The 576,716-nt window shown below is 44.7% G+C and overlaps 2 protein-coding genes and 1 long non-coding RNA gene across 3 annotated transcripts; all 3 read right to left on the reverse strand.

Annotated features, from left to right (window-relative positions):
- Window positions 1-23,278: 23,278 nt before the first annotated feature.
- On the reverse strand, window positions 23,279-24,615 carry LOC146860911 (uncharacterized). The gene is made up of 3 exons (XR_014978891.1): window positions 24,555-24,615; window positions 23,982-24,051; window positions 23,279-23,891 (listed from the first exon to the last, which is right to left on the reverse strand). It is a non-coding gene; the product is annotated as an uncharacterized LOC146860911 (long non-coding RNA).
- Window positions 24,616-57,661: 33,046 nt separating this feature from the next.
- LOC146860912 (intestinal mucin-like protein) lies at window positions 57,662-147,491 on the reverse strand. The gene is made up of 12 exons (XM_085646180.1): window positions 147,483-147,491; window positions 146,114-146,288; window positions 137,227-137,258; window positions 132,608-132,782; window positions 129,220-129,324; window positions 125,657-125,697; window positions 114,221-114,349; window positions 101,479-101,577; window positions 97,271-97,399; window positions 80,608-80,653; window positions 71,888-72,002; window positions 57,662-57,827 (listed from the first exon to the last, which is right to left on the reverse strand). The coding sequence occupies exons 1-12, from the start codon at window positions 147,489-147,491 to the stop codon at window positions 57,662-57,664; spliced, it is 1,221 nt and encodes a 406-aa protein (XP_085502306.1).
- A 136-nt stretch (window positions 147,492-147,627) lies between these two features.
- LOC146860913 (mucin-5B-like) lies at window positions 147,628-454,806 on the reverse strand. The gene is made up of 20 exons (XM_085646181.1): window positions 454,674-454,806; window positions 454,426-454,590; window positions 444,388-444,482; window positions 414,386-414,512; window positions 394,658-394,913; window positions 394,056-394,105; window positions 380,088-380,188; window positions 370,190-370,341; window positions 318,891-319,029; window positions 318,675-318,776; window positions 316,836-317,012; window positions 244,257-244,496; window positions 228,540-228,696; window positions 221,172-221,303; window positions 217,743-217,887; window positions 210,912-210,955; window positions 208,369-208,557; window positions 172,876-173,634; window positions 155,200-155,414; window positions 147,628-147,678 (listed from the first exon to the last, which is right to left on the reverse strand). Exons 1-20 carry the CDS (start codon window positions 454,804-454,806, stop codon window positions 147,628-147,630), a joined length of 3,429 nt encoding a protein of 1,142 aa, XP_085502307.1.
- Between the last annotated feature and the right edge of the window lie 121,910 nt (window positions 454,807-576,716).

Here is a 576,716-nt window from a genome sequence, read left to right on the forward strand (position 1 = left end):
CCCAATAAATGCCCCTCCTTTGGGAAGTGTCCCTTTGTAGGAGACATGCAGCCAAGCAGTGAAGGCCAAGACATTCGTGGCCCTCAAAGCCATTGACTGTTATTGGACTGGCCATTGGCCTTTTTTGCAATACTGTTCCACATATTATTTGTTTTGCTGACTAAAGCATTTTCAATTTATTTTTTTGTATTTCTGTGTCCTCACAATGGATTTCTGGTTAACTGTTATTCATGTGTAATATGTGGTGTAGGTATACGATGTTGTAGATATGGTGTGGATGGCATGTTTTCCATGGGATACAAGTACTTGGTCAGATTGTATCCTAGATTATTATAGCTACTTTGGCTAGATGTCAATGTTTGGTTTTGTCCATGAGTATGACATGAAGTCACATTTGTGTTTTAGGAAAACACAGTTCCACATTGTTCATGCTTTCAGATGTCAACATTTGTGGTCACTTCACACACAGCATGCAAAATGTATTGTCATCATTACGGCATGTGGCCAAATCACTTGTAAGTGCTATGGATGTGACTGCAACCTGCCCCTGCCTGAAAGGACTTTGATAAATCCTATGTTACGCTCCCACAACTGAAGTCTAACATGCATGATGTAATTGTATATTTTTGGGCATTATTCAACAGGTGTGGGTGGAGATTTCTGAATGGTTGTGGTGAGGTATGCACAATCTTCAACTGAAAAGCGTTGGTCAGTGTAAGCTTGGATTTTATTGTTTCATACACACATCATTCATAGTTGAGCATATGATTTGTGTGTAGGTTGTCATTTGTGCATGACTGATAATGTAGTCTTCTTGAGCTATGCTTGATGCTGTTCCAGATCACACTGAGCAGAACTATGAGTGCTGTTCTGTCTACTGTATTGGCCTGTGCTACATGTGGTAAGCAGAGTGGACTGTGAGTTCACAGAAGTGTTGTGGGCCCGTCTGCTGTGCAGATGCTACAGGAGCCAGTGTCATACCCATCCCATGCTCTTAGTTGCCACACAGGTGAGGTGGTGTATTTAGGATGTGAGGCCTAGCTGCTGATGTGTTTAGCAATGTTCATGTTGCATATGCTAAGCTAGCATAAACGCTTTTCAATGCACTTTTTGTTTTTGTAGCGAAAATAAAGGGGATTTAGTTGGGGGTTCAGAGATGATAAGTGGTTGTTGTTTTAGTTGTTGTGATTTAGCCCATACATTAAATGTATTGTATTGTTTGTTCATGTAGTTCTTTCTGATTTACTTTCAGTACCCCTGACGAAGAACTTTAACAGTTCGAAATGCATTGGGTTGTTTTGACAATCCCGGCTTATTGGAATGTTGTAAGCATGTGTCTTTGTTTAAGCTTGTTTGGCAGCAAAAGACATTTGAAAATGCCAAAATAAAAATAAAACATTCTAAGTCATCATCACTGTCTCCGGAGTGATTACAATAAGGATGGATGAATCATTGATTAATGTTGTGCATTACTACAGATTACTCTGGACTTCTTGGCAAAAAGTGGTGAACTTGGTTTACTTCAAGAGGGGAGCATCCTCATTATAGCAGTGCAACAGCAGGAGGCGCAAAGGTCACCGTTTCTGGTGATATCTTTGATATGCTGTGAGGGACGTTCACAGTGCTGTGATGCACGCATGCATTTGGCAATTTAAGCATAAAATTCAATCAAAAGATGAGAAGGTGTGCACTCGCTATTTCACATTCACTTGAATTGGTGTGAATGACATTCTCAGAAGATGACCTAAGGCACATACAGATTGGATGTTGTGTGTAGCGCCCCCAGTCTACACATGGTGACTGTATCCTACATTGTTATTTGCCCATACATTTTTCTCATCCCTAATGGATTTTGTCTCCAAAAGATTCACTGACGACTGGGACACAATAACTTCTATGTTGTTTGAGGGGCAATCACTGAAATCATTACTGAGTGGCTGGGTCTGAGGACTTGTATGTTGTCTGGTCCAATTTCCTCAGGGCTTTGCTGTAGACAGAGGCATCCCTATGTCATCAATAGACTGTGGTACAGTTGCATGCCATGCTGACATATGCTCAAACACACCACAACAATCTGATTGAACAAGTGGGTTACTTTTACATTGCAACAGGACAAGCTGTGATGAACACAGGGTCGGATAAGTCAGGGTAACTTGTGTCCTGCCTCCTCTGTTGCTTAACAACAACCCAACAGATGCTGCTGATTATGGATCACCTTCCACAGATGCACAGTGAAGGAAGTGGTCATATTCAGGTCCCTCGGGTCACTGATGACCACCTCTCAGCCTTCCATACATAAAGAATAGTCATCAGTCAGAAGAGGATACCAACCAGTTACTGTTTATTTGATATACTCAGAGCGTAGCCGGGTCTGCCCAGTCGCTAGGAGTGCTGCAGAGGGACTGACATGTACAAGCATAAAGATACATTAAGTACATTTAGTAACTGGGCTAGAATACACCCAGAGTGGAACTTTCCAGGCAGGTGCTGAAAAGCAATGGAACACAAGAGAAAAACTATCTCAGTGCTCATATCTCATTCAAACTATCAAAGTCCAAGGTTACTCCAGTCAGCCCCATCACCAGACAAGTGGGAGAAGGCCTCTATCTAGTGAGAAAGGTGTGCGCTAATAAGAACAGCCTATTCATTGGTGAAGCAAAACGCACCCTTGGAGAAATGAAACTTAGCAGATGCCTTTTCTCAGAAATAGTTCAGGATTAGTTTCGATCCTGATTTAAAATGGCATCTGAATAGAAAATGGTACAGCAAATTCTAACTTACATAAAATAATGCACAAGCAGAAACATTTCTATTCTAACAACAGTTGTCAGGCAACCATCCATGAATCTTTCAGAGTGTAAAGTTGTGGCCTATATATTCACCTGTACTGTGAACCCATGGTAAACGAATCCTGATTCCTAACTGGATTGAATCTACCTGAACTTGATCGGGCCGCTTGCGCAGTGACCAACACCCCGTTGGCTGGTACAAGAGTACTGCCATGTTTACCACTCATGCATTGGACAGGCTCTCGCCTAGTCTCAATGATGCTTATGAGCTTGTACTTGAACACAGGTGGCTGCATCTGTTTTGAGTCACCTTGGGTGATTGGAGAGGCCCACAGTCAATGTGCCAATTTCGTCACTGTACATTGTTAAAACACGACAGTGCCCTGCTGGCTGGCCTGAGTGAACAGTGGTGGTTGAATGGCACCGGCCCACCAGGAGCGTGTCAACCTGGCCTGGAAAACCATAGTATGCCCCAAGATAGCCGTGTCCTTTATATATTTGAGTGGAGTGTGTGTGCTATATTACCTGTGTGCATGTTATTGAGTGTATGTAAAGGATTCTTCTGAGTCCTTCTCTGGATCTGTGTTGGGTTCTTCCCATGTTGCTATTTGTGATACATCCAACATCCCATTCTGGTGGTGTGTCCCTATTGTGATCTGTTCTGACACTAGTGTACTCATCATGGCACAGGATTGGGGACTGTGTGGTTGGTATGATGGGGGAGTGGAGGTCCATGTTGGACCACAGAAGTCAATTTGATGTTTGTAGACATGTCAACAATTTGTGCATCGGGTAAAGTGAGGTGTGAGATAGTAAAGCTCGGCCTAGGTTATCCATCTGATTGGGTGGATGTATTGTCCTGCTACTTGGTAGACCAGCCATTAATTTTGACTTGACTTTCCTGTGTAATTTATACATGTTGTATTTTCCTTGGCAGCTATCCAGAGTAAACAATGTACTTCTACTAGATTGTTTGGGAAATGGCAAGGTAACATGGATGAATGATGTCACTTTCTGCAATGTGACTTCCTATGACATGAGATGTAGTGGGCTTTGTATGCATTTTAAATCTTGGTATTTAGCCTGTGTAACAGATGTATGTAGGTGCGGGCATAGTGCCCGTGAATATGTCTCTGTGGACATATGTTTATGAGCACATTGGAGTTCTGTTGCCTTGCAAAGTTTTGTTGTGTGTTGTTGTGGATTCATGCATTCACTTTTTGATACATACATAAATGTGACTATGGGCATTCCTGTTCCAACGTGTGTTTCTCGCTGTATTTAGCGGTCTGACTGTACCTACCTAATGATTACATTCCCTCATTTAGCAGACACAACATGCCATGGAACAGGGATCAGACTGGGAACGTAATGATGCTGGGACACTCTGAAATTAATTGACACACATTCCGTGATCATCCCTTTCCTTGTAGCCTCTGAGCATTTCCCTGGCATGGGATGCTTCAAAACAACACACTGCTGCTGATCAAGGGGGTGTGGGGTAGGTTAGAATGGCCAAAAAAAACTTGCCTCCATGTGAGGCCCCTACATGCAACGCAACCTCCATGCTCCTGCCATGGCCTGTCAGTGTTGGGCGCATGGGGGAGATAACACTGCTTCTGTCAGGGCATGCGACGCAGGGCGCCAAGGTGAATATGTACCAAAGGCTGGCCCCCAGACTCAATTTACAGCACAGCTGTGGAACAGTCAAGTTACTTGAATCACATTGCAGTGGCCTGGTAGGGGCTGTGGAAGTAAGTCAGTCTCTTAGGGTGGTTTTCATTGGCCCCAAATAGACCAGCTCACAGGTGAACCTGGTGCACTGGCTCATCGAACAATGCCCGATTGCCCGCATTCCGAAACCAAGCCTATACTGAATACTTTCTGATAGAACTCAATGCCTGTAGGGCTCAATGTGCTTCAGCCCATCCATCATGTGTGTCAGCCCAGGCTAAGGCAGCTTCCCCTCACACACAGACAGTTCTTGAGCTGCTGTGGGTGGCTGGTGTGTCGTCTTCGCTCAGCAGCACCCAAGTATTTTATAGGATTTCCAAGGGACCATTTGGTAGCTGATGTGGCTCTGTTGGTTTTTCAACCTCCCCTAGAGCACATGCATCTCCACTCTGTCCATTCCTTATAGTTGACACTTACATTTGCTGCCACAGTGTGAGAATGAATTTACTGCCAAGTAACATTAAGCTTTGTTTTTTTGCTGTTTTGTACATCTTGAACTCCACACAAAGGTATTGAGGCACTTTGCATGAGCACCGGTTACATCATGAAGTACAAATTGCTGGGAGTATTATCCCCCCAACTCCCAAATTGGCTCAACAATGCTGGGGGTATTTGCCGACCAACCCCCAAATTGGCTCAACATTGCTGGAGGTATTTGCCATCCAACCCCCACATTTGCTCAACATTGCTGGGGGTATTTGCCCCCCAACCCTCACATTGGCTTAACATTGCTGGGGTATTTGCCTCCCAGCCCCCACATTAGCTCCACATTACTGGGGGTATTTGCCCCCCAACCATCAATTTGACAATACATTGCTAGGGGCATTTGCCCTCCAACCCCCAAATTTGCTAAAAATTGCTGGGGGTATTTGCCCCACAAACCCCAATTTGACACTACATTGCAGGGGGTATTTGCTCCCCCAAACCCCAATTTAACACTACATTGCTGGGGGCATTTGCCTCCAACCTCCAAATTCGCCCAACATAGCTAGGGGCATTTGCCCCCCAACCCCTAACTTGACACTACATTGCTGGGGGCATTTGGCCCCCAAACCCATTTCCAAAAACAACAGTTGATGGACAGAATGAAGAACAATGTCATACATTCACCCCAGGACAGAGATCTGGGCCAAAATCCATCTTTATGTGCTCACCATGCCGTTCCAGTTTGAACCCAGCCATATGCAAATCAGTCTTGACCCTGTGCCTCATGGGAACAGTTCAGCCCGAACTGCCAAGCCAGGTCCTCCCTGGACTGGAAACAAGCATCCGAGGACCGGTTTCGGGGTTTCGCCCTTCTTCAGCCAAGATAGCTTGATTCCAGTGGCATGGAGAGCACGGGACCCATGTCTGGGCATACCCTTCCCACTCGGGGTGACAAATGCAAAAACAACAGTTGATGGACAGAATGCAGAACAATGTCATACATTCACCCCAGTACAGAGATCTGGGCCTAAATCCATTGTTTTTTTGCTCACCATGCCGTTCCAGTTTGAACGCAGCCATATGCAAATCAGTCTTGACCCTGTGCCTCACGGGAACAGTCCAGCCTGAACTGTAAAGCCAGGTCCTCCCTGGACTGGAAACAAGCATCCTAGGACCGGTTTCGGGGTTTCACCCCTCTTCAGCCAAGATAGCTTGATTCCAGTGGCATGGAGAGCACAGGACCCACGTCTGGGCATACCCTTCCCACTTGGGGGGACAAATGCAAAAACAACAGTTGATGGACAGAATGCAGAACAATGTCATACATTCACCCCAGTACAGAGATCTGGGCCTAAATCCATTGTTTTTTTTGCTCACCATGCCGTTCCAGTTTGAACCCAGCCATATGCAAATCAGTCTTGACCCTGTGACTCATGGGAACAGTCCAGCCCGAATTGCCAAGCCAGGTCCTCCCTGGACAGGAAACAAGCATCCTAGGACTGGTTTCGGGGTTTCACCCCTCTTCAGCCAGGATAGCTTGATTCCAGTGGCATGGAGAGCAAGGGACCCACGCCTGGGCATACCCTTCCCATTCGGGGTGACAAATGCAAAAACAACAGTTGATGGACAGAATGCAGAAAAATGTCATACATTCACCCCGGTACAGAGATCTGGGCCTAAAGCCATCGTTTTTTTGCTCACCATGCCGTTCCAGTTTGAACCCAGCCATATGCAAATCAGTCTTGACCCTGTGCCTCATGGGAACAGTCCAGCCCGAACTGCCAAGACAGGTCCTCCCTCGACTGGAAACAAACATCTCTTGACTGGGGGTGAATATTTTGATTTGTTCTGCATTCCGTCCATCAATTGGGTGTCTTTTCCCAAACCCCATTTGGCTCAACATTGCCAGAGGTATTTTCCCCCAAACCCCACTACATTGGCTCAACATTGCTGGAGGTATTTGCACCCCAACCCCACCACATTGGCTCAACTTTTCTGGGAGTATTTGCCCCCAACCCCCACATTGGCTCAGCATTGCTGGGGGTATTTGCCCCATAACCCCCACATTGGCTCAACATTGCTGGGGGTATTTGCCCCCAAACCACAATTTGACACTACATTGCATGAAGTTTTTTTACCCCCTAACTTTAGATTTAGTTTCGCCCCTGCTTTCTCTTGTATTGTCTTTTGCGGGGTAGTTGCCTAATTGTGTAGGGGTAGGTGTCTAACTTACCGTCTGCAAAGACCGCTTTGTTTGGGGTTGTAGTATTCATCATAGATGTAGAGTAGAAGGATGACATGCACGATGGGATGCATACCTGCCCAGTCTCGGTCGTAGGAATCGTTTTGTGGCTTGATTCAGAGCTGAAATATCCCCTTCTGGCTGCTCTGACTTGTTGGTTGGGCCGACCGATTCGGCGCATAGGAAGTATGCATCGCACTTGGGCGGTCAGATTCGGACTCAGAAGTACCTCCGAACAACTCCATTCTGCATTTCTGGAGAAACTGAGTCGTTCGGTAAGTAATGGGCTTTGGGCATCGTAATGTGTCGTTTGGGAAAACCGGATCTCAGTACGAGTCGGTTGGAAAGTGTGACTTCGAAAGGCTCTAGGATGCCCTTTCGGACAACATCATAATCCGGCCCTTAGTTTTTTAAACTTGATGTGTATTCTGTGTTTTTAATTCCTTTGTGTCCACTCACCCTGAGCACCTTTCCCCTGGATAAAACGCCAGCTTTAACCCTGTTACAGCGGATTTGAGCGCTGTTACAGGGAAGGATTACACTGCCGCCTTCGCGGCTCGAATGCTGGGACACGCCCACCATTGAGGCCACGCCCACTCCCCTTAACCTCCTTTAAAACCGCTGATCTTTTAGCGCGCCAAAACACGTTACTGTTCGACTCCTGAGGCGGAAGCCGGGAGGAATTGCTGATATTTTTTTAAACTTGATGTGTATTCTGTGTTTTTAATTCCTTTGTGTCCACTTACCCTGAGCACCTTTCCCCTGGATAAAACGCCAGCTTTAACCCTGTTACAGCGGATTTGAGCGCTGTTACAGGGAAGGATTACACTGCCGCCTTCGCGGCTCGAACGCTGGTACACGCCCACCATTGAGGCCACGCCCACTCTCCTTAACCTCCTTTAAAACCGCTGATCTGTTAGCGAGCCAAAACACGTTACTGTTCGACTCCTGAGGTGGAAGCCGGGAGGAATTGCTGATATTTTTTTTAACTTGATGTGTATTCTGTGTTTTTAATTCCTTTGTGTCCACTTACCCTGAGCACCTTTCCCCTGGATAAAACGCCAGCTTTAACCCTGTTACAGCGGATTTGAGCGCTGTTACAGGGAAGGATTACACTGCCGCCTTCGCGGCTCGAACGCTGGGACACGCCCACCATTGAGGCCACGCCTAATCAATACCACCTACAAAATGTGCCTCTCACGTAAGCGCAGCGGGCACGCCGTCAGTGCGCCGAAGGCGCACCTAAGGCAAGCCCGTCTGCGCCCGTCCGCGATCATACGCGGTCCAGGGCCATACCCTATGCCCCTGGGGAGGACTCCATACGCTGGAGCAAGCAAGAACTACTTACCTTCCGCTGCAACGTTGCTGAGTCTTGTAAGCATAACTTGCAAGTGGAGGATAACACAGGCTGCGAATACTGTCACTTCTCCTATGATCCTGGTAGGAACATGGCCACTACGGACTACATCATGCATTGTGGACTGCTTAATGTACGTTCGCTACGGAAGCACAGGTTGGACTTACATGATCTACTCACTGAGAAACAGTGGGATCTTGTGTTTCTAACTGAGACATGGCTAGATGACGGATCTACACCTGACGCCCTGGAGGCGCTCCCAGAAGGATACACAATACATCGACTGGATAGACCCACAGGTAGAGGAGGGGGTATTGCAATTGTAGTCCAGGACAGTCTACGATGCCAACTAGACTATTCCCCTATCCTGGACAGCGAGGAAGGAAGTTTCACTATTAAAGTGAATAACGGCTGCACGCTGAAGGGCATGTTAATCTACAGACCCCCAGGCCCTATAGCCAGGTTTGAGGAGAGTCTGGTTGAGGGCATTATGGAGACTGCGTTATGTAAAGATAAATTTCTGGTGCTTGGAGATCTCAATTTACACCTTAACAACCCCTTAGACAATGTTAGCAAGAATTTTTGTCAGGCATTAGGAGCTCTCCAATTGAAACAAATTGTAAATGGTCCCACTCATCAGTTAGGACACTTGCTTGATCCTATATTTGTTAATTGGGGGGAAGTAGAAGCCATGACCCCTATCCCCATCCCCTGGTCGGATCATTATATAGTACCTTTCTCTATACGAATTCTTGGAGGAAGATTCCCGCAGCCAACGACACTGTATCACCTCAGGCGGAGATGGGCCACCTTCTCCCAGTCTAAATTCGGTGAGGCGTTGACCAAAGGGGGGAGCCCTGGGGGGAATGATGCAGACGCGGCCAACACTAATCTTTGTAAGCGCATCAATGAGGCGCTAGATTACATAGCTCCTCTCTCAAAAGCTAAATCAGGTGGCCGTGTTCAAAAAACTGCCCCATGGTTCAACGATGAACTACGAGTCATGAAAGCCGCACTGAAGAGAGTCGAAAGACAATGGCGCGGAGCTTTTTCCAAAGAAACTAGAGATGCCTACTTGATTGAGAGGCGACTTTACCATGGGCTAATTAGAAAGTCTAAAACAGTATACTACACGACTAAAATTAGCGAAGCCGGTAACTCGATGAAGGAGCTTTTTTCGCTCTATAAAACTCTCTTGAGTGGAAAACCAGCTATCGCCCCAGATGATTGCTCGCCTGAATCCTGCAATAAGATCGCAGATTTTTTTGCTGAAAAAATATCTAAAATGTATTCGGCATTTCCGATTCAACCCATTAAGGGGACAGAATTTGCGGAAAGTCCTAGGGAATGGGGGGATAGTCACAGACTGACCAACTTTGTCACCCCGCCTCCAGAAGATCTCTTAAAAATCTGCCGATCTGTGAAGTCGGGATCTCTGCGGGACCCTACTACACCAAAACGTCTAGCGGACAGGCTAGTGGTATTGGAACCCTACATTAGGCATCTATTAGACGTGTCCTTCAGCACCAAGACCGTGCCCAAAGACTGGAAAAAGGCGGTGGTTCTACCCCTTAGGAAGAAACCCAATATCAGTTTTGATAAACTAGAGAACCTCCGGCCAATTTCCCTCCTACCATACCTGGCCAAAGTGACCGAAGAAACGGTCAATCTGCAATTGATGGATTTCGTGGAAAAGGCTGCCTTATTACACGATACCCAATTTGGCTTCCGCCCCGTCATTCAACGGAATCCACGCTCCTGATGGCTGTGGAGACCCTACGCCAGGGGGTGAATGAGGGTCACACTATGGCCCTCATCCTATTGGATCTGAGTGCAGCATTCGACACTGTAGCTCATGCCACCTTGCTATAGTGTCTAAACAGTGGAGGAATATCTGGAGCTGCACTTCAATGGATCCAATCGTTCCTGACTGGGAGAAGCTTCCAGGTCCGCCAGGGTGACTACTACTCCAGCGACGGTGAGCAGTCTATATATCGACTTTTTAATATCGAGGGACATAAATATCGAGTCAAAAATATCGAATGTCCAAAATATCGAAATAGCTAATATCGATGTGAAAAATATCGTTTTTTTTTTTTTACTTATATGTCGATGTAAGTAATATCGTTCGTAATAATATCGACATGTGAAAATATCGTTATTGTGTAATATGAGAAATATTTATATTGTTTTAGGGGCGGGATGTTGGGTTATAGGGGATAAGGGTGGGGAGTGTTTTAAAAAAGTTAATTTATTTTTGTAATATATTGTAAAATTTAATTATTAAATTTAATTTAAAATGTGAAATGTATATTTAATTTTAGGAGCGGGATGTTGGTTTATAGGGGATAAGGGTGGGAAGTGTTTTAAATTTTTTTATATATTTGTAAATTTTTTAAAATAATTTTCTAGAAATTCTAAATTAAATTTAGAATTTTATAAAAAAAATTAGGAGCGGGATGTTGGTTTATAGGGGATAAGGGTGGGAAGTGTATTAAAAATGTTTATATATTGTTAGAATTTTTTTTAAATTTATTTAGAAATTGTAAATTTAATTTAGAATTTTAGCAATCATTTTAGGAGCGGGATGTTGGTTTATAGGGGATAAGGGTGGGAAGTGTTTTAAAAATGTTTATATATTATTTAATTAAAAAAAAAAAAAAAATTGAAATTGTAATTTAAAATTTGCATTTTAAATAAAATTTTAGGAGCGGGATGTTGGTTTATAGGGGATAAGGGTTGGAAGTTTTTTAAAAATTTGTATATATTATTTATTTAAAAAAAAAAAAAAAATTAGAAATTGTAAATTAAAATTTATTTGCATTTTAAATAAAATTTTAGGAGCGGGATGTTGGTTTTTAGGGGATAAGGGTGGGAAGTGTTTTAAAGATGTTTATATATTATTTAATTTTAAAATAAAAAAAAATTTAGAAATTGTAAATTAAAATTTGCATTTTAAATAAAATTTTAGGAGCGGGATGTTGGTTTATAGGGGATAAGGGTGGGAAGTTTATAAATATTTGTTAATTTTTTATTAAAAATATTTATAAATAGGAAATAAATTTTCGATTTTTACAAATATATTTCGGAGTGGGATGTTGGTTGATAGGGGATAAGGGTGGGAAGTGTTGTCAAAATGTTTATATATCTGTAAATTTTTTAACAAATTAATTTAGAAATTAATTTAGTTCAGTGTCCAGCACCTACCCTAATTTAATATAGGTTGGATTGAGAATAGTAAATTAATTAAGTTTAGTGTCCAGCACTTATCTTAATTAAATATAGAGTGGAGTGGGAATAGTAAATTAATTAAGTTCATTGTCCAGCACCTACTGTAATTTAATATAGTTTGGAGTGAGAATAGTAAATTAATTAAGTTCAGTGTCCAGCACTTATCTTAATTAAATATAGATTGGAGTGGGAATAGTAAATGAATTCAGTTCAGTGTCCAGCACATACTCTAATTAAATATAGGTTGGAGTGAGAATAGTAAATTAATTAAGTTCAGTGTCCAGCACTTATTTTAATTTAATATAGACTGGAGTGGGAATAGTAAATTAATTTAGTTCAGTGTCCAGCACCTACCCTAATTTAATATAGGTTGGAGTGAGAATAGTAAATTAATTAAGTTCAGTGTCCAGCACTTATCTTAATTAAATATAGAGTGGAGTGGGAATAGTAAATTAATTTAGTTCAGTGTCCAGCACCTACCCTAATTAAATATAGGTTGGAGTGAGAATAGTAAATTAATTAAGTTCAGTGTCCAGCACTTATTTAAATTTAATATAGACTGGAGTGGGAATAGTAAATTCATTTAGTTCAGTGTCCAGCACCTACCCTAATTTAATATAGGTTGGAGTGAGAATAGTAAATTAATTAAGTTTAGTGTCCAGCACTTATCTTAATTAAATATAGAGTGGAGTGGGAATAGTAAATTAATTAAGTTCATTGTCCAGCACCTACTGTAATTTAATATAGTTTGGAGTGAGAATAGTAAATTAATTAAGTTCAGTGTCCAGCACTTATCTTAATTAAATATAGATTGGAGTGGGAATAGTAAATGAATTCAGTTCAGTGTCCAGCACATACTCTAATTAAATATAGGTTGGAGTGAGAATAGTAAATTAATTAAGTTCAGTGTCCAGCACTTATTTTAATTTAATATAGACTGGAGTGGGAATAGTAAATTAATTTAGTTCAGTGTCCAGCACCTACCCTAATTAAATATAGGTTGGAGTGAGAATAGTAAATTAATTAAGTTCAGTATGTAGTGGGAGTAGTATGTTAATTAAGTTTGGTAAATAGCAAATATTAGAATTAATTATAGAGTTGAATAAGAATAGTTAAATTTATTGGATTTAATTGACAAAAAATCTGTAGATTTTAGTTTGGGTTGGATAAAACATAGAAGTTATATCAGAATGCAAATTCCAAATTATTTTTAAATTAAATAGTAGATAGGAAAATAATATTTATTTTATAGTTGTTGGAATGTATATTCATTCGAGAGAAAATTTTGTTTATTATTACGCATATTTTAATAATTACATCATTGCAATAAACATGTCTGATATATACCATACGAACTGTCTAAAGCTATCGACCTATTACCTAGATTGAACTCTGGGTCCTGCCGATTTCGTCATACTACCCCCCGTTTTGACGTGTAAATATTTCTTATTGTTGAAACTCGCCTTGAAAATCCCATGTTTGTGCGAAATGCATTGGCTGCGGATCTGGTCTCACTAAATCTTGGAATAAAGGAATTCAAGCAAATACTCAACTACTGTGTGGATTCGAAACACAAAAGTTTATTTTGACATTAATTTACATTTCTTCCAATATGTTGCCTCTCATACTTGTGGATAATTGTTGTCTTGGTGGTCATTTGAGAAGCTGACCATTTGAGGTGGGCAATATTATCGTTACTGATAAAGTGAAAAGTCCAGGCTGAGCATTCACCTAAAACCGTGCTGCTTTAATTTTCAAACTTCCTATGTTTGTTTGGTTCTTTTATTTTGTAACCGCTCGCTGTTGTTTTGGGTTATTTTGGTCGAATCCAGGTCGCGGTTCGGAGCTGTTTCGCGTTTGAGAAGGTAAGAGTTATTTGCTTTATTATTAAATAGTTTTAAGTGTTTTGTGGAAGTAGTTATGTTGTAATAAGTGTGTATTGATTGATGTTTTAGAAGTTAGGGTGTTAGTAATAGTTTGTATACGGTTTTATAATTAACGTTGTGTTCCGTGTTTGTGGCTTTGTTAGTGTTTTGGTATTTCGGTGTGTTAAAGTTTTATAGTGTTTGAATAACGTTTGTAGTGAGGTTTGTACGTGTGTTTTGTGTGTTTGTGGGTGGGTGGGAATGTTTGTTTCTGTTTTGTAGGTTTTACGGAGAAGATATTTTCGTCGGTTTCAAACACCTTATTTTTTTAAAGGAAGTGTGTATTAGTTGTGTTTACTAATGTTTATTTAACACTTCCTTTATTGTTCGGGTTTCCAGGAGCGGTTATTTACTTTTTTTATATTTTTCGGGATTTTTATGGTTAATGGATAGTCATTTTTTGGATAACTATGGATTTTGAACTCCCTGGATTTATTTGGAAGGAATGTTATTATCCCATTGGAGATACTACACAGGTAAGTTCATTTAAATATTTTTATTGTTGGTGGCGAAACCTTATATATTTAATATTGTTGTTGTGTACTTGGTTTGTTTAATTATGTTGTCTAAATATATGTCCATATAATTCATGTATATATTTTAGACCACATAATTAAATATGTGATATAATAAAGTGGATTATTTATGTTGTGATAGTTGTTTTAGTAGAATTGTGGGTTAATATTTAGAAAACGCTATTATATTTAAGTACTCAAGTCCTCTTGTGGATGGGTGTTGGACTTGGCCCTTCTGGCAGGTTCACCCCTGGACTTTTTGGCTTTTTATTGGTGACTGGGTATGGTGATTGTTTGGTCTCTGCGCACTTTCCCTGTGTCCCAGGGTAAAGTGCGTGCGTGCTCTGAGTGCATGTGGTGAGATAGGCCTGCCCTCCCATAGGAATGCATGGGGAATGTATGTGTCCCTAGTAGTTCCTGATGCGTGGGGTGTGCAGGCCCGAGTTTGGTATGTGCGGACTCGTGGGAGTGAATGCTGCGCGATGATGTGTGCGGCGTGCATGTACCTAGTGTGGAAGTGCCACTTCTAGAAGTGGGCACTTCTGTGTGCAGTGTGTCTGTCGCGTGATTGGCTGGTCGTGTCATGTGACGGGCTAGGGATTCCCCAGTGTCAGGATGAGTCACCCAGTGGTGAATGGGGAGATCAGCAGCTAGATGGGTGGGAGGAGTCCACCTGGGTCCTGAATAGGACAGGGTTTTCCAAACACAATGCTGGCCCCGCCCCCTGTGGTGCGACTGACGACCCTAGCCCTGCCAGTGAATAGAGTGAGGGGCTGAGCACATCAAGGGTGCTCCCCAACCAGCTGCGACTGGTTTTCCCCCTCACCCTGAACCCAGAACAAAGGGTTTGCCTGTATAAAAATGGGGCTGTGTCCCCACAGAAACTGTTCTCTGCCAGGATCTTACCTGAGGAGGGCTGCTGCTGCTGCTGGACCAGAGGACCGCCACTTGGACTACCTCCCTGCCTGGAGGCCCAGTGAGCTGGCTCTGGGCCTAGCCTTGCCCCCCACCCCTGCCCTGCTGCATGCAGGGAAGAACTTTGCTGGACTTTGTGGTGCTTTTCATCCTTTTCATTTGTGTCCCCAAAGCGCCTGGAAGCGCTTCTACTTGCCTCAGCGCTAGGAGCGCTTTATTTGGTGCCCCCAGCGCTTCTGGAGCGCTTTCACTGGCTTCATAGCGCGAGGAGCGCTTTATTCTTGAAAGCCGGTGCCCACCCGGCATTAACCCCGCGTTTTGCCGGCCCACGGGTGCCTACCCCGCTTTGTTGAAGGATACGTATCCCTGGCGGGTGCCCACCCCGCCAGGGACCTGGCCGCAGTCTGTTGCTGAATTCTCGGGTGCCCACCCCGTGTTTCCCACAGCCGCCGGGAACCCTGGGCCGCCGCGCTGCCCGCGGCAACCCGGAAGGGAATCCCGGCAGCCTTAGGAGGCGGGGCCTGACCCTGAAGACCAATCCAGGCGGGAGCCCACCCCGCGCTGGACGGCACCCGGAAAGAGCGAGAGAGCCCCGAGGAGCGGGAGCTTTCTGGCGCCGCCTCGCCCTGCGGAGGAAGAGTCCAGAGTGACGGGAGCTCCAGAGGCTCCCTACGCGAAGCACCGACGGTCCGAGGGAAGAACGGAGTCCCCCCTGCGAACGGCCCGGTGAGTAGGGGACGCTCTGAACGAACGGGGGGGGCACTTTGTTTAAAGAGCCCACGAGGTCGCTCCAGCGAAGGAGCAGTGTCTGTGTAGAGCGCGAGGTCGCTCCAACGTCGGGGGCATTTCTCTTCAGAGCCGTGAAGGCTCCAACGTCGGGGGCATTACTCTGCTCTTCCACGAGTCCCCCGTGGGGGACTCCAACAGACGGGGGCATTTCTCTTCAGAGCCGTGAAGGCTCCAACGTCGGGGGCATTTTGATAGAGTCTGTGAGACTCCAACAAGGGGCACATTGTTTCTTGAGCCTAGAAGGCTCCAAGGGGACATATTGGTTGCTCAGAGCGCCCCGAGCGCTCCAACGAAGGGGAGCATTATTATTTAGAGCCTGCGAGGCTCGAGGGGACATTTTGGGTGGACAGAGCCCAGAGAGGGCTCCAGAGGCACGCTGGTGCCGGAGTTTGTTCCACAGCTGCCCAGCACTTAGTGGGCAGCTGCCACGTTTAGGTTGTGGCCCTCTGAGTTTTGGACTGTGCCTCCTGCGCAGTCTGGCCCCTGACTTTGCTGAACATAGGGCGTCCTAGCCCCGACCAGGCCAGTTGGCCTAGGGACTGCCACAGGTAGTGGCTTATGTGAGTTCTTGCGCAATTGTGTTTCCCTGCACCTCTGAATGTGTTTTTGCGTCATGTGCTCTGCTTTACACCTCTGAATGTTATGCATCATGTGTTTATGTGCTTAGACCCCTACAGGTATTGTGATACTTAGGTGGTTGTTTTCTCCCTAGTACAGGTGGTGCTAGTGAGGTCCTGATTCCCTGCGCAATACTGTCCTAAGGTGGTTAGGGTTGCGTAGGTGGTACTTACCTGATACCAGTAGTGACTGGTTGTGTACTAGGTGTAATTTTGTGCAACAGTAGTTTTATTTCCTATGTTCCAAGTGCTATGTTCTAAGAGTGCTAATTCCGGACAGCGGTCCATGTGGCCCTGTCCCCTGTACATATAATCCCTTGTAAATTCTGCCCGTGCCTGTTGGCACATTGTAGAGTGTGTGTTTTTATCTAATGTGTTGTGTATAATACAAAGGCTATTTTTATAGAATACCTTGTGTGGAGTTTCCTTTGTGGTGGGCCTTGGGTGTTGTTGCTGGGTGCGCGCGCAAACGCTTTACACATCGCCTCAGGGATAAGCCTGTCTGCTCGTGCCAAGCTACCAAGGGGGTGAGCAGGGGTTATCTTTGGCGTGTAACTTCCTTGCCCTGACTAGAGTGGTGGTTTCTGCCTGGCTTTGGCGCAAGCCTCAGCCAACCAGAAATCCCATTTCTAACATTGGTGATCAGCGGTGGGATTTGGACTTGCGTTTGCGCTGTACCGCAGCGGCAACTGGCCGCACTACAAAACTCTGCATTTAGATAAATCACATGGTATAGGGATTATTGTTTTAAAGATTGTTTTTAATTGTCATTTCTTTGGAAATGTGTTTTTGTGCACTGTGAGTTAGGTGTCCCTAGCTCGGGAGGGTAGATCATCCCCCTTAGTGCATTGTGTTTTCTGGATTCACCAGAGGGTGGGATCCAGTGGTGGCAGCGTAATAGTGTCCTGTACATTTGTCCTCCGCCCTGCGCCCAGAGTTGGTACCTGTGTCACGTGGTGGTCAGGTTGAGGAATCAGGGGTGGTAGAAACTGCCTTACCAGTCCGAGGGGAGGGTTGTGTGTGTGGATGAATGGTGTGTGGCACTAGGCAAGTGAGTGTGAGTTCTCTGGGTTAGAGAGCTTGCTGAATCTTTTTGTGAATTGTGTGCTCCTGTGTGAAACTCAGACCCCTAGGTTCCCTGTATAATTGTTACCATAACGTCCGCCAGAATGGAGCCTGCTTGTGATCCCTATGAGCTAGCTTGGCGCCAGAGGCAGGAGTTAGAAAGGTACTGTACAGAGGAAGAGTCAGAAGAGGAGGTAGAGGATGACAATACCTGGACGCCAGTAGAGAGTGAGGACCCCATAGGTAGGGCGTCCCTTGCTGGGTCCAGCGTAGGAGGCAGCGCCTCATCCCTTTCCCTGTCCCCAGAGGAGTGGGAAGATAGGAGGAAAGAAAGGGAGCACCAGCTGGCGTTAGAGAAGCTCAGGTTAGAGCATGCTCAGGCTATGGCGCAGCTGGAGGCCAGGAAGCAACAGCGAGAGACTGAGTGGGTCTTGGCGCGGGAGAGGGTAGAGGAGGCTGAGAGGGCCTCCACCAGAGGCAAAGTAGCTCTGGAGGGTAGACTATCCCCTGCGCGCAGTTTTAATTTTCTGGGCTCCCCAGGGAGGGTTGAGTCCAGTGGTAGTAGCGATGTAGATTCCAGTGTAGGAAATCCCAATCCCAGTCCCCCCAGTCTGGTACCTGTTCCCCAGGAGGAGGAGTTAAGGTTGAAATTCAGGGGCAGTAGGAAACTGTCTCACCAGACTTGGGAGGAGTTTGTGGATGGATGTGAGGATGCAATGTTTGATTGGATTTCCACAGCAAGTGATTTTGACATACTGTGTAATCTGGTTCTCAAAGAACACCTGCTCAGTTGTTGTGTGCCAGGGTTGCGCCAACACCTGTTGGGGTGTGGATTGTCTGAGCCCCTTGAGCTTGCGGAAGAAGCAGAGCGCTGGGAAAGGGCTAGAGGTTCTCTAGAGTCATTAGGGAGTGACTCCAAAAGTAGTGGGTCAGGTATCTTCCAGCCCAGCGTGGTGGAAGAGGCTCAGTGTAGCCCAGCTAGGTCCCAGGATAGCGAGGAGGGTGTAGGGGCTCACTGCCTGGCTCAGTGGAGCAGGAGTGAGAGGGTGACCGAGGGTCCCCTAACGTACGAAACCCTGCCTCAGGACTTGGATGGTTCCATGAGGGAACACCAAGTTGGGGACCTAGGCTGTCCTGTTAGCCCATTTGAGGGAGATCTCCTGGTGAGTAGAGGACCTGGAGCACCTGTAACCAGGGCTCCTGTGGTTCTAGAGTCTGGCAGTACCGCTCCGGTAGGGAGGGTACAGGAGTCCAGTGTGAGGAGTGATTGGGGGATGAGTTTCCCAGTGGAAGAGCCTGTGGGTCAGGGACTACCCAGTTGGGCTAGGATCCCGTGTAGTGACCAGGGTGGCACCACTTCTGTTCTGGGGGATCTCCGCGCACTGTCAGGTGGACAGGGGACGGGAGATCAGCGCCAGACAGACAGTCGCTTGACGTATGTGTCCTTTGATAGCCTCAGGGGGATGGAGTGGAAATCCCCAGAAGTCCTGGAGTGCCAGGCAATTATTCCACCAAAGGTTCTAGGCCGGAGGTTGGGAGGCCAGGTTCAGGATCAGCCTGACCTGACGGGTGGGACGTCTGTAATCAGCGTCCCGACCAGTTCTTCTTCCAGAGGTACCGCCCCAGTTGGTAGGGAGCAGGGTTCTGGAAGGGGGTGCAGAGGGTGGGAGAGCCCACCTCTGCCCCCGGTACAACCTGAGGGGTTAAACCCTGGGTTGGGATGGCGTTCTAGGTGTACCCCTCGCCAGAGGAGGAGGAACCCTAGGAGAAGAGGTAGGGGGAGGAGAGCCTTCCCTGAGACTCCTGGTCCGCCTGAGGGTGTAGACCCTAGGCTGGAGAACCAGTGGCAGTCTAGTCCTGTCTTTCAGAGAGGAAGAGTGGAGAATGGCCGCTATGTGCCAGGGGTTACTACCCCCCACTCTATGGTTAGGCAAAGACCAGTGGCACCTGGGTGGCCTAGGGCCTGGTCTTGGCCGCGGACAGCTTGGGAGTACCAGTGGGGTAGCCCAGTTGGTCCAGACAGTGGTGTTAAAAAGAATTCCATGGGTTCACCGTGGCGTAGAACCGGAGGGTGTCCATGCAGTTGCGGGCCCGCGTCCGTGTTCTATCGCCCCAAGCAGGGAAGTCCATCACGGTGGTGATTGGTCTGCCCTGCGTTTTGGCTGGAAGGGGGTTGTGTTGGACTTGGCCCTTCTGGCAGGTTCACCCCTGGACTTTTTGGCTTTTTATTGGTGACTGGGTATGGTGATTGTTTGGTCTCTGCGCACTTTCCCTGTGTCCCAGGGTAAAGTGCGTGCGTGCTCTGAGTGCATGTGGTGAGATAGGCCTGCCCTCCCATAGGAATGCATGGGGAATGTATGTGTCCCTAGTAGTTCCTGATGCGTGGGGTGTGCAGGCCCGAGTTTGGTATGTGCGGACTCGTGGGAGTGAATGCTGCGCGATGATGTGTGCGGCGTGCATGTACCTAGTGTGGAAGTGCCACTTCTAGAAGTGGGCACTTCTGTGTGCAGTGTGTCTGTCGCGTGATTGGCTGGTCGTGTCATGTGACGGGCTAGGGATTCCCCAGTGTCAGGATGAGTCACCCAGTGGTGAATGGGGAGATCAGCAGCTAGATGGGTGGGAGGAGTCCACCTGGGTCCTGAATAGGACAGGGTTTTCCAAACACAATGCTGGCCCCGCCCCCTGTGGTGCGACTGACGACCCTAGCCCTGCCAGTGAATAGAGTGAGGGGCTGAGCACATCAAGGGTGCTCCCCAACCAGCTGCGACTGGTTTTCCCCCTCACCCTGAACCCAGAACAAAGGGTTTGCCTGTATAAAAATGGGGCTGTGTCCCCACAGAAACTGTTCTCTGCCAGGATCTTACCTGAGGGGGGCTGCTGCTGCTGCTGGACCAGAGGACCGCCACTTGGACTACCTCCCTGCCTGGAGGCCCAGTGAGCTGGCTCTGGGCCTAGCCTTGCCCCCCACCCCTGCCCTGCTGCATGCAGGGAAGAACTTTGCTGGACTTTGTGGTGCTTTTCATCCTTTTCATTTGTGTCCCCAAAGCGCCTGGAAGCGCTTCTACTTGCCTCAGCGCTAGGAGCGCTTTATTTGGTGCCCCCAGCGCTTCTGGAGCGCTTTCACTGGCTTCATAGCGCGAGGAGCGCTTTATTCTTGAAAGCCGGTGCCCACCCGGCATTAACCCCGCGTTTTGCCGGCCCACGGGTGCCTACCCCGCTTTGTTGAAGGATACGTATCCCTGGCGGGTGCCCACCCCGCCAGGGACCTGGCCGCAGTCTGTTGCTGAATTCTCGGGTGCCCACCCCGTGTTTCCCACAGCCGCCGGGAACCCTGGGCCGCCGCGCTGCCCGCGGCAACCCGGAAGGGAATCCCGGCAGCCTTAGGAGGCGGGGCCTGACCCTGAAGACCAATCCAGGCGGGAGCCCACCCCGCGCTGGACGGCACCCGGAAAGAGCGAGAGAGCCCCGAGGAGCGGGAGCTTTCTGGCGCCGCCTCGCCCTGCGGAGGAAGAGTCCAGAGTGACGGGAGCTCCAGAGGCTCCCTACGCGAAGCACCGACGGTCCGAGGGAAGAACGGAGTCCCCCCTGCGAACGGCCCGGTGAGTAGGGGACGCTCTGAACGAACGGGGGGGGGCACTTTGTTTAAAGAGCCCACGAGGTCGCTCCAGCGAAGGAGCAGTGTCTGTGTAGAGCGCGAGGTCGCTCCAACGTCGGGGGCATTTCTCTTCAGAGCCGTGAAGGCTCCAACGTCGGGGGCATTACTCTGCTCTTCCACGAGTCCCCCGTGGGGGACTCCAACAGACGGGGGCATTTCTCTTCAGAGCCGTGAAGGCTCCAACGTCGGGGGCATTTTGATAGAGTCTGTGAGACTCCAACAAGGGGCACATTGTTTCTTGAGCCTAGAAGGCTCCAAGGGGACATATTGGTTGCTCAGAGCGCCCCGAGCGCTCCAACGAAGGGGAGCATTATTATTTAGAGCCTGCGAGGCTCGAGGGGACATTTTGGGTGGACAGAGCCCAGAGAGGGCTCCAGAGGCACGCTGGTGCCGGAGTTTGTTCCACAGCTGCCCAGCACTTAGTGGGCAGCTGCCACGTTTAGGTTGTGGCCCTCTGAGTTTTGGACTGTGCCTCCTGCGCAGTCTGGCCCCTGACTTTGCTGAACATAGGGCGTCCTAGCCCCGACCAGGCCAGTTGGCCTAGGGACTGCCACAGGTAGTGGCTTATGTGAGTTCTTGCGCAATTGTGTTTCCCTGCACCTCTGAATGTGTTTTTGCGTCATGTGCTCTGCTTTACACCTCTGAATGTTATGCATCATGTGTTTATGTGCTTAGACCCCTACAGGTATTGTGATACTTAGGTGGTTGTTTTCTCCCTAGTACAGGTGGTGCTAGTGAGGTCCTGATTCCCTGCGCAATACTGTCCTAAGGTGGTTAGGGTTGCGTAGGTGGTACTTACCTGATACCAGTAGTGACTGGTTGTGTACTAGGTGTAATTTTGTGCAACAGTAGTTTTATTTCCTATGTTCCAAGTGCTATGTTCTAAGAGTGCTAATTCCGGACAGCGGTCCATGTGGCCCTGTCCCCTGTACATATAATCCCTTGTAAATTCTGCCCGTGCCTGTTGGCACATTGTAGAGTGTGTGTTTTTATCTAATGTGTTGTGTATAACACAAAGGCTATTTTTATAGAATACCTTGTGTGGAGTTTCCTTTGTGGTGGGCCTTGGGTGTTGTTGCTGGGTGCGCGCGCAAACGCTTTACACATCGCCTCAGGGATAAGCCTGTCTGCTCGTGCCAAGCTACCAAGGGGGTGAGCAGGGGTTATCTTTGGCGTGTAACTTCCTTGCCCTGACTAGAGTGGTGGTTTCTGCCTGGCTTTGGCGCAAGCCTCAGCCAACCAGAAATCCCATTTCTAACAATGGGTATAGCTGTACCTGTTGTTGTAGGTAATTATACATTTGAGTAGTTTGTCTAGACTGTTTTGGTTTTAATTGTAGGACAGATTGTTGCATTCTTAATTCTTGGAAACTTTGTTCCTTTTGTATGGCAATTAGTAGTTTTTGTAGTGTTGGAGTTGTTCTCCCAGTAGAAGTTAGGAATGCATTATGCCAGCCCTCGACGGCGTTGTTAGTTTTGGCTTGTTGGTTGAGTGTACTTACATATACATTCCACCAAGGTATTTGGAACTTGGGCTGACGTCTATGGCCTGATCTGTGCAGTCTCCCCACCCAGGTATCCTCAAAATAATCTAACAGGGGAGATAACTTTACTTCATTTTGTTTGTAGAATGGACTTTCTAATAAAAGATTGTAATGTTCTGCAACATCTGTGGTTGGTACATAAGCTAGGGCTGTTAGAAGTTTTATTTGATGTGCAAAACTTATGTTAGTGGCGTATTCTACACTTAGTGAAGATTTTTGTAAATGTCTCCATATACATTGGTTAAGATGGAAGTAACATCCTTGGATAGCTGTATGGGGGTACAGTTTTAGAATGGAATTTATCATGGCTTGCTCAAAGTCTATGATAATTGTTTGAGGGTAAAAATCATTAGATTCTTGTTTTACTTTTCCTAGCATTTCATTCTATGTTGTGTTTTGTTTGTTAGGTAATAGTGCATAAATTAAAGGTATGGAAGTGTTGTGATATTGACCGTGTATTGTGTAAAGCTGATAGAATGGTTTTGGGCATATTGTAAAGGTGCCATCCATCATCCATGTTTGGCATTGTTGCAGTTTAGTTATATTGTTTGCAGTAGCAAACATTATGATTCTTTTTTCTGGGCTTTTGTTATCAAAAAAAATAAAAGGTTCATTATTGTGGGTGATACTTAATTCTGGTGGAATGATGATCTCTTGAAAAGTTTTAGGGGATGGTATAGTTGTCGTGGTTGCTTTTTTGGTCCTAGCAATAGTTCTTTTTATAGAAGCAATTGATGGTAATTGGCCTCTTGCTTCTTTGGGCACTCTAGGTAATAGTTCTTTTAGGATTACACTTGTAGCAGTTTGTGAACCTGTGCTTAATTCTTTGATATTTTCAAGAGTTGATCTGACTTCTGTTTCAGAGAGATTGGGTGGATGGTTATGCTCTCTTGTATATAGTACAGTTGTTTCTCTTGTTGTTGCTCGGCCGTAGCATTTGTTAGAATAATATTTAGTACACTTCCAGTTCACTTTTCGGTCCGTCTGCTTTTCTTGGGTGTATGTGTAACCCATGTAACACAATAGGAATTTTCCTTTCTGCGAAGTTATAAATTGGGCTTCTTCTGTCATCGTGATGTGTTACAATTCTGGAAAAAATGTATATGAAAATATATGCTATAGTACTTTATATCTTTATATGAAATTAGCAAAAAAGCATTTTTTTTATATATACTTACCAAGTCTTTTTTGTTGTATTTGAATGAAGATGTTGTTTGTCGCAAAAATGTTGTTTAGTTGATTTAGTCTCTGAAAGTTAAAGAACATTTATTGTTGTGGTTGGTTTAGTTTTTTAAGTGGGGTGGTATTGCTGTTTGGTATAGACTATATTTTTCTTGAAGAAACTTATTTTATTGTTTTACAAATTAACAATTCAAAAAACATTCCCCCACCTTCATCTGTCCCGGAAGTACCACACATTTATCATCAAGACCAATTATTCAGGAGAATGAACAACCTTTCCACCCAGTTCTCTACCCCCCCCTCCCCCACCACATGTCAATGTACCCCCGTCTCCTACCCCTCTTACTATGTGCCCCTCCTGCCTAATAAATAAGATGCAGTAGCCTAACCTCTCACTAAGCAAACAGAGCCTACCCTCATGCCCAGTGGTATAGACTATAGGTGTTAATTTATACAGGTTTTTTACAATTTAAAAAAGAGAACATGGATTTGTTTAGGGGTTTAGGATGTTTTGGGGTTTGAGTAGGATTTAATTAATATTTTATAAAGTATTTTGATAGTATACTTACTTTTTAGTGAGTCTTTTCTGGCAATCTTCAATATTTTCTTTAGCTGTTTGGAGTAATATCTGTAGTGGAAACATAAAGAGATGGAATATATAAGTTAGTTATTTATTTGAGTAAAGATAAATTAGTGTTTTAGTTTAATTTGGCAGTTTAGTTAGAAAAGAATATTTACTTACGTTTTTAGAATAGTAATAGGATGTAGGTTTCTTCTGTTTAGTAGAGCTTCTTCTTCGTTCAATGCTTTGGTTTAAGGCACCGTGGAACACTTGTTTTAATTGGTTTATATAGTGGTTTCAAATTGTTTCTTGAATGTTATTGGTTGTTTTCTGTATGTGGCCTTTCTATTGGATGGTTTGAATTTTTTTTAGTTAATTGGTTTCCTTTTATGGAAAATGCTAAGTAAGAGTATATTTAGTTTTAAAGGAGGAGAGTTTTAAATTATTATATATAAAAAGATTGTTTATAATGTGTACTAATTTTATTTAAATGTGTTCGAAATGCCAATGTGATAATTATTTTAGTTTTTTTTTATTATGTTGTTAAATATAGAGATCGCTATAAATGTTATGTTTATGTTTAAGTAGAATCTCATTTGAAAATGTATGTTTTGGTAAAATATTGTCTTTATGTTGTTGAAAGTATTGGTTTTATTAGTATTAGAATTGTCGATATATTTAAAAAAACGATATTATTGATGTCTATATTTTGGTTATCGATATTTGTGACATGTGTCATATTTATTAACTTATGTCGATATTTAGTATTTCGATATTAATGTGTGCGATATTTGTGTGATCGATATAATTGTATTACGATATTGTAGTGTCGATATTAGTGTAGTTTTTTAAATAAGTATACAATGTCGATATTTTTGATGTCGATATATTTGTTGCGATATTTGTGTAGTTCGATAATGTGTCTGTCGATAATATGTCAGAGATCCTCCAGCGACATAGGATTGGGCCAGGGCGTTCCCCAGGGATCGTCCCTGAGTCCCACCCTTTTTAATCTTTATGTTTCCCCAGTGGCTCCGATTGCTATGGGCCATGGGCTGCAAATTGTGTCCTACGCAGACGACACGCAGCTGGTTATCTCCCTCTCACGTGCGCCCGGCCTTGCCATGGACAGTTTTAGGGCTTGCATGCAAGATCTTGCAACCTGGATGTCCACTAATTGCCTTAAATTAAATGGCAACAAGACCGAGGTGCTCATGGTGGGGAGGAGCCCATCTGTTTGGTCGTCGGCATGGTGGCCCCCATGCCTGGGTGAGGTCCCTACACCCCGTCAGGAAGTCAGAAACCTTGGGGTCTGGCTTGATGCCGACCTGTCTTTTGGACCCCAGATAGACCGGGTGGGGGGTGTCTGTTTTAGCGTTTTAAAAAGTCTACGGAAGGTCCTAGTTCTCCTTCCTACGTCCGCCCGTAGAACGCTGGTGCATGCCCTTGTCACATCGCGTCTAGATTACGGCAACCTACTATATTTGGGAGCAACCTGTAAGGCAATAAATCGCCTTCAGGTGTTACAGAATGCGGCAGCCAGCCTCATTTTAAAATTCCCCAAAAGATCGGCCTCCAAGGCGGCCCTTCAGACCCTCCATTGGCTGCCAGTAAGGAGCAGAGTTGAATTTAAAGCCCTCTGTACTTGTTATCGCATCCTCAATGGGAAGGCGCCTGCACCACTCCAGAACCTAGTCACCAGGCATGTACCATCACGCGCTTTGCGCTCCTCATGTGGAGGCCTATTAAAGGTCCCTAGGGTGAGAAGGGCCCGCATGGGAGGAAGATCCTTTCGCTATTTGGTGGCGAAGAGCTGGAATGCTCTTCCTCTTAACATTTGCATGGATCCATCTGAATCTAGTTTTCGGAAGAAACTCAAAACACATCTATTTTCTAGATATTCCGTGCCCTCTCCTCATTTCTGTCTCTGAGTCTTTCAGTTTCAGCTCCTGAGCGTAACCAAGCGCTTTACAAAATTCCCTTAATAATAATAATGCACTAAATCAAATGCGCTACTTTGGTCTACAAAACATTAAAGGATGTGTCCTCTTTTGCTATAGTATTTTTCTGCTAAGCGGATATAAGTAAACACATGGTTTCATTGTACCAACATCCATCCTGAAGCCATTTTGTGTGTCTGTAAGAATATGATTGTAGGACACCCATATATTCAACCTTTCCAGAAAGGCTCTACCCATTAGTTTAGTGGTAGAATCCAGTAGAGATATTGGTCGGTAACACCTGGGATCTCCTCTGTCCAGCTTTTTGAAAATTAGAACAATAATACTTATTGTCCACATGGGAGGAAAAAAAACGCTTACTGTAGCATTGCAGACTTGAGTCAGGATTGGGAACCATAAGATAACATATATCTTTAAAACATCGGGCATAGTGTATTTGCATTTGCAGATTTTCCTAGTGCAGAAGTTATCTCTTCAAAGCTTAAAGGTAACAATTGTATAGGCTCTATTGCAGCCGCGGTGCGTCCATTGGTGCGTAGGGGCGTAGCCCCACCAGCCCAGCCAGCCAGCACAATGATGAGCACAGAGCCACAGAATCAGACAAGTCAACTACTCAACTTAGTCCGAAAGACTCGAGAGTTCGCAAATCGCACGCTGCGCGCGCGCTCGCAGTCAGCATTGCAAGTCAAGCAGTCGGCATTATTATGCGTTCACCGCAGATTCAATCGCGGCGCTGAAGGGAGTGGGTGGGGCGGGGCTGAGTGACAGCAGAGAGGTAGCTGCTGCAATACTAGTGCGGGTAAGTGCGCATGCTCGATTTTGGGATATGACCATCCCGAACATGCGCACTACCCAAGTTATGATCGCATTGGCCAATAGATAGCCTCAAGCGAGTCAAGCCAGGAAAGCGAGTGGGGGGGGGAGTCGGAGCCGAGGGTTGCTTCATGCAGCAGCCCCCGGTCTCCTAATGGGCGAGCCGTCATCAGTGCTCTAACCAATCCAATCCTGGCGCTGCTAATGCAGCGTCTGGATTGGCAGAGACACCGCGCAGCCTGACACTGTGGGCAGGCATTTGCCGCATTGGGTGCCGCGCGTGGGTGGGGTGGCCCTGCCGATGTGCTGCACTGTGATTGGCCGGCATCATTCGTGATCGTGACGTGACTTCGCTTGTGCAGGCTCCGGCGTCACCGCGTCGTTACTCAGTGCCACGAGTCGACACGACTGTGACCACGACTCCGAGACCTCGTGCGGTGCAGCCACAGGCCTACTACTTAGTTTCACTTTCTGGCGATTGATTCGATGATTCGAAGTGTGAACTAACTTAAGTAAGTCTGCAGCAAAATTGTTGGAATAGAATAGTAATGGTTTTCGTTTGGGAGCACTGAGCTTGTTTTAAAATAAATCGACTTTGATATAAATAAATTAAGATGCGCACAGGGACGTTCATCGCGCACAAATCAAGAATATTGATTGCTATATGTTGAATGGCAACATTTTGTAAAATACGATTTATATGCTTTGTTTGCTGGAGTGTTGTTGAGCTCCGTTTCTCATGTGGGCGGCAGAGTTCTCTGGTTTCAGGCTCCAAGTATTCACAGGCTTACAATTCCTCTTTTTTGCAATTTGAAAAATGCCATTAGTAAGAGTTCCCATATATTAATGCTTTTTTGCTTAGAGACCAATGTGGGCTTATTTATTTTGTCAAAGACAAGTTAATGATGTTGCATGAAGCTCAGCCGGTTTCTCTTTTCCCTTTCACAGCCTCCGGCTCGGCCTGCTACAATGCTGCCGTCTGGGGAATTAATATCGAAAGGAAGAAACAAAATTGAATTTGAGTCGCTGTGTAAGATATGTCTGCACACTTTTAATTAACCGCTTGTGTCAGCATTTGAAAGACAGTGAGTGCAGTTTAAAGATCCCTCCATTTACTACATTGCCCTTGTAACACATTCTTATTGAGACGCTTACTTGTGTAAATTTCTCCACGTAGCTGAAGCGTCTGATTTACTTTACAAATCGCTACTCGCTAGCGTTGTGGTCCTGGTTGCAAGCGTCAAAGGTGACCGATTTTCTGTTGTATTTTATCTGCTCTCGCGTTTCTGTTTTGGCGCCTCTCTCTTTTCTTTGGGTTAATTCCCAGAAGCCCAAAGTAATCATTACTTCCCGAAGATTTGCCCTGGGGCATCCTAGCTATTGTAGTCCAGTGAGAATAGTCTGTACATGAAATTCACCTGGGCTGGGACGATGGGTCAGTGAATGGCCCCTCGGTTAGCCACAAATTCGGCTAAGTGAAGGCTGCAAGTGTCAATCGCAGCAAGGCGGGCTCAGCTTTACATGCTCCTGAGGTCGGTGAATTACAGTTCCTACCATAACAGTTACTCATTGGGTGGCACCTCAAACATAAACATTGGTTGTCTTTTCCGCCTCCGTGAGTATTATTTGTTCCACCAGTACTAACAGAGGCCTACCTTCCGGTTCCATGAAACTGGCAAATTAGGAAGTTTATTACCAGGTCTCTTCTTGGTAAGATTGGTGTATGATGAATGATGGTCTAGAAATCCGCGGCTGCGCATTTTTGATTAAAGTTTGTCTTTTCTCTTTTTTTAGTATGTGGGTGTGCTATATATAGCTCATGAAGAAATCTCGTCAGAGTTCCCACACCTGCCCACACTTTAGAAGATGCCCAAATCTCCCCAAGCCTTTTACTCACTCCCAGTTAGTGGAATACTATGAGTCTGCCAGCTCAGGAATGACTCACTTCTGCAAACTTCCACCAAACAAAATCCCCTCATCACACCGGGCAAATGATTCAGTATTAATATTAAATAATATACACATTTACATTTGACAAAAGAAAAATGGATAATTTAGCAAACGTCTGGGAGTACCTGCCACAGAACTCTGAATTATCACAGCAAAAATTGGAGCGTTATGTTTTTTCCCCACAGTCTTTGTTTCATTACCCTACTGTTTCAAAAATAAATTGTTATCTTTTCATTTTCAGCACCTGACAACCTGAAACATTACAGCATTTTGGGGCAATTTTCCAGCAAACAACAAGAGGACCCCAACCTCCTTTGCTGCTCTCTCACCCGACCCCGGCTACAACCCAGCAAACACCAGTGTTAAAGGTAAGGAAACTGATGCTATATATTTTTTTACATGGGAGTTAGGGGTATGTATGTGGTCACTCTCAAGGCCCTCAAGCAGTGTCTTTCAGTGCCTCCAGCAACCACTATGGCACAGAGAGGCAGGAGGCAGTACGGCTCTATTTTTAGCAGTCATTTGAGATGTATTAGGATAATGCACAAGATACATGTATAATGTATTTATACTGAATTTTGATATTATTGCACTGCACCTTATACGTTGTACTTTGATTATTGACAGGCTTCTTTAATATATATATATATATATTGGTAAGGCCAGCAACACACCATCATGAATACAGTACAAGAGCTTATTACAAAGTCATTCCAGTCACGGCCACTTGAACAAAAACTACAGATAAAACAATTAGGACCTCATCAGCCTGAAATAAACCTACAGCAAACTAAGCAGGACAGAGGAAAAATGTCAAAACGTACATTCTCAAATGCCTGGTACACAAAAGCTGATTGGCTTACAGGGTGCCCTATAAGAAATTCTCTGTTCTGCTTCCCCTGCTTGCTGTTTGGCGGTGACTTTTCTTGGACACGGCAAGGAATGGTCGACCTGAAGCACATCGCTGAAAAAATAAAGAAGCATGCGCTCACAAGAAATCATCTGGAAAACCTGACAAGACTGGGAATGTTGGGGGAAGACGCACCAATTGAGCAGCAGATAAATGATGCGTATCGCAAATCCATTCAAAAACACAATGAAGCTGTTGATAAGAACAGACAAAATCTATCCAAGATCATTGATTGCATTCGTTTCTGTGGTGCTTTCGAACTGGCATTGCGAGGCCATGACGAATCAGAAACTTCCTCAAAACCTGGGATCTTCCGAGGCCTAGTGGATTTAATGTCAACCATAGACCAGGATTTGGAAAGACATTTAGCACATGCTACAGTCTTTAAGGGCACCTCTAATACAATACAAAATGAACTCCTTGACTGTATGCTCGAAATTATAAGAAGCCATATTGTGCAAGAGTTGCGAAACACAGACTTTGTGGCTATTCAGGCTGATGACACCACTGATGTGTCCACTCAAACACAGTCCGTGCTAGTGTTTCGGTACCTTGACAGTGACAGAAACGTTGTGGAAAGATTTTATGGCTTCACGCATTTAAGTGACTCTAGTGCAGCAACAATCACTGAAGCAATACTGTGTCAACTGGACTTAATTTTCCCGGACCTGCCTCAAAAACAAAAACTTATCGCACAAAGCTATGATGGTGCTTACGTAATGAGTGGAAGCCTTAGTGGAGTACAAAAACGAATTCGAGATGTGTACCCTAATGCTCATTTTGTGCACTGTTACGCCCACCAACTCAATCTTATTATGCAACAGGCGGTATCAAAGATCGGAGAGACACGAGTTTTCTTTCAGGATATCGGAGGCATAGCAGCATTCTTCACACGTTCCCCCAAAAGAACAGAAGCCCTTCATGAGATTGTGGACAAAAGCGTACCAAGGGGATCCTCAACTCGTTGGAACTTTCACATTCGTACAGTCAACTTAATCTTTGAACAGAGGGAGGGCCTTGAGAAATGTTTTGTCGCCATAGCATCCAGAGCAGACTTTGATCACACAAGTCAGAGTGAAGCCCATGGCTTTATTAGAACACTACAAGACAAAGAGTTTCAGTTCTTACTGTTTTTATTTCATGACATAATGATTCCTGTTGATGTGTTATACGATCAGTTGCAAAGAAAAGACCTAGATACTGTCTCTGTGAAAGCCAATACATCTGCATTTGTACAACAGATTATGAAAGTGAGAGATGGGGTTGAAGATTTAGAGAGCAAACTGCCGGAGCATTCTATCTTTGCAAACCGCAGACAAAACATCACCTCTCTGGTTCGAATTGGAAAGGAGATATGTGACATTGTAATTGTGCAGGCAAAAGAACGTTTTTAATTCACAAAACATTTGGTGAGTGCGACTTTATTGCAAAGTAAAGAGTTTGCACAATATGATGAATCCTTCCCTGAGCGTGCTCTGAATCAGGCTGTGGAAGCATATCCTATGCTCAAAAAAGAGCAGCTGAGAACTGAGTTAACTGTACTCTACGGAATGCCTGTGTACCGGAAGGCCACAAGCGCCTTGACTATGCTGAGTTTAATTCATAAACTGCATATGGAAAACTCACTTACAGAGACAGTGACTTTACTAAAAATTGTGATTACGACTCCAATGACAACAGTAGAAGCTGAACGATGTTTTTCAGCCTTAAAGCGCATAAAGACATTCCTCAGGAACACCATGCTAGAGGAAAGACTAAATGCTTTGGCGATGCTATCTGTAGAGAGCAAGCTAGTCCAAAAGATACCGGACTTCAACATGAAAGTAATTGACAAGTTTGCTACACTGAAAGACAGACGTGCGGATTTCATTTACAAAAAGTGAATGCTGCTACTTGTTTGTTGAATACAAAAAATTCTGATTGAGGTAAGAAATGCATTGTTATCTCTGTTTTTAAAAGTTTTGTAGTGTTTGTTCTATTTGGAGACTACACAGATTTGCTCACCTTTGTTCACTGGCCGGACCTGTCTCCCGCAGGGTGAACGATTCGTTGCTTGTGTTGCCTATCAAACCTTTCCCCTTGGCAAATTGCGAAAACCTTTATACCATTTATATTTGGGGTACTTGCGTGGACCTATGTAAAGTGTGTGTACAAAGCTCAGCTCAACCAGAATCACGGTAACAGCGCATTGCGCTGCCTCTTTTATATTCAGTATATTGTAAGACTGTTTTTCTTCCCCCGCCTTTCCTTGTTTTGTTTCCCTGTTTTCCCCTTGCTTGCCATTCGTTACTCTAGAGTCTAATATTCAGTATGTTGTAAGACTGTTTTTCTTCCCCCGCCTTTCCTTGTTTTGTTTCCCTGTTTTCCCCTTGCGTGCCATTCGTTACTCTAGAGTCTAATAGAGTCGGAAGGCCGTAGGGGAAGACTGTGGACTTTTATTCAAGTTCCTGACGCTCCTGCGGAACGAGCCTGGCAACCATTACACTGCTGTGCAACTTTTTCTACTCTTAGAGCTGAGATTTCCATGAGTCTTATAGTCTGAATTCAGCACCTGAGCATAATAGGACAGAATGTATGAAGCTCTGTGGTAATACTGAATAAGCAGCTACCTATGTTATGCCATCTATTAATGTAATAACTGCACTTTCACAATTGCTTTATTAACCTTCCTGCTTTCTCAAATTTGCTTGAAAATGCACGAATTTTCTTCTTTTTTTTCAAAATTTTCTTGGAGGGGGGTAACGCCCCCAAACCCCCCTTTTGGGGTTCGTGCTCGCTCGCTACGCTCGCTACGCTCGCTCGCTACGGTGCTGTATGCTAATTCGTTTGCGCCCCACCACTTTACAATCTCACCCACCGCCCCTGCTCTATTGAATATACAACAGCAGGGGCCAGTTTTATAGCAAGACCATCCAGGTTAAGCATCCCTTCATAGTGTTTTAAACAGTTCTTCTATAATACAAGGACCTCAAAACTAGGAGCAGCGGAATCTTTCAAAAATGTCTGATTGATAATTTTCCAAAAGAGAATGTCATCATTAGTATCGGAGGCCTGTTCTTTTTTTATTTATTTTTATTAGCCATTAGTATGACAAAATTCAAGACTATAAAATACTGACAGAACAAGAAAAAAAAACATTCACACATGCGTGTAAAGTAATCACGTAGTCCTAATTTTGAAAAGAAAAAGAAAACTGATCAAGAAAATGTAGGAAGGAAACAAAGAAAGATAAAGGGGGTTGGGGAGAAAAAACTTCTAGAATGCATGGAGAAACATCAAGGTAGATAGGATACAATAACAATACAAAATTAGTCCCATTGAAGGCTAGACCAGATCCATCTGAATTTTAGCCAAGAGCAGGGACCTCTGGCCTTAGCTAGAGCTGATTCCGATGTATACACCTTTCTGAGTAGCGCCCAGACTTCATTAACATTTGGGCTTATAGGGGCATATCAGCAACAACCGGCGATAATTATCGCTAAGCGCACTTAGCGCTAGGATCATTTTCGCCGGCTAGCGTGGATTTTTATCGCTGAAATAGCGTGCTATTAGCAACGCTTATCTCAAAAGCGATAAAAATCCTCACGCTAACTGCCTAACGTGAGATTATCGCTGGAAACCCAGCGATAATCTCACGCGATGTGGCGTTAGCTTGATGATAGGGACTCACAAACTTAGCCATGATATCCACCTTCCATAGGATATCATGGCTAAGTCAGTCCTGAAGCAGGCGTAAGGAAAGTAGCGATAACAGGGGTTACCGCTACTTTTCTTGCCGCCATGCTTCATAGCGTGGGGCTTGATGATAGGAGAAATGTCGCTTAGCGACATTTCTCCCGTCATATCAGGTCAGGAACGCCCGCTTTGCATCTCATCAGAGATGCAAAGCTGGGCGTTTGGAATTCTTACGCTAACGCAAGTTTTCACGTGTTAGCGTGAGCTTGCTAATTAGGCGATAGAATTATCGCCGCTTTTCGGCCGAAACCGGCCGCAAAAGCGACGATAATTCTATCGCCTCGTCTTGCTGATATGCCCCATAGTATTTATCCAGGCTCAGGCAATACATAAACGGGCACTTGCAATATTAATAGTGACTAATGAGCTCTCGTGACTAACCACCTTGTGTTTAATCCCAATAAATATTTCCTTTTCGGTAGGCTGAAAGTCACAGCCGAGTGTAAGCATTGAAGAAACCTCGTTCCAAAATGGATTTAGCCTCGGGTAGTGTATGAACATGTGCCTTAAGTCTGCAGTGAAAAGCTGACATTTTGGGCAGTACGATTTGGCAAAGGCTTGGACTGTTGCCCACTTAGAGATAAGCCCCGGTGTGTTGTACAGCATGAAGATTGTCCGATGCTGCTGTAATTGTAGATTGTCAGATTCTACTATTTGGTCTAAAGTGCCTATTGCCTCCTGAATTTCCTCTGCTGTTATCTCAGTTTTCAGAAGCCGATTTAATTCAACAGATATCTGCAGGCTATTATCGCTAGCTACTGCGAGAAATTTCTGACAAGCTGTGCTAATAGTGCCTCTGCCGGAGTTTACATATATTCATGACAGTATTTCTGACAGGCATGGCATATCTGATAGCTTCTGTCTCCGTAAGAAATAGTCCCTTACTTGTAACTATTTAAAAAAGGAACTATGCGGGAGCCCAAACTCATCTTTTAGTGCGATGAAAGAGCAAAACTCCCAACCATCATACAGTTGTCCTAGTCTGTTCATGCCCTGACGCTGCCAAACTGTTCCAACATAATCCTGAAATATATCAGGAAGTATTGGACTACCCCATAGCACCGTGTACTGATGCGGCGGGGGCACAGAGTATTCTTTACAGATATCTTGCCAGATCCTGGTGATATCCTTGACTACCTTAAATCTGACCCGCTTGTAGTAATTAGGGTCCGACGTCTTATATAGTGTGAACCCATTGGACAGTCCTCAGGCTAACTGGTAGGCCAGTGAAGTTGGACCGGCTTCGAGCCTGTTAAGCAAGCTATAGATCCGTCCAATAAACGCAGCCCAGTAATAGAGCTTAAAATCTGGGAGCTTAAAGCCCCCCTGTTTATAAAATAATTTGATGACTCTAAGGGCTCTCCTAGCATGTCTATAACCCCAGATGAAGCTACCTATGGCACTGTACAGACAATTAAAGAAAGACCATGAGACCCGCAAGGGAACTGAGCGGCATAGATATAGGAAATTAGGCAGTAAATTCATTTTAATTATATTGCACCTAGTAGATATACTGAGGGGGCGCCGAAGCCAAGTAGGCAATTTAGCCTAGAATGTTTTAAGAAGTGGCTCATAATCCAATGTGCCAATATCCTTTACTTGGCTACTAAGACAAACACCTAAATATGTTGCCGTTTTTGTGGCCCTTAAGGATTTAGGCAGGGAATTGGGTTGGAAATTTAGGATTGTCTGGGTCATGGCTAGGTTTTGCTTGTAGTCTGATAAAGAGCTGACACGCTCAATCTCTCTTGTGATATAGCGACGACATGGTAAGCATAAAAAATGGCAATGTCATCTGCATACGCAGTAAGCTTAAATTCCATACCATTGAGACACACTGGAGGGGATCTCTGCGTTCTGCAGCAGGTGTCTTACAAAGGGCTGAATGTAAAGGGTAAATAGTAACGGAGAAAGCAGAAAGCCCTGTCGTGTGCCTCTTTGGACAGTGAAATATACTGATGACATGCCATTCGGCTTGACTCTTACTACTGGTTTTTTATAAAGCTCCTGTACTAAAGAGATAAACTGAGAACCAAGACCAAATGTTGACATGATAAACTGAAGTGCTTCCCAGGCTACTTGTAAAAAGTAGTCTCGTCATCTAGCATGATCATCCCCATGTGTTTGTTTGATTTGCCAGATACCTCTCTGGCTGCAATAGCTGTGCTGAATTGAGCTGCGGTGTCTCTGCCGGCGGCGAACCCATGCTGTTGATCAGAGACTAACTGATGGATATGGGGGGCCAGACGTGTAGCCAGGATTTTGGAGAAAAAAAATTGGCTTAGGAGTTAATCAGAGCTATTGGGCGATACAAGCCTCTGTTCTCAGTCGGTTTTCCCTTCTTGGGGATCACCACTATATTGGTCACACTTCAAGAAGCAGGAGCATCACCCCTGTTGGTAATGCCAGTGATTCATTCCTTGAAGATAGGTGCCCGAGTATCCCTAAAAGTTTAATAAAACTCAAGTGGGATAGAATCCTCGCCCACCGCCTTGCCAGAGGGCGGAGACTTGATTGCGTCCTCCACCTCGGATAGCTCTATATCTCTTTGCAAAAACACAGACTCAGCGATGTCTAGCCATGGCAGGTTGTTCTCTTGTAAGTATTCAAGGGGAGTATGGTTGTTGTGAGAGGCTGACTCACAATACAGTTTGCGGTAGAATAATAGTCTAAACTATTTGAATATAGCAGACCGCCTTCTTCTTTGAGACATTTGATACTAGATCTCGCCTTTCTATCAGAGATCTGAATAGCCAACAGCTGTCCGACCCTCTCCCCATATTCTTACTGCAGTGTTTTATACTTGTGGTAGCTAGCGGTAACCTTCTCTGTTAGCCTTCTGCTCAGCTTAGATCGCACTTCTAGGAGCTGCAGGATTATTGACTGTTCCCCTGGGTCCCTAGCTACAATCGCTCTTGCATGCTGCCATTCCAGATATAAGTAGTTTAGGCGATCCTGTTCCGCCTCTTGTATTGCCCACAGATTCTGAGCTCAAATAAATTGGAGGGTAACCCCCTGACAAGGGCTTTCATACACACGTTGTTTCTTAAATATTCCCCTAATACTACTTTGATATGCACCTGGAACTCTAGATTGTTAAGTAAATGTTGAGGAAATGAAAAGCCTGATAAGCCTCTCTGGCCCCCAACTGCTTCTGTAGTGTTAGCATCACTGAATTGTGGTCAGCTGTGATTTTAGGGCAGACCACTATACTCGCATTTTCCAGAAGTGATCTCTCAATGAAAATCGTATCAATGCATGAATATTGTTTGTGTGGGGACGTTGGAAACAGTGTCCTCCAGGAGTCGTGTAGCCGATGGATATGCATTAATTCAAACATAACTGTCCAGGCCCTAACCATTCGAGCCCTCTTTTTACTATTAGTGGTATCTCTTTTAATGTGCATAATGCAATTAAATCCCCCATAACTATCAAATCCCCTTCCCACCCTAGCAGTTCAGAACTTATATAATGAAAGATGCCTGGCCTATCAGATTTGGGGCTATACACGACACTGATTGTACTTTTATGCCCTAATATCGACAGGAGAGCTATCGGCCATATCCCTTTAGAATCAGGTAGTGTGCACAGGACGGTAGCTGTTAAGTGTCTAGATTTCAATATAGCAACACCCCGTAGGGAGGCGACCTGTGAGGTGCATGTTAAAACCTCGAAACCCAGTTGTTTCAACAGAGATCTATCCTTATAGGCTAAGTGAATCTAGGTTAAGCTAATATCTGTGGCCTAAATACCCAAAGTTCCTCACCGAGTAATCATCGCTTCCTAGCCTGGTGCAACCCTGCAACATTCCAACACATAAGTTTCAAATCAGACATTACATAAGCTCGATTCGTCAATCTCCCCACTAGTTTTATCCTGTTACCAATTTCGGTCTGTTTGTAAAATTTGAACTAATAAATGGCTACTTAACACCATCCCTACCCCACCAGTGCCCTCACCACCCCTTCATCAGGATGATGGCAAGCAGCTCTCCAGTGGCACCAATCCCCAACCTAACCCTGCAACACCCACCCCCCAGTGTCTACAGAAAGGAATCATTCCCTTCCCTGCTGTCGCTGACTAACAGCCTGGAGAAAGCAACCTCCCCAGCCCCCCGATGCCCAACCCCCCACCGTTCCCCCAAGCCCCTACCTACATATGGTAGAGTATATATCTGCCCCCCAAAAAAGAAAAGAGGTATGAAATTCTGGAAAGTTTCTAACCCCCTTGCGTGCTTGCCCCTTTCTTCTGTGCTCATGGAGTGGAGTCAGACTGCAATCTTAGAGGAGCTTGCTTAGCATTAGAGTCAGTATAAAAGAAATGCAAGTGCCCATCTTTGAGAACCTTGAGCCAGGCTGGCTCCAGCAGGAAAACTTGTGAGCAGACTGACTTTGAGGGATCCATTAAATGACGGAGCTTCCACCGCTTATCTATTGTAGACTTACAAAGATCCGACCTTACAAAATGGAGATTGTGTCGAATTTGACAGGCGTGGAAGGATGGGCTTTAATGTAGATTGCTTGTCGGAACTTGCTTAACAAGATTGGACGAGGATGGGATGACTTGGCTTGTTTCCCTTGTGGGATAAAGGAGGGTAGTCGATGTGCCCGCTGCACTTGAAAGTCCATGTCCTAATCATTAAGATCTGGAAATGCTTGCTAGATTAGACTGACTATGTACGCCCAGGAATCAGAGCCTTCCCTCCCTTCGGGTATGCCAAAGACCCTCAAGTTATATCAGCATTGTCGATTTTCAAGGTCCGCGACTTTTGCCTGTAAGAACACCATCTGAACCTCTTGAGTTTTGACAAATCTTGCAGTGGAGATGTTAGCTTCTTCGACTGATGCAACCCGCTTTTGCAAGTCCAGGACTTCAGAGGACAGGGAGGCCACTTCAGTTGTGACAACATCCGCCAATGCCTGTTTAATCTCCAGGCTATTGGCTTTGGCTTGGAGATAGTATTCTTGGGCCATGGCTCTTTGAGCAGGGAATGCCTTTAGGATCTTGGAAGAGAGGGCTCGTCGTTCTTGTCAGGTTGAAGTCATGGTAGGTAGCCCTTTTGTGAGGTCACGTTGCTCCGTTGGTGTTGGAGGTAGAGGTAAAGGGCGGGAGAAATCGAAGGCCCTGTCCAAAGTCCCCTCGGGACTATCCAATTTAGCCGGAGGGGAAGCAGCTGTATTAAATCAGGAATGAGGGATCTTTGCTCTGCCTCCCACCTCAGGCGCCGTAACATCTATATTTCTGGAGCTTAACAGTTGAGAGATGATAGCTTTGACCTCTCCTTTAAATGCCACCCTTTTGCGTAGGGGACTAGAGCCGGGTCCAACCTTTATGCCACTCAAAGCAGGCTCCTTGGGTTGCGCCCCCCCCCGAGGTATTAGAAGGGGGTTTTGTGCTTCCACGTCCTTCCCCTTCTTTAGCTCCTCTGGCACCTTTAGATTAATTACCCCTCAAAGATTTTCCCCCAACCTGGGTACTGTCCTTTGTAACATTAGGCTCTGGGACCTCCTCTAAGTCGGTCAATTCAGTGCACTGGACAAGAGGCTCCAATTGAACACATGCCCAAGTGTTTGGGGGGAGATCAGTAGGTTCCAGTGCCTCAGACCAAGGTTCATTTTTTCCTGGGCTCGTTAGGCTCTGAGACTCGGGATGAGTCATGGGGTCAGGTTGAAGATTAAAAACTGTAGTATCCTTTGTTGTTGCATCCAAGTTGCTTGTGTACAGTTGCAATAGTATGGATGGTGAAAGAGAGCCTGGGATAACAAATTCAAAGTTGACACAGGTTTTATCAGGCCCATTATGACCTACATCTTTTTCTGTGGTATTTGTATTTATGGGGGAGGGGCTGTTTCGCCTGCTTCCCCCATTACCCCCTACTCTTCAAGAGCTGAGGTTGTTCTTCAGCTTGCAGGATGAACCCGGGGCTATCCTTGATGCCCCAGCCCTCCTGCACCACTGTGATGGGAACGTCAGCCATCTCCCTGAAACCTGAGTTTTTTTCAGTGAATTACTGAGGTTTTTTAAATGCTAAATTCTAACTAAATTCTAACTATGCCTACATAGGTAGAACATGCACAGAAAGAGGAAGAAACCACAGAAAGACGCAAGAGAGGGGCAGAGAGAAGAAGAAAGGTGCAGAAAGAAGCAAGAAAAATGCAGAAAGAGGCAACAGAAGTCCCGAAAGAGGAGGAAAGGTAGAAAAAGAAGCAGGAGAAGTGCAGAGGTGCAGAAAGAGGCCTACTTCGACTGTACCTTACCACAGACTCATACATATTAGCCTAATCACTAATCCTTCTCCCAAGATCTCTTAAATCTCACTATTCTCAAGAAGGTTCACTATTTATTGACATCTCAGAATGTTAGGCCTACCAAATGTAAAACAGCAATCTAACCATATTACAGTTGTAAGTTTGACCAAGTTTTTGCAGGTATGCATGCGTGTGTGTCTGCTTTTACCTAGTGACATGTTACATACAAATACTTGAATACCTGTGTCTCAAACAGCATACTTTGTGTACGAAAACGTGTACGTATTTCTTTCTGCTCATAATACAGGACACATGGGTATTCAGTAGTATATTTGAGGGGCTCTATAATGCCTATATACATAAGGCATGTCTGCCTGTGTAACCGAATGACAGAGCAGAACATTTAACCACCTATAGGAGAAGCTACTTGCTTTTTAAGCTACCATCTTCAGATGCATATTACATGTGAGAATACATATACAAGTAGACATATACCTCAGTCACGAATGCAAGCAGACCTTTAAACTTGACAGCTTGCACTTCCCATTTGAGTACAGAAAGAGGCGAGAAAAGTAGGAGAAGTGCAAAAAAGCAAGAGAGGTGCAGAAAGAATAACAAATGTGCAGAAAGAGGTAAGAGAAGTGCAGAAAGAGGCAAGAGTGGTGCAGAAAGAGGCAAGAGAAGCACAGAAAGAAGCAAAAGAGATGCAGAAAGAGGCAAGAGAACTACAGAAATAGGTAAGAGAGGTGCAGAAAGAGGCAAGAGAGGTACAGGAAATGGAAAGAAGGATGCAGAAAGAGACAAGAGGGGTACAGAAAGAAGCAAGAAGGGTGCAGAAAGAAGCAACAGAAGTGCAGTAAGAAGCAACAAAGGTGCAGAAAGAGGCAAGAGCAGCGGAGAAAGAGACAAAGGAGATGCAGAAAGAGGGAAGAGGGGTGCAGTTTGAGTCAAGAGGGGTACAGAAAGAAGCAAGAGAAGTATAAAAAGAAGCAAGAGATGTTCAGAAAGAAACAACAGGTTGCAGAAAGAGGCTAGAGGGGTGCATAAAGAGGCAAGAGAAGTACAGACATAAGCAGCAGAGGTGCAGAAGGAGACAAGAGAACTGCAGAAAGAGGAAAGAAAGTTGCAGAAACAGGCAAAAGAGCTACAGAAAGAGGGAACAGGGGTGCTGTCAGAGGGACGAGAGGTGCAGAAAGAGGCAGGAGGGGTGCAGAAATCTGCAAGAGAGGTGAAATGAATTAAATGAAATGAAAGTAAATTTATAACGCGCAAAACTCAACCCAGTGGGCATCAAGGCGCCTATCATAATACAGTGAATCACAGTGCTGTGCTTAAGAGTAAGCTTTCCCAAAAAGCCAGGTCTTAAGAGCTTTCTTAAAGAGGGGCAAGGATGGTACAGAAAGAAGCAATAGCAGTGCAGAACGAACCAACAGAGGTGCAGAAAGAGGTAAGAGGGGTGCAGAAAGAAGCAAGAGAAGTGGAGAACGAAGCAGAAAAGGTGCAGAAGGAGGAAAGAGGGGTACAGAAAGAGACAAGAGAAGTGCAGAAAGAAGCAAGAGAGGTGCAGAAAAAAACAAGAGAAGTGCAGAAAGAACCAACGGAGGTGCAGAAAGAGGCAAGAGGGGTGCAGAAAGAGGCAAGAGAAATGAAAAAAGAAGCAACAGAGGTGCAGAAAGAAGAAAGAGAACTGCAGGAAGAGGCAAGAGAGTTGCAGAAAGGCAAAAGAGTTGCAGAAAGAGGGAAAAGAGGGGTGCAGAAAGAGAGAAAAGAGGTGCAGAGAGAAGGAAGAGGGGTCCAGAAAGGGTGCAGAAATTTGCAAGAGAGGTACAGAAAGAAGCAAGAGCAGTGCAGAAAGAACCAACAGAGGTACAGAAAGAGGCAAGTGGAGTACAGAGAGAGGTAAGAGAACTGCAGAAAGAGCCAAGAGATGTACAGAAAGAGGCAAGAGAGGTGCGCAAAGAGGCAAAAGAAGTGCAGGAAGAGGCAAGAGAGAAAGTGAAAGAGGCAAGAGAAGTACAGAAAGAAGAGAATGAAACAAGTGAGGTGCAGAAACAGGGAAAAGGGGTGCAGAAAGAGGCAAGAAGGATACAGTAAGAGGCAAGTGAAGTGCAGAAAGAGGCAAGTGAGGTGCAGAAAGAGGAAAGCAAACTGCATGCAAGAGGCAAGAGAGTTACGAAAACAGGCAAGAGAGGTGCTGAAAGAGGAAAGAGGTTTGCAGAAAGAGGCAAGAGGGGTGCAGAAAGAAGCAAGAGAGATGCAGAAAAATGCAAGAGAAGTGCAGAAGGAACCAACGGAGGTGCAGAAAGAGGCAAGTGGGTGCAGAAAAGGCAAAAGAAGTGCTATAATATTTTTGGAGTTCTGCATAATTACTTTAGAGATTGTCCTAAGTTAATCCGGTCTGCTTTGTGCCACAGCTACCAGGGTGGTTATGCTCATGTTAAATTCAAGACTTTTGTGATTCAACCGCAATGGATCGTGTCATTAGTCCTTGAAGTGGGTGTCCGCCCACTGCTAATAATAATCTGTTTACTGACAAAATATTTAAAGTACAAATATCGTTGGACAAAAATATCGTGTCAAAAATATGCAGCACAAAAATATAATTATCCTATACTTATAATGTAAATAACAAAAACATTGAAAAAATATTGTTATATAATAATATTGAAGACAAAAATAATGTTTTTTAATATGAACATAGATATAGTAACATATATTAACATTATATTATAAATTAAATATATTCAAATAATTCAAAACAATATATAAATGTTATACTTATTTAAATAAATGGATACGTATGTGTTTGTTTATTTGAACATATATAATTTGAAACTATTAAATTAATAAATATAATTTATATTACAATTTAAAAAAAATTGTAAAGTTAAATATATAACAAATGTACATATATATGTATATATGCATTCATACATATATATTGTAAAACTGTTACAAATAAAGTGGAAAAATTGTATATTCTAAAAAACATGCCAATTTATTTACACATAAAAAGAAACATTATAAAAATTGACATTTGCTAAAAATATATTACATATTACAAACATTAAAAAAATAAAAATAATATAATATTAAATACACAGAAACACCATAGTAATAGTATTTCAAACAAAATAGATAAAACTATAACATTTAAGGAATAATACATATAATATTCTCACTCCAATCTCTGCAACAGTCTGGAAAGTGTTGGACACAGGAGGGGTACAATATACTATTCCCACTCCAGTCTGTGCAACAGTAGGGAAAACATTTGACTCAAAAGGGGTGCAAATTACTATTCCTACTCTAGTCAATGGAACAATAGGGAAAGTTTGGGATTGCAAAGGGGTAACATTTACTATTCCTGCACCAGTCAGTGCAACGGTAGTGATAGCGTTGGACTAAGGAGAGATAACATTTACTATTCCCTCTCCAGTCTGTGCAATAGTAGGAAAAGTGTTGGATTGCGGAGGGGCAAAATTTACTATTCCCACTCCAGTCGGTGCAACAGTAGGGAAAACGTTGAACTCAGGAGAGAAAGTGTTGAGCTCAGAAAGGATAACATTTACTATTTCCACTCCAGTCTATGAAACAGTTGGGAAAGTGTTGTACTCAAGAGGGGTACAAATTAATATTCACACTCTGGTCACTGCAGCAGTAGGGAAAGTTTTGTATTGCGAAGGGGTAACATTTACAATTCCCGATCCAGTCAGCGCAACAGTAGGGAAAAGTGTTTGACTCATGAGGGGTGCAATTTACTATTCCCACTCCAGTCTGTACAACAGTAAGGAAAGGGTTGGCAGTGGGAGGGGTCAAATTTAATATTCCCACTCCAATCTGTGCAACAGATGGGAAAGCATTGAACTCAGGAGGGGTTACATTTACTATTACCACTCCAGTCTGTGCAACAGTGAGGAAAGTTTTGGATTGCGGAGGTGTAAAATGTACTATTCTAATTCCAGACGGTATTACAATAGGGAAAGCGTTGGACTCAGGAGGGGTAACATTTGCTATTCCCACTCCACTCTGTGCAACAGTAGGGAAAATGTTGGCTTATGAAGGAGTAACATTTACCATTCACACTCCAGGCTGTGTAACAATAGGGAAAGCGTTGGTTTGCAGTGGGGAAAAATGTACTATTCACACTCCATTCTGTACAACAGTAGGGAAAGAGTTGGACACAGGAGGGGTAAAATTTACTATTCCCACACCAGTCTGTGGAGCAGTAGAGAAAGCGTTGGATTGAGGAGGGGTAAAATGTACTGTTTCCACTTCAGTCTGTGCAACAGGAGAGAGAGAGTAGTTGACTTCAAACAAATAAAATATTTGAACAAAGACATTAAATAGGCACAAATATTAATATTTAAATATAAAGTACATATATAATTTTTGAACAAAAAAAAGTACAAATGTATTACAATATTTTATAATTATTTTACATTAGAAAAAATATAAATATAATTTAAAATGACACAATCACAACTATGTTATTCACAATTAAAAGCACAACAGAATTAACACATAATAAATAACAAATGTTTAAACAATAAATAACTATTTTTGCGTTTATTATTTAAATAACTTCTTAATCTATACCTCTGAAAAGTAAACAAGACACCTAAAATATAGCTATAACTTATGATAATTACAAATGCACCATATTTAATTCTCAATTAAATTATTAATAGTAATTAACTAATAATGAAATAATTATAATTAATTACTTTTCTACCCATTATCCTTAAAAAGCCAACAAGGCATATTAAAAAAAAAACTCAATTACATAATGCACATATTTAATGATCAATTAAACAATTAATAACAAAATTATTATAATCTAATAAATCTTAAACCCTACTAAAACCACAACCCACACCAAAATATTAATAAAAAATTGAGAGGCAGATGTACGATGGAAAATTGCATGCACAAACGGGTTTGTGCCTCGTTTGTGCATGCAAAAATCCTCTGGGGCATGTACTAAAACTATTTTGCGAGTTGCAAATAATTTACGACTCAGAAAATAATGTATTGCAACTTGCTATTTGCGTTCCCTTCCTAATAGTGACCTCACAAGTCATGTATGAATGTTTTGTGGTCGCAAAACACTCGCAATTTACCGCCCTCTTCAAGAGGGTGGTTATGCAATTGCAAAGGTAATGGGTCCCCTGGGGACCCCTTCCCCTTTGCAAAAGCAGGGGGAAATATATTTTAGTGGTCCTAGGGACGTTCAAAGGGTGGGGGGTAAAGGGTAAGAGGCCTCAGCCAACCTATGGCAATAGAGCTGATCTGGTGAGGTTTACTCGCTCATGACAATGGGAAACGCCTTCCCCATTAACGTTGAAGTACTTGTGGATGTACTGAAACGAGTAGAAGAAATCAATTATTCCCTGGAAACAATTCCAATTTATTTTGTCGTATTTTGTAGCAAAGTGAGAACATTTATAGCCAACACGTGTTTCGCCCCTTTGCATCGGCCATCTGGCCTGGGGCTTCCTCAGGGCTTTATAAATCGGTGGCTGGGTTAGGAATGACAATCTGTCCTTACCCAAAGAGCCGCTGTGTGGCAGAATTCTGGTCTGGCGAAAAACGGTTCAGGCGTCTGTTGCGGTCAGTCGGTTCTCGGTCCAGGGACCACTACCTGCCCTAAAAAAACTTAAACGGAAATGTTTCATTTTTTTTTCAAATGCAGCCGGTTTTCCTTTACTTTAAGGAAACGGGCTTCATTTAAAAAAAACTGTTTTATTTAAAAGCAGTTTCAGACACGGAGATCTGCTGAGCCCAGCCGGCCAGCATACCTGGGAGGCCCAGTCATTCTCGATAGGGTTGCAAATTGCGAGTGCCTCATGAATATTGATGAGGCATGCAATTTGCAACCCTATTGAGAATCGCAAACAGTGTCTCTGACATTTTTGTATATGCCATTTTGTGAGTTTTAAATTGTGACTCGCAATTGAGCGCAATTGGTGACTCGCAAAATAACATGGTCGTACATCTGACCCTAAGTTAATTGCACAAATCACATTTTTAAGTATCATCCCGGGGTTGGGCACTCTCAGGTGCCATGGCATGCGTGGTGGCATACTTGTCAATTTTTTATTGTTGTGCTGTGTACCCATGGAGCTACCCCATTTCTCTTTTGGGGATGGGCAAGTGGCATTCTCAACAGAAGTGTCAGGGCATTCCTTAGCTCATCCTCCTCCGTCATCTATCTAGGCACCCCTCCTGTGTAGGTACAGGAGCGTGGCTCAGTTACTGCCTCACAGTCCAACCAGAGCTCAAGTTCATGCCTTGGATCAGTAGTGCACTTCACACCCACTGAAGCATTGCCCCCACTTTAGACCAGCACACCGGGCCTTGAACACCACTGCGTTCTGCACTCGCTCCCCAGTCCCACACAGCCTCGTCAGGCTGCAGAGACAGGTGTTCCTCCACAGCCGGCGCAGATGTCCCAATGACTGCCCTCACTGTTTCACAGGCCTTCCAACGCAGCCTGCCTCAGCAGGTTGAGTCATGATTGCACTACCCAGCTCCGTCCAGTTCCAGGAGCTTCAAGCACCCAGTCACTCGGAGGCAATCACGCTCAGCATGCCTGCCATAGCCTTCCTTCAAAGTGACTGGGCCCAGCAGTGGAAGGTGAGCCGGTCCACAGAACCCGCACAGCTCAGGCCTACCCATCGGAAGTCACCACCTCCTTGGCATGTCCCGGGACCCAAGTGCGGTCTCATGAGGGCACAGGAATGCTGAGTTAGCTGTTAGAAGCAGAGTTGTAGCTGGCACAGCGTAACACACTCAGAGTGCTCCGCCATTGTTTGTGGCAGGCCGCTCGCCCTTCACTTAAAGTTTCTAGTTTATTATTGACTGCATTGAAGCAGAATCACACTCTCCGTCCCAACCGTTAACTGCAATGTTCATCAAACTAATTGAAGAGTAACTTTGATCACTGACCGTACAACTTGAGCTCTGGCTTTTCTCTTGAAGATTTATGTCACTTTCTTAGAGGTCATGGCTCCCAGTCTCCTACTCAAGTCTTAATCCCTCCTGTTTCATTTTCACACTACCTTGTCCTATTGTCAATCATCATGTTTAAATTCTGCTGGAGACTTTGGCTGTGTCTATAAACCGCTTGCTGCAATTAGACATATTTGTTAATCTTGATCCCCAGACCTAACTGAAACCTGACATAACACCTCAAGAAACACCATGGACCTTCAGTTTTTCCCTGATTGCTCCATTATTTGTGGAGCTCAATGAGGCAGGACTTGTCAATGAGTTGCAGTGATTCCCCAGAAATGTATCCACTGTGAACAGTTACCTATTGACACATACTCATCTACCTTATGTTTGCTTCTGGACATTAAATGCAATCTTCATTAGAATAAGCATTATGTACCACTCACATTTTGAGAATTCATCCTTTCTCGAGCAAAGCATGAGGCACCTTAGGAATAGCTAATGCTTTACAATTCTAAAGTTTTTCGAAATACTTTTAGCTCTAATGAGGCTCTGATCATGATATTGCTGTGGATCTGTCTACCTTCTGCTTATTAGCCAATAATCTGATTCCACAATACTGCCTAACTACCCACATTAAAGTTTCTACCAATGATTTAATGAACTCAAATTACATTTGCTCACTTCTGATAAAGATTGGTCGAAGCACTGTCTAATTAGTGCTCACACATAGCTAAATGTATGACAAACCTGAAAAGTGATCGATCAGATTTCCGAACACCAATAACATTGATGTTAAAACAATAGTATCACTGACTTAGAATGATCTTCAGCTTACCTCTCCTAAGCAAGATGCAAGTGCCTGCACTACTAAATATATAAATGCATGAGAGTCCTTGCCAGTTACCTCTATTATTAGTAAAAGAAAAAGACCCAAACCCTTAGCCAATTTGTTCTCTTGAGAAGGTTTTAATGAAAGAAGTTCTCTGATGGTGACGGGAAATAATTGAAGACAGCTTCCCTCTTTCTCCAATTTAAAGGGAAACTGTCTTCAAGAAATTGATGGTTGAAGGAGACTTTTTAAGAAATGCTTCAATAATGTAAAGGTAAAATTCATCAAATCTATTACTGACACTGCGAAGAACTGACCTAGACAACTGATCTGAGTCATACAAATATGTAAATCAAGGGCAGCATCAAAAAGCAATAGGTTTTGCAGTGGAATGCACACAGCAACACCATTGTGCAACCCTTTCACACAGATACTTGAGTGAAAGGGTAAGATATTTACAAAGCAGCGTTCAGCTACGCAAATTGGCTTAATGGCACTTTCTAAATATGGAGCAGGGATTGCTCCACCAGAGCGTCCTAAAAAGTGATGATTCGGTCGAACAATGTCCTTGTAAATATGCCCCCATCGTATTCCACCCTTTCTTTCATGTAAAAGAACCTGATACCAAAGGGAAATCACTCTTTGATGAGAAAGTTAAACTGATCAAACTTCCTAATTTTCTGAAAAATCTGAATGTCAGTCGTAAATGCAGAGCTAGTTGGGTGCCTTTTAGAAATTTCAAATGGTGATCTGCTGAAAAATAGTACAAGGATAAAATTTCACAATCCGATTATGGTCAATATCTCCAAAGATCTAACCTATTGTTTCTTACCTCATGGACTAATATAGCGAGGTCATCTCTTACACAAGGTATTTTTCTTGATTGCCTCAAAGTAGGATGTCTTGCCCCTTTTGGTCAAACCTTCTGGTGATGGTGAAGGCCTTGATAACTCCCAGCTTGTATTTGTATATCCATTTCTCCCAAAATGTCATTGAAAGTTTTCTAGGCTCACAATTTAAACTTTAAATCACTGACAGGTTTAACAATTTGTTACATCTATGTTGAGAGCAAATAATAAGCAGTATCAAGAGTCTGCCAAAGAAAAAGTCCTCCACGTTTTGCTTGGTTACCTGGATTGTTTTGACATCTCCCTGCTCATGTTAACTTGGCCATATACAATAGTCTTGGGATTGTAGAACTCTGTGGTGGGCGAAGGATGTTAAACTTGGATTTCAATGGTTGGAAATGAATGCCGATAAAACTAGAAATGGGTGTGGACAAACCTTATAAACTGCCCTGTTCAAAATGGGGGTCTCTCCCTAGAATGTTATCCAAGATTTCCAACCATGATGAAGTGCAGTCTTTTCCTTTGTCGTCATGTTTTCCCTGTGAGACATTTTCTATGAGGATTTCAAGGGAGGATTCGTGCCTTGCTAATAACTTCAGTACTAATCTTCATTACAAGGGTTTTTATCGTCCTATTTGGTACTCGCTTAATTAGACATTTGACACATTTTATGTATACTATTCAATGCAAGACTGTAATCGTGGCTACCGGTAAGAGTCTCCCTTTCTTTAGCCAATCAAGAAGTGGTCTCAACAAACCTCTAACTATCCTGTTCTTTACGTCATTCTATCCTTATTAGTTTACTTAAAGATCATATGGGCCTTAATGTTGTAGCTCCTAATAGCTTGACCTCTTATTTGAGTACACTGTTGCAAAAGAGCAAATTTGGCAAACTTCCTTTCTAGTCCAGATAACTGACTCTATTGAGTAATACATGTTTCTATTCTGACTCCAAACCTCATTAATATTTGCCCAGAACCTAACAGAGCCATCACCAACAGCTTAGGGATCTTATATCACCAATATGAAGGAGATATATCTTCATTTTTGTACATGCCAGAAGCTACAAGCCCACCTCTCTTTGTTTCCGGCAAATTGGGCTGATGCACATACATGCTCCTGCTGTAACTGGTGATTTTTCAATACAAAACTAGTGTTTACTGTGCATTTAAAACGTTAACCTCTTTAACTTTCTCTTGAAATATTTTGCTGAAGTTTCTTGTTTTAATTTAAGGGAGTTTTTGGAAAGAGTGGGCAACTTTGTTTTATTGGTGGCTTTTTGATGCTCTCTTACCCCTCGTTGTTTGCGAAGAGGTACACTCATTTTTGGCCCTTTTGATAGTCCACACAGTTAAGAGTGTTAGGCTCTAGTGGGCTGATACCTGTTAGAAATAAAAGCTCAATGCTCAAAAAAATAAGTCTGATTTAAGGACACTCCCCTACTGTTATTGGTGATTTTCATTAACAAAATTAGTGCTTACTGTGCATTCAAAACTTTTACCATTTCAACTTTGCTCTAAAATGTCTTGCCTAATCTGTTTGCTTTAAGCTTGAGGGGTTCTGGGAAGGAGGGGCAGTTTTGCTCTATTGACAGCTTTTTGATTCATTCTTACTTAACGTTATTTGCGGCAGAGTACACTCTTTTTTGGTCATTTTGGTTGGGTCACGCAGTTGAGAAGTGTTGCGCTCTCATGGGCTGGTGCATGCCTGAAAAAAAGAGCCCGGTGTTCTATTAAAATCTGGCTGATGAGTGAATGTGATGTTGGTGCCCCAAAGGCAAGCTCATCTGCACACATCTGCGCCTGCCAAAGGCCAGAAACTAAGGCTTTTCGAACAGCCAGATCTTTTATTATTCCACCTCCCTGTTGCTGACCTGCCCTATGGATCTCTGGGAGAAGCACTCCACATACAAGCATTGTGGTTTTAGAATCTGTACTCCATTAGGAATGGGTCTACAATGAAGGGAAACAGAATAATCATTTTTAACATGTTCAGTATTAATTGTCACTTGCTGGATGAAAGACAACTTCCTGAAGCTCAACACAGTCAAAACGGAAGTCCTGATCTTCGACAAACACACGGCCCTCTGGAACGACTCCAGGTGACCGTCGGAACTCGGACCCACACCCATGCCAAAACAGCACACCCGCAAACTTGGCATCATGCTTGACAGCAAACTCTCCATGAAACATCAGGTCAACGCCGTCTCCTCAGCCTGCTTCAACACACTTGGCATGCTCCTTAAAATTTTCAAGTAGCTCCCCACCAGGACTATAAAGACTGATACAGGCCCTCAGGACCAGCCGACTGGACTATGGCAATATACTCGAGGCAGGTACCACCACCTAACCCATGCAGAGACTCCCGACAAACCAGAATGCAGCCACCAAACTGGTCCTCAACCTGTCCAAGAGAACCCCAATCATCCAGCACCTAAAGGACCTCCACTGGGTACCGGTCCAGAAGCAATGCCATTTCAAGCTCCTGGCCCACCCTTTCCAAGCCCTCCACAACCAAGCAAGAACCCACCTACATGAACCACTGCCTGCATTTCCACTGACCCCCCAGGAACCTCCAATCTGCACACCTCACCCTCACACAGATCCCTCACATACGCCGCTGCCAAACCGGGGGCGTTTCTTCTCTCATCTTGCCGACAAAGCCTGGAACACTCTCCCCGTCGATTTCAGCTCCGCACCCCTACTTCAGGAAGGAGCTCAAGACCTGGCAGGCACCTGGATACACTCTCAGGTGACAAGTCATTCTCTAACAGTATGACCAGATTGATTGGTGGATTGCTTCACCATCATGCTGAAATTCTGGAATTTATTACCAATCACTCACCTGATGTGATGTTTCTCACTGAAACATGGCTGAATCAGTCCGCTCACGCAGGGGCAACGCTAGTTCTATCTTTTGGTTATACCATCAAAAGGAGTGACAGAATTACCAGCAGGGGGTGGGATTGCTATCATATATAAGGATCACTTTACCTGACAGCTATATCAATTTAATGTTCCAAAGTGCAAGAACATGCTGTTTCAGATTCAAATGATCAAGAATTGTATGTTTTCGGTCTTACTGGTCTATAGTTTCCCGAGCGCTGAAAAATATTTTTTCTGGCGGACTGAATCTCCTCATTAGTTCTGAAATTCGCCAATTTTAACATTATTGGTGATCTTAATCTGCACTTCGAGCAGGACAGATGATCCTTAATCACCTCACACCTCAATTATTGTAACATCTTGTATTTAAGTACCACCAGGAAGGTGAAAAGCAGATTGCAGATTGTATGTAATGCTGCAGTGAGATTATTATGTCACTTTCAAAATGCTCCTCATTGTCTCAGCTGCTTTACAATCCGCACTGGCATCCAGAACTGAAGTTCATATAGTTCAAAGCAAAGGATCATGAAGAAGCCGGGCGCACTGAGTTTCTTATGTGATGTTAGATTATTTGTAGAGAGCACAGCTGCCCCAACAAAGGGGCGTCCTGGCGCTGATAGCAGCTAAAGGAGAACCACTGAAAAAAAGCAAAAGAACCTACTGTGCAGGGAAGAGATGTGTCTTAATTGCCTTACGGAGTACCAAATAATTGGTCAAGCCGTGGATAGACAGTGGGAGAGAGTTCCAGAGTTTGGCTGCCAGTTTGCAGAAGGAGCGTCCACCAGCCCGTACTCTCCTTACCCTAGGGACCACCGCCAGAAGTTGACCCATGGAACGAAGTTAGCGGGAAGGCATGTAAGGTGAGAGCAGGGTGGCCAGAATGCCAGGTGAGGAAGAATTCAAGATTTTAAAAGCAATGCAGAGGGACTTAAACTCCACTTGTCTGGCCACCAGTAACCAATGTAGTCGGCGGATGGTACTAGAAGTGGAGCAAGTTCTCGGGAGGCCAAGGAGAGTTCTGGCCACCACATTCTGAACCCTTTGTAATCTCAAAGTCTCAGACTTATTGATCCCCAGATAGAGCAAGATGGCGAAATCCAATCTGGACAGAATGGCAGTCTGAATGATAACCTGTCGAGTGGACGGATCAAAGTAACCTAGCAATAGTTGGAGCCCCCGCAGAATGCCGAAGCAGGTCCCTGCCAATTTTTTGGTTTGGACCTGAAAGCTAAGGGCCGTGTCCACCCAGACACCCACATTTTTTACCACCTTTTTAGGGGTGGGAGCACAGCCCAAGGTCGTAGGCCACCAACACTCGCTCCGCAGCTCTACATCGCACCCAATCAGCAGTACTTTATCAACTGTCTTCTTTGCTTTAGCCCTGTAACCTGACCAGGGCATTAAAATATGCAAAACCAATTTGGTAGTGATACCTACCCTGCTTCAAATTTACCAAGAAGGGAGGATACACTTTTCGAACTATAGCTCTAGTATTATGGAATAATTTGCTCAAATAGCTATGGAAAAAATCTAATCATTTCTGTCCCAGGAAGAAGTTGAAGACTTGGTGGTTTGCAGCCTAAGTTTGGTCTTATTATGGAATGTCACAGTAGAAGCAGGTAGTGCTATGCAACCCTTGTGGGGGCAGCCATGCGTGGTACAAATTTGTTTAACATAAAATACACACAGTTTTATATCAAGATTTCTTCTCATTTTGTTCACATCTGGCACAAACCTTGCCAATTTTTCAAAGCTAGGAGGCGATTCATATCTTGGCAATATGTATACTTTGCGAAACAGTGACAGAATATAAATACCGCCAAGCTAAAAGACCACCAAGCAAATTTAAATGCGGGCAGACATTAGGTTTAATCATGGTGGTGACTGCTCCATCGCGACCTTGATTAAACCCCTCCAATGGCCATGTGGAGTAAGAGCTTGCAGAGGCAAACCTCTAATTCTGCCCTCTTACTTCAGAGTGGCAGAATTAGAGGTCAATTTTCATTGTCTGTCACTGCCAGGAAAGCTGCTCTTGCGGTAAGAGACTGTTAAAACTGCTAAATGGTCCCCTCGCCTTTTGAGAGGACTCCCATAGTACGGGGAGCATCTTTTTTATTTTCTAAAAGAAAATCCCATGTTGATGGAGCCCTGCAGCAAACTGTAAACAGCACCCCGTGATGGCAGTTCTTACCAATGATTTAGAAATGACTGCCAGCTTGACAGTCATTTCTCAATTTGGCGGATGGAGAAGTCTCAACCTGGCATACGTTAAGTCCTCCACCAGGCCAGTAAAGATGACTTTGTTCGCCAACTCTTAAATTGGGCAGTAAGTGAAAATCCATAATTTGAAACTCATCTTAATACCCGAGGTTCTCTTGAAGCTCATCTCTCTTGCTTTGTTGTCACACACCTGACTAGGCCTTGAAGAAAGAAGGAAGCATCCCCTTTGAAACATGAGTAAGCCACATCAAAGGCATTGACAGATTTCTACTACTGGAGAAACTAATGTGTATGTTGAAACAGTTTTCAAGTCCTGGGGTCCTAACTTGAACACCACAAGTGATAATGCGATTAGATTGATGAGGTTATGGATGAGGGATACATTTTATCAAAACATCTTTGCAAATGTGTTTTGAATTATCGATATTGCTGTGGCCTAATTTTAATTGATTCTCTTCTACAGATCTAATTCATGGTATCTTTATTAATTTTGCTACACAGCAGTAACATAATTGTTGGTTAGCTTTGATTGTGGTAGTTCTTCGCCATATTTAAAAATCTGTAAAAACTGGAAGAAAATAATTCACTTTTATAAGACTCTTCTTTATTATTGCCTGCCCTCTTCCTACCCTTATGTAGCTGGTGTGAAAAATCAAATCATTTACCCTGCTCTTTAATGTTATCTTGAGATGTCAATGAGAAGGGAGTGTATATTAATATTCAGAAAAATCGGGATTTATTAAAGATTTTGGTTTAGAGTAAAACATAGTAAATTTGGCTAATAAACAATTGACGTATGTACTTTTACAGTAAATCTATAGTATACGGTGCACTAGTGGCATGGAAAGCTACATTTTATCTGTGGACTACAACACTTGCGTTAGAGTGGCCAGAAAAACTTGGCTTCAGGCCTACCTGTGTAGCTTGTAAACCTGCAGGCGAACATCTCAAAATAATCCATTCTCACTGGAAAGAACCCTACTTCTAAATATTAAATGTCACCCCTTAGGTGGCCTTGTAGCCCACATGGTAGGGTGCCTAGTATTCAGAAAACTAGAATTATTAGGTCTGGGCAAAAGGGCAAACTGGGTGCCTGTACTATATTCAAACGGATGTTCTTTCAGCTCTTCACTTATCTCGTTCCAGGAACGTCCTTTCATGAAGAAGTCTACTAAAGGTTTTCAAAGTGATTGAAACATTGAATTCATAGGCATTTGTCAGTACCTCAAATACATTTTATGCTCATGAACAGTTTGATGAAATTATAGATCCATACTATTCTTAACATGTGCAGCCCTTGTCTTTACTGATTATGAGTGCTGTTCAATTTCCTTGTCATGCACATTCAGTACCACAAGAGCACTGTGCCTTCACAGTAGCATATATTTGGAGCAGTCAATGTTAGTGTCATGAGAGATGTCATTCATTAAACTAATTTTGTATTAAACCAAATTGTATCAAGGAGCAATCACTGCTCCGAGGTTTGGAGTCATTAATATGTTTACAAAATCTCGTATTATGACAGACAATGCTTAATTTCCTTTCTATTCCTTGACTTAGACAGAGTTCTTTCTTAACTCAGATTTTAACTTACACTCTCAAAGAAACCCAATTTTTTTTGCAATAACAGAATTTGTATAGCCTGGATCTTTATGCAGCCTTCGGAAACTAGTCAAAGATGCACCTTTTCAACTAAGACACCTGCTTCGTCTGCAGCCCACCTATTTTCTGCCTTTTTTTTTACTGTTACACGAACAGTTCTAGTGATCCATCTAGGTACAAGTTTGCCAAGACTTGCTTTCTTTAAATCTAGTGATATTGGTGATTTAGTTGAATATTCTGGTAAAGAAAAGTCCCTTCCTCCAGTGGAAATATGTTTGCTATTCTATACAAAAGTGGTGGTGATTCAGCCAGACGATTATCCACAGCACATAACCCTCCAAAAGAGAATGTCCCACGTCCTCCATACATCACAGGATATCTGCTGATGACTTCAAATATTTAAAGAGCGAATGATCAGGCACTGCTCATGGAATAAAATTGCAACTGAATCCTCGGCTAGTGATGCTGCACACAAGTTGGTGTTGGTTGTTTTTACTGAAGTATGTGCCTCTATTTTACGCTAACTGTTTCTAATGCACAGAGTATTTGTATGGTCTCCTCAATTTCTTGGCTCTGTCTATCGATCTATCTATCTATCTATCTATCTATCTATCTATCTATCTATCTATCTATCTATCTATCTATCTATCTATCTATCTATCTATCTATCTATCTATCTATCTATCTATCTATCTATCTATCTATCTATCTATCTATCTATCTATCTATCTATCTTTGTTCAAGTCTTCGCTTCATGAGTTCATCTAAGTGTCGCTGGTGTAGAAGCATCTACCATTTGCTTGGCCATAAATAATGTTGGCACTCCTTATGCTACCCCTGGCCGTGAGGGGTCATGAAACCAGAATGAGCAGAAAGTAAAGAGGGCTTTAAGGTTCGACTTTTGCCCTTGCCCTAACCTATTATCAAAAGGCTGATGAGGCGAAAGGAGGAACAAGCGGTTATTCTTCAGCTAGCATAAAGGTTGAGGGGGTATTGAGTTAAATCTGCTACTGAGTGATTAAAATAAATAGACGGCTATGCGTGGAAGTCACCACATGCAATGTATTTGTCTTACAATAATAAAATTATGAACTCACAGAGTAATTTGGCTCATGAAACTGACACTTAAAAGATGTCAATGTTTTATTCATCACAGATATTTTGACAAGCAGAATTAAAGACAAAAATGAAAAGCGCGCCCCTTCTAACTAACAGGTAAGAAACAGCACTAATTTAGAGACATGAGATAATTCTATATCTTTGAAAAGCAGTGCTAGTGTCATTTTCCCTTAAGAGTAATTTCAATAGGAGTATTCCCCGAGGGAGGAACTGCCACCGTCATGCCAGGTTTTCTCATCCTCTTTTCAGAAGGAATTTTGTGAGGCCTGTTAGGCAAAGGGAATAAGCACGTGAACATGCCAAGTATTAATGACCCCCCTCACAGGTGAATTAGCAGGTCCTGTTAAAATATTCATGTAGCACTGGTTCGGTGTATACAGCGGCAAAGAAACTGCACATTTCTATGTCTATTTTGATGGTACTATTAATCCACTTTTCACATTTAACATGGGCAATTACTGCCTAGTAACACATAAGAAAATGGGTGTTGGCTAATACCTGAGCTAGCACAATTAGTCTGCAAATTGTCATAACTAAAGGAGTACACTGATTGTTTGCATCCATTTCATCACTCTTGCACAGTTCTAAAGTTCCCCATAAATGGGGTTTGTCGATGACTAGGATTGAGATTACCTTCCAGAGTGTGAGGTTGTAGTTAACAGGAAAAATCTGTAATGTTTTTATACCAGGTTTGGCGTAATTCTAAGAAAATGCTTCCTGTTTGCGCATACAATCACAGCTCAGAAACACTATTTTAATACGACTAAATCGTGCCAAATAATTTTATTACTGGAAAATGCTCAAATCAGATATGATTTTCCGACCTCATTTGTTGATAAGCAGAGAACACTAAGGAGAAACAATTTTAATTTTAGAGAAGATTTTAATTAGGGCTGTTTATATTGTTGATAACATTCATTTTCAAAGCAGTTTTTGTATTTAGCATTCTGATCTGGTTTGCACATGCGACTTGCATTCTTGACAGAGTATGCTGCAGTGTCGTCTCTCTCTTCGTTTTCTGTTCTTAAGTCCCGTTAGATCACACACTCGGCAGTCACGCAGTCGCACTGAGCCACAGTAGTGACCCTGTAGTTGATGTATCTTCCGTCTCTACAAAGTAGTCTGACCTGCTTGCTGCTCATTTTCACCTCCTTGCAGCAGGAACATTTGCGTTCCAGTGTTTGTTTTGAAGGAACATACCTACAAAGAAACGTCAGAATGAGAATGGAAGGTTACTTAAAGACAAATTTCACAAATGATCACATTAATTATGTTGTCTTATGAAGAACAAATTTAGGTGAAGCAACATTTTGCACAACAAAATGATACCCATATTTTTTCATTTGTTTTCGAAGGACTTTAAATTAATTTTATTTTGCTAGAGAATAAAAAAGATGATGTTTATATATGTTGCATTTTAGGAGATGTGTTTTCATAGTGTTTTTTAAAAAGCGGTGGTCTTAAAGCTCCTACAGTAGCCATGGTCTCACATGAAGGGTTCTGGCTAAGGGAATGTTTTTACATTATGATACTCAGCTGCAAAATCCTAAAAATGGATTTTAGGTAGTCTTGGCCAGCCCAAATCTGCTCAAACTCGAATCAGACATTGTTTACCGTGATGTAAGGTTCCACAAACGAGGTGCCTGTCTTTGAGACTGCAGGCTTGGCATTCCACCTCAGATACAGTAGCTGATACAGTCGGTTGAAGCTGCCTCAGCACAGCACAAGTGAAACAACAGCAACAGAGGTTGGTTGGGGGTGCTGTCAGGGCTGATTTAGGGCCTGATTTATATGTTGATAAGGAGGGAACTCTGTCGCAATGTTCCCCCTCTGCCAACAATATGGTTTACTGAGCCGATTTATAGTCGGTGGGGACCATAGGTTTGACAACGGTGGAGACTACTCCATTTTCATCGTGGTGAAACCCCTCCGATGGCCTGAATGGAGTAAGGGCAGTCTGAAACTTGACTATATGTCAGCCAACCTCATCTAGATGGGCAGATTTACAGCCAATTTTCACTACCGGTCACTGCCAGGAAAAACCTAGCTGGGTGGGGGGTAGTGGAGTCCGACATACGACGGCAAAGGTGAACGCAAATAAATAAATATATATCTGCTGTCGTATGTTGGACTCCACTACACCGTCCCCGCCCGCCTCACCGCCTGACAGCGTTACCTCTGGAAGCCGCCACTGACAATAAGATGAAAAAAATAACGTTTATTTTCCTTTTATCATTTTGTGTCTTTTTGTCATTCTCCCAAAGAGTAAATTGGTATTAGCATTGTGGAATAACGACCCAGTATTTAATTTTTTTTTTAAATACAGTACTTACCTGCAGGGTGGATGGGTGCTTAAAATGAGGGCTTAGATTGTGGTGTTAAGAGAAAATTCTCTGATTTCTGGAGTAAGAACTAACTCTTGAGGAGAATCCTTCAGCTCAAATTTTCTCAGCATTGGATATTATGATGTAAGAAATTCCAGTGGTAGATTCCCACACAGAGTTAGCAGGTCCTCTACAAACCGGAAGGGTTTACCTTACTGAACAATTCTGAACCAGGGCCTTAGGCTGCGACTGGGGCTGCATCTGAGAGAGTGAGGATAACATATCCATTAAAACAGTACATTTTAACAGGACATGCACTGGGTTCCTCATCTCATTCACTTTCTCCTGCCTCTCTAAGGTCTCTACATACATGAACCATGCTTGAGAATGCATGTGGCTACATTTCCCTATCAGTGCTAATCTATGCAGATCTACGCTGACGGGGAACTCCAAGCCATGCTGACAGGCTCTTTCTTACAAAGTGGTGCCAGTTCTTTGTTCCAAAGAAGAGCAGATGTCCATAACTATATATGTGTATATATGTGAGAAACCGCCATTTTTGCATGCTCAGCCACCATTTTTTATTGACTAGTATTGCTGTTTTTTAAAAACTTTTGCACACTACAACACTATAGTCCTGGCCCCAGAATATGTGCTCTGACCCCCAAAACATAGTAAATTTGGCTAATAAACAATCAACGTATGTACTTTTACAGTAAATCTATAGTATACAGTACACTAGTGGCCTGGAAAGCTAAATGTTACCTGTGGACTACAACACCTATTGTATCATTCTTTAGAGTGGCCAAAAAAATGTGGCTTCAGGCCTACCTGTGTAGCTTGTAAACCTGCAGGCGAACATCTCAAAATAATCCATGCTCACTGGAAAGAACCCTACTTCTAAATATTAAATAAGTCACCCCTTAGTTGGCCTTATAGCCCACATGGTAGGGTGCCTAGTATTTAGAAGTGGTACATGCAAGAATATGATCCTGACATGTATATCCTGTGATTAGCCTCCAAAAGCTATTTTCCTTGCAGAGGCCTGTAGCTGTCCTATGAGAAATACTAAAGTGCTGAATACAATTATAAGTCTGCTAACTTTGGATCGGGAAAAAATACAGACGCAATAACACTACTATTTTTAACATTTCATAAAAGTCGAATTCATTGGGCAAATCAGATCTTTAGTAAATATTTAAGAGAGTTTACTTTTAAAAAGTTACACTTTGTCTGCCTGAGTCCCCATTAAGCTAATGATCACTAGCATGCAGGCAGATGGCCCTGACAGTGCTTCCCCATATGAGGTGTGAAAACCGCTCACAGAGTAAAAATATTGGCTCAGGCCTTTCCACAGGAAGACCTGGGTGAAAAAGAAGAGTTAGGGGAAGATGTTACGACAATTTTGCTCAATTAGCTCATTTCTGCCAACGCAATTAGTAAGATTGGAATTATGATCAGATTTTTACAGTCTTTAGAGACTATAATTGGGAGGGGCTATAAACTGCTGCATGCTGCCACTCCCTGATTCCGATCTAGTTTAGAAAGCCCTCTGGACAAATCGGATCCAGGGAGCTTTCCGGACAACTCACGCTCCGGGAGTCCGAGCGACTGATTCCAATGAGTCTGTATAGTGACGGACTCAGTCCGGTCGGACTCCCGTTGAACTCAATGGGAGCCTATGTACCTAAAGCATACAGAGACTCCAATTCCAAAAAGGGGTGGGTGAGGAAAAGCGTGCACCCTGTGGCGGGCGTCCCACGGTACCAGCCACATTGTGCATGCATGGAAAGGGGGGACAGATGGGTACCCACCTGCGACAGATTCGGAGGGCCCCGGGTGAGGGGGGCCTGCCACGGCCCCCCAAAGTCCGATTCCCACAGCTGTGTTGTCCCGGCAAAAAATGAGTCTGTACGGCTGTCAGAATTGGTCATCATACTCTCTCATTTGGAAGCTGCCCCATTGAGTTGCACGATTCGACTCTGAACGACTCGAACTGACTAAATCAGGTTCGGTCAGCGCAGACAGCTTCCTTGCATCGTACTTGGTCGTTTGGAACAGGGGACGATTCTGACTGCAACATACGCTCAGAATCGGATTTGCTGCTTCCGAATCCCGTTTGGAGCCCTTCCAAACGAGATAGTAATCGGGCCCTAAGTACATAGCCTTCAGTGGAACGGGCTCAGTTCTATTTTTCTTTCCGAATCTCCCACGGCATCAGACATTTTATTATGTGCCTCTGCATAGGAAATATCCCTTTAAACCGTATTTTGGCAAGGAGGAATACAAATTCTTAAATATCTTCCATTTGTAACCTCTGCCATGAAGAAGACCAAAATATATTCCACGTTTTACACTTACGTCCAGCACTGAAAAAGGCCAGAAGCAAATATTTACTTCCGGTAATAAAAAGATGCAAGCCGGGTTCACACCAGGATCTGATGGACTTGTTAAAAAATCCCCCAAATAAATTGATGTGTTTGAAAATGTACATGTTTTTTTAAATGAGTCTTACCTATTTTTTAATGGGCGAAATCTCACCATGATCCTATGAGTGAATGAGTGATAAGGGCTATCTTATGTATTAAGTTATTTATGTATGGTGATGTATGGTGGGTTTTACCTGGTTTATTATGTCGCTGATTTTAAACCTCAGGTGCATTCAAAAACAATTTGGAAAATAAACCTGAAACTTGAACCAGTTTTGTGTAACTGAGGACGAGGGGGATGCTCATATGCCTAGATACACCGTTGGCTGCTGTACAAGATCCCTTAAGGGACAGCAAGATTCTGTTATGTTGGAATTGCCTCAGAACAGCGCACTTTGGGGTAGTTTTCAGTAAGTCAAACATGATGTGCTGCAAAAATGGCAGCATTTGTCCTTGAAAATGTTTTCATCACTGGTTGAGAAGTGTTCAGCCTCACACCCACCAACTGGCTAGCGAATCCTACAAAAGTGGAAACTAATCCATCACTAAGAATACTCTCTGAATTTGCAGAAGAACAGAAGTGGGCTGGACCTGCTTTTTGAGAACTTTGTGGCGACCTAAAGGACTGAATTTTCTCAAACTAGTACCCAAGACTAAGACGTTGACTAAAGGGTCAACTGGCTGACGTCCTGTGTGGCTTTAGGGACACAACAAGCTACAATGGGTCTCATTCCGAAAGTGCACAGCTAACCAGTAGCAACTGGACTGGTCCCTGCTGGTGGTCTCTGCTGGAGTGAGTCCTGGCCCCTAAATACTGCTCTTGAAGTTGAGAGAAAAAAACGTTTTAAAAACAAATTTCGACTTGCAGACCATGTTAGAATTGCACTTTAGAATGCGGATTAAATCATGCAGAAACAAGTAGGGAAAATGTGCTGACTTTAAACGAGTAAAAAAATCATTTTAGAATGCATTTTAACAGTGAATAAAAGAATGTTTTTCAGTTAATAAAAAACATTCTTTAATTAAAGGTTATAATGTATTCTAAAAATGATTCTTTTACACGTTTAAAGTAAGCACATTTTCCATACTTGTTTCTGCAATGGTTTAAAAAAAAAATTTCTATCCGTGGGAGTCGCTGTATGATCCACAAAGAATTTTCAATGTAAGATCTTGAAAACCGAGGCTGATTGAAAGGGAGATGGGTGCTCACCCAACTGTTATTTTATTCCCAGATATTTGCTATCTGTGCAATCTATGGCCCAAACATTGACTATCCAGAGGTTTTGGATATGCTTTCCCTAGAGCTTTTAGACTGGGCAGGGGAACTGATTATTATGGGTGATTTTAACTGTGTGAAGGATTATAGTATTGATTCAACCAATCACAAAACTACCCATGTATGACTAGGACTAGGGCATCAATCAAAGAGCTGATTCGACTTCATAGGCTATCTGATGTATGGAGGATTCTGCACCCAGCTAATCCTCGATATACTTTGTATTCTTGTCCACATAGGCAGTATTCCAGGATTGATATGGTGCTCCCAGGAGGTCTTTATTAGTAAGTGCAGAAATAAACTAGGATTGTAACAGACCACAACCCACTTTTATTTCCATATTGTCTCACCAATACACAAGATACACAATCTAAGTTTTCATTTCCCCGCCATCTGTTGATTAACAATGACTATCTAACTTACAGTACAGTTTTATTATGTGAATTATTTGTCACAATATAGGAAAAGCAACATCCACTATCGTGTGGGATACCATAAAACCTTATATTCGAGGCACCCCACTACAGTTTATCATCAAACAAAATCAACCTGCTCTGTATGCTGCATGTCAACTGTGGCAAGAAACACTAAGGCTTAAAATATTTAATGCCCAAGCAATTGTTCAAGGAGGTACGGACGAATGGGCAATCTTTTCACAACTAATTAAAAAGCGGTCTGTGACAGGGCAGATATTAAAAGAGCAGATTGCAGCAAGGTATGTCAAAAATAAAGCACTACAATATGAATATGATGACAGGATCAAGAAAGTTATAGCTCATCAAATCCCAGATAGGCAGTCCAAATGTATGATACAATGCATTAAAGGTAGAGTTGGTAATCTTCAAGAACCCCGACTCCATCTCAGAGCGATTCTTCCTGTTTTATGACGATCTTTATTTCCAGGCTTATGTAGGCTGCCAGATGGAAACTGTGACATACATGCAGAAGTGTAGGCTGCCCCACCTAAATGCCAAGCAGGCAGGCGAGTTTGATGCCCAATTTTCTATAGATGAGGTGGAGGCGGCATGGCAGCTCTTCCTTCGGGCAAGGCGGCAGGGGCGGACTCTTTTCCTTTAGAGTTCTATAAATCTTTTAACGATATACTGTTTGGGGAATTCATAATGCTTGAGCAGCATATATATGATGGAGGGGAAATCCCTGACTCCTGGAAGATAACCAACATTATGACCTTCCTTAAGAAAGGTAAATCACCAGAGGACATGGGGTAATATTGACCTATTTCGCTGATTGCCTCAGATACTAAATGGTTTGCTAAGGTCTTAGCGATGAGACTTGCCTCTATTGTTCCGATGTTAGTCTCTAAGAAACAGCATGGGTTTGTGTCAGGAAGAGATAACAGAAATCACATAAATACAGCAGTCTCCAACATTCAATATTGCAGGTAAAACCAACACTAGGATTGGTATGCTCCTTTTAGATGCTGAGAAGGCTTTTGATCGCCTTGCTTGGGATTTATTTAGGCTACATTGACCGCCTTCAGGGCTGGGGATAAATTATAGATGTACTATATAAGAACCCGTGTGCTATGGGGAAACATTTTTGGAGGTACTCAAGTACACTGCAGATACATCTCAAAATCACTGCCTATGCAGATGACGTGGCCGTATATGAATCAGATCCGCTGTATGCCCTGGGACAGGTTGTCAAGGAGGCTGCTGAGTTTGGTAAGATTTCTGGGTATAAATGATAGATTTCTAAAATACAGGTTCTTATGAATTTTGAGCTAGATGCCCCAATGGCAGGGGTAGTTCTGACTACTATTTATCTCAGTGTTAAATTGTGCCCGGAAATCAATAAGTTGAACTACAAGGCTCTTCTGATGTCAGTCATCGCGAAATGAAGACATAGAACAAGTTTCCACTCGCGATAATTGGGTGATATAATATTGTCAAAATAAGTATCCTCCCGAAATTTCTTTATTTATTTCGGTCTATCCATTTACGAGTCCCAGACTCCTTTTTTAGATGATAATGATTGGCTTAGGGAGAGAGCCTGGCTGCCTGCTTCCTGTTCCTGTGGGAGGCAGGAAAACAGGAGCCAAGAATACGGGGGACCCGGCCTGCAAAAAGGTACGTTTATATATTTTTATTATTAAATTAAACCCTTCCCCACATGACCCCCCTTCCCGTGTTACCCCCCCAAACCTCCATGCCCACACCCGCGACCCACAACTGGGGTGTACTGTGGATGCTATCACTCTACGAAGCCTGGTTGCAATTGCCTTTGCCAGCACCTTAGCCTCCATATTCAATAGCCAGATTGGTCGATATGAGCTGCAACTGTCAGGGAGCTTGCCATTCTTAGGAATAATCACTATTGTGGCCAACCGTTGGACCTCAGGGAAGCAACCAACTGACCAGCAGCTAACTGACCTGGCCTCTTGAAACATGTTAAACAAATGTTGTGCCACGGTAGTAACCACTCCCTTGTATAGTTCAGCCGGTAGACCGTTAGGTCCTGGGGTTTTACCGGATTGTATATCTCAAATTGCACCTTCTATCTCCTCAGTTGTTAAATCCTGTTCCTGTTAATTTTGATCATCAATTGATAGCGTGGGTAGGCAGATGTCTCTAAGGAGCTCAGTGCAAGCAGTCCCTGTCCTAGCAGAGGTAGATGTATATAGCGATTCATAGTAGTCAGCAAATGCTGCTGAGGTCTTTATCCCAGTTCTATGTCCATTACTCTTTGGTGCACACATTTCCAAGAGCCAGTTCCTTTCCCTGTCCCTTTTTTCCAACCAATCAATCATTTTATTGGCCTTGTCACCTACATCATAAACTCGCCTCTGCAACACTCTTGCCTGTGTCAGGGCCTAATGCTTTGCTAGGTCCCTCATCTCTTTTTACTTAAGAGACATTTGATGGCTCAAGGACGGTTTACATAGTTTGCCACCCAGTGCCATTGCACCAGTTGAGAGATCTACTTTTCAAGGGCCCCGTATTTCAATCCCTCTTCCTTCCTATTCTTCCCCATTAAGGCCTGGTCATATCCCCTTATCATTGTCTTAAAAGCCTCCCACAGAATACATGCCAAGTCAACCGTCCCTATGTTATTCTGATAATACTGTTCCGTTCACTCTCGTACCTCATCTTTAGATTGTTTATCCTTAAAAGGCCAGGGGTCCAGTCTGGGTGGCAGCGTGGTGTCTCAAATGGGTCCCTGTAGCAGCACCTCCACAGGGGAATGATCGGAAATATCTTGCGCCTTATGGGCTGCATTGTGAAATAATCCTGCACTAGGAATGTGTGTCAGGATATGGTCGAGGAGGGATTAACTGCAGTGAACTGCACTGTTTCCTGTTCTGGGACCATGGTGGCATTCATATCCCCCCTCATCAGTAGGGTGCCAAAGACTAGCTCCAATAATAAAGCACTCAGTTCTGGTAGAGTGTCTGTGTGCAGTTTCGTTGGTATGTATACCAAGCATATATTAAGGATCTGGCCCTCCCATGTACCAGTAAATGCAATATTATTTACCTGATTGATTGTGCCAGGCTGTACCCAGAACAAAGGGAAGAGAAGATCTGACCAGTATCCCCAAAACCCTAGAGCCCGCCATAAATCCCTCATGTTCAAGACGTTTTTAACCATATCTGTCTAGGGCTTAATAATTAACTTTCAACTGTGTCTCCTGCAGTAGCACTATGTCTGGAGCATGTCTACGAAGATCCAGGAGAACCACAGTGCATTTAATCTTGTTACCTAGACCATTGACATTCCATGTCATGACTCTCAGGGTGTTTTCATCATGGGATCCACTGGGGTGTGGTCTATGTGGGGCATCTAATTCAGGTAGGTAGATCATGGTGTCTAATGTGGAAAGACCCCAACTGTACTATAAGTGGATAGAGGCCCCCCTCCCCCTACCTCCAGTGTCCTGCATAGCTATGACTGCTGAGCAAAAGAAGAAATTGTAGGAAATAACCAAACCAAAAGTGAAATGAAAACCCCGGTTGTGTGACTCCCCCTGCTCTGCTACCCTGGTCTGTGGGTTCAAAACCTCCCACCACCCCAACTTGCAGCGTGCCAGTCACCCCAGAAAAAATATTACCATCAATAGGGGGAGCCAGTGCCATCGAGCAGGCACAGCAATGGTTACTTACTCCTTATCTCCCCATTTTTACGGCTATCTCTGTTTCCCGCTCAATTCCATTGATGTTCTCAACTCAGCCGTCCCCCCTGCCTCCCTCTTTCGACATGCAGACCAGGTTTTAAAGGATACGTTCAAATGCCTCATGCAACAGTGGTATTTAAACATCTGCTCTGGATCATCCATAGTCTAAAGAGCAAAACAAATTTTGTAATACACAAGGAGATGATGGACGGAGCGCTGAAACTTTTCAGACACTCACCCCGTCACAGATCTCGGTTGAATCCATCATCATCTTAAGCTCACTTCGCCACCTCAGTTCAGACCCAGCTATATGCAAATCAGTCTTGACCCTGTGCCTCATGGGAACAGTCCAGCTCAAACCGCAAAGCCAGATCTTCCCTGGACTAGACATGCTCAGCCCCAGTCTTGGCACTGCATTCTGGTCCATTTTATTTGTCTGGATGGCCACCAGTCCTTTGGGGTTCATCACAGACTCCCACCGTGATGCATCCGTATGGTTATGTCACAGACAATAAAAGTGGCAAGCAAATTGTCCAGTCTTCTCATCCACCTGGGTGCACCCCCAGCCAGCACCAGCGGTGGCTAGAAGGACCCCCCCTCCCTTTTCAATCCACTCCAGCTCCAGATACCTCCATTAGTTATTGCCGGGTGCCACAGCAGTGTCAAAATGGTGTCCCCTGAGTCTTATTCACAGTTCATAACAGTGGGGAGGCTCCCAATTGCCAAAAAGAGTCACTATGGTTCCATTCCAAGGTGTGCAGTGTCACTGGCCCTCTCTCCTCAGATCCGACATTGTGTATTGCGCCACCTCACACTCAGCCTGAGCCCATCACGGGGGCAAGCCAGCAGGATCATATTTCCTGCTCACAGCTCTGGGCGTTACGCGGTCCCTGGAGAAGCACGTGCCCCCTCCCGACCTAGGCCCCTGTCTGCTGGGCCCTGAGCCTGTAGGTACTTTGCCTTGCCGGCCAATCAGGATCACCACTCGCTCAGTGCTATGGCACCCTGGCCCGCAGGACAGGCTCACCGCTCCACCCGGTTCACCATTCCTACCACAACAGGAGCACCTCCTTTACATATTTGTATTTGTATGTGATTTATAAAGCGCCAGATCACCCCGAAGGAGTATTTCCATTCTGCACAGAAGCTAAAGACAGGTCAGGTAGATCAGTAATAGAATAGCTCAGTCTTCAGAAGTTTCCTGACAGAAGAAGATTAGAGCATTTTACGCAATTCCACGGGCAGCAAGTTCCCGAATTTCGGAGCTAGGTAGGCAAAAGTTCTGCCTCCTGTTCGTAGTTTCCTATAACGAGGGACCGCATGCAGTTCTTTACCCTCTGATCGAAGCAGTCTGCTCGGGAGGTAAAACTTATGTTTTTCCACCAAGTAGCTCGGGCTCTCACCATAAAGAGCCTTATGAGCTAGGCAGCAAAGTCTAAACTTAATACATTGGCGAACAGGAAGCCAGTGAAGTTGCTTCAGCAGGGGCCCAGGCAGAGGTTCGAGGAGGCATCTTGAGAGCCAAACGTGCAGAAGCGTTCTGGACAATCTGCATTCTACTCAAGAGGGATTCATTGGCCAATACTAAAAGAGCGTTACAATTATCGAGCCGGCTAATGACTAGGGCTTGAATCAGAGTTGTGCAAACAGATAAGAGCAGCCACTGGAACACTACGCAGAAGACTAAGAGTGTGGTAGCAGGTCCCAGAAGTGGCTATGACTTGATCCCTCCTAGATAGAGAGTTGTCCAATCAAATCCCCAAGTTTTTAGCAATGGGGTTCGGGGCAGGGGCAGGGCCTAACGTAGCATGCCACTAATTTGGGGAGCAAGTCGTTTGAGCAGTGCCAAATAGCAAGATCTCAGGCTTTGGCAGCATTTGGCTGTAGGAAATTATCTGTCATCCAACCAGATGTAGCTAGTATGCCCTCAGCAAAACGTTGTTTAGATAAGTGTATGTCATTATCAAAAGATAGAAGTTGAGTTTCATCTGCATAGGAATAGGGAGTAAATCCACATTCTCTAATAATCCTGGCAAGGGGGGGCCACATACACATTGAACAGGGTGGGGCTAAGGCAAGAACCCTGGGGCACTCTCTTGGTGAGCTTCAAGGTCTGAGAGCGAAAGGGGTCAAGGTTGATCATTTGAGTGCGCTTATCCAGAAAGCATGCAAGCCACTTTAGAGCCTGTCCCTGCAAACCAATCTCTCTCAATTGGGGAATCAGCTTCTGATGAGAGACAGTATCAAAGGCTGCTGTCAAATCCAACAAAACCAGCAGCACTGCCTTGTTGTTTACCAATGCCAATTTGATGTGATCGTTAACACAGATGAGGGTGGATTCAGTAGAGTGGTTAGGCCTGCAGCCAGACTGGGAGGGATCGAGGATGCCTTGAGATTCCAGGTATCCCATCAGCTGTGTGTTTACGAATCCTTCCATCAGTTTGGTCATAAGCGGCAGAAGTGAAATTGGGCGATAGCCAGCACATCAGCGGGTACCTGTGCTTTTTTCCTGATTGTTAGCACTTGAGCTGCCTTCCATTCAAGTGGGAGTACCCCTTCACTCATAGAAGCATTTAGGATGTTGCAGATGGAGGGGGCAAGAAGAGGGGCAAGAGAGCAAACAGATAGGCTGGCATTATATCTAGAGGAGAACCAGATTTAGCTGTTTTTAATATGGCTTCGGCTTGTGGAATCTGCAGCACAGGAAAATGCTCAAGGCAGGCATCAGTCCTTCACAAGGTTCAGGGCAGCAGGTTAGAAGGGTCCAAGGAATTAGAATCATTAGGAAATTGATCGTAAATTAGATAGATTTTTTCCCCAAAATAATTAGCAATGTTATCGCAGAGCACCTGCGTCGGAGGAGTCTGCCGGGAGCAGGCAATAGGGTTAGTAAAAGTGTTAAGAACTTTGTAAAGTTCCTTGGTGGAATTGCCCGCCTGATTTAGACTTGAGATAACATGGGCTTTCCATGCCTTTTTATATTATTATGGTAACTTATGCTAGCCTCAAGGAGTGATGCACTGTCTCTCCAGCTGTCCTCACTAGTCGGACATCTCCAACTGCATCCCCATACTTTTCAGGCCCTCTCCGGGGTGTCTTTCTATGGGGCCACACACCTACTTCCAAGCTGCGGGCCTCGGCTCCTCCCCCAGCAGCTCTGGCACGACTCTGTCTCGCCTCTTCCAGGGGCTCCTCGCAGTCGTGTCTCTGTCGAAACACCAATTGGCCTGTAGGGAGGTAGAGCTTTGCTCTGCCTCCGCACTTGTCAGAGTCATCAGCCAGAAAGTTTGCTCGGCCTCACGGCAGTGCGTCACTGGCACCACGGCCCACTAGGCCCAAAGCCAGTCCGGCTTTGGGATGTCAGTCGGGCTTCCAGGCAGAAAGAGGGAAGGCATAAGGACAGCACAGTCTCATCCCGCCATCTCCCAGTTCAGCCAGTGTCTTGTGTTGCAGATCAATGTACTAATTTTAGGGGTTTTCTAAGAGTTTGGCTCGGAGCTCTGTTAGCTGGCGAACTGTCTCGGTCGGCGTCAAGCCACACCCCCTTGAGTGTTACTTTTAATAAGAAATGTACATGGACTCATCTGATTAATAACAGAAAACAAAACTTTGACCAATACACTGAAGCATATTTAAAATTTGCGAGGACGTTAGGTAACAAACCTCTGAACTCTGTGATTTATATATAAAATGCATGATGCCTTGTCCTGGCAACATTTGGAGTAAGGGTCTGGAACTATTCTAATGTGAACGCCCTTCAGGTGTCAGAAAACACATTTTTAAGAAGACTGTTGACTCTCTATAATAGTCTTCCTATATACCTTTGCCACGCAGAATTGGGTCTTGTCCCGTTAGTAGACTATTTCAAAGCAGCACCTTTATTGCTTTGGAGACCAATATGAGTTAGACAAGAAACCTTTTTCAATCAGGCGCTAATTAACGATTATAAGTTCTTAGACAAAGCGCAGAACCTTCCTTGGTTATCCTATATTAAGGAACAGATGGCCCTATTGAGGAGGGAAGACTGTTACTCCAATCCACTTTTAGTAGCGTCCATCCTAAAAAAGCAGCTCAAACATATTTTCCCAACAAAGGCTAGAGCATGAGTCCAAAAAGATGCACGCAATGGAATGTTTACCTCTTATTACCACCATTTCCATGCAATCACACCTGATGTCTCCCCTTTACAATTCACAAAGATTTTATCTGATCAGGTTTAGATTTAGTATAGCTCACTTATTGGTTTCTTATCCTAGTTCAGCATTTCACGATGCACACTTGGATCTTTGTCCCTGTGATTTAGTGTCAGCTCAGTCACTTTTACATCTTTTCTTCTTTTGTAAATTATACACTCTTCCTCAAAAACAGTTTTAGATTCCCTGAATATTAGAAGTTGTAGATCTGAGTTGAGTTATTTACAGTTTCTTTAGTCGAAATGTATTTGCCTGATGGTTTATACTTTTTTATCTACAGCCACCCATCTGAGGAAGATAGGGGGAAGTAAATAACTGCATGTGGTATTTCCTGGAGTTGGTGCTGTCTAATAGAGATAGGTTGCACTTTGCTTATTGGTGAAAGTCCACTTTTTGATTGTCTTTCTTTATCTGCACTAGGCACTTTTCTGTATTATTGTTCTTTTAGCCTGGAGATTTCTCGGGCATTGTTTTTCTCGATGTTGGTCTTAACAGTAATTGTACGTATCTTGTCCTTCCACAAAATTATGAATTTGGACTGTGAATATTTGTTGTAGGCCATGCTAAGCAAATCTTGAAACATGATAATCAACTATCCTGTTATTTTAATTTCCTATGTATTTTTATTGATTTTTAAATATACATATAGTATTGTATGCTTTTATGGTTATGCTATTTATTGTCTACCAAATAAAGATTATCTGAACTGAACTGAACAGCAGTGAAATTAAGTAAGAGTTACATAGGGGTAAATGGAATGTTCTTCAGAGTGACAAATCCATGGGCCTTTATGGAATGAGCCCAACAATTCCTGTGACAAATATTTTTCAAAAAATTAAAAGTGCGTTTAATCGAGTTCCCAAATCCCATCTTTGTCTGGCACCGTCGGCCTGCTGCCACTTACATTGAAGAACTCATGCATGTCCCTTCACAGTAGTCTAGCTCAACGGTGCTGGAGCAGGAGTTGTACGTGACCAGCACTGGCATTGTCCGCAGCGAGCACGGTTTAGTTACTTGAACTGAAAGAAAAAAACAGAAGGAAAGAAAGAGAAAGTCAGTGTAAGTCAATCACTGTGCTGAAAATGGGGCAGGCATCACAAGGGGAATCCCGAAGACATATTGAGCAGATTCTCTGCTTGTAGCACTGTGAGCTGCTGTGAGACGATCACATTCAAGGGTAAGATGTCTATGAAAACCATATGACGCTGCGTGGTGACATTCCCATGTAAAAAGGAACAGACTAGACTGCCTCACAGATAACAGTCAAATGCAAGCTCACAGTAGTGTGTCCACTGGTTATCGGAGCTCTATCATAAATAAGCACTATGCTGCAATTTGTATGTGTTATTTAGCTCTAGATCAGCTCACCATCTCTTGGAACCAGAATCATTGGGAGGTAATTCCAGTCTGTGATATCTGGCAGGGCCTAGGTTTTGTGACCATAAATAAAACAAGCATTTGCAATGCAATCAATCTCGCCTTTGGGACCTTATATGTATTTAGCTATGCAGCACATTAGGCCGGGTGCTGAAACATCTACTGTTCTTTAACATGGAGGCACCAAACTGAGTGACACGCCAGGTATGGGAACACATGGAGAGAAATTTTGCCTTTCATCTGGAAATGGTATAGTTCAAAGCTTTATTTTTAATTTAAAATCAGGGCCTTCGGTGGTCATATCGCTGAAAATACAAGATTTGAAAAAAACATTATTATCTATGGGTGCTCGTGGAAGACAATTTCTATGGACTGGAATCTAGAGAATGCGAAAGTGATTCTGGTATTGTACTGACCTCTGCTGGTCATTCTTTATCAAGAAAGTTAAATAGATACAGTTGCCAGAAAAATATAAAAAAGAAAGACCCTAAGTAGAAAGCAATTCTGGTACTGCCCTCTACTGGTCATTTTCTATCAAGACAGTTAAATAGAGGCAGTTGAACAAGCACAAAGCAATTCTGGTATTTTACTGACCTCTACTGGTACGTTTTCTATCAACCAATTACATGGGATTCCTAGGAGGGTAATGTAAAAATATCTTACTCCTTCATACGTAGTTCTTCTCATGAACTATCATTAAATCCCTGGTGCCATACAACTTAAACTTTACTAATTCCCAAACGGTGAAGGTAACCAACCATGTACAGAATCACTCAACCAATCTCCATAAGTGACTGTGGTGCAAAAAATATAAAATAAAAAATAAAGTGAAAAATGAGAAAGTATCTCACGTGCGCAACACCAAAGGAGCTGCTGGCAGGTTCTCACCAGTTTGCTATTGATTTTATCATCATCGATATCTTTCTCATAAAGGAAAATGTGTGTCCCATTTAGGAAAGTGTAAAAAGTGTAAAAAGATTTTTTGCAAACCCCAAAACCGAAAAGGAACAAAAAAAGACTTGTGAAGTCTTTAAATAAAATTAGATCTGGCTCACATATATAATTCCAATTTCTTTATTCCGTTGTGTGAGTCATCCCAAGGTTAAAAACACGTTCATGTCATGTAACCACATTCAGGAATGGCCAACATGTTTCATTGCCTTATCAAGTTTGCGGCGAATTCATCAGGGCATCAAGGGTCTGCGTTCACTTTCCCTGGACTTTGTCTTTTTTTGAAAAAGAGGGAGTGACTAATGAGAGCCACGGGCCCGCATACCAGCTTTCAATTAGTTCAAGGAATCAATGCTGGTTGCACTTCTTTTCCCACTGTAAGCACATCCGTTACTTACACCTAGGGTTAATTTTAATAAAATATTTGTAATGGAAATGACAACGATAAAATTAGTAGGACTGGAGTTGTGAATTTATAATATTTAAGGTAAAAACTAATGCCTAAATTATCAAAGCTCCGACCGGGGACATCTAGACACACGAGGCTAGGTCAAAGTAAAGAAATATGGCTGACCGCCCATGGAGTGCAAGTTGGATATATGAAGTGGATTGGGCCTAGCTGGCATTTACCTTTGGACTTAAAAGAAATTGCAGCAACAAGTGTCTGAGAAGGTAAAAGTTCAGTGTGGCAAAGCGGCAGGCAGTGCTGCTGGATGAACTTGTGGTGATGATTTCCACGGTCATACTTAGGGCCTGATTATGAATTTGGTGGTGCGGGAGTGGGTCTCCACACTCAAAAATTCATTGCCGGCTGGCCGCCAGATTACAAGTATTTTTGTTGTCTTGTGGACAGTCCTTTGGTATTCCATAGCAGTGCCTTTCAAAAACGCACTGCAATGGGAACATTAAAGGCCTTTCCTGTACGGCATGTCCATGTTGTGCAGAAATAGGGGGTATTTGATCATAGCGGGGGATTTTAATTTTTGTTTTGAACCCCTTGGTTTTGAGGATGGTAATCTAACTTCCGACGAGGACTCCCAATGGAAGATCCCCTCCTTAGATCTTAGACCAATTAAAAAATGGACTCAATCTGCTTTGCAGCTCAAGGGGATGTGTCTGGAGAAGGGAGTAAGGGCAGCAAATGGAAGGACCCAGTCAAATCGGATGGGTGCACATACTTATAACAACGGCGTAATATCAAGCAGGATAGATTACATCCTTGTTAGTGTCGATTTTTGGGTACACTTACATGATATGACGGTCGTCGAGCGGGCCGAAAGTGATCATGACCCACTAGTACTATCTTTATTGGTTTCAAGTTCAATAGTTAATTCTAATATGGTTGAGGCACACAACTTAGTGGAAGCCGCTGTCACAAATGATGAAAGAAGAGTTAGATGGGCCAGGCATATCGAAAGGGAGGGGGACCTAGAAGAGATGAAGTCTATGGTTGGCCATTCGGTTGCTATTCTTAATAGTTGTTACTCTCAGGAGGACATGAATTGTATTGCTCCGATCGTACATAGGGAGCTATTCACTAGTTTAAAACCATTCTTTATCAAACGCAACTTTGGGAAGAGTAGTCCAAGTGCCAAGTTGGCTACCTGGTATAATAAGCTTTGAAGAGAGTCATATCGGGAGCTAACAAAAGCTATTAGATCTAAAAATACGGGCAAGGTAAGATTGGCTAGGTCCAGGTATAAAGCAGTTTAAAAAGCAGCTAAGAAGGATTGGGACAACAAACGCTGGCTCGACCTACTAGATGCTAGTGACGAGAGAGACATGGTTAAATTTTGGTTAAGTGGGGCAGCAATGGGACACCACACATACCAGTGAACCATGTAGCGCCAGACTCGTGGGTTGAGATTTTTAAAAGCCCTATTTTCTATTGTAAACACTGTTGATACTCACCCACTACCAGGTTTTACGTCTAACACCTTACTGTTTGATAACCTTGAGGTTGAGAAGGTCCTCTCTCTGTTGCCTAAAGGGAGGGCTCCTGGTCCGGACTGTATACCGGCTGACTTGTTCCAGTACGACAAAGAGAATTGGGTCAAATACATCACATTTACAGCCAATGCCATAGCTAGTGGTGCACCTCTCCCCGATACCTGGTCCGGAGCCATTATATTACCAATATATAAAAAGCGTGATGTTTTCTTTATACAATCCCAATGGAAATACCCGTGTTTTGAAATCAGCAGAAATATAGGTCACAATGTACCAATAGTTAATTTCACCCTAATTAGGTTGCCAACGTCAGGTACGTATTTTCACTTTATCACGCTGTTAGCAATATCAATGCAGTTCCATCTCATAATTATGCCTTAAATGTCACTTATCTTGCACAGGGTCAAGTAATATCATTCATGCTGGACACAGCAAAAGAATGCACTATTTGGCCTGCCGTAGTGGCGTCACTAGGGTTGGTGTCACCCAGTGCGGTAACTCATGGTGTCACCCCCTCATGACTTACCCCATGATGGACCTCCTCCTAGTCCACCAGTGCCAAATAACGGGACCATACGTGGGCAGTGGGCTGATGAAAACAGCGGGTCCGGGAGCCACGCGCGTAACGTTTCGAATGTCGTCAACGTCCGGACGCCAACGTTGTATAGCTAATTGGACAATAATCTTGGCCGGCGGCCGGGTAACGGGTTCCTCCTGATTTATGTAGCAGAGGCTCAGCAGCGGCGTCACTAGGGTTGACGCAAAACAAAACTATAACACGTGTTTGTGTTTATACCGAACAGAACAGAGATATTTTTATAAATTTCTGTCGCTGGGCTGAAACAATGCATACGAATAATTTCGTAGAGTGACATAGAATCATAGACAGACAGTAATATTTTGTATTTTGGTGTCACGGTGTCACCCCATGTGATGGTGTCACCCGGTGCAGTCCGCACCCCACGCACACACCTAGTGATGCCACTGGCCTGCCGCAACTCGAAGATATCATGTGGCACTTTTTGTTGGTGTCAGTCAAATGGCTGTGCATCCCAAAATTAAATAATTTCTGACCTATTTCGACAAAATCCGTGTCTCCTTAGCTTTGAGTGCGAAGGTTCTGGCAGGAACAGATAAACATCACCAACACAATTCCACCCCCTCCTGTCGAACTCACAGGCGGGTGCCTCCGTCGCGTGAGGGTGGATTCATGTGAAAAATGCATCAAACAGCTACAAAAAGAAGCAGGGAGCAGTAACGGGGTGAAAAAAGTCCTTTTATTTCCAGCAAATGCGTTTCGGCGAACTGCCTTTTTAAAAAAAATATTTTATATGTATATAGGACCAAGGACACCACTCTGTGTCCGAAACGCGTCTGAGACAGCACCATATGAATTCACTGCGTTAAATAAATTCAGTCTGGCATCAGCTATATCGAGAGTCCGTGTTCCTGCTTTGTGCTCGATAGCACTTGGGAAACTTACCATGTGGATATATATATATCTATATATATATATCTATAAAGATAGATAGATAGATAGATAGATAGATAGATAGATAGATAGATAGATAGATAGATAGATAGATAGATAGATAGATAGATAGATAGATAGATAGATAGATAGATAGATAGATAGATAGATAGATAGATAGATAAATAGACATAGCTTACAAACACAATAAAAAGATGAAAATATTAAGGCAATATTGAGACAATTAATTACTTAATAAATAAAGTACACTCAAAATAAAATGTTAAAAATTAAAAAATCTCAAAAACATGTTTTCCAAAAATAACATTAAAATTAATTTTACGATAAAAACAAATAATGTTAAATATAAAAAATAAAACAATGAATGTTATAAACTCTAGTTAACCAACATTATTGAAATTATTGCAGTCTATGAATATTAAATATACTTTTTCCACTCTAACACAGCATAACATGTATAATTGTAAAGTGCACATTCCCGTGAGGGTATCTTGGTGCTGAATAACACATGTTTATTTTTGCTTAACTCAATGGCACTCATTTCATTGACTTCAGAAAGATGAAATTCTGAGTGGAACCACTGAAATTTGAACCTATGCCCATGAGATCAAACACATGTCCCTACCGTAGATGCATTGGTCCACGAAGCCACCAGACTATGCAACGGTAGGGAAAGTGTTGAACTTCGGAGGGGTAAAATTTACTCTTCCCACTCCAGTCTGCTCAACAGTAGGGAAAGCATTCGATTTCGGAGGAGGGAAATTTACTAATCCCATCCAAACAGCTCAACAGCAAATAAAATGTATGACTATGGAGGGGGTAAAAGTTACTATTACCGCTCCAGTTTGTGCAATAGTAGGGAAAGCACTGGATTTTGGAGGGATGAAATTTACTATTCCCAGTGCAGTCTGAACAACAGCATGAAAAGTGTTGGATTTCAGTTCAACAGAAGGGAATTGGATATGGGAGGGGTACAATTCACTATTCCCACTCCAGTCTGTGCAACAGTAGGTAAAGCAGTGTATTTGAGAGGGGTGAAATGTACTGTTCCTACTCCAGTCTGTGCAACAGTAGGTAAAGCAGTGTATTTGGGAGGGGTGAAATGTACTGTTCGGACTCCAGTCAGCACAACACTAGGGAAAGTGATGTACTTTGGTGGGGTAAAAAATACCAGTCCCACTCCAGGTTGTGCTACAGTAGGGAAAGTGCTGGACTTCGTAAGGGTAAATTTTACTATTGCGATTCCAATCTGCCTAACAGTAGGGAAAGTGTTTGATTTGGAAGGGGTAAAATTATTGCCATGAGTTTTTCCAAACTTTGCCACTCTTAGGAGTCACACATTACTGCAGACGGCAGCCATGCTCACTCATTAGTAAGCAACTGTTTGGAGTTGGAAATATTCCTGTCATTATTCACTTAAGTGAACTTAATTGTTAGTGTATGGTCATCTTTGATGGTTGGCGACTCCGATCCCTTGCTCTGAAGAGTGATGGTTGACTGCCTTGTCGTATTTGATTTTCGTGTTATCTTAGTCAGGGATCTTGCCTATAGCACATTGGGTTCAGGGTTCATTATTGTAATTCCCCATTTCAGAAATTGTATGTTGTTCTTCAATATTAATTCGCTTGTGTCAACACTTGTGGGAGCCACTTCAGTTGATTTATTGATTCTCCATGTTTTGGGGCTCTAAAAATGACTGAAATTATGTCTTTGTCAGAAAAGGTTGGAAAAGCCTTAAAAACTGTAATTATGTTTCCTCTATTTAGAGTATCTACACCCCTTCAAGATGGATATTCTGTGTGAAAAATTATTTTGCTGTTGCCATCATCTCCCAGTAAGAAGGGAGTTCTTATTGGTTTACAGGAGCAATTCCAGCCAGTGGAAATTCAACGCAGGAGAACTGTTTTCTATGGTTTTAGCAAGGAAAGCTAGTGTGGCGATATTATCCCAAAATGTGATAAAAGGTGGAGCTCTTCTTTATCACCTTGGTTGTTACATCCAGTTTGGCTCTTGAAAGCTTGGTTCAAAGTGTCAGTTACTATTGCTTCTACTTGCTTTCATTAATTTGGAGTTCGACTTGGCTGAGTAGTTAAGCAGGCATGCACCCTTATATATGAGTGTGGAGGAATGATGAGACCCATGTAGGCATAGTGAAGCTTGGATGCAAAAGACTTGGCATGGTGGAACAAAACTTGCTTGAGTGCCATGCTACATGAGGCATATAAGAATTGGCCCTTATAAATTATTAAAATGCCCTTAAAATTTGAATTACCACCAGTATGAAACCACTATTACTTTCTATTAGTGTATAAATAAATAAATTGACATCGTCTCATCGCCTTGAAATGCCTAGCATGTTTGTTCCATCTTCTAATAGTTTGAAATATTCTTAAAAAGCACTGGATTCTGTTTAACATTTAAGTCATAGAGTTGTCACATCCTCTATGATATCTAATTCCTCTGTGCTTTATAGATGAAAGGCTTGTTTGAGTTTGTGTGAGGTCCCAGCACAACGCAGTCGGGCCCTTAGAACCAAGTTGGTTTCTTGGAGGTGCATAAAGGAACTGGTCTCCCCCTCTCCTTGATACCTCAGCACCACCAATTCCCCCGAGGATACTGGCCACACTTGGAAGAAATCAGAAGTGACAGATTAAGGACTACACGGGAGGCGTCCAGAAGTTATGCTTTCACCTACCTATGTCCTCTGCTGAGTTGTGATGAGATGTTCAAGAGGTGGGTTGGACATTAGCAACCCACAGGTTTAAAGTCAGAGGTACAAGGTCTGTGGGTGCCAATTACTGATGAGCAGGAGGTGCGGATCACGTCAGGATGCTAAATGTCAGAGTGTACTTTAGTAGTGGGTTATCTGAGGACCAATGTCCTTGCACATGTTCCTACTCATTAAGACAGTAACCATACTAACAAATAATTTCGGACATAAGCATATATGAACACAGGAAGTAATAATTTCACACAGAAAAATTATGTTTGCTTCATGAGAAATGTGATGGATTACAACATTACAATAATATGTAGATAAAGTTCTTATGCCAGTATGGCAATAAATACAACTGTAATAATCACAGTAAAATGATATTCATCATCTCAAATCAATGAACTTTAATAATCTGCATAGTTTATAACAAGAATATTGACCGCCACAAAAGGGAGTATTCATGAGCTTTAGTGTACTATCAGCATCCACTAAACACTACAGCCTATACACTTTGCAGTTATAAGCCGCTTCTTCCACTTTCCTTATCTTCCTTTGTTTATACGCTTCCAATAATTCACTCTTTTATGTATATTCTATTGGGTTTCAAACATGACCTTATATCTCATTCTGAGGTGTGAGGATCACCAACATGTATCTAGGCTAAAATTTCAAATAACAATTATGGGTCCAAAATTAAAACAAGTGTCCCAAAATGTATCGTCTCTCACTGATTGTTCTAGCATTCATTTCCATTCTGTATTGATGTTTAGAGGTCAAACAGACAAAACTGTAATCCATAGAATTTGTCATGAGGTAGGTATAATTATTATGTGTGAAATTATTGTTCCCAATGTACACATATGCTTGTTAACATCAGAGTGTGCTAGTAAAAGGTTCATGGAAGGGCACATGTACACCAGCAATAGTCCATGCATTGGATCATGCTATTAATTTCTGGCATAATCACTATAAATTTAAATAAGATGTACAGGAAACAACAGAACTTAACTGAAGCTGATGTTTACAATAATAGCTGAGTAATGTTGAAAAAATGCATTAATCCCTGCTGCAGGAAAGATGCCACAATCATAGGATCATAAGAATTCCAACTACATCAATGTACATTTTCATGCGTTACCTTTACATGTCTGACAGCAGCCATCTGGTGCAATCTGTATACTACCCTGAAAGAATCAGAGAAAGTTCAGTATTATTTTTGGTGACAGATGTCATACTTGGATCTGCCAAGCATGGAATAACGCATACAAGAGCAGGCATCAAGGTAGTGAATTGTGAAAGGCAGTCAAATGAAGTTAATGTTGAATAAGAACAGAAATACAGAAAAGAAAATTAACAGAATGGGTCAACAAAAAATATGCAGGAGCGGCCCATGCAGATAAAGTGGTGGGCGGTAGGGACGGGTGGGGTGATTCGACAGATGACCACAGCAGAAAATTGAATAAATAATTAATTTTCCGTCATCATTGTCTGTCAAAATCCCCCCAACTAACCCCACTGTTCTTACCTGCGCGGGCAGCGGCTGAATATATGAAGATATTATTTAAACAAGGTTAAGGACATCATGCTTTAAAAGAGTCCATAACACAATAATGTAATTGATTTAAAAGTGATTTAAACTTGGCATTGAGCTAAAACTATGTCTTAATCCTAAAGTTATGATAAATGATCAAGATCTAAGATCAGTAGCCTCAAAACCATTAAACATAAAATAGTCCAGGAGGACTGGAGGGACGCCCTGGCGGGTCCTAGAGAAGCGGCTATAGCGATGCGCCTGCGCCTCATACAATTCAAATATCTGCATAGGGTTTACTTCACCCGGGCCAGACTGTTCCGAGCGGGTATGATTGCTGCTCCGGATTGCCTCAGATGTGGCCGGGAGGAAGGAACATTTCTCCATACTACTTGGCACTGCCCTGACTTAGACCGGTTCTAGAGGGGGGTAATTACCTGCCTGTCCGAAGTACTGGGGTGGGAAATCCCACGAACGCCACGAATTGCGCTGCTGCATGTCATGGAGGGCATTGGGGGTAACATATATAAGCGGCATCTACTGCAGCTTGGCCTTACACTAGCAAAGCGGGACATCGCTAGAGCATGGAAGGCACCTCAAACTCCATCGGTGACTGCATGGAAAAACGGCCTAGACTTCTGTATGGGTCTGGAACAGCCCATATTTGTGGCCCGGGGATGTCCACGCAAACACTATAAAATATGGAAAAGATGGGCGGATTACCGGGGGCTGTGGCTGGAGCAACCAGTGGAGGAAGAGGATCATTTATGGGGATAATTCTTGAGACCGGTTAGGTTGGGGTGGCGCCAGGCTGGGGGGAAAGACGGGGGGATCTTTCTTATTGGGATATGACTTGGCAGCAGGACATTATGGCTGTGGTGGGAATTATGTGGACATGGTGCGACACAGGGGAAAGTGTGGGGGGTGTTGGGGGGTTTGTTATCGTTCGGGATATAATTTTGTGGCATTTCTGGATGGCAGGCATACAAATAGATTGCTTTAGTGACATAATGCAATGTGATTTCATTGATGACCCTGATACACAGGGTGCTGTAATATATATGCAATCGACAAATAAAATATGTTTAAAAAAAAAACCCCAGAAAATAGTCCGTTAAATTGGAAGTCTGCCTGTACCTACCACTGAAATCGCCATTCCACACCGTTTGGGCAGGGTTATATGACGAACCACGCATGCCTTTATCACGCATGCCTTTGCAACATGGGCAATAGAACGTCCGCATCATTACCACACTTTCTTTAGCATACAAGTCATTGTCACAACTTGCCTTAGGGAAGTGCTGGACTTTGGAATGGTATAATTTACTATTCCAACTCCAGTGTGTGCAACAGTTGGGAAGGTGTTGGACTTAAAATACCAAAATATTCCAACAAAGTGTTCCCTCAAGCAAGTTGTTGTAATGACTTGTGTCCTAAAGGAATGCGTGGTAACAATGCACTCATAGAAGTGCCCACGTTGTAAAGGCACTGCGCGGTTGTAATTGTGTGGTAAAGGGTGTTTCCCTTTGTGCAGAAACCTACAGACAAAGGTCAACTGCCATATAATCACTACTAGCTCTCTCAGCTGTCTTTTTACAATGGGCTAACTGATTGTCATTGGTAGCTTACAAATTAAGCAATGTCATTAATGTGTTTGCCTTATTCCGAGCCAAACATGGACAATGTGTAGAAGCTCTGCTAACATCTTCCAGACATTGTCTGGGGCCACACACGGATCCACAGTATTCTGTAAATCACATCTTTGCTAGGTTGTCCTTCCTGAAAGGATTCTACTACAAAATCCCAAACTATTTGTTGCATGTACATCAAAATAAAATCAATTTGTGCCATAGCTAGTAGGGATTTGGAGGGCAGCCCACCACGGGGAGGTATGCCCCACGGGGTTTTTGCAAAATGGAGCTGTCCAGAGCCTGAGCTATATATGAGCTGTCATTTTAAGGTACAGTCCACAATTTTGTCTTGGTGGCACGGTGGCTGGTACCTGTGCAAGAGAGGATTTGTCGCATTTTGTCCAAGAGCTTTGTTTGAGGATTGGTTAGTTTACAGTGATCTTATTAGAAGGTATTCTTTACTTACTGCAATGGCACTACATGACATTCAAAAAGACAAGGTGGCCCAGGTGATGCGTCTATTGTCTGAGGCCAGGCACCTGGACTTGCAGATAGATGGGTACAACACCATGGTGGGAATCCCACCCCTAAAGCTGCCAGATGGGGTCGTGGCTACTGGGTTGGCAAGTGCATTGCTGCACCATCCCAGGCTTCAGGAGGAGAAAAGGTAAGTAAACAGGGCTGCTGCTGTACATGGGTAGCATCCTGACTAAGGAGGCCGAGCAAGGCTGATCAGGTGGTGTGCCGGGCATCTTGTGGAGATGGCCTTGTACAAGTAGCTAGACTGCTGGCCACAGGAATAGCATGCTGGGCGACTCGAGACCTCCTTGAGCTCCAGGGATGCTTTGCGGTTTTCAAATGTGGGCGGGCCACCGCAGACACATGTGCAGGGGTAGAGCGAGGCATGGAGAGGGAATGATTCTAGCTGGCTGTGCTTGCCAGAGGACTCAGCGATGGGGAGAGAGGAGGAGGAATTGGAGGAGAAGATTAGGGAACTATGAAGGAGCGCTGAGGCCAGTCAGGATCAGCTGCAGTTGGTTTTTATAGAGGTGTATGAGAAATGCTGTATGAGGCTGAAGCAGTTAAGCGGAGACCGGTTAAGGAGTTAGAACCAGCATAGGATAGAAATCTCAACAGAATTGATTGGGACAATAATACATGGTTCTACCAATCGCCTATTGCAGTCAGGGCAGCCTGCGGCAAGGAAGTTAAGGGGGGGCATTTGTGGGCTCCTTGGAATCTCAAGGGGAGGCCGCAGGGCCAGGTTTTCAGTTTATGGGCCGCCACTTCACTCTGTGGTAGCATCTTGACTGGAATGGAGTGAGGGGTAGGAGGAGGGTCAGGAAGAGGGTTTTCATGAGGCCTAGACTGGGGTGCGCAGCCAGTGATCTGGTGGTGAAGCCTCCGAGCAGGGTATATTGGGGGGATGTTAAAGTTGGGGCTTGGCAAGGGTCAGAGGTAGAAAGAGCAGCAGCAGGAGAGTCCAGGTTGCCTTCTAGGCTCAGAGGTCGGTAGTGTGAGTGTACGGTTGGGGAAGTTGGCAAGTGAGGGGTTTAAACATGGGGATTTTTAAACCAGTGCACTGGACCTTGTTTCTATGATCCAGGTCGGCACATTAGCTGCGGGGCAGGACTCTGGATAGCCTCGTGCGGCTCAATGGCCCTGAGGAGAAGAGTCAGTGTAGCTCTGTGTGGTAGGCTGGGATCCGTTGGTGGACGTCAAGATCATGGCAACAAGGTCTGGTGTGACCTTGGAGGTGCAACGGGCGGAAAGATTTGGAACATCCTCTGCCTGGATGGACTACGGGACTATGTGTCCTGTATCGCTGGGAAGGTGAGATGGGCAAGGTATTATGACCCCACCTGGTAGGTTAACATGTGAGCATATTTTGCACATGGATGAGCCCCTCCAGAAGAAGTTAGAGAGTGGTGCTCTTATTGAACTAGGGGCACATACTGAGCAGTTAATGCTTGATTATGAAGAGGAAAAATTGGAGGAATCTGAACTGAGGGATGATAATGAGGGTCAGGCAGAATTTCTCTATTGGTGCCAATTAGAAGCATTGGAGGGGGAGTGCCTATTTTTTTTTTTTTGGATCTATGTGCCCAACAGCACACTGGAGGATGGGTCAGTAGTACCTCTTTGCAACAGTGATGGCGAAGTGGCGGGTCCCCGAGTGGGCACTGACCTTGGCGCCGAGTAAGATACCGAAATATGAGCTGCACACATCTCGCATAGCATCTACAGGGGCAGAGGCTAAAGAGCTTAAAAAAATGGAAGGCCTGCTCAAGGATGGGGTTCATTGGGGTCGAGGCTTGGGAGCCTTAAGAAAGCGTTGAAGCCCGCTTAAAAATGATGTCCAATGGGGTCGAGGCTAGGGAACCTCAGGACAGAGGTAAGTCCCGCTTAAGGAAAGGTCTATCCATGCGGGACACTGGTATTGGCACAAAGGTGTGCACTGACAAAGCCATACTGAAGCAAGAGGATAGTAAACAGGAGGCCCAAGGGAATTGGAACATAGACCAGGCGAGTACATTGGGTAAGGTCATTGTCAGGGGGGTAGGTACAGAGTCTGGTGGGATCAATAAAGCAACACAAAAAGGGGCACAGATGTTAAGCTGGAGACCAAAGAGGTTTAGTTCAAGCCGTTGCCCTACACGGGTATGTCCAAGCTGCCGGGGGCACACCTCATGCAGTCCACTAAAAAGAGCATTTAGTATGGGAAGGACATTGAAATACTGAAACTTCTCCATAGGGAATTGAGGCCCAAGGGGGAGGGTGGGGGGGGGTTATACAGAGGAAGAATTAGAGTTGTCGAAATGCCCGAGGGTGCCAGCGACAATACAGAATTGGACTGCAGCATTTCTCATATATGGGAGTGTGTACTGTGAAAAGTACCTGGAGGAGTCAGTAGCACTCTTTAAGTACATAAATGCTATCAGGAAGGAATAGTTGAATTACGGAGACAAATGTTGGGCCCTGTATGATGAGGAATTCTGTGCTCGTATGGCAGTGGACCCGGATGTACAATTGAAGGAACTGTACACAGACTTACAGCAACACACCATGGGCCCGGCAAAACTATTTTTGGGGCTAGTGGTTTGCAGATCGTTTATAAGTCCTTTCAGGGTTGACCCAACCGGGGAGGGATGCGGGCGTTCAAGCCAAGGGCAGGGTAGCTAGTGTGAGGCCAGTTGGGATTATAATAAATTACTTTGTACAAGGAAAATGTGTATGTTTCAAAATGAGGGCTCGAAATGTGAGATAGGTACCCATTGGTCACCTGCTTTGGGGTGGGCGGGCTGGTTATACAAAAAGCTACGGTTAGCTGCAAGGGCCCCTGGGTGGACAACAGGGTGTCCCGTCAGGGCAGCAACATGGTCAGACCATGGGCTTCAGGTCAGGTAGGGGTGGACAGGGCTCTGGAGGGAAGGGCTTGTACGTGCATCAACTTGCACGAACTCGCAATGTGGCTCCCACACTATCACAGGACTGATAATGCTAGTTTACTGCTACAAGGCTTCACAGACAGTTTCAGAATTGGTTACAATGGTCTGAGGGTGTGCCACTGAGCAGCTAATTTGAACTTAGTGAGTGAACAGGCCCAAGTTGTAAGGCAGAAGCTAAGAAAGGAGATTCTGTTAGGTTTCACCTATGGAACACCTCATTGTGCCCCTCATCGGAGTGGTACCCAAAAAGGAACATGGGCACTTTAAGCTAATTCAAAACCTTTCATAGCCCAAAGAACAGTCAGTTAATGATTTTGTTTCTTCCAAAAGTGTTTCAGTGACATATTCATCTGTAGGCATTAGTGGAAAAGGTTTTGATGGGTAAGAGCGACATCAAGTCTACCTTCCAATTGTTTCCAGTACACCCTGACGACTTTCAACAACTGGGTATCCCATTCAATGGTCAATGGTACATGAATAAAATGCTTCCAATGGGTTTCTCCAATTCATATGCTTTATTTGAGTGCTTTAGCACATTTCTTCAGTGGCTATATATTTGGTACAGGGGGCATGACCATATGACACATTACTTGGATGATTTTTACTTTGTAGGTACTTCTGGTTCCAGAGACTGCCAGCGCTTGCTGGACAGCTTCCAGGAACTCACGGGTGACGTATGTGTTCCCTTGGCCCTAGAAAAGACAGTGGGATCCAGTACTGTCCTTTCTGGGTATTGAGATCGATCCAATGGCCATTGAGGCCCAGTTACCCGAGAAGAAAAAAATTACCATGCAGAACTTGCTGAACACAATGCTGCGAAAGCAAAAGGTGACATTAAAGTAGGTGCAGGTCTTGTTAGGCCATCTGAACTTCACATGCAGGGTAGTGAGAGCAGGGAGAACTTTCTGTAGACTAGGTTTATCTTTCTGGGGACTGCCCTTACCTAATCATCATGTATGGATTTCGGCAGGTGTTAAGGAGGATCTGCAGTCCTTCAATGAGATTCCACTAGCAGCTTTGACTGACATGGAATGGGATTCCCAAATATTTTCAGATGCAGCAGGAGGTTGCAGCTTTGACCTTTAATGGCAAGGTCATTGGTGCGTAGAAAATTGGCCTGATGCATGGAAAGAGGGTATGTGAAGTATTGCCTTCCTAGGATTTTCCTCCTTGCTTGTGGCTGTGGTGCTCTGGGGGAACAGCTGGCACAAAGAAGAGTTCTTTTCAGTGTCGACAACATGTAGGTTGTGCATGTAGTTAAGAGGCAGCGCACCAGGGAACGACAGTTGTGGCAGTTGCTGAGAGTTTTTGTATTGCACTGCTTGAGACTCAACATTAATTTCCAAAATGTTCCTAGTGTGAACAATGACATTGCTGACGCTTTGTCTCATTCAAAGTGGGAGATGTTCCATGGGATGGCCATGGAGGAGGTCTGAGTGAGGACACAAATGATGCAGGAGCTTTGATCCCTAGGAGAGAAAGGATGCTCTAATTTGGTAGCTGAATCTTGAGTTGTTTCCACAATGAGGGTATACTATCAGACTTGGTCTGAATTTTTAGGGGGGCCAAGAGGAGATCATGATAATGGGAGAGGGTAGAGAATGTAGTGTTAGTTGTACTCCCCTTCACTTAGAAAGGCGAGTCGATGGTAAATATTTCGGGCAAGCTGTCAGGTCTTGCATTTATGGGAAAGCTCTTATCGGGCTATGTCCCCTCAGCTGGCAAACCGGGGAAAAGGATTTTAGAGGGTTGTGTAAGGGAAGGCAGGTAAGGTGACCACATATGGAGGCCTCTGACCTTGGATATCATGAATAAGTACTAAGTCACTTTCCCAGAGATTGCTCGGATAATAATGGGGCAGTTTTAGATGGGCTGAAGTAAGAGTACAGGTTGCCAACTCTGTTTCTGTTTCAAGTTCTGTTACCAGAACCCAGGCAGCAGGGCGGAACATCTGGATTGTGTGCCACTTCTTTGTGAAGTTTGCAGTGCGCCACATGAGGGCCAACAGACTCGGGGTGAATCTGGGTTTTCACAAGGCTCTATATTCCAACACTTGAGTGGGAAAATAGGGAATGAGATGAATGGAGCTTCTTCCCTGTCTGAATATGCTTCTAGTGGGTTGGATACTTCTGCTTCATCGAGGAGAAAACCACCTGGTGGTTCAGAAAGGCTTGCCACTTATTACAGTCATGAAGGAGGTTCTGAGGGAGATCCATGGGTTATGGGCAGGCTGCCACTTTCCTTGAAAATAATTCATACCCAGGAAGGTTTAGCATGGAGCAGATAAACCTTCAGCCATAGATACGGCTCTGAGAAAATTTAATTAAGAGATGAATGCTTCTTGCAGGGACATCATATTGGTAGGGTGGTTCAATGAATCTCCGTTACGAGAATGTTGAATTTTTCAGACAGGATGTTGTCCATTTGTTTTGTATGGGAATTAAGTTATAGATGTATCCCTGTTGCAGATAAAGTTTGTTTTGGCAAAGGTACTGGGTATGTAGCAGTTGGGGATATTTCCCTTAGGACACATAGGGGGCTAGGGATGAGGGACGTACAGAAATAAGGGGGGGGGTCACCTTCCCCCTCTTGCCCCCCTTCCTTTTTTCTGGGTGCCGTTGGCTGAGAAGTTGGCATGATTTACAGAAGTTTATTCTTTTTATCAGCAGCAGTTCAGGCTGAAGGGAATGGGTAGTCAAGTTCACGCCTGGATGACCTAGGAAGTTCAAAAATAGGTAGGAGTTAAATGGGTTCACATGATAATGAAGGTACAAAAAGGGAATGGATTTTAGAGGTCCCAGATACATTTGACCAGCTTTGGTGCAAGTATTTTTATTGATGTTTTAGGTTGTTATGGGGGAGAATATTTTAGGGGTGGGGGTAGCTCATCATAGGTGATTCAATATGTTTCCTGAGGTTATAGTTTTGTAAGACAAAGGCCAAAGTTATTTTGTAATGCACACCTGTTTTAATAAAGCTGCCTTTTTCACAAAAAACCTAGTGTCAGAGGTCTATGTTGCTACCTACTTCCCCTAAAGCACTGAGCCTTTCTCACCATTTCAAGATTATTTCCAGGAAGGAAGCATTGTTTCCTTATAGAAGAAGCCAATATAACAGATATAGTGTTTCATCTTTGTTGAGAAGCTAGTACCAAGGAATTGGACCTGGACAGTGTAGTTTAGAAATCCAAAAGCTCAAACTGAAAGTCCTGTGTTTGATAGACCAAGGTTGCAATTTATCTTGGCTGATGCAAACAGTTTGGGTTGAAGTGTATGGATCAACAACAGATTATAAATAACACAGGAAAAAATTAACATTTATTGGAACAGTAAACACAACTCGAATGAGTATCAGCTAGACGGAATTGATGCTCAAGCAAAATTGCAGCCTTCGTCTGACCAGGGGAAGAAAGGACCACATGATGCATTAGTTTGATTAGAAAATGTATGGCCTTATATTTTTCAGAACCAGTTAGGCCACCCTTCGTTTCAGATATATTGAATACATTGTTTTTTTCACTGCTACAACTGTTGCCCCCTGACAACTAGAAGTAACAGTGACTAGTATACTGTGTCCGAACAGTAACCAATTGTGTTTTATAAGGCCATGCACCACTTTGGTAATATCTGCCAGATGATCTAAGACTCAACCCTTACGGAAATACTGAAACATGTATCTATTTAGAAAGTATCTTAATGTCTAACCCTGTTTCTTTTTCCCACCTATCCTTGCCTCCGCCAAGCTTACCCTTTTGCATCAATTGTTCTGTTTCATTTGAAGCACACTGCTGCCTCAAAGGCTAGGCCCCCTTATACAAATATGTTAAGTAAATGTAGGACTTTTAGTCTTTCAATCAGATTAGAATCTGGTTTGTGACATCCCGACTTTCAGAAACCACTGATCCACGGGCTGTTTCTCCATTAGGGCTCAGGGGCTGTGCCCCTCTGAAATTCCTACACATTTACATAAAAACATTAAATAGATCGATTTATTTAGAGATACTATTGTATCTCTAAATGAATCAATGTATTTAAGCCTGGGCTGTCTGGTTCAGGCCTGCTCCGCCTCACCCTGAAGCAAGAGACGAAAGCCAGGCATTAAATCAACTTTCTGAACTGTGATGCACAATGCAGTGCTTTCTGTTTTGAAGCCCTTCATTGCCATTGTGGTCCATGGTTGTATGCACTCTGTTGGCCAGTGACGCAATCAGCATCACAGTTTCGGGTGTCAGAGACTTCATCACTGTGTGAATTTGGACGTCTGTCATTCAAAGGCATAGATCCCACCCTTTGGTCATATGTGAGAGTGGATGCAAGTACGTCTGATCTGGTGCCTTGTTCTTAGTAATGGTAAGGGTTTGCATGCTAATGTTGTGTTGTGTATATTGTCCTGAGACCCCCATCATGCTAACCTCCTCCACTTTGACACCCCAGGCCTTCGCTGCAGATTGCTGGCTCCATTAGAAGTGGAGCTGCTGTATTTATTCCCCCGTAAAATGGATCCAAATAACAAGCAGGGTTCTTGTTCCCTTGCGAAGTTCATCCAAATATCCGAGTCAAGCAAGACGAGAAATATGTGCTTACAGTGCACAGTTCTCTGATGTATGACATTAAAACTGGCTGTGTCTTCATGCCTCTAAGTCAACACTGATGCGAAAAACATGGATTGACTTGCAAACAATGAATGTTAAAAAAGTTAAGGGAATGCATTTCAGCGATTTAGTTCCTCTATTCTTTCACATGCTTTACTTAATCTTGCCCCCCCTTAACAGTTAGCTATTCTATTATGTTGTTGTTTATTTGTATTTGTTTCTGTGCATACTTTGAGGCTTGAGCCATGCCAGGTGTTTATGAGGGGCTTTGATTAAGCGCTAAGTCTGAAGCCAAACAAAGTGCCTGTCAGTGGGTAGGCCTCTACAGAGCACACAGAACAATGTTTCTGTATTCCATTTGCAACTGAAATTCTATGGATATGTGTATGAAGGGGGTACACAGAAAGAGAAATTAAAGTGCTTAAAGTTAAGGGAGTGCAGTGTATGTTAGGGGGCAGTGATGCGAGGAAGTATATTCAGTGAAGAGTGAAAAGAGGATGCTGAAGAGGTAAGAGAGGTGGTTGAAGACGTGTAGATGGATAAGATATGCAGGGAAAAAGAGGATACATATCTAACATAAAGCACACGTACCTGGAGGCCAAAACTCCTTCCAAAGGCCACAATGCTATTTCATTCACAGGCACACAATTTCCGAATTGAAACATTTCTAATGTTAATTATTTATGACAAATCATTGTTATACCTCATTTGTCTAAAGCAGCTAACACCCTTTGACAAAGTCAACTATACTGACAGGCTTTATGTGTATGGCAGTTGTTGTGTCATTTATCTGGATACAATTACATCTCAGAGAGAAGCCAAAATACCAGTTGAACGAGTTACTTACCTTCGGTAACGATGTATCTGGTGGAGACATAGTCTAGCCGCAGATTCCTTAACTTAGAATATCCCCAGGCGTCAGACTGGATCCAGAAAATCTTCTGCAGCAGCACCTCTGCGCGCCGGGGGGGGCGGTGCCGTCCGGCTCCGCCCTGACGTCGTCCAAGAACATGATGTCAGCGGAGCCATTTATGCCCCTCCCGGCGCGCTGCTGTCAGTTTTCATCAGAGAAACTTTTCCGTGTCAGAACGCGGAGCCATCACCAAAAAACGGTGAGAATATGGGAACAGTGTTAAAAAATGATGAAAAAATAGCAAGAAATTCACAGGTGAGACAGAGCAGTGCTCTGAAAAGCCACCCCGCAAGAGCGAAGGCCAATCAATGTGAAAGGGAGGCAAGAATGTGGAAAAACAGCCTGGCAGAGGACAGAAAGTCCGCATCCAGAAAGTAAAACATTGAAAGAGAACAAGTCCGGAACACCAGATTAAGGAGAGGCCACCACAAGGCGTCACCAGAAAGAGACGTCGCATCCCCAATAAAGGACCCACAAATGTACAGAGCCAAGAGATCTGAAGTAAAAGACTGCAGGGATGGCAAAGACCACAAGGCAATGGAGAAGGGGAGAGCGGGATGGTGGGAAAAAGCATGAATAGATTTCACACCGTACAATCCAGGCCGGGGGCTGGAAAGAACACATTATCTGTCAACATACAGCCCAATCTTGAGAATGGGTGGAATGGAGCAGAGAAACAGAACGAAGCAATCTGTGTTGAGAATATCACTTTGCAAAAGGGCAAGCCACCCAAAGGAAGACGAGTATAGAAAGCCCCAACCTGAAAAGGTCCTCGCAGAACGGGGAGGACGTGTGGGCATTAAGGAATCTGCGGCTAGACTATGTCTCTACCAGATACATCGTTACCAAAGGTAAGTAACTCGTTCATCTGATAGAGACGTCTAGCTGTAGATTCCTTAACTTAGAATAGATATCAAAGCCGTACCCATGGAGGAGGCGGGTCTGCGACTGAACCCCACCAAGTTTCCGAGGGAACTCAGTCGTCCATAAGGCGACTTAAGAGCACCGTCAACCTTTGGAACGAACCACAATGAGGACAGTAATGATAGCGCAGTTAACCACCAGACCATGAAGCTCTTAAGAGAGCGGAAACAATGGGAGGTAAAGACACCAGAAGCCGGCAAGAACAGCATGAAAACCCCGTTGTGTATACCGGGTTGAGAGAAGGAAAGCACAGAGCCAGAATGCCCGTTGCAAAGTGAGAGTTCATAACTTCCGAAAAAGGAGATGAACCAACCCAGGGTATGAGGGATCCACAGCATCTGAGGTGGCGACAGAAAGCAAAAGCAATTACCGGTCGACCAAGCAGAACAGTGGAAAAAAGCAGTGTGGAACCTGCACTTGCAAAGGCACATGGGGCAGCAGTGACAAGAGGCTGACCCTTACCCAGCAAGTGTCAGCATGGAGAAGAAACCATATACTAGATATGCTGGAGTCAAAAGGAAGGTCATGACTTCACAAGAATTGGAGCTTAACCGAGGGTTTGAGAGATCCGTCGGATGCAGTGTGCCTACTGCAGCAAAGCCTCGAGAGAGTATGACAGAGACACCGCACACCGGTCCAATATGTACAACAGCAAAAAGGAGCCCTGTTGAAACCAGTACCAGCAAGACACAAGTGACAGCCGTGGCAGGATGCCAATCCACGGCCGGAAGGTGCCGGTAGTACGAAAGCACAAGACATGCCAGGACCTAGGCAGTCCGTCACAACATGTGAAAGTGCCGACGATAAGCAGTCGAGCGTCAGCAAACAAGAGCAAAGACCGGAAGGTACCTAAGCATACCGGAAGCTATCTAAGTATACTATGTGGATGCTGGAACCACACGAAGTAAGCAAGAGCCTCCTGTAGGGTAGTGTGAGCAGCTCAGAGGCGCACAACAGCAAGAAGGCAACGGCCCAAAAAGGGCACCAAGCAAGCTGGACACCACATAAGAGCTGGTGGTAGAAGCAGACCAGGCCAGGAACCCCAGATACGCATGAATGAAATAGCCTGCACGGTTCCTCCGGGTAAAAACACAGAGCAGATACCGAGCGGGAAAAAAAAAACGAAGAAAAAAGAAGCGTGACACAACAAGAGTCTAGGGTACGCTAAAATTACCCGCAGACATGTGAAAACTGGATAGGACAATATCCAGGGCAGTAAGCAACATATGCCCCTTGCCTGGGAGGAACAAAGGTCCCCTGCAAGGCAGAGCAGGAGAAAGAGCCAGGCACGACAGTGGAAAAAAGTGAGTATGAATGGAAAGGCCCCGGACCCCAAGGAGCGAGTATTCCAAGCAAAACACGCCCCTTTGAGAGTGCACAGTATGAACCCAAGCAAAAGCATCGAAACACTCGTATGGAAACAGCAGCGAATATGGACACTGCTGTAGGATAAGCGGCCAGAAAGAGGCCATGACCATGCATAGCAGAGAACATATGCTAATCCACTACCATGGAGGACAAACCGAGAAGAGGCTGTACGTCCAAGTTGCACCAATAAGAACAATATTAAGCAGGCCGCACTACGGCAAATAGGGTGTCATATGTGAAAGAACTGTGACAACAAGGTGTCTCACCAGGCGTGCAAGATAGACACCGCACGGCACAGAACATATGCCAGGTTCCAATGCACTACACACAGAACAACCCAAATGCGTAACAGAGCAAAGCTATCAAGGATCACTGTAGGAAGAGACAAGTGGCTCCCAGCAGGATGTCCGCTCGAAGACTCCATAGGAGCGTACCAAGGCAAAGGTAGAACCTAATGCCAGCAAATACCCCACATAGGGTAAGGCTAATCCCCAGGAGGGGCATCCGCTTAGGCTAAGCACACAGTCAGAGGACTGAAAAAAAAAAGAGAATCAGCCAAATGGCTGTACTGAACGAACATAGAGATGGCTAACCAGTCATGAACACTAACCAGTCACTATATCAACCTGTGCATTAAGATGTGCGCCGTAAAATAATGCAAAGAATATGGCACCAAGCATGGTGGCATAAAGCCACAGCGCGAGCAAGGATCTGTCCCATAGAGTCAGTTGCAATGAGTGAAGACCGAAGGAAGAATTGTGTCATGCTTCTGCCATGCAGCAGAAGACGAAGCAATTCTGTCCGTGGCCCTTCTGGAATAGAAGGGAAAAGGCGAGCAACTGAGTCCCAAAGAGCGGAGGATGCTTGCACAAACACACAGGCCGTATTTAAAGCCCAGACGCTTGCGCTGGCAGAGGCGAAAAGCCCGTGACCACAATCATCCAGCCACCTAGACTCCGTGGTGGGAGGTTACAATTGCAAAGACGGTGGAGACTGTAAATTAAAAGCCACCTGAACAACTAGGCCCTGAGCTGTTGGATGAAGAGATAGACAAAGAGGATCTCCCAGAGGAGGGTGGTGCCTACGAGCAATAGCCCGATCAACAGGGTCACCAGAAGAGGGTCTTGACCATGTCACGCAGAGAGTCCCCAAAGGGCAGCAAAGGTTCTTCTTCAACAGGCTCCAAATGGAACAGATCCTATAAAGGATCAGAAAGTAGAGGCACCACAGGAGGCTGAAAGCTGCGTCCAGCAGCCGCCTCTTGAGTAGCGCGCGCGAAGGCAGCACCAGAATCAGTCGCCATCTGTGTAGGTGACAACAAACCGTCAGTAGGAGACGGTTGAAGGCTACTCCTGCCACAAGACATGAGGAGTGGAGGAGCCAGAGACTGACCCAAAGGCCAGGCAACACAGGGAACTTGGAACCCTGGCTCCTTGATCTGGGGAGTCCAGGGAAGCATCAGGTTCCAAATGAGGAGGCGTAAATAGTAGAACCGGCATCGACGGATGCCGCGTTGGAGACCTATCGCCGCCCGAGGAGTTGGGGGGAGCAACCACCAAGGGAAGCGGAATCGACGCCGGTACCGTCGTCGATCGACGCCACATCGGAGTCGCTTGGATGTCGACGACCTCCACAGAGGACGCGTCCAGGACGCCGACCGACGTCGATCCCAGCGCAAGCTGCCTGGAGGAAGCACGAGGTGCCAGTGGCTGACATCGAGCCTGGTGTAGTACCCGGCGTCGACCCCGGCGTCGCCGGCTCCGCCTCCGAAATCGGCACAGGAAACCACACAGGGCTATGCGCTGACAGACGGGGAGGGTTGTGCCCTGGGTCCTGGCTCGGTGGTGTTGCGTCGGCTCCGGAATCGAAGTCGACGCACACAGCCGGTGCCAGGGAAACGTCCGCAGACGAGGACCCGGCATGAGTGCCTGCTACCACTGTGGGATCCAAAGGAGCACCAGGAAGAGGGGGCGACTCAAAACAAGCCTGTAGTGCCTTTGAATAAGCCTCCATTTGGGCACGCATTGCCCCAATACCCGGAAAGGGTGGATATGGAGGAGGAGGCTGCCGTGCTCCCTTACCCGGCACAGTGCAAGCGAAATGGGCGGCAGCGGGACGGACGTTGGAGGAAGATCTCCGTAAGCGACGCCTGTGCTTACTCTTACCTGTTGTCGCACGGCGATCGCTGGAGCGGCCTCGGGAATGAGCCCGATCTCGAGAAGAAGAGCAGCGACGGGAGGGAGCCGGACCGGACATCCGTGCGGCCAGCAATTTCATGCGACGCTCCCTCAAGGACTTCGGTTTCATCCTCTGACAGGCGTCACAGTCCTTGGAGTTGTGGTGCACGCCGAGGCACCACATACAGATGAGGTGCGGGTCAGTGCCAGACATCTGACGCGCACAGGCTTCACAATCCTTAAAGCCGGAAGGCATTGTAGACTGTTCCCACGACACCCAAGGGTGTCGAGAAGGCCCAAAAACCAGGCCAAGGAACTGCTGGTTTTCCTGGATCCGCGCTTGGATGTGGAAAAGAAGAAAACTGACGTCAGCGCGCCAGGAGGGGCATATATGGCTCCGCTGATGTCACGTTCGTGGACGACATCAGGGCAGAGCAGGACGGCCCAGCCTCCGTCGCACAGAGGTGCTGCTGTGAAAGATTTTCCAGATCCAGTCTGATGCCTAGGGATATTCTAAGTTAGGGAATCTGCGGCTAGACATCTCTATCAGATAAGTGGCACACTATGGGAATCACAGAAATGTATTTGACATGTTCCCTTATAGAGAGCCCCCACTTTTTTCATCCTACTTAAAGACCTGTCTGCACATATTTCTGTATGACTGGTTGTATCCAACAGCTGTGGGTGCTTCCCAAAATCTGGTTAGAGCATATTTTCCAAATATAATGCTGGATGAGGTGCAAGATACTGGGCAGGCATACGTTTGAAAGGGCTTAAGTTGTCATGCTGTACAATTTCCACATTATAGTAACTGTTGAACACATTAATGCAGGAAGATATGGGGCAGTTTTTAATGTGTTCAATATTTCAAGGCTATATGTTCCCACTGCTTTATAAGCCTTGCTTTATGACTACATTTGTTTGCTTTGAAATCAACCATTTGCTAATCTTTTTTTTATTTCTTTCTTGGGAGAGGGACTCACCCTGGACCCCAGGTTTTTCCAATGAATATGTTTACATCACTCGTATATAAAGGTCTTGCCCAATATTTATGCCTAACACTTTCAAATGTCACCAGCCACCACTGCACTCATCAACCTCCAATCTGTTAGAAACCATCCTATGAATATCTAGCCCTGAGGATTCTTCTGAGGAGAAACTTGTAGACAAATGATTCAACAACTTTTTAGTGACTGATCAAAGTGAAATACACTTACCGGCTCGCAGATTTCAGGCACAAAGGGAGAGCAAATTGTATTTTCTGTCCCCACTGTAAATGTTGTTCCAGTTTGCTCACATCTGTATGACGTGCAATTTGAATCAGGGTCCCTCCAAACTTCTCCAGGCTAAAATGAAAATACAGGAAAGGGTTTTTATACAATATAAAGCAATAATTTCTCATCCAATTATGCTCCCTCTTTGATACAAGATAATAAGATGATAAGGTAATTTTTTATCAGTGTTTTTTATACTCAGTTGATGCACTCCACTGGTACACTCTCGGTCCACTTGATGACCTACCATACTCCTCGGCCTTAGGACAAAGTCTTTGTGTTTGGCTAGCTCCTGGACAGGATACAAGTGGCACTGAAGCTAATCTGCCCAGAAAATAATCTGCAATTATATCTACAAGGTTAAGTAAGCACATTGCCACTCTGAGCACGGTGGTGTGACAGCTTTAGCAAAGCCTGAGTCTCCTCGTAGACTGGGGTTCAAGCATGTGATGTTTACAGTCTGTCCAGGATTGGATTGACAAGTTCAGTACATCTGAAAAGACGTATAGCTAATTTAGAGTCTGCCTGTCAGGTTTGCATCTGCCAGTAGGGGAAATTAACATGTTTGCCAAGGAGGCAGTGACAAGTCTGACAAATGTAGAGTGTTCTGCTAGGGTGGCAGAGATCCACCAAAGTTGCAGCTACTGCCATTGGAGGAACACTTTGAGGAGAAAGGCTCTCAAGGGAGTTTTACCTATGTCAGACAATATCCTTAGAATATCAGCTACCATATGTGAGAGCTAGGAATGTGCCTCCAAAGTGGAGATATGTTGTCAGAGCTCACTTTGCGTGTCTTCATAACTTGTTGGGGCACAAACATCAATCTTTGTAGGAAAGGCTGCCATTATTTGCATTGATGAGTCCCACAGCTTTAATTCCGGCAGACATGGTCACAGACCAGTCACTCTAGAGTGGGTGGCTGATCTTTCACCATGTGTAGCCAAACAGATTTTTAACCTTGGCAGAGACCAACGAGTTTCAACCAGTGGCATGTCTACCTTATGTGGTACACTGTTGAGGGAGCATATGACACTGAAGGGTTCAATGGGGAATCTAGCATTTTTGCAAGAATCTCATTTATTGATTCACTCACTCTCTATGAGGTCATCAACCTTTGTTTCTGAGGGCCTAAACATATTCCACATTTGTCCCTAAGGTACTGATTACGAGTGACCCAGAGTGGTACCCTTTGGGAATGGATAACACTACGGTGCATTCCAAGATGGACACTGTTCCTAAACCCCGAATTAGTGGGTGCAACTTTACCACACATTGTAAACCTTGACTGAGTTTGTGGCTACGATCTGCAGAGAGCAAGAACTTAGGGCAGGAGCATGGTCCAAACCTCTCCTATCCATGAGGGATGCTGTCCATGCTCACCCAGCATTCCTGGAGCCTCCGCTGACACTGTACCCATCAACAACCCTCTGTCCTCTGAAGAGTAGCAAGTATAGCTCTGGGTCTGTAGATAGTGCCCTGGTTTAAAAAGTAACCCATAGCTCCAACCCCACCCCACAGAGAAATTAGTAGAGGTCTAGTTAGAGGCTGAAAGAGCTCCACCTGCCACAAAACATGTAAGCGGAAGCAGACAATGCAACTCCTGTGTAGCTGCCAGTTTCCACCACAACCCTTATGCCTTTGGCCCGTCCGCCACCCAGAAGAGCAGCAAAAGTCCCAGGTCAGAGGACGAGACTCAGCGCACACAACAAAATCAGCCAGCACTACCCACACCCGTCTACCCACCCCACAGCTGCAAAAAATACAGTGTATTTCCATGCCAGAGGCAAGCACCTGCCAGCTACAAGCAGTAAGATACATCCTCTTGCTACCAAGAGCCTGTTCACAGACAACCTCTGACCCCAGCTCCATGCCCACAGCAGTGCAGGCCCAGGCCAAAGTCAGGGAGCCATAGCTGAGATTGCTCACATTTCACCCACATCAACACCACAGGGGGAGCAGAGATAACTGATCCCAGGTGCAGGTAGTGTCAGCTGTCACCTCACAACACCCTCTTCTCCCTATCACCTGACCCACACTAATCCACTAGCACATACCAGGTGAAAAATGGGAGCATAAAACCAGTTGAAATAGTGAAATGTTTGCAGTTTTTCATCCAGCAAAACTTAAAGCCCTATTCTGAGTTTGGTGGTCTGTGGTGGGGTTTGACCTCCATATTCAGACTGCCATTGGACCGCCACAACCACCAGGGATCCGTGACCCCTCAGCAGTGGCGCAGAAGGGTGGGGCAGCAATATGCTGGCTTTGAAGCTGCTGCACCGCCAAGCATATTGTGACTTTACAGACCGCCACCCTTTTATGAGCGGTGCGTCTGCCATTGTTAGAATAGAAATTGTTCACGCTTACGCAGGCTCCATGTAGGATATCATTCACTGCCCCATCTTCTATTTGGGTGCCATTTTTGGCTGTTTGAAACTGATCTAGTTTAATTATGAGAAATGCTCCTCTGAGTTTTGTTTCTTCACTTTGGTTTTGTTTCAGTAAGGAGCACACTGTTCATGTCAGCACATAGCTTTCTCACCAGATAGAGGCCCTCTCCCCCTTGTCTGGTGGTGGGCTCCAGATGGACTGACTTTTGACCATGATACGTTGTGTAAGATAGGAGCGCTGAACCGTTTTTTCTGTATTTCACTGTTTTACTGCACCTGCTTGGAAAATTCCACTGTGGGGGTGTTTTCACCCGGTTACGAAACGTACATAATGTATCTTTATGCTTGTCAATTTCAGTTCCCTCTGCAGCACTCCTAGCGACTTGGCAGATGGGGCTCCGCTCTGAGTGTATATGAATAAACAATTATTGGTTTGTATTCTCTACTGTCTGACCGACTCTTCATTTAGTACTGAAGGCTGAGAAGTTGTCAAGAGTGACCCGGTGGCCCTAAACGGGTTACTTCCTTCACCATGAAAAGTGTGGCGGTCAGTAAAGTGTAGTGCCCCCTGTGCCCCTGTGCATGGGGGTGCATGCAGGGGGGCACATGTTGTACCCCCCTGTATGCATTCACCCCAGTTCCTTGCTTTGGTGCTCCCTCTGGGCTGCAATTCAAAGGCTTACTTATGAGTCTTAGAACTGCTGCAGGACTGCCAAAGACCAGCCAACCAGACCATGAGGACCTCGACTTTGGCAGTGTGGGAGCGGGGCACTGGCATGGTGGTCCGCTCCCACACCACCAAAGTCGTAATCGGGCACTTAGTCTGCACAGTATTCCTGAAATGTAACCTGTTTAGCTCGGAATAGCACGGTGCAGCAGTAGAAATACTCTCGGGATGTGGTCTTTTTAGCACTGCTAATTTAGTTTCCCCTGCACAATACAGCTAGAAATCAGGACCTATGGAGGTTTCTTTAGTTGTGGTATGTACTCTCTCTGTTTTACATCAGGAAGGGTAGAGTAAAAAAAGATGGTGGGGCATATCAACAAGGGCTTAATCTCTGCTTTTTTTGGCTTTAAAAGCCAAAAAAGCAGAGATAAAACTAGCACCCTATCAACAACAGGGTGCTAACACGCAAATTTGCATGTTAGCACCCTTTTACTCTACGCTTCCCCTTGCATCTCTAATGAGATGCAAAGGGGGCGTTCCAGAGTAAAATAATAGGAGAAATGTCGCTAAGCGACATTTCTCCTATTATCAAGAATGTCGCTAACCCTGTTAGAGACAAAAAAAGCAGCGCTAACCGCGGTTAACGCTGATTTTTTACGTCTGCTAATTTTCAGACTTAGCCATGATATCCTATGGACGGAGGATATCATGGCTAAGTTTGTCTGTCCCTATCATCAAGGTAACGTGTGATCTCACGGTAGCCTGTTAGCGTGTAGATTTTTATCGCTATTGAGATAAGCGTTGCTAATAGCACGCTATCTCAGCGATAAAAATTCACGCTAGCCGGCGATAATTATCCTCACGCTAAGAGCGCTGAGCGATAATTATCGCCGGTTGTTGTTGATATGCCCCGGTGTGTTGCTGGGAAGTGCAGTCAGGCTGGAGACACAGGAATTTTGCACTGCAGCCTCTTGCATAGAAATCTTATTAGGTACTCAAAAGATACATCCTTAACCTCCACCATTCTATAAAGCCCTCACCCACCCCTGAAGAAACGCTCCACCAATACACGGGCCCCAAACTGAATGAAGAGATACCTGGTGAACCTCCTGAGTGCCATCCTCCTTCTCCACCACACAAGCCACCTGGACGCAGGAGCCGCAGCAGTCACCGTCCTTCTTGATCACTATGTAGCCCTGCAGGGGAGCAATTGGCACACATATAGTTACTGAGCCATCGCATTTTGTGAACAAGGTGTGAATGCACAAGGACGGGCATGAGAAATCTCCAGCATATGCAGGCGTCCCCTGGCTTTTTGCGGTTCTCTCCGCCCTATCACACTGCAGGCGAACAGTCTTCTAGATGATCAAGTGAGGCAACCTTCTGCAGGAACAGAAATCTCTTCCCCTTTTAAGCTCCAGGCCCAATGGATGGGGTCTGGACTGTATTGCATTCTCTTTTAACTCGCCAGCAGGCATTATTATTCCGTCTGTGCATTCTGAATACTTCCATTCATTCACACCATCAGCTTTGATTGAAAGAGTATACGCCACGGTAGACATTATCTTGTTAGAGCTCACCAAGCTTAAAAGCTGAAAAATAATCACATTCATCTATAACTTTGGACAAATAACAACTATTTAATGAATTGGGTAACATCAATTTACAAATGCTTTCAGGTGGGTGCAACACCTAATGGTTCGATAGCACAGGGATCAGCAATTGATTTTAGATATTTGACGCTGAAACGCACACACCTCACCCTGCCTTCCTCGATCTCTCACACATTCTGATTTATCGAATCCATCCGATGACACCAAACATCCGCAGTTTGATAGGGCGGAAGCAATGGAATGGCAATCATATACTAGGGTCACATGGTTAACATGTCCATTTTTCATTTACACAAAATGCACGTAGCCCTCTAGAAACCCTTTTCCTGATCCCATGTAGTGGAGCTGCTGATCGTATTCAAACAGTTAATGGAGCCACGATCTGCCTTCCTTCAGGTGAATGCATGCAGACATGGCTCTAGTCTCATTGCCTTCTGTGTTCAATGTTTGTGTCCCAGCCGTGCCCTCTGTTGTATTAAGTACCATCCCTCGGGCTGGTAGGTAAATGGCACAGTGATTAAAAGTAGCGCATATTTTGCCCTCCTGACACTGGGGCAGTTGAAAAGATGTTCCTGATGATATGATTTCTGCATGGAAGGGCAATAAAGAAGCACAGACAGATCTAGTAAGGATACATGGCTGAGTAACTCTTCCAAACCTTTCTAAAAGCTAGTTTTCTTACATGAGTGTAATCTAATTTAGCATTCTAGGAGTGATTGATTGATTGATTGATTGAATGCACCTGTCACCAAGGGGTCGTGAGTCATGCTGAGGCATAAAGAAGCGAGACCGTACCCAAAGTGCCTCTTGCCCGGGTGCATCACTATACCTGTCTCGGCACTAGCTGAGGTTTTTCATGGAGATCAGTGCTGACTTGTAAATCATTTTATCTTTCAGACAAATGTTGAACTTCTGACTTCCTGGGGTCTGTTGTCATTCATATCATTGTCTTGGCCTCATGCTCTGACCTGGTTGTCCTTAGCCTAATAGTGTCTTAAGTTCGTTCTGTTTTGTGTAGCTTGCAAGTCCTGTAGTTTATCAAATATATTTTAATCAAATGACTCAATCCATAGAAAAAATCTTCAGTATTATTGTAATAAAAACGATGTTAACAAATTAATTTGTAATTTACAAACCATAGCCATTACCAGCTTGTCAATAGTGGCTATTTCTTACTAAAATCTCAGAGTAACTCGTTCCTAACTAAAAATCTTTTATTTATTATGCCCCACATGTTACTGCCATACGCCTTCATAAACTGCATGGGAGCTTCCCACTTTTTTTTGCAATAGTTTGCGGTGACTTCGTTCTAAAAAGAAATCAATACACACAGCATTGTAGGTGTGTTTAAAAGCTAAGACAGGCGAAGACATGCGTGTTCCTCTTTTTCTTTAACTTATAAAAATGATAAAAAGTCATCCAGTTCATAGACTGTGCTCTGGAAAGAAAGTCGCGACTATTGGACGTGTCCTATACATTAATAATGCTGATCATATTTATAGTACACATCGCACACGGAATTCTCTCTTGGAGTACAGGTTCACGGAGTGTTTTAATGCTTGTTATTGGATTTTCCTCTACAGCATACAGAGAACACATCTAGTTAGTCACACCTGCTTATTTTGTCTAAGTGTCATAGGGTGCATTATAAAAGGGGTTGGTGCATGCTTTTTGTCCTAAAAATAATGGTGGTTAAAAAAAGGGCCCAGCCTCTGACACTAGAGTACTTCACGCATCCCTTAAGGCTTCATGGTTAAACACCACCTTTATTATTAAATCGAACCATTTCATTGATCATCACCAGGATCTCAGATTCTTTTTCTGATAATAAGGGAGTCCAATTCCATTACCGCCCACTACAGCCACGAGAATGGACGCAGTGAATTACCTGCAGCCCCTTAGCACCCAGATAACATGCAGGCACACCTGCCTGATGATCTCACATTCGAAGATCAATGTATAATTCCTCAGCTGTAAACTCGTAGCTTTATGATCTAGAAGAACTGTGTTGTTACCATGCTGGGAAACGGATCACCTGTAAATGATTTGCCCTCTGGTTTTGAAAACATACTTCAGGGAGCGCTGCAGAGTGAAACAAGAGCAGCCAAATCCCAATCGATCCATCCAGGCTCATAAGCATCAATTACGAATCTGCAAATGTGGATGCTTAATTCACAAATGAGAGCCGTGAGATCAGAGTGGAGATGGAATTAATGCCTGCTAGAAGACATGGAATGAGTAATGGGGCTGGCACTCAAACGCACACTCTTCCACCCACCCACTCGCAAAAGCCCACACATACTCACACCCATCCACATGCACATTCAGTGACAAGAACATACTCATGCACACACTCATTCACAGCAGGCAGTCGCAGATAGACACATATTCACACACATACACATGCAACAGCATTCAACAAACACGTACCAGGCCACAGTAGTTAATCAAAAAGGTGTAATTGGTTTCTGAAGTCTTAAGGGAAAGTAGGGACTGATGGAAGATCCTACCATCTCCTCTCATTGGCTGACATTGTCATCGGTTAGCTCTTCAATGAGTGAGTTGTGGTCCCCCACCCCTCTCTGTGACAAGGCGTAAACGCCCAGTTCTGATTCTAGCAGTGATGCTCCTCCTCATCGTGAGGGAGAGGACCTCACTGAGCATTGCTGGGCTGGTGAGGTCATGTGCTCAGGGATGTGAAATCTTTTGTCAGGAAAAGCATGGTTGAGGCTGTCCGGCGCCTATGCATTAGCACAGGCTAATTGCCTGGCTGCGTGAGCCCAACGTGGTGAGCGTCTGTACGCTCACACTCATCATGCTTTTAAAAAAGGGAGGGGGTGGAGCCCCAGAGCCCTGGAGCCCTTAATGACAGGGCGCCCCTGGCTGGTAGCAAACCTGCTAAAACTAAATGTACTTGATATCTGCTTGATACACCTTCAAGTATCCAGAATTAGTTTTGCTGAATTGTTATTTTTCAAACTCAAGCACATGTGCTTTCATTTCAAAGTGATAAAAATGAAAATGATACACATGCTTTTATTTAAATTATTAGAAATGCTTTTTTACCATATTACTTGAAAAGCCAAACGCCAACACGAGTTTCACCAAATGGCTCCTGCAGGGTAATTTTCTTAAAGTTGCGATGTCACATCAAAGTTATTTCTATTTTACCAGAATTATTATTGCTTGATTCCAATGTAAAAAAAATTGCCAATGGTATTGGCTAATAGGCTAAAATCAGTGACCCCTGTCCTCATTCACCACTCTCAGTTGGGTTTTGCCCTGGGTAGATTGTCAAGGAAACATCTTCAGATGTTCAGCCACACCCACTGCAGATCTTAAGTGACGTCATTGACAAATGGCCCTCTCATTAGATGCCAAGATGTCATTTGACATAGTTGAACAAGGGTACATGTTTAGGACATTGACCTAGGTGGGCTTGGGACAGACCCTCTCTACTAATAATCAATATAAATAACAGAACCAACGGCCTGTATAACACATTGATGTGGTGGGCTTCATCAGACCCTTCGTGCATACATAGAGGTACATGTCAAGTCTATCTCGACTCCCACCCACTCTCCTGTTTCTACTGGCAATGGTAATGCTGGCTGCTGCCATTTGCAAAATCAACACATTCTAGTATGTAAACTTAGGCCATGGAGATCAAAGCATTCTTGTACGCAGATGCTATTTTGTTAATGGTTGCAAAGCCTAGAGACTCCATAACCTCATTGAGCGATCTGGTAACAGAGTTCTCCTCTTTCTCAGACTGTAAGGGTAATGCCATAAAGTGTGAGTCTCTGGCCATAACTCGGCATGTAGCACACTATCCATACACGTGGGTAATAAAGAACTTAAAAGGTTGCAGAGCATTTTTAAATATGGGACTCTCAATTGTGGTGCAAGAAAATATGGCTCCTCTATCAGACCCCCCAGAATATGGTTGTTTTAGCGCCCATGTATGCATCCCTGCTGGGGCACTGCTGCCTCCTGGCCCCATGAGGCATTACACTTCTTCATCTGGCACCCTAGGGTGCAGGATGGTAGTTGGTGGAGGTGCACTGTCACGGCTAATGTAAGCACGCTAATTATTGCTATAGGCAGATAAGCGGCATGGGCATTGGTGTAAGACCTTTCAACATACAGCCCCCACATCAATGTGACTTACAAATGCTGTGTGTGCAGTCTATCCCCCAAATGTAAGTCTATTCCCACCACAAATCTTCTGTGAGCAACCCCCCTCCTCAGGCAGTGGAGTTACACACAACCAGAGAATCAGGATATGAGGGCTTCATTACTGTGCATGCACTTATTGTCATTAAATTTGAATTCAAAACTCTCAGAGTAAAAACTGCGCTGGATATTTTGCAGAGTTTACATATAGTTGATTTTCTAAAACTCCTATAAACCCTGTTCCCTTCCCCGAAAGTTTTTATTTTTGCGACTTTAATAAATGGAGCACTACGTGGTGCTGTGTGGTTGCCACATTAACAGGGCCGCTAGAGCCATAGCACACAGAGGCCCTCAAATGCTGGAGCTCACATTTCCGTGTTATATAATGACACACGCATTAACTTAACTGCAGCTACCCCAGCCCTTCACTGATAGAGTTTGGCAGGCCAAGTTATTAAAGGAAAAAACTTTTTACAGTTATTGTACACACACACAATAATTCATATCAGCTTCTCCAGTGTCCCATCTCTCACCCCAAACCTGTTGTATTGAGTTAAATGAAGTTATGTACAGTGTTCTCCTGGGACTATACCCCGAGTGCCACACCGCTCTTCTTTCCAAATGGCAACCCTCTGTCTCTCCACAGGTTACTGCGCCAGCCTCTTTCTGCACGTTCTCTGGAGATTGTTTTTCATTCTGTTTAACTCTCTGAGTGGAAAATAATTTTAATCGCACGGCTTCTCCCTCAACCCCCAACCCTCGACCCTTTCTTTCTATCACTGTTCCAAGCATGGATTGATACTTGACCAATAAGAGCATATGGCTGTGACGTGCTTTCATCTTTCCTTAGACTGTCCGGGTTTATTTTCGAGAGACTCCTCATGTTAAAAACACTGCTGCCACTCAGCTGCTTCGTGTTCTGTCTGCACTCGGGGTCCCTTGTTGGACACAGGTTTCTGCCGCGATATAGTATTTATGATGCCCTCCAAATGAACTCACTTGCCACCATTCAAAACAAGGATGTCATGACAAGATACTGGTGCTCTGGAAGGCCAGGGCGAGATGGTGGGGAGGGGGCAACAGTAATTGAAGACGAGATTGACGCCCAGAGCTAGGATTGCCACGGTTTGGATTATACAGAAAATCGCAACTAGTTGTGAAAAATAACATGTCAGTATGGGAACTGACTCGCTCCTGTACTGAGTTTCTATTTGAAATATCCAAGCAGATGTGCACAATAATTAGAGGTGAAAACACTACACCACCTGCCCTCCTGCATGGTAAGCTCACTATTTCCACCGGTGTGTGTGTGTATGGTGCGTGTGACATAGCGCAGCACTTGACCACTTCCTGCCGTCATCAGCGCTCCGTTCTATGGTGACAGTGATACATGGCAGTGACTAGGACCAAAGGGTCAGCAATGATCCTTCAGAACCTGCGGGCAGTCCGCACTGGGAGACTCCATTGGGAATGATGCTGACGTGCTCATTAAAACATGAGTAACTCCCTAGGACATGGCTTCTTCCGCTCCAGGCCCCTAGGATGACGCCCATGTCCGACCCCATGCAGCATCACCGGCTTTTCATTCTTGGGGTACCATCTCCCTCTCCTGACCCTAGCTCGTGCCAGCCTTCTGTGGAGGCTGTCTGGAGCTACCTAGGTGGTGGTTTCACCTTTTTATCTCCTCACCGAGGCAAACGAGGAGTAAGACAGTGTCAGTGGCGTAGCTAGAGCTTGTGGCGCCCGGGGCTATCCCTCAGATTGCCGCCCCCCCCCCCCGGGGGGGGGGGGGGAGGGCATGCACTTCAAAGAGGTCCAAGAGACACGTAGTATCGCCGCTAATAGTTACCTTGATCATGCAAGTTACATGCACATACATGACACGGTCCAAGGCTACACAGTTGAATACACCGGTGACTGGCAGTACAAAAGAGAACACACAGACTGCATGATCTATCTCGGGACTCAGAAAAACCGCATGTGACATCCATCAGAGAGCTGCGTGAACAATTACCTGGTAATCCCCTCAACACAATGCAAACATGCACATACATGACACTGTTCATGTAACCTTCATCTACAGCTGACATTAAATGACCATACATCATGGCCCCCCCCCATTAAAGCAGTGGGGAACCAAAACCAACTTAACAGTGTCGAAGCCTGTGATTATTTATCTTTCAAAAACAGCAAATTAATTATTCACAGGGAGTGACTCACTGTGTGCCCTTAAAACTAAACGCAGCACAAAGGGGTCAGTCAGCTCCACCTTGCCAACACAGACCGGATACAAAGCCCACTCTGGTGGCCCAAAGGCATCAACCAGGGGTCGCTCCCTGTCATTAATTCCAAGCAGCAGCAACCAACTCCCTGGGAATGAAAAGACATGTGCTCTTGGTACCCAAAACCAGCTTGTAATAGTGCATCTCTCCTTCACAGCAGCCTCAGCACACACATGGTGCAGAGCCTGCCTGGGGGCCCAAAGCTAAAATACAGGGAGGGGCGACACATTATGATCACAATCCTTAAACACAGTTGTGGGGGCCATGGGAACTTGTTCAACTCTATCCAAGACCCAGGACAAACTGTTCCTGCGCTGCGGCACTCCTTGAATATTCAGAAGAAACAAGAAAAATAGGACCAGTAAAACTCACTCTTTTCCAAATCTCTTTCTAAATATTATCACTTTCCATGTAATGTTCCTTTAATGGGAAGAGGAGGTTTCTGAGGTGGGAGTATCAGGCAAGTGATACTACTCAGGCTCCATCTGTTCGAGCCTTCATGGCGGATCCCTCTTCATTACTACCTCCACCTGACCCCAGACTCTGCTGCGCACTTCCTTACAGGCTCCCTCTGTGCGAGCCTTCTGGGAGAATCCCTCTTCATTACTACCTCCACCTGACCCCGGACTCTGCAGCGCACTCCCTTACAGGCTCCCTCTGTGTGAGCCTTCAGGCAGAAACCCTCTTCATTACTACCTCCACCTGACCCCAGACTCTGCTGCGCACTCCCTTACAGGCTCCCTCTGTTCGAGCCTTCATGGAGGATCCCTCTTCATTACTACCTCCACCTGACCCCAGACTCTGCAACGCGCTCCCTTACAGGCTCCCTCTGTGCGAGCCTTCAGGGAGAAGCCCTCTTCATTACTACCTCCACCTGACCCCAGACTCTGCAACGCACTCCCTTACAGGCTCCCTCTGTGCGAGCCTTCAGGGAGAATCCCTCTTCATTACTACCTCCACCTGACCCCGGACTCGGCAATGCTCTCCCTTACAGGCTTGATTATCCACTACTCCTCTCTCCAGTGCACCTTATCTCACAGCTGACCTTGGGCCCCAGCAACATATCAGGCACCATCGGGCTCCACTTTGCTTTTTCCCGGTAAAAACATTAGTAAAATCACCTTCAAACTTAAAACATTAAATATAGCAGTAAATATAATTAGCATGCACTTTAAAGTATGTTCCACAGTAGCCCTTATGACCCGACTGCTAATTAAATAAACAAAAACAGAAAGGCCATGACAGGGCCGGCTTTAGCGCTGATGCGAAAGTCTTTTTTGGCGCCAATCTAATAACCTCTTTCTCCGTAAATACCTTTACTACCACCTTCCAACAGTGCCCCTCATCCCTCCATGGCCCCCCTAGTGACCTCCTCCTCCTCAGATTCCCTCACTGCCTCACGCCACAAGTGACCCTCATCTCCCCATAGCCCCTCCCCCTCATGACCTCCTCCTTGGACTCCCTCACTGCCACCATCCACCAGTGCCCCTTATCTCTCTGTAGCCTCTCCCCCTCATGACCTCCTCCTCAGACTCCCTCACTACCACCCTCCACCAGTGCTCCTCATCTCACCCTAGCTCCCCCTCCACACCATGACCTCTTCCTCGGATTCCCTCACTGTCACCCAGGGCACAAGTCCTAAAAAAAGAAGTGGGGGGACGCTGACTTCACAACAGCAAGTGATGTCACGAAAGGTGGCTTGCACCATCAGACTCATTGCCTCCTCTCGCTCACCCCTTAGATGCCATTGCATCAGAGAAGCCAGCGCGTGAGCAGCGTTCTGAATGAGCTCCGATCTCACCCCAGAGAGGCCAAAGAGTAAATGTGTGGCTCCATTTGCTCCAGTAATCGAGCTCCCGTTAAAATAAGTGAGGGGACGCTGTCCACCCGCCTGGTACCCCGACTCGAGCCCTGCAGTCACCCTCCACCAGTGCCCCTCATCGCTCCGTAGCCCCTCTCTCATATGCATTTGTTGTACAGCGCTACTCATATCAGTGTAGTGTGTCAGCACTTTACACCACGAACACATTATACAGAGACAATGAATCATACAAGTGTGTAAATCAGTCTACAGGGAATGTCACATAAGCCAATGAGGATTACAAGGTGTAGGAATCACATGTCATCCATACTGGTGGGCAGTATATTTTCAGAGGGTTTGGTCTGGGGAAACAAAACCTTAGGATTTAAAAGAGTATTCCATGGGGGTCAGCTTTAGTGATAAAAACGTATCTCTGCCCAAACAAACATACTCATTTTAGCAACATTAGAATGATGAAAGACTGAGGAAGTTCTAACTATATCACAAAACAAAAAAACGATTCATGTTTGTCTGCAGCTCTTTGGTGACAGTTCATTGGTCACTTTCCTATGTTAGGATTGTAACTTCTGAACTGCAAGTAACAGGGGGATCTCTGTGACAAAGGCAGCAACCCACTGAGCTATCCACACAAAATACAGTTTAAAAACTACTAACAGACAAATTATTGCTCTCCAGCGGATCATTAATCACCAGCGTTATTGGGACATTTGTTATTGTCTTATTGTTGTTCTGCATCAGCCATGATAATGATAAAAACTGTTTAAATGAAGCGCACACGAAGTACGTGTCCTGCTGGGCCTGCGCATATTTTTAAAACAAAAATAGAGTCTCACACATTCTCTTACCTACTACTCCATTAGTCAAACTTTGTGTCACAGCCTGATGTGATAAGCAGCGGCGGGGGTCAGGAAAGGTGAATAGAAATAAACACACTTCTTTTCTCCTGGCTGCATATAAAACGAATTATCCACGTTGCCGCAGCAGACTGCCCCAGGCCACAATTTGGTCCTCACGAGAGTGTGCGTAGTGGTGAAGCGCGTGACGCATCACCGCCACGCTTTCATCGCGAGGGCAGGGCAAAATTGTAACCCAGGGCCGTCATTGGTAGCGCTGGCGCGCGCTCTCCAAGATTGACGGCCCTGGACTGGAGCAGGCTGGGATGATCAACGTCATGGTGCGGTGGCAATGATTGCAATGCAGCAGCAGGCGCTGACGCACTGACGCACTTAGCACTACAACCAGGTAGGTGAGGTGCGCAGTGCGCAGCTCGCTGCTTGCACAGTGCACTCTTTAAAACTGGGCCGCGTGCGCCGTTGCGGCGGACTTTATAATTTATTTATTGACACACTGACACACTGTGTCCCTAAATAAATTATAAAGGCCGCCGCAGCCGCAACGGGCCACCAGTGCCGAGCGGCCGCCCTAAATATAGTGCCGCCTGGGGCGGTCCGCCCCCACCGCCCCCCCCTAGCTACGCGCCTGGACAGTGTATTCCCAGTGCAGGTCTGGCAGTGCCCATCTACACCCCCTGATCAGGAGGGACAAACACTGAGCCTTGAACCATCCATCATCCCCAGAGTGAGCCAGGAAGCACCCCCTGTACCTGTGTGATGGGAGGTTCACCTGCATCCAATGCCCGCGCCATTTCAGACAACCTGTGGGTAAAATGCTTCAGAGAATAAAATGTCTTCCCTGTAACACAATAAATTAGCAGACTGTGCCTAAGGGTGATGAAGTCTCCAGACAGATGTGCCACAGGAGCACGCAGCCCTCCTCAGCCCTCGGGCAGATGAGACTGCAGCGCTGGATGGCATGCATCTTAGGTTATACAACGCTGAATAATGGTACATGTCACAGACATAGGGGGTCATTACAATGGCGGAAGGACTGCCACCGCCAGCCTTGCGGTGGCGTTCCTTCCGCCAGCAGACTGCGATTTTTCCCCGCCACATTACGATAGCAGGGAGATCCAGACTGCGACAGTGGCGGACCCATAGACCGTCCACCACGGAACCGACCCACAGGCAATCGTTCCGATTGCCTGGCAGAGCAATTTGCATCCATAAAATGGTGGCGGTGCCTAGCAGGCACCGTCCGCCAAATTAGGATGCTGTCTTCAGCCAGCCTTTCCGTGGTGGGTAAATCACCATAGAAAGGCTAGTGGAGATTGGCTTTGGGGACCCGTTGTGGGCCCCCCTTTTGTCTAGGGGTGGTGTTTGTGCACTGAGGTGGTACCCATGGTACCCCCCTACATTTCACTGCACCAAGTGGCAGGCAATGTGTGGTGCCTGCCACACAGTGCAGTGAAATGCACAACATGTTTTTTGAACATCGCGGCGGGTGCTGCAGCCAGCAGAACCCGCCGCAATGTTTAAAAGTGCAAAATGCGACCGCATAGCGGCGGTCGCATCCTAATTGGGTGTGCGGGACCACAGCATGTATTACGGATGGTCCCGGTCACCACCACAATGGCGGATGGACTCCAGTCCGTCCGCCATCGTAATCAGCCCCTTAGTGCTGCAAAAGGAAGCAGCTATTTTACAGCTGCACGGCAGCTTGTAGTGACGTGTGCAGCCAATAAGAAGCCATTGTTTTTTCCCTTTTTTCTGGGAGACCTTTTTTAGTGGCCAAAATATTAAATATTACAGCGATTGCTTTAGTCAGCCGATTTCGCAAATTTTTAGGGAATCGCAAAATCGCTAGATTCTGGGGTGTCTGTCTAATAGCGAAAACAATAGCTGGCTTTGCTAGGTAGAAATTATTGAGGCTTTATCTATGGAGAAGAGCACACCCTGTTAAAATGATAGTGGCATCAATTTCAACTATATCCTTGAGTCACTGGCTTGAAAGATCCACAGAAACCTGCTTCACGAGTTGACGGCCTTATAAAAGCTTATGTATGGGGTGATAATCAGTTGAGGCGCCACATGTCTTAAAGGTATGCAACAATGACTGTGGAAGGCTTAAGCCTGCTAGATAGGGGGTCCTACTAGGAGAGCTACCAGCATTCACAAATTGTGTATCTCTCCTACCTTTCGACGAGACCCTAGAATGGGTATCCAGCAACAGTGAACCTCCACATGTAGCAGACAACCCATTGTTTCATGCAGTGTTTCTACCTAGATTTCAGGACAACTATTCTTAAAACTCAATGCACTTTGGAACTTCGATGCTCATATTTAATGTAATTCTGATCGCATTGCGGGCCGTGCATTTTATTGGCAAGATTGGAATATTATCCTAGGTAATTTCCTACAAGATGGCCTTGTGAAATTCTTTCACTCCCTGAAACAAGAATTTAACTTAATGGATGCCCATGAAAAGCAGTATCTCCAGATTTTTCATTACTGAAGGAAGTGCCTACAACCTGGAGTGTCTGACTCACTACATTTTTCTAACCTTAAAATGTGGGGGTGTTCTTGTGGAGTGGCCCCATACCTTTGCAGGACACTTATTTGAGATTGTCATCCAAGACTGACAGTAGAGGGGCTGGAAATGTCATGATACACCACACTACAAACTGTTCTCTGAGGGAGACATGTATGAACTGCTGTACTGCATGACTGGGACATGGGAGAAGCTCGTCAAACTTTTGAGAGTGGTTCATTGCTGGCACTGGTCACCGCTGTGTTTTACAAATTAAGCAAGCACTGGCTGGACAAATTGACTTTAACAGTTGCTTAGAGTTCCACATTGTTACATGTTACATGTACTGATTCTGTTACAATGAGAGTTCCATTGTTGGATGCAACTGTGAGAGTTCCTATAGTATAAACACCCAATGAGACAGTGAGAGCACACCAGGGAGATTATTAATATACCTACATATGACAAATCAATATTGTTCTGGTTTTGAATATGCCTGAACACCAATGTTTCCTTAAACTACAGATGTTCTAATGAATGTTTATTTAAAGGCGCAGAAAACTGAATGCACAATACTTACCAGTTGACAGCCAGTGATGCATCTGATAGGCTGACACTTCACTATATTCAGTTGGGTGCTTGTGTCCTTCTCGTTGGTACAGTTACAGAGGTTACAAGAGCCACTGTCTGCAGGAACAGGAGCTAAGGGCTGCCAGGGGGAAATGAAAAACATGTTATCATCACAATTTAATGTTAATAGGCTGTAATATCCTGTATGTCTGCATTCCTTGTGTGGGTGAACTGATTTCTGGAGTGCTGAGAGTGAATTATGTAATAGAATGTTACCATGTGATATTGAGTGGAAGCTAGGAGATGGGGCAGTAGAAAGGATGATGGGAGCCTTGACAGCCTCTACCTGCAGTTGCTGCAACTCAAGGGCTTAACATGAAATTAAGAACAGACCTACAGGAGTCGCTCACTGTATGAAGACCCTGCCCTCTGACTTCAACATTTTAATGAGATGTTAAGGATCTGTGTGAACATGCAGCAAGACTCTGATGACAGGATTCATTTATGCCAGTGGTGGAGGTATCATGAGACGGCAAATGGCTCTGCAACCATGGAGGACTAGCTTGGGTTTGACCACCCTCAAAACCACCGACAAGTGGCGTTAGCTAAAGCTGCTGGGTAGAGGAGCTTAGTGAGGATGGGCAATATCTGGCACGGGCACGGAGCCAGCTAGGTTGAGTTATAAACTTAGGTGATGTTTCCCTATGAATTGTAATAAGCTTGAGGATGATGTTATGCAGACAGTGTAATAAGGACATTGCTGTGGAGATGGTGTTGTGGAGACAGTGCTGTGGAGAAAGTGGGGAGATGCAAGAAATCTCCTTTACAGTCAGCAATACTCTGAAATGTTCCATCGCGCTTCAGGCAGCAACACATTTAGTGGTGAAGGTGACATAAGGAGCAGTGTTAGTGAATGTGCAGTATGATTTCTAAATAATGTTGACTGAGCTACAGGCTACTCCATGCCTTTTAAGGTTCCTGTGTGTAGTTTGCATACTTTATGTCTCCCAGCAACAAGACTCAAGCCGTTAACGGGGTTCCAGCTTGCTTTATGGTAGAGGCATTGGACTATGGTCTTGTGACAATCAGCAGCAGCATGTTTTGGATATGGGGAAGACTGTACCCTTATGCTAAAGATAGGAGTATAGTACACTTGTGTGTGAGTTGGTGCAAACTGGGGTCAGAGCAGTACCCTGTCGCTAGAGACTGTAGGGAATGCGAAACTGGGGAAGAGTAGTACCTTGTCATGTGAGAATTCAGAGGGGAATCCCTGTAATGTCCCAAAGTGGGAAAGGGTATAACCGTGTTGTGAGATGATGCTGCAATGCACAAGAAGAGACATACAATGTTATAAAATGTTGCAAGGTGAAATAGCCCTTAAAGTGAAAATGTGGGGGAAATGTAGTGTCCCTTGGCCTTGTGGGTGACAGCCAGAAGATTTGTCTTTCTGTACATTGTTATGTTTGAATGGTAGTGTTTAATGTAGCTCTTGTGTATTGTAGGTGAGTATGCCTTTGCCAGCTAATGTCGTCTGGTTTTAATGGTTGGTTTGTCAGATTGCTCTAGTGTTTGATTGTTATGTTGTGTCAACAAATTTTCAATGTGGATCTACTGCGGCTGTCATTGTGTTCAGAAGATGCCCCGACCTTTTATTGTGCAGTTTACAGAGGGAACGGCACTGGATTCAGATTAAGTGCTTCCTCAGCCTTGCTCTTGGTCATGTTGGTGTGATGAGGTAATGTAACTAGGTGTTAGGCGTGTTTTAGTTCTGAGATGCACATTTGTGAGTAGATGTTTGGTGGAATGAATTATCCTTCTGGTATTGTGTATGTTGTATGCAAGAGATGGAGAAAGTGTGGGAGTTTGTTCACATGTGTAGTATACTAGTATGATGTGTAAGTCTGGGGGCATTGTGTGTGAGTATAGTTGCGATGATAAGGTTAGTGTTTGCGTCTGGTTAAGGGAGTTTTGAGAAAAAGTGATGTATGGTTCAACTTTCTGTTTTGTTTTTTTAACAACAGATTTTATTGAATTTTCAGTGTACCAGATGGGCAGAACCCAACAAGAGAAATACAAAGGAATAGCGTCAAATGATATCTCTGGATACATTACACAAAACCCCAATAGCATGCCGAACATCAGACCAAGAAAACATGAACCTCCCCGAAGCGCACCATACATACTCAGGAAACATTACAAGTAGATGCCAAGAATTTCCCCACCACTTTTCATTAACACTATACACTAAACAGTTAGGTTGTTTACCATTAATTGTTCAATGAGATCACAAGCGCCAGACTGCGACATTTGGAGCAATTTGATACCTCTATAGGTGACCCACCGGGACCAGATCTTTCTGTGCTTCCGTTGACATTCCCTTGCCTGAAACACTACAAACTCTGCAGACATTCACCTGTCTAGTGCCTTTTTCCACATGGTGACACTGGGTGGGGACGAGTCTTTCCAATGTTGTGCTATGTCACACTTGACTAAAGTGAGGCCCAAGAATAGTAGAAGTCTCCTGTAGCGATTCCCCCCAATGTCCTCTGTGCTGTGTAAAAGCGCCAGTCTGGGATCCAACGGGATATCCCATGCCAGGACATGACTCAGGCAGGACACCACACCAGACCAGAACAACTGAATCACCATGCAACCCCACACCGTGTGTAAAAATGATCCATCGTCCGCGTGGCAGTAGAAACACATCGGAGATGGGATTACACCCATTTTCCAGAGCCTATGGCGAGTGTAATGAAACCTATGGAGGTATTTGAACTGGATTAATCGGTATGTGGTAGACAAGGCTGCATATCGAGGACTGGTAAAAGCTTCAGCCCAATCATTGTTTGTAAGAGCAGGCAAGTCGGCGGCCCACGCCTTCCCGGGTTTTGTGCATAGTGGTCTTGGTATGCGTGATAAGTGTCTGGTAGATTTGCCGGATTTTGTGAGCCCCAATATCCCCCATCAGTAAGCGACCCTCCAGTGGATCGAACTCAGGTAAAGCCTCCAGCTGCCGGATCAGGGGGGTCAGGGCATGGCAGAGCTGCAAATAGCGGTGGAACTGTGACTTGTGGAGATCAAAATCCGACTGCAGCCTCTGAAACGATTTAAGAGTGGTGCCCTGCATAATATCGCCAAGCGTGGAAATACTAATAAGGTCCCAAACTGCGGAAGCCCACGTGTGTCAAAAGTGGCCATAAGTGGGAACCCTGCCAGAGGGATGTGGCACCCGTCAGCCTGCCCCATCAACCCATGGATTGAACCACCCACCGCCATGTCTGGATGACTATTTGACAAGCTGGACGGAGCGCATCTAGTGATGCACTGCTATATAAAAGATGAAGCACAGGGGTGCCCGCCATGGCGATCTGCTCCACGGCATAGGCCGGATCCGTCTGGGATCCATACCAACATTCATTAATCACCAAAAACTGTGAGGCGAAGTAGTACGCCCGAACGTCGGTGGCAGCAATACCCCCACAGTACATGGATTGCGTACACGTTGAAAGCGCCACACGAATCGTGCCCCCCTGCCAGAGGAAACTATTCAAAAGTGCATTGAGCTGGTTAAACCATGACAGGGGGATAGGGTGAGGATAATTCTAGACCTATAGAGTAAACGCGGCAGGGACACCATTTTAAATTTTGCAGACCTACCGTACAATAACAGGGGTAGTTGGGACCAAATCGTCTTCTCGTTGCGGACGGCCGGGAGTAGAGGAGCGTTATTGTGAGTCCAGGCAATGGTGGGACACCGAGGTACTTAAAGCCCGTTTCTGCGATGATCAACTCTGAAGCACAGGCCAGGCTCCTTGGATTCCCATGAATAGGGAAAAGTGTAGACATGGACGGGTTGGCAAAAAGAACAGAAGTTTTGCCAAAGATGCGGAGGATTTGAAGGACACAGGGCCCCAAGGACTACACGTCTGACACAAAGAACAGAGTGTCATCCGCATACAGCGCAATTCTATTGGAGTGCTCCTGTGACCAGTCCAGTCCTCTGATTAGGGGGTCTTGGTGTACCCACGCTGCCAGGGGCTCTATCACCCCGGTCGAAAAGGAGCGGGGACAGGGGGCATCCTTGACGCGTACCCCTGCGGATGGGGAAGGGGGCAGAGCAACAACCGGCCACATGCACCGGGGCTGTAAGATCCATGTACAGCAGCTTCACATATGCTATAAACAGTGGGCCCAAGTTGACGGCTTCAAGAAGCTTAAAAAGATAGGTCCATCTCAACGAGTCGAACGCTTTGTCAATATCAGCCAGTAAAATCGCCGCCGGGTGACCAAGCCTGGAGCCTCCCGCATTGGCATTTTGGGCTCGCCTAATATTATGCCTAGTGGATCGCTGTGGCATAAAACCTGCCTGGTCCGGGTGGACAAGGTCTTGAATACAGGTGCGAAGGCGGTCAGCCAGAACCTTACCCAGAAGCTTAGGTTCGAAATTCAACAGTGAAGTGGGGCGATAGGAGCCTGGACGAAACTTGTGACTGAGCATTCATGACTATCTGCCCTGCGTGTATAAATGTTGTCTGATGTCATTGGGAGTGTGCAAATTCATGGGATTAATGTACAACAATGTGGCAAGTCACAACCTAGCTATTGCCTCATTTATTTGTTGACACATGGTGTGGGGGCCTCATTGCTTAAACAATTGAAAGGTTAATGTGACTGCAATTTGTGTCTGCATGGATATTGGAGAGTTTAACAGGTCATTGCTGAGTGAATATGTAAACTAAACATGCTGGAGAATGAGCGATTGTCCCTCTACTTTAAATGGAAGAAAATGTATTTTCTTTGTTTTCTTGTTTGTAAGAAAGAGAGGTGGCTCCAAACTCTACCATGAAGATCTTGTCCTCTGACTTGAACTTAAGTCTGATGGGTTCATAAAAGTGACAAAATGAATTAGATATAGGAGATGGAGAAAGGCCTATAGAAGTTAAGTTTAGTTAGGATGAAATAGTAAAACTCAAAGCAACATTTTGACACCTTAGATCAACATGTAGACAATAAGTGACATATTAACAAAATTATGTGCATACAGATACTGTTAGAAATGGGGGTGTCTGGTTGGCAGAGGTAGGTACCTTTTGTCCAAATTTGGACCCTTGCTTCTAGTCAATGTAAGGGAGGAGACACTTCTACCCCCTTCTCACCCCCTTGGTATCTTGGCACTAGCAAACAGGCTTATCTCAGAGGCAGTGTGTAAAGCATTTGTGAACACATACAGTAATACAGGGAGAGCACTACAAATGGACACCACGCCAGTTTAGAAACATAGATAATCTTTATCTAAACCAAAGCAAGACCAAACAACAAAAATCTACAATACAGTAATACAAATTGACTATCAGATGGTAGAAATAATTCAGTTCAAAGCAAATTGCAGATGCATCACTTTTCACACAAAATACCTTGAATACGTGACACAAAAAATCAAAACAGGCCGCATGGAAGGGGATGAGTTGGTTCCTTACACTCAGGGAAGGTGATGCGTCGGTTCCTTGCTTTTGAGGAGCTGATGCGTCAGTTCCTTGCTGCTGCGCAGGGGAGGTAATACATTGGTTCCTTATCGGAAAGGAGGTGATGCATGGATTTCTTACTGCATGGAGATGTAATGCATTGGTTTCTTACTGCGTCCCCCAACGATGCGACAAACTTGGCACCTCGAGGCGATGCAACGATCCAGAACAATGCGTGGATTCTTGCAGCTGCACAGCAGGCCTTGCATTAAACTCGGTGCGATGATCTCAGACTTCGGAGATCAGTGCACTCGATGGGGCGTGCAGTGATTTCTCAAGTCGCGGCAGGCGCTGCGATGATTTCTTCGGCAATGCGTCAGAAATAGGTGTAGACGCATCTCGCTTCTTCGAAGTTGCATTACTTTTACAGCTCCCAGCAGAAAACAGTCTCTAGAGGTTCAAAACAGCAGGCACCTCTTTGCAGGTCAGAACTCCCAGCAAGGAAGTTCAGGGGAGCTGGTAGATAAGTCTTTGTGTCCCTGAGACTTCAGAACAGGAGGCAAGCTCAGTTTCAAGCCATTGGAGATCTTCTTTTAAGCAGGGGACACAGCAAACAGTCCTTTTTGTCCTTTCCTTGGCAGTAAGTAGCCACTGCAGGCCAACCACAGACATCAGAGAGCACAGGGGCAGTATTCCTCCTCAGCTTCTCTGGCTCTTCTCCTTGGCAAAGGTTCCTCTTGATTCCCAAAAATGATCTAGAGTTCTGGGCCCCAATATTTGTACTACAAAATCCTTTGTTCTCTGGTGGTAGAGAAGCCTTGTTCTTGGTCACAACTGGCGCTGTCCTCTTTGGTGCAGCTTCCTGGCAGGAGGTGGAGACAGCATTGTCCTAGGCTGACAAGGTCCAATTCAAGTGAAAGTAAATCTCCTTCCTCTACTCAAAATGCAACCCAGGTCTATTCAGCCTTGCCCTGACTCATGAGGCTCTCTGGAGCCGCTTCCCCTCCCCAGCCCCTGTCATCCAAAAGCCAGACATGCAATACACAAACCTAACAGAGGCACACTGGATGGCTAAGCAAGAAAATACCTACTAAGTTGTATTTTCAAACCCAGAATGTAAAATCACCCTCACTAAAAAATGTATTTTAACATTCTTAATTCAGGCATACTAAACTTTATTTTTTTTACCTTGTTCCCAGGGCTAGTTATGTTTATAAGATATAAGCAAACTCCCCATTACGTCCTATGGAAACAGGTAGCCTTGCAATAGTGAAAAACGAAATTGGCAGTAAATCAATATCAGGACATGCCACACACACCACAGGGGTACCATGGGCCTACCTTAGGGGTGACTGCCATGTAAGAAAAGGGAAGGTTATGGCCGGGCAAGGGGGTGCACTTGCCAAGTTGACATGGCAGTACCAGACAGCACACAAGCTCTGAAGTGGCAGGCCTGAGTTACATTTACCGGCTGCTTAGGTTAGTGGCACAACCAGTGCTGCAAGCCAACTAGCAGCATTTGATTTACAGGCCCTGGGCACACACAGTTCCCTGTACTAGGGATTGACTAGTAAATCAAATCAGCCAATCATGGAAACACCAATCCATAATGACAATTTACAAAGGGAACATAGGCACTTTAGCATTGATCAGCAGTGTTAAAGTGCCCAGAGTCATAAAACCAACAAAAACAGGTCGGAAACAAGAGGCCGAAAAACAAAAAGTCTGGGGACAAACCCACTGAAAAAGCCAGGTCTAACAGATACCCTTGATGCACATTTTCAAGGGGCCAACTGCAGTGTTAGCCAGCTTTGAACAACTGATGCCCTAATGAATATACAGTTGTCAGACTTTCGGCTTGCATAGGTCCTTTTCTGCTTGCCTTTGCTGATGACAGCAGGGTCTAGTTCTTGCAGTGTTGAGGCTAAAATTGTGAAGACATGGCATAAAGGACCTATTTTTATGATTTTGAATTTACATGCATTCTTTAGTGTTATGATTGAAACTTTGGAAGTGGTAAAACTGAATGTGAAAGTGCACTGCTCACAGTCATCATGAGAAAAGAAAGGTATGTCGTTGCATGCTTAACTGATTATATTGACTTTTTGGATCCTCGATCTGAAAGAAGTGAAATGCAGATGTGGATTTGTGCAATTGTTGTGCATTCATTCGTAATAGAAAAATGCACCCATTGTGCAAACTATTCCCACAATGATCTCCATTGTGCTAATAAAATTGTCAGGTTTTAAATAAAATCAACTTTTTGGTCTATCTTTAGTTTTACACAAATAATGAGGATTTATGGAGGCATTTTGCAAGTCCTATTTGCTCAGCTGGGTTTGAGTGTAAATATCATTTGAGAATATGTTTAGTTGAATTACAGTTTAGATATATGAAGCTGGATTACACAGACATCGAGTCATCATATGTAAGGGTCTGTAAATTTGTAATTTCTTCCACATCTATATTTTTTTCTACAGATGGAACATGTCATGTGAAGCTGTTCCTTTCTACACAAGACCTGTAAAAATAGGTATGGAAGGTGCATGATACCACACTTTCTGCACAGTTTGGAAGAGTACACTTGTGTGGTATGGGTACTGATAATGTTTGTGAGTATCCACAAAGGTATAACTTTATTGATGTTTCCCTTATTTGGTTTGTTTTAATCTTCTGAAAATGCTGATGCAGCCCTGAGAGCTCCCAGGTATTTTAATCACCAACGTATCAACTGTATCACCAACGAATATGGAAAAATCTGCCAATGCAACAGGATTACCGCATGTGCAATAATCGTTACTGGTTTTGTGAATAAATTGTTATTATTGCAAAATGTACAATTTTATTTACAAATATAAAATAATTTTGAATCAAATACTTAATGTCTAGGCATTAAAAAATGTGTAAACGTAAATGGTCCACTTCAATTTTTTCTTGTAAGGAACAAATGTCATGTTTTACTTTTTCTACATTCATTTTCAAGGTACTTTTAAAACATATTTTAAAAAGTTATTGAAACTGGGTTGATCCTAATTGACTTGGGTTGAAGTTGCTTCAATATGAAAATGAAAAAAACTGAATCATCTCCACAAAATACTGTACTAGAATTGATTGACCAATTTTCAACACCATATTACTTCCTGAAAGATGTAGGTTAAACTGAAAAGGGACGGCTATTCATCACTAAAACCTTTAGTACAAGCCAGTGTATAACATGTTCCCGCCTTTTCCATGTCTTAGTGCAGAAAAAACCTATTCAGTTTTAAAGGCATTTGTCGACAATTATTTGATCTAGTTTTACCAATATTAGGTTGCTGCTCATAATATGAAATGCCTGTGAGATATATAGCTCCGTTTTTATTTGTGACATGTAAATCAATTGCCTTGTCGAGTAGCTAACAGTACCTAAGGTAGTCATCTTGTTGTAAAATCTGCCTGGATAATCGGAAAAGTCAGCATGCATTCCTCAATCAAAGTTCCAAGATGCCTTTAAATCCATTTTGCATGGATTTTTCTCATGGTGTGCAAGGCTCCACTTAAAATCAGTTTTGGAAATTGAGACTATTTCATAGTTCATAATTGAGAGACCCTGGCTTTTAAAATGGCAAATTAACTAATGGTAGATAACTAACTAATGTTTGTGACCTACTTTTGGATTTCGTTTGATGACACTTAATGGCCACACTTCAGCCGGCTCCCACTAACACCTTTTAGAAGACTACTAGGTCACCCTCCTCAGATCTCTTTTAATGTATGTTAGCCAGTTGCACATATGAATATAGATCTAAATCCAAGTGTACCTTAGTGAATCTGCTCCCTTGAACCAACATGAATACCTCAAATTGATAGAACGCTTTCAGCACTCTATTTTGTATGGGTGCACTATACTCATGGTTGATACACACCTCCACATATTACTATTTCTTGCAGTGTTTTATGATCATTAACATGTATCCAGTAGATTCATTCAATAATCTTTGTTGTGAAATGTTATATTATAATTATGTATGTATCGTCATGCCTGCATATACCGAGAGCAGGACAATCTTATAACCACATAATGTAATGGTGTCTAATTTAAGTTGCCCGAGTTTCTAGGCCTAAAACTGTAATTGTGTTTGTACCTCCTTGGCTTCTCGAGAAATAAAGAATTAAATGCCGGTTGTTCTCAAGAAATAGCAGTGTTCTCATCCTACTGCAGGTATCGGAATGTTAACTCGTTCTTTTCAGATTGGAAAAGACACAAGGAATGCTTTGAAGACAGTTGGAAGCGAGAAGGGAGGATATCTCACGTGTCTGGCTGGTCTGGGAACCAAGGTCGACTTGGTGAACAAAGAACATTAATTAACAGAGCATGGACCTCCCCACATAGAAAAAGTCTCAATGGAAATGTTACCAGGATTAATTAGAAAATCGAATTATATATTGTATGATGCACAGGGACAGAGACCCCAGACTTCTGCTAGCTTTCGGAGGAGAACTAGCTCCTAGCCTTAAGCACTTTAACCCATTTGACGTGAGTACTTCTCAGGAAGTCAACACGTGCTGACACCTTTGGGAATAGATGGAAGGGTTTTGGGTAGCATCTCATTTTAGTATAGTGTAGGGACAGATTTGCTTTATTTCTAATGAAAAGAGATTTAGACTCTGCTTCCATCCTGAGTTGTATTTTGATCCTTGAAATTAGAATTGTATTCTTGTTATGCTGAATTACTTATATTCGTAGAATCAGCTCTGTATTGATTTTTCTATATCTATATATGCTAATTTTGCGATGTGTATACCTCCTATTAATCTCGGCCTTATAATAAATTGACAAACCCAAAGTCGGAGTCTGTGGTACTTTCAGGTATGATATTGACAAGTGTTTCTTCCCCTCCACCTCTTTTAGTAGGTAAATAGAAGATCCTTGGCGCTAAATGTTAGGAGAAATATAGGGGTGTAATTTAGCATAATCAAAATCAAAATTCCCCCACCTCAAATCAGAATTCACACACATGAAATAAGAATTCACAAACAGCTCTAATCATCATACAAACACCTTAAAAGACAATTCACATGCTTCACTCGAGTATTCACACATGCCTTAAATCATCATGCACAAAGACAAACAAAAATTCCTCCAGGTCAATTCACCATGCGATCAACATGAATCAGCATTCGGATAAGCCAAATCGAAATACACTCTCTGAATGCATAAAAATAAAGTCAAGGAACACCATTCTCAAACTTAAAATGGTCAATTCATCCATGTGGCTCAACCTAACATGAATAAACCTTACAACAGGACTTGTGCTCATTAATGTCAGCCTTTGCTCCACCTGACTAAGCTTTTATATACATTTACATGCCTCAAATAAGTGTTCTCTCACCACAGACCAGAACCTTATGACACATCAGGTTCTTCACATCACAAATCAGTATTTGCACTTCTCAAATCAACATTATGCAACAGTGTTTGGCATCACACCACAAAGCAACATCAGCCACGTCGAAATAGTATTCAAACGACTCAACTCAACATAAAAAGATGGTCACTAAGAATTAAGCGTTCAAACACTAGAAATATACCTTTCACAACTTTATTTATCATCAGTAGCTCCAAGTCAACAGCTCAAGCGGCAAATCAGCATTCCACCAACCAAAACACCATTTAAACACAAATACTTTAAATCAACAGCACACATCAATATTTAAACATTTTAATGCTCCATTTTTAAGAGCACCTACTTCAACTCATTCGATTCAGGGCAACATACCGGAAATCACTGGCGTAGTGCCCCCAAAAGGTTAATCTTTATTGTCGCCCTTTCACAGTGTTCCATATGTTGCAAACTCAGAAACCACCACTGGACCACTGCAAATGAGATTCCAGCTTTATCACTCTGTCCCTGATCTGCCTATTAGTGTCTAAGGTTAACAATAATTGTACATTATTTCCAGCAGCATTGAATACAGTGAAAATGTGAAGTGAAGTTTCTTACCGGGTACTCAAGCCCATTCACAACGCAGACGTTCTTCGGCACTGTTGGGGTGAGAAAGCAGATCAGTCTGTATACCGCTGTAAAACTAGGTGAAACACAGCACATGCCACAGACTTAAGCATTTTTGTTTGGCCTCTCTTAGGGGCATATTATCAAGACAAGTGATAAAATTATCGCCGCTTTAGCAGCAGAAAACTGCAGCTAAAACGGCCATAATGGGCTTGATAATATGCTCTAAGGAATTCCAATTGAAGCCCATGTTAGATGTCCTTTTAATCGCCTGTCTTGAGAATATGCCCCTTAATTCTCGTTTCTCTCCAAATGTCGTTTCAACTGGTCATCTCATGTTTGAACCCTTTTTGTGGTAAGCCTCCAAATGCCTAAATACTTCCGAAAATATGGAGATAGTTCAGCACCGAGTCAAGTTTGTTTACAATCACTGGGCAAGAGAGGACTCGTCTTACAGAAATCATGTAAATATAATGGTGGCTTATCTGTAGAACTTCCAAAGGCACTGAGCTGGGAGAAACCAAGGGCAGATTTACAAGCCCCTTGCGGGTCCTTGCGCCGCCATTGAGTCACTTTTTTGACGCAACAGCAGCACAAACAATGTGGCCAATTTACAACGTGACGCATCTAGGGAGATGCGTCACGTTGTAGAGCACTGCGTAACATTATACCTTCACCAGTTATAATGAATGCAGGGTGGACGTTCCCACGCAAAAAGCCATGTCGAACTGATGCAATTTACAACATTCCACTGCGTCACTCTACGCCTTCACTGCATCAAAATCCCTACGCCTGCTCAGACCAGGCATAAGGAATGACGCAGGGCTTTGTGTATGGGACTCACCTATCTGTTGTGGCACATTGCTGGAGTTGCGTCACTTTCATGAGCAACTCTAGCAATGCGTCACTTTTGTGCCAATAGATGCGTCAGTATGTCTGACGCATCTGTTAATCCTTGCACCATGGAGCACTGTAATGTAGCTACAGCGCATCCATGGTGACACAAGGACATTTGGCACTGGTGCAAGGAAACTGATGCATCTATGCAGATGCGTCAGTTCCTTGTAAATCTGCCCCCAAGTTTCTCCATTTTCCCTAAAAGCAGTTTCATCCCTATTAAAATGTAATTTTCTCGAGAGGCACTGCAAGAAAAATAAGTTCTATATACATTAATACTGACAGAAAAAGAGGCAGTATAAAACACTATACCTGCCTTTAAAAATAAAATGTCATTAATAACATTAACGTTAACTGTTGCAAGATGTGTGTTGCAGGGGAACCTCACTCTGGCTTGCCCCTATGCATTGAGGGGATTATTTACAAGCCCCTTACGCCACCTTCAGGTCACGTCACTTTTCCCATGTTAAAAATTATGCAAAAGTGGAGCAAGGGGCTTGTAAATCTGCCCCTGAGAGTCTATTCCAAGATGCACAGTTGATAGATCTTCAACTTTTGCTTGACTTAGTTCCACAGCCTTATCAGTACCATGTCATTAGTACAGACTAGTAAGATCATCGCATTCCTCACGGTCTGGGTTCCTCTTTTATTTTGGCGTGGCCTCAACGACTGTGGAATGGGCAGTATGGTAGAAAGGGAGTCATGAAGTCTAGTACATCCACGCCACGCAGGAGGCCACACTACTGCAACTTGTGAGTCATCGCACCAACAACTGATGCCAGTGAAAGTTAGCTGAACATAAACATTGGGGCTTATTTACAAGCCCTTTGCACCGCTGGTATGCCACTTTTTATATTCGAAATAGTGGCGCACTTGTCTGAGCTTCCTTTGCATATCAGTGTCACAATTGATTCAAAATAGGAATCCATGGCCTTGCCATGGACTGGTTAGCCTCTTTTTTGAAAGACAGATCCTTCAAAGTGATAGAAGGGGACTGTTTTTCAGATAGCCTCCCAATTACATGTGGTTTCCCACAGGGATCTTCCCTTAGTCCCACTCTATTTATTCCCTTAGTCCCACCTAGACATTTATTTACGACAGCTGGCTAATATAGCACAGGACGACATACAGCTGATAGTCTCCCTAACAGATAAAGCAAACCAGCAGCTGAGTCACTGTCTAGAGAGAGTGGTAAATTGGATGGCTAATAGCCATCTGAAGTTAAATGATGAAAAAACAGAGATTATGTCACTAGGAAAACCTACTTTCCAGGCACCCCTGACACAGTGGCCCCATTGCATGGGAAATCCACCTATCCCCAAACCCGTTATAAAAAATGTGGGGGTTTGGATGGAGAACTCACTCACGATGGATTGCCAATCCAGGAAATTGTCAGGAATATGTTTTTCTCTACTTACAGTATTAAGGAAGATTATTGAGGTGATCCCGGAACATCTGAAAGAAACGGTCATCCAGTCTTTTATAATCTCGCGCTTGGATTACGGCAACTCACTTTACGTGGGCGCGCCTAAATATGTGACGAAGAGACTCCAGATAGTACAAAATGCGGCAGCAAGACTCCTTCTAGAAATTCCCAAACGCACTTCTATTAAAGAAGCACTGAAAGAGCTACACTGGCTCCGTGTTGAGACAAGAATAAGTTTAAGTCCCTTTGCCTGGCATATAGGGCCGTTAACAAAGGCCCAATAAAACTTAGACAATTGATGTCCAGGCATATCTCGACCACTTATCTAAGATCATCCCAGCAACAGCTTCTTAGGACATCTAGAGCCAAAAGAGCTAGGTGGAGGGGCTGATCATTTGCCCATGTGGTAACAAAGATGTGGAATTCCCTCCCATATAAAATAAGAATTCTACCCAATAAAACCGTTTTCAGGAAACATCTCAAAACTCTGCTGTTTCCCCTGTAGACGCCATATGGATAGAGCTTTGTAAACAGTACTCTTTAGCGCTGGGAAGCCTTTGGGCAACCATGCGCTTTACAAATTCCTTAACATAGCATACAAATTCCTTAACTTAACATAACATAACAAAATAGCATACAGATGTAGGATTTGTTATTCTGTATTATATCAATATATATATATACTTTTGAGTAGCTCAATATTAGCTCTTGCAATCAGGTCTGAAACTTACACAAGCTCAAGAGATCCAGTTCACTGAAACCCGATTTCATGTGGTGAAACAATGCTGCCACCCCGCAAAAAGGGCTTTGTTATCACATACGGAGACAGAATACTGAAAGTATATGATTTGTGTTTTACATGTTAGAATCTGGTAGCTTGTTTTGATTTAGTCTTAGTTCATTCCATTAGCTACTTTATGTGAGCAATTTTACTCTTTCTCCAATTCATTGTGCCCCACTTGTTCCTTTCTCCAGTCTCAGTCTCAACAGTGACTTGGCTTAGCTTAGCTCAAAACAACTCACCTCATTGCAACCTGCCCCTCACCATACTGCAAACACGAGCCACATTCCCCAGTCCTTGCTAGATATACTGGAACCCTACAGCTTTTGGCGAACCTCCCTGCATTGTATCCATCAAAAAGGGATGAGTTTTAAGACTTCTGGAAGATGTAAAAAAAATACCCCCAAAAATGTAGAAGTATAGTATAAAATGTTGACATTAACAACATACCACATCTGTAGGAGGCACAGCAGTCTCCTTCTTTAAAGGTCGCAGTGAACTGGAAACCAGGGCCACAGTTATTCAGTGGGCGGCGACAGCGGTTCGGGTTACATTCTGCACAACAGGTATGTAAATTATAATGGGTTACCAGAGAACATTAGCTAGACCTCCATCTCAGTATAAATCATATTTGAACATAAACACTTTGAAGAGACAATTAATTACAGTTGTTGCATTGCCTTTTTCTGTTCTAATACATTCTCTCTTTTTCTAATGTAACTTAGCAATGGTTGGCATTCTCTCTAAAGAAGCCTATGCAGTATAAGCATTTTAATATAAAATGATCTATTGTATAAGAACCCTCACTTAGGGAAAATTCCTACTTAACTACTAAGACCATCTGTGATATTTACCAAATTCCACGAGTCCTCACCCTCCACCAAATACACTCATCGCCATTGGTCAGTGAAACAGTTGCCTATGCGGCCTTGCAATAATGTTTTTTAAATGAGTATACAGCTCGAAATATAGGCTTGTAAAGAGCAGGGCTCTATTAAGTGAAGTATTTGACCTCCTACTCTTGTGCGGGACCTAGGAGTTTTTAATCAGTAAATTACTGGTGGACACATAATTATACCACACAAGAGATTGGTCACTTACAACATCAGTCAAAACAACTTGAAAGGGGTTTTGTGCTGAAGGCACGGTTCCACCTAACAGAGTCCAAATCAACACACCCCTCGAATACTACGATTTCTCCATGAGTGCGAGATGTCCAGCTACCTTGGGAACGCTCTTATTGTGGACTCCTACATCAAGAAAGGTTATTACCTGTTTGGTTAGCACATTGCTAATTAGCACTTTGTTCTTTTGCTGTTGAGAATTGTAATGTTGGAAGAACTGAAGACAGCAACAATAGTGCATTTATTGCAAGACCACCCAGAAAAGAATAGATTAAACTAAAAAAAAAGCATATTTGATACTGACAACAGCAGATAAGATGTTGTCAAGAGGATCAGTAATGTCATGGCTAATGGGTGATAGGAATTTCTGATTTGCAAACCACTAAAGATGCCTCCAGCACAGTGGGTTGAGCCTTCGTAAGAGGGGGTACTTGAACGGTGTGACCTTTCCTCCCTGCATGCCCACTGTGGTTTGTGAGCTCCTTTACAGGGTGATCCCATAGGTGTTAAAACCTGCATATATCTGTTGATGTGCTTGGACATTTGAGGTTTGTGTACAATAAGGAACCTTTTCTTTTCAAAAGTAAAAGCACTAAATGGACAGAGATCTTCCAGGTGTTGTTTGCTGCTTTGCTGAATTCTGAGTCTGTAGCCCATACCACGTCATCTGAGTAGCATAGAATGCTCTGCCTCACTAATCTGAGATTCATCAGTTTCAAAATGTGCATATTTCTGAGATTGGGGGTCCACAGGACCACCAGGAGACCAAAGGTAAAAAAGATCTCAGTTGTTGCAATCGGACGTTAGTAGCCACTGACTATCCTGAGACCCTCCAATTTTTACATTACGTCATGGTTGTTCAGAAAAACATTTGCATGACTACCACTTACATCACCGCCCTTCCAGCAGTTCTCATTGATAACAGCGCTTCAAGCGCTTTGAGACCCTGGCAAACTTCTACAGGTAACCCACAGAAGACAATGCGTTTAAACATGCAGCCTTGGGTCCCACTGTCTGAAACCTGTTTCGTGCATACTTGCAGTTTATATTTTAGTCATGATAGTCGCTCTTTATATTGCCGAGTGGCTGTCCTAGCACTGCTGGTAGAAGGGGAAGAACAGACAGCCAGAGAGAGAGAAAACTACAGCAGCCGAGGCCAAGCAGAACTTAAAGGCAGAGCCAGTTCCATGACAGGAGGACATAGGGAACCTCTTTGGAGACCACCAGCAGGGGGTGCCAGAATCCTAACAGAACCATCGAATATAGCAGCCAGTCACTGCATGGCATAGCACAAATCCCTCACCAGCACCGCATAAGTTACAACAAACTTTGAAGCTCTCTTCAGGGACTATGCAACGGGCGACGGTTTACTATGGCACTCAGTGATCTACACCAGACCCTAAGGAAGGGTGGACTTATTCACAATATGTTGTCATTTTAACATACATTAATACTATATGGGGAAATATTTTACCTTATTAAATCAGTTTAATTCTTTATTATACCGAAATGCAACTAAAGGTGATCAGTTTACTTTTGCAAAGTATACGCCACTGTGCAGCACCACGTGTGCCCATTTTTAGTAACATTTTAACAGATTGACCTAGGAACAAATAGTTGATTGAATTCTACAAAACATTTAGCAGATGGTAGAATTTGCGACACATGTTAAATCCATAATTTGTGTTCAATGCAGGGTCTGCGGAAACATATAAATCCAGTCCCTCTGCCTGTAACTTCTTTATAAACCAGACACACAATAAGGATATACAATTCAGCAAATTGATTTGATAATATTAAATTGTTTGTACTTAGTGTCCATGGATTAAAGCTGTGTAGTTTTTTTCTTTTAATCTTGAATTACATGGGAAGACCAATGTGGCTCTAAAGATTTTCAATCTGTTTTTCTCACGCATTAAATAGGAACGCTCTTTCCACACCACAATTCTACTCCTTTGATTCATTGCATATGTAAAAGCCCAGTTTAGAGGAAACTTGTGGCATGAATTCTTGCTCTGTACCCTCACCTCATCCTTCTCTTTCAGAAGTCAGTGTCATCTTCAGAATTTTTAAGGACCCGGAAAAGAGGTTTTCAGCACTAATTTCTGGGGACCGCCACTGATTTTTCCTCACCAGACATTGATTGAGATTAAATGAGGGAAAAATACACAAACGGCAAACAAGAAGGAAGAGAAAGATGCAAAAAACGTCACAAACGGAGAAAGCAAGAGTGAGGTAAAGGAGTGGGCAGTGTCTGGTAGTTGATTAACAAGTCTTAGATGGACTCAAGCCTAAACAGCCGTAGTATTCGGTGTTTCAACATTTAATAAGTTGGGCGGTGGGCTGCTGAGCAGTGGCCTGGGCACCAAGACTTATTCTTTCACAAATCAGGCACTGCCCCCTGTTCAAAACAACTTTAAGCTTTATTACACATTTTCTACTAATTCAAGCTCACATGAGGCCAAACAACACCCATTTATGCTTCACATAAAAATAGCTAGAATATGCCTTGTCTGTGCTCCCAGACGTAGAATGATACTGCTCAGAGAGAGAAAGAGTGAGAGGAAGAGGTAGGCAGAGAAAGGGAGAGTGGTTGAGCTGAAGGGCTAGAGAGACATGAGATAGAAAGACCACTTCGCCTTGAAGGTGGCCCCTGAACATTGACCCCTTTGTCCATTCCTTGAATTGTCTCTGAGAAGTCTACAGATACTCACGGCATTGTTGGGTGGGGCAACAGGTGTTGTTCGGGGCTGGAACCACGATACGCTCAAATCCTTCTTTGTCGCAAGCTGCTACTGTGGGGGTGTCACAGACTACAGGGGTGCACTGCACCGTGAAGGTTTTGGAACATGAACACTCATTGCAACCACTTTGCCAGGTTTCTCCACTCTGCAAGAGGAAAGAATATAATCATTGATGAGCCAGGCTATCAGTGCTGCACCAACTACTAGCGAAGGGAGAGGAGATGGCAGTAGATATGAAGCTTTCAAACTACCCAAGAGACAGGCACCCCGCACAGGGAGTATGTTTTCTTTATTTGTTACTGTAGTAGATCCTCTCCATTCAGCTTTTTCCCTGCTTCGATTCAAGAAATCCACCCACTGTAGTGTGCACATGTCTCAACATGGCGCGAGCATGGCAGCTGCAAAGAGAGAGCTGTCTCGGCTTTAGGGGCCACTATCTGAGGCACATCCTTGCGTGGTGTGGCAGGAAGGTATGGGTGCTGCCCCTTGTTTCTGGTTTTTTGGTTGTTGGTGCCATGTTTACCACCCAGAGTGAAGAAAGAGCCTCCTTCAGTCATCCAGTTTATGGAAAAATATACCCACAATTGAAACATCATCTCTTAAGATTGATGAATGCTACTGGGCCTCCTCTGGCTGACAGGGTCGTGTCTCGTGGTGATGAAGAGTGATGAAGTGGCTATCGTCCTTCTCACAGGGGAAAACTGCAGGACTACAAACCAGGGCCAGACTGGGGAACCAAAAGCAGCGCCTGGGGTAATTGCTCTTTCCTCTCCTTGCTCTCCATCAACATCCACACATTCTCTCTCTCTTTCCTGTTTCTTCTCCCTATCTGATTGATTTCCCGGTACCCATCACTCTCACTGTCTCTCTTAATCTCTGTTGGAGCCTCCCCATGCCTGCTGCATTCACCCTCGGGGAGTTGGAGAATGTGACAGACACCAGCAGCGGCCCTGGGCTTTCAAAACTGGCCACCAGCCCACCGGAAAAATGCTGTATGGGATGAAAGGCCAGTCTGGCCCTGCCAAGAATCTCCTGGCATCCAGTATCTCCGAAGCGTCGGGTCTTGCTGGTAGAGCCGCCGCACTGCTCAACTTTCAAATTTGATAATTTAGTGACCTCTCTGGCAGAGAGAGTACTCTGCAATCCGAAGTCTCACTGCAGTGTTGGCCATTGTAGTGAGTGCTCTGGCATGATGTTGTAATGCGGGCTCCTTTTTAATTGCACACCATGAAAATTGATATTGTGCCATATTCTAGTTCAAGCTGAGCCTACGTCTTGTACACAGTAATTGATACCACTAGCCTCTCCTCTCTGTAGCACAGTCAGCGCTGAGGGCTTCAGGATTGTGGGTGATGACATGCCTTAGTGGGTGAATGTTCATGGACAGTGCAGGAGGAATTAAAACTGCTGTTCAGGATTCCACTTATCATTTGTATCTAGACAGCCCATTTTACAAGCACCAATTTCACAAAAGAGCTGTATGTGTAGAGAGCCTTTAGAAGCATTACTACTAACTCTATTAACTTTGTATACTTAGTCCCTCAAAACTCCTGCTTTAATAAACACGGTATGTTTTATTCATGGGACATTCTCTCCACCAAGAAGAAACATGTGATTAAGTGAAGTTTCTCCAACTTGCTGGGGATGTGTCTCTGAAAGTGGTACAGCGAATGGCATGCTTGAAAAAGATGCTGATTCAGCCTTCTCGCTTGTGCTGTCTGTCCTGCCTGGTGATACTGTAGCCAGGAGGAATGGCTGTAGCAATGTCAGAGGCCAATATTGGGTGCAGCCAGGTCTCCATTAGGACTAGTAGGTCCAGAATGTGGTCCAGCAGCAGGCCCCATATTTCCGTGGTGTGCTTGGTGAGTTAGTGTTTGACATGCATGCATGAGAGTGTGGAGTGTTGATTGAAATTGGTTGGTTTGGTGAGTGTGGGTATAAGAGTGCAGAATGTTGCCCTCTGTCAGAGCAAACCGCTCTGAACGTGGGAATGGGTCTCTTCAACAGCAGTTGTGAGCCGTGAGCGTGGGAGAGTTCATGAGAACTTGAATGAGGAGCATATGTTGTGTGGTGCTGCACAGAAACAGTACACTGAGTGGCTGCTGGGAATGAGAGCACAAAGCGTCAAAGCAGTGTGGTTGTTAGTGGGGGTGGACCACCGTTCCTGCAGCTGGGCACAGATGGTCGCAGACAGGCTTTCCTTTGGCGGGCCCATGGCTGCTTTTATGTAGGTCGTGGGTGTAGGTGCACAGGGGGCAGTGAGCAGGTCCGGGAGGGGCACAGGAGGCAAGACATGGGAGAGTAGAAGATTGTGACACAGGTAAGTAGCGTAAGGGGAAGCCACAGGAGTAAAGGGCAAGAAATAGCCAATGGGGGTAGGCAAAGAAGGAGCAACAAGAGAAACAAGTGACAAAAGGGAATACGTCAGAAAAAAAGTAAAGAGGCAAAAAGTAAAGAAATCAGAGAAGTGAAAAAGTGGTAAGAAGAGTAGCCACTGGAATTGAGCAGAGTGGCATACATACATCCAAAATTGAGGGAGCGTGGGAAATGTGCAAGAGAGTAAAAGAGAGAATGCAGTAAAGACAAGCAGAGAAGCAGAAGCTCAAAAAGTCAGTAACAACAGTGGCAAAAGGCAACATAAAATGGTGGTGAGAAGAGATTAAACAGTAGCACAGTGGCAAAAGATGTTTAAAACAACATTGGTAAAGGAAAAAACAAACCTTAAGAGGGAGAGAGAGATAAAGAGAGAGAGAGAGGGCTGGAAGGAAAATGGCAGGCAGGAAACAGGAAAGCGTGGGAACAGGTAAAGAGCATGCAAGAAAGCAGGAAAAGGCAAAGATGGAGAGAGTGTAAAGAAGGAGCAACAAGAGTAAATTGTGGTGAAAGGAGAGAAATCCGAAAAAGCCGAAAAGGCAAAAAGTAAAAAAAATTGTAGAGGATCAAAAGTTCTAAGGCAAGAAGCAAGCAGAAAAGAGCCACGTGTCATAGAGAAAGCAAAGCTCAGCAAGAGTGTGGGAGTTGAGTGAGACAGCAACATAGAGAATCCAGTGGATATGAGCAAAAGTAGAACATAAGAAGCAGAGGAAGAAACAAGTCAGAAATAATATTGGCAAAAAGCAAAATAAATAGGGGGTGAGCAGATTTTGAACAGTAAAGCAGCGTCAAAAACTAATTCGAAATAGCAGTGGCAAAGGGAAAGCACACCTTAAATGAGGGAGAGAAAGATATCAAAAGAGACAGATAGACCAGAAGGAGTGATTCAAGTACACACTGGAGCGGGATCTGAAAGGGCCTTTTCTGGATGCGTGTTCAGGCGCAAATAAGTCCTGGGGTGCTAGGAAAAACGTGCTTAGGGGCTGGTCTGTACTACAGCCGCCATTGAGTAAATCTGAGGAGGGGTGAGGAGCACAGCTGGAGGTGTCAGGGATGGGAGGGATGCAGTAGGTGGGATGCAGAAGAGCACAGCAACAGGTGTGTGTGGCTAGGCCACTAGAGAAAAGGTTGGGAAAAAGTCGGGGTGAGTAAAAAAGAAGCAACAAGAGACACAAGTGGCAAAGGGAGAAGCATCAGAAAAGGAAGCACTGGAGTGGATTCTGAAAGAGCCTTGCCTGAACGAAGGTCCAGGCACAGGTAAGTCCTATTGGGGGCTAGGAAGAGCCTTCTTGTTGAGCATTAGGGTCGAAGCAAAGGAGACCCAAGCTATAATCACCCTATAGAAGTTTAAGAACTAATTGCAGTGCTTAATATGAGCTGGTTTCAGGTGCTCGATACCGCCACTTAATTGTCCACACCGGCGCTTGTGACAGTCTGCCACAAGGTGGCGCTGTCGGCAAATTTAGGGCTGACCACAACAACAGTGAATTATTAATTTAATATACATTAAAAATGACTATGACCTGCCTCCAAAACAATGCTTATAGATTTGAAGGCTTGTAATAGTCCAAGCTGTTATACTTGTAAGAGTGGGATGGTTAGTAGTTGGGTTGTTACTATTATTGGCAGCATGGCAGTGGCAATGTGTGGTGCAAGCTGTATTGGCCTCCTGACAAGAGCCCTGGCACTTATTCTTTTACAAATGAAGCAACTGGAAACCACAGTCCAAGGAGATACCAATGCTGAAATTCCACCCCCCAGTGTCTAGCACACATTTTACATTCTACAACATGGATGCTGCATCTTACCATCAGCACAGTCTATTTGAAAGTACACTATATATATGTATATATATATATATATATATATATATATATATATATATATATATATATATATGTATATATATATATATATATATATATATATATATATATATATACATATATATATATATATATACACACACACACACACACACACACACACACGTATGCATGTATGTATATATATATACACATATATATATATATACACACATGTATGAACGTATGTATGTATATATATATATATATATATATATATATAAATATATATATATATCTGATGTGTAATGTTTATAAATACAATAATACCCTACTGTGCATAGGTTCATCTCTCCATATTTAAATGATCTGAAATTACATTTGTTGTTGTATTCTTCTTCAGTTACTCACCTGTTTGGGCTGTCCATCAGGTCCTGTGCAGTCTGAAAAGAGAGAACGTGTGCTTACTATTGCTTGGAGGAGTAAGGAAGGTCAGGCAAAGTGCGATAACATACTAGGTTAAGAAAGCATCAGTCAGCTGCACTAAATATGAAAAACAACTAAAACAACTCGGAAAGGTTTGCCGTACACTTTCCTCTAATAGTTCACGGCAAAGAAGGTAAGAGAAAAGGGACCAAGCGGTAGGGGGTTTAATAAGTTAACTGAGCATATGCTATTACAGGGTGATTCTTATTCTACATGAAACTACACTGATAACTGAATTGCTTCATGCACATAGATATGGAAAGAAATGCTCACCATTGAGACTTCTCCAGTGGTAAATACTGACAAATTGTTAAAGTAATTCAACCTCTCTAGTTTCCTCTCTTTGGATGTTTGTCTCTGTGTTCAACTGAGCTGACAGGGCAAGTTACAGAGAGTGCAGGATGGTCTGTCTCAATAGCCCACACCACAGCTACGATATGTCTGAAATATCATCAGAAAAAAATGATAGTTTCTAACATATGACTCATTCTGTGAAGAAAATCTCATGGTAAAGAATCACTTCCGCCCGTTCACAATTCTGGAGATATTGAGCCTGATGTACAAAGCTTTTTTCACAATTTGCGACTAGTATTTTTGCAACCAGTGAAACATTTTGCAAACAGACCTGTATAGTTTTAGGTCGGTTCGCAAAATACTGAATCGCAGTGGGTCACAATCTGACCTAACTCATGAGTAATAATAAGGCAGGGCACAAATTGCAACCATCTATGATTTACAGGCATCACAGGGATGGTGGCCTGCTGGGATTAGGAGACCACCATGTCTATGGTATCTTTTAAATAAAATAATAATTGTTTTAAAAAATGCTACCCAATTTCCTAAAAGGAATACTAGGCAGTGGTCCATTGGACAACTGTCTACTCCTAAAAATGTTTTTGTGAACATTCACAAAGGGGAATGTTATGTTTTGAGACTGGATTTCAGTTGCAAAATGTAGGAAGCTGGCTCTCTATAAAGTGTAACAAACTACAAAACTACACTGTGCAGAGAGTACAGTGGGACCCCATTTGGCAAGAGTAGATGATACTAACACTCTATTTGTGATAGTGTGGGCGGTCAGTTAGGCTTATCAGAGGGTAGTGCTAAGCATTTATTGTACTCACAGTGGCAATAAATGAGACACACTCAAGAATAAATCTGAGACAAATTTTCAGAACTTTGTTTAAAGGCAAGTACTTTTTAAGAAATTAATTTTTACTGTTCGGTAAACAAATCACAAGTTGTGTGCCATTAGGCTCAATAGAAGTCTATGGGGAGAATAGCAAAAATCAATATACAATCGTACAGTCATTTTTCAGGAGCATGCTGGATTCAGCCGGGAGGAGGGTGCTGAGGTTGTTGGTAGCAGGTGCACTACAGAGAAGGGGGCCACCTTAAAACAGGCTGCACAAGGGGATTTACAGGTAAGTCTGGGCAACCCTAAATGAGGGATTAGCTTGCACGGCCACAAAAGAATAGCTCGTTTGGTGGTTCCCAGACCGGGCGGGCTCAGTGGAGAGCAGATAGGACAGCTGGGCTCACCGCGTCAAGATGTCCCTTGCGGTCAGGAGCTGGCAAGCTGCAGGGATGATTCCAGGACAGCTGGGCCACTCACAGAGTAGGTCTCAGGAGACTTGACACCCCTCAACGGGTGTCTACTTTATTGGCAGATGGAGTCCGAATTGGACTCTTCAACTCAGTTTCGGTTGCAGCTGGTCCGGTACCTTGAATATGTTACAGCATGTCTCCAGAAGGTCTTGCTGTCTTCTCACTTGGTGGGGGAATAGATCTGGCCCTCTGGAGTTGGTGTACCTCTTCTTGCTTGGTTGCTGCATCGGAGTAGCAGGAGAGCAGCAAGTCGATAAACTTTACTCTGCAGGTACTGTGCCTGCAGCTGCAGGGAAGTAGCTCATCTACTCCAAGGGAGTTCTTCGACAATTTGTTGGAGAAATGGAGATGTTCTGGGGTTCTTGAGACATCACAGCAGCAGGACAAGACAGCACACCATGATGATCTAGTCCTTCTGGCAGCAGACAGGGTTTCATGCCAAATTTCAGCAGCAGGGCCTCTGTTCTCAGATCAGCAGCTCCTCTTTGTCCATTTTCTTTTTAGGTCCATAGAATCTAAAGTTCAGGGCCCAGGGGTGCCACCTAAATACTACATTTAGCAGCATTGGTGGGGGGGACAGGTAGTAGCCAAAGGGCTAACTACCTTTAGGGTGACTACACACTCTATGTGCCACTTCCTTTGGAGAGTGGGCACAACCCGACCCTAACAGATTAATTACTTCCATCCCAAGATGGAGGAATTGGAAAAGTGCGGTCCTCATAGCCTGCCCCACCTTAGGAGTGGTGCTGGCTGAATGTGGGCACACATGTCAACTTTCACTAACAACCCAGGCACTGAAGATGCCTGGGTTGTGTTTCAAAGGTGGCATCCCCTTTGAAGCTTCCCGCCTCAGAATGTCATTCCTGTCTGGAGGAGGTGTGGAACGCCCCCGCCCAGAGCATGCATTGTTCCTGGCCTCTGAGAGCGAAGACTCTCACCTCAGGAGGTCAGAAACATGTTTGGTGGTGGCAGGCTGGTTAAAACTACTCAACAACCACAGACGTTTGTGGTAGGTTTTCAGGGTACCCTCTAAAGTGTTTCCTTTGTGCATTTATTAATAAATCCAACACTCGCACTGGTGAGGATTTATTAGGACAAGAGGTTTACATCTTTGAGTACAGAGAAGACATCTTGGTGCTTGAGAACTCGTAATGATGAGCGTCCAGTCCATGTACTTTCTATGGCTTCACTGTGCACTTAAAATATCCAAGAATAGTATTAGAAATTGCAGGGTCATATCTGCTCATGCTGAAATGTCCACACATGGTATAGAGTGCACTCTGTCTTGGAGCTCTACGGCCTGCAATAGGGGTGACTTATCTATACCTCTTGCAATGTCTGTGGGCATGGCATCCCCCAGAAACAAGATGGCGACCGTCCGCCGCCGGAGCCTGCTCCCAAACGGCGGAGCCCGCGACTGATCGCAAGGCTCCTGCAGCACAGCCTACGGGACGGAGGACTCACATTTGAAGAGCGGTGAGGCAGCGGACCTACTGTGGCAACCTGCGGAGCATGCCGTAATATCCACGGGTATGCGCAGGACCGGACCTGGGACTGCCCCCTCCTCCCACCAACGCGACGTTGATGCCGTCAGGAACCCGGACCCGCACTGGCCAAAGGTGCAGCAGTGAGGAGCGACCCGCCACCTCCCACCTGAGGTCAGTGGGCGAGGGGCGCTCATACTACGGCCTCAACCTGAATCTCAGTAACACTAGTCCTTTGGGGATGCCTGGTTCTAAAATGGCACCCGTCGGACTAAGCGGCTGACTCTGGGAGAGTGGAGTGTTGCGGCCCAACACCGGAGCATTCTGTACACTATGAAGAGGTAGGCTGCCGCGCCCCAAGACGTCTGCTGTCCCGTGGGGGGGGGGGGGGGCATCGCACCCCTACATGCACCAAGTTGCTGCATTAACTCCCCCTCCCAGAAGCAATTGGCGCGTATATTATCTAAAACAGCAGGGATCGGAGGGGGGAAAGCATCAGCCGCTCCCTTGTTCACCTTTGCCTACTTGATGCGGCTCAGCACAACCTGTATCCAGCATGCTGCTTACCTCACCACCATCTGGCCTTCCACCCCTATGGTCATCTCCAACTCGGTGGATCCCTCCAGACCCAAGACCACTACCCTTGAATGGAACACCACCTGAACACCTGGCTGAAGGATGGCAAGAATTTCCTGCTCTGTAATTATGTAATATATAATTGTCCTAGCTAAATCACTGTTAAAATGTAATCCTGAGTGAATTTGCAATTTGTATATATTTTATATCTCTAACCACTAGTATATGTAGTAGACTTACAACCATTCCTATGTGATTTTAGAGTTTATCTGTTTGTATCTCTTCCTTGAGTGAATTTACAACTTGTACATTTCCAATATTTTCCCTTCTTTCACTCCACTTATATATATAACTGTAACCACCAGCATATGTAGTAGACCTTTGTACCTACTACCATTCCTTTGGGATTTTAGAGTTTATCTGTTTGTATCTCTTTCTTGAGTGACTTTACAACTTGTACATTTGCAATTTTTCCCTCCTTTCGCTCCACTTGTATATTTGCAATTTTGTTTTCTTCCTGTTTATATCACTTATGTAACTCATGTAATTCAGAGTCCTTATGTAACGCAATAGGTTCTTTTGTAAAGTGCTCTGACACCTTCGGGTAATGTTTGCGCTATATAAAATCGCATTAAATAAAAAAATATATATGTGGGCGATGTCGAATGTTCAGTTTTCTCTGAACCAAATAACACAGCCAGCAATGGCTGTTGCATTATCTTGATGAGGGGCCCCTAGGGTAGCACAATTTGTGCTACAGCCCTAGTGGACCTCTTTGGTCTCAATGCCCTTAATACAAGTGGTACTATTTACTAAGTACTTACATGGAAAATGAAGTTGTGCCAAGAGTGGTACAGTTTTAGGGAAAGAACATTGATACTGGGAACCCGGTTAGAAGGGACCCAGTACTCTTCAGTCAAAGTTGCATCTAGAACTAGGCAAAACGTGGGGTTGTTGTGTGGGGGGGGGGGTACCGCAGCAAGAACCCAGTTTCCCACACAAAACACTAATATATCCCATTTGAATCAGTATTTGGAAGGAATGCCCTCACCAAGCTACTTCCAAATGTAATAGTATTCAGTATTTAATCACAAACCAAATTGTGATTCGGTAATTGGGTTTGTATCATACCAAAAAGCCTTTATGGGGTCACAAACAGAGCAATTTTGCAAACGAGAGCTTTTGCGAACACAAAATGCCTTCATGCTTCTGGTTCTATTCTTCTGTGTCAATAGAGCAAATAATGCCTTAGTTTATGATGGCATTAATGTGTATTTCTAGAGTGCTACCGCCCTCTTGTGGGCAATTATTTAATCTATTTTGATCGTGGATGCTAGAAGGTTCTTGTCTCTTCACTCATGGGCTCAGCTCAGCAAAAGCCTCATGATGAAGGAGGGGCTTCAATTTTTTGTTATAGTAACTGGGCATAGGATTTCCGATTACCTCCTCCATTTAAAGTTTTGTTGAGAATTTGGTGGTTTGGTCTTTCTTTATGTCTCTTTAATATTGTTATATATACCAGATGTATAGCAGAAGAACAGCAATTATTAGTTTGGGGGCCAATTCACAAAGGCATTTAGGAGAACTGGATGCAACACTACTGGAGTACCCTTTTGTGTGCTCATGTATTCCTTTGTGAATTGGCCCCAAAACGTCCAATTCACTATTAGTAAAAGTGGAAGATGGGCACACATTTTTCATTATGTACTAATTGTATATGAATATTCCCAAATATTCACATTTATTCCCATTTTAGCAGCTTTGTGGCAAATTTGTGAAAGAGTGCTGCAGGAGTACTAGATTACACTTTCCAAAAGCCCTTGGGGCCTCATTGACAGGCCAATTGCGCTCCAGTGCATCACTTTTTTTGACGCACCAGCAGCGCAGTAAAAAGTCACCCTGCGTGACTTTTCATGGCCTTGTAAATATGGACCGCTTCCACGCAATACTCTGCAGGAAAAGGGCGTTTTATGGGCATTGTTTTGAGTGTTCCCAAGCAATATCCATGGAACCTGACACATTCCCAGATTTACAAAGTGTTGTAAACCTGGAAATGATTCAGAATCCTACACCTCCCGAGGGAAGGCACTGGAGTGGTGCAACGAGGAGAAATCCTTTTATTTCTCCATTTTTTTTCTTTTTTCTAGGAGTGCTGCATCCTGCAGCATGCATAGAAAGAGGAAAATTGCATCAATTATTGTTTTTGTGCAGGCTGGTGTTTCTTCCTGCACAAAAACAATTATCTTCACAAAGCAGTGATGCTTACAACGTGATGCAAGGGTGGCAACGCTGGTGCACCCAATACCATTTCCTGCTTGTTAAGGAAGTGACTAAATATTAGTCCCAGGTTTTTTCTTTTCTAAAGCTTGCGCTTGTCACATAATATTTGCTTGTGAGAGACTGGTTAAAGCAGAAAAACGCTTGTGGAAATTTAAACTGGATGCGTACCTCGCCCCTAAGCTCAGCGTTAGCAACATACATCACAAAACTTTGGAAACTGCATGGAAAATAGATTGAGCAGGGCACTTGTTCGACTTTTGTAACAGAGGACATTCTTTTCACATAGTCGACCACCAAAGCATAATTCATGTAGTGCAAGTCATATTTGCCAAATTATTAAATATAAACAAATGCTTGTTTTCCCACCTCTATACATTGGCTTAGAATGTTGACTAAATCCCGGCCCAACTAAAGTGTGATATTCTTCAGAAACCTCTGGAATTCATCCACAAAGTTTTTTTTAAAAGCTCAAGTTCACAACTGTCAAAAACAGTGTACTCTTGTGATTTGTGTGCTCGCTGTGCCACTGGATTCAAGCTAGCCTGGCTGATGAGGGGTAATACCCTGAAACCGGTCCCAAGATGCTTGTTTCTGGGTCAGGGAGGACCTGCCTTGGCAGTTCGGTCTTGACTGTTCCCAAGAGGAACAGGGACAATGCTGCTTGCATGTGGATGGGTCCATACTGGGGTGGCATAGCAAGCAAAAGAACAATGGATTAAACACAGATCTGTGACTGGGGGTGAGTGGTTGAAAATTTGCAGCACTCCGTCCATCATCTTGTTATGTTTTCTTTGTGGAGATGAGAGAGGCTATTTTACGATTCTGAGTATTTAAAAAAAATAAAAAATTGAATCAAACAGTGTGTACAACATAGCTATTTAAATCAATGTTTTGTGGTAAATACGAATTACTTCGATAATCTCTATTCCGAGGGCTTCTCCCCTTTTGCTTCCGATCCTCCTTACCTTGAAATGGATATTTTTTTAAATAAACAGCTCACAGGAACACAACATGCCAGAACGTAGCATATTCATCATTACTACACATATGTTTAATTATTGCCTTTGCTGTCCACCTCTGAAACCTGTATCTGTACTGCACTGTTGAATTGAAAAATGTGATGTTTTAAAAATGTCAAAAATTTGGGAGATCATGAAGAAGGGCAATCCATATTTGTTTGCCTAGCACTGTAATCCCCCATCCCTCAAAGTAACCCGCTGAAATCTAAGGATTGCCAGCAAGTATCTTTCACTAGTTTGTAAGCTTCTCCGGGGAATACACTGCTGCAGTAAGCTACGCATGTCACCTATGTTAGAGTGGACCCTCTCGTCACCTTCACCCACAGTCTGGCATTTGCTCTCAAACTCCTCAACCTTTCAAAGGCCTTTCACACCATTGACCAAGACGTGGTCCTCAACTTCTTGATCATTCACGTATAGTAAGCACAGTTACCCTAACCTTGCCTATTCTTTATGAGTGATTAAACCAAGCCATTCAAGCTAGTTGCCAGCTTTTCAGAAACCATTGCCATTGAAATGCTGTACAATATGTATATTTTTCAATATCAACTCTACCCTGCTAACCTGCTTACTTTGTGTACGTCTTCACCACCACATGCATACAGGTGACTGACGTATCTACTTCACATTAGAAGTACAGAGTGACATACTTAAAGACTCCTAATGCTGGATAATGCTTAATAGACGGCGGTACAATAGTCCCAAAATGAAATCCTACTCCCTGCCCTAGTGGATCCTTCACCTTTAACTTTAATTTGCTCTGATGTTATTGGCCTACCACCAAGTGAGAAAAAAAACAAGTGGCTTATTTACAAACCCATTGCGTTGCCAGTGCATCACATTTTTTGACACACCGGTGACGCAGTGTGTCTCCACATATTTACAAGTCCAAGTAAAGCCACCCTGCGTGGCTTTTCATGGCCTTGTAAACATGGTCCTCTTTCACGCATTACTCGGCATGAAAGGGGCGTTCCATGGGTGTTGCTGTGGGTGTTCCCACACAACCTCCAAGGAATCTGTTGCATTCCCAGATTTACAAACCTGGGAATGCATTAGATTCCTACGCCTCCCCAGGGGAGGCGTAAGGGAGGCCCTTTTTTCTTTTTTTTTATGTGGGCTGCACTCTGCAGCATATGCAGAAAGAGGAATAAACCTCTTGTGATTGTTTTTTTGCAGGAAGGGACACCTACAATGCAGACACCCTTGTACCATGAGGAAAGGGTGTCTGCGTTGGCACATTGCAGTCCATTGTGTACCAGTGCAGGGAAAAAGGACAGGAATGTGCTGTATTGCAAAGATACGGCTCATTCCTGCGCTTTTCTTTTGACGCACACAGCACTGCAAGATTCCTTGCTGTGCTGCCCTTTGCCAAATCTCTCAAATGAGGCCTAAAACTCAGAGCATTCTTTGATAGTGACCTGTCTTTGACAACTTTGTGAAATTTCTTCCAATCTCTCCTTGCAAAAGAAGCATGGTTCTTCCAGTGATCACCACTCATCTCACTTTAAAGCCATCCATATATGGATACTCTAAAACATCTTGCTAAACCACAAAGCCCCCAAAACCTTGGCATCAAGCCCATGCCTTGCCCAGCATGTTGCGAACACTTTGAGTCTTAAAACACCGGCCTAGCTTTAAAGAAAGATCATAGTTCAAATCATCCTGCTTGTTACCATAAGGCATGGCATAGCTGCAAACCAAGATATTACTCTATGGGATTTTACAGCTTATTGTATGGTGCCCAGATTTCAGGTAGCATTAACAGTTCTGTCCCCTTGTCAGAAAAACTAGAAAAACGTTAGCGCCAGAACAAACTTAAGCCAAAGTAAATTGCCTGCCACTTACATCGGCACTCATAACTGAAGCAGCACATGTCTTCGTCATAGACTTTTGCCGGTGGGTTTCCATCTATGCAAACTGGAACGAGCACGGGCGGGCAGAAGACGGTCATAATGCTTCTGTCGTCCATCATCTCACAGACTGAGTTGGAACAATTGATGACGTTAATGATGGGGGGAATCTAAAATAAGAAAGTGAACATTGCATTTACACGCACACTCACAGACACAAAGAAGCATAATATGGGTTCAAAATGATCGTCCATGTTAGGTGATAAGTGGCCATTGTAGAGACAAATGAAACTGTGCAACAGAGTGACTTCACCACTGTGCAGATGTCAGTAATGGAACGCTCATGGAAGAAGAAATGGCCATTGCTCCTCCAGGTCAAACTCAAAATGAAGAGTCTTCAAACCTCTATTTTATAAATCATTTACAGGCCAACTTAATCGTACATTAGCATAAATTAAAAGTCATATATAAGGTTTAAAGTATATTTTATTTTTTCACATAATATATTAAACATTGCATTCCACCTTTCTTCCCTCCTCTAGATTGGGGACAGACATCTGGGGGCAGATATACAAGAAAGTGGCTCAGTGCATGCCCCAAGCCATTTGGCTGCGCCACACTGAGTCACTTTCAAAGCACAGGCATGCGACATATTTACAACAATATGTCGCATCTCTATGCTTCCCCCTGCGCAGGTACATAAACTGCTGCCATGCACCGGCGTAGGTATCCTTGCACCATGGTGCAAGGATCGTGGGCAGATTATTTTTGTTCAGGAAAGGTTCCCTTCCTGCACAAAAACAATCTGAAATGCCGTTATTCAACTTCTGTGTGTGCTGCATTAGCACACATAGAAGTTGAAAAACGTCATTGTTTCAATGATTGTTTATGTGGAGGAAGGGAACCCTTCCTGTACATAAACAATCATTAGAGGTGATTTCCTCTTTCTATGTGTGCTGCAGAATGCAGCAAGCATCGAAAGAGGAAAAGAAAACGAAGATAAATTAATAAATTTCGCCTCGTTGCGCCTCCCTACGCCTCCCCTGGGGAGGCGTAGCATTCACAAGCATTTCCAGATTTACGATTCCTCGTAAATCTGGAAATGTGCCTGGTTCCATGGGTGTTGCGTGGGACCACCCACAGCAACACCCCTTTCACACAAAGGCGCCATATTTACAAGGACAGGAAAAGTCACACAGGGTGGCTTTTCCTGTCCTTGTAAATAAGGGGCAGAAAAATGCACTGCCAGTGCGTCACATAAAGTGACGCACTGGCAGCACAAGGGGCTTGTAAATCTGCCCCACGGTTTCGCAATTGACAAGTATTCAAGTCTGATTGCTTTTCCACACCATACATGCACATACCCTCAACATGATAACTATTAGATTGCCAAATTGCTATATTTTCTAATGAACGTCAGCTCCATCACTTGGGTAGAATTGTAGAGGCTCTCACAAAATGTTTTATTTCATGTTAACAAATGCATTCACAGTTGCATGATGCTGGAAGCTATTTTGAAGAAATGGCTGGTGGAGACAGAGGGATAAGAGATAGAAAGAACTACAAAAGAGGAAGAATGTTAGAGAATAAAGAAAGCTCAAGCAGTTACGGTACCCAGAAGCTCTACAGTAATTGCCTTTAAAAGATGTATAAACTGAGCAATCTGCAAAGGTCAGTGTTTAAATGGAAGTATTTCACTATCAGCAGTAATCGGTTTAAAACTTAATTTGAATCAAGTTAGTTTGAGTTTACCAGACAGACCGTCTGGTTGCAAAATACATATTTTGGGCTTAGCAAGAACATACAGGAGCTTGTAGCCCACCCTTTGATTACCATTGGTTGACTTTTCTGTCATTTTCATTTGGCTGCTTTTTATTTGTCACCTGGGTTGTCAATCTTTCGCTTGTCCCTGCCATAAAGCATGGTTCCTGTACCATCTTTATTTATTGGGTGGGTTTTGTGCTTTCACTTCTTGCTTTAAGTATTTTTTTTTCTTTTTGGTTAAACACTGAACAAAACAGCAGGTGTTTTCCAGCATTCTCCCTTGTGTACCTGTCTCCCCCAGCACTCTGCTGCTATCTGTTACACTTGTTCTTCTCTCTGCCCCTCCTTTCTCCACTTACTCTCAAGCTCTCGCCCATTGCTTCATACTGGTGTGGATCACCTCACTCCCTCGGCGTTGTTTCTCTTCTCATCACTTCTCTTCACCATCCACACTCTGTGTTACTTCCATTCTACTGCTCTCCATGTAACCTCCCTCACCTGTGCCCTCCTTCTTTGTCACCTGTTGTTTCTTGTCCATGCTCCTGCCCTCCTTGTTTCTTCCCCTCAGCCACACCCACCTTCTCTGTCACCCACTTCTTCTCCTCCCCACTTGCCAAACCAACTTGAATCCCAACAAGTGATGGATGGAATGCTTGAATTAATCTCAGCCACAGATAATTACTTGTGGCGGCATCCCCATTGATTGTTATTTTACACACACACACTGAAGAATAGAAAAGAAGTTATGAATGGAATGCTTAAATTAATCTCAGCCGCTGGAAACTACTTGGGGCTGCATTCCAATCCATTGTTATTTTCCACACCCTGTCACCTCAGTTTGGGTTCAGCTATGAACAAATTAGTTAGGACCTTGCCCAATCAGAACAGTTCAGCCCGAACTGCCAAGCCACGTCCTAGCTGAACCAGAACACAAGCAACTCACAACTGTTTTTTCCCTATTTATGGGCTCATCAGTCAGGTACAGCTTGGTATCAGTGACACAGAATGCGCGGTACCCAAATCTGGGCATACCCATCCCACTTAGGGCAACACTAAAGTATACAAAAACATGATGGATGGAATGCTTTAATTAATCTCAACCACTGGTCATTACTCTGCGTCCTATCCATCGTTATTTTGCACACTTTGTCACCTCAGTTTAGACCAGCTATATGCAAATCATTTTTGACCTTGCTCCTCATGGGAGCAGCTTAGCCTGAACTGCCAGGGTTTCAATGGTACTAAAGTGATAGCCAGTGTTTAGACAAATTGCAAGCATTCTTCCCATGACCTGTTGTGTGTTTCATGTACCGCTCTAAGTGGCATAGGTATGCCCAGACTTGTGTCCCATGCTCACCAAGAAGTACCTCGCTTATGAGCCAATAACTAGGCCAAAATCGTTCCTGGGTGGCTTGTCTACAAGTTCAGGGAGGACCTGACTTGGCATTTTGGGCTGGACTGTTTCCAGAGCTGTGTCAAGACTGATTCACATATGGTTGGGTCCAAACTGAGGTGATCTTGTGAGCAAAACAATGGGCTGGAGTGCTACCCCGAGCAATTGCCAGTGGTCAGAGAAATTGCATGCATTTTTCCCATCACCTTTTGTGTGTTTCATATACAGCCCTGCGTGGCATGGGTATGTACAGACGTGCTTCCCATGCTCACTGTGTCACTGCAACCAACCTGTACCTGGCTGATGAGCCTATAACTAGGATGAATCCAGTCCCGGGTTGCCTGTTTTCTGGATCAGGGAGGAGCTGGCCTGGCAGTACGGACTTAGCTGTTCTCATGAGGAGCATGGTCAAGACTGATTTGCATATGGCTGGATCCAAACTGAGGTGGCATGGTGAGCAAACGAATGTGGTTCGGAATACTACCATGAGTGAATGCCAGTCGTTAGACAAACTGCAAGCATTCCTTCAATCACCTCTTGTATGTTTCATGAACCAACGTGGATCAGCAAATGAAAAGGGAAAAAAGCAGCTTAGACGTTTTGTAGGCCCACGCATGAGTGGTACATGCGCCTACAAACTGATGCAGCTGCCTGCATTATATGCTTTTTGTTTTTTTATTTAGCCATGCTGCACAGCATCGGGGATTACTGCATGGCTAAAATCATTTGACAATGTCAATAGGTCCCAAAGGCAAGACCTATTGGCTACGTCATTGCTTGTTTATAAAGGGGCTAATCCATAGCAGGTCTGTTTGTCCCTTTGTCAAAAACCCAAGTACAATATATGCTCAATCAAAATGCCATAATCCACTGTATCAAGTGCAGCAGAAACATCCAAAAGGATAAATGTGGCAGTGTCACCATGATCAACTTTATGTTGCCAACTCCCTGGGTGTTCATTTTGCATCCACACAATTAGCATCACAGAACAGGCTGTACAAACGGTTAGGATCCCTTTGACAAGCTCAAAATGCCAAGGGAGTGCAAAAGCTGGCACAAATGAATAATGAGGAGAAAGAAATATATTTCTCTGTGTTGCACCTCCCCTGGGATGGAGTAGCATTTTGGCGCATTCCCAGGTCTACCAGTAATGGTAAACCTAGGAATATGTCAAAATCCATGGAAGTTGCATGTGAACACCCACACAATGCCCATGGAATCTCTCCCTGGGACAGAGTAATGTAATGCAGGGATTTGAGCTGTGTTGTGTTACTCCTGATTTGTCAAGTCAGTCAGGGCCACGCAGGTAGCCTTGCATGGCTTGCTAAATCACTTTTTAGGGTTTGCGTTTCATATGCACCAGGTTGTGTGTTTCAAACGTGATGCAAACCCTTGATAAATATGCCACAGAGAAACATACACTCACACTGGCACCCATCATGCTTGGAGAGCTGGCACAAACATCTGACTGCAAAAGCACTTTCTGCTAAGAACTATTGTGAGGGAGCTATGGTGAGAATGCACAATCACTATAGCAGTCTCTTGAGACTGTATCTGTGGCAGATCTCATTATGATGGGAGCATATGCTCTCTTGTGAGACTGCTGATAAATGAGATGTTGCGAGACTGCTGATGCCCCTGCTTTCTGAGAATGCTGCTCCATGAGCTCTTCTGAGGCCGTTGATATACAAATATTTGTGAAACTGTTGGTGCACAAAGTATCTTGAGACTAGTGCCGTATAAACTGTCATAATAATTACACATGTAATCTCTTGTAACACTGTTCTTACATAATTTCTTTTTCACTATTGCTACATAATCACTGGTAAGTTTGATGACACACATACCTTTGGAAATGGCAAATGCATGTTTCTGCTGTTGCCCAGGGCTAAGTGACATATTCAGTAGTAAAATAGATGTATAAAATATTCAAATGGACCAATCTGTGTTGTTGAGGGAGCGAAAGTGCCAGGCACTAAACATCTTTTCCACGACCCCCAGTGTCCCTGATTGTAATATACTGATAAGTAGTACCGCTAAGTAGGGACAGACTCATATATTGAAAGTGATGGATATTTTTGTGCTCACAAAATACATGTCTTCACCCTGCGCTCATAAAGGCATAGGTCACTATATCCGCATGTAGACTCCTCTACCCTTACACACACATTCATACTGTTAAATCAAGTACTAACACAAACACATTGTTAACCTTATGCTCACACAGGCACACAGCTCAACCTGCATTTACATACACATCACTCACAGGCACACCATTTGCTTATGCAGGCATACTACTTACCCCACATTTGTACAGACACACCAGCCACCCTGCACTCATACAGGAAAAATAACTCTATATTCATACAGAAATGTCTCCCTTGCACAAACACAGTGATCTTCCACACCCTGAACAGGAAGTCTACTCATCCTGTCCTCATGCAAGTACAACACTGGCCATGCACTCATAGAATCACTAATCATCTTGCACTCACAAAGACTCAGTAGTGGCCTTCACACATTCAGTGACACCTTTCACCCTGTACTCACACAGACAAATCGCTTACCTGGCACTCACACAGACATGCCACTCACCATGCATACCTCTCCACCCGCAAGTATGCAGCTCCAGCACTCACCTACACACAACTTACCCTGCCCTCACATAGCACCTACCCTCATCCTACACTCATACAGGCATAACTAAAGCTACAGTCATACACCTCAATCCTTGCATTCACACATACATATCACTTCATCCTAGTTTCACACAGGTACACTGCTCACCCTGGAATTGCGTAGACACAGCATTCTCCCACACTCTTACATATACACACTTCTCAAACTGCACACTGAGATTAATCACTCACCCTACACACAGACACACCACTCAGAGGCATGTTGTGAGTTCACAGAGGCCTAACACTCACCATTCACTCACATACGCATTCACTAGGCATATGCACCCATGCAGGCACACCACTCACCCGGGACTCACACAGACATTGCTCACCCTGGACTCACTGTTCACAGCTCACCCTCAGACACCTCTCACCCTACACTCATACTGACAATCTCTCACCCTGCAATTACAGACCCTCTGGTCTGCGAGTCCAGCCCTTCTCTCAGGCACATATCTCTCCTACAATCACAAATATACTCCTCACCTTGCATTCACAGACAGACCTCTATCACACAAGCCCACACCTTCCAACCAATGGCACGGTGCCAACCTTCACACTGCATCTTCTGCTTGGGATCGCCCGCTTGCAAGGATGCTGGCCAAAGGGCTGTTCCTATGTGGGGGCCTGGATGGTGGCAAGCAGCTTGGGGCATGGGGTACTCATGCTGAATTTCACTTACAAAAATAGTTACGAGGCAGTGGTCCATTTTCTGCACAGCACACCCTTGGTGCCATGATTGCCACACAGCAAGTCAGCGCATAATCAGCAGATGATCTTTGGATAGGTGTGAGTGATGGTTCATATGGTCTCACTGACCCCCATTTAAAATCCATTTGTATGGTAGATTACAAGGTTACATTGGATTTAGTGCTTAACCGCTGTTGATCAGGCACTATTTATGCTCATCTTGCCAAGTCACACAGGATTCCTGCAACACCGCTGCACTTGAAACCCAGACACAAAAATTAACTTTGCTTTAAAATCTCTAGAAAACTAAGATACCTTCCCATGTTTTCTTTAAAATTACAATCAAACTTTACACCAAGCTTTATGGGTGTGGGGTGACTACTGTGGCATTGAGAATAAATATATCAATACTTTGTAGTGGATTTGTGATAAAACATTGACTAAATCCTGTTTATGTAAGTGGATTACTCAGCAAAGGTTTCAGAAACAAAAGGCTGACCTTGCCATTTTTAACTGTTTCTACTGGCCTGCTTAATCTATAGTATAAATGTTCTAATGGGTAATATACAAATGTGCTCTTATGTCCTCCTCAGCTGGTGCTGTTTGGCCTTTTAGTCTACACTGGTGATGCTGAAATCCATAACTCCTGGAGAGTCGTCTCCAGAGAGGTCTGGTGCCCTGCTAATGACCTGTTACCATTGAATTCTGTTGGGATATATTATACTGTGGAGACTGGAAAAAGTAGCATCAATGAAGCATCGATTTGGACTAATGGGTATGTATTGCACCATAATCTCTTATTTATATATTTGTTTCCCTATTGAACACGGGTACACTTCTAGGAAGCATGGAGCAAGGATATTTCAATTGACCATCGGAACAATCTGAGCGAAAGGTAAGAGGGGCTAGAACATATTGTGAGTTTTTGGGTTCTATATAACCTCAAATGGTCATCAACAAATCAGCCTCAGTGCTAGTTGTAGTTTTTCCACATTTTGTGGCCTAAGCCCCCTAAAGACCCTCCAACCACAACAGTCTCATGTGAACCAATGGATCTTGGTTCCTGAACTCAATGGCCTATGAGCACATGCCAATGTAAATGACATGTTGCAAAGTAAACTAATGCTGAGACTGCCATCCCTTAGGAATGCAGACACATTTGTAGAATTTACAGAACAATCCCACAGAATTTGAGTCTGCTGCATTTTAAATATTGTAAATTCTGCAAGCCTTAAATAAAGAGCACTCAGACATTTTCAAGACTTGACAGGACACAAGTTCCAATGGCCATGGCATGAGACTTGAGGTAGGATGAAACGAAGAATTATGCAAGGCAAGGAAGAGGACAGCACTCTCTGTGTCTGACAAATCTTTGTTGATTGCAAAGGCCAGGTTCTTAACTTTCTGGAAGGTAGTAGGAATTGATCTGAGCACTGTTGACCAAAATGTAGTTGGACAACAGGCAGATTTCTTCCCTGTGACCAGGACCTCCATTTTGTCCGCATTTATCTCAGGAAAACTGGATGCTATCCATTTTTGAATATCTGCATGCAAAAGATGGAATTTATGGAATAAATAGTCAAATACAAGGAGTTACGTGCCTTCAGCACAGGAAATTATTAACTCTCCAAGTGATAGATGTATGTATGTTGAAAGAAACAGGGGACTAGGTGGATTCCTCAAGGACACCACACAAAATACTGAGCTACTGAAGAATGGAAATGGGGGTAGCTACCACCTGATGCTTTGTAGCCAAGATGGTCCTAATTCACTTGTCAAAAAGGCCTGAACATCCCACCAGAACAAGACATAAGACCAAATTAAAATAGTTTATCATGTCAAACGTGGAGGGATGTCACCCAAATGAAGCCCATTTCCCCTCATCCTTAGTCATACAGAGATCATCAAGGACACTATATATTACAGTTTCAGGTCAATGCTTGCATATAAACCTTCCAGTGACTAAACAAAAGCTCCTTTGAACAGTTATGAAGCATAATTGTTTGTATATTACTATTGGCAGATAGATTGAAGGGGTGAAGGGCAGCATGCTGCTTCCAAAAATCACTATTTGTAGGGCAAGAGGAAAGAAAGACAGGTAGAGGGAAAGGGCTGGAAGATGAGTTCACAGTATGAGCCACTGGTGGAAGCAAGCAAAGATTCATGTTAGGGTAATCCAGTTCGGAATTTACTACTAGGCAAGCTGTCACCATCTGGTATGGAATTAAATATAAGTCCTACCCCAGGAAAATGAAAATGAATCCTGATTATGAGGCTTTCTGGTTGCTATTTGCCATTGGTCTCTGTGTTCAAGAAACCAAGGCCAGTTTTGCCAACTCCATTTTTTAATACTGCCATTTCTGAAATTTCGTGTGACAGCATTAAGGTGACTTCTAAAGATTTTTTCTTTTTTATAGCATCTCCTCTTTTCTCTCAGAAGTGAAAATGTTGAATTGCTTTCCTATGGCCTATTACTCACTTCACCCTTCTGTAACATACTCATCATTTGACAAGGTCTGTTGCACTAATCCAAAAAACTTAAGATCAACTTACCTCTGTGACATCACGCTGCCTTATTGTGCTACGAGTGGTTGTTGAGGATGATGTTGTGAATGTTCTGGTGCTAGTTGCTTTAGTTGTTGTAGTTGTTGTCCTCCGAGTGGTGGTTGTAAAACACTCTCCCTGGTAGGTATTGATTGTGCACACACTGCTGCAAATTGCATAAAGAACACAGCCGTCCCTTCCCACTGCACGGGAAACTACATCCCCTAAAATGCATTTAAACAAAAAGTGCATAAATCAAGAGCTTAACATGGCTGAAAACTTGAAAGGGCACTTTCCAATAATGAAATTCTAAATGCCCCTTTATTTATGTTGCACTACATAACAACATTTTCCCATTTTTAAGTCTGCGTTTTAGTCAGGTGAGTGAACAATGAAGAAAGGTAAACTGGACTGGCCAGAAACACAACATTATTAAGTATGCAACTTGAGTGATACATACTAAACGGATTTTGTGTTTTCACCATGCATTTGCAGCCGTTTAGAAGATATTGCAAAATAAATCTCTGCTCAAGAATATTAATAAGCAGGAGTACTGTGAATCACTTTTGTGAAGCTCATTTATGTCCAAGCAGATAAGCAAAGCAACAGCAGCATGAAGACCTGTCACAATCATAGACTGGCACTTGATTTCAGAATATCTTTCTTCTGATTTGCAAACAAATCTTAAGGCCTCATTTATGAGGGTCTTTGCGCCACTGGAGCATCACTTTTGGCCCATATTTACAAAGGCCTTGTGAATATGGTACTCTTTCACCAGTACTCTGCATGAAAGGGGTGCTCCATGGGTAATGCTGTGTGTGTTCCCACGCAATACTCATGGAACCTGATGAATTTCCAGACTTACAAGGTTTTGTAAAGCTGGGAATGCTTCAGATTCCTACCCCTCCCCATAGGAGGCATAAGGGAGGCACAACAAAGAGGAATACCTTTATTTTTCCTCAATTTTTCTGTTTCTATGTGTGCTGCATTTTGCAGCACACATAAAAAGAGGAAAACGCATTTTGTGACTGTTCTTGTGCAGGAAGGTCACCCCAACAATGCAGACACTCTTGTACCATTGAGCTAGGGTGCCTGAGTTGGTGCATGGCAGCCCATTATGCGCCAGGAAAAAGGATAGGAATGTGCCGAATCTTGTAGACACAGCACATTCCAGCCCTTTTCTTTTGCTGCTTGGCAGAACAGCAGGAAAGCTTGCTCAGCTACTGTGTGTCAAAAAATGTTAGATGAGGCCCTTAGAGTCTTTATACACGCCCAATGCTGTGGTCCTGTGCTAGACTAGAGTTTGTTGTTCAAGTCTGCTAAGTATCCAGAATAAATATATTACACCTCATCTATAACACATTCTGTGTGTGGTCAGTTTTACAGGTAAACAGCAGGTGCAACAGAAGTTGGTGGGCAGTGTGTTGAGTGCATGCCTGGGATAGGAGTAACACTGCTATCAGTGACAGGGTTCCTTACAGAAAGACTGCCTTATTTTGTTATTAGCTAAGGGGCTGCTTTTGGAATGTGAATGCAACAGGCAGCCTAGCAGTAGCCCCAGGACCCTAGTGTTTACAGACAATAGCATTATTAAATTATAGGAACAAGGACATTTTGAGACTTTTTTATGGCAATTTGATGCCCTCACCATAGAGCAGCTACCTAGAGTGTCCTGCACTGCCATGTATGTAGACAGGAGTGGAATCTGCTGGCAGTCACAGTGGTACACACCTTGGTGGCAGAGAAAGATATATACCTCTTTTCAATGCCACAGACCTCCCTGTGGAGCTTCTGTCTATGGTATTTTGAACAGAAGCGGCCCCACATCCTAAACATGAATTGTGAGGGGTTGAGCAGGCAGATATTAACAGCCAGTTTCGTAGATATTATCAAGAGCTACACAGCTCCAAAATCACACCAAGTGATGCTGATATATTGCAGTATCTTGAGTATATTGAGGTCCCCTGGCTGCAAAACTGGCTTCGTGAACTCTTACTGCGCCCTATTGAAGTTGCGGAGATACGTCTAGCCTTAAATTCAATGCGGGAGGGAAGCGCGATAAGGACCCCCATAAATGTTCCTTTTATCGCCCACTCTCCTTACTTAATGTGGACACAAAAATATTCGCTAAAATTCTGGATAATCGTCTGTCTCCGTTGCTGCCCCAACTGGTTGGCCCTGAGCAGGCCGGATTTATTCCAGGACGAACTCTATCATACAGTCTTCGGACACTGTTTGGCACTGTTAAGTTAAGGCGGCGGCGGTCTTCTTAGATGCAGAAAAGGCCTTCGATTCAATTGAATGGTCGTTTATGCTTGCAGTACTGTGCCGTATGGGGTTCGGCGAAGTCTTCTTACAATTGGTATCGGTGCTGTATTATTTGCCCATGGCCCGGGTGCGCACTGAAGACACGGTTTCCTCCCCATTTCAAATATCACGGGGCACTCGCCAGGGGTGTCCCCTATCTCCACTATTATATGCAGTGGCTGCTGAGCCCCTGCTGAGGGCGCTGCATGAATATCATGGTCACAGGGGACTTCACTTCCCCAAATACAATTTAATTATCTCAGCCTATGCTGATGACATGCTCTTGTATATCTCAGTGACCCAGAGGTCCTTCTTGCCCCTGTGATTTGTGAAGTGTTGTGCTTTGGTGGTCTTTCGGGACTAAAGATTAACTGGGACAAGTCCATCATTTTTCCGTTAACTCCAGCCACAGTGTTACCCCTCTTGACTTCCTGCTCCAATGGACGTCTGACCCGGTTCATTACCTGAGTATCCAAGTTCATTCCGATGCAGATCAAGTAATTAAGTCAAACTATGGCAGGGCTACTGACAAGCTGGGCAACGATATAGACAGATGGATACGACTCCCGCTTTCACTGGCAGGGAGGGTTTCTTTAATGAAAATGGTGGCACTCCCTCGCTTTCTCTTTCTCTTTGTCAATATTCCCATAGTGGTGCCCCAGCATCTGTTTTGAGAGCTGCGCACTCTAATGAACAAGCTGGCGTAGGCGGGCAGACTCCGCGGATTGCCTTGGATACTCTCATGTTGCCATATACTGCGGGGGGCCTGGACATGCCAGATTTGGAGCATTATTACAGGATAGCGCAGGCCTCGCATGCCCATAGCTGGGTTTAAGGCCCACATGACTTACCTCACCTCTAGATTGAAAAAGTAGCAGCTGCCCCGGACCCCTTACCACGTTTCTTGACTAAAGCACCATTAAGACGATGTGGGATACTAGACCCGGTTAACTCCACAGTCCATGCTTGGCATGTGCTCCTTAAGATGTATGCTGGCGCTCAATTGTATTCGCCCTGTCTGCAGGTGGAGTGGTGTCAGTGGTTCGCTCTTAGCTCTAAGAGAGGGACTCTTTGCTCGTTAAACAGTTTCCACATACACGAGATGGGCGATCTATTTAAAAACTGCCGGGTGGGAACCTGGGAGGAGGTGGCCGCTGGCATAGCGGTGCCCTCTGCGCTAACGCAATTCCATTTCCTTAGGACTTGCCATGAAATGCGCGTTATACTGGGAGATGAGCTCTTAGAGCCACTGGAGGTCTCTCCCCTGTCCATACTATTGCGCTCACAATCACCTGTTAAGCTAGTTTCACGCCTTTATGCCTCGGCAATATTTACTAAGACGACTCCTTTCATGAAGGCGCGGCTGGCTTGGCAGGTGGACATTGGGGTTCCACTCACGGACGATATCAGGTATTACTGCTGTGAATTTACACGTAAGGTCTCCCTTAATGGCCGCCACAGGTTAGCCCATTTTAAGTTCTTAAACAGGGTTCATTATACTCCACTGCACCTGCACAGGTATGGATTGCGTGACACTGATAGCTGTGAAAGGTGTGACATGCCAGGCGCGATTTTTTTCCGCATAGCTTGGCAATGCCCCCATGTGGAGGATTTCTGGACAAATATTTTTAAGATATTAAACGATCTTGTGGGTCTCTCGCTTACTCCGGACTCTCTATTGGCGCTGTTAGGTTATACAAAGCCCCTCTGGAAGAATGTTCGCAAGCTGATTGCTATAGGTCTTCTCCTAGCAAAGCGCAGACTTGCAATAAGATGGATGTGGGGTCCTGTACCTACTATTGCAGAATGGGAAAAAGATATGGTATATTGTAATATTCAATCAAATGTTTATAACAAATTGCTTCCACCTTGCAGCCGCCCGAAAGGTTTCTGGGGTCTATTTACACAATACCAATCGTCATTACAATATACCAATGTGGAACAGGGCTGAGGCTGTTTGTGCTGCTACTGTAGATTACTGAGAATACCTCCTTGGAACACTGCAGATATGCTGATAGTATCTCTCGTTGGTGAGGATTTGCCTTTCTGTATATTTCTTTGCAATTGCCTGCAATAGGTCGCTACATATTTGGTCAATTCTATGTGTCTCTTTTTTAAGCCAATGTACCCTTATATGTATTTTCCCAATGGTGATCCTTGAATATGTGATCTGTTTCCTTTATGTTGCTATGTTTTTTTTTTACTCAAAAATCAATACAAATATATATTTTTTTAATTGTGGGGGGTTTGCAAATGCAAGCTTTATTATTATTCAAAAAGCAAATCATAAAAGCATATGGGGCAAATTTTCATCATAAGAACATACTTAAAAACATTTAATAATTGAAAAGCAAAATAAATCACTGTGGAAACGTAAGAAAAAGTGGCAACCAATACGACAGTTCAAACCGTCAGCTGGCGCCCTTGACTTCTTCATTTGTGGTCCTTTGATTTGAACAAATGGTAGGGGAGCCTCAGCATAAACTTAATTAAATTGGAGGCAGGAGGTCCATGAACTGACGATAGACCAAGTGGATACAAATTGTGATGTTAATGTTTAAAGCCATGTTCTCTGGATTCAAGGCAGCTATGACGCCCTGCCTGCAGGTCTAGACTCCCAATTTGTTCCACTCTGGCCTCAACTTTGTTCTGCTCAGGCACAGCAATGCTCGCCAGATACAAACAACATGCTGCAGGGATTTATTAGATTTGACACAGCCTCTGCACGCATGGGCGTCGGAGAGGCGCAGCCATAATGGTAGGTGTTTCAAGAAAAGCCACTCGCCCATCCTAAGGGTGAAAATCCTTGTTTTAGATGTAAAGAATAAGAGCAGGCCAAGTGTGGCAGAGGAGGGGCAAGCTGATACGAATTGATTACTGTCCAGGCATGCTTCCTTTTAGCTAGAATCTCCCTGTCCAAAGGTCTGGAGCATAGTTGGATGAGCTTTTTGATGCTTAATTTGAAAGCTGTCTTCCTAGGATTGATAGTCCAGAGATCATCTGCAGATATTTGTGACCTGCATTCATTGGGGTACTGACTATGTGGACCACCACCATTATTAATGCTGATGTCCAACCATGGCAGAGACTCGAGGGTGCTGGCTTTGGCCTGTATCACCTTGTGCGAAAGATTAAGAAAGGACCCAATGCTTTGCAAGGCATAGTTTGGGAGACCTAGCTCCAGTAATATCTGAGCGGCGGGCAAGCTTTTTGGTAGCCGAACCACCCTTTTGTAAATATTTGTTGTACGTTGATTAAGTATGGTGCTAAACTTGCCAAGGGAGATCTCAAAGCCATACGACAGGGTGGGGCCTATCTTGGCTTGAATTATTTTTAGCATTGCAGTTAGGTTGGGGCCGGTCAGGTTTTTGAAAGCTTAGAGAGGCTAACTCAGAGGGCCATAGCTTTCAAGGCGATTTTGTGGCAATGTTTTGTTAGTGCTTGAATCGATATAGAATCCAAGATACCTGTAAGTTTTGCCAAATTGAATTTGAACGTCATCGTATGACCAGCCACCCCCTCTACTGCTTTATGCCAAGTATACCCACTTGTTTTTTCTTGAGTTTCACTGCCAATTTGTTGTTGGTGGAATAAGTGTGTAGAGTGTTTAACAGCTGTTGCAGTTTGAGTTTTGTGCGACTAAAATGAGTGAGGTGATCAGCATATAAGAGATTACAGATCTGTTCACCGCTTATCCTGGGGGCAGGGGGTGATTATTTCTTGTGTTCAGGTCTGCTGACAGATCCGCCAATGAAGAGATTAGAAAGCAGCGGGGCTAGCACACATCCCTGTTTCACTCCCCTTGTAATCGGAATTTGTCTAGATAGGTGCGATCCAGTCCCAATCTTAACTTGAATCCAGATGTTGGTATGAAGCTGGATGATTGATTTCAATAGGCTGGACGGTATTCACCAGTTGGAGAGCTTGGCCCAAATAGACTCCCTGGGTACATGGTCAAAAGTGGCTTTAAAGTCCGCAAAGCAACAAAAGAGTGCCATGGCAGATGCAATTGCTTTATCAATAAGAATGGATAGAGATAGGTGGTTGGCAGTGGGCCCGGTTTGATTCTTAGGTAACAGTCTTTTTGATTTGGCCCAACTCATCAGGTCTTCCAGCAGCAGGCTAGCGAAGAGCTTTGCCTCATTATCCAGAAGTGCTATCAGCCAATAGTTACTTGGGGCTGATTTGGAGCCGGATTTGTGGATGGGCTGAATGATTGCACCTCGCCAGGAGTCTGGTATAATTGAACTTTGTAATGAGTATTCGGACAGGCTGGCTAGCTGCTTGGACCAGAAGGGTATGTTCTTTTTAAACAAGGCCTGTGGCATGCCATTGGGGACCAAAGTTTCATCCAATCGGGCTTTAGATAGAGTTTTGGCCAGTTTTAGAGAAGAGAAGGAGACTTCTTCTTTTGTGATTTCCTGTACGCCTTGCAGGATGTCCTGCAGTTCCATGGAGGGCATTGTCGCTGGTAAGGTCTTTCACCTGGAAGTGACAGGTAAGGAAAGTTACCCAGTTGTTCTCAGCGATATTTGCACTTCCCAGACTGCGGTGTCCGTTACATTGGTTGTTTACTAATGCCCAGAATTTTCTGAGATTCTGACTCTTGCTTGCGTGAAGAAGGGAGCACCAGAGTTGTTGGAGGTGTTGTTATTTTTCGATTCAACACACCCTTCTGTAATTATTTTGAGCAGATATGTAGCTCTTCAATAAGATAGTCCAATTCTGGATGTCTCCTGGCTACCCTAAGGGAGGCGGTTCTGATGTTCTTTAGTGCTCTTGTCTGAGGGGAGAGAGGAGCCTGCTTGTGGATAGATCCGACTAAATGTTGTGGTGGCCGGTTGAATTGCTTTAAAAGGTGATCGCAGAATATTGCCCAGTCATTTACTAGGGAGACGACTGCTGGTTAAGCTGTGTTATTAATTGCTCACATTCTCCCATAATCTTTGTACTGATGGCATACAAAAATTGTAGACGTTTTAAGTTCTCTGAGTATATATTTTGTAACTCATCAATGGTATTGTTTGATCCTGTTAAAACAGGTGTAACTGGTGGGGGTGTCATCATGATATCACAGGGACAGCCCCAACACGTTCTTATAAAGGAGCCCGAATAGTAAACCCTTTAGTGGTAGAGGAACCTTAACCTAACACAATTGTCTTGTCTGGCTGGTAGTTGAAAGAGCACAAATAGGCAGAGAAATATGGAGGTGTGAGTAGCAATTTTAGGTATAGGATATATGTCTGTGTGAAACTGAGAGTGAGACGTAATAAGGAAATGTTAGGTTTTCTGAAACCAAACATATTGTTAAAGTGTAGAACAATACAGTTATGTTAGTTGGAGGAGGAACCTGGAATGTGAGGATTGCACTTTGTGACAGGAAGGCGTGTGTGTAATGGAGAGATATTGAACTAAAGAGCGAAGGGGGAAACAGAAAGAAAAGAATTGGAAGATCAGGAAGACTACTGAAGAAGTTTTAAGATTTTGTGCTAAGTAAATTATAATTATATGTTTATCATAGTGTTTATGGTCTATCCTTGTGTACAGTACCTTGTTTTTGGGTGATGAAAAAAACACCATCCTTCTTTTTTTGCTCTTTATATACATAACTTTTGACGTCTTTTATTTTTCTAATTTTCAATTCAGAGAATAGACAATGTTGTATCGTTGTTAATAATATATAGTTGCTAGCCTTCCTTTTAAACAAAAGGTTGATGTCACAGCTTAGATTATATATCTCTCAGAATGTTATTTTAGAGGAGCTTGTAAGACACTGGAGGAATATTTCTACCATGGCTGTTCTAGTTGCAAGTTTTGTTCATACCAATCATAACAGAACCTCTTGAAATCTGAGAGGCATCTTATGCCCATTCCCCAGACATCAGCCCTTGCTTTCCTCTTCATAGCTGACATACTCCTGTGCCCCTCATGAAAGAACTCCATCATTCTTTCCGTCTGTGTTCCAGAAACACTGCATTAAATCCGATTATCAGCAGATGATTAAGAATGCACCAGGCAACTACTTCTCTCCACTTGCTTAGCCAATGATTTGCAATCACTACGCCTGTCAGTCGCACACATTGGCAAGCTGCTCTCATTCACAATTTATCAGCCTTTGCTACTGTCCAATCTTCTTCATCCTCTTCCCCATTGTTTTCTACTGGTAATCCTGACAGTCAGCCCTCACAACACCTACTCCATCAACATACATAATGTCAAATGTGCACTCAAGCAGCCTGTATATCCACTTGGCAACACAGGATGTTGCCCTACTCGTCATCCAGAGGTTTATGATCTTTACAGCATTAACATGCAGCTCTAAAATGTAGAACTCCCCACAATCAATCCAGTGCCTCTTTTTCAGGTCATCTCCCCTGTGAACTCTTAAGTGTCATAAAAACTTATGTAATATCTATTTTAGTCCCATCTTTTTCCTACATCATGACTGCTTCTGGTCATATGCACAGTTATGATCTCAAGATCAAATGGCTTAAGTTCCATAGCATTAGCTATGCACAAGTTAACACAGTAAAATTTGGCTGAAAAATGCAATCGAAAAATGTAAGACGCCAGTTAGGCCCCTATTTCCATTTCGATTCCGGAACAGCAACAATCCAAAGTTTATTTTAAAGATCGTTCGTATTTATTCAAATCATAGTATATAGGACAGAAATGTAATATGGCAGTCAGTATTAAATCTGCCATTCTTGTACATATTTTTAACTTGTTTCATTTACTTCCACTTTTACAAAGATACAATTGCTGTAAAATTTTAGATTTAGACAATACTGGAAAATATTATTTTTGTTTATTTTGAAGAAACACCCTCTCCCCAGCTCCCCTCTCTCCCGAGTAGGAATGAACTTACCAGCTAGAGAATTTAGCAGGATCAAATTCATGCTTATCGGTCTGATAACACACCTTTTCACAGATTGTCTGTTACTCTTATACACCACCCACAATGATGAAATGTCTTAGGGGCATATTCTCAAAGAGCTATCGCTGAGCTAACAGCACTTAATTGCAGCCAAAGTCGCGATAAATTTATCACCCCATTCACAAGCTGGTGCTAACAGCCCATAGCACCAGTTTACCTGCGATAGCAGCCGCAAAAACATCGCCACAGATGACCCCCGCAACTATTGCTAATGAGATGCAGAGTAGGCATTCCCGTGCAAAAAGCCTTGACAACACCACTCGGCAACATTCTCAACGACCAGCCAGATCGGTGATACAAACTCAAAACAGGCGATAAGGCGCGTTAACAGCAGGAAATTAACAGCTGCTCTGACCTGGTGTAAAGTCGGACGGCAGCCGGCACCAGAAAAGGGAGCACAGCCCACAGCCACACCTGAAGAACAAGAGATGCCATTGAGCTACTGATCATGCAGCTCGGAGCCCCAACAGGCCCACAACACCCACCGCCACCACCCGCAGGCCACCACCCTCCCCTGGACCCCCCGACTCCATCCCCCGGACCACCACAGAAGCAGCGCAGCCACAGACCGCGTTCCTTCAGAAAATGCACCAGCCTCACAGACATGACACAAGAGTATGTAATTGCCCACTACAGGTTCAAAAGGACAGCCATCCTCTGCATCCTGAACATCATAGCCCACAGGCTGACGGTACCAACACAACCAACCAACCAACATCCCTCCGCAGAAAAAGCTGCTGGCTGTACTGCATCTGTTGGCATCTGGTACCTTCCAACCAACAACTTCCAGAGTCGCAGGAGTCTCACAGCCAGCCCTATCAAAGTTCCTCAAACCTGTCCTGGATGCCATCATCAGCTTGGTACCCCAGTACCTATACTTCCTCCACACTGCGCAGGAACAGCTGGAGACCAAGCAAGGCTTCCACGCCATCGCTGCATTCCCGCACGTGTTGGGGGCAATTGACTGCAAACATGTAATACTTGTGCCCCCTGCCGACACTGCACACAATTACTGCAACAGAAAGCACACGCAATCCATCAATGTGCAGGCAATAGTGGACCACCGGGGACTCTTCACCAACATCGCTGCCAACTACGCAGGCAGTGTGCATGATTCATACATCTTCCGACAGTCCATCAGCAACCAGCGGGTCCAGGATGGCACCTACGAAAATGCACTGCTCGTTGGGAAGTACCAAATGCACACATCACACACCTCAACTCCACAAACATGCAACTGACAACACTGGAAATGCACACGTCACAAGCTCACATACAACATGCACACCCACCAGACACAACAGCACAACTCACTGTGGGAACCAGGCCTAGCCTTGTACATGAGCCATCAACGGCATGGCCCCTGAGCTACACAATAGCAGAATGTGGGAAGAGGAGGGGACCAGGCATGTGCGAAGGAGGCAATTTGACCGATGAATGAGACTGCACACGCCAAGTGTGGCGTGGTTGTGCTGGACAGACTGCAGTATGCAGACAACACACATATCCATGTCGACACACACCACTGGTGTTTGGAGTGTAGTGAGCAGTGGACGCAACCATGTCACTCCAGCCAGTGGGGGAGATCAAGGAAATCTAGCTTGTTACGTCCCCCCCTGTAAGCATGTGCGGAGTGGACTGGCCCGACGTACACCTGGTCAGTGTAGGGGTGTGAGTAAAAAGCATGTAGCCCTGGGCATGGTCCTGTTACGGAATGCCGAACCACGGCAGCGCCTCTCACCCCGCCACAAGGCCGACGCCGTCACCGTAAGTGGGGTTGCCTGCGAGTATGTGCGCCTGTTGCACCCAGGGACGCTGGTCACTGAAGCTGTCATGGCCTCCCCTGCACAGCCAGGCATCACCACCCACCTGCCGACACCGGCATGTGTCAAAGAGGGCCCACCACGTGCTGCTGCACTCTCCAAGCCCGAGGGACCCGTCCTTGGCAGCTTCCTCAGACCATCACGGCCTCCGCGACACAGGCCCGTGGAACACCTTTCTCCTTGACGTACTCCACTGGCATGCACAGCGGAGAAATAGGTCACACATTTGGAGTCTTGATATCTTCATGGCAGTGTTCATGTCATATCTTCATGGCAGTGTTCATGTCACAGTACGCAAGATGAGGAGAAAGAGGAAGACGCGCTTCAGTCCAGAGGAGACAAGGCTCACCTTTACGGAGGTGATGGGACACTACCGACAACTGCACTGGTGCCACTGACTCTGTGCAGCGCATGCCTACCACACGTGGCTGTGGGTCCCTGCTGACACTGCCTCCGGCACACACTGCGGTGGAGTATGTCATACAATATGAACTGAGTCTTGCTCTCTACATGGCAGAGTCCATGTCATTGTACAGGCCTCATCGCAGACTGCATTCCCTTCCAGCTCTGGTGCCACTGAGTGTGTGCCCTAAAAATCATGGGCCATCTCTGTTTGAACGTCAGTGGCACCTGAGCCCATGGGCTGGAGGTTGTCCTCATCTACATGTAGCTGATACTGACAAGGTGGAAAAGTGGAGTCTGTAGCATTCAGCTCCGCCATTAGCCTGGTTCTGCGTGCTTCTGCCCTCTGCATAATGCCCTGGAAGGACACCGTCCACTGTCCCCTGCAACCCTTCGCAACATTCCCCTTGGACATCGATGAGTACACGCTCAGCTCACGTGGCCCTACCTCAGTGCACCGCAAGTCACCACCCCATGGCGGTGTGCCTGTGCCGGCCGCTGTGCATCCGGGGCCACGAACACTGTGCTGTTCAAGTCAGGGACCCATGATGTTCGTACATTGTACTGCTGATTGTCTGCTCACTGGTGTGCTTTTTGACAGCATCCAACCAACCCCTGAGTGGTGGCTTACACAACCCGACACCCATCCTGCACAGGCGTCACTGGAGATGTGACCCTGGCAATGGAAGGGGCCGGGCACACGTGCCTGTCGCCAGTCCCACAAACTCAATCAGTGTGTCCGTGTGGTTATTATGTATGCATGAGGGACCGGGGTCATTCCACATAATATTGTGCTTTGTACAGTGTGCGCATCCATGTCGCCGCAGGCAGTGGTGTAGACCTGGGACATGAAACCGTGTCGTACCTCCCTGTGAGCGTAAGTGGGGTGGACAGGCGTACGACAATACTGTGTAGGGGTGTGGCTACTCCACACGTGAATCTGGGTGTGGTGCAGTGTAGGCCTTGCCAAGGATGTGGCTGATGCGTGTGTCTCTGTTGTAGTGTCTGCGCCACCTGTCCCGCAATCGACAATGTTGCTCTGTGGCACGCCCCAAGTGTGCGTACTCGGCCGAAGGGGTACATGGGGGAGGGCATGCCCGTTTAGGGTCAGGGTTCACACTTGCCAACTGTTGTGTGTGTTGCTATTGGCGCAGCATGAGCCAAAGATGTACCCTGTACTGCATGTCGAGTTCAACCAGGCCGGTGCTCTACATCTGTGTCAGCCCTGTACTTGCAATGGGCCTACACACATGTGGCCGGCCACATTCTGCGCAGCATCATCACTGTGTCATAGTCAGGCTTGAGGACATGCGCAGACAGGCATGACAATGGTGTGCCGCAGGGGTGCATGTGATGCTATTTCGCTGCGCTAACAGGTGAATGTGCTTGGGGGACGTGCAGCAGTGAGGCTACGTAATACATAGTTATGCCGCCCATTTTCAACACGCACCACATGTCATACATGAATCTCAGATTCACACATGTCACACACCAAGGAACCAGTGAGACTTACAACACATCATGCAGTACGTTTTCTTGACTCATGTCTCTCTGCACTGTCACAGGTGACCAAGGATATGCACTCTGCGCTTGGATGATGACACCCCTCCGAGCCCTGAACACACAAGCCCAGAGGCAGTACAATTTGGCCCACAAATGCACCAGGGGCATCGTGGAGCACACATTTGGCCTGTTGAAGTCACGTTTCAGTTGCCTGGACGTCACAGGTGGAAGGCTCCTGTACAGCCCAGACCTTGTGTGTAAAGATGATCATTGTATGTTGTGTGTTGCACAACATATGTGTACGCAGAAAAGCCCCATGGATAGGAGTGCCAGATGCACAGGAAGATGATGATGAAGATGAGGCAGGTAACCCACACCCCACTGAAGCCACAGCAGGAATAGCCCGTAGGGACCACATCATTGATAATTTCTTCTCTGGTTGACGTCACATTGTGATGGTCCTTAGCAGTATTGGGACAGTGCGTTGACTGACCACAGGCACAGCATGAGCTAATAAATGCATTCCAATACACATTCCCTGTGTGCATGTCACTCATCTGTACAGACACTTCACTCAGACAAGTGTGGGTGAGACATGTTGTGCTGACAATTTTGGAATTTGTTGATGGATAGTGGGTGTGTCACCTCTGTGCAGTGAGGCTGTTTGGGGTGTCACGTATTCGAACTGCCAGTTCCGTGTGTCACAGTTATTACGGTGTCCCACTCTTCGGCATTTCACATGTGTCCCAATTCATTCCATTTTGGCTATCATTTGTGGCCTACAGGGATTCTTTTGGGCTCTGATATGTGCCGCCATGATGCAGGGATGCACCCTGTGACTCAAGTCCCATGACATGGGCGACATGTACGTAGGGGGAATCACTGCCCCTACATTGGTCCATACTTTCATTATTGTTTGTTCATGGACATGGCACGTCGGTGTGCAGGGGTGTTGTTCGTCCCTCTGCAATGTCATCGATATATTACCACGTACACTGTCTGATCATGCCCCATTTAATCTTGTTCCCACCCTCCCCTATGGTGGAGGCTGGGAGCGACGTTGGTCATTCCCTACTACTGTAATGTTGGTATGGGGGTTTTCATATGGAACTTCATAACTCCATCCTTGATTATTTCAAGATCAACTTGGGCTCTGTTAGAAGTTATGCCATCCTATGAGATGCCTTTAAGGCATATATATGTGGGATTTGCATTTCAAAACACGCAGCAGACATGCTATGGGACATCTGCAATAGTCTGGCTCTGATAGAGGCCTAACTTGTTGAAATAATCAAGGATAACTCTTCCCGTTTTAATTTATCTTCCCTACACAAACGGTCAGTTCTCCTTGCAGACTTCCAGGACCTTGCTGTTAGGGAGATTGTTTATCTTGTTAAATACTCCGCGGCTCATGAATATGGTGAGGGCAAACACCCTTGTCACACTCAAGCTCACCTCCTACACCCCAGTTAGGGTCCTGAGGACATTACTGAACTCCATCTGGATGATAGCACACAGGCTACTGCCAATGAAGACATCATATGAGAATTAGTGTCATATTATAATACTTTCACACTTCATGCTTGGACCCTGTTAAACCATCACATATGGCCTACTTAGAGGAAATAGCTATGGTCTGGCTCACTATGAAGCACTCCCTATTTCTGACTAAATACTTCTCTGCTGAAGAAGTTGCTCAGGCGATCCACTGCCTTGATGGTGCCAATTACTAACAGGTAACTGTGCCTACACCGGATTTGTTTCAGTGCACTTAGTTCAACAATTGATACATACAGCAGTGCTTGTAAGTTCCAACCGGTAACCTACAGTCAATCAATAATTAAATTAGCTAATGTTTATCACAATAAATCTGCCAAGGCCCCTGGCTTTGATTGACTCACCAGTCCCATTAATAGGGCTTACAAGGGTATTGTTGTCACTCACTTACTGGATGTGTATGCCAAACCAGTAGACAATTAGATCCTCTTTCCTGCTTAAACCTGGCAAAGACCCTACATTTTGCACCTGGTATAGGCCACTTTTCCTTACCTTTGACAATACGATCCTAGCCAAAGCAGTGGTCAGCAGATTATCATTGTTGTTTGAACTGATTATCTTTCTCATCAGAACCCAATTTGTTCAATAGGTCTACCTCACTCAACATGTCCACTATATTCTCCATTCTGAATAGGGTTCTCCCTAGAAATATCCTATGTGGTCATCTTTCTCGACAAAGAGAAGGCTTTTAATTCTATAGAGTGGTCTTTCCTCCATGCCAGGTTGTGGAGACTTGGGATTCCTGCGGTGTTCATTGGCCTTGTATCTCTCCTGTATTCTGACCCCATAGCCCCACACGGGTAAATGGCATTCTTTTTTAGCCCTTTGCTATATCCAAAGGTACAAGGCAGAGTGTAATCTTTCGCCCCAGCTGTTCACTTTTGCATTGACCCTCTGGTCCGCCACCTCCAAGAACACTACATGCACCATGACCTTCACTTTAACCCTTTTTGTATTTCTTTTTTTAAATATACCCATTCCATTTTCTAACTCCTTCTTTGACACCTTTTGTAGTCTCCTTCTCAAACTGATCTGTGCAGGTTGTAGGCCCTGGATCACCTGGAATACTCTTATCCTGTCATATGACCAAGGTGAGTTTGCATTCCCACATTTTTAAACATACTTCCTTGTGGCCCAGGCCCAGTTTCCATGCCTTTGGTATCATTCAGATATCCATTTACCTTCTACAAAACCCAAACAAGACCTGGCAGACCCAATGCCCCTGGCAGCTCTGTAACCTCAGTGTCTCAAGCTAGACGCTTTGGATATCCATACCTTGTCTACAACATGTTGGGTCTGGCTAAAAATTAGTAAGGTCCTGGGCTGTGATTTTTAATATTATCTTAAACTTCTTATCTCAAAAACATATGGCTGGCTTTGACACTCGAAACATTTGTCTAACACACCCTGACAAGACACGAATTCCACACAATGGGTGTCTTCATTCTGGACAGCCATGTACTGTCCCATTTGGTGGACACTAGATTTGCCGATGCCAGATATATAGATAAGTTTGTATTTAAGTTTGTATTTTGCTGGCTACATGGAACACTAGGCTCCCACATCCCATCTTATCCTCTTGTTCCAGATGACTTCCCTCCCCTTTTGTTATTATTAATGGACTCTGAGGGAACTTATATGATTCAGCAATGTCAGACAGCAGTGGCAAAAAGATCTAGGCCACCCTATCTCTGACAAGGACTGGTCTCATTGTTCAGCATACCTAAACTGATCTCCCCCAACCACCACCGTATGCTACTTCACTTTCCGTTTTTGCACACATCCACTATTACCACTGCTGGTCTAGTTAATCTTGACCCCTCATGGTCTTCCCTGTATCCGAAATGCAGATTTCCAGAGCCAGACTTCCCAAACTTGACTTTGAACTGTCCACCTATTGCTGCAATTTGGATTGACATATTTAGTATCCTTTCACACATGGTTTTGATTACTTTTGAACCCTCTCCCCTGATGGTGCTCCTTGGTAATGTAGCGACCATCCCAAGGAGCATCCTCAGATTCACAGTAATTGCTCTGCTACTAGCAAAGAGAGAGATTGCACTTTATTGGAGCAGTGGAATATGTCCTACTTTTAAGGCGTGGCTATTGAGTGTGACTCATTGTGACCTGACATGTGAAGTTTATGCCACGTTACAACCTCCCACAGCCTGACCCAAAGATATTTGTCAACCCTGCCATACTTATTTGCTCTCTCTGGAGCCAGACCCCCAGAGCTCGACACTTCCTTCTTCCTCTGCTACGTCATCCTTATATTCCATCAGTTAAGACACCATCACATAGGGCCTCTCACACTCTCTGTCACTACCTTTATTATTGATAGAAGTCTCTGAGTCTTGCTATTTTTGATAATATACTGCATGTGTGAAATTGACATTTAAATGTTCTGCTATTGGATATATTACTCTATGTCTCATGATGTCTGCACTCTGGTTGTGGAAAATTATAAATACATTTTTTTTTTCAAAAAGAGGCAATGCTAGGATCTTAGGGGTAGTAGTCAAAGACACGTTTAGTTTCATCCTTTCTAGCAGTCTGGCTATATTTCAAGTATCTTCATGCCATATGGGTCCACCTGCTGCTGCTACCTGCGATGGTACCCTACCTGCTTTCCAGTCGGATGCTGCCCTGACAGCCCCCAGAATAGGGTTTGTTTATTCCTTGAATGGTGCCTTGATAGCAATGAATTATAACCAGTTCATTTTCAATGTTTTCACACATTATTCTTAATATCGCAGCCAGGTTGAGTCATCCAGGATTTGTGAGATGGATTGAATGCAACCTCTGGTTATGTCTTTTTTTGTTGATACAATGCAATAGTTTTAAGCTATCCATAATGTCTCATCTACTTTACACTCTGTGTGTCGGTCAGCTTTAGACATTGGTGCACATAACCCACAACTACAAATGTGATACTTGCTTGGTAAGCATTTTTCTTACGCAGCCAGACCAGAGAAACGCCAAACAAATATCAAATGACTTAGACTGTACCACCCTGTGTCTCCTCCATGCTCACATGCTTTCAAGAAAAAGCCTGAGAGTTGTAAGTTTGAATAAAATCATCCTACACACAGCTAATCTTAAGGATAAGAAAGCATAAACAAATCAACATAACCCCAACTACTGCTGTGCACTTACCAGGAGAGAAGTTTCTGCCACTGACAGAACACATACAAGTCGTTGTTCTTGGCATCTCTGTAGAACTAGGTACAGCTGTGCAGGGCACAAACTGACAGCACAGGACTTGGATTTGATAATTGAAGCACCATGGTACAAAGGACTGTTGATTGTTGTAGCAAGTCAATCCGAATAATCTGTTGCACTGCACAATTTGGTTGAGCTGGTTTATGGGAGTGAATGGAAAGCGTTCTGCTCTGCATTTAATGTCCTGTGGAGCACGACAAATAGTATAACCTTGTCTTCTAATGTTGTCAAATGTTTCAAAGTCTCCACTTACTGCATCTTGTTGAGGTTTAGAAATGTCATACCAGGGAGACCACTTGCAGACTTCCCGGACACATTTGGTGGTTGAAGGCAATGTCTTTGGCTTGACAGTTGGTTTTGAGGTCGATGGAATAGTGGGTCTGCTTGTACATCCATATACCTTTTTACAGCATAAAATGCTAATTTCATAATTGTAACATAATCCTGATGTTTGATCCTTGTTGTAGCACATAAGACCTAATGTTTCACTGCACACCAGCGATTGACCAAGATTACTTATTGGTACTGTGGGGAAGCTTTTAGCTCTACACCTAACTTTTTTGGGAGCATTACAAACAGCATATCCTTTAGCTTTTAAATTTGCAAATGATTCAAAGTCTCCACTTTTAGGACCTAGTTGAGGGTAGCTGGAATCATACCAGGAAGACCACTCGCAGACTTCAGAGACACAGTCTGTAGGTGATAAAAGAAGAAATTATTAGTTACAAAACAATGTGTCTTTGAGAGCTGTAATTCTTTTGCAATAAAGGAGATAAACATGACATCAGAAAACTGAAATATGCATTAATATGTACAAGGTACAGTAGCAGCCATCAGCATTTTATAACTAAGGTCCTCATTACGATGATAGTCGGAAAGGCTCCAAACGGTATTCGCATTTTCTGACCCATGTCGGAACCCATGCTTCCGACCAACTCGGTAACATTTCCAACCGACCGATGGAAAGGTAACCACTCCGTCTTTCCGACTTGGTACCCACCAGCATTCGGAGACTCCGAGCCGAATCGTACAAGTCTATGGACCGTGTTTCTGACGTATTTACGATGTCAGATTCTGACAGCCTTTCCGAATTGGTCTGTCCGACACAAAAAGGCTGCTGGAAACTGACTTTTGGGGGCCCGTAGCAGGCTCCCCTTCATGCGGAGGCCTCAGGTTGGGGCCAGTGGGGGTACCCATGGGACCCCTCTTCATAGCCATTGGGGACCTGTCACAGGGTGCAAGGTTTTCGGCAGTCACCCCATTTTTCAATGGGAGCCTGTGTTGTGTGTCGGAACACAGGCTCCCATTGAAGTCAATGGGAGACTTTCCGAACGGTGTTCGGAAACATAATTGGTTGGTCAGACTCTCCGAACCCGAGTCGGTCGGAACCAATTCCAAGAAGGAGTTGGTAGGAATGCTTTCTGACTGACATCGTAATGAGGCCCTAAGTGTTCAATAGGCAAAGTTTTGTCCTTCTTTTCAACATTTACTTGAGCATTGCCAACTCTCATAATTAGTTTGTGTGTAATATTGTTTATTTACCCGTTATGTAAAGATACTAGAATTTTAAAGCAAATCATGTGACAGGGTTGCATAATGGATACGTTCAGAGTCAGTATAATTTCACAGTTTTGAATTTGAATACATCGGGATACTGTCGGGGCAGTGACTGAACAGCATTAGACCTAAATGGCATATTTACAATAAACTGGCAGAGCACTGTGTTGCTCCAAAATTGATAGCGCTGTTATCAATTTTGATAGTTTGATAGTTCCTAGGAATCCCCCAGGAGCAGTGTGTTTTGGATGAGTTAAACTGAGGGCTTGTTGTCCCGACCGCTTCAGGACACCCCCACAGGATATGTCAGTCATTAGACCAGCTAGCCCTACAGTGCCACTACCACCACCACCACCAGTACAGTGTGTTTCGCTCAGACACTCTCAGAAAACATACAGGATGGCCATTTAGGACGTTTCAATAAGAATTAGTTGTCCAACTACAGCTTTGTGTAAAACATCTGTGCTGTGACAATCAGGAGATAGAAGCACACAAAGGAGATTGCTTGTACCAATATAGTAAATTGTAGATACATTTCTACCATAGTGCTAATAAGATGAACAGAAACAGTCCAGATAAAAACAGTAGCACTTGCTTATTCCGAAAATGCATGCCTTAAGCAATTTGCCTAAATGTATCTAGCCTAGCCTAGATGTGTAGGTGCAACCTGTATTTGTGTATGTAGCCAAGAAATCCCTAGGGATGAATCAGCCCCATCACCTGATGGTTTAGAATGAAGGACACCGTCTCTGTGTAGAGGATGACAGCCCACAAGGGATGTCAGACCACTGCTTGTCGAAGATTCAGCATACAGGTCCCTGGAAGCTTGGAAGGAATTCTCCTCTAATTTGTAGAGGGGAGTGAGGGTCTTTTATACTAAAGTGGTCACTTCAGGGTTTTGTCTAGAATCGATATGTTTTTAAATCAATCATGGATGTTTTGAAAACAATCATAAATGTTTTTAAAGCAATCACCAATGCTTTTCTAAACAAATGCGATCATGCACTGCTGGCTGTTGGCCAAGGATGAAAAAAGTGGTGACCCTTATACAGATTCATTCTGCCGTGCCCGGGGGCATGTTTATGTATGACATGTACAGGGAATATGATAGAAGGCTAAGAGCCTGGCGTCGAAGAGACAGGAGGAGGCTACTAGGTAAAAGGTCACCTGTTTCGAATCATTATTGTAGTGTGGATGGGACAATGTATGTAAAAATAGGGTATACATGACAGGACTATCCTAAAAGACATGACAGCTCTAACAGCTTTAAAATACAGGGATGCACTTTACAAAAATACAGTGCACCCCTGCCTTTTCCCTAGTGCTGGTGCAACAAAAGCTGCCTAGCTCCAGTGCAGGCACCCTAGCACCATTTTGCTAGGATGCCTGTGGTGCAGGGGTAATAGTTTATGTGCAGGAAGGGCGAGGGTTATATATTTCCTACCTTGATCTCTTTTTTAAAGGGTCATAGTGCAGATTTTCAGTAACTTGCTATGTCATTACCTTGTTGAAATAGGAGAGGTCTGCTCTCACTTCCTGAGACAATTCTTCTAGTTTGGAGGTGACCCGCAAAATCTCCAAGGTTATTGTCAATGTACCCTGAGCTTATGAAAGTGCAGCCAAAACCCACTAACAAGGTGAGTGGAAAACATAAGAAAATCTTATCTAATAGAAGGAGGGAATCACACTTCCTGTGAATAATCCAAGTTAAAATCTATGGAGTTTAGTAGCAATACCAAACTTTATTTAAACTGCTTTACCTGTTTATGCAATATGTTTTTAAAAATGCTGGTCGTATTTAAAAAATATATAAATAGCATTTTTTGTAGAAAGCTCTTGCAACAGTGAATCATACCATTCATTGAACATACAAGTCATCTGTAATTCCAAAAACTCCATCACGGACATAGTGGCTAGTTACCCTGGCAGTACACATGACTCCTACATCTTTAGACACAGTAGCATACACAGACGTCTCCTTGCAGGTGAATTTGGCAAAGGATACCTGCTTGGTAAACAGATGTAATGCTGTCTTGCAGAGTCTTCGGTCATGGTGACACATAGCAGTGAGTAATTTTTTTGTTTTACACCCTGTAGGTGATAGCACATACGGTGTGCCCTCCTTTACACTGACGCCATACCTAAATCTAAGTACCCCAAGTGAGCAGAGATATAATGAGGTGCATATTTCCACACGCAACGTCATTGAGAGAACATTTGGTTTACTAAAATCTATGTTCCGCTGCCTCCACAAAACTGGTGGTGCATTGCAGTACAGGCCAGATGCCTGCTGCAAAATAGTTGCCACTTGTGCCATGTTGCACAACATTGCTACTACTAGAGGCATACCCCTGGAACTCTCTGACAAGGAACCTGAGAAAGACAATAAGCCAAGATGACCACTACAAGCATCATGCGTTCCGAGCGCAGCAGAGGGGAGACAGAGACGTGCAGAAAGGACTCAGCATTTTGTTTTAGGTGGGTAATGATGAGACAACACACAACGTGCTTAACTGTTTAATGAAACTAAATGTAGTAGTGTTAATGCACACATACCAGGTGCAAACAGGCATTGTGTCATACCAAATAAGACAACATAGCATTGCAATGGTACTTAAATGGCAGTCCAGACAATGTTCATACTACTGGTTACCTCACCACATTTCAGTGTCACAAAATTCACTTCTTGCGGCCACACACTGCCGGGGACCTTTCAGTAGACTCTGCCACATCCCTTGTGGAGCCTTCGGAGCCAGTGGTGTTCCGAGTACTGCGCTTCCTGGTTGTTGTTATTGGTGCCAGGAGACTACTGAGGCTGCAGGCCTCCTCACTCTCCCCCTCCCAGAACCCTGGCCACATCCCCACAGCAATGGGTCATCTTAACTTGCATCCCCACAGCACGACAGGACAGCTGAGCTGTGGTTGTTCTCAGCCGATTGGTGGCCCTGGTGTACCAATTTATGCGTACCATCAAATTATGATGCCTCTTGCGTTGAGATGCATGGTCATCCCGCATCACCCTGCTCAAGTCATGCATTGCTTTGGTTACATTTGCAACATTTTCATTTGTGGCTCTCTGACCTTCCACAACAGCAGTGGTGAGCTCCTTCATGCAGTTACTAATTCCACCAATGTTTTTTGCCAATGTTCCAAGTTGGGCATGCATTAACCGCATGTTTTTGCATTATAGATGCTCGACCTTGAGCATCTGTTCCTCCAGGCCTCCACAGACAGCAGACTCATCGTCTCCTGCAGCTGCCATGAGTGCCCTTTTTTATTTTTGCCCTTTGCCTATGAAAGTGGACTGTTCAGTGCCGCATTTGTACATCTGGTCTTGTTGTGGGTGTATGGCCAGCCTGTGATGTTGGAGTGTCAGGTTGGTTCCCCTCCTCACTTTCTAAATCTGGCAGTGGTGGCACTTCGGTCCTGCGTCTAGTGGCTGCAGGTATCGGGATGCTGGTGTTACCTCTATATACTCTTCTGACTGTGCCTCATAATCCTGTGTGTCATGGACATCACCAACATCAGTCTCCTACGCAGCTGCATCTGCGATGTTAAACATCACTTGCTTGTTGTGCTCTGATGCACTAATTCTGTATTGTTCCCTCTTTTGCTGTATGCTGATACCATAATGCATTTGGGTGTGGCAAGTAAAATGTGGACTGGAGTCACATTAGCTTCACTAAGCATGATCTGCATTGAGGGGGAATTTTTAAGATTTAACAATGAATGATCATTTGCATTGATCTTACCTTGTGAGGTACCGGCCTATTCAGAGGTGTCAATCTGTGCAACACCAACATCTGCTTCCAGCTGCAGTGTTGACTCCACCATGTCCTCCAGGGGTGTGTTGGCACGTTCCGTTGATGGTCCACCTCCAGTTTTTTTGGCATCTGCAAGCCTTGCAGCCACCCTCTCCTTGGCACAGCTACGCAGGTCATACAAGCGCTTGCGCAGGTCAGATATGGTGCACTGTGTGTCCCCCCACGGCATTTATCTTGGATTGGATCCCAAGCCATGTCTTTCTTTTCACTGCTTCTGGGACCTGCAGTGACAGCATTCCAAACAGTTTGTCGTGGCTCTGGACAACTTCCTCAATGAGGACTTCAAGTTCTTTATTGCTGATTTTCAGCTTCCACTTGCTCTATTTTGCTTTCTTGTCCCCTGTTCCAGAAGCCATGCTTTTATTTTTGCACAAATTCTGCTTTCTACAAAGCTTACTTCCACTCAGCTCCAACAGTCTGCCTCCTCCTCTGCTTCTCTCAGTGAACAGGTGTGAGCAATCCCGGTATCACTTCCTGGTAGTGATGTCATCAAGATGCATCGTTATGAAGTAATTGCTATTTGCGAATCTGTATTTGCGGATTCACTTTTTGCGATTCAGTAATTCGTAGTCGCTATTAGCGATTGCGATTTTTACCTAACAGCAAAAATTAGCGATTTTCTTTTAATGCATAGACTTTTGCGATGGCAAAATAGTGATTTCTTAAAAATTGCCATTTAGAAATCTCAATTGAGTTGCTTGATGCATGTGGCCCATAATGAGTAGGTTTCCTCCGGATGAGTTTTGTGGATGGAGTTGGGGACAAGTTCAGAGTAGGAAGGATTGGATTGGGACTAATATGTTTATGTCCTTGTATTATAGTTATCTTTAATGAAAGGAAACAATTCACTGTATTCATGCCTTCATTCTAAGCCATATGTAATTTGTCTCTGTGTAAATTTCAAACTGGAAATCCTTAATAATTGTTGCATTTATGTTCCTAAAAACAATTTAATGTGGGTGTGGTCATTTTTCTGAATAAGAGTGGTGGAGTAGTCTATTATCAAAATTAGACAGTTGTCAATAGGGCTGTGTATCAGATGTGTACAGTGCTAATGCATGGCATGCCATGCTATTTTATAATTCTGTAAGCATTTTGAAGAGACAGCACCCCATTAAAATTAAAGAATAGTGTACATGTGATGCAGGCCTCACAGTTTTTAAAACTTAAATCAAGTCAGCAAAAGGACTATTTATAATTGCATTTTTTTGTATTATAATTTGATTTTTTATATTTGTATAATTATATTTTTTAGGAGTGGGTGTTGAGTTTTTAGGGAAAAGGGTGGGAAGTATGTTAAGAATAATGTATTAGTGTACATATTTTAAAGTTTATTTAAAACATTTTAAAACAAAAAAACATTAGGAGCGGGATGTTGGGTTTATAGGGGGATAAGAGCGGGATGCATTTTATAAAATGAAGTAGTATTGCGTAATTCTTTTTATATTAATTTAAAAAAATAGCAAAAATGACAATACAAATTCAAGTAGTGGGATGTTGGGTTTATAGGGGATAAGAGTGGGGAGTATTTTAGAAAGTCATGTATTAGTGTTGATTGTTGGACGGTAATTTATTTAATTTAATTAAGTGTAGACATTTGTTATGAATTAGATGATGGATTACTATTGAGTAAGGGTGTGATGTTTATAAAAAATTAAAGTAATTTAAATATGTTATCTTGTAATTTAAGTTTTTTTAACAATTTTATATTGAAACAATTTAAAACTTAAAAAAATCAAACTATTGAGATATTATTGTTAATTATGCAAAAATGTAAATACAATGATGACAAATTATTCATATTAATTTATAAAGAAAATGCGTTTATTATCAAAAAAATGTTTTTAAATTCTGTAAAAATGTAAATAGAATTGTTTTTGAATGTTGTAAAAATGGAAAGAATATTGTAAATGTTTATTTGATAGTAAACTTAAAAAAACAAATTAGGTAGACAAGACCAATATGAGCTATTTTGATAAATTATTCTATAAATAGAAAACTTATTAAAAACAAATGTAGGATGCTGCTATGTTTTTTTACATATGTATTAATTACAAAAAGTGTATGTTATATATTTTCAAAATGTTTTAAAAATATATACAATTATGAATATTAGTTTATCTAAATTTGTGTTTTTTCAAATATTGTACTGTGTTAAACATGTTCTTATATAAATATTTTCTACAATTTTGTGGGAAAAATATGGAGAATAAATATTAAAAATTATGAGGTTTAATTTAATTTGGAATAAATTTGTTTTTTATTACATGTTTACATAGATGTTTGTTCACATATTTGATATTGTGGTGGTAATAGTAATAATATTAACTTTATAGTGTGCTATATTTTGGGTGCCTTCGTTTGTAGTATTGAGTGTATTGTATTTTCCTCCATTTAGTATCCAACACCTTCATTGTTATAAAAAAAAAATATATATATATATATATATATATATATATATATATATATATATATATATATATATATATATATATATATATATATATATATATATATATATATATATATATATATATATATATGGAAGCATGTGGTGTCCTGGGTTGAGGAACGGCGCTCTTCGGTCTGGGGGGTGCGTGAAACAGCCGGTAGGACAGCCGGTGTACATAAGAAGCAGGAGACCTCTGAGCCCAGAGGTCAGGAGTACACGCACATATATATATAAAGTCTCGGGAGGATTCGTCAAGCGGGGGCTGAGATAAAGGGGGGTCCCAAAACGCGTTTTTCCCATGCATTTTTCCATAGGACCTTTAGACAGGGCTACTGCCCGAACGGCTGAACAGAATTACTTGAAATTTGGCAGAGAGGTAGTCCTCAGGTCAAGGAAGTGCCTTTTGTAGGTTTGGTGTAAATCTGTTCAGTAGATTCTGAGAAAATAGCCTTTAAATCAATATATATATCTGAGCCAGCTTACGGTACGCTTACCGTAAGCTTACCGTACGCGTACGGTGGCGTGCGCGAGCGCGATTCTGATTGGCTCTTAGATCTTAGTAAACATTCGAATCGGCTGAAACCAGGAAGCAGCGGCCGCCATTTTCTCTCTCGCACTGAGAGTTAGGTTGTTAAATAAAACCAATACACATGTAAAGGAGCTGTTTTGACAGCTCACACACACATAGCCATGTTGAGGGAGTCCCCCAAGATCCCCCAAGGCCAAAAATGCCATTTTTATTTTTTCGGTAATTTCGCCGATTACGCTTACCGTACGCGTACGGTAAAAAATGTTAAAAAAAAAACACTATCCACACTCTCCCCACCCCCTGTGCTTTTGGTGGCCGCCGGCCAACAACTGTGCAGGGCTTATCAGTGGTGTGAAAAACCACAATATTTTTAACAAAAATAATAAAAGAAAAAATTATCCACACTCTCTCCACCCCGTGTGCAAATGGTGCCCGAAGGGCACCATTTGTGCATGGCTTATAAGCACCGTAAGCACAGTAAGCACCGCGTGCTTACTGTGCGCGCACGGAACGAACTGCGTTAAGTGGGCGCGCACGCCACGAATGGCGTAAAGTAACTTAGCATTTGAAAAACCGTACAAATTCACTGAAAAAACCATAGGTTTCACACACGTTATAGTTAGGAATTAGCATTTAAAAAACCTTGCAAATTCACTGAAAAAACCATAGGTTTCACACATGTTATAGTTAGCGGAAATTTTACTGATAAAAAACCAGTGAAATTCCCCCGTTATAGTTAGTGCAGGCAACTATAACTCACGCGACCGCAATCTTCTGCTGATGACATATGTGTCTTTATGAAAAAAAAATATTTGTAATATATGTATAGCTAAAAATGTATGGAAGAAGACATGGGCAAATAAGTGTCTAAATACAGTATTAGCATCAGCAGAGGATTGCGGTCGCGTGAGTTATAGTTGCCTGCACTAACTATAACGGGGGAATTTCACTGGTTTTTTATCAGTAAAATTTCCGCTAACTATAACATGTGTGAAACCTATGGTTTTTTCAGTGAATATATATACATATATATATAATTCAGTGAAAAAACCATAGGTTTCACACATGTTATAGTTAGCTGGACATTTTACTGATAAAAAACCAATGAAATTCCCCCGTTATAGTTAGTGCAGGCAACTATAACTCACGCGACCGCAATCCTCTGCTGATGCTAATACTGTATTTAGACAATTATTTGCCCATGTCTTCTTCCATTAAATTTTAGCTCTACATATATTACAAATATTTTTTTTTCATAAAGACACATATGTCATCAGCAGAGGATTGCGGTCGCGTGAGTTATAGTTGCCTGCACTAACTATAACGGGGGAATTTCATTGGTTTTTTATCAGTAAAATGTCCAGCTAACTATAACATGTGTGAAACCTATGGTTTTTTCACTGAATTTGCAAGGTTTTTTAAATGCTAATTCCTAACTATAACGTGTGTGAAACCTATGGTTTTTTCAGTGAATTTGTACGTTTTTTTAAATGCTAAGTTACTTTACGCCATTCGTGGCGTGCGCGCCCACTTAACGCAGTTCGTTCCGTGCGCGCACGGTGCGCTTCGCGCACCGCGCGCCCACTTTACGCAGTTAGTGCCGTGGATGGGCCATGTACGCACGATGCGCTTCACGCACCGTGCGCACATGGAGGACATATTATGCGCTTCGTTGGGAAAGGTAAAGTTTTAAATTTTCTACTTAATTATTGACCATAGACAAATGGTGCACTGCAGGCACCATTTGCACACGGGGTGGGGAGAGTGTGGATAATTTTTTTTTTTTTTTTTTTTTTTTACCGTACGCGTACGGTAAGCGTAATCGGCGATTTTTCGTAAAAAAATAAAAATGAATTTTTGCCCTTGGGGGTTCTTTGGGGACACATTCATCAAGGCTAGGTGATTAGGAGCTGTCTAAACAGTCCCTTTACATGTTTTTTGCCTTTGGTTTTCCTCCACCCCTCAGAGTGCGAGAGAGAAATTGGCGGCCGCCGCTTCCTGGTTTCGAACGATTCGAATGTTTACTAAGATCTAACAGCCAATCAGAATCGCGCTCGCGCACGGCACCGTACGCGTACGGTAAGCTTACCGTAAGCGCACGGTAAGCGCACCGTAAGCTGGCTCAGATATATATATTGATTTAAATGCTATTTTCTCAGGAACTACTGAACAGATTTACACCAGACCTACAAAAGGCACTTCCTTGACCTGAGGACTACCTCTCTGCCAAATTTCAAGTAACTCTGTTCAGCCGTTCGGGCTGTAGCTGTGTCTAAAGGTCCTATGGAAAAATGCATGGGAAAAACGCGTTTTGGGACCCCCCTTTTATCTCAGCCCCCGCTGGACGAATCCCCCCGAGACTTTCAGGGTAGGAGCGGAGCGTAGCGCCCCACCTATTTTGAAAATTTCGCGAGGATTCGTCGACCGGCGCCAAAGTTATTCCAAATAGAATGTTGCGGATTTCCTATGGAAACAGGGTCCTAACTATAACTATCTACTGGCGACCGCCAGTAGATAATATATATATATACATATATATATATATATATATATATATATATATTGCAGTAAGAATGGATTAAGTTGCTTCGTTAGTGTCCATTACCCTCCCTGATTTAAGTTACATTGGAGTGGGAATAGTAAATGTTGCCCTTTTAGTGTCCTACATCTTCCCTGACTTATTTTATCTTGGCATGGGAATAATATACTTAACCCTTTTGTGTCCAAAACCTTCCCTCGGAGGAGTTGTATTTCAGTGGGATTGGTAAATATTGATGTTTTAGTGTTCAGCACCTTCCCTGAATAAAGCTACATTGGAGTGGGAATGGTAAATGAAGCCTCTTTAGTGTCCAACACCTTCCCTGACTTAATGTATCTTGGAGTGGGACTAATATGTTAAACCATTTTAGTGTCCAAAACCTTCCCTCTGGTAAGTTTTATTACAGTGAGAATGAACAATGTTGCCTCTTAGCCCTCCTGGAAGTAATTTAGATTGGAGTGAGAATAGTAAATGTTGCACCTTTAGTGGCCAATACCTTCCCTGACTTAATTTATCTTATGGTGGGAATAGTATATTTAACCCTTTTAGTGTCCAAAACCTTTACCTAGGTAAGTTTTATTGTAGTGGAAAAGATTATTATTGCAGTTTTTGTGTCCAGCACCTTTCCTGTGTTAAGTTAAATTGGAAGGGGAGTAGTAAATGTAGCCCCTTTAGTGTCCAATACCTTCCCTGAGTACAAAACCTGCAGGCTTTAGTAGACGGAGGAGGGACTCTAGTCTTCACAACTCCTTTTGCTTCTAATGAATTAGGTGTCAATGAAGGTGAATATTTACTAGCATAGCTTGAAGAGATTACTAGAGACAAAAAGGCAGAGGTCACGGAGCACAAAGAGAATCAGAGACAAGGAAAGATAGATCATTGGATATTCCAATATTGAAGAGAGGAGCTAATCAAGGGTTATTTTGAATTTGCTCATCTGGATCAGCACCCGAGAACTGAGTTAATCTCTCTGTGCAAGGAGATTACTAAAAGGGCTGCTATAGTACACGAAAAAGGGGCAGGGATAGCAAAGTAGTATGATGTGGATCTTGCTAACAACGTGAAATCTGCATCGTAGCTATAGGTTTGAGTTGGATGATCAGACAATAGAAAACATGAGGATTACAGGAATGTGTTTGCACCCTATTGAATTGACTAAATGTATCCGCAGATAGAAATATGTGGAGAAGTTGGAACTTAGATGGGCAAAGTAACATGAAAAGAAAAAGAGGCAAGCAGAGGGAAACAGAATGAAAGGAATACGGATAAGGCAGCAGCATATTTATTGAGGAAAATTGCTGGGGGAACTTATGTACATGTGACATGAAAATAGAGGTGATTTGTAAGCATTTACAAACAATTTTCCAAAATTGAGAGACAAGCCGGTGCTGTGGTATGCACAAGTGGAAAGGTTTATCAAAGGTGCAGTGGAGATATATGGATATGTTGACACTGTGGTACCAGCTAACTTATGGGCATAATTTAAGTTAGCAGTACAGTGGTTGAAAGGAGAACCACCTAGAGAAAACAAGATCGGTGCTCCATTGGTGATGGAAGAATATGAAGCAGTCATTACCTTTTTGAAGGGGAAAATACCTCCACAGGATACTGATTGGTTAAAGAATAAAAGGATACTGTTTGGTTAAAGATTAAAAGAATCACAAAAGAGCTGAAGGAGACTATTCATTAGTACTATGAGAGGTTACTGCAGGTATTTAAACAGCATAGTGAATGTGAGTATCCTGAAAAAAAGGATATGGGAATTTTTGTGTCTTACTCCAAAGTAGGATTGAAGCCTGAAATCAGTGCCCACATTAGTGCTGGCAGACCAAGTCGTTAGGTGAAATCCTGCATTATGTAAAATACTGTAGTGATGTATTGGACTTGAAGCAGAGGAAAATAATGGAGGAAATCAGGGAATTAAGCACGTATTTTCAGGAAATAAATGTGGATCAAATATATCCCACAGCAGAGGTAGAGGTGTTCCCATAGGTATGGGATCCAGAATGGACATTGTCACCATGAAAAGGGTTACAGCTTGCCAAGTCTGTCATAGGGTGGGGAATTGGAAACAAGAATGTTAATGTAATCCCATAAATACTGGAGAATGAATGCAGAATTTACAAGGAACTCCAGTTCTAAGAAGGCCTATGCAACAAATGCCAGAAGCAGGCCCAAATGACACCCCCTGCTATTTCACAATTAGTGAGTCCTAGGTTAAACTTAAACCAAATACCAAGGCTTAACGCACCTCAGTTCCGGAACGCTATGCCACAGTTCCAAAATCCGAACCAGAATGGCCCAGGGTGATTTCCTTTATTTGAAACTGACAAATTTACATCTGATAACTCTCAATGATGGTGTCTGAGAGAGGAAGAAAATTGTGTAGTTGGCCCAGTGTTAGAGGTAGACCAGAGTGGCCCATAAGTAGATGCAAATGTTTATGGTCAAAAAGTGTTGTTTCTGATCGCCACATGAGCTACACGTTCCACTGTGGAACTACAAGACTTGCCTCTTTCGGACAAAACAATCCAAGTAGTTGGGGTTACAAATAAAAATCCAATTTCAGAAGAAGTCACAGTGAGAATTTGAAACTTTAAAGAAAAACATCAGTTTGTGGTTTGTGATACAAGCCCAGTAAATCTGTTGAGAAGAGACCTGCTGTGCAAGTTAAATTGCACAATATACTGCACACCGGATGGTGTAGTCTTCCAGACACATGATGAGGATGTGGACTTTAAAATGATTAGACAAAATGCCAAAACAGGGATGTTTCCTTATTGACCATTTCTGAGTTACCACAGGTTCTAAGAGACAGCGTAAATGCAGAAGTTTTGGGAATTCACAGGGAAAGACACTGGACTTCGAAAAGGAGTAGATCCAGTCCAAATCACATTAAAGCCAAATGCCATTTACCCCAGAACACCACCACATCATTTGTCTCCAGAGACTTTTCTAGGAATAAAACCATTGATTGAAGACATGTTTCAGTAAGGCATACTGTAAGAATGTATTGGAAGCCCATGTAATTCGACTATTATGGGTTTGCAGGAGCCTAACAGCTGTCATAGGATTGTTAATGATTTGTGACGGATTAATAAATAAATGCTGCCTTGTGGTACAGAATCCTTCCAAATTCTCTGTACAGCAAAATAGTTCACTGTAATTGATTTATGTCAGGCTTTCTTTTCAGTGCCCTTGCACGGATATAGCCAATATCTATTTACACCCACTTTTAAGCAAAAGACAATCATGTGGTGCCATGCCCCTCAAGAGTATACAGAGAGTCAATCAATTTTTAAGCAGACTCTAAAAAGAAATCTTGAGTCATTACACATGCCCTATGAGTCTTCCCCTGACCTACTGTAGCAACAGACACACAAGACGCTTGTAAGTATGACACCATTGCACTTTTGACTCACCTGCCAGAGAACAAACACATAGGGACTCATTAATGTGTTTTTGTCGTGGAGCAGTGCAGCAGGGCTTCCTGCTGCGCGACCCTACAGCAAAAGAAAAGGGAAGGATTGCGCCGTATCTACAAGATACGGTGCATTAAGGTCCTTTTCCCCTGCGCCGGCGCACGATGGGCTGCCGTGCGCTAATGCGGGTACCTTTGCACTACTGTGCAAGGGTGGCTGCGTTGAGGAGTTGATTGTTTTTCTGCAGGAAGGGAAACCTTCCTGCACAAAACCTATCACAAGAGACTTTTTCCTTTTACTATGTGTGCTGCAAAATGCAGCACACATAGGAAAAGGAAAAACACAGAGAAATAAAGATATTTGGCGCTGCCTCACATTTATAATGTCTTGAAAATCTTGGGCAGTGTCAAAAAGCCATGGATTTTGCAGGGAATCCCCCCAGCAACACCTCCCCTTTAACGCAACTGCTTTATAGGGAACCATATTTATTCGGCAGTATCAAGCTAAAAAAATGGGCTTAGTGCTGCCTCGTAAATATGGAGCAGGCTCCTGTGCCACAGAACATCACAAAAAGTGACATTCGGGAGGTGCAAGGGCCTCATAAATAAGGCCCAAAATGTCTCCAGGTGCACTGCAGTACCAAGTGTACAACTCCACTTAATCTAGACTGGTTAGCAATTGCCTTGCATGGTAGTTCCTCTCAATGACAAACAAAAGTACAGGATAAATAGCAAAAAGAAGTAAAGCATCTAAGGGAAACCATAAAAATATGCTCATGGATCATTAACGGGATGAAAAATAAAAAAAATGATATAAAACTGAATATATTATTCAGAAATGTTCGTATCATATTATTACAAGAAACTTGGGAAACTGAGCCATTTCTAATGGAAGGTTTTACTGGCTATTTTAACCCAGCCACCAGAGTAAGGAGATACAGTAGACCAATAGGGGGTGTGGCGATATTACTATCTATTGGCTCAAAGATTAAAAGTGAGCAGGTGGTAATAGACGATAACAATATCGAAATAGTAAAATTAAGGAATTGGAATTTATACACCAAGAGCATGCTTGTAGTGATTAATATCTATATACACCCAGAAACAAAGGCACGGAAATTGATGCCCCATAAATTAATATGAATACTGTCAGAACTAATAAAGGATGAATTGGTATGGGAAATAATGATATCAGGGGATTTTAAAATTAGTCTGTTGTGCCCTTTTGTCCGAGAAGAAGGCATATTACAACAGGACTATAGATAGTCTGTTCCGAATCAATATTACACCCTGGATGGAAATGGAGCAGGAGGTTTGAAAGTAGTAAAAGATCTTGAATCCCTGTGCTTAAGGGTGCAGAACGGGTAATATTCAACATAAAACCTAAAGCGACATCTCAGGCAGCAGGCTCACAATCAAGAATAGATTTTACATTAGTAACTCTATCCTTACTACAATTAATAACTTCATTTCAGATCCGGACGACAATAGCCAGCAAATAATTGAGATAGAAGTCCAACCAAATTATTATGAAAAAGTGTGATCACTGCCAGGCAAGGAAGAAACAACTAACTATAGGAGATGGTACTGGTAGGAAGGATCTCCAGGGCGGTGAGCCAGAAGGACTCAATTTTGGTCAAAAACTGCTTCATTGTTAAGACAGGATCTGAGGTGGACCAATGGTCGGAATTTACAGAAACATTAGGGGGCCGATTCCGATCCGGGTCAGAAGGGCACCGAAAGCGATCCGGCCAGAAAATCTACGAGCCGTAGCGTGTTTTCCGCCCGACTCGTACAGCTATACGAGCGAGCCAGTACGATGCGAGCTACATGACATTCACCGACCGAGTCGTTTCCGGGTCAGAACCGCTCCGTACGTCTCAGTCGGAAGCTAACCGTGGCGTGCAGTGGATGAGCCAGTACGATGCACGCGTCGGACAGCCTGTGCCTGCCGGAGTGTCTGGCTCGCAAAAGCTCCCGGAGTCGGACTTCGGGGGTCCACGTCGGACCCCCCGACACCCGCAGCCGTATGACTCTCACACAGGGGGAGACACATGGGTCTACCCCACACAGGCATGTACGGCGCGGATGGCACCGATGCATACCCACTGTAGGGGGCGCACTTGTTTGAGACGTACCCATTCAGTCAATGGGAGCGCATGTACGCGTCGTGCAACTGGCTCCCATTGACTTCTATGGAAGTCCGACCGAACCAAGTCCGACAGCATACCTGCGCATCGTACTCGCTCGGTCGGACTGTAGGGGTCCGGCTCGGTCTGAAAACACTCCGGATCCGACTTGGTCGGAGTGCTTTATGACCCAAATCGGAATCAGCACCTAAGTGTTCCTTTTTGGGAGACAAACATCAAAATATTCAGTGACGTAATGTCCAGATAAATGATGTAAACAAAGTAAAAGCATTTGAACCATGTCGCATCTGGAAGAAAAATCACCACAGAATTATGCGTCAATTAAAAAAGCATCCCTGGAATCGGGAACTTCAGATTAAAGCAAAGAAAATTAGTAAAGATTATCGGAGGAAAATTTGGGAAGAGAAGCTAAAAATAAACCAAACACTTTGGGCTAAGGCTCTATTTCTGAGCACAGAAAAAAATTCAAGGGCATTTTGGAGAATGGTTAATAATTTGAACCAGGTACCAGTGAATATTACAACTTCAACACTAACAGAATTGGCATGGGTAGAGTTCCTAACAAAGTATTTCAATTATTCAAGTGAAACAAAAATAAACTCTAACTGACGAAAATAGGAACATTTTATTGGTACAAAAAGTTCCAGAGGAATTTGCAATTGATATTTCAGAATGGCAAATTCGTAATTTCATTAAGAGTAGCAGGTGAGATGGGGCACCAGGCCCAAACGGAATCCGACAAGTTTTGTATAAAACCGATGTACCTTTCTGGGTGGGGTACCTATTAAAAGTGTTTACTATCGCTCTGCAATCAAAAATAATTCCGGAATCTTGGAAAGGCTCTTTAATAGTACAGATACATAAAGGAGGGTAGTGGTGAAAATCAGAAAACTACCTTTTTATCACGCTCCAGGGTACTGAAGCTAAGCTCTACGCTGGGATACTCTTGAAAGAACTTTCACATTGGCCAGAAGAAAAGCGATGTATCCCCCCTAATCAAACTGGGTTTGTTCAAGGTCTAGGTACATCATCTAATATTCTAGCACTCTCAATAATGATAGATAAGTAGAAAGCAAGGAATCAGCCAATCTACTTCTGCTTTGTGGATTTTAAATCTGCATTTGATTGTGTTCAATGTGGCCTACTGTGGCAAAAGCTGGTTAAATTGCATATACCACCTTGCCTATTAAAAGCGATCCAAATGTTATATTCAGATACATAGATAAGAGTGAAAATGGGTTAGAACTTTTCAGGGTTTGAAACAAAGCTGCATACTTGCACCATACTTACTTAATTTGCTTTTGGCTGATTTAACTCAAGATCTATATGAAGTTAATGCACAGCCCCTAAGGTTAGGAGAGAAATATATATCAAATCTCTTATATGCTGATGATGTGATTCTGGTGAGCCACACAAAAGTTGGACTGCAGAGACTGATAAATAAAATATCAAACTATTTGTTACTTAATGAAATAGTAATACATGAAAAGAAAACAAAAGTGATGGAAGTAAGTAATAAGATTCATAAAACATATAAGTGGTTTCTGCAAGCTCGGCAACTAGAACAACTTAAAACATACAAGTATCTTGGTGTAATATTTGATGAAAAGAGCTCTTTCAAGCAGCATAAAATGGAGTTAAAAAGGAAGGGAAATTCCTTACTCTCGGCCTTTCGTTCCCTATAGAGATCATTAGGATGTTTCAGCCACCAACCACTACTAAAGATAATATCAGCAAAACTTTTACCAACTATCTCGTATGGGAGCGAGGCAATGCAGGGTAAAGATGCAGAAATACTAAATAAAATTGTTGTCAAAATATTCAGATCCCTGTTTTATCTACCATGCAATGCAAAGCTAGCACATATACGATTAGAGTTTGGTCTGTTAAACCAAATCATTGCACAAAAGGGATCGTATGTCAAAACCTGGAAAAGAATAAAAGCAAATATATCAAACCAGTTAGATCAAGCCCTTTGGCATGAAGTTCAAACAAATCCTAATTTACCAACATGGAAGTGTTTAACTGAGGCAATAGAAGATTTTTCCTTTGTCTCACTATGGGCAAATTCTTTAACTCCAGCAACTTGAAAGAAAAACATCAACAGCTTAATGAAAAAAAAACCATCAATGGTAATGGACAAAGAATTATCTGTATCTAGGTCACATGCCTGGATGATCATAAATGAATATAAATGCCTTAAACCACAGTCTTATTTCGAGTATGGGTGGTCCCCGAGTCAAAAAAGAAGGTTCATAAGAGCACGATTTGGAATTCTCCCAGACCTTATGCATGCAATGTCGTGGCTGAGACAAACAACATCAACTGCCTGTAGATTGTGCAAACATGGCGAAGAGAACATCAACCATTTAATTTGTATATGCCTGGCTCTATTAGACCTAAGACGCAGACTGCTACGGATACCATTTAACCAGCGGGACATTCGCTAATGCAGACAAGCGGTGATAACATGTCTTAAACCATCTGATATGGAATTGAATTTATATTTGTAAAATTTATGAGAGCAGTGGAAACGATAATGGCATATATTATGTGATCATACTTTTAAGCCTTAAGTAATTAAAGCTTTCTTATCTATTATATGAGGAAGTTGTTCATTGTCAGTTCCCTATAAATGTAAATATGTAAAAACTATTTTAACAATATTAGTGATTTTAAAAATAATGGTAAAATTGATTTCTTTCATGATATTTGTATTCTTCCTAACATTGTAAGATTTTAATTAATCAACAATAAAATAACTAACACTGCAGTACTTTCAAAAAGATGTATAATAGCAGTGACATATTATCATGAAGGGAGTCAGAAAGCTGCCACCAGAGAGAGTGGAAGCTATCTGACAGATAAATCCACCAAGAGCACAAAAAGAAATAAGAATGTTTTTAGGAATGGTTGGCTACTGTAAACAGTTGATGCCAAACTAATCCTTGATGGCAAAGCCTCTACTGAGGCTCACACAACAAGATGTGTCTGATCAGATTCCTTAGGACAATGAATGAAAAAAAGTGCTCCTAGGGCCTGATTCACAGAACTAACTTAAGACAAAATCCTAAACTTACTACCATTTTGGTATTCACAGAAGGCACTTACTCATTTCGGTATTCACAGAAGTTAGGACTCCTAACTTTAGGACTCCTAAACTGAGATAAATCCTAACTTTAAGACTTTCGGTATTCACAGAAGGCATTTAGGAGTCCTAAAGTTAGGAGTCCTAACTTTACTACTCTTAAACTGAGAAAAATCCTAACTTTAAGACTTTCGGTATTCACAGAGGCATTTAGGAGTCCTAAAGTTAGGAGTCCTAACTTTACTACTCCTAAACTGAGAAAAATCCTAACTTTAAGATTTTCGGTATTCACAGAAGGCATCTAGGAGTCCTAAAGTTAGGACTCCTGATTTCTGTCAATACCGAAATGAGGAAGTGCCTTCTGTGAATACCAAAATGTGTAAGTGCCTTCTGTGAATTCCAAAATGGTAGCAAGTTTAGGATTTTGTCTTAAGTTAATTCTGTGAATCGGGCCCCGCGATCTGAAAGAGAAATTGTGTCATGCACCAGCCCTAGGAATGCCTGATTTTACAAAAGAGTTTACTCTGTTTTGCAATGAGAGAGATGGGTGCGCTCTCTCAGTTTTGACACAAACATATGGAGGAACCCGAAGACCTGTGTCTTATTTTTCTACCAAACTTGATCCAGTAGTGGCAGATCTTCCTGACTTCTTATACATGGTTTCCGTGGTGAGTGCTGGTCTGGAAAAGTGCAAGAACATAGGGATGGGACACCCTTTGCCTGTCATGGTCCCACACTCAGTGTAGCTATTGTTGACTAAAATAAAAAAAATGCAGTACCTCACACACAATAGGTTGACTAGAAATTAGCATAATCTGTTAAATTCTGAAAATGTTGTGGTAAAACATTGCAATGTACTCAATGTAACAACTTTATTGCCTGTAATTTAGCAAAGTGAACATTGTGAAGAGTTCAATCATGATTTCCTAAATGTCACTGAACTATGCACAAAACCTAGAACCGATATCAAGGATGAACCACTGAATGAGCCTGACCATGTCCTATTTGTAGATGTTTCATGCCTGAAGGGAAATGAAGGCAATCTAAGAGCAGCGTATGAGGTGCACCATACATTTCTAGCTTCAGTCTGTTATCTTCACACAAGTTGCATTGTTATTTGCCCTCACCAGTTGAAATGCTCAAATGAGAGTCACAATTTTACTGACAGTCAGCATGAATTCGGTGCAATGCATGATTTTGGGCAATTATGGTCTCGAAGTGGTTTCCGTGATTCCACAGGTACCCCTATTCAGAATGGGTAGCATCTTAAAAGTTGCTTGACACACTCCAAATACCTGATAAAATTGCTGTTATAAAATGTCTAACGAACTTAATTCTGGTGATTGGGTCATGATCAAGAAGCACGTTCGGAAGACTTGTCTTCAGGCCAGATGGAACGGCCCTTTCCAAGTCATACTTACCACAAACTCTGCTGTTAAATGTGGTAGAATTTTGAACTGAAGACATTCTTCACACACCAAGAAAGTGAGCAATAAAGAAAAAATTCATTTGGTCTTTGATTCAGAGAAAAGAGCATTAGTAGTTGCACCACCAGTCGAGGGACCACCAATACCTGCAGCACCATTACCGGTTGAAGTCCAGATACAAGCACAAGGAGAAGTAAAGGTTAAAGATCAGCAAGCTAAAAGACAAGTACAAGTGTCTGGGATGGCATTGAAGTCTCAGTCAAAGATAAAATGGAGACTGAACTACATGCTGAAAGCATGTATGAAACAGAACAAAGAAACTAACAAGGTCTCAGTGCAGGAACGAGCTCCGGGATAGAAAGAGTTTGCCGCCAAGCAAAGTAGCCCAGGAGTTTCTGTAAAGAGAGACTAAGGAGATGGTCACCAATAGCATGGATTCCAGAAACAGTGAATGAGGAGAGTAAAACAGAAGGTGAAGGTGATTTTGATCCAAATCATCAAGTCATAAGAAGATCTATGAACACTCGAATAACTTGGAGAACATATTCAGCACCTGAATGGTCCTACTACGTAAATATAGCACTGAATGTTACTTTGGAAGATCTGTGTAGTGTGAGCCCTGAACTGCTAGAACACCTTTGAACTGCAGAGACATTTCACTTCGGAAAACTTAATTTGGAAGAAAAAGAAATAAACTTAATGCAAATAGAAGAAAGACTGTGAACTGTGCCTTTTAGATACTTTTGTTTGAGTTATTCCGTTTTACAGAAGACATACCTAGGTCTGAGAAGAAAGTTATTGAATAATAGCGATAACAATTGTTAGACCTGGCACCATTGGCGTGGGTCTCCCTTCCATTTGTTTTGCTGTTGCCTCCTGTGTTTCTGCTATATGTTTTGCTGGTCTAGATGCTTTGGGCACTGTGCCACTGCTATTCAGTGCCACAGTGAAAGTGCTCCCTATTGTAAATTGTTGAAATGGATTAGTGACTCCATGATTGGCTTATTTGGTTTACTTGTCAGACCCAAGGGCAGAGTGTATTGTATGTAGGATGTAGGACATGCCCTGATGTGTGTTGCATGTCCTGATAGTTAATTCCAGCTATTTTTGTTTTTCAATATTGCACGGCTACCTGTTCCCATAGGCCAGAATGGGCAGTTTGATTATAACATCTTATAATCCTAACTGACTCAGGGAACTAGGTAGAAATTCGAGTTTAGTATCCCTTAACTCAGAATGATAAAATACATCTGTTATTGCAGTTGGTTTTAACATTCTGTGTTTAAAAATACCACTTTTAGAAAGTAGGTATTTTCTTGCCTAACCATCCGAGCCTGCCTCTGCTAGGTTGTGTATTCCATGTCTCGTTTGTGAGTAGCAGGGGCTGAGGTGGCTCCAGGTGACAGGGTGAGTCAGCACAAGGTTCAATAGACCTATCTGCATGATGAGTGGTGGGAGGAGTAGCACCTGGGCCTGAATAGGGCTGTGCCTGCCTTCCACAATGCTGGATCCACCTCCTGTGGTGCGTCTGATGGCCCTGGCCCACACTGACAAAGGAAGAAGTTGTCTACTGGCAGAATGCACCCAGAACTGGTTTTGGACTAGGTACAGACACTCTCTGCCTTCAGAGACAAAGTATTTGCTGGTATAAATATTGGGGCCCAGACCGCAGAACTTTAGATCACTTCTGGGAATCAAGACAAACCTTTGCGGAGGAGAAGAACCAGAAAGCTGAAGGAGGAGACTACCCCTGTGCTGTGTGTTTGGGGGTTGGCCTGCTGCGGTTGCTTCATTGCCAAAGAAAGGAGAAGAGGACTGAGTGTGATTTCATCATCTTGAAGAAGAATCTCCAAGGGCTTGAACTTTGAGCTTGCCTCCTACCTGAAGTCTCAGGGATACAAGACTTCACCACCAGCTCCCCTCTGAATTCCCTTGCTGTGAATTGAATTCCCTGCTGTTGTGCGGGGCCTTCTGTGAGACTGCGTATTGCTGGAAGCACGACTCAATGACGAGAAGCGTATTGCCGCCGCAGTAGTTGCCGTCGCATCACCGAGTAAGCGTGCTGCCGCTGTGACCATCGCATTGCCGAAGTGCATCACATCACTGGAGATGCGTGCCGCCACTACAGAGGTCGCCGTCGCATCACCGGAGAGGCATGTCGCAGGGCCTGTTGTGGCTCAGAAGATCACCGAGTTGCCGCACGGCCGTCGGGCTTGCAAGCATCGCATCTACGTTGTTGCATCATAACCAAGACGCCATTTTGTCGCATCATCACAACGGAACGCAGTAAGAAACCGATGCATCACCTCCCCACACAGTAAGGAGTGTAAGGAACCAACGCATCACCTTCCCTGCGACCCTTTTGTTTGTTCTGCGTTACGCATCCAAGGTACTTTGTGAGTAAAGTGTCGTATTTACAATCTAAAGTGAACTGAGCTGTATCCTACCTTTTTTAAGTCTATTATTGATTAAAGTATTGTGGATTTTTTGTCATTTGGTCTTGTGTTAAGTCTAGTAAAGAATACTTATTTTTTTTAAACCTGTGTGGTGTCCATCTGTAGTGTTTTCACTGTATTACTGTATGTGTTCACAAATGCTTTAGACACTGCCTCTGAGATAAGCCTGCCTGCTCGCACCAAGCTACCAAGGGGGTGAGCAGGGGCTATCTTAGGAGTGTAGCCCCTTACCCTGATTAGACGCAAGGGTCACTATTTGGACAAAGGTGCAAAGCATTGCCAACTACAGACCCCCAAATCTAACAACAAGCTATGAGAACAAGGAGTAGGGTTAAGGACTGTCTACTAGGGAATTGCAATACTAAGAAGAAAGCTTTGAGAAGACTATTTGCTAATTATCTATAGCAAGCTATTCATCTTCTGATTCAGAACAATGTGTTGCACCAGCAATATGAGTAAATATATCATAGATGTGGTTTCTTAATAACAGTTATAATGATTACAATAGTACTAGTAGGGTTTTAATTACCATCTGATTTAGAGTAAAAAAACACAAATGTTAATAGTGCACACAATATTAGGGCTAGTGCGGCAGATTTACAAGAAAGTTACTTATCTGTAGGAATGTGTCACTTTCCCTGCACCACCCTGAGAATCCCTTGTGCCACCATGGATGCGCCATTTTTACAATGCGGCGCACCATGACGCAAGGATTGACAGATGCGTCACAAATTCTGGCGTATCTGTTGGGGTAAAGGTCACGCATTGCTGGAGTCATGTCGCAAGCATGACGCAACTCCAGCAATGCATTTTGAGGCCTGTTCCCACAACACTGCGTCACTCCTTACGCCTACTTCAAGCAGGCTTAAGGTTTTGACGCAGTGGCATCCTACAAGTGCTAATATATATTCTAGATTAGTACAAGAATAAACTAACGCCTGTATGGTAAAGATTGCTATGTCTGTGCACACTTACCGACTTCTATTTCTGAAGAGTTCACATATTATCACATACCTTTGGCTTATGTGGTTTCTTGAAGCATTTTGCTTTCACTAGGTTATAGGCAAGGACATTTGAAATACTTCTATTAAAATTATGATGTAATATTCTCTAGAGTGCCTTAAATAGAAAGCATGAATTTACACCCGCAAGCATAAATTCTGGACACTGCTTGTATTATTTTCTCTCACACATGCCTATAGATAGCGTGTAGGCTTAAAACCTGTAGAGAAAGCTTACATTATGGCTTTAGAGGAAAGATACATGGACATGATTAACGCTACAGACAGGAAGGGAGATTTAGAGAATGTAGAGAAGAAGGAAGAAAATGAATTTAGAAAGAAAATGGTTTACCCTAAATTCAGACAAGACAGGCAACATCAGGGAAAAATAAGCTTTTGCAAAAGAACTAGAGCAGTTGTGGACACACTTTTGAATTGACAGGAGGAGCATGGCAAATATGACAGGGAGATGAAAATGCACTTCCAGGGGGTTACTATATTTGTGGACAAAATGGTTATTTATTTTTGCCTGCCGATTGGAAGGGTACTTTCTATTTGGGCATACTATTCCGAAAATGTACCATGTTACAAGCTTAGATGCATTGACATTAACACCAGCACAATGCAGCACAAACAAAGGAGCCGTCTCAGTAGATGTATTTGGAGCAGTGACACCACCTGCAGGAGAAATCCCAAATGATAAGAAGATCAGGAATTGGCAACCAGCACCACTGGAGCTTTACTTTTAAATAACACTGAATTAATTACTATAAGGTCTATGGTTTTACAGCACCACTTTGCTTTAGAAATATTATTCCATGAAAAGAGAGGAGTCTGCCACATGCTGAAATTAACTCATTGCTAAAGCTACATATCAGATGAGAGGAAGGAGATAGAAAGATACGCAAATAATATTTCAGGTTTAGAACCCGAATTACTTGAATTGGAAACACCAAGTTTGTATGAAAATTTGGTGAATGGATTGAGCATTATTGGGAATTGGTTCTCGATAGCTGGGAAGGGTATCCTCAGAGCAATTCTTTTTTAATTTCAAATATTTTTTATTGAAGAACCAAAAACAATACAATAACTCTTCCGTGCACCAAGATCAGTACAGTCATGTCATATGTACAAATACAAAAAATGAAAATGAATGACAAAACGATAAATAAAGAATAAACCCCAATCCAGCTCGCATCATCAAATACCAATACAGTCTATTACATTGCTTCATGTGTGGCGCGCAGCGCCCCGGGACTCGTTGGATCAAACACGCTGCACCCAACCACAACCCCACTCCGAGGAAACAAGCAAAATATACCTCTCAGGGTGGGTCATAATGAAAGGAGGATGCATCCAATGCCCTCCAGAGCTTTTTGTTTGAGGGGCTCCAGGTAGAAGCTTGAAGCGCCGGATTACTTGACCCCCTCAGGAAAGACAACCACTCCTGCCAGATTTTAAAGCTCACTTCAGACGCATTTTTCCATTTGCAAAGAATCACTTTACATGCCATTGTTAACATTAAGTCCATCAATTGGCGATCTTGGTCAGTTGTTATTTGTGGGTCCAGTGCCCCCAGAATGACGTAAATAAATTCCTGTACAGGTTTTATCTTAAAGACATGGGAAATGCAATCAAATACTCTCCCCCAATAATCCTTTAATGAAGAACAGGAGAAAAGCATATGCGCAAGATCCCCGGTGCCTAGCTGACAGTTCCAGCACACAGGCGAATCTCTTAATTTACATCTGAACAGCCTGTCGGGAGTCCAATAGGCCCTGTTGAGAAGCATATACTTCGTCTGAAATAGAATGGGTGAGACTTTATGTGTAAGGGCTAACTTATGAATCACCTCCCAGTCAAAGGATATGCCCGATAGATTTGGCTCCGCTTCCCATACGCTTTCCACTCTTTTGTGTTTTTTCATGGGTAGGGGCAACAACAATTTATATACTTTCGATACAAAGTGACCCTCGTGTATTAGTCGTGGGATCTGCTGTATAAGCCAAGGGACATACGGAGAGAAGCTGTTTGCTGTCAGAATCGATTTAAGTTTAAGAAAATCATAAAAATCCATCGGACTAAGATCATGCCTGCTCTGTAAGGTCGAGAATGGCAGAGGAGCCCCATCCTCATACAAGTCCTTCACTAAGTTAATGCCCTTCTTGGACCATGACTCCCAAAATATAGTCCTACCCTTAATCTTAAGATGTGCATTCCTCCACAAGGACATATATGAGGACCTGGCGACTGTCAGGTTTGTTTTATGTGTTTGATCGAATCTAAGTAAGGCCCTTCTAGTAATAAGCATGATGTACTTGGAGTGAGGAAGGTGTGACAGGTTCATCGTAAGGAGGGCCTCCAAAGGCGCGTGATCTACCAAAGCCTCCTCTATATTTATCCATAATGGTGTGTAAGTAGGGGATTTCAACAGCCACTGTGCGCCCTGTTTGCACAGAAACGCCGTCTGATAGCTCCTGAAGGAGGGGAGACCGAGTCCGCCTTTATCCTTTGCTAATTGTAACTTCTTCAGAGAGACTCTGGCCTTCTTACCCTGCCACAGAAAATTCCCAAACACCTGATCTACCTTAGTAAGAAAAGCATTAGAGAACGTCATAGGGAGCATGCTTGCCAAATAATTGACCAACGGAGTCGACATCATTTTAAGCGTCTCTGCTCTACCCCACCAAGAGAGAAACTTTGGTGACCAACCATCAAGCAGTGTAGAAATCTTTTTCAAGGTCAAGTCTTCATTTACTTTCAGCGTGGAAATCAGGTCCTTGTCAAAATCCAGCCCAAGATACTTAAAGCACCGAGGTTGCCACGTAAGCCCGGAATCTCCAATAATCCCCTTATCCCCAACACTGTTCAAAAGTTTGACCTCCGTTTTATCTTTGTTAAGTTTGTATCCAGATACTCTGGAAAAATCTTCAATGTCAGCCATGAGAGCCGGAATTGCTTCGTCCGCTCTTTCGGACATTATCAGAACATCATCCGCATAGGCCGTTAGTTTTATAGTGCAATCACCAAATGGTATACCGGCTATATTCGGATCATGCCGTATATGGTATAAGAACGGTTCAATCGCCAACAGAAAGAGTGAAGGAGACAGGGGGCAACCCTGTCTCGTACCTTGTTTTAAGTGGAAGGGAGAGGAAAAGGATCCACCAGCCCTAACACGTGCAGTCGGGCAACAGTAGAGGGACATTACCAGTTTAGTGAATGACTCTCCTAGATTGAACTTACAGAGAACAGCTCGCAGAAAGGACCAATCCACCTTATCGAACGCTTTTTCAGCATCCAGTGTTATCGCTGCAGTCGGCGTGTCTAAGAGTTTCGCCTTTTCTAATACATGCGCCAGAATTCTTGTGTTGTCACTGGACAAACGGTTCTTAAGGAATCCGGCTTGAGATGGGTGGATCAGCTTCGGAAGAACCCCCTGCAGGCGAGCAGAAAGTATCATGGCCAGGAGTTTGCAATCAATATTAATCAGTGAGATCGGTCTATAATTTTTCGGTAGCGAGGGGTCTTTCCCATCTTTAGGAAGTACCGCTATTATGGCCTCAGCCAAAGTACCTCTCACTTCACCAGAGTCATTAATACCTTTGAATAGTTGGAGGAGGGGGCCAACCAAAAGGGAGGGGAAAGTTTTATAAAATTTTGCCGTAAATCCGTCAGGGCCAGGGGCTTTCCCAACCTTTAAACGTTTAATCGCAGCCACTATTTCTACAGAGCTGATTGGACCATTCAGATTGATCCGATCTTCCTCCGAAAGCTGTGGGAGATCACACGCATCTAAGTATTCCTTAATTTTAGGTTCCTCTACCGCCTCATTTTTGGCGTAGAGGTCCTCATAAAAAACTCTAAACACCTCCGTTATTTTATCAGGATCCGAGTACGAGTGCCCAGAAGCATCCTTAATGACACTAATCGAGTTCTTCTGGACCTTGAACTTCAAGTATGAGGCGAGGGACTTACCCGCCTTATTAGACTCACAAAGCTTAAATCTCCTGCCCTTGTCGAGCCAGACTCCCGCCCTCTCACTAACTATTTTATTATACTCATATTTTTTATTCGCCAATGCAGCAAGAGACATCTCATCCCTATCTTTTAAATGTTTGATCTCTAAGTTCCTAATGTCCATCTCCAAAGCTTCCAACTTCTCATTGTAAGATTTATTCATTTCTGACCTAAGTTTGATACACACTCCCCTTATAGTACTTTTTAGAGCCTCCCACCTAATGAGATCGGACGTGTCCCCTTGCTTGTTAATCTGAAGATATGATGTTATAGCCTCCTGTACTGTGGCCCGGTGTTTGTCACTAGCTAGGATTTCATCATTCAGCCTCCAAGCTGTCTGACGAGAGGATGGTTTAACATTAGTGAGTGTTAAGGAAATGCATGAATGATCCGATAAAACCCTGGGCTCAATGGTTGTGGAATCCAATCTAGGGACGCCATTTTGTGTGATAAAGAGGAAGTCAATCCGTGAGTATGAGTCGTGTGGTGGAGAATAGAAAGTATAATCTCTCTCCGTGGGGTTCTGGAGTCTCCATGTGTCTATCAAGTGGAAACGCTTACACATACTAAGAAAAGCTTTATGGGCTTTCGTAGATTTAAAGACACAGCGTGAATCCCTATCCAAAATTGCATCTATAGGGAGATTGAAATCCCCAGCTACTATGTGCAACGCAGTATCCGGAATAGTTTCAAGGTGTTTATTTAGTTTGTCCCAAAAGACCAGATCGCTAGTGTTGGGTGCGTACACGCTGGTGACATAGAACTCTGTATTATCCTTACTCATCTTGGCCGTGACCCATCTACCATCTGCACTAACTTCGGACGATAAAACCTCCACCTTCGATTTCTTTGCAACAAGTATCAGGACACCATTCTTTTTATTTACAGCCTCTGCACCCACCACCTCATTATAGAATTTATTTCTCATGTGGTAAAACTGCTTTGCCTCAAGCTTCGTCTCCTGGAGCAAGACGATATCACCCTTCAGTCTTTTAACATAATCTAATATCTTCTGTCTCTTCACAGGCTGGTTCAGGCCCTTAACGTTAAGCGACAGTACCTTTAGTCTGTCTAAATTACATGCTCCCACCGGCGAGCCAAATGAGCTATTTATCATCAGGAGGTTGCAACAACATCACAACAAACACATATTTCACGGTGAAATCGTATTTAAATCCGCAGTAAAGCCCAGTACCCCTCACACCCACAAGAAGCAAAAAGATGAGGACCATGCAAGCCGGAGTAAACAACAATAAAAGTAAAAAACAAAGAACACATACCCCTACCCAACAAACCCCCTGCCCCCCACCCTTCCCACCCCAACTGAACAAGATAGACATGGTGACTGGAAGGAGAATGCGTCGGAACTCCCCCGTGCATACCTGTAAACTGAGAGAAAGCACCATGGACTTGAGGAACTATCCCTCTTAGATTAAGGCCTGATACAACCCATTAGGCAACAACACCCCCCCACCAGCATAACCCACTTGTACCTCATCAATCAATCCGGACCAGTAATTTAAAGTCCCCAACAATCCCTACCAACCCCCGTAATAAACCTGTAAAACACTACGCATGACCGTTAACTATGTTGGCCCAGTAAACTGAAACTCCTCTATACAGAAGGTTATAACTCTAAGACATCACACATGGCTAGATACCCCGTGCATCAACCACTGCGTACTGCCAAAAACACTGTTTTGGAGAAAGCCCGGAAACAGAAAATATGCCCTAGGCAGCCTAGCCCCCAGACAGCATTAGAACGTACAAAGCTATGTTCACCCATAACCTGAGGCTGAGGCCTGTGCCGCCGTCCCCAATGAGGCACTTGTGTCCATGTCCTGATCATCCGGGCCCTCCAGCATGCGTTTCAGTTTCAAAGGATCAGAGAAGAAATGAGGGGACCCTTGGATCAAAACACGGTACTTTGCAGGGCCAGCGAACCCATATTGAAAGCCCCTTTTCTTTAGCATTGGTCGCAGCGCCAAGAACGCCTTCCTAAGCTCCACCGTCTCTTTACTGTAGTCCTGGGAAATGTACACCTTGGCTGATTTCCATAAGATATGATTGTTTTTCCTCATGAAACCAAGAATCTGTTCCACGTGTTGATAACGTAATGGCTTGCACACAATTGCTCTGGGCCCTTTCTGGTTTTTATTTATCTGGCCTGGTACTCTATGAGCCCTATCGAACTCCAGTGGATGGTGGAAGGACAGATTAGTAGCCTGGGAGAACCAAGACTCCAGGAAAGCTCCGCAACTAGCATGCTGATCCTCCGACCCCTCCGGAAGGCCAAAAATGCGTAGGTTCCCCCGTCTGTTCCTGTCCTCCAACTCCGCCAGTTTCCGCATAGTGAGATCCGATGAAATGCACAAGCGGGTGATGGCTGCACACGACTTTACTTCGAGATCCTCAAGCCTGCTGATCCTCGACTCTGCCTCCACCAATTTTGCATTGGTTTCACGATTATCCTGCCTGATAGCCGCCACCTCATCTTTAGTAGCCTTAGCCAGTTCCCTAACTTCCTCCAGCTTATTGAGAATCAGATCCGTCGAATCGGGATTACCTTTCGCCCCTTTGCTGGGTGAACTAGGATTTGATTGGTCAGATTTGAGCCTCTTCGTGCTCTTCATCGATTCTTTGCTATCCGCCATGGTAGACCACCGAAAAGACACCTCTGCCAGATAGAAAGATTCAAATTACATCAACCTGCTCCAGTGGAGTGACTCTTGATAGGCGTTCACTCTGCCGTCCGAAATGGCGTCTTCCCGTCTTCTAGCAATGTGATTGGAGGAACTCAGAACATGGCGCTGATCACGACATGGAGACCAGTGTAGATGGACAGGAAATGGCCGCACCACCACGTATCGAAACCATGGTGCCAGGCAAAAGATCGCAGGCGAGATCACCCAGTGGCCAGGAAGTCATGCAGGCTCAGAGCAACCCAGTCGCGGACAAGAAGTAGAGCTCCGGATTCACCCAGTAGGCCTAGCTCCACCCTGGAGGGAGCCGTTTATTCCATGCGCTCCGCCACAATGACATACACGCCGTAATCATTTGTACACAGGCCGTACTGAAGGTAGTAGAATCGGTCTCACAACTCCACAGCCCACATCTTCAGGGTAGGCACACATCCCTCGCAGAACGCAGATAACTCAAAATACTCAAGCGCCCCATAGACTCTAAGAAGCACGAGGGTTCTCCTTTCATGTCGCGGTATCCGCCATTTTGTCAATGCGACATACATCAACGACTGTTTATCGCGCTGCGCAGCTCCTCCATATCACCATAAGTGCGCTCCAGCACCTACAACGGCTGAGATCCGATAGCCTTCACACTTGATCTCGCTCCACTTCGGCGACCGCCCAGCCGCCGACACCTCTCCGGTCACGCGGTCCCGTAGTCTGCCGAAGTCCTCACAGGCATCGATCGGATCGCTTAAGGTCGTGGCCGGGCCGCTTCCCAGCAGCAAAACGGCTCCAAATTTCTCCTCTCAGGTCTCCTCACCTTCCGCTCACATCTTCCGCCCTCCGTTGCTGGAGAAGAGCGGTGAGGCCCGTTCCTCTGCCCTCATTCGTGTATCGCACGGGCAGAGAGAATCACCGAGCCGCCATCTCCTTCGGCGTCCAAACCACGCCCCTCCTCAGAGCAATTCTAATGCCAATAGCGATAATAGGACCTTGCCTAATACTTCGTTATGTCCTATTTCTGAGCTGTAAATACTTTATGTGCAAAAAACATGAACACTTTGAAAGAAAAATGTACGAAAAGGAAATTGGGTGAGACAGCATTATGAATGATGACTACATTAAATCAATAAGACTTATTAGGGTGATCAAAAGAAAGAGAAGAGACACATCTTAAGACAAAAGTGCTTTGTAGACTTGAATTTGCATGTGAACTAGGATTATGTGATGATTTAAAACTCATCAAGAGGGAGGGATTTGTGAGGAATACATTTTAAAAGCTAATTTGCAGACCATATTAGAATTGCATTTTAAACCAGTGGCATAACGAAACTTGAGGGGACCCCCCTGCAAGTAATCTGGAGGGGCCCCATTAAACTTTAAAACCGTTGCAGAATATTTTCACTTAGAAAATAACACGTAGGGAAAATGTGCTTACTTTAAATGTAAAAAAGAATCCCTTTTTAGAACGCATTTCACACTTGATAAAACAATGTTTTCACATAGAAAATAACAGGTAGTGAAAATATGGTTACTTAAATATATATACAAATAGCGTGAAGACTTTTTTTTTGTACTTAAGTGTGCCCTTTTAATTAGACCCAACTCTTTTCTCTAAACTCTTCCTTATAGCTAGGAAGATGTTTGTTTAAGAAATTTTGCTTAGCACTAGCATTCTGCTAAAGAATGTGCTGCCTTCAAGATTCAGTTTCCTTAGCTTCATTGTACCACATTAGATCATCCACATTAACAATAAAACTTGCTGTGAATTCATAATGAATAGACTGTATGCTTAACTTGAACATCATTGATAGATTTGTTTACATGCATCTGACTATCCTATTGTATTCAAAGTAGAACACTGAACACAGCTTTAGCTTAGGTAAGAATTTTTTCCCTGAGAACTTTGCTCCATGTTTCCAATATATTGCAACAGTGCTTTACTGTATACCGGCATAAAGGTTTACATTGGGAATTGGGACCAGAAGCAATGGAAGTTGACAACACCATCAGATGAGCAAAAATACGCAAACAAAATACTGCCCAAAGGCAATGGATTATTCCATTAAACATTAAAATGCAATGCTAATAAAAAACCTTCTAGTATAGAACCCATATTCATTGAGAGTGGAGCAAAGCTCTTGTGCTTGTGCAATTTCATAAGATAATTCATTTAAGCATACATACAATGCTAATGAAATACAAGCAACCTTTACTACCCTCACTGAACAGATACAAAGCAAAAACAATTAAACTGTTAAACAAAAGTTACAATGGGTAAAGAAAAGTTACAAAGGGTTAGCAAATGTAAAAAATATTTGAAAAGCTTTGAAAAACAGTTGAAACTTTTTTTGCAGTCTGTTTTCGTTACAGGTCAAAAAAACATTGACAAGCTTCCACTGCCCAGATTATACCATAATTCATAAAGTGTTGTCTTAACAATTGGCCACACAGCAAATGTAAAAAGGGACATACAAATATTACATGAATTAGATCCTGGACATAGTTAAAACAGAGATCATAAAACCTTTCAATCCTTTGTAAACATTCCCAGAATCCAGTAACAACTCGTAGTTGAAGCAAATTTAGCCTTAATAATAAAATTGTTCTATGCACCCCATTGGGTCAGTTCCATGTGACAAATGTCACCACCTTCCATTTCTGTGTGATCAATCGTTTAGCCAGGACGAGGGCCAGGTCAGCGAATTGCATTACCTACCTGTGCTTTTTGATGCATTTACTACAATGGAAATCGCTCATCCGATGGTGTTGTCAAAACATTGGTATTGCGACCCCCATGGTGGCGGTTGCATCCCATTGCCTCTGGCGGGACCGCTGACAGCCTGTCAAGTGGTCCCATTTGTTAAAGGGTGGTGGTCGGACGAAAGTCAGACCGCCATTCTAATCAGCCCCAAAGATGTTAACCAAATTTATTTAGCAAACATGTCACCCCTTTGGACATCTCTTCAACCTTGAAGTATTCCAAGATACTCACTAGGCAGATATGATCCATAAATATGTCTGGCGATGTTCAGCCAAGGGGGACGAGGAACTGGCCTCTGGTGATCTACCAGTATTGTAGGCCACATTACAGGGTCCTAATGACCCTTTTAGTTTTCACACCTGTCTGAATATGAACGTTTCAGAGAAAAGTGAGACATTTTATTGTGCCTTGCCAGAGAAGGAATATATCTTTCAAAGATAAATATTTAGTTAAACGTTTGTTTGTTTTGTTATGTATCAGTCACTTCATTCCAAATAAGGAGCATATTATCAAGAAACTGCGTTAAAATTATCGCCGCTTTAGCGGCAAAAAACTGCCGCTAAAGCGGCGATAATGGGCTTGATAAATGATAATATGCCCTTGAGAATTCCTATAGAAGCCCAAGTTCTGATGTCAACATGGGCTCTATGGGAATTCTCCAGGGCATATTATCAAGCCCATTATCACAGCTTTAGCGGCAGTTTTCTGCCGCTAAAGCAGCGATAATGTTAACGCCGTGCTTGATAATATGCCCCTAAGTTTTAAGTCATCCACTGAGACCAAAGTCTAAAGGTTTGTTGCTGGTCTTCACTTTCTACAAACAGAATTATATGGAAATTCAACGAAGTAGAAAGATGTAGCAAAGGACAGTCTCAATCTTGGTTTTAAATGTGGATGAGGAGAGAAGAATGGGTATGAAAAAGTCCACAAAAATGTTGGGTGCTCAGGTAATGTCCCAACCATTAAGGGAAGATGTTATATATCTATCGCAAGCACATGCACTTTGCCAATGGAAGACTATGGAAGCAATACACAGAAATGTATTCCTCACACTCTCATCCCTTCATAATGCATAATGACTCCTCCTCAATATAGTAGAGATATGCATGAAAATCACTGGTCATTGCTTGTGCACCACCTTTCAACCACTACAATATCTCCGATATAGCCACTGTACACTGCTTGCTGATGCTGTGCATTACACAAGTTAGTTGCCCATCACAAATCATATATAGATATTACCATTTGTACCTCTGTTTTCCAGATGTCATGGTGCATTTCATGAACTAGTGCAATACCCTGTATGTAAACCATACTAGAATGTAAAGAATGTTGATGCAGTTCCTAGAAGTTTACATTTTCATTCCAGACCAAAGAGACCCTTCTAAAGTCATTTGCCCCAGTTTTGGTCAACTCATTATTTTATGATCCAGCAGAAGACCTACAGAAATGTCCAAAAGTTCTCACTTTGATGTATGAATAACTGGGGTGCACTTTTAATGATTACTGTACCTGAACTTTTTGTCGCAGTGGTAGACTTGAAAGGGGTTGTATATGCTGTTTTAGGACATGTATAGTAGGTTTTATCCAGGGTGCCGTTCAACCCACAGGTGACATTGATGCAGCTACCAATGCGACTCTTCTGCTGGTAGATGAGCTCCTTGTACAGGTAGATCGTTCCTTCATAGTCACAGAAGCAGGCTGAAAATAATGTCCAGGAACATAAATCAATCAGTCATATTACTCACTGTAAACAAATGCCAGTAAACACCTCAGTAGTTTTGCTATAATCTTAACGTAGCTGTTGCATAACATGTTGGCTTTTAAGCACTCACTTTTGCCTTGTAGTTTCAATTATTTATGCTACACCAAACTCTCCCACTTAAATGGATCTTATGGTGAATTAGTGCAGATCCTGGGGCCGAATCATCAACAGCTGATGAACCAAGATCAAATGTGTATTTGTTAGCAGTGCTTAACCCCTTCCCCGCTCATGACGGAACCGTTCCGTCATGAGCCACGGTTGGCGTGTGCTCATGACGGAACGGTTCCGTCATGACAATCCTGTTGGCGGCCGCTCCGCCTGCGCGGCGCTGTTTCCCCGCCTGTGCGGGGCGACAACGCAAATGGGCGGAGTCATGACGGAACCGTTCCGTCATGAGCACAGCTCAACTGTGGCTCATGACGGAGCGGCTCCGTCATGAGCACAGGCCCACCGCGCTGCCCCCCTGCCCCCCCCAGCGCTGCAGCGGAATGTCCGCAGCAGCGAAGGGGTTAAAGGGCATACATTTGTTTTGGAATTTCTTCAAGTTAATACATGAACTGCAGAAAGCACCAGTGGCGTAGCGTGGGGTGCAAAGGGATGGTTGCCTCAGGCACAACATTCTTAGGGGTGCAAAATTGTATTGGGGCACAAAATTTCAAAACAAATTGGAAGGATACTTGTCTTGCCCCAGGCGCTGGCAACCAATGCTATGCCACTGGAAAGCACACATCAAGCTCATCGTTTCCAATGAGTTAACTCTGAGAAATCCAAAGGTAAAACAATGCACCTTAGAAACCGCAAACGTACAAAAATAGTTAACCGACTCTACGGTGAGCTAGCACACCTCTTCATGATACCGACCCTGATGTTGTACACCCAAGAATTCAACATGATATCTCTACATGGAACGCTAGCATTTTTTTTATTGTTGAACCCTTGCTTCTCCCATTGCAGGCAATTACAAGCATCTTCGTTCATCCAGCAGTGCTGCCTTAAATGCATCAGTCTCAAGAAGATCAGCACAGAGGTGTTGGTCTTTTGGGGGAAACAGGCAGCACTACATGAACTGTGAAAAATATGAGTGGCAGGGGATCCGTGTGAGGGCGCAAAATTACAAATTAAAGAATGTGAATGTGCTCCTAGGTGGCTTTTGGGGAGGTGGTGCAGGTCATCCCAACTGTTAAAAATATATATAATTCCTTCTAAATAAAAGTTTCAGTCACTTTGAAATGTCCCTGAGAATTTCGGAGCTCATCAACTATGTTTATTTATTTTGATTTTGAAAGTTTCTAGAGCATGAACATGACACTTGCAGGTATCAGAGAGCTTTACAAACTTACAGAGAGCAGAGCAAAAACAACAAATAAAAAAAAAGGCAGAGTACAATTTATAATGTGCAGAGAATAGCAGAGATAAATCAATAGACAAGCAAAAATATCATAGTCAAGAAAACTGCTTGATCAGGCGATGTCAAGAATAGGGAGGGTAATGTCAGGACTGATAAGTAAAAAACACTAAAGTAGTCAGTGAGAACTAGTCATCAGTGTGATTGAAGAATCAGGATGAGTGTCCTAATGATCTAGGGAAGACATTTTTTCATAATGAGTACTTTGACTTTTCTCTTGAAGGATACCTTTGAAGGTCTTATTCTGACTTCAGGGGGCAAGGAGTTCCAAATTCTCGGGGCAATCCTACAGAAAGATTGTTTGCAAGTTTTCATCTAATGGAACCTCTGTGGTTTCAGAAGTAAGGTGTTGGTGCTTCTGGATGATCTAGAGCCACCAGAAAGTTCAAGCTTCTGAGTGAGATACCTAGAGGATTTGAAGTAGAGGGCTTTATATGACATGCAGGAAATTTTTAGCTGGATTTTATGTTCGTAGGGGAGCCGGTTGGGGGATTTCACAGCAGGGGTGATGTGTTTTTTTCTTTTTGAGCCAGTTATGAGCCTTGCAGCAGAGTTGAGTGAGGCCCTTAGAGAAGCCAGTTTGGATCTGGGCAATCCACAGAGGGTTGCATTCCGTAGTCCAACCTGGGAATCATTAGGGCTTGCAGTTGTTGGGGAGGAGGAAGGGTTTCAATTTTCTTGGAATGTTCATTTGGTGATTCGCTCCTTTGGTGGGGGCACTGATGTGCTCCTGCATGTTGAGGTTCTAGTCAAGAGTTCAATATTTGTGATTTATATAGAGTAGCATTAATTAAAGCAACTGATACATAATCCAAAAAAGCAAATTAGGTGTTCAGAGGACTGAACAGCAGATACATGTTTATAAACAGTAATCTCAGTACCTACCTTCAGGATCATAGTTGCATTTAGTGCCTTTCACTGTACATGTACTGTAAGAAAAAACAATGCGGTGTGTAAAGTGTGTCAATTGATAAGAGGCAAGCAAGTGGCAGGCTATGTTTTATGCATAACTTATGACATTTTTATGTTATTATTGGAGCCACAGAAGCAAGATACTGGAGTCCTGGGACAGTATTACAGGAGTGCCCTGGGGCGCAATGGGTGATTGTGTCCACTTACGGAAGGGGCCACAGATGCTTGTGCATCCTTTTCTGTAATACCAGTGGTGCTGGCGCACATAAAGTACCAGCGCTATCATCAGATGGTGTTCCCTCATTTGCATGGGGGCATGGCCCCATGCAAATGAGGGAATCCCTTTGCCTCTGAACACACATTGTATTACACATGTGGGTGAAGAAGCAAAGAAGCTGACAGGGGGAGCACTGCCAGTGTGTCCCCTGATAGCAGCCCACTGGAGGGGTTTGAGAGGGTCCCATGGACCACCCAGACATCCCCTTGCAGGAGTGTGCATTCACCCACTGCACCTGCCTGAAAGGGGATCTCTACTCTCCCTTCAAAGTGCTGGTGGGTTGCCGTCTGCACTGTGAAACACAAAGGAGCTTCAAAGCAGCCACTTTATTTTCCATCAGAATACGCGGCCCTGCAGGCAGGGCGAGTTCCCAGCTGCCCTGTGGGCAGAGCCTTCACTATAATGCACAGCAAAAAGAGTTGTCCTAGCCGTCATATTCAAATGCAGTTAAAACAATTTGACAGACTTAAGACCATAAATTAAATTAATATGGACTTCAAGCATTTATTTGCTACTTCATTCTTTTAACCTTTAGACACATTTTTTCATGGGTCAGGTAAGTACGGATACATTTCAATTAGTACAGATTATGCATGTTAAAGAAAAAAATATGACAAAAACATAAGAGCTTTGTGAGAAGGTAATGTGACAAAACAAACAATACATGAAGAATTATACACAAAAACAATTATATGTACAATATAACACCAGTCTTAATTCACAAAAGTAGCAGCTACGAGGACATCCTTTAATATCCAAATTGCACATTTTGAGTGCTGCTACCTGGGGGGAAAAAGCCATTGGGCCCAGTAGTAGGATAATTCAAATAACATTTCTACTAGGGGGAACTTAATTAGATGCAAGAATCCCCGCATTCTGTAATGCCGAGGCGTTTTGATTCCCAGGGTGGTTTGTGGGATTCCCTTCAGGGCGTGGACTAGTTTATCTGAGGAAAGAGGGGGAATGATTATGAATCTGGGCCCCGGAGTGTGGGAATACTGGTGAAAAAGATGCTAGCATTTCAAACACACACTACCCAGGTGGATAAGAAGGGCCACTACATGGCAGTCTCGGGTGGATGGGAAGGGGCACCCATTAACCTTATCAGTATGTACTACCCACCAAAACTCCATGAAGCCACTCTAACGGAATTAAACGAGGTGCTTCTCACCCTCCCTGACAGTGGGCTATGCATGGGGGAGACTTAAATCTCACTCTTGATGACCCTATGGACCGTTGGCCTCCTCAACAGACACCGGGGGTGATCCCTGCTGGGGAAAGACTTCCTAAACACAATGGGCTTAATGGACGTATGGAGATCCCACTATCCAGATGGGCGGCAATTTACATTCTACTCCGGAGCGCACCGCTTCCGCTCCAGAATAGACTACTACTTGATGCTGACCAATGACTTACCAAGATTCTGGGCAATCCGACACTTGCCAAGAGGTATCTCGGACCAAACGCCCATATGAGTTACATATGGGGGAACAGAATCGAGACATCACCAACACATGAAGCTACATCCTTGGTACTTCAAGGACCCCACCATTAGAAAGGAACGTGCAGTAACTACTGAGCAGTACTTCACCAAGAATGAGGCCTCATGGACTTTGCCACGCTGCTATGGGAGGCAAACAAAACAGTTATTAGAGGACAGGGTGTCTCCCTGGTAGTGGGCCATAAAAGGGACAAGATGGCACAAATGGAAGCCATAGAAAGAGATATAGCTCAGCTTGAGGCACAGCTCACAAGCACAGACAATACCGATTGGCACTTAAACAGCAGGAGTATCGTGGACTCACGATGGAAGAAGCCAGGGAGAAACACAGGGTGACTCTTCACCGTGTCTATGAGGTTGGGGATAAGGCTACTAAACTTCTGGCCTGGTTGGATAAAAAAGGAAAAGCCAAAACTTGGGTACATGGGATACACTCAACGAGGGTAAGTACTTAATATATAGATCAAAATAGCAGACACGTTCGCAACATACTATGAGCAACTCTACTCTCCCTCCAGACGAGTGACCTAGGAAGACTGTCATGAGTTTCGGAGAGACATCCCACTCCCAGTACTCACTACTGATGATAAGGCCCTCCTCAAAGGAGAATTAACCCACAAGGAAATAATACAGGCCATCTGAGACTTGAAGATGGGCAAAGCATTAGGACCACACGGCATGCCTGTAGAACTCTACAAATTAAACGCCACAAAACTGGTCCCATTCCTCTTGAGGATGTTAGAGGAAAGCAGGGAGTGAGAAAACCTTCAAAGGGACCAGTGAATAGGCACAATTATCACAATACATAAAGCCGGAAAACCCCAGGAGACTGTGCCTCCTATAGGTCCATATCACTCCTCAATGTTGAAACCAAGATATTGGGCAAACTATTGGGCCTCCCAGGTCATACTGGATTTATGCCGGGAAGAAGAACAGCGCTTAATCTCAGGAGACTCCATGGGGTACTAAGTAGAGCACAATATATACAGGAAGATGCTGTCATCATGTCCTTGGATGCCTGTATGGTGTTCGACACCATTGAATGGCCATACTTATTAGAAGTATTAGTGAAATTAGGGTTTGGGCAGCAGTTCATCGGTTGGATTTAGCTTCTCTATGCTGAGACTCTTTCCCAAGTCGTGGTCAATAGAGAAACTTCCAGAACCTTTCCTTGATGACGTGGCACATGTGAGGGTTTCCCGCTCTCCCCCTCCTGTTTGCTATAGTACTGGAATCCCTTGCCACATGGATCTGTGTGGAACCCCTGTTGAGGGGCCTCAGTGGGTCACCCCAATGGGAGGACAGAATATCGCTCTACGCAGATGATGTTCACCTATATCTGGCACATCCCAGATGCTCCCTAGACAGATTCATTAATGCAATAGAGAATTTTGAACGAGTATCCTGATACAGGATCAACTGGACGAAATCGCTAATATACATATTAAAAGGCAATCTTCCTGAGATACCCAAAGACTATGACATCCGAGTAACCACAGAGGGATTCACATATTTGGGAATATTTGCCACCACAGATCCCACCCTCTTCTATAATAAAAATCTTCTTCTGCCTCTAGAGGCTGAGGACAGATGTCCAACAATGGCAGTCGCTTTCGCCAACACTCCTTGAGAGGGCAGCCCTTATTAAAATGATGGCACAACCCCTCTCACTTCCTATATGCCCTACACAACACACCCTACCCCATCCCTGTGAAATTATTTAAAACAATAAACTTCATACTATTAACACTCCTGTGGGATGGAGGATCGGCGCAGATCGTGCTAAAAAAACTAACACAAGGATGAAATGATGGTGAAATTGCTCAACCTGATATGCAGCAGTCCTACTGGACTGCACAACCAACCACTATCATCCAATGGGTTTATCCACTAGAAGGTGGACCATCGATCCGGATGGATTGACTGGTGTTGCGCCCTGGCGGGCACCTACAGGCCCTATAGACAACACCTCAAAAATCACAACCACAGAACCCAACAACTATGATAATCATGCTCTGGCATATATCCCACAAAGCACTAGGATGGGAAAACAAACTAACGCAATCTACTTCTCTGTGGGATGTGGTGGCCCTAGGGACTCAGGGAAGGCACCAAGGATTTGATAAACGGGATCTGATCACAGGGGTCAGGGGAAAGACCACTGCCTCCAACTCCAAGGCTCAATGAGACTGTTGAGGCAGTGGTCAGACTGTGATCCCTACAGTGGAGGCAGTGCCTGCGCAGGTACCGCCGTAAGATTACGATGTCCCTTTCCCTCAGCCTTTACATGGGGTGACACCTCCATGCAAAAGCAGATGGAAAGGGACTTTGGGGCCCCAAGCAGGCCCCCGTGAGTCACAGCTCAGTGGGCACGGAGGCACACGTGGTGCCCCCCCAACATCCTGGCACTTGGTACATGGATGTTTGAAAACATGCCTTTCTTTACTGCAGCTTATGCTGAAACCCTTTTCTGGGCCGCATCACAAGCCACAGTAGAAGAAGGCAGTTTCCGACCCCCTATACAGCAGTCTTATCGAAATATGGTGGCTGGCACGGCCAACTACTTGTCAGGCAGTCTCAATCATGCGATGATGCTCATCTGACCGCCATTGTATTGAGGTCTTTAGTAAATTTGCAATGACTTTCAACATCTAACAACAAAGGGAAACACATTTTGCCCCTTTACAGTCATAAAGCAAGACTAAATTGTTGGGATTAATTTAAACTTCGAAAATCCTGCCAATTAAATGTAAGATGAAATACAGAGGTGTCCCAAATGATCTGAACCAAATGATATGTGCAGAAGCTCACGAAGTGGGTGGAGAATATCGTCCAGTGTGACTTAGTAATAAAGCAGCTGCATTCAAGTAGTAGAAAGAGAACATTTAACCAATGTTACCAAAGGCTCTTTGATACAGTAATGCCCCAGGACTATTATTCACAGCACTGTCATAGGTAGCTGAAGGGACATCTCAAATCCATTGATACTCCCAATGATGTCGCAAAGTTAGCCCATTTCTCCACCCCACTGGCTGTTAACAGTTTCCTAGGTGCCATTATGGCCTGGTGTAAACCAAGGAGTTAAAACTAGGGAAAGTGAACATGGCCACTGCCTAATTTCAATTTCTGATGCTGTGTTCATTACCACTTTAACCAGAGATAGTAAAAGGCAAGCCAGAGTTAGCAGTTATTACTTCTGGGTATCCCAAAGTGGCATCCAAGGCCACATCACATATTTTTAAAATAATTCTGAAATGTATTTGCTGTAGGTTGCTGAAAACATAACTCTGCTGTTGATACAATGTTAAACAATGAAGAGAAGAGTTTGACCAAACACCATGCTGCACACATGACCAGATTCGCCATTCAAAAAAGTGTTTTCCCTTGCAATACTGTAATTGCAAAACAGACTTACTCCGCATCTCATCCAAAGAGATTAATCAACAATCAAGTCACTGCTTCATGAATAGCCAAAACCCTTCCAAGAGCACTATAAGCAATACAAAACTGACAGAAACATTTTAACATAGTTGGCTCACCCAGAAACAACAACCAAACTGAGATATATTAATGTGGCAGAGTTAAGTTCAAACATTCCACCCATCACTTTTTTGTCTCACACAGTGTAACGCATAAAAGCAAGGCGTATGCCTAAAAATGGGTTCCATTCTCACTGTCCTGTAGAACTCAGGATGAATCTTGCTGACAGGGCAACTATTTGAGACAAACCAAGACCGATCTGCATATAGGTATTTCTGTCTGAAGTGGCATGGTATGCAAAAGAACAATGGACTGGAATGCCGTCTTGAGTATTTGTCAGTGGCTGAGATTAACTCAAGAACTCCACTTTTTGTCTTCCTCATATTAACTAAAGCATTGCAAAGCATAAAATAACATCGACAAGCAACGCAAACACTAGTGGTAAATAAATTGTCACGTGTAAGCGCTTCTTTGGAATGAAAATGGATAATTATGTCCCTGTTAATGTATGAAAAGAGGGTCGACCAAGGTGAGCCAGGGCAAAAACCTTGTGTTTTGAAACAAAGCCAAATTTGTTAAGTAGCGTGAACTGCCTTCTCCCTGAATTCTAATGCTAGGTAAAAGCAGGCACGAGGAACTTGTCAGGCACTACATTATATGATATACCTCCTTATAATGTTCACTTTATTCTAAAGCAAACATTACATGTCTGACTTCTCTGCTGCTATCTACAGCTAGGAAAGTGTAGAGGAGAGTGTACCTTCAGTAGAAATTGCAGGGTAGGCACACATGGATCACCTTTGCAAAACATGTATTTCCTGCACGTCAGTGCAATGCAGCATTACAATTTTTGTGCAATGCTCTGTTGTGTAATCGACAGTATATCATGGCCTCAGACTCCTCCACCAAGCTGTAAATACTTAGGGGCTGATTATGACTTTGGTGTGTCGGTAGCAGGGAGGCACACAACCTCCCTGCTGTCGCACCCCCAAAGTTTAGTCCACACCGTGAAAGAAAAGGGGTGTGTTGGAGAAACTCCTAATATGCTTGGTAATACTGCAGCGGCACTGCCAAGCATATTGCTGCCCCGGATTGCTGTGCTACAGCCTGGGTACACTGTTACCTGGCGGTTGTGTCAGTTGCTTGTACTATGGCATTCAGACCACTTGTGTGGTGGTCTCCGACCACCACTGCACCTCCACCGCGGGTTCATCGGTGCAATTGGCCACCAAACTCATAATCAGGCCCTTAGGTTAGATAAATGTTGTATTATTTCATACAACAGTAAAGAAGCTAGTAATTGTTTATTTCCTGATTGTTTTTCAGTGATCATTACACATTTTATAAACTTTGGGGTTTATTGTTCGGTGAAATCCGGAGATCTGCTAGAAATAGGTCCCATCTGGCCTATTTAGAAGGTATACATGGCAAATCACTCTCAATAGGACAGACAGGAATATTAACCTTTTTGGTGGAGACACACATCTGGTAAAATATAAATAACCACCATGTGTCAGTCAACTGGAAGAGTCTCTTAAAATCTTACCAGTTAAGGCAGCTCTTACATATATCCATCTGCTCTCCGATATTGTAATAGCTTCCATCGATATCATAGCAACCACACTGTGATACACACTTCATGCTGTTCTCTTCAAGGTAAGGTCTGTCTGTGGGACAGTTAGGATAGCAGCCTAGAGGAACAGAGGAAAAAAAACAATTAGAGAAGGGCATGAGAAGAAAAAGAACCTGGAAAACTGGATCCAAGTGGCTACTTTCATGGCAGGGCAAAGAGAACTGGAGATTAATTCGTAGGATGATCCACACTGGAAACAATTTCTTTATTACTAAGATATCTCTATGAGGGATACCTCAGTGGGATCTGAGTCCTGGCTCAGAGGTTTGCATTATCAAGTATAATATGTGAATGTAAAACAATGAGTAATAGTATGATGGGCAGTTTGTTTCCTATAAATTCGCATGAATAAGTAAATTGTAATAATTTGAAAATGTTCTCAAAAATATTCCTACATCACTTTAGCACGGTATTTATGTAAAATATTTTATTTTCTGTTGCATTAAATATTGCTTTCTGTTTTACAGATCATAATATTAATATCCTCATGAACTTTGGGTTATTTGGTATCAACCCATCAATACCCTAAGATTTCTCCTAATGAACGTCATGATGGTGAGTAAACATTCAATATTGTACATTACAGAAGAAAAAAAACAAAGGCTATCTTCTCCAACTTTATGTACATAGCTAAATTAAATCTCCAGGAAGCCCAAGTAATTCATTCAGGAAACAAGGACATGATAATGAAGTTTGCACCTCATCTGTTTCCTTGGTAAAATATCTCATCCTAAATGTGACTACACCGTCCATATTCAGCAGCATCTGACTGACACTAGAAGGCATTGTAGGCAAAGATTGTGCTGAAGAAATACATTCAACATAAATATTCTTTACAGGTCCAGTTATTTATCTGTTTGCACAGTTTGTGAATTCTTTGATCCCAGTGTACATCTAATATATGTGTTTGTCTCAGAAACATTTATGTATAGAAAAAAGTATATGAACAGATCTTCGGGTTTTCAAAGTGAGAAAGTACACTTTTTTGATCATTTGCCTACTAACAACTGACAAAAGGGAGCTTGGGTAGATTCTGATGGGTTCGATGGAGTCATCTTGGTCGTGCCACCACATTGGGTTTCCATTATTGGCAGTAGAAGTGTTGGATGGCAAAAAGATTATGCCAAACTAGCAGGCATCAGTGACTCAGAGGAAATACAGGATCCAAAGCAAATCTGTTCTTTAAGAACTACCTTACTACTTAATGTCAAACCTGCCTTATTTTTATCAAAATGAGCATGGGTTTATAAAGTTTCCTTCCACTGACAAACTGTCCCTTGGCACTAATTCAGATGAAGAGCAAGCCACTTGTAGGAGGGTGCAGGCACAAGGTTCTAGCATATATATATATATATATATATATGCCCTGTGGAGACAGTGAATTTGATAACTTTGGATGACCATGAATAAACGTAATTAGACCTAGGTGTAGGTCTTCTGATTTTTTATTTCTTGTGCAGCACTCATACACTGATCCAGAAAGATACTTAAGGGACTGATTACAAGACTTGCAGTCGCACAAGAGTGGCGGTCCACTGTTTTTCCGATTACAACTTTGTAAGTTGTATCGGCAGTGGACCTCCGGCTGCACGAGGGAACAGTTTTTCCCTGGCAGTGATACAGGTGTGCCACAATTTATTATGCTGAGCAGGGATAGGCGCAGTCCCGCTCATATATTTTAGAGTTTCTGCAGTGCCAGCCTTTTCATGACAGAGCCCCCCCCCCCCATGAAAAAGCTGGCGATGTAGAAACAAAGGGGGCCCTACAGGGCCCACATGTGCCCCTCGCCATGGAGATATATTCAGTGGGGCACAACAAGTGCCCCCCTTTTTGTATCCAAACAAAGTTCCAGCACAGTATGGATGTCACTGTCCATGACGTGCTGGAACTTTTTTGCAGTTCTCATTGCAGTGACTGTTTTCCAGGCACTGTCATTGGAATGGGCAAAGGACTGGCAACCATATTACGAGCTGAACTCATGTAACACAAGTTCACCTCATAATATGGCTGACGATCCATGCATGGGTTTGGTGCAGTGGAGGAGGCGGTGCCCCACTGTGCCAAACTCGCAATCAGGCCCTGAGCACTCATTACGATTTGCCCACTTTTTTAGATAGGCCGGGACCCATCAGAATTATGAGTTTAGCAGGAAACCGCTGCTCAATGGTATTTAGTCCAGAGATTTCACCTGCAGCAGGCAAGTTAAGTCTTCTGGTAGAATACCGGGAAAAACATGCATATTCCACATTTTTTCCTGCAAAACTCAGACCCCCTCCACAATTTTCTCCCATGCGTAATTACTTGGACCCATGATATGCATAAATATGGAGGAGGAAAATAATGGGGACTTTTACAGGCCACTTGTAATGAGGGCTTAAGCACCATAGACTGAAAAGTCAGAGCATTTGCCCACAGTCTGGTTCCTCAATATAGGCATTACATCCCCCGTGTAATAGTGACATCATAACATTTAAGAAAACAACCTCTTCTACTAAAAGATAAATGGTTTGCTTTCATTGCTCTGTCATGATGTTGCTCAGAATTGAGTTAGTCACAAAGTAGATGTGGTAATTAACTAAATACAGTGGGGCTTATTTACAATTTCATTTTAAAATTTGCACTACCAGAGTTATAGCAAAGTACAAGTGAGGGTTTATGACCTTCTGAAATTCATAAAAAATCCCAGAGACATGCATCCAAAGTGGTGCTTGGCCCAGACCTCCATGCTAAACCTCCTGGGCAGAATGCTTCGTAGCAAAGAACTCCACTCTCAGATGAGAACAGGATCCCTGTGCTAACACACATGTGGTTAATCGTTTATTCTCCATGGCTCCTTCTATATAAACATTTTGGTTGGGGATCTTCTGTGTCGTGGTTGAGATAGATGAGCAGACCTAGATCGAAATGTTGTCATGCTTAAGTTACAGCTGTCTGGGTGACACTTGGAAACAGGGTATAGTTGTTGGTTGTTAGCAGATCCTTAATCCCTGTTTCAATCTTGATCCTGTAGTCTTTTGCTCATGTGGTGTATTTGCTTATTGTAAACCTGATTTAACGACAAAAGTGGATATGCTTCCCTCTTTACAATAGAGGTTCTGAAAGTGCCTTCAGCCTCAGTGGTCTTATCACAAACTCATCAGACCTCTGTGTAGTTGCTAGCTGTTCAAAAATAAGTCTTGTTTGGAGTCTTTAGAACATTGGATTTGTCAGCTAAAATATCTGTGCAGTGCCTGCCGGTTTAAAAAATATTTTAAACTGTTCTTCTCCAAATAGTTGCAAAGAGATGTCAAAGCCCCAACATGCATGCAAACTGAAAGAGCTCCACAAAGGCACCTTACATACCTTCCAATCCTGGTATATTGTGCAGGCACTTTCCACTAGGGTTGCGACATGTCTTCGTGCAGGGGGCTCCACAGGGCTTGTACTTCCACTCACACCCTTCATATTTTTTGTTGTAGTAATCACAAAACAGAGCTGTCATAAGGAGAAACAGGAACACATAAACATTAGTTAGATTAGGAGTGTCCATATTCTCAAAGCTGTTTTCCTTCAACTAATGGAAATGCCATTTATTGTGCAATTTCCATGTAATTTATTACCGCTGACATATTCAGCCGCATGTAGTTTTGAGGTGAGTCTGTGGGCATTACTGTCAAGTGCTGCCCTTCATTTGATATGTGCATTGTTTGATTCTATGATCATGTTCAAGGGAGGAAAGGTTATTGATTACCAAAGGTCTCAGGGTAATGCTGTGAGTAATATGGGATGAGACAGAGAGGCCAGATAGCTGGCCTAGTCTAGAATAATGAATTGGACAACAGTGTGGCCTAGCCTAGAATGCTAATTTAGACATTAGTGTGGCCAAAGGACATGTGGATGCTCAGTTGCATCATGCTTTGCTATCTATAGAAATGCATTTCTACGGCCAGAGGTGGTAAAGCCTTGATGTGGTCATCATTTTGATGGTCCCCAGTACTTAGTGTGTTTTAGCAGGATCCCTGGAGTCTGGTGTGTGAATAAATAGGCGGTCTCTTGGAAGTAGATGTACCTGGCATGACCATACCACTTAAAACTTGATCATCCAAAGCATCCAAAACATCCAACTAAAATGGAATGTTAGCGAACATCAAAGCAATTTCCCTGCTCTCCTTACTTCTGACCTAGTTCGCTGGTGGCTCACAATTTGGCCTGATCACATACTGTAATGGAGATAGGCAGCTTTTAGCAAAGCCATGCCACGCTGGACAAAATATTTTAGGGCCACTTGGCCTGATGGATCATAAGTGACTCACGTTTGCAAGGGCAAGTGACTGGACCTGTAAACCTAAATCTTTCTAGCAGAAAGTAGATGGAAAATGTAGACGACATTACAGGGTAGACAGTTCAATAAAAGAAATAGAACAAGCAACCAGTTAGTGAGATCCAAATAATGAAAAATATTTATGATGACTTTCCTAGTTTGATTTTGTGGTCCTAGAAGGCATCACATGTTGGGTGAGAAAAACCATTTGGATGGACAATTGTGTTTTATGAGCAATCATTAGTACTTCCTATTTTTGGAATATCTTATACAAATGAGTGCAGAGTCTGAGCAAAAATATGAATTCTAAGTGCTAAATGTGAATGCTAAGCTACTGTTAAATTAACCCGTATATCAGAGCTCATCATTCGAAGGTTATTAGCAATCCCACCAATCCTCTCAGAAATCTCAGATTAATGAATGTCTCTAAAGCACTGACACTGAAGTTCATACATGTGTACTTGATTAGTTATTAGTTCTGAAACTGCTAAACACACACACACACACACACACACACACACACACATCACTTTGCTTCCAGGAAATTTATTCTGAAATGTTTACATGTTTTACAGGTTTTTTCACTACTGTTTATTTAGCGGGATTTTAGTTAGTGGGGTCGGGGTGTTCCGTCTGCCATCTTGGGTGGGTGCTGACGCTGGGCCACTTGTAAGCGCCATCTTGGTAGGGGATAGAGGCTCTAGCAGCCGGAAGTCCATGCGGCGTTATACCTTAAATAGGGATGGGTGAACAGGCGCGCAGCGGATGCGCGCAGTGGTCGCGCCGTAGACGCGCCGGAGGTGCGCCAGAGGTAAGCCCGTTTGCGCCCGTTCGCGTCCCGGGCGCTCCCGGCGCGCACGCCGCCACTCACTTGGTAGATAATTACGAGGACTGTAATAAGGTATCGTATTGTATGGGGGACGTAGCTCAACATCGGCTACGGTTATCATCTCGCAGGAGTCTGTCCTGTGGTTTACTAAATGTTCGTTCCCTCGTTAAGCACCATGCTGAGATAGCACTCTTAATAGAATCCCTACATTTGGATATATTATTTGTTACTGAAACATGGACTACGGTGGACTGTGGCTTGGAACTCGGTTGGGCTTGCCCACCAGGCTATCTTATAAGACACACTCCTCGAGCCTCCGGCAGGGGGGGTGGAATAGGCTTTATTTTTAAAGAATCTATCTCCCTTGTGGAATTGGCAGTAAAAGAAGTGCCAGTGTTTGAGCTCATGGGCTTTTCTATCATGATCCAGGGCGGCACTCTGTTTGCAGGGTTGCTATGCTACAGGCCCCCCTCCTCGACCATATCCTCCCTTCAGTCATTGGTTGATCTGATTTACGATCTTTCAAACTCCCATGCTAAATTTTTAGTATTGGGAGATTTCAACCTCTGGCCTTCTGGCCCTCAAGATCTGGCATATAGAGAACTTTGTCAAGCGTGTAGTAACATTCAACTTATACAGCTGGTTTCATTACCCACTCATGTTAAGGGGCACACGCTAGACCTGGTCTTCGCCGAGAGGGAATTGGTCGTAGTGAGGGAGGTCCTGGAGCAGTGTTGGACCGATCATTCATTGATTATTATGTCCATTGTTCTGCCTGCCCCGTTAAAACCAAACAATCCAAGTGTCCTCAAATTTAATCGTCAATGGGCTCGCCTTTTAAGGGAGCCGGTTCGTCCCATTCTTCTGCCTAAGGGCTTTTTGGTGGAGGATAGTGTGGATAAGAGCTACTCTGCCCTCTGTCAGCAGATTTTGACATCTCTTGACGAGCTGGCCCCTTTACGGAGGGTGAGGGATAGACCTAGAGGTGCTAATGCCTGGTATAATGATGATTTGAGACAGCATAAGATCCGCTGTAAACAGGCTGAGCGTACTTGGAGGAGGGGATATAAGGAATTGGATAGGGTAGCATATAAAGGAGCCTTGCAGGTATATAAGACCCAGCTAAGAAGTGCAAAAGCAAAGTTCTTAGAAGATACTTTGGGGAAGGCCACTAATAAATCACAGACCCTATTCAAACTGGTTAACACCTTATCCAATCCATCCTGTACAGTTCCTACCATCCCGGCTTCTCAGGATCTGTGTGATTCTCTGGCTCTTGCATTTGAGGAGAAAATTAGAAACATTTTGAAAGGACTTTCAGTGCCTGGACAGTTGGCATTGTCGCTACCTTTCTCCTTGGAATCCTCTGGATCCTCGGCGTCGGTATGGGATAATAACAAGGTAGATTCTCCTTGCATGCCTTGTTTCCCTATTTTTTCGCTAGAGGAATTTGGCGTTCTGGCCAATGGAGTATCCTCAGGGTCACCTCTTGACCCAATGCCTCATAAGATCTGGAAGGCATTTCAAGACGAGCTGTTTCCTCCACTCTATTCTATCTGCTGTCAGTCATTGATGACAGCGACAGTCCCAGATAGTTGGAAGTTGGCAATAGTTACTCCATTACTAAAAAAGGCCTCTTTAGATCCCTCATGCTCAGCCAACTATAGACCCATCTCGCTTTTACCATTCGCGATAAAAATCCTTGAGAGATGGGTCACGAGAGCCTTGTCCAACTTCCTGGAAACGAACTCCTGTCTGGATGTAGCCCAATTTGGCTTTAGACCGGCCCACGGTACTGAAACTGCATTGGTTACAGTATTAGACGATCTGCGAACGCGTGTCGACAGGGGAAGTCAGCTTTTCTGGTGTTGCTCGACATGGCGGCCGCGTTCGACACTGTTGACCATGAGGTTCTCTTGAATTGTCTCCAAAACGTGGGAGTGACCGATCTGGCTTTAAAATGGCTAATGTCCTATCTCAGTAACAGACAGCAAGCAGTGGCGTTACCTCCATTTCGCTCAGCTACGCGACAGGTAAACCAGGGTGTCCCTCAAGGGTCGGCGGTTAGTCCGATCTTGTTTAATCTATATCTCCGACCCCTGATAAAATGAATCAAGTCATTCGGCATATCAGTCATCAATTATGCCGATGACACTTAGTTGATTTTCTCATTTGAGGGTAGTGAGACTGTCTCGAAGGACACTTTCCATCGTTGTATGTCGGCCACTGCAGAGTGGTTGCGAGCTAATACACTTCAATTTAATGGGTCAAAAACGGAAGTTCTTTATTGCTCCTCTGATCGCTCTCCTCGCGTATTACCGGATGATTTTTGGCCAAATTCTATCCCGGGTTCTGTGGAAGCCGCTAAATCGGCTCGCAACCTGGGAGTGTTGTTCGAACCTGGCCTACAGCTGGATGCTTCAGTAAATAAGACCGCAGCGACTTTTATGTGTCTGCTTCGTGCTTTGCGCAAAATTTTGCTATTGCTTCCTCAAGGTGCGAGAGCAGAGGTAGTGCGTAGTACCATCCTCAGTAGGTTAGACTACTGCAACGCACTACTTCTAAGAGCTCCTAAAATTCTGATCCTTAAACTGCAGAGGATTCAGAACATGGCTGCGAAACTGGCCTTGTCGCGACCACGCTCTGCTTCCTCTTCAGCGGCTTTAGCGGATCTACATTGGCTGCCGGTGCAGCAGAGGATTGCTTTCAAGGCACTATGCCTTGTATTTAGAGCGCTGCATGGATTGGGGCCAATCCCTCTTCAGCATCTCTTCTCATGGTATCAAACTGCCCGACCTTTGAGATCGTCATCGGCGTTTCTGGTGAGGGTTCCTAGGATCACTAGAGTAAGGATGGGTGGCCGTGCTTTTAGCTATACGGCCGCCACATTGTGGAATTCTCTACCTCTGATACTGAGGAGTAGCCAACATCTGCTGTCCTTTAAAAAGGATCTTAAGACCTTCCTGTTTCCAAGCGCAAGGTAAACATCTCTGATGGTTTGATAGGATCTCAGCGCCAGGATACCCTTTGGGTGACAGCTGCGCTTAACAAGAAATAAATACATACATACATACATTATGTTGAAGAGATTTTAAAGTACAGCTTATGGTAGTAGTGTGATATTTGACCTGCGAATGAGCGGATAACGGTGTGAAAAATATGAAGAGCCATGGATGTGGAGTCAGTCTGATCTTCACAGTCCTCCTGCATCACAAATTGCTTGCTATAGATATTTTGAAGAAGATTTTCAGAAGGTTTGCAATAACAAAGAAAAGGATAAATCTCCTGTGGAGAGGCATGATAAGTCAGCAAAAAGGGAAGCATTTTCATTTGACCATGTGTTATTTAGGGAAAGAATTTGTTTCTGATCAAATGTTGTAGCTAACTGATATGTTTACAAACCAAAAGAACTATTAATCTGAACAATGACATTACCGGCCATCAACATAAAAGAGCCAAAGCAGTGGAAATTTACTTGTGTCTCTTATGTTCCTAAATCAGTTGGACAGCTAAGTTTGTATGTGCTGCATTTTCCACAATGTGAAGTTGGAATTACCAAGGTAAAGAACATTTACATACTTCCATCTAGAAAAGATCCAAGAGGAGACAACATGGCCCTCACTTTGCATAGCTCAATTGTAGACGGCATCTATATTTATAATCCAAAGAGCCTGTACACACAACGTTGTTGCTGTATTAACCTGTATTGTCAGGGAAAGTTTTAATGAGACTGCCAAGAATTATTAATATGAACACTAAGCTGGCATTTTTCAAACGTTTTTGTTTTGGTTATATTTAGGTACAACAAACCAAAGCCTGGGGGTGTGTGATAGCATAGCACTTTATGGACAGTTTACAACTTCCAGGTTGTCGGCGTATGGCCAGATATGTTCCAAAGCAGAAAAAAAGCAGCTCACATCTGAGTTGCATTTCATTTGCAATTATATGGGCATGAGTTAAGTAAATTAAATTGGGACACATTGGTGGCTTTAAATTTTGAGTTATGAGGGATGGGGGACTTTAACTGAGGTAAGTCACCAGTGCTTCGGTGATATTAGCTACATGTTTTATTCTGCTCACTATTAAAAATGTACCCAATCCAGACACTTACTAACTTAAATAGCTGGTAAGAGACAATATATGATATTTTAGACTTGATGAAAACTTTCACACCCTGGATGATGGAAACGTCCTGCTCCAGGGCCTCCTAGACTCTAAACATTCGCCTCAGAGGGGCATCCCTCATGCTGCTGCCCATATCTTCCATGGCCTAAAGGAATATCATTGCATCACCACAATCTCATGGTACTCCCCTGACTCTCCTTGCCATCCTGCACTACCTTCAAGACCAGCTGCATCATTTACAAAGCAAACACACACAACCTGTACCCATACAGCTCTAGCTGACAATTTCACCAGGTTTGGTGGCTCTCGGAACACCCACAGAAAGGACACCATCAGTCTGGAGACAAAGATGTGTAAATAATGAAAAAACACAACAACAGACCTTTTCATCTATGCATCCAGGATCTGGAACTACATCCCTGTATTCATCAGGACCTCCCCAACCCTGCTCCAAATCAGAAAAGAGTTGAAGGAGCACCTCTTTAAAGAACACTACATGACGCTGCAGTATTGCGAATAGAAGTAATGCGGAAATACTATCACCTGATATTTTGAAAGCAGATGAACTGTGTACGGGAGTAACAGGCTGCAAACTCGGAATAGCATGTGGTCTATGGTATTCCCATTTCTAATGGACTGTCTTTAAATGACCCTGTATTCTGACATCCCAGAAGTTCACATAATCAGTGTCTTGGTGCATATAGGTATAACGCAATGGGCCCGATTCACAGATGTAATGCGAGGCGAAAGTCTAACTTTACCACTTTCGGTATTCACAAAAGGCATTTACGAGTAGTAAAGTTAGACTTTTGGTCTAAGTTTAGACCAAAAGTCTAATTTAGATCCAAAGTCTAACTTTACTACTACAAAAGTTAGACTTTTGGTCCAAGTTTAGACCAAAAGTCTAATTTAGACCAAAAGTCTAACTTTAGTAGTAGTAAAGTTAGACTTTAGGTCTAAATTAGACTTTTGGTCTAAACTTAGACCAAAAGTCTAATTTTAGTTGTAGTAAAGTTAGACTTTTGGTCTAAGCTAGACTTTTGGTCGAAACTCAGACCAAAAGTCTAACTTTACTACTCGTAAATGCACTTTATAAATACCGAAAGTCGTAAAGTTAGACTTTCGTCTCAGATTACTTCTGTGAATCGGGTCCTACCAATTTAAGATTACTGCATCAGTCATAACTAGGGCCTCAGTGGAAAAATAATATTACTACTCATAATGCTAGCAAAAGTGCTGCCACTACTACTAATTGCCACTGAGCAATTGTACTGCTCTATTATGCTCTTTCTCTCCCTCTTTAGTCTCCCTATCCTTTCCTCTCTTTCTTTCCCCTATTTTAGTATCACTGTCCTTATCTTTCCCTACAGCAACTGACTTCATAGTCTCCTTCTTTCAAGGTTTACCGCTCCCCGTCTCGATTTTTGTTTCACTTGGTGCATTGATTGATACTCACGGCAAAGTTCAGGTGTTCTCCATTGAATACAAATACAGGCCTTATTGCATGCCTCAGCATAAGCAGCAATCGCAGTGCAGAAGCAGTCACAGTCTACACCAGTGTTGCAGGCACATGTGTCACTTACACAGGCATCATAATAGGGATTTGCATCCACCTGATGGGAAAAGGTGAGAGGTAATTTTAGAATTTTAGAATTCTTGAGTGATCTATCTAGGGTGCGATGTATCCATTTTATTTGAGTGCTCCCTCATATTTGCTCTTGGGGAACTCTCCGTTTTATTGTGCTTGGGATTCTGGTAACACAACAGTACATGCTGACAGAGGTGGCTTGTGGTAAGCAGAAGTAGTGGGGAAAACAAATCAGTCATATTGACCCACTGACGGGCACTGAGGCATTGTGAATGCCTTTAGGGTCAACACCAAAGCTCTCAATCATGGCTCTTTATAAACACTGTATATAATGAACCCAGAACCCACCCAGTAAGGATGAACTTAAAAAGGTATATTGGGCTTGGGTGGATACACAGCAACTCAGTAACCCTAGTGCAGGTAGGATGGCAGATGATTTTTACCAGTTCAAACAGCACATATTTTTAGAGCCATATTTAGATCTTATTCAGATCCCAAGAGACACTCTATATACAGTTTAGGGTTGGCTCCCTCCTAGTTCGCGAGCTAACTGCAAAATGGAGTCCACCTCGCCAGACAATCGCGGATTGTCTGGGCTGCGAAGCACCAATAGAGAGCGTGGCCCACCTCATTTTTCGCATGCCCAGCATACTCCAGGGCCAGATCAAGATGGCTAAAATCAATCTGCAGACAACTGTGCATCTTGGATCATAGTGTTGCCTTGCGGATCTTGAAATCAGACCCAAGAGCTCTTTTTGTCTGTGGTGTGGCAAAGTATCTCGGCTGTATTTGGCTTGTCAGGTCCAAATTCTTGCGCAGGGAGGTATGAATTTACAATGCAAATATATCTTTATATATTTTTTAAATGCCATCAGATAGCTTTAAAAGATGTATGTTCTTATTTTTTGTTTAACTAATCTAATTTACTAAATCGTATTTTAAAACTTATCAAATGTACAAATGAACTCCCCATCTTGGCCCAGGGATTACTTTGTTGCTGCTAATATTTATTAACAAAATGATCAATCTTTTGTATATTGTCCCTGGATGAAATGTATATATCTACCTTTTTTATTGTTTTTATGATAACTCGTATCTTTTATTCTTGGCTTGTATGAATGAGGTTGCTTTTATGATACTTGTTATCGAAATAAAGCTATTTGACTGACTGACTGTGTGTGTATTTCAATTAGAAGGAGGACTTCAATGGCAACCATAAGATTGTACATGGACTAGCAGCATGAACAGCACACTACTAGGCTCTATAATTTTCCTAAAGGTCGACTTCTGCATTGCTGCCTTCCCCTGACTATTAGCTTTGCTTGTTAATATGAGCACGGTTAGTGGTCTTGGCCTAATTTCTTTTTTAGTGGGATATTGTTGGTCCTTGCTGTGTTAGTGCAGTGTAGGTGGCGGTGAGTCTATCTTCTTCCGACAAGTGAGTGGTATAAATTTGGTGTATGTAGGTCTTTGTGATAAAGCCAAATTTTGTTTATTACTTATTCTACAAAGTGTTTGTTGTTGTTGACTTGTTTGACAAGTTACCCTTGTTAGTAAGGATTATGGCTAGCCACAGAATTACTGCTCAGCAGGTGGTTGGTATGCTTTTTGAAACTTCCTCTGACCATGATTATGAGATTGACAGTGCGTCTGAGGGAGAAGAGAAAGTGCAAGATTCTTGCAATAAGTTTTCTGTCCACAAGGAATCATCTGATGATGAAGCTAGTCTCAGTGCAGAGGGAGTAACTCTCAGTGTGGATGAAGTGCCTGTTTTCGAGGAGGGCACTAAATTGTGAAAAGTTTTTGCCTATGCAGTTTTTTCAGTTGTTTATGGATGATGCATTTTTGGCTGAGATTTTTGAGCAGACTAATTTGTATGCTAAACAGCATTTCAGGGACAGTGGTGGTAGACTTAGGCCGCACTCTAGAGCTACCCGGTGGACTCCCATGAATCTGGATGAAGAAGTTTTTTGATGTTACTTTTTTGATGGACCTGATAAGGAAGCCGTCCATGGCTTCACATTGGTCTACCAGTCCATTGATGGCAACGGCCATATTTCCTGCAATGTGGAGTCGTGATCTGTATTTACTGGTGCTTCAGATGCTGCATTTTGTTGATAATGCTTTGGCGTTGCCACAAGATCACCCTGCTGTGACCGTCTTTTTAAGATTTGGCCTGTTCTTGATCACTTTATAGATCGATTTTCGGAGATCTATACTGCAGGGAAAGAAATAGCTATTGATAAGTCTTTAGTCCTGTTCAGGTGTCATTTGGTTTTTAGACAGAACATTCCTAGCAAGAGGGCACGTTATGGAATTAAGATGTATATGTTGTCTGAGAGTAGGACAGGATGGGTCTATAACTTACGGGTGTACACTGGTAGGGATTCCGCTATTGTCCTCCCTGGTTGTCTGTCCACTTGAGGAATTTCAGAGAACATTGTGTGGGAACTTGCTAGAGTACTTTTTAAACAAAGGTTACCATTTGTACTTCTACACTGCTGGACACTCTTGCTTGTGGCACAATCAGACCTAATCATAAAGGTTACCGAAAAGAGCTTGTTTGCAAAAAGTTTCTGAGGGGACAGTGCAGTGCCTTGTGTAGTGATGAACTGCCAGCTGTGAAATTTGTGGATGGGAGGGATGTGGACATGCTGACTATCATCCGTTATAAAAGTACTTCACCTGTGGCTGTTTGTGGTCAGGTTGCTGAAGTGCACAAACCTGTGTGCATTGTAGACTGTATTTCCCCTGAATTGTATTACTCTGTTTTACCGCAAAGTTTTTAAAAATGCTTGCACTGTCACTGTGCTGCTGGATATCTCATACTGTAAAGTGAATCTTGAAAGTTCCAATTATAGCATTAGATTGTAATCTTCGTAAAAGCCCTTTAAGTATTCAATGATGGTAATCTGATTTGTTATGGATCAATCTACTTGGCACTTGAAAGGTTCCTTGAATGGTTTCTGTGTATATGCATTTTCTCTGTTTTTATAAGATATAATGAATTTAGTACAGTACAAATTTAGAATATTACTCTTTTGATATGTTGATTTCTGAATATATCTTTTCATTTTATGTGGAACTCTTCACAGTCCCAAATCATAATAAATAAACTTGTAAACTTGAAAACTTGGGTGGTGTTGACACCAGAGGTTGGAAACTTACACTGCTATTTGTAAGGCTTACATTTGACATAAGAAGTTGGCCATCCATCTTTTCAGTTTAACAACTTTTAATGCTTTTGTTGTGTTTAAGGTGTGTTCTCCAGCATCAAAGAAGACTTTTGTTCAGTTTCAGGAGTCAGTGATAGGCAGCCTTGTTGTAGTGGAACAGGTAAGTGTTCCTAGAGTTGGAGGATGTGGCTAGATTGAAAGATTGTCACTTTCCTGCTTTAATTCCTCCCACGCCCCAAAAAACAATCCCTGTACGAGATGTAGAGTCTGTTTGCGAAGAGGTATGCGGAAGGAGAGCCATATGCATTGTGCTGATTGACCATCTAATCCTGGGCTGTGTGTGCCTACATGTTTCAGATTGTATCACACTCAAAAGAGATTTTGGAAGCAACACTGAGTCTAATAGTGTACTGCCTGGTCGGTATGTTTTTTTATTTGTTGTTCAGTTTCACGTTTGGCATTTGAATGATATTCTTTAGTTACCACTGTTGTGTTTGTAGTTATAGTTTTGTATCTAGTTCCGATTGGTTTGCATTTTCTTTCTTGTTAAAAAAACATTTGACAGTATGTGTGGACTAGTGCTTGGCAGGTGGTGTGCATGGACTGGCGCTTGGCTGGCGGTCTGCGTAGACTGGTGCTTGGCTGGCAGTGTGCGTGGACTGGCGCTTGGCTGATGGTGTGCGTGGGCTGGTGGCTTGGCTGGTGGTGTGTGAATTGTGACTTGCTGCTGGTCATTACACACTCTGCTAGCCAAATGCCACTGCACCCACTATGTCAACCACCAGCTGGTGTGATTGCTGTGTTAGTCATGTGGGCATATAAAAGTAATGGGCCCTTGAATGGTGCTGTCTGTTGATGTGAATGTTGTAATGTGCTGGGCCCGTGGCTGGCAGTGTGAATGGTATTGTGTTTCACGTATGAAAGGTGTGTGAATGGCCTGTAAAGAGGTTGGTGCCTTGCTATAGCTTTACAGCTCACGAGCTATGTGTCATTGGTCCAGGGTTTTAACCTTTTAATTATTAACAGTGCATTCCCTTTTTATTAAATATCTTGTTAATAGAATCTTACAATCTGAACCTTCACTCACCCTTGTGCCAAATTCAACCAGTATGTGTGTGTACTTCAGGAATTGTTTGTTTTAAAGTAATATTTCTCTTTTCTGTCTCTCTCTGCCAGGGTGTACATTGTCTCCACATTGTCTGTTGATGTGAGTGTTGTAATGTGCTGGGGCTGCACCTGGGGGTGTGAAAGTGTGTGTCAAGTATGAAAGGTGTGTGAATGGCCTGTAAAGAAATTGGTGCCTTGTTGTGGCTTTACAGCTCACAAGCTGTGAGTCATGGGTTCAGGTTTTTAACCTTTTAATTATTAAAAGTGAATTTCCTTCTTGTGAAATCTCTTGTTAGTAAAATATACATTTTGAACCTTTCACTCGCCCTCGTGCCAAATCCAACCAGTATGTGTGTGTTCTTGAAGAACCAAAAACATAATTGGCTAACAATGTATTTTTTCTTTTAAAATGTTGCACTTAGAATTTGCTATGCTATACCCTTAATCCCTATGTTTTTGGCTCTTCCAAGTCACAGGCCCTTGCCCCACCCACAAAAATGAGGTAAAATGTTACTCGAGAGATTGAGGGGGACGATATGGGGTAGGACATTTTAGCCGGCACGAGGATCCCAGCCAACAATATATGGAAAATGTGTTTTTTCAGCTACATTTGAGGTTTGCAGGGGATTCTGGGTAAGAAAATGTTGGTGGGCTCACAGAAGACATACCTCGCTGAACTCTCCCGGGTGTATAGTTTTCAGAAATGTGTGGGTTTGGTAGTGTCCCAAGATGGCTGCTGAAAATGGGGCCAAAAACCCGGATGACCCCCTTGCAAAACCAGGTTGTTTTGTGATAAGTAATTTTGATGTCTCCACAATACATTTTGGATCCTTGCCTGTAGCGGGTACTTTGGCCACCCACACAAGTGAGGTACCATTTTTATCACGAGACCTACGGGAACGCTGGGTGGTAGGATATTTGTGTCAGCCCGGTGATCCCACAACTTTCCCACACAGAAATTTGAGAAAAAAGTGATTTTTTTCAGCTATATTTGAGGTTTGCAGGGGGTTCTCGGTAGTAAAACGTTGGGAGGTCCATGCAAGTCATACCTTGCTGGACTCCCCCAGGTGTCTAGTTTTCATAAATGTGTGGGTTTGGTAGGTTCCCAAGAGGTCTGCCGAGCGCGGGGTCATAAACCCACATGACCCCCCCTTGCAAAACCAGGTTGTTTTGTGATAGGTCATTTTGAAGTCTCCTCAGTACGTTTTGAGCCCTTGCCTGTAGCGGATACTTGGGCTACCCACACTAGGGAGGTACCATTTTTATTGGGAGACCTAGGGGAATGCTGCGTCAGCCCGTTGATCCCACAACTTCGCCACACAGAAATTTGAGAAAAAAGTGATTTTTTTCTGCGAAATTTGAGGTTTACAGTGTAGGGTAGGAAAATGTTGGGGGGGTCCATGCAAGGCCTACCTCAGTGGACTCCCCTGGGTGTCTAGTTTTCAGAAATGTGTGGGTTTCGTAGTTTCCCAAGAGGACCGCCAAGCCCCGGCCAAAAACCCAGGTGACCCACCCTTGCAAGACCAGGTTGTTTTGTGATAGGTCATTTTGATGTCACTTCAATAAGTTTTGGGCCCTTGCCTGTCACAGGTACTTGGGCCACACACATGAGTGAAGTACCATTTCTATAGGGAGACCTAGGGGAATTCTGGGTGGCAGGAAATTTGTGTCAGCCCAGTGATTCCACAACTTTCCCACACAGAAATTTGAGAAAAAGTGATTTGTTTCAGCTAAATTGTAAGTTTTCAAGGAATTCTAGGTAACAGAACCTTGTGAAAGCCCATCCTGGATTTCTCTGGGTGTCTAGAATTAAAAAATGTATAGGTTTGCTAGGTTTCCCTAGGTGCCCGCAGAGCTAGGGTTAAAAATCTACAGCCAGGCACTTTGCAAAAAAAGGGTCAGTTTTCACTGTAAAAATGTGCTTTGTCCACGTGGCGTTTTGGGATGTTTCCTGTTGCGAACACTTGGCCTACCCACACAAGTGAGGTAACATTTTTCTCAGAAGACTTTCCTGTCATGGCCACTAGGCCTACCCACACAATTGAGATGCCGTTTTTCTCAGAAGACGTTGGGAAATGTGGGGTGTGCGGAATTTGGTGGATCCACGCAGATTCCAGATCTTTCCATCACAGAAATGTGAGGAAAATGTTTTTTTTTTATAAAGTTTGAGGTTTGCAAGCGATTCTGGGTAACAGAACCTGGTGAGAGACAGACAAGTCATCCAATCCTGGAATTTCACTGGGTGTCTAGGTTTAAAAAATGTATAGGTTTGCTAGGTTTCCCTAAGTGCCTGCAGAGCTAGGGTTCACAATCTACAGATAGGCACTTTAAAAAAAAGGGACAGTTTTCACTGTAAAAATGTGGTGTGTCCACTTTGCGTTTTAGGGCATTTCCTGCTACGGACACTAAGCCTACCCACACAAGTGAGGTACCATTTTCTCATAAGACGTTGGGGAATGAGGGGTGGGTGGAATTTTGTGGATCCACGCAATTCCAGAACATTCCAACACTGAAATATGAGGAATATGTGTCTTTTTGACAATGTTTGAGGTTTGCCAGGCTTTCTGGGTAACAGAACCTAGTGGGAGCCAGCCAAGTCACCCCATTCTAGATTCCCATGGGTATCTAAATTTCACAAATGTATAGTTTTGATAGGTTTCCCTAAGTGCCGGCAGAGCTAGGGTTAAAAATCGACAGCTAGGCACTTTGCAAAAAAAGAGACCGTTTTCACTGTCAAAATGTGGTTTGTCCACGTTGCGTTTTGTGCCATTTCCTGTCACTGCCACTAGACCTACTCACACAAGTGAGGTACCATATTTCTCATAAGACTTTGGGAAATGCATGGTGGGATTTTGTGGATCCAGGCAGATTCCAGGACTTTCCATCACAGAAATATGAGGAAAATCATTTTTTTTTTACAAAGTTTGAGGTATGCAAGGCATTCTGTGTAACGGAACTTGATGAGACAAGACAAGTTGCCCCATCCTGGATCCTTCTGGGTGTCAAAATTAAAAAAATGTATAGGTTTGATAGGTTTCCCTAGGTGCCGGCAGAGCTAGGGTTCAGAACCTACAGCTAGGCACTTTGCAAAAAAAGGGTCAGTTTTCACTGCAAAAATGTGGTGTGTCCACGTTGCTTTTTGGGCCGTTTCCTGTCACGGCCACTAGGCCTACCCACACATTTGAGATGCTGTTTTTCTCAGAAGATGTTGGGAAATGTGGGGTGTGTGTAATTTGGTGGATCCACGCAGACTCCAGATCTTTCCATCACAGAATTGTGAGGAAAATGTTTGTTTTTTTGCAAAGTTTGAGGTTTGCAAGCGATTCTGGGTAACAGAACCTGGTGAGAGCCAGACAAGTCATCCAATCCTGGAATTTCACTGGGTGTCTGGGTTTCAAAAATGTATAGGTTTGCTAGGTTTCCCTAGGTGCCGGCAGTGCTAGGGTTCAAAATCTACGGCTAGGCACTTTGCAAACAGAAAATCAATTTTCACTGTATAAATGTGGTTTGTCCACATTGCGTTTTTGGCCGTTTCCTGTCGCTACCATTAGGCCTACCCACACAAGTGAGGTACCATTTTTCTCATAAGACTTTGGGAAATGCAGGGTGGGATTTTGTGGATCCATGCAGATTCCAGAACTTTCCATCACAGAAATGTGAGGAAAATGTGTGTTTTTTTTAACGAAGTTTGAGGTTTGCAAGGGATTCTGGGTAACAGAACCTAGTGAGAGCCAGAGAAGTCAACCCATCCTGGATTTGCCTGGGTGTCTAGATTTAAAAAATGTACAGGTTTTCCAGGTTTCCCTAGGTGCCGGCAGAACTAGGGTTCAAAGTCTACAGCCAGGCCCTTTCCAAAAAAAGGGTCAGTTTTCACTGTAAAAATGTGCTTTGTCCACGTGGCGTTTTGGGCCATTTCCTGTTGCGAGAACTCGGCCTACCCACACAAGTGAGATAACATTTTTCTCAGAAGACTTTGGGGAATGTGGAGTGGGTGGAATTTTGTGGATCCACGCAGATTCCAGAAGTTTCCATCATAAGAAATGTGAAGAAAATGTGTTTTCTTTTTACAAAGTTTGAGGTTTGCAAGAGATTCTGGGTAACAGACCTGGGTGAGAGCCAGAAAGGTCACCCCATCCTAGATTACCCTGGGTGTCCAGTTAAAAAAAATGTATAGGTTTGCTAGGTTTCCTGAGGTCCTGGCAGAGCTAGGGTTCAAAATCCACTGCTAGGCACCTTGCAAAAAAGGGTCTGTTTTCACTGTAAAAATGTGGAGTGTCCACGTTGTGTTTTTGGCTGTTTCCTGTCGCGGGCACTAGGCCTACCCACACAAGAGAAGTACCATCTGTGTAATTTTTAGCCATTAATATAGCAGACGTCAAAAATATGTTTGGATTACTTTAACGAAAGGGTGGGCAATGGGCTATACTTGCTAAAATGCTTGATTGCTCTTCTCAGAGTTTCAGAAGAAATGCTGTGAAACGGCTTCCCGGCACAGCTTCTTAGCTCTTTGACACAAATCAAAAAATATTCATAAAAACAGACGATAAAATAAGTGGATAGCATTTGGTGGATGACAATATCACTAATTCCTTGTTCACATACACTAGTGAAATTACTTCATATTTGGGGAGAAAAAAAGTATATATATTTAAATGTGGTTCTAAAAGAGAGGGGCGCAATCATTATTACTAACAGTAATGCAATATTTTAAAATTGTCATTGCCTGATGTAGGTGTCAGTTTTCACCCACACAAGTAGTAGTGCCAATAGGAAGTAGCACATACACTTTGCAGAGTAGGAAGGTCACTGTCAACAGTCAAAAGCCACGTCTCAAAAACACTTCAGTTTCCTTCAGGATAACTGAATAGGCTAGGAATAATTGCCCTCAAGTGGAAATTCATACTTAGGAGGGGTATCTTTTGGGCCTTGTAGAAAGCAAGATTGGCTGAAATGACTCTAACATGAGCTTTCAAAGTTGCTTTTACTGGGCAAAGATCCAAAATGTGTCTCTTTAAAAATGCAGACGTTGATGAAATACAAAGGAATGAAATTGCTGTTTTTCTGAAGAGGAACATTTCCCACATAGTCACTTTGGTACCTGACCTTGGACAGGTGGCAGAGTTTGCCCAAGGCCAAAATACCTCAAGAAAACGTTAGCCTGATTTTGTAAATGATTGTTTATGGCTTATAATTTTATTCAAATCAATAAAGATGGGCCTGACTTGCAAAGAGATTGTCCTTGCTTTAGGAAGTACTAATGTATCTGATTCACAAACATTTCCTCTGTCTTAAGATAGCACCAACGCAGTTTTTTTGCATGGGTTTAGTTTGACAGTATCTTCAGCCAGGGGAAAACCTTAGGAAATAGGCCCATATTTCCTGGCTTGAGTAAGTCTCAAGACTTAAGCCAGGAACATTCATTGGTCAATAAGGCAATATGAGCTTACAAAGCTAATTAAAGGTAGGTGGAGTACATTGTCTGTTTTAAGAGTACCTTTGCCTTCAAACATTTAGACACATAGGGAAATGATCATTATACAGCCACTGACGGCTGGAAAGCAAAGGGAAAGATGATCTCCACAGCGAGGCCCGTACATTTACAGGGTATGAAAAAAGAGAGAATGCATTGGAAAGAAAAGGATAATTTCTTTCATTGTCATGAAAATTACCACGTGTGAGAACCCTACCCCCTTTTGAATATAGTCTTTTAGCCTGCTGCCGAGGACTTTACCGGTTCTTAAAGGTTATAGGCCGAGCCACAGGCAGGGGTAAAAAAGGCCTTTCACAACTGGTATAGGAAGGCTATTAGATCATTCCAACAACTGAGGGTAGAATGCTCTAAATTAAAAAGGGAGCAACAGAGAGACAGACATTAGAATGTATACCAGGCATTATAATCCACAAAGCACGGCACTGTCTTCAATGGAGCTCCAAACAAGCACATTTTCTAATATAGTTTTATAGCCTGCCGTAGCAGTCTATGCCGGCCATTAAAGGCCCACTCCAGAATTAAAGCCCCAGGCAAAGGTGGGATATAAGGCTATTAGAACATTATGCCATTGGAGGGCGTGAGCCACAGGTGATTTAACCCCCTCGGGCTCTATGAGGCCTTTGTTCACAGCAATAGCTGTGAACCACAAACATTGGCATGTCGGAGCTCTGGGGTTTTACCAGCCGTTAGAAGCCTGTAGAAGTCCATTGTCTTCAATGGTGCTCCCACCATTTCAATGTTCTAATATTGCGTGTGAGAAATCATGATCTGCTTGCACTTTTTGCCCCCATTTTGAATACTAGGTGCTGGTTTTTTGGCTGTGCCCTGGCCTCTGTAATCAGACCCAGGACCTGTGCCCTGAATAAAAGTGCATAGTGATTAGTAATATGTATAATTGGCACTGACAGACCCCTGTAAGTCCCTAGTATATGATAAGACAAGGAGGATTTAAACTACCTATATGTCCTAGTATATAATAGGGCAAGGAGGTTTAGAGGCCCAGTGATTCTCCTGCACTCGACTGTGTACTTGCTGTGTTGCCTGCTGTCATTTTAAAGGCTGCCCTGCAGACTGCATTTAAAATTAAATAATATGCAAATTCAATGTTGGAATCAAATGTACTTCCAAAGTAGTGATCTACCTCATTTGTATATATGTCACCCCTAAAGTCTCACCTAGGTACACCAAGGGTAGAGCGCTATGCAACTATAAGCTGGGACATCATAAAAGATGTTTTATATTCCCGGGTGAGGGAAAAGCTGCCAGATTCATTTTTCACCATTGTAGATAACTTGCTGCATAGGCTAACATTGGAATGTTTTATTTAAGTACAAATATTGAAAGGAATTGGCTAAAAATATCAATCAAGGTATAAGATGTTAGTTACGATAAATCCAATGACTTGTTAATTTATGATAACTGTTGGACTTGGCCCTTCTGGCAGGTTCACCCCTTAACTTTTTGCCTTAAGCTCTGACATATTGGTAGTGATTTTTGGTCTCTGCGCACTTTAGCACTGTGGCCCAGTGCAAAGTGCGTGCGCTCTCTGAGTGCATGTGGTGAGATAGGCCTGCCCTCCCATAGGAATGCATGGGGGATATGTGTGTCCATGGTAGTTCCTGATGTGAGGGGAGTGCAGGGTCAAGTTTAGTATGTGCGAACTCGTAAGAATAAATGCTGCGCAATGATCTGCAGTTTGAGTGACAGGGCTGGGGAATTCCAGGAGCCAGGGTGAGTCAGCCCAGTGGTGAATATCGAGATCAGCAGCTAGATGGGAGGGAGGAATTGCACCTGGGACCTGAATAGGGCTGGGCCTTCCCTCCACAATGCTGTCTCCACCCCCTGGGGTGCATCTGATGTCCCTGGCCTGTCCGATGAATAGGAAGAGGGGCTGAGCAAAACAAAGTGCTCCAGAATCAGTTGTAACTGGTTCTCCCCTTGCCCTACAGTTTGTGACAAAGAAAATGTTGTATAAATATAGGGGCTGTGACCCCATGAAAATGTTCTTGTTCTGGACTTGAATCTACCAGGGGCGTGCTGCTGCTGGGGCTCAGGGGAAGGTTTGCCTCCCTGGGCCCTGCCCTGCCCCTGGATGCCTGGAGGACTTCTTTTTGGGGACCCTTCTGCCGTGTATTGCCCTCTTCATCTGTGAGTGCGTTGCTGTATTCTTAAGAGCACCTGGCTCTTTCTGCGCACTGGGAGCGCTCTACATGGATTCCCCTGGGGCGCTGAAGCTTCGCTGCCCCGGGGCCGCACATCGCTGCTGGGGGGAATCCCCAGCGTAGGGATTCCCCCATTGTGCCTTTAATAGTGGGTGCCCACCCCACATGGCCGCCTATATTTATATTTTAATAGCAGGAGCCCACCCTGCTTTTATATCGTAATTTGGAGGGCGCCTACCCCTCATTGCCGCATTTTTGATTTTATAATTGAAGCGGGAGCCCACCCCGCGTTTCACCGCCATGGCCCGATTGCCGGGAGGAAGTCAGGCAACGTGGTGCCTGATGGCGGGCGGGACTTCCGGCACACACCCACGCAGCAGGAGGAAGCAGCAGGAGCAGGCAGCGCCTGTACCCTTTTTCCCTACGGGGCTCCCGTGATGAAGAGGGAGCCCCGCGTACCACCACAGGATGCCATATTCCCGGCGGGGCTCTCCTTAATGGAGTGAGAGCCCAGCATGTGCGGCCTTGGTGAAGTCCCGGTCCCAGAAGAGGGACCGGGTGAAAAGGAGACCGAGCCCCCCCCCCCTCCTGACGAAGAGAGGAGCAGCCAGAGAAGCCAGGAATCCCCGAGGCAGCCGGTGAGTGGGGCTGAGGAGGGTCTTCTTCGTGTGCACCCAAAGCACCTGGGCAGTCCTGCATGCTGGGCAGCCCCGCAAGAGAGAGCGGGCCGCCCCACAATCGAGGTACGGTCTTGGTGCCCCCCCCCTTTCTGAGCGGCCCGCCTGGTAGAGGGTCGCTCCAACGTGGCCCCATTTGTTGTCAGAGTCCCGGTGAGCAGCCATTCCATGGCACGGAGAGTGCCAGTGCTCACCCCTCTTTGGGGGCAGTTGTTGTGAAGAGCCCCAGAGTCTTAGGGGCATAATGAAGCGCATTGTCGGCGCCTGAGCAGCCCCGTCTGGCAGCGGGCCGCTCCAACGAAGGGACAAGTTTATTGAAAGAGGGTCCAGAGGGCCCCGTGATTTCCCTGTGTTGGCCATCATCCTTTACAGTTGCCCCGCTTGACAGAGTGTAACTGCAACGAGGGGCATGGTTGTTTCCAGAGCCCCAGTGAAGCCCAGAGGGCACAGTTGTGTCAGGGCCTATTTTTCTATTCCCAGCTGCCCAGCAAGTAGTGGGCAGCTGCAACGTTCAGGTCATTGGTTTCTTTGGGGGACATGGATTGTAAGCTAGGAGTGAGACGCACTCCCTCACCCTCATCCCTCCACAGCTGTGCAGCACTTAGTGCCAGCTGCACTGTTTAGGTTTGCGCAGTGGCACAATTGGGTTCCGCTGCTAGGCAGCAACCCTGACATTCTGGACACAGGGCGTTTGAGTCCCCCTTTGGGATGGCCAGTTGGCCAGGGGGATTGTTAGGTTTATAGGGCGCCAGGCCCTACTGTGATTCTTGGGTGCTAGGAAATGTAATGTATGTAGAATGACTTACGCACCTGTGTTATGCCTCTAAATGTGTTCTATGATTATGAGGTTGGTTCGCATATGATGGTTTATGCTAGTGAGAATTAATCCCTAAGGTAGTTATGCTTAGGAGGTTAGGGTCTAATGTGTTTAGACTTGTGAGAGAAGGGTATAATGTGTTTATGCTGATGAGGTTGGCGTACAATTCGTTTGGCGCCTAATGTGATACTGTGGATAATGTGGTTTATGTTACAGGCTGATGCTAAGTGCAGTGATTACCAGTAGTACTGGTTGTGTTCTATGTTGATGCTAAATTCTACATTTACTAAGTTCACTTTGTGATGGTACTGACAGTGGTCCAGTGGGCCCTGTCAGGTGTAAATAATACCTTGTAAATATTGCCCAGTGCCATGTGGCACAGTGTATAATATGTGCGTACTATTCTAAGGTGTTATGATATTACAAAGGCTATTTTTAATATATAACCTTGTGTGGAGTTTCTTTTATGGTGGGCTTAGGATGTTGTTGCTGGCTGCGTGCGCAAATGCTTTACACATTGCCTCCGGGATAAGCCTGACTGCTCGTGCCAAGCTACCAAGGGGGTGAGCATGATTGGCTAACCTCAATTAGGCTGAGCCAAGCTGTTTAATGAGGTGAAGTAGCCTGCTAGAGAGACAATGGATTCCCTGTGGGTGGGGAACTGCAGCTGCAGAAGCTACAGGCAGGAAGGGGGTGAAGTGGCTAAACCGGCCTTCGAAAGGAGAGTGTCACTTTAGGCTGGCACAGGCTCACCCCCACATCCTGCAACCCCTTCCACACAGGAGCCCCTGTAATTAGATTAGAGAGAAGGCTGGAAGATGAGTGTTAGGTAATCCTAGCAACACCAGTCGATTGGCTTAGCTGATCTAACCTCCTAGGAGAGACTTTCTCTATCTTGGGAGAATAGTGCTTTCAGGGGCAAGAATATGTCACACTTTGGAGAAAGTGGTCATACACCTGGGTGGCACCCTGCTTCACATTAGTCAGGAATGCCCCCTGTCTGAAGCTCAGAAACACTGCATAAATATGGAAGAGTTGCCAAGCAACTCAGATCTGCTGCCTGCAGCCGCAAGGAGAAGAAGGACTACACTACTGGAAACCTTATCTGCACCCCAAAGGTCTGCATGCTAAAGGACTGCACCTGCTGCACATTATGGGTCTACAGCCCTAAGGAATTTGCCTTGCTTCAAGCAGGATTAATGAGGAGACTTCCTGGAAGCTACAGGTAGCAGCGCCCACCTGCATCTTCTCCATCCTCAAGTGCGTCTAGTGGACTTTTAAGGAATTTGTTCAGGTGCATAGTGGGAGTTTGTAGTCTCAATATCCCAAGGACCATCTTAGAGATTCTAGACCCCTGGATTGGTGTTGTTGACACTTTGAAACCACAAGAGCATTTTCAAGAAGAAGTTCCAGAAACTTGGAGAAGTTTAGAGAAACGTTTGTAAAAAGCTCATTAAGTTGACTAGGTGCTCTGTGGGAGTTGTGGTCCCAGACCCCAAGAGGCAAACCAAAGCATCTGAAAACGTGACTGTTGCTGTGGACCACTTTCCTGCATCAATAAATACTTTTGGAAGTAAGTGTAAAAGTGTTACATCATGGGTGTCCTGACTGCCGAACTTTTTCCTGGTCCAGCACAACCTATTTTGTTTACCCCTTGGAGCTTTGTTTGCTTTTAGGTGCTAATTTGCTTTTAGTCTTTAACAATTCATATCCCAGGTTCCCTACAATTAATGTTTGTTGTTTTGGTGTCTATTTGTTCATAACAATAGAATCTATTTTTTATGAATTGGTGTTGGATTCTTATTGGGTGTTGTATCTTACTTATTTAATGTATTGATGTTTTAAATGCTTTACACACCTGTCTCCCAAGTTAAGCTTGCCTGCTCGTTGCCAGCTACCAAGGGTTGAGCAAGGGAGTAATTGAGAGGCCTTGACTGGACCTTTTATTTGGACTGAGGCCTTATTACTAGTGGTAGGTCCCTACTTATCACTACTAATAATCCACTTTCCCACACTGCATAACAAATTAGCTATTTGTATTTGAATGGATTGAGTAAAATGATACTAATGCAACTTGACAAAGTGCTTCTTAATGTCTGCTGCCTGACTTGTACCGTGTTAATAGCTACATCCACATCTTCTATATGAGATATACCTGAGAGTGACAGGCAGCAAACACATCACTGATAATGATTCGGCAGCCCTTCCGGGCTTCAGCCTTCCGCTTAGGGTTGATAATGCATGCATCTGGGGTAATGTTTGCATTTGGGCACTTAGGTGAACTCTTCCAGCTGTTTCCGAATACCAGTGCAGTTCCCACAGTGACTTGGCTCCTGGTGCTGAAGTCATTGTTTCTGTTATCATCGTAGTTTCCGCAGAGACCACAAACTTTGCCCTGGAAGGGTAAGGAGACAAGAAATCATTCCAAAGAATTTTAATACATTAGCTTCCACAACTGGGTTTCAATCATTTAAAATCAGTATAAAATTGCATTTCAAATCCCTACTTACCTCTACATTGCTTTTCATAATGTACATTGTGAGGGAATTTCTCTTTATTTACACATATAACTGCAAGGATCATTTCGTTTGTGTGGTTATTCGCTTTTTTGCAGCATGTAGCACACTTAAAAAGAAGAACAATTGAGGGGAAATAAAGACAATTCTCCTTGAAGCACCTCTACTGGGAAGCCTGGGCTCTTTCAAGAATTCCCAGGTTTATCAATATTAGTAAATCTACGAATGCGCCAAAATCCATGGTTGGATGAGTGGTAATACCTGTGCTCCACCCATGAAACACCTTCCCAGGGCAGAATAACAAAAGGCAGTGCCTTGCGCTACTTTGCCTTATTCCAGATCTACCACACAAAGCATGGTTATTCCAGGAGGCCTTGCATTGCTTGGTACATCAAACTTAACGATTGTGTTGTCTTTTTGATACTATGCATGATACAAAGCCAACGCGATTCAATGATAAATCTAGCCCTCAGTGTCAGGTCAGACAACATTATTCTTCAGGGTGCTACTTGGTGAACGAGTTACTTACCTTTGGTAACAATGTAATTGGTAGAGACACTTCTAGCCGCAGGTTCCTTAACTTAGAATATCCCCAGGCATCAGACTGGATCCAGAAAAAGTTTCCCTAGCAGTACCTCTGCATGGTGGGCAGCGTCGCCCGGCTCCATCCTGATGTCGTCCACGGAAGTGACGTCAATGGATCCATATAAGTTCCCTGCCTGGTGTGCTGATGTCAGTTTTCTACTGTGAAACTTTTCCGCGCCACAACGCGGAGACACTATAAAAACTGTGAGAGTATAGGAACAGTGTGCCAAAAACAGAGCAAAACCTTTGAAACAACAATGATAAGAAATCATAGAATGATGAGAAACAACACCTTGTTGAAAGAGTACTCAACACTTGAAGGGAGCGAATAGAGCACATGCCCCAGAAAAAGTCTCACCAAAGCGAAGAGTCACATGCCCCTCTAAGAGGCAACAGCAGTGGAATGAATGGCATGACAAACGAAAGGCAGTTTGCAACTACAGGATGGAACTGTATGAAAGACAGTCTGTAACCACAGGATGTAACTGTAAAGGACAACAAGACTGGAACAACATGACTCATGGCAAGTGCCTAGAAGTGAGCAACAACATAGAATGTTCACCACACCCCCCACAATGACCTATGGACTGTAGCATAGTCAAATAGAATCTCAACCCAATCAACAGCAGCAGAGACAAGGAGACCCCAAAGTAATGGGGAGAAACAGACGAGGGCGGAGGGAGGGTAAAAGAACTTGAGAATCTCCACTCTGGAAGAACCCGGGTAGAGGAGCATTGAGAGGCACATAACCCAGCCACCCAAGAACGAGAATGGGTGGAGAGACAGTGTGCCAAAACAGAATGACACACTCTTCCCCGGAGGTTTGTAAACTAGAGCACCCCTCAGGAAGACCAAGACCACCTGTAAGGAGGCAAGTGAGTAGTACCCCACCTGGAAAGGTCCTCCTAGAATGGGGAGGCTGGGCGGGCGTTAAGGAATCTGCGGCTAGACTGTGTCTCTACCAGAATTATCATTACCAAAGGTAAGTAACTCGTTCATCTGATAGAGACATCTAGCCACAGATTCCTTAACTTAGAATAGATACCAAAGCTATACCCGATTGAGGAGGGTCTGCTACTGAAACCCACCAAGTTCCCAATGCAAGTAGTCGGTCAAGAACATTACTGAAACAAGGTGGGGGCAGCCATGCCAGCCTGGCTGACACCAGACCGACACCAGAACCATAAAGCTCAAGAATATCAGCGTAGCTGACACCAGACCATGAAGTCAAGGGCGGAGCATGAGCAAGGGACTCAATGTACCACAATCCATCAGAGGACTGTACGAGTCCACGGTCGGTCAGACAGTGACGGAACCAAAGCACAGAACCAGAAGGTCAGTGCACAATGGCAGAATGCCATAAACTTCTACAAAAAGAAGGAAACTGAGTATAGGATCCCAGGACCCGTAAGAGTCCCAGCGAAGGGACTTAAACAGTATGACAGATTCGGAACACACAATTTGAGCAGCACAACATCTGGTGCCAACAAATGAAATGTCAGGGGCAGAAGGCATCATGCCGAGACATACAATCTTCGACCACCAGGAGATACATAGATGTGAATTACAAGAAAACACAGACCAGACATTGTGTACCGTGAGCACCAAACCACACAATGCATAGCCCAATTAAGAGTAACTGCAACAGCAGGTGCGAGTCCGACAGAGAAGACGGGCGCAGTACTAGGTAGCCAACCAGTCAACCGTACCCACAGGTGCAATGACCAAGGGCCACTGGCAAGCCAACACACCCAAAGCTATTTCCCATGAGGGAGAGAGAGAGAGAGAGAGAGAGAGAAAAACAGAGAGGAACTCTAGGACAAACCCCAGAAACCACTGCAGGGAAACCCCGCATGTTTGCCTTGTGTGCATACACAGCACATAGAAATATATAAAAAGTCAAGAAAGTGACAACCAAGGGGAAACTGAAGTTTCTCCTAAAGAATAGAAAGTCGCCCAGGAGGTACTTACGGCACCGATGTGAAATATAGCAGGACATACAAGTCCATCCTCAAAAGAGGGCGACCCCAACTTCCCGATCGGGAAGGAAAGAACGAAACACGCGACACATGCAGGAATACGGACTACCACATTAACAAAGAAGAAGGAGTCAGTAACACTCAGAGATAGAATGTCTGAAAGAGTATACATATAGACAGGATGATGCCAGAGATCATCCGGAGACAGAATACGTCTGTTGAAAATCGCAGAAGAGGACAGGAGGAGAAACACCTGAGCTGTGTGCGGCAACAAACAGAAAAACCTGAGCCCAGGCCGGGGACCAGCAGAAGGAAACAAGCGGCGCAAGGTAAAACGCAACAGAGTCCCGCCCGGGCGAAAACTCCCTGCCAATAGGCAAACCCCAGACAGGGTATGCCCAAGCCTTTCCCAACACCAGGGTAGAAGACAACACCACAGACGGTGGCTCAAGGAACACTACGTGTCCCCCGTGATAGCACACACACCCAGTGTGGACCCACATGTGATGCCCGCTCGGAACACAGAAAGACCCGATCTGGAGCGGAACGAAACAAAGTGCCCACAGGGACGTGTACCCACACCCAAGATGGCCAACAGTGCTAGGGGCGGAACAAAGACGGAAAGATGAGCCAAATGCAAGGCAGGAGGACGTAAAACCCCCTGAGGTGAGCTGGATATGGCAGAACAACAAAAATACACCAGAGCAGACTACATCCACAGACGCATGAGAGTGCAACGGAACAACCGTAGGCAGTAATACAGAAGCTCCAGGAGGGGGCCAGTCCAGTCCATGGGTCTCAACAGAGGAGGCGTTCTACCCCAGCAGGAAGTATGGAACAAAGGGAGATGCCCACAGCATAAGTGGACGCAAAGACATTGTGGCCACACGCTTCCAATCGCCTTGACGCCCGAGTGGGAGGAAGCAATGGAGGAAGAGAGGAAGGGTGCGCTGCCTGGACTACAAGTCCTTGAGCCCTAGGATGGAGGGACAAACAGGCAGGGACATTTGGAGCCTGGCGATGGCTATGTGCAATAGCACGACCCACGGGGTACCCCGATGAGGGCCTGACCAAAGTCCCCAGAAGGACATCATACAATGACCCGCCAAAAGGCAACAAGGGCTCCACATCCACCGTGCCCTGGTGGAGAAGATCCAACAAGGGATCCAAAGGCAGGGAGACAGAGGGCGGCTGCATCTCCAAAATATCCACCGCCCTGCGAATCCCCCTCACAAATTCTGTGCTAGCCTCCATGGCCATTCGATGTGGAGACAGCAAGTCATCCGTTGGGGATGGCTGCAGGCTAATCTGTCCACCCAATGACAGAGGCCCTGCAGAATGATGAGCCTGCCAGTGCCCCATGGGCCCCTGCTCTGTGGAGAATTGAAAAAACCCTGGGGGAGGAGAACCCACTGGGGTCACGTCCTCCACCAGCAGAGTAACAGATGGGTATTGAACCGACACTGAGACAGCGACGTCGACGACCCCTGAAGAGGACTCGTCCGCCCGGCGTCGGATCGGCGTCGACTCGACCCCCACCAAGGCTTGAGCCTGCGGGAAGGAACGAAGTCGAATCGGAGTCGAGCTCTGCGCTGCAGCCGCATCCAGCGATGATGCAGGGAGCCCGGCAGGGCTGTGCGAAGACACATCAAGAAGGCTAGACTTCATAGTGGGATGCCCCTCTGGGCCGTGTCCCGACGTCGCAGCGAGCCCGGAACTGGAGTCAAGGGAAAGAGTCAGCGCTGAGGGCGAACCCGCTGGCGAACCCCTGCCCTACCCCCACTGTGAGGCCTGAAGGCAAGCCTGGGGAGGTGATCCAAAGCTGGCCTGCAGAGCCCTAGAATAGTCCTCCCTCTGGGTCTGAGTCGCCCCAGCACCAGGAAACGCTAGGTAGGTAGGGGCCGACTCCTGAAGGCCCATGTCAGGTGAAGTCCAGGAGCAGCAAGCCCCGACGTCACGCTTGTGCGAGGTCGGCCACCTCTGTGACTTCTTCTGGTGTTTACCTGAGGCAGGCAAACAATGTCCACGGGAACGACCCCGGGACCTGTCCTGAACAGGAACCTCAGAGTGGGAGTAAGAACTGCGCCGTTTGGATCCTTCCACTGGAGGCGGAGGCCGGCACCGTGAGGATTCTGACCAGGACAACCAGGAGCACATCAATTTCATCCGTAGTTCCCACAGGGACTTTGGCTTCAGCTTCCGGCAGGTGTCCCACTCGGCAGTGTCATGGTGCTTGCCCAAGCACCACATACAGATCATGTGTGGATCCGTCCCTGACATCTGACTCGAACAGGACGCACATGACTTGAAGCCGGCAAGCATTGGCACACTGTTGCAGACGCGAAAAGGTGTTGTGAAAGCCTGAAAACAAAACAGGCCAGAGGAACCGCTTCTCCCAGATCCGTGTCGGGACGCGGAAAAGAAGAAAAGTGACTTCAGCACGCCAGGGGGGACTTATATGGCTCCATTGACGTCACTTCCATAGATGCCGTCCGGATGGAGCCGGGCGATGCCGCCTATCGGTGTGCAGAGGTACTACTGGGGAAAAAGGTTTTCCGGATCCAGTCTGACGCCTAGGGATATTCTAAGTTAAGGAATCTGCGGCTAGCTGTCTCTATCAAATACACTAACATGAAGGTCAGTATCCGTTCAAGAATTATCATCCCATGATTCATGGATTCACATGCCCTTTACTAGGCACCAAAAGCGAGAACACTGTCAGTGTTAAGCTGAAAAGAACAGTTTTCATGTTGAATTCAAACAGTGGCTCAGTTCCACTTTTAGGGACCTCGGAAAATGTATTTCTGTTTATTCAGTGCCAATGGATTCAAAAGCACATATATTGCCACCATCAGGTCACTTGCATCAGAGGTTCCTCTATCATCACTCTCAAACACTTACACCTCTCCCACTCACTCACATTGTCATCCTCTACACCTCATACCTAATTACAAATCACTCAATCACTCTTAACTAACCCTCAGATAATGCTCTGAACCCCACATTGACTCCACTTCCATGTATCCCACTGCAATTCACAGTGATCGTATTTCACCCCATAACTCAAATGTCCTCCAAGATTCTCACAGCTTTTACCCCATTGACTGTATATGGGTATCGCTATCTATAAGATCGTAAAGACTAGGATGTATTCCCGCCTTCATCAATGAAAGAAAAAGTATTTGGCTACTGAAAATATCAAGCACCCTGATAATCACACCAGCTATTAGTGGGGCTTTGTACATGCCTTAACCCTCCTCCCCAAGAGTTTGTACCAAATCTCTCGGCAAGTACTCCCTCGCACTACATATACATAACACTCAAATCAATTGTCCAATAACTTCCAGCGTCTGTTACTCATCTTTTAAGTTCACAGCTGTACTAATGCTTGTGAAAAAACAGCCAACCCCTCTTTCATTATAACAACTAAGTACTCACCAAACTGCCTTTCTTCTCGAAAATACTGATTCCATGTTTTTTATTCTACAGATACTGATCCTACCTATGTCTTACTTACAACTTAGAAAACCACAGCTGAATTTCTGCCATATTGATCTACCTTGATCGATTGGCTTGGCTGACTTTGAGAGTATTAACAATGCTGTCCTGCCAAGATCCTAAACTCTCTCAGCATTGCTGACTTAACCCTTGAGTGCAAAGCCACATCCTCACCTTCTCCACTTACAGAGGAATAAACTGTATGTTGTCCACTGGTTTTCTTGGCTGTTCATACTTCCACTGTGCTGATGATTTAATTTAATCGCCTCCTTATGAGCTTCATAAAGTATGCCTTCTATCTCGTACACAAGGTTATTAATTTTGCAACCAACATACATGTGTCCCCGATGTTTGCAAACAGTCAACCTCCTACTGCAGGCTACACACTTGTTAACTGACCCTGAGCTGGCACTAGAGCACAGTGCAATTTCTTTAGCTTAGCTATGAAGGTGATTCAAGGATTTTTACCCATGTAACCCATCTACCTGAACCATTATCTCAACTAATCCTGGGCGTAGTTCACCTAGTAGCGCTACGCGTAGATACGCGAAGTGCACTTCGCACGATACACGTAGTGCAAAGCGAACTGCGTAGTGCGCTGTTCGCGATGGTTGCACAGTGCCGGATGCTAGTCCGCACTGTGCAATCATTGAAAACGGCATCTTGCTGTCGTTTTCTGCCGCTCGAGTAGATTTTTACTCGAGCGGCAGCTTTCTCAACGCGGACGGGTAGTTACTCATCGCGAGCAGTCGCGAGCATTCGCGACCACTCGCAATGAGAAACCTGACCTACCCGCGTTGAGAATCTCGCCGGGAGGTGCTTTTTACATGCTCGCGATCGGCAACTTGATGTTGTTGGTCGCGAACGAGGAAAAAGTCTCGCCGGGATGTCATTTTGCTCGCTCGCCGTCACCAACTTGACGCATCCACAGTGATGTTTCCATCATGACAACTTTAACTAAGTTATGTGATAGTAAAATTGGATTTCCACATTGTCCCTCTTCCCCATCAGAGCTCTTACTTTTTAAGGATGACATATACACTGAGAACTTCTTTCATCTGTTTCCGAGTGGTTCTGTTTGTTCCCTTTCTTTTAAATTATGATAACATACAGGTATTTCTTGTGAATGTGTTAAGATGTCACAATCGTTCAGGATTTTGTTCCAATGAATGTTAATAAGTCAGGCTAGCGGCATTTATGCCATAAAATAATATAAAGTAAATTAGGTCTGTATTTGGATCTGGAGTTTTCTTAGGGCAACTGTATTTAACACTAAAACCACTGAATAATCAGTCTGTTTTTTCATTAAAAAAAAAGAAACAAGAAGGGTGAGTTGGTAGAGGCTTTGTTAAGATGTGCAGATATCATACAATTACACATATACACTTATAGCAAAAAAGTGTCGTTGTACATGGTCTGGTTCTCTTCCACTTCCAATCTGTCCAGTTTTCCTTCCATAGTGTATTATCTAGCTCTGATATGTAGGATTAATTGAAAAGCTGAAGTCAAGTGAGAGAGTATCAGTAAGATAGTGGTAAAGCTGGGAAAGAGGAGGAGTACAAATAGATTACATTTATGAAGAGACATAGATTAGATAGAAGGAATTCAAGCAGTGAGAGGGAGAAAGAGAGAGAGAGGTAATATAATGTTTATGACAGCGAAGTGAGATAGAGTGAGAGAGAAAAAAGTGTGAATTGACAAAGGAAGCAAAAAAGAGGTGAGTCGGTGAGAGGAGTGAAAAGTATCACTTTGAACAAGCTTTCTGTAGAGTGCACACTGTTCATATTAGATACTTTTTAATACTCTGTGGTGTATTTCTCATGAGAGTTGCACAGTCTGCAAACTGTGTGGTACAGAGTAAACTCTCTGCATAGAGTAAACACGATGTACCGTGCCCACTTTTCTACTTAAATCAAAGTTTTTTCCTAATGTAGAATTGGTGTCTGTGAGGGCTTTAATACAATTAAAGGCTGTCCGTAGAAGGGCATTAACTTTTAGCTTTGGAGCCGACACTGGAAATCTTGAAGAACTTGGCTTTTTCCTAAGCAGTTGTATACAGATCAAACACCATGTGCTGGAAAGGTTTCTCAGATATCTCTGGTCGATTGTTAATGTGAACTAGGCTAGGAGTTCCTCAACATTCAGACATTGAACTGGTGTGTTGGGTGTATGATTAGAAGCTGGAGGACATGAGAAGCATAGCGTCATGAGGTGGAGAGGCGGGGCTAACTGCTAAAGACTGCCAACCATGGCTGCTGACCATGGACCGTTGGTTCATCGCTGGATTGCCACACTGATAGGAAATCCTTTGCTCCTGCGCCCTGCCCTACCAAATCTTGCTGTCCACCCAACCTTCACCAGTTTTTCCTCATGGGTGAGGGCTGTTCTTCATGCAGGGTATGAAGGTTCCCTGGAGGCCCTCTTGCCACCCCTCCACTGTGGTTACCCACAGCGAAGGAGCATATGCAAGGAGAGAAAGGATGGCACAGGGGAGACCTGAGGTCTCCAGGAGAGGTCAGTGGCAGAGACAATGTGGTGAGTCATCGGAGCAGCAGCAGGGAGCTTAAAAGGTTGCAGAAGCTCGAGTACGGTGAAGCTGTGAATGGCATAAAGCAGTAGGTTGTGGACCAAGCGCTGCACAGACGAGGCTAGCATTAGGCTATTGCAGCTTGTGCGCGTCTTAGGTGCCCTCTCTGCTTTTTTCCTTTTCCTCCTCCACACCTCTACAAGGAGTATACTGCTTTCAGCATCCTGAATCTTGAAACCAAAACTTTTTAAATGAACTCTGAATAATTAACCCCTGGAACACATTAGCACATATTGGGGGCATTGGTGTGAACAATTGTAAAAGATCAGCACAGGAGAACCTTCTCCCCTAAGAGAGTGCAGCCGGCTGCACACCGCTAATCACGCATCATTCTAACCCAGTGGTCACTATATAATCTTTAGACCCCAAACACTGCCCCAACCATCAACGATCCCAAACATCTTACTGCAGTAAGTGTAGGCTGAGATTGTATTCCATTAAAAAGGGGACTGGCACCTCTCCAACATGACTATTAACAAGTTAAGAAATCGTACTGTACTCATGAAGAGACTGGGTACAGCTCAATCAACGAGGAGAAGTAAACAGAAATCAGTGCACATTAGGGCTTTTCCAGGGCTCCGAGCGACCCTTGAATTTTTCCCCACAGCCTCCACTGCATTAAATGGCAAGGGGGAATGATAATGAATATGCTACTTACCAGTATGCATCTGTTCTTGGCATGTAGGGCTGCTGACATTCATATCTGTGCATAGATCGCCGCCTAGTGTTGGGTCCGGATGTTTGCACGTTGTTGTCCTGGAAGAGTCTTCGAAGTATCCTGAGATAGGTGACTCCTCCCCTGGACTACAGTGCGCATGGGCATCCTCTCCATCCTCAGATTGTTTCTCGCCATTGTGGCAGTGATGGAGTAGATACAGAAAGTGATGACCATGCTATACAGTAATTCTGAGAGCTGCAGCTGCCACAGGCGCCGGGGAGGAGGGTGGGCGATATGAATGTCAGCAGCCCTACATGCCAAGAACAGATGCATACTGGTAAGTAGCATATTCAGTTCGAGGCATGTGGGCTGCTGAATTCATATCTGTGCATAGAATACATAGCAGTACCTCCTATTAGCGGCGGCTACCAGTGCCAGCTGCAGCGGTCTGAAAAAGAGTTTTGAGAACAGCCTGTCCTACAGCTGCCTGCTGTTTTGAGTATACATCTACACAGTAGTGTTTGGTAAATGTATGTATAGTGGACCATGTGGCTGCTCTACATATATCCTGTAAAGGAATGTTTCCCAGGAAAGCCATGGACGCCCCTAACTTACGTGTTGAGTGGGCTCGTGGGGGAATCGTTAATGTGCGTTTAGCCTTTTGATAGCAAATTTGAATACATTTAACGATCCATCTGGCTATACCTGCTTTGGAAATGGCGTTGCCCTTGTGCTGTGGAGAAAAGGCAACGAAAAGTTGTTTTGTCTTCCTGAAGACCTTAGTTCTGTCTATATAGTACATGAGGGCTCTCTTTACATCTAGTGTATGGAGCATTCTCTCTGCTACATTCTGTGGATTTTGAAAGAAGACAGGCAGTTCAATAGTTTGATTCATGTGGAACTGCGATATTACTTTAGGCATGAATTTGGGGTTGGTACGTAGTACGACCCTGTTTGCGTGAACCTGTATGAATGGCTCTTGAATGGTTAGTGCCTGGAGTTCACTAACTCTTCTTAACGAAGTGATTGCCACTAGGAAAGCTACTTTCCAGGTGAGGAATTGAATCTCACATGAGTGGAGAGGTTGGAAGGGTGGACCCATCAGTCGGGTTAGGACCAAGTTGAGGTTCCACACTGGTGCTGGTGGGTGTCTTGGGGGAATTACTCGTTTAAGTCCCTCCCAGAAAGCTTTGATGGCAGGCACTCTGAATAAAGAGAGGTGCTGCCTGTTCTGGAGATAGGCTGCTATTGCGGTCAAATGGATACGTATTGAGGTGTATGCCAGATTGCATCGGTATAGGTGTAAGAGGTAACAGATTATATTTTGAATGGATGCGTCTAGCGGGTTAATGTCATTGTTGTTGCAATAAATGACAAACCTCTTCCATTTAGCTGCATAGCAAGCTCTGGTAGTGGGTCTCCTGGCCTCCTTAATGATCTCCATACAGTCAGGTGGCAGGTTTAGGTAGCCAAACTCTAGGACTTCAGGAGCCAGATTGCCAGGTTCAGCTGTTGCGGATCTGGGTGCTGAATTTCTCCATGGTTCTGCGTCAAAAGCGCGGGTTTGATCCGCAGCCTTTGATGCGGCACCACGGAAAGTTCCAGAAAGGTTGTGTACCATGGCTGGCGTGCCCATGTTGGAGCAACCAGGATGAGTGTCATTGAGTGCTGTCGCAGTTTGCGTGCCACCAGCGGTATCAATGGCGCCGGGGGAAAAGCGTACGCAAATCTGCCGGACCAGTTCATCCATATCGCATTGCTCTGCGACTGTGGATGTGGGAACCTGGCAGCAAAGCTTTGGCATTTTGCGTTTTCGCTTGTCGCGAATAGGTCTATCTCTGGATGACCCCACTGCTGGAAGTACGGTTGGAGTACTGATGGGTGTAACTCCCACTCGTGCATCTGGTGGCTGTGTCTGCTGAGCAGATCCGCCATCTGGTTGTCCTTGCCTGGGAGGTGTTCCGCCATGAGGAATATGTTCCTCTGAATGGCCCACTTCCACATGCTCTGAGCCAGATGAGACAACTGTGGAGAGTGTGTTCCTCCCTGTTTCTGTATGTAGTACATGGCAGTCATGTTGTCCGTCCGGATCAATACGACCTTGTTGCACAGATGTACTTTGAATGCCTTCATGGCTAGGAAGATTGCCAACAGTTCCAGAAGGTTGATGTGCATCTTCTTTTGTTGTGTTGTCCATAGTCCCTGCACTGTGTAATTGAGTACATGAGCTCCCCATCCCTGGAGAGACGCGTCCGCTGTCAGTATTATTTGTGGAACAGGCTCTTGGAACGGTCGGCCCTTGCAAAGGTTTTGTGGATTCCACCAATGCAGAGAGTTGTATGCCCGACCGCTCACCAACACTAGGTCTTTTAATTGCCCGTGAGCCTGATTCCATTGATGTGGTAAGCACTCCTGAAGCGGGCGCATATGTAGTCTCGCGTGTGGGACTATGAAAATGCAGGAGGCCATTATGCCTATCAACTGCATGAACACTCGCGCAGGAAGGGAGTGTTGGGGTTTGAACTTGGAAAGCAGCATTTGCATGCTGTTGATCCTCACTAAATTTGGCTGAGCTGTGGCTGCCAGAGTGTCTATGGTCGCACCTAGGTACTGTTGTACGTGTGCGGGTTGGAGATTTGATTTTGGGTAATTTAGTGAGAATCCCAGACTGTGAAGAAGCTGAATGGTGCGGGACATGTGGCTGGCACATTGCTGGGCTGACTTTGCCTGAACAAGCCAGTCGTCCAGGTAAGGGTAGACGTGAACGTGTTGCCTCCGCAGATGTGCAGCCACGGTAGCTAGGCACTTCGTGAAAACTCTGGGTGCTGTTGTCACTCCGAAGGGGAGGACTTTGAATTGATAGTGCTGACCCTGAATGGTGAACCGGAGATATTTTCTGTGTGATGGGTGTATGGGTATGTGGAAATACGCATCTTTGAGGTCTAGCGTGGCTAGGAAATCTCCCTGTCTGAGGAGCGGGAGAACCTGCTGCAGGGTGAGCATGTGAAAATGCTCTGAGAGAATGTATTGGTTGAGGGGTCTCAGGTCTAGGATAGGTCTGAGTGACCCGTCCTTTTTTGGTATTAAGAAGTACAGAGAGTACACCCCTGTTCCCTGCTGGTGTACGGGGACGACCTCTATTGCGCCTTTTTGCAGCATACTTAGCGCTTCCTGCTGTAATAACGCTAAGTGCTCTGAGGACATAGGACGGTGCTTTGGCGGTATGGTGGGTGGAGTGGAGGTTAATTCGAGACAGTAACCGTGTTGGATAACATCTTTGACCCACCTGTCTGTGGTGATGGAATTCCACGTGGACAGGAACCGCTGGAGTCTCCCCCCGACAGGTGTTATGTGGTCGGGGGGAAGGGAGAGGGCGTCACTGTTTGTTCTTAGGGGAGGACCTGGTATTGCCGTAACCGCGTCCTCTGCCCTTGGTGCTGGAGCCACGATATCCACCTCGGGTGTTTTTATCGTAGGAACTCTGTGTGCCCCCTTTATTGTAGGTTTGCTGTGCCCCCTGTCCTCTACCTGCACCTCTATTTCCGGGGCGACGAAAGGAGCCACTACGAAATGTCTGCGTTTGCAGAGCCCCCATTGACTTCGCAGTGTCCGTGTCTTTTTTTATCTTTTCTAAGGTGGCGTCAACCTCCGGTCCAAATAAGTAGTCGGGGTTGACCGGTTGATTGAGAATGTTATTTTGGACCTCAGGTTTGAATCCGGAGATTCGTAACCAGGCGTGTCGTCGTAGCATGACGCTGGTGTTTATTGCCCTTGCAGCAGTGTCTGCAGCATCTAGCGCACACTTGATGGATGCGTTTGTGAGCAGTTGTCCCTCCCTGATGAGGAGCTCCGCTGCCTCTTTGTACTCGTCTGGCAGGTGTTGGAGTAGGGACTCTAGCGTGTCATAGTGTGAGCGGTCGTAGCGAGCTAGGAGGGCCTGTGTATTGGCGATGCGCCATATGTTTGCTGCCTGGGCTGCAATCCGTTTGCCGGAGGTCTCTAGAACCTTGGACTCTTTGTCCGGGGGAGGAGCATCACCAGTTGTCTGCGAGTGTGCCCGTTTGCAAGCATTGGCAACCACAATGGAGTCCAGAGGCAATTGGCTCCTAATGTACGTGGGGTCCCCAGGTGCGGGTTTGTATTTTTTCTCGATCCTGGGGTTTATTACCCGTGCCCTGGTGGTCTCTTTGAAAATGTCCTTTGCTGGCTTGAGGACACCCTTTAACATGGGCAGAGTTTTTACAGTCCTCTCGGAGGATGCGAAAGTGTCCACCAAGAAATCATCCTCGATAGTGTCTGAGTGGAGTTGCACTCCATGATTGGCTGCGGCCCGTTCAATGAGGGCGTTGAATGCAGCAGTGTCCTCTGTGGGGGACGTTTTTGCGCCATAAAGTTGTGTGTCCTGTGTATCCAGAGCGGCACCTGGCTCTACGGGGTCATCCCAGACCTGATCAGGGTCTTGCTGGCCCTCAGGGTCCATGTCTTCGGGGTATGTGGCGTCGTCACCCATGTAGTCCTCGTCGGAGTGCGTTGGAGAGAATGATGGATCTGTGTAAGAGGTGTGGATGCGTTCATAAAGAACTGGTTCCGATTCCGCCGGCATTTTTTGTTTTAGCGGGATCCTATAAGAGTCCAAAGCGTGCCCTGAAGTGATCTTCCGCTTTCGGAGTATAAGCCTGCCGGTGTCGGCGTCGATGAAGTGGGACGGCGATGTCCCAGTAGTAGAGTGTTCGGTAGATGGGGACCTTGTCTGGGTAACGCGGGTTCTGATTTCGAACATCTTCGGCGCCGTGGATGGCGGCAAACCAAAGGTGATGTTGGCCGGTGCTGAAGGTGCCTTCTGTGCCCGTTTCGGTTCGGAGCCCGACGAGGTCTGGAGGGCTGCCTTTTCCCTGATGCGTTGCAAGGACGCTGCCACTTGTTGCACCTGGAACGCCGACGGTTCTTTGGCGCCGAGAGGTTCCGTCGAGGCAGGTGTGGACTTCTTCGAAGTCACCGGGTCATCGAGCCGAGGAGGGGTAGTAGCCGTCGATGGCGTTGATGAATGTACCTTAGTAGGTGCCTTCGAGGTGGATAGCGATGCAGTGGCCATTTTCACCTTGATGGCTGGTGCCGATTGCTTCGGTGCCGGGGGCCTTGGCGCTTTGACGGTACCGATGGATTTTCTTTTTGGGTCGGCGCCAACATCGGCTGCAGCGAGTTCGGCACCGAAGTCCCTTTTGGTGCGGTCGGAGCCGACGGGTTTGGCTGGCGTCGAAGGTGTGGTGGTCCTCGAGCCGACCAGTGTCAGTTTCACTTTCGGTTTCTGTTGAACCGGTGCGATGATTGGTTTCGGTTTCGTGGTAGGGAAACCAGTCTTTTTAGGTAACAATGGCTCTCGCTGAACGTCCGTGGCCGGGCCAGAGGGCGGGGCCGAGGATTGGTCTTGGGTAAGGCCCGAAGGCGATCCCTCGACCGGAGCCATCGACTGACTCACTGGGATATCCTCTATTTGGACAGGTAGGCCTTGCTCCTCACCGGAGCTACCTTCTTCGGCCCCTAAGGCCTCGTCGTAGTCTCCTACCTCATCGTCGGCTTCTTCCCTGTGAAAAAGCTCTTCATCGACATCTTCTGATCGGGAACCGTGTTCGGAAGCGGGGCTGGAGGGTGTATTTTCCACGCTTTCGACATCTTCGTCCTCGGTGCTGAAGATGTTGGTCGGGGGCGGTGCCGCTTGCTGCGCTTCCAGTCGCGCGGCTCGTCGATTCCGTAGAGTCTTCTTGGATCGGAATCGGGCACAGGCCATGCATTTCGATTCGTCATGATCCGGTGAGAGGCATTTGTTACACACCGGGTGGACGTCGATATGGGGGTATTTGGCGTGGCAAACAGGACACCGCTTGAATGGGGTCCTCGATTCCATCGTCGAAGTTCGGTCGATGGTCGGATTTAATGGATCCGAAAAGTTGTTAAAGTCGCTAAACTAGCCTGTAAACTGTCGATACCGATCGGGAACAGTACCGTCGAAAACTAAAGGCCTTTTGGCCTGAAACTAGATTTTCCTAACTTGAGTCAAGATAAGCACATCCGAACCCAATGGCGGAAAAAAACAATCTGAGGATGGAGAGGATGCCCATGCGCACTGTAGTCCAGGGGAGGAGTCACCTATCTCAGGATACTTCGAAGACTCTTCCAGGACAACAACGTGCAAACATCCGGACCCAACACTAGGCGGCGATCTATGCACAGATATGAATTCAGCAGCCCACATGCCTCGAACACAGAAGTATTGTGGCAAATTGCGCAGAACCAAGCTACATTGCAACACCCTGTGCTGCGGGACAAGAGCCATATGTCGAAGCAATTGCAGAAAGTAATCGGACAGATCTCCCCACTGAATCGGATAAACTGCTGACTTGTTCTCCTGCTGCTATGGTCCACTCTCCTACCATGGATTTCACACTACCTAACATGGATCTGAGTCTGCTTCCATACTCAGTTGTGAACAAACCATTGAAAGAGACCCTTGAACTTTTCAACAGCACTGCGAGCAATGTATCAGGTCTTGAAGTTAACTTATGTCATTCTCTGCATGTTCCTTTATTCTCATCTTTTCATCCAGCAAATTAACAAGCAAGCATTTCTAAATCCTTATACTCTCTGCAGAGGGTACTCAAATATATTCTCGCACTGTTAGAGAAAACAACTGCCAATTCCGATCACGTATTGGAAATTCAGACCACAGCATTAAAGTTTCTAGTGAATCAAAACAACTTGCCAACTTCTGTAAGGGTTAACCTAAGATGGTGAGAACAAACAAGTGAGGTCACAGATGGCCAAAAAACACAACCCACTCAGAAAATTCAAGCACAACTCAAACAAGTAACAGACTAACAAAAGGGAAAAAAGAGAAAAGGGATACGGAAGGATCAGTGGATTTGCTTCGTAGGTTGTTTTCAGAACTTCAAACGGTTGTTCCTCCCCATCATCCATGTTATCCGATATTCAATCGCACCAATGGTCCAGAGTCTATTAAAAAACTCACATCAGCCCCTTCAGCTCCACAAGAAACTACATCAAAGATAGCCAATAGTATTAAAGAAAAAACAAAGATGCCTTTGTGTAAAATGAGTAGAATCAAATGCAGAATTAAAAAGTGAAAGTTTCACACAAATAAAATCCCCACAGACGGATGCCCTCACAAATGATGCAGTAAAAGGAGTAAGAGGGCCTGCAAATAAAAACACACCAATTCCAGAGGCCACCTAAGAGTCGTGCATGTCTCCACTCCTGCACAGAAAGGAAGCACCAATGTAATTAAATCCTCCGGCCTCCAACTTTGAATGCTTAAAGACCCTCCACGATATTCATTCTTTCGCACAAGGAACATTGGTAACCAACTCCATCGAAGAGCCGTCAGTGATAAACTCAATACAAAACATGTTCTGCATCGTAGAGATATCGGAACTTTTCAGGACTGGGTATGACCCATTCAATCAACAAAGAATCTTGAAGCTTTTGCACATCCTCCCTCAACTCCAGTCTCTCACTTCTTCTGAAATAAAACTGGTATGATTTCCTAACATCCAAGATGCAACTACAGTCCAAGTAGAATTTTGATCCAGCATGATTCTATCGATTGTGCTTCTGAAAAGCAAGAGACTACACAAAAATGGTTTTAACGTAGTAGGTATTCACCATAAATCCCTAGTAGCCCCTTCTCCCCTGTATAGGTATAACAGAGAAGCAAAGTGCCTTCTTCCTCTGTCCAGTCAAAACAATGATGAGAACAAAAATGACACTAACAATCCTCACCGAAGATGGAGGTAGGCAGATATGGAATCACAGTCTACCCAAAGCAGACAAAATAATTATGCATAATTCTTGGCCCTGGCTTTCAAGAAGCTTAAACGAAAACAGGCAAAGAAGAGGATCCAAACTCCCTTTTTAGCAATATCTCAATCATCTCCGGGAAATTCACCAGACTGGAATCATCTAAGTTATTTAGTCTGTTAGGATTGTCTCCTGCAATCATCTGCTTTTAAGAAACCTGGTGCACAGCTAAATTTGATTGAAACAATTTATTCATCTTTGATATCCCCAGCATGAGGGTCAAGCGAGGTCATGCCAAGGGCAGTCTTTCCATCCTACTAACTGTAGAGATACAGTGGAATTTTTTAAAATAATCCATCTCCCATGTAACTACATACAATGCATCAAGATAAATCTCCCTAAAGTCAGTTCCTTCTCAGTAGAGTCTCTATTTTTATTCAACATTTATGCTCCACCACCGGGTCCGAATTTAACCCATTGCTGGCTGAAATGTTTGATCTCATAGAATCCATCCTTGAGTAAAGCGGAAACTTGCAAATTATATCAATGGGTTACTTCAACAGGACAATCTCTAATCGCTGGTAAAAGGCATATAGGAATAAAGATCTCAAAGAAACCTGGTCTATACTTACTCCTGTCTTTTTACAGATCCCATAAAAGCCGACAAACGCAGAACAATGCTACTGGAGTCGCTAAATGAAATTAACGGAGAGATCCTGAATGGAAAAACAGAAGGTGATGTTACGGCAGCCTATCCTAAAAAGGGGTTCTCTGGTTTTCTATATTGGAGTGTGTCTTCAGTAGCCAAGATCCATTTCAGAAAGTCCTGCTTCTTAAACGCAAATTTGTACAAGGTAGTGACCAAGCAAGATTGTTATCAGAACTGGTGGTAAATGTACATGAAACAATGCAGTGGTCTCTTACAGAAGCAAGGGAGAGGCCCTAATAGCCCCACAACAGGTTCAAATCATATGGAATTCTACTGACATAACCAAAATGAACACCACAACAATTAGAAAAGGAGTGTCCACTATATTGTTTTACTTCCGGTCCAAAATCAGGCAATCCTATATTAACAAATATAACAATAATGAAGAAGAAGAGAGATTCAATTGCCAGGAGTATCGAGAATGTATCCAGTATCCAACTTTTATTGATTTATCAATACATTAAATTTTCCAGGCATCCCAGCCAATGCGTTTCATCCTCTATGGACTTCATCAGGGTTGTGCTTTTCAAACTTGTGTGACTTTTAAGTAGCAAGAAGTATTGCCTCCTGTTTCAGTGTCTTCATGGGTAATAAATCCCTTTTCGGGTGGTGTAGTAACCCCTAAATCATCTTCCTCTTTTGTGCGCCAGGCCTCGAGTGTCACGGAAAAATGCCTACTGAGGTAATTATCTCACAACTATTGTGTCAAGCATATGAAATAGGTAATCCAATTTTAATCTTTGAAGAAACGCTTGCTGCATTAGTCTGCACTTTTTAGAGGCGGTCTGTTATCAATTCATTGCCTACTCAGTCTATAAGGGCAAAGAAATTCTAGCTCTACCAAAGAGAATCCGCAGGTCAAACAGTAGAGCTACCATGGACAAGAGCAGGGTGGAACTGTAACAGGCTGCCCTTCAAAAAACAGCAAAACCATTGGGCATCTCATCTCCATATTCAATAGTAGCAAGAAATCACTATCTGCAATACCAATCCCACAGAAGGAGTGGATAAAGTGATTTTCCGAACTGTACAGCATTATACCTCTTCACTGAACCCAATTATATCTAAAATGAGCTGGACCGGATGCACAGAAAGGGCACCATATTGGAGGATACTGTTTGGTCCTGAGACTTCCCAGAGAAGAGATTCTTGGAGGTAGCGAAATCTCGAACTCAATGCACAAGCACGTGCACATTGCATCTGTCAGTGGACCGAGGGTTGCCCTTAGTGCATCTGGGGTGGTCTTCTTTAAACACAAGTGGTCCTTTAGCATGAAGTTCCTGTGCAGGGCAGTCCAGTTTGGGTATAAAAAGGGGCAGAAGTTAAACCCCTAATTGTATGGAAACTTACCCTGTATTCCTTATGTTACAGAGGTCAAGGAACACTTCCAATGGGCACGAATACCAACTGCAGCTTGATATTGCACATTCCAGATGTACAAAAGGGCACCTCCTTGCTTATGGATTTCTACTGGCAGTGCAAGGAGCATACATTCACCCAACTGGTTTCCAGTATGAGGTTGAATGGGACTATGCTCCGTGGTGACTGGTCAAACCCTAAACCTGGTCATTCCTGGAGAAGAACTGTTGGACTTGGCCCTTTGTGGCTAAAGTTCCTTAAACTTTTTGCCTTTATTCTAGACCTTTTTCTGACATTATGTTGCCGACTTAGATGCTTTGGGCACTTTGCCACTGCTGATCAGTGTCAATGTGCATGTGCTCCCTGTATAATGTGTTATGGTAATTGGTTGTCCATAATTGGTATGTTTGCCTTCCTTGTAAAGTGCACTACGTGTGCCAGGGCTGGTAATGCAAATGCTACTAGTGGGCCTGCAGCACTAATTGTGCCACCCACACAAGTAGCCCTAAAGAGAGAACTCAGGCCTGCCACTGCAGTGCCTGTGTGCAGTTTACTAACTACCATGTTGTCCTGACAAATGCACCCACTTGCCAGGCCTTACCCTTCCCTTTCCCTGCACATCAGACACCCCTATGGTAACCCCAAGGTACCCCCCTCGGCAGGGTGCAGTGTCTGTGAAAGGTAGGACATGCACTGAGGTGTGTACCATGTCCTAACAGTGAAATATTCTCCATTTCGTTTTTCACTGTTGCAAGGCCATCTTGCCCATAGGACAGAATGGGGAAGGCTGTGTAATATGTTTCCAGCCTATCCTCCCATAGGCTCAAGATGGAGAGGTGAAGTTTAGTGTGCCTGAAATCACAATTTAATAACACATCTTTTTGTAAAGGTGGTCTTTGCATTGTGTGTTTAGAAACCATGCTTTTAGAAGTGGCTGTTTTTTTTGTTCTAACAATTCTGTGTGTCTCTGCCTGGTTGTGGATTGACTGGATTTGAAAGTGATAGGATCTGGGAAATGTCTTGACCCAGGGGAGGAGTAGGTGAGACCGAAACAGGCTGACCTGCATTTGGAGTGTAGGGGGGGAGGAGAAGCCCCCTGGATGTGAAGAGGCCTGGGCTGCTGCCATAAAAGAATGGCTCCACCTCCTGCTGAGTGATTGAGGAATCAGACACCCACTATCAAAGGACGAAGGTGTCACTGGCAGGGAGACACCCAGAATTGGTTTTGACAGGGGTCAGTGCCCCCTGAACACAAAGACTTCAAAGACATTTAGGGGTATAACTATGGGAGCTGAAACCCATGAACATTGGACTGATCAAGATTGAAAAGGATTGAATCTACTTTGTGGTCAAGAGGAACCTCTGCCAAGGAAGAACAGCTGAAGAGACAGAAGAGAAGGACTGACCCTTGCTGTGTGTTCTGGGGCTGGCCTGCAGTTTGCTGATTTATCTAAGGAGAGGCTAAGGGACTTTGCTGTGTGCTGCGTCCCCCTGCTTGAAAGGACTTTGCTGTGTGCTGTATCCCGAAGTAACTTGTCCCCAAGGGCCCGAGGAGAGCTTGCTCCTTGTTGTGGAAACTCAGGAACATCAAAGTTTCCAAGTGTATCTCAGCGGCGCTGTGTGCGTGTGCTTTTTGCAGCCTGAGACCTTTTAAGCATTTCCCCAGGACTGTGTGGCCCGAAATTCAAGTGAGTCTCAGTGACACTTTGTGCGTGTGCAGCCTGAGACTGTCGTGGGGTCCTTGGTGCTGGTTGGAAAGTGCCCCTTAACTGCAGTGCCCCCGCAGCGTGAATCATCGTTCACGCTGCTGTGTAGCTGTTGTGGCCCAAGCTGTCATCGTAACGGAGGCTGCGGATCAAAATCGCGGCCACCGGCCCGAGCTGCAACGTGCTGAAGGATTTCGTAAAGCTAAGGAAGTCGTGAGGTGATCGTGTTAGTTGTTCGCAAGAGGAATCTGCCCAAGATCGTCAGCAACGGAGAAGGCAGTGCCGTAAAATGTCCGGCTACAGCGTTGCATTACATCAGAGCTGCGTCATCATCGGACGCGCCCAGCAGAACGTCTGATGAGCGGGGTGAGAGAGAGAGAGAGCGAGGCAGCGCATCCCCCAGGTAAGGCTTGCAGTCTAGTCGGGAGCCGCAAGCGAGTGTGGCCTGGGGAGGTGCAGGAGGAGTACCGTAGTGCTCACGTCTCTCTCCCGCTGCATCGCGTTAGACGCGCTGAGTCCTCGAGCGGCCGGACCTGCCCGGCTGTACCGGGGCCGCCCTCAGAAGTTCAGGACTGTTATCTGTGGTTGGAGCCTAGTGGTGCCTGCGCTAATCGCATCGATTGGCCTGGTATTATTTCCGCATTACGAACTGCCTTATTACTTGCATTAAGGAGTGTATTATTCCTGCATTACGAACTGCCTGATTAGGTGCATTGAGGATTGAATTATTCTTGCGTTACAAACTGCCTTATTATGTGCATTAAGGAGTGCGTTATACTTGCATTACGAACTGCCTGATGACGTGCATTAAGGATTGCATTATTTGTGCATTACGAACTGCCTGATTACGTGCATTGAGGATTGCATTATTCTTGCATTACGAACTGCCTGATTACTTGCATTGAGGATTGCATTATTCTTGCATTACGAACTGCATTAGTTTGACAATACCAACTGCATTACGAACTGCATAGCATTGCATTAGGACTGCATTTGAACATCGTGAACTGCTCATTAATACGGCAAGAACCTACAAGTGTTTGTTGGCCTAATAACCAGCAAAGTGAAATATTACGAATACGCCTACATTGGATTATTATCGTGTGCTCTTACCGTATTTATCTTCTGGATAAAGATACCGCTATTTTCATTCATCAGTGTGGTGTCTCTTTGTGCTGTTATCACTGTGTCACTGGGAGTGTGGTTGCAAATACTTTACACATTGCCTTGAAGATAAGCCTGGCTGCTCGTGCCAAGCTACCAGGGGGTGAGTGGGGGTTATCAAAGAGGGTGTCCCTCCTTTCCCTGACTAGAAGCAAGGGTCCCTATCTGGACTAAGGTAACTGCCTCAGCCAACTAGAGACCCCCAGTTCTAACAAGAACTAACAGAGTTTTACCAGTACCTGTAAAGAAAAACACCACCTTGTTGCACCAAGTTTGCGAAAAGGGAGCAGTGGACTATTTTGGCTGGGTTCAGTTCAAGGACATCCCAGAAGAGTTTAGACTGTGTACAGAGGCATAGCTGGGGGCAGGGGGGTTTATGCCCTTCTTCACCCTTCAGACAAAAGCTAATGCTAGCTGGTTGCAGATAACCAAGTTGGAAATAATCTAGATGATGAACAGCACTGAGCTCGGCCTCAATTAGATGAAGAAAGAAATACGAGCATCTGCCGCACGATAATGCAACATTAGTATGTATTGGACTTAATGACCGCACTGGAAGAGGGATCTGTGCCAAGATTGGCATTGCCTGTTGCACGTTCGTGCCAGGTAAAGACATGGAAAATAGAACTTTGACACTTGCCGCCCAACCACTAAATAATTTACAGCAAATTATGCATGAAGATGGGGGTGCCCCTGAGCAGGAGTGGTTTTTTAATTGGTTCTGTTGGCTCCCACAATAGATCTCCAATTTGTGCAAATCGCCGTTGCTTGTTATTATTGTGTTCCTGTTTGTTTGCAGGGGTATACAATTGGGGTTCACCTGCTGTAAAAGCACTGCCCTCAAATTAGGTAGAATGCAAATAACTAAAAAGGTTTTCGTAGTCAAATGTGAGCAAAGGGATCAGCAGGAACCTAATAAAGTAATGGTACAAATGCATGCGTTAGATAGTGCAGTTGAAGAATCAACTAGAGGGGGGAATGTTTATATGGATATTGATGTGTTTGTCAACAAAAATGAGGTATCATCCGTATAATAGAATTCCCCATGCCGAACTACCTCAGCACGCAATTATGTAGTCAGCTAGACCCTCCAACCGAGGCCTGGGATCACTGATTAATGGGTCACAGGTGGAAGGGTGCATAGCTGACAGGCAAACACACGGGCAGGAAACTCTTGATCAATCCCACAGATAGGGGCAGTGACATCACAATGGTCAGGGGCGATTTCCCCCAATTTAGCACACATGTCTGAGGGGATATGACCACTTCAGAAAACACCATAAAGTCAGAAGCCAAATAAGTTAGGAACACATAGCCAAAAAGGACCTAGTGCATGTAGTGATCACACGCTCCGCACACTAGATATCTGGACACATTCTCCACTGGCCACACTGTGTCCACGCAAGGTCGAGACCCACCTGTAGTAAAGTTTGACCATTAATGTATGACTCTAAGGCAGCAACAAACATTCCTCACCAAATATGGGATTTTTGATGTGTTTATGGCTTGATGTAATAAATATATAAAAGACTAACATGAACCCCATGTAAATTTAGACAGTCCTCAGACCTTGTGCCTGTAACTGTTCTCTTGGACGAACTACTTAAATAAATAAAACTGTTCCTGTTTTGCCAAACACCTCTTGTCTTTTTATTAATGAATTTGAACACATTGAGCTACAATAGGACAGCCAGGCCTGCCTCAATGAATATAGCTTTTGGGACCTTGTCACTATCGGGACATGGTGGTGTCAATTTTCTATATGTACCACTTTTAAACCTCATGCATCCTACCTTGTGAGCTGCTGGCCTACATAGAAGTGACAATATGTGACTTTAAAACGGTGGTCTTTGCCATTCAAAAAAGGTTATTTGGCCAGGCCTCACGGCGGGTGTACAATGCAGCAGTCAGGCCTACAATGATAGGCATAAAGCTGTGTTATGTATACCTACTTTGTGAAAGGCACAATAGGTGCTGCAGTTCACAGGTGACCTTTAACTGCATCAGGAAAAAGGGACCTTTAGGCACGGTACAGTTCATCAACTTTACTACTGTTCAGCAGGAGTAACAGGGCACATCCAACAAAATAGATTCCAGAAAAATCTTGCATGACCAAAGAGAAAAGGAAGTTTTCCTACACCAATAAATAACTGGGACAGAATAAAAAGTAATAAGCAGCAAGTTAGGGAAAACAAAATGGATACATTGTATATTAGAGGAAATGAATATCCATTATGAACAATTAACACAAGTCTTCGAGCCACCCTCTAATCTAGCTGAAAGATGGAATATGAAACTGGAAAAAAACACAAAATCTGGATGCAGACATAAATTGCCATGAGTTCTGCTTCTAAAAGGGCTGGAGACCAATACATGGCAATGCAGAGTTTCACCCCACAGCAGATCATGAGAGCAAACAACGGAAACACAAGAAACCACCTGCAAAGCAGATGGTTAATCCAAAATCATCTCTGATGAATAACTACAGTTACCTATGCCGTGTATGGAAGCTTGAACTGCAAGGGCAGACAGACACTGCCACCCAACCACACCACTATTAAAACGTCTAGTTAGCAAAATGCATTAAAAGTCTTGAGAGACACTAGTGGGTCCAGTCCACCATGTAAGAATCGCACACAATGTGTCCGGACTCATTACACCCAAGAGGAACATATAAAAGAGGGTTGATACCTTTTTTGCCTTCTCCAACTTCCACTGTATGTCTAGAAAGTGCCAAACAGATCTTTCTTTCCCAGAGGAAGTGATAATCAAGAAAGAGGCCGCCACTATGGTTCTGACAAAAGACAACCTCTTGAACAGCCTCCAAATCTACAAGGCTAAACTTCGAGAAACTTTTACGTCAAAATTATCAAAAGAGTATTTGAGCATGGACCTGGCACATGGCACAGCTTAATAGAGGACTTTATGTGGATTCAGTAGGGAGCTGAGTACTTGATAGTAAAACCAAGACTGAAAAATCGTAAAAGAAAGAAATTCTTAAACTCTAAACTGGCCACTTTATGTACCCGAGCAGAGGTATTCGATGCTCAGATGTAAAGACCCATAGAACAGGTCTATACATTACAGCATCTGTGTCAGAAATCTGGAGGAGAGGGCAGAGGGAACAGACTTTGAAGGCTTTCTTGCTGGCTGCTTTGCTTTCACACTAGGGACGCTCATTCTTAGGTCTGTCTAGAAGCAGCCTACCATTTACGACGTAGGCTGACTGGCAACCCGAGGCACTCCAGAGTCATTTCTGCCAAATTCCAAAGTTTCAAAGAAAAAGAGAAGATTGTTCTCAAAGTATGGATCAAAGAATATTAATATGAAGGAACAAATGATTCAGTTTCTTAGAGCTTGTTCGGTCCTTTATTATGCACGATCTTCCAATCCCTTACGCCAACGTGTTTCGTTGTCTTTGGGCATGAACCCTACGACTTTCTCAGGGCTTATATAGTATTCCAAAATCGTCTCTGTCTAAATTATCTTGATTCTCAGTAAAGGTAATCTTTATGAAATGACGTGCAGTCTTCAGTAAACTATTAAAACAAAACCCAAACTCGACCCAGAAGGTACCACGGAGTATCGCAAAATTAAGCCAGCAATATTCGCTCTCTCTGAATTCAGTTACCAACATCGAAGAAGTAGTCTCAAAATCTGCAAATGATCCCACTCATTTAATACAAGCAAATCCAAGTTAAAGTTTCTTTGGCTGAGAGCAGGAACGGAGATTATATGTCCATTAATTACGACAGGTCCCTGTAGTACGGGGCATCCTGTAACATTGTATCCTCGTGCCACACCACGATAAGCTGCCTCACGGACATATAATCTCCGTTCCTGCACCAACAGAATCATCCCTGTCCTGTAACCTGGGAGTGACAAAACAAGGTAGATGGATTTTTTACTCAACTCTACTGAGAGAACTAGGTTTAAGATCCGAATTGAAATCACATATCCTAGAATATTTTTAACATAATAAACCTGTATAACCACTCTACACCTGTACATGGGATACTTATAAATTGGTCCTCAGAGACACACCTATAGGGATTATGGATAATCTGAGGAGGCATAGATGAAAAGAGCAGAGTATGGCAGAGGAGGAACTCACACAAGCTAAGAAGATGCATAAAGAAATTACCACTAGACTTTTGCAGCACAAGATAAGGTCACTGAGAGGCAAATTAAATGCTACCGCACCAATAAAACAGAACCCGTTCTATTTAAACTTAAAACAAACTACATATGACCAAGGCAGAAGTTAGAGAGTAAATACATTTGAGACATTCAACATCCCTCAAAGCAGTAGGCATCGGCTGATGATGATAAAACAAAGGCATTCTGAGATTATTTTATAGGTCTCTTGAACCCCTTCCAGAAAAAGACTGATTTGAGTACTTAACATCTGTTAACGTCCCATAACTCTCAAATAAGCATCCTGAAAACATAGATTCACCTTTGTTGGTATTGACAATCTTTTGTGTGGTATTTCCCCCCATTTTTGCCTTCACTCTTCTACTGCACTGTATAATTGTATACACTTTATTGGCAATTTTAATTTACTGATAAGTCCATAGTAAATAATACTACATGTACCCAGGGCCTGAAAACTAAATGCTACCAGTGGGCTGCATCGCTCATTGTGCTACCCGCTAAAGAAGCATTGCAAAATATGTCTCAAGCCTGCCACCGCAGCTATAATACAGTTTTAACCTGCCATTTGACCTACCAAAAAACATTTTACCAGACCCAAACCTTCCTTTTTAATACTTATACGCCACCCCATTATGGTGGGCCCTAAAGGCTCAGAGGGCAGGGTGCATGGTATTTTATGTATGCTTAAGCTTTATATACCCTGGCGTAAAGAACTTCCAAAGCCTTTTTTCACTTCAGCAAGACTACCTCTCCCATAGACTAACTCTGGGTTACCTTATTAAATTAATAATTGATAATTTCAGTTTGGAGGCAGATAGAGGTCTAATCTGCCCACTCCTCATTTGGACTGTAATTTCAAATTGTCTTTAAAAGTAAAGTTGGATTTTAAACTGTTCTGAAAGTACCACTTTTTAGAAAGTTAATCAAGAAACAGGGCAACCCAATAGTCCCTTCCGAGCATGGGTATCAACTATGAGAGAGGGTAAGTGACTAGCAAGGGAATTATTTTGTGAAAAACTTATAAAGTATTATACCTGATTTATCTGTCCCAGACAAAACAATTAAATATCAAGAAAAAGGCAAACACAAATTTAGAATTAATCTTTATATTAAGTCCACATGATTGGGCTGTACAAATGAAGAAATTCCATGAGAACATTAACCTGATCAAGTCAGTTACAAGGTCAAGATGAAAAAAACAGCAATTAATGTCTATAAAGTCCACTGAAATCCAAATTCTATATCTTTCTACCATTCAGATCAAGCATAATGGTGAAGATCCAGAAAGTTCATATTAGAAGAGATGGACCTGTCATTGATGTTTTGGTCGCTGATGTCACTAGTCCATGAGATCATACTCAGGACCACCATAGACAATTGGAATTAAATAGATGATCCCCTATACATTTTGGAAAATACTTAAGACTAGCCATCAAATTTAAATGAATTGATAGAATCTGTCTGCATGCAAGACTGGTTTAAACTTCAGTTTATGAGGCAGATAGAGAACTAATCCTTCCACTAATTTAAATTGCAATGTAAAATGGTCCTTAAATGTAAAGTTGGATTTTAAATTATTGTTCTGAAGATGGTACTTTTTTAAATTTGCCATATTTTTGACTAGACCAAATAGGCCTTTCTGATAGTGTCCAGGATTGCATGACTATTAATGACATGTGACATAAGGACAATGGGCATGAGATGTGAGCAGGTTGGCCTGGGAATTATACTCAGCCATTCCTGAACTTCAAAGGGTAGTCTGAGGGCTGGCACACCCCTTCCTGACATCTTAAGCTACCTGCCCAGTCACTAGCAGATATAGCTCACACTAGATTCTGCCTACCCTTTGTCTCCTAGACAGATTGGAGCCAAACCCAAGAAAATGGGAAGGTTAGATCAAGGAGGCACCCCCCCACAAACATATCCAGGAGAAGTACTGTCCAGTTGTGTAAAGAAGGAATACGGGAACTGCTTCCCTTGAACCCAGGATCCGTGAAGTGAATCCAAGAATCAGTTGGCTGACCTTGAGATTGAGCTACAGGGGCACAACAAGCTTCAGAGGCGTCCCCTGCAACTGTGCATCTGACCAGAACCAGCAGGACCTGCCTGGCCCCTTCTGCTAGCCTCTGCTGGAGTAAATTCTGACCCTCAAGAGGTGCCATACCCAAGTCCTGGACATTTGGCTGGTGTCGGAGCATATGCTTCCAACCTGCAAACTGCAAAAACTGGATTCCAGGTGAAAATGCAGAGGTTTTGGGCTCTTCATATAAAAAAAGAAATATGCATAGTCTCCTCATGAGCAGACTCTTAGCATCAGCAATGAGTGCCTGCATCCCCTGCCAACGTGAAGCTACAACAGCGCCCTGCTCTTTGCAACACCAATGACTACCCATGTCTTCTGCCAACACGAAACTCCGGGATTGACTTGCTCTTTGTCCCAACAACAATCTTGTTCAATGAATGAATGAATCAATCAATCAATCAATCAATCAATCAATCAGGGGTTTATGTAGCACGGCTGCTCATCCGTGAGAGTCTCAAGACCACCGCCAATGTGAGGCTACAGTTGGGGCTATTCACATGGAACTTGATTGAGGGAGAAGATAACATTTCCACTGGGCTGAACCTCATTCCTGTATCTGACCCATGCTCCAGCGCAGGGGGACTGAACGTTTGACATTCACCCAGCCCAGCACAACCTGATAAATGTAATTGGTGCATTATGGTTTTTGGTACTATTTTTATCTAAAACAAATCACTCTGGTGCTGCTTATGGATTTTTGTCATTTTGGCATCCTTGTATTTATTAAAATATATTGTATTGTTCTCCATTAGTTTGTGATTTTTCTTGCTTTGTATTTTTTATTACTGTTTAGGTGGTTCAAAGAGTTCTTGGAAAACCCGACTCAGAATATCTCCCTAGAATCCTCTAAGTTGCGTACCACGCTTGTCAATAAGTGTGTTCCTGAGAGTTCTTCCATGAGTCTCATATCATTTAACATCTATGTGGCCTCTTTGCTCAGATTTTCAAATTGTGTAGCTTTGAAATCTTATAGTACGCAGCTGACAACAAATTAGTCATGTTGTTTGGGCATGATCTTGATGGGGTCAAACTAAGATTCACTGACTGCATGAGGAAAATAGCTACCTGGATGATGAGCAATTGCCTGCAACTGAATTGTGAGAAAACCAAGATATTGCTGTTCTGGAAGGCACAGCTGTTACTGTACTTACGTTGGTAGCCATCCGAACTACGCCCTACACTTAATCCTAGGAAGACAGTAAAATATCGTGACATCAGGCTCGATGATACCCTATCCATTAAAGATCATGTATCTTCTGTCTGTGGCACCTGTTTTGCCACTATGCACTTGCTTAAGAAAATGTTCCTGTGGCTTCATTTTCCAGGAAAACCCTAGTACTAACTCTAATGATGAGTCGCCTAGACTATGGCAATGCCCTGCTAGGAGCAGCGAACAAATCACTGCTGTCTAAGTTGCAGGTGGTGCAGAACACTGCATGCATCAACTGTGTAATCTTCCTTTGGGCAATTCCTCTACCCCATTTTAAGAGCCTTTCCCTGACTGTTGGTCAGAAAATGGTCCATTTTCAACCTATGCTGTCTCATGCATAAGTCACAGGCGGTAAAGGCCCAATGTAGCTTAGTTACTAGTGTTCCATTAGACATTTCAGATCCAAGGACAAGGCCTTGCTCAACATTTCCCGCATCTGCACTTCAAGATTCGGTATCAGGTCTTTTTCGTACTTTGCCTCTTTCCATTGGAACAAACTCCCTCTTCAAGTTCGCTCATACACAGATTTTGTTAGATTTAAAAAGCTACTGAAGACTTGGCTGTTCTAGCTAATCCATTGGTCCTGTGTTAGTGAAGCTCTGAGATACACCTCCAGTTCTGAGCGATGCGCCATAGCAAGCTCCATTAACAGAACATTTAGGTGCAGCATAAATACTTTACACATTGCCTCTTAGTTAAGTCTGACTGCTTTTCTGCCAGCTACCGGAAAGTAAATCACAGATTTATTAGGGACTTTGTGGTTCACCCTGACATTGATTATTTTTATCACATGAGTGGAGTTCCCACCCCCCTCCCCCCCCCAACTAACAACCCAACTTCTTACAACCTGGCACTAAAGATGAGGTGCTGACGGCTAGTAAAGCCATAAAAACAAATGAAGCTACAATCCTAGATGTATAAAGAGGTAATTTTTATAAAGCTTTACAACAACCTTAACACCCTACTTCACAGATCACTTTAATATGAAGGTAATTAAAAGGAAATTGACAACTACAAAGAGTGAAGGCCATATCACCCAAATAAGAAAACCCAGAAAAATTATAACATCATGTGTTACCTACAAACTCATAGTGCTACTCAACCTAAATAGTGACCTATGCACTGGGATACTTGCTACAGTGTTGGATACTTTAATCCTTCATTTAATCCATTTTAATCAATCCGTTTTTATTAGGGGTAAACAAACCCATGACAACATACACAGAATAACTCACCTCATCTAAAAAGCTAAAAAAAAAGCAATCACATTAATATTAACGTCATGAGATACAGAAAAAGCCTTTGACTAGGTGTATTGGTATTTGTTCACGAAGAAAATGCACAGGTTTGGGTTTGTTCCAGCCTTCACTAAGATGGTGATGGTCTACAATCAAATTCAAACCTCAGGTTCTTAGTAAGTTGGAGTGTCTCCCATCTCTTAGTCCTTGGTAGTGGCGCAAAGGAGCTCACTCTCCCTATTAGTTGTTGCATGTCTGGAATACAGTTACAAAATCAACTTAAAGAATGTTAAGTCGTGGAAGGCTTCACAAATAATTTAGTAAAGTCAGACATTTAAAGCTGACTCTACCCCAAACAGAGCGAAGGGCCTTAGAATCACATACATCCATTAGATGGATAAACCAATTAAATAATTAGGGATCCATATAACCCTATTCCCACAGACATCTACGAGACAACTACCAATTAATACTGACATCCAGCAGTTTTTGTAGATCGTCCCCTTTGTCTCAATCTTATCTGGACAGGATCAGAATCATCAAGGTGAATGTATTACAAAAGATCCTATATATTGATGTTTTACGGACATTGCCCTGAAAGGGTTATTTAGTGTACTCAAATAAATGAGCCTGCAAACTTTTTTACAAGTTAAGAGAGCCAGGTTAGCATGGGAATATGTCTGCTTGCCTAAATTATCAGGGGTCATTGCTCTCTCTCTATTCCTGATATACTAAGAGGCTTGTCAACTACACATTTTTCCAGATTAGATAAAGATAACACTGAACACATACAGGCTGTACCAAGACAGGCAAGTATGTGGGACTTTGGGTCTTATTTTAAAGTTTGATGGACAGGATTCACTACCACTATGCGGCTGATTACGCTGTCCACCTAACTGATGGTCCACCCACTCAATTTAGAGTCTGGAGTGCTGTCATATTTCCAACAGCGGCGTCCCAACAGGCTTCACCAGTAGAAATCGTACACTAATGGCATGATGGGCTTAGGGCAGTTGGTGTTAGTACATCAGACCTTCCTCCATATTTAGAGCAGATGATTTAATATCCTTTTTTTGGTTCTGGAACACCAAGGAAAGCCAGGCAGTCCTGGACTTAAAACAATAGATGAGCTTTGGCAAAGCCAACAGGTCTGGCACTGGCCATAAAACTTTTTGCAGTTCTTATTGTGTTTTGCCATTGATTTTGCAAACATTTTTTGTTCTAGAAGCAACTGGACACTCACTAATCTGAAACAAAGCACGAGGTCTCATAAGCACTGATTGCCATAGAACTCTCCCGCACTAAAGGGAATTCATTTGTATGTGGATGTGCTCTTTGTGACTTGGCAACAAGGTGTAACTGATAGTGAAGTCAGGCAATTGCCGAATGGACTGCCACTTTTTCCCTTGATTAAATACTTGGAGTCGGTGGAAGAACAACGTGAATGGCACAACCACAATGTAAGACCTGTCAGCCTTTGAGTGGTCTCCCCTCAACATTTTTGCCTGCTTGCTCCAATTTCGCTGGATTTTTGCTTTTGTTGGCCTTAGGACTCTGTGGACTTTACCACTGATAATCAGTGCTAAAGTGTTAGTACTAACTCCCCTAAACATGGTTTGATTGACATATACCTAATTACCAAATTTAATTTATGTGTAAGTCCCTTGTAGAGTGGTATACCATATAGCTGGGACCTGCAAATTAACTGCTGCCAGTATGCCTCAGCACTTATTGTGCCTCTAGTAGCACTCTAAAACGTATCCCAGGCCAGATTTTGTAGCCTGAATGCAGTGTCCCACAGCTATTTCAACTTAGCATTTAAAACCCCACGCCAAGCCTTAAAACTCCCCTTTAATTACATAAAAAACACCCATAGGGTAGCCCTACATAGCCCATGGGGCAGGGTGCTGTGGAAATAAAAGGTAGGACATCTGCTTTTAAGTTTTGCATGTCCTTGTAGTGAAAAACTCCCAAATTCTTTTTTAACTGCTGTGAGGCCTAACCCTCCCATATGGTAGCTTTGGGGATTCCTTATTGAATGCACTGTAATTCCAAATGAAAGGAGGTAGACATGCCATGTTTGGTGCCTGTGGAATTGTAATGATAAACCCCCTTTAGTGGAATAGTCAGATTTTTCATTACAATTTTGAAAATGGCACTTTTAGAAACTTTGAATTTTGCTGCCCTTTTTGCCGGCGGTGTGTCCTGGGTCACATGACTAGGTGTTTATGACAGTTAGCCTTTGTGAATTCCTCACTGACAGTTGCACAATAGTGGGATTAGCTGTGCCGCAATGGGCCATCACTGACAGGATGGGGGAGGAGTGTGGGGTAATAGGTTGTTTCCTGTCTTGTCACAATAGGCTTAATGACTCTCTATTGTTACTGCAGCCAGCTTGGAGCCTTGGCAGGGGTGGTAGGAAATTCCATGCACATCAAAGAACCTTTCCAGAAACCTTTCCCATCTTCTAGAAGCAGTGCACCAGAGTTTAAACATAATGCATTCAGGCCCACTTTTCAGTTCACTAACGGACCTGCTTAAGGACTCTCACAGGACTGCCTGTTGCTATGACCTTCTGTGCACTCTGCCAGACTGATGCTATACCTGAAAGGACTGCTTTGCTGCCTGGAGCCTGCCTTGAACTCACAGAGGCCAGCGCTAAAATTTCATGGGTACCCAAAAGTGACTCAAAGGGCTAGTTTTCAGGCCACCTGTTCATAGCCACAGGGACATAACAGGCTACCACTACCTTGAACTCCCACCTGTACCCAGACTCAGTGAGTTCTGAACCCCATAGAGGTCTCCATCCACTCCTGAATCCTTGGTTGTGGTGTTAAAGGTCCCTAGATGGCCAGATGGCCATTTTCCAAAACTGACTCAGGCAAAATGTGCCCAAAAAGTGCTCTGAGAACCAGGAGGAGACTAGGAAGAACCTACATGCCGATCCGCCCAAGGTGCTTCGCCAGTCAGATTTACTCTGTGGCTTCTCCTGCTACATTCTTTTCTGCAGCAGCAAATCTGTTTCAGCAGTTCTTCGCCAAATGTTATCTGACCTTGTGGAACTGTTTTCGGCTATAGCCTTCTGCTGGGGATTCGCAACTTCCATCTCAGTGGCAAAATCTGAAGCTAAAAATCGACGCTATGACTTTGCTCCACAGCCATTCGACAATCACGCACCAGTACCCCTTCCCATTAGTGAATGTTTGCCACCACCCTTTTGGACTTGGTAAAAAATTAATGTTTTGCGACTGTTATTTGGCACCACTGCGATTCGGTATTAGGAATGGATGCCCCTTCCAAATGCTGAATCACTAAACACAAATTGCGATTTGGTAACATGTTGCCGAATCGCAATTTGTGTTCTGTACATATGGAAAAGCCTGTTTGTGGTTGGTAATGACCCAATTCTGCACATCTGGCTTTTTCAGACTTCAATTAATTTTTTTAGCACATACGCCCCTTTATGACTCGCACTTTCTGATATGTTTCTCTATCTCTTACTCTTCATCTCTCTTGCATTCACTTTTTTCATGTTTGCTTTGCCATCCTTCTTTTTTCGGAGCCTCTTTTGATAGCAAAGCAAGATTTAGGATAAATCTTTTTCCTCCTTCACTTTCTGTCCTCAATGTGCTTCATGCTTAAGCACGCTACTCTAACTCACAAGAGTCGCTGTTTTATGATTAAAGTAACTTTAATATAAATCGATGAAACATTGTGGATACCTTTACTAAATTATCTTCATAACGTGGAACATTTTTTGAACCTCTGGAAGACCAAGATGAGGTGCCACGTCTCCCAAAAAACACAGAACATTGGGTGCCTCATATTTCCAGTTTGTCCTGCTTGGTGATTTTTCACATGTAGTTCACTAGTACAGCAGGACCACTGACAAGAAATATATGATTATCAGGTGGAACCTTCGTCTGCTAGTGCATCCTTCCTTGCTCTGCTGGCGGAATGTAAATGTTTGAATTCATACTCGGACTATAAAGTAGCTTCTATATCCCTATTTGTTCATATATTACAATATGAAATCGAACATTGACTGGAAAGTGATCATCTCCCGCAGGCTGTTGCTTTAGCCATCACAATATCTGAACCCCAGATTTTCAAAGCTTTGCGCAAGCACACCCAACAAACTCAAAAAGGCTTCAGTGGAATGAAGCAAGTATACCAGACATTCACAAACAGAGTGCAGAAATCCTTGCATGGAATTTAAAACATGGGGACAAGATTGGCAACTGGAAATGTCTGTGGAACATATCATTTCCAAATTTCCATGGAAGGGTTGAGCTGCTGGCTATCACTGGATGGAAATCATAACAAGTGATTCCCGCACGAATCATATGTACTAAACATCAGTTAAACAGGCTCCTTAAAAGAGACTTGACTACATTTGAGGGCCAACGCTTAAAATGACTGGCCCACATTACTGTATACTAGCAAGTCCAATAACTCTGCAAAGTTTGGGCAGATGGTGAACCAAAAAGTGCGAGAACTACACATAGCAAATAATGTGAATATTACTGAGAAAGACTGTGTAAGGTACTTAACCCATCATCTGAAAGTGTGGGATATACCCCACAAACATATAGTGGGCAAAAGCAGCTTGAGGAAGGGGAGCTAAACTTGGATACACCTGAAGTCAGTTTACTTGCAATGCCTGAAGAAATTTGTTGACAACTGCAGAAACTCATAGAGCACTTATCAGTAGACTGTGCTCTGGGACCAAACTGGATCCCACAAGCAGACTTCAAAAAATGTCCCCAGTTCTGGGCAGAAAAATTGGCCCCTGTCTTCGTCAAAGTGCTCCAGAAGAAAAAGATCCCTGATTCTTGGAGGGGTTCAATTATACACCCCACCTTCAAGGAAGGGAAGATGAACTTGTCATCTATTACCATCTGACCTCTCTTTTAGATGTGGAAGCAAAGTATTTTGTGGGCTTGCTGTTGAAAGATCTGAAATCCTGGTCAAAAGAGTTATTCCCCTGAACCAGGCTACATGTCAACAAAAACTATGGGTCATATTAACAACGGCCAGCGATAATTATTGCTGGCCGTGCTTAGCGATAATTATATTATCGCAGGCTATCTCTGGTATTTATCGCCATGGTAGCGCGTTATTAACAACGCGTTACTCCAGGGGGATACAAATTCCAGAGATAGCGAGGTTATCGCCCTTTTGCTGGGAACATTGCTGGTTTTCCAGCGATATTACCTGCAAAAGGGCGATAATTTTGCTGATACGACCCACAGGGTCGTAACAGCATAATCCACCCCCTATGTTAGGGATGGCTAAGTCAGGATTTTAGCAGACGTTAGGTTTTGGTGAAAACGGCCGATTTCGCCAAAATCTAATGTGTGCTAAAATCATGGGGGCTGCCTTGTAAATATCGCGATGTAAACATCAGCGATATTTGCAAGGTAGTCCATCTTGGATACGCCCAGTAATGCCCACTTTGCATCTCATTGGAGATGCAACGTGAGGCATTGGGAAAAAGGGTGCTAACATGTGATTATGCATGTTAGCACCATCTTGTAAATAGGGCGCTGGTTTTATCTCCGCTTTTTTGGCTTTGTAAGCCAAAAAAGCGGAGCTAAAGCACTTGTAAATATGCCCGAAGGTTGTGTTTCTAACCTGCTGGCTCTTTCTATGCTTCTGGCCCAAGCTCACATTTGCTCAGACACAACTTTATATCTGCCTATTTTAGGGCAGCCTTTGACTGGGTTTCCAGTATTCCAGAGAATTTGCTAAGGGCAATTCAACTCTCATACTCCAATACCTGGCTAAGGATACAACCTGGTGATCAACTATGTACCCAGGAAGTTCCTAACAACAACCACGCTCATGCAAAGTTGTATTTTGGCCCCACTGCTAATCAAACTTACATATCATACCTTACGTATGCAGAAAACCTCGTAATGCTAAGTAAAACAAATGTGTACCTCCAGTGGCTAATAAATAAGTTTGAGGAATACATGATGTCAAACGGTTTGGATGAGAACTTGACAAAAAGCAAAGTAGTCATCTATGTTAAGAGGTTTAAATAAAAAGGGGGCCTGGCACTGGAGAAATGAGCGACTTGAAAAAGTACTGGAATGTAAATATTTAGGAGTGTGGGTTGATGCAAGGGGAATTCTAATACAGCAAAAAGCGTCACTAAGAAGCATAGCACAGGAGCTACAATGTACTTTTACAACTGGTTCTAAATACCTATGGGGCTCCGTCAAATTCTTCAGGTAGTAAGGGCAAAGTCACTGCCTAAAATAACATATGGTAGAGAAAATCTGTTGGCAAAGTATGCTGGCCTCTTGAATGGTTTAGTGACCAAAATATACAAATCTGTTTTCCATATTTTCAGGATGCCCAGCACAAATACGCCTGGAGTTTGTCTTGCCAAACCAAGGGGCATATTATCAAGACAGGCGATAAAATTATCGCCGCTTTAGCGGCAGAAAACTGCTGCTAAAACGGCGATAATGGGCTTGATAATATGCTCTATGGAATTCCAATTGAAGCTCAGGTTAGATGTCCTTCACATCTAACATGGGCTTCAATTGAAATTCCATAGAACATATTATCAAACCCATTATCGCCGTTTTAGCGGCAGTTTTCTGCTGCTAAAGCGGCGATCATTTTATCGCCTGTCTTGATAATATGCCCCTAAGTAATAGCCAGACAACAGGCATTTCTCACTCTGTTTCAAAAACTAAGGGGCATATTATCAAGAAATGGCATTAAAATTATCGCCGCTTTAGCGGCAGAAAACTGCCGCTAAAGCGGCGATAATGGGCTTGCTAATATGCCGCAGAGAATTCCTATAGAAACCCATGTTCTGGTGTCAACATGGGCTTCTATTGGAAATCTCTGCGGCATATTATCAAGCCCATTATCGCCGCTTTAGCGGCAGTTTTATGCTGCTAAAACAGCGATAATTTTAACGCCGTGCTTGATAATATGCCCCCAAGAGCCTCTACATTAGACGCCCTGGATAATCTCATCTTGCCCGAGCAACTCACCGCACCGTTGGTTCCTGGAAACATCCTTAGACACTTTCCAGGCAAGGGATTATGGAGCCAGGAGGTGTCGCATGTAGTGTTTAAAAAAATGTGTCTCCATCAGTGCTCACAATGTCTGCAATTTATGGGATAAGAACGTGTTAGCACAGCGTAGGCACGTCTGGATGGCACTAAGCACATACAATGCAAAAGGCCACCAGGCATTTTTAAACACAAACTTCGCAAAGTACATTAAACTAACGTTTATCCACTATCGATTGTTCGGCTTTTCCAACACTGGACTTCTTACCCAAGTGGCTTACAGACTCCACCTCCGCACTCTACAAGACTGGAATAGAACCCCTCATGCATGTTGGTTGTTTGTGCCCTGCCCTCTTCCGAGAGCACAGAGATATCTTGCACAGAGCTTTTAATACTTTTAAGATGAGGACTAGCTGGTAGGCTGTTATGGTGGCGCTGAACCCTACTAACACCCAATTGAACACTAGGCTGGTAAAGTAGTTAACTAAGTTTAATGAATCTGGTTAAACTTCACTTTCAACATGAACTTTGTCACACTGTGAATTTATATTTTTGCTTGAAATCTGGTCCTGTAAACATTTCGCACTGTATTAGTTTTAACAGTATCTAGTGACAGAGCGCTTTATAACATGTTCCTTACAGTGATCTCATAATTTTCGTAAGATAACAGTCATGCAATATGTGCAGAACTGTGATTGTAAGCCTTTAGTAGTCCTTGAGAATTTATGTATTGCGCTTAGCAAAGATTTTGATCAATCATGAAATAAAGATTCATTCATTCAATTTGAAAGTGCTTATTGGTAGCGTTAGTTTGTTAAATTCCCTGGATTACCTCAATGTTATAAGGAGTGAGGGCAAGAAAGTGTTAATAGCAGTTGTAAGAAAATGTTTGTATTGTATTGAATTGTAATTGCATTTATTTAGCGCTTACAACCCCTGACGAGGTGTCAAAGCGCTTTTTCGGCGAGTAGCACGCTACTCCGGAACCCAAGAAGGATTAGTGTTGAATTAGTATAGTGAAATATGAAAGTAATTTAAGTGGTGTATATTAGTCAGTTTTTGGGATTGAGAAGGATAGCGGAGGGATAGAAGAGGGAAAAAGGGTTGCATTTATATAGTGCTTGCTACCCCTAATGAAGTTGCATGCTAATCGGAACCCATAAAGGATTAGTGGTCAATTAGTATAGTGAAATATGAAATTTGATAAGGAGGGATAGAAGAGTGAAGGATGTAGAGATTCTTTTTATTTGTTTTGGACGTCATAGCAGTAGTGGGAGGCTTGGGATGAGTGAAAACGGATGTGAAGGGGAAGAGTCAGAGGGAAGAGTTCAGAAAGGCTTGCTTTGGAGGATCAACATAGTAAAAAAAGGTGTCAGATGGTATAAGGAGTGGTAGAGTAGGGGAGAGTCTAGAAAGGGCTATTTTGTGGGTCATAGTAGTGGTATGGGGTTTCAGATGAATGAGAGAGTGGATGTAGAGCATATATTGATAGAGGTATAGGGTGAGAAATAGGGTAGTGCATTGAAAAGAGTAGTAGAAAGAGGTTTGAGAAGAGTCAGAGTTGAGGTAGAAGGTATATTGAAAGAGATACAAGGTGAGAAATAGGGTAGTGCATTGGATATGCTGAATTAGAAGAAAGTAGAAAATATATAGATCCATAAGTACATGGAAAGTTTATAGATACATAAAGTAAGTAAGTATATGTAGATTAAAGATATTGATAGAGGTACAGGGTGAGAAATAGGGTAGTGCATTTTTTTCCTGTTTTTACGCAAGTAATAAATACATAGATCCAAGTGCATGGAAGGTATATAGATGCATAAAGGAAGTCAGTATAAGTAGATTAAAGATGCATTCGATAAACTCTGGTTTAAATTGTTGTACTTAAAAATGTATTTATACTTTTTTTTTAAAACAATTATTCAACATGATTGTATGATTCAGAGAGTCAGCAGACTTGAATGTCTAGTAGGTCTGCCTTGTGCTTCAACCTATTAGTAGACTCAGATAGGACAGACTGAGCTGAGAAGGTAGTGCAAGCTGATGAGATAGTGTATTGGAATTTCCAAACATGGCGCCCGATGTACCAAGAATGGAGTCTGCAAAAGAGGTTTTAATTGTGCACTGACTTTTACTACATCCATTTTGTTTTTGCAAACTGACCTATGTAATAATAGGTTGGTTCTCAAAAGCTTGATTCTTTGTGGTTCACAATTCAACCTACCTCATGAATGTTAATGCTAAGTCACAAATTGCAACACACCATGAATCACTGCCATCACAGTAATGGTGGCCTGCTAGGGTCAGTAGACCACAATGTCCGTGGTTGCTTTTAAAGAAAGTAATCAGTTTTTACACAGAGCCTAGGCAGAGCGCATGCTTTGTCTGTAATCAGTATACGGGGTGAAATCCCACCTGCTGCTGGCCATTGGTTCACTACTGTGTTGCTCTTCCTTCCTGGATTCCTAATGGTTGGTGCTCTGGATACATCACTTCCATTTTCTGTCAAGGAGCACCTGCCAACTACAGTTTAACTACGCTGTAGGCCTTTATGTGTTTGGTTTAGGGACTATTTCTTTAATTTCGTGCTTTCGAGTTTTTTAAAATAATTTTTTGTAGACAGGCTTTGTTTGAGCAGGGTGCCCCCTTTCATGTTTTTTGTATTTAAAACACTTTTATGTGGACGGGCGTTGAACGTTGCGCACAGCGCCCCCTGTCATATTTTTTGTTGTCTCTTTTATGTGGATGGGCGCCAAGCTTTGAGAACAGTGCCTGCTTTCCTTTTAGGTCTCGCCTGACCCAGCGCATACGCTGGTCTGGCGAGACTTATTGAGAGGGCTCCAAAAAGTGCTACCAGGCCAACCTAGAGTTACAGTGCATGTGCGTGGGCGCGCGCGCCGCGCTTTACCGCGATTACTTTCACTTTCTGCGCCGCACGGCCGCTTTGATGTTTGATCGTGATCTCGATCACTTTCACTTTTACGGCCGCTTTACATAGCCAATAGGTCTCGCTTTTGGGACCTTATAAGTATTTAGTTATGCAACTGTTGCATGGCTAAACACTTATAAGGTCCCAAAAGCGAGACCTATTGGCTATGCCAATGCTTGTTTTGTATTGCCATGGTGGGTACTTCATGGGCTGCCATGCGCATAACTAAAAGATCCTAAGAAGAAACCTTTGTGCTGATGACATCGGTTTATATGGTCGGCCTATCCAATCCTGGTTTTTTCTCTCCTGCATATGTGACTTTCGTTGCTCCGCAACAGGGATCTTTCAGTGGAGACAGGCGCTGGTGTGATTATATTCATACATTTCATTTAACTCCTGCTGGGACTCCAGAGGGCCACCAAGCTTCCCTGCTCTCACTAGGAGGTTCTCTCGAAGACGTCTTTACACGTTGACCTTCCGCAGGAAACCCAGAAAGCATCATGAAATTCCTTCACCAGTAGGGCATATGCCCCTCGCACCTTTTTTTTCACAGCTTTTTATTTAGCTTTTTAATAACTCATTGCCCGTAGAAGGTTATCAACTTGACAGACGGCTGGCACATGGAGCACACCCTAGTTGGGGTATTTGACGTCATTCGAGTGCACATATGAACTTAGTGTTCACCACCTCTGTGACCCTCTGTCACCACACTCACAGGTGAGGTAAATTAAAAAAAAGGCTACAATCACCTTGCTGTGCCACGGATATCCTGCACTCTTACAGAGCGGAAACAGATTGACGTGAGCTCGCATGGGACACCGGCCGGCTCTGTGGCGAAGGCCAAAAACACAAGCCACGTTCTTCAGCGAGGCATGTCGAGGAGGACCCTGCCCGGTGATCCAATGGATCGAATGCAGTGGACTGCAGAGGGGCGAGCTTCATATCTCCTGCGTTCAGCGGGTCGGTCTGGTGCTTGCAGCAAGTACGGTTAATGTGTGTGCTGCTGAAACCCCCCAGCAGTGCAGCCAGCCGACGATCTTGTGCTTGGAGCACATTCAGTGCATGCAGGGGCGTGGGGCCCCTGCGCTCCAGGGCCCCTGCGCTCCAGGGCCCCTGCGCTCCAGGGCCCCTGCGCTCCAGGGCCCCCCTCACTTACTTCACCATGAATTGAATGGTGGTGCACGGTGCGCAGTGCCTTTAATAAATGAAATGGTAAGCAAGTGCGGCCTGCACACAATTAAATAAGAAAAGCGCTGCTGTGCATCCATTAGTTTGATTTAGCAGCCTCGGAGATCACAGGTGAAGGTGACGGCCTCAGGAGATTTGAACTGTGTCTTTGACACATTGGGGCAGATTTATGACGACTGGCGCATCCCTGCATATCAGCAGGGATGCGCCAGTTATTATGCGCCACAGCTGCGCCACCATGGATGCGCCGCATTTATAATGCGGCGCACCATGGGGCAAAAACGGCACAGATGCGTGACGCATCTGTGCCGAAAAGTGGCGCATTGCTGGAGTTGCGTCGCAAGCGCGACGCAGCTCCAGCAATGATCTGGGGGGCCCTATCTCTACAATGCTGCGTCAATCCTTACGCCTGCTTCAAGCAGGGGCAGGGTTTTGACGCAGCATGGGCCTAAAAGTGACTGAGTGAAATCTTGTAGATTTCACTCAGCCACTTTTAGGAGGCGTATCTGCGCCGGAACGCCCCCACCTGCCCTGGAACGCCTACATGTGGCGCAGAGCTTTACAACGTGACGCATCTGGGAGATGCGTCACGTTTGTAAATACCCCGCACCATGGCGCAGGATTTGCGCTGCTGCTGCGTCACAAAAGTGACGCAACGGCGGCGTAAATGAGGCGCAAGTAAAACATAAATCTGCCCCCTTGTTTTCGAAATGGCAACCAGATATAAAAGACCAAACTGCCTTGTTGAGGACCGACCTCAGCCTCTAGGACTAGTGGATCTGGTGCATTCTCACCTGGAGGCGGACACAGAAGCTGCTCTGCGCAGGCCGGGCCCAGCTCACGTGGATTTCGCGCTACTTTCTGTTTTCCTACACCGGGCGCCAACTCCTGTTGATTGAAGCAGGATGATTTCACTACAGATTCCTAGCGCAGTCAGCCTGAGCCACAAGGAATTGCTACTGCCACCGGAGTAATTAAAGTAGGGAACATCCGTGACCTTCTTGATGGGCTGCCCTCTCCTGCTCTTGAAGGGTTGCTGGGGGCTATGCCAGTCACGGTCAGTGACTCCACAGACTACAGCTACATCGACCATCCCGAGGCAGCAGGAATTATTTACCCACGGCTGTCAGTGACTCCTTGGCAAGTCAAAGATAACGTGGTGATTAATGTTCCTGCTGCAGAGGGATCAGAGTTTTGTTTAGTGCAAGTTTTAACTCCCCAGTAGCGCAGGGGGTTAACATGTATGCTGCAAAGAATGTGTATTTTTTTATATGATAAAACTGTATTTTATGTGAATAGTTCAGTGGGTTAGTGCTTTTGACACCGATACCCTTTGGTAACTTGCAATTCATAATTACAATCGTAATCCACACAGTGGTCTTATAACAATTAGTTTGGGTAGAAGTGCATTCTTATTAGCAAAGACAACCCAAATTACTGTGGCAGATTTTAAATCCTGAGTGCTTTTCCAGACCCCTTTTACAATATAAGGCCTACCAGTATGAATGACGTGATCTACACCTTGTAATCTTTATTGTTTATTTGACATTTTCTAGGGTGATTCATGGTCTCTGTTCAATGTGTCTGTGGTATAAAGTGCTCTGATATCCTGCACTGGTATGAGCAGCTCTCTAAAAACAAGAGAAATGTTTGTATGAGAGGAACTATGGAGAGATAAGGGGCACAGTTGGAGAGTGGTAGTAAGGGAATCCCTGAGAAGGAGATTATTGGAGTGTTGGGGGGGGCACCAAAAAGTTGTTTGCATTGGGCATCACATGTACTAATACCGGCTCTGAAAGAGTCTGTGATGTCTGTCACTGTGTTGTTCAACACAGTTACTTTTGTCTAATTTGGAAAGTGTTGTACTTTGTCAGTCAGTGGAGAAAGTAGGTAGAGCCGGGGGAAGTGGGTGTGTCCTCCTAAAAATATTTTTGGGCTCATGCACTTAATATTTTACAATTTAAGCACTGGCGCAAGGCATGCATTGCTGGGCCCCCGCTGGGAGGTGGGCCTCAGAAGCTTATCTCTAATTAAATGGTGAGTGCGCAGAGGCTTTCCCCGGTCTGCATGAATTAAATGGTGTGCAACAACAAGTGCTTCACACGTGCGGGCCCCGGCCAGGGCCTCTGAGGCTCTTAATAAATGGTGACTGGCCCCGGCCGAGGCCCCTGAGGTTCTTAATGAATGGTGCCGGGCCCCGGCCGGGGCCTCTGAGGCTCTTTATATTAAATGGTTATGGTGGGTCAGGGAGGGTGCACCTGGCACGCCATGCGCAGTTGCTTCTGGGACACATATGTGCGTTCTTCGGGGTGGGGCAGGGCTGGTGACCAATGCCCCGATTTGAATTTGTCCTGACATGCGCATTGAGCGCGCGCAATTAAAAGTGCGCGTGGGACTGAGGTGTGGCATCCATTCTCAAGACGACCCAGCCACCCTCCTACGCAGGACTCACTGTCCGAAGTCCATCACCAGGCCATAATTTAAATTAATGTATTACTAGCCCCCCCGGCCCCTGCCTGGCTAGCCTTGCCCTGCCTGCCCCTGCCTTCTGCTGCCTGCCTGTCCTGCTCGCGCCTAACTCTGAATCTGCAGGGCAGGCCCAGCCCTCAGGTCAGGTGAGTCTGCGTCTGAGGCTGAGCCTAGTAGCAGCAGGGGAGTGTCCGTGGGTGGTGGCGAGGACCGTCAGAGTCTCAGTGGGTGGCGGGGTGGTAATCAGAATTATGAGATAATTTGGATTGGAATCGGGGAGGGCATCATGGTGGGACCCGGCCGGCAATAAAAGTGAAACAAACATACTGCGTCTTATGCTGCTCAGCCTCACCTCCCGGTCTGTTCTTTGGCTTCTTAGCCTCCCTCGATCACCTCATCATTCGACTGCTACCAGAAGGCTCCAGTCTTTGTAGCTATTCGTCTCCGTGTGGGAGAGTGCAGTGTGTGCTGCTGTGCCTGTGACACGCGCACAGTCGAGAAAGGTTCTCAGAAAAGAACCACTTCGCTATGGTAACTTTCAAAACTGAAATATTGCAGGGCAGTACATCCTGTCCATGGGTTCCACGTCAAAAGTAAACTAATTTGGGCCTTTAGTATATTTCACACATTTAATAAGTGAAAGGAGGAGTACTTTTGACAACGACTTCGCCGATGCAGCCAGCGCAACGGGGTACGCGCAACATTTATTCAAAGACTAAAGAAAGACCACTTAGGGTAGAGGGGCACAATGTTTAAACTGGCGGGTCCGTCACAGTTAATGATGCTTCTCAAGAGCAGGGTGTACCATGGGCTCGGCCAGGGTGTGGGGTGAAAGGGCAGACCCTGAATCTGCCCCTTATGGACAGGTAGCATGGATGCCGTGGGGGGTCAGTGGTGTTGGCGAAGCTCTTTGCTTCAGAACCGAGGGCCCTTTCACACAGCAGTATGTGGGGATCTGGCCCTGTCTGCGCTGGCTGCAGAGCCAAGGAGAGGTGGGCAGACTCTGGGTGGGCTCCATTGCAGCAGGGAAGGTGGGCAGTGTCTGTGCTGGGTGCAGAGCCCCAGGGGAGGTGGGCAGTGTCTGCGCTGGGTGCAGAGCCCCAGGGGAGGTGGGCAGTGTCTGTGCTGGGTGCAGTGTTCCAGGGGAGGTGGGCAGTGTCTGTGTTGCCTGCGGAGCCCCAGAGGAGGTGGGCAGTGTCTGTGCTGGGTGCAGAGCCCCAGGGGAGGTGGGCAGTGTCTGTGTTACCTGCAGAGCCCCAGGGGAGGTGGGAAGTGTCTGTGTTGCCTGTATATCCCCAGGGGAGGTGGGCAGTGTCTGTGTTGGGTGCAGAGCCCCAGGGGAGGTGGGCAGTGTCTGTGCTGGGTGCAGAGCCCCAGGGGAGGTGGGCAGTGTCTGTGCTGGGTACAGAGCCCCAGGGAAGGTGGGCGGTACACTATACTAAGCACAGATATTTAGGTTGGGTGTTTTTAGCCACGTCTGAAATTACATCGAACACACACTTTGGAAAGACCACCCCATTTTTTTCATCTCACTTAAAGCCCCAGAAACAACACCATGTCACTGTCACCTCATGGCCTGGCACTGTGCATCATGCATGACTCATGAAAAGTTTCCAGATTGCCTATGTGGAGAGGCATAGTGCACCCTCCCCCACTGAACCCCGCCCCTTGCTTTAGGAACTACGGCGAAGTCCTTGATGGGCCTCTTCTGTCTGCAACTCTGCAGACAAAGGCTCAGCTCATAATTAATATGAGAAGGTGGGCAAGTGAGTAGGTGAAGGGATGGCTGGATGGATTAGTGAAAGGGTGAATGGATGAATGAAAGGTTGAATAGATGGAAAATGAGAGAGGATGGATGGATGAGTTAGTGGAAGGATGGATGAGAGAAAAGGTAAATAGATGGATGTATGGGTGGAAGGGTAGATGGATGGGTAAAAGGGTGGATGGATGAGGGAAAGGATGGATGGATGAGTGAAAGGATGGATTGATGAGTGAAAGGATGGATGGATGAGTGAAAGGGTGGATGATGAGCGAGTGAGTGGGTGGATGGATGAGTGAAATGATGGATTGATGAATTGATAAATGAAAGGTTGAATGGATGGATGGATGAGTGAAAGGGTTGATGTAAGGATGATGAGTGAGTGAAAGGGAGGGTAGATGGACAAAAGAATGGATAGGTGAGTGAAGGAGTGAAAGGATAGATGGATGAGAGAAAGGTTGGATGAGTGAAAGGTTCAATGGATGGATTCATGAGTGGATGAGTAGATGGATGGGTAGGTGCATGGGTGGAAGGAAGGATGGCTAAGTGAAAGGGTCAATGGATGGATGACTGAAAGGGTGAATGGGTGGAAGGATGAGGGACTGGGTGGATGGATGGATGGATGGATGGATGGATAATGGATGGATGAGTGAAAGGGTGGTTGGAGAGATGGATGAGTGAAATGATAGATGGAAGGATACATGATGGATAGGTTTGCAAGTGGTTGAATATGTTTGGATATGGATGTGCTTACTTATACACTATTGAACAACCTCCTCTGATGTGTCTGTAAAACTTACCTTTTGTCCCAAAGTTATGTCCGGAATTTTGACCTCCTGCCCTGAATTTTGATCCGTGGTAGGGCAAAGTGGTAGGTGGTGGCCTGGGCTGCCGGAGGAGGGGGCCTCCATGTGCTTTGCAGGGGGGGGGGGGCTCACGTTTCGTTACGTCACTGAGTGCATGCTAGTGAAACTGACCCCCTACCCCAGCACTATTGTGTGCTTGGAGCACTCTAAGTCTAAGGAAGTGAAGCTGGATTTCCTCAGTGCAGCCAGCAGGCAATCTCATGCTTAGAGCACACGGGAGCTTAGCAAGTGCTATATAAATGCAATTACAATAATTGGGAGATGGCCTTGCTAAAGGGGGAGCGGAGAGCTAAAATAAACACTATAAAACGCTATGATAAACGCCAGCAGCAGTCAGCCCATGTAAAACCAGACACTACTAAAATTATAGCTGGCCCTTTAAATTCTGCAGTATCTAACTCACATCATGACTGGATTGTAAAAGAGATGGAAGATACCAAAGCAACAGGAATAGGGGGTTATGCTGGCCAATAAACAATATCAAGATTCTCTTCTCTGTGTCAGTATTCGTGTAATCTTCTGCGCTGTCCTCTAAAGCCCTCGCCCTGTGCTTGTGGTAGCTGGCCAATCTATTTTTTTCCCACACCATCAACTATAAGCCAGTTCTCTCCGGACTCAAAGCACCCCATTTAGCAAACTTGTATTTATATTCTGCGTAAGGCTATTAAGCACATTTTTAAACCTGCTGGTGAGTGTTTTTGGGAACTACATAAACCCACATCTGGATAAAGTAAGAGCGCAATGGTGATAAAAAGGCACCCCTTCAGCTTAAACTACGAAAGTTAATTCAATCAATCATTCACTCGCTAATACCTTTCTCGGCAAGGAAAGGCCAAATGTTCAAAGGTTTCATAATAACAGTCTCTAAATTTCCCTGAATTTGATGAGGTTTATAAATATTACAAGAAGAGATGAAACAGGGTCCACTTTCTGCAAATTTAACGACTGTTGCCCACATCGCAGATCAAGTAGGGACATGGGGAGCCTCAGGCTGACAACATTAGAATAAGGGAAACCAAGCTCAAAAGCTGGCATCAGCTCAACACAGTGTGGTTCTGGACAAATCACTCAATCTCCCTGTGATTGATAAAAGGAGTACCAGTCTTGCTCTGTAAAGCGCCTTAATATCTCTTTGTAACAGGTTTGCGCACTGAAAAAACTGCATAAAAGAATACAGATCTCATACATCGCCAAGTTCGAAGGTCAGACACTCCCTTGAATCACATTGACATGAGTGTGGTGCCTCCAGCTTTTTCCGACAACAGCCCCCAATCTTACAGAAAGACACAACGATATATTAGTTCTCCCCCAAATTAATGTTTGAGAAGTCATGAAATTTCACAACAGTGTCCTTAAATATTGTAAAAACATGTAATTGTGTCTCTAAACTACCTGAAATATATGGTCTTGAATAACCCCACATCTCCCTCAAATGTATAGACACCCGGCAGGCGAACTTATCCCTATGAGGAGTTTCAGTATACATTATGCAAAGGCGTTTATTTGCCAATTTCCTTCCCTTCCCAGATCAGCTGCAGAAGGTGGAGCTCTGCCAGATCCAAGGTTGCAGGCGTGCAGGAAAGCAACTATCACGTTCCCTTGTCGAAGACGACAGGTGCAGGGGCTGCTGCAGTGCCCATCACTTCTGGCGTTAAGAGACACACTTCAGTTTCACTAGTAAAATGTCTTCTGATTGGCTAAGTTCACAAGAAGACATCCATCTACTCACCCTCCCACATATTTCGCTCATTCTGAAACTTACTCATGTTTACCTTTCTTTGTGACCATCCATTTACTCATGTACCCCTCTACCCGCTCTTCTGTACACACATCTATAGACTCATTTGTCCATGCAGCCATAAACTTACTCCATCTACTAACCCATCTAAACTCCACTAATTCCACTAACTTACCTATTTATTAAGCATCCACCCACCAATCGATTTGTTCAACCACTGGTAAACTCACCTACTTTTAAGCTATACATCTAACGGCCAAATGCTAACAACTCTCGAAGGAAATACCTTTTTATCCAGAAGGCCAACTTTCTATTAGTTGAATATATGATGTGGTATTGTTCACCCCGTTACTTTAGGATTACACACAATGACTTTTCGAGATCCTTCTAAGATCAAATAAGCCATTTGACTATATGAGTAAGAATTATTTCAAAGCAATAGATACTTCAACTGTGAAACCTGTTCAATATTGTGGTCTCTAAAATGCTGGTACTGCCCCCATGCACCTCCTTCCCCTGGGCTTTCACTTGCCATCTCTGACACTAACAGGGTTCCCTTTACTTTTTCAGGATTTTATGCCGCAGCCCCTTAGTATGGAAAGGAAGGCACTCACCGGAGGCAAGAGCGGCGAACTCAGGTGAGTGTTGCCTAGCATAGGGATGGGGAAAAGGGGCTCTGTCAATTCAATCCACATGCCAGGTGATGCAGGACATAATTGGGGGCTTCTAGCTCTGCAGTCTCCAGCTCCAGCTGCTGGCTTGCAAATCGTGTCTGAACATGGTGTTGTATCCTACAAGGGTATACTAAATGTCCATCTATCTACAACCAGATTTTGAAAAAGAATCTCAAGTCCTTAGTCTTACCTCGGAACTCAGTTCCTGTTCAGTACATTGGCGATCTTTTGGTCACATGAAATATGAGGGAAGCCTGCAGAAATTATACAAATGCGCTGTTACATCATCTGGCTGAAAAGGGACATAAAGTGTCACTTAGGAAGCTCCAATATTGCCTGCATGAAGTACAGTATTTGGGACATTGGATTGAAAAATACCTCTGACCTCCTGGTCAGGGAAACTGCTCTCTCCTCGCGAAGCTCCGTCATGCCTCCCTGCCACTAGCGACTTCTGGTCTCCAGGTAAGGTGTTTGAGGTCCTCCACCACGCCCTGTGCAGTAACCAGAGCAAGATCACTGAAGAGCACCACAACTCCGCCCTCAGCTGCATTCCTCCACCCACCACGGCTGACCCCCAACTCTGCTGCCAATAAACTCCACAGATGGATCACCAACTGCACAAACACACTCGCCCCCTCAAGAACTCCAATAGACAATGCACCACGAAAGCCACCAGGTTCACCATGGACCTTCGAGAATCCAAGAGCACATGCCGACGACTCAAGAAAGCATGGAGCAACTGCAAAACCTTGGAAGCATGCACTGCCTACAAGACCCCCATTACAGAACACCACCAACTCATCAGGTCCACGAAGAGGAACTTCATCCAGGACAGAATCCTCTCAAACTCCCGCAGCTCTAAGGAGCTCTTCAGCATCATGCAAGAATTCACCAAACACCCAGCGAAACCTCTGACGTTCCTCCCGCTCACGACCTCTACAACAAACTCGGCTCCTTTTTCCATCACAAGATCAGGTCTCTCAACGACAACTTCAACGAACAGAACAAAGGCACCGAAACAAAACCAGCCATCAGCAATACCACCCAGCCGACCATGACCACTTGGACCCCTGCCACCACAGAAGACACAGCATAGACCATGAGGAGCATACACTCAGGAGCTCCCACCGACCCTTGCATGCCGCACATCTTCCACAGAGTCGCCTCCGCCATCGCACCTGAACTACAACGTACAATCAACTGCACCCTTGAAACAGGCACATTCCCCGATGACTGGAAATGCGCAGAAGTAAAACCCCTCATCAAGATGCCCTCCGTACACCCAATAAGCCTCAAGAACCCATCTCTCTCCTCCCCTTCGCTGCCAAAGTCACTGAGAAGATCGTCATCAATCAGCTCACAAGCTTCATAGATTCCAGTTTGATCCTCAACACTTCTCAATCCAGATCCTGCAGCAACCACAGCACTGAGACCATCCTCCTAGCCTCCACGGATGACATCTGCACTCTTCTCGACCAAGGCCACATGGCAGATCTCATTTTACTAGGCCACTTAGCAGCCTTCAACACCATTTCCTACCGCACATTGGCCGCCAGACTCCATGGCGCCGGCATACAGAGAACAGCCCTAGACTGGATCCACACCTTCCTCGCCGACCGAACTCAAAGAATCAGACTTCCTCCCTTCGTCTCCAAACCCACAGAGATCAGTTGCGGAGTACCCCAAAGATTCTCACTCAGCCCCATGCTCTTCAACATCTACATGGCCCATCTCGCAACCATCATCAGAAAACACGGACTCAGCATAGTATCCTACACTGACAACACCCAGCTCATCCTCTCCCTCACCAAGGAACCCAACATCACCAGACACAGTTTCCAAGTTAGAATGAAGGATGTCACATCCTGGATGAGCAGCAACTGCCTGGAGCTCAACTCGGAGAAGTCCTCGTCTTTGGATCCACCCCCTCCATGGGGGACGGCAATTGGTGGCCCCCTGCCCTCAAAAAACCTCCCACACCCACGCACCACGCCCACAACCTCAACATCATACTCGACTCCTCCCTCACCATGAGCCAACAGATCAAGACTATATCTTCCACGTGCCTCAACACCCTCCGGATACTCCGCAAGACCTTCAAATTGATCCTCCCGAATCCAGAAAGATTGTCACCCAAGCACTCATAACCAGCAGGCTGGACTACAGGAACACCATTAATGTCAGAATCAACAAATCTCTACTCCACAAACTTGAGACCTTCCAGAATGCCACAGCCAGACTCGTCCTCAGAATCCCATGACAAGACCACCTCACCCAGCACCTACGAGACTTCCATTGGCTCTCGGTCGAAAAGAGAGTGACATGCAAGCTGCTCACACACTCCTACAAATCCCTTCACAACACCGGACCCCAATACCTCAATGAAAGAATCTCCGTCTATGCTCCCAAGAGAAATCCCCACTCCGCCTACCTTGCACTGGCCTGGAACCTTTGCCTACATATAGAGCCAGAACGGGAGGAAGAGCCTTCTCCTACATCGTGGCCAAGACCTGGAACAAACTCCCCCTCAGCATCAGACAAATCCCCACACTGCAATTATTTAGGAAGAGCCTCAAGACCTGGCTCTTCAGAGGAGTTGGAGCTGCTCGAATCCCCCCAGCACCTTAAGACCCTAACGGGTGAGTAGTGCACTTTACAAATCCCCAATTGATTGATTGATTGAGAAAGGCAAGAGAAAGTGTCATCGTAAAGAATATTGGCGATTATGCAAATTAATCCGCCACAGATTCAAAAAGAGGTCAGGCTGTTTTTGGGAATGATGGGATACTGTCGGCAGTCATGCAAAGCGTCTCCTAGAATAGGGGACGTCCCCCTGAGCACAGCGTTGAACCCGTGAGGGGTCGATATTTGGAGATCAGTACACTATGGTTTAATATAAAGTGATGGATAGTCGGGGACTATATGTTGATTGTTAATACACTGATATTTATTATTCATATCATAGAGAATTATTCCATGAGTATCCAAAACATAGATCCATGATTAAGGTGAACCTTGCCTAATGCATTTCGGTCCATTACAGACCTTCATCAGGGGAAATATATCTATAAAAAGATTTAAAGCAAAGAATCAGGAGGAAACCAAAGAAAACACGACGTGTATAGATGGTTACATTAAAGTGGAATCAATGAGAGAACCAACATGTAATGTGGAACATGAACTAGGCATTAAGACTACAAATCCATATCGAGAGCGCGTAAAGAATGGTGTAATGTTAAAACAAACAAAGTTAAACATCATAGGAGAGCTGTACAGTTAGATTAAAACGAAGTGATATTCCATCGTGTGTGTGAATATCCAAGATAAATAGTGTGCCGTGACAAAATGAACCCAGTCTTAATGAAATAAGTGAACGGGAAAATTAAGATCCCATAAATCAAAAATGCGCATAGAAACCTGACCAAGTGAGAGCTGGTTCTAAAGTAAACCGGGTGCCATTAATACAATGTGAGGTGAAAAGCGGTCCCTCAAAACGAGATGCGCATAAAAAGCTGACCGAGCGAAAGTCAAAAATGAGGCGTGTGCAATTAGTAACACGAGGTGAAAAGCAAAAGAAATAAAGTGTTTTTGCGAAGTACTCACGATTAGCGGCATGCGATAAGTGTTCTCCCAAGTTCACCGTGTTGTACAACAGAGACGAGAAGCGCCTCCGTTTTATTGACAAAACGTGACATGAAAAGTGAAAACGGTGGGAGCCATATTGAATAGGGTCGAAAAAATTCATACTGATTTGAAGACAGATGAGGAACATAGATAAAGTGAATAAAGTGGATGAAATAAATGGGTACGGGTGCAAGTAAAAATAAAAAAGACACAACAAAATTCGACAGAAAAAATAGAGTGTCAAAAGTTAAAGAACATTGAAAGAGGATAGGAATGTAGTCAGAGAACGTGTAGTATAGAAAAAATACAAAGTAGAAGGTGCGTGAAAGAGGATTGAGCTAACGTGAGGGGACGTGTAGTGTGGAAAAAATGCGCAATGGAGGGTGCGTGAAAAACATTCAAAGAGTGAACTCAAAACTGGGAATTGGATGAAAAGAAGAATGAGATAGAACAAGAAGCTCTCAAAACATAGTGCAAGAGAGAAATGAGAGATTTGGGATAGAACAAGAAACACTCAAAACATGGTGTGTAAAGAAATGTCAGTTAGAGGTAACAAAGAAATTCCATTCAATCGTTCAGTCCATGAGGCTTCATGGAGTTCAGGAACTTAATCCAATGATTTTCTGTCTGCAGTGTCATGAGATAACGATTGTTTGCTTGCCTTCCTGGAGTTGAGAGAGAGTCTGTGTCATGCTCCAGCCTTAGGAATGTCTGATTACAACAAAGTGTTTTTGCTATAGTGTCATAAATGAGAACGTTGTATGATCTCCGTACTCACACGGTTACATGGAAGTGGCTGTAAAACAGTGGCCTATTTCGCTGCTACATGAGATCCTGTAGCATCAGCATTGCCTGGATGTCTCAAATCCGTTGCTGCATTTGGTGTCAGTATTGAATGATGTGAGAGCATCATGCTGAGTCACTCACTGACAGTGTATATTCCACGCTCTGTGGATGTTCTGTTGACAAGAACAAAAACACAGCACTTGACCAACAACCTATTGACAAGGTATGAGCAGGTGATTCTGGATGCTGATGATGCAACCCTGAAGCACTGTTCTGCGTTAAACCCTGCTACCTTGTTACCTGTTCCAATTTCTGAAAGGGAGGAAAGTGAAGACCATGACTGTCTTGATGTCACTAAGCTGTGCACCAAACCACGTCCTGACATTGTCGATGAGCCACTGTCTGACCCTGATCATGTATGGTTTGTTCATGGCTCATGTTTAAGAGACAATAAGTGGAAATCTGAGAGAAGCTTTTGCTGTCTCTACTATTTATGGAGTGGTGGAAGTCGCTTGGTTGCAAGTAGTATACTCCGCGTACATGGGTGAACTCGTTGCCTTGATTCGTGCATGCTGTGTTTCTGAAAAACTTAGAATGAACATCTATACCGACAAACACTACCTATACAGAACCATGTGGTCATGTATATTTGAAGGGTCAAGAGGTATAAGGAAAAGTAAACCCTCCTGATTACAAATCAAATACAATTTACAGTACTTCACTATTTTTTTTATCATGACGCTAGAGACAATTGTTGGAAGATTTCAATGTGAAGCTCTCATTGATGGAAATAAAGTAGGAAAACTCTTTGTTTTTATTTATTTTCCCTCACACACCCTAATGGTGTCATGCTTCATCATCGGGACACCGCGACCCCTACAAGTCGTGGTGGGCTCAACCAATGTTCCAGGGAGCCCTTAGGTCATATCATAGGCCAGGGGATAAAGATTAAAAATTCACTGTTGGACCCCAGTTTCCCTTTATTCTTGGGTTCAACAGGAATATTAAAAATAAAGACAGTAGGGTCGTATGGAGTGTTATGGTCCTAAGACCCTAGGGCCAACATGTTTCAGTCCTCGTGTGCCCACTATTGTAGTGCTTGGACTTTCTTCAGGGCTATGTCGTTCCCTGGTGTATCTAGGAAATGGGAATTACCCTATTCTAATTATAAAAAACCTAATTGGCGTGGAGTCCATCGGCTTGGGCGCGCCCAAGCCGATGGACTCCACGCCAATTAGGTTTTTCTGAGGGGTGAGACAGGTAAAAACCGGATACGCCCGTTTAGGTGGAAGTCCACACGGACGATCACCATGTCTAGCGTGGGATGGAATAACGTCATTTAAAATATAAATGTTAAAAAGGAGCAGCTACCTGCCCTTTATTATAATTAGGATAGGGTAATTCCCATTTCCTAGATACACCAGGGGACGACATAGCCCTGAAGAAAGTCCAAGCACTACAATAGTGGGCACACGAGGACTGAAACATGTTGGCCCTAGGGTCTTAGGACCATAACACTTCATACGACCCTACTGTCTTTATTTTTAATATTCCTGTTGAACCCAAGAATAAAGGGAAACTGGGGTCCAACAGTGATTTTTTAATCTTTATCCCCTGGCCTATGATATGACCTAAGAGCTCCCTGGAACATTGGTTGAGCCCACCGCGACTTGTAGGGGCCGCGGTGTCCCGATGATGAAGCATGACACCATTAGGGTGTGTGAGGGAATAGAAATAAAAACAAAGAGTTTTCCTACTTTATTTCCATCAATGAGAGCTTCACATTGAAATCTTCCAACAATTGTCTCTAGCGTCATGATAAAAACAAATAGTGAAGTACTGTAAATTGTATTTCATCTATACCGACAGCCAGTATGAGTTCGCTGTAGTTCATGACTGTGGACAGCTATGGTCTCAATGGGCATTCATGACTGCATCAGGGTCTCTGATTAGAAATGGAGAGATTATGAGACAATTGTTGGGGACATTACAGCTGCCGAAAGAAATTTCACAAAATGTTTTGCCCACTGTAAGGGAACAGATTATGTCACTATAGGATATCGATATGCAAATGAAGTTGCACGTCATTGTGCTTTGAATGCATGTACTTTCAATGGAGAATACAGAAATGAGGACACCGAGATGACTGAATTCAATATGTTGGCTGCTGCCGATACACTGGTTGAAGTAAGGCATCCACAGGAGGAGGTTTCTGAAGAGGAATTTTCAAGCTGGATCAGAGCAGGTTGTTAGAAGAGAGGTGATGATATCTGGGTGTCGACAGGCGAGAGAGCATTTTTGCCCAACTGCTTACTGTAACCTATGGCAAGGCAGATTCATGATTTGGCACATGTAGGAAGAGATGCAATGGTGAGGTAGTCAGACCTGGTTTAATCCAAAGTTTCAAGTGGGTGCAGAAGCATTGTGCCGCCAATGTGTAATGTGTCAGCAAATGAATTCAAGGAAAAGGACTGTTGTTACACTAAGTCACATAAGGAAGTCAGGAGGACCTTTCAATAGAATGCAATTGGATTTTTTGAGATGCCCATGTGCAATAGATTGAGGTACATTCTGGTTGTGGTGTGTATATTCTCCCACTGGATTAAAGCCTATACAACTAGGATGTGTGAAGGTCTCACAGTAACTAAGCTGTTGTTGAGGGAGCTCATTCCGAGGTTCGGATTTCCAACTACATTGTAGTCAGACCGAGAAACTCATTTAATAATGAGGTCCTGAAATTGCTGTGTGAATCTTTGCGAATGGAACAGAGACTACATTACAGTTACAGGCTGGAAGCCACAGGAATTGTCACTGGCAGTCTGAAGTCGAGATTAGCAAAGGTGTGTGCTTCAATGTCTCTAAAATGGCATGATGCATTGCCTCTTGTGCTAATGAACCTATGCAGTGCTCCTGATAAAAGAACTGGTTTGTCGCCTCATGAGGTTCTTATGGCGTGAGTGAGGAGATTGGCTGCTGTGCCTGCAAACATGCTTGTGAATATCTCAGATGATTTGATTTTTGAGTACTGTAAAGGATTGGCTGATGTGGCTCTTTCAGTGTCTCATCAGGTTGAAACAGTGAAGCGCCAATGTTGCAAGATCTCTGCCACAACCTAAATCCTGGAGATTGGCTGCTAATCAAAAGGCATGTGAGAAACAATTGCTTTGAGCTCCGTTGGCATGGACCACACCAAATGATACTGGTGACTGTGACTGCTGTGAAATATGGCAGAGTACAGAACTGGTTCCATGCCTCTCATAGGGTTCTTCTGAGCCTCTCTGAAGAAACAGATCCTCTCCCAGAATCATTGACAGAAGTGACCCAAGGGTCACAGGAGAGGACAAGCTGTAGAGAGACCGTTAGAAGCTGAATACGCCCTAGAGCAATCCAAATTGGGTCCAGTACAACAGGCCACTGACATTGACAATGAGAGAACAGTGGCATATGAACAAGAGTCCGAACCTGATGAAAGACCTAGAGAAGTAAGAAGACAAGTGCAGTTGAGGTTGAGAGGAAACCTGAATGAAACTTGGCCACAAAAAGGACAGAGAAGAAACCTAAAAATCTCATCTGAAAGAGAGCTCGCACTGATAAGTGAAATGTCTGAATTTGAGCAGAGTGAGACTGAAGGTGAACGGTTCCAAAAGGATTAGGGTGCCTTGTGGGAGGTACTCGTCTCCTGAGTAGACTTATTTAGCTGCCAACGAGGGTGAGCTCTGGGACACCGGTGCTGATAATCGACGTTCTGCTAAAGATTCCGGGGGCTGAGTTGCAAGCTCTTCTTTCATTAGCTGTTCCTACCGCCAAGATTGAGTGACCTGTGAACCTTGGTATTGAATGTTGCCGTCTTTCCTATGTAGGTGTAGAACCATCACCGGGAGAAGTTGCGGAATTGAGAGCTGATCAAACACAAATGATAGTAGATGAACTTGGTGTTGAACTTATTAGGGATGTTAAATGAAATTTTATGAATATCGTTGAAAGTGTTTGAAGAAGATTACCTAGGCCCAATTGGATGAAGAATTATTTTAGGGGTTATAGTTAGAAGAAGATGAAGTAGGGCTAAAAGTCTTATAGACTTGTGTAAATAACTGCAAAGAAATAAAAGAAACAAAAGAAAAAGAGAATAAATAGCTGGAAGCCCTACTAAAGAGACTTTGGGGCTTTCCTGCTTTGTATGAGCGGAGCCTAACGGAGAAGAGAGACTCTGTGGCTGCTGTTTTCTCTACTAAAAATTTGGTATGAATCTAATTTAGAATGGAGTCCGGAAATCCAAACTGTTGACGCAAATGTATTATAGGTACACCTATAACCATTGTAGTGTTAGTGATAGTAGTACTAATTGTAGAATCAGTTTTGAGAACCTCGGAGAATATACGTAAAGTATCTACACCTACATCAGTGGTTTCAATGAAGGGTATTCTAGGATCAGAGAGAGGTTTAGCTGGTCAAGGAGTACAGCATCTCCATGTAGATTTTTCCAAGGGGGGTTTTACATTAAATGCTTATGCTGGCTTTTATATGAGTATGTAGACACTACGGAAGCCGAAGAATATTACGTTTGCATGCAATTACCCTAATCAGTGGAGGAATGTATCACATATCATCACATACCTGTGACATATGGGCCTGTGACATATGGCATTAGTTGTAGTTTGCTTCTTAGTATGTTTTGTAAGAAGGATCATTATGAGTATTTTTTTTAACAATGATGTAGTATTTTCTGAAGTACCAGCATACAAACACAAGAATACATTTGACACAAATAGGGCAGTTGAAATGATAGAGAATAATGTTGTACCCACTGCTACGCTAGACGCTGCCTACACTGATAGGCACAATATAACTAATACATTAACAAACAATGAGAAAAAATGTATAGATTAGGTAGAAGATAGATTTAAAGCTAAAGCTAGTGAGGGAAATAAACTGTACAAATCTCCACACTGGTAAAGGAATAATTAGGTCATAGTGCTATAGAGACTTCTGAAGCACTTGCATTGGATTGGCAACACCAAGGGAGACTCTGTATTCATCAAGCTGAGAGTGGATATAGCTCTGTGTTTATGGGAAAGAGTGAGTGTGATCATACAGTTCTGGTTCAAGGTGCTTGGAAGAGGTTTTTAGACTACACTGCACATATTATACCAGGAGTCTACTTTGTGTGTGAAAAGAAGGCAAACTTCAGATAGCCTGGGAAATCATATAGTACATTTTACTTAGTGGAGGTGTTTCCCAAAATATATCACATGGAGGATTGGAGGACTTTGGAGAAGAAGCAACAGTCAGACAGAAATGTGGATTGAGTGCTACAGAAGTTGTGGGGGATATTTTTGGAGCACTGATACTGAGCTTAGGGTAGTGTTGAAAGACATTAAGATTTGAAGATTGTCTACCATAGTTGGTAAGCTATCTACCAATGCTGCTAGATATTTGTTGCCTATAGATGGTGAAAAGGTTTCGATCAGGAATATGGTGATACAGAATGGACCTGATGTTTGCTTGTAAAAGAAGGTGGAGTTTGAAGCTCCAACAGAGTTGTACCTACATTCCTGACACGAGTAAAAATCTACAGAAGTATATAAGCAACATTACTGTGTTACATCAGGAATTGAAAGATTTAGCTACTGAAGGTGTTTGGGATGAAATTAGATACGGATCTGGTGCAATTTGAAGATGGTTTGTAAGCTTAGGAAGTGGGTTATTTGGTTATATTGTGTGAACAATATTGATTGTTGTAATCTTAATCAGTGTTTTCATTGGAATGGTGAGAGGTTGCAACAGAGTTGTACCTACATTCCTGACACGAGTAAAAATCTACAGAAGTATATAAGCAACATTACTGTGTTACATCAGGAATTGAAAGATTTAGCTACTGAAGGTGTTTGGGATGAAATTAGATACGGATCTGGTGCAATTTGAAGATGGTTTGTAAGCTTAGGAAGTGGGTTATTTGGTTATATTGTGTGAACAATATTGATTGTTGTAATCTTAATCAGTGTTTTCATTGGAATGGTGAGAGGTTGCAACAGGGTCAGCTTATCCAAAAGAGCGGCTATTTGGGTATACTCCTACTAGATCACTGCGCTCATCTGCAGCTAAGCAGATCTATGTGCCTTTCGTATAAAAGGCCTCCTGGGGTGGAAGAAGCTTTGTAGTGAAGGCAGCCACAGCCTGGAATAATTTCCATTACACCTCAGAGGGTTGACCAGCCTGTTGGCTTTTCGCAAAGCTTTAAAAACCTGGTTGTTTACAGAATAATTTTTACTTCAGCGTTGAGCCTTGGGTCGATTTCACACAGCGCTAGGACACCCTCGGGTAACAGTAGCGCTTAATAAATGTTATAAATAAATAAATAAATAGTCAAAAGCAAGGCAAAGGGAAGGAGTTCAGAGGGAAAAATACAAGAAGAGAAGCTGCAAGATAATTATTACAATTATCTGAAACATATAGAGGAGTTTAGACAAAGAGGAATGGCGACAACTTCTCACTAGATCGGTCCGTATGATTGAGATTACCTTAATGATCATCTGATAGGCTTATCTTATGAGATAGGATACATATTGTAATGATTTAACATCATCAGAGAGGGGAGCGGAAATTCATATCCTACGTGGAGTACCTGTTAGGAGTGCAATGTAACCTCTTGGAGTATGCACTCACATATTATTCAGTGTTATTGGTGAAATTAGTTGTTAGAGCAAATGTGAACCAATTAACATGTTTTTGTGAAATTAACACGATTCAATGTGAAACTCAACAAATGATTCATAGAATTGTACTGAATGTGTAGAAACTATGTAATTAGAGATGTGACACATTGACAAGTTAAATGTATTTTGAATGTATACTAGGTCAATTATGTGGTTGAAATAGAGGTACTCAAATAGTTTAGTGAATGTTTCTATAGAACAGGTTAATGATATTATGGAAAAATGAAATGCAAATTAATGGTGCATGTTAGACCTGTCAGCCCTAGGGCGGTCTTCCCCTACATTTTTTTTGCCCTCTTTGCCTCCTACTGGACTAATATTTTTGTTGGACATTAGGACTCTGGGCCCCTTACCACTGCTAAACAGAGCTTTGGTGCAGGTGCTCTCTTTTAAAATCATGATGACCCTAGAGTATCAGCTACAGGCCCTGCTACTGCAGCGAGTGCTACCCTTCATTTACATACTGGTAGCCTGCATGTTCTGGGACTTTTTGTAACTGTAGCCATTTGCCCCTGGTTGACTTCCAGTGTTTTCTAACCCCTAGATTCTTCCAGAAGGTGACGCCCCCTCCCGGTCACCTGACTTTAGGGCAGGGGTCTTCAAACTGTGGGGCGCGACCCCCAGGGGGGCCGTGGAGTGATGCAAAGGGGGTCGCGCCTTCCCAGTCACACTTCTGCCCAGGCCCAAGGGCTTCAGCCCCCCCCCCCTTCCCCCGTCCTGTGTCTCAGCCCGGGCTGCTGCAGTGAAACTTGAGCTGCTGGGGGCTCAGCTGGGCAGTGTCTGGATTCCTATCTCTGGCACCCCCGTGTTTTTTCACAGGTCTTTAAAGACCATTTAACATGCCTTTGTAAACTGGTTACAGAGGCTTAGGTTTTTTTGCTGGTTCCAGTACCCCCTGGGTCCCCACTGTGCCTATTCCTTACATTTGGATTTTACATTCACTGCCGTAGTGTGAGAATGCATTTCATGGAAAGGAATACAAAGTTGGCTTCCTGGGGGCGCCGTGAGTGAAAGTTTATTGTGCTTTTGAAGCACCTGCTGCAGCGTTTCTTTTCCCGGAAATGACCAGGCCTCACATAAATGTCAAGATAACTCCTGTGATTAATTATCTTCCTGGAGAGAGATCAGAATGTTGTATAGTTGAGGTTTTGACTTGGGTGATGTTAGTGCAGAGGGTTAGTTTGCCTGCTGCAGTGTACCAAGTAGATTACAGAGTGCGTATGATGTGAAGAGATCAGCAGGTTACTGCTTTCAAAAGAGACATCCTTTTGTTACTTGCAATTTATAACTTAAAGTCCTAATAGAGAATAGTGAGCTATTAACTTTCATCCTAGAACAGCATGCACACTCAAAGAATACATTATTAGACCATTGATTAATGTTGCAAAAAGGGTTAATTTGGCTAGAAATCAATTCTTATTATTAAAGGAAACTCCCAACTATGCTGTTTCTTTTTCGACTCTGAGTTTGTGCTTCTCCACACCAAGCACTCTTGAACTATACTGCCTACCAGTATGGATGACATGTGACTCCTATACTTTTAGTCCTTTGGCTTATGTAACATTTCCTATACACTGATTTACACACTTATGATTGATTGTCTCTGTGTAATGTGTGTGTGATGCAAAGTGCTCGGACACCCTACACTGGTATGAGTGGCACTATATAACTAATTCAATGCATCTGAGAGTGTGGGGTTATGGAGACTTGGTCACTGTTAAAGGGTGCTAGTGAGAGAATCCGTGGTGGGGGTGGTCATTGTGGGGGGCACCAACAAACATGGTCACACAGGGCACCATCAGCACTAAAGCCGGCCCTGGGAAGTATGCACAGATAAGCGCTGAAAATACCGCTTTAGGTGACTGTTTTTTTTTGTACCGACTGGGCCACCAAAATAATCTGCTGGCAACCCTAACCATAGGACTGGAAGTTTGTTGCAGGATCAGCACATTATTTATTTCCTTCACCCTCGATCCACGATTAATGCCGCAATAGTTTAACTTAGATCTTAAAGTCTACGCCCCGTCAATAACATGCTGAGTTACTTCATGGGTCTGGGAATGCACCCTGCATTCAGACAACTCATTCCTCATTTTCGCCCTTCATTGTCACGCTCACCCTGCACTCACAGTGATCACAATGCACTCACACTGATCACCATGCACTTGCACCATTCACCCGCTCACCTTGCACTCACAGCGATCACAATGCACTCACACTGATCACCATGCACTTGCACCATTCACCCGCTCACCCTGCACTCACAGTGATTACTCTGCTCTCAAAATGCACTTGTCCTGCTCACACTATACCTCAACCTGCAGTCACACGAGTACACTACTCATCCTGCACTCATGTGACACTTCACTCACCTGTCCCCCTCACTACTCAATATGCAACTCACTCAAACAAGCCCATCAGTAATCATACATTCATTCATCCCATTCTGAACTTGCATCCGCACCCAAAATGAGAGAGGACAGCAAGGGAGTGAGAGAATTTGATTGAAGAGGTCAGGGATGAGGAGAAATGTGAATTGCCGAAGAGAAGTGTGGACACGCAAGAAGTGAGTGTGATCCAAAGGTGAGGGCTTCTGTTAGAACAAAGGGGAGATGTGAAAGAGGAATGGGGGGACTGGAGAGGTGTAAGATACAAATAGACAAAAATTTGAATGAAGAGACGAGCTGAATGAGAAGTGCTGAGGGGCACGGGAGGTGACAGGGCCAGAGAGGCCATGAGATAAATGTGAGAGACTGTTAGAGATGAGGGCAGTGAAAGGACAGAATGGCAAGAGGTGATTAAAGGTGAAGTGAGAGGTTGAATGGGGAAAGTTCAGAAGTTGTAAAAAGGGGTGAAAGAAAATGACCTGCAAAGTGAGAGAGGGATCCGGGGTTAGGAGAGGAGAGAGGGATGGAAGGGAGGGGGTGAGAGGAAAGCTGCATGGGTAAAAGGCTTAACTCTACACAAAACCGCCAGGGTTTTAAGGGACCCCTGCTTCTTCCGGTCAGGGCCAGGTGAGCTTCTAATGTGGCAGCACGTATTGCTGCAGAGTGGGAGGCCCTTCACAAAGGTTGACTTGAAATCTTTCTGATGATAATTGCTGTATTTTGGTTATAAATGGGTACTGATTGGGTGAAATCTTTCCTCAGCGTTACTGTGTGTAAAAAATATCAAAATAATAAAGCAATGCTATCCCAAAATACGCGGCATCACATAACCTTATTTACATTTTCATCCCACGCAATTTAGTCAACAGGTTTAGACATTTTTGTCAAGAGGGGGTCCTTACGCCTCAAAATGTTGACAGGGGGGTCTCGGCATCCAAAAGTTTGAAGACCTCTGCTTTAGGGTATATTAGGGAGGGTTCTGGCCACACATCCCTGTTACACTACTGGACCTGGACCACTCTCGGCTGGCGTGAAGACTGCTGAACTAGGAGGATTGCTACACTGCTGCGGCTGACTGCTCCTAGGGACTGCTGCCCCAAGTTAGCTGAGCTGCCCAGCCTGCCTGCCGATCTTGCCCTGCCAGAGGGGATCCAGGAATACCATCCACAACTGGATGCTGACTGTCCCCCTGGTTGGTGGAAAATTTATAAGGACTACTACATTTTAACCCAGTTATCAGACTGCCTCTGCAGGCCTGGGCATGCCAAACTGTTTTCTTCAGCACCCCTGAATTACCGCTGCCATCCAGGACCTGACTGGTCTGTATAGCGCTGTTCACCTGAGGCTCATCGCCTCTAGCAGGGCACCTGGACACTCTGTGCACCTGCCGAGAGTGCTGTGGGGGAGAGCACTGCCTGCACGAACTTCACTGCTGGCCCGGGACCTGAAATCAACTGTAAGGATGTGTCTGTGTAGCGCTGTGATAGGAAGCGCTGTGAAGGAAAAGCACTGTTTTATTGAAATCACCGCTGGCGGCCCGGGCACCCGACTGCACTGCGTCCCTCGCATGCATTGTGTTGGGCAGGAGCGCTGCAGTGGGACACGTCGTGAGCCCTTCATCGCCGCCGCCTGGGACCTAGCTGCTCCGTGAAGCGTTGGGGCAGTGTCGGTTCTAACAGTGCATTTATTATTTTAGCCTAAGTTGTAAGGCTGAATCCACAGCACATTTAGAAAATTCTCATATCTGAAATTAATGTTTAGATTCACATGCGAGTCTGGTAGAATGGTATTTGTTGCCATGCTTTGCATTGCAGGTGGAAATACTCTCTGTTAGCGAAGAGTAAGGTTATTGTTCCCATTAGATAGTTTGGGAATTAAGGAGTTACAGTTAGCTTGGGCTGGCGAAGATAAGGTGAAGGGAGGTGCATTACCATGGGAGAAGGGGAAGAGACCAAGGACGGACAGTTGCAGAGGGACGTACATGGAGAAGGCCGTGGAAGATATCGACGTCATGGAAAATGTCATGACTTAGACTACGGTAGAGTAAGTATGAATAAAGCATTTTGGGACAACTTTGAATATATTATGCGCTGAAGGGAGGGACAGATGCCCAATTCCACCTTCTTTTCCAACAGAAAGCACATGAGTGGTAGCTGCCTTCTTTCCTGCTTATGGCATTAAGCTGCTTGACCCATCTCATGGTGGAGTGACTTTTGAGGAAGTCTTACCGCTGACACCTTTGCTCTTGCAAACCTTTTGCTTAACTGCTAAATTAGGGATGTCACTCGTAGAGTTACAGTAGGGATCGATAGAATTAAATGCTTTTCTCCAACGAAGTGCCGATGCAGGTGAACCTTGATTTTTGCTTCTGTTTACATACATATAAGTCATAGAAATTGTTGTTCTTTTCTTGTGGCAACGAGTAAATATCTTCAGGAGATTTAGATTTCTTCTGTCTCTGTTGTATTTTTATACTCTTATACTGGGATTTATATAAGTCGAACTATTTTTGAATTTGTGACAAAACTTGACTAACCTTTATTTGGTTGTTGACCTGAGTTGTTGTGTAGCCATTATTTAGTTACTCTGTACATTAACCTGATTTATAAAATCTTACACCCCTTTACACTTTTGTGCTGCTAAAAAGAACCATCAAAGGATTGACACTGGAGTACTGAACAAATGGGTCCCGGCCATTTCAAGTGTTTTATGCAACTTTTAACAAGAGGTAGCCCATAGATGTATCTTTAATTGGACAGGTGTTCATGGTCTGCATTGGGTTTCTTCAGGACAGTTGTAAAAATGTATGATGTCAGTGCCGAGAAATGTGTTAATTAGACTTGTGATAGAAAGTATACGTTTTGAGGGGTTTCGAAGGAGCCCAGTGAAATGATAGTCGAGATCCGCTTTTAAGTTGATATGAAGGTTTAATCAGTGAAACAGCAGGATCTATAAGACAGCACCAACCGCCTCTATCTTTCCTTTCCACCATGGAATGAGTGGTGCATCATACCATGCATCACACCATTCCATGACACAGGAAAGGTTCTACATTCCATCACCAGCTCCCATAGAGCTAATCATAACACATCCCCTTCCCACCCAAATGAAAGAATAAAATATAACTAAAACAAAATCCAAAAACGAAAATGCAATATAAAACATATTCAAACAAAGCAACATTAGTACAGTACATGGTCCATCATCTAAACATACATTAAGAGAAGACTCAACCAAGTTGACATTAGTACAGTACATAATCTTTCATCCTAACAGGTACCCTCCTAGACCTGAATGGATGCCGTTCGGATTCCCCTCCAACCTCCTCACCTCCTGAATGATTTTCACCCATTTCTGAAAAATCAGAACACTCTGCACTCTGGGAAACACCAGTGTGCAAATCAGAACACTCCGCACTCTGGGAAACACCAGTGTGCCTGACCAACCTAGACATACTCCACCAGTAACCCGTGTCAACCTTTACCACATTTTTCTTGGTGGCTACAATGATAAAGGGACCCAAATAACGTGTTTTACCTTTGAGAGTATGCCTGGGATTCTTCACCAAGACCTGGTCTCCCACACACCATTTCTTATACTTAACATTCATCCTGGAATCATAATTAGCCTTGTATTTGCTTTGATATTCAGAAATCCTAGCTTTCCTAGTCTCAACAGACAACTCTTCTCCCAAACTAGAAGGTAACCAACTGGGATTTAATTTGGAAGAAGCTTTCCTCCCCCTCAAAACCTCAAAAGGAGACTTTAAAGTAACAGCATTAGGCGTAGTACGGTGAGCCCACCAAGTATCCCTCAAAACAGTACTAAAAGGCAGCTTAAATTCAAGAGCCCGTTGAGCACATCCTTTGATCACTCTATTCATTCTCTCAGCCAACCCATTAGCTTGAGGTGAATATAAAGCTGTCTTTTGATGGACAATGTCAAAGTCTTTAAGGAAGTTGTGCATTTCATGGGAAACAAACTGCACCCCATTGTCAGTAATTAAGAACCTAGGAACCCCCTCAGACACAAAGACATCTTTCAGGAAATCTATCACCGTTTTAGTATTAGCCACCGACACACACTTGGTAACCACCCATTTAGATGTATAGTCCACAAGAACCAAAACAAATCTCTCAAAAGAAGGTAAGAGCTCAAATGGCCCCACAATGTCCAGACCCAGCTTTGACCATGCCTTTTCAGGAACCACCACAGGAGACAGAGGAACATTGCTGGGAATATGAGACTTGTCATTAGAGGCACAGGACACACAATCTTTAACCACTAGTTCAATCATCCGATCCATGCCAGGCCACCAGTATTTTTCTCTCACACGGGCTTTCGTCAGACTCCTGCCCAAATGTCCCTCATGGGCAAGATTAATTATTTTGTCCCTGAACACACAAGGAGGAATCACCCTTCCACCTCTCATGAGATTATCACAACAAAACGACAACTCTTCCCTCACAGTCCAGTAAGGTCTCATTTCCTGATCCAGGATTTTATAATCAGGCCATCCATGACTCACCCATCTCTTCAGGCAAGCAAATTCTTTGTCACTATTAACTCCCTCCGCCCACTCCTCAGTTGAGAACGCAGGCTCAGCAACCCATGACACACATTCCACTTCACTGCAATCCATGGACTCCCCAACAGGTAAACGAGAGAGACAATCCGCAGATTTGTTACTCATACCAGGTATATACCGAACAACAAAATTGAACTCCTGTAGACCTTCACTCCAACGTTTAAGCCTGGGTGTGATGTTCTCATTATGCCTGCATGAGAAAACTTGTACCAGAGGACGATGATCTGTTCGAACCACAAAAGGAATTCCCCAAAGGTAAAACCTGAAGTGCTGTACCGCCCAAAACACACTCAAAGCTTCCCTCTCAATACATGAGTAATTAACTTCAGCATCCTTAAGGGCTCTAGAGGCGAAAGCAATTGCCCTATCCTCCCCATCCACAACCTGAGACAACACAGCCCCCAACCCCTTAAGACTGGCATCAGTTGTAAGCAAGGTCTTCCGATTAACATCAAAATGACCTAGGGTAGGCATTTTTCCTATCCCCATCTTTATACAATCAAAAGCTTTCTGACAATCGTCAGACCAAGCAAATTGTGTCCCCTTCTTAAGCAAGACCCTGATCGGCTCAGCAACACTAGCAAACCCATGTATAAACTTGGAATAAAACTCAGCGAGTCCCAAAAACGACCTCACTTGGTCCTTATCTTGAGGAATAGGTGCTTTCACCACACTTTCAGCCAATTCCAACTTTGGTTGTATCCCCTTCCCAGAGATTACATGACCCAAGTAAGTTACTGAACTCACACCTATCTTACACTTCTGTTTTTTAACCGTGAGTCCAGCATCCCTCAGCTTCTCCAATACCGTGTAAAGGGTTGTACAATGCTCCCTCTCATCTTTCCCATATACCAAAATATCATCTTGAAAGAACATCACATTAATAACTTCCCCCAAAACCATCTTCATAACCCTCTGGAAGCATGCCGCTGCTGATGCCAACCCAAAGGGCATACGCAAAAACCGGTACGCCCCCATGGGTGTTACAAAGGATGTGAGATGTCTTGAGTCCTCGTGCAGTACGACCTGATGGTAGGCCGAGGATAAATCCAACACACTAAATACTTTGGCCTCAGAAAGAACACTTAGGGACTCAGCAATATTTGGCAAAGGTTGCCGATCCACCCAAATCCATTCGTTCAGTCCTCTCAAGTCCACACACATGCGGACACTTGCTCCACCATCCTTAGGGGCAAGAACAATGGGAGCAAGCCACTCTGAGGCTTCAATTTCCTCAATTACTCCTAATTTGAGTAATCTCTGTAACTCAGCCTTCAGTGGTTCGATCATCATGTTTGGCACCCTCCTCACCTTGTGCACACAAGGAATAGCTTTCTCCTTGAGGACAATGCGATGCTCAAACCCCTTCAGACAGCCTAAGCTATCTGAAAATACTTCAGGAAATTTCTCAAAACAATCAGAACTTGAGTCCCAAGAATCTACCAGCATCACCTGATTATTAGGATCCTTAGCACAAGGGTTAAGCATGATACCAAGATCACGCTGATGCCTCCACCCAAGCAAATTGTCACCCCTTTCAGCTACATAAACTTTCCCCATAGTACACCTATCTTTAAATTGAATAGATGCTTGAACATAACCTAAGACATTGATCTTGGATCCCCCATAGCTGACAGGATTGATATCTGGCCTCAACAATGCTACATTGTCCAGACCTACACACTCATCCCACTGTTTGTTACCAATCATGGTAAAAGGCGATCCCGAGTCAGCCAACACAGAAAAGTCAAACCCATCAACCATAATTTTACACTCTGGCATGGTTATACTATCTGCATCTATTTTTCCATCGTCAGCCCTAACACTCAACAGAATGGTACGCACAATCTCCACATTCTTCTGAGGGTTGCGAGCTCTGTCAGAAGCTTTGCAGACTCTCGCATAATGCCCCTTGACACCACATTTGTTACACATTGCCTCCCTCGCATAACAATGCGGATAATTAGAGAAATGTGAGAAGCTTCCACATCTCATACATTTAGGTTTAGAGACTGAAGAAGAGGGCTTATCAGAAGAAGAACCACTATGATTGTCACGTTCCACTTTACTTTGAGTGCTCTTCAAGGGAACGCGCACGCGTACATCCTTCTCAGCAGTCTTCCCACCAGAAGACGCAGAAATCTTCGCTAAACTGTTGCAAGACTCCAAATTGTCTTCTTCTTCTTCCTCTATGGCATGTACCTCATTAGGTTTCTGACTTTTCTCTTCCTTGTTTTTCCTAATTTCCTTAACCCATTTTGAAGTGTTCTCCATACCCTCAACAATGGCTACAGCTTCAGTCAAAGAGGGATTTTTAGATAAGAGCTTTTCCTGAACTCGAACACTGTTAGTGCATCTTACCAACTGATCTCTTACTAGCGAATCCGCAAGATCACCAAACTCACACGTTCGTGCAAGAGTTTTTAGAGCTGCCACATAGCTGCCCACACGTTCAACTGGACCCTGGATCCTAGTAAAAAATTTGTGTCTCTCCAGAACCACGTTGATACGTGGACCAAAATACTTTTCCAACATAACTAGGGACATCTCAAACACATCGCTAGGAGCAGCATCACCTTCGCCCACTGGAATGAGATCCATGCTGTCATAAGTGTTTCTTCCTTCTACACCCAAGTTATGAAGTAGTATAGCCTGTTTCCTGACAGCTGAAAACTTCTCCCCACCAATGGCTACAATGTAGGAGTCAAAAAGGTTTTTCCACCTTTTCCAGGGCAAAATGGGATCACCCTCTTCGGACAAAAAGGGAGGTGGTTGTGACATACTAGAGGATGAGGCTAATGCCATTTTTATTAAAAAAAAAATAGAACTAGTAAAACTAGTAAAGGATTTTAAATCCCCCAATCCTCTATAAAATTTCACCAAAACTCCACCAAAACTCCACCAAAACCCTTGTTCAAATGTCAACTCTATGTAAAAATATACCAGAATACATCGGTATTGTTTCCAAGCAAAGCGTGTGCTCACGCTTAAAGTTTTGTTGACAAAAACGCTTCGTTCGTGACTCTGTTTATCGGGTTGTTGCCGGGTAACAGAATGGGCCAATCAGGAGCGTTGAGGCGTTGCTAGGTGACGAGCGTCTTGAACGTGCCGAGACGTGCGTTGCGTTCCAGCCGACAGAACCAGCACGCGAAGACCAGCGCGAAGACCAGCGCGTGGAGTTAACGGTACTTTTTCCTTTTTTTAAAAAATATACTTGATATAGTTCAAAATTGTCCAAAAATAGCAACGAACTCACGGAGGAACCTTCTTCCTGTTGGTTACTTCTTCGACAGGAGCGTTACTTCTTCGTGTCGATCACGAGTCTCTGCCGATCACTCGGGCCGCAAGAGAACTCGAAGAGACGTTAAATCCAGTCAGGGGAATTGGTGCTTCGCCGTGCTGCCTGTCCCCAATCAGGCATAGTCTTCTCGTCGCCAGTGAAATGATAGTCGAGATCCGCTTTTAAGTTGATATGAAGGTTTAATCAGTGAAACAGCAGGATCTATAAGACAGCACCAACCGCCTCTATCTTTCCTTTCCACCATGGAATGAGTGGTGCATCATACCATGCATCACACCATTCCATGACACAGGAAAGGTTCTACATTCCATCACCAGCTCCCATAGAGCTAATCATAACACCCAGCATGGAGTTTAAATCTATTTAGAGACTGGCGACAGCTTCAACAGAAGAAACATATCTTTCACAATCATTAATAATGTTTTGTCATGGCAACCATATTTAAGGTGAGAGTGGGAGAAGGCAACTGCCACACAAATTTACATTAAATATCTCCAGCACCTACAATGCAATTGGGTAGCGTAGCTGGCTTTTCTGGTCTTACTGAGGGCTCAGTATTATTATTTGTGCAGTGCTACATTACCTGATTTAGAAATCCATCACCAAAGTTTAGAGGTGGGCACACTCTGCTAGATTAATCACTGTATATTGTATGTCAAAAGATTCTATGCACATTTGGGGCCTCATTACGTTGTCTGTCAGAAAGGAATCCCGACCGACTCGGCGTGTCCGACTGACCGATTACGATGTTTCTGAACATCGTTCGGTTGGACACCCATTGAGCCTTTGTTCCGTCCAACAACACAGGCTCCCATTGAAAAAAGGGGTGGTTATAGAAAACCTTGCACCCATTGGCGGGCACCCCATAGGGGCCTGCTAAGGGCCCCCAAATTCAGGATCTGATAGCCATTCCGTGTCGGACAGACCAATTCGGAAAGGCTGTCCAAATCTGACATGATAATACGTCGGTCAGAAATGCAGTCCATAGAGCTGTATGATGCTGCTCCGACCAACTCAGAGTTTCTGAATGTCAGCCAGAACCAAGTCGGAAAGATCCTATGGTTACCTTCTATCGTAATCGGTCGGTCGGAAATGTTTCCGAATCGGTTGGAATATGAGTTCTGACACAAGTTAGGAAAATTCGAATGCTGTTCGGAGCCTTTCAGGCCAACATCATAATGAGGCCCTAAATGTAAGAAAAGGGTGACTCTTTCTAATTGTTTGTTATGGATGAAAAGTTATTCATAGTTTACTGTGAGAATACCACTGTAGCTTTATTTCTTTTGGATGGCCATTGCTGCTTTACTGGCTGTCTTTCTGAAACCAGCTGTCTTTCTGAAACCAATGAAGTTTGAAGCAACATAATAGGTTTCGATAATTTGAGCATATAATATGGCTCAAATAACTCACCTTGTAATTACTGGTCAGCTTGATGGTAATTCTGGTTTTCTTGTCCCAAATTAGAATCAATCCAGTGCCAACGTCAATCACCAGAAAGATGCCATGCTCTCGCACCTTGTATGGCACCTCCTCAATTTTACACACAGTTTCTTTGTAGTGGTTTCCACTTAAAATCAGGAGGCAGCTCTGACAAAGGAACAACAGGCAAATCAACAGGCTGACTTGTTACACGTATAGAGCAACAGCATTGATATTCAGCTATTCTGCTGCTCTTGCAAAACGATGGGGTGTTACTTTATAATAATAACAACAACAACAACAATAATAATAATCTTTCTTTTGAGAGACCAAGAATTAAGTCTGTGCCACTTGTCAAGGTGAATATGGCTTTTATTAGTTATGTATTATACAAATGTGGCAAAACAATGTAGCCCCTTTGAGCAGGTGCAATAGTTCAAATATATGCTAATTAAAGTAATGTGAATTCTTACAAACGACCCAAGAATGGTGGACTACTCTGCCGAAGTCTCTTCAAAGAACATTCGTTTTTATGAACATACCTTAAGGGGGAAAGTAAATCCTTCTCACCCTTTCCACTGATGTTGTAAGCATGGCTATAATTATGCAAAAGTGTATTTAGTAACCTTACAATATAACAATACAATAGAACAATAAAAGGTACAATAATTTAAGATATTTTAGTTTCTAAAACTATTCATTTGGTGAATATAAATACTTATACTTCGAAAACATTGTTTGAAGTGATCTACTACATTCAATTAAAATTATGCTCTCTTTGGATAACATCCTCCCCTGTTCTTTTTCCGAAATGTCAGTGAAATATGTTTTTTTGTGATTACATATTTATTCCATGTGTCCGTTTAAAAGTCACATATATTTTACTAGACATTTTAGAGCAGAATCAGTAAACCCATTTTTACAAACGTTTCACTAAAACTTAAAATAATCAGTGTTTAGTAATTTACTCAAGAGGTCCTATTTAAAGAAACACATATTTGCAGATGTAATATGCTTGTCTGATGTCAATCATTAGAACAGAAATCTTAATTTTTGCCAAAAACAATGTATATTTATTAGGAAAACTTGGGGGCATATTGTCAAGGACGGCGTTAAACATTATCGCTGGTTTAGCGGCAGAAAACTGCCGCTAAAGCGGCGATAATGGGCTTGATAATATGCCCTTGAGAATTCCAATAAAAGTCTATGTTCTGGTGTGAACATGGGCTTCTATTGGAATTCTCCAGGGCATATTATCAAGCCCATTACCGCTGCTTTAGCGGCAGTTTTCAGCCGCTAAACCGGCGATAATTTTAATGCCGTTCTTGATAATATGCCCCTTGGAGATTCTGACATCTTGTGAAGTAGTTCACAAATGCTTAAGCCGTTTAATATATTCTGTATTGATAGGGCTTGCACATTTGGGAACGCTTCTCTCAAAACAAAAATATATCTACCATATAAAACCAGAAATGTATATTGGTGCACGCCACTACACTGCTATCATCATTCTGTTAATCTGAATAGGAACCTGGGCTCTCGAATATACAAAATATTTTACTATAGTCCCTAATGTAAGGATATATTATCCCTAGGTTTTCCCAGACTCGGGTTTACCATGGATTTAGGCATTCTGTGAGTTTGCATGATCTGTCCTATGTAATATGTCAACATGGATCCCAGAATTATAGAAAGACATCTATTAGTACCACCATCACTAGCCTTTCGTGGTAAACAATAAAAAGTACTGTCCTAGAAAAATGTTTTGTGTCCTTATTGGAACTTCACTTCAGCACACACTTTATTTAAACACATAGCAAAGATACTCACCCCCACATATACTTTAATAGATTTAGAGCAGGTGGTGCCAAGAGTGCTACAGGGAACGTTTTCAGTAATCACTCGAAAGGTACCAATGGAGTCACAAAAGTCCTGTCAAAATCAATGACATTGCATGTTACTGGACAAGCACTCAGCACTGGCTGTTCTGTATACTGATAGGTGCACCCATTCAAATAACAAAAATATAACTAAAATTCTGGTTACCTGAGCCAATATGTATTCACAGTTACCATTAAAAACATAGCGTCGGTTGTCAAAAGTGATGTAGTGCCCTTCTCCGTACGTGACACATGTTCCTACTACATCTTTTTGTGTGCAGCTCCACTTTCCTCTGTTGCATGTGCTGTGTGTGGAGAGCATAATTTTTTCAAAGGTTAGTACATCATGCATCTGTTTGTTTAAAAGCATTTAAAAATAGTTTTTACTATCTTAAAGATCTAATTTTGCTATGCTAGAAAAATCACAAACATGAGATGGAAATGACAAGATAGTTGTGTTTTTTTTAATGATGCTTCAGCACATGTCTTAGGCCCAGATTGTCATAGCTGTTACTGAATACATCTCATCAGCCAAAAAGGTTGTGCCGCACCGCGTGACAGTGAGAGAGCAGGAAGAGCTATATTCACAAGGATATGGCTCTCTCTCCCTCTCTCCCTAGCCCTGGTGCTGATTACAGCTGCAGAGAGCCACACACACACCTTAGCGCCATGCCGATAGGCTGTGTGCATGAGCCTCGCTTAGGTTTTGACCAGGAAGGGTATCCTTTCTGTACAAAATACTATGTTTGGACAAGTAAAAAAGCTTTTCTGACTTTGTATGTGTGCGGGACACTTCAGCACACATGCAAAGTCGCAAAGGAACAGAGAAATGAAAAATGTCTCTGTCTAACGCCTGCTTTTCAGCTGTATTAAGTTTTGTTTCTAAACCCTTTCTAATGATGTTTGAGACTCGGGTTTAGCATCAAAAAGCATGGGTGGTAGCACAGGTATGCTCATGTTACACCCCCTTGATGCAAAGAAATGCAATGCAGCGTTTCACGCCGCTTTGTGTTGCTTTTCAATACAAACCAATGCAAATACCAATTAGGATTGGTTTGTGAATCCCAAAAAAGGTTCAGCAGTACAAAAATAACACTAACCCGACGCTAAACCTCTGAGAATCTGGACCCAAATCTGTAATATAAACATATTAGCATATTACAATGTGCATTTGTAGAGAATTCTATGTTTGCATTTGCTGGATTCCTTAAATAAACAATGTTCTTTCCGAATGAATTGTTCTGAGTTGCTTTTACTAAAAAAAAATCATTTATCAAGAATTGATTGTCTTGATTATTGCAGTTAAAATATATTTGATTTAAAGAGTGGCTGCTCAAATCCCTGGAGAAGAGATGACACCGAATAATAAGAACTAGCAGACAGACTTTATGATTCTGGTAACACAGTAGAACTGGCAGTTCCGCCCTAGTAGTCCCTGTTTACTAAGGTAAATATAAGGGAGGAAATTACGACATTTGTCAAACTGTGTCTTATGTAGGTGTCAGGTTAAATGCAATTCACCAGCATCAGCATGAAATGTGTGCCTGGTAGTGTCTGTGAGAAAGTGGATTATAGTTGAAGTAGACTGAAGTCCACCACAATTAATAAAGTAACCAGCTTGTTCGGCTCAGACACAGGTTTCAATGAGTCAGGCTTGTGCTCAACCCTGATAGCTATGACACAGAGCAGACATGCTTAGTTTAAAGAAAATGTGCAATGCATTTAGAAGAACAAAAACAGGATATAAAGTCAAAAACACAACACAATATACATCGCACTCCAATTTATAAACATCGAGACAAAATGACAGCAAAGGAATAAAACTCCAATATGGAGACATGGAAATACAATATTTTAAAGAATTAAATGAATATAACATTAAAAAGTGCAAAGCACTAATAAAAGTGAATGGTCAATGTAGTTCAGGACCTCATTTGAGGATGACAATGAGGGAGCACAAACAGGATACAGCAAGTTGATTGTCCCTGCTGCGGCCTGCAAGTAGGGAAGCTCAAAAAGGTTTCTAAGGACTTAGTCATTTAGCTGCAGAAAAACCCTTGTCTGCATTGGACAAACCTGAAATTCAATTTGAAGCCATGGAACTGCTGGTCGAATATGTTTCAGCTCTAGAGCAAAAGTTTGTAAAAAGGCCCCAAATTTTTTTTGTTGCCTAAACAGCCACTGGACTTCACTTCCAAGCCCCCGAGGACACCAAGAGGAGCACTTAGAGTCTCTTGGTGTGTGAAGCAGAGGGCAACAAAAAGAACAATCCAGGTCCAGATACCATTGGTCAGCTGTGATTCTTCACAATATTGTCTTCAGCTTTGCTATTTTCCTACAGCAAACCAGGGAATAAGCCTTCTGATCCTCAAATACCTTTATGTTTCTAGATTTCAAGTAAAAGAGGACCCTACCTCCTCATATCCTTCTCACAGGTCACTGCATCACACTGTTATACAGAAGCATGATGCATCATGTCAGGCAAACAACGGCAAAACAACAGTGAGGAATGATAAAGCTGCACAAACGCATTTATCAATGCAGACAATTAGTCCAGTGACTAATAATTCAATAATAGAAAAATTCCCACCGGATGGGAGGAATTTCTGTTCTGCACAAAAAATAAATCATGAGGTCCTTCCTGAACTAGAGCAGTGTAGGGACTTGCAGGAGGTGTAAGGGGAGGTCATTCCTGGCCTTCGCTTTGAGGTAGGAGAAGGACTTTCCTCTGTTCTGGTCTTGTAGATGCATGAGATGGTGGCCAGAGTGAAGTCAGCTGATTGGAGGTGTCTCTTGGGTGTGTGGAAGTAGAGGCGGTTGTTCAGGTGTGCTGGTCCGATGTTGTGGCAGGCCTTGTATGCATGAGTGAGGAGCTTGAAGGTTATTCGTCTTTTGATGGGGAGCCAGTAGAGATCGCAGAGGTGTTGGGTTATATAGTTGTGAAGGGGATTGTCTAGGATAATTTTGGCTCTGGCATTCTTGACAGTCTGGAGATTGCAAAGTAGTTACTTGTTGATTCCACATAGAGAGCATTGCCATATTCCAGTCTGCTACTGATGAAGGCGTGCATGACCATTTTTCTGGTTTCAATTGGTATACATCTGAATGTTTTTCGGAGTATGTGAGGGTGTTGAAGCAGGACTAGTTCATCTTGAGCGATGAGTCAAGTATGATGCCAAGGTTTCGTTGTCCGTCGGGGTGGGATTTTTTCCAAGGGCAGGGGGCCACCAGGTGTCATCACACATGGAGTGGGTGGAGACAAGGATGAGGACTTCTGTTTTCTCTGAGTTGAGATTCAGGCAGCTCTTCTTCATCCAGGTGACAATGGCTTTCATCCCTTCTTGGAAGTTGTGCTTGGTGATGTTGGGTTCTTTGGTGAGGGAGAGGAGGAGCTGGGTATTGTCAGTGCAGGAGGCGATGTTAAAGAGAGTAGGGCTGAGCGAGGATCTCTGGAGCATCCCACATCTGGTCTCTGTTGGTTCCGAGAGTTAGGGCGGGAGTCTGACTCGCTAAGTTCTGCCTGCAGAATTCACACAATATGCCTACCTTTAGGAATGGTTCCTCCCGCAGACGATTGTGCCACTGGAGGCACAGTGTTTGCTGAGATGTATACAACAACACATTGAACTCCATTGATTGCTCTTTTGACTGATGTGCTAAAACAGATTCAAAATGAATACACCAATAAGGTTCTCTGTTCAGAGTACCAGACATTTGGCTGTGACATTCTCTTGGCTGAAAAAGATTTCTGAAACTTTGTTTCAGAATCAGGAAAAATATGTATGCCAAGAAGCTCCAAATTATATCACAATCATGTTGGCTGGGATAAGGATTTGTCTTAGTATACAATGTCCATAAGGTCTGGGTTCCAAGTGCAAACTCAGTATCCCTTTAAGAAAAATTACAAAGCAGTTAAAGAAATAAAAAGAAATATGAACACAACTTGGATTTCAAGGTATCTATGACCATTGTAACTCTTCAAGGAATAATCCTTTGTTTCCAGTAGCAAAACCAGATCACTCATACAGATTAGTCTTTCAGTACAAACTGCACATATCGTGGCACTAATGAATAACATAGTGAGCAAAAAATATTAAACCACATTAGACATATCAAATGGCTTTTTCGGCCAAAACCTAGCACCTGAAAGCATGTGTTTGACAGCATTTACCTCCCTAGGGTCCCTAAAACAATAATGTTATTTGGCCCAAAGGTACAAGAACAGCCCAGGTTTGTTCTCAGCCTGTGTAAAAGAGCTGTTACGAAGATTGGACAATGAAGCATTGTCGTATGCTACTGAATATTCCTTAGACGCCCACCTGGTCAGAGTAGATTGCACAGTCCTATGACTTCCTATGGTTTGATACAAATTACATTTTAAAAAGTCAAACATTGCCTATCTCATTGTCCTATTCTAGGCGTACAAGTTGCAGAATGAAAGCAAATGCTTAGTGCTGCCTTTTTATAGAAGTGTGTGCTTTTACAACCACCAACCTCAATAAAAAGGCTACAATCATTTTTTGGTTTTATTAATTTTGGTTGAACATGCATACCAGATTATGCACAATCGGTAAAAACATTTTATGAGCTGATCCGTCACACCTATACTCCAATGCAGAAATGTGTTTGACATCTACAGAAAACATTCTGACGGAAGTTCAGACTGCTGTGGTTGAAGAAAGATTGTTGGCTCAGGGAAAACGCATAATTGTTGTGAGTCTGTCACAAAGGCTAGTGTTCCTAATGTGAAAGTCTGACATCCAAATTGGATACAGTGGGCCAATTCCCTAACAGAAACAGATGTAGATTACAGATTTGACTCTACACTACAAACACAAGCTTACCTACAAGATAAACATGAATACCCTCTGCCCAGTGAAATAATGCCTCTAGATCAATTCGACTTTATATTTTAGACTTGATGGTTCTGTCCAACCAGCTGTGGGTACAAAACATCAATACTCCGCTGCTTGCACAACGGTGAAGGGTAAAATGGTGGACAGAGAATTTCAACCTCTAAAAACATATACACAATCATTAGATGATTGCACTGCACAGCTGACTGAACTGAAAGCTCTAATTCTGGCACTAACAAATATGGATCCAGAGTTCCCAACACTCAATTTGTGTGATTCATATTACTGTATCCAGACTGAGCCACCAACTTGTTGGATTCAATGTTGCAGGGAATTCAATGGCTGATAAAGCTGCAAAGGCAGTAGTGCAAACTGCTGTCATCACTGCAGTGACTAGTTCCAGTACGAGAATAGATTGAGGCATAATGGTAGCTGTCACAACTTCACACAATGGCGCTCCACTATCCAAGTCATATTCAGCAAAATACTCTAACCTAATGAGTGAGCAGAATATTTCATTTGCTCCTCTTCCAGGAGTGGGAGATAGAGTAATACCAAATTTGGACCGCAGGCCAGAAGTGATTTTAGCGGCACATGAGGGGTTGGCTTCTGCCCATACATGGGTTGGGGCTACAGTTTCACTGCTAGAGCAACAATACTGGTGGCCAAGTCTATATGAACAAACTAAAGACTACGTCCTTAAATGTGAAATTTGGCAGCAAATGAAAGTCTCCACCATAGCACGTCTACCATATACACCTTTCTTAATTTCCAACAAGCCTCTTGCCGGTATTTATTTGGACCACTGCAGCCACTATCCTGTTTTTATATACATACTGCTAGCAGTGGATTCCTGACCTTGATTCCTGTGGGTATGGCTACAGCGATCTGCTGACACTCGAACTGTTCTAAAAGAGTTGCAAGTCTTCATCTGGACATATGCAGTAGTTGCATTCCGTTCAGACTTAGATCCCACGTTTACCGATAAGGCTTACAGGGATACTATAGAAACAGTGGATGTAAATGTGCAGTATTCCTCCTCCTTTTATACAGTGGGAAATTCCATTGTGGAGAGGAAGAATCGTGACTTAAAGCAGTCTTTAACGGCCAGAGTATTGGATTCAAGTTATAGTTGGGTGCATCATCTATATGAGGTTCAGAGAGCTTTAAATAATCAGCCTAGAAGATCCTTGGGTGGTCGTACTCCCCATAAAGTCCTATTTGGGATCCTGATATGTGTACATGGCCTAGACAATCCTGCCCCAGTGGTGGTAGAAAGACTTTGTGATACTAGTGAACATTTGGCTGGCTTACAGGAACTGAATGACTTCTGAGAGTACAACAGAAATGAATTGAACAACCTTTGAGCCACTGGGGAAGTGGGGCTGCAACCAGCAATTCCTGGTTGGATAACAAAGATCGGGTCATAGTCTAGGAAAAGACTGCAGACAAAATAGAATTTGGCTCATCATTCAGAGCACCTTTGTCTGTAGTGGCGGTTGGTGGTACCAAAACTGTGCTTTTGCCACCTCTTGGTGGTTGTAAAAACAATCTGATGAAACCATGCCATGTGCTCAGTACGACATAGCAGACCCGGGATCCGGAGTGGTTGCCCACCTCCTCTCACAACCATGCAGGAAATCTGTTACAACTTTAACATCTGATACTGAAGTTAACAACTTTCAAGCTTCCCACGCAACTCCACAAAATTTATCGACAAATGTCAGCAACAAAGTTTTTTACTATGCTCCTCTATTGGACTGCACGTTAAATAACTCTGCGTGCTGTCCCTGTTTTTACACAAACTGCCACCGGCTACTTTGTCAACATTGATGACTGTAATTCATCAGAACCACTACTCCATGGAACATATGTGTAGTAATCAATCCAAGAAGGGTTGTATATAAAAAGATGAGATTTATTTAAGAGAGCACAGTACAAGCAACAGCTCTGGTAGAAATCCTCATAACTTCTGTTGTATGGAACATCATGAACCATAGCAACAGATTACAGAATGGCTTTCAAGCATAAACAGGTATGAAAACTAAGCATTAAAGAAACATGCAGAAACATAAAGAATATAACACATCTCACCCCTGTAAAATAAACAAGGCAAGAATAAAAAGAACAACAACAAAGAAATAAGTTACACATAATCCCTAAATCTAACAGGGGAGTTGATGACTCTCCTGCTAGTCTTAATTCTAGATGCTACAGTGTTGTTATCTGTAGAATTGTGAGAAAAAGAAGAACTTTCCAAAACAGGTTGAGCATTGGCGTTGTTATCAGAGTGACCAGAGAAATTGGTTCTTAAAGAGTACATCTCCCTTCCATAAGAAGGTGGAACACAACTTGAACCATTTTGACATTTTACCACATGTCTGACATTCCACACTTTTCCATTGTTAGTCACAATACTATTCAGATTGACCTTGACTACTTTGCGAGCTGGACCGTATTTGCAAGAACCTTTAGCAACATATCCAGGCTTAAGTATCCTTACCCCAGATCATTTGTAAAGTGCACTACTTACCCGTGAGGGTTTCAAGGCGCTGAGGGGGGAGTCAGAGGGGGGGGGGGGGTGCTGCTGCTAGTGGTCGAAGAGCCAGGTCTTGAGTCGTCTCCTGAAGGTCAGCAGGTCTTCGGTTTGTCGTAGGTTAAGGGGGAGGGTGTTCCAGGTCTTGGCGGCGTGGTGGGAGAAGGACTTGCCTCCGGATGTGGTTCTACAGATGCGCGGGACCGTGGCCAGGGTGTGGTCAGCGGAGCAGAGTTTCCTGTTGGGTACGTAGAAGGAGAGTTGACTGTTGAGATAGGCTGGGCCGGTTTTGTGGAGTGCCTTGTGTGCTTGGACCAGGAGCTTGAAGGAGATTCTTCTGTCGACGGGGAGCCAGTGCAGGTTCCTCAGGTGGGGGGTGATGTGGTCGCGGCGCGGGACGTCGAGGATTAGGCGTCCAGAGGCGTTCTGGATTCTTTGCAGTCTGTTGATGAGCTTGGACGAGGCTCCGGCGTAGAGGGCATTTCCGTAGTCGAGTCTGCTGCTGACTAGGGCCTGGGTGACTGTTTTCCTCGTGTTTGTCGGGATCCATCTGTAGATCTTGCGGAGCATGCGGAGGGTGTTAAAGCAGGTGGAGGAGACTGCGTTGACTTGTTTGGTCATGGTGAGTTTTGAGTCGAAGATGACTCCCAGGTTGCGTGCGTGGTTGGTAGGGGCCGGGGGTGTCCCCAGTGATGCGGGCCACCAGGAGTCATCCCATGCTGAGGGGTTGCGCCCGAGGATGAGGATCTCCATCTTGTCTGAGTTCAGCTTAAGCCGGCTTTCCTTCATCCAGTCGGCGACTAGATCACCTATAACAAAAGTAGGCACTTCGGGCCCGATTCACAGAATTAACTTAAGACAAAATCCTAAACTTACTACTTTGGGTATTCACAGAAGTTAGGATTTTGTCTTAAGTTTGTTTTAAGACAGACTTAAGACAGACTTAAGACAAACTTAAGACAAACTTAAGACAAATTTAAGACAAAATCCTAACTTAAGTCTGTCTTAAGTCTGTCTTAAGTCTGTCTTAAGTTTGTCTTAAGTCTGTCTTAAGTTTGTCTTAAGTCTGTCTTAAGTCTGTCTTAAGTCTGTCTTAAGTCTGTCTTAAGTTTGTCTTAAGACAAACTTAAGACAAAATCCTAACTTCTGTGAATACCAAAAGTAGTAAGTTTAGGATTTTGTCTTAAGTTAGTTCTGGGAATCGGGCCCAATACCTCTCCATTTGGAATCATAATACGACTTCATTCTATCTTGATGTTGTTTGACTCTCAAGGAAGTGCTGTGACGTTCAGCAGAAACAGAACCACTCAATTTCTTCTTAATCCAGCAAGGACACAACGTAGATGATGGTTCTCTAACTCTCAAAAGACGGAACGGGTTAAGCTCAGTAACAGAATGAGGAGTGATCCTATACATCCACAGTCTTTCCCGTAAAGCCTCCTTCCACTCACTGCCAGACTTTCTAGCCCACTCTATACACTCCTTAAGTACACAATTAAATCTTTCTACTTGACCATTACCTTGTGGTTCATACAGGGGAGTGGTAATGTGTTTAACACCACACAAACGAAGAAAATCCTCTATTTCATGGGACTTCAACTGTACCATATTATCTGTGATAAGGACCTCAGGACTCCCCTCACGTGCAAACACTTCCCTAAGGAACTCTATAATAATCTGAGATGTAGCATGTGAGACAAACCTAACCTCAGGCCATCTTGAATGATAATCAATTAACACCAAGGCGAAATGGGCATCTTGTGGCAAACAGTAAAATGGACCATAAATGTCAAAGGCCAATTTCTGCCATCTTGTTCATGCTGGGCCTCCAGAAACTGGATCTAACTAATCTTTTCATAGATGACATCCCAAGATGACTCTCATGGGCAAGTTTAAGAATTTCTTCTTGCATAGACTCAGGAGGAACACATTTACCACCTTTAAAGATGAGATCACTTTCAATCTCTAATTCATTGGACACCTGCTGATATGATCTCATCTCAGAAGGGACAATACTGACTCTAGGCCAACCCTCTAATATGCACTGGTTCAACAGATTCCAGTTATTATCTCCTACAGTACTCCTCTTCCAGGCGTCCTCAGTTATAGCAGAAAATTCCTTGGCCACAAAATCTCCTAAAGATGCAACAACTTCAACTTCATCACTCACAAAGGCTTTTTCTTCAGAAGGACAAGGCAACTGGGACAGACAGTCAGCAGTAACATTACTTCTACCTGGAACATACTCTACAGAGAAGTTATACTCTTGTAGCTTCGACATGAGCCTGCCAATGAGTGCAGTGGCATTACGACCTCCACAAGGTGATAATATCGATACCAAAGGTTTGTGGTCCGTTCTCAGCAGGAATCGGTTTCCCCACAGAAAGTTTTGAAAATGATCAATTCCCCACACACACCCCAAAAGTTCCTTCTCAATGACGGAGTACTTTTTTACGTTTCATTAAGGGTGCGGGAGACAGGAGAAGGCAAGATGGTGTCCGAGAGCTCGGACGTGTGAGCTGACCACTCCTGGGCTAACCCGTCTCAACACAGAATGGAGTGCTGAATCTAATGGCTATCATTATTCTGGTACTCGGCATGGCGTTTATCTTTTTCTTTTCTTGAAAGAGCGAAGGACCTGTGCATAGACATCTTGGACAGAAATACAGCTGAATGCGGTTTGTGCACGGATGCACACTGGTTCCTCTGGGTATGCGGGACTAAACGAAGGTGTTTTTTCTGCCCATAGCTTATCATCCGTAGAAGTGAGTGGGGAGAAACAGAGTACCTGCTGAATCCGCGGGAGATCTAACTGGGCTGTACTGGTGAGCACCTCCCTTGGAATGCTGAACTTCGCCGTGGCTGGGGCTCAGCGGGGGCTGCGATGACTGCAGAGAGTCTGCTGGAGTGCTCGGCAGGGCTTCTTCGTGGCGGAAGCATTCTACGGAGGCCGATTAGGATTGCAGTGTGTTGGTCCAGAAATGCCGCCGAAGGCTGCGAAAGGGAGTGCTCGCCCCCTGGCTGACTCCAATGGCAGTGGAGTAGGGGTTGGAGGCGTCCTCCCCAGGATTCCTAAGCAGGCAAGTCAAGGGTGCAAAAGTAGCAACGGGGATAGCGTTCAGGAAAAAACTGGCATAGATAAACATAAGGATGCCAGTGGTAGACGTACTATTCCCCAGCTTTTTACTGGTGCCAAAGAAAAGGGGGGAAAAAACTACTGACTCTCTCACTCTGCAAAATACGGGTGACATGGACACAAACCCACTAATATTTACAGGTGGGAGTGTCTATGATGGCGTGGCAAAATTGTCAAAAACTAGTACTATTTCTGTAATACCCTTACATACTGAGTCAGAGGTAGACTCTCAGGGTACAGACCCACTTGTGAAGGATAACTTTTTCTCACTCTCAGGACATTCCAATTCCAGTGAGGATATTGAGCTGGGCTCTAAGATTTGCGATGAACCGCAAGGAGTAGGTGGCAGCGATTTTAGTAGAACTCATCCAGAAGATATCGAGTGGGACATATCGGATGATAGCCCTGGCACAGTGCGAAAAAATTATGAGAGCAAACAGGGCTCTGCATTAGTGGATAGTACTAATATTGACGACGCATCTCACTGGGATAATTATTTTATGAATAAAACAGGCTCTTGTCCAACTACAGAAGTAGGTAAAGGTAAACTCATAGATTCTTCAGAAGAGATTTAGCTCACCCTGATTTATAATACTATGATGGCACATAGGGAAGAAACGAGGGTAGAAAGTCAGAAGGTACAGACCTCTTGCCGTAAATTACAGAATACAGGACGGCGGATAGCAAAGACTTGTACGGAATTTACAACGAGGCTTAATGAATCTGAGGCTAGGATTTCCACCCTAGAGGACGAACTGGCTGTGCAGAAGACTTTAACAGAGACCTTGCGTTCTACGAAAGAAGACATTCAATGGAAATTTGTTGATTTACAGAACCGCGCTCGTCGCAGTAATCTTAGAATTTTGCAGATTCCAGAGGGGATGGAGGGTCAAGATCCTCGCAAGTTTGTTTCTGAGTTATTTTCTGAGGCTTTTCCGGAACTAAAACATTGGGATTGGCAGAAGGAGGTGCAAAGGGCGCACCGATTTCCATTCTCTATCCGTTCTAATCAATCTACAAAACCTCGTGCGATTCTAATCTCTCTCAATAATTTTCTTGCTCATGAGGCTTTGTATGAGCTTGTCCGCCCCGATAGAAAGAGAATGGGAAAGGCTGTGGAATTCTTTGTTCGACCTGACTACTGTCATTATACAGTTGAGAAACGTTGGCAGCTTTGCCAACTCATTTCATTATTTCACGCCAAGGGGGCACAAGCCTTTTTGCTTAACCCCACGAAGTTAAAGGTGCTGTTTAAGGATCACGTTAAATTCTTTACCTCAGAAGTTCAAGCTAAGGAATATCTGCATACAATCTAAAATAGAACAACCTATGTACAATGATGTATAATGATTTGCTTGCTAATATTGAGGGGTGGCTAGAATGATGATTATAATGCATTTGGTTTATCAGCAAAGCATGTGTAGATAAGGAATTGAGGCTTAGTTGTCCTTTTTCTTGACTTGCCGAGCTGTTGATAAAAGGTTGGATTTACTTGTTTTTTGGGTGTTTTCTGAGTGTGGGACGGGGGGCCCCGGGTAGGGGGAGCTTGTCATTACTGGGACTACGAGTCCCTTTGCCTTTTTGTTGGAATGGGGGTGGGGAGGGGGAAGACAGGGTGGGGGAGTGGGTTTAGGGTGGAGGGGTGTAAGGGGGGGGAATCAATCCACAGTATCTATGATTTGGTGAAAATGATAAATACTAAAATTTTGGTCACAGAATTAACTAAGGGATGGCATCCATACCATTCATATAGCTAAAGTAGGGCTTTGAATGTGCTTGTTTAATGTTTGTGGACTTAATAACTTTAATAAACGGCAAAGAGTTGCTGCTGAACTTAGGGTGATACAACCAGATCTTATATGTATTCAGGAGTCACACATACCGTGGGGGGACCGCAAAGTATTATTAGATTTGGGGTATTCACTCTTGCCACATCACAACAGACAACTACGAACCGGGGGTGGCTGTTTTCGCCAAAACTGGTATACAAGTCTCAGGGTGTGGAGAGGTAGATAGTTATGGGAGGTGGGCAATTGTTGAATGTGCAACGGGGGGTTTAAATTTACGGTCTGTATAATATATGGGTCTAATCTGGATGAATCCTCATTCTTGAACACCTAAATGTTGAACTTGCATCATGGCCCACTCCTCTTGTGCTATGTGGGGACTTTAATATTAATTTAGCGCCCAGTGAGTTATTAGCAGGCACTCAACAGTATAAAGGTCGGAAGCCTAAGGTGTTTAATGCTCTGTCTCATTTCGGAACATGGGTTAGTGGATGCATGGGGTGCACTTAACATATATGATCCTGGCTATACCTTTTATTCTTACCCACATGATAAATTAGTGCGGCTTGACTACTTTTTCATATCCCCGTTACTATTAACTAAAGCTCAAATCCAAGTCTTTCCCCGAATTACTTCAGATCATTCTCCAGTTGTTTTGGATATTCCAGCATTGGGGGATAACGTGACACCGAGGGTATTTACGCTTGACAGAGCACTCCTCTTGGATAACGGTTTTATTGAATATATGAATACATGGATCAGAGACTTCTTTATGGTAAACTGTTATTCTACAAACTGTGGGAATGTTTGGGATACTTTTAAAGCCTGTTTTAGAGGGGAAGTGTTGAGCTTTGGACTTCACAAACAGAAACAAGCCAAACGTAGGATTCTGAAGCTATATGACAGATTGAAACTAGCAGAGGGAAAATTGGCACATGGGATCCAGTTCGGAACTAATCTTACTGAGGTGCAAATGGAAGTGGCCAGATGTAAGGCCAATATTAATCTGATATGGTGTAAGGAGATTGCTATAAAATATCAGCTTTTTAAGAAAGAGCGCTATGAATTTGGGGAGGCCTCAGGGCGCTGTTTAGCTCAAAGGCTACGTACCAAAGAGGCATCACAAAGAGTAGATGGTATGAAGGATCTGTCGGGTAGATTGACACACGACCCCCATGAGATCCTAGAGATATTTCATAGCTTTTATCATAAACTTTATACTGAACAGGATGGAGAAATTGACGATGCGGGTTTTGGAACTTTAGACGTTCAATATCATCACTTAGGGCAGGAGGAGGCTGGAGCACTAGATAGTCCTATTACAATGGACGAATTAGAACAAGCTATTAATTCTATGACTCGAGGCAAAGCGGCAGGGCCAGATAAGCTTCCATTAGAATTATATCGGATTTTTTTTCAAGACCTTAACATTTATTTTTGGGCAGTATGTCAAGCCGCCCAAACTGGTATGACACCTAAATCATGGAGTGAAGCTACCATTATTGTCTTTAAAAAGAAGGATAAGCCTTCGGATATCGCAGGGACATATCGCCCAATCTCATTGACAAATTGGGCAGTGGGGCAGGCGGGGTAGGAGCAGGGTGAGGGGTAGTAAACTACAGAATACGGCCGAATGGAGGTAAGTAAACAAATAAATAAATAAAACAAATGTCATTACGCGTGCTGCATCGCATTTGGCAATGCAGCACGCGCAATGAGATTTGTTTTATTTATTTATTTGTTTACTTACCTCCGTTCGGCCTACTACCCACCACCCTGCTCCTCCCCCGCCCCGCCCCGCCCCCCAGCAATTCCTCCACGGGCCGCTACTGCAAACAAAGATGCTTAATAGATTACATATTTCTCCAACGTAGGTACGTTCTGATAGTTGAAATTTTTCAAATTATGAATACAAGAGACCATTCTCCAATAAGAGCTACCTTAAGCCAATAAGTGTTTTATAGAGAAACAATTTTGCCTGTAGATCTTTCATTTCCCAAACACCCAACACACGTATAACTGATGATCATTGAATTGTATTAGCCCAAATACAAAAAAAGTGGATTTAATTTGCTTGCGCAACAATGAATTTGTGGTGATTGAAGGCAATGAGAGTCTAATAAATGGTGTGGCTCAGTGTTAGAAAATGAACTCGCAATAAAAGTAACTTTACAGAGTAGCAGGATTCATCACCAGACCATAAAAGGGTGAAGTGCTTCAACTTACATTGTCTACACTTGAAAAAGCGGTAGAGAAGGATGTAAAATTTAGAATGCATACATAGTGATGGAAGTCCATTTCAAGAACTAACGTTAGAATCAAGAAGAATAAAGCCCAACATTACAAGACTAAGTGAGTGAAAATAACATCATCAATTACATCAAATAATATTCCTAAATTAGGGAATCTAGTTTTTTCAGGATCAATTGGGAGACCATGCATGTCGAAATGTATGCTAACAGAAGAATGTTGGGTGGAGTATTTTAAAAAATGCATTTCAATAACAGCATGATTTCTCTGAAGAGGTATATAAGTCTTGTTAGACCTGGCATCATTGGCATGAGTCTCTCCTCCATTTTTTTCTGTTTGCCTCCTCTGTTTACGATGTTTTTGCTGGATTATTACTTTGGGCACTGTGCCACTGCTGATCAGTGCCACAGTGCAAGTGATCCCTATGTTAAATTGTTACATTGATTGGTGTTACCATGATTGGCTTGGTTGACTTACTGTTCAGACCCTAGTCTAGTGCACTGCGTGTGCCAAGGGCGTGTAAGTTAACTGCTGCTGGTGGGCTTGCAGCACTGGTTGTGCCACCCACGGAAGCAGCGTGTAAAATGTGTCTCAGGCCTGCCACCGCAGCGCCTGCGTGCAGTCCCTGACTGCCATGTCGACTTGGTAAGGAAACCTACTTGCCAGTCTCTAAACCTTCACTTTGCCACATTTCAGACACCTCTATGGTAGGCCCTAGGGCTGGTTGCATTGTTGGTAAAAGGTAGGTCATGCCCTGATGTGTGTGGCATGACCTAATAGTGAATTACAGCCATTTTCGTTTTTCACTATTGAAGGGCTACCTGCCTCCAATAGGCCAGACTGGGCAGACTGATTATTAACTCCATTATAATCTATCTGACTCAGGGAGCATGGTAGCAAGTCGAGTTTAGTATCCCTGAACTCAGAATTTAATAACACACCCTTTAGGATGGATGGTTTTTAAATTCTATGTTTGAAAATAGCACTTTTAGAAAGTGGCTATTTTCTTGTCCAACTATCTACCGGTCTCTGCTGGTTTGGTGTGTGTGTCAGGGGCTGGGTGGCTCCAGAGGTCTGAATGAGTCAGTACGGGGTGAATGGGGCGTTTACACATAGAGTGAGGGAAGAGTAGCCTGCCCTGCCTGACACAATACTGGCCCCACCTCCTGCTGGGCGACTGATAGCCCTGCTCCTGCCAGTGACAATACTGGCTCCGCCTCCTGCTGGGCGGCTGAGGACTCTGCCCTGCTCAGTGAATAGGCCAGGTGCCTCTGCCTGGCAACACCCACAACAAACCTGAGATGGTGGGAATTTCCCTGTTTGGACAAAGGGAACAAAGGAGAAATGGGGTATAAGAGAAGGACCCCTGAACCAAGAACTCAGATCACTTCTGACAAGGAAACCTGTACCAAGGACAAGAAGCCTGCTGATCTAAGGACTTGCCTCCCCTTTCTGCCAGAGTGCTGTTTTGCTGTGGAGGAACCTGAAAGCTGCTTCTTTATTTTTGCCAAGGAACAAGGAGAGAGGAACTTGGTGTGTACTCTCTGAACACTTGCTAGGAAATCTCCAAGGACTGGAAGAGTGCCAGTCTCCTGTTGAAGTCACAGGGCCAAAGGACTTCACCATCTACTGAATTGCTGAATTGCTGGAAAGTGTTGTTTCCAGTACACAAGGGAAAATCTGCAGTCTCGACGCCGCCGACGCCGCCGAATCCAGCTCGACATCGTGAGTAACGGCTCCAGTGTCCCGAGCCTTCGACGCCGGCCGCCGGGCCCGATCGACGCCAGCAGCAACGCCAGTGAGCAGTGGGTATCGGCGCCGGCTCCAAGTGACCCCGTCTCGACGCCGGTATCAACGCCAGTGAGGAGTGAGTATCGGCTCCACCTCCAAGCGACCCCGTCCCGACGCCGCTGCTGATCGCATCGACTCGACACCCTTCTCGACGCCGTGAGCCCTGCTCCGGCCCGACATCCCTCGACGCCGCTGCGGATTGACCCGATTCCGAGGCACGATTGACGCCGACCTCGACGCCGACATCTCGACGCCGTGGATCATCGTTTTCTTCGTTTCTCAAGGTACTGTACTTGTGGGGTCTGTTGCAACTCCAGGCTCGACATAGCGCTCCTCGCGGTCGACGCCGAACCTTGGGAATCTTGTAGACTCGACGTCGTGTGACTCCTGTGGGGGTTACATTGTTGCCAAAGAACTGTGCTCAGAAGAATACTTTGCTAAAGAACTATTTGCCAAGAAGAAACCTTACTTGAACTATTATTTTTCCTTCCAAAGAGTATTTATTAAGACTGTGGTATATTTTTGTCGTTATCTGGTCTTGTGCTAAGCCTTATATAAAAATACTATTTTTATAATAACTTCTGTGTCGTGTCCATCTGTAGTGTATTCACTTTATTACTGTATGTGGTCATAAATGCTTAATGTAGGAGAGTAGGGTCTGCAATCCTATGATCACCCAGATTTTTTGCTTTTGCTTCATTGGTTTACGACTTTCTCCGGCTGTGGGCCTGCCAATCAGACCCACAGCCTAGCTGTTCTCTCTCGAAATTAACACACATGTACGTTAGGTGCATCCACTAATTGGAACTGGGCCGCCTTGTCAGTCCCTGTCTCAGCATACCACAGGTATCCAGGGCACCGGTGTACCCAGGGCCTACCAGGGGCTGAAGCATGTATTATGCCACCCCTGGAATGGCCGCCCAAATCTGACACAACTGGCTGCACGACAGCTGGGGCCACGTGGTGTAATCACCCGTTGCTGTAGGTGTAGTATTCCTACACCTAACCCCTAAAGTGGACACATGGATTCCTATCAGTCACTCCTATAGCAGGCCTTATCAATCCTGAAGGCAGAGTGCAGGGGATCCTGTGGGACGGTGCTCTGGCGCGAGCTGAGCCCGTCGACGGCTTGCGGAACCAAGTCCTAATAGCCGTGCCATGGTGACGCGGGCCAACTACTTTTAATGCCTTATAATCCTTGCGGTTATCTGCTAACTTTGGCCTCGCATCACCTACACATGTCGAGTAAGGTGTCATACGAATGGGAATACGAACCCCTCGCCAGTCCTGGTGACGGGGTTGGCATTCCCCCCTTTTAGAGGGACACGACATGGAAGTAGCCTTGAACCCCGGTTAAAGTTGACTCAAGCCTCAGCATCACAAAATGGATGCTGCCACCAGACACAAGTCTGACCTCCCGCTGCTGGGGGACCTTCCAGCGAGGGGAGCTTGGACAAAGGGTTTCCTGTCGAGGGCGGTGTCAGCACCGTCCCAGACAGGGTTTGTGTATCCCAGGTAGGCAGGGCTGAAAGGAAGGTGATTGCAAGTGGCACCCCGGTGCTCACTGTGCATAGCCCGGCTCTAGCCAGTTTCGGGGGCACACCAGCCCCTGAGCTGGCGCGAAGCAGGACAAAGGATAGGGGTGTAACCACCCCCCTCCTGGCTCCACCCATAGGTAGAACCTAGTCACGGGCCAGCCCCTTTTTCTTAGAATAAAGGTAGGAGCGAGTCCCCTTCCCAAATTGGATAATCAGATAATCGGATACCTCCGAATCACGAACCACTTTCCACGAAAGGAACTCTTGACTATTTCTGAAGACTCTCCCTTGTGGCTAAGGAGTAGCCACCCTGCACCAGCAGGCACCACCTAAGCGCTTGCGGTTTGCTGTAAGTCTCTCCTACGGATCAAGACTGCCCAGCTCGACGAGACCCGAGTTCCCTGCCATCTCTGACCTTTTACCTCCCTCATCAGCTCAGCTGAGAGTCGTAGGTGTGACGAGACCTGCGGGACCGGCTATCTTCAGAACCTGCACGACGCTTATCTAGCACGCCCACCGAGGGACCCTCGAGTGAGTGCACCTAGGGTTTGAGAAGCCCTAAACCCTGAGCAGCTCCAGCATCGAAGTCTGTCTCCCCAGCATCCACGAGATCTGCGTGGGGGCCCTTCTGCTCCTTGCTGTTCACCGCGTTGTCCGACCACTTGCCGACCGGCTTGTGGCCCTCTTCACGGCGCACCACGGTTTGGTTTCATCACTAGTCTGGTTGCTCCAGACTGGCTCTTGCCCCCTTCAACAGAGGAGTACCCCGGACCCTCCTGGTCCCCTCCCGACGCCATCTTGACTCCCCCGCTTGGGTTGCCACTGCCAAGATCCGCTGCCCCTTCCTGGGCCCAGCATCATCGACAGCAGACGCCTTCGTGGGACAGCTCGCCCTCCATCCTGGTCGCCGCCGCGCCTCCTGGTCCGAGGAACAGCCGAGTCCGACGTCACCCACCCACCTGGTCGAGGTGACTTCAGCCGGTACCCTCCTGGTACCCACACGATCGCTGGCTAGCGGTTGAGAACTGAGTCCCCTCTGCTTTCAGGTTTTCCTTCATCACCGATCCAGGCTTGGATCGCTCTGAACATCGTCACTGGTCGCCTGCCAGCAACTTCTTCTTTCAGGCTCCTGAGACTACACGAGGACTCCCGACATCTTGACGAACTTCACGCAGCCGCAGCCTCCGGGCTAGGTAACTCGAGCATCTCGGTGCTCCATCGCAGGTTCGCTCTACAAGTGTCCAGTTCCTTTTTCGTTTAGTCCCACTGATCGGATCACTCCGGAATCAGTACCTCCAGACTCTAACCATTCGCATTTCACTGTTAGTGTAGGTGGTTTCTCGTGCCCTCGGGCATTTGTGTAAATTGTGCAACTGAAGTATTTTCCTAAGAGTTTTGTAGTGTGCTTAGCTCCCTGACTCATAAAGAGCCAGGGTAGTCTTGTTATAAATAAATATCCTTTTATTTTCATAACAACTTGTGTGGTGTCCTTTCACTTGGTGTTCAAGGGGTATATGTGATGGTAAACAGCTGGCTTAACACGCCCTCTAGAGTTTAGCCTAAGACTGCTCGTATCCACGCTACTAGGATAGCTGGTCTAAAAGGTTGACTTACAACCAATCATCAATAAGGGTCGTTTGGAATGATACACAGTGATCACTAGAATAGTGAGCACTACATATCAGGCCAACTTCTCACACTTAACACACTGCCTCTGAGATAAGCCTGTCTGCTCTGCCAAGCTACCAAGGGGGTAGCAGGGGTTATCTGAGTGTGTAATCCCCTTGCCCTGACTAGAGTTGGTAGGCCCCTATTTGTCAGAAGTGTATACCTCTGCCAACTAGAGACCGCCGGTTCTAACATTGGTGGTCAGCGGTGAGGATTGAACTTTGCATTAATGACTCATGTGCAGTGATTAGTGTACGCTACATAGTGAAAGCAGACCATAACGCAGCCACAATCTGTTTTTGGTAGGATATCCTATTGTTGTTCTCCGCTTTCCTGGAACTTATTTTTTTAAACACTGCCAGTTTTGACCATGGAGAATGCCGGAGCTGCTACACCTGTGGAGAATGTTGTGGGGGAATTTGATAAGGAGAAGATAGATTCCTACACGCTAAAAGATCTAAAAGGATTTTGCAAGCAGTTTAAAGTTCCTACCACAGGTGTCTCAAAGAAAGAGGGCTTCCTCAAAGCGCTGAAGGCCTGGTTAGAGGCCAGAAATCCCTCTGATCCGGTGGTGGTACCGGAAGCGGAAGAAGAAGAGGAAGAGGAAGAGCCCACAGGTGGGCCAGTGTCATCTCCAGGCAGTAGTGCGTCCTCTAGGAGCCTTTCCCCCGAAGAATTAGAAGACAGGGAGAAGGAGAGGGGGTACAAGTTAGAAATGGCAAAACTTACATTAGGAGGGCAGTTGGAATTAGAAAAAGCAAAGAGCCTGAGAGAAGCTGAGATGGAGAGCAAAAGATTAGATTTTGAGAGAGAGAAGTTAGCATTTGAACGTGAGAAGATGTTGAGGGAGATGGAACTTAAAGAAAAGAGTTTAGAGTTGAATCCCTCTGGTGGCAGCGCTCCATCCGTGCCTGCAGAAAGTAGGTTTTATTTTCCTAAAGATGTGATCAAGGATTACAGTAAGAATGAAGATATTAGCCAATGGTTTAAAGCGTATGAGTTAGCATTGTTGGCCCACCAGGTCCCTGAGAAAGATTGGGGAAAGGGGTTGTGGAGCCGCTTTACAAATGAAGGGAGAGATACCTTGTTGAGCCTTCCTGCTGAGGATAGGATGTCTTATACTCATATGAAAGATGCTTTAATGCTGAGATATGGCTTAACTCCAGAAAAGTACAGACAAACCTTTAGAGAATGTAAGAAGTTGCCTGGTACTACGTGGGTTGAATATGTGTCTTTTTTTTGCAGAGCCATGGATGGTTGGATAAAGGGTAGCAAGGTTGATAGTTATGATGCTCTTTATGATTTGTTTGCTTGGGAGCACTTGTCTAATAACTGTTTTCCAGAGCTACGCCAGCACCTTGTTGATAGCAAGATATCTAACCCTAGAAAACTTGCTGAGGAGGCGGACCGCTGGGTCAGTACCAGGGTCCACAAGGGTCCAGTGGGAGACTCAGCCAAAGGTGGGCAGGGTCCCCAGCAGAAGAGTGGGGGGGACAAGGGTAACCAGAGGGAGTTCCAGAAAGGGCCCCAAAGTAATCCCCAAGGGAACCAAGGGAAGGGTTCCCAGCCTCCCCCTGTAAAGAAGCCAGAGGCCCCGACAGGTAAACCTGTTCACAGGGGCCCCATGACCTGCTATGCCTGTAAGCAGGTGGGACACCGTTATTATGATCCTCAGTGTCCCATGAAGGATTCGAATGCACCGCCGCGTGCACCCCCTCGTCAGGTAGCGAGTGTAGCCCTGGGAGGGAATGAGATGGGTGCCCCCGGTGGGTGGGGTCCCGCAGAAATGTCCCTGGTCTCTTTAGGAGACGTAGAAATGGTCCCTCCAACCCCTCTGCCTAGTAACACTAAGAAATATAGGCAGTGGGTGACCATTAATGGCCATAGGGTGGAAGCTCTCAGAGACATCGGAGCGAGTGTGACAGCTGTCAAGTGTCACTTGGTGTCCAGAGAGCAGGTGGTCCCTCATGCATTCTACCCCGTTGTAGCTGCTGACAACTCCCAGAGTCAGTGTGAGGTAGCTCAAGTTCCCTTTGAGTGGGGGGGGTCTCAGGTACTCTTCAGGTTGCTGTGAGGCCCGCCATGCCTGTTGATTGTCTCCTGGGCAATGATTTGGAAGACTCCCCTTGGGCTAAGGTGGAGAGAAATGCGCATCTGGAAATGTTGGGTCTGCCTGAGTGGGTGTGTGCGACCACCCGGTCCATGTCAGTTAGTAAGGGTGTTGATGGGGGCCCGGAGCCTGAAAGTATGGCCCAGGTCCCAACCGTGAAGAGAAGAGGCAGGGGACGCGGGAAACCGTCCCCCATCGTTCCCGCGGTCCAGGAGGGAGCAGACCCTGAGGGGGATGCCCTGGAACCGACAGGAGAACAAGTGGCCGAACTGGGAGACCTGCCCGAGCTGACCCATTGGCAGCAGGATGGTGGTCCCTCCAGGGAGGAATTTTGTGCTGAGCAGAAAGTGTGCCCTTCTCTTGTGGGTATGAGGCAGCAGGCCTCAGCCCAAACGACAGGTGATCAGTCAGGATCACATTGGATCTACTGGGAGAACGACCTCCTGTATAGCGAGCCTAAGGCTGCTGAGCCTGGGTCAGCCCGTGTGCTGGTGGTACCCCAGCGCTTCAGAGCATTCCTACTGGGGTTGGCTCATGACGTTCCGTTAGCTGGACATCTGGGGCAGGACAAGACCTATGACAGGCTTGTCACCCATTTTTATTGGCCCCAGATGAGAAGGGATTCAGATATCCATTGTAGGACCTGTCAAACTTGCCAGGCAAGTGGGAAAAGTGGGCGGAAGCAGAAGGCTCCCCTCCAACCTTTTCCCGTCGTCAGTACCCCCTTTGAGCGAGTGGGAATTGACATTGTGGGGCCACTGGACCCCAAGACAGCCATGGGCAACAGGTTTATCCTGGTCTTGGTGGACCATGCCACCCGGTACCCGGAAGCCATCCCTCTCCGCACAGTGACGGCCCCCGTGGTGGGACGGGCACTGATGGGTGTTTTCTCCCGCATGGGGTTCCCCAGAGAGGTGGTGTCAGACCGGGGCACCAACTTCATTTCGAATTATATGAAGTCTCTGTGGAAGGAGTGTGGGGTAACCTACAAGTTTACCACTCTTTACCACCCTCAAGGTAATGGGCTGGTTGAGAGATTCAACCGGACCCTAAAAGGCATGATCATGGGTCTTGAAGAACCAATGAGGCGTAAATGGGACGTCCTCTTGCCATGCCTGCTGTTTGCTTACCGTGAGGTGCCACAGAAGTCTCTAGGGTTCAGCCCCTTTGAGCTTTTGTATGGTCACCCGGTAAGAGGACCTTTGAGTCTGGTCAAAGAAGGCTGGGAGCAATCTCCCAGGAAACCTCCCCAGGATGTATATAGTTACATGCTGGCCTTTAGGAACCAGACTCGGCGCTTCAGAGATCTTGCTCAGGCAAATCTGGAGGCCAGCCAGGAAGAGATGAAGCGGTGGTACGATCAGAATGCCACTCTGGTTGAGCTTCAACCTGGTCAGAAAGTTTGGGTCATGGCCCCTGTGGAACCTTGTGCGCTCAAGGACAGGTGGACTGGACCATTTGAGGTTGTGGAGAAAAAGAGCGATGTCACCTACTTGGTGGACTTGAAGTCTCCCAGGAACCCCTTAAGGGTCCTGCATGTCAACCGGTTAAAGCCCCACTTAGAAAGGTCCGAAGTGGGCATGCTCCTTGCCACAGATGCTGGGATGGAGGAGGAGAGTGAGCCTCTTCCTGACCTCCTGTGTGCAAAAGAAAAAGATGGGTCAGTGGATGGTGTTGTCCTCTCTGACACACTGACCCCTGAGCAGCAGCAAGATTGTCGCCATCTGTTGGTACAATTCCCTGATCTGTTCTCCTTAATCCCTGGTGTCACTCAGTGGTGTGTCCATGATGTGGACACTGGGGACAGCACTCCTGTGAGGCACAAGGCCTACAGGGTGACTGAAAAGGTCAGAGCATATATCAAGGAGGAGGTCTCCAAGATGTTTGCCTTAGGGGTGGTTGAGTCCTCTAGCAGTCCTTGGGCCAGCCCAGTGGTCTTGGTCCCAAAGGCTGCAGCGCCTGGTGCTTCACCAGAACTTCGGTTCTGTGTGGATTACCGAGGACTCAATTCGGTCACCAAGACTGACGCGCACCCCATCCCCAGAGCTGATGAGCTCATCGATCGGTTGGGGGCTGCCCGGTACCTTAGTATGTTTGATCTAACGTCTGGGTACTGGCAGATCGCCTTGACTGATGGGGCAAAAGAGAGGTCTGCATTCTCCACACCAGATGGGCACTACCAGTTCCGTGTGATGCCCTTTGGGATGAAGAATGCCCCTGCCACATTCCAGAGGTTGGTTAACCAGGTATTGGCCGGGCTGGAAGATTTCAGCGCCGCCTACCTGGACGATATAGCAGTGTTCAGCGCCAGCTGGGAGGAACACTTGCGCCACCTCCAGGAAGTGTTGTTGGCCCTGCGCAGAGCAGGCCTCACAATCAAGGCTAGTAAGTGCCAGATTGGGCAGGGTTCAGTGGTGTACTTGGGGCACCAAGTAGGGAGTGGCAAGGTGGCCCCCCTGCAACCCAAGATAGATACCATCCTGGCTTGGGAACCGCCCAAAACCCAGACTCAGGTGAGAGCCTTCTTGGGTCTCACGGGTTACTACAGGAGGTTTGTCAAGGGGTATGGCAACATTGTGCACCCCTTGACCTCGCTGACTTCCAGGAAGCAGCCGAGACTTGTGATCTGGACTGACGCCTGTCAGAACGCCTTTGACACCCTGAAAACTGCAATGTGTACAGCACCGGTCCTCCAGGCACCCGACTTTTCAAAAGAATTCATTGTCCAGACAGACGCTTCAGAGCATGGTGTGGGGGCTGTTCTAGCACAGATGAATGAGGAGGGCCGAGACTTACCTGTAGCCTTCATCAGCCGGAGGTTACTTCCCAGGGAACAAAGGTGGAGTGCGATAGAGCGTGAGGCATTTGCTGTGGTCTGGGCGCTGAAGAAGCTAAGACCCTACCTGTTTGGGACTCACTTCCGGGTTCAGACAGACCACAGGCCCCTCAGATGGTTAATGCAGATGAGGGGTGAGAACCCAAAGCTGTTGAGGTGGTCCATTTCCCTACAGGGGATGGACTTTACGGTGGAACACCGCCCTGGTACAGATCACGCCAATGCTGATGGTCTGTCCAGATTTTTCCGCCTTAGTGATGAGGACTCCCTGGGTGAAGGGTAGTTCTCCCCACATTTCAGCTGGAGGGGACACGTGTTAGACCTGGCATCATTGGCATGAGTCTCTCCTCCATTTTTTTCTGTTTGCCTCCTCTGTTTACGATGTTTTTGCTGGATTATTGCTTTGGGCACTGTGCCACTGCTGATCAGTGCCACAGTGCAAGTGCTCCCTATGTTAAATTGTTACATTGATTGGTGTTACCATGATTGGCTTGGTTGACTTACTGTTCAGACCCTAGTCTAGTGCACTGCATGTGTCAAGGGCGTGTAAGTTAACTGCTGCTGGTGGGCTTGCAGCACTGGTTGTGCCACCCACGGAAGCAGCGTGTAAAATGTGTCTCAGGCCTGCCACCGCAGCGCCTGCATGCAGTCCCTGACTGCCATGTCGACTTGGTAAGGAAACCTACTTGCCAGTCTCTAAACCTTCACTTAGCCACATTTCAGACACCTCTATGGTAGGCCCTACCATAGAGGTGCATTGTTGGTAAAAGGTAGGTCATGCCCTGATGTGTGTGGCATGACCTAATAGTGAATTACAGCCATTTTCGTTTTTCACTATTGAAGGGCTACCTGCCTCCAATAGGCCAGACTGGGCAGACTGATTATTAACTCCATTATAATCTATCTGACTCAGGGAGCATGGTAGCAAGTCAAGTTTAGTATCCCTGAACTCAGAATTTAATAACACACCCTTTAGGATGGATGGTTTTTAAATTCTATGTTTGAAAATAGCACTTTTAGAAAGTGGCAATTTTCTTGTCCAACTATCTACCGGTCTCTGCTGGTTTGGTGTGTGTGTCAGGGGCTGGGTGGCTCCAGAGGTCTGAATGAGTCAGTACGGGGTGAATGGGGCGTTTACACATAGAGTGGGGGAAGAGTAGCCTGCCCTGCCTGACACAATACTGGCCCCACCTCCTGCTGGGCGACTGATAGCCCTGCTCCTGCCAGTGACAATACTGGCTCCGCCTCCTGCTGGGCGGCTGAGGACTCTGCCCTGCTCAGTGAATAGGCCAGGTGCCTCTGCCTGGCAACACCCACAACAAACCTAAGATGGTGGGAATTTCCCTGTTTGGACAAAGGGAACAAAGGAGAAATGGGGTATAAGAGAAGGACCCCTGAACCAAGAACTCAGATCACTTCTGACAAGGAAACCTGTACCAAGGACAAGAAGCCTGCTGATTTAAGGACTTGCCTCCCCTTTCTGCCAGAGTGCTGTTTTGCTGTGGAGGAACCTGAAAGCTGCTTCTTTATTTTTGCCAAGGAACAAGGAGAGAGGAACTTGGTGTGTACTCTCTGAACACTTGCTAGGAAATCTCCAAGGACTGGAAGAGTGCCAGTCTCCTGTTGAAGTCACAGGGCCAAAGGACTTCACCATCTACTGAATTGCTGAATTGCTGGAAAGTGTTGTTTCCAGTACACAAGGGAAAATCTGCAGTCTCGACGCCGCCGACGCCGCCGAATCCAGCTCGACATCGTGAGTAACGGCTCCAGTGTCCCGAGCCTTCGACGCCGGCCGCCGGGCCCGATCGACGCCAGCAGCAACGCCAGTGAGCAGTGGGTATCGGCCCCGGCTCCAAGTGACCCCGTCTCGACGCCGGTATCAACGCCAGTGAGGAGTGAGTATCGGCTCCACCTCCAAGCGACCCCGTCCCGACGCCGCTGCTGATCGCATCGACTCGACGCCCTTCTCGACGCCGTGAGCGCTGCTCCGGCCCGACATCCCTCGACGCCGCTGCGGATTGACCCGATTCCGAGGCACGATCGACGCCGACCTCGACGCCGACATCTCGACGCCGTGGATCATCGTTTTCTTCGTTTCTCAAGGTACTGTACTTGTGGGGTCTGTTGCAACTCCAGGCTCGACGTAGCGCTCCTCGCGGTCGACGCCGAACCTTGGGAATCTTGTAGACTCGACGTCGTGTGACTCCTGTGGGGGTTACATTGTTGCCAAAGAACTGTGCTCAGAAGAATACTTTGCTAAAGAACTATTTGCCAAGAAGAAACCTTACTTGAACTATTATTTTTCCTTCCAAAGAGTATTTATTAAGACTGTGGTATATTTTTGTCGTTATCTGGTCTTGTGCTAAGCCTTATATAAAAATACTATTTTTATAATAACTTCTGTGTCGTGTCCATCTGTAGTGTATTCACTTTATTACTGTATGTGGTCATAAATGCTTAACACACTGCCTCTGAGATAAGCCTGTCTGCTCTGCCAAGCTACCAAGGGGGTAGCAGGGGTTATCTGAGTGTGTAATCCCCTTGCCCTGACTAGAGTTGGTAGGCCCCTATTTGTCAGAAGTGTATACCTCTGCCAACTAGAGACCGCCGGTTCTAACAAGTCTGATGGCGACATCCTCTCCCTGTTTATAGTAAATAATATAAAAATGCTATTTCTTCACTGAAACTTACAAGAGCTACATGACTGGATGACCTTCCTGGAACTGAAATGAAATCAAATATTAAATGGTGGGCTAGATTTTTCCATTGGGCATCTTATACGCTTACCTTAACAGGAGGTTATCCTTACTATATGCAGATGACCTAGTACTACTGAATAGAACACCATTTGGATTAGAGATGAAATTAGTGGATTTTAACCATTACTGCCAAATAAACACATCAATGATTAATTTGGATAAAACCAAAATTGTAGCATTCAGTAGAAACCAGCATGATATGTCTGGTCTATTGGACAAACAAGATTTATCAAACTACACGTCTATGGGTATGATGTTTAGTAAGATGATAATGTGGACATTTAAAAGCAAAGTCAAGCTTATCAATAGGAAGGTAAAAGAAGTTTAAAAGAAATTATGGAGCACAAACGCTTCTCAGTATCTACATGAGGCTGAGATGCTGGGCACGAGTGGACAACAAGACTGGGAAAAAAGTAGAAGGACAATGTTTGAAAAATGTGTTATTGCTCCTAAAGTGTTCTAGGATACAAGCAGTCTGAGTGGAAACAAACATATAGTCATGGTCTTTAGTAACCTATTTCCAAGCCTTGTGATTTTGGAATTAATTGCTAAACTCTGATCAGTCTAAAGTGGCTTGCGTTTGTAAAATTTCATAATGTCTAGTGAATTAGGTTTGGCTAGGATATAAGATAAGTTTAATTTAGTTAACCATTCCAAGATTATGAGATTCAAATATATTAAAAAAGAACAATTGATGACGGAATGTTGAACATTGTCAAACAGCCACCCCCAGTATAGAGATCTGGGCCCAAATCCTTAATTTTTTGCACACCAAGCTATCTGCAAATCAGTCTTGACTCTAGTCCCCATGGGAAACAGTCCAGCCTGAACTGCCCGGCCAGGTCCTCCTTTGACTGGAAACAAGCATCCAGGAACCATTTGACTGGGGGTGAGTGGTTGAAAAGTTTCAGCACGCCATCTATCATCTTGTTGTGTTTGCTTCAAATATATTCTCCAATAGAATTAATTAAGTGAATGGACGCAGTTAGGGGTGCATGATTCATGGGAAAGAGATTTAAGGTATCTGGCATCAAAGATCTTAACCACATACTTAAGAAAGTCTTGGTAGAAGTATATAAAGATTCCATATTTAAATGTTCTACCAAATCAGTATGCACATGGTATTATACTAACATTCAGAACAGGGCTGCATGCTCTATATACCCAACTTCTGGGTATATCAAGAGAACTGCAGTTGTGGTTTGGGGGAGCTGATGCATAAATATTCAGACAGTCTACTTTTTCAATTCAAGACATTTGTTTTTAAAGTCAATCTTTTCAAAATATAACATAAGCTCAAAGATGTTGCCAATTAAAGTTTTGTACTTATACTTAATGGAATGTTTAAATGTAACCTACCCATTAACAATATTTTATTGGCTTTCAATGTATTATGCTGAAATGCTAGGAATTGCTGTTTGGTCTGGTAAAGACACTGTGTAAATCTATCGTCTTTTCAGTAGATCCTATTTTCTTTACTGCAATCAGGCCCAAAATGCCATATGCCTGGGCATTTTCAAAATGGTGAGTGTCTTCGACCACACTAAATTAGGGCTCTGAGGGCTGGGTGTGTGAGAGTGTCATAGATAAATCATCAGTGTCCTCACACATCTAACACTAAACTCAGTTTGATGTTGACACTACACCTGCAACAAACCAAGAGACAGAAGTAGAGTTCTACAGCATCCCGATAGAGGAACATTGGAATTGTCTCGGCATCCTGCTCTTTCATGTTTGAGTGTTTCATGTGGCTCAATGAATAAGTTAAGCAGGATTTGACAGTTTGGGGTCAACAGGATATCCCTAGCACCCACTCTGAATATCCTGTCAAGTTTAGAGTCGGCATCTCTACCTATTCAAATGAGCCTTTTGTTTGATCCTGGGAGGTATGTCATAACTATTCCCAGGCTTGAGCACAGGCTGGGAGTTGGCATATGCTTATGCTAATCAGCCTTTTGACAGTTAAGGCACTTAAAAGGTAACTTTCTAAAAGTTACTTTTCCTTAATATCTATTCAAATGTCATCTTCACCATTGAATTGCATTTAGATAACCATTAAAACTATTAGTTAATTATTGTTTAGCTTGTATCATTTCCTGATATAGCAGTATTAGCATTTTAATCTGTACCCTGGTTTTTGACATAGGACAGCTTGGTCTACCACAGTGAAAATGCTTTGAGGAACTTAGACATGGTATCATTAGTTTTCTTTATGTTCTACTTTTAAATACCATGCACCCCACCTTGTGGGCAACAAGGCTTACATATTAGTAACTTACTAATATGTAAAATGAAGGTTTTTTAACAGGTTGCGCTGGAGGTATTATACTGCAGCAGTTAGGCTAAAATGGTGGGCCTGAAGCCTTAATTTCCTTTGTCATACTAGTGGACGGCACAATAAGTGCTACAGTCCACAAGTGATGTTAAACCTTTCATTCTAGTTGTGCATTTCCACACCACATGCTATTACCTTATAGAAACATTAAAGAAGCCAATCAGGGATTAACCAAAGTTTAGCTGCTTTAGAGATAAGGCACATACACTGGACTCTGAATGACAGTGTACCAGTGTACAAAGTCCAAAAAATAGCAATATAATTCAGCACAAACTTGGGGGATGACCAGGCACAAATGGACATTTTCTCACACAGACATTCCACACCTAAAAAGGCAAGGAGCAACAGCCATTCCCTTGGCAGTTCCCAATATTTTCATTGGAAAGGATGTGAGAGAGCCCCCTGCATTGGCAGGATCATATCTAATCTCACATCTTACTGCCACTTCTACCCCTGTTGGCGGTTTCAACACCTCGCTGGTTTTTGGCATACCCTCAAGTTCTGCCTTCAACTGTACTGCTATTCTGCCAAGCTTAGCCCCAGCCACTAACTTGGTGTATGTCACGCGGTACCCTTCTCATCTGCAAACCCCTCCTGGGATAGAGTTAGCCTTAGCCTACCCACAGATGCCTTCCAGCAGTTGGAACAGGATCATCATGGCCAACAAGGTAATGTCGGTCATCCTGCCTCCCATATCAGCTTCTGTATCCAGCTTAGGACCAGCTCTGCCAAAAATGGAAGCAAATAGCAGAGCCTACTGACAACATTCATTGTCAGGAATAAGGTTATTAGTCATCTACTGGCAAGTGGATGTTCCACTCTGGTGGTCGGAATAGGCTTAATTTTCTGCTCTTTGCAGCAAGGAGTCGTCCACTTGATCCGGATATCCCTTTGGACTCTTAGGCTTTTCAGAGTATGGAGCTTCAACTTCAGCTTTCAAACACCTTCCTTCCACTCTCACTTTTTCTATCTCGCTTTCTGTAACCAAAGAGTGACTGTTTGCCTGACAGTCTAGGACTTTTAGGGTGGACACACAGTCCTTCATAATGGTGAAACATTCTATCTCCTTCTTTTAAAAGTCTGTCTGGCTCAGGGTCACTGTCTCCTTTCACTGTGACAGTACAGGCACACCTCCATGCCTGTCGTGGCCTCATCAGTGCCAGTGTTGGGGTCTTCTCTTGTCAGAGCAGGGACCCTCAGGCCTTCCCATTTCAAATGGAATCAACCTCACATCCTTACTCTTCTCCAGAGCCTCTGTAGCTTAAGCTTTGGGAGTTCCATTCCAGAAGTATGTGTTTTTGGGGCACCCTGGGCGATCAACCCCCTGGACTCTTTTTTGTTTTTGCCTGTGGGAGCTCATTGCCAAGGATGTAATGTATGGGCACCTGGGCACTGTCAATTACCCTCCTCTAGGCAAGTAGACCCTCCCATTCCAAAAGGTTTCATGGTCATAGAGTTAACAGATTCCTTCCCATGGGCTGCCAGTATCCTAGAGACCTGTATTGGCAGGTATCAAACTTTTAAGTAAGTAGACAAAAGCAAGTTATACGAATTTCACATACCATTACTTTGTCGGTGCTTCCATCTTGGGGCCTTGTTCTAACTGAACTCTTTCACTGACTTTCAGTTCCTTCAGAGTGAGACAAAACATTGATTTAGTGGTGTAGGATGATTTATGAGAGGCCTCGGAACTCCTGGATTCTTCAGGGATCACTGAGAGCATACTAAGCATTTTATTGTGAGTAACCTGCCTTTCGGATGCTCCTGATTTAGGTATCATCAAAGTTTGCTCAGTTTGTGTATGAGGATTATATTAGACACCAAGTCAAGTGGGTTATATCTATTCAAGCATATCACGTGTATGCCTAGAGCATACCTTTATTCTGCATCCCTAAGTGTATATTGAACATATTGAAGTTGGCCTGTAAATTTAACCTGTATCAGTGGCGTAGCTAGGGGGGGGCGGTGGGGGCGGTCCGCCCCAGGCGGCACTATTTTGTGGGCGGCGGCCAGTTTTGGCTATTTCCTTAAAAAAAAAATTGTACTTTTGCACGAGTTCCGAAATCTGCTCATGTGGCAGAGATTTATAGAGACGAGGCTGCGGTAAACCCATTTCTCACCTAACGGTGCATGACAAATTGCGTCGTTCCCTCCCTCCGCTCTACGTCTGCCTGGAGAAGCGTGCGTGTTTGACGCTGCGCAGCGGGGCTGCGTCGCCCTGTGGAGGAAAGGATGATATTCAGTCGAAGAAATACTGCCCTCAGCATGCCGGGTGGCGATGTAAATCCGTTCTGCTATTCATCGCATGTAATCATGCATTTGTTCTGGGAATGAGACCTTACACCCGCTATCACCTGCTCTAACAGTACGTTAATGTGAGAGACTCACTTTGTTTTCTTCTAACGCTGGTTCCCGCCATAGCGCCATTTGCCTCTCAGCTTTAATTTTTTTCCCCCGCATATTTATATAGCGTGAACTCGACTCAAAGGTATTGGAGCGCTTTACATAGCACCCTATTTACATTACACATTCAGGCACGCACGGGGAGATTAAGTGATTTGCCGAGAATCACAGGATGTGGACGCGACCTCGAGGCTTGAACCCTGGATCCTGCATCAGAGGCGGCAGCGCAGCCCACGGACAGTGCAGGTGTTTAATCGAGCACTGCATGTCGCGCTGTACACCATGCATCATCGCAGAGGATGTGTGATGGGGAAAGAAGCAAGGTAAACTCGTGAACAGGATTTCTACCTAATCACTAAATTGACAAGAGTACTTGGCCAAATAATGAAACGTAGACAACATTGAGAGAGGTAGAATCAATGCATTATTTAACTCGTTTTTGTTGATTTGGTAGAATATAATTAATTCATTTATGCATACGTTTTGTAAAGTGCAGATGCACCCACAACATGCTTCAAAGTGCTCGTCGAGACTGCGGAGTTAAAATAGGAGAAACATTAGAAAGAGAACTTTGGCTAATTGAAGTGTCAGGGTTTTTTGGAATAGGTGGGTTGTCCGATGTTTGCACAATATCCCGAAGCTAACCCCACACGTAAGAGCTTGGACAATAGGTTCTCAAGGTGGTTATACAAAATGGGGGACTTTCTAACAGCTGTTTGCATCAGTGACAAAGGTCGTTGGCAAGACAATGTTAGGCCTCTGGTTGGATTGTATGGGAGGCATAGTGTAGAAAGGTTGTCAGGCTAATTCTTATGTTATTTCCTATGAACCAGACAGAGAGTTTTTAATCCAGTCCTTCATTCGATTGGCAACCAGTGAAGTGGTATCAATGCAGGCAACACTTTGATCCTACAAGCGAGACATGCTTTCAAAAGCAGCCAGACAGCAAAGTTTTCAGGTCTTTGAGATTTTCTCGCCGTATGTCAAGACAGACCGCCAAATGGTGCAGAGCTCCAGGACACTCATGAAGTAACAGTGCGCTTTACAAATGCCCGTTCATTCATAAATCATTAATTTAATGAATGCTTTAAAAGGCCATCATGAGGACAATACTGATGACTAAACAGTTTCCATGCAGGCAAGAGAGGTGAAAGAACCCACTCTAGGTCATATTGTTGACCTGTGTGGTGAAGGAGAAATCTGTCACACATGACTCCACGATTTCAGACCAAACTTGTAGAAATTAGCAGAACACCAAAAGCGGGGTATACGTTGCTTATCCTGTTCCAGTGGCGTAGCTAGGGGGGGCAGTGGGGGCAGTCCGTCCCTGTCGGCTCTATTTTGGGGGCGGCAGCCAGTGTTCCCAGTTTGGGCTATTTCCTGCACAAATGGGTGACATTTTTCCCATTTGTGCGGGAAAAACCCATACTTGGCGGGTGGCTTTATTTTGGGCAGATATTTGTCCCATTGTGTGCAAATTTAAGGTTGGGCCGGCGCAGACAATCATTACTAAGTGGCACACTGGCAGCGGGGATTGGCTGGCTGAATGAGGTGAAAGCACGCTGCATAGCTTATGCAGTAAGTTTGACAGGGCCGTCAATCATTGGTAGTGTGACGGCCCTGCTTCATCCTGCTGTCCCGCCCCCGGAGTGACTACTGGTCCAATGTGGTCACAAGGGGCAGGCTCGGTAGTACATTTTTGCTTTTTTGATTAGCCCGGCTGTGGTCTGGGCAGGGCCTCGAGGGACTTTCACTTCTTGCCACGCGCGGGAGGATCGATTCAACTGTGCAAGACTGGAAGTGGAAATTAAGCGAATGCTATAGTGGATATGGGGGCCCCCTGGAATTGCTGCCGCCCACCGTAGTTTGGCTGTTCTCCGTGACCTCAACATACATGCTGCTTCCTGCTGCCCTAACGTTTGAATGGAGGTGTCTGGTGATGCTGAGAGCAGAGCTGCTGAGTGTCTTTAAAAAGTGCATACACTGCAGATCTCTAAAATTAAGACAGTGGTGCCACCACTCAGAGCATCTCGCCATAGACTTAATCGTGATGTCCAGGACCACAGCAACTGTCTGTAGTCAGTGTGGCTCATGGGCACTTAAGGCAGCAGGCTGCTGCAGCACAGAGTTGTAAGATTCTGAGGTGCGCAGGTAAGCCAAATAACTTGCTGCTATTGATGCTCCTGCTGACAGGGCCAAGTTTTATCTACTGGCAGTTTTGTTTCACCAGCCACACTGAAGTTAAGTTTCCTTGTGTGTCCAGATGTTTTCAGGAAATGGTAAAAATGTCATAACACAAGTAAAAATTGTTCCTGCTGAAGGAAGATCAGCATATTGTCTACTTGCAGATATCACTGTTCATGAATCTCACTGATCATGAAGTAGCGCATAGGGTTAATGTGCCTGCTGCAAAGAACGTGTACCATGCAGTTCACTAAACTGCATTTTATGTGTCTATCTGAGTGAGTTCCTGCATTTAGTCACAGAGCTCCTTGGGTTACTTGCAGTTCATAAGTTACAATCCTAATAGCACAATTACATATGAACTCCCATCAAGGAGCTGCATTCAAACTGCATAGTATGTTAAAACGTTATTTTTACCTCCAGTCTTTAATTATCCTAATGTTGTTAAAGGTTTTTTTTGGTGTGGAAATACATTCTTTTTATAGTACAGCCAACCACTAAGGTATTTTTTAAATCCTGAGCCTGTACTTCCCCGGATCAAACACTTTAAAAATATACTGCCTACTTGTATGGATGGCATGAGATTCCTACAACTTGTAATCCTCACTGTCATATGGATCATTTTCCGTAGACTGATTTACACACATACAATTCGTTGTCTCTGCATAATGTATGTATGATGTAAAGTGCTCTGACACCCTACACTGGTATGAGGAGCTCATTAAAAACAATGGAACACATGAAAGAGAGAGGTTAGTACCCTTCTATTTCAGACGCTTTGCAGTAGTTTCAAGACCTTAGTTTCTCGTTGCTCATATGGGTGTAACTTCTGATATTTATCTTTCTCTGTGGACTGCATTACTTTATTTTACTCGCAAGACAGTTCCACTCCTAAGTGTCACACATTTGGCCATTGAATGTCACTCATAGTCACACTGAAACTATGAAAACGCCACACATAAGCAATCTCAAACCTTGGCAGCTATCCCCTATATAATATGTATTACTGAACTTCAAGGCCAAGAAACATTTGAGAGGATTGTACCTCCTGCTAAAGACCTTTCAGAAACAACCCTATGTCACAGCTGCATAATAGCCCATGCTTCACAACAGTTCCATGATGTACATGTTTGGATTTGTGTGACTGGGTGAATTGGAGCCAGTGGATGGATGTGGCTGCCACGCAGTGGCACAATTGCTGGGCTAGGGGAGCAGTTGAGACTCGGACCGATGTGTGGGAAGGGGACACATTGCATTGGGTGTGTTGAATGCTGTGGTGAGCAGGATTTGAGGGTGGCTGCGCCGACCTGTGGAATTGTTCTGTGCTGGTGGTGGAGTGGGACACAGGCCGTTCGGCACATGGGTCGGGCGGTGAGAGATGGGCCCAGACTGTGGCGGGGTGTGGGAGTCCCTGGCACGGATCTCGATTGACTTGGGCCTATAACGTGGATTCATTGGAGTGAGCTGACTGGCGGACTCCGGCTGCCGCGGTGAGCATGTGGGTGATGGCATGGTGGATGGGCGGACCTTGGGAGAGCCAGTGGGATGCTCGTGCAGATCACAGTCAGGCAGACAGACGGATATGGTTGGAGGTATTTGGAAGAATCACACCGGTATGGTTGGGCGAGTGGCCCCGGGGTGCTGCGCGTGGCCCTCTGCGGCTGCGAGTTTAGATGGTTGGCATTTGCTTGCACTGGTTGGTGGACCGGTGTGGAGCTGGCATTCCGGTGATACATGTGAGAAATATTTGTGCCCGAGGTTTGACAGTGGGGTGAGATTCGAAATTAGAGTCGAGATTTGGCCTCGCACGATCACGGGGCTGCGGATGCCATGGGCGGCAGTCTGTGGGATGGCCCCGGGCGCCACGGACTCTAGCTACGCCCCTGACCTGTATGGCCTACAATCAAAATGATGTGGTTCATAAGATGAGGATTTTAAGGTCTTTACCTGTTGAGGTGGCCTGAGGGGATGGCCACCTTAGATGACAAAATTGTGATGAAGGATCTAAAGTCATTCTTACTTGCATGCACCTGTAGTTATTAGGTATGTTGATTTATGCCCAGCTTTTTGTTTGTTTTGCCAGAAATTTCTAAGGTCCCCAAACTGAGTTGTGCTAATAAAAACTTGTTATAATGAGACTTTGAGAGCTCTTTGCTAAGTGTCAGCAAATTATTGGCTTCTACTATCTCCAGGAGATTCTGGCAGTTGTTCCTTCACTCTCTGTTTTCTCTTGACTGGCCAGCTGCTGAAAGTTAAGCTAAGCCTCCATAACATTACTTAGACTTTGGGTGAGTGCTGGATATTTCATTAATTTATGTATTTGTTGACATGAATCCAAACTGTCCAGGCAAGCTACTAAAGTGCTTCTAACCAGTTCTCCTCATGGAATACTGGTAAATTATGTTTGGCTTCTGCCTCTTGCTTCTACCACCCCATCTCCATCTGAGGCTAAATTTAGCCTGTTAATCTCATTAGCCAACCTTTTACCTGCCATATTTTCCTAATATTTAGCTAGTATTCAATTTGAATCAGTGGTTGCAGGTGGGACTGTCCGGCACTCATTTTTGAGGACCAGCACTTATTTTTCTTCAGCTGATTTTGATCTAGAGAAAGAGAGGGAAAAACATAAACGGGAAGAAAAATATGGACAAGCGTAAATAGCAGGGATGAATACAAACCTGTAAAAGCAAGAAATATGTGCAGGGAGTGATTGCTGGACAATTAAAGAAGCAGGAGTTGGAATCAAGACCAGGACGCCTTCGTAGTCAATATTTGATAGCACTGAGCAAAAATATGGACCCTGGCATTTATTCTTTTACAAATTAAGCACTGTATGTAGCCACTATATTTTAGGACTTAAGAAGCAATAGATGTAGCATATTATAGAGGGCTATGCACACACTTCAGCATATCTACTAGCTGTATGCTTCCATTTACCAAGGTCCCTTCAGAGAAATCTTGATCAGACCGGTGCTTCCAACTATATATGTTTGTAATATCCTACCTCAGTATTACCGGGCACATCAAAGAGCTTGACTCCCTTTCTATTGTGAAGCTGTTAACCCCATATGTTTTCCTAATATGTGTTATCTCTGTGCCTTCAGTCCACAGTCCATTGGAGGCTGGCATGGATCGGGGTGGTGGAGTGAGGAGCCGGGTGGCATTAAAAAAAAAAATGTAACTTACTCCTCGCCACATATTCCTCGCTGGGTTCTCCTCGTTGTGTCGGCCGGAACATCAGGGAGCCCCCCAACTAAGGCTTCCATGAGCCAATCAAAAAGCTGAATTAAAGCGTTGTGATTGGTGAGCGCCCAGTCTCCCCTGACCAATCTCATCACTGCAATTCAAGAGGGCCGGCCAAACATTCATGCACACTTAGAAAGTGAATACCACTCCTCCCCTCTGTATGCTCTGTCAGCAGAGCAGTCTCGCCCATCACTGCCTGGCAAAGCTACCGCGTCCACAAACAGAAAAAATAAAATGATAATAACTTTTGGTTATTATCATTTTATTTTTCCTTACACTGCAGAAAAGAAGTGGAGCAACGCTCCTCCTCTTTAGCGGAGGAGCCGCCACTGCTTCAGTCAATGGGCAGAGTAAAAGCAAAGTCAGTTTGGGGATTTGCTATTTGCATCAATTTGGTTTTCTGAGCCAAAGCTGTGTGTTGATGGAAAGTAGCAAGCCTCTACTCCTTCACAGCGCTGGCAGAGGAATCTTGCTGAAAGAATGTATCTGAGTGCAAGAGATGAAGAAAAAAAATAGAAGAGGGACAAGTAACAGACTCACAGCAATCTGGTCCAATCTGGTCCACTTGTCCCCTGCTGCCGTATAGAGTGGGCTTGAACAAGTCCTGCTGTCGTCAGAATTACATTCAGATTTTGGTGAGAGAAGAGGGAGTTTCACTGTTATTTCTATACTTGTTCTCTGCATTGCCCTTCACTCAGGCATCTTATACCCCTTCGTCTGCAGTTCTCACAGACTCCCATTTTCTGTGGCCTGCTTGTTCCTCTATTTGCAGGGAGAAAGGGAGATGGACCCGAGCTCCTCTGGACGGTCCCCAACTCTCACTGCAGTATCCTGCAGTTCTGGTTTGCTGGCCATGAACATAACTGATGCCTAGAGCACCCCATCACCCCAGGACGGGTTCTAAGTATTACAAGCCTCTCCTCTAAATTGTTATTCACTCTGGAGTATGACTCCCAAGGTCCGCACGACATTCTAAATGGAGGGACTATCCTCAAATTGTGTAAATTCATTCCAGAATTGTGCAACCTGGAGTCCAACTTCTATTGAATTTCTAACCAGAAAAGGCGATCAATTAACCGAAACCACACTAATCACATTCGTATCAGAGGAAATAAAGAAGCAGGTATTATCAAAGGCCAATCAATTTGACTGCTGGGGTATTAAAATATCCCGCTCAATTGGAGCACAGTACCCGTCGGTACTCATAAAATCCCTGGCTCCCAGCGGAAACCTGGGTAACCCACCATTCTCAATACTAAAATTGGCCCAAAGTCGAGTCCACAAAGGAAATGATCAACCAGAAACAGTGAATTTAGCCACGTTGATGGCCAACTGGGCCTGTCTGTCAGCTGCACTGTCCTGGGGTACCCACGATTAAAATAGCATCCATCTTGGCCTCACAGTATGTTCTTGGAACATCAACGGCTTAACTGCAAAATCTCAATCTCCTGATATGATAAAGTTTTTTTTTAAACTATGAGATTATATTCCTCCAAGATACATGGTGGGAGGCAAGCATCCCAATAGAAGGTTCTTTGAAATTACAGTCCCTTGCCTTAAGACTGCATAAACATGGCCTTTCAATATACATCGCCGGCAAGCTAAACACAAACATCAACCAGCACGAATATGAAGAGGACCTGATCACTGGTATCAGGATCAGGAGCTTCAATTCCATCAAATATATGCTCCTGATTAATGTATATATCTCAGCGAATGCCAGGGAGAAAAGGGATAAATTGGAACACCTGATCTGGATTATGCGCAACCTAATAAGTGAACACGAAAGCACACCTTGTCTAATTTCAGGTGACTTTAACACAAATCTTTTTCAAGACGCCCCAGAAGAGCTGGACAATATACATTTCGGGGTTAAGCAACATATCATAGACAAAATAAGGCCTCCAGGCAATAGATACAGTAAGTCAGGAGAATACATAGCCCTACAATTTAGCAGCTTGGGATATAAAACATTGAACGGTCATTTTTCTTTGGATATACCTTCAAACTGGACAAGAACAAATGGAAATATTCAAACATTCTTAGAGTACACTTTATGTAACAGTGAAATTTTTCTTTGATAGAAAAAAACACTGTTGTGTCACGAGGAGAGAGCGACCATCGCCCTCAAGCAATTATTCTGTCTTTCAGTTTTTCCCGGCATTCGACAACAAGTTTTACAACAAGCGGAATCTATACAGAGAACCTCAAAAGGTTAAAATGGTCAGACTCTTCCATACCAAGTATAATGAGACAGTGCAGAGGCATGCTAGGTGCAAGGCACTTCGTCTATATTGTGCCCACTGTAGTATGGGAGTCATTATCAAATCAATTACTCAACAAATTCCTGTCTACCTCATGAAAAATCCCAACTGGGAACCTATTATTTACTTCTGCAGAGACCAAAAAACAAAAACTCAGCTATACGACTTGCCCGGAAGTGCCCAGGAGATGCACAGTTACTCACTAACTATAGACAAGCACAAAAAGCATTCAGGCAAGCAGTAACCCACAATAAACAAAAAAGCTCTGAACAGTTTTGGTTAAAATGAATCCACGCAAGCAAAAACCTTAACCCAAAGGTATTTTGGTCTCTTGTGAATAGAAGGACAGAGGGCAAGGCAGTGCCAATATATGCGAAAACGGGTATCATTTTTAACTGATCATTTTAAAGTGACCAAAAATGAGGGTTGATCTGCTGGACTTACATCATCTGCCTTCTCGACCATCCCTAACTATCTGCAGTTCCCCTTGGGCACAACACGTCTTGGAACGCCAAAACAACTAACAGACAAGGCCGCCAAGATACAAGTTGCAAACATCACCGAAACCCCGTACCAGCAAGCTGAGCTCCTGACTCAGGCATTAAAGACACCCGAAGCACTGGTAATTCGAATGGCTCGAATTATAAGCAATGGCCGGTTGGACAGGGCCACTGGGCCAAACAGCCTACCACAGACCCTATACAAGGTGGACATCGAGTTGTGGTCTAGACATTTGGCACCCCTGTTTACCTATTGTTGGTCCAGTCCTGGCATGTAGCCATCGTCCATCCAATCTTTGAAGGGGGCAGGAGAGCTGACCCTAACAACTACAAAATGATAGCTCTTTTGGACTTCGAATCCAAATACTATGCTAGTCTGTTGCTCAAAGAGCTGTCGTCCTGGTCCACCGGCAATCCCTTCTTACCCTTTAACCAGACTGGCTTAGTGGCAAAATCAGGAACCACAACAAACCTGCTAGCACTATCAGTACTGACGGAGAAAGCGGTGGCCTCAAGAATACCACTCCATCGCTGTTTTTTCGATTTCAAGGTGGCATTCAACCCTGTGCCCAGGGGTCTTTTATGGCTTAAACTACAACAATGGGGGATCCCCTCTGCCCTCCCAAAGGCCATAATCCAGTTTCACTCTAACACCTGGATCCTCCAAAATGTGGTGGTACCCGCATAATCAACCTGCTATATGCAGACGATTTCATCCTGCTCAGCCATATAAGGGGCGGCCTGCAGAGCCTTCTTGACCAGCTGCTCCCCCATATAATCTGCCATGAGCTGTAATTAAACCTATCAAAGACAAAGACAATAAACTTCGGGAAAGGAAGCCGCTAAGTTGAGGGTGGCTTTTTAACAACAAAAGCATTGAAAGTACCGCTGCTTAAAATATCTGTGTATCTATATGGATTCAAGGGGCGCCTTCTCCAAACAGAAGGAAGCTGTAGGGGCAAAGGCTCTGTCAATCGAAGTAGCACTTACGAAGCTTGCAAGGCACTTATCAGGCCCAAGTCTGTCCCCATTTTAACTGTCATGAAACCTCAAACTTCCAAATATTTATCTTACGGACAGGAGATAATGCTGGGGAAAGACTCCTGTCTGGTGAACAAGATAGCAATCAGAATATTTAGGCGAGCATGGAGTCTACTGAAATCTTCATCCCCAGCTCAGATAAGACTTGAGCCCGGTCTTCTCGACCGTCGAGAGGTTGGGGCCGGTGCTTTTATCAAGCTGTGCAAAAACTGCGCACTTCATGTGGAGGAAGCCTGAAGGCCATACAGTGGCAAGAAATATCAACCAGTCAAGAGAGTCAAAAACACCGCTGCTATTTAGAACACTCATTGCAAATGCTGGACACGATTGAAATTTGGTGAAGTAACCCATCTTAGCAGGCCCTCAAAACGCACATTAAGAAAAGAGTCCAGCTCTGGTCCTTTCACTCTGACAGGGCACAACTGACAAAAGGCAAACACACCTGGACAGTTTTATCGGGGTTTAAGTCAGGGACCGTGCTGCCACATCTATCGTGCACCTATGGAGTAGCATGTAAAAAAAGATTCCTGGCCCTCAGGATAGGTGAATGGCCTTTTTAACAACATCTACCAGATTGGCGCCACTCGAACGACAATACAACGTGCAGGGGGTTTGGTGCACTACGGAGTCAATTGAGCATGTGGTGTATGTTTGCCCCGCCCTACTCAATGACTGAAGTATGCTGCTATGGGGCGAATGGAATAAACGTGGTGTTTGCTCCTGCTGCAAGCCATCTTAGCAGCCATGAACCCAGTAAAACTGATGCTCAATATCCTGTTCGCCAAGCTCACTACAAGAGCGGTAAAAAGGTTAATGCAGTGGGAGTCCCAGTAACCAAGTCCCCACCTTATTGCACCGGGTCTCCTCCCACTTACTAATGCAGTCAGATGCCACCTCTGGATCAACATAGCTGCCCACTTCACTTCATGGCCTGAATTTTTTAGCCGAGACACCAGAGTCTCTTCCCTTCTCCATGCAGGGACCATCCTCCTTTTTAGATAGAGCCCTAAAGTGAGTGGATCAGACAGTTGGACTTTTCTTGACATGTGACTGGCCCGTTTCTAGCAATGAAGTCATTTTGCCCCTCATGACACATCCTCTTTTACTGAATTCCCATGTCATCAGGAAAATTATGAAAAATTAAATCCAGTACCCTCTTGGCTCTATATAATTATGCTCCGTCAAACATTTTAACTTTTGCATTACCCAATCTCTTTTTTATAACGTTTTATTATCAGAGTGTTTTCTTATTGTAAAGATTTTATTTAATCGAACAATACATTTTCTTATACTCTGACAATTTGTAAACATTTAGATCGCAGCCATATCTCTGTCCGTACAATCGAGCATCCTCCATATACAACGGTTCAGCCACTGCCACTTAAAACTCCTCCCACACCACAAAGACATGTGCCGACATTCTGTTCCTCTATCAGTCAACAAGAAACAAGTTGGGCGCAAGCTTGTATCAGACTTCATTGTCCAGCAGTCTCCTCCCCTAGCATCAACACAGGACGGCAGCTGGCATGCAGCCGACTGCAAGGCTTCAGTGGACCATGTTTTAGACCGCTCTCCGTAACCCTTAAGTCAATCCTGTGTCCCACTCCCCAGTAAATCGAATACATAAATACAGTAGCAGGACCTCAGGGTTGGTATTCATCCGATTTGGCTTGTATTGCTAGCAGTAAAGTAAGCTATTCAGTGGTAGTGTTTCCCTGCCTAGCTATTCTATATGTGCACATCAAGACAGTAATTTTGGCTGTACTACATTTAATCAAGTACTGGAGCCAGTGCGACACAGTAGGGGGAGTTTGTGCCTTTCTAAGCAAGCCTATAGCTGCTTTCCAATGAGCAAAGCCAGATCTATGAACCTTGAGGTGTGCTTGGCCTTCAGGACACAGGAAGCGTCTCAGCAGCCTCACCGCCATGTTGAAGCAAAGCAACCTTCCCATAAAATCTGTTAGCACACTAGCATAGTCAACCAGTATGCACAGATGTGTGGGCAGTCCCAAACCATATGAAGGAAATCAGCCAGGGCAGTTCGGCATCTACAAACACTGCAGAAAGCCCAGGGTACACTCTAGCCAATCTCACCGGTGACATATAGGTGAAACAGAGATAGTTTAATTGAGTGTATTTGAAGCAGAGGTTCTGACTCACAGCTTTTGTATATTCCAGCATGTGTCCACAGTGTTTATTTGGAAGATCCATGCCTAGCCTGCCTAGTTTCCACTTGGCTCGCAGAGCATACATGTCCCCATAGTATGCCAGTGCCAATGCCCGGTGTACACATGTTACCGCTCTGTGTTGCACCCCATGTGTCAGTAAAGTGGCTAGGACATCTGATCTGATCACCTCCTCAGAGCCCTTAACCCAAGTATCACTGTACCTTTAGTGCCTGGTATGTCAAAAACTGGCCCTTGTGCAGACCACAACCATCCTCAAGCTCCTCAAATGTGAAAAGCTGACCATTTATGTTAAGATCACCCTTTGTGGTCACCCAAGCCTGGTTCCATGCCTGAGAGACATGGCATACCACAACATCCACTTGTGCAGGTGTCATCCACAGTAGGAGTTTCGAGGACTAAAGTGTCCCCGATCTCCTTGTGTACTTGTCCCAGCAGGATTTTATGACCCACAATGTTCGTTGATAAGGTCCTTGGTTCTTACCTCTGGAGAACAGCACCTATCCCACCAATATATGACTGATGTCTTTCCTCTCAGGATCCATCTCTACTGTAAGTGATCTGGCCAATAACCCTAGTTGGGCAGCCACATAGTATACTTCTAGGTTAAGGATCCCCCTGCCTGCAGAGGATGCATTGCCCTGTTGATAGCTATGCGCAGATGCTGAGTTCCCCAGATCAGTTTGGACAAGACCAAACACAAGTTCTGAAAAAGGAGCCCAGCAGCTGTAGGGGTAGGCCCAGAAAGAAATACAGGAGGGGAGGGAAAATTACCATTTTGATAATGGGCATTAGCTCTAGAGTCCAAAGCGGGAGACGGTGCTAGAATGGGAAAGGGCGCCTTATTCTGGCTACACCTTTATCTAAGTAATACGGGTGAAGGTCAAAGTCCAAATGGTATACCTGGACCCCAAGATACCCAAACGTGGAGGGCTCCCACCACATGGAATCTCTGAGGTATGACAGGCAAGCTGAGGAGTGTCAGGTCGTGGGAATAAGCAGGATTTCTCCCAGTTCGATCTTAAGCCTGGGCAGTTCCCTGAACTCAGACAGCAGCCGCTCCAACAGGGGGAGTGGCCATTCAGGGTATCTAAGAAGGAGCATTGCATCATCTGCATGCCATTCTACTGAGTGATACATGTCTTCTATTGGTATTCTAGCATGCATCAACACGGCAGAGGTTCCAATGCTGAAACAAAGTTTTGGGGATAGTAAGCCTTCAAAACTTTCCTCAAAGCTCTCCTCCTTCAAAGACACTTCCAAATTTAATTCACGCCTTCTACTTTCTGAAGGAAGTCCTTCCATTATAGGAAATTATTTTCTCCATGCCTATAGAAGTGCCTTCCCAGTGTGTTCTTATGTTTTGAGTGTCTGCCATTTAGTGCAGTATTATACCTTCGACTTGTACTTTGTACTCTTTTGTAACATGCACACGTCACCTTTCCTTTTGTAACGTATCATTTGCTACCTCTTGTATTTTGTTTGCTTTTGATACATGCACAATTGTCACCATTGCCTCATGTAACGCAACGTTGGTTTTAGTGTTTTGAGTGTCTGCCATTTATTGCAGTTTTTTACCTCTACGTGTACTTTGTATGCTTTTGTAACCTGCACACATGTCACTTTTTTTTTCCTTTTGTAACATATCGTTCGCTACCTCCTGTATTCTGTTTGCTCTTGATACTCGAACAATTGTCACTATTGCCTCATGTAAAGTAACGTTTGCTTTTGTAACATGCTCACTTATAATTTTTCTCCTCATGTATCATCACTGTTCCTATTGTGAAGCGCTCTGACACCTTCGGGTAAAGTCCACGCTATATAAAAAGGTATTAAATAAAATAAAATAAATAAATAAATCCATGTATGTCTTCCCTTTAGGAGCCTGGGCAAGGGGTTCTGTATATATTATATGGATCCACTTTAGGAGATTATCTCCGATTCCCCCGGCATCGAGCACTTTGAACACGTATGGCCAGAATAGAGTATTAAAGGCCTTTTCAATATCAAGTGCCAGCACGGACAGGGATCCAGAGTAGCCCTCATGTAGAGCACTTTTCAGGCCTTGATTCATCACCAGCTCAGCCCAGAGAACCAGGGCATTCAGGCGTTTGTCCAAATACAGGCCCTGGGTCAAAGGATAGCACAGGATTCTTATGGTGGAGCAGGAGTGCAGCTTTCACTGGTCCACCATCTTGAGCAGTTGGGCCACACCCCCCAAGACAGGACTGTATTAACCCCTTTGGTGCTCATGATGGAATGGTTCCGTCATGAGCACCAGTGCTCCTGTGCTCATGACAGAACCATTCCGTCAAGAGGACAGGGGCACGAAATCCCTCTGCTGCAAACAGCAGAGGATTTGTTTTTACAAAGTTTGAGGTTTGCAAGGGACTCTGGGTAACAAAACTGGGTGAGAGCCAGACAAGTCACCCCATCCTGGATTCCCCTGTGTGTCTACATTTCAAAAATGTATAGGTTTGCTAGGTTTCCCTATGTGCGACCAGAACTAGGGTTCAAAATCTACAGCTAGGCACTTTGCAAAAAAGGGTCAGTTTTCACTGTGAAAATGTGGTGTGTCCATGTTGCATTTTGGGCCGTTTCCTGTCGCGGCCACTAGGCCTACCCACACAAGTGGGGTATAATTTTTCTTTGAAGACTTTGGTAAATGCGAGGTGAGTGGAATTCTGTGGACCCACGCAGATTCCAGAACTTTCCACCACAGAAATCTGAGGAAAATGTGTTTTCTTCTACAAAGTTTGAGGTTAGCAAGGGATTCTGGGTAACAGAACCTGGTGAGAGCCAGTCAAGTCACCCCATACTGGATTTCTCTGGGTGTCTAGTTTTCAAAAATGTATAGGTTTGCTAGGTGCCGGCAGAGCTAGGGTTTCAAATCTACAGCTAGGCACTTTGATAAAAAAGGGTCAGTTTTCACTGTAAAAATAAAGTGTGTACACATTGCGTTTTGAGCTGTTTCCTGTCGCGGGTACTTGGCCTACCCACACAAGTGAGGTACCATTTTTCTCGGACGACTTTGGGGAATGCGGGGTGGGTGGAATTGTGTGGATCCGCGCAGATTTCAGAACTTTCCACCACAGAAATCTGAGGAAAATGTGTTTTTTTCTACAAAGTTAAAGGTTTGCAAGGGCTTCTGGGTAACAGAACCTGGTGAGAGCCAGTCAAGTCACCCCATACCGGATTTCCCTTGGTTGTCTAGTTTAAAAAAATGTATAGGTTTGCTAGGGTTTCCTAGGTGCCGGCAGAGCTAGGGTTCCAAATCTACAGCTAGGCACTTTACAAAAAAAGGGTCAGTTTTCACTGTAAAAATGTGGTGTGTCCCCGTTGCTTTTTGGGCCATTTCATATCACAGCCACTAGGCCTACCCACACAAGTGAGATGCCGTTTTTTAGGTCTCGCTAGAACCAGCGCATGCGCTGGTCTAGCGAGACATTTAGTAAGCGGGTTTTTCAAGTGCTACCAAAGGCCTCGCTCCGCCTCTTGAAGCGATCACTTTCACTTTCGGCCAATGCTTGTTTGCTTTCACTTTCGCGCCGCGTGGCCGTGTCACTTTCACGGCCGCGTCAATTTCACGGCCGCGTGGGTCCATTGCTTGTTTTAATTATTATTAAAATCTGCTCCCGCCACCTGCTTAAAAGCATTGGCCCTGCGGTCCGTTTATATTTAATGTGGCCTCGCGGCTCTTCATTCTGCCGCGGATCGCTCCCTTCTTTTGTTTCCCAGGACCTTGCTTGTTACTCTCCTCCTGCAGCTAATACTTATCCGGTTTCATTCCCTTCCTTCATATATCGCTATATGTAAATATATATCTGTCTAACCCGATTGTTTCAGTGCAGTCGCTGGACTGGTTTCCAAGGCTGCCCCCATTTCTGGGACGATCTGCTGCGTGCCAGCGTGCCCCACAGAAGAGATCTCCAATTAAATGCCTTTACCAGTGACATAAGAGTGCCACACCAATCAGATCCACCGATCAGCATCTAGGCAAGAATGACTGCGGCAAGCCAGAGTCATTCCAGAACATGCACAGCTACCGTGCAGAATTCATTTTAGCCTCCGTTCTTCGTTCATATGTAAATATGCACAGAATAAATATGCACAGAATGCCGAGGCGGATAATAACGGAATGCTTATCGAACAGTGGGACGAAAGGCAAAAACCCTGCAATTGCAGGGAAGTCTTGGACTTCGATCACTGGTTTTATAGCACTCTTCTCTCACATTTTTCAAACGGTGCCACAAACAGACCCCGCCCAATAACGAAGATATGCGTGTATTTTTGGGATGTGTAACTGATACCTGTCTGCCAAAGTATGTTTTTAGAAAGAAGCTAAACAAGAATTGAAAGAAAAAATACATCAAAAAAGTAAACAACTTTTGACAAAGTAAATAGGTCTAGACTGGGCAATTCCGTGGTATTCTTTAATTGTTTTGCAATATACGCAATAGGCATTAAATGAATGAAAATACCGCAGACTAACACAGGCTATCTGTATTCAGATGCTGATTAAGCTGTCGTGTAATATCTGAAAAAACTCCAGGTGAAAATGGCGAACACTGCACAGAGATGGTACCGTGACCACCGAAGCGCACACGGTATTGGACAGGCACACAATTCATGTACATGCGAGGTAATTGGCCACAGTGGGTAACAACGAAAGGAATTGGAGCGATTGACACCCTGAAAACAGGCAACATATGCAGGGAACAAGCCCCTAGGCATCCTATGTGATAATGTGACCCAAGAACACCACCCAGCATGGATGCAACGATAAAAGAGTATGCATGCAAAATGAATACCATATGAAGGGAACAGTGCCTGAATAAACAAAAAACAGTAATAAACACATTCATGAACTAAATAAATGAATTTACCAACCAGGAAAGAAACACTAAAATACTCATTTATGAGACTCCATGCCATTTGAGCTCCTCGCAGAACATTTCACTACAAGTGACATGACACAGCCAGGTCCTTACCAAGGCTGCACATCCCACCCCTTAAAATACAATAATCTGCCAACACCAGAATCATTGAGGGAAAACAAACCGTGTGACAACACCATGTTAATTTTTTAAATAATTGTCTGTGTGGTACTTTAGATCAAGTCCTTGCGTGCACTGGTCTGTGTAACTGTGCAGTGCTGTTTACATTCCACTCTCCCAAGAAACTGAACTAATAAGCTCTCTGATTTGTACACTTCACTTCCTCACACCCGTGGCATCCATACCGTTCAGACAGCGGCCGCCATTAGCAGATGTCCACTTCTCTATTCCTAATCCCAGCAGAACCACTGTTGTTTCCGCGGTCTGCCGGTTACCTTTAACCAATTTTCCTCATGTCTAGTAACCTCTGAAAAGGTCAAATTTTGAGACTCGCTTGTAATTAGAGTCACATAACTTGAAGCAACAAATATCCGCATATTAACTTGTGCGTGCCCAGACACAATCTATGTATGGGCCAGGAAAGCACCCATTGTGTACATCCATTATGCGGCAGTGAAGGATGGGCGTTATTATGAACGTTTGAGGTGCTTTCTGCAGAGATCAATGTTTGTGTGCATTTAGTAGGTGCGTGCTTACAGTAAACACAGTCATTGTGCCGCACCCCCCACAGTCTCCCGAGCCTCTTTTGTCCTGTAGTGTAAGGAGATCCTATTGAAATGCGGGTAATACGACTGTCTCTTTTCGAATTAATATGCAATGGGGCTCTGTTTTACGTATTCAGAATGGGGAGGGGGTGGTGTGTTCATCCTGCACTGCGCAAGCTAGTAGCACGGCTTACCTAAGACGAACTGGAAGATAAGGGATTTGCCCAGGATCGCAGCATTTGGCCATGTAGTGAAGACACGTTTAGAACTCGACTGTATGGCCATTTGCTGCCTGAACAATCTAGTATCTGGGCCTGCAGCTGCACATTCACATTTATATAACGTTTTATATAGCAGTTCTTGCCGTTTACTTTCTAATCATTGTGAATAGCTAGCCCTGCTTTTATCAGTGGCGGCCCTTGAAAAACAAGGCAAGGCGCACATGTACTCACCGGTTTTAACTTGGTCAGGGACACGGTGTTTCTCCCAGAGGTGTCTCAGGGGCCCAGATGCAGCTCGTTGAAGGAAGGAGGGAAATAGGAACCCAGCATAGACCGAAGGAAGCAGTGTTGGAAATCCTGCCTCCTATTCTCATAGGCTGACAGCAACAAGGGTCAGCCAGTCACAGGAGGAAGCGGGATCCTCGAAGGATGTTATGAGTTACGTCACAGATCCGGTCGAGCCGCGTATTCGACCAAAGTACTGGCAAAACTGCTGCACTAAGTAGCGCCTGCTTGTCCTCACCACTGCCTCACAGACACACACTGCACATGCGGGATTTGGGCGGTATTGAAGTCGTCCACCTCGCATGCGCAGCGTGTGTATGTACAGGGCTGTGCTGCACTGCCACCAGAATGGACAATGTGAGTGCCGCAGCCTCAGACCTGTCAATCTCCTTCTCCGTCCTCTGGAGACTGGTGTGGCTCCGCCCCCTACGCCCTCATGCAGGAACCGCCGCTGAACGCCAATAGCTTAAACTTGCGTACATGCGAGACATGTTGCATCCCAAATGCTTGTCTCAGAAGACGTTTGGAAATGTGGGGTGTGTGGAGCTGTATCCTGTCGCGGGCACTTGGCCTACCCACACAAGTGAGGTACCATTTTTATCGGGAGACTTACGGTAATACAGAATTGTAGAGCAACTGTTTCCAAATGAAAGGCAATGTGTAAAAAAGAAGTCAATTTGAAAAATTTCCTATAATTATCATGCTAGTATGGGTACTCACAATTTCGGAAATGTGCAAATAGCTACTGTTTCTAAGCTCTATATTTTGTTCCAATTTCAGAAATACATAGGTGTCTTTCATCCCGATTTTTCACTGTATATATTTTCCCAAATGAATTGCTATATACCCGGTACATAATAAAAAACTATTGCAAGATGCTGCTCAATTATTGGCTCTGGGTTTGTCGGGTTCTTGGTGAACCGACAAGTCCTATATATCCTCACAACCAGAAGGTCCAGCGGATGTAACGGTCGATTGATTTCAAACATCTGTCATAATTAGAAGAAGTTACAGGTGAAAACGTTGGCACAAATGGCTGTTTTTCAACTCATTTTCAATGTTTCCTATATTCAACTGTTAGTTTCTATAAAAAAAACCTTGAAGGATCTACACAAAGTACCCCTTTCTGAATTCAGAATTTGGTCTACTTTTCTACAGTGTATAGATTTCCAGGGTCCATTATTGTTTTCATACCCATTTCTACCATCAACTGGAAGAAGGTTGAAAGCACGAAAAATAGAAAAATAGGCTATGTCCCGGTAAAATGCCAAAACTGTGTAAAAAATGTTGGTTGTCTGACAAAAGTCCTTCAGTCCCTGAAAGCTGGGAAAATGATAATTTCAGCTCCACAAACCCTTTGTTGATACCATTTGAAGGGAAAAAAACAGACACTTTCATTTGCAGCACTTTATTCCCATTTTCCCCCCCAAAAAACAAAATTTAGCTGTATTTTGGCTAATTTCTGCTTCCCGGGGAATCTACAAACCCTGGGTACCTTTAGAATCCCCATGATATTGGAAGAAAAGGAAGCAAATTTGGTGTGGATACCTTATGTAATCAAAAAGGTACATGGGCCTAAGCGCAAACTACCCTAAATAGCCTAAAAAAGACTTAGCACAAGGGGGGAAAGGCCTATCAGCGAAGGGGTTAAATGTAGGGGGTTTGTTGATTTTCTCCCTCTGTCCTTCTTGTGTAGCTGAGTGGCAGATGTATAGGTTGTTCACCACTGACTTCTGAAGATTGGGTACTTCATACATACAGCTATTAGCAGTAGTTCAGCCACAAACATGCACTATAATGAGGGAAGGGGGACATTTTCAACAATTACATAAAGAAATGCAGGAAGAGCATCAGATATGATGTAACATAAGCAGGTGAACGCTGTGAGATTTGTGGTTGATTGTTATTCAAAAGTAGAGACAAAGACATACCAAGTGTTGCAGCCTACAATGATGCTTTTCCCTCTTTTGTAAGAAATTCCATTTCTAGTACATGTACACTCATCTTCCTTTATGCAATCCCCATCGACATTCATCACCAGATCTGCAGGGCACATGCACCCAGAGATGCACTGCACGCTGTCCTGTAAATGGAAAACATATTGTCAAGAAATCACATAAGAACATAAGATAGGTCTTTATTTCCTACAAAAAAAGGAGTATGTTGTGGAAATCAGAGAGAAGTACAGAGAATTAAAGAGTAGAACTCTATGTTAGGGAAAACCTGGGTAAAGTTTGAGGTCATGCGTAGCTTCATGTGTTAGATTACTAAAGCATTGCCGAATCCCTATACCATGGAAACACAGGGATCCCAGGGAAGATTAAAGGTGTATGTTTCTCGCTTCTCTCCCTTTTCACAGTATCAGTTATTTATTTTTGATTACATGTTTATTTCAGAACAGTTAGGTTGAAAATGTGCAGCTAACAATGGACACTGATTGGAATTAGGATGTTTACCATTCTTTACTAAATTTTCAATAAAACAATAGACAATAGTGAGGTACAATGGATTAAGACTATTCTGTAGCTGCAGAATTAACCGCATAATTATAGATTTGCTGCATTTGTCACATAATTATCAGATTTCACCAAAAATGTTGTTTCTGTTTCAAATGCGTACATATAACACAGACAGAGAATGTGCTGCATAACCAACATTTTCGTTGCATAATTTAGATGACCTTCTGCTTATTCTTGCCAGATAGCCCTAGTAGCCCTGACAACGTTCCACAGAGTGGTTTGAGGCCTAAGTGAACTTTATTTTAGATAATTAAAACAATTTCGTGAGTTACATTCAATAAATATAAAACACAACACATGTAAGAAATAATTTGCAAACAGAGTAATGTATAAAGTGACTTGTCAACCACAAGAGCCAAGAAACAAAAATGTATGAGAGCAAGTATGTACTTTAGAATTGTTAATAATATAAAATCCATATGTAAATTAAAAAGAAACCTGAAAATGTAGTGCCTTAACCAAAGAGACAAGGAAATGTTTTGCCAGTACTTGTGCCAGAAGTTTAAGTTGCCTCAATAACAGACAGACTCCTAAACTTTACTTAAAATAAGAGGCCTCTCCTTATAGGTAAGTCAATAGACTCGAATATCTTCTTATTCCGTAGAAACATCTTAACGAACAGAAAAGTGCCAATGTAGACAGGATAGCGTTGTGTGGTGGCTTCTAGTTTTTGCTTGGTTTTAGTACAATTATGGACAAATAAATCAGTTATTGTGCTGCCTCCCTAGAAGCCGGCCTACCTTGCTCATATTTTTGATATAACTGGTTACGACATGGGGGTGTTCCCCTTAGATGCACATTAGCGTGGTCTGTCGACATGAACAAATGCCATACTGATTAAAGGAGTTTTGTAGCCAAAGTCTACGCTCGTTCAGTGCAAATCAGGAAGTCAGCCTTTCCATATGTTGTGTGCAGAGATGGCAATTTTGTGTAGCTCGACGTTCTCACCACTTCGAGAGAATGTCTTAGTAGGAAACACCCTAAATCACAATCAGATCCGCCTGAATTTGTAGGACATTTTTTAAGGTTTCTGCTAGCCATCCTTGGGAGTGAAGATTTTTTACGATGTTATTGTTAGCTATGCATAGCTGATTGTGCTAATTTATTTTGCCTCTGGTAAAGGAGCTGCTTTTAATTAGCTTATTCAGCAATATTTTGAAGCGGTCATAGGGGAGCTGATCCCACAGTGCCTCTGCTCCAATAGAGGATAGAGCTGCAATGAGAATTACTTGGTGAAGAATTCTTGGTGAGCAGACCGGCTTGTATTTCCTCTCAGATGTAGTTTATCAAGGTTGCACCCTGTGCATATCTTAATATTTTAGAGGGGGTTGTTTTTTGCATCACGTGCTGCTTTGTTAGGCCAAACTCCACTCTGTCTGTGCTTGTGAGGCGCTTTGAGGGGGTCTAATTAGAATAAGGTATTCTTTGCATTGATTAGTGTTAATGAATGTCCCAAAAATGTTTCTGTTCCTTAAGTTATACCATTGTGGGGATACGTTTTGCTTTGTTAACTTTTAATACCGGGGTTCAAGATGTGTTGCTTGATTTGTGTTGCTTGAAAAAAAGGTATAGGGAGGAGATCTTTGGTTTTATTGAGTTGACATGTTGCGAATGACCTCCTCAATCATCTATTAAAGCTCCCAGATAGGTAGATTTATTGTTTTTTATCAGGTGCTCGTCTCCCAGTTACCAAGCCTTCTTTTCTGGCCAAAAACCCATATATTCTTTCTCCTAAGTTTACAGATATTTGGTATTCCTTACTGTGGATGTTCAAGCCAAATATTAGTTTTGGGAGAACAACTCCAGTTAGATTTAAAAGGACCACCTCTTTGGCATACTGTAACGATGTAATGCGTTGAGAGCCGGTGCCTGGCGGGTGTGAATCACCAGCATCCAATGATGCGCTCAGATCGGAGACGCTTAGGTTAAAAAGCATTAGAGCAGATACACAGCCTTGTTTTAGCCCTTTCTGAGTTTGAGCCTTGGCCAAGAATTACTTATTTGTGCCAAGCATAACTTGAGCCCTAGAGTCAGTCAACAACATCTGTATGGCTTGTAATAAAAAGTATAGCATTTGTGCCATTTCACTCGTTTTATTTTCAGAGTACATTTTTGTTCACTTGGTCATATGCTTTGGTAAAATTGATTAAACAGAAGTTAAAAAGTTATTTTTTAGCCTTTTCTATTATCATTCATAAACCTACCAGATTAACTGTGGTGCTGACCACTGCTTTGAATCCTGTTTGAATGAAGGAAATTTGATTTTCTTTTCAGGCCTTAGAATCTGGTTCAACAACTAACAAGCAAGCAAAGTATTTGGACTCGACATCCAGCAATGCTATTAGCCTGTAGCTGTTAGTCGCAATGGAGATATATTTTGTGTGTTTAGACTTGAATAAGTTGTAGAAGAGTTCTGTACAATGCGCATGGTCCAATTTAAATATTGAGTTTGGCAGTCTGTTTGGACCAAGGGCTTCATTGCCACTGCCTTCCAGATGCAATCCTTTATCCATTTTAAAAGGTATTCTAAGGGCAGAGATGGGGCATCTTCTTTTCTTGGGCTTTTAGTTTGTTCAACTGCATGTTCCTCATATAATGTCCTTAAGTCATATATCCCTGCATCTTGAGGTACATTGTTGCCAAACCTTTTTTGATTTTTACTGGTACAAGCAATGAAGAGGTCTGCCCATCCCTGATCTTCTTGTGATCTTTTACTGCAGAGCTGATTGTTCTAGACCGTCTGGATAGCACAATCTTCAAAAACATTGCATTTCCTATTTCTCTGTCTAAGACCCACCTCTGTGTCCATAAATATTTTGTCTACCATCTGTTTTGAAATTAAAATTTGCAATGAGCGGAGTGAAAAGCCTGGGCCAGTGAAGGTGATTGTTAACTGGGCTTGAAGTTGTGTCCAGGTGGAAAATTAGTTTTTTTTACTGCCATATTGTATTATTTTTAGTAGTTTTCCAATGATTATAATGTATTATGTCTCCCTTTAATGTTCAAGGGATATCTCTGTATCTACATCTACCCCAAGAGGGTATGTTCCATTTTGCTGATAATTTCTTTCTTCTTACTGTACTGTATATATCTATTATAATATTGGGGCCGGTCTTTTTGTCCAAAGTCCCAGTTTTCTACCTTTATTGCCAACTTATTAGAAATATTCATGTTTACGTTTAGTGTATTAAAGGCCTTCATAGTTATGAGGTACATGCAAAATCTACCCGTAAAGTGTCCTTTTTTCTTGTTTTTTTTAAGCGGTGAAATATTTGATGTAGGCCTCTATTGGAAATTCAATCCCATTCTACGTTTATTGAATGCATAGAAACTCATTTGTGTTCAAGTAACGGTCTATTGGTGGGACAAGTGCAATTTCTTCATTCAAGCTGCATTCCATAAAAGAATGGATGTAGTTGTGTTAGTGCGAGCTGGAGCAATTATTTCTGAGCCATTAGCCGGGCATTTTCTCATTGTGGAGAGCATCTGGACTCCAGCCCCCATCTTCTATTTCCAATTGATCATCATTTCCCATTTCACAATGTTGACCTTGCGATTTGTTCCATATTATGAAGCTTGGAAAAAGGTTAATTTTTTTAGGTCTTGGCTAGACAGCACAAGTGCTGTCTCTTCAAGACATGCTGTTTACACACTGTGAGCTACCAGCTCGCCCACAGGATTTCATTGATTTACTGCAGTTTTGATCTCATTTCCTTCATCATATCCTATTCTTGTGCTTGTCCTGTCCTGGAGCAGGGACCAAGTACTTGTGTCCATCCATTGGTCCTTTTTTTAGAGTTACTTTTCTTTTTGTGTTCCAGCACTCCACTTGAGTGTATTTGTTTTCCCCTCTGCCCCAGTCTGTTTCCTTTGTGTTTTCAGCATTCCACATGAGTGCTTAAGTTTTCGTTGTTGCTGCAGTCTGTTTCTTCTCCACCCCCACCCTCCCACTCTCTGTTTCATAAACTCCCCAACCCACTCCCTCTCAATACCCAGCCCCCAGCCCCTACCACCCTCATTCATGTTGAGCCTGTGAAACTAGAAGTAGCTTCTAGTAGAAGAGCAGTGTGTTTGTTCCTGCAACCCTCTTGCCATCGAGCTTTATTATTTTTGTTTTTATTTCTTTTACTTGAGGCACCTTTGGTGTGTTTTGCAAGCATTCCCTCCCAGAGAGGGAGAGGAGTGGGGGAAGTACTGGTAGTAGGGTGGGTACAGCAGCAGCTACCGAACTGCTTTCAAGTGTGTGTGCTTATTTGCTCTGTTATTGCTGGGTTTCCACCCCGAAGCTGGCCTCTTCTTTCGCTGTGAATGAAAACAAATGGTCCCGAGGGCACTTAAAATGTATTGGTCACTTCTTGGAATGTCTTCTTTTGCAAATATATGATCTGCTGTCTGCCCATGTGTACCAACTCCCCAACCAACCTCTCAGCGTTAGATCAAAATCCTGTGATTCTGGGCACATCACTTAATCTCCCTATGACTGTAAACAATGCTTTGGAGCTTGTATAATGTAACTAGTGCTAATGTACAGCACTTGTCCTTCAGTCGAGTTTGCTCTATTTACAAACAACCTAAAATGAACTAACAGGTAAGCCTTAACATAAGTAAAGACAAATAGATACCTATTTCCTGGCGGAGTTTTACAAAATGAAACCAGAAAATCTGGAAAAATCGCAGCTTCCACAATTAAAATGTGAACCAAATACTTTCCTTTCCAGAACTTTTTTTTCTTTATTATGGCGCCTTCAAGTGTTTTAAAATACGTGAGCTACATGCAGGTTACAACACAAGCGCTGTGGAAGGAGGGAAACTCTAAGGCTGGCTAAGGCTTGCTTTAACTAAGGATTGGGCTGGTGGCTGAAAACAGCAGGCAGGGAGGCTTACAAAAGAAAATCTTTTTTATTCCCTATAAACCTCAATGGCTTCTTGAAACAGTAGTATTAATGTGCACAGCATTTTAACTTCCTGCAACCCTATTTTATCAGAGTATCTAAATTGTCACTGCATTGTCATGTCTGCTACATTTTTACTTCCTGTAAGTGCTGCACATATCTAAGCATGAAAATCATACGTTCCATATGGTAAACAAAGACACTTTTTTGAATTTTGAAGAAACTTTTGATATTTTACGTGATCTGTGTTGTATGATTTACATGGTAAATATTTTCAGGGCATGACCTGTGCACATTTCCTAAGATAACAACTGCTCTCCACCACCTCCTGTGTTGTGTTGCTTGATTTCCCCCCCCCCACCCCCCAAGTGTTTGGATGGTAGTTCTTACCATTGTGCGAATTTGTGAATTAAAAACTTCCTGGTGATAGGTCTTTGTCTAGGTCGGGGCGGATGAGTTACTGTGATTTGAGCGCTGCTTTTTGGCCACTCTGGAATTTTAAGTTTTGTTCTAGATAGGTATGAGTTATTTGTTCCTATATATAGGTCACAATTCCTACTCTGTTTTCCTTGTTGCCTTGCCCCCTTGTCCGGGGAGGCCAATGCAGCCAGAGTGGCTCTTTTCTATGCTTCCTGACGCAAGCTGCATCGAGGTTGTCAGCTGACTAGTTCCTAAAGGGCACCCTCCCCTGGCGCCCAAGCTCAGCCTGCCACTTCCCCAACCATGTGGGGCTTCCTCCCATTGGAACACCAGTAACTTTCACCACTGGTCGGACATCAGGCGGGGTTATCTGGGATTCTGAACCAGCTGTCAAGGGCCACGGACACACATGCACTGTACAAGACAGCTTCCATGGCGTCACAGCGCTCCGGCACTGTTGGTCTGGCTGCTGCTTCAGAAGATGGAGCATGAGCCTGCTTGCAGCGGCGCTGCCTGCTCGATCTTCTTCAGTTCTCCTTTGGCAGGGCCGGACTGGCCGTGGCGGGCACCGGGCGTTTCCCCGGTGGGCCACCAGGTTGGGGACTGGTTTTTGGCCCCTGGGGAGCCGTTTTTGTTATCGGGGGTCAGCAATATCTGCACCCTGTAACAAAATCGGCCGAAACCGGCCCTAGAAAAATGCTTGGCCGCACCCCCCCTGCCCCCAGGGGGGCCGGCCGAGCAGTTTGCCTGGGCCGGCTTTGGTTCCCAGCCCAGCCCTGTCCTTTGGCTATCTTTTGGCAACTCAGGCACGTCCAGCAGAAGTGGCTGCTGTTTCTTATTGTTCATTGCGTCATACGTCTGCATGTCTCAAGCCCCACTAATAACGATGTAAGAAAGTGTTTTCGCTGTTTGTGTAAACATACCCAAACCATGGCCACGAAACTCCGCCTTTGAGCGGTTGTGGTTGCCCAGTCCCTCATGTCCAGATCATGTATAGTGCGAGTTGTGTTTTGGGAGTACTCTTTCCAGCTCAACCAGCTTGCTGTCTCTGCTGCATGTCCAGTGACACTAATGCAGGTGCATGTGCATGAGCAAGGGATACACTGGCGCATAGTGGTATCTTTGATGCAGAGCAGTTTATAGGCTGTTAAATATGGGGTTTATAGTACTGCATATATGTATATATTATATGATTTTTAAATCATGAAACATAATGAAATTTTTAGTAATAGCTACAACCACTAGAATGATGCGTCAGGGAACACCAAATTATGTCTCAGGGTTGACTAAATTGTGCACAGGAAAAGGCAAATTATGCAGCGTAATGCGGCACATTCTATAATTCTAATACTTCGTTATATTGCCATATTTTCTCTTGTTACCTCTGCCTGGTCATTGGTTGCACCTCTATAAAATAAATTTAGCAATAAGCAACATAAAGGTGGTCAGTAAAGCTTTGCATGGAGCCTTCCACTTCATGGCAACACATGTTGCTGCACGTTTAGTAACTTTTGAACCCTTTGCGCTAGAAACAGCGTTTTTTCTTCTTAAAATCTGCAGATTATGCAGCAGATGATAGATTTTGGACAAATGCAGCAAATCTATAACTATGCAAAAAAGGCAGTGGCCACATACCGAATAATTCCAGTGGGCCTGGTATAGCTGCTACTGAGCTGCAATTAATTAAATACCATCAGCTGGTTATGGCAGTTTAAAGAGGCGACACTTCTGTTGTTAACACAGCTTTAACTTCAAATATCTTGATGTGATTATGATTAATCATAGAAAAAGTGCATTTAATTCACGCCACATTATGTTATTTGATTTATTGGAGCTGCACGTCATGATAGTGGAGTCTCCTTGCTTCATCCCATATCAGCTGCACACCACCAGGTAAATCTAATCAAACAGTAAAAGTAATGAAGTTCAAATGACTTTATGTATTCATGTATTTATTTCATATTTATATAGGTAGAATTTAGAGATGTCATGCAAGGAATAGTAAAGTCATAAGTTTTGTTTTCCTCATTCCATTTAATGTAAGTGAATTTCATTTGATTGTTTTTTATTGATATGAAGTGTTTATCACCCGTTATCATGACCAGATCCCTAGAGACATGCAAACAACTGATGGTTATTAGGGTATGGCTGGTATCTCACACTTATGCTTAATAAGTTGCAGCATTAAGTATATCTTACAATGCAAAAGTGATAGCGGTAAAATCAGTCTCAGCCGCCAAAATCAAATCAACTTGATTCTTTTGATTTTATTCTGTATTGGCGATCACCTGAATTTTATGTTTGGCACCCATGATGTTCCTAAGACGATGTATCACGGCTGTAATAGCCATTTCTCTAAAACACCAGGGTGAGCATCGCTCCAAGTGACATTTCTCTATTATCAGCGTCTCTCAGTAGTTGCTATTTGATGTGCTGCAAAGACGTATTTCTTGCATTCAATGTAAAATGCCAATTTCCTAGGATGACAGTTTGCTCCAGTTGTTTAGTTAACCCCTTGCCTGCTCATGACGGAACCACTCCGTCATAAGCCACGGGCGCCGTGTGCTCATGACGGAGTGGTTCCGTCATGCTGCGGCCGTTGGCAGCCGCTCCGCCCGCATGGCACTGATTCCCCGCCTGTGCGGGCGAACAATGCAAGTGGGCGGAGTCGTGACGGAACCACTCTGTCATGAGCACAGCTCGCCCGTGACTCATGACGGCGTGGTTCCGTCACGAGCATGGTGGCGCCGCGCTGACCCCGAACCCCCCCAGCGCCGCGGCGGAATTCGTGCCGCGGCGAAGGGGTTAATGCTGTTGCACATCACCGTCTGTTTTTTTATCATACAGACACAGTGGCGGCTGCTCCAGTTGTGGGGTAGTGGGCAACATGAGTGCAGAGGGACGGGAGAGGGGGATGAGGAGTGAATCATTTTTAAAAAAAATTACCAGCTCCTGCAGTGGCCGCTTCAGGGCTCCTCTTCCGACGCAGGTCACGCTGAACAGGCTCCCAGGGGCCACCACAATCCTGCTTTCATGCTGGTAATACCAGCATGAGAGCAGCCCTGTGATTGGCCTGAGCGGACTGACTTGACGCTCACTCTGGCTCAGGGACCCCAGGGCTTTTCCACAACCGGGCTGTACAACACAGCTAGGTTGGAGAAACAAACAGACATGAACACAAGTGCCCAGCACTCCTCCCTGCTCGGTAGGATGGTTCCGCCCTAACCTCGGGTGGGAGTAATGAGGAAAAATCATAAGAAAGAGGTTTTATTATCATTTGATTTTTCAGTACGGCAACACTCCTCCGCCATAACAGAGGAGCCATCCCTGCACAAACCAGTGCATTGGCTTTCAAGGTGTTTCTACAAGATATTTTTGGCGGATGTGAGTAAAATGCAAGCACACATCCATAGTGCATGCTGATGTTTTTCACTAAAACAAGAGTTCGTTCATTTTCCAACACGTTTGTGAGCTTGTTCTATGTTCTTGAATTGAAACTGCTCTGCAAGCATTTGCCATTGATGTACACACTTAATGTATAGATTGGCAGCGGGAGATCAGCTGTGGTGTCTTTTTTTCCTGTAGAGACGGCAACTGTTTTGTTCTTTTAAAAAATAGGGCGTGTACATTTGACAAAAAATAGCATTTCATATAGGTTCTCGTTAATTGTCTAATTTTACGGTTTTTGCAGCTCTGTTTGATAGCTGCTCATGAATCCTTTCAATACCGAAATATGGAGCAAGCAGAGGATGAAAAGGTAAAGACTTTACAAGCTATCAAAATCCTATTCCTATTACTTTGCTTTGATAATCAGACTATGGAGCTTGTAATTGATTCAGAAATCATATTTCCCAAATTTCTGCTCCTAAAATTGATATGGTATTATTCTTGCTTGGATTACTCTGAGCCTGCTTTGTCTCTTTTGTAGAAGGGCAGAAGTACGTACCCCAAACCACTAAAATGTCTGCTTCTGACATAAACATGGAAGCTGTACTCACACAAACCACATCCAAGTTCTGGCATCTTTTCTGACATTCGAATCCTGGTTCGCCCTCAGGAGCACTGGTGCAGTTGAAGTAGAATTTAGGATCTTTGCAATCTAGGAAAAAATATACGTTGCACATGAATTAATTCAATTATGTAATGGCTCAAAGTGTAGAAATTACCTTCATGTACTGTTATTGGACTTGGCTCTCTTTGCAGTGTCAACCCTAAACCTTTTGCCTTCTGTCTCCAGTGTTCGTACTCCATGTTTGCTCCCGTTTAGGACTCTGTGCGCTTTACCACAGCTAATCAGTGCTAAGGTGATTGTGCTGTCTCCCTTAAATATGGTAAAATTGACTTATACTATATTGGAACATTAATTTACTTGTAAACCCCTAGTAAGGTGTATTAGATGTACTCTGGGCCTGTAATTCAAATGCTTCAAGTGGGCCTGCAGCACATAATGTGCAACCCACTTAAGAAGTTCTTTTAAAAATGTCTCAGGACTGCCATTGCAGGCTTTATGTGCAGTTTTGAATTGCCATTTTGACCTGGCAAAATAAACCTTCAGTGGTGGCTGCCACCAAGTATTGCAGGTGCGAGGGGGGATGGGATAGGAAAATAAATTCAAAGCTTGACTTACCTTGCTCCTGGACCGTGGCCTAGTCTCACGTCGTCCTCTTCCGTTCCTGCTTGAAGCAGGAAGCACAAACAGGCTCCCCCAGCCAATCACAATGCTGCAATTCAGCCTTGTGATTGGTCCGAGCGCTGTAGTTCGGCGCTCAGACAAGCAGTGGGAGCCTGTGCATGTTCCTCACCAGGCTGTGCATTACAGCGTGGTGGGGACCATGCAAAGTGAGCAGGACTGTTTGGCCGGGCCAAGACGAACGGCCAAGCAGTCATGCCCACTTAAGTGCCCATCACTCCTCCTGTTGCTGGTTGTGACACAGCCAAGCTCCACCACTCAAACCGCAAAAATAAAATGATAATTATCTAGTGTTATCATTTTATTTTTATTTTATCCAAAGCCTCACCAAACAGCTTCATCAGAACAAGCACTGGACGAGGCGAAGCCTTGCAAAGCATCACAGTGCAGACTGCACACCAAGCGCATTAGGTGATATGTTCAGCGGGCTTAACTTTGTCCCTATATCCGGCCCATGTTCTAGCACAGTCAGCGTGTACTTTTGACTTTGTCCTGGTCTGGTGTGGTCAGATAACCACAGTTGGAGCGTTGTACTTCTTAGCACTATTTTTTACCAAGGTCTTTAAAATTGTATATCTCTGGTTCTACTAATTAGATTTTTTTCATTTTGGTCTCAAACAATTCTTTTAGTTTTTGAATTAGCCTGGTATTTTCTTGTTTTGTGTTTTCCCCTACCTGAATTGGCCTGGTCTGCCAAGGACAATGCTGTCTTCACCTCCTGCCAGGAAGCTGCACCAGAGAGGGCGGAATTGATTTTGGCTGGGCAAAGAGCATCTCTGCCACTGAGAACAAAGGATTTTGTATTATAAAAAGAGTGGCCCAGACCCCAGGCTTTAAGATCATTTCTGGAATTCAAGAGGGACCTTTACCAAGGGGAAGAGCTGGAGAAACTGAGGAGAAGTACTGTCCTTTTTCAGTGTGCTGTCTGGGGTTGGCCTGCAGTGGCTGTTTCTGCCAAGGAAAGGACAAGGACGTTGCTGTGTGCAGCGTCCCCTGCTTGACGAAGATATCCAAGGGCTTGAATTAGAGCCTGCCTCCTGTTTATGAAGTCTCAGGGATACAAAGACTTAACCCTCAGCTCCTCTGAACTCCCTTGCTGAGAGTTCTGACCTCCCAAGAGCTGCCTGCTGCTGTTCTGGGCCTCTGGAGGTTGTAACTGCTGTTGGGAGCTGGAAACGTAACGCAACGAGGAGAAGCATGACACATCTGTTCCTGTTTCCTACGCATTGCCGAAGAAACCAACATAGGGCGTGCCCGCGGCTCGAAAAATCGCCATGCGCCGCATTAAGTGCACTGATCTACGAAGGCCGAGAGCACCGCACCGATTCGAACATAGGCCCTGCTGTGCGGCTGCAAAAACCAAAACATCGTGGGACCGCGGATGAAGAAATCAGCACAAGTGCTGCTGCCGCCGCATCAAGAACAGATACATTTCTAATCCTCATGCATCGCACCGGGGAGCCAAGCACACAAGGATGCTGGGGCCACAGTAAGAAACTAACACATCATCTCCCCTTCAGTAATAAACCGACGCATCATCGCCCCTTCAGTAAGGAACTGATGCATCACCTCCCCTGTGTGGCAGTAAGGATCTGACGCATCACCTCCCCTGGAGTAAGGATCCAACGCATCACCTTCCCTGCACGTAAGGAACCTACGCATCACCTTCCCTGCAGCTGTTCTTGCTTTTGACGCATCCAAGTTTCTTTGTGTTGAAAGTGCTGCATCTGCAATGTGTTTTAAACAGAACTGTTTCTACCTTTTGAAAGCCTTATTTTTAATACTGTATTGTGGATTTTTGTCGTTTGGTCTTGTTTTGATTTAGATGAAGATTACTTATTTTTTCTAAACTGGTGTGGTGTCCATTTGTAGTGTTTTCACTGTGTTACTGTATGTGTTCACAAATGCTTTACACACTACCTCTGAGGTAAGCCTGTTTGCTCGTGCCAAGCTACCAAGGGGGTGAGCGGGGGTTATTTTAGGAGTGTATCCCCCTTACCCTGACTAGAAGCAAGGGTCCCTATTTGGACAAAGGTACCTACTTCTGCCAAATAGAGACCCCCATTTCTAACACAGAGGTACAGAGAAGTAGAGATCGGGAGACAAGTTAACAAAGAGCTTTAAGGGAGAAGAGGTGAAGTAAATTAATGAGAAAATACCTGCTGATAGCACAAGGTTTAAGTATAGACACGCCAGGCTAACACACCGAGGGGCAGATGCATTATGTTTAGCTTCAATCAGCTCAGCAATTTACTGCACAAGTAGGAGTAAGCAGTATAAACCCATAAACATACAAAAAATACTTGTTGCTGTTCACTGAACTTATGCTGGTGCTCAAACAGACTGGCTACCACCATGCACAACCATACCACCATGTTTCAGAGGTATGTATGTATTGTCTTGCATGGGATTTTTACTGAAATCATACATTTCCAGTACAACTAGACACATTTTGAAACATTCTACTCATTGTATATGTGCAGCAGAGTCCAGCACACATGTAACATGTGGAACATTTGGAGAAATTAAAACATTTTTCCATGTTAGCGCCTGCTTAAAAAAGGCATTACTTTTTTGATGCACAGTCCTGTAAGTGTATTTTAGGAGATCAGTCTTTGTGTCAAAAACCTTTGTTGCTTGCTCAAATCCAACCCAAAATAAACCCAAGTAATGCCCCCTTGACGTAAAGTAGGTCAAAGGGCTTATTGTGATGAGGATACAGCATCTCTCAAGAGTGACATATCTTTTGAACTGGCAAGTAAATGCCCTTGGAAGATTTTGCGCTGCTTTGCATCACTTTGCATGACTTTACCCCAGAGAAACCCTTCTACGTTTGGCCCTATTGCCTTAAAGCATACTCAGCTGTTAAATTGCAAACAAAGCTATTGTTTATTTGCAAGCATTGTTATAATACCAGGAAGTTTGTCTCACTCACTTTAGCATGGAGTCCCATGGCAGGTGGGGGCCCATGGCAATTGCCCACTTTGCCCATGATTTAAACTTTTGCTGTGGGTAAAGACAATATGTCTGGCTCAAAACTGGAAACGGGTCGGTTTTATGAATGTATGTATGCTTGCTTTAATGATCAGATGTGCCATTGCTGCATGTGCTTTAATATGCATATTTTAATGGGTGCTTTTTACCTGTTACGAGGGTGTCTCTGAGGGGAAGTGGAAGGCCCCTGCTGCTGGTCGCTTCTCGCCATCGTTCCTTGCTACCTGCTGCCGTGAGGTGAACGGCCTTTTACGAACTACACTTCCCAGCACCACCCTGACATCGGCACTTGCGGCGACGTCACCAGGCCGTGCCGGAACACTACTTAGGCCACCTGGTGACACCGCAGCGCGGGACGCTTTGCTGCTTACTAGCTTTTGGTGCTTTTTACCTGTTACGAGGGTGTCTCTGAGGGGAAGTGGAAGGCCCCTGCTGCTGGTCGCTTCTCGCCATCGTTCCTTGCTACCTGCTGCCGTGAGGTGAACGGCCTTTTACGAACTACACTTCCCAGCACCACACTGACATCGGCACTTGCGGCGACGTCACCAGGCCGTGCCGGAACACTACTTAGGCCGCCTGGTGACACCGCAGCGCGGGACGCTTTGCTGCTTACTAGCTTTTGGTGCTTTTTACCTGTTACGAGGGTGTCTCTGAGGGGAAGTGGAAGGCCCCTGCTGCTGGTCGCTTCTCGCCATCGTTCCTTGCTACCTGCTGCCGTGAGGTGAACGGCCTTTTACGAACTACACTTCCCAGCACCACCCTGACATCGGCACTTGCGGCGACGTCACCAGGCCGTGCCGGAACACTACTTAGGCCGCCTGGTGACACCGCAGCGCGGGACGCGCGCGGGCAGCGCCCGGGCGAAGCCCGGGCCAAGAGCGGGCCCGTCCTTGCCCGTCAGTGGCCGTGAGAGGCCGGGCAGGGCCTACCCTTTTGGTTTCGATTTGTTCGTGCAGGGGTCCACTACAGCATCTGGACGCTTAAGTGTAATACTTGTTGGAGATAACTTCATTTTTATTGGGCTGTTGCTGTGCTGCCTCGTCCCCATCATGAGCAAAAGGAAGGCTGAAGGTAGGCTAGCTGGCACTCTTGACGATTACTTAACAAGGGTCGAACTTGAAATCTCTGATAAGATCCTAGCTGTAGAACGTAGGCTCTCACTGGATCCTATTATCTCCCTGTCAGGTGCCCCACCCACAGCCGCCAATGTCACCTCGGCAAGTGTACCCTTTTGTCCCGGTGCTGACTCTCCCTGCACTTCTAGCCCCCCTCCCTCTCGGCAATGGTTTCTACACGAGCAAACAAAAGAGTAGTAGCCCTTAAACTTAGCGAACCCCCATGTAAAAAAAGGAAAGGCAGGATCCAAAATAAACCCCCTAATCCCCGAGTTGCCGCGGATCTGCTAAGTACACACTCTTCTGTTCCTCTATCCGCCCCTACAGGCACCATCAACAAGCAACCCATTGATTACCAGAGCATCGACATCTTAAGTTCTGCACTTAAAGACCAAATAGTTACACTAATACAACCAGTCTTGGAAAAGTTAGAAATTGTGTTGACTAGGCTCAGCCATATTGAAACTACCTTGTCTAATGGTCCGCCGCTTGTGCCAACAATCACTGTTACAAATATTGAGGATGAGGTCCGTAGACCTAGTGTTAGGACTATTACTGGTCAACCTGTCTTGGGAACTAACATTAACATTCTTCCAACTCCCCCTGCAACAGGGGTACAACTTTCTAGGCCTATTGCTGCCCCCATAGCCGCCAGAAGATCGCTGATAGATCAGCAGCCCTCAGTGAACCAATTAAGGCCCATGCCTTCTAATGCAGTAGATCCCGAAGTTTTCAGAAGCTTACATCTCCCCTCTGAGGCCACCCCTTATACAGTCATTTTAGCCAATGTTCCCCAACTACCGGAAGGGTCTAGTGAGCACTGGTCCAACTTAAAAAACAAAGCGCTGCACTTCCTCAGTAGGAAATGTGGGGTACCCCATTCCTTATTTGAAGAATTTAAAATGGTCAGGCGGGTGCCCTGGGTTGGTCACACTCAAAAGTCTTTGACAGGTGATTGTGTGGTGCTAAGTTTTGGGTCCCGCTATTTGGTCGAACGTATCTTGGAGACGGCCTCATATCATGTACCCTTGTTAGATGAGATACAGATCTTACCCCTGGGCTACTTCTATAGACCGGTTAGGCCGGTGGCTCATATGCAACCACGTGCCCCCCATCGTAATTTCCATCTTGGTTCTCACCCAGTTGGGTTAAGTAACCGGTTCGCTGTTCTCTCCTCCTTGGAGGACAACGATTGACATGGGGATAGTTCTGCACAGCCCTGGAAATTCCAGTCTAGGAGCCCATTGTTTGTTAGTAGGGAGCCACAAGCTCTAATACAGCCCATTGTACCTGTTGTGGATTCCATCCCACGTACCACTCTTGATCATCTAAGCCCCTCTAGTGGTAGTCCTACAACTAACCCTAATATGGAGATTTGAACGTTAAAACCGCCAGACACCAACTGCCATCTATCACTCTCCTCCTGGAATATAGCTGGCCTCCAATCTAAAGTAATTTCTCCTGACTGGGTGGCCTTTATCGACCAGGTGGATATTTGGTGTTTCCAGGAGTCGTGGGCGGCTGACCCTATTTTTCGAGTAGGGTATATGAATTACTTTAAACCAGCCACCAGGGGCTCCAGAGGGAGACCAACGGGTGGTCTGACAACCTGGGTTCGCCAATGCGAAGGCATAGTTGCTGTGGAAGTGCCGATAGATAGCCCTGGCATATTGGCCACTCGTATTACCTCTTCAAAGGGTCTAAATATTCTCGTTATTAATATTTACTCTAGGGGAATTCCCGGTGGTAAATGCTCCCCTACAGTTCTTGTATTAGAACAGTTTCTTTGTAATTTTACAAGAGACGGTCATTGGGTTGTGGCAGGTGACTTCAACACCTGTTTTGAACCACTGGGGTTAGACGATGGAAAACTATCTGAAGCGGAGGACTCCGTGTGGGGTATACCGCAATTAGGTCTACCACCTATTAGTAAATGGACCCAAGCAGCCCTCTTTCTGAAGGGGATCTGCCTGGAGATGGGGTTGAGGGCCGTTAATGGCAGAACAACATCTGACAGGCAGGGGAAGATAACTTTTAATAATGGTAGATGCGGGAGCAGAATTGATTATATTCTAGTGCATTGTGAGATGTGGGTCGACGTAGTCGATATGGTTGTGTCTGATAGATTAGAAAGTGACCATAACCCCCTGATGTTGACCTTATCGGACAGTAGCTTTGCCAAGCCATATAGTGATGTTGGAAGTGTCCCGCATGTGCAAGCTACTCTGTCTTTGGACATGAGAAGGGTTCGCTGGCCTAAAATTGCTTCGGACCCCTCTACCCGGGTCGCTATCAGGAATTTGATTACTGCAGCAACGCTTAAGTTATCTAACTGTGAATCAAGGGAGGGGATCATAAACTCCATGTCGGACATTCATAGTGAACTGTTTACAGGGCTTAAAACATTTTTTATTAAAACTGTCCCTGCCACAACTAAACTGGTTCCCAAGCCAGAAAACTCTTGGTTTGATAGTGGTTGCAGAGCCTCACGCAAAGCACTGATCTCAGCAATTAAATCTAGACCCCCGCAAACGATCAGGAGCTGTAGAGCTGCTTATAAACTTGCCCAAAGCCTGGCTAAATCTAAATGGGACGAATCACGCTGGCAAGAGCTACTCGAGGCCTGCGAGGGCAGAAACATGACCCACTTTTGGCACCTTTTAAAATGGGGTAGGAACCCACATGCTATGATACCGGCTAACCATGTAGCTCCTGACCAGTGGGTCAGCTATTTTGAAAACCAATTTTTCTCTAGGGTGTTGCCTTTAGAATCCCCACGGGTCTTTAGTGGTGCTGCTCCACTAGAGTTTACCTCTAGTGAGGTAGTGTCTGTTTTGACATCATTGCCGTCGGGAAAAGCCCCAGGCCCCGACGGTATCCCCGCCGATCTATTCAAGCAGGAACAGGATCTATGGGTTCCCTACCTTCAAACCTTAGCCAATGCCCTGGCTGGTGGCGCGTCGGTCCCGGTGTCTTGGTTTGGGGCAGAGATATTGCCTATCTATAAGAAGGGTGATCGCTCTGCCCCTGCCAACTACCGCCCGATTAGTCTCATCGACGCAGTTCAAAAAATTACCGCCCGTCTGTTGTTGGGTCGTATTACAAGCTGGATCAACGAACACGACATTCTAACGCCCCTCCAGGCAGGGTTTCGGACACATGTCGGGACCATAGATCAAGCTTTTAGGTTCATGCTTCTTTATTGGAAGGTAGTTCATTTGGGGGGCGGGGGGAAGCTTTTTGCAGCTTTTGTAGATCTCAGGTCCGCATTTGATACGGTGCCAAGAGCTAAATTGTGGGATGTCCTCCGTGAGATGGGCATGCCGGCTGAACTATTGAGGTTCTTAGTTATTTTACATTCTCATACATACGCACAGGTCCGATGGGGCAAACCAGGCGAGGTGACAGCGAGATTTAACGTGACCAAAGGGGTCAGACAAGGGTGTGTACTGGCCCCCACTTTGTTTTCCCTGTTTATCAATGGTGTAACTAGGTATTTTCTTGACTTTCCAACAGATGCACCCACGTTAGCAGGCATGAAAGTTCCCCTGCTCATGTTCGCGGACGATACTCTCCTTATTTCTAAAACCCGCCAGGGGCTTCAATTAGCACTGACTCGGTTTGAGTTATTTTGCCGCGACCATGAGCTCGAGGTTAACGTGGGGAAGACAAAGTTTATGGTCCTTCGTGGCACCCGCCCAGTTAAAGCCAGGGTTGATATGGGTGGCGCAACGCTTGAACAGACCTCCACCTTCACCTATTTGGGGGTCACATTTAGTGATAATTTAAGCTGGAGGCCCCAGATCGACCTCCTTAGTCTTAAGCACTCACAATTAGGTGGAGCGTTGTATAAAGAACATAGACTATCTTGCACCAAACCAGTAGCTCCGTTGATCAAAATCTATGGATCTAAAATTATCCCAGCAGTCATGTATGGTGCTGAGTTATGGGGGTTCAGTAAACTGGACCCTCTGAGGGTGGCCCAAAATAACTTTTTGAGGTCTATAGTTGGGCTACCCACATCAGCCCCACGAATTCCCTTGCTATACGACCTAGGATGTCAGCCTATTGAAGATATGACCCGGTATAGGCCTTTGGCGTTTTGGCGTCGCCTATGGACCACCCCGGAGTTATCTCATTATGCAAGGGCACTGCTGGAGGTAAACGACATGGGGGGCTCCCATAGAATTAGCTGGTTAACAGAAATTAAATCTATCTTGATAGATATGGGTATGGGCGATCTGTGGTTTAACCCTGTGACGGCTGTTTTTCCCCCTAAAAAAGTCTTCAGGGATTCCTACTGGCTCTGGTCACAGCATAAACGTCATTCCTCCTTGACTGCCAACTCTTTGACAACATGTTACCTGTCTATTAAGGATCAACCCACTCTTGAGGCATACTGGGATGTAATAACCAAGAAGCTGGACCGGAAACTGTATCATCAATTCAGAATAGGGTCCCTCCCATTATGCTCTTTCACTTCTGGTTGGTCTATTAACGGCAATGACAAATGCCCAAACTGTAAGAATTTAGTTGAATCAGACGATCACTTTTTATTTGTCTGTCCGCTATATGACCAACCTAGAAGAGTTTGGTTGCGGCCTGTGTGTCGTGAACTAGGTGTAAGATCTGCCCAGGCTGCCAAAAGGATTCTTAAGACGGATACATCTTCCCTTGTGGTTATTGGTTTAGCTAAATACATTAGATGGGCTTGGCTACTACGGAGTAGGCATAATTCTTGTAACACTTTGCCTCCTACCACAGAATTATAGCAATTGTTACTTTCTTGGAGTCTGTTTTAACCAATTCAAGTCGTGATCTCTAACCATTTAATACCTTTTTATTCCTGTTTTTAAAGAGTTATGTATTTATAAATGGTTTTTATGGAAATGATGTAAACCATCGCATATTTTTTAAATGTATTTTTTATCTATGTCTTTTAAGATGAAATATTCGAAATAAAGACTTTCTTGACTTGACTTGACTTGCATATTTTCTTAACAAAGGGAAAAGAGAGATGATTTTCTGAACACAAGATTTAGGAATCTAAGTGTTAGTATTGCAAGAGAGACAGATTCAATTTGAACCTGGGTCATACCTGACATTGGATGCAATGCCTGGGTCTGTGTCACTTTGGAATGGATGCACAAGGATTAGGCAGAGATAGTGTGCCCTAATTCAATGCATGAGCTGTTTCAAGTGAGCGCGTGAACCAGTGCCTGCTCTGGGAAAGAGTAACATCAACAGTGTCCAATCAGGTGTCAATTATGTTCATGCTTCAAAATGTTAACAATACAGAAGTTGTATCATGTGGCGCCGTGGGTCACAAAAAGAGAGCAAATCTGACCAAAACAAACATTTTCAGATCAAATTTATGGATCAGAATATATTTATAAGCAGTACACTTATACATTAAAATCGTTAAGCTGGTGCTCAGTGTCAAGTGAACACCCAGTGCTCAAATTTACGTGCAAATGGCGCAAGAAAACTGACCACAATAAAATTAAAAAGCAGCGGAAAGGACGCTGGAATATGTGCAGATGGAAAGATATTTCTGAGTTTCAAAGTCCAAAAAGAAACAAATAGGATTCTGCACATATATTACAATTAATTAAAGTCTTTTTGAGCCGGGAAATTGTCAACCATGTTTTGACCCTTTTCTTAGTCAAAAGGTCGTCATCGGAAAAATGCAGGAATAAACTGATCACAACTATGCGGGGGGCGGGGTTACTGCACAAGTATGTATCAAACAAGGAAGAAAGTGATGTATCGAAAAGGATGTTGTGGAACAGCTTGCCAGTAGTGGAACCCAATAGGTAATAGGCAACAAGGTGTAGGGGGCTCGTGCTCGGGAACTCAAAGCCCAGAAAAATGATAATCCAAGGGACCAAACAATAGAAAAGGGGTGGAAGAAACCTACCCCCCCCCAAGTCCACTGTAATCGAAGGTCCAAAGGATCAATGATCCAGGAGGGAACAATGCTATAACATTAAATGCTACGTTGTCAAAATAGCTCAAGCTCAAAAGTAGCTCGAAAAACGGCCCAAGAAGGAAACTGGAGCCACGAATGAAAAGAAGAACCTTCCCTGGCAAGGCAAGCAGCCTTTACAATGAGGTTTTTTTACCTCGTTGTGCCTTTCCACGCATTTTTTTGCCCACATATTTTTACACCAAATATGCATTTACAACGCATGCCAATACCATGCATTTAAGGTAATTTGGGGGGCTGGGGGAGTCTTCCCCCACATATTCATTGTTTTTTTTTTTTTTTTTTTTTAAAGATTTTATTGTGCATAAAAGGGTTACAAACACGGGCCTACAACCACCAGGGCCGGCCGCTAGTAGTCAAAGTGTTCCAGCATATCAGAAAACAATGGCTGGCCCACAGGGGCTCCGCACTATCACAGTAAATCAGACTGCACATAAAGGAAATCAGAATACACACTTTTAGTATAAATAACAACAAAAAAGAAAAATACAAAAATACAACAAACAAGGCGAAACGACTTATGAAGGGCGGCGAACACCAGCCGGGGGAGTCAACACCCAACCACCCGAGGGCGGTCAATAAAAGAAGACCTGAGAGGGAGGGGGGGGCAACGAGAGAACCAAATCTGTACTCCAAAGTACGAGATGCACAAGGAACCCTCAAGGATCAGGGGGACGAGGCAACCCCGGACGTATCTACCAAAGGGGGAGCACAGATAGACCCACGATACGCGTTCCACTGCCCCCAAATTTTACCCCAAGCCCCCGGTTTACCACGGGCCACATACACCGTTTTCTCCCTGAACATGCACCAGTCCATGTTTTCCTTCCAGACGGACACGGTGGGAGGCCGCTGGGAACCCCAAAGCTGCGCAATATCTCTCTTTGCAATCATGTTCCCCAAGGCCGCCCACCGAGCCTGAGCCGCATTGCAGTCATTGGGCTCCCATACATTCAGCACACAACGACGCACCTCCGGCAGCAGAGCGACCCCGGTGACTCGTCTCATAATATCATGCACCCGGCGCCAGTATTCCGCCACCTCGCGGCATTCCCATAGGATATGGAGAAAAGTAGCACTGAGCCCGCAGCCACGCTTACAGAGTCCGTCGTCTGAAAACCCCATCGAGACCAGGCGGGGGCCCGTCACATATACACGATGGAGAATCTTAAGCTGGACCAGGCGGAGACGGGCCGGGATGGCCACCTCCTTAGGGGATGACAGTGCAGTCTGCCAGTCCTCATCGTCCAGCTCCACCCCATCTCCCGTCCATGCCTCCCGAAGACGCACCAAGAGGTCAGCCCGATTGTTTATCAGTTTTTTGTAAATCAGGGAGATAGTACTGTCGGGGACGTGACCGTCGAGTATGCGGTCCTCGAGAGGCGAAGAAGAAGGGACCGTGGTCCCCTCCCCAAAGACCGAAAGCAGGGCGTGCCGGACCTGTGCATAATGGAAGAACTCTCTGTCACTAAGCTCATACTCGCGCTGAAGCGCCGCGAAGGATTTAACCGCACCTTTAACCCACAGGTCCCCCACTCTGCTGATGCCGATCGTATCCCAGCGCTCGAAGCCTTTCGTTGTCCAGAGGCTTCCCAAGCGGTCTGAGTCGAATAGAGGAGTGGCGCACGTTAAACGCTCACTCCAGCCCATCGCAACGTTAGCCGCCTTCCATACACGGACCGCAATCCTGGTAGGGCCCGTAAGGGCCCCACCAGCAGACCGCGAGTAAAGCGCTCTGTTATAGTTACCGCCGGGGAGCAGGAATTTATCCATCTCATATGCCGGGTTCGAACCAGGAGCGTACGTAGCATGATTAATGGCAGACAGCTGGGAGGCCCAATAGTACCGTCTAATATCAGGAAGCGCGATGCCCCCGTCATACCAGGAAAGAGTCAGCTTGGCCAACGCGATACGCGATCGCCCGTCCCAAACCAGTCTCCTCTGCAAACTCTCCACCTCCCTAAAGTAGGCCGCAGGAATGACATCGAAGAAGTTCTGGAGTGCATAAAGGAATCTGGGAAGGGACATCATTTTAAACAGCGCCGCGCGACCAAGCGGAGACAAGGGCAGCTTACACCACCGAGCCGTGTCTGCCCTCAAATGCCGGAGTGGAGACAGGAGATTCTGCTCATAGCGGACCGCCGGATCCAACGAAACGTACACCCCCAGGTATTTAAAGCCGGACTGAGATATTTGGAGCGGAAGCCGAGGCGGCAAGAGAGGAAGACCACCAGAGATAGGATACACACAAGATTTGGACCAGTTGATTATCAGACCCGAGTTTTTCCCGAAGGAAGTAAGGACATCAAAGAGAACATTGAGCGACTTCCGCAGTGAGGTGAGATACAAGAGAATATCATCCGCGTACAATGAAACCCGATCCTCGAAACCCGGGGCCCACCGGAGCCCTCTAATCGAGGGCTCCCAACGGAGCCAGGCAGCGAGCGGCTCCAGGGCGAGAGCAAAGAGCAGCGGGGACAACGGGCACCCCTGATATTCATTGTTTTTAAATCTAAAAACAAAGCATGGTATTAGTATGCATTGTAAATGCATATTTGCAGTGAAAATATGTGTGCTAACAAATGTGTGGCAAAGGCATGCAATGTATTTACTTGTGTTGTACCGTCATACAACCCCTGGCAAAGCCCCTGCAATCTGAAAACACTGGGACTGGTGTTTGACGTTGCCAGTCCTCCTTTCACTGCAGGGGGCAAATATGGCCTTAATCTTAAATGGGGAAATAGATCTCCCTGTAGATGGGTGTAGCAAGTGGCAGCACCTTTCTGAAGAGTAATGCCTCAGGATTTCCTGGGATCAAGTCCCCATGAGGAGGAGGGAACAATCTGTGGTGCAATTAATATTACAGAAAGGGCTGTTTAGACCTCTGAGGCCCACTCCATAATACTAAAGTGACATCTGTATATATGTGCACTTCCCTGTGAGTATGAACTCTTTATCCAGATGGCTGGCTGGGAACAGTTGAAAACCCAGTCCTTAGTCAAATGTTCACTTAAACATAGGGATACACTATGGTGAAGTGCAGCTGCTCAAGACTAAAATCATGCATACCCTGATTTCTCAGTGAGCATAATAACATTTAACAAGAAGTGCTTTACAACTTGCAAAAACAAATGATCAATTAAATGTCAAGGCTCTACTTTAAAAGGAAGGGAATTACCTGGTGAATCTCTCTCCGTATTGCAGCGAATCTTCCCCATTGAGCAGGTGCTAGAAAAAAAAGATAAGGATTAGAAATGTGGTATTAGTCTGTCCTGTATCCGGTTTCTGTGGCCTTATGTAGCATGAGATCCTTAGTTACACAAAGGAATATACAAAGGACTCCAGCACAGTTAATCATTATGTCTCGAGTGCCATGTCACCCGGGCAAAGAAGTTCATGAAATCTGTAACGCCATTGGTTCGCAGCCTTCACTTTTTCAATTCCTCACTCAAACTCTCGGAGGCTGCCATAAGGTGACATGAGGCGTTTTGCAAAAACACAAAATAAAATGTTGTGTGTTTCACTGTCCCTAATCCTTTTCTAGAGCTGATTAAAACGATTTTGGCCTTGGGTTAGAGACTGTATTTAAACCGGGCAAAGACCTGGCAAAGACAACCATTTTGACCTATGTACGTTTGACCATAAACACACTTAACATGGTGTGTGCCCTTTGTGTTTATTATAATTGTAAATATATATATACCCCAAATTGGTTTTTAGTTAATTAAAGCATCTCTATCACTCCTTTCGTGACCCCAAACATACTCTGAATTATCTTACCAAGTAGCACCATTTCTTTTAGTAGTAGTCTCTGGTTGCATGAAACCGTTCTTGTAGTAACAAGGGCATTCGATTTGTGGCACACATTTCCCCAGTTCATTCAGGTAGGTTCCTTCCTTACAGATGCAGCCATCCACTGGCACAAAGGTAATGTTGCATTCATCACAGGGCTCATTCAGGCATCGGCAACTTGGCTGGCAAGTGGTGATATGGTCACTGTAAATCATGGATTCAGGGCAAACTGGTGTCAAGTCACCTATGCATTGAAGCAGAAAATGATTAATATAGGACTCAAGCATAAACTTTATTTTTTTGAAGCCAAAATGGATGTACTTCTACTGAGGACATTAGCAACACTTTGCAAGTCACATTTAAATAGTGTTCTAACACATCTAACAAAAAAATGACAAAATATGACAAATGGGATTTCCAGTAAACATTTTATCATACTTAAAAAAAAAATTATGACTTCAAATTAGAATACGACATTTGAAAAAAAGGTTACATTTTCGTTTTTCACAGCCAGAAATGTCAATATTATTTCGACTTTCATGCTTAGTATACTATAGCCTTAGAGCCCAACCTAGCGGGCTCTACCGGCCATTAAACGCCCGCTCCAACGTGGAGGGAGGGGGAGGGTTGGGAGGGATCCCTGTGTGACCACAGCCTCCGTCGCCCTCATTCCCCTCTGCGCTTCACATATCCTGGAGAAGCTGGTGAACAGGAGAGACATGTAACTTTTGATGACACACCCAAATCTGTAATTCTTTTGGCAACATATATTTATACATTATATATTTATACCAAAAGACAAACTTTCATTGTATCCCTCATCCTAAATACATTAATGCTTGCCTGCATTTGATTTATGTAGAGGTAGCTGTAAGTTAATAGACCTGTCTGGAAAAGCATTGGTGAACTATCTCATCTGACTAAGGACTAAGGCTAAGACCATTATTGTGTGGTTACCCCAAGTGTTAAGCCCAGTGCCCTCAAATTGACAAGTTCTGCATGTGGGCCCGTGCCTTTGATTCACAAGGAGTGTACATGTTAAGGTTGGGAAGGAGAGGACAAAGGGAAAGCTCTAGATTAATCTATTGTAGGATCCCGCAACCATCTTGGAAATAATGAATCAAAGGAAGTGGGCTGGGAGATCTGACCTGGCTGGACCCACCTCTCATTGAATGCTAAGATAGAACACTACAGAAAACGTGTTTGTAGACTGCTTGACAGAAACTATACAACTAGCAGATATTTTTTAGATTTAGCAATTAAAAAAGCTTTAAATTGTAAAACAACTTTTTACCATTTATGGACAAGGCAGACTCAGGGTACATGCTCCTGAGTAAGGAGATTAACTGATCCCAGTTAAAAACAGATGTTACTACCTCTCCTAGGTCCTTGCTGTATTGAAGATGTATTATCATTACAATTTCTCCAATAATTTATGTGGCTCAATAGAGACTACAATCAGCTTCTCCCTCTCTGTTCTGCTTGTGTAAGGTTTAGAAAACAAACACAAGGAGTCCTATGTTTTGGTTAAAAAGTACCTTCATAGAGCTAGTCCGTTTTAAGTATGGTAAGTACCTGAAAGACAGCAGTGGTATGGTATCATCTGTAACACTAAGGGGCTACATGGTCGTCTGAGTCTACCTCTTCTTTACAGTCTGTGGTCAACAGTAAGAAATATATCCATGTAGGATGTGTTTTGTAAAACAGTGCTAAGATTTTGGAAACTTCATGTAGACAAAATTGTTATCAACAAAAAATTATTAAGTGATACAATTACTGGAAAGACATCTTTGTGAGAGTTCTAACAATCATCAGGGAACTGGAACATTTGGGCATCCCTCTGGGAAATATTGCACATACTTGATTGACCACATTCTTGATGTAGTCAGTGAAAGTTCACAATCCTTCACCTTGAGATTTTGCAAACAGGTCAGTCTACCAGAAGGACTACTTAATTTCTGTAAAATTACTCTAGATGTGAAACAGACCGGTCACTATACGTTTTTCAGCCTGTCATAACTATCTCCGATTCAGTTAGTTTCGAGAAAGCAACATCTCTGGCTTATAATTTATGAGCTCTACAGATCTTGATAAGAAGGCTGTGGTGGTGTTTAGGTAACAGGTCATCTACAACCTCCTCTATGCCAGCTGTAATCATTCCAATAAAAAGATTTGGCACCACCTTCAGGTTATTAATGATTATATTTCTTCATTAGAGAATGACGCTAGTAGTGTAACCTGTGCATCTCTTCTCTTTCGAGATTAGGACCACTGTCTGAAGAAATGAAGTGGGCCAAGTGACAAGGGCAATATGGCTAGAATCAAATGTTGAAACATTAGTAGCAGAGTTATTTTTAGAGGTCAACAATGACTTTGTTGCTAGATGAATAAAGTTCTTAAACCTTCGAGTAATTGCAACTTTAAAGCAATTCATTTAGACTACTTTTTACAGATTGTTTGTGTTTTTTTGGCTTTGGGCATGGACCAATGGTGTGGAACTGATAAGATCTGGCTTCCATTTTTTTGATTACATGTGAACAATATTTTGAAGCAAGGAATTGAGGGTATCTATTCCTCTGTTCACAATTTATTGTGTTTATTTGGTTATGGATGAAACGGGCATTTGGCATTCTCCTTCACCCAAAGATAGTGCAGCATACCCACGCTACTCAGGAGCATGAATTGCGATGCCACAAAAGATTTAGAGGCATTATTGTGACACTCTGATTTCAGGCATTGGTGGTCCAATCCTGCTCCTTCTGTCTGTAACACCGATAACATGTGGTTCAAGTGCTTAGTTAGTGAAAGCAAGACAGACATTTGGATGCACAGCTAGTGGGTGAAACTGGAGCATGAATATGTACTTATAAGGTCCTGTAGCACTTCTACCACATATGAGTATGCTATGATGGGGTGGATAGCATTTACAATAAATATTTGTTTTTCTGTATTGCTGTCTTTGCTCAGTGCACAGATGGAGGCCATAGTGATATAGATTTTCTCCATGCTTATGGGGAATGCGAGGAGTGTTATCATTTTGGGCACAGGAGTAGAAAATATTGGATGCATATTGTCGTGTGCAGATGGCTGTTTCACTTGTACATTTATCCGTAGTGTATTTGCGGAGTTCTCATCTGGCAGTAGCATAAATGCAATCTTCACTCTTTGCTAGGCTGTCTATTACCATAATTTGCTTTTCTCAATGTTCTTATGTGTAATTTTTGGTGTGACAAGATTTTTATACTTTGTCAAGTCTCTGAAAAAATAGAATTTCAGCACAATTCAAGTCTTGTTGTGGCACATAAATGCATATATATGGACAGATAAGTGATGAATAGAGGTTATTGTAATCATCATCCTGTAAATGCCTCTGTCTTAGGGCAAAGAAGTAACTGTTAACATTACAAGGTTTCCTTCAATACAAAGAACTCCTGCTGTTCTTCTTTGTTTTCTTTGGACATCTTGTATTTTGACCTTTGTTGATACTGCAGCCTCTTGAACAGGTCCAGCCACACATGCTTCAATTAAAGAATACAGCAACAATGTGATGAATGAAATGCTTGAATTAGTCTCAGCCACTAGCAATTGTTCGAGCTGCATCTCAATCTATTTTTTTTCCCACCATGCAACCTCAGTTAGGACCCAGCCAAATTCAAATCAGCTTTGACCCAGATCCAGTCAGAATAATCCAGCCCGGCCCGAACTGCCAGGCCAGGTCAGGTCCTAACTGAACCGGGAAACAAGCAAGGCAGAATCAGTTTCGCCCTTGTTATGGGCTCATCAGCCAGGTATAGCTTGACGTCAGTGGTACAGTGAGCACAGGACCTACTTCTGGGCATACCCGTCGCACTTCGGGTGGAAACTGCAACAACAACAACAAGGCGGTGGATGGAATACTTTAATTAATCTCAGCCACTGGTAAACTTGGGCTGCATCTCAATCCATCATTTATAGCCCACCATGCCATCTCCATTTAGAACCAGCCATGTACAAAGCAGCATGGACTCTGTTCCACTTGGAACAGTTCAGCCCAAACTACCAGGCCAGGACCTCCCTGAACTGGGAAACAAGCAACCCAGGAATTTATTTACCCTTGTTGTGAGCTCATCAGCCAGGTATAACTTGATTACAGTGGCACAGTGAGCAAAAGAATTCAGGGAGGAATTGCCTGGGCAGTTCGGGCTAGACTGTTCTTATAGGAGCAGGGTCAAGATTGATTGTATATAACTATGTCCAAACAGAAGTGACATTGTGTGCAAAATAACAATGGATTGGATGCAGCCTGAGTAATTAGCAATGGCTGAGATTAATGCAACCATTTCATCCATCACATTTTTGTATACTTCAGTGTGTTGCCCCAAGTGGGATGGCCATGCCCAGATGTGGGTCCTGTGCACACTGTGTCACTGCAAACAAGCTGTACTCAGCTGATTGGCCCATCACTAGGGCGGAACCGCTCCTGTGTTGCTTGTGTTATGGTTCAAGGAGGACATGCATTGGCAGTTCAGGCTTGACTGTTCTGATTGGAGCAAGCTGAAGAGATTACTGATTTGCATAAAGCTGGGTCAAAACTGAGGTGACTTTGTGTGCAAAATAATGGTGTATTGGGATGTGCACACCAGTAATTACCAGTGGCTGAGATTTGGGCATTCCATCCTTCACTTTTTTAATACTTTGGTGTGTCACCCTAAATCAGACAGGTATGCTCAGACATGGGTCCTGTACACGCTGTGTCACTGGAACCAAGCGGTACCTGGCCAATGAGCACATAACTAGGGTGAAACTGGTCTTGGGTTGCTTGTGTTTCGGTTCAGGGATGACATGGCTTGGCAGTTTGAGCTGGACAGTTCCAATTGGAGCAGGTCAAGACTGATTTGTGCATAGCTGGGTCCAAACTGAAGTGACATGGTGTACAAAATAACCAACGATTGGGATGCGGCCCAAGTACTAACCAGCTTAGGTTAATTCAAGCATTCCATCAATCGCTTTTTTGGGAGGTTTTGGTGTTTGGCACTAAGTGGGACAAGTAAGCCTAGATGTGGGTGCCATGCACATTGTGTCACTGGAACCAAGCTGTACTTGACTGATGAATCTAGAAGTATGAACCCGTCCTGGGTTTCTTGTGTTCTGGTTCAGGGCAGACCAGTCTTGGCAGTTCACGTTAGACTATTCGCCAGCAGGGTTAAGACTGATTTGCCTCCATCCATCACTTTTTTGTGTACAATTTAAAGGATAAGCATTTTATTTCCAAATTTCCAAGCTGTCGCTCTGGTAGTGCTGATGTCTGTTTGCATGTCCACTGTGGGGCCACACTGAGGGAACATATTGGAATTAGGAATCAAGGAGATATTTGTTCCACTTTACATGCTTCCTGGGAAATCAAAGCTTATCTCCTGGTATATAAAATGTAAATGTGGCATTTCATTAGTGACTTTTGATTGCTAAATTCTAATAATACAATGCTATGATAGTCAATTTTGAATTGGGCATGTAACCTGGGATGAGACGTGCACTGTAAATCACCAGCCTGCCTACTAGAGATCATAACTGTATGCCTTAGTTTCTCACTGGTCCTTGGTGCTAAAGGCCATGCTAGCTCTGATTGCTCTGTGAAGCTTTCCTCCTGAGTCTGGAGTAAGGGGAAGGCCGTGATACGGATGCTGCTTTTGTCTGAATGACCATTCCAGCTGACTAGTCTGAGAGTAGATAGTTGAGTACAAGGGTACCAATGCAAGTGGAACAGGTTCAAAATTGCATCCTTTAAGAAACCTAAGCATAAATGACAAGTGTAAAGGTAGAAGCTGGTTACTGTGCACTTATAAAGAAACTAAAAGTTTTAAGTTTGAGAAGGGAAGGAAAGACAAGAGAAGGGAAGGAAGCAGAAGGGAATGGCCAGGAACAGAAGGGGAAGCGAGGAGAAGGAGGCTATAAAAGGGAGGAGAAGGATGGAGAGGGAGTCTCCTGCCTCCTGAACTGAAAACTTCTTGCCTACCCACCTACTGGAGGTCACTGGAGACTATTGTCTCCTGGTCCTCCTGAACCTCTTCTACCAGAATGTAGCTCTAGAAAACGGATGTCCCAGTCACCTGCTGACCCACAACCCTAAACATCATAACATTGAAACCTGTTTTCCCCTGTGAAATGTCCCTCTTGAAAATAAGAAGGTCTTGAGACAGAAGAAGAATCTTTTTCTTAGAATGATTTGAATAATTTGATCATGTGGGGCCATTAAGGAGTTATTTCTTTTCACAACTGCGCCATCATTGAAGCCCACATTCACTAAAGATAGTGCAGATGCTTGGGGGATCAGAAGTGCTCAGGTGGGCCTTTAAAATGAAAAGTTAATTTATGCAATCTTTTGCATAGTGTCACATGAGCACTTGTCACTAAATGTGGACCCTGGTGCGCTATGAGCGCACCAAACCAAGGAAGTTAGGGAGCAAGACTGGCCACTGGGTCAGCACATGGAGAACCAGAAAAAGGGTGACCCTAAAATATTATAATGCCCAAAAAAGGACCCAAATGGATGCAGGAATGAATGAATTAAAATGAATTTTCTAAATGTTACCAAACCATGGGAAAGAGGCAGTCGTCCATAATACCGTAGAGAAGAAGGAAAGTGGTAGAGGGAGAGAGAGAAGAAGCTCTTTCCCACCTTCCAGCTGTTGCCTTACAAGAGAGGGGATCTAAGCTAAAAAAGCAGCCATCTATCGGGGGGAATATCCAAAGGGAGAGCTGGAGTAGGGCTCGAATTTGACACGGAGCAGACAGAAGGGAGATCTTCCTAGATTCAACTGGTAGGTGGTACCTCAAGCCCTGAGGATTGGTGGATTATAGAGAACAAGGTTGGTACTTTCAGGAGGTCCATGTCACTGACTGCACTGAAATGCCACCTGTGCCAGCCAGTACATGGTCATTGAAAGGCTGGTTTACCCAGCACCAAATGTAGCTGATGAGATTGCCAGGCTAGTTAGTCAGCATCCACAACATTAGGCATGAACACGTATTGGCTTTGATTACCATGTAGGTTGGAGGCATTGGTGCCTAGAGCAGCGTAGCAGTATACCTAAGTTTGACAGTAGACTAAATATGTTGCACTGAGTCGTTTCCTTGATTTTATGGATACAAATTGTCCTGGAACCCTCGATTGTATTGCAGTTTCTCCTCATTAAAATTAACTCTATATCAGAAACAATCGCTCATCAAAGCCTTATGAACTCACAATCTATACTAATCAAAAGCTGAACATTGTCATATAAGGTTTCAAATGATAACTGGTTGAGGAAAATGTCTTCACTCCTAAACTCTGACAACTTGGAATATTAGGTCAGCTTTTGTTACTGTTTCCTTGAATTATATTACTAGCTGTTATCACTTCAGTGCCCTTTTCCCCGGAGGGAATGTCTATTGGTTAGATCTTTTCAAGTTATTGCGGCTGTCTTTGTATTGCTATTTTATTGCAATTTCTTCTACTTTTGTTCGTCCTCTGTCTTCTGTCCATGGCCTTTGTTTGTTGTACTCACCTAACTTATTTAGCTCATTAGCAATATATATTTTATGATTTATATCAATCGAATGTAGTACTTTCTGAGCCTTATTTTAGGACGAGTTAAAGATTTGTTCTTTTTGCCGTATGATTTTATTTCGGTGTTAATATTTGTACTTTCCTTAATATAGATGTTCATTAAACGCTGCTTTTTCTCTGTCTCTCTCGTACACTAAAGTCAAGATTCAATATTTCTTATTTTTTTTTAAGTTGTAATTGCATTAGGAGTATTGAGTGACAATATAGCTAGTAACTCATTAGATTTCATTGCATCAGCCAGTAAAGTCTATAGATCACATCATGGAAATGTTTTCTTTATTGACTTATTCTGTGGAAGTTGTCCGGTTTGTAAGTGATCATGACCTGTTTATTCATCTTTCAGATCATCACAAGAGGAACTAAAACAAGTACTCATTACTACCTCATCTCAAACAACTGTCAATATGTAAAATGGGCCAGTTTAGAAATAGAAAAGATAATGCTTGTGTTAAAATGTACCATATTTAATGAGCTTAAGCAGGTTTCAGCCACCAAAAATGAAACTCCAAAGTGTAGTTTGAGCCTTTACATCTCCATAATGGTGAAAATTAGTCACAACATAAGAATTTTAAAATTGCATTACAAAATGCCTAGAGGAGGCTCGGGTGCCTGCTCATGGAGTGCAAAATAGAGAAAAAGAAATCTACAGATGGGATCAAAATCCACATTTATGGAGTAGGAACGCATAGACCAAATAAAAATGCAGACTTTAGACCTGGACTGGCCACGGGTCAAAATGAAAAACCTAGTTGGCTGTGTAGGCTGAGACATCATCAGACCATCCAGCCTTGTCAGCAGCTACATGAGGCAGCATAAATGCACTCTTCTTATAAGCACATACACAATTTACTCCGGTAGGGAAAAAATGTTCCTTGATGTGAGAAGATGGCCTGGTATATGCTGTCCACTAATTAAAGTGGGCACCCTGTACAAGTCCACACGACCCTTATGATGCATGAGGCCAAAGATAACCTTTAGAAAGCTATCCTAGTGGTAGCTGTGGAGAGCAGCCTTCACGCTTAATCTTGAAGGAATGTAAAGCAGCTTGTTTTACCAGAATATCACCTCCTAAATGACTAAATGAAGGGAGAACCACACAGTAGTTCTATAAAAATATGTATTTATTAATATAACAATCTCTACTAGTCTCAATACGAAACTAGGGCACAAAGCACACAATACTGAATCAATAGAACATTCGTAAGTAGCAAATTACACAGCAGGCTCCAGGGGGAGACCGAACCATATACTAAAAAAATGGTATAACAATCATGAGTTGACTAGACACAGTGCCTAGTGCACGTAGAATCGCTGGAACCACCCAGAAGAGTGACACAGGGAGCCCACGGAGGACAGGTGCTGTGAGGAAATACGACCGCGTGCTCCGTACAACTCTATGGGAAAGTCACGATTATAAAGTTACAGTTTAAGGACACTTCTATGAGGACTTCGAGCAAACCCTTTGGAACATAGGAGGTTCTAAGGCCAACCCACCAGTGAGTACCGAGGTACCAGTGTTACCTATCCCAGAGGAGCTAGGTGCATAGGGGTCAAGTGGTGTCGGAAACCTTTGTTGTTTTCAATGGAGAATTGCAAAGAAGCCTGGACTCTAGGTGAGAAGAAAGCAGAGGGGACAGAGTCTGGGTCACTCCTGGTGACTAGGGGCTCGGTAGTCGGATGACCACCGATGTCAGATGCTTCAGGTGAGACGAAGGGTTGCTTGACTCTGCAGCCACGGAGACCAGGGACGTCGAGGATGACCAGGATCCGGAGGTGAGCTGTCCCACAAAGGATGTCAAGTGCTGAGGGGTCGATGTCCGGCTGGAGCACCAACAAGCCTTGGCAAATGTTACCCACGCAGTTAGAGTAAACAGGTTACGGTGTACACCAGCAAGGCCCAGGGGACTCCCCAAACAATTGAGAATCAAGGCACGTCTGGAGCAACCAAGTAAGCTCAAGAACAAACAAGATGACCCTCGCCAGGACCCACAGGCCAACGGACCAGGGACGCGAGGAGACCTCAAGCTAGTTTGCAAAGTACCAGCCCACAGGACACTCGGTCAGTGGAGGCCAGATATCTTCAGTGCAATTACTGCTTGGGTCAGGACTACAGGGAGTCCAATGCACAAGCTCTGGAATCATCAACAAGCATATGCAATTGCAAATGTACGCGGTGCACAGGGGTTCGGGTTGCACGGCCCCACGAGGGATACTGGTCTTAGAATCACTGAGAGGTCAGATCTACCTCAGAGACCTTTGGGAAACCCACCTCCTGTGTTGCTGAAATCTTCAGAGTCCTCAGGAGCTCGGGAGAAGCAAACCGGTCAGAAGCGTTTAGGTGCCTGCTTTTGCAGGGGAGTAACTCCTTTACTCCAAGGGAGATTCTTCAGTCGTCCAGTATCGTGCAGGCAGTCGAAGCACTTGGTTTCTTCTTAGCAGAATCTTGTCCAGGTAAAATCTAAAGTCCTGTAGCAAGGTAACCCACTTTATACCCATGAGAAGGGGTTGGAAAGATTCTGTGGACCCTGCTAGGTGAGGGGCAGGACAGAGGGGTGGCTACACCCATGTCCTTTGTCCAGTTTCAAGCCAGAGCAGGAGCCAATGGCTCCCACAACTGGTTTGAGCTGGACTATGCAGAGGGACACAACATGTGCCCCCAGTGAAGACATTCTGGCACTCTCAGAGTGCACCCACCCAGCCTCAATACACTAAACTCTATATGGGAGGTGGTCACACCTCCCTGTGACAGGATGCCTATTGTCATGCCTTCCTCTGCTCGAGCTTGGCTCAGCAGCAGGAGAGCAGAATCGTGTCTGTGGCTAGCAGCATCCATTTTGTGCTGCCCGGGTCGAGAAAGCTGGTACCGGGAAGACCGGTGACCCACATATGTCCCTTTGGAAGGGTGGAATCATACCTCCCACACCAGTTACTGGTGTGGAGGTATGATTCCAAGGTGTTTGACACCAAACACGACATGTTTCTAAGCAACTGTTTTAAAGTTAGCGTTTACTGAGAGGTTATAATGCACTTAAACCTATATGTCTGGCTGCATCACAGACAACTCCGGAGAAGGGTCTCTGAAGGCTGCAGAGGGGCTCTGCTCATGCAGGAGCACCCTCTCATGTAAAACCTAGGATCCTGCCTTCAGGATTTATAAGGCCTGCCATAGGGGTGACTGATAGGTTTTTAAGTGTAGTGATTTAGATAGATATAGTGAACCTATGTCTTAGTAAGCGGTGCAAGCACCATCTTACACAGTCTGCTGTAGCAAGCCTGTCGTGTAATTTTGAATGGCCAGTCAGGGTTTACACAATACATGCTGCAGCCCCTGGGAGGCCTTTGGGGTACCTATGCCCTGGGTACATGGTGTACCATATACTAGGAACTGATAAGGGTACTCCAGTATCCAAACTGGAGTGTACCTAAAGTACATATATAGCAATTTAAGGACGAAAGCAGATAGACTGGGGTCCTGGATAGCAGGATCCCAGTCAGACTAGTCAAAAACCATCAAAACACCAGGAAATAATGTGGGGGTAACTTGCAGTCAGATCCTACCTTCCTACACTTGGTATTCTGCCAAAACGTAAACATTTGGAATATATTCTGAGATTCGTTTCATAAACTGTTATAAAATCTAAGGCTTTTCAGTAAAAAAAAAAAAGAGTTGGAAACATACTGTAAAATAAATCCCTTCGCTCCATCATTTAATATATGTTCTTAAATTTGGAAACCACTTCTACCCCAAATAATTCCTTGGATATGGTCAGATTTTCTTACCTGGTGCAGCATGGGGCTGGCAATAAACATTTCCTTGACCTTCCTTCAGCTGCCAATATAATTCTACTCTTCTCTGTGATGCTCAGAAACTGCTGCTCTCTAAATATCCTTGTCACTGAAAGTGTACATCAGCATTAGAAATGTCACTGCAAGATTTGATCATTCGGATTGGATGTTTATTGTGCTGCCTTTTTAGAAGGCTCTGTATGGAGGAAATGTTGGAGCTTTGATGCTTTCTTACAAAGCAAATGTCGTCATGAGTTTGTAAATACATATGGGCAATGTAACTTTGTGGAGTTATTAGCTGTCAATGATTGTGCAGACTCAGGAAAGGAGACGAGCTTGTAAATCAAGGAAAAAAGGTATGCACTTTTGGCACATTCGGGCTCAGATTATGACCTTGTTCATTAAATACAGAACAAAAACGAAGCAAAGCTAATTCGTTTTGTGGCAGAACTTTCACCTGTATTTAGATCTCTACCAGGTAATTTGGGTGATAACGATTCAAAGCCATGACTCTCTCAGTAATTCTGCAATATTTTCCCACCAGCAAAAATGTCTGGAATCATTAAAGATAATTACCGCGACAAGTACAAGATCAACAGGATAGCGGTCAATTACTACTGAATCTCTCTGCAATAATGTAGATGTTTTCTTGATAATGGATAGAAAAACAATATCTGGTAAAGTGATAACCTGACATTTCTGTGCTCTGCATATTTACCTGCAACAACCTACATCCTCATGTACAAAGCAATTTTGCAGTCACAAATGGGACAATTCACAAAAAGCAGGGAGTTTTCCACTGAAAAAATGAGTTCTGTGATTTCGAGAAGCTTTCTCAAATCGCAGTGGGACTTTGCAACTCTTAGAAGGAGGTGTGAAAGGGGTGCTGCCTTCTAACTGCCATTAGCAATGATATGTATTTGTGGTTTGAAATGCAATTGCAGTCACACCCCATTGAAAAGTTAAGAGCACCTCAAAGGAGGTGTAAATTATTTTGCAAAGGCAAATATTTCCCTATTGGAACGTTTTCCCTTGCAGACCTGTGCTGTGCAGCCTTGGGGGAAGTGGGCAGTGACCCAGGGCACCACTGTATGTCCCCCTGATGTCTTTTCAAAGAGAATTTTTTTTTCAAGCAGCACCTATTTTTAGGTCTTTCCTAGGCAGCGCATGCACTGTCTCGTTGAGACATGCAGTTTATGCTCTACGGTGTTGGTAAACTTCCTTTTTTCCCTGTTGTTTCTATTTGTCATTTTGTGTGCCTTTTAAACTGTCCTAGTAGTGATTGGTTAATAGTGTCTAGAAGTCCCTCCTTTTCGACTGCCGGGCACGCCTGTGGCTATTAGCCCCTTTACTTGTATACATTCGGCGTTGTTGCTGTATGCTGCTGTTGTCAGACTTTTATGTTTAATTTGGGTTTTTGAAGTAATGCGATCGCTTACTCTAATGTAGGAATGTTACAGAACGTGTACTTTTGTTCCTTTATTTTTTTTGTTAGCTTTGTTTATTGTTTGAGGTGTTTTGAATTAGGGGACAACCTAAGGATCTGACGAAAAAGCTCCACATGCTCCACTGGTATTGCTCCCAGCATTGATACAGTGACTGACTCAAACATTTGGCACGTTTCTATCAACATTCGGCTGGGTTAATGGCGGAAGTGTAGGACCCACTGTTCTGCTCCGCCTTTAAACCGCCGCCACAGAGAGCATTCGCCGCAGTTCCTCGACCCTAGAGAGGAGGCTGTGGTGACGAGTCTTTACTGAAAAGACCGCTGAGGGGGCGCCCGTTTCTATCTACATACGGCTGGGTTAATGGCCGATGGGTAGGACGCACTGTTCTGCTCCTCCTTTCAACTGCTGCCACAGAGAGCATTCGCTGCAGTTCCTCGGCCCTAGAGAGGAGGCTGTGATGATGAGTCCTTACTGAACTGAAAAGACCGCTGAGGGGACGCACCAGGTGGACTGACCGACAGAGAACAGGCACTGCATAGAGCCGGGATTGCCAACCGCCCTTAACGAGATGGCGTCGACCACATGAAAAAGGGCCGCGAACTGACCCTAGCTGTGCCCTGGATGAGCGCCCCCCCGGGGAGCACACAAGACCCAGACAGCGTCCACTTTGCCTGCAACGGAGGGGCCCTAGTCAAGGTATGGCGCAATAGAGGATGGGGCCCGTACATAAAGCAGTGCTCCAGGGAACTGAGGGCCCAGTGGTAATGAGGAGAACTGCCCAGAGGCCGAGCTCTCTGGCAGACTTCGGTGCACTCAGCGGCCGCAGCAGAGAGACAAGTGAGCAGGGAACAGCCAGTGGTAGGATGGTCTACAGCCTGAGGGTCAGACAGACTTCCCAGCAGCACGAGGGGCTGCTTATAGATAGTTGTGGAACACCATTCCTGGAGGAGAGGGCAGAAGTACCCTACGGCACCTCCACCCTCCCTGTTGAAGTACGATAGGCGAGTGGGGAGAAGGAGGGAGAGGGCAGGAGGGACAGTAGTTCCCCACCCCTCTGACCTGAGATCGGCTCCACTCAACTTCTTTTTTTGTTTGCTTTATTTATTTTGTGAGGTGTACTTTTGTATTTCATTTGGTTTGTTTGTTTTTGCATATTGTGTAGGGGCCTGTATTTATTGGAGCATTAAATGCAATATGTGTAATATTACGGAACTAGTCCTTATATGAGAATAAATATGGTTTGAAAAATGCGCGCTAATTATTTGAATTATGATGTATGCCGGTTTTCGTGGACTTTTTTCTTTCATTTGGTTAGCTTTGTTTTAGAAGTTTTGCGGTCGCTTATTCTAATGTGGGTAATGTTACAGAATTTGTCCTTTTGTTACTTTATTTGATTTATTTTTGTTTTATTTGTTTATTGTGTGAGGTGTTTTTGAATTAATGTGATTTATTGATGTTATGTGCGCAATGTTACAAAATGTGTAATTTTGTATTTAATTTGGTTTACTTGCTTGTGCATACAGTGTTCCCCAGTGAAGGCCCGTGTAGGGCGTTTTACCGGGGCGGTGACGTGGTGCAGAGGAGGGGCAGGGTGGGGGGTTTCAAAATGCGGCAAACGGCCGATTTCAGGTAAGTTACGAAAAAAAATTATAGAACGAATTTCGTTGCGCGCGCTGCATCGCCAAATGCGATGCAGCACGCGCAACGAAATTCGTTTTATTAATTTTTTCGTAACTTATCTGAAATCGGCCGTTTGCTGCATTTTGCAACCCCCCACCCTGCCCCTCCTCTACGCCACGTCACCGCCCCGGTAAAACACCCTACACGGGCCGTCACTGGTGTTCTCCCTTTTTGACCAATGGTTCCGCACAGCACAGGCTTTCAAATAAACGACAACATGGGCGCATACAAACAATGGCGGCCAGGGCTTTTTTTCCTTCACAGCAGGCACCCGCTTTTATAAAGCACTGTGGTACGCTGCTGTTAATTAGCAACAATGGCGGGCGCATTTGTTTTTTTTTAGGTCTCGCGTAGGCAGTGCGCATGCGCTGTCGCTCCGAGACATCCAGTAATCTGAATAGCGAGAGTAATCCCGCCTGCTGCTTTCAATTGTATTATTTATGTGTCCGGCCTCCTGATTGGTTGCTGGTCCGATGCACCACTTCCGTTTTTATCGGAGGCAGCACCGACCACCTACAGTTTTATTGCGCTGTAGAACTTAGTCAGTTTCGCTTAGGGACTACTTGTTTTTAATCGGAATGGCGCCTGCTTCATGGGCCGCTATGTGCATATGTTTAATATACATGGGCGCCACGGCGCCCGCTTTCATCATTACTTTCCCTATGTGCATATGTTTAATATGCATGGGCGCCGCGGCGCCCGCTTTCATCTCTCGGTATTTATTTATATCTGTGCCTCCTCTTAAGCTGTCCACATTCATTTCAAAATAGCATTGTTTAAAATCCAGACATTTTCTTTGGCGGGCTGAAGCCTGCCCTGAAGCAGCTCGCACCACCAGCACAGGGCCAGCAGCACAGGCGAGCACCAGCGCAAACTCCCAGAAACCAAAGATATTCCTGCTGCTTCCTCGTATGTGGAACATCTTTATCAGGGGCGCACATTAGGGACTTTGGCAGTTCAGTAATACCAAAAGTGCCTAGAGGGCTATAGGAACGTTCACATTTAGTCCCCTGCGACAGTCTGATCAGCCGTGAATGTAAGGAAATCAATTCTACACGCTGTTTACTTCTCCCTTCCGGACAAGACAGTATGTGTCGTTTTAGATTTGTGGCACATGATTCTGACTAGCATAGCAAATTCCAATGACGCGTCTCACAAGTGCTTTCACCTTCCTCTCCACCGAAGTCAGTGCCCTCAAAAATGCACATCCTTGAGTAAAAGCATCCAAAGGAAATATTTTCATTTAAGGGATGGCGAGATTATTGCGTCAGATGAAAAATGTGTTTAACATCCACATGAAAGTACCATGCGCATCAACTTTTTTTTTTAGAAACGGCCTTAGTAGATAGCTTTAACTAAATGAACACAGTCCTTGAAAATAAAGAAATCTTTAATTGAATGGACCGATAAATGGCATGACCATGCAGTTTTCTTTCCCTGAAGTCCCACTGACAACTCGACTTCAAAGATGGCAGCAGCAGACAATAGCCATGTAGCTATGTCACGGAGTTCCATTATTGAACTTGAATGTTAACTTACAAGACACCATTCGTCAGAATGTGCCGACGCCAGACGCCATGTTTCTGGACAAGTCCACTTTAGATTCCTTTGGATTTCTATGTAGCAGGCTTCATTTTACAACTGAAAATAGTTTGCAAAAGCTGGAAACGTCCCAAAACGAACTGAGCCCGATTCTCAGGAAATTCGGGAAATTATATCAGCAAATGTACATATATGTTTGGATGTAGATTTAAACATTCCTGGCAATCTCAAAGGATGACGGAAGTACTTTTGAAAAGGAACAGGTTCACAGTATTGCTGGAAACCATTTCAGGTTTTTCACTTGTGCCACTATTAGCACTTTAGAGTTTCCCAGGTTCATGTAGTTTCAGCTCCAGAACAGTTTTTTTCTTTAATTTTTGTGACTTGTAGGAGAGGGTGTGGCTTAACGGCTAGGGCGGCAAACTTTGAAGTTGGGGAACCAAGTTCGAGTCTAGCAGGACGATGTAATGCAACTGGTACTCATGTACAGTGCTCTGATTCCTTTGGGTTTCTGCTATAAAAAAACTGCCCAAAAAAAAATTCCAGAGTTCATTCCTTGCAATGCAGTAGGTCTCGCATTTGTTAAGGTTAGAGCTGTTAGTGGTCAAAATGACAATGTTTTTTAGTTTTGCTTTTTTATACCAATTGCAATAGTGCCATACAAATATAATTACTCCACTGCAAATATAAAAACACAAGTAAATAACGTTGTCATTTTCAATGCCAACAACTCTAACATGAACAAATGCGAGACCTATTTATTGCATTGCAAATGCTTGTTTAGCATACTAAATAATGTGTCCGCGCATCTCAATTTTATCCTCGTTTTATATAGCGCAAACTCCACCATGAATACCACTTATATTACACAAGGATACATTCGAGCCAAAGGAATGCAACTTTAACTCGGACAGATTTTATGTGCTCCTATACCTTCGGCTCGAAATTGAGCAAAGAAAAACTGCTTAAAACAATGTTTTTGAAGCCCGTACAACTGAGTATTTATATTTATCCCACGCCCAAACTATTTTCTGGTTTAATTGTGATGTGTCTGTTTTGCTGTATGTATTCACGAGTTGACATTAATTCAATTATTTCTACAGCTAATGCTGAAGAATGCGAGTCACGCCAATAGATGTCCTCTGGAAATGTACGCACTTAGGGGCAGATTTACAAGCTCCTTGCGAAACATTTACGCCGCCGTTGCGTCACTTCTGTGATGCAGCGGTGGCGTAAACCATGCGCCATGTTGCGCCTTATTTACAACGTGACGCATCTAGGGAGATGCGTCACGTTGTAAAGCCCTGCGCTACATTAAACCTGCGTCAGGTTTAATGTATGCAGGGTGGCGGTCCGTCTGAAAAAGCCTCGGAAAAGTGACGTAGTGATATCTACAAGATTTCACTGAGTCACTTTTCCGACGCTGCTGCGTCAAAACCCTGCGCCTGCTTGAAGCAGGCGTAAGGCATGATGCAGCATGTTCGGTATGGCAGCCCGTGAGCATTGCTGGAGTTGCGTCGTGCTTGCGACACGACTCCAGCAATGCGCCGCCCTTATGCCATCAGATGCGTCACGCATCTGTTTATCCATGCGCCATGATGCACTGCATTGTCAATGCGGCGCATCTGTGGTGGCGCAAGGGTAAACTTGCGTGACGCATCTTTCCTGGTGCATCCTTGCTGATTTGCAGGGATGCGCCAGGAAACATAAATCTGCCCCTTAGGACTTAGTGCCTCCCTAATTAATGTTCGGAATCTCAAGCTATTGATACCGAGTCACTTCTGAATGGGGGCGTTGACAGAGAGTTATTAACTGTAAGCACACAGGTCTTAATGTGTTTACTGACAGTAATTTAATTATTTCTACAGCAGATGCCAAAGAGTGTGAGTCACGCCAATACGCACAGCAGCCGCGGTCGGTAGTAGGAGTTCCTGCAGGGCGGTGACGTGGGGAGGGGGAGGGGCAGGCTGGGGGGTAGTAAACTATGGATTACGGAGGTTTACAGGTAAGTAAACATATAAATTAATAAAACGAATTTCGTTGCGTGCACTGCATCGCATTTGGGGATGCAGTGCACGGAACGAAATTCGTTTTATTAATTTATATGTTTACTTACCTGTAAACCTCCGTAATCCATAGTTTACTACCCCCCAGCCTGCCCCTCCCCCTCCCCACGTCACCGCCCTGCAGGAACTCCTACTACCGACCGCGGCTGACGCACAGGTCAGTACTGGATGCTACATTTAAAGCTCTGGCAGCCCCAAGACCTTTAAGCACTTCGCACTTGGGGGCATATCAACAAGGGCTTTATCTCTGCTTTTTTGGCTTTAAAAGCCAAAAAAGCAGAGACAAAACTAGCATCCTATCAACAACAGGGTGCTAACATGCAAATTTGCATGTTAGCACCCTTTTACTCTACGCTTCCCCTTGCATCTCTAATGAGATGCAAAGGGGGCGTTCCAGAGTAAAATAATAGGAGAAATGTCGCTAAGCGACATTTCTCCTATTATCAAGAATATCGCTAACCCTGTTAGAGACAAAAAAAGCAGCGCTAACCGCGGTTAACGCTGCTTTTTTTACGTCTGGTATTTTTCTGACTTAGCCATGATATCCTATGGAAGGAGGATATCATGGCTAAGTTTGTCTGTCCCTATCAACAAGCTAACGTGAGATTATCGCTGGGTTTCCTGCGATAATCTCACGTTAGCCACTTAGCGTGAGGATTTTTATCGCTATTGAGATAAGCGTTGCTAATAGCACGCTATCTCAGCGATAAAAATCAACGCTAGCCGGCGATAATTATCCTAGCGCTAAGTGCGCTTAGCGATAATTATCGCCGGTTGTTGTTGATATGCCCCTAAGTGCCTCCGTGATTGAAGTTCGGAATCTCACGCTGTTGATATCGAGTCACATCCGGATGGGGTGTTGACAGAGAGTTATTATCTGTAAGCACATCGGTCTTACTAGTTTTTTTTTTAGGTGTCCCATCCCCAGTGGTTTCTTTATACTCCCTCGGTGTGCTTTACAGTCTGAAAAAGGCACCAGCACCGCTCTATCCTTTGCTTTAATTTTTCTATGCCCTCTGCTTTCTCTTCTCCTATGTTCCATATTTGTGTCAGTGATCAAGTGCTTATCTGTGCAAGAAGGTCATCAGCGCATATTTACATGCGTCTTCTATAAAATTACTTTAATTGATCAGGTTGCAGAACAGCAGTCTTAAATGCTTGTAAACAATAAAATATAAGTAAAAAACGTTGTCATTTACAATGCCAATAGCTCTAACTTACAAATGCGAGACCAATTGCATTGCAAATGCGTGTTTAACTAACATGGACTGCTTTATAAAATCCCGGAATAAGGATGGTGATCTGCGGCCTTTGTAGGCACCATCCCTGTGTATGTATCCATTCACAAGGTGTCAGAAGCAGCAACCTACCTAATTAATGATTCATTAGGTAGGCCTATCTGTGACATCCCATACAACCAGAAATATTGTAATATGATCTAGTAGTACAAAAGTCGCATAACGAAATTCAAGGCAGGTCGTAACAAGTTGGTGCAAGCTTTGCACCCACTATTCGCAACCTGCCTCTCTGTACATCAGGCCCATAATCGAGCCAAAGTAAGACTCTAAATAGTAAAAGTAGAAACCTCTGCTTCTGTTCCTGTACTTACTGCAGATGAAATTCCTCCAGTTTTTCAAATAGATATCTTTGATGGCACACCTCCGGACATAAGCCTCGATCGTGGCACACATGCAAACTTCGGAGCTCTTGCAGGAGCAAGTGTCATGCATGCAGAACTGATAAAAGACAAGACAGGGGGAAAATAATTAGCATCGTTGGTAGATTCATCATAACAGAACACAGACTCAGGAGTCACAGAAAGAAAGTGGTTCCATAGCCACACCACAAATAGTTTGTGCATAGGAATGCTTATCTGTGCAGGCATTTGCATAAAAAAGCCAGAAACATTGTGTTGTCAATGCCTACTGGTATGGGCTTGAGGCCTGTAGATTATACCATTTTCGGCTCCGGTACACCATGGAGAGTGTGCATTGAGGGCAGGCTTGTGAAAGTAATGAAGACGTGGCATCAATCAAATTGAAGAGGGCGGGAGATCTGTGTGTGGCGTTTCTTCACAAAATCAGGTCTCGGGTAGACCGCTTATTGTGAAGATGCAACCTTACAGTAGACATGTCCAGTAGGAAATGCTTGAGGAGACATATATATATATATATATATATACATATATATATATATATATATATATATATATATATATATATATATTCACTTAAAAAACCATAGGTTTCGCACATGTTATAGTTAGGTGGATATTTCACTCGTAAAAAACCAATGAAATTCCCCCGTTATAGTTAGTTCAGATAACTATAACTCGCGCGCCCGCAATCCACTGCTGATGACGTCACATATTACATCACTCATGACATGGTCAGTGGCATCACTCATGACATCACTGATGACATCATACTTGTGATAGAGTGGCGGCCGCGCGAGTTATAGTTATCTGAACTAACTATAACGGGGTATTTCATTGGTTTTTTACGAGTGAAATATCCACCTAACTATAACATGTGTGAAACCTATGGTTTTTTAAGTGAATTTGCAAGGTTTTTTAAATGCTAATTCCTAACTATAACGTGTGTGAAACCTATGGTTTTTTCAGTGAATTTGTACGGTTTTTTAAATGCTAAGTTATGTATGTATTTTTTTTTTTATATATTTATTTTACAATAAACTACGTATTAAAAAAATTAAAAATGTTTTTTTTTTGGGTTTCTCACCGTGTGCGCACGGTGCGCGCACCCCCGCGATTAAAAAAAAAAAAATGTTTTGTTCTGCCTTGGGGTCCTTCACGGACCCCCTGACAAAGGCTAGGGGGTCAGGAACTCTCTACCCTGCCCCCTTTTCACGTTCGCCACCTTCCTTTTTCACTCTCGCACTGAAAACAAACAAAATGGTGGCCGACACTTCCTGATTTCGACCGATTTGAACGTTGACTAACATGTAACCACCAATCAGAATTACGCTCGCGCACATTAGGGTGCTCGCACGGTGCGCCCACGGTGCGCGGCTATAGATATGTATGTGCTTTTAACTGCAATTTTCTCAGGAACTACTGAACAGATTGACTCCATATATGCAAAAGGCACATCCCTGAGCTGAGGACTACCTCTCTGCCAAATTTGAAGTAATTCTGTTCAGCCGTTCGAGCTGTACCTTGGACTAAAGGTCCCTATGGAAAATTGCATGGGGAAAATGCGTTTTGGGACCCCCTTTTTTTCTCAGCCCCCGCTTGATGAATCCCCCCGAGACTTTTAGGGTAGGAGCGGAGCGCCCCACCTATTTTGAAAATTTTTCGAGGATTCGTCAACCGGCGCCAAAGTTATTCCAAATAGAATGTTGCGGATTTCCTATGGAAACACGGTCCTAACTATAACTATCTACTGGCGACCGCCAGTAGACAGGTAACCCATTCGGAATGAAGCGGATCTGTCACAGCACCACCGAGTGTTGCACTGATGGGACTAAGGCAAGCTGGCGCGAGCAGGAGGTTGCCAGCTTGAAGCTCTTTTGGCAGCTACAAAGCGGGGCAGGAACCTACATGAATTGAGTGCATCGTGTATTTTAATGATTTTTGACTTTGTGAAAACGCACCCACTGAGGGAGTAAAGGAGTGTACTACATCGCCCAGAATGCCATAAGGCCACGCCCATCGCGGCGAATGCGATATATTCAAGTTGCACACCACCTGAAAGACGTTTTCCTCAGCCTATCCAAAGCCACTGAAGAAGGGAGAAGTTCCTGAAACACATTTGGCGCTAATGTGGAGGTTTATTTTCCTGTCGTGTTCCTGCTGGCGAGCTGCCATTAAAGTATTTACAGCTTCATTCATCTCCGTGTGGCTTCATTCCGAATGGGTTACCTGTAAGTTGGATATTAGACGGCCTTTACCCGGTCGTGGAGACGAAGCCCACCGTTTAAACGGATCTGTCACAGCACCACCGAGTGTTGCACTGATGGGACGGAGGCAAGCTGGCGCGAGCAGGAGGTTGCCAGCTTGATGCTCTTTTGGCAGCTACAAAGCGGGGCAGGAACCTACATGAATTGAGTGCATCGTGTATTTTAATGATTTTTGACTTTGTGAAAACGCACCCACTGAGGGAGTAAAGGAGTGTACTACATCGCCCAGAATGCCATAAGGCCATGCCCATCGCGGCGAATGCGATATATTCAAGTTGCACACCACCTGAAAGACGTTTTCCTCAGCCTATCCAAAGCCACTGAAGAAGGGAGAAGTTCCTGAAACGCGTTTGGCGCTAATGTGGATGTTTATTTTCCTGTCGTGTTCCTGCTGGCGAGCTGCCATTAAAGTATTTACAGCTTCATTCATCTCCGTGTGGCTTCATTCCGAATGGGTTACCTGTAAGTTGGATATATATATATATATATATACATATATATATATATCCAACCAGCATTTCCCCGTTCCGGAGCCACAGACCCTTTAGGGCGGCCTCACGCAATGGGCACGGAGCAGCCCATCAAACACAGGTTAAGCAAACACAGTGAGGCCCACTACTGTAGAAGAGGTTTTATTCCAAAGTTCAGCAGCGCCTGATTCCACTCGTCTAACGTTTCGGCATATTTGCCTTGATCACAGACTGGAATTTACAAGCGCCAGGTGCGCTCAGGTGTGTTTTTAAATAATTGCATCACGTGACTGAAATCACCATACTACCAATCCCACAGTGCATTGTGATAGTTTTTAAATGCATAAGTTGGAAGTCCATAGATATTAAGACCTTAATGGTGATTATTTCTGTAGCACAAGCACTGTCAATGTGTGGAATATTCTTAAAGTACAGTCAGGTGAGTTGGTACATTACCGCAAACTCTTCTCATGTTGTATTTAACTTCAGAGATACAACCTTTCACAGCACGATCATCGCGGGATATCGTCCCGCTTGAATCCCTTCCAAGCGCCAATCATTTTTGCTTCTAATGGCAATCCTTCGTAGGAATCCTTCGTAGGTTTTAGGCGCGAGTGAGTCAGGCTCCTCCATAAACTTCCAACCAGCATTTCCCCGTTCCGGAGCCACAGACCCTTCAGGGCGGCCTCACGCAATGGGCACGGAGCAGCCCATCAAACACAGGTTAAGCAAACACAGTGAGGCCCACTACTGTAGAAGAGGTTTTATTCCAAAGTTCACCAGCGCCTGATTCCACTCGTCTAACGTTTCGGCATATTTGCCTTGATCACAGACTGGAATTTACAAGCGCCAGGTGCGCTCAGGTGTGTTTTTAAATAATTGCATCACGTGACTGAAATCACCATACTACCAATCCCACAGTGCATTGTGATAGTTTTTAAATGCATAAGTTGGAAGTCCATAGATATTAAGACCTTAATGGTGATTATTTCTGTAGCACAAGCACTGTCAATGTGTGGAATATTCTTAAAGTACAGTCAGGTGAGTTGGTACATTACCGCAAAATGTTCTCATGTTGTATTTAACTTCAGAGATACAACCTTTCACAGCACGATCATCGCGGGATATCGTCCCGCTTGAATCCCTTCCAAGCGCCAATCATTTTTGCTTCTAATGGCAATCCTTCGTAGGAATCCTTCGTAGGTTTTAGGCGCGAGTGTGTCAGGCTCCTCCATAAACATCCAACCAGCATTTCCCCATTCCGGAGCCACTGACCCTTCAGGGCGGCCTCACGCAATGGGCACGGAGCAGCCCATCAAACACAGGTTAAGCAAACACAGTGAGGCCCACTACTGTAGAAGAGGTTTTATTCCAAAGTTCACCAGCGCCTGATTCCACTCGTCTAACGTTTCGGCATATTTGCCTTGATCACAGACTGGAATTTACAAGCGCCAGGTGCGCTCAGGTGTGTTTTTAAATAATTGCATCACGTGACTGAAATCACCATACTACCAATCCCACAGTGCATTGTGATAGTTTTTAAATGCATAAGTTGGAAGTCCATAGATATTAAGACCTTAATGGTGATTATTTCTGTAGCACAAGCACTGTCAATGTGTGGAATATTCTTAAAGTACAGTCAGGTGAGTTGGTACATTACCGCAAAATGTTCTCATGTTGTATTTAACTTCAGAGATACAACCTTTCACAGCACGATCATCGCGGGATATCGTCCCGCTTGAATCCCTTCCAAGCGCCAATCATTTTTGCTTCTAATGGCAATCCTTCGTAGGAATCCTTCGTAGGTTTTAGGCGCGAGTGTGTCAGGCTCCTCCATAAACATCCAACCAGCATTTCCCCATTCCGGAGCCACTGACCCTTCAGGGCGGCCTCACGCAATGGGCACGGAGCAGCCCATCAAACACAGGTTAAGCAAACACAGTGAGGCCCACTACTGTAGAAGAGGTTTTATTCCAAAGTTCAGCAGCGCCTGATTCCACTCGTCTAACGTTTCGGCATATTTGCTTTGATCACAGACTGGAATTTACAAGCGCCAGGTGCGCTCAGGTGTGTTTTTAAATAATTGCATCACGTGACTGAAATCACCATACTACCAATCCCACAGTGCATTGTGATAGTTTTTAAATGCATAAGTTGGAAGTCCATAGATATTAAGACCTTAATGGTGATTATTTCTGTAGCACAAGCACTGTCAATGTGTGGAATATTCTTAAAGTACAGTCAGGTGAGTTGGTACATTACCGCAAAATGTTCTCATGTTGTATTTAACTTCAGAGATACAACCTTTCACAGCCCGATCATCGCGGGATATCGTCCCGCTTGAATCCCTTCCAAGCGCCAATCATTTTTGCTTCTAATGGCAATCCTTCGTAGGAATCCTTCGTAGGTTTTAGGCGCGAGTGAGTCAGGCTCCTCCATAAACATCCAACCAGCATTTCCCCGTTCCGGAGCCACAGACCCTTCAGGGCGGCCTCACGCAATGGGCACGGAGCAGCCCATCAAACACAGGTTAAGCAAACACATATATGTGTCTTTGTCTTTTTCCTAGAAATTCAAGACTTCTGTCCTAAGTAATAAAGGCATACTCCCAGAATAAAGAGAAAGTTGATGTGTTAATTAAATAGGTACTTCGAATCCAAAACGTTTAAATATATGTCAAGATTATTACTGTTTTTTATGAATTAATATATAGAAGAATACATCAAGGGCAAAGAACAAAGACTTCAATTTGGAGTGTTTTCAAAATCGCACGCTGCTCATGGAAACACTCGGGCTAGTTTTGGTCAGTAAATGTGGTATTGATAAAGATTGGCACTAAATGAACATGCAGGCGCTAATGGGCTGTGGCTGACTTCAGCAACATCTTAGTGAGTTGTACTTAAGAAAACTGGGATACTACATGGCGGTAGAATAGGACATAAAGAAATGCTTTGTAGAATTCGAATCTTGGAGGACAATTTTGATTTAATAAGAAGATTATACAAATCAATGTAAATATACAATTTTCAATCTTTGATATTCTTGAACAGACAAATGAAAAATGATTGCTCCTGAGGAGGGAACAGCCATTCTGAAAATCTGAAATGTGCTCAACTACTGAATTATTGAATTAAGTTAAAACTGAGCTTATGGAGTGATTAAAAGAAGGAACAAAAAAATAATTGAGATGTTATTGTGTGCCTTCCTTAATTAGAATAGAAGTCTTGAAATTCAAAACATAACTTTTGTGCTTGTAGTTGTTTATTGATATGGTAAATGTATCCAAAATCTCGTGGAGCCTAATTACAAGTCTGAGGAAGTAACAGGGGAACCCTGCTCACGACGGAATCAGGGTAATATTTATATATACGAAAACATAGGTTCCTGTGGATAAATAGAACTAATATTTGAAATACTTATGCACATTCGCAATAAAAAAGGACCATCTAATGTCAGAGGGCAAGAAAACTCTCTACACAGTTTGCTCGGTATAGCATATTTTATAAAAAAACTAATAATAGGTACACTTCTTTCAATCAAAAGTAGTACTGTAACCAATGTTTTCGTATATATAATTACAAGTCAGGCATTCCATGGACCACCAGACTCATTGGGGTGTGGTGGCGTTTTTTTTTTGACCACCCTATTACAATTAGAATGGTCGGACCACCATTGCCCCATCGCAGCCACCAGCGAACCGCCATTACTGTTGGTCAGGGGGCTGCAATATGCTTTGCAAGACCGCTGCGTTCCTGGCAAGCATTTTACGAGTGTCCCCCTGCCATGGTTTTCATGATGGTTCCTCTTCCATGAAAACCATGGAGGATATAAAAACAAAGGGGGCGCTACAGGTACCCCACTGTGTGCATGCACTCCACAACCCTCACGGCACAGCATTGGCTTAACAGTCCATGCAGTGCAGGAACGTTTTTTGGTGTTTTCATTGCTTTTTCAGGGCACAACTGTGGGAACATAAAAAGAAGCCCGCAGACATGAGAAACACTCATAATCGGGTGGGCGGTCACGGGTTTGGCGGTGCGGCAGCAGGGCGAACCTGGCGCCACACCATTAAACTCGTAATCAGGCCCTTAGTGTGCAGCAAATATAAACAGTTCATTTTATACTTACATCTTTTTCCCAATGGAGAGTTAACTCTACCAGGAAAACATGATTAAAAGAGGAGATGGATTACTTGTTTAATTAACATCAGAACCATCAATAAAACTTCATTTGCTCTCAGTTGAGCAGTATAAAATATTCAGCCTCAGGAGTTTAGGTTTGATTTTTGTTGCCTCATAGTAACGCATTGGATTTACGATGAATTTACTGAGTTAATCAATATGCTTATAAAGAGCTACCTGTGGATAAAAGCAGCCTCACATATTTATTTATTTAGACGGTTTTGTATAGCGCGGACAAGACCCTTGCGGGTATCAGAGCGCTTCACATATCTGACATAGGAAAAGGTGTGTACATAAAAATACAGTGTTACAATGCATACAAGGTACATAATACAGGGAAATGCAGATAGCTATAGTTCATGTAAATTTGGACATGAGAATCGATTTCACTTCTTTTTTGAAAAAAACTGTAGATGGATTGAGTCTCGTTTCTGGGGGTAGGGCATTCCATATCCTGGGGGCCATTCCTGAGAAGGTACGATTGTACGTTTTTTTCTTGGAGAAACGTTGCGGTTTCAGTAGCAGCTTGTTAGAGCTCCTGGTAGATCTGTTACCACCTGATAATACCAGTTTTTCGGCTAGGTACCTAGGGGTTTTGTGGTGTAGTGCCTTATGAGTCATACAGGCGATTTTTAACTGGATCCTGGCCTCAAAAGGTAGCCAGTTTAGGGCATGTAGGTCAGGGGAAATGTGGCAGTTTCTTTTAGTGCCTGTAACGAGTCTGGCGGCTGTATTGATTGATGCTCTGAGAGGGGCGGTCGTTGCATTGGGGAGACCACAGAGAGCGACGCTCCCATAGTCAACTCTGGGAATTACTAGGGATTGAACCGCCTGTTTGAAGTCCATTGCTGGAATGAAGGGTTTCAATTTTCTCAGCGTGTTGATCTGAAAGTTTGCTCCTTTTGTTGCAGTGCTGATGTGCTTCTGCATATTTAGCTTATTATCCAGGGTTATTCCTAGAGATTTAGCGGAATCAATGACGATAGGTTGACCGTCGAGTGCAGTTAGATGCTTCATCCACTCACGGATGGTCGTTGTTTGGTTGGGGGGAGCAATTAGGAGGAATTCTGTTTTTAGTGTGTTTAGCTTTAGATGATTCTTAGCAAGCCATGTCTGTGTCTTTTGGAGCGAAGAGTTCAGGGACTTGATGTCGTCGAGAGATTGGATCTTAATGTAGAGTTGTGTGTCATCTGCGTACATGTGGTATTGGATATTTTCGTGGCTGAGAAGCTCTGTGAGTGGTTCCATAAACAGGTTGAAGAGTGTCGGGGAGAGGGAAGAGCCCTGGGGTACTCCTAAGGTGACTGGGGTGGGGTTGGATAAAGATTTGTTGGTCTTGAATCTTTGTGTTCTGTTTTGGAGGAAGGAAGTGAACCAGTTTAACACTGTTCCGGATAGCCCCATTCTATGCTTCATGAGGTTCAGTAGATTGTCATGTTTGACAGTGTCGAACGCTGAGGAGAGGTCAAGTAAGATTAGCAAGCATGCTTTGTTTTGATCCAGTATTTGTAATGCGTCATCAATTATGTGGGTCATGGCTGATTTGGTACTGTGCCCTGATCGAAAGCCTGATTGGAATTGGTCGAGCAGGTTGAAGTGGTCTATATGCTTACTAAGCTGCATGTGGACACATTTTTCAAGAAGTTTGGCCAAGGTTGAGATATTGGATATTGGTCGATAGTTGTTTAGGTCTGATGGGTCCGCTGAGACTTTCTTAAGGATGGGGGTTACCTGACCGGCTTTGAGGATGTCAGGGATGGTTCCTTGCAAGAGAGAAGAATTTAAGATTCTAGTCCACAGGGGCACTAGCAGTGGCATGAAGGTCTTTGCGTGGGATGCTGGAAGGGGGTCTGTGAAGTGGTTGGAAGGATTCAGAGTGGTGAGCGTGTTTAGGATAGTTTCTTCGCTGTAGAGGTTGAAGGTAGTCCAGGAGACATAATTTTTGTTATTTTCTCTCGATTGAAGTCGTGGAATGGAGGATGTGCAGATCTAGGTTTCAAAAGGAGTATAAGCATCAAAGTTACAATGTTGGATGAGGGTAGATGTGGACGATTCATTAGAGTCCTCACATCTACAGTTCAGGAAGGCAACTTTGATGTAATATCGCAGAGAATGGTCACTGAATTGAGAAGATGAGACTCATCTTTGGGTGCTTGAGCGAAGCGATCTTTGTTTATGTTCCCTGAAAAGGGAAATTGTAGTAATTGGATTTTGTGGAATCTGTCATTAAAATGTACGTATATGGGGTGCGGTAGTCATAATGTGCATGGAGGGATGCTCTGAAACACTGCGGTTGTTGTATGTGATGTGCACTTCAGGAATAGGTTTGTTGATTGAGGTGTAATGGGGGTTGGCATGAGGAACAACCCTTAGGGAAATAAGGGAGGAAACTGTTCGTGAGAAAGAGATTTAGAGTGTGGATTGTAGACTTGCATTTCAGCTTTAATATGATGTAAATGAGTTTATTTTGAGAATTGGCAAAGACATTTGTGCTCTTCTCTGTAGTAAATGGATTTAATTAGGTATCAGTTCCGGAATCGCACCTCGTGGTAATAATGTCTACTGTTAGTTGAGATCCTCTGGCACAAGTCAGTTTTTGTCTTGTAGTCTGTATGTACCTTCATTTATGCTGCCATTATACTGCCTGCTTTAAATTCCTGAGGAGTCTGAGTGTGAGGTAATGGTAAAAAGGGGTATGAAAGGGTGAGCTACTCATGTGGTGATTAGTATAGATCGTTAGCATGGAATCAGTGTTCATCTCAAGAGCCATGGTAGAATCTTTTAGAGCTTCACTCTATGAAGGAATGTGCTTTTTTAATTGCTCTTTATTAATTTTCAATTTTGTTGCAGGTTTTATTACAGTTCCTAAAGTGCATATTTTATCATTTTGGCTCTCAATTCATCTACCCCAATGAGCGTTTCAAACGGTGAATTCAACAAGAACCAGATAAATCCCACCCCCTACCCAGAGCAGCAACACACGACCAAGAAAACACATTCCTTCACCAACAGACGCAGAGTCCAAGAAACCATTCCCAAATTCAATCTATAGGGAGGTGCTTGCATCAAATATTTAACATAAATACACAGGGAGTAAGATGAAGGGGCTTCACTGAGCTGTATATCCATGCCACCCAATGGCAAAATGTCGGGCAATTCTGTCAGTTCCTGATAGCCTTGTTTTTGTATTCCTTACCACTTCATTGGAAGATTGTTGGAGTTTTTGCCAATGCCCAACAGAAATCCCTCTTAACTGCCAACCAGATCATTCTCGGCTCCCCACTCTTTTACAGCATCTAGGCTGCTTCTTTCTGCCAGGGTCCACAGCTGGACATCCCTGAACTATGATTTACATTCAGGTACAGTACGTGCCTTCCACCCTATAGCTAGTTAGTTAAAGGTTTTGTAAAGCACATGGCTGCCCGAAGGATTCCCAGCGCTGAGTGGTCAAGCTGCGATGGGGAACTATGCCTATAAAGGTTACTGGAGGAATAGCCATGTTTTGAGCTTTTTCCTAAATCTGGATTCCTCATCTAGCAGGTTTAATTCGCGGGGCAGGGCATTCCAAAGCTTAGGGACCAGATGTGTAAAAGATCTACCGCACCCTCTTGTTCTCTTAGTTCTTGTAGTTCTAAGAAAGCATTTTAGGGACGATCTTAGACTTCTAGTGGGGAGATGTGGCAGGACCAGACTTCTGATTCTAGGGGTACCCATATTGTTTATTGCTTTTTGTGTCAAGCAAAGGGCCTTCAAATTGATCCTTGCATCAACAGGAAATCAATAAAGTTGTTTCAAGTGCTCCTTTACTGATTCGTGGTTTGGAGTTTTGCAAAGAAGCCTAGCTGCCGCATTCTGCACTGTCTGGAATCGCTTTATAACATATTTTGGAGAACCCAAATAAAGGGAATTGCCATAATCCAGGCGGGGACCACCATGGATTAGATTACCGTTTTTCCTAAATGCTCCGGGATGAGCTCCAGGACCTTCCGGATTATTCCGAGTGATCCAAAACAAGTGCCTGCCAGCTTTTTTGCTTGTACGTCCACTGTCATTGCTCTCCCTGCTGTTGCACAGACTGGAGTGGGAATAGTGAATTGTACTCCTTCAAAGTCAATTACTTTCCCTACTGTTGCTTAAACTAAATTGTGAATAGTATAATTAATATTCTTAGGCTTCAATAGTTTTCATACAGTTGGTTAACTAGAGAATATTTTTTATATTTACAATTATTTGTTTTATTTTAAAATGTATTTTAACGTTCATAGTATTTTTTGTAAATGTGCTTTTCAGATATTTTAATTTTTATTATTTTATTCATTAATTTATATGTTTTACTATTCTACTTTTTCATTGTTTATTGTGCATAATTATATGATAGTAATTTTAGACTCAATTTTCTGCAGTGAGAATGTACAAAAAGATACTGATTTTACCTCTTGAAGTGGCATTTCACCAGCGCGCGTTGCATGATTTCTTAGTTTATAACCTTTTATACTTTACGATTGCTGGATGTTTTAGCCAAAATTACGGGGCCTTTGAGCGCTGAAATGATGTTGTAATTTGCCTTATTTATGGCTTGCAAAAAACTGCTCTGCCTTTAGAGGATGTATTATAATAAGAGCACATTTACGTTTTGCCGCTGGCCGCGGCCCCCGCAGGGGGCCAATCGGCGGTCGGCGCCTTAGTGCCCCCGGGGCCCCGGTCACCCCTCCCCACCCCCTCCCACTGGGGTGGGGGGGGACGCAGACCAGAGCTCCCCTCCTCGGGCTGGCCAGAAGTGACGCGCAATGCGTGTCACTTCCTGCCCCTGATGTGAGGGGGAGGCTATTTAGCCTTCCCCCACCCTCCTGGCGACCTCTTTGTCGCCCGCTTCGCCATTTGGATCGCCACGCAGCATCGGTCGTGTCTCGTCTCGTTGCTGTGTCCCCCGGATCAACGCGCATCGGTCGTCGTCTCGTCCGGATCCACGGTGAGTCTTGCTGCTCCCACTCCGCCCCGGCCCTGTCCCTGGGCAGTACCAGGTGACGGGGCCTTGTGGCACGGATAGCCACGGGCAGAGGGGGCGCAAGATGGAGTCACGATTGGCGTCTTGAGTGGGCGGCTATGAGCAGTGGAGGGCGGAATCGTAGCGGGATCACTGCCCGCACCCCCCGTTCTTAATAGTTAACCGGGGGCGCAAGCTTCTGCAATCATTCACCCGCCCCGCGCTTCCTGGCAATCCCGGGCTAATCGTCTTCCGCCTCTCGCATCAAGCTAGGGTCCGAGGTGGGGGGGGGGGGGGTTTGATTCTTCACCCTCCCTGTGCCTCGAGATAGGCCCTGAGGGGGGGTTCGCATACGCCGCATTGTCGATCAACCCAGCACCTTGTGACTCTGGGCGATAGTTTGCTTATGCTTATGCTGCGTTTGCAGCGCTGCCGATTTGCGGCGCTGATTAGTACCGCGGGGGAAGTAGCCCGATTGGTAGAGCACTTGTCTAGAGCGCGAGAGGTAGCAGGGTCGATGCCCGCACTCTCCACCCTGAAATTGCCACATAATTTAGACCCACGTAATCTCCTCGGTCAGGATGTGGGCCGCGCTGCCGCCTCGGTTGCAGGACAGCAGGTTTCGAGCCTCTAGGCCGCTGTCTCATCCTGTGATCCTAGGCAAATCAATTAGTCGCTCCGTGCTTTGAGTTGAGTCCGGATGTAGCCTCGACGCAGGGGAAGTAGTGCGAGGGGTAGAGCATTTACGTAGGCACGCGAGAGGTAACGGGATCAATGCCCGCACTCTCCATACCGAAATTGGCAAAATTTAAAATCACTTACTCTCCTTGATGAAGAGTTGGTCCATCGGCCGCGCTGCCACCTCTGGCGCGCATAAGCATGTTTCGGGCCGCGAGGTTGTGTCCTCTTCCTGGGCAATTCATTTAACCCCCCCCCGTGCCTCGAGTGGGGTCCGGGGGTGTTTTCAACGCGGGGAATGTAGCGCGAATGTCGGGAGTGCTTGGGATCGATGCCCGCACTCTCCATTAAAAGAAATGGGCATACAAAATCTCGTAATCTCTGTGATGAGGATGTGGTCCGGCTGCTGCATGGCCGCCTCGGGTGCGGTAAAGCAGGTTGCGTGCCTCGTGGTCGCTTACACTTCCTGTGAACCTGGGCAAATCAGTTAATCCCCCCCGTGCCTCGAGTAGGGTCAGGGTGGGGCTTCGACACATGGGGGTGACCACGAATGATAGAGCATTTGATTGGCATGCGTGAGGTAGCGGGATAGATGCCCGCACTCTACATGGAATTTGCAAAATTTTGAAGATCACGTACTCGCCTTGACGAGGATGGCGTCCGTCGGCTGCGCTACCGCCAAAGGTGCGGGATTGCTGGCTGCGAGCCTCGTGGTCGGGCTTCGACGGTAGCTCCGAATGGTAGAACACTTGATTAGCACGCGAGAGGTAGCGGGATCGATGCCCTCACTCTCCATTACAAATTACAAATCTGTTGATCTGCGCACAACAAGGTGAGCGCAGCGTTTGCAGGTCAGTGATCTTGTACCTTCCCCCGTGAATCGATGGAATGCGGGAACACGGGGGAGGTTGCGTGCGTGCACACGTGATGTCGGGCTCACTGAGGGTATGTAACCAGGGTTAGAGCCTCGAGTTAGTGTCCGCATCCTGGGATTCGGGGCAAATCACTTATCGCCCTGTGCCTGAAAGATGATGTACACACGGGGCTCATGTAAAGCGCTCCTGATGGAATAAGGTTTAGCCTACAATTAGCTCCGGTGCCGGTATTAGCAAGCGCTCAAATACCTTCGGGTCGCACTTGCGCTAAATATTAGGTCATTAAGAGCCCTCTCTTTAGCCTTTTTCTCGGAAGGGTCGGGATGCGCGCTCACCATCTCTGCCTAGGGCATGGCTCCCCTAGCTCGGACCGCGCCGGGGAGGGGCGCCCTCGCGGAACACCGCATCATCTTGCTAGCAACTTGGTTTGCCGCTGCAGGACAAGTTGCCGTTAGGTCGCACACGCATTTGCGGGGGCGGCGCTTTCGCCGGACCTCGGACCTGAGGATCTGGGTGCGAGTCTCGGTAATGACGCGGAACATCCCGGGATTCTGGGCAAATCACTTAATCTCCCCGGGCCCATCAAGAAGCAAGCATTTATGCGAGTGTTAACTATTGACGTGCCCCGATGTGTAATTTAGACGGTGATTAGGATCGGGGACATTCGAGCGGGAGATAGCGAACTAAGCCCCCAGCATCGGAAGGTGTGATTTGAATACGGCGCTCACGTAAAGCGCTCCAACACCTCCAGGTCGGTCCCGCGCTGTATAAACTGGCAGCATGTAGTGGCTGGCTGCCTAGAAGGCCGAGGCTTGAGGCGGGGACGGCATTGTGCACGAGAATGGTGCGCCCAGACCTCAGGGGCACCAAGGGATGTTGCTGGGCGAGGGGCGGGGATAGAAAGGGGAAGAGGCGCACGAGGCGGACGAATTTAAAAGTTATATGTATGACCGCCCGCATGGCTACCGGTCTCTGCGCTTCAGCCTTTGCCCCCCCCACCCCTTTTCTGTTACTTTACAGTCGCGCGTGTGTTCTCGTTGGCCCGTTCTTGTTGTTTACGCTGTTTACGTATAGGTTCCCAGGACATTACGGCACTTCCCCTCCGCCTCGGGACCGCTGGCAGGGCGCACTGAGACGGAGCTACATACGTGGGCATGCTTGAGGAAGTGCTATTGCGGGGTGAAGGGGGGGAGGATAGAAGGGTGAGGAAGCGCACGGGGCGGTTGAATGAATTCAATGCCTTCCAGACCTCCTCCTGCCTATGCATCGGCCGCAGCGAGATAATGGTTGGCGGCCGCATCGAACTAGGGTTCAGGGGGTTTTGCGGGCAAGGTCTAAACTTTCCCCTGCCCAAGCGTCGCCGCAGCGTGATTCAGTGTAGGGTAGAACGCTCATTGCACACTGTATCGTGTGTCCGTCGGCCTTTCGCCCGCGGAGCATACTTCTCAATGGCAGCGGCCCTCGCGAGCAAAGTAAGTGAATGGGGGTGCGACGGCAAAGTAGCCGCACGCCCCGTGCCGGGGGAGCCGTTAGGAGATTAGCGTTGGTTCACGGCCCTAATACACCAGCACTGCAAGGCTGGGAGCTGCCTGGGTCCCCGTGGATCGCGGGCGGTGCACCCCCCGTGGCGCTCCCTGGATAAGGTTATCGCCCCCTCCCGTCGGCTAGGCTGCCGTTGAGGGCGGGGGGGCATGCAGTGGGCTGCGTGCGGTAGGCGGGGTGACCTGCAGAGGTGGGGTAGTCCGACGACTGCGAGCTGAACACTGGTTTAGGGAAGTGGGGTTCCGCCCCTTGAGGTCGCGTCCGCAGGTGTATGTAAATAAGGTGCTCATGTAAAGCGCTCCAATACCTTCGGGTCGAGTTCGCGCTATATATTTATGCAACTTGTATTTTTGGCTTCCTATAAGGCGGATACATGATACAAGTGCATGCATGGTTCACATTACGCGATTGCGGGCATTACTAAACCCCCCGCACCTCAATGGATAATCTGGTGTGGTGCTCGCGTGATCCGGGACGGGGAGCGTGTAATATGGTACGATTCTCTTAAGCACCCCCTGTTTGAAGGTGTAATGTAATTACGGTGCTCATGTTAAGTCCTCCATTACATTCCGGTTGAGTTCGCGCTAGATAAATATGCAACATGTAATTGCTAGCCTCCTATAAGGCAGATACATTACACAAGTACATGCATTGTTCACATTACGCGATTGCAGGCATTACTAAACCCCCCGCACCTCAATGGTTAATCGGGTGCGGTGTTCGCGTGATTTGGCACAGGGATTGTGTTATATGGTACGAATCGCTTACGCTACCCGTGCCTGCATGGTGTAATGTAGATACGGTGCTCATGTAAAGCGCTCCAAGACCTTTGGCGTCGAGTTCGCGCTATACAAATAGGCAACTTGTATCTGCTGGCTTCCTATAAGGCAGACACTTGATGCAAGTGCAGGCATTGTGCACAAGATTTTGCTCCAATACCTTCGGGTCGAGTTCACGCTAGATAAATATGCAACGTGTATGGGCTGGCTTCCTATAATGCAGACCATGATACAAGTGCAGGTATTAATTTGCTCGTGCCCTCATTCGCGCGCATAAGGCGATTCCGGGCATTACGACACCCCCTGCACCCGAATGGGTTATTTGGTCGGTGCTAGTGTCCGGCGCTCTAATAATTTCGCGCGCATTACGGTTGGAGCTAATCACTAATCCACCGTGCCCGAATAGGTATGCTAATACGGGGCTCATGTACTGCAATCCAATACCTTCGGGCGGGTCACGCTGTGACTCCGGGCAGATAAGTTAATTAATATCCACGTGCCCGATGATGTATGTATATACGGTGCTCACGTACGGCGCGCCATTACCTTCGGATCGAGTTCGCGCTGGGTGGGTGGCGCTGAGTAAATCAGTGAATATCGCCGTATGATCTCACTCCCATGCCCGAATATGGGTGTAAATATGGTGCTCATGCACAGCGCTGCTATACCTTCGGGTCGAGTTCGCGCATATAAAAGTGCTATTCACGGCAAGGGTCGCGCTGTCCGATCCTGACCACACGTGACCACGTGTCCCTCGTCTCCAACCTTTTGCTGAAGGGGGGCTTGGTTCGTGTGTCGTTGTTGTTGTCAGCAACAGATAAAGTATCAGCGTGTGGGTAACAGGCATCTGCTCTCCAGCAACTCCGTGCCCTGGGAGCACGCACGTTGCCCTAATTCTGAGGCCCACCCATAAAGGGGCCGAGTAGCAAAACAAGTAAATAGGCTCCATAGGCAGGCCTCTGGCCTTACAGCTGGGTGAAACCACCATCATTTGGAGATAGGCCCAGGTAAAATAGGGCCTTTTCTGGATGTCTAGGGGACCATTGCGGTTGCGGGTACCCCCCACCGTATTCACTGGTCGCGTACTGCAGCGGCGGGAGTCTGGGATCCGGGTTTACGGACACGTTTACCGCGCTAGGGGCGCTGCCTGCCAACATAGGGTGCTGCTGTCCCAATAACTGGGGTGTCTGCGGGGCAAACACAAGGGGACATTATGTCAATAGTACATTTGTCACGCCCAGGGTGCACTAAATCTCTACTTCAATGGAGCAGGAATTTGGCACCGCTGGGGATGCTCTGGGTTGGCACCCCCCCCCCGCCACCCTCCTACTGGGAAGCATGATGGGAGGGGCGTAGTAGGACTTACTCAATCCTCAAGGCTTGAACTTTACCGACAGCGCGCAACGCTTACAGCCAGACAGATTCCCGTAGCTGGTATACCAAGGGGGTTTCATCACTGAGGGAACTGTAGGGTCATAATTCCCATAAGGAATAAGGGATGGTGGGCAAGGGCAAGAGTCGCCCCTTGCCCATGGTCACGCGCTGGCAGCCAGGAGCACTCCTGTGCTCCAGGTTTAGCAATCAGAGGGGACTGGCCAAAGGTTAAGTAAAACCCTTCTCGCCTTCATAGCCAAAGAGGGCAGGCCCAGAATTGAGAAGAGGGTAACCTGCCCGCATGGGGCGCGTATAGTTCTTGGCGCATCTCCCCAGGCCCATCGGGTCCTCTCTTGCAGCGGACCCTATCCAGTTAGGATAGCGACTGGGGCCTTGGGGACCTAGATGGGGCCATCTACAACACCAGGAGCTATAGCTCACTGGTAAGTCTTGGGCCTGTGGACATAAGGGATCCCACAGGGTTTGAGTCCCGCTAGCGCTGTCACACTGTCTATGAGGTGGCAGAATTTCAAACTCTTCTTTCTGCTAGGATGGTTCCCTTCCAGCTAGTTGCAGGAAGCCCTAGATAGGAAAGGTTGCAGGTAAGACTATAGCGGGTTGGTGGGGTGCCCTGGCTGCGACGGTAAGCCGCCTCCAGGGCTGTGGCAGAGTTACAGGGCGATCTGGAAGCAGGCCGGTACAAAGGGTACCTCTGCGCGGCACCATAGGGGGTGCCTGAGCCAAAACCGAGGAGCCTCAAGGGAGGTCCCGGAAGCCGTGTCGGCGCCCCGCTAGTCCTGCGGGCGGTTGTGGGCCTGAACAACTGGGGGCTTGCTATGCGATGCTCCGCCCCGAGAGGGGGGGCGTGAGTAGAATTACCAACGGCATGTGATCGTAGAAAGAATCACCTGGAGGGCAGCAACGGCGGGCATCGCTCCCGCGCTGCCCGGCTCATCAGGCGGGCAGGCGACCCAGTTGGTTGCCTGCCCTTGGATCGCCCGTAAGATAACCCACCCATTACATATACTGAAATTATGTAATAAACCTGCAGCATTGTTACCCAACACCAACTGTCTTGTGTGTGTCATTTGGGTAACCTATTATGGGGGAGGGGGGACAGCTGGGTGCCCCTGGGGGTACTATGCCGCTGACCGCGTCCCCCGCCGGGGGCCAATCGGCGGTCGGCGCCTTAGTGGTCCCGGTCACCCCTCCCCACTCCCTCCCACTGGGGGGGGGCGGGGACGCAGACCAGAGCTCCCCTCCTCGGGCTGGCCGGAAGTGACGCTCAATGTGTGTCACTTCCTGCCCCTGGTGTGAGGGGGAGGCTATTTAGCCTTCCCCCACCCTCTTTGTCGCCCGCTTCGCCATTTCCCTCCCTTCCGCTTACCCGGCGTAGGCGTTGGGTGGGGGGTTTTTCTGAGCATTGTAATGTTTTCTTTTTTCGTTGCAGGCGGAGTTACAGGGCGATCTGGAAGCAGGCCGGTACAAAGGGTACCTCTGCGCGGCACCATAGGGGGTGCCTGAGCCAAAACCGAGGAGCCTCAAGGGAGGTCCCAGAAGCCGTGTCGGCGCCCCGCTAGTCCTGCGGGCAGTTGTGGGCCTGAACAACCGGGGGCTTGCTATGCGACGCTCCGCCCCGAGAGGGGGGGCGTGAGTAGAATTACCAACGGCACGTGATCGTAGAAAGAATCACCTGGAGGGCCGCAATGGCCGGCATCGCTCCCGCGCTGCCCGGCTCATCAGGCGGGCAGGCGACCCAGTTGGTTGCCTGCCCTTGGATCGCCCGTAAGATAACCCACCCATTACATATACTGGAATTATGTAATAAACCTGCAGCATTGTTACCCAACACCAACTGTCTTGTGTGTGTCATTTGGGTAACCTATTATGGGGGAGGGAGGACAGCGGGGTGCCCCTGGGGGTACTATGGCTAATCCGGCTGGTATACTGAGAAAAGTGTTCGCCATATTTTATTTTAGGTGTCCATCAATGCGCTTTAAATATTGAAATAAAATAAGCACTTTTAATGGTAATTGACTTGCAGGCCAGGATTTCGCTATTTTAGTTTGAAACGTGTAATGAAGTTGCTTGCGATGAACCTGAAAGTATTTTGTTTATGTTTATGATAAAAATGAGTATGTAGTGATTATAAAATGGCGCTCATTTGGTGACAACGGCTAGTGCACAGCCGAAACGCATCCTGTCTGGGGTGGCCCAGTGGAATAAACAGTGGTAATTTCCTTCCATCTCAGAGTGCCGTTTCTTTCGCCAAGATTTTTGGTGATTTTAAAAAGCGCTAGTAGTAGTTTAAGTACACCACCAGAGTTCAGGAAGCAAGCCAACCTAACAACATCTTGTTGGAAGTAGCGTTATGTAAGTCAGCGTGCACCCGAGGACATGGACTGGCTTGAGAAGTGGAGGTGGGCGTGATAGGTGAGAAGGTTCGCAATAGTGAGCCCAGGCCCGGGTGTGTTTCCGGCGGGGTCCTTCTCTCCTGCAAGCCAACACCCCTCACTGGAATGACACTGTATTTCGGAGCTTGGCACCATGGCATTAGCTATGCGGTGGGGGATGGGAGCCTATACAAGTTTGGGTGATTGGAATGCACCGGAGCTTTGAAGTAATACCAGTATACAGCCGGTAGCCGGACAGCATTTGAGAATAGAAGTGACTTTCATCTGAATATGTGATGCTACAACGCGATCAAAATTATCGCGGTATGTAACATCGCAGTTTTTACAACGCAAGTCGTTACAACGACTTGCGCTGGAGGGTGCTGGATTTAAATTAGGAGTAGTAAGATTTACTATTCCAACACCAGTCTACTACAGTAGGGAAGGTGTTGGAATAGTAAATCTTACTATTCCTTAGGTTATAGCGCCCTCCAGTGCAAGTCGATGTAACGCTTGCTTGGCAGCCATTTCATAATAATCAATACTATATTGTCACCACAACAGGGAGGTAAATTAGAACGGTTTATCATGAATGACTTTGGTTGCAAGTAAAGAAGGGCCCGTGAAGATATGATTTTCCAATGTGCCCTGGATCAAATGCTGCATATACTGTTTATATTAGCTGTTTTGTTATCTTGAATAGTAATTTATTTAGCCTCGTGCAGCAACAATGGACAACAAGCATTGGCATAGCCAATAGGTCTCGCCCTTGGGACCTTATAAGTGCTGAGACATGCAACAGTTGATGTTGTTGAACCAAGGGTATTGTACTGCATAACTAAATACTTATAAGGTTCCAAAGGCGAGACCTATTGGCTATGCCAATGCTTGTTAGTGAATACTGTGGAAAAAGCTACAAGTTGTTTAATTTTATAATGTTGAATGTTGCTCTCCTTGTGTTAGACAAAGTGTGTCAGAACGTAAGCCAATGTGCAGCTTTTTATCGCAATTAACGAGCTGCTTTGACTAATGTACACAATGTTTCTAAAAACATATTTGACCACCTTACGGTGTTCATGCCAAGTTTCGGTAGGAGTGTCCGTTCAAAATTTGCCAGGTGATGGGCAGATTCAGACCGGTCCAGGCCGTATTAGCTAGCATGTAAAGAACGGTGAGGTGATGACGAGAGGCACACCACATTCACAAAGGTGCTAGTTCACCAGATGCTGCTAGAAAACAATCCAGTCGTACAGAACGAGTGTTTTTCTTTTTTTTATTCTTTTTATTGTACTCGAGCGCCACCATCACAGTATGTCCTACAGGAGTACATGTTCATTCATCACTCTTGCCAGCTAGAACCCCTGCAAGCCCCCAAAGCTACAAATGTAAGGGCTGTAACAAATGTGCTACTCTGCAGTCAGCATATCACATGATGGGCAAAGCTTTTCTGTAGTTTTAAATTGGTTAGTCTGTTCAAGATCAGTGTACCCCAGTTCTGTTCCAGGTGAAGTCTAGCTTACCCGCTATGGACTGCCACATGTCAAACTAGATAAGCAGGGGTGTGAATGTCAAGTCTCCTAGTATTTGAACTATATGTTGAAGAGCAAAATACATGCCTTTTGCCCCATTTTCAATGTGACCGTTCCCCGGTCTGCTTTGCATGTTTCTCCTCAGTGTCTCCCATTGACGCACTGTTCCCAGGTGAACCCAATACCCATATCCTACCTTAATCGGAAATTCTAGTGAACAGTTCTCATTCTGTCCTTGATAGCAGGTAACGATAGACTGGTTCAGGCAAGTGGAAGTAGTACAAGTTAGCATGCACTGGCGCTGGCAGGGAGAAGCAGGCTGATATGAGCGGGTGCGAACACATTGCGAAATGCAGTTACGGATGAGTGTTTATAGATGCAGATCTGCCCAGGCATTCGGAGCAGGCGATGGGCCACTACGGAAAAGAACATGTAGATTTAGGCAGCTACTGACAGACTGAGATTGGTAAAGACGTTCAGCGGCGGACAGGTACTGATAGGCCTATGGAGATGCAGGTAGACGCAACGTTTCGGAACCGTTAAAAAGCTGTAATTTTTTTGTTGTTGTTGCATACTTATATAGGCTATATAATATAGCGCGAACTCGACCCGAAGGTATTGGAGCGCTTTACATAGCACCGTATTTACATTACACATTAGGCACGGGGAGATTAAGGGGCATATTAACAAACCAGGCGATAAAATTATTGCCGCTTTAGCGGCGATAATGGGCTTGATAATATGCTCTGTGGAATTCCAATTGAAGCCCATGTTAGAAGTCCTTCACATTTAACATGGGTTTCAATTGGAATTCCATAGAGCATATTATCAAGCCCATTATCGCGGCAGTTTTCTGCCGCTAAAGCGGCGATAATTGTATCACCTGACTTGTTAATATGCCCCCATGTGATTTGCCCAGAATCACAGGATGTGGACGCGACCTCGGGGCTCGACCCCTGTTTCCTGCACCAGAGGCGGCAGCGCAGCCGACGGACCACATCCTCTCCCAAATTGTTTTGCGTCTGCAGGTGCAAGTGCTGCAAGGGAAGGAACCGCCTTGTTTCCTTCAGTGTTTCAAGGGAGGAATGATCGTGCACACGGGGAGGCGGGAAGAGGAAGAAGAGAACACGGAGAGTAAGTAATGATTGTGAGAGTGCGTTCGCATGAAAGCAAAGTTTCGCTTCATCATTGCTTGTACACGTTACACAGTTTCCAATCCGACGTGTGATCTAACCTGGTGTTCTTCTGCCCACTGCAGGGGAATGGAGGTTGTACTGTGTGCGCGGAGAAGTCACCATTGAAGGGAATCAGCTCGAGGTAGCCAGTCACTGTAGCAGTCTGCGCTCGAGGACCTCTATGATCCTTCTCAGTGTAAATAAGGCCCTTATGTACCTGTGGCACGGTTGCAAGGCGCAGGGGCACACGAAGAAAGTTGGTAGAACGGCTGCGAATCAGATTAAGGAGCAGTAAGTACCAGAAGTAGAACTGGGCGTGCAGGGTCGGGAGGCAGTTCATGTGCGAATGCGCAGGCACGGAGAAGAGCTAAAATAATAAGTGAGCGCGCCTCGTGCTGAAAGGAGGCAGCAAGGGGAGGGGAGATAGGAGAGGGCCTGCGCCTGTTTCCCTTGTGGGAGCGGCTACGGCCCCCCGCCGAAAACACAGATTTCCCATACCTCGGTGATCGCGGGAGGGGGTGGGAGCCTGCGCCCTCATCGGTTTCCAGTGTCGGCGCGATTCCCCTTTGTGGACTGCGAGAAGCCTGATCCTTCCTGGTTTCCCTTCTGTGGTGGAGGACTTGCACTGCCCGGCCGTGTTCGGGTGCTGAGATTGGGGTGGGAAGCCTCCTCCCCTTTCCCCCTCGTTTCCTGCTGGGGTGCAGTGGGAATTGTCTCCTACGGGCGGCGGCGCCGTTGAGGACAACGTGGGTGCACATCCGGAAGATACTGTAGACACTGGGCAGTACGCAAATTAAGTAGCCGTTAACGAGTACCGGCTGAAATCGGGCTGCTGGTCAGTTGTGTGCCACCTCCGGCACGACGAAGGCTTACACTCTGGGACACACTGCACACCCCTACTACATGGAGGCATTAACAAGCACGCAAGACACCCCCTCACGATTTGGAGCGACAATAGTATGTGGCCACTGTGAGGCCTGGCTGTGGTGGCAGAGACTGGTTCGGAGCGGGAATGTGCAAGGTGGACCTCACCTCGTGGTTCGCTGCACATTGTAGTGAACGTGAAGTGTGCTATGGGATCCCCAAACAGTGACCTTGCTTCCATGGACTGTGTCGCTCGCCTGGCTAGTGGCAGAAGCGGAGCAACACTAGAGGTGATCAAGGGCCCTAAGTTACCGGGCACTGCTGACCCGAACATCTCCCCGCAGGAATAGCTGCACCTGAGATGGTACTATCGGTGGCATCCGGAGGGACAGAGGGCCGCACCACTACGAGGAGAGAGTAGCGACTCAGATCCTAGGCCTTGTAAGTGGAACTAGTGCGGGGACGGTGCTGGATTGAGGGGCGACCCTAACGGTTGGAAAACGCTGGCAGGCGCTCCCACAAAGTGAAACCCAAAGGTGGCGCTTCGGTGCAAACAAACAAACTCGACAAGTATGCAGCACTGAAACAACCGATGCCAGAAGACGGGGCCCGAGTGGACAGTATGGCGACGCTGAACCATCCCTTGGCTCAATAATGGTGGTCATACAGGTCCTGGGCGCAACACTTGAAACAAAAGTTGACAAAGTCTCCATAGAAATGAACCTGCTAAGAACAGACATGAATAAAACAGACAGAGTAAAAGCAACAGTGGAGAATGTGACGGAGCTCCAGAGTGCAACTAAAAAACTGGAAGAACGTGTTCAACAGCTGGTCCACCAGCACCGCCAGATGGCCCTCAAACTCGAGGACCAGGAGGGACGGGCACGCCGCAATATTATAAGGGTGGTGGGGGTCCCTAAGGGGTCAGAGGGGCCGAGCATGGATCTCTTCCTTGAGGACTTAATACTCAATCGCCTCAAACCAAAACTTGTCTCCTGACTCTTTACAGTTGAGAGAGCACATAGAGCCCCGATTCCACCACCGAAGCCTGGACCCGCTCCCAGGACAATCATTGCAAAAATCCTCAACTACAGGGACCGCGATGCAATATTGCAAGCTGCCCGTCTGCAGGGGGATCTTCGCTATGAGAACACCACTATGCGGTTCTTCACAGACTTTACTCTCAAAGTGCAACAAGAGCGACGTTCTTTTGTTGGAGTGAGGAGGGCGTTAAGAGACAAAGGCATCAAGTACATGATGTTCTTCCCTGCGAAGCTCAAGATCATAGCCGATGGGAAGTCGTGGTTCTTCACGGCCCGTCGGAGGTGCAGGAATGGCTGGACAAGGAGACCACGCTGAGGACGAGGACGACCCCTGGAGAAAGCTGGAGAGACACGCGTGCCCGTTCACCGGGCTCCATAGACGGCAGGTCGGAGAAGGACAGGCGGTCAGCGATCCTGGAGGTCGAGATCTATGAGCCTAGCAGTGCTGGAGGCCAGTGGGGACTGAAAAGGTCTCCCTGTTCTGTCAGACTTTTGTAACTGCTCCAGCAAACAGTAACATATAATGTTTAATGAGATGGCCTGGGGGTAGTTTCCCGCTACGTGGGGTTGGTGCTGCGGGACCCTATACTGCCCCGCAATTGTTGATCTGTTCATTGGGCGACAGGTGCTCTGCTAGTTGGGGATGTGAGTACTTTCAAACCTATGCAGCAGGGTAGTAGGGAGGGGGGATGGTTATACGGGGGTATTACATTGAAGTCTTTAGTTACCTGTTCTCTGGGGTTCTGAGGGGAGGTTGTTGGAAGGGTACTTGTCGGTCACTCCTCTCTCACTTTTTTCTGTTTGGGTTGCCTTACATGTCTAGAGTGCACAGCACATGTCTTCTTTATATTAATGATTGCGCTCTGGGATAAGAGTCTTAAGCTCATTAGCTGGGTTGGGAGACAAGATAAAACGGAGCATTGTGCTCCAGTACATAAAGCGACAGGCCCCGGACATCGCACTGCTCCAGGAGGCGCACCTAGTTGGTAAGGCGTTAAACAGGTGGGGGTACAAACTAGTTGCACATGCTGGCTTCACTTCCGGTTCTAGGGGGGTGGGCATTCTCTTTAAACAATCCTTTTCGTTCTGCATAAAACACATCTGGTCTGACGCATTGGGAAGTTACTTGGCGGTCTCGGGTCAATGGGAGGTTCACACCCTTACGGTAATAGCAGTTTACATTCCACCGGGTCTGCAAAGCCAGTCCTTTAAAGACCTGGGGGCTTTCATACTCTCACCTCCAGAAGGCCACCTGGTGATGAAAGGGGATTTTAACTCCGTTGTATCCGGTCATCTCGATCGGTATCCACCTTGAGATATTGGCACGGCGGGCAGTTGGCCCACTAACTTCCTGGAGGCTCTCAGCCTCACAGACCTCTGGAGGGCACGCTACCCAGAACTCAAGCACTACACTTTCTACTCACCGTATCTTCTCCAGAATGGACTACATACTCATGCCTGAGCTACAGACAACAACTGTGCGAGAAATCAGACATCTGGCAAGAGGTATCTCGGACCACTCCCTTATGTGAGTACATTTGACACTTGGGGACAAGAGGCTTGGTAGTGTAGCTCCCCTAAACCCGTGGTATCTCCGGAATCCCACAGTGAAAGACACACTTAAAAAAGCTCTAAACCATTACTTCCAAGACAAAAAAGGCTCGGTTGATTATCCTACCACCCTCTGGGAAGCGTTCAAGACAGTCATTAGGGGGCAGGCTTTGTCGGCCATCACAACGATCGCGCAAAGAAAAAGTCAAAGACATGGCTGGTCTCGAGCAAGATCTCCTCTGCCTTGAGGAGGAAGTGGGGGGGAGGACCAAGACGCCCTCCATCAACTACAACTTAAAATAACAGAGTACAAAGCCGTTGCGACCGACATGGCCAAAACCCTGGCTAGGGAAGGCAGACTATATGACCAGGGGGACACAGCGGGCAAACTGATAGCATGGTTAGACTGGAAAGAGAGGGCAAACAGACTGGTCCCAGAGCTCAAGAGCAGCTCCAGAGCCATATTAAAAGACCCCCACGACATTGTTCTTGAGTTCGCAGGTCACTATAGAAGGGTGTACCAGAGTGGCTCGGATTTGCCGGAGGAGGAGTCCTCTGCACTCCTCGCAGACATCGCCCTGCCTACCCTCATGGCCACAGAACAGCAATCACATTGGACATTTCACTAAAAAATGATGAAATTGCATGGCAATTAGAGGCCTCCAGCCAGGGAATGGGCCCAGGGCCCAAACGGACTGCCCATTGAGCTTTATAAGCTTAAACCTGATAAGCTGGCCCCGTATCTCAGAAGTATGTTTGAGGAAAGCAGGGACCGTGGCCAACTCCCGTGTGATCAACGTATTACCATGCTGGTTACCATACATAAGGAAGGGAAGCCAAGGGATGAATGCTCTTCCTACAGGCCCATCTCCCTGTTTAATGCTGAACCCAAAATCCTTGCTAAGCTGTTGGCAAGCCAACTAAAACAGGTAATATGCAAATTGGTACATCCAGACCAGTCAGGCTTAATGCCTCATCACAACACAGCACTCAACTTATGAAGATTACACGGAGTATTGGGGCGGCTGACCAGTATTCAAGAAGATGCAGTAGTAGTTTCGCTGGATGCCACTATGGCGTTCGATACGCTCGAATGGGCATATCTAATGGCGGTTCTCAAGAAGTTGGGCTTCGGCCCTAACTTCATTGGTTGGGTAAAGCTTCTCAATGTAGATCCATTGACCCAAGTGGTAGTCAACAATAAGATATCTGATGCATTCATCCTTAGCAGGGGAACTCGGCAAGGCAGTCCACTCTCGCCCTTGCTCTTCGCTCTTTCCCTCGAGCCTCTCGTGGCTTGGATGTGAAAAGACCCTTCCATCAGGGGACTTAAGTGGGCGGAAGGGTGGGAAGACCGCTTCTCCCTATACGCAGACAACATCCTTTTATATCTCGCCTCCCCCAGAGGTCACTGCGAGTCGTTCTTGATATCTTTACCAACTTTGGGAGAAACTCTGGTTATAGAATTAACTGGAGCAAGTCGCTGTTGTACGTTCTGCATGGAGAGCCCCCTTCCCCACCATGGGGCTGCCCCATACTAGTAGCACCAGAGGGATTTAAATACTTGGGCATTTTTATTACAACCGATGCCAAACTTTGCTATGAGCGTAATCTTCTCCCCCATTACAGAGGTTCAGGCAAGACGCCGCAACTTGGAAGACGCTGCCGTTGTCACTATTAAGATGTGCAGCACTTTTCAAGATGATGACCCTTCCGCGCTTCCTATACGCCCTGCAGAACTTCCCTGACCTGGTTCCGAATAGGTTCTTCAATGACATCGAGAGCATCCAGAGGGACTTATTATGAGACGGTAGACCGTGTATAGTACTACACAAACTCACACTCGGATGGTACGACGGAGACATAGGGCTCCCTGACATCAAAAAATACTACTGGGCGGCCCATCTTGCAGCCGTGAATCACTGCACTTATCGTGTCGGGGATGACCCAGGATACAGAATGGACAGATGGCTACTCCCCAGGGGCAACTTTAGCAGAGCGCTCTATTCCAGACCCAACAGGTACTCACTAACGGGACCCACAAAACACTCAGTCCAACTCTGGCACATGGTTAACAGAAGACTAGGTTGGGCCCAAAAGCTCACACTCACCACTCCATTATGGGACGCTGAACAACTTGGCTCCCTCGGGAGGACAAGAGGTTTTGTCAAATGGCATCTTAATGGGCTATCCCGAATCGGGGGATCTCTGGGGGACAGATGGGGTGGTTTCATTTTACTCACTGCAACAAACGCACAAGTTAGCGGATAAGGAGTATTTCAGATATATGCAAGTCAGACACTCCCTCCAGACTAACCTCCCACAGGGTCTTTCCCACCAGAATCCTCTCCCCTGGAGGACAGACTGCTTGATGGATACCTGCCACACAAGGCCATCTCCCTCACGTACAAAAAACTAATTAACAATACACCGGATCCCCTTGTGTCATTGAGGGAGCGATGGGAGAGGGATGGGCTAGAACTAGACAATGAAGAATGGTAGGAGGCGGTGTCCTCCCGTAGGGAAGTCACTATTTCATGTAGACTGCGACCCGTCCAACTTAAAATTTTACACAGGATCTATATCTCTGGTCCCAGACTGGTACACACGGGTAGGGCTAGTGACTGGCTATGTAGGAGACAATGTGAACTTGAGGGCTCCTTTATGCATATTATATACCGCCAAACTCGTTATCAGGCTCATAGTGGTATCCATAGAGTCAAAAGGTCAACAACCACTGCACTACGGTTCAATCCTTTTTTTGGAGTGCTACTACAGTAATGAACTCTTTGCTTCCGAGCTTAAGTGCCATTACCTCACTGCCTGTCTTGAAGTCCCAACTGCTAGTCCTCATCTTTGAAAGACATATCAATTATTTCCCTTCTCGTAACCAGCCCTTTTCGGGCTTTAGTTTTGCACCGTGCCTTCTTCTGCGGCTCACCCATCTCTATTGATACTGTAACATACTGTTTTTTCTGATTAACCAATAAGTAATGCTTGTGGCATCTATCACTCCAATGTAATGCTCTACTTCTATCGTAAAGCATTCCAACACCCCCCACAATTTCCCTGTGATTTAAAATCGCACAATTAAATAAAAGAAACAAATTATTTGAACAAAACCACACCATTAATTCACCCCTTAGGTTGCTTCCCTCTAAACCCCAACACCAACCATAGTATTTGCCATCTCATGTTAAGTTGTAATTTTGTTCTCACAAACTAAGGATACAAATTAGTGAAATGTTAAACACACATAGGTACTATAGATTTGAAAACAAAAATAGGCCCGGCAACTGGCAGAACCCTGCCTTGTGTTTATGAGGCAAAAAATGAGAAATAAATAGGTTGAGTTTTGAACTTTCTCTAAGACAACTTAAATATTACGGGGCAGATTTCCAAGCCCCTTGCGCTGCCAGTACGTCACTTTTTGTGATGCACAGGCAGCACATTTCTCTGCCCCATATTTACAAGGACAGGAAAAGTCACTCTGCGTGGCTTTTCCTGTCCTTGTAAATACGGCCCCTTTACATGCAGCACTTTGCGTGACAGGGATGGTCCATGGGTGTTGCTGTGGGTGTTCACACACAACGCCCATGGAACCAGACACATTTCCAGAATTACGAGGAATTGTAAACCTGGAAATGAGTCATTATGCTACGCCAGGGTGGCGTAGCGAGGCGCAACGAGGAGAAATGTTTTCATTTCTTCACGTTTATTTCTTCTTTCAATGCGTGCTGCATTCTACAGCAGTGCGCATTGAAAGAGGAAAATGCCTGTAGTGATTGTTTTTGTGCAGGAAGGTGCCCCTTCCTGCACAAAAACAATCTCCCCATGATGCGGGCATCCTTGCACCATGGTGCAAGGGTGCCTGCGCCAGCGCATGGCAGCTGTTTGTGCACCAGCGCAGGGGAGAGCACAGGAATGCAATATATCATCGCAAATATGTCGCATTCCTGTTCTCTGAAAGTGCTGCAGCGTGGCGCAGCCAAAGGGCTTGCAGTGCCGCGCTGCGGCACTTTCTTGTAAACCTGCCTCTACCTACTTAGCTAACATCACAAAGTGAATTCTGCGAAAATGCCAAATAATAAGTACCTTTTTATAGGACTTAATCACACTCTTTTCAATAGATGAAAAGATTAGTGAGGGTTGCAAACATCAGAACGGGAGCTTGTTCCACTAAAACACTGCATAATTACCTGGGAGTTACATTTAGAGATGTGTTGCTACTGGTAATGCTAAATTATTCTACCTTGTAAAAAGCGTTCGGATTTACAACACTGTGGCATTTAGCGAAGGGCCCTTTTCGGTCTTTAAGTAGCTTGCACCACTGCTGGGCATATTGCTCTGTGGAGAAAAAGAAAGATTTTTTTTCATTATACATTGTAAGCTCTTAAGGATATACACATTAGAAAGAAAACATCAGCAAAGTATTTTTTTTGTTGCACCATCCAGACTTCTCTGTAGCATAGCACAATATGCATTTAAGAGAAAAGCTTTAGAATATATAATAATAATCTACTGCTCCATATACATCATTTTTATTATCGCCTACCTTTAATTGCTATTGCAACATTATACTATTAGTTCTCACAACGTGCATTTAGAGGCAAACCTGTTTTTCTCATGAGTAGCAGGAGCCAAATTAGCTCTGAAACTTCAGGAGTTTGGACACGCTGATGATTCTTGTCCCATGCCAAATATGCAAGGTCGTAGCTTGGTCAGAAGATTGGTGGGGGATAAGCGTCAAACAATCACGGTGGATTATAATGTTAAAATATGTTATGCGACACACAGAAAGCACGAGAGGAGCTTAAGAAACAGTGTACAGCTTGGTAGGACTGCTAAGTGAGAGAAAACACAATATTTCGTAAAATAAGCAATATTTTTTAGGTGTCAAATTAGAGGGAGAGATTGTGCATGCGTTTGTATCTGTGTGTTTGTAAAAATTCCTGGTGAAACCAGAAAAGCACCTCATTATACCCGACTGAATGCACCTGTACGCAACTAATTATTAGAAAAAACATGGAATCGGTCTCGCCTTTGAGACCTTATATGTATTTAGCTATGCAGCACATTGGCCTGGGTGCTGAAACATCCACCGTTTTTAGGTCGAGGACTACCGGTCTGCCGAAAGGCAGAACCGGAAGTCGGAGATTAAATGACTTGGAGAAGAGGGGCTTGAAGCCGCCCCTCTTCTCCCCTGTTCTCCATTGGCTGGCCTCGTAAATGCTGGCCAGCCACTGGAGAAGAGGTCAGTCACTCCGATTAGGCCCCGTCCTTTTCGGATCGGGGGCGTGTTTTTTGCGAGAAGTCTCAAGGAGGAGACAACAGCAAAACACGCCCCCGAATCCGAAAAGGACGCTGCGTTTGTGCTTGCCTCTCCCGCTTTCATCACATTGTTTGCAAAGTGGAAGTTTCAGAAATGTTGAAGATGTGGGCATGTAAATCGGCGATCGCTGCACTGTAAAATAATTGGCATCGCTTTCATCACATTGTTTGCAAAGTGGAAGTTTCAGAAATGTTGAAGATGTGGGCATGTAAATCGGCGATCGCTGCACTGTAAAATAATTGGCATCGAAAAGATTAGAAAAGCGCTACACGAATGTCAATACCAGATTAATTTCAACTATCTTGAAAACAATGTACGCACACAGAAGAAAAGCCCCCTCTTGTGTTCAAACATGGAATATCACACAGCTAACTGCAAAACCCACGCAGCATTTCGTTCTGCACACTAACACAAGGGCACATGACATTTTACAAAACGTCTGCATTCCGCACTGGCCACATACAGTTCTCTGGAAATAACAAAGTGACACATGAGCAAACAAAGGGCCCCCCGGCGCCAACAGAATTAGCTTCCCTGTTAACCCTTTTGGACGTTGATGTTCGATATTTTACAAACATCCGGACCTTCGCAATGACCAAGCATCTTTGCACAGCCCAATAATTATTTAGAAGACCTTAAATTGCACTTTGCTGGAAGAAGGCACAGGTGCAACGAGTCAAATTTCATTTGGAGGGAGGGCTAGAAACAACACCCGTCTATCGTACCCGAAAAGGCTTTGGTATGCGTTTCATCAAAACACCGTAAAGGCGTTTAATGCTATACACTTAACGGTTCCTTGAATGTGTAGAAGGGGAAAAGTCTGACGGTGTACGTGTGCCTAATACCCACTGGTCTTGCGGTACTGTAAACCCCACACCCTGGCAAGGCCCATGAAATGTGCCTCGGTGCAACCCGCTATGGGCAGAGAAGGGCCATGTGGTCTGCAGGGCAGCATGGACCTAAGACTCCCGCCAGCCTATTACCGCGCCCCAGCCGGTCCCGGAGACAGGATCCGGACTCCCGGCCCCCACTGAGTACCTGGAAACAAACCAGCCTAGTCTGATGCTCAGACACAGCTGTGACAGCTCACAGGTAGACGCAGCGCCTCGAAGCACGTGGAAAGCACTGGACGGAATGCACATGGATCCTGTGAGTTTACACAGGATCTGAGGTGGAGCATGCGTGTGACTGTGAAAGGATCAATACTTGGCGCCTGGCCTTCCAGCAGAAGGGGGCCTAGAGGCCCAAAGGTGCAGCGCCTCGAAGTGTCAACGCTTAAAGAAAGAGACGCGATATTACCGTGGGGCAAGGGCGCAGATCTGTTTTTGAACCCGCTCCTTGGAGCCCAAGAACTGTCCACGGGCACAGACAGGGTACCTGGCACCAAGCACTGGCAGCTCCAAGCATCAGTGTCCTCCATACTGTGCAGCCACACAAACATCCTCTGATTTCCACTCTGCTGTTTCCCCGCAAAGTTGGGCACAGGATAACCCCGTCTCAACAGAGGGCATCAGACCAGCCAAAGCCGGAAGTAAATACTGTTTCCAAACCTCAGCTCTCCTCCGGGGACCCACTCCGACGGCCAGCAACGGACGTCACCTGCACCCCAAAGCATCACAGGATGCGCCCGAGCAGGTGCACCCCCACCGCGCTGTGCCCGGGTACAGCGCCTGCATGGCGCGGGTCGCCTCTGGGCGCTCAGTCCATGAACTGACCCCAAGCACGGCCGGCCCCTCGCAGCCTCGGCAGAGGGCTCCGGCCTGTCCCCTCTCCAGCTGACTTCTGCCAGATTTCTTTCTGCCTGAACGTGCTCACTTCCTCCTATTCAATTCCACAAGAGCTCCGCTGCGCCGCTTCCTGTTTCACTGTTTGTGGGGGGCGGGAGGGGAGGCAAAGAGGAACAGGGGGTGGGGGAGAAGGAAAGACGGCGGAAGGCGTGAATTAGGACACAGAAGTGCCCTGGGAAATATGTGAGCAACATTGGAATTCAGTGTTTCCAAGCCGGTATGGCCGTTCTGCTCACTGGTGACTAGCTCTCAATGCGCCAAAGTAGCAATAAACAAGCATTTACAATGCAATGGTCTCGGCATTGGTAAAGTTAGAGCTATTGGCATTGCTCATGACATTATTTTTGTTTATGTGTTTGTTTTTAAAACATTTAAAGAAACGGCATTGTCATGAGCAATGCCAATAGCTCTAACGTTAACAATGCCGAGACCGTTGCATTGTAAATGCTTGTTTAACATGGAGGGACAGTAAGCACCAAACTGCGTGACTCGCCAGGTATGTGAACACTTGGACAGAAGTATTGCCTTTTAGGAGAAAATGGTATAGCCCAAGGCTCTGTTTTTATGAGAGGGTTTTTAACCGGGCCTTCGGTGGTCATATCACTGAAAATACAAGATTTGAAAAAAAATATTATTGTCTACTGGTGGTCGTGGAAGACAATTTCTATGGACTGAAAGCTAGAGAATGCTAAAGTGATTCTGGTATTTTACTGACCTCTGCTGGTCATTTTCTATCAAGAAAGTTAAATAGAGGCGGTTGCCAGAAAAAAGAACGTCCCTCAGCAGAAAGCAATTCTGGTATTTTACTGACCTCCATTGGTCGTTTTCTATCAATACAGTTAAATAGAGGCATTTGAACAGAAAAAAAGTCCCTAAGTGGAAGCAGACAAGTCCTAGGGCTGATCTCCAGAGCCCACAAAGTACATACACATATAAGTGTATACTAAAGTATATACAAGAGGTCTCGAATACTTGACCTAAAAAACCTATTGGTTGCTTCATTTTACAGCAGGACCAGGAGAAGCAAGCAGAGTTCCTGCACACAACAACACTGCCGACTGGTCCCCCTGCCCAAAGCCGACAGTCACAGAAAAGGGTCAGGCTGCATTTTATATGGTGACCTGTGCATTATAATAAACGGTGCCCAATGTTGAGGAACATCTACCTCTCAAACACTCAGTGGTAAGCCACCTCAGGGATTGCCATGAGCCAAGTATACCAGACCGAGGAAGGCAGGCAAGTTCCACACCCGACAGGCATCCAGTTCTCCCGGCCAGCACAATAACTCTGTCTTTGAAGACACATTTATTTAATTAAACAAACTGCATAACTGAGGGCTTGCTGTCCACCGATACTGGTGGCTTGTGTCTTTACCTGGGAAAAGCTATAAGTCTGCCCTGTTCTGTGACTCTTCCATATAGGAGCAAAATGAAGAACTACAGGCAAGAGAGTCCTGAGTTAATAGAGCTAAACTAAATGGATATGCTTGCATTGAACCTGCCCTTATAAAAGACACTGCACAACATCACCCTTACTTTTAAATCACTGCTTGTACAGCTCGACTTACATACCATAAATGCCTGCCAACAAAGCAGCCAGGCAACTATCTTTTTCAGAAGCAATTCATGCAAGAACTAAAGGGGATTGAAACATACATCAACACGGTGGAACAATCCTCCTCAGAAACCATCCTCAAATTGAAAAACATGCATTCTGAAATGTTCGGCCTCAAGACAACTGGATGCCTCTGAAAAGCAGATGGTGAATCTAGAAAAGAAGGTACTAGAGACTCTGGGTTGGGGCACAGACCTATGGCATTGCAGGAAAAAAGTTTCAAAACTCGGGGGAAGGAGTAGAAGATATAACATCCTCCTAAATGGCCAACTGGAATCCTAAGAGGGAGATACCATGCTTGCATTTTTATCCTCCTACTTCCCTAAACTGCTGAATATTGATGTTGGCTCCTCCATAGAGTTCCAGAGAGCCCACAGAATGAAAAGTTGAAGTTACACCCCAGTTGACTGTCCTTGACTAATCACTATGTGCCTGCTTTACCACCAACATGAACAAATGATTCTTCAGGCATCTAAGCAACAGGACCTATCATACCTATAATGATGCGGGAACTCTCCTGAGCCGCTGATTCCTCGCTGGACACCCACCTTATACAGGAACCCAAACCTAAACAGTGAGGCTTTATGTTCAGCCTCTTTGACCCAGCTATGATGCTGGCCATGCTTGATGGCAAGATGAGGGAGTCTCAAGACCCAAAGGAATTAGAGGATCTGCTTCAAACTTGAGTTTTCCTCTTGCTCTTTCTTGTTTGTGCTGCTGTTAACTGTTCTCGCTTTGCTGCTTGGCCCTGCCTCCACTTCGCTCTAGTGCGTTTTGCAGTGAGCGTAGGTTTTTAACTTGGTTCCCTTTCAGCTGTTTTCCTGTCACGTAGCTGCAGACTTCTACTTGTTTCACTACCAGCCTTTTTAGCCACTAGTTGCACGTCTGCATGTTGCAGGGGGCTGAAACTTCACACTCTCAGCTTCTCCCCTCTTACCTGGGCACTTGCAGAGCGGCGCGTTGCTCTCTTCACCGGCTCCACGTCCATCAATGAAGTCACAATCTCCTCATGGTGTGGTGGCCATTTTGGATTTCCCAGGGTGGACACTTACGGGCGACATCTTGGGTCGACAGTTTAATTGTCCGCCTGACCTCAAGAACCCTATTTATTGGCTGCCGGGTGGGAAAGGCGTGCCTAAGGCATGTCTGTCTGTGCCCGTCCGCGTCTGGATCGTGGCCAGCGCCAGATGTGGGTCCCGTGCTCTACATGCCACAGGAATCAAGCTATCCTGGCTGAAGAGGGGTGAAACCCCGAAACCGGTCCTAGGATGCTTGTTTCCAGTCCAGGGAGGACCTGGCTTGGCAGTTCGGGCTGGACTGTTCCCATGAGGCACAGGGTCAAGACTGATTTGCATATGGCTGGGTTCAAACTGGAACGGCATGGTGAGTAAAAAAACGATGAATTTAGGCCCAGATCTCTGTACTGAGGTGAATGTATGACATTGTTCTGCATTCTGTCCATCAACTGTTGTTTTTGCATTTGTCATCCTGAGTGGGAAGGGTATGCCCAGACATGGGTCCCGTGCTCTCCATGCCACTGGAATCAAGCTATCCTGGCTGAAGAGGGGTGAAACCCCGAAACCGGTCCTAGGATGCTTGTTTCCAGTCCAGGGAGGACTTGGCTTGGCAGTTCGGGCTGGATTGTTCCAATGAGGCACAGGGTTAAGACTGATTTGTATATGGCTGCGTTCAAACTGGAACGGCATGGTGAGCAAAAAAAATGATGGATTTAGGCCCAGATCTTTGTACTGGGGTGAATGTCTGACATTGTTCTGCATTCTGTCCATCAACTGTTTTTGCGTTTGTCACCCGAGTGGGAAGGGTGTGCCCAGACGTGGGTCCCGTTCTCTCCATGCCACTGGAATCAAGCTATCCTGGCTGAAGAGGGGTGAAACCCCGAAATCGGTCTTAGGATGCTTGTTTCCAGTCCAGGGAGGACCTGGCTTGGCAGTTCGGATTGGACTGTTCCCATGAGGCACAGGGTCAAGACTGATTTGCATATGGCTGGGTTCAAACTGGAACGGCATGGTGAGCAAAACAATGATGGATTTAGGCCCAGATCTCTGTACTGGGGTGAATGTTCCTAAAGTAAACTTGGTTAAAAGATAGCTCTAATCCCGATATCTTCCTGGCTATTCCTGGGGGTTTTCGGGTGGTTACCTCCAACTAGGCGGGCAGAGTGAGGGGTGGGCTTGCTTTAGTTCTGAGAGACAAATGGGAAATCTCAAGCAAGAGAATAGATGGCTCTGGGATGATCGAGGCCCTGTCTTTCTCCATTAAAACTTCTCCGGCATCATCCTTAGCAGGGTTGCTGGTTTATAGACCTCCGGATACTCTCTCCAGCCACCTGCTTGAACTGTATGGTACTATTGCAGACCTGTGTCTTTGTTGTCCTCGGAGACTTTAGTGTCCATATGGACAACAGTAACTGCAAATATCAAAAAAGGGGAGAAAATGGACCACTTGTCCTGTGTAACCAAGGTCTTAATTAACGTGGGAAACCATCGCTAAAAAACCCTCATATACGTACACAAGCAATGGGCGGTATATGTTGATTCTCCGCCTCCGTGTACCGTAACAGCATGATCATTGGGTCTTTTCCTTTGTCAATATGCTGACCTCCACATGGAGGAAGACCAACTGGTTTTGCAGTAGTGGCCAGAAATAAAAAGAGGGCGTGCTCGTGCTCAAGATGTGTGAAATTAAGAATAAAATTCCCTATATCAAATCTCGTGTCCTTTATTCTTGAGATTGGTGATGTGGGAAATTAAAAACGTAGTCATGTGTGTTTAGACCTAGTTATTGGTCCATCGCACTGGTGATGGTCAACATGTTTCAGCCTCTTGGGATCTCTAGAGGCTTTCGTCAGGACCGGAAATTCTTAAGAGCACATTATAGCCCTTGTAGTGATGGGGTGGGTATATTGTACTCACCGCCCTTATTTTCAGAGGTCAGATCTGTACTATCTGTACCTGTAAGGAAAAATGTACGTGATGTCAAAATAACAACAACTTGACTGTTAGACATTCAACGTAATCTATGCTCTGACGGTAGTCATTTATATTGGTCCCCATAAATCCATATTAGGATGGGGACAAGTTGGCGTATTGTTGGCGCTCGTTATATTAATGTTGGACTGAACGTGAGGGAGAAGGAAGGGCAGGTTTGTAAAAACTCTTTCTATCGGATTTGTCAAAAGTTTAGACTCTTTAGACCATGTTTATATATTCAAAAAGGTATCGTGTCAAGATACACGTGGTTATGCAATAACATTTTTTGATTTTTTTGATGTCTGTCGTCTATTTGTTAGACGCTATGGAGGAATGGTAAGCCTTCTGTTGTGCGACCCGCTTTGTGTATTGATTGTTTAAGAAAGGGAGTAACAAGTTCCTTTCATGTGCGCCTCTCATTGGGTAGTGAAGATAGTACATGTATAGTTATTAAGGAGCCACGTTCGTTGACGCTTATAGTAGTGGATGCGGTGTTTATTTAATACTACTTACTCAAAAATATTTACAAAATAATGAGAGAACAGGATCGTGGTCTTCAGTAACTGCTCCTTGGCCTCTCAGTTGGCAGATACTCATAGTGGCATGATTCTAGCTCAGAAAGTGTGCGCTCCCACCCATAAGGCTTGACACACACTGGATTGCATTTTTACTAATGATCCCACTCTGACGGTGGTGACTCCAGTCCCTCTTACTTGGTCAGACCAATCATTAGTTCCTTTTAGCTGGACTTCCCATACATGGCTAAATAAAGGATGTAAATTCACTGTAAAATATCTTGACACTTGACAGATGTTTTATGTTGAGTGGCACGCTATGTATCAGAGTTGTCCTAACTCTTTAAATACCTGGCCGTGATGTACACGGCAACATTGCGTTTTATGCATTGGCTTTATTCTTTTATATTACCATTTTATGTTGCTGCCACCTTTACGGACATGATTGTCTAAATAAAGTGTTAATCTATCTATGTATCATAGTACAGAAGAACAACGTGGACCATAAACTACCACATTACCAAATATACAAAGTGGAAACATTATGGGGTAAATGTTAAATTAAAGAGCAGATATAGAAAGGATGGCAATTAGCCTGTCAGACTAAAACCACTAATCTGTTTCTCTTAGAACAGATGTCAAATTTGGTGGGACGTTTCCCACCGAATTGTCAACAAGGTTTTTTTAGGAGTGAATGGAATATTCCATATTGCCCATGGAATTGGTGGAATTTTGTGACTCCACATTACTTTTGTAATGGCAAGTTCCAGCCAAGTTCCGCAAATTGCAGCATGGTGGAGTTTTTTCTCAAGTGCAGCTCCAGAGTGGTAAATTGGCGAATGAGATTTGGCATCTGCTAGCTCAATTTCTAGTCGCTAGGAGGACATCTGGCAAGATTTTTCAAACGTGAGCAGTCGCAACCCTTCGCGGTCAGAATGCAGCTGCTTGAGTAGAAAATCTACTCAAGTGGCAGCAGAATCCTAGTGAGTAGCTGCGCCATCTGGCACACCGCTTGGTGCCATTCATGATGATCTTTCAGTGCAGGATGCACTACCGGCACAAAATCACAGCACAATATATCTACTTCTGCCTGTTAGTGGAACTCCACAGAATTTCGCTGAGTTTTATGCAACTCTGCAGAATCTTGTGGAGTCAAATTCCTTGAGTTCTGCTCATCCCTACCTTTTTTATATACACCTTAGACAATGGATTCTGATGATATGCAGCCTGTCTGGCAGAAGCCAGTGTGAACACCTTATTTATGGTAATAATGATCCTTCCACATAATTTAAGTCAAGTTTAATGGTTGAATGACCTAATATTGTGCGTCTCCTAGAAAAGGTCGTTGTACGATGCTTTACAGGCAGACGTGAATGCAAGAGGTGCTTAAATCGCTCTCTGAGCTTTGTGACACACAAAGATTCAAAGATACCCGGATGGATAAATGTCTATAAAGTGTTTATAGGTTGTACCTATCTTTCTTCTGCTAACTCCTATCTTCTCTTTCTTTACATCTTATTTAATCTGTTCTTCTTTCAAGTCTCCTGTTAGTATCTGCTACTCATTGTAACATAAATGGAGCCTAATTGCCTATTATGCAGATAGTCCATACCCAAAATTACAAGCAGTTGTGTACACCAATATACAAAAGAAAATGTACTTTTAATCAGTATACAAAATGGTGAGGAATGGCATTCTGCTTGATTGTGTCCACAAAGAGACAAGAATTTCCACTGTATCTTTCCACAAACAAGCGCAGGTATCAAAGAATTGATAAGAAAGAATTTTCCGGCTGTCTTGACATTCAGCCAAGTTAGCATCCTTGTTAGACAAGGCATAAGCAATTAACATGAAGTAAAACCTTTCAAATCAAATTTAGGGCAATTGAAAATATTTATGATCATAAACAACAATGGGTATCAGTTTGGGGCATCGTTTTTCAGACCAAGACTGGAAGGAACCAGACACTATCAGTTCAGCAAGGACATACTAATTATTATTTACTCTCTATAAAAATGTGCAACATCATATAATATAACTTCAGGTTCTTACCAACTCCTGTATTCACGGCACATGGATCCTTAAAGCTGATCGGAACATCTGGGCAGCTAGAGTGGGTCTTCCATGAATTGGCAGCAGCAGCTGCAGTTGCTTCCTTTATACCCTTCTTGCATTTAAAGTCATCACTCTGGTAATCATTTAAGTTTCCACAAAGACCTATATGAAGAAACAAGGAAGGGTAAAAGTCTTGTCACATCTTAAGAGAAGGGTCATTTATCCAGAAATGTTGTGGTTCTTACCACTGGTTGACCCCTTGTAGGACGGATCTAGAGATATGTAGATCATCATTATTGGTGAGTGGTCTATCTGCAGCTGGATACCGCTTGTTGTGTACAAAATGATGGAGGAAGTGGAAGTTTTGAAGATGGTCATATTGCCTGTGAAGAAACAATGAGAATCAAGATTGCTGAATGAAAAGGAAATTATTTCAGCATCAGTCTCTAGTACCTAGCTATGGATTTAAGTTTTAAGGCGGGCAAATCCTGGAAAAATAACAATCTACATGTACTGATATGCAAATTAGATTGAAAATATGGATATTAGTATTCAAGGTGCAAATGTAAATCATGCAGAATGATGTAACCAAATTTCATCAACAGTATTGCAATCGGTAATGTGACCAGATAGCTTATTGACAATTAAATGACTTCCAAAGATCCTGGGATGGTAACACACAGATAATGTAGGAAACTGGGTTTTTATTTGAAAGGGGTGATAGCTCCACTCAAATAATGAACACTATCCTTGTCAGGTTGAGCCACAAAGAAGTCACCAAATTAACCTGTGGTTAACTCTCTGGTAGCTTGGTGAAAAAGTAGTCAGGCTTAACTTGGAGAAAATGTGTAAAGTATTTATGCAACTCACAAACATTAATAAATTAAAACTTAACACAAGAAAAATCCCAAGTGAATTTGGAAAAATACATTTTAATACATAAAATTACACGAATATGAATTTAATTCATTCAGTAGAACCACAGTTCTACATTTTTTATTTTAATAGTGACAAATAGCACCTAAAAGATAAAAGGACCAACCGTGGGTATCTGGTCGTGCAAGACCAGTTCAAAGTTGAAAGTTAAGGCCGACTGGGAAGGAGAGCAGGTTGGATAAAAGGGGTGTCCGATCTGACGACGCGTTATTGAAGATGGAAAGCCACTGGTCTAAGCTTGGTAAAACCATTGATGAAGGCAGGAAAAATCTCAGAGCAGGAGAAGCTGGTTTTCTTGGCCAAGGAGGTTGTCATCATCAATGGGGAGCTGGTCATCATCAAGCCCTGTGAAGATTTCTAGCTTTGGACTAAGACGTTTTTTCCTGGAGCTCGGATTCGCCAAGTGGGACTAGACTGCAAACTGTAACTGAAGGTCGGATACTGCTACTGGGAGGTCCGGCTGAAGAGTATTTACTGCTTCGCAGAAGAACACAGCAGGAGCTGGCGTGAAGTCATGCCAACTGGCAATGCACATTGGGCAGACTGGCTGGCAGGTAGGTCCCGGTCTTCTGTACGTTCTCCAGGCAGTTTTGCTTGCAACATTTCACAAATCCCAGCTTTTAGGGATAGGCAGGAGCAGAAATGCCCCCAGCATCAATTCCAATGATCCAGGAGGACACTTAAAGTGTTAGGTCTCTCCAGAAGAGGCCAGCAGCAGGGTTCAAGGTCTATGAAGCTTGCTGTGTCCCTGCAGTTTACACAGAAGGGCATCCAGTTGGCCCTTTAAGTCACTTTGTTGGTCCTGGGTTCAAGGAGTAAGTCCAGTTGTCCTTTCCCAGACAGCAGGACAGAAAGACAGTCCTTCCAGCAGCAGGGCAGCCCTTCTAGCATGGGGTAAGCAGAGAAGAGAGTTTTTCTTCTTAGTCTTCTACAGGTCCAGAAATGATCTGAAGAGTGGTTCTGTGTGAACAATATGAATACCTGGTGCCATCATTCGTGTGGGGGGCACACCCTGCCTTACCCACAAATCTGGTTCTGGAAGGTTCTTGCCTTTCCCTGGCAAGGTTCTGAACTGTCTAGGGTGACAAAATGAAGGCTGATGTTAGGTTCTTTTGTTTATACTGGAGACAAAGCCATTTGAAGTTTATGTGGGGCAATATAAAGCTCAGCTTCCAGACATCCTGTTATTATGGTGCATCCTCCCCACATCTAGTCCCCTGTGTATCTATGTCTGGGATGAATATACATCCCAGAGCAGGACAGCCCTTCGCAGTCTTGTGACCCAGGATACTTGCAGAAGGCACAAATGGTTTGGACAGTGAAATTCAAATTTTTCTAAAAGAGGCATTTTCAGAACTGTGATCTGAACGCTGACTTTACCATTAAAGAGGGGTCTAAACAAATGCAAAGTCTCCACGTATAAAACGATTTTAATGTGCAGAAACGCCGCAGTCCTAAAGATACATTTCATAAAATACATTTGTGAATAGCCAGTAATTGCAAAATTACACAAAAGTGTTAGTTTGCCTATGTGAATCAGTCCCCATATATTTATTTGCTCCCAATTCAATGAAATAAGGTAACACAGTATCATTAAAAGTGAGAGATGAGCCTTAGCCAGGGAAAAAGGACTTTAGGAAAGTTTTTATACTGCTAAGAAATGTACAACTTGGGTACACATGTCCTACAGTTGAAATACCATGTGTTCTACCCTAGGAGATGCTAGGGCCTACCCTAGGGGCGACTTGTAGGTATTAAAAAGGAAAGTTTAGGCCTAGATAACGGTATATTTTGCCAGGTCGTATTGGCAGATTAAAACTACACTAAAGCCTGCAGTGACCATGTCTTAAAGTGCTATTTTAGTGGGTTGCACAATGAGTACTTTAGGCCCTTTAGAAGCATTCAATTTACAGGCCCTGAATACTCGTAGTACCATTTACCAGGCATTTACAAGTACATTTAATGTGCTAAGTAGGCATAGGTCAATTCTGCTATGTTGTAAAGTGACGCACAAGCACTTTAGCACTGGTTAGCAGTGGCAAAGTGCAAAGAGTCCTAAAGCCAACAAATACGAATTCAGCAAACAAGATTGGTGATGGCAAAAGCATTGGACATGATCCTGCATAGACAACCAGGTCCAATTAATAGCCTAGTGGTCAGAAATTGATGCCTTGAAATCTGGGGTAAATGAAATTGATGTGCCTCGGCTTAGAGTAACCTTAATTGCAGGCCAATTTCCCAATCATTCAAGGTGAAATACCCCCTTACCAATTAAGTTAAAAGTTTTGGGTCTAATGTTACTGCCCTGCTTTCATCAATGCTGTGGTTAAGCTTAGATTTAATTTGAATCACCTCTAACAGGATTAAAGAATTACAACTTTCTTGATTGAAAATGTAATAACTTGAGAAGCTGATCAACGCAGCACATCGCTTACAAATATTATACTATTTCAGTCTCCCTAAAAACTCATCAGTGGCAGGCATCCTATTTATAGAATGCAGGGTTATAAACGCAAATGTGACTGAGACACAGGTTCTATCCATAAATTTGCCATCATTTGAAAAGGGCCATCCAGTAATTTTCACAATATTTCAGAACATGCTAGAAAAGGGTTAATTTACATTAAACGTGCAGCTATCATTGGAAATTCTCCTTAATGGTGTTTTGGAGATGTTCTGAGCAACATCTGCTCGTGTCCACATTTAGATTCCGCACCTCACACATAAATCAACGGGGCAGGCATGCATTCCAGACAAGTGCTCTAAGAATCTCAAAATGAGGTCACACTTCTCCCAAAATATAGAAACCCACTGTGTGAGTTAATTTTTCTGGTAAAATGTTCTGCAGGAATTACATAGTTACAAAATACCAAACATGGCAATCAGTGTATACTCTATGGATGTCTTAGCGGTCATGATTGCATCTTCACTTAGGGACTTATGGAGCAACACATTTGAGAGGCTGGTCTACTCTTTAGGTTCGAATGCATTGTGGCAGGCACAGAATCGAAATATAAACAAAGGTTAAAGTTCAGACGTTGCCCAAAAAAGTCTCTCAAATTATAATCTGCAACGCTATCAAGAACAAAAGTATTGACCCAACGAAATAGCTTGCCAAAAATACTGAGAAACAGAACATTGGGATAGTAAGTATATATAGGTAGTTGGAACAATGGAATGTTGACAGCTCAATTGAAGACAATGGAGCGGCAGTAGACTAAAAACATTGGTATAGGACATCTGCTGTCAAAGTTGCAGCACCCTAATTTACACCCTCTGTCTCTCTCTCTCTTCCTTGTATCTCATCTGTATATGTTTGTTTACACAGAGGAAGAGAGATAGGTAAAGGCTGTGGGTGAGTGCTTCAAAGGGTCACTGGTAGATCCAGACAGATCTTTTATTCCACTGGGCATTTCCCCTGTGGTCTGGAGCCCTTAGATACTGGTTTTGAAATCCCTGGCTGTTGGTGTACGCCAGTCTTCCCGGCTCTCCAAGGTTTTAAAAAAATAATCTTTTATCGAGTTTTCAGTTTATAAACATACAACTACCACAATTACTTGTCCAGCAATGTCACAATCAGTGTATTACATGTTTTCACATTTTCCCACATCACAACATATTCATGCTACATGTAGGCTTTGCTAGTGGTGGCTAGGAAATCTAGATCTTGTCACTGTGTTCGTGTACAACACTCCCTCCATGGCTTCAGTCGAGGCATCTTGACCATATTGTATTGTATTGTATTGTATTGACATTACATTTATATAGTGCTTACTACCCCAGACGAGGCATCAAAGTGCTTTTTCGGCAAGTAGCATGCTACTCCGGAACCCATAAAGGATTAGTGTTGAATCAGTATAGTGAAATATGAAAGTAATTTGAGTGATGGATAGGTTAGTCAATTATTTGGATTCAGAAGGATAGTGGAGGGATAGAAGAGGGAAAAAGGTTTTCATTTATATAGCACTTGTTACCCCTGATGGCAGTACTGCAGACCAGTGAAGCCCACAGACACCCATAAGCGCGCATTTTAATGCCACGGACCAGGGTCCGGATGATGCAATCAGTTCTTATAATATCATCGTAGTGTTCTGTTGTGCTGTGCTGACCAGGTGTGTGCTATGGTACTCCACTATTTAAGGAGTGAAGCCAGCATGTGAATGGGGACAAAATGTCTCTGGGGTGAGATTGGGCTGGCATGAGTTTCCAATAGCATGTCAGCTGGTCTTTGCAGTGTGCAACATCTGTTACCCAGGTTTTTATGTCCAGGCCGACCTCTTACCCCAGTAAATAGCCACCTGTCTATTGGCCAGCAGGAGTAAAAATGGTTTGAGCCGCCGACTTACTGCGGGAATGTCATGCATGTAGTTCAGCACTGCCACCAGTGGTGATCTCGAAACCTTCTGACCAGTTATGCATCTGGCCTGGGACAGCCACCCACGGGCAGTCCCAGGCCAGATGTAGAAGGGTCGCCCGCAGTGTCCCACAGCGCCAGCATTGAGTGTCGGGCCGTAAACCCGTACAATGCAATTGGACTAGGGTGAGATATAAACTGTTGGGGAATTTCAAGTGTATTAAGCTAAGGCGATGATTCGGGGAGACCTATTCTAGTTGGCCGCTGCAGAAATTCCATTGTGTATCCGAGATAGGAGAACTCACTTCAGCATCCCAGGCGCTGCACAATTTTGGGTTAGTGATCTGGGATGTGCGTTGTGTGATGGAGTAAATGCGAGTGATTAATTTATGGGCAGATGACTCTGTGAGCATGTGTTCCAGCGCAGGGGAGTGGCGGCGGGGCGACAGGGAATGTATCATGTAGTGCTCGGCAGGCTGCCCGAAGCTGTAGATATAACAATGTGTCCAATGTTTCCAACTGGGGGGACCCGCTTAGTTGTTGCGGGTGGGAAATTTTCCTTCTGGGTACAGGTCCGCGAATGTGTTGATGTTATGCTGGCAGGCGTGAACCAGTGCACCCTGCTCCATTAGTGGGGGGAGTTGTGGGTTTTTAGCTAATGGGATGTATGGTGCATATAGCATGCCCAGGTTTGCTCTTTTACAGAGTCCCCCCATGCCCAATGCAATGTTTCTGTTGTGTCTATTTCCTGCCTCTGGCGATTATAGCTTTTGTATAGTGCTGTGGATAAGGGTAGGGGAGAAATTCGGTCTATTTCAATAGGTACATGTGGTTGAAATGGCGTTGAGTGATGCCAGGAGTGTGGAAACTAGGCTTGGGCACAGCATGCATAGAATGTAAAATCTGGGGCACCCAGGCTGCTCTGTGCTAGCAGTAGTGTGAGGAGCTTCCAGGACACCCTAGACTGTTATCCTACACAGACTAGCTCTATCATGCTTGATTTAAGACGCTTGAAGAATTGCTAAGTTATGGGCAGAGGGAGATTTATAAACAGATAAAGCAGTTTAGGGAGGATTATCATTTTGGTGATAGCTATACGGCCTGAGAGGGACAAGGGCAAATTCTTCCACCTTTGAACTCTCTCCTCTATCCATGTCATAACCCTTCCATGATTGGCGTTCCAGATCTCCTGTATGTCCCTGCTTACCCAGACCCCCAGATAACACGTTGCCCATCTACCCAGGCTATAGGGTATTTGAGCTCAAAGGGCCTTGTGCCTTCTGTGGGTGAGAGAAGGGTGGATTTAGCCCAGTGTATGTGTATTCCAGAGAGACACCCATATTGCACCAGCTCCCAAGTAACGGGTACAAAATTCACAGCCGGGTCCTTGATATAAAGCGTCAGGTTGTCAGCATACATAGACACTATCAGTTGCCTGGTGGTGAAGCCTATACCCCTGTTCGCATGATGCTGCACCAACCGTGCCGCCAGAGGCTCCATTGCAAGGGCAAAAAGTAGGGGGAATAGCAGGTAGCCCTTGCGAGTGCCCCGTGAAATTTCGATGGGATCAGATACTAGCCCATCAACCCATACTCTGGTTGTGGGTGATGTATATAAAAGTTTGATTTGCTGTATGAATGTGTGGCTCATCCCCTAGATTCTTCAACTGGTCTAATAATTAATACATTTTAAAATAAAGGGGAGAACAGTTAAAAAGCCCCTTTGCAGATTTTGTCAAATAAAAAGGAGAGATATCTGTGAGGGTACACCTTTTGGTGAATAATTAGTGAAAGGACCCTGTGTGTGTCTTTTGCTATATACAGGCATTGATTTTACCTCGAAGAAGTCTACCTATGTAACAACAGTAAAAAGGATCAATAATTTGGAGATTGTTCAATCCCAGAAATCGAGTGACAGAAAATTCAGAATATATTAAGACTACATTTCATTGAAGGTAATCCATCAGGGCTACCTATGTAAAGCTATATCGAACATAGATAATGTTCCTTGAGTACAGAATACTACAAATAAAATACATTTTGTTGTCCTTTAGGCATACCCTAAAAATAGATGGGTTGCACTTGATCTTGAGGAGCCAGTTCCCAAGAGCGATCATTGAATGATAACACATCACCAATTCCGGTGGGTTAACCTTCATAACTGCTATCGCAGATTGGGGTCTAGAATAACTAATTTGGTTCGGTGTGACATCCAAAAGTGGTAGTTGTGGTGGACAAAATAATGTGTGGTGTTATAAGTCGAGATTCCAATATCACCAAAGTCTTTTGTTTAAATTAGGTCTCACTGTTTGTTTCATTTGTTTTATATGTTTTATAAAGCAAAGCGGGGTTCCTTCTCCCTGTAGGCGACTTGTTTGAAGTGACTATGAATGAATATAATGTTATGTGAATAAGATATGTTGAGCATTCATGATCTATGAAATTCGTTTTTTTATATAATGTTTTATTAATAGATCTGAAGTTGTGAGAGACACCGTGGGGGTCATTAGTATGGCTGGCGGAATTTGTCCGCCCGCCATACCCCCGGGAAACGGGACCGCCCGCAATGCATGCGGCGGTCCCGCAACTACAATTAGGATGCGCCCGCCACACTGGCGGGCGCATCCTACATTCATGACATTGCGGCGGGCGGTGCTTTTAGCACCGCCCGCCGCATTGTCACAAAAGCAAGTTGTGCCTTTCAATGCACAACGTGACAGGCACCGCGCGGTGCCTGCCACGTTGTCCATTGAAATTCAGGGGGGTACCATAGAATCCCTGGGGGCCCGCTACGGGCCTCCAATGTAGACGTCCCCATGCCATTCGCCACAGAAAGGCATATCCCCGCCTACATATTAATATGGATGGCGGTGTCTTACCAGACACCGCGACCATGTTAACAGTTTTTCCGCCCGGTAGGCAATCGGGCAGATTGCCTACCGGCGGAAAACCGGCGGACGGTCTTTCTGTCTGCCGGGGTCCCCCCAGCCATAGTAATATGGCAGGGGGAATTGGCATGCAGGCGGGAAAGAATGTCGGGCAGATCGCCTCCGCCATGCGGGCGGTGGCGATCCGCCCGAACTTCGAATGGGCTCCAAGTCTTTTTCCTCAAGAAGTTGGTAGGATCATTTTAACCCACCAAAACGCGTTGCGCTGGTTCTACAAAAGCACTAAATCAACCCTATCTTGGCCAAACAAGAAACTGTACAAAATAGTTGTTTGACCAATGCATTTCTTTGTCATTAGTGTGTAACAATGACAAAAAATTAATGTTTATGATATTTTCCCATGTTAATTTATTGTGATTTTTGTAACAATGTGTATGATCTTTGTGAAATGTTGATGTGGCTCTCTATTTAGAGAGATATTTTATCTTGAAATAATCCATGTTTTTATTATAAGTACTCTTCATATGACCTTTTTAACTGATTTTATAGAATAAACATTCATATATTGGATTTTTGCAAACAGTAAGCACTCTTTGGTGAAATTGGTATGCTTGGATGAATGGTGTATGATTTATTATCAGTTTGTCCAAATACACACAAAGGGAATTGTTGTTTTTGACTATTCATCCCCAGCCGGGCCAGGAGCATGAAGAGGAATTTCCACTCTAAGGAAACAAATGCCTTAGTGGCATCTAGTAGTTTGCTTCAGCGCAAATATGGTCCTTAGGCTGTGGGATGATGAGAGGCTCAGCACACAGCCAGACTGATCTGGCCTGACGATGAGTGGGAGTAGTGGCTGCAGAGGGCAATATGAATCACACGATTATTGGATCTTTGTCCGGTTTGAGCAGTGTAATAATGATTGCCCCACACATTTACAGTGGGACTGACACTTTTTGGAACGCCTCTCCATACACCTTCAACAGGCGAGGGGCCAGGAGAGCCGCATATTCTTTGTAGAATGTAGAAGTGAGCCCGTCGGCCCCAGGAGCCTTATCCCATGGTAGGCTTTGAATGACTGTTTGTATGTCCTCAGCAGTGAAATGCTCATCCAGGCAATCTCGGTGCGCCCCACTCAGCCACAATAATTCTATTGTGTCTAAACATCCCAATATTTCTGAGACTGGGTGGGATGACGCTGTAATGTATAGTTGGGTGTAAATGTTTTTCATAGTGTCCAATAATTCAGTTGGTGAGTGGACCGGCGGCGTCAGGTAGATGGAGTTTGGTGATATAGGAGGAAGCTCTGGAGGGTTTTAGCAAATGCGCCAGCATCTTACCAGGGCGATCGCCCTCCATGTAGCTACGGGCCTGGGTGTGTTTATTATCCTCGAATGCTGTTAACTTTTCCCTTATCTTAGCTAGTTACTTGGGTTCTTGGGATTGGAAGTATTGGCATTCCAAACCCCGAATCTCTACCTCTAGTTTTGTAAGACCGTTTTGAAGATCTTTTAAAACCCCCGACTGCAGGGCTATGCAAGCCCCACAAATCACGACCTGGAAGACCTTCCATAGTGTGCCCATTGAATCTACTGAGTCTGCATTGTGTTCAAAGGATTTGATTATGCTTTTCCGTATCTCTTCTTTGAACACCGCGTCTAGCAGTGCATAGGGGCAGTTGCCAGGCAAAGGGCTGCACCTAGGGCTGCAGGATCTGGAGCTTTAGTACTACCGGTGTGTAGTCCAACAGCGTACGTGGGAGATGTGTTGCCACTGTGGCCCATGAGTGCATGTCTTTGGATGTAAGCCAAAATCTAACCTGGACCACGATCCATGTTGCTGTGACACACAGGTGCCCTTCCTTACATCAGGTTGTTGTAAACGCCACGTGTCCACTAGGTAGTTATTGTCCACGATGGTGCTGAACGTTGCCGCCGTCGGTGTGTGATGATTGGGGATGAGACCACAGTGTCCACAGTGCCTGCGTGTTTTGGCAGGTTGACATTAAAGTCACCACCAAAGTATCGAAGAGCTTTCCCGTGACTGGACCCCCATTCATACCTGATTAAAAAACTATGGGTTATCAGAATTGGGCCAATATGTGTTAGCTATCATTATCTATTTTCTGAATAGCCCTCCCTTCAGTATAATGTAACGGCCTTTTGGGTCTGTTATAACTCGTTCTGTTGTCCATGGGAGACTTCTGCGTATTAGGATCGCAACATCTCTTGAGTAGTTTCAATAGGCTGATGTGTGTATAGCAGCCACCTGTTGGCTTTCAGCTTTTACTGGGATGTGTCCCTCAAGTGAGTCTTCTGTAAGAGACAAATATCTACTTTGTGTCTGGTCAGATGCGATTGAACCAACCGCGTTATTCTATGGTCATGTAGACCCCGAATGTTCCAGGTGATGCAGTTTAATGAACCCATGTTAGCCTACTTGGGGCTGTCTAAGGTGCTGATCCGGGGCCCACAACCCAGTGAGCGACTCCCTATATGATGGACGAAATAGGTGGATATGTATGCAGTGTTTTGGATACCTAAACGCTTTGACCCTTTGCATCTAGTGTACAGTGTCGCGAAGTGGAACGTTCAGTGTAACCAGCCTCAGCAAGACAATTTGAGGCAACTTTGCCCCATCCCGCTCCCCTCCCACACCAACCCCCCAATTAGGTTGTGCAATTATCCCCCCATTAGTACCCAACAAAAAAATTATTTCAGATAGCCAGGAGGCTACAAGGGAATTATCCTGTGGGAAACGAAGAGTTACCAGTAAACAACCCTGCCAGTTAAGGCTGGGTGTCCGAGCCCTGGTGTGTTTTGGGGTGTGCTACTATATAGTTTAAATAGAGCAGGAGGTGCTTTCACAGCATTGTAATGGTGTGGCAACAGCTTAACACATAGTATAATTAGGCTGTAAGGGGGGCAACGTATAAAACATGCATTGACAGGGGTCCCCTGCAACCGTTGTACAAACAAACCATGCCAAAGTTGAAGAACAATGTGCTTAGTCATTCTCGCTCAGATGGCCTTCTTACAATGCGCTGCCCAACAGCTGCGCAGCTTTCTGTCACTTTCCCGCCTGCTTGCCAAATTTCAGCACAGCCTTCGCATCTGTGAAAAAGTGAGGTTTGCCCTCAAACTGTACTCGCAACTTTGCCGGATACAGTAGAGCATATTTGGTTCCTGATTGTTGGAGCAGTTTCTTGGCTGGAACGTATTCCCTGTGGGCCACCTGGACCAGTTGAGTAAAGTCGGGGTAAAAGTATATTATATTGCCCTGGTATTGGACGGAGCCAAGTTTGCGTGCTTGCCTCAGAACTGTGTCGCGGTCACAGTCGTTTTGAAGGCGACCCATGAATGGATGCGGCTACGCCCCCACTGGTGGTTTGGGGCCGAGAGAGCAGTGAGCCCCCTCAACCAGGAACATGCCCGAAAGGTCACTGCCAAAGAGATCACTCAGCTTGGTTTCCACAAATTTTCCATATTGGGTAAGTTGGTCGTTTCAGGAATACCAGTAATTCTGACATTATTTTGGCTGGATCTGGCCTCAAAATCCAAATTTTGGGCTTTTATTAGGCTTAGTATCTTGTTCATCTGCAGCAGCTGCTCTTGTGATTCAGCTTGTCGGTCGTCCAAGTCAGAAATCCTGTTCTCGAGGGCATCAATCCTGGTGTTGTGTGTTTCGACCCGCTGTTTCACCAGGTTGATACGCACAGCAAGGGTGTCCAGTTTGGAGTCTATGGCCTGGAGGCTACCTTCACATCCTTCAACATGTAACGTAGATCCTCCTCTTGTGATGCATCCATCTCAACTTCCCCCGCCACAGTTCTAGCCACAGAGCTGTTGTCTAGTTGACGTGTGAGTCTTTTTTCGAATGACAGTTTTGGATGAGTTATATCAGTTTTCCCCATAGCTGCGATATCCAACAGGCAGGGTGCCAGGAGGGTAGGTGTGCGGAGGCCACAAATTGCAGCATTCCCTCGACAGCAGTGCTGAAGGGTCCTTTGTGCGCTCCGTCAATTCCAGCCACTCCACATTTCCCGAGGTGCCCCTCAATCTCAGACAACCTCCGATGTGTATGCAGTGTTTTCACTGTGTCGAGACCCACGGTCTTCCAATTATGCCAATAAATGCAGCAGTCTTGCGTGCAATCTTTTTTACGAGGGGGGCCTTGACCCTGTCCTCTCTGGCCCCCACACACCACCCAGCCCCAGCGCACTTCCGCATCAGAGTGTTCACCTCGGACCTCCCTCAGCAGTTGTTTAATAGCAGCATCTTGGCACGTCCCAGGGACATGGTGTGGCTCAAGGGGTAGCCCTCTTCTACTAGGCCCGGTCCTGGTCGCATGTATTCCAAATTCGGATCAGTTGTCACCTGCATGGGCCCTGGCAGACGGGCAAGATAGCGGCGTGAGCCTCCACGCCTCCCACTCTGTGCCTCCAGCCAGGGAGTGTCCGGTCATGCAGCTGCACGGCAAAGAACAGGGACCGCACCACAGGACTCTCCAGCTCATCAATTGCAGCAAGTCAGCTCCGCAGCCATCACGGCCGCCAGCCTGGTCTGCCACCAACAGAATTTCGGTGGCCCTGGGGCATCCCTGGAGGAGTCACAATCGCCGATGCCGGGCACACAGCTAGGTAGGCAGGGGGCTGATTCAAAATCGGCACGTGCTGCGTCAGCTACAGGAGAGCCTCAGGACCATGCGTCGCAGTCACCAGCAGGCCCGGGCCAGTGCGTCTCAGCAGCAACAGAGGCGGCGTCCTCCCTGGTCATCAAAGCAGCGAGCACTCCGTGTGCTGTGATGTGCCAGCACCAAGGTTTAGGCACATTAATGCCGGATTTTGGGCCTTGATCAGTGGAGCCCTCTAATGAGCAGCCAACTTGCTGCTCAGCTTGGCCACCCCCCAGCTCTCCATTGTTAATTGCAGCGGGCATGAGGAGGGAGAAAGAGAGGGAGTGAGGGGGAAGGTAGAGAGAAAGTGATCAGCGAGGGAGAAGAGAAAGAGGAGAGATGGAGAAAGGGAATGGAAGGAAAGATATTAGCTAGTAGGAGTTGACAATGAGAGCAGCTCTGATTGGAGCATTTTTGCCAGGGCCCCTTTGTGCTTCCCCAGTCCATCCCTAGTCACAGGAGCTGTGGAAGAAGAGAGGGGATATTGTCCTCAGCTCGTGAGTCTGCTGTGGCTCTGCCAAATGAAGAAAAGCATTTTGGTGGAGCTGAAGAAGAATTAGGTGTGCTAGTACGAAGTTCCACACTCTTGTTGTGAGTATAGCATGTGTGACAGTTAACTACTATGATTGTGCATAGAGCTGTGAAAGGCCTAGAATTTTTGGAGCCATGGCCATTTAAGCCCCCTTTGTCTCCAAGTGGTATTTATTTTTAATTAGAACATTCTACTTTCATGACATAGAATGTTCTAAAAGCATGAATATTATTACTACATATTACTTCATATAATTTAGCATGACACCTTTTAATATAGTCGAATCATACTTCTTGTCCTTGATATTTTGGCATAATGTTTGACCCTCATTTTTTGGGATTTTACTCCAAAGGCTGTTATTTATCTGAGGCACTTTAGATAGACTTTGTATTCATAATTTCAAGTCTGCATTTCTTACAAAACTTAGCAATGCCCATTTTCTATGGATGATTGAGAAACCATAAAATATCTCCCCAGAATTCCATTAAGTCTCCCATAGACATTCTATAAATATATCTCAAGTTCTCACAGATTAACAATGGATGAACCAAGGCTTTCTCCACCCTCCACATCTCGAGGCTCATCCTCTATTCCTACTCTTCCTGCTCATCCTAACAGTAAATCTAAAACTAAAATGCTCAAAAAAGGCCCACCCTCTCCCACAAACTTTCTTCCACCAGTGTCAATGGAGCTTCCTTTAGAGGAGATTAGAGTTTTACTCCCTTTCATGGAAGAGACAAAATATAAAACTACAAACTCTAGAAAACACATGGTCATTGAAGGACGAAAGAACACTAACAGCTGAACATCAAATCTCTACTTTCAGTGATACTACTCTTAAAGTAATTCACCTCCAATCACAAGTTTATATGCTCCAGAGACAGGTTGAGGATTTGGAAAACAGAAATAGAAGAAATACTTTATGCATTTCTGGATTACATGAAGTCACAGAGGTTTCAGACCGAGTTGCCCTTATTGAATGTACAAAGGGCTCATAGATTGTGCTGTCTCCCTTTCATGGGATCTTCCTCACAAAAGCCCAGAGAAGTTATTCTTTATTTCTTGTAATATGCAGATCTACTTAAAGTCATCTCTACAGCCAAAGCAGTGAAGAAAATCTCCTGGTCTGGAAAGACACTTTACTTTTCTCAAGATTACGCCAAGGCCACCGCTGACATAAGCGAAGAGTTTCTCAATTTGAGACCAGTACTTTGTTCTATTGGTGCTTGCTTTGGCCTCTTTCATCAATGACTTTTCACAGTTACTCACAAGAATAAAACTATGACATACAAATATCCAGCAAGTTTAAAAACCTTTCTTGAAGAATATTGTGTTGAAACCTTAGAAGGTCAGAATCTATTGAACGTTGATATTTGCTTGCTTGTCATCTTCCTCATTTAAATAGATTTTACATATAATGTTATAATGGTTACTTTGCTATATTCTCCTTTTATAATACATTAATTCTTAAATGCCCTTCTTAACGTATAGCTCTCATTTTCTCCAGTTTATCTCATTTTGTCTTTTTTTCCTCTTTGCAGGTGTTGTCTTCACATTTTGTAATTATATTAGTTCCTAATTTTATGTCACTTGGTGTTGTACAGTCCCCTCCCCATCTGCTCCATGTGGCCTCAACCCCGCAACATACTTGGTATTCTTATAGGTATTCTTCCTGTTAGAAATGGGGGTCTCTAGTTGGCAGAGGTAGGTACCTTTGTCCAAATAGGAAGCCTTGCTTCTAGTCAGGGTAAGGAGGATACACTCCTAAAATAACCCCTACTCATCCCCTTGGTAGCTTGGCACGAGCAGACAGGCTTATCTCAGAGGCAGTGTGTAAAGCATTTGTGAACACATACAGTAACCCTGTGAAAACACTACAAATGGACACCACAGCAGTTTAGAAAAATAAGTAATTTTTATCTAAACCAAAGCAAGAACAAACAACAAAAGTCCACAATACAGTATTAAAAATAAGGCTTTCAAATGGTATAAATAGTTCAGTTCAATGCAAGTTGTAAATGCAACACTTTTCTCAAAAGTACCTTAGATGCGTCACGCAGAGCAAACAAAATGGCCGCAGGGAAGGTGATACATCTGTTCCTTACACTCAGGGGAGGTGATGTGTCTGTTCCTTACTGCGGCACTGGGGAGGTGATGCTTCTGTTCCTTACTGCGGACCCCAAACGATGCGACGGTCTTTGGCGCCTGAGGCAGTTCGGAGTCTTTCTGACCGACATCTAAGGTTTACAGTCCAGCCGCTTTAATACAATGAAAATGGTCGGAGTGTAAACCGCCCGGTCATTCCAGCTGGCTTCTGACAGGCTCAAGGAGCCCATCGGCCAGTCGGAACCGCAACATAATCGCTTAAAGATGCGGTTTCCACCATTGGGATTACAATGTTGGTTTCCAACAGGCTTTTCATGTCAGGCTTTCCAACATGAAAACCCTGTGGGAAAGAGATTTTGGGGGCCACCTGCTGGGCCCCCAAGCCTCCGAAGCCTCCAGTTGGGGATCTGGGGGGAACCTATGGTGCCCCCCTGTTAATCTCTGCACCGTGTGGCAGGCACCATGAGGTGCCTGCCTCACAGTGCAGGGATTAACATGAACTCCCACTTCTCTATGGGAGCTTGTGATGTGGCGGTGCTGCGGCTGGTTTCCGATCACAATACAAGCTCTCATAGAGAAATTGGAGCTTGCAACCACACCGTGTGTGGTCACATCATAATTGCGGTATAGGGATCACCGACCAGAGGTCAGTCGGTCCTGAGACTGCGGCGATGTAGGCCGAAGACAACTGCAACCGACTTCATAATCAATCAATCAATCAATCAATCAATCAATCAGAGGAATTTTAAAGCGCGCTACTCCCCTGTGAAGGTTTCAACGCACGGGGGGGGGGCAGCTCTGGGTTATTTGAAAAGCCAGGTCTTTAGGCTCTTCCTGAGTATGCACACTCAAGGATTGCTCAACACAGTTATGTATCTTTATGTGATCTTTAGTTCCATTTGCCTTAAAATGCTTAAATAGTTATTAGATCCAGGCCAAAATAAATGAATTTTGCTTTTGTCCAATTTAGCAATATTTGGTAAGATATTAGTGGCACTTAACTTTTTCAAAACCTTTGCTCAAACAAGACTGGTCCGATCAGAAAATCACTGAGGAGAGACTGTTCATCCTCAATCCGATCTCGTGTCAGTGAGACCAAGGTATTCTCTTACATTCAGTTTTCACCCAGGACATCAGCAAGTAGCTTTCACAAAATCTCACACAAAAATGTGTGATTATTCACTGTGCTTGTAGTCACATTTAATTCTCTATCAATATTGAAAGACTTTGCATTAAATACTTCTCTTCCTCCAACTGTCAATGAACACACCTTTACAGAACACTTTATTTTACCGTCTTATGTGAGCGGAAACGATCATTAACACTGCTGATCATGAAATGTACCATGAAAAGCAAAGCCAGACATCACACACAAACACTTAAAAAAGATAACTCACGACACACCCCATTTTAAAGGACAGAGCAATGCACAGGCCAGAATGATATAGGGCAAACTTCCATGTAGGATAACCTCCCAAATTCAAACTTCATTCAACCAGTCATGAACCAGGGAAGACCATGGCAATCACATACCATTTCACTTTTTCTGACAGAAGAACAGAGAGAGGATTACTATCACACAATTCTTCAGGAATCTCAGATACCTACAGATGAAAAGCATCAACATATGACTAAAATCTAAACTTTGGGAATTATTACAATGGCTGGTGGACTCACGTCCGCCCGACATCACTGTGGTCCCGACACCGTCATTACAGTGCGACCACACATGGTGCAGTCTCATACTCCCATTTCTCTATTAGAGCCTGTGCTGTGGCCGTAAAGAGAAATGGGTGATTCTTTTAATCCCTTTAATGCCTGCACCGCGTGGCAGGGACCTTGAGGTGCTGAAGGCTCTGCTAGGGGCCCTCAAAGTCGCATGTTCCATGCTGGAAAGCCCGATATGGAAAGCCTGTTAGAAACCAACAATGTAATCCTGATGGCGAAATGCCATCCTCAGGGATTACAACTGGCTGACAGGCTCCTAGAGCCCATCGGAATCCAGCCAGAATGACCGGCCGGTTTCAATTCTGACCACCTACATTTATTCTTAGAAGTCCAAGACACAAATTCTGATATCAGATGGACAATCATTGTGAAAATGGCACAGAAAAACAGAGCATACAGGTTCAGTTAAATTATCATATAACTGGCACCTGCCTCAAGTTTCCTTGAAACCATGAGACATACATCCTAGATATATGTCCATCTGCACCCATATCACACAAGCTGTGGGGGTAGCAATTAGAACCATATGTGCATTTTGCAGTTAGGCAGACCACTGACCTAACAGGGATTGTGGACCATTACCATAAAACATGATTGTGTACATATTCATCTGCACCAAGCAACGAGGGTAGCATTTAGAACCATATGCTTAATTTTGAATTTCTGTAGATCACTGACCGAACAGGGACTGTGGACTATTGTCGAACATAACATTATTGTGCATTCTTTGTCAGATATAGCATGACCCAACTGTTTACCAACAAGAAAGGATTGTTTATTGGAACCTTCAATAAAACTCCCAAGACTCTGACGTGTTGCGGCTTCCGTGGCATTTCCATAGAAACCGAGCTCTATGACGTTTGCAGTCGGGCCCTCGTTGTACGTACGGCCCAGCCCGGAGTCAGGAACTCGCACTCTCCAGAACCTTCTGCTCTTCATGAGCGGCATCACGTCCCAGGAAGACTCGAGGCCAAGCCCTCGCATCTTGACCAATCGCCCGCCGACAACAGCCAACAAGCATGGCCAATCCCGGAACTGCCATTCCTTTGCTCAAAGCCCAAGCAGGGATACTTCAACCGGGCTGTTTTCAGTCACGATTAGGGACAAGAAGGAGAGCAGAGCACACAGTAGGTTGCAGGCAGGGAAGGATCTTTGAAGTGCCAGATCTTTTTTCTTGAGGATAAAGCATAAGGTGCATCCTATGTCCCTGTTGGGAGCTGGTGCCCTGTTAATGTGGGGTGAGTGCTACTTACCACCCTGGACTAATATTATAATTTGGACAATGCAAGGACTTTGTGTATCTTGATGAGAGTGTGAACTACCCCACCATGGAGCTTGGCAGTGTGAATGAGACCATGTAAGTGGAACCACATTCAATCCATGCACCTTAGTTTTGATTGGACACAAATTAAGCCTTTTATGTCTGAGTGACACTGGTATGAAATCTATCAGGCCATTTTGTCACATGCTTTCATGGTGGAAAAACCCTGAATGTCAGAACCAGGCCCCTACACGTACTGTGTCTTTCTTTGGGGGTTAGCACTGTGAAGTTACACAGTAACAGCACGCCTTCACTGGCTTTACAGCACATATGTTACAACTTGTACATCTGTGTTTGTATTTTCTTTTCCACTGGTAATTCCACTTGGAAACAGCGGCAAATACTAGTCTTGTTCTAATGATACCTTTCCACATGCAGTTGCATGCTTACATTCATTAACGTTTTTGGAGGTAGTGACTTCACCGCAACCCACCCTGACAAAAGCCCAGGACCTCGGATAGGCCATTTAGAAAGGCTGAAACATGTTGTGGCTAATTCACAGAACTAATCTGAGATAAAATCCTAAACTTACTACTTTTGGTATTCACAGAAGCCATTTAGTAGTAGTAAAGTTGAATTCCTAACTTTGCTACTACTAAACTGAGAAAAAATCCTAACTTTATGATTTTTGGTATTCACAAAAGGCATTTAGTAGTAGTAAAGTTCAGAGTCCTAGCTTTACTACTACTAAATGCCTTCTGTGAATACCAAAAGTAGTAAGTTTAGGATTCTATCTCAGATTAGTTCTGTGAATCAGGCCCCTCATTGTTCTAGGGTCATAGGACCATCACGTCCTCTATCTTTACATTTGATTTTAACCTTCCCTCCTACACCGTGAATAAAGGATACTTTAGGAGTGGGAGAGGAATGTTTTCTTTAAAGTTATGCCCCCATACACCCAGTCTTCACAAGTGCTCCCTAAAACATGGTTGAGCTCACCCCGACCTTTAGGAGTTGGGGTGATCCCGATGATGAAGCATGTCACTACTAGATTGAGTGGGGGTTATATTAGGGAAAGGGTCTCTTGCCTTCCCACCCACAAGAGTGAGCAGTCCTTGAATAGGCGTACTATTGGAAAACTTTTTCCCCCTTTTTTCCTGTCGGAACCATTCTGGTTCCAGAAGGGATCCTCTTTTGGTTTGTTGAGTATACAATAGGGAGGACGTAAGCCTTCCAGCCTCTTCAGTGAGGACCTGTCTATTCTCCTAGGGCCCCAGTCTGGGATCCCTAACCCTGTGGATCTAACATTACTAATGCACATTACTGCACAGAAAAGCCATTTCCTTCAAAGAATAATGAAATATTTTTAGAATAAACACACTGCACATTATGGAAACATTGAGGAAACGTCTTGACTTATATGGAAACTATTCTGTATACCCGCCACAGTTCAATTAAGTTTTATTCGATTTCTTAGTTAAGATAATCATAAAAGCACATAAAAATTACTACCTAATTATCATTTCACAAAATAACTTAAAAAGTTAAGAAATATGCGGTCAACTTGATTTCGTACTCAAAGTTTTCCATTTGCTTAATCATGCTCAAAATAGTCTCTCATCATAATTGTTTTTCTACATTTAAAAACATTTTTTTAAACATAATAATAGAAATAATAACAATGGGCCTGATTCACAGAAGTAATCTGGGACAATATCCTAAACTTACTACTTTTGGTATTCACAGAAGGCATTTAGTAGTGGTAAAGTTCGGATTTTGCCTTAAGTCTGTCCTCAGTTTGTCTTAAGTTTGTCTTAAGTTTGTCTTAAGTCTGTCTTAAGTCTGTCTTAAGTCTGATTTAAGACAAAATCCTAACTTTACTACTACTAAATGTCTTCTGTGAATACCAAAAGTAGTAAATTTAGGATTTTGTCTCAGATTAGTTCTGTGAATCGGCCCCAAAATCATTTTCTAGGGATAGTAGAACCAGAAGTGCAGGACAACATTTTCTAAGCCCTATAGCTCTTAAAATCGGGAGAATCCACCTCTTTCTCGGGACAGTGTAAAATTTACGTGCAATGTAGTCTGTAAGGATAAATCATCACACGGGCATTTACTCATGGATCTGGACCAGTCTTTCAACTCAGGAAAACTTATTGTTCTATGTATAATGCTTAACCTGAAATGCGTTAACAGAAATCTATCATAGTCACCTGCAATAATCCTTATATAAGGCTGAATATTAAATGTGGACAGGGTAAGATGGTGCGCTTGAACAGTTGATTTTGTCATTTCAATAATATTTCTGTTTGCTTCCAAAAAGCGCAGGCAACTACTTTTGAGATCTTTCCTGGCAACCGTGCTCATGGTGTTGGGGTCATTAGAATATTCTGGGTGGCCAAGATTGCATGTGAATTTTTTAATATAATTTAACCATCTAAAATGCATGGCCCCATCTAACCCACAGCTGTCATTCAAGATTTGAAGGTTGAGCAACATTTTATCTGTGGTCCAGATCCTATGCCACAGTAGGACTGGCTGGATTTGTATAAAGTCCACTAAATATGGCATGCCCAATTCTGTGTGACAAATATCGGTAGAAGTACTGTCTGGAACAGCCAGCAAGAACCTAAAAAAGGAGTTTTCGACAGTCTGTAAGGAGTTGACATCAGCGTAGCCCCAGATACCAGCACCATAAATTGCAATTGACACACACTTAGCTTAATATATTTGTAGCACTTCTACTGGTGGCCGTCTACCCAGTTTTCTACTGAAGTTTGATAGGGCTGCTAATGCCTTAGTAAATGATAATCTCCTGGCTTTGACTGCCTGATCCAGGTTCCCATTCGGTCAAACAGAATCGCTAGGTAAGAATAATTTTTTAGCATTCTATCCTTTTAGCATCTATATAAATGCTATACTCGTGTTACTGCCTACCCCACACCTCATTCTGAATGTTTTTGAGGTATTAACAGTCAGACCCAGGTTAAACATAAACGTAGTAAAACTGGAAACTACCCGTTGCAGGCCCAGCGGAGTCCGTGCCATAAGGACCACGTCATACGCGTACAGAAGAGCGGGTACGGGGCATTTATCGACAAAAGGTAGGTCCTGGCACTCTTTAGCCAGTACACACCCTAGATCGTTTATATAGAGTGTAAAAAGAAAGGGTGCCAGGCCACAGTCCTGTCTAACTCCTCTCATTTATGCTAAATTGTTTATTGCATTCCCCTCCTACCCAATAACAAACTCTTGCCTTCACGCCTAAGTAAAGTTGCCTCAAAAGGTTATAAGTGAGTCTTCCAACCTCATACCCTCTAAAATCTTCCATAGCTTGTCGTGGATAATGCAGTCAAAAGCCTAACACTAACAATCGCATGGTCCTCAGCCCAGTCCAGCAATCTAGTTAAAATGATTCGCCCCACAACTTTGACCATGGAATCCAGCAGCGAAATTGGTCTGTAGCATGCTGGATTCTCCCTGTCCCCTTTTTGAAAAATGGGAACAAGTATTGATTCAGATCATGTTGATAAGGATTCAATAGCACAACTTGCATTAATTACTTGAGTTAAAAGCGGTCCCCATAAAATAATGTTAGATTTAAAAAGATCCACCGGGATACCATCGGGTCCAGGGGCCTTCCCTCCCATACTTGACATGATGGCCTGATTAACTTCCGAAAGGTCAAACTGTAAGTCAATTTGGTGACCACTTGGGAGTAGTTCTATCTCATCAACTATGCCAACTTCTCTCGATACGTCACAGAATGGTTTATTGTAGAGATTACAGTAATGTTCCACCCATTCGTCCTCACCAATAGCTATCTCTAAAGATGCTGTATCTTTATAAATCAGAAAGGGAGCATTAACAGCCTTCCAAAAGGCTGAGGTATCCCTAGTTTCAGAGGCGATGTGTAGGGCATGCCAAGCTTCTTCTTTTAGAGCATGTCTCCGTTCTTTTAGTGCACATCTATACTCCTTTCATGCCTCTTTTATATCATCTTGATTTTTAACTGATTTATGTAAAGTATGTTTAAGTTTTGAGTAGGCCTTGGTGCATTTAGAATCAGCCCACCCATTATCTTGGATAGCTTTTTTATTGGACTTCACAAAAAGGGCTTTTTTAATATAATGTGATATTGTAGAAAAGCCTTTTATAGTGGCTTTATGGGGAGTTGTCTCATCAAGGCAAGCAAGAAAGGCATCTTTACAGTTTACCACAGCCTTTCTTGTAAACTCATCAGGGTCAACTTTGGCCCAGCAGAGGACGTATCCATTTAACCTGTTCAAAGTTATATTTTCGACAATATGGGTTGGACAGTCTCTTGTATTTATCACATACTGTCTGCTAGTAAATCAACGCTCAATGCGAAATGATCACTCAAGGGGATCGCGTGAGTACAAAACTCCTGGACTCTAGAAAAATGTCTGCATGACTGTAAGATAAAATTTATAGTTGAAAAGATACCACGGCCATTAAAAGTAGGACTAAAAGAAACCGGTGGGGAGCATAGATTGTTGACAGCAGTGAACATGATTTTGTTTAGAAGATCACCATAGGTTGTGTGCGGAAAGTGTGAAAAACTAAAATCTTCATTATACAAATACCACTAACACCTCTTTCAACATGTTGACATAAGGCAGAACTAAAATCCCCTCCCCAGATAATAAGCAAATCCTTGATTGTGGAGGCCTGCAAGCTTTGTAGATTATGAATTATTTTCCTAAGTACCCCCTCAATCAAATCACGGGGAACGTTATTGTAAAGAATTCAATGAAAAAATACAAAGTGATTTGTCATCGTTAATAGTAATACATTGAAAATATCTATCTGCTACGTTCAATACAATTTTACTTATGCTCATGGAATTTGAAACATATGTGCATAGACCCCCCTTTGATCTTCCATGGGACGATGTAACTGCCGCCGTATGATAAGTTTTATAGCCATTGATGTGGATAGGCTCTTGCACCCAAGTTTCCTGGAGGCTAACTATGTCGAATTTGCGAACCAAATCAGACCATACAGTATTGCTCACCTTAGTTTTTAAAACTGCAACCTATATTACTAATGACAACGTGACTACAATGCAACATCTCACATGACACAGACAACTGTAAACGATCAGTTAGAATCTTATAGGTAAGTTTCCATGGAAATGCTTCCTAGCTCTTTCTCACCCTTGTTCCCCATAGTGTTATCTCTTTTCAGAAACCTCGTTCTCTGATGCTCCAGTCCCACTGGCCATTTAACTTTCAAACAAAAGTAAATTATGAGTGCCCAGTGACATCTGTGAGGACTAGCTATCCTAATGCAAAAGCAGTGCACATGGAAGTCTTCATACTGATTGGTGCTGTTTTCTAAATTTATCAGAAACACTTCCCTTCTGTGCCTCATTTCCCTTCTGGCTTCTGAGGAACTGCCTCCTTGATTGTCTTTCCCTAACCTCACAGGGAGGCTAAAGTTCAAACCTCTACACCAAGGCCAAAGCATAACTAAGTCTGTGACTGCTGCCGCACACATCCCATCAGTGCTGGCCAGCCTACTCTCCTCACTGGACTGTTCTCTCCTAAAGGTACCTTGATAAATGATTTGAGGGTAGGGTCCCAGACCTATAGATGGGCATCAAGCGATCCAAGATTGCAGCTCCTATCTCCTGGTCTAACTGATACTGCATAGCCTTAGTGAGGTTTTCCATAAAACTAATATTGATGATAGTATATGTACACTGATGGCACTCAATTGATTTTACGGCTGGATGGGGGAGCGAGACCTAGGCCGTCATTTCCAGAATGTTATAAATGTCATCTCGATCTGGAAGGGTATCAACTGGCTCTTGATGAATGCTGAGAAAAAAATGATTTTTGTGGTTAATCGAAAGCAACATCTTTGGCCAAAACGTCATTGGCCTACAGAAATCGGCCCCAACCCCTTCGAGCTAGTTCGATTAAAAATATAACTATGAAAAATCAACACTCATCTCTCGACGACAGACCCTAAATGTTCCCTTACCTTTCATTGTTCTTTTAACTAAAACATTTTAGAAAGTTAATGATTATTCTGACTGAGAAAGGAAGTAGAGACTCTAGTCAGTGTTTGCCAAGCATCACTTATTTGCTATATCTATGCCTACTCATACCTTCATATCATGCAGAACGGGCCAGCATGCCTTGTCGCTGGTGCACATAGATTTTACCATGCCAAGTCCATAGTGCTTCAATTTCACTGGCTTCCTTTGAAAGAATAAGCCCACTTTATGGCTTCCTGAATTACTAAAGGGCATTGGTAAAGCTCCTTTACTTATAAAAGTAAATATAAGAAAGGAATGTTCCATTTCATTTCCTTTGAACTCCTGCCCCCAATGCTAACCTCTTTATTCATCCTTATATTTGCAAAAAAGGAAATGGTGGGCGCAATTACTCTTTCCGCACAGTCAATTTATGGATCTCCCTCCCTTTCTATCAGTAAACCATCACCAAGGTAAGCTGCTTTGATCTCTCTAGTTCTCTGAGTGCTCATAGCGTCAAGTAATGAATTGTGTACAAGAGCTTTAGAAAAGATACTAACATAAGAAAACAAGATAACAAGGAGAGACATGCCATGGTCTGAGTGGACTGAATGTCATTATTCTTGATGTAGCACTAAAAGATTTTAGTTAAGGATGTTTCAAGGGTATCTTTAGGATATTTGACTGTGTAGATTTTTCCTTGAGCATGCAACTGCCAAAATATCAAATATATTTACAACTTAATGTTTCATTAATTGTAGCAAGAAAAGCAAATACTTTGTCTCACCTGGTAGTACATCCTCTTAAGGATCAAATAAAACTTGTATACAGTATATTGATATAAACACAAACATGAAATAAAGAAAACTGGAGGCTTAGCCTGAAGCTGGTTTGGTCATAGTTTGTTTTGAAAACCCTTTACTTATCTTGTTACCTCTCTGTCCACCTGTGTGGAATGTGAGGTACAATTAGGGCCTCATTATGATGGCCTATAGGGAACGGGAACGACTAGCTGTCGGCGGTCCCACCATCGGTATTAGGATGCGACCGCCTTCAAGGTGGTCCCAATGTGTATATTTTGCTGTGCCTGCCACATAGAGAAGGGATATGTGGGGGGGACCATTGGTACCCCCCAAGGCCCATAGTGGAGGCCCAGATGGTAAGGGGGCACTGCTAGGGGCCCACAAATCACTTTCTGGCTACCTTTTCATGGTGGGTTAACCGCAATGAAAGGCTGGCAGAAAGGGACATTGTAATCCCTACAGTGGTGCCTGAACAGGCACAGCCACCACTGTAAGGATTGTAGACTATCCGACGGCCTGACAGTGGCTGTCCCACCACCATTGTAATGAGGCCCTAAGTTCCCTGTTCCAAAAGAGGAAAAAGAGTAGTGAAATCTGAGGTGATGAGCAGGTGTGCGTTGATCAGACTAAGGCCCTGATTCCGATGTCAGACGGACCTAAATCCGTCCAACATCGGTTTGGAACGGGAACCAAAAGAACCTCCTGTCGTCGATTTCAGCCCAGGAATTAGGATGCGACCAAACCCTGTTCGGTCGCAGTTCTATTCTTTACAATGGGAGCATGCATCCCAAACAAAATGCATGCTCTCATTGTAAAGAGCAGAGGTGCAGGGATCAACAGGGAGGCACCATAGGTGCCCCTATGCCACCATTCGGTGGCTTTGCACCTATGTGGGCCCTGCTGGGGGCCCCCAAAGACATATTCCCAATGCCTTTCTGTGTCAGAAAGGCCAGCACAGAAAGGCAATGGAAAGCTGCCATAGTAACCCCTTTGCCGGAAAGAGCCGGCTGAGGGATTACTGCAGGTTTTCTGAATGGCAGACAGATTCTCTGAGCCCACTGGAAGCCATTTGGAAAACCTATTCAGATTCCTTTCTGACCGAGCCCATCGAAATGGCTCGATCGGAAAGTAATCTGACCAGCCTATTACGATGTGGGCTGGAGGGCTCCGACCAATGGTCGGAGCCGTTCCAGCCCGCATCGTAATCGGGCCCTAAGTGCGGGTGTGTGAATGATCCCTATTTAACCACAGCAAAACATTGTAACCACAGCTGGTAGTTGGGCAGTCTACAATCTGCATAATCTTACAATTCTCTTCCAATAGGGGCAGACACTGAGTGTTCCAATGTCCTTCTTGGTGAATTCCAGTCATTTGGGTGGGACAGTACTCCCATATGGTTGTCAGCTCTTGGGGGAACCCTTTTAGTGATTATTTCCATGCAGAACTTCCAGATCCGGTCTGTTGGCATAGAGGGCTCATGCAAGGACCTCAGTCATATGTGGTGCATTTCAAAGTACACATAGTAAGGAGCTAGGGTATTTGAATCAATCACCCCGATTTACTATGTTCTTTTAATGCTGGGATTGCAAGTCTACCCACTCATTTGTAGAGTGCAAACCAAGCTCAAGACTAACGAAGAACTGGACAGGGGACATTGCCCTTGGACAGAGATGCCATTTTTTAGTTTTGAGGAATGGCCAAAGGTAGATGGTCAGGTGAGGGGTGGTGCTCCTTGAAGAGTTGTCGTCAGCTTTTTTTCCAAATTGCTGGAGAGCTGGTGCTGATATGATTCCATTAGATATGCTGTTCTAGATACAGCGAGCATGTACAGCAAAGGCTTGTCTCCTAGGTTTTTCTTCTTGCAAGCTACACCGGTGGGTTCCCCTACACTTGGATCAAAAACAATATTTTTGGTTGACATTGCTGTTCTTTGGGTCTAAAGTGAGGGTGTTCTCCTTCCATTCCCTTTCTCAGAGATCATAGTTATCTGTAGCCTGCAGGGATTTCTACTCCATGTTGCTATCCCCACAGGTCACCATTGAGACCACCATGATGTGGCCAGCACCAACCTATGGCGAAGATAAGGGAGTACTAAGTGCTCAAAAACACCTATCATTCTTTGTGGCGGCCAGGCATGTCTGTCCTCTTATTCCTCTCACCTTGGAGTCATCCAAAGCAAAGTTCCAATATACCTTTAAGACAACAAGGTCTAGAACTGCTCCTCAAGGGATACTGCTGTGCAGTGTCTGAAATGCTGGTGGGACTGTCCTACTTACTAAGGGCCATATGTAGGTAAAACGTGATTTGCGATTCTCAAATTGAGAATAGCAAAATGCAAAGTAGGTAGGGTTAGCAAAATATTTTGCGAATCCCACCTATTCCTTATTTGCGAATCGCAAATTGAGATTCGCAAATAAGGAATACCTTGCCATTCATTACTATGGGCTAGAAGGTCCATAGGAATGAATAGAAAGACATTCTCAATTTGTGATTCTCAATTAGAGAATCGCAAATTGAGAATGCAATTTCAAGGTTGCAAGGGTGTCAATAGGACACCCTTTTGCACCCCTGAAATAAACATGTGTGCACATGTGGCACACATACATGGGCTAAGGGCATGTATGTGCGCCACATGACACTTTGAAAAATGCAAAAAAGTGCATTTTTCAAAGAAATCGCAAATTACCACCAACCTGAAGTTGGTGGTAATTTGCGATTCCTTAAGCCAAAATCGCACAACTTGGGTGCTTCCTACATTGCATTTAAGGAATCGCAATTTGGGATTCCTTAAATGCATTCGCAAAATAAGGAATCACAAATTTTGCAATTCCTTATTTTGCGTGTGGGTTTTTGTGTGCTACATAGCACACTGCCCAAAATGCGATCGCAAACGATGAAATTCTGCCAATTTCAGCATTTGCGATCACAATTTGGCTTCCTACATATGGCCCTAAGTGCCTTAGTGCCTTAGTGGTGCATCAATGAAAAAGATGTAAAGTATTGTTTATTTAACAATGTCATTCACTTAATTGATCTTGTCTATGCATTCACCTGTACATTCCCAAATAGGTCAGTTTTATCACTCATGATATGCAAGTTGGTTTGATGGATAATCCGTAAATTGAGGGAGCTACCCTGATACTATGAAAACGAACCGGGTCAAAGTATGAGAAAAAGACAGGAGTCCCTATTTAGAAGCCAAAATTGGCAAAGTTCTAATTTGATGATGGATCGTGTACTAGAACGACTCTGACTCTGAAACAAAGTAAGATAATCAAGGACAATGTGCCCAAACAATTATTACAAATAGAAGATTTTTGCCATGATGTTCTCATGTGCCAGAGTGATGATGATAATAAAAATTACATAAACTCAAAGTTCAAATTATAAAATTAATTGTAAACAAAATATTTTTTATGTTCTTTACAGTACATACAATGAAAAACTCATACTTCCCCGGGAAGTAACAGTGTACAATTAATACTTCAACAAAGGAGAGCTAAAAAAGTCGACGCAGCGTTTCGGTGAGTACTCTTTTCTTCACCTTCTTCAGGACAAAACTTTTCACAAGGGTTTCTAAGTGGCAAAGGACATTATACTAGAATTAAAAAAACATATACACTCTATTGTAAAATTACTTAACATGGTGTCATAAATAGTGTCATAACATTATCAGTAAGGGCACTTTTCCTATATTGCAAACATTTCATGTTCCAGGACAACCACTAGGCTTAAAAAAACAAATAGCTGAACTTCTATTGTTGATCGCTTTCTTTTTTTACACAGGGGCATTTATTGATATCATTCCCAAAAAAATTCAACCGGTATTCTCCAAAAAGGATAGCCTCCTATAGTTTAAGAAAATACAAAAGTGGACTAGCACATGATCCATGTTTTTAAAGGAAAAAAGGGGTAGAATATCAGATGAAATAAAAAAAAATACTAATAAAATAGACCCACCTATTCGAGTATGTGCATCTTATTTATTTGTGGTTACTCGATTTCTGTGCATTTAACCTTATTCAATGAGGAAAAACACATCTGAAATTTAAAAAGGTATATAGAAAGACTATTAGGTCCATATATTTATGCAGAAGACATTCTTTCTTCCTCATACATGGTAAGTTAGGAACCTTAGACACTATGTTTGGTGTATTACAATTGTTCATTGGGGCCACCGATCAGTTCAAAGATAAAAAGTTAATAGGCTTTTTATATCACAAGCCGAGATGTGGGTAGAGAGAGAAGTTTATTTAATAAACATTATTTTCTACTAACCACCTTGGTAGCTTTATACCCATAAGGACTATTGGTTTCCTCACAAATTGACTGCAAAATGTTTAGAAAGAGGATACCCAAGAAAGCTAATCAAAAAGGCATATAAACATGCCAAGTATTACAACAGAGATGCCATTTTTGAAAGTGCAGCGCAAAAGACAGACACACTGAAACTTCCGTTAACATTTGTGACAAATTTCAATAGTGTCAGTAATAAGGTCAAAAACATCATAAATAGGAATTGGCATTTGGTTAATGACAAAAGCGGTGGAATGCTGCCCAAACCACTGTTTTCTTTCAGACAAAACCAGACTATTAGGAATTGTCTGATACATACATACAGACAGGACACAGCAGCAAACCAACACACTATAAATAATGCCCCACCACTCAAGGGGAATTTGCCCTTTGGCGCATGCCAAAATTGTAGTAGTATCATTAAGGGTGCAACGATTACCCACAATGATGTGACACACACCATCAAAAAATGTGTTAATTGTCGCACCAACAATGGAATTTACATGATATTATGTCCATGCAATAAAGGATATATCGGTGAGACCCCAAGAGAAGTGTGAATTAGACTCAATGAACATAGATCTGCCATAAGAACCAATAGATGCACAGCCCCACTAGTTGAACATTGGAAAGCGGAAAACCATAAAATTGAAGATCTAAAATGGTGTATCATTGAGGTAATACAGATGAACATGCGAGGTGGCAATCTCGCTATCAAAAGAAAGAAACAAGAACAGTTTTACATGTCAAAATTTAACACGTTCAGGAAAGGACTGAATAGCAAGGAAGATTGGGAGAAATTAATATAATCAAGAGAATAACCCCCATGTTAAGCATAAAAACACCATCTGTTTGAAAGTGGTAGGGAGAACTTAGTGAGGTAGTATAATAGATAACAATGAAAAATGTGGGATGTAGTCCCAAACCATGATGGCCACTGTAGTGACATATAAACTTAACATCAGACTACACATTATTGTTTCATTAAACTGATAACTCAATGTTAATCAACTAGGTGTATATCACAGTCATCCTCTGAGACATGGATATAAGAGTAGTATCTATACCCATGGTATTCGATAATCAATATACATACGATAGCAGCCGTAGGTTATGTCTCAACCCCTACAAGATGGCCGCCTTAAGTTACCGAATGCACAACATAGTTTTGGATCGTCATACACAACGATTTAATAAAAGTAAAATACTCTGGAGTGTAAATAAGGTTTGCGATTTACAAACACAGTGATTGATATCCAAAGTCTTGTCATTTATGCAAAGGTTAAAAGCGTAACACACGTGTTTTATTAATTTTGTAATTTTAATTTTTCATAATTTTCTACATGTGTACAATCGATCAGGCCATATAGGTGATCGAGGAATCAATTGTTAAACAACAACACCTCTTGCAGGGACTCAAACTAGAAGCCCTTATATGATAGAATTACATGTGATTCTAAAAACTTTATAAAACTTGATAACATGGCACCTGTGCTGTAGGCAGCTTTCCTAGTGGAACCTCCTCAGCAACGCAACTCCGCCTACTCTATTAACTAAGTGAACAATTGAACCAATTAAAAGAGAGTATTTAAAACGTTCATGCACAAACAACAGTAACCGTCATGGTTCAGAAGCAGTCCATTGGAGCAGGGAGGCCGAACTGAATAACTCTGGTGAGCACTGTGATAACAAATGCTATAACTTTGCTCCTCGAAGGAAAGGTGGTGTTTTAATCTGTTTCCGACAATTTTAAAGGAACCTGAAATAAGCTAAAAGTATTTTTGTATTATCAAGAAACGGGCTCTCTCTCTTTTCTCTAACTCAAAGTTAAAGATAGATGTTATACTTTGGATACTAAAAGTTCTCGGTATCCCGGTCAAACACTGTATCATGTTTGACTGTGTATGGAGAAAATTGGAAGTCTATACTTCGATAAGATAGGCGACCTATCATGATTCCTTAACCATAGAAATATTGTGAGTAAATAAAACCGAGACTTGAACATGTTAGAGAATCAATGGTCTCATAGATTTAGGTCAAACAAATCAGTACATTTGCCGATTTACTTAGAAAACGCGGTTCTTTATATAACCATGAGCGACTTGACAAGTCATTTAGCATTTCATCAAGCCCTATGTATAATGTGAGAATTACCCAGAAACCCGAGACCGTGATACTTAAACGGAATAAAGACCTCTGCCATGTTACGCATACATAAAATTAAAAGGACTCTCGCATTAAGCACAATATTAGGATAGTGCTTAATAAGCAATGCAGGAGAAACTCGATCAGTGTAATACTCTTAAAAGACAATGTATCGATAAACTAGAAGCGGTAGCTAGTTTATGGTAGAAATGATATGAATACTTACACCTTAGATTACGTATGGTGTAACAACAGGATATGTTTTTTATTCACAGATTTTAACCTTACAATATCAACCTTGAGCTACGATTTACTCCAGAGCCAGGTAATTAAAAGCTTGAATGTACTTGAAAATAAATGACATATCGAACATTGCACCTATACGAATGGCAACATGTTCATTATACTGTTTTGTCTAGGTTGAAGAGTATCGCTAATGATAAATACTACGCCTGGGCGGTAAATTCCGTTCCGCTCGAGGAATTTGGGTAATTTTGCGTTCCCCAGAAAATGCGGAATTCCCCAAAATTCCACGATCCGCGGCTTTGCGCAAATTTTTGCCTGTTCGCACTTTCGAAATGCGTGTCCGCGAGATATTTCTCCCTGAGAATGCAAACAGCGTTCGCGAACAGGAAAAAAGCATTGCGAATGGGCAGAAAAAGCAATTCTGTGTTCGCAGAACTTTTGCCTGCTCGCGGAGATTTTTTAACGTTTCGCAGAGCTTTGCGTAGCGTGACTACGCAAATTCCACCCACCCCTAATAAATACGCTTATACCAGCCCTGACCGTATGTTACTGGCTCAACTGATTGGTTTGATGCAGTCCAGTTCCTAATAGGTTAGAAAACCAATAGTCCCTATGGGTATAAAGCTACAGAGGTGGTTAGTAGAAAATAATGGTTATAAATTAAACTTCTTTCTCTACCCACATCTAGGCTTGTGGTTTAAACAGCCTTTTTATCTTTTTATCTTTGAACTGATCGGTGGCTCCAACGAACAATTGTAATACACCAAACTTAGTGACTAAGGTTCGTAACTTACCATGTATGTAGAAGAATGAATGTCTTCTGCAAGAAATATATTAACCTAATAGTCTTTCTATATATCTTTTTAAATTTCAGATGTGTTTGTCCTCATTGAATAAGGATAAATGCACAGAAATTGAGTAAGCGCAAATAAATAAGATGCACATACTCGAATAAGTGGGTCTATTTTTTTTTTTTTTTTTTTTCTTTCATCTGATTTTCTCCCCCTTTTTTCATTAAAAACATGGATCATGTGCTTGTCCGCTTTTGTAATTTCTTAAACTATAGGAGGCTATACTTTTTGGAGAATACCTTTTGAAAAATATTGAATGATGTCAATAAATGCTCCTGTGTAAAAAAACGAAAGCGATCAACAATAGAAGTTCAGCTATTTGTTTTTTGAAGCCTAGTGGTTGTCCTGGAACATGAAATGTTTACAATATAGGAAAAATGTCCTTACTGATAATGTTATGACACCATGTTAGGCAATTTCAAAATAGAGTGTATATGTTTTTTAATTCTAATATAAAGTCCTTTGCCACTTAGAAACATTTGTCCTGAAGAAGGAGAAGAAAAGAGTACTCACCGAAACGCTGAGTCAAATTTTTTAGTTTTCCTTTGTTAAAGTATTAATTGTACACTGTTACTTCCTGGGGAAGTATGAGTTTTTAATTGTATGTACTGTAAAGATTGTTTTTATCTGCTTAAATACACATAAAAAATATTTTGTTTACAATACATTTTAATAATTTGAATTTTGAGTTCATGTAATTTTTATTTTCATCATCACTCTTGCACATGAGAACATTATGGCAAAAATCTTCTATTTGTAATAATTGTTTGAGCACATTATGCTTGATTCTCTTTGTGTGTTTCAGGTTTGCTGGATAATACAAGACGCTACTTCAGACTTTAATTTATTTGGAGCTCATTTGGTAAGAGGAATTGTGAAATGAAAACCTACAGGATACAAGGAAAGATGAACGGATGGTTTTAAAATCTGTGGATGGGTCAAGTGCTTAACCTTTTCAAGTTTTTTCTTTTAAGCCTATTGCACATGCAATACGCTTCCTTTCAGATAGTTTGAAGGCTTTGAAATATTTTAGTGTCACAAAAATCTAGATATTTGTAAAGAAATTGTATTTCGCTCCAAGTGAACGGGTTGAGTAGAGTTAAAATGGTTATTAATGCATATGTTTAGTGATGACATGTAAAATGTGATTCATTTTATATTACACATGTAAGGTCTGGTGTGTCCTATTTATATTTCCTTCCTTCTTTCTGCAGAGTAGTGCAAACCAGTAAACTGCTTTTGCCCACAAGATGGGTGCCATTGCAAAGGACTTTGTGTCTGATGTGTCCAATAATTTACAGATGAAAGTGTATTCTTAATTTCTTTTTTTCTATGAGGAGTCTTTAAACTCTAATTTCATGTTTGATGCAATTATTTTTGCATTCAATCAATTTTTGCACTTGTCTTTTTTTTTCATTTCGCTAAATAGGTGGAGACATAAATAATGGAAGTATGAATCTAAGCACCCGAAATTTCATAATCAGAGCATAGTTTCAATATTGGCATTATTTTTTTCTACAGATCGCTGCTGGAGAAGTAGTATATTTAAGTGAATGCACATAACCCAGGTCTCAATTTCTTAATGTCATCTAGATTTTTTTCATTATAAATTCACTATATTACCATTTTACCATTTCTCTAGACTGCCGTGCTTCAGTACTTAGAATGTTGAGTTTTCTATACCAAGCACCATAACAAATTAAACAAGCTTTGGTAATGCCAATAAGTCTCGCATTTGCGAGAGTTAGAGCTATTGGCATTGTAAATGATAATTTATTTTACCTATGTGTTTTGGTTTGGAGTGGAGTGATGTTATATATTGTGAAGTGGAATGATGTGGTTTGGATTGGAATTGTTAGTTGTGGAAATGTGTGTGGTAGAATTATGTGGTCTGGTGGATAGAAGGGGCGAGAGCTGCACATAATAGACAGCCTATATCAGGATGTGTAGATACAAATATATACTGATGTCAAGTTATGCTGACATCAAGATACACCAACATTAAGGTATGCCCAATGTCAAGATAGGCTGATGTCAAAATATGCTGATGTCAGCACACAGCAGCCACAGAATATGCTCTTTGTGCAACCCTGAAAAGGTTGTAGTGCGAGTGCATGCACGTCACCTATCCTAAATCCCCATCAGCTACACATTTATATTAGCATATTATACACCTCCATGGGAATAGATGGGTGGACGGAGCTGGGTGTTGGAAAGGCAGTGGGTGGTTTAATGAACGGACGTATGTAGATAATTATGGAAGGAAAATGCATGAGTGCACCAATGGAGGGAGTTGGGCGATTTGTCTGCTAATCTGGAGACCCTAAACAAAACATTCACCCTATTAAATATGCCATCCTCTCCCTACATCAATCATACTATGCATGCACTGAGTGAGAAAGACGGCTCAAACATGGGACACTGTGTGGGTTTCAAACATGTGAATTGGAATAAACAAAGTTAGTAGCCTTTATCCTTGTAAGCAGATTAAAGGAGCTGTAACACCAAAGTACCACACAATGCCCCCAACCAGACAATTCTCCAACAGGTAGGCATGGTGGTGTACTCCCTTGAAAATACAGTATGAATCACTTCAAGTGCCCAGCCAGATCATAGACTTCTATTGACAGGCACAATACGCTGGCACCTACATGGCATCCAAATCATAACCCATGCGTACGATTGGGAGGGTAGGGTGTTTAATGAATGGTTTGAAGGGGGCTGTGACTTTAAGGGAAAATATATACAAACCCGGGCCGCTGTAACATACAACTCCAGACTTCATCTTTACACCAGCTAATCTGCATTTCCAAGGAGCAATGATTCCAATAAAATAAAGTGGAGAAGGCCCTCAGACTATTATTTCAGCATAAAGTTCAGTTCAATAATCTATACAGGCATGCAGACCTCAAAGAACTAGTAAGGACACATCTAATTAAAAAGCCCTTAGTTCTTGTCAAAAAGTGCAACCCTTCGGATGGAAATGGACACAAATTCTCAAAACACCTTGTGGCAGTGCCCCGCCTGTAGGAATAAGAGAGCGTCCTCCCACTAAGACGACCATAAACTGCTAAATGCAACATGTGAAAGACTTTGATAAGTCACTGGTGGGTGGAAATGTTCTAGAAGTTTAGTATGCAGAGAAAATACCAAGGCTACCTGGGCAGTAGAGACAGCTGAATTTGTTGGGAAAAGGGTGCCAATTACTTCACTGTAAGAAGGTACCACCTGCAGAGGAAGCTGCTGGTTGAGACGTCCCCTTACAAATGCCTAAACAAACGGCAGACAGCACACAGTGCCAAGGAAGACATACAAAGCACATAATAATTAAATGAAAATTAAGATCAGCCATGTGCCAGAGTCTTATACACGTCCACTGAAATTTTAAAATTCTGCGGCTGTGGTTTTATTTGCATAAATATTATCGATTTGCCACATAATCCATCATGTGCTGCACAATCTGCAGATTTTACCAAAAGAAAAGTGTTTCTTGCACAAAAAGATAAAAAGTTACTAAAAAAGTTTCGATGTTTTGTCACTGCTGAAGTCCCTTCGCAAACACTGACTAGTTATCTTTTAGGTGCTTATAGCGGTATTTGGTTGTTAAGCAACTGGTACTGATGAGATGAAATCCTTGACCAGAAAGCGTTACTGTGAGTAAAAATGATAAGATAATGAAGTAATACTATCAAAAAATGTGCTGCATTACGTGGCATAATTTGCCTTTTCTTGCTCTATAATTTAGCCAACCCCTGCCGCATAATTCCAGGGGACCTGGTTTTATGTAAAACTCGAGCACTGCTTCCTTATCAAGGAAGTCGCCTCATTCATTTCCCAGATCAAGAATAAAAGACGGTGGTCCGCTTGGTATGGATTCACGGATCTGCCAACTGCACAACATTTGGGTTTCTACGAAAAACAGCAGCAATCTTTGTACAGAGGAAATAATCTTCATTTGGTATATAGCATGCAGCTATAGGCCAGGGAACATAGAGAACAGCCTGCACAATTGTTAAAGAAATCCAATTAAAGCCAATGATATTTCAGCATGAAGCCTTTCTCCAAGCGATACTCAGTGGCATGTTTCTGAGGCACTGCAGCACTTCAAGCCCACAGGGCACAAGTTCTAAACAAGGACTAAGTAAGCAGACCTTTGGACCAGACTGACCGGCCAAAGTAATGCCTTGTCTTGAGATTTTAGTACTGAACAAACACCCAAAGATATACAGTAACACACTAAAATAGGGCAGAGAATAAAAGCATAACAACTGTTACTTGGAATAAGGCATGCGTATAAGGTGACACTGTAGAAAACAATACAGAACGCAAGAATCAAGACTGGGCCCAGTGAAAAGAATAAGAAAGTGCAGAAAGGCGCTAGAGAGGGAAGCAAGGAAAAGGAGAGAATGAAAAAGTCAAACATGGGTAGAGGAGAAGAGCTTTGCAGAAATAAAGAAGTGAAAGTGCGCAGGGAGAGAAAAGCAAGTGGAATGAGAAAGTGTAATGCTCAAGAGGGAGCTGGAAGGGCGGAGAGAAGAGAGATGGGCAGAGCATAAAGGCAGATGGTCAAAGGTTACAGGCAGAAGTTCCAGAGATTTAAAGTAATACCAGAGGTGAGCTGCCAGCTTTACTCAAGTGAGGCACCTGCGTAGTAATCCTTTGCAAGAAAGCCACCAGCCAGCATTTCCTTCCATCCAATAGGGCTAATGGTTCAACCCCTTCACTGCTAGGCCTTTCCCCCTGTGTGCTAAGCATTTTTTTGGCTATTTGGGGTAGTTCGCGCTTAGGCCCTTGTAACTTTTTGACCACATAAGGTATCCACACCAAATTTGCGTCCTTTTCTTCGAACATCATGGGGATTCTAATGGTATGCAGGGTTTGTGGATTGGCCTGGAGGGGACCCGGAAATAAGCCAAAACATAGCTAGATTTTGTTTTTTGTTTCGAAAAATGGGGAAAAGGGCTACAGATGAAAGCATCTGTTTTTTTCCCTGCAAATGGTATCAACAAAGGGGTTGTGGTGCTGAAATCACAATTTTCCCAACTTTCAGGGACAAGCAGACTTTTGTCAGAAAACCAAAAATTGTTAAACAGTTTTGCCATTTTTCTGGGACATAGCCTATTTTTGCTGTTTTTTGTGCTTTCAACCTCCTTCCAGTTTATGGTAGAAATGGGTATGAAAGCAATAATGGATCCTGAACAGCTATACATTTAAGAAAAGTAGGCACAATTCTGACTTCAGCAAGGGGTCATTTGTGTAGATCCCTCAAGGTTTCTTTATAAAACTAACAGTTGAATAAAGGAAAAATGGAAAATTAGTTAAAAAAAACAGGCATTTGTGTCAACGTTTTCACCTGTAACTTCTTCTAATTATGACAACTGTTTGAAAGCAATATACCATTACATCCGCTGGACCTTTCTGGTCGTGGGGATATATAGGACTTGTAGGTTCACCAAGAACCCGACGAACCCAGAGCCAATAACTGAGAAGTCTTGCAATGGTTTTGTATTACGTACCGGTTATATAGCAATTAATTTGGGAAAATATATACATGGAAAAATCGGTATGAAAGACACCTATGTATTTCTGAAATTGGAACAAAATATAGAGTTTAGAAACAGTAAATATTTACACATTTTTGAAATTGTGACTACCCATACTAGCATGAGAATTATAGGCCATTTTTCAAAATGACTTCTTTTTTCCACATTGTCTTTCATTTGGAAGGCAGAAATACATCAAAAGTCAATAGGTAATAACAGTTGCTCTACAATTTTGTGTTACCCTAAGTCTCCCGATAAAAATGGTACCTCACTTGTGTGGGTGCCTAGTGCCCGCAACAGGAAACGGTTCAAAACGCTAAGTGGATACACTTTATTTTTACAGGGAAACTTGACCCTTTTTTTGCAAAGTTCCTAACTGTAGATTTTGAACCGTAGCTCTGCCGGCACCTAGGGAAACCAAGCAAACCTATATATTTTTGAAAACTAGCCACCCAGGGGAATCCAGGATGGGTGACTTTACTGGCTCTCACGAGGGTCTATTACCCAGAATCCCTTGCAAACCTAAACATATGTATAAAAAAACCAATTTTCCTCACATTTCTGTTGGGGAAATTACTGGAATCGGTGTGGATCCACAAAATTCCACCCACCCCGCGTTCCCCAAAGTCTTCAGATTAAAATTATGCTTCACTTGTGTGAGTAGGCCTAGTACCCGAGACATGAAACGGTCCAAAACGCAACGTGGACACACCACATATTCACAGTGAAAAAGGACCCTTTTTTTGCAAAGTGCCTAGCTGTAGATTTTGAACCCTAGCTCTGCCGGCACCTACGGAAACCTAGAAACCTATACATTTTTAAAAACTAGACACCCAGGGGAATCCAGGATGGGGTGACTTGTCTGGGTCTCACCAGGTTTTGTTACCCAGAATCCCTTGCAAACCTCAAACTTTATTTTTAAAAAAACACATTTTCCTCACATTTCTGTGTTGGAAAGTTCTGGAATCTACTTAAATCGACAAATTTCCGACCACCCAGCGTTTCCCCAGGTCTCCCGATAAAAAGGGTACCTCACTCATGTGAGTGCCCCAAGTACCCGCAAGGGGCAAGGGCCCAAAACCTGTGTTTTTGACCCCAGACTCGGCGGCCATCTTGGGAAATCTACCAAACCCCCACATTTCTGAAAACGAGACACCCGGGGAAGTCCAGCAAGGTATGGCTTGTGTGGGTCCCCCAACGTTTTCCTACCCAGAATCTCCTGCAAATCTCAAATGTAGCTGAAAAATTCACTTTTTTCTAAAATTTCGGTGTGGGAAAGTTCTGGTATCTGTGTGGATCCTCAAAGTTCCTACCACCCAGCTTTCCCCCAGGTCTCCCGATAAAAATGGTACCTCACTTGCGTGGGTGGGTCAAGTACCCGCGACAGGCAAGGGCCCAAAACCTATTGAGGTGACATCAAAATTACCTATCACAAAACAACCTGGTTTTGCAAGAGGGGTCCCATGAGTTTTTGGCCACGGGCTCAGCGGCCATCTAGGGAAACCTACCTAACCCACACTTTTTGGAAAATTAGACACCCAAGGAAGCCCAGCAAGGTATGGCTTGCGTGGGTCCCCCAACATTTCCCTACCCATAATCCCCTGCAAACCTCAAATTTTGTTGAAAAAATCAAGTTTTTCTTACATTTCTGTGTGAGAAAGTTGTAGGATCACCGGGCTGACACCAATTTCCTATCACCCAGCGTTCCCCTAGGTCTCCTGATAAAAATGGTACCTCACATGTGTGGTTAGGCATAGTGGCTGCAACAGGAAATGGCCCAAATCGTACAGTGGAGCCTTCAAAATTACCTATAAAAAACTACCTGGTTTGGGGGGCACCTGTTTTTTTTGCCCTGGGCTCGCTGCCATTTAGGGAAACTACCAAACCCACACATTTCTGAAAACTAGACACCCAGGGGAGTCCAATGAGGTATGGCTTGCAGGGGAACATGGGGTTGGTGGAATTTTGTGGATCCACTCAGATTCCAGAACTTTCCACCACAGAAATGTGAGGTACATGGTTTATTTTTACAAAGTTTGAGGTTTGCAAGGGATTCTGAGTAACAGAACCTGGTGACAGCCAAACAAGTCCCCTGTGTGTCTTGTTGTCAAAACTGTATAGGTTTGCTATGTTTCCCTAGATGCCGACTGCGCTAGAACCCAAAACCACAGGTAGGCACATCCTGAAAAAATTTCAGTGCCTAGTGGGCTTTCTGCCGCCCTGGGGAGGTGGGAAATTAGGGGCTATTGCCCTGAAATGCCCCCATGGAGGGACAGAAAGACAGTGGCTATTCCTTTGGGGGGTGGGGCATTGGGATGCCCATTCTGGGAAGCCCCCACCCCTATTAATAGAAAAGCCAGCATAATCCCAGGTGCCTAGTGGACTTCCTGCCCCCCCCCCCGGGGTGCAGTTCAGGGGCTACTGCCCTATCTGCCTCCTGGTGGGGGCAGAAAGGCTGTGGCATCTTTTTTGGGGGGGTGGGGGCATTGGCATGCCCATTATGTGCATCCCCCAACCAGAAATTTGGAAGAAAAAAATGCCTGGTGGCTAGTGAGCTTTCTGTCCCACCCCAGGGGGGCAGATAAGGGGCTATTGCCCCATCTGCCTCCTGGGGGCAGAAAGACTATCATTTTTGGGGGTGGGGGCCTTGACATGCCCAATCTGGGCAGGCCACACCCCTACCTATAAAAAGAAATCCCTGGCGCTTAGTGAGCTATCGGCCCCCCTGGGGGCAGATTAGGGGCTATTGCCCCCATCTTCCTCCTGGAGGGGCAGAAAATATTAAGTTTTCTTTGGGGGTTAGGGTGGGGGCATTTGCATGCCCATTCTGGGCAGCCCCCACCCCGGGCCTATAAAAAGAATCCCTGGTGTCTAGGGTGTTTTCTGCCCCCACGTGGCAGGAAACCCTAAATATTTCAAACTGCATGCTTTCTTGTCGTTCAAGAACATTGAAAAATGTAACCCAGTGAGTGTGGATTGATGCAGCCCAATTACATTTGCCCAAAATTGCAACAGTTATTTTAAAATCCTTTTAGACTATCTCCAAAGATTTTACTTTTGTACGCTTCAAAAAGATAATTTCTCCAGATTCGGACTTGTTTTTTACAGGATTAGAACATCATGTCGTGATTGCATTCTGTCTGCAGCAATGTCTACATAACACACAGTTATGTAATACATGGTGAACACTAATATGGAAATAAAAAATAAAAAAAGCTCGGTTTCCCTTCTGCTCCCTGTGCAAGGACGCTACGCTGCTGTGGGGCTCCAGACTCGCCTGAACACATCGGGACTGCGAGGACCGGGGAGCATTGCGCTCCGCTAATCAGGCTCACCTGCTCCTCTTCCCGTTGACCATCTCGCCCACGCCACGCGGCCCCCGCTGCGCGGGTGCCGCTCGAAGGCTCCTTCAACATTTAAAAACTCGGCTTGTGCTACGAAGGTTGGGTTTCCCTTCTGCTCCCTGTGCAAGGACGCTACGCTGCTGTGGGGCTCCAGACTCGCCTGAACACATCGGGACTGCGAGGACCGGGGAGCATTGCGCTCCGCTAATCAGGCTCACCTGCTCCTCTTCCCGTTGACCATCTCGCCCACGCCACGCCTCGCGGCCCCCGCTGCGCAGGTGCCGCTCGAAGGCTCCTTCAACATTTAAAAACTCGGCTTGTGCTACGAAGGTTGGGTTTCCCTTCTGCTCCCTGTGCAAGGACGCTACGCTGCTGTGGGGCTCCAGACTCGCCTGAACACATCGGGACTGCGAGGACCGGGGAGCATTGCGCTCCGCTAATCAGGCTCACCTGCTCCTCTTCCTAACGACCCGCCCCTCTTTTTTATTATTTAACCATGTCCACGTGAATCCGCAGCGCGGATCGCAGCGCGGGCAAAGCCCGGGCCAAGGGCGGGCCCGTTGTAGCCCGTTCGAGACCGAGAGAGACCGGACCGGGCTACCCCTCTGTCACCTACGGCTCCAGCGCGTATGGGCTTATTACATGTCATTTTTATTGCATGTGGTTGTATCGTTTATATTGTTTTGTGGAGGACATATCGCTGCCAAATCAGAGCAATTGCGCACTGTGTTGCATCCTAACTAAGCATGGCAGCTAAAGAGGGTAAGAACCATGCGACCAAAAGCAATCTCACTGGTACATTAGATCAATTCATAGTTAGAGCCAACTCGGTGATTGATCAGGGCATTGTCCTTATGGAGCGCAGAGTGTCGCAGGATCTGGCCCTAGCAAGAAGATCTTCTTTGGGCCTCCTTGCATCTGCACGTACCCCAAATGGCACTGGTAGCAATGCCCTTCCTCTTACTCAATTCATTGATGAGACTTCAAGCAGTGAAACTTCTAGTGACAATGAACCCGGGGTCAACTCTAGAATTACTTCCCCCCCAGTGACTAGGTCGGGACCGATCCTACGGGAAAAAAGGGCCACTAAGGTAGGGCTGTCCACAAACTCCAAGCCAAAATCCATCAGGCAAGTTCGCTCCAAGCCAGGGGGAGCTAAATCTGCACATCATGGTGCAGTTTTGGTGGTCGACTCGATGGCTAGAGATGGTCAGGGCAGCTGCTCCCTCCCTCCAGCTTCGTGTTCCTCGTTTAAGTCTCCTGGGGATCATTCAGCTCAGGCATCAGCTCCTCCTGCATTGGTGACACAGTCACAAGAGGATGTAGTAGTACCGCAACAACTAGATCTAATGCTGCGTGCGCTACTGGCACCCCTGGAATCCAGGTTGGAGGGAATAGCGTCCCTTATTACCAAGCTTGAACAAGGAATTAAGGAACACACTGAGGGTGCTAACAATAACAAAGTATTCCCCGCATGCTTTTGCAATTGCCACTGTCCCGCCGGGGCTCTACCAGCCCCGGCGGCCCACTGTGCAGCTCCACGGCTACCATCTGTCCCGAAAGCTACATCACTGGCAACTCCAGCCACACTTAACGCTCCCTCATTAGAACATCATGAAGTTAGGTCTCTCACTGACCACCACGCAGACAGTAACACCTTGGGAGAGGCCACTTTGGGTAATATTAGTGATAATATGAGGACAGTGAGAAAGCGAACCCAGGATAAGGCTAATAGGATGACTTCTAGAATAGACTTGCCCCCGGAAGCTAGCCCTTATATGGTTGTCCTAACAGGGGTTCCTGAAATAAATGATAATAGTATTGAGGAGTTCTCGAACCTAAAAAACAAGGCAATCCACTGGCTCTCAAACCACAGGCCCCTGCCACCGCAGGTTAGTTGTGAGGTCATTATGGTTAGAAGGGTGGGGTGGGTAGGGCACACTCCTAAAAACTTAACTGGCGATTGTGTCATAGTTAACTTCCGGGATGCCAGGATAGCAGACTATATCTGCAACTGGAAAAAACCACGCTTAGAGACCACTATTGCGGTTCGCCCCCTCTCCTACTTCTACCCAAATGATCGTATGAGAATAGAAGAGAGCGGTTGGACATATATTCCGCATTTACAAAGGGGAGGTGCTGGGAAATCAAGGCATCTGCCCTCTGATGCAGACTGGGCTTATCCTGTCTGTTCAAACAGGTTTAGCTGCCTCGACCAGGTCGATTGACTGGCCAAGCCAACCCAGGTAGCCCAGGATTCTATGGGGGATAGTATTCTAGGTTTAGAGCCCCTTGGGCTGCATGACGAAGGGAATTTGACTCTTGACACCATGGGGTGCACCACTAGTACAGGGGAGACCAGTCTCAGCAGTATTAATGGCAATCCCCAAGCGTACTCCCTGCAGTTTTCTGCTTCCCTTCCAATGCCAGCCACCTCCCATAGTGCTATTCTCACCCTTATAGGGGGAACTGATCCTCCCCAGAAGAGTAGCATTTCCTCTGTACTAGATTCCCCATCCCAGCACACACCTCGCCACCAACATATGAACTTACTGTCATGGAATGTGGCAGGCTTAGCAAATAAGATGGCATGTCCTGAATGGGGCTCTTTTGTGGATGCTGCTGATGTGGTTCTATTGCAGGAGACCTGGGCCAGGGAGGTGGTTCATAGAGCCGGGTTTGCTTCCTTTAACATCGCAGCTCGGTGGGGAGGCAAGGGCCGCCCCTCTGGTGGCCTGACAACATGGATAGGTGTACACCTGGGTTGTAGTGTGGATTTGATCCAGACCAATTCGGATGACATCCTTTGTGTCCAACTGTCCTGGCCCAACTCATATAAGCTGGCAGTTGTGAATGTATATTCACGCCCTACTGCTATGGCTAAAGAATCTAACACCGTAGGGGAACTATCATCTTTCCTGGAATCTTTGGACCATGATGTTAACTGTGTGATCGCAGGAGATTTTAATTGCCACTTTGAGCCCCTCCCAGGGCTGGGTGAGGGGGCATTGCAGGAAGAAGATGAGTTTTGGGGTATCCCACAGTGTAGGTCCACCTATGCAAAGGCATGGACCCCACTGGCTATCCAGGTTATGACTCTAACCTTGCAGTTTTCAGTTAGGGCGGTTAATGGCCGAATGCCTTCGGACATTCCATCCAAATGCACCTATAATAAAAAAGACCATGAATCCCATCTGGACTATTTTATGGTCCAGACTAGGTTATGGTCCAAAATTATAGATTTGGAGGTCATGAATAGATCAGACAGCGATCATAACGCCCTACTGATGAGAATGGAAATGCCAAACTCTGCTATAGCCCATACGGAACCAACCGCCGATCTAGGATTGGTCCTTACCAACAATAGGAGGAGGGTTAAGTGGGAAACCCTATGTGAAAGGCGAGATGCACTGCCAAGCTTATACTTATCTATTCTCCCCCTGCTCAAGATGGCAAGTGACATCTGGGACAAAGGGCAGTCTGAGGATAACTCTGCACGCTTCCTCACTGTGCACCGGGAATTAGTTGATACCCTTGCAGGCTTTTTAAACCCCATAGTTCCCGACAGGAAACCAAGGACTACCCAGCCCTCCTGGTATAATGCCGCATGCAGGAGTGCTAAAACTGCCTTGATTAATGCTATTAAAACTGGCAGTGATAAGCTAACAATCTGCTCACTTAGGGTTGCCCACAAACAAGTCTTAAAACAGGCAAGGATAGATTGGGATTGGGAGAGATGGGAAAGTTTATCATCAGCCCTTGCTAATAAGGAATTGAACAGATTCTGGGCCATTGTGAATTCTGGGTGCGCGGAACCCCGCAATGCAATCGAAGCTAATCTTGACCCGGGGGTGTGGGAATCCCATTTTAAAACCTTGTACGCTGCCACCTCTGATTTAGATCTCTTGCCTTTTCGGCTTCCGTCTGCGGGGGATGCCGAAGCTTTGGAATTCACTGTAGATGATGTTTCGATTGCCATAGGGAAACTGGCACTGGGTAAAGCACCGGGCATAGATAAGATACCCGGGGATTTGCTCAAAGATCAGCCTAAGATATGGGCACCGTACCTTTGTGCACTTTTTAACTCAATTTTGCAAGGCACGGAGGTCCCTGATTCGTGGCTGGGAGCGGAAATTGTACCGATATATAAGAAGGGTTCTCCCTTGCTCCCCGTTAATTATAGGCCTATCAGCCTCATTGACGTCCCCCAAAAAATAATGGCAAGACTTATTTTAGATCACTTGCAGGACTGGATCAATGAGAATGATATCCTTTCTCCCTATCAGGCTGGCTTCAGAAGCAAAACATCTACCATGGATCAGATCTTCCGCCTAGTAATGTTGTATTGGAAGACTGTGGCGTTGGAGGGTGGCAGTCTCCACATGGTATTTGTTGATTTACGCTCTGCGTTTGACACTGTTCCTAGGGGCAAACTTTGGGCTGTTCTACGCGATCTAGGTGTACCCATCTCCCTATTGGGTATATTGGTGAGGTTACATACCGAGAATTTTGCCCAGGTCAGGTGTGCAAGAGGAGGTGTACTGTCTGACAGGTTTGCTGTAAACAAGGGAGTCAGGCAAGGGTGTGTCTTGGCCCCTACTCTCTTCTGTATTTACGTGAATGGACTGATTGCCAGCCTGGACGCAGTCCCTAACAACGATGCACCCAGGTTGGCAGGTAGGAAAGTAGCAGCTATAATGTTTGCGGATGACACCCTGCTCCTTTCCAAAACACCAATGGGCATTCAACGTATATTGGAGGGATTCAGCAACTTCTGTAGGGAGCACGGACTACAGATCAATGTAGATAAGACCAAATACATGATTTTTAATCCCCCAACACACACTAGGCCACCACCTACCCTTGATTCAGTCGCACTTGAGAGAGTTCACACCTTTCAATATCTTGGTGTTACCCTAGCTGAAAAACTTTCCTGGGGCCCACATCTTGCAAAATCCCAACTTAAACTGACCCAAATATCTGGGGGAATATTAAAGATGACAAATGCCTCTACTTTTAAACCCATCAGCCCTAGTCTTGAAATCTACAAGATGAGGGCCAGAGCGGCTGCACTATACGGAGGGGAACTATGGGGGCACGTTACTAGACCAGGATTGTCTAAAGTTGAGAACAACTTCCTGAGACAACTGCTCGCGCTCCCCCAAAGTACACCCCTACTACCGCTGAGGCTTGACTTAGGTATTCTTCCCATCCAGGAGGAACTAGCTATCAAACCTCTCAGGTTTTGGAGGAGGATCTGGCTGACCCCTGAGTTGGAGCAGTATAAAACAGAGCTCCAAGAAATACTGAGATTAGGTAGGGCAGCACATATCCCCTGGCTTTCCTATATCAAAGATGAATTTATGAACATGGGTCTTGCAGATATGTGGGTGAACCCAGCAATAGCTTGCAGAGAGATCTCAGGGAAAACATTCACTGAGTTATATCGATTTCGATGCTCTAATGCGTGGCTCCATGATTCAAAGAATGGTACCATGGTGAAAGCATTCATTGAGATCAAATCTGTTTATTCATTTGAAGATTTCATGGATGTAATTTTCCCTGTTATGGCTAGGAAGCTATATATACAATGGAGGTTTGGTGCACTTCCCCTAGCGTGTTTAACAAGCAAATGGTACCCGACTAGGTCCTCACATTGTATGGGCTGTGGTATGAGTAAAGAGGATGAAAGCCACATCCTTTTTTTCTGTCCTCTCTATACTAGAGCGAGGCAGAATTGGATTGTACCTATCTGTAGGAACCTTGGATTTAGGAAATGTTCCGACGCACTAAGGGTTTTTAAGACTGAAACTGCAGGTCACATTGTATTTGCCTTAGCCAAGTATCTGCATGCTTTCTGGATTAAAAGGAGTTTTATACTATCTAATACCGCCTAGTAGCCGGGCATGTTTTCTGCTTGTGTAAACTCAGTTCCAGATACAATGCTGTGTCTAACACTAATATTAACACTGACATTGATTTACATTTCTGATTTGCATTGTCTATGTCATTTTAGGTGCTCTTTTTTAATATTGTAATTTTAATGTGTATAATATGCTGTGTACTCTTTTATGGCTGAAATATTGCCGAAATAAAGATTTAAAGAAATATGGGTGCAGTATCAAGCAAGTGTGTAGAGGATTTCCTTCTTCAAACGACAAGCAGGCTGGCACCCCATAGACAACAGGTCCTTTTGGTGGTTCCTCATTCACATCCCATTTCCCTTTAAGTGATGATATCTAGCAAATGTCACCCACCACCTTGGATTTAACCTTGCACCGAAGCACCTTCTAGTTCGATGCAACACACCAAACAAAACAAAAAGTAACAACACCCTAAGCTGCCCTGCTGATCCCACATTCTTCATTATCACAACTTATATGTCCCATGCTAACCCTAGTTGTCAGACTGGTTTTCCTCCTGTCTCTCAATCACTGGAACATGCATGTGAGCCATGTTGCTTAAAAATAATTTCTAAACCAGCTCCTACTTGACCAAGACAGCGTAAAGAAATAGTTACATGATGAGACAATTTGGTATATGCCACACCAGGTTTACAGCCAGGCCTTAAAGAAGCTGTCATTTCAGTTATTGTGATCACGTACTCTTGAGCAGGACGGGCACTTAAGCACCTACCAATACTAACATACCTACCGAACTCACAACACAGCACCAATTTGGTTTTTTATACTTTGTTAGTTTTCTGTGGACATGTATATACTGTGCACAGCAAATCCACTTGTGTTTCCTGACACACATTAAAAAAATTGAAATTAAGTATCAAAACAATTTGCAAAGAAAAGGTGATTCACTCTCACTGCAACCAGGTGGTGGGTGGGCTTTCCCATCCATTTCCTGTTGTCACTGATTACATCATCTAGTGAATGTAAGTATTTTCTAAGAGTTTATGATTGTTAAACATATATACAAATCAACTACAAAAGTTAAATTAGTATACTACGTGCACTTCTTCTGAGTGATCCTACTCCTAACATATATTATGGGAGTGGTTGTGTGGCTGTATGTATCCTTGTATGAGTGGCTGAATAAGTGGGTTTGTGAGTAGCTGTGTCTGTGAATGAGTTGCTGTGTGAGTAGCTGTATTTGTGAGTGAGTGGGTGTGTCAGTGGCTGTATGGTTTGTGAGGTGCAGGGTAAGTGACTCAATGTCTGGGTAAGTGGGTGTGTAGTTACTGTATGGGTGAGTGAGTGGGTGTCAGAATGGTTGTATGAGTGAGTGACTGGATGTGTTAGTGGCTGTATGTGTGAGTGAGTGGCTGAGTGGGTGTTTGGTTAAGTCAGTTGTGTGTGAGTTGCTGGATTCGAGAGTTAGTGTCTGTGTGAATGGCTGTATGGGTGAGTAAGCAGATGTGTGAGTGCTTGTATGGATGTGAGAATGTGTATGTAAGTGGTTGTGTGGGTGTGTGAGTGTGTGAGATATGTATGGGTGAGTGAGTGGCTGAACAGGTGAGTGTGTGGGTGTGTGAGTAGCTTTTTAGGTAAATAAGTGGGTGTGTTTGTAGCTGTATGGGTGAGTGTGTGGATATTTGACTGGCTGTAGCAGTGAATGACTGGCTGTAGCAGTGAATGACTGGCTGTATGAGTGGCTGTACGAGTGAGTGAGTGGGTATGTGAGGGCTCTATAGAGGAGTGAGTGGGTGTTTGAGTACTGTTGGGGTCTGTGGATGGGTATGCGAATAGTTGTGTAGGTGTGTGGCTAGGCGTGCGAGAGATTGTATGGGTGTATGAGTGGGTGTGTGAGTGGTTCTGTGAATGAGGTCATCACTGATTTCATCAGTGATGTCATCAGTGATATCACTGACCATGTCATGAATGATGTAATGTGTGAGATAATAAACAGTGCATTGAGGGGGCATACGTTTTAGTTAGCTCAGGTAACTACAACTGCTAAATTTCTATGGTTTTGTACAAGTGAAATATGGGCCTAACTATGACATACTTTAACCTTTGTTTTTTTCTGTGAATTTCTAAGGTTTTTTCAATTCAATTTTATAACTATAATGTCCCTGTAAACCTTTTTTTAAAGTGCATTTCTAAGGGTTTTTTAATTCGATTTCCTAACTATAATGTCACTGTAACCTTTGGTTTTTAAAGTGAATTCCTACAGTTTTTTAAATAGTAGTAGTTTTTGAAAAAATGGTGGAGAAAGGGGACGGGGCTTCTGACCAGCTTTCAGGCATCCCGATGTGTGGAACTTAATGGAGGTAGAAGGAGGGCTTCTTGACCCCCAAGGAAACTCAGCCTCCAAGAGGACTTTACCCCCCAACCAAGAGAGCACCAGAAGGTGCATTTGCAGAGTGGTGAAGAAATGGTATGGGGCCTCCGACCAGTTCACAGCAGTCCCGTAGCCAAGAGGACTTCATCCCCCGACCAGTAGTGTTCCAGGAGGCACGTATGCAAGGTAGTAGGGAAAGGGGGCAAGGCCTCTGGTGACATTTGAGCCTTTTTTTTGTCATTTTAACTTGGATCAAGGGCCACGTGACCCTCATCCCACATGTCCCCCATGTTTGCTGGGCTTGCAGGTGAGCCTTCAGGCCCCTGCGGTCCCTGCCTGCTCCCTGCCTCATTGCGTTCAGACATAGTTAGCTGCTGTAAAGGCAGATCTATGTGTCTGAAAGCAACTCTGCTTCACTTCCAGCAAGCAAGAGCATTTTCAATGCTTTTGCTTGCTGGAAGCAGAGAGTTGACTGTGGCTTGGCAGGAGTGGAAAAGCTCCCACCCAGCCACAGCAAACAGCTATGCCCCGGGGGTTGGCATCCTGGGACACAGTAGGAGACAGTCCTGAGGGGTGGCAGCCATTAGGGCTATCCAGGAGGGGGCAACATGCCCCCGTTCTTTCTTGTTGAAGTTGGTCCAGGGATGTCCCTGAGGTCCCCCATTACAAATGTAAAAGCCCTGTATAAGTTGAGTTTTCCCCGTGTCCTAGGGGGGTCCAGGAGCCCCCCCCCTTATTTATTGCATGAGGCCCCGGGGAGGGAAGACCTGTGCACCCGCTCCTTTATTATTCACATGCCCCTCAGACCGAGGCCCACCCAGAGGCCAATTACTGGAGAAGTGCAGTTTTCAAAGGTTTTTTGCCCTGGTGAAAAACAGAAACATTTTCCTTTCCAAATCCAAAATTGTGACGTGAGGGCAATGCTTTTCACAACTCCCAAGTTAGATTTTTTGTTTTGCAGTATTACACAGCACTCTGTGCACACTGATGTTATACAGTAAAAGAAAAGTGACAGCCGACCCTGCTAATGGAATCTACTAGTAGATTCACACATGACCTACCACACATTGTTCCTTCACTTCCCTCAATAACAATAGTACCCCACTTGTGTTACTGGGCTGGCACCCTAAGACAGAAGGAAACATCAAGATTTTGCCTTGCAAATTGACTCATTCTGTTGATGTGGGTAGCTGTGGTATTTAGGCCAGATCGGTAATCTCCCACGGATACCTGCAATCCCCAGATATTTCTGAAAATAAGGCATCTACAGTAGTCTGGAGTGGTGTGGCTTGTTTGTTTCCCAATATCATTCTTACCCAGAATGCCCTGCAAAAAAGTGTTTTAGGTTAAATCACTGTTGTCTCATACTTCTGTGAAGGAAATTCCGGAATCTATGAGGATCCATAGAATTCTGAACACCAAGCATTCCCACACTTCTGCGAACAAAAACACTACTCCAAAAATTCACCAAGTATTATGCATTAGGTTCACCGATTACACATGCCCTCATAACAGCAGTATATTTGCTATGATTATAAATTAGATAATAAAAAAGCAGCATTAAAAAAAAAAATCAGAAAGCAGATTCATGCTACACATATCTTAAATTACAATATATAAAAATCAGGAAATGTTAGCCGATGCTCTGCTGGGATATTTAGAGAGGTCAATTACAATACAAATGCCTACAGTCTCAGATGCCCTGATTATGGATTCCCCAACATTTGGTTCAAGGAGATGAAGTATCAGTGTGTTGACCCTGACAGGGTTATCCAGATATTAAACACATTTTTAAAGATAGTCTGTTATAGTAGCCTGTTGTGACCTGACATGCTATGTTGGGTCATTTTAGATTCACACTACAGCTAGTTGGGGTATTTTCAGTCCTCTGCAGCAGGCATATTAACCTAACAAACTATCTGGCCCCTCCAAACAAAATAAAGATCTCTAGAGCAGATGCATTTTCACACCACGCAATATTTCAAAAGCTGGAGCATTTAAAAGTCGACCAGTGATGGCTCTGCCCCAGCAAAAGAGGCTAGTCAAAGCACTATGCCATACTCAAATTAGACATTGCTTTTGATTGGGTCATAGGTTTCAGGTAGTGGCAACCAATTATGTATGAGGAGTAGGAAACGTCATGTAAATTGCTGGTTTAAGGACAATATCAATGTCATTGTACAGTTGTGCAATCTTCTCACACAGCAATTGTTGGTAAAAGGAAAGAAAGGAGTTCTCATAATGGCCATTGAATTTATGGCCTCTTAGCTGTGACTTTGAACTAGTGTTGGTGCCATTGTTCACATTAGCTTCCCACACATAGCACTGTGTTATATCCCCTCTATAATTCTACCTAACCCACTTACCAAACCTGATTAAATCATTCAACCTCACCTGTCACAACTATGCAGATGACTCCCAAATATTTTTTTTAATGGATGGTCAGGAAGACATATGCAATTTAAAACTTGATGGTAACCTTTGGGCCGTCATGACACATCTTTTCTGCCTTAAACCAAGAAAACACAGCTCCAATCTTGCAATCACTCCATTGATGACCTATATATAGTAAGAAGGGCAATGCTCAAGGCACTTTGCATTGTCCACAAAGCCTCCTAAGAAAACAAAAGTAACTTCAAGCAAAGCAAACAAAACAGGACACTGTACTCCAGGCTTGCACCTCTTACCATCATGCCACCTTATCATATAAAATCTGTAGGGGGCACTGCTTTCTCAGTACAAGCCACCAAGCTCTGGAACTCACTACTAGCCAGCATTTGAAGCATCCACGAGCATGCGCTTGGGAAGCTATTTCAAAGAGAACTACACAACCACACATTCAAGCTCAATCTTCAGTTTATATTCCACCAATTTGTTTTGCTTTACCCATAAGCCACATGCAAAAGAGAGGTAACATTGGTCAAGAAATGTAGATCTGACATAACTACTGAAAGCTGCAGTGAAGGGTATTTTTAATTGCCATGAATTGGTGCAGAACTCACCCTCGAAGTATGGAAACCTCCTGATGGTCAGGCTGTTGATGATGACGGCGCCAAAACTGTCAATCACAACAATCTGTTGTGAGAAAATAAAATTTAGCAAACCGTGCAAATAAATGTACATAAAAATAAAAATATAATATATATTATGCTCTCCTATTCAATGAAAAAGCTAATCATTTGTATTTTCTTTGGAAATTAATATAGCTCTCATGCCCCTGAAAAGATACTGCACAGCATTTGGGAATATATATTTTCCAAGCAAAAGACAATTCATAAAACATAAGTCATGTAGCAGAACCAATAATAGAAGAATGGCCTAAAAATGTGCACTTGCAGCTTACTGGCATCGGGGCAAACAGATTGTGTTAAGAGCCTTTTTACAGAAGTGAGGCATTTTTTTTCTTGTTTTCTTCCTTCAGGACCCTTCAACATTTAGAGCCTGATTATGAGTGGGTCAGTTTATTCCAACCCCTGTGTAAATCCCTCTTTACGTATGGGCCGAAATTACGAGTTTATGCTATTTAACACATTAGATCAATATCAGAGGCATTAAATACCTCAATCTCTCAATTTCTCAATTTCAGCAGGACAAACCTGTCCCAGTATGTACTATATCATGCAGATTTGTCAATTCTCAGTACTTTAGTAACACTCTCAAGCAAACACCTCTTGGATTGGGAGGGTGACCTGCCATAGGTCATCGGGTGGTTGTGCAGGAGGTGTTAATCAGTGTAGTCTATTGTAGGGCTTTTGTAAAGATGTCTCTCCTCAGTTTTGTTGTGGAAGGGAGCAATTGTGAAGCCTCGTGGGAGCATTAAACTGCAAAAAATATGTATGTGTCTAGCATGCCAGCATTTGTGGCATATATAGAAAATCTCCTCGATACAATAACAGCTTTATTTATAGGTAGCCCCCACTTTCCACTATGATGTGAATTGGAAGCATTGATAACATAAAAGTAAATGATCTTTTAAAAGCATATATTTTATCCTGCAGATAGCCCTGAAAGTATACAGCAAAGCTCAAATTCAAATTGAAATTCAAAATCTTTATTCAGATACGAAGAGTATCCATAAAAGCACAAATCCTAAAATCACAACATATAATAAAAGTACATAGGTCCGATGAAAGGGGAGACAATTAAAAAAAAGGGACAAATCGTGACGAAATTGATTTTTGATCAGAGTCAACAAATACATCATACAATTCACTGTGGTTAAAAATACAGTACAAAAAGAGATCTCAAGAAGATGAATCTGCGATATAAAAAGAATAAAATTTAACAAGGATAGATTTCACAGAGTACACATTGAGTTACGAGTACATACTGCCACTTTCAGAAAGGAAACTACTCGGAAGGTTAACTCCTCTCCTTCCAAAGTAACAATGTACCTATAGGCTACCTTGTGATTAATCGAGGGTATAGTCTTGAAAAAGGGCATCAAAAACTGTTTTGTGTATTTAAGATAAAAACGACAAGAAAATAAAAAGTGCAACATTGTTTGTTTACATTGAGCATTACAGGGACATGGAAGTTGATCAAGATTGGTATTGAACCCCAATGGGAAACTGAGCAGAAATTTCAAAGTGTCAACCCTTAGTCGAAGAGCAAACCCCTCTCCCATCGACCAATCGGTCTTAAGAGATATCTACAGGGTAAATGGGATGTGTTCTCGATCACCATATATCTGGCGACTGAAGATTTCTGTTCCTCTGTTTCACATCTAGTTTTACTGTAGACGGCATGAAGTGCCTTCTGTAATTTTTTTTTACTTATGCCATCTGAGTCGGTCGGATTAAAAAATATCCGTTCAAGATTTACACTGATCAAGCTTTTCCTGACAGCAGCAAGCCAGTGTATTTCCCTTCCCTTGTCACAACTAAGGCAATCTTTTATTATTTCCCTTGTTAACTGCGCTGCGGGGTTCTTCCAAACTGCAAGCCAATATATAGCGGGACGGGCCTTAATATAGTCTTCAATGTAAGGGAGTTTCAATTCACTGTGACAAGCATACTGTGATGAAGAAATAGGGGCACCCAATAATTTGCGACAAAATCTATTTTCTTCCCCCTGGATGCTATTGCACTGTCTAAAACCCCAGACTTCTGCACCATAAGTAGCAGTGGGAATACATTGTAGTTTAACATTTTTGATGATGGCAGAAACTACCTCTTTCTTTCTAGGTTGGGGCAAGCTAAGTATATTATTGATAGCTTTAGAAAACTTTTTAATGCTGTGCGTCACATGCTCAGCCCACAAACCATTCCCTGCAAAAACCAACCCCAGATAGGAAAAAGTGTGAGTGATCTGTAAACTGTCTGAATCCACAGCAATGGTATTGTTAGAGTACTTATTCGAACCACAGGACATTAAAAACGATTTCTTAAAATTGATGCATAAGTCCAACTTGCCATAAAATCAACAAAACCTCGCACCAAAGTGCGTAAAGCATTTGGGGTGCGGGCCATTAGGACCGTGTCGTCAGCGTACAGTAGTGCGGGGAGCGTATTGCCATTAATGATAGGGACATCACAAGTGAGTGATACCAACGACTCATTCAGGTTGTTGATATAAAGAATGAAGAGTAGAGGGGCCAGGACACAACCCTGCCTGACCCCTCAACCGACTCTGATGTCCTTTGACACATCTCCGCCCTTATCGATCTGCACCCTGGCGTACAGGTCCTTATGTAAATAGGCTAAAAAGTGCACTAAAACTTCGTCCAAGCCATATTTTAAAAGAATAGACCAGAGCCGGGACCTGTTGACAAAGTCAAAGGCCGAGGTAAGGTTCATAAAGGATAGGTAAATAGGAGATTTTTTAGCTATTGTATATTTGCCAATAATCAAGTTGAGGTTTAGGCACTGCTAAACCGTGCTGATTTTACTTCTAAACCCCAACTGACAAGAATGTAGGATATGACCCTCCTCGGCCCATGTCCTGATCTTATTGAACAGGATCCTCCCTAGAATTTTCAATGTATTGTTAATCAGGGAGATCGGCCAGTAACAGCTTGGATTGGAACGAGCACCCTTTTCGAAAATTGGCATGATAATACTTGTTGACCATGTTTTAGGAACTGAAGACACCGTTAAGTTATTAAAAACACTCAATAAAAGAGGCACCCAGAATTCACGCTGGTGTTTAATGAGATCAATGGGCAGGCCATCTGGGCCTGGGGCTTTAATGCCCAGACTCTGTTGAATTGCTTCCTCCACTTCAGAGAGGGTAATCTGAACCCTAGTGGCTACTGGATTCTCATTCAAGGGCATATTTTGAATGGGGCTAAATAAATCTTTGAAAAATGGGCCTCCCATGTCTTACTTGTGATATTACAACTAATCGGAGACAGTGGGTGTCCTAGGGACCTCATGCCTTTAACACCCGACCAAAAGCCATTCCCGTCCTTTAACGTAACGGCACATACTAGATTGTCCCATTGTTCTTTAGCTTTTTCCTCCTTTCTTAAGGTAATGGCTGCCCTATAATGTTGTCTGGATAGTTTAATAGCAACCTGGCCTCTGGGAAGTTTTGCAAGTGCCATTCGAAGATCTCTGTTAGCTGCAGAGGAATTGCTATTAAACCATCTAGGACCTGGAGGTGTTTCCTTAATGGGTCTCGAAAGCATATGTTTGATACCCTCACATAATTACGTGAAGGCACCAACTACTGCAGAATTATGTTCTTTAAAAGACAAACAGATGCCAACAAGATCCGAATTTTCTCTTACCATCTTGCCAAATAAAACTGTGTTGTCGACACCACGCCAGACCAATAAGATTATCATTGGAGGGGGACAGATCTCTTGCACCACACTCTTTACTGTATATTGGCCTGGGGGCAAGTCTCAGGGTTGCATTAATATGAATTATGATCTCCATAAACAGTTTCAATAACCTCGGCTTTTAGTAGACAGTCTTCAACTGAGGGGGATATAAAGATATAATCGATTACAGATGCACTACCCCTACCTCTGTATGTGGGTATAATATGAATATCCCTCTCAGACACTGCAGCAATCTCCATTACATCCACAAGGTTGTGCGTATACAGATGGCCTATTAATTCAATCCCCCTGTTACATAAGGGTGTCTTGCTAATTGGATGGATGGCAGTGTAACTTCCACTTGATATCTTTGCATTAAAATCTCCCCTTAAACAGATCCCTACCAAGCTTGGAAAACTATTTGAATTCTGCATAGTGATTATGAATTTAACTAAATTGACAAAATTCATATTTGGTGCATTCTGGAAATCGTTCCTATGAAAATTAATAAAACAAATAGAAACCCCTCTTTTAAAAATAATTGCCTGAAATTTGTCATTATTAGTGTCCAAAACCTTTACACACCCGCCTGCAGAGATATTTATCCAAATTGAGAGGCCGCCTGACGGGTGACCCAGGTTTGGGATAGGAACAACGGAATTTATGCACTCAAACCCCTTCAGAAATAAGTACCTAGTGGCCATGTCTCCTGAAACATTAAAATGTCCTGTTTTTGAACGAATTCTAACCAGTCTGCTAAATTTAATTTGGAAGCCAGACCGGCGACATTCCAGCTTAATATTTTTAAGTCAGAGTCAAGGGCAGGCACAGTTGGGGTACCAGGGCCACAAGCTAGGGATTCGATTGGTAAGGGAATGGGCTTAGATAACACTGCTCAGGAGGGTAGTCGATGCTGGTTATCCAAATCAGATAAAGGCAAAAACCTATTGTGTGTGGAGAGGGAAGGAGTTTCAATATTTGAGACCCTAAGGGTGGCTTATAGAAATAGCCCAGGGGCAAACCCAAATATGTGTTGGATTATTGGACTTGATCTCCTGTGCCATTACTATTGATTTTACCAAGGATGGGTTACGAAAGTTGAGGACTATGCAGTCCCCCTCGATGTGTTTTGGAGACTGTCCCACCCAGCCAACTCTGCGTGTCATAATGATGTTATTGGTAAATGACACCCTAAATCCCTTATGTTTAGACAACCAGTCAACACTCTTATTGCGCAATTGGTTCCATATCTCAACCTGGTTTTCTTTGAGGGGAGGTACTCCTGCCATGACCACAACATAGGGACAAGCTGCCGGTGGTAGATCCAGTGTCTCCCTACTACGCTTGAGATTTGGAGTACGCTTAGAAGCTAAACCACCCTTGCCTATTCTACTGCCCTCCGAAATATTAGTGGCCAAAGCACCAATAGAAGTAGTAGGAGGATTATGAGACAAATGCAGGTTTTTAACTAAGCGGCTATTAACACCACCAGTGTCAACAACATTGTTTTGTTCCCTACAGAGCTGTGGTGCAAAACAGTCCTTTACTTTTTCGTAGGTTACACAGTTACCGATAGTTGGGGTAGTTATTGGTGCGCTTATCAGAATATCAGAGTTAGAATTGAGGGCATTATTCGTTGTCACCACCCTGGTATTAACAGGCTCAATAGAATTGTTCTGAGAACTTAAATTAGCACTAGGCATGCCCAAATGGTCCAATCTTTTTCTCAACATATCAAAGTTATTATCCAATAAGTTTCTGATGCGTCCGTACACAGTGTCCGCGACAAGAGTGATAAATGAGTTCCCTTGGTTGTAACACTCTAAGAGGAAAACCCACATCAGTCTGAATGCCGATGGATTTACCAGGTTCCTTATTTGAGTTTTGCGTGGCAACTTCTGAGGTCTTGGTAGGAGCCGCAGCATGTATCCATGAATTCAATGTGGTGCGGGATGAACTTAAACGGGTTGGTTGTTTCCTCTTAGTACTAATAGGTTTCGTGGGCTTTCTCTTACGTTTTGCCCCAGAGGCTGCCTCAGGCCCTGCGGAGGTTGAAGTGGGGGCCGGATTTATTAGAGCGGCTGCTGTGTCTACACCATCATTTGACTCAGCCGGAGAAACCTCAATGTTGATAATAGAATCATTAATAATACAGCTGTTGGGCAAAGAAACATTCGAGTTAGTGCCCATCCAATTACAAGGAGGTGAAGTAGTAACATTATCTGCCCCTGACGTAAGACCTGTTGGAGGGGCCCCGAAACTGAGCGAAAGGCGCCTCTCACTTAGTTCAATCTCATTGGCCACAAAGCTGACAGACCTTTCCAGCATACTATCAATGCTATATGTGACTGGTCATTGTGGGGGTAATCCCCCACGCTTCCCCATGTTGTTGAGTGCACAGGAATATAAATATATGCGCACTCACCTCGAAGGGGATGATCAATTAGCAGGCATATAAGGGGTCTGGCCCAGCCCAGTCTCCTCCGGTCGCTGACGGGCGCAGACGGGCTCACCCTTGGCCCAGGCACGCCTGCGCATGTCCCGCGCTGCATGAGTCCCAGAGTCCCTTTAAGCATCTCCAGGCGCTTTGTCACATGTATTGCGACGTGCGCACCGCAGGGGCTGCTGGGGATGGTAGTTCCTGGTCTCCTCTCACCAGACCAGGGAGACCAGCAGAGCACCCCAGATGACTTCAATGGCGGTGGCGGCAGGACAGCAAGTGCAGGTGAGTAATTCGGTCTCACGCGCTGCGTGAGTCCCAGAGTCCCTTTAAGCGCCCCCAGGCGCTTCCTCGCGTGTATTTAGGCGTGCGCGCCGCAGGGGCTGCTGGGGATAGTAGTTCCTGGTCTCCTCTCACCAGACCAGGGTGACCAGTAGAGCACCCCAGATGACTCCGATGACGGCGGCGGCAGGACAGCAAGTGCAGGTGAGTAGTTCGGGCTCCGAACACTGCTCAAATTAAAAACATGAACTTCAAAGTGCAAAATCCAAGTGCTCCATATGCCTCTCACAGATAAACGGTGCACAGTGTCACAGTTTAATTATCCAATATGAAGATTACTGCCTGGCAGATTTGATAGTGCTGTTGTACATAGCTGTCAAGTGGCCCAATGCCATGTGGGACATCTTCAGAAAGTCATAGCTTTTCACTGTACTCTGATACTTGTACTTTTGATTTTACCTTCCAAAATATGGATTAAGAAATGCCTCTTTGCACAGTGCTTTGAGCAGATTGGAGGCTGTACAAATGCCAAATAACCCCAAAAATCCAGAACTGGCTTTAGATGTCATACATGGCATGGTGCTTCTTGCCAGCTATGCATTGCATGCCTATCACTTCACTGCTGGTCATGCTCTACTTGTTTAGATAGGTAGGCTTACTTTGCGGCTGTGGTATGCTATCAGCTTCCAAAAGAGAGGCCTACACAGTTACAGGTGGACTGAGAAACCATAAACAGCACAGGTTGAATGTCCCTCAAGGTGTTCTGGGCTAGCTGTCCAGCAATGGATGTCCCTGCAAGGCCAGCATTTTTTTTAAGGTCATTGGGAGAGTGGCACAGAAGCAAAAACATATCCTGCTAAATGCAGCTTACTAAGGGCCCCATTAGGATGCCGCCACCCTAGCGGTGCTGGGACCTGCTGCCAGGGGTGCAGCTGTCCCGCACCGCCAATTAGGATGCGACCGGCACTCTGGCGGTCGCATCGCGCATCTTTGACATTGCGGCGGTCAGTGCTGTAAGCAGCACCTGCCGCAATGCCAAAGAGGCATGTTGTGCATTGCCATGCACAACGTGACAGGCCCAGCGCGGTGCCTGCCAACTTGTGCATGTCAATGAAGGAGGGTACCATAGATACCCCCCAAGCCCCCGGGGGGCCGCAACTGCCCCTCATAGTAATTTCCCGCATGCATTTCCATGGTGGAGTCTCCACTATGGGAAGGCATACCCACCGCAATCATCATAATATGGATGGCGGTGCCTGCAAGGCACCGCCACAATATTGTGCGCTTTTACCACCCGGCCGGCAATCGTGACCATTGCCAACCAGCGGAAAAGCGGCGGACAGACTTTCCGTCCGCCATGGTACCCCCCGCCATGGTAAAATGGGGGGTAAATGTAGTTGTGATGGAGGGCGGATCGCCACCGCCGGACAGGCGGTGGCAATCTCCCCGCCATCATAATAGGCCCCTAAGTGTCTCTTTTTTACCTTTAGAGATGCTACTTAGGGAGGACATGAACAGTAGTTTGTTCCTGTGACATGGGAGGACCGGCCTTGCACCAACAGGAGAGTAACCTAAAGGCTTTAATGTATCCTGACTGCCAAGCAATCACCCAATTAAATCAAAGGTAAGTCTGCTGTTATGCTTATGCTCTTATTCTTAGCAACTGCATGTGCCATCTGTGCATTGTGAGGGATTCTTACACTGCTCTTTACTTTCTTTCTTTGTTTTGTGAGTTAGTCTTTTGCAGCTACTGCCAATAGTTTTTATGTTTTGTGCGAGAGGGAGGCTTCGACAGCAGCATACAGTGCTGTCTGTTTGTGCAAGAGATTTTTCACAGCAGCTGCCTATAATGTGCCTTTTCTATGTGGGAAACACTTGCGCTGTTGCAGCTTGTGATGAGTCTGTTCCAGCAAAGGAGTGTCGCCCCACTGTTTTCAGCAGTGTAAATAAAGGAAAAACTGAATGATAATAACTCGTTGTTATTATCATTTTTATTTGTTCCTGCTGCGGCGTCTTTACAGGTGGGGCTGCTCTGCACTCAGAGAACGGGGAGCAGTGGTGGCTACTCTGTAAGTGTACAATGGCTGTTTGGCCGGCCCTCGCAGCCTTGGTGGAGAGCATGCCCAGGCTCCCATTCCCTGGCTGAACGCCGAACCACACCGCTCAGACCAATCACAACTCTACTTTGCAGTATTGTGATTGGTCAGAGGAGCCTGGGTGCTTCCAGTTTCGGTCGAGCAGAGGGATGATGGGGAAAGACGACAGAGGGGAGACGAGACATGGCAAGAAGTAACGTTTTTTTTCTTTGGACCCGCCCTCACCCCCTCCTCATTCCAACACCCCTCCCCGATCTGTGCCAACCGCCACTGGTTTGTTCTCTGTGTGAACATAGTATGCACTGCATCTGCCTGTACTGTGCCTGCTATCCATCAGTAAATCTGTAAATGCATCTCTGTATACTATTCATGTTCTATGTAAATGGACCTTAAACTGGTGATACTTGTACTGCACCTGTTGTTTGTGTGAGTGAATCTGGTATTGCTGCTGCCTAAGAATTGCATTGTCTTAGAGAATGAATCTTTCTATGTTTGTATTTTTGCTATTACACCCTTTTCCAAGTCTTTAAGTGAAATCTACGCCCCTTCCTCAACTTTGACAAAGGGAAGTGAAAGGAAAGGAAAATAACTTAATGTAAAAAAAACTATCACATGAAAATAACAAAGACATTGAGGAAAGAAAGAAAGTATGGGGCATAAAGTATAGCAATATGAGTAAGAGATGGATCAAGGAATCAGAAGTGGATATGAGTGAGAGACCAAGAGAGAGAACTAGGTGATGTAGCAGGAACCGCATTTTATTTGTAGGGGTGCATTATAATCACACATGTAGAGTGATCCTGCATATAATCCTTTGTTGTATTAACACGACGTGATAGAATTCAAAATGGAATACCGTGAAATGTGATGTATTTAGGCCATTGAATAGTAACATGTAGAGTTAAAGTAGAAAGTTAATATAATTAAAGAACACATTAATAAGAAGAACTTGTGTTATGCAACGGCCAATCATTCATTTATTAAATGTGTTTATAATGTGTCATTTTACATGTAGGTAGGAAATAAACTGAATGTGACTTAGTTTCTTACGCAATTTCATAAATCTCATATGCCACTTTCTTATGTTAACTGAATCTTGTAGGCCTGAAATGTATTTGTCCCTGGAAAATCTTGCATTAGAATTATTAGCTGAATTTCATGTGTGCTGTGGAACTTGTTCTTTCTCATGTTTTGTGTTGCAGGTGAAAAAAGCACATTGTTAGCTAGATGTCTTTGTTTTACTAGTCAGGCAAGGAGAGAAAAAGTTACATCGTTTGATCTGAATCAATAAGAGTAGTTTTCTATGGTTACTATGTGTTCAGAGAACTTCCTGTTGAATTGCTTGGTATTAATAACAACTTTCTCCCCTCTACACTTACATGCTGCTAAAAAGAACAATAGGATTGTGACTCTCTAGTAGGTCTAGAACTTATGAGACTGGCCCTTTTCACTTGGTAGCAAAGGATGGTTAGCACGTGAAGTGTGGGGAGAATTCAGAAATCAATCTAGAAAAGGGGAACCTAGAACCCCAAAGCCCCAAAATAGAGCCCAATGACTGAGAACGGAGAGCAATGGAGTTTGGCAGAGATTGACGGAGTCTGTTGTGCGGCAAGATCAGCAGCAAACGGAGGACTGAGTATCAATAGAGTGTATGGCGTGTGATAGATTGTGGTAATTAATTGATTGTGTCATGTCTGGCAGAGTTGGTGAGAGAGTCATGTTAATGCAGTGTTGGTCTCGACATGGTTTGGGGATTGAGATTTGAGTTTCTGGTCCCAAAGTGGCCTAAGATCCTGGGGTCTATTTGATGGTGCAGAAGGCACCAAGATTTATTGTGATTGTCTGAAAAGAATTGAGGAGTTGTCGTGAGACATCAACGGCCCTACACCCTAAGACAAGTAACTTTGTGTGAACGGTAGGAATGGGAATCATTTAGTGGACGTTGTGTACAGAGGTGAACTATACTAATTCAGGTGACTAGCGCAGGTCTAGAGTCACTGGGCCCGATTCACAGAACTAACTTAAGACAAATTCCTAAACTTACTACCATTTTGGTATTCACAGAAGGCACTTGCTCATTTTGGTATTCACAGAAGGCACTTACTCATTTCGGTATTCACAGAAGTTAGGAGTCCTAACTTTAGGACTCCTAAATGCCTTCTGTGAATACCGAAAGCCTTAAAATTAGGATTTTTCTCAGTTTAGTAGTAGTATAGTTAGGACTCCTAACTTTAAGACTCCTAAATGCCTTCTGTGAATACCGAAAGTCTTAAAATTAGGATTTTTCTCAATTTAGTAGTAGTAAAGTTAGGACTCCTAACTTTAGGACTCCTAAATGCCTTCTGTGAATACCGAAAGCCTTAAAATTAGGATTTTTCTCAGTTTAGGAGTGGTAAAGTTTGTTGTCATAACTTTTGGACTCCTAAACTGAGAAAAATCCTAATTTTAAGACTTTCGGTATTCACAGAAGGCATTTAGGAGTCCTAAAGTTAGGACTCCTAACTTCTGTGAATACCAAAGTGAGTAAGTGTCTTCTGTGAATACCAAAATGAGTAAGTGCCTTCTGTGAATACGAAAATGGTAGTAAGTTTAGGATTTTGTCTTAAGCTAGTTCTGTGAATCGGGCCCAAAGTGTGCATGTTCTTGCATAATTGAATTCTATCGACCCTTTTAGATGGCAGACAATTATGAAATTTAAGACAATTGTGTGAGTGAATATTTATGGGACAATTGTAAAGGAGGATGAGCCGCTGCGAAAAATGAAGTTGACAGAGTGTGCCGCGCCGTGATAGCTCGATTGGTGTAACACCGTGCTGGGATTAGTTGGTAATCATCTGGAAGTTGTGGTTGGCAAATCTTGTTCCATCGTCAAAAATGTGAACACCTTTCAATTCAATCATGCATTGATTCAGGGTGTTGCAGGATCTTTTCTGAGGTGATCAAGGCCTTGTTACTCGAGTGGGTGAGAAAGCACCGCCTGAGGATACTCCAACTCATTATATAGCGATTAAAGTTCGGCTCCACATGATAATTTAGATTCAAAATTGGCATAAAATAACTGAAAAGAGGGTGAGTTGTCATTTCCATGTTTTGGTTCATTTCGGTTGGATGTTTTGCACCAGTTGAGAAGAGTGATGTTTGCTCTGAGATCTGTGCCTAGACCAACACAGTTTGAGGCATTAGATACATGGATACATGCAGCACATGCAAACAAAAGGTAGAAATAGCAAAGGAAGGTGAGGAAAGCTTTGAGTGCATGTCAGGAAGCACAATGGGATGCACGGCTTAAGAGATGGAGAGTGGATACCATTGAGGGAGAAAGGTTATACACAATGGTGGAAGGAGAGGGTGATTCTCAGAACAAAAATATAAGGGAAACTGGAAATGATGGGATAGATACTGACAACAGCTTGTTGGATGGGTTGTAATCTGAGCATCCACCTCCTTATAATCCCTAATCAGAGGAGGGAGGAAGAGATTTGGCGAATGCAGTGAACATGGAAAGTGTGTCAGCACCTCAAACAGATTCTGGTACAGGAGTTGTGGGAAGAATATCCTCAGGAGGAGGAGGGGGAACAGGAGTGTCCACCTTGGGAGGTATGGAACTAAATGGAGTTAGCGCTGCTTCACGGTTACCGGCACCTCTTACAGTACCAGTCACCATTGGTCCTGTCGTTCCTGTGTATGTCCCGAACTCAGTGGGAAACCTTAGTCCGCGACAGTCTGTTCAAGTGGAAGGAACCGGATTGAGAAGTTCAGGGAACCCGATTAGGAATAGTCTGTCTCTAGTGCATGTAGAATCAAGTACCCATTTACCAGCTACTGCTGATCCTTCTGGAGTGTGAATTGATTCCGTACTATACGGTCTGTACCTAAGGCAAGCACTAGCTCAGACCTGAGAATGTGGGAAACTCTAGTGAGAGGACTGATGGTTGCAGCTTCAGAAGCAGGTACAAGTCAGGGAGTCATGGGAATAAATGTGTTTTAGATGTTGCAGACTTAGAGACTTGGTTGAGAGATCACAAAAACAACAAGGAAGGTCAGAGTAGTACATCAAGTCAAGGAACCATCAAGGCTGCAGTAAAAGCAAAACTATTGGATGTGGTGAGGTTGAAGGCTGAGGTAGACAAAGATCATCAGTGGGAACTTAACTTTGGAGAGAAGAGAGACCTATAAGCCAGATGACCTGTTGTTTATAGTGAAGGATGCCATCCGCAAAGCGAGGCGAGTGCATGAGAAGTTGTCAGAACTAGCTCAGGGGTATAAAGTAGACCGTTCTTGAACAAAAATGCTATAGGGAAATAATAGACTTAATTACAGTGACCAGGAGTTGGAGGAAAAGAGAGTGACAGGATTGAAAACACACATCCGAGAGTTGGTTATAGGAATAAGGGCTTTGAGAATGCAGGATAAATGGGAGGAAAGGTGGTCTAAGAAGAAGAGTGTCGGAAAGTAACAGGGAAAACACCACTTCCAGGAGGGGGAACGTTGGGATTTGAGGCATATCCACTATGAAAGGTGCATGTTCCATGGAGTAGAGGTGATCTTGCTGCATTCACAAATTATTTTTCCAGGTTGCTGAATGGTACAAGCAAGTTTATCACGTTGTTAAGATTTCAAAGGTGTTGTGGATTGATTTAAATACTCTGTTTGAAATTGTGGTCTGCATGTAAAATCACTTTAGAGTGGCCTGTTACTGAGCCAGAGAGGGTCCTTCGCCCTTGGTCATGAAAAGGTATAATCAGGTGATCACATAGCTGCAGTCTAAAGTAGCCCCTCAAGACATCAATTTAGTTAAAATAGATCAAAAAACTAAGGAGCCTAAAGGGTTAGTACAGGTGTACTATAAAAGGCGCTTGCAAGCCTTTAAGCAGCACAGTCGGTTGGAAACACTCGATCCTAAAAACATGGGCCAATATGTCTCAGAATTTGTGACAAGACTGTGGCCAAAAATCAGCCTCATGATCCAGCAACATCTGGTCTGCTGGCAAAAAAAGTCAGTGAATGGAATTCTACGGCATGCCAGGTATTGCACTGACGAGGTGGATTCCAAACATAGGAAGATAAAAGAAAAGTTAATGTCCGTTCAAATGCAAAATGTGCAGAAGGGAGAACGGGAACAGGCAACCGGAGGAACAGTAGTTTGCAATCAAGGGAATGTCCCAATAGGTGTTCAAGTTACATCAGTTGCAGGTTGGGTGGGAGAGGGAAAAGGAATAGGTGTCTCTATAGAACCTAAAACAGGGATAGATGTTGCCGCACTCAAAAAGATCACTGCCTGTCATTTTTGTCACTAGATTGGGCATTTGAAGTGCAAGTTCAGCTTAAATACAGTGAATCAGGTGCAGGGGGGAGAACTTGTGCAAGTGACTAATGTGGTAAATCAGTTACCGACAGTGACAAGGCCCAAAATCCCTTAATGCGGGGAGGAATCAGAATCAGTTAGTGGAAGTGCCCCAACCTTTGAGAATCTCACAGGGTAATCGAACCTACCATCAGATGCACTTAATGGAAGAGCTGGATGGATTTGATCGGGACCTGTCCTTCTGGCGGTGCCTGAGGTGAGAGGAAGACTGTATACTGGTGCAGTCTTAGAGGTAGACTAGAGTGGACCGTATGTGGAAGATGACATAGATGGCCATCCCCTGGCATTCTTGATTGATACTGGTGCTACCCATTCTACTGTGATATCCGCAGTAGTCCCAAACCTACCCCTCTCGGGAAAGTCAATCCAAGTTATAGGAGTTGCTAACAAAAGAATGACAACCCCCTTCGCTGAAGAGGTACCAGTGAAAATCTGAATGTTTTAAGAACACCATCCATTTGTAATATGTGTTTCAATTCGAGTATGTTTGTCATGATCTCCTATGTATATTGAATTGTACCATTTATTGAACGCCTAAGGAAATTGAAATGCAGACAAACAATTAAGATATTGCCTTCAAATTGGCAAATCAGAATCATTGCACAGCTATGTTTCCTTTACTGACAGTGGAAGACATGCCACTGGACTTGAGACTTCTGATGGATACAGTATCTGCCTGTGGATTCCTCACCTTGTGAATATCCCCTGCGCCAGCGACATGCGGAAACTTTTGTAGCAGTCCACGCCGAAGAGGTCGATGACGCCGTCACATAGACACGGCTCCTCTCGCGACTCCGCTAACGTCACCGGCTCCATAAGAAGACCTCGTCGGCGTGATGACATCAGTTCCCTTTTTTCGGTGCCGTCGACGCCAACGGACTTCGGGAATCTCTATCTGTAGCTTCACTGTTACTTTGTGTTTCTTCTGGATTTCTCTGTCCTTTTTCGTGAGAATGTCGATAAAGAAATCGGGGTTCAAGTCCTGTCATGAATGTGGAAAACATATGTCGATCACGGATCCACATGACAACTGTGTATGCTGTTTGTCTTCAGACCATGATGTGGATGGCTGTCGCAAGATGAGCTCCAAAGCTCTCAAGGAAAGAGAGGCGAAACTCTTCATCGCGAGGATGAAAAAAGAGAAGAGAGGAAGGAGGAAATCGAGAACCAGGTCACGGTCGAGGTCGGCGTCGAAGTCGACTTCGGGGCATGCTTCAAGATCCAAGAAGGACAAAAAGAAGAGGAGATATTCTTCTTGACGTCACTCTAACAAGAATACGGCTCTGAAGTCGAAGTCACATACTCGACGCCGTAAGGACTCTGTGTCTCCTTCACCCGTTCCCGATTCACCTGCTGGTCCTTCTTCTCCAGTGGATTCAACGGTTCATTCTCTGGCTCGGGCTACATCTCCGGCTCCATCTCCGACGCCGGTTCCATCCCCGGCTCCGTCTCCGTCCCCGGCTCCGGTTGAGGAGCTTCCAGTGCCGGGTGAGCCTTTGACGCCGCAAATTCCACCATCAGCGCCGGTTGGCCCGAGTCCGGTGATGCCTGAGCGGTACCCTGCGTTCCCTGGACCAGGTCAGGACCCCTCGCATTATTTAAATGCAATGTACGGGGTATTTTCAAGAGCCATGTACTCCACTGGTGCATCTTCGGGGAGTGCCTCAATCATATCCGCAGGCCCCTTTCATGCCATTTTTCCCGGCGGCGCCGTCTTGGCATCTACCGGCACCGAGGACATCGACGCCGCTTCCTTCTTCACCGGTGCTGACTCGACCTCGCTCAACGCCTGCTGCTCCTGTGGATCCACGTTCGACGCCGGCGGATTCGATTACGGCGCCGCCGACGCCAGTTGTACGGATATGGTCTAGGAGAGAGGCTCAAAGGGTGCTTGGTGAACAAAGGTACCTTTTGGAAGAGGCGGAAGAAGGAGAGCTTGTAGAGTCGGATGAAGTTTTTGAAGAACTTAAGGAGGCCAGTGGCTTTGATTTATCTCTTGAGTGGGAAATTACTCCACCTTCGGATGAACCGTCAAAGGATGTGGCTCCATATCATGCATTCATAAGGAAGGCAGCTGAGCTGTTGGATCTGCAGCTGCCTACAACTGAATTTAAATCTAACATTCTAACAGGTACTACATTCTCCTACTACGGTTTCAGAGCCATTGCTGCCTTTTAATGAGGCTATTATAGATCCTGTGATGGAGGTGTGGTGTAAGCCTTTTTCTGCTCCCGCAGTTTCCAAGACAGTTGCCAGACAGTTGCCAGAAGGTATAGGGCGGCTCCAGGGGACCCAGAGTTTTTAACATCACATCCCTCGCCTGAGAGCCTGGTGATTCAGGCTGCTTGTTCAGGTAAATCTAAGGGTGCGTTTCCTCAGGTCCAGAGTGACAGGGAGGCTAAAAAACTAGATCAGTCGGCCAAGAAGGTCTGTTCATCGGCCAATATGGCACTTAAATCTACAAATGCCACTTGCCTTTTGGGACGCTATATTCATGCGCTCATGGATTCTGCAAAGAAACTGGCTCCAAAGCTATCTGAGGAGGATAAAGTTGGCTTTAATGAGGTTTTGACGGATGCCCAGGCTGCAGCACGCCAGGTGATACAGAGTGGTCTGGACACGGCGGATTCGTTGGCAAGAGTCATGGGGTCTTCTGTTGCCACTAGGAGGGGTGCGTGGCTCAAGTCTTCAGAGTTTTCCACTGATGTGCAGTCAACGTTGCTGGACTTGCCATTTAATGGCTCTGGACTTTTTGGTAAAAAGGCTGATGCTGCTCTTGAACGTTTTAAAGAAAGCAAGGCTACGGCTAAGTCTTTGGGCCTTCAATCCCAGTCTAGAGGGCCGTTTAAAATATATAGGGGCTTCGGAAGGGCAACCTTTCGTTCCTACAGGCAGACCCAGCAGCAACAGCAGCAACAACAGCAGAGCTCTCTGTATAAGGGATACAGGGGCAGGATCAGGGGTCGCACACGTGGCCGTCAGCTCTCCTCTTCTTCTTCTTCCTCTTCCTCAGCCCCTCCCACCATCGCAAAGCAGCCCTAGATCCGCCATTCTGGATCATGCTGGTCCTGTGGGGGGCCGGCTTACCCATTTTCTACAAGATTGGGAATCTGTTACTACAGATCTTTGGGTTCTAGATCTTGTAGAAAATGGGTACGCCCTTCCCTTTCGGGAATTCCCTCCAAATTACCCTCCTTGTCAAGGGGCTTGCTCAGAGAACCACCGTCTTCTCCTTCAGGAGGAGGTCCTGAAGTTACTACAGAAAGGTGCGATAGAGGTGGTTCCAGAGCAGGAGAGGGGTCAGGGATGCTACTCCCGGTATTTCCTGATTCCGAAAAAGGATGGCAGATTGCGTCTGCTATTGGACCTCAGGATCTTGAATTTTTATCTGAAGCAAGAGAAGTTCAAGATGCTCACCCCTGCGCAGGTTCTTGAAGCGCTGAATCAGGAGGACTGGATGGTGTCGATCGACTTGCAGGATGCGTATTTCCACATCCCCATCCTGAAGTCGCACAGGAAGTATCCCCGGTTTACGGTAGGATCGCAACATTATCAGTTTGCAGTCCTTCCGTTTGGCCTTACTACTGCACCGCGAGTCTTCACGAAGGTGATGGCAGTGGTGGCAGCCCATTTCAGAAGGTCGGGGATTTCCGTTTTCCCCTATCTTGACGACTGGCTGATCAAACGGAGTCCCCAGAGAAAGTGCTACATCATCTGCAGGATACAACTCAGCTGTTGTTCAAATTGGGCTTCTCGATAAAAGTGCCCATATCTCACCTGGTGCCCTCTCAGCGCAACCTTTTCATAGGTGCAGCACTGGACACTACTGTGTGTCGAGCATTCCCTCCTCCTCAAAGGATTCTCGACATACAGGAAATGAAGGTCCTTCGCCTGCTCGGTCTGTTTGCTTCCTGCATTCTGTTGGTCAACCATGCACGCTGGCACATGAGGGCGCACCAGTGGTGCCTCCGCAGGCAGTGGTATCAGCACAAGGGAGATCTCAGGGAGTCTGTGAGGATCTCCAGAGAAGCGGCGGCGGATCTGTCTTGGTGGAGCGTGGAGGGCAATCTGTCCCAAGGAAAGCCCTTCCATCTACCTCCATCGGTGGCCACAGTGATAACGGATGCATCCACTTTAGGGTGGGTGCGCATCTGGGGGATCTGGAGATCAAAGGACTTTGGTCTCCAGAGGAAAGGTTGCTTCACATCAACCTTCTGGAATTGCGGGCGATTCATTTGGCACTCAAGGCCTTCCTCCCTTCCCTTTGCAGTCAGTCTGTGCAAGTCCTGATAGACACACTACCGCAATGTGGTATGTCAACAAGCAGGGAGGAGTGGGGTCTCTTTGTCTCTGCAGAGAGGCTCTGCGTCTATGGTCCTGGGCTCAGGACCATCAGATTTGTCTGATGGCAAATCATCTGGCCGGGGTGCTGAACGTACGTGCGGACAGTCTCAGTCGGCAGTTCTCCGCCGACCACGAGTGGATGCTCCATCCGGAGGTGGTTCGTCATGTTTTTCAGACGTGGGGGACTCCTCGGATAGATCTATTTGCCACTCGCGAGAACGCACACTGCCCTTCATTCTGCAGTCTCCAGTTTCCGATGCAGGGGGCGTTGGGGGACGCATTTCAGTTGAGTTGGGGCTCACGACTCCTTTACGCATTTCCTCCCATACCCTTGATTCCTCGGGTTCTGAGGAATATTTGCCAAGACCGGGCCCAAGTGATATTGATCGCCCCGGATTGGCCGAGAAGGGTGTGGTACACAGATCTTCTCCACCTCTCCTCGTGCCCTCCGCTCCGTCTCCCTCTGAGGGCAGACCTCCTCTCGCAATCGGAGGAGCAGGTTCTACACCCCCACCTCCAGAGCTTACACCTTCATGCCTGGAGATTGAACGGGGCAACCTGAATTCTTTTTCTCTCCCGCCTGATGTGGTAGATGTAATTTTGTCTGCCAGACGTCATTCCACCAAATCTATCTATTCCTATAGGTGGTCTAAATTTGTAATCTGGTGTGGAGAGAAGTCAGTTGATCCTTTGAGGGCTCGTTTATCTGACATTCTGCAGTTTGCCCTTTCTCTTGCTCAGCAAGGATTTGCTGTGGCTACTGTTAAGGGATATTTATCGGCTTTGTCGGCTTTCCTTTGCTTGCCAGATCAGCCGTCGTTGTTCAAATCACCTATTGTTCTACGAATTCTAAAGGGCCTTACAAACAGGTTTCCTCCTACTCCCTTTATTGTGCCTCAATGGGACTTAAACCTTGTCTTGACTTATCTTATGGGTTCTCCCTTCGAGCCCTTACACAAGTGTCCTTTGAGACTGTTGTCTTTTAAGACGGGTTTTCTCATTGCAATCACCTCGGCAAGGAGGGTAAGTGAGCTTCAAGCTCTAAGTTCAAAACCCCCGTTTTTGACCATTCATGCTGAAAGAATGGTACTCAGGCCCAGGGCTGCATTCCTGCCTTAGGTGGTAACTCCCTTCCATCTGGGGCAGTCCATTACCCTTCCTACATTCTATCCTCCCCCTCACCCTTCCAAGGAGGAGGAGAGACTTCACCGCTTGGACCCTAAGAGGGTGGTGAGCTTCTACCTGGACAGGACAAAAGACTTTAGAGTTGATGACCAGCTCTTCGTGGGCTTTGTTGGCTGCAGGAAAGGCAAAGCGGTCCACAAGCGCACCCTTTCCAGATGGATTGTCTTGTGCATCAAGATATGCTACTCTTTGGCTGGTAAGGAACCTCCAGAGGGTTTAAGGGCCCATTCTACTAGAGCTAAGTCTTCCACTTCTGCTTTGTCTAGGTGTGTTCCTGTGGAGGACATTTGTAGGGCGGCAACTTGGGCCTCCCTCCACACTTTCGCAAAACATTATTGTTTAGACTCTGAGGTGAGGAGGGACGGACACTTTGCTCGTTCCGTCCTTCAGGACTATCTGGTATAGAAGGGTGGATACCCTCCTCCGGGAGTGGGACTGCTGTGGGAATCTATTCACAAGGTGAGGAATCCACTGGCAGATGTATCCATCAGAAGAACAAGTTACTTACCTTCGGTAACGCTTTTTCTGGTGGATACAGTATCTGCCTGTGGATTCCTCACTGACCCACCCGCCTCCCCATTGTCCACCCTTGTATACCTTCAGTATATGATGGTGTTTCAAAATGTATTTGTTATTGTCAAAGGCAGTGTGTTATTTCTTTTGCCTTTCTATTTATTCTCCACACTGTGTGTGTTGCTTGTATATTATGTACTGTGTATATATTGCTGTCAGTCCGTCCGTGTGCCTCGAAGGCACGGAAAAAAAGGGCGGAACTGACGTCATCACATCGGACGAGGTCTTCTTATGGAGCCGGTGACGTCAGCGGAGTTGCGAGCGGAGAAGTGTCTCTGTGACGTCGTCTTCGACCTCATCGGCGTGGACTGCTACAAAAGTTTCCGAATGTTGCTGGTGCAGGGGATATTCACAAGGTGAGGAATCCACAGGCAGATACTGTATCCACCAGAAAAAGCGTTACCGAATGTAAGTAACTTGTTCATCCGGTGGTATGGGACTTCACAAGAGGGGAAATCAGATAGATTCAAGGAGTCGAGCCAGTCAGCATGCAAATCAAAACTAATGCAGAATCCCAAGAACATCTCAATATAACCTGACCCTGGAAATAATGGCAGGGACTACACCTGTAATTGAGTCATGATCACCCAGTGCAGACTGAAAACATCATAGGACGCCCTTGCAATTCGCCCATCATGGGATTGCAGAAACCAAGCGAAAGTACCACATAGTTCAGGACTAGAGAAAGGTAAATAACATTGTGATCCTATTTCAGATTCCTTGTGAAGCTGCATGGTTCACAATGATTGACCTCTGTCAAGCATTTTTCTCTATTCAATTGTTCGAGGAAAGCCAAATTTATTTGCTTTCCATCTGGAAAATCTTGTCTTAACGTGGTGTCGTCTCCCTCAAGGGCATACTGAAAGCCCATTAATTTTCAATCTGGTCTTGAAAAAGAACCTCGTGAGCTTGATTTTGCCCCAAAACTCAGTGCTAGTGCAGTACATTGATGACCTCCTCATTGCATCTGAAACATGGGAGGCTTGTAGGGATGATACCATCAATTTACTGAACCATCTGGCTGAAAATGGGCATAAAGTATCCCCAAGCAAACTTCAGTACTGTCTGATGGAAGTTCAGAATTTTGGTCATCGAATTGACAGAGGTAAGAGGAATTTGTCTCCAGAACGAGAGGAGGCGATCATGAAAATGAATCCCCCCACTACCCAGGAAAAGAGGTCAGCATCTTTTTGGGAATGCTTGGCTACTGCCGACAATAGATCCCGAATTTCTCCTTGATGGAAAAATGTTTTGCTGATGCTTACCCACAAGGATGTGAGTGATCTGGAACCTTGGCATAACAACTGTTTACTTGCTTTCTTAGAGCTCAGAGAGTGCCTGTGTCATGCTCCAGCTTTAGGAGTGCCTGATTACAGCAAAGCGTTTTTACTGTTCGCTCATGAAAGGGAGGGTTGTGCTCTTCCTGTACTCACCCAGACACATGGAGGTACCCGTAGACCAGTGGCCTATTTCTCAGCTACATTAGATCCTATAGCTTCAGCAGTGCCCGGATGTCTCAAATCAGTTGCTGCAACAGGGGTCAGTATTGAACGATGTGAAAGCATTGTGATGGGTCATCCACTTACTGTATATGTACTGCACTCAGTTGAACTCCTGATGACAAGGACCAAAACAAAGCATTTGACTAACAACAGGCTGACAAGACAGGAACAAGTGATGCTTGCAGCAGAAAATGTAACTATAAAGCGCTGTTCTGTGCTAAATCCTACTACCTTGTTACCTGTTCCAAATGTTGATGGGGAAGAGTCTGAAGACCATGACTGTTTGGACTTTACTGAGCTTTGCACCAAGCCAAGACCTGACATTATTGATGACCATTGTCTGATCCAGACCGCATCCTTTTTGTTGAAGTTTCAAGTCTAAGAGACAAGGAAGGTAATCTGAGAGCAGCATTTGCTGTTTGTACCATCTCTGAAGTTGTGTAAGCTACTTGTTTGCAAAGAGTACACTCTGCACAAGTGGCTGAAATCATTGCCTTGACCTGTGCATGTCTTGTCTCTGAGCAGATCTGAGTCATCATCTATATCGACAGCCAGTACGGTTTTGGTGTGGTCATGAATTCGAACAGCCATGGTCACAGAGGGGCTACCCAACTTCATCAGGGTCTCCTATGAGGAACGAGGAATATGTGAGACAACTGTTGGAAGCATTGCAATTACCAAAGAAAGAGGCAGTCGTTAAATGCACTGCACATGGGAGGGGAGATCATTGTGTCACCATGGGAAACTGCTATGGGGATGAAGTTGCTCATTTTTGTGCCATACATGCTTGCATTTTAAATGAGGAATATGTTGGCGTGAGTACAGAGAAGACCGAACTCAGCATGATGATAGCTATTGCAGACACATGGGATAAAGTTAGGCATTTGCAAATGGAAGCAACAGATCAGGAGCATGCAGTGTGGGTCAGAGCAGTTATTGAGAAAGGAGAGAGTGACACATGAGTTTTAACTGAAGGCAGGGCAGTGTTGCTGGATTGTCGGTTAAACCCAATGGCAAGGCAGATTCAGGGAGCAGCTCATATAGAAAGGGATGCAATGGTGAGATTGTTCAGGCAGACTTGGTTCAATACAAGTTTTTGTGTGATAGCTAAAGAGGTGTCTCATCGGTGTTTCATGTGCCAACAAATGAATGCTGAAAAGAAGGCAGTTGTTTCTCTGAGTTACATTGGCAGATCAGGGGGCCTCTTCAATAGAATTCAATTGGATTTTGTTGAGATGCCTGTGTGTAATGGACTGAGGTACATTTTGGTAGTTATGTGCATCTTTTCTCAGTGGGTAGAAGCTTATACAACTAGAAGGTGTGACAGCCTCACAGTAGCAAAGTTATTACTGAGGGAGCCGATACCTCATTTCGGATATCCAACTACATTAGAGTCAGCTAGAGGACCACACTTCCCCAGCGAGATCATGAAGTTTTGAGTGTGGCTCAGAGACTGCATTGTAGTTACAGGCCAGAGGCATCAGGCATTGTGGAGCATTCAATGGGACATTAAAGGCGAGGCTGGCAAGAGTGTGTGCTTTTACATCTTTGAAATGGCCTGATGTGTTGCCCTTAGTTCTAATGAGCTTGCGCAGCATTCCTGAAAGAAGAAATGAGTTGTTCCCCATGAGATTCTCACGGCAGAGGGGATGCGCTTGCCTGCAGTGCCGGCTACTGTTTTGATAAATATCACAGATGAATTGATCCTTGACTACTATAAAGGATTGGCTGATGTGGTTCGTCCTGTATCTCATCAGGCTGAAGCACCAACTGTGCTGACTTCGAAAGACCTCTGCCACGACCCGACCGCAGGACCTTGGGTGCTCATCCGAAAGCATATAAGGAAGAATTGTCACGCCCACCTGTTCACACACCGGAGAGCCGGAGGTCAGGTCCGTAGGCCCATTCACAAGAGCCCACTAAACGCAATGCACGCATATTGTGATTTAGGTGACAAGATTACCTTCCATCTTTTCCAGCTTTAGCTGTTTGTCAAGAGATTTTGTTATCGAACAAAACCACAACAAGGTCACAGAAAGGAACTTTTGTGCAGCCTTCTTCAGCCATTGGCTACTGTGGTTCAGCTAACTTTAGGCATTGGCTAAGAGGGCTGTCCATCGTCAGTGTCGCTACCCTCCCAGGCTGTTTCATACGTGACCTCCGACTTCAGTCTCAGGATCACACTCTCCCCTGCAGCTCTTCTGTGCTCTGCATCGCCTGCCAGCCCCACCGTTGCAGGGTTCAAATCTACCCTGATTCTAGTTTTCCTCTCTCCGCTCTGTTCCTCCTAATTTCACGTCCTTGTGCCCGACTGCTGGTAAAACTTGTTTTTGTCTGTTCTGTGCATTCATTTTACTTCTTTGTGCCTGACTGCTGCCCAACTTGTTTTCTCCTCTCTGTGCCCTTAATTTCACTTCTTTGTGCCAGACGGCTGTTCAAACTAGTTTTTTTTCCCACGCAGTGCCTCTTTTTACCTCTTGTGCCTGACTGCTGTTACATCTTGATATTGTGCCTATTGTGTCTCACTGTTGTGCCGGTGTTTTCTCCCCCCTCCACTCGTTTTTCCGCCATTCGCCCATTCCCGCCGCTTCTCCTGTGACCCCTCCTACTGACCGCCCGTTCCTGCCTCCCAGCTTTATGTCCCTCCTCCCTCCCCTACATAATGGCGGACGCTGCGCGGTTGCGCCGCTGGTGTGCCGAAAGCGTGCCTAAGGCAAGCCCATCTGCGCCCGTCCGTGACCCGACCCCTGGTTCTCTGAGGCCTCACTGCTATGACTCAATCACCCTCCATGCACTCAACCCCAGAAGACATGCCGTCTGTGCAAGATCCTCGACGAACACCACCCACGGGCAGTTCTCGTGCAGACCCTGCCACAAATCCTTTACCATGGACAGAGCCTCCGCGACCGCCAAAGGAACGCCTGATGCACACACCACCGAAACCCTGACTTGCTCAACGTGCGCTCCCTGCACCGACACGCCATTGAGATCTGGGACCTGCTCGACACCCTCTCGCCCAACGTCACCTTATTCACAGAAACCTGGACTAACGCCACCTCCGGCTGACGGCTACAAGATACACAGAAAGGACCGTCCACACCGCCCAGGAGGAGGACTCGCCATCGCACACAAGACCCCCATCTGTCTCTCCACATCCCGCATGAGTGACCCCCACTGCAAGACAGAACACCTCCACTTCCAGATCCAGACAAGCCCCAGGACAGCGCTATGCGGCACCCTCATCTACAGACCACCAGGACCTCGCACCCACCATGCTACTACCATCGCTGAGCTCACTGCACCCCACGCCATCACCTCCACGGACTACATTCTACTTGGTGACCTGAACTTCCACCTCAGCAACGGCAGTGACCCCAACTCCACTACTCTCCTCGACAACCTAGGATTGAAGCAGCTCGTCAACACACCCACCCACAGAGTGGGTCACACCCTCGACCCCATTTTCACGGAAGGAACAAACATCCGCTTCTGCCACACCACCCAGCCCCTCTGGACTAACCCCCACTGCGTCCATTTCACCTTCAACACCACCACTGCACCCAAACCCGCCCCACGCCTGCCACGACGGAACTGGAGCAAAGTCACAGAGGAGCACCTAAACACCACCCTCCGTCAATGCCCCCCATCACTGCAACTGACACCAACGCCGCAGCCAGAGAATTTCACCACTGGGTCTTCTGCTGCGCCGACAAGCTCACATCCCTCCACCCCCCCACCAAACAACGTCCACTGAAAGCCGCCTGGCTCACCACAGAACTTCAAGAAGCCAGGCGCTCCTGCAGACGCCTAGAGAAAACCTGGTGAAAACTGAAAACCATGGAAGCACGGAACAACCACAAGAGCGCCCTGAAGGAATACCACCAGCACATCAGAGACACCAAATGGACCTTCATAAGAGACAAAGTCCAGACCAAGGCAACCAATGCCAAGGAACTGTTCAATATCATACAGCAGTTCGCAAAATCCACCTGCGAAGCGATGGACACCACACCTTCCCAGGAACTCTGCGACTAGCTCAGCTCCTGCTTCAATCTGAAGATCAAGGACCTCTATGACAACTTCAGCGAACCAATGACGAGCCCCCTACCCACGGCTGCCAATAAGCCGACCATCACATCCTGGGATCCCGCTATCATCAAACTCATCACAGCAACCATGAAGAAAACCCACTCAGGGGCCCCAACGGACCCCTGCCCACCGCACATCTTCCACAGGGCCGCTGCCGTCATCACACCCGAACTAGGACGCACCATCAACGCCTTCCTCAGATCAGGCTGCCCAGACAAATGGAAACGGGCAGAGGTTCAACCCCTCCTCAAGAAACCGACCCAACGGACCTGAAAAACTACTGGCCCATCTCTCTCCTCCCTTTTGTGGCCAAAGTTACCGAGAGACTAGTAAATGCACAGCTGACTGCCTTCATAGGAGAGGATGCCATCCTGGACGCCCACCAGTCAGGATTCCGCAGCACCACAGCACCGAGACCGCCCTCCTCGCCGCCACTGATGACATACGGAAGCTAGTCAACCAAGGACACACCGTGGCCCTCACTGTACGATGCGGGAATAAAAGGAGCCTCCCTCGACTGGATCTAAACCTTCCTCACCGGCAGAACCCAGAGGATCCGACTCCCTTCCTTCCTCTCCAAACCCACGGAAATCAACTGCGCAGTACCCCAGGGATCATCACTCAGCCCCACGCTCTTGAACATCTACATGGCCCCCCTTGCCGCCTTCGTCAGACAGCATGGGCTCAGTATTGTATCCTACGCCGACGACACCCAGCTCATCCTCTCGCTCCCAAAGAATCCCAAAGACACCAGACTGTTTCCAGGAAGGTATGAAGAACGTGTCAGCCTGGATGAAGGACAGCTGCCTGAAGCTAACCTCAGAGAAGACCGAGGTCCTCATCCTCGGGCACTGCACATCCATCTGGGGCAACACTTGGTGGCCCTTCGCCCTCGGGAGCCCACCCACCCCTACATACCACGCTCGGAACCTCGGCATCATCCTTGACTCCTCCCTCTCCATGAACCGCCAGATCAACGCCGTCGCCTCCACTTATTTCAACTGCCTTTGCATCTTCCGTAAGACTTTCAAATGGATCCTCCCTGACTGCAGAAGGACTGTCACCCACAAACTCATTACTAGCAGACTGGTCTACGGCAATGCCCTCCATGCCGGAATCAACAAAACTCTTCTGCACAGACTTCAGACCATCCAGAACGCCGCAGCCAGACTCGTCCTTGGGACACAGCACCATGAACACATGACCCAACACCTACGAGGCCTCCACTGGCTCCCCGTCGAGAAGAGGGTCACCTTCAAACTCCTCTCCCACGCCTACAAATCCCTCCACAACATCGGACCCAAATACCTTAACGAGAGAGTATCCTTCCACGTACCCAAGAGGAACCTCTGCTCCGCCGACCTCGCCCTGGCAGAGGTCCCCCACATCTGCAGAAACAGAACCGTCAGGAGAGTTTTCTCCTACATCACAGCCAAAACCTGGAACGAGCTCCCTGTGAACATCAGATGCTCCCCGACACATTGAGGAAGGACCTCAAGACCTGGCTCTTTGACTGATCCGGAGCCTCCCCCTCACCCCCCAGTGCCTTGAGACCCTCACAGGTGAGTAGCGTGCTATATAAACCCCCTGATTGATTGATTGATTGATTGACTCACTGTAGTGTGGACCAGATCAGGTTATACTGGTGAATAATACTACTGTGAAGTGGGGAGGAGTGCCAAACTGGAACCATGCTTCCCATACCTGACGAGTCACAGGTCCCTCCAGTGAAACAGCCCCTCTCCCAGAAGAAGTTCCAGCCATGATCGGAAGGTCACTGGAGAGAGCAAGCCAAGCTGTGGAGATTCTTGAACAGACTGCATACCCACCAGGTCAAGCCGAGGGGGTTCAAGATACACAAGACCCTGGTATACAATCTGGGCGAGACAGTAACATTGTGAATGGTATAGAGTCTAACTGACCAGAATAGACTGGTTTGGAAATTGGGCATGTTCAGTCAAGAAAGAAGGATGGCGCAGATGAAACGTGGCCTGTGAGACAGAAAAGAAGGAACTTGAAACTTACATCTGAAAGAGAACTTGCACCGATGGGTGAGTCTTCTGAGTCTGATCTACGCAAGTCTGAGCAAGCCCCAGGAAGTATTAGGAGATCAAGAGTTCCATGTCAGAAGTGTTCTTCTCCCAAGTGGACCTATCTGGTTACTAATGCCTGGAAGAGCGAGGTCTGAGTTCTCAATACTAATAATCAAGGTTTCGCTGAGAGTTAATGGAATAGAAGCTAATGCAATCCTGTCATTGACTGATCTTTATCCACCAATGTTGAGTGGTTTACCGGCTCTGATTCTGGAAAACATCAAATTCTCGAGCTTCGTTAGTACACCATCTCCTCAATAGATTGCAGCATTCAGAGCCAAACGGTTGCAGCGAGTCATTGAGGAAATTGGCTCTGATCTTATAAGGGATGTAACTTGAACTTTTAAACGGTAAATAAAAAGTTGCTAGAAAAAAGATAACCTAGGCCAGAGTGGAAGAAGAATGAAATTAGGGACTTTTCCTTTAGCAGAAGAAAGAGGGTTAAGGAAGTCTTTCACGCTGTGTAAATACTGTGCCAAAGACTGCTACAGAATTTTCTAAGATCCAAAGAACTTTGTCAGAGACTCTTGATGCACAAAATTAAGAGGTGAAGAATAGAGATTCTGTGTGTTGATCCTCTTATAGCTACAATCTAAGCCACTTTGAAAATGGAGTCTCGAAGTTTGAATCGTAGGTACAAATGTATTATAGGTACGCATATTGTAGGGGTAATCAAAGAAATAGCTGTAATTATTACTGAATACATTTTAAGGGCACACAAAACTGAGAAACAGGGAGTGGGGGTACATGGGACATCCACACCTACCCCTAGTGCCTCAAAAGAGGCTGCAATAATGTTAGAATAGATTAGAGATTGCTTACGCAGCACCCTATGTAATATAGCATTTGCAGCACCATTTTATGTTTAGGTGCCATTTTGAAGCATGATTGAAACAAATCCTTCGCTGTTTCTGAGAAAAGCCTCTGTTAAGTTTCTTTTCTGAAATGTTAGGTTTTGCTTCAGTAATGAACAGACTGTTCATATTAGTGCATACCTTTCTCACTAGATAGAGGCCCTCTGGCACTTGTCTGGTGGCGGGCACAGGGTGAAACAACCTTGGACTGTGCTAGATAGTGTGAGATACGAGAACCAAAACGTATTATTGTATTTCATTGCTCAGCTGCATCTGCCAGAAAAATTCCATTGTAGGTGTGTCTTTGTCTAACTATGAAACGTACATAAAGTATCTCTATGCTTGTCGATTTCAGTTCCCTCTGTACCACACTTCAAGACTGTGCAGACGGGGCTCCACTTTGAGTGCATCTGAATAAAACAATTATTGGTATATTCTCCACTGTTCTTCCAACTCTTCATTTAGGGGTCAATTCCGATCCTAAAGCTGTTCTTAGCCTTACCTTGCGACCGACCGGTACCCGGAGTCGGTCCGTCCAGTTGAAGAAGTACAATGCGCAAAACTGCCAAAAATCCGACAGACACGTAGGCTGTGATTCAACCTTCATTCTCCGTCCGAGCCGTAACTCCTAACGCCCAACCGAGTCGCCCGGAAGCAGTATCCATGGCAGTTTCCACCCGGACAAGTATGATGCGTACTTCCTTCGCGCCAGATGGGTCGCCACGTACGGCACGTCACAGCATCCGGGAAAGTGGCATATCAGGTACGATTCACGCCATAACTCAATCCACGCCTACGAGGCGGTCCAGCTTGCAACGGGTACGAGACGGAGCAACAAGCAGCGTGTACGAGACGAACACATCATAAATCCCATCTCGCAGGTCATTCCAGTACTCTACATCTATGACCGGATCAGGAACAGACGCGGACGGCGCAGATGGTAAGTCAGACACCCACCACACAAACAAACGACACGTACCCGCAAAATGTCACACACCCACAGGGGATCCATATCCTGGCCACTAACAACAGGCCACCATAGGGGTTGTATAGCCAGCAGCACTATCACCCCCACCCATAGGGCTCATGTTGCCCATCACTACTGCCACCCCCACCCATAGGGGACCTGTTGCACATCACTCCTGCCACCCCCACCCATAGGGACTATGTTGCCCATCACTACTGCCACCCCCACCCATAGGGACTATGTTGCCCATGACTACTGCCACCCCCACCTATAGGGCTTATATTGCCCATCACTAATGCCAACCCCACCCATAGGGGACCTGTTGCCCATCACTACTGCCACCCCCACCCATAGGGCTTATGTTGCCCATCACTTCTGCCACCCCCACCCATAGGGCTTATGTTGCCCATCACTAATGCCACCCCCACTCATCGGATGTGTGATGCGCCTCACATCCGTCATACACCAACATTAGGTAAGTCAGCAAAATACATCCACCCTAACATCATGACAACAGTGTGTAGTATGTGACAAATGCCCACAACAGTGATCATGACTTCGAACATACAATGTAACTACCATCACATGTGCGACCAAAAACTGAGTGTGGCCTACACAAGGCAAGCATCACTAGCACTGTGGCAATGTAAAAATAACACCCCCTCACTGTGTAGAACAAAAGTTAAGTGTGGGGTTCCAAACTGCAGCAGATGTTGAGCATTGTGGTGATGGGGTCCAAAACCCCCCTCATCACAGTAATCAAAAGGTAAGCTGCAAATGCCAAACAGCATGTATGATTTCTGGTCCCAACACATGAAACACTTTTGGGGCAAAGTAGTGGTTGTGTCCCATACCCACAGAGATGTGTTGAGGCTAACAGTGCTGTGAAACCCTAACATACTCTCGGCCATGTGCAGACAAGCACCACCCATGGGGGCTGACAATGCATACAGTGTACAATGACACAAAAGCAGAAGTGACCATTGCAAAGCATACACACATCTCGAAAATAGATACACAAATCAAAACAACCTGTGTAGACTGTAGGTGTCAGGTCACAAACTCCTTTTCCGTGGCAGCAATGGCACCTAACAACCAGGATGAATGTGCACAATGATGTGATATGACTCACAGGGACAGCAGGGTAAATCACAAAAACAACATCCAGACAATGGCCCACAACAGCAATACCAATGCACTGGTGCAGATGCACAAACACAAACAGACAACCTCTCACTGCACATCTGACACAACATGTGTGTGTGTGTGTCTCAGTATCCCCAGGCAACTACACAACACATGAGGGGGGCTGAACCACAGTGAGACAGATGTGGACACAGTGCCATACAAAAGTAACCTATCAATGGGCCCCCCTTAGTGTGCAATCAGGCTTTGTGAGATGAGAGGGAGCACAACAGACACATGTGACACAAGCTGGAATGAACACCACCTAACACAGAAAGAGACTAACACACAACAGCACTACCCCCAGGGACCAGACATTGGGGTATCACAAGCATGCATGACACCTCCGCTGACAAAGGTAGATGTCGTACAAACTGTGAAACCCAGACATGTGTCCTGTGCCACAAACGTACATCACACCTACACAAAAACAAATTACTCAGCATGGTCCCTCATCCATGGACAAACGGCAGCTAGGGGCCCATCCATGCAAACATTTACATCAGTCCACCCTCAACACCACACACACTGAACTGCACCAATGTGCATTTGTGAAGCCCACATGGACAGGTGACATTGCACATGCACCCATGACAAACACAGTAATGTTGGGAGGAACTAAGGTGCACAGACTCATCACACAAGGACAGTTTACAACCCTGGTGAATGACAGACATACTGCACAGTATGCGGTACATGGCCATGACGTCAAAGCTCACGTAACCTGTTGAATACTTGCCACAGTCCCAAGACAATGCAGAAGCCAAGGAGAACCACAAGGCACACATGCTGACACCTGTAAACATTGCAGCCCTGAACCGGACAAGTGGGATCAGTCACACACACATACACATGTCTCAATCACTGAAAGGTACCACCTAGGGACAAATACATGATATTGCGAACAAACAAGTGCCTTGGGGACCCCTGACTGTGTCCCATCTGTGTCTGACAACATCATCACCACTCAGAACTGACAAATCCTATGATGAAACACCAATTAACAGTAGTGTGTCATGCACCCACACATCTGGTAGCCCATGGCGTAGTTGTGGGATGAACACAGTACCACCAGCAAGCATCAACAACAGGAATATATCAAGGGAACACTGCCTGTGTATAAAAAGGGATGTGGACACTCACACACATGCCCACACATCACACAACATGGGCCATGGCAATGTCACGGAACAACACCCTTACTTGAGGGGACTCAACTCCTGTGGAAGCTCAGCTGTGCCAAACATAGCCCCAGCAGGTCTCAGTCATGTCAGCAGAACACTTGGCCAGTCAGCCATCAGTTACCACACAATGAAGGCTCTGGTCACAACAGCCTGCGTAAGGCAGTGTCCCTTAAGTCATCTGCACATACTCAATACATATGTCTAGCAAGTTGCACAGAGTACCAAGTTGCTCCTACACCAATGATGCCCACACTTACATGTACAGTGAAGATGCGCCCACAGTCAGGGAAATAGACAAATTGGACAATGGGAAGCACATCATATGTGCATGTGTGCAAGCCACAGATGTGACCATGCAAATGAAATGTTTACAGAGTGTCCACTAATTGTTAATCATGACACAACCATTTAGATGCAAAGGATGATATGGATAACGATCAGAATAGGATACACATTTCATGGACCACATCAGCACCTCAGTATTCAACATTTGAAATACAGCATTACAACTGCAAGTTCATGCTCAACATCATCAACATAATGTACAGCTAAATCAAATTCACAAGGATAAAGAAAAAAGCTTTATTCAGCAGATGAAAGTCCGTTCAAAACTAAGGCCAATGGCCAGTCCATTATCAAATGACAAGAAGTGAACTTGAGTGACAACTGTCACACGTTGCTTGCCTGCACTGGTAAGGACAGGGGACATCCCCTTGGAGGGGCATACATGGGGGCAGGTCAGGCACCGCAGGGACAGGATCAGGGCGCAGCAGAAGGAGGCAGTGAAGGGGTGGTGGATGCAGGAGAGTCACTGGCAACTGCAGTGGAGCTGACTGAAGTAGTGGGTGCAGTCACAACTGTGGGGCACAAGTCAGATGGGGTGGGTGCCGGCACAACTGTAGTGGGCAGGTCAGATGGAGTGGACTGGGTCCCCACTGCAGTGCCCAAGTCAGACGGGGTGGTTGTGGACTCCTCTGCAGTGCTTAACTCAATGTGAGCAGAATGGGGTTCAGGTGAGGTCGGCAGGACAGAGGGGGGGACACAGTCCCCACATCAGTGTCTGACCGAGGGTGGAAGAGCAAGTGGTGGGGGGAGGGCCTCAGCATTTTGGGGATGGTGTATCTGTGGGTGGGGGAATCTGGGGCAGGGTGTAGTGGTGGAACCTGTGGAGTGGTGGCCTGGGGGATGGAGGCAGGAGACTTCGCCATGGAGCTGCGTGGCGGGGTGGGGTCTTGCTCTTCCAGCTCCGGGGGGACTTGCGGGTGGGGGCCTCAGTCTGACTGCACCTGCGGGAGGTGTCCGGGTGTGAGGGGCACTCCCCTCTGTGTGTGGGGACTTCCTCTTCCCCTTGTAAGATGGATCTGCTGGGTCAGTGGGGAAGAGGCCAAGGTCACAGAGGAAGAGCTTCTGTGGAGTTGGGGTTGCTGGTGAGGCAAGGGAAGGGGGCTGGGAGGGAGAGGTATCGGAGGACTGCGGAGTGGTTGTGGATGACTGTGTGTGTGTGTCTGCAAACCATCCCCTGTGAGTGTGATATCAGTCCCCTGCACTTGCTTGCGTGCACGTCTAGACCTTGTTTTGGGTGTTTGCCCGTGTCTGTGGCTTTGTGAGAATGTGCAGGTGTGTGTGTGTTTGGGACAGGTAGGGTGCTAGGAATCGTGGTTGGTGCAGGGGTAGGAGGGGTGCAGGACTGTTGGAGGAGGGACACTGCTGCCGTCAGGGAGGAGGCCACGGACTGATTGGTCCTCTGTAGGGCAGACATGCCCGATGAAATGCCCTCCATGAACGACACCAGTTGTGTCAACAGACTGGTGTGTGCATGGAGGACACTAGGGGTGGGTGGAATTTGCAAAATTCACTTTTGCGCACTATCGCGAAAATGTTAAAAATCGCCACAAACACGCGGAAATATCGCGAAGACGCAGAAGTTTTTTTCCCGCCCGTTCGCGGTATTTTCTGCGTGATCGCGGCTGGCCAACTTACCCATGCGTTTGCTCACTGGCGCGGCCATCTTGTTTTCACTTGTCTTGCGGTGCATGATCGCGAGAAGAAAAACGTGATCGCGCGACGAATTACGTGATCGCGCGACGAATGACGTCAATGTGGGCGCGAACTGTCGCGAGACAGCGCAAATGGCTACCAACAATCCAACATCTCGTGGAGAACGCAACCAGATCGGGAAAACTTGTCGGCAAATGCGGGGATTCAGGTAAGGCGATCGCGCGCACGCGAGAATGTATTTTTTTACAGCGCGAGCAAGAAAAACATTTCCGGTAAGATTGCGGAAATTTTGACATTTTCGCCCTCTCCGCGGAACGTCAAAATGTCAAATTATCGCAATTTCCGCGAGCGGAACCAAATTTTCGCACAGGCCTAGAGGACACTCAGCATTGATGTCTGCCCTACATGGGTCTGTCTAAGTAAGTCCACAGACTCCTCACTCAGGGCAGCATGGGACACAGGGGCAGGGGGTGCGGGTGCCTGGGACAAAGGAGACATGCTCCCAAACATGGGAGCCTCCACGAACCTCTGGGATGGGAGCCGATGGGAGGGTGGTGATGGTGGGGGCTGGGGCGGGGACAGCCTCATTAGCTGGGGTTTGGTGGCTGCTAACACCCGCCTCCACAAGGGAGTCATCCTCCGAGCTGCTGTGGCCCTCAGCTGGGGTGGATGGTGCTGAGGACTCCTCGGTGTGCCTCCACTCACCCTCCGTGCCACTGGATCCCCCTGACACCTCGCATTTGGTCCCAGTCAGGCTCTGTGGCTCCTCCTGGTCCGTGGAGCTGTCCCCTCCTGTGGCCGTGGATGTATCTGGATAGAAATAGGAAAAAAGAGAACATTATCAGTCACCTGCACTGACTGCACACATAACAGTAAGTACATCACATCACAGGGCAAGCCCTGGCATCATCAGCTGAACACTGCTCAAAGTGCTCACCCTGTTTAGAATAAGCCAATTGTCATTCTTACCATCAACCATGGCACTCAGATCCCTCCTGGACTTGCACCCATATGTATGTTGCATGTTGGATGCTAAGACCCCAATGTGCCGACATGCACCACCCACACATTTGTTGGACATGCAAGTGAACATGTAGGAGTATGTCACAATACACACAGCACATCTCTTGCCACTGACTCAGTACAAGTGTCTGGTTGAAGGGATGGGCAGAGACTCATTTCACATGCTTGTGATGCATGCCAGCAACACACATTATGATTTTCTCATGTCCTGATAGTCAATGCCACATTTGGGTGCATGGAGCACAATTGAAAACAATGTAGGATCACTCATAGCAAGTTAAATGCCATGGCACTGGCATGCCTGGAAAGTCAGTCAACACTGTCTCCTGTCACAGGGGCAGGGCATCCAGACAACAACAGTATGCACTGTGTCAGAATCATAGCTCAGGGGTAAAGCAAACCCTGCAGCTGACAAGTGCACTTGCCCATCCCTGCAAACAACACATCCCGGACCCAGAAGACCCCACATCATACAAATCAGACATATGAGTCTCTGCGAACACAACTCCCTGTACATGAGCACATCACAGTCTGCTGTGCATGTAACCCAGCTGTCTGAAGTGCACAGTTGCATACACCATTGTGCACTGTCAAATGATCACACACCTATATGTCCGTCAGGTCTTGTCTCTCATAGTCACATCTCATATATCCTGCTGACCCTCAAACTCATGAACATCACAGTTGTACGTAACAGGAAGCCACACCACAATGACACAGAGGCAGACACCTGAAGGTACATGTCACTAAGCACAACCTGTAAGTTGATACACAGGAGTGGGATTACAGAGTGTTTCTAAATGCCCTTGAGTAGGCATGACTGCCCAGGTCTACGTGAAACAGTGTTTAGCCCTGGACAGTAGTCAGGTGGCTAAGCAAGTGTGACACACTTGATATACATACTCCTGAGGCACACAAATTGGAGTCCCCTGCTGCATGGTTTTGTTAGAAATACCCCAGCCACATGCGGCGAGTCAAACCAGCAATTGGAACACATATCAAGGGCACACACAGATCACATGTCAGATCTCAGGCATTGGGTAAACAATTGACCCACCCATGAAACACACAACAGAGTCACAGGAACAGATGCTGTCCGGAAGCTGAAGCATAGCTGACTGCAGGGACACAGTGCCCTAGTGACAGAAGCAACAGACTGCAGGGGCCACACCTGTGGATCAGATGAGGAGGATGCATCACACAATTAAGCAACATGAGTATTGGACTACAAGACCTACGTAATGTGGAAGCGTGACCAGGCCAAACGACTGCAATTAGCTTGTCAGACATAATACACAGAGTAGGCATGACTTACCCCCTCCTTCCTGCTGTCTGTCCTTCAGCTGCTCATCCAGGTCCGGGAAGACCACCACCAGTATCCGGAGCATGTGGGGGGTCAGGGTCCAGTGTCCACCTCTACTGCAAGGAGGTGACAGCTTCAGCTGGAACCTTGCGATCCTCCGGGTCCAGCCCTGAAGGTCCTGCCACCTCTTCTGGCAGTTGCAGATCCGGCGCTTGTAGACCCCCATCGATCGAACTGCCCAGGCGATGGTCAGCCATATCTCCTGCTTCTGGTGGGCATCAACCTGTGAGGATGACAAAGTTAAAAGTCCATTAACACACATGCCCCATATTTGTGCTGCACACAGTTGGATATACATGTCATCATCACAAAGGAAAATGAGTGACACAGGTAGTGCACCCATGGAAAAGGACAAATGCCCTGCCTGTCTGACATGTTAACAATGCCTGGGAAGTTTAAGCTTGCACAAATGCACCTTAGCTGCAGAACACCTGTTCATTACATGTACCTACACACTTTGGGGGATGAAAGTACTCAGTGAGTATGCTTGCCACTGGTGTACACACTGCTAGTACTGCCAGTCAGACAACATGCATAATTAGGAAGGCAGTGGAATGCACACTCACCTGCTGTCCTGGTTTCCCATACAGCTTACTGTACTGTGGAAGCAGCCCGTCCAGCAGGGCCTGGTTCTCCTCCTCAGTGAAGGCTGGGGCCCTCTCCAGAGTACGTGCCATCGCAGTAGCCAGAGGATGCAGAGACAGCAGCAGTGGTAGCAGGGATGTGGTCCAGTAGTATGTAGTGCAGGCAAATTAGCTCCCTGGGGGACAGACAGCCTTATATCTGTGCTGCAGAGGCAGACCCTGTGCCATGTGTCCCCAGTGATAGGTCCAACACGGTTGCAATCTATGAATCTGGCCAATCCATGGAAATGTACGACTCGTACACGTCTTCCGCATCGTTCAAATCTTCACCTCCATAAAACCCTAGGAATTGCAACATTGTTGTAGGCATCCAACTGAATTTCCATCGGACAACTCGCACAAGTTTTGAATCTGCATCTGTCTCCATGACAGTCCAGAGCCAATGGGTGCGCCCGGCTTGGTCAACTGACTGTACACCGCGTATTTTGAAAATACACACGCACCCGTCTCCATACAATTCAATGGCCAAGGCGTACGCCTGCCTCGGACCATGCCTGCTCCACGCGCATGCATGATAGTCACCCGCATCGGACCTCATTGCAGTCAATGGCAAAGCTTACGCATGGCTCGGTCATGAACCGTGCAATGCATACGCATTGTCACCCGCGTCGGACCTCATTGCAGTCAATGACAAAGCGTACGCACGGCTCGGTCATGAACCGTGCAATGCGTACTCATTGTCACCCGCGTCGGACCTCATTGCAGTCAATGGCAAAGCGTACGCACGGCTCAGTCATGAACCGTGCAATGCGTATGCATTGTCACCCGCATCGGACCACATTGCAGTCAATGGCAAAGCGTACGCACGGCTCGGACATGAACCTTGCAATGCGTACCCATTGTCACCCGCGTTAGACCGCATTGCAGTCAGTGGCAAAGCGTACGCACGGCTCGGTCATGAACCGTGCAATGCGTACGCATTGTCACCCGCGTCGGGCCTCATTGCAGTCAATAGCAAAGCGTACGCATGGCTCGATTATGAACCGTACAATGCGTACGCATTGTCACCCGCGTAGGGTTTCATTGCAGTCAATGGCAAAGCGTACGCACGGCTCGGTCATGAACTGTACAATGCGTACATATTGTCACCCTCGTCAGACCTCATTGGTGTGACTATTTGACGGCTTCAACACACAATTACTTGCCAGGGACACATGTGCTCACCTACCACACTACAGCATTGGCCACACAGTGTCCCATGGCATGTAAGGCTGCATTCCCTCTGTGTTGGGGGGGTACTTCTGTGCAGCCACTCCCAGGCTGTGCACGTGTTCATGGGGGCAGAATACTTTGTGTGTTGTGCACATTACCACTGTAATGTGCAATTTTACAGTTATGGGCATGAGTCATGGACACAGTTGCATGTTGGATATGTTTTGGGCATGTCACATATACCCTGAGTCCTAGGGGTGATGGCATGTACGTCACAGTGAGACCTGTAGCCACAATTCTGATGTACACCCACAGTCTATGTGTATGTTGTGGCTGATCAAATGTGCCCAATGGGAGACAGTCTCCACATCCATGTGGTTTGTGCAGCAACCTTGATGTTGTGTGTGTGTCTAAGAGACGTACATGTAGGGCCTGCAAAGACAACAGTGGCCACTACCTGTGGGACTCACGACTGCCTTGTGGCATGTACGTGATATGCCATGTCATGCCAGTGTCGATGTGGCAATACAGGGAACCTGGGTATCTGCATGGCAAAGATCTGTGATGCCTGGGTGACATCAGGCCTCACTTGTCACTGTGGTGTGTGTTTGTAACGTCACAGCAGTACATAGGTAGGGTGACACAGCCCAATGATTGCACTACATGGGACTTATGTGGACATGTGGACTTGAGATGTGAGGTGATGTCCATGTAGGTGACATATGGGTCCATGCCCAACAGCATACACCTCAGTACATTGTGTATTGTCATGATGTATCATGTGATATTTTGCTTGGTCATGGCCACATGGGTGGATGAATCGACAATCTTCCTTTGTGCATCTCTGTTCTGCAGGGCACCAGATGTCCATAGACCGTTCCCAGACCTTGAAACCATACAGGAACGCGACTACATCCGATGGTACCGCTTCACCAGGCCACTGATTGAGGAGTTGGAGGAGCAGTTGGCGCCATATCTGCTACCTAGCCAGACATACCCTACAGCACTGACCCCAGAGGTGAAGGTGATGGCAGCCCTGCACTTCTTTGCTACTGGTACCTTCCAGTACACTGTGGCTACTGCTGGTGGTATGTCACAAACAATGTTTAGTCATGTGCTACGCGATGTCTTGGATGGGATGTTGCATTTCCTTGACCTGTACATCAAGTTCCCTAACCCAGTTCAACTCCCTGAGATAAAGGATGCCTCTTATACACTGGGGGGGGATGCCGAACGTCATCGGATCTATTGATGGTACACATGTGGCCCTGATACCACCACAGGCACATGAGCAGGCATACCGGACATTTCCACTCCATCAATGCTCTAGTGGTATGTCTTGCAGACATGTGTATCACACATGTGTGTGCACGTTTCCCGGTTCTGCGCACGATGCCTACATCATGAGGAGTAGTCGCATTGCAACGCTGATGTCACAGATGCCAGACCAGCGTGCCTGGCTTGTCGGTGTGTACTCACTGTTTACCATTGTGTGTGTTTGGCAATGTTGTATTCCGCACTCCTACAAAACTCTGCTAATTGTTCAATTGTTTGTGTGTAGGTGACTCCGGATACCCCAACATGCCATGGTTGCTGACACCCCTCAAGAACCCTGTGACACCAGCCGAGGTGCGCTACAATGAGGCACATGGTCAGAGCAGGAGGGTGGTTGAGCGGACATTTGGTCTCCTGAAAAGCCGCTTCCGCTGCCTGGACAAGACCGGAGGGGCCCTCCCATATGACCCTGCAAAGGTGTGCAAGATTATCCTTGTATGCTGCATGCTACACAATATGGCAGTGCAGAAGAAGGTGCCTCTCATCCAGGATGACGTTGACCAACCTCTGCCACCTGTGGAGGATCACGGCCTGGAACATGATGCCAGTGATGATGATGAGGGTGACGTCCGCACACAGCTCATCAACAACTTCTTCACCTGAATGTGAATTTACAGGGTTATTATGTCAATGTATGGAGTTATCAATCTATCAATCACACCATGTATAGGGTAGCACGAGTTAAAGGATTAAAGAATTGGGCACAACCTAGTTATGGACGAAAACCTTCACTCACCCGAGGGTGACATGCTTCATCATTGGGTTCCTCCAACACATGGGGACCGCATGGTACCCCATGTGGTCTACGACTTAACCCCTAGGGGAAGGAGCTGTAGTGCAAAGCACGTGTTGGATCTACCAACTCAAAAAGGTAAGGAGGGGCAGAGTGCAAAAATTAAACGGTGATTAAAAACTACCTACTCAGGGGCAACAACTTTATTCTTCCTCCCAAAAAGTGGTAGTAGTTAAAAAGCAAGTGAAAAGAAGGGTTAAATGTATATACCCTTGTTCTAATTAGGTCGACCTACCCTATACATGGTGTGATTGATGATTATTTGGTAGAAGTATTTGGTAGCATTATTCTACCTCTGACCCTCTTGTGTGGGATACACAATGTATGGAGTTAGCCTGAAATGTGTTGTGGCTGCTCTGTTGCTGTCTGAGTGTGTCTGTGTGCCACTTGACTGGATGTGTGCAGTGATGTGTCCATTCAGGTGGTCTGTACTCCACAATAGTGTAGTACTGCTAACTTGTTTCTGTGTAAGTTTCTTGTGACATGTTTTGTGCATGTGTATTTCATTTCTCTCCTGTTCTGCTGTGCTTTTGACTGTGTCTTGTGTCTGTCCTTCCCAGGGTACTTTGCCTGTTGTTTGGTCAACACTGACCCCCAACACCCAGAATCCAACACCAGTGTGGGAGTAGTCAATTGCCATCAAGTGATGTGCCACACACCCCTGGCTTCAATTCTCAGACACTATGTGACCGTGTGTCCACCGTAACGTACAATTGCCTTGCAAATATTTTAGAATAAACATGTTGCTGATGTGTAATGAACCTGTGCAATGCTTTGTTAGGTGCGTTGTCTGTCTTCCCACATCTGAGTGACATTTGCTTACGTCACCTGTGGACTTGTTACCACTGACTGTGGATAGGTGTTGTGTCTGTGCATACCAATGTGTTTCAGGTCAACATCATTGTGTGGGATGAGTAACATGGCCATGGTAAGTATGTGTTGTGGTGCCATAGTGGTGTGTCTCCCTCACATGTGTCACATCACCATGACTCACATAACGGTGGTCACATTGTTGTAGCATTTGGCATGCACTGTGTTGTTTAGCAGATCAACATCTCCATGACACATGCCAAGTTGGAATCACAACAAAGGCAAGTATGGTGTACTGGTGAGTTTATTTACGAACATGTGTGAGGATAGTGCACAGGATGGTGGGTGCTGTACATTGGGTTTTGAAAATCACAGTAGAGATGGAAGTGTTGGTAGATGAAATGTCCAGAGTAAAGTCCACAGTCATCTGCTACATTGGACCAACATGAACCCTCCATGTCATGTGGGCGAGTTGTGTCCGATCGGACAAGGTGAACGGGTTGCGCACAAAGAACATTGTCCAGAACAGGTTTAGAGGCCCTGGGGGATGTGCAGGGACATCTGCCTCTCACATGTCCTTCTTCGGACGACCCCTCTCCTTCTTGGGGGGGGATCCTTAGGTGCAGGCCTCTGCGGTGCAGGGGACTCTCCACCAGAGTCCTCCTCCCTCCCTGTGGCATTAGCAGATGGTGTGGCAACAGATGTTGTGGCCACACAGGGAGGTGTGGACATGTTTGTGCTGATCTGGCGGAGGCATTGGAGTATGTCCCGATGCACCACAGTAAGTGCATCCCACTTTACCTCCATGCAGGCATGGTGGGCAGCCTGCTCCTGTCGTATGTCCTTGAGGATCCCCACTACCTGGCCAAATCCTCCGGTGCTATCCTGGTATACATCTATGATGCGTGCCAGTTGGGGGTCATCATGCAGTCCAGACCCCTCTGCAAGGCGCGCCCTCTGCCTCCCACCCTTCCCAGCACCCCTATCCACACGGGCAGGACCAGCGGCAGCACACACAGGTGACACTGGGACCCCTTGGGTGGTGTTGCTGGTAGTATTGGCTGTAGCTTCCGGGGGGTCCTGTGTCCCTGTGCTGTCGGTGTTCTGTGGCCTTGGTCTGTCCGTGTTGGAGGGGGTGCCCTGTCTGTTTCCAGATGCTGGAGGTGTGGGTGCATGGGGTGCAGATGTTGGTGCTGCTGGTGCTGCATGATGACTCACACCGGAGGTGCCAGGTTGCTTGTCGTCATCCGAAGAGGACAGAGACAGGTTCAAACCAGAGAGCTCAGTATCCACCAAAGTCCGGGACTGGGAATCCTCTTCATTTGGTGCTCTGTCCCCAGCACGACCTTTGTTTGGAGGAGACACACAATGTAAGTTAGGTTTCTACAGGCATCAATGGTTCACAGACATGACATTTTCTACTGTACGAATGGATGCCTGCCTGTACACTGCTTTGTTCCGGGTTGTCACGGACAGAGATTGATATTGTTGTTGCACATTGCCCAGCCAATATGAAACATTTCAATGTGCATGTCGAAGTGTGTGCATGCCCAGCTCATGGATAGATTTGTCTGTACATGACCATTACTACTCAAGGGCCAGCACGTTGCTGACACAGGTGTGTCATCCCTGTACACATGTGAGCTTTAACAAGGACATACGTGCTATTCCTCTGGGGATACATTGTACTATTAGGGCATGTGTGGTAGCAGATTTTGCTAGTCTTTGTGTGCCACATTAGTGTATTGGTACGACATGGTCACTGTCCGGTATGCATGTGATCTCTTTGGAGGAAGTGTTTTTTTACAGTGTTCCTAGTTCCCATCTCATTTCATACAAGTGATGATGTCACTCACTTTCGTTAATGAGTCTGGTGCTGAGTTTTGTACGTGCATATGTGATTTCACTTGTCAATTTTCTCCATGGTGACATGGATTGGGCAAGGTAGCACTCTGGCTTTTCACAGCTCATGACAGTGAGGGCCAGTGGCCTGTGGGTTGCAGTTTGGCTGTTGTGAGTAGCATGTCTCCTCCAATGCAGTCCAGGTTAGACCTTGTGTGTACAGTGTCTATGTCAGTGAGTGGTGTGTTGTGTGAAGGATGCATATGTTTCAGCACGATGTAGGAGTGGAATGCAGCTCACAACAGCACCGAGTGTGAATGCGAACATGCTATGGTGTCGGCTATATTGGTCTGTCCATTCCATTCACTGTCAGATGTCCACTGTCAATGATGTATATGTGAGTTCTTGTGTGTTTTGTGCAATTTACCATATATGGCTCTCCACACTTGTCATCTGCAAGACACACCTCCCACGCCCGGCCAGGGGGCACCCCTGGACTCTGCATCCCCAGACAATGATTTTGAACATATGGTTGCAATGGCTGTGTGTGCGACTGGGTTTTGTTTGGCCAGTGCATATGTGTGATTGTCAGCCACATCATTTCTCAGGCCCAGTTTCAGACATCTTGTCAGTCCATTCCTACTCCCTGTGAGGCATGGTTCAGTGTGAGCTTGTTGGGCCAGGTGGGTGGCTGGGGATTGTCTGTGACTGCAACTCCCATCAGGCTCTTGGCTACAGCCCCCTTCCCAGCATGCCCATACTCCCTTCCTCTTGACTCTTCTTCCCTGTGAGGGGGTGTGACAGCAATGGCAAGATGGCTGACTGTGAAATCCTGGTGTTTGTTTGGCTACAAGTCCAGCAGCACCCAGTACAGTGTATTTTTTGCTGATATTTCACTGAGGTGTGGGTCAATGCATTCTACCCGGTGAGTTGTGTGGAGTTTGTGTTGAGGGTTGTGTGTCTCCACATGCTAGTAAGTATGGTCAGAGCTGTCAGTCCTCCTTCCCACCCGGCCAGACATCCCACCATGAAACGTGCGGGCGTGCAAGTTGACTTTCAGGATGTCAGTCAGTGGTGTCCTGCTTCTGATTTGCGCACAACCCCTACCAGGGCCTTGTGCTCCCCACAGCAGGACACAGTGTCAGACATCTTGTCAGTCATTTTCCACTCCCTGTGATGTGTGCATGTTTCAGAGAGGTCTTGAGGGGCCAATTGGGAGGGGAAGCATTATCTGTGACTACAAACCCCATCATGCTTTTGGATACGCTCACTTCACCTGCATACCCACTATTCCTTCCTGTCAGTCAGCTGCACTGTGAGGTAGTGTGTTTGTGGTGGCAAACTGTCTGACAGTGTTTATTTGGCTTAGTGCCACTGCCTTGCTCTATTTGTTGGAAGGTTTGTACATGTCATGACACAGTTCCAAGTCACTATGAGATGGCAGGTATTGTGTTTGTCTGACTAGCATACACATCTTGGGATGATTATCTCTTGGTTACTGTGGCTTTGCTAACGGTGCATGGTTTCACTGTCCCCTTGCCACACAATATTGAGTATGTTGGTTGTGTACTCACCAGGCTCTGGTATGTCTGCTAGACCATGGACGCTCTCTGGTGGTAGGATGTCCCGCACCTTCTCCTTCCAGGTCCTGAAGTAGACTGGTTTGGCAGGAGGGCCACCGCCAGTGCACTGACTCAAGGTGCGATCTTTCTCGATGGGTTTCTTGACCCTCCTGCGCACGTCATACCACCTGTTCTGGATATCGTCCTTTGTGCGCCTTGTTGGTGCTTGTGCATTCACCTTGTCCACAATCCTTGCCCACATCTTGGTTTTCTGTGACATGGGGGTCCTTCGGACCAATGTACCAAACAAATATGGCTCTACTCTGATGATCTCGTCTACCAGCACTTCTAACTCATCATCTGTGAACTTTGGATTCTTCTTTGGGGGCATGGTGATGGGTGGTGATGGTGAGTGATGTGTATGTGAGGGTGAAAGTGAGGAAGTAAGGGTGGGTTAGTGTTGGTGTTGCTAGCTGTGTGTGTGTGCTTTTGGTGAGGTGCTAATGGTGTGTGAGTTGTGTGATGGGTGAGTTGTGAGTGTGTCTGTGTTTGCTGTGTAATGGTGTTTGCTGCTGGCTGTTGTCTCCTATTTGCAAAGGATCATTGTAGTGATTGATGTACTTTATATAGGTGGAGTTGTGGGTGTGTCTTTGTCCCAGGTTTTTAAAAAATATATTTATTGGCTTTGTCATTGCTTGTTTTGTCCTTTTTGTGTCTTTTTTCCTTTGGGTTCTCCAGGCATGAAGGAGACGTTCTTCTGACCGAGATGGACGCTGATGTTGGCTCGTGCGGGCTTCTCCGCCTCGTTCACGCTGACTTTCTTCTGTGTTTCATACTCTTCGGGCGCGGAGATCTCTATTGCTTGGGCTCCCTGTTTTCTGTGCGTGTCGGTCATGCAGCTTGGGCTCCGTGCGACTCGGTCTGGGTTTACACGCATTGCATCGTACTGCGTGGATCAGACATCGCAGGTACGTGTCGTTCGGGTTCATTCCGGGTACGTGTCGGTCGGTGCAACTCACGTCGGTTTTCTGGCTGAATCAATGTTTTCCCTATGGCTCGGTCGTACGGCTTGTATTCCGTACGTGTCTGTTGGAATTCACAAGTGTTGCATCGTACTGCACGGGTCGTACGATGCTGGTTGGTCTCCAGTCCGGGTCCATGTCGGTCAGTAAATTTTGCGGCCGGAATCAGAATCGGCCCCTTAGTATGGAAGGCCGAGAGGTGGTGTGTGGAGACCCGGGTGGCACCAAGCAGGTCACTTCCTTCTGTAGGATCTGATAACAGCTTAATTGAGCAAACTAGTCACTTTCTGCATGTAAATTAATCTGAAAGTGATTTTACGCTAAATGCATATGCAATGTTACTGTTTGAATAAGTGAATACTATGCATGTGAGAAGTTTTAAGTTACTGTATGAATATGCAAATACTATGGATGTGAGACATTGTTACGAGTGTATGCAATTGGCTGCTTCGGTCGAGGAAGGTATTAGGTATCATCACCTGCCCTTGGAGTATGGTATTAGTTGTAGTTTGCTCCTTATCATGTTTTATGGAAAGGGTCATTATGAATACTATTTCTCGAATTATGATCTGGTACTTTCAGAAGGTTTAGTCTACAAACATCTGAACAAATATGGTTATTACAAGCAAGAAGAGAGAATGGGAAATTATTTTATACCCACAGTAACATTTGACACTGCTTATGCGCACAGACATAATCTAACTTGCACATTAAGGGACATCGAAACAAAATGTGTAGATCAAGTAGAGAATAGACATAGAGGCCTAAACGTTATGCTTAATAATAGGGAAGGAAACTTTGAATGGACCAAGGAGAAGTTAGCTCACAAGGCTAAGGGAGACTTTGGTCCTCTAGCTCTAGATTGGGAACAACAAGGCAAACTTTACATTCGACAGGTACAGACCTGTTATGACACTATTTGTATGGGACAGAGTGTGTGTGATCACATTTTCCTAATTGATGCTTCTTCAAAGGAGTTTCTACAACTGATTAAAATAAAGTAAGGGGAACTGGGGATGTGATTTATTTTAAAGTTCTATGGCAGAAAGCACCAAAAGCAAAGTAAATCACCAATCAAAAATCATTGTTTGCAGTTGACTGGGACCTAGGCAATATTTCATGCTGACTGTGATGGATCAGAGAGTGGATACACCAAGCAGGGTGTCCTGGTTGAATATTTTATGCAGCAGTGCCTGAAATGGAACTCAAAATCATTCAGTGGGGCAAAGGTCAAAGCTGTATCTAGGAAAGGCATTTTGTGATCATTATAAAGTTGTTCATTTTGGCAGGAAAATCTGAGGGTGGAAAAATTTGAATTTGACACAGTAGAAGTACTCTCCTCAGTCAGATACATTTTGTGCCTTCTATCAGTCAATATTTCAAAGTTTACATTTTAGGCCTGATTTAGAATTTAGCTGATGAGCTACTCCATCAAAAGTATCCAGTCCACCTTCTTACAAGTGCCAGCGGTTATTACAAACTTGTATTAATGCAAGATGAATACGATATGCTGTAAAAGTGAGAAGGGTTGCCCATGGGCACTTCCTTATCATTGGTAAGTAGTGTTCAGTCAGCCCCACAAACTAGCTACTAGATCCTACAAAAGTGCAAACGTACTCACAGCTCATCGGAACACTCTCTTGACCTATGGGTATACTGGACTTGCTTTTAGAGTCCTGTGTGGAGAAATGAATGGTTGGACCTGGATCCACTTATAGCCAGGACTAAGGAGGGGACTCAAAGAGTGACCGCCTGTGTGGCTACAGGGATACAATGAGCTTCAACAGGCCATTTCCCTGGAGTGCTTAGATGACCAGTAGCAACTGGACCTGGACTTGGCTCTGCTGGTGGCCTCTGCCTTAGAAGAGACCAAGAGGAGCTGCTCCAGATATTCTAAAGAGTTGTGAATTCTTGGACTATACAGTCCTCCAGTGTGCTAGCGGGACCTTGCAACAAAGGAATACCATATTGAGCACTGCCTTGCTGTAGGATTTTGAGCTACATAAAAAAATTAGTAAGTCTGAAGTCAGAAATCTTGAACGGTGAAAGGTGCGAAAAATATCTGCTTGTCTAGAGGACTTTGGTGGACATGAAATTTTACTTTCTCCCTATCTGAGCTTTTCTCGCCAAAACCAAGAGCCTCAGAGGGCCTTTGTTTAATGGTCATCCCGGTTTAAGAGGACTTCAGAAGAAAAAACCTGCAACTTTGCCCCACTACAGGACTTTAACTTCCAATTTAGAGACTAATTCGGAAGGCAAAAACCTGGGCCAGGATGAACCAATTGATGTATTCAGCCCATACTCCATTGTGGTTGCCCTGAAACATGCATCAGTCATGGTCATCCATGAACAGGGACTCCTAGTTGGCACTTTACTTTTTCTTGGCATTCCTTCCCTTAAATCTATCAAACTTCATAACTCTGGTTCTCATTAATTAATTTTTGTTGTTTTGTTGTCACGTTGCTCGTGAAAGTTTTTTTTTTTTTTAGAAATTGGTTGTGAAATTCTTATTGTGTTATGTTTAGAATGTTTAACTATTTTGCTGTTTTGTTACTGCTAAATACTTTACACATTTTCTTACATTAAGCCTGTCTGCATGTCCCATAGCTCCAGGGGGTTGAGCCAAGGTTTGCATGATTGAAACTGTCTTTTACCTTGACAGGATTGTGGTCTGTTTCCTCATATGGCCTCACATTAACCCCAATTATTAACCCATTTTCTTAACAAATTTGTTTTCAATTACTTTACCTTGTTATTAAAGCGCAGATGGACACTCGTCAGCACAGTCTCACTTCCTTCGCCCATGTTTTTTTTTAGCGCTCCTTCCACAATAAATGTTTGGTCTTTGCAATCCTAGAAAAGAAACCATCATGTTTATATTCTACATTGTGAAAGGTAGAAGTGAAAAAGACATATGTTGTATTGAAAGATTTACAAAGACACCCAGACTGCTATTGCATTAGGCAAATGAAAGTAATATAGTCATTTAAGTGAATTCTGAAATTTGAATAACCTGATATGGAGGCATAATTCTCACATCCAAGGCTGGAAATGAGTTCTTCCTTGAAGGATTTGATGCTATTTATCACACCCTATGAAATTCAATGCTTTGCATTTCACATGATGGGATTACCTGCACCAGTTACAAATGTTCTGCTAAAGAGGCACAGCATGAGTGTTTTGTGGTCCTGTGTTTAACAGCTCTTTTTCTTCAATAACTTTCAGCCAGCAGGCTTACTCACTGAAATTTAAGTGGGAAAACTCAAGAGGGTGCAACATTTATAGTAACACATGTATAATTGAGACACCTGCACCAAAAGGTGTTTGCACAGAGGCTGCAATTTAAAGAAATACTCATAATTGAGACCATAGTTGCATAATGTGATGGGACCTGTGTGCTTTTAGAGTGGCTCGTCTGATCTCAAATGCAACACTGCCTGGTTCCCATGAGTTATGTATAGGGGCATCAAGAGGCTACTTTCTGCCAACCCAAATATGTGGTGGTAGAGCATGTCAGACCACCTTACCCAACAACATTACTGTCTAACCCTCATTAAGGGGTGCAACAGAAAAGCAGTATGACTACACTCACGTGACATGTTAAAGTCGCTATACAGTGCTTGATGTGGCAAGCAGATGTCAAATGAGACTTCTGTCTGCCCTGTGCATTCTCTTGAATTTGGACTGCATGTGGTCAAACCAGAGTAGGAGAAGGAAAGGCTGTGCACATCTGTGGGCCAATCCTTTTGTGAGTTACTGATGTCTATACTAGGGTGATGAGCATATTGAAAGGCTAAACCCTTCAATGAGTCTACATAATCACTAAGCTTTAACAATGTTTCAGAACCCTCAGGTCTTAAAGACGCATACTTAGATCATTTAATGTTAAATGTTGTAGCAGGACCATTTAGTGATTAGTTAGAGTTAGGAGAAGTGGACCCCTACCATAAATTGGTGGAGCTTAGATCCACCAAACCTATGGCTCTCCCACTCCATTTAGAGACGGGAGAACCAGTGAGCTTCAAATGGAAGAGTCTCATCTGGCTCCACCGTCTGAAACCCTTGACAATGTGGTCCATCTACCCCAGCCAATCAATCAGGTTCTTTGTAAAGCGCGATTACTCACCTGTAAATGGTCTCAAGGCATGGAGGAGGGGGTACAGATGGTTTGTTGGAGGGGCTGTGGTTCAGTCAAAGAATCAGGTCTTAAGATCCTTCCTGAATTGAGGCAGTGATGGTGCTTGCCTGAGGTGGAGATGCAGGGTGTTCCACGTATTTGCCGCGAGGTATGAGAAGGATCTTCCTCTGGCCATAGTCTTGTTGATATGAGGGATGGTAGCTAGGTCCAGTTGGGTGGAGTAGAGGTCTCTGGTGGGTGCGTGGAATTCAACGCAGTGATTGAGGTAACACGGTCCAGCATTGTGTAGAGCTTTGTAGGTGTGCATGAGGAGCTTGAAGGTGATTGTTTTGTTGATTGGGAGCAAGTGCAGGTCTCTCAGATTGCCTCTAAAGTGGGAGTGGCACGGGATGTTAAGTGTGAGTCTGGTGGAGGCGTTCTGAATGTTCTGCAGTTTCTTGAGGAGCTGCTGGGTGATACTGGCATAGAGTATATTGCTGTAGTTAATTCTGCTGCTGATGAGTGTGTGGGTGACCATATTTCTGGACTCGGTGGGAATCCACTTGAAGATCTTTTGGAGCAGGTGTACCATGTTGAAGCAGGATGAGACAGCATTGATCTGGCAGTTCATGGTGAATGAGGAGTCCAGGATGATGCCAAAGATTTGTGCTTGGTCTGTAGGTGTGGGGGGTGTTTCAAGTGCTGCTGGACACCAGGAGTTGTTCCAGGCTGAGGGGTGGAGTGCATGATGAGTACTTCAGTCTTCTCTGAGTTGAGCTTGAGGCAGCTGTTCCTCATCCAGGTGGCGACAGCCTTCATCCCGTCGTGGAAGTTTGTCTTGGTGACTGTGGGTTCGTTGGTGAGAGAGAGAATCCGCTTGGTGTCATCAGCATAGGAGACAATGTTGAGTCAATGGGTGCGAGTGGGGCCATGTAAATGTTGAAGAAAGTGGGGCTCAGGGAGGATCCCTGAGGCACTCCAGAGCTAATCTCTGTGGGTTCAGAGAGGAACGGTGGTAGTCTGATTCTCTGAGGAAGGAGTGAATCCATTCTAGGGCTTCGCCATGGATGCCAGCATCATGGAGTCTTTCACACATTTTGCAGTGAAAGATGGTATCAAAGATGGCCATGAGGTCCTGGAGGATGAGGGCTTCAGTTTCAACCCTTGGTCGAGGATGAAGCTAACATCATCTATGGTGGCGAGGAGAGAGGTGTTGGTGCTTTTGTTGCTTCGGACGCTGGATTGGAAAAGGTCCAGAATGTGGTTTGCTTTATTGAGCTTGGAAAGTTGGGCATTGACAGCCTTCTTGGTGACCTTGACTGAGAATGGGAGAAGAGAGGGGGGTCTGAAATTTTTGAGGTCCGTCGGGTCAGCAGAGGGTTTCTTTAGTAAGGGTTTGATCTCTGTGTGTTTCCAGTCTTCCAGGAAGGTGGTGGTGATGATATAGCAGTTGATGTTGCAGCTAAGTTCAGTGGCAATGGTGGTGCTGGCTCTGTTATTGATGTGGGGCGTGCAGGTGTCCGAAGGTGCTCCGGAGTGGATGCTCTTCACAGGACTCTGTGGTCACAGTATCAGATGCCCTACCATATTTAGGGTGTGGAGTTTTCCTGCATGCGTCCCATAACTTGGTAAGAAAAGTAAAAAATGTTCCTGATGCGCCGAGATAAAACTACCTGCCCATCAGTGAAATTGTTCCATGTGATTTTCATAAACAAGCCGATGCTTCGAGCACTGGTTTATGAAAAGCAAAAGAGAATGCTGAGAGGGCCACATCAACATGGCCTCCTGCCCTGCATTCAACTCTGAATAACAGACATCAAAAACATTTGCGGAAACACTTTTATCACAGAGATCCCCACGAGGCAGGCAGTGATCTATCAACAAGGTGGGTGGTGTGCCACAAGGGATGAAGATCAGGCTCTCTGTCGGCTCAGCCGCCTGGTGGGCTGCCAGCTGGTATTCAAATTACTCTTATTATCAAAAAGCAAGTTCCATAAATGATGAGAGTAGAAAACCTTTGGCATTAAATAGTGAGGAGGAATCTCTTATAGTAAAGGCTTAAATGCGTGGTAAGGAACCTGGATTGTAGCACATCTTTCTGTATTTAATATTTTCTGCAGTTTATCTATAATGCTAAAAGTCTATAGATGGGGGCCTGTGATATTAAAATCTGCCAGCCCATAACCTGTATAATAAAAAGAACGTCTTCTATTATAACTACGTGGACTGTTCATCATGTCTCATTGGATTTTGGACTGCCATATATGATTTTATGAGTTCTGAGATTGTCTCTTTGATCTTGATTTAATATCGGTCCTTATTTCTGTTTATTTAGTGGGACCTATGTACACAGATTAAGGGTGTCACCACCTGTGTTGCTGAGCCTTTTCGAGTTTGGGGGAGACAAGTTCGGCAGACCTGTTGATCTTGTTGCTGTGTCTGCGGATGCAGGGGAGTAACTCCTTCACTTCAAGGGAGATTCCTTTGAATGTCTTTAGATGTCTACAGGCCCAGGACGGGACCTGTTTGGAGCACAGACACCGATGGTGCAGTGAGTTGCAGGACGATGAGGGCAGGTTCAGGCAGGTCTTCTCAGCTGCAGTCTCAGTCCCAATGAAAAGGACATTACAATCAGTCTGGAACGGTCAGCACGGCTTGGCCAGGATGTCCAGATGGTCAAAGTTGAAGTGCAGTTGGAATTGGCTCCCTGAGGGGGTTTGACCTGGACTATGCAAGGAGGGCACCAAATGTGTCCCTCAAACAGACTGAGTGGTGCTGGCAAGCACCCGCACCCTGCTCCAATACACTTAACGCTGTCTGGGAGGTGGTCACTCCTCCCTGTGACAGGATACCTATTGTTCTGCCTTCTCTGCTTGAGCTTGGCTCAGCAGCAGCAGGAAAAAATCGGGTCTCTGGTCGGCAGCAGCCATGTTGTGCTGTCGGACCTAGGAGACTGGTACCGGGAGCACTGAGGGCCTCCGAAGGAGCTTTACAGTGCATGGAATCATACCTCCTACACTGTTTACAGTGTGGAGGTTTGATTCCAACATGCTTGATACCAAATCAGCATTCCGTCCATCAATTGTTTGTTGTGACGCTTTTTGCCCTAAGTGGGATGGGTATTCCCAGACGTGGGACCCGTGCTCACTACGCCACTGGAGTCAAGCTATCCTGGCTGATGACGGCTGATAGCCAGAAACCGGTCCTAGGATGCTTGATTCTGGTCCAGGGAAGACATGGCTTGGCAGTTCGGGCTGGACTGTTCCCATGAGGCACAGGGTCAAGACTGATTTGCATATGGCCATGTCTAAACTGGGGTGGCGTAGTGGGCAAAAGAACGATGGATTTAACCCAGATCTCTTGACTGGGGGAGAATGTCTGCATTGTCAGCATTCCGTCCATCAATTGTTTGTTGTAACGCTTTTTGCCCTAAGTGGGATGGGTATTCCCAGACGTGGGACCCGTGCTCACTACGCCACTGGAGTCAAGCTATCCTGGCTGATGACGGCTGATAGCCAGAAACCGGTCCTAGGATGCTTGATTCTGGTCCAGGGAAGACATGGCTTGGCAGTTCGGGCTGGACTGTTCCCATGAGGCACAGGGTCAAGACTGATTTGCATATGGCCATGTCTAAACTGGGGTGGCGTAGTGGGCAAAAGAACGATGGATTTAACCCAGATCTCTTGACTGGGGGAGAATGTCTGCATTGTCAGCATTCCGTCCATCAATTGTTTGTTGTAACGCTTTTTGCCCTAAGTGGGATGGGTATTCCCAGACGTGGGACCCGTGCTCACTACGCCACTGGAGTCAAGCTATCCTGGCTGATGACGGCTGATAGCCAGAAACCGGTCCTAGGATGCTTGATTCTGGTCCAGGGAAGACATGGCTTGGCAGTTCGGGCTGGACTGTTCCCATGAGGCACAGGGTCAAGACTGATTTGCATATGGCCATGTCTAAACTGGGGTGGCGTAGTGGGCAAAAGAACGATGGATTTAACCCAGATCTCTTGACTGGGGGAGAATGTCTGCATTGTCAGCATTCCGTCCATCAATTGTTTGTTGTAACGCTTTTTGCCCTAAGTGGGATGGGTATTCCCAGACGTGGGACCCGTGCTCACTACGCCACTGGAGTCAAGCTATCCTGGCTGATGACGGCTGATAGCCAGAAACCGGTCCTAGGATGCTTGATTCTGGTCCAGGGAAGACATGGCTTGGCAGTTCGGGCTGGACTGTTCCCATGAGGCACAGGGTCAAGACTGATTTGCATATGGCCATGTCTAAACTGGGGTGGCGTAGTGGGCAAAAGAACGATGGATTTAACCCAGATCTCTTGACTGGGGGAGAATGTCTGCATTGTCAGCATTCCGTCCATCAATTGTTTGTTGTAACGCTTTTTGCCCTAAGTGGGATGGGTATTCCCAGACGTGGGACCCGTGCTCACTACGCCACTGGAGTCAAGCTATCCTGGCTGATGACGGCTGATAGCCAGAAACCGGTCCTAGGATGCTTGATTCTGGTCCAGGGAAGACATGGCTTGGCAGTTCGGGCTGGACTGTTCCCATGAGGCACAGGGTCAAGACTGATTTGCATATGGCCATGTCTAAACTGGGGTGGCGTAGTGGGCAAAAGAACGATGGATTTAACCCAGATCTCTTGACTGGGGGAGAATGTCTGCATTGTCAGCATTCCGTCCATCAATTGTTTGTTGTAACGCTTTTTGCCCTAAGTGGGATGGGTATTCCCAGACGTGGGACCCGTGCTCACTACGCCACTGGAGTCAAGCTATCCTGGCTGATGACGGCTGATAGCCAGAAACCGGTCCTAGGATGCTTGATTCTGGTCCAGGGAAGACATGGCTTGGCAGTTCGGGCTGGACTGTTCCCATGAGGCACAGGGTCAAGACTGATTTGCATATGGCCATGTCTAAACTGGGGTGGCGTAGTGGGCAAAAGAACGATGGATTTAACCCAGATCTCTTGACTGGGGGAGAATGTCTGCATTGTCAGCATTCCGTCCATCAATTGTTTGTTGTAACGCTTTTTGCCCTAAGTGGGATGGGTATTCCCAGACGTGGGACCCGTGCTCACTACGCCACTGGAGTCAAGCTATCCTGGCTGATGACGGCTGATAGCCAGAAACCGGTCCTAGGATGCTTGATTCTGGTCCAGGGAAGACATGGCTTGGCAGTTCGGGCTGGACTGTTCCCATGAGGCACAGGGTCAAGACTGATTTGCATATGGCCATGTCTAAACTGGGGTGGCGTAGTGGGCAAAAGAACGATGGATTTAACCCAGATCTCTTGACTGGGGGAGAATGTCTGCATTGTCAGCATTCCGTCCATCAATTGTTTGTTGTAACGCTTTTTGCCCTAAGTGGGATGGGTATTCCCAGACGTGGGACCCGTGCTCACTACGCCACTGGAGTCAAGCTATCCTGGCTGATGACGGCTGATAGCCAGAAACCGGTCCTAGGATGCTTGATTCTGGTCCAGGGAAGACATGGCTTGGCAGTTCGGGCTGGACTGTTCCCATGAGGCACAGGGTCAAGACTGATTTGCATATGGCCATGTCTAAACTGGGGTGGCGTAGTGGGCAAAAGAACGATGGATTTAACCCAGATCTCTTGATTGGGGGAGAATGTCTGCATTGTCAGCATTCCGTCCATCAATTGTTTGTTGTAACGCTTTTTGCCCTAAGTGGGATGGGTATTCCCAGACGTGGGACCCGTGCTCACTACGCCACTGGAGTCAAGCTATCCTGGCTGATGACGGCTGATAGCTAGAAACCGGTCCTAGGATGCTTGATTCTGGTCCAGCGAAGACATGGCTTGGCAGTTCGGGCTGGACTGTTCCCATGAGGCACAGGGTCAAGACTGATTTGCATATGGCCATGTCTAAACTGGGGTGGCGTAGTGGGCAAAAGAACGATGGATTTAACCCAGATCTCTTGACTGGGGGAGAATGTCTGCATTGTCAGCATTCCGTCCATCAATTGTTTGTTGTAACGCTTTTTGCCCTAAGTGGGATGGGTATTCCCAGACGTGGGACCCGTGCTCACTACGCCACTGGAGTCAAGCTATCCTGGCTGATGACGGCTGATAGCTAGAAACCGGTCCTAGGATGCTTGATTCTGGTCCAGCGAAGACATGGCTTGGCAGTTCGGGCTGGACTGTTCCCATGAGGCACAGGGTCAAGACTGATTTGCATATGGCCATGTCTAAACTGGGGTGGCGTAGTGGGCAAAAGAACGATGGATTTAACCCAGATCTCTTGACTGGGGGAGAATGTCTGCATTGTCAGCATTCCGTCCATCAATTGTTTGTTGTAACGCTTTTTGCCCTAAGTGGGATGGGTATTCCCAGACGTGGGACCCGTGCTCACTACGCCACTGGAGTCAAGCTATCCTGGCTGATGACGGCTGATAGCCAGAAACCGGTCCTAGGATGCTTGATTCTGGTCCAGGGAAGACATGGCTTGGCAGTTCGGGCTGGACTGTTCCCATGAGGCACAGGGTCAAGACTGATTTGCATATGGCCATGTCTAAACTGGGGTGGCGTAGTGGGCAAAAGAACGATGGATTTAACCCAGATCTCTTGACTGGGGGAGAATGTCTGCATTGTCAGCATTCCGTCCATCAATTGTTTGTTGTAACGCTTTTTGCCCTAAGTGGGATGGGTATTCCCAGACGTGGGACCCGTGCTCACTACGCCACTGGAGTCAAGCTATCCTGGCTGATGACGGCTGATAGCAAGAAACCGGTCCTAGGATGCTTGATTCTGGTCCAGGGAAGACATGGCTTGGCAGTTCGGGCTGGACTGTTCCCATGAGGCACAGGGTCAAGACTGATTTGCATATGGCCATGTCTAAACTGGGGTGGCGTAGTGGGCAAAAGAACGATGGATTTAACCCAGATCTCTTGACTGGGGGAGAATGTCTGCATTGTCAGCATTCCGTCCATCAATTGTTTGTTGTAACGCTTTTTGCCCTAAGTGGGATGGGTATTCCCAGACGTGGGACCCGTGCTCACTACGCCACTGGAGTCAAGCTATCCTGGCTGATGACGGCTGATAGCCAGAAACCGGTCCTAGGATGCTTGATTCTGGTCCAGGGAAGACATGGCTTGGCAGTTCGGGCTGGACTGTTCCCATGAGGCACAGGGTCAAGACTGATTTGCATATGGCCATGTCTAAACTGGGGTGGCGTAGTGGGCAAAAGAACGATGGATTTAACCCAGATCTCTTGACTGGGGGAGAATGTCTGCATTGTCAGCATTCCGTCCATCAATTGTTTGTTGTAACGCTTTTTGCCCTAAGTGGGATGGGTATTCCCAGACGTGGGACCCGTGCTCACTACGCCACTGGAGTCAAGCTATCCTGGCTGATGACGGCTGATAGCCAGAAACCGGTCCTAGGATGCTTGATTCTGGTCCAGGGAAGACATGGCTTGGCAGTTCGGGCTGGACTGTTCCCATGAGGCACAGGGTCAAGACTGATTTGCATATGGCCATGTCTAAACTGGGGTGGCGTAGTGGGCAAAAGAACGATGGATTTAACCCAGATCTCTTGACTGGGGGAGAATGTCTGCATTGTCAGCATTCCGTCCATCAATTGTTTGTTGATACCAAACATGACAGGGTTTGTTACAGCCAGTTTAGAGATGGTCATTGCATAATGGTCACTCATGTATCACAATGGCTGATGCACTTACAACCCCTAGAGAAGGGAAACCTATATCTGTCGTAAGTGCTGCTAGCACCAGCTTACACAGGTTGCAATGGCAGGCCTGTAGTTACAGTTTGAAGGTTCCCTTATGGGTGGCATAACATATGCTGTAGCCCAAGAGGGACCCATGGTGTACCTAGGCCCTAGGAACCTTAGTACTATATACTAGGGACTAACTGGGATACACCCTCAGCCAATTTGGAATGTACCAAGGTTCTCACCATAGCCAATTTAAGGAGGAAGCACAGTGACTGGGGACATGATTACCAGGGTCCCAGTCAGAATAGTCAGAAAAACATAGAACACCAGCAAAATGTGGGGGTAACCATGAAAGCAGATCCCACTTTCCTACATTGGGCTGTTGGTATTATCTTGAGTAAAGTAACGTTTGACTTCTTCCATGATAATACCCTTATTCAAAGCAGTATCCAATATGCGCTTTAATATTTTGGCAAACTCCATTGTTGGATTGTGATTCAATTTAGCATAAATCGGAGTGTCCAAAACATTTTCTGTAATTGTTCTGTTTGTAAAAAGAGGTATCCATAATTACTAGCACTCCTGTTCTGTCAGCCTTCTGACAAGTAATGTCAGGGTTCACTGCTATGTTCTTAATGATTCCACATTTTTTTCTTGATAAATTGCAAAAATTAGTACTATGCTGCTGAATTTTCAATTTCTTAATTTCTTGTTTGACTATGATTTCAAAATACACCTTTTACAACGTATTAATTTTATGAGTCGAGCACCATGTGATATACTCGTGGCATAGTTTTTAGTTGTAAAGTGTACCCTCTACACGGATTTTATCACATGATCCATTCATTGTTTTTCTAACACATGTGGTGTCACCATCATTGTATGTTTTTTATAATGAAGTTGCGGCATGATACAGTAAATTATTCACTTGAGCTTTCTAATACACATGGCGTCATTGTTTTTGTACACTCTTTTCTATTGGGCTTGTACACATTTCGTTATGTAATTTTTAGGCTTCCGCACTAAGCGTGTTTAGAATAAGGGTCCCTACTATTATCACTATGTGAATTTTCATCACCCTGGCTGTTCCTAATTCTTTTAAGCAATTTTTTTGAACATGTGCTCTCTGTTGGATATTATAGGATTTTTTCCCTACTCTTATCTTTTTTGTAGGCTTGTATCCCCTGGTGAAGGGCTACTCCAGCCTGAAATGCATTGGGATAATCGATTTACGAATGAAGAGAATATTCAGACGTTCATTTGAATAAGAATCATCTAAGATTCAAAGATAAAGGATTTACAGTTGAGATGGATTGAAATTAACCAATAAGAAATTAATGATTGAAATACATGTCATCATTGTGAATCAACCAATGAATTAATTTGGTGATTAATGTCAATACTCCTGCTGTTGAGATCATTGGCAGTGCACCTAGGGGACATTCCCCAGGGACCGGAATGCAATTTATGTTATTTATTACAATGCTTCTGAGATCAGAAAGCGATATCCTACTGCACGCTGAACTTTATTACCCGCCTTAACATTTGAAAAATGCAGGAGTGTGGCTTTACAAAGAAACTTTCTGAATTATCTTCAGAGGCCCACTGCTCATAGTCATACTCCTCAAGTGAACTGATCACATTACAATGACAATCTCTTTATGCTAGCTTTCAAAGTGAGAAAGAACTTGTTTCAAAACACTTAGGGCACCATTAGCATAGCCATAGCCCCGGGACATGGGACCGCCCGCAAGGCATGCGGCTGTCCCGCAGTTACAATTAGGATGCGCCCGCTACAATGCATCTTGCATTGTTAACATTGCGGCGGGCGGCGCAGAAAGCACTGCCCGCCACATTGCCAAGAAGGCATGTCGTGCACTTCCATGCACAACATGGCCGGCACCGCACGGTGCCTTCCATGTTGTGCATGGAACTGCAGGGGGGTACCATAGGTACCCCCCATGTACACCCCCCACCCCCCAGGATCCCTATGGGCCCCCAATGGCAAAAACCGCCTGCCTTCCCCGATACCGCCACCATATCAAATGCTTTTCCGCCTGGTAGGCAATCAGGCGGATTGCCTACCAGGCGGAAAACTGGCGGACGGTCTTCCCATCCGCCGGGGTCCCCCCGGCATGGTAATTACCATGGCGGGGGAAATTGGCAGCGGGTGGAGGTTTTTAGCGGGCGGATCCGCCCGCTATACTAATGGGCCTCTTAGAATTCTTCACAAGGGTTTACCCACAAGTACCAAACTACAGCAGGAAGCTTTTTTAACATGACAAGCGATCCGGAATTCTGGTGTTAGTCTCCCACCACCTACTGGTGATATGTATAATAGTGGCAGTGGGAGTTGACAGCACAATCACATGCGCGGTTCGTCCCTCTAGAATGTGCTCCACCTTACTTCATCAGAGGCAGATAGACTACTTTATGGCTTTGTGGCACTTTTTGAAAACTCATCATTTACATTCTACTAATAAGGACCAAGGCATTTGGAAGCTGCTATCTCACATCTGACTTTGGACTTCATCATTGTTCCTGTCTGTAAGCACATATGAATGCCATATGTAAAACGGTTAATAAATTAAATAGATACGTTAAACAATGCAACAAGATATGAGAAATGTATGGATTACAACCAGCAATAGTCAGCACTTTAAGTACCCAAACGGAAGTACTGATGGATTAGAGTAAGGAGAACTGTTGTAATAATGTATTTGTAATTCTCGACCTGTATTATTATTGAGACATAGATTAGGTCAACCCTGATGTTCTGGAACTTGTGATCTTTATTGGCAGATGACCTGTAGTATTAAAACCTTATGGAGGATCGCTTGTGATACAAAAGGTTTAATGGTGGAACCATGCAGTATCACATATTTAAAGCAGGGAGGCTGTGATAATAAAGTGGAAGAAACTAGGGTGACCTGGATGTTAAGGTTTCGTAGTAAAGAATGTGTTTTTGTGTTATGGATTCACAGCAGGGAACATTAGATGACTCACATATTGCATTTTACAGTATGCATTGTAATTGCTAACAATTACACTTTATAGTGTTGAGTTAGATAAGATGTATCTTCATTGGCATTTCCATGCAAAAATTGAATTAATATATTTTAGCGGTGTACCTGAGTCAGGACGTATTTACAATCTCCATTAAAGTTGTAATGTACGTTGTCAAAGGTGGTAATGAATAAGCTTCCTTCCACAGAGCATAAGCTTGGACATGGACGTTTTTCACAATTCCACTGGCCTCCTTTGCAGATACTGAAACAAAAAAAACACTTATTGAATGTCTCGAACCAAATGGAGTGGAAAATACACCTCACACACAGACACATGAATCCGTATTGTCAACACTTAGGACCTGATTCACAGAGCCACTTACCGTTCAAAATAGCTTCACGTATGCTCCTAATGCCCACAGAAGAATACCTATGCAGGCATAGGTGGTTTTACTAATGCATCATTGTGGGTAAGGAGTGAAAGGGCAAAGGTGTGATTTACCTTTAGAGTTTGTGAACAGCCACAGACTCATGAGTTCCTTGGACTTAATTAACTCACCTCCAACTCTTTCCCATTAGGGAACTGGTGAAAGCTTAACTTCAGCGAACGCCCCAGTTATGTACCAGCAATTTGCAATAATCCTAGTCCTGGTCTTCCTTGATGCAGTCCTTACACTTGAGATGCCCCTCCCCTCCGGCAGAACTAATTCTGTAGCTGAAATAAAAAGTCCCTCAAAGGTGGGGTTTATTACCTAGGAACCACCACACAAGGCAGGAACCAATAACATAGCACACCATGCAAAAAAAACATGGAAAATACAAACCAACTTGAAATGAACAATTGCCATTCCATGACGGGGAGGAGAGTGGAACAGGGGTGCTGCTCAGGACTGCATCAGGGAAGACCAGGACTCGGAGCAATTAAGATTACTGTTAAGTAAACAGGCATTCCGTCCTTGCCTCTCTTCCTGGATGCAGTCCTTATGCTTGAGACAATACCCCAGCTATCCATTGATTAATTGCAGGCATAATTTAAAGAGAAAAACACAGCACCTCAGAGTTGTTAAACAACCTGGGTTTATTACATCATGCACTTGACCTGTAGGGTCATGCAACCTTAGGGCAAGCTTCTGCCACTGTAAAAAAAAAGAGGAGAAATTCCCACCCAATTGCAAATGATAGTGGGAAATAAAATTGTTATGGGATTTCCAAGTAGCACATCACTCCCCTAAAAGCTATCCAAGAGGTTGAAACCCATCTAGTAAAGCGACTGTGCACCTGAGGGGGGAGCGGAAGATCCTGAAATCTTATATGCTCTCATATTTGCAGACTTAATCAAAACCCTACAAAGGTCAAGAGAATGCAAAACCACCTCCTTAGCCGAAGAGGGGCTTGTAAAGGAAACTGGATGAACATTTTCCTCCAATCAGTGAATTATAAAGGAATCTTGGGTAGGAAACCAAGGTCTGATTGAAGCACCACCTTATATATGGGGATACATGGGAAAACTGAAGGTAAAGCCCCAATCTCCCCCACCTGTCTGCATGAACACACAGCCACCAAAAAGGAACAGAGCCAAGATGCTCAAAGCGATGACAATTCAAAGCCTGGAGCACCAAATGCACATTCCAGAGGGGAATAGAATAATAGGAAACAGGTCTCTGAAGAAAGAAGCTCCGAAGGAGAAGGGATGTCGAAGGAGCAACCTCAAAAAGATTATCCCCCCGGAAAGCATGAATTGCAGCCTACTAGGTTGTAATGGTAGAAACTGCCAACCCCAAAGTGAAACCATCCTGTAAAAAAATCCAAAATCTTCATTGGAGCCAAAGCCACTGGATTAAACTTTCTAGAACGACACCACTTAGCAAACTGCCACGAGTGCTGATCTTAAGTATTGCGAGTAGAGACTTTATGGGATAATTGAATGGAATTTGCCGCTACCTCCAAAAATCGCTGTTCCAATTGAGTCCCCCATTCAGCAGCCAAGCCCCCAGATTGAAGCGCCATAGGGAGGCTAGTGACAGGTGAGTTGACTTAAGGGAGAAGGATGAAGGAAACACCCAAGAGGGACACACAGAGGGACAGAAAGGTCTTCACAACCATCCTGGAACTACTAGAAGAACCTGAGCTTGACCCGCCATTGGTTTCTGAAATACCATGTGTAATAAAGGAATTGGAGGGAATCAGTACAGGAGACCCCCCTCGCCAGAGGATTGAAAGAGCATCAATCAACCAGATTCTCAGAGAAGGAACCAAGGGGCAGAATTGTGGAAGCAGGGCATTGCTTTCTGTTACAAACAGATCCTGGCGTGGTCTCCCGAACCTCTGTGATATCTCTTGGTACACCCAGAGAGAGAGGCACAGAGAGATTGAAGAAAACGTCCCACTGACTTGGTCAGCAGGCTCATTCCCCTTCCTCAGAAGATAAAGAAGATTCTGCTCTAACCACAACCCAATCTCCCAGGTTAGGAGAAAGAGGTACAGAATCATCCCTCTTGATGACATTGGAAGACCTTGTTACCTGGTTGTCATCTGGACACACACACCCTGATCTTTGATTAATGGGACAATTGAAACAGGGCAGCCCCTACTGCAGCCAACTCATTTAAGTTGGTGGAAAAAAAGTGACTCTTCCCTGTTCCAAACCCCCTGAGCGATGCGATTACCCATGACTGTACATCACATCAAACATCGGTTGACCACAAGGGGGTTGACTCAACTATTGCCCCCTGTTCAACCACCACTGCCTGTCCTGACAACTTTTCAGGTTGACAGGAACTTGTGCATTAAAGTCATGGGACACCGAACTCCAGTGCCATAGAGTGTGATTAATTATTGGGTAAATGTGTATGTGGCTCTAAGGGACCAGAGCCAGAGTCGAAGCCGTTTCCCCCTGACTCCACAGCCACAGTCTCACTGGAGCCTTTGGGAGTGCTAAAAGAGCTGGGAGGGGCAACACCAGTTTGTCTCACAAAGCAGGAGCCAGAAAGACTTCTTCTAAATGTATTCTAAACAGGGCTTCATTAAACTGAAGAGACAGGGAAGGCTACAGGTAGTACTTGGTGTAGTTGAGCAGAAAATCATGTTTGAGGAGTAGGATACAAACCTCTTCAATGTCATGGAAGGCCTTAGAGAGAGAAGAAGAGGCAATTAACCAATCGTTGAGGTAAGGAAATACTAGAATACCTACCTCCAGAATGTAAAATACCCACCAGTGGAGTCAGATGTTTGGTAAAAATTCATTGCGGCAACACAATGTCGAATGGGAGAGACCAAAACTAAAAATGCTTGTTGTCCACTGTAAACCTCAGACCCTGCAGGTTAAGAGGAACATTTGGGATGTGTAAATACCCATCCATCATTCCCAAATATGCCAGAAACTACCCCTTTGACAATAAAGGAAATATACTTTGATGTGTGACTATCTTGAATGTTCAGGGAACCAAGAATTATTCAAAGCCTTTAGGTCCAAAACTGCCTGAAAGTCTCTTGACAATATCTACACCAGTAATTTAATGGGATAAAATCCATGGCCCTGCTTGCCCGTTTGTCCAGAATCTTTTGAATGCCATTCAAGAGAGCCTGAAGGAGAATCATACCCCTTGGAAGCAGAGTGAATGACTGTCCTGTTTTTTTTAAATAATACCTCTTGGAGACTACTTGAATTGCTATAACACTAATCAACCCGGGTCTGGTGCTGAGTCAACAAAGAAAAACAAAAAGCATATCTACTAAATCTGACATCTCTAGTTAGAAGAGAACCCTTCTAGGAACAGAACCCATCAATCACCGAGGAGTCAGTGTGTTTGTCATCATCTGGGTCTGTCTCTCTTGATACACCGCACCAGGTCTAGGTGGAACGACCTGATTGCGAGTAAAGAGAAGTGGCATACAGGGGTTGCAGTCAAATCTCCACTAGAGATGACAAGAAGCAAAAGGTAAATTCTCGCTCACGTGAGAGGGGTTGTAAAAGTGCAGCACTAAATCATAAAGAGTGAGTAAAAATGGCTAGGGGAACTCAAAAGTGCTTTAATTAGTAGAGTACCTCTGCCAACATTAAAAAGCAAAATGGCAACTCAGCATAAATACTTTGTCATTATGCTCATTGTCCATAGTATCTGGTCGACATGTTTCTGCCCACTGGGATCTGTGTAGTATCAAGGGCATTCATCAGGACCTAAATTGCTGCTACTATGTAAAAATGTGTGAAAGTATAAAAAATTATTACAGACATTCCTACCACCGGTTGAGCTCAACAGATGTCAAAACCGGATACCTAGGAAAGTAAAGAGACATGGATAAGAAATGCGAAAAATCATCAATGTTGACAAAAACAGCAAACAACAGTATCTAAATACCGTCTTAGAACACACACATTAGTGTTTTATACATCCAATAATGTATTAGATTGCACTTACCCCAGAATTCTGGGTGATACCCTCACCGCAACCTGGTTTCTACTCAGGGAAGGGGGCCCCGCTCTGATAGGGGGAAGAGGAAAAAGAAAAGAGGCTGCTAAATAACATGCCAAAATCTTTATGTTCCCCATCAAGATGGCTAAAAAGTATAGAGATTGTCCATGTATTTATAAGGGTGGAGGCAAACAGCATGGCAGTGATGGCTTTAAAATAGTTTTACACCTAGTTGGGAATCAAAAAAGAACTCTAACAGTTCAGAGAAAGGTTTGGATTATAATGACAAGCAATGGAAAGACCCAAAACTTGTTCTTCAGAGAACAACCAGTGTTGTAGGCTACTGTATTGTAGAGAAAAACTCTAAGTTTGAAAAGCAGTCACAGAGTACAAGCCACGCTTACCTCTCCGTCGGTACCCCGGGGCGGTCTATGAGTAAAAGACCGGAGGTACCGACGTGAGCGCGAGGGAGTGCTATATAGCGAACTGGATTGAGAACAGGTGGGTCTGTTTCACTGGGGTTACTGCGGCGAAGCCTGTTGAATTTAGAACGGCGTGAGGACCCAAATCACACCGTAGAGTACTGCGCATGAGTAGGATAGTGCGCTTTCCCTGTGCCTAAGAGTGCGCATGTGTTAGGTTATACACACTGTTCTAATACAGCTCTCATGCTGCAAGGTGCTTATTCTAGACTTGTCTCACTAGATTAAGAACGAATGGTAAAAAGAAGAATTTCAATGTTTTCGTGGAATGCTGGCTTCTGCGAGTAGACCGTGATGGTCATTGCGGAACCTGTTATATTTGAATTTAGATTCAACGTGAGAGCCTTGGAGAGGGGGCTCACAGATGTAATAAACTGTCCATATGTGAAATGTATTAACTAAGCCCCTTGCCTGCGCGTGTGTCGGTCTATGTACACACAAACCCACCGAGCTCAAGAGTAACAATAGAGGTGGGGCCTGACCAGTTAGATAAAATCAGAACTTGAAACCGTAAAGATTATAGCGGAACCTGTTGTATTTGGATTATAATGCGACACAATGGTCATATCAGAACCTGATCTATTTGTATTTAAATGCGACATGAGAGCCGAAGAGAGAAGGCTCACAGATGTGATAACCTGCGCATGTGTTAAACGTAATAACTAAACCGCTTATCTGCGCGTGTGTCGATCTATGTACACAAAAGCCAACTAGCTCACAAATAACACAAGAGGAGCCGGACCTATCAGACAGAATCGGAACTGAAGACAAGGGTGTTGACTAATGTGAAATAAATTAGGGTCAAACTCCTAACCGCACACACAGCTTATAACAAAAGCCAGGGGATATCGTCATTAAGACCTGTAATATCCGAGTGTAGACGAAAAACCCATTTTTGTTCTCTACAGAGGAGAAAGCGTTGGATGTCCATAATGTGTTGGGGAATATAGGGTTGTTCAAGTATTACCCAGCGCAGATCAGTTTCCCTGTGGCCTGCTGAGATGAAGTGGCTGGTGAGTTTGGTGGCACTCTTCCTGCACCGAATAGTGCTCTTATGTTCTGCAATCCTAAGTTTGATTTTTCGAGATGTCATCCCCACATAGTTCTTGTCACAGGGACACTTTATCAGGTAAATGACCCTCTCACTGTTGCAATTGGTGTGTTTGTCAAGCCGCCAGGGTCTGTTCGTCCCAATATCGATTTCAGTGGTGTGCGAAGTCTGGGGGCACACCGAACAGTTCCCACAGGGAAAGTGGCCTTTTACTGGAGGTAAACCCCAAAGGGGCACATCTGCGGATCTGCTAAGTGCTTGAGGCCGTGTGTGTATCAGCTGATCCTTGATACTAGGACTCCTTTTGTAGGCAAATAAAGGAGGAGGTAATGTCTTCCCTTCAATTTTAACCACTCTCCAATTCTTGAGAATGCTCTTCTTCAGTGCATTAGAGTAGCTAGAGAAAGTGTTAACACAAGTAATCCTGTTCTCCTCAGTGCTTGGATTACAAATTCGTTTCTCCAGGAGAGCCTCCCTGTGATTATTAAAAGCTCTCTTCATTGATGTTCTTACGGTTCTCTTGGGATATTGCCTATCCAATAGTTGGGAAGAAAGTTGGTTGGCATGTTCGCAGTATTTGGAAGTTGTTGAACAATTGCGCCGAATACGGAGAAATTGCCCAAATGGCAAGTTCTCTCGCAGAGCTCTCGGATGAAAACTCTGGAAATGTAGCAACGAGTTCCGAGCCATCGGTTTCCTATATAGTTCCGTAGTGAGTATCCCATCTTGAGAACTGATCAGAATATCCAAGAAGGGAAGGTTCTTTTTCGAAGCCACGCAAGTGAACTTTAGAAAACCATTTCTATTGTTTAACCATGAGTGGAAGTTCTCGATTGTCTCCATGGGACCTCTCCAGATGACTAAAATATCGTCTATGTACCGTTTCCAGGACATGATATGGCCTAGAAACGGATTGGTAATGGACAATATCTCTGTCTGTTCAAATTGGTGAACATAAAGATTGGCCAAGGAAGGGGCAAAAATACTCCCCCATAGATGTTCCGGAGATCTGTAGGAATAGCTGATCCTCAAATTGAAAGAAATTTTCTTTCATCGCCAGTGTCGCACAGAACATGATGAATTCAACTGGCGTGGGACTCTGCAGATCTCTAGTTTCCAGAAGTGTTTTGATGACAGATAGAGTCTCATCCTGTGGGATGCAGGTGTAAAGTGACTCCACATCAAAGCTCACTAAGAAGTCTTGTGTGGTGTCAAAAGGCATTCCATCCAAGATGCGCAGAAGATCCTTCGTGTCCTCAACATATGTGGGCATTGTTTTCACTAGGGGTTTCAGAAAAAAATCAACAAAGGTAGACAGGGGTTCAAGGAGTGACCCTATCCCCGAGATTATAGGTCTACCTGGAGGGGGTAAGACCCCTTTATGTATTTTCGGTAGTACATAGAAATATGGAACCACTGGAAAAGTGGTTACCAAAAACAATGCCTCATGGTTTGTGATCCAGCCTTGTTCCAAAGCATCATCTACTCTCTCTTTGATGATGGTCAAAAGTCTCTTGGTGGGGTCCAGTTTGAGAGGCTGGTAAAAAGTGCCATTGTTCAGTTGTCTCTTGCACTCACTTCTATAGGCTTCTGTGTCCATGATTACTGTGGCGCCCCCTTTATCCGCAGGTTTGATGGTGATTGACTTATCTGATGATAATGTCTGGAGAGCGAAGTTCTCATTCTTGGACAGATTCATGAATTGTCGATTCTCAAGCTGAAACAAAGCTTCAGCATCCCTCAAAACAGCCCTCTCGAAAGTAAGTATTTCCGGAGGAATTAGATGTGTCGGTGGATTGAAAGTGGACTTGGGGCGCAAGCCAGTATTAGTGGTGTTCTCCTCATCGGCCTCTTGTGGTTTGTCGCCAAAGAAAGCACGTAATCTCACCTTCCTAAAGAAGACAGCTAATTCTTGCCGGGTTTGAAATGAATCTCCTTTGTATGTTGGAACATACCCAAGCCCCTTCTCTAGGACGGTAGTCTCATCCACAGTAAGAAGACGTTCACTTAAATTCACAACCAGGCTGTCACGTTGCTCGGGCCTGGTGCTGTTGGATCTCTCAGGTTGCTCCGTGTCCGGGACGATGGAGGGCTCCAATGGACAGTTGTTTGAGCGGGTCTTCTCTTGCCTCTGGAGCGGCGTTGGCCTTGTCCTAAAAAAGGCTGTTGTTGGAAATTGTCAGGATGTAATGGACCCAGATACATTGGCTGTTGGAAGTAAGGTTGTTGAAAGTTGTATGGGCCAGGCGGCCACCATTGTGGCTGAGGGGGACCTCCAAAGAAATTGCCTCTCCTGGGCCCTCTTCTCCTCCAGTTACGGCCTCTTGAAGATTGGTGCGTACCTGGATCTGAGTCAGATGAGTTACCATCACTACCAGATGTGGAGTAGTTTAAACCAGTCCTACCACTCTGTTGGTTGTATGTGGGAGGGACATAGGAATCACTCGTGTAAGGATACACTTTGGACTGTTTGTTATAAGTGGTCACGGCCACTTATAACAAACAGTCCAAAGAAACTGACAAAACCAGCAAAGAGTTTAGAGATACCATTCTTGCCAACAAAATCGTAAAATTCAAGAAGGATCTGGCTAAATTCTCTATGACCAAAGTGTATCCTTACACGAGTGATTCCTATGTCCCTCCCACATACAACCAACAGAGTGGTAGGACTGGTTCAAACTACTCCACATCTGGTAGTGATGGTAACTCATCTGACTCAGATCCAGGTACGCACCAATCTTCAAGAGGCCGTAACTGGAGGAGAAGAGGGCCCAGGAGAGGCAATTTCTTTGGAGGTCCCCCTCAGCCACAATGGTGGCCGCCTGGCCCATACAACTTTCAACAACCTTACTTCCGACAGCCAATGTATCCGGGTCCATTACATCCTGACAATTTCCAACAACAGCCTTTTTTAGGACAAGGCCAACGCCGCTCCAGAGGCAAGAGAAGACCCGCTCAAACAACTGTCCATTGGAGCCCTCCATCGTCCCGGACACGGAGCAACCTGAGAGATCCAACAGCACCAGGCCCGAGCAACGTGACAGCCTGATTGTGAATTTAAGTGAACGTCTTCTTACTGTGGATGAGACTACCGTCCTAGA

Source organism: Triturus cristatus, chromosome 3_1, assembly GCF_964204655.1.
Source record: "Triturus cristatus chromosome 3_1, aTriCri1.1, whole genome shotgun sequence".
Taxonomy (NCBI): domain Eukaryota; kingdom Metazoa; phylum Chordata; class Amphibia; order Caudata; family Salamandridae; genus Triturus; species Triturus cristatus.

Excerpts from the sequence above, each read along its gene's own strand:
- LOC146860913 (XM_085646181.1), bottom strand. The coding sequence starts at position 454,806 with ATGACCATCTTCAAAACTTCCACTTCCTCCATCATTTTGTACACAACA. Across the intron at positions 221,304-228,539 it reads GAGAACACCTGAACTTTGCC|CTCTGTTTTGTGATTACTAC; the intron begins GTGAGTATCAAT and ends TCCTTATGACAG. Across the intron at positions 155,415-172,875 it reads TGGCAGAAACTTCTCTCCTG|GGGATGTAGTTTCCCGTGCA; the intron begins GTAAGTGCACAG and ends AATGCATTTTAG.
- LOC146860912 (XM_085646180.1), bottom strand. Across the intron at positions 101,578-114,220 it reads GCATCACTGGCTGTCAACTG|GGCTACATAGTGATCAAGAA; the intron begins GTAAGTATTGTG and ends GCTCCCCTGCAG. Across the intron at positions 80,654-97,270 it reads TGCCTGAAATCTGCGAGCCG|GGTAGTATACAGATTGCACC; the intron begins GTAAGTGTATTT and ends TGATTCTTTCAG.